This window comes from Pleurodeles waltl, chromosome 9, assembly GCF_031143425.1.
Source record: "Pleurodeles waltl isolate 20211129_DDA chromosome 9, aPleWal1.hap1.20221129, whole genome shotgun sequence".
NCBI classification, from domain to species: Eukaryota; Metazoa; Chordata; class Amphibia; order Caudata; family Salamandridae; genus Pleurodeles; species Pleurodeles waltl.
The window spans coordinates 1175025635-1175484257 of NC_090448.1; the positions used below are offsets into that span (position 1 = coordinate 1175025635).

At 47.5% G+C, this 458623-nt stretch overlaps 1 protein-coding gene and 1 pseudogene across 4 annotated transcripts; one reads left to right on the forward strand and one right to left on the reverse strand.

The window, feature by feature from the left end:
- Positions 1-18966: 18966 nt before the first annotated feature.
- On the reverse strand, positions 18967-381184 carry HEATR5A (HEAT repeat containing 5A). Of its 4 annotated transcripts, none has more exons than XM_069209087.1 (36): positions 381050-381184; positions 350936-351141; positions 348417-348628; positions 347353-347461; positions 340945-341094; positions 339891-340065; positions 335196-335365; positions 334461-334710; positions 324030-324185; positions 323144-323394; positions 309109-309220; positions 306096-306248; positions 301830-301929; positions 271454-271563; positions 270218-270381; positions 210943-211118; positions 209435-209540; positions 208867-209057; positions 199436-199595; positions 187957-188146; positions 183347-183516; positions 180212-180350; positions 178968-179147; positions 166586-166825; positions 165437-165618; positions 164879-164947; positions 134445-134624; positions 118331-118550; positions 99639-99887; positions 86725-86852; positions 82209-82356; positions 78284-78556; positions 51683-51907; positions 50443-50594; positions 49184-49397; positions 18967-22985 (listed from the first exon to the last, which is right to left on the reverse strand). In XM_069209087.1, the coding sequence occupies exons 2-36, from the start codon at positions 351059-351061 to the stop codon at positions 22678-22680; spliced, it is 6138 nt and encodes a 2045-aa protein (XP_069065188.1). In that variant the 5' UTR covers positions 351062-351141; positions 381050-381184; the 3' UTR covers positions 18967-22677. The 4 variants fall into 4 exon arrangements, with proteins under 4 accessions (XP_069065188.1, XP_069065191.1, XP_069065190.1 ...); XM_069209090.1 differs by having other exon boundaries at positions 335196-335362; positions 381050-381181; XM_069209089.1 differs by having other exon boundaries at positions 381037-381131.
- Positions 200405-203577, forward strand: LOC138258668 (U2 small nuclear ribonucleoprotein A' pseudogene; annotated as a pseudogene).
- Positions 381185-458623: the final 77439 nt, after the last annotated feature.

Consider the following 458623-nt stretch of genomic DNA (forward strand, 5'->3'; position numbering starts at 1 on the left):
GTAACATTTAATTTACAGGCCCTGGGGACATGTAGTGCACTTTACTAGGGACTACTAAGTAAATCATATATGCCAATTGGGGATGAACCGATGTTACCATGTTTAGGGGAGAGAGCATATGCACTTTAGCACTGGTTAGCAGCAGTAAAGTGCGCAGTCCTAAAACCAGCAAAAACAGTGTCAAAAAAGTGGAGGGAGACAGACAAAAAGTTGAGGGATGACCACCCTAATGCTGTCCGGTCTAACCCGTGTCCCCCAGCTGACAGTGGGGAGAGCTACCCAACCACTTGGGAGCTCTCATCAGTAAGGCGGAAGAATCTGGAGAGACCATCAGCATTGGCGTGGTCAGTCCCTGGGTGATCTCCACTGTAAAGTCCATTCTCTGTAGGGAGATGGACCACCTCAAGAATTTAGGATTTTCACCCCTCATCTGTATGAGCCTTCTGAGGGGCCTGTGGTCTTTCTGAAGCCGGAAGTGAGTCCCAAACAGGTATGGTCTCAGCTTCTTCAGTGCCCAGACCACAGCAAATGCTTCTCTTTCAATGGCACTCCACCTCTGTTACTGTGGTAATAGGCCTCTGCTAATAAAGGCTACTGGTTGGTGTAAGTCCTCCTCATTCAGCTGTACTAGAACCGTCCCCATGCCATGCTGTGAAGCATCTGTCTGCACGATGAACTCTTTGGAGTAGTCGGGGGCCCTGAGCATGGGTGCCATGCACATGGATTCCTTTAGGGATTCAAAGGCTTTCAGACAAGCATCAGTCCAAATCCCCAACCTCACTTGCTTTTTTAAAGTTAGTTCTGTTAAGGGGGCCACCATGGTGCCATAACCCTTAACAAACCTCCGGTAGTACCCAGGGAGGCCTAGGAAGGCTCTCACCTCTGTTTGGGTTCTTGGTGGTTGCCAGGCCATGATTGTCTCAATCTTGGCCTACAGGGGCTGCACTTTGCCACCACCCACTAGGCGCCTTAAGTACACCACAGAACCCTACCCAATCTGCCACTTACTGGCCTTGATTGTCAGGCCTGCCTGTTGCAGGGCCTGGAACACCTCTTGGAGGTGGAATAGGTGTTCCACCCAGCTGGAACTGTAGTCAGCAATGTTGTCTAGATAGGCGGCACAGAATGCATTCTTTCCAGCCAGGACCCCGTTAACTAACCGCTGGAGGGTAGCAGGGGCATTTTTCAAACCAAAGGGCATCACTCTGAACTGGTAATGTCCCTCAGGAGTGGAAAAAGCAGATCTCTCTTTGGCCCCCTCAGTCAAGGCGATCTGCCAGTACCCTGAAGTGAGATCAAAAGTACTGAGGAATTTGGCAGCACTTAGCCTGTCTATGAGCTCATCAGCTCGAGGGATGGGGTGAGCGTCAGTTTTAGTGACTGAATTGAGACCCCAGTAATCCACTCAGAACCTAAGTTCTGGCTTGGGACAGGGTGAGGCATCCTTTGGTACCAGTGCCAGAGGGCCGGACCAGGGACTGCTGGATTTCTCAATTAACCCTTGAGCCAGCATCTTAGCAACTTCATCCTTGATACTGGCCTTCACCTTGTCTGACAACTTGTACATTTTATTCCTTAAAGGGGGGGACTGTCTTCCGTGTCAATATCATAGACACAGAAGTGTGTGAGTCCAGGGGTGAGGGAAAACAGGGAGGAGTACTGCTCTAGTAGCTGGTAGCAGTCCCCTCGCTGGTCCAGGGTCAGGGAGTCAGAGAGATTGACACCCTCCACTGATTCATTATCTTCTTGGGCAGACAGGAGGTTGGGGATAGGTTCACTCCCCTCCTCCACACCCTCACCTGTCACCTGAAGCATGTTGATTTCAGTCCTCTCAAAATGAGGCTTCAATCTATTCACATGGAGCACCCTTAGGGAGTTCCTTGGGGACTGGAGATCCACTGAGTAAGTAACCTCCCCTTTCCACTCCTTTATCTCACATGGGCCAGTCCAGCAGTCCTGGAGAGCTCTAGGCTTCACTGGTCCATCACCCATACTTTGTCTCCAGGCTGAAATTCTACCAGGATGGTTTCATAATCTCTTAACTGGCTTTGAGGTTGCTCTTGGCCTTCTTCCAGAAGCGCTGCATATGGTTGTGGAGGGCCAATGACATCCTTGGGGGGGGGGGGGGGGGGGGGGGGGGTTCTTGGGAGCTTTCTCCCACCCCTCTTTGACAATGCTTAGGGGTCCCCTGACAGGGTACCCATAGAGAACCTCAAAGGGACCGAACTCTACCCCTTTCTGGGGTACCTCTCTATACACAAAGAGAAGGTATGGCAAGAGGATGTCCCACTTACGCCTCATGGCCTCAGGGAGGCCTTTGATCTTGCCTTTCAAGGTCTTGTTGAATCTCTCCAGTGGATTGAAGATGATAGGGTGGTGATGAACTTTTAGGTCTCCCCCACACGCTTCCCACATGAACTTCATGTATACAGACATGAAGTTTGTGCCTCTGTCAGACACAATCTACTTTGGGAATCCCACACAGGTAAAGATCTCCATCAGAGTTCTGGTTACCACCAATGCAGTCACCATCCTCAGAGGGATTGCCTTCTGGGTAGGGGGTGGCATGGTCCACCAAAACTAGGATAAACTTGTTGTTAGGGCAGTTTAGGGGTCCAATGGACCAATTACATCAATGCCCACCCTTTCAAAGGGGGTGTCAATGACGGGGAGTGGGATCGGGGGGCCTTGAGTCTTTTCCCTGTCTTCCCACTGGCCTGGCAGGTAGGATAAGACCTACAGAATGCATCTGAGGCTATCCGCATTCGTGGCCAATAGAAGTGGGTGACAAGCCTGGCAAAGGTCTTGTCTTGCCCTAAATGTCCTGCGAGGGGAATGTCATGAGCCAGGCCAAGAAGGAAGGCCCGGTAACACTGGGGGACCACCAGTACACGTGCTGCCTCCGGTACCTTAGGGTCACTGTAAAGATCATTCTCCCAATAGATAAGGTGATCCTCAGAGGCTTCACCTACTGCTTGGGCAGAGACCTGTTGCCTCAAGCCCACAAGAGTGGGACAGTCTTTCTGCACCTTGAAGAATTCTTTCCTGGTTGGTCCACCCTCAACTTGCCAGCCAGCAAGCTCCCGTAGGTCACTAATAGCAGCAATGTCCTCCCCTGTTGGCTTAGGGGCCTCCTCCTCAGGGACGCAGTCAACCACCGTGGGAACTTCTGGGACCGGTTTCCTGTGCCCCTTGCCCCTCTCCTTGGCAGCTGTCTAAGCCATTCTTCCAGGTTCTAGACGCCCTTGACTCCCCTCCCAGGCAGCCATGGACCTTGTGGTCATGCAGACCCACTACGGAAATCCCCACATCTCCAAGTGAGACCATAGCTCTACCTCCCTCCAGGTAGTGTGTCAAGGTCATTGCCTAACAGCCAATCTACAGGCATGGCAGGACTCACAGCTACTTTCAGAGTACCAGAGACCCCCACCCCCACTCAGAGGGAACCAGAGCTACCAGTAGGTGGCTCTCACGATTTTTGGCGACTGTGACTTTGTGGAATGTGTTTGGTAGGACCTGCTCTGCTGACACCAGCTGACCCCTGACAGTAGTCATGCTGGCTCCTGTGTCATTCAGAGCCTTCACCCATTTCCCATTAATGGTGACCCACTGCCTATATATGGAAGTATGAGCAGGCATGTAGGCTTTTGGCACCATTTCTGCATCCCCCAGGGACACTAGGTTTACCTCTGTCTGTTCGCCAAAACTAACTGGGACTACCTCCATCCTGAGCGCTCCACTAGCCAACACAGGTTTCTGGCCTCCAGTGGGGAGCTGTGCCCTATTTGGACATCTAGAATCGCCCTTTGATTGACCATACGTAGTGCACTCTGTGCACTGGGGCACAAACCTCTCTGTCTTACTGTCAAAGAACCCTTTCTTTTTAGGCTCAGACTGGGACTGGTTACCACTATTCCCTTGAGAATTATTTTGGGGGCCTTTTGAGAACTCCTTATTTTTAAGTTTTTCTCCCCCCTCTATCTTCTGTTGAGTACTCTGACCACCTTGGTGGGTGTCCCCCTAGACACCTTTTTGGATATTCTGGTGCTAGCCCAGAGATCTGCCTCCTTAGCAAGCTTCCTGGGATCAGTCAGCTTACTGTCAACTAGGTGCTGGCACAACTCTGTAAAGCAAATAATGAGTATATGCTCCCTCAGGATCAAATTGTACAACCCCATGTAATCATTTACTTTACTGCCCGCACCCAGCCATTCAGTGCCTTACTAGAGAAATCAATAAAGTCTACCCGGGTTTGGTAGGGGAGCTTGCTACTGTCCCTGAATCTTCGGCAGTACTTTTGAGGGGTCAGTCCAATTTTGGAAAATTAAAATGGCTTTCATAGGGGTATACTTGTTCTGGTCACCAGCCTCTAACGTGAGAAGTGTGTCCCCTCCCAAGTACTGGCAGGTGTTTCCACAAGCCCGCTACCCATCGCTCTTCTGGAATCTTATGAGCACTTAGTGCAACTTCATATGCAGAAAACCACTTATCAATGTCATCTTCCACCACGTAACTTGGCACCACATCCTCGGGTATACAAACCGCTTTGTCTCCAGCAGGTCCTGTATGTATGCTGCCACCATCACTGCTGGACTCAGACTGCCTAGACTTGAGCTCCAGCTCTTTCAGACTCAGTTCACGAGCCAAGATGAGTTTCCTTTCAGCCTCAGCTTGTTTGGCTTCTCTCTCAGCCTCGGTCTGCTCTCCTCTCATCTGCCTCTATTTTTAATCTTGTCAACTGCAGCTGGAATTCTCTCTCCTCCCTCCTTTCCTCTGCGGTCAGGCCGTGACTGGAGACACTGCTCCCTGGTTTAGCAGGGTGCACACATCCAGGGGTGTCATCCCCTACTGCTGTTGGCAAATCCTTGGGAAAGCCATCCACTTGCTCTCCCAACTCAACATACTCTTGTGAACGGGCTTCTACCCAGGTCCTCAGCACCTTTTGGTACTCCTGCTTTCAGGAGGTACACCAATCCCCTTGCAGAACCATTTCAGCTGGCTGACAGTGTATGCCTTCAGCTTGGCTAGGTCAAACTCTCCAGCTCCTTGGGACCCAGCCAGAGACATGTTGTATAGTATTAGATTAAGAACTGTCCAGTAGACAAATTAGCAGAAAAAAATCAATGAAGAAAAGTATCTTTGACTGTGGGTGGGTGGTGTTTATGTAGCTATTGTATGGCACTGCACAAACAAAAGTCCTATTCTCACCGCTGATCACCAATGTTAGAAATGGGGTCTCCAGTTGGCAGAGGTATACACCCTTGTCCAATTAGGGACCACAATCCTAGTCAGGGAAGTCGCACACAATCCAAATTATCCTGTGCCCACCCTCTGGTAGCTTGGCACAGTCAGGCTTAACTTAGAAGTCAATGTGTAAAGTATTCGTGATATAAATCATACAGTAACACAGTGAAAACACTACAAAAATACACCACACAAGGTTAGACAAATAGATAATATTTATTTCAATGAAATAAGGTCAAAATGACAAAGATTCAATAAGCACACGCTAAAAAAATATCACTTTTAAAAGGTTTAAGAGTCTCAATCCTTAGAAATAAGCAGTTGTCTCTGTTACACACAGTACCTGGTATGCGTCAAAAATAAAGACGCACATAGACCACAGAGGAGGAGATGCGTGGAAAAATAGGGTGTTTTGTCGAATTTTCTGATGCCGCACAGACAATGTGTTGTTTATTTCCACACTGCAAAGGATTTGCGTCATTTTTCAGCACAAAGTCTTGGTTCCTCACTGTGGTGCAGGGATATTTTGACACCCAGGGACGATGTGGGGGAAATCCTTGATGCCCTGGAAGAAGGCATGGGTGCTGCATCGATCCGGTAGGCAATGCGCCAAATTTTCAATCGCAAGTCAGGAAGTTGGGCTGCATCGTTCTTTTCAGCTGTGCGGCGATTTCTCAGTCAGAATGCAGATTTTGTGTCAATTTCGGCAGGAAGTGCGTCAATTATCGACACACAAGGAATTTCCTAAAGAGATTACGTCGTTTTTGCCCTGACACCTCAGAAAACAGGAGGCAAGCTCAATCCAAGCCCTTGGAGAGCACCTTTGGAGAAAGCAGAGTCCTTCTCAGCCAAGTCAGAGGCCAACAGGGCAGCTGTCCTTCTCAGCAAAGCAGTCCAGATGAGAGCTTTGGGCAACCAAGCAGCTCCTCTGACAGGGTTCAGGTGTAGATTCAGAAGTGTCTGGTTTGGTGGGGTCAGAGACCCAGTTTATATACCCCAAAATGCCTTTGAAGGTGGGGGGGGGGGGGGGGGAGACTCCAGAGAGTGGTTTTTGAAGTGCACAATTTCCCCTTTCAGTTCAGGCCTGTCTGGCAGGGTCCCAGTAAGGGGTTTAGCAGTGCACTGTGTGAGGGCAGGCCACTGGCGTTTGAAATGTAAGTGTCAGGCCCTCCACCCTTCCAGCCCAGGAAGACCCATTCAATATGCAGATGAATGCAGGTGTGAGTGAGTGTCCTGTGTTTGTGGTTGTCTGGGTGAAATGCACAAGGGAGCTGTCAACTAGCACAGACCAGACATTGATTGGAGACAGGCTGTAAGGCACAGATGGTTTTAAGTGCAAAGAAATGCTCACTTTGTAAATAAAGTGGCATTTCCAAAATAGTACATAAAATCCAACCTCACCAATAAGCAGGATTTTCCATTACCATTCTGGCCATACTAAATATTACCTCGTTACCCCTTTCAGAACAGAATCTACTACTCAAAAAGTACATAAGGGCAGTCCTAAGGCTAGTCTATGAAAGGAGCAGGCCTCACCGTTTTGGAGAACAAATTTAGGATTTTTGTTTACTACCAGGACATATAAAACACATATGTTCATGTCCTGCCTTTTACCTACATAGCACCCTGCCTTATGGGTTACCTAGGGCCTACCTTAGGGGTGACATATGTAGAAAAAGGGGAGTTTAAGGCTTGGAAAGTACTTTTAAATGCCAAGTCGTACTGGCAGTGAAACTGCACACATAGGCCTTGCAATTGCAGGCCTGAGAGATGGTTAAGGGGCTACTTATGTGGGTGGCACAATCAGTGCTGCATGTTCACTAGAAGCATTTAATTTACAGGCCCTGGGCACACGTAGTGCACTTTACTAGGGATTTATAAGTAAATCAAATATGCCAATTGGGGATGAACCAATGTTACCATGTTTAAGGGAGAGAGCATATGCACTTTAGCACCGGTTAGCAGTGGTAAAGTGTGCAGTCCTAAAACCAGCAAAAACTGTGTCAGAAAAGTGGAGGGAGGCAGGCAAAAAGTTTGGGGGAATGACCACATCTAACAAAGATCCCGTTAGGTGATCAGGGAGATGCCTTGACCATTCAGCTACTTCCATAGGTGTAGGGTCTCACGGCAAAGAGCTCATAATCCCATGCTGTCCCGCTTGTTGCAATACCACATGGCAGTTCTGTTGTTCAGGCACCTGTTCCCATTTGATGGTTGGGAGGAAGGCTTTTAAGTGCCAAGAGAATCACTCATAACTCCAGCAAACCTATGTGGAAGTGAGTCTCCACCAGTGACCAAAGACCTCTGACCCCTACCTCTCCCACGTGACCTCGCCAACCCAGAAACAATGCATCCGTCGTGACCGTTAGCTCCGGGTGGAGTCGGGAGAGGGGTCTACCACTGGTCCAATTCTGGTTGAGCGGTCACAAATACAGATCTTTCACAGTCTCAACACCTGGATGGAGTCCAAGATGTTGCCTTAGAATTGAGCACACAGATTTTAGATCCCACTGCAGAGCTCTCATGTGCCATCTAGTATGGTCCACAATCAGAAAGCAGGAGCCCAAGAGGGGCAGACGCCTCAGAACAACTCTTACTGAGACTCAGGTAAAGGTTGAAACATCAGGATCATAGCCAAAATGACCTGGAGCTGTTAAGGCAGCTGGATGGATCAGAAAAACACGGTCTCCAGGATGGCTCTGATGAATTGTAGCTTATGTGAAGGAGTCAGGTGTGACTTTGGTACGGTGATAGAAAAACTGTAGGAGGCTGGCTCACTGTACAAAAGTAATGTGCACTGTGCAACGAGTCCAAGCAACCCCACCTTGGTATTCAGAGGTAATAAATATACCACCTAACGCTCTATTTTTAGTGGTAGATTGGTCAAGCAGTTAGGCTAATCTTAGAGTTGTGCTCAGCGTTTGTTGAAACCTTTGTATCAATAAATGTGGACACTCAAAAGAATAACTCAAGACCAATTTACAAAAATACTTCAGAGTTTTATATAATTTGTAAGACCAAGATCAGGAAAATCGGGTATCTTAAGTTATGATTTTTCAAAGTTTGGCAAAAATAGTCTTTTTGTGCATAATTACGCACCTTAGGAATCAATAGGAAAAACTTTAAAAATGCATATAAAAATCAGGCAATGCTCTCACAAGTGTCACCTTCTGTTTTTTAGGTCAAGGTCATTGAGATGTCCTGTGGGCCAGCCAGATAAGTTTGGGTGGTTTCCGGTTCAAGCGGGAGCAGCGGCTGAAGGTCCTGGAGCTGGAGCAGCATGGAGAAAACACTGCACATGTAGACTTAAAGGTAAGTTTGATGAGTCCCCTTGGAGTGTAGAGGTCCCAAGGGCTTAGGGACCCCTAGAACACAGCTGGTTTTCAGGTGCAGTGCAGATAAGTCAGCCAAGGTTCATGCGTCCTGGGGTAGTTGGAGCCAGGTGCAGGTGACTTTGAAGGTTGACTGCAAGTCAGCAGGGCCACTCTCGGGGGTGGCTCTTGGGTGTCCTGAAGTCCCTTGACTGGTGCTTGCTTGAGAGTCCGCAGTGGACTTTTCTTCTGGGTGTCCGACATTGGGGATACAGTACCCTGGGCTATGGCACGGTTCAGCCAGTGGAGGTCACAGTGCCACAAAATGTGGCACACTGGCAGGGTTTGTCCTCTGGGTCAGTCGGGTGGAATTTGGTGATGATGCTGTGTCCAGTTCTTTGGTCAGCGACCGGTCTGTGAACTCGACTTCACTGGTTTCTTGCCTGCAGGGAGTGATGCCTTCACTCGGAGTGAGGTTATTGGCCATTTTCAGAAGGTTGGAGGTTCTCTGGCGTCCGTCCAATGTCCAGTCGACGCCTCAGCAGCGATTGTTGAGTCCTGGGTGCAACAGGCAGGGTTTGCCGCCTTTTGGTTCTTGCAGCAGGGCTTCTATTCTCTTGCTTGGGGCCTTTTTGTCACTAACCTTATTGTGCCCGTCGAATCTGATCTGCAGGTCTAGGGTTGTCCACTAAATACTGCATGTAGTGGGTGTTAAGGGGAGTACTTGGTAGTGGCCAATGGTCCACTTACCTTAGGGTGGGGCTACACCCACTATGTGACCACTTCCAGTGGGAAGAGGTTGCAGGAGGCTGGCTCAGTTTGTAGTGTACACCTATGGTGTGGCACCCCATACTAAGTCCAGGCAACCCTTAGCGATAGTGAATAGGTGTCCAGAAAGCAAAAGCTCTCTGTGGATAGCTGAGGCTTATCAAGGAGAATGTAAAGCATTTGCAATACCACAGTAGTCCGACAGTAACTCACTCACAAAAAAGAACCACACAAGTGTTGCAAAATAAAGGATTCTTTATTACAGCACTGCTACTAGACTAGCATTGGTATATCTCCCTTTGAAGATATCTACACACAATAGGTACACAAAATAGCCAGCAAAAATAGCATAAAATATACAGCACCCTATTTAGGGTGGCAGGGGAATTTGGGAGGGGGGGGGGGGAAGAGGGGTCGTAAACCATATACTGAGAAAGTGGAATTTGCAAGAGTGAACCCAACCAAGGTAAGTGTGGTAGTTAGCTAGTGGCTGGGGGTAGATGAAAGCACCAGAGTTAAGTACAGGAAGTGTCCCCATCGACCAGGTGCAAGGTAGTTACCCACCCAGTCGTCCCATAGGCAAACACAGAGAGTAGTGGTTGGAGTTCTTGGGATTCAGGACCCTTCCCAGTGGACCCAGAGGACACCAACAGACGAGGAAGATTGGAGAATGCCCCCACCCAAGGATACCCAGAAGACAGGAGTACCTACAGCAGGGGACCTGGATGCCGAGGGGAGAAAGGACTCTCTGAAGTCAGTGGAAGCCTGATTCTCCGGCTGCTGCCGCGACCTGTGGACCAGTCAGGTGGAACATAAGGACAGATCCCAGACATGGAGGACCTGAAAAGGAAGGGGGCAGAGTCCAGAACCCTCTGAGGTGCCCGGTGGTGCAAGTGGCAATGCCCACCCTCCTAGAGGTGAAGTTCCAGCAAATCAGTGGAGGAAGAATTCCAGCTGCGGGATCCAGGAGCTGCAGAAGATCGCAGGAGTCGTCTATGGGCTGTCCTGCGCCGGTCCCCAAAATGAAGGAGGGTCAGTGACCCAGCCAGGTCACCAAGCACTGACAAATGCAAACAGGAGCTGAAGATGTATTTGCAGAGTTTTGGGGCCCAGCAAGGTCCAGGACACACTACCCTTGAGGGAAAGTCAGGGCTGTCCCTCAGCATGCAGGAAGGCTATCAGAAGTTATTGAAACCCTGACGAGTGACCCACAGGCAACAGACGCAAGGAGCCCTCACCAACACAACAAAACAGGCGTCCAACATCGCAGGACAGGGGCTGATCTTCAAGTTGCAGAGTGCTAGAGGCCAGGGCCTCTTGGCACCTGAAGGTCTCCTGGAGGAAGATTCAACAAGCCTTGGTAAGTGCAACAGTCAGGGTGTACATGGGTTCCAGTCCAGTGGCAGGAGCAGGGAGCCACAGTCTCCCAAGTTGTTCAGAAGACAAGCAGGACCCAGTGGAAGCCACAGACTCACCACCTGTGAAACAGAGCCTTTCAATGTCCGTGGAACAGCAGACCCCACCAGCCAGTCGACGCTGTCTTGAGGTGTCTCTGGATGCAGGGGAGTGACTCCTCTTCAAGGGAGATTCCTTCGTGCTTCCCGGTGCAAGCAGAGTCCTGGTGACCCTGGAGGACGCACAGCCTTGGATGTTGCAGGACTCTTTCAGGATCCAGAAAAACAATGTTGCTATGGGAGCCTTCCCACCAGAAGCAGCATGTTTCGGTTCCAAGCAGACCAGCAGTGGCTCCAGAGGCAAGGAGCAGAAGATGCCTTGCAGAGAGTCCCTTGGAGAGTCTTGCTCGACGAATCCATGGACCCACCCTTGGGAGAGCCCTTCAGTAACCCTAAAAGGGGGTTGGCCACTTTCTGAGGTGACCCACATATCAGAGGGGATCAGGGATGTCATCTACCAGGCCTAACCAGTCAGATGCTCCCAGGAGCCTCTGAACATCATATTTTCAAGATGGCAGAATCAAGTGGCAACCTGGCAGAGCTCTGTGCACCTCCTTTGGGGAGGAGCTGGAAAGGGGGTTGGTTACTTCCCTGTCCTTTGTGCAGTTTTGCACCAGGGTGGGAACCAGGGGTATCTGAACTGGTGTAAACCAGATTATGCAAGGAGGGCACCAAATATGACCTTCAAAGCAGTCTGTTGGTGCTCAAAGGCCACCTCACCCCTCTCCGTAGACATCTGATACACAGGGGGAGGTGGTCACACCTCTCCCTTGCAGGAAATCCTTTGTTCTGCCTCCGGCATGAGCCAGGCTCGTCAGCAGGAAGGCAGAACAGTGGCTGGAGTCAGCAGTAGCATGGGCTGGCAGCTAGACCTCGTAAGGCTGCACAGGCAGAACCCCCAGAGTACATGGTATCATACAACTAGCACTGGAATTGGTGTATTTGCATGATTCCAATATGTTTGATACCAAACATACCTAGGTTTGGAGAAGCTATTATGTCATTGGACCACTTGTGTTGACCAGTGCCCACTACATACCTTAAGATGGCTTTCCTGCACTTGCAGAGTCCAGGAGATGGGTCTGGGGTCTGTAGGGGCACCGTGCTCATGCAGGGGTACCCTCACACTTACAAACATGCACCCTGCCCTTGTGCTGAAGGACCTACCAGAGGGGTGACTTACAGCTTCTAAATGCATAGACCAGGATATAAATAAAGCCTTATTTCTGTGGTAAAAGGGAACATGCACCATTTCACGCAGGCTGCAATGGCAGATCTGCAGACAGTTTGTATGGGCCCCCAATGGGGGCCACAATACATGCTGCAGTCCCTGGGGGACCCCTGGTGTGCCAATGCCCTGGGTACCCAAGTACCATATACTAGGGACTTACATGGGTGCACCAATATGCCAAGTTCTGGGTGTAAAATGTTTACCAGCAACCATATTTAGAGGAGAGAGCACAGGCACTGGGGTTCTGATTAGCAGGATTCCGGTGAACTATAGTCTAAACACATTGACATCAGGCAAAAAGTAGGGGTAACTATGCTACAGAGGTCACATCCCTAACCCTAATAGGCTATTTTCCTGCCATCCAAGATGGAGGAAAATAAAATGGAGTGGTCACCTTGCCTGCCATACGCTGGGGATGGTGCAGGCTGAGGGGGGCCACTCCTCTTACTCTAAGTTTTCCCGCTTAAAGTGTGTATGTGTGTGTGTGTGTGTGTGGGGGGGGGACTGTTGGGCAGCCATCTGCTGGTAGCAGGAGGGTCAGAGGTCAGATTTCAAGGAAAGGCTTTGAAACTGATCGCTTGGGCCTGGGTGCCTGCCTGTGGAAAGGCTTTGTGTTCTAGCTCCTGCGAGCAGAGGCTTTCACCCCAGGAATCCAGATTTGTGTCTGCTGGTGGCAGGCTGGTAAAAACAGTAATCAACCATGCCAGGGATGTTAGTTTTTTGCAGGGGGCGCCTCTAAGGCGCCCTCTGGGAACATGTTATAATAAATCCAACACTGGCATCAGTGTGGGTTTATTATTATGAGTTGTTTGATACCAAACAACTCAGTATTCAGAGGCCATCATGTAGCTGGGGAACTCGTAATGACCAGTGTCCAGCAGATGTATTTGTTACAGCTTCCCTGAACACTTACTGCTTTAAGGTTTTGAACGACACAGTAGGGGCATAACTGTTCATGCTAACATATGCCATCACATGCTTTATAGTGCACCCTGACTTAGGGCCTTAAGGCCTAACAGAGGGGTGACTTACCCATAATGCATGAGTTGGCGGACAGGGCACTCTTGGTGACTGCCATGTTGAGTTTGCAACTTTTAAATACACTTGGTCATGCCCCTTGCAATGGCAGTCTGCATGAGCCTGGTGTGGGCCCTCTCACAGTTGCACAAGTAGTGCTGCAGCTAGGAGGGGCCCTCTTCAGTACCCATACCCATACCAGGGGTACCATTTACTAGGGACTTACAAGGGGGTTTAAGCGCTAATACATCGTACAGTTTTGGGGGAAAGAGATCTGGCCCTGAGAACTGGTTTAGCAGGGGCCGAGGGCACTTACAGTTTGAAACCACATCATTTTCCAGGCACAAAGTGGGGGGGGGGCTAACCATGCAAAAAGAGGCCCTTCCTCCCAGAAACTCAATGATCCGAAGAGGTTGACATCGTCTGGAGGTGACATACACACGTTTGGGACGAGCCTGCCTTCAGCAGCCAGTCATTAGGGTATGGGAAGACTGGCATTCCCAACCTCCACAGATGTGCTATGAACACCATCATCACCTTTGTGAACACCTGTGGTGTACTGGTAAGGCCAAAGGGAAACACTGAGAACTGAAAATTCTCATGGCCTACCTGAAAATGCATGTAAGCCCTGTGGGGCTGCAGGATGAGAATGTGAAAGTATGTGCCCTGCAAGTCGAGGATTACCATCCAACCATCCTTGGTCTAGGGCAGACAGGATTTGGGCCATGGTGAGCAGTCTGAACTTGTCCTTCTGGAGGAAGAAGTTCAGAGGGTGAAGATCTATAAAAGGACAAAGGTCTCCATCCTTCTTCAGCCCAAGAAAATAATAGGAGTAACAACCAGTCCTGATCTCTGATGCAGGCACCTTGTCTATTGCTTTGTTCACCAAGAGAGCTTGAACTTCTCTGTCGAGTATGGGTAAGTGGTCCTCTGGGAGGTGTTGCAGCACAGCTGGTTTGTCCAGGGGATAAAAGAGGAAAGGCAGAAAGTATCCATGTTCTACAATCTTAAGCACTCATTGGTCTGATGTGATGCTCTGCCATCCTGGGAGGTGTAAAGTGACCCGACCTCCTACCAGGTCATTGTGTGCTGCCAAGGACAATTTAATGCAGTTTTGTGGAGACCATAGTTGAGGGGTTGGGGTGGTTCATTGCAATTGGGGCCTGAATGCTATTGCCAGTCCTCACCCTGGAAAGGGCTGTGGGGCTTGGTGCTGCTGAGGCCCATATTGGTGCTGCCTGCGCAGGTTCTTTATTGATGCCTTGAAAGAGCCATTGCTGTTGGGGGAACTACCAAACATGGTGAGCTAGGCCCAGAGAGAGAGCAGTGGCTTTGCTCTCTAAATTTCTCAAGGGCGGAGTCAACCTTCTCTTCAAAATGTTTTGAGCCATCAAAGGGGATGTCCATGTGCAGTGAATCCAAGCTTGGAACCTAATCACCACACTGGCCCTGGTGCCATACCCAGGCAGTCTGTTGTGTCCAGCCTGGAACAGATGGTGTATTTTGCAGATTCTTGAGGATTTGTCCGACTTCCTCCAGAACAGCAGTTGGCAAAATGTCCTCCACTCTGTCCCACAAGGTGTACAAATAGCACCCTAGAAGGCATGAGGTGTTGACAGATCGCAAGGTATGACTGGCACTGGAATATATGTGTTTCTCAAAAATGTCAATCCTTTTAGATTGTCAGGAGGAGTGGTAGGGAATGAATTGGGGTTCAGGTGGCTGGACGATGCCTGGACCACCAAGCTCTCTAAGGTGTGGTGCTGAAGCAGAAAGACATGATCTCTGGGAGCAGGTCTGTGCTGTTTTGCCACCTGTCTATTCTCTGGCGGGCAAGGTCCTGGCTTTTCCAAGGTCCCCACAAGTATATCAATAAGAGCCTCATTAAAACACAGTAAAGGTTCTTAAGTAGTGGCTGAGGGGTTAAGGACCTGGGTAAGGACATTGGTTTTCACTTCCTGTGTAGGTAATGTAAAGTTGAGAACTTCCGCTACTCTCCTGAAGATAGTGGCTTGGGAGGCGGACACTTCAGTAGCCATAGGGTTTTGGAGAATTTAGGCCAATATCAGGGTAGCTGTCCAAACTACTGGCATCTCGTAGCTTCTAAAAAATACTGCCTTCATCAAACATCCGTACCCTCAATCAATCACAAATTGATATTCTAGATCAGAAAAAGTAGAATGGCGCGATCTAAATGTTGAGCTTCTGAATCCGATAAAACTATTGTTAGAATCGAGGTTTATGGTTGCCAAGGGTATGCACCTCAGCCAGTCAGAACCCACCAGTCTTGTCAGGGCAAGTCAATTACACACCAAAGATAACCTGCACTCATCCCTGGCAGCTTGACACAGAGCAGTGAGGTTCATCCCCAGTCGTCATGTGTAAAGTGTTTGTGCAACACACTCACACCAGTAACACAATACGTACACCACAAGGGACTCCACATGTGGCTATATGAAAATATGTTTCAGTATTGAATATAGACATAGATCAACACGACATGAACCAATAATTACTTTGCCAACTAGGCAATTGTCAAACAACCCAAAGAGTACAATAAGAGAGAGACTTATATGATGTAAACATCATGAAACGACATTACTGTGCATACTATGCAGTCACAATATATAGTACTTATCTTGTCAGCACAAGCGTCAAAACAACATATGTTAAAATGCAAGGGTATGTGATGCCAGTTAGTTTAGAGAGAGGGGAACAACATAAATCACCCAACATTACCCTAAAAATACATAGAGCACAACACGCCTGTGCTTCTACTAAACTTTAGATGGTAAGTAGGCACCAAGTGTAGGGCACATAGGCACCTGCTGCCTATTTCCAGTAAAGTGTTTCCCAATGTGCCATCGCATGTGTGTTGTATAAAGAACCCAGCCAGAGACTTGGGTAGCTGGGTTCTGGGATGACGAAGCAGCGCTTACCACATGCTGATGGGACAATATGCAGAGACCAGTCCCCGCGACTCCAGGACATCCCACCCTGGCAGTCTGGACAAGATTGAGAGCGCTCAACAAGCACCATGCTCTCTGGAGAACACTCGGGTGGCACAAAGTAGGGCAGCAGTTGACAACCTGGTAAATCAGGTGAGTGGCTATGTAGCAGTTCCTTCTGCAAATCAGCAGGCCACTGATCAGCACAGAAGAGCAGTTAGCCTAGATAGCGGTTCCTCTTGGTAGCACCACAGTCCTCCTGACTATGTGCAATCTGTAAAACCCTGGTTAACCCAGAGTTAGGGAGCAGGCTGGCAGCATGGAAACAATCACAAAAGCCATTCAGTAAGTTCTTTATGTCACCCAGCTGCAGAAGAGCAGTCCAGATGAATCCTTCTGCCGCTCAGCAGTCCTTCTGGCAAAGGTTAATTCCCAGTTCCCAAAAGTGCTCTACAATTTCCCTTCTCCCCTACCCTGGCTCCAGACATAAACAGGGAGTAAACAAGCTCTTTATATAAGGGAAGGACACAGCCTATTCAAGTCCAAAGTGTGAACTACCCTGCCTCTCTCCCATTCCAGGAAGACCATCAGTGTGTAGATGAATGCAGATGTAACCCTGTCACACCTAACCCTAGACATGAATTGCAGTCAGGCTGCACAGCACTAGAGTCATAAGCACAGAGAAACGCCTACTTTCTAAAAGTGGAATTTCTAAAATAGTAATGTAAAAATCAACTACACCAGTAAGCAGGATTTCCCACTACCATTCCAAACATACCAAACATGCCCACGCTACTCCACACAGATCAGAAATTACCACTTAGACATATATAAAGGAATTCCCAATGCAAACCTATGAGAGGAGCAGCACTCACAGCAGTGAAAAACAAAATAGGGTGTTAGTCACTACTAGGACATGTAACAAATAAAAACCTATGTCCCACTTTTTACATACACAGCACCCTGCCCACAGGGTTATCTAGAGCCTACCTTTGGGGTGACCTAGGTGTAGCAGAAAGGGAGTTTAGGCCTTGGTAAATAGTTTGTCTTTCGAAGTCAGTGTGGCAGTAAGATGTGCACACAGGCCCTGCAGTGGCAGGCCTGAGACTGTCTCGAAGGGGTACTTCTGTGGGTGGTGCAATCTGCTTTGCAGGCCCACTTGTAGCATTTAATTTACAGGCTCTGGGTATATGGTATACCACTTTACAAGGGACTTACAGGCAAATTAAATAAGCCAAACAGGTGTAAGCCAATTATAACAAGTTTTAGGGAACAGAGCACATGACCTTTAGTGCTGTATAGCAGTGGTACAGCGGCCAGAGTCCTACTGTCAAAAAATAAAGAGGGTCTGAAGAATATGAAGAGAAAGGCAAAAAGTTTGAAGATAACCCTGCAGAAAGGCCCATTTCCAAGAACTATCATATCAGGGTATGGTGTCTGTGATGCTGGTGCCAAGCTTAGTGGCCATCAGCGCCATGCTCAAGGGAGTGGTCAATCCTGGGTGGTGGTCGAGAGGTGCAGTTGGCATTGAGGAGTGATCCGCCGAAGGGCTTTCAACTAGCAACTACCTAAATATCTTTAGGCCTGAGGAAGCTACAGTGGGATTCATTGAGCTACCAAAAAGTTTGTCCGCAGCCCCTTGCAGTTAATATAATTTGTCAACTGTGGCTATCCACTGAGGTAGGTGGTCGAACAGAAGCCCAGCAGGAGTTTACTCGTGGAGCAGCTCAGTGGCCTGGGAGTACCAGGGGACGACATGCACCTCTGACAGTGTGAGTGACAGTACATCGGGAGATGTGTGTGGATTGTTTGTGTGTGATGTTTTTTGTGACTTATCAGAAATCCACGACCTTGATGTGGGTGTCCGTAACTGACATCTAGCTGGTATAGTCCTGACATGGTTTGAAACCTGCACACAGAGTTTTTGAGAGGAAAATATTTTCCGAATGCAACAAGTATGTCAGAAGACTGCACTGACTGCTCCGGAGCCACGCTAGAAGGCACAGAAAGAAACTGACGTCCACAAGTGGGGTAGCCCATATATATGGTCATCGATGCCACAGCTTAGGTGGGACGGAGTAGACAGAGCTGCACAATTCCACTGGCGTAACAAAGGCCCCGGCAGACCCTGCGGTGGGGGGCGGTGCCCGAGTTCCAGAGAGAACCCCCCTCAACGCACATAAATCCAGAGGCAGCCCCCTCCATGTACTTTGCACAGGGGCCCCCCTCAAGTTTCGTGTCATTGCTTCACAATGCCACCGGCCGACAAGCAAGGCAACTGCTGTAAAGTTTCCGGATTCAGTCTGGCGCATGGGGAACACAAGGTGACAAATCTGCGGTTAGAAGTCTTTATCAGAAATAATTGTATTTATATCACTACATTTGTGATTTGTACAGAGACCTACATTAACCCTTAACCTAACCCACTAGTACTCACTTCTTCAACCCTGATTCTAAACTGCCCATTTACACTACGTTATCCTACCATTTGTTGTGGGCTACCCCCAAACCATCTGCTGTACCCTTTTCCCCCACACCTCCTCCTTACATCATCACCGTTTATTACTCGTACAAAATCCATTAACCCTATTTCTTATTCCAATCCTAACCATATCCTCCCTTACATCATTTTTTAATCTAACCCTTACTCAATTCCTAAAGTTGACATAAACCTAACCCAGTATATCACCCCAATCCCAACTCTTATCCAATTCCAGTCTAACCAGTGCAGTTTACCATGTATTATACCTTAAACAATCTTTCTTGAACCCTAAATCTAATCCCTGAATGTAAACTAAATGCAGCCCCACACTCTTCCCCATCCCTCACCCCAACTCTAACGCATGTGTTTTTCATTCAGTTTTGTCAATGGGTTTTTAAGACATTTTCTTTCTTTACTATTTTGTTATTTCTCTATCTTTTTAGTTTTTGTTTTCCTAGAATAAGAGGCAGATGAAGCACCATCTATCACAAAAAGAATAACCAGCTGGATGTCCAGAAATAAGCTTTTAATTTCTTAGGCAAATTAGAAAAAACATACTTTTGTTAGAATTTTGGTCAAATTGTTATTTTACAGTTTTATGTATATATAGTACATTTGTTAAGACACAATATGGACTAAGACTTGATACCTTCTTCCTTTCCCTCCTTCTAGATGCGTCTCTAGAGGGCAGGGCCATGACCGACTCCTCCTCCCCCCTCAGTGTGCGGCTTTTGCAGAATTAACACTAGTGTAACCCAACTAAAAAGAAAGCTTTTTTGGGCACAAACTACACAAATGCACAGCTTGAATACATAGAAGAGCTTTTGTGACGCATAAGAGGTATTCCTGGCAGCACAGTAATCTTGTTAACAATACTATATTGTTTTGCATTATCAGTGCAGTTAACAGTGTCACAATTGTTAGTTCATGCAAAAGGAGGGCCTACACACATGATATTGCAGTACTGAAATTGATTAACTTCATACTCTTGCAAATCAGTTACTGTTAACCCCATCCTAACACAACCCCACTCAAGTATGCCTTACCTCTTACACTCAGTCACTCCCCTCCACCATTCCCATCCCCATAGATGGGGTTTAAGGATACTCTGTACTTCCAGGAGATGAGAAAACAGAGTGGGTGTGGCTGTAACTTTTCCAAGGTTCATCTAAAGGGTGACTAAAGCCACAAAGTTGTTGCCACATCCCAAACTGGAGTTATTCTGATAAAGAGTGTGGTTCAATTCAAGATGGTTACAGGACTAGGGGTGGGGACAAGGGTTGCAGCCAGGACTGGTTTGTGAAATAGCAACGTGGGAGTTGCAGGGTTTCAAGTTTGGAAAAAAGACAACTCCATGGGCCTTAGAAAGATGAAGGAGTGATGTTTGTCCAATGTGTTTCGTTATTCACTTGCTATTCCAGCTGCCATGAGTGCTGCTGTTAGTGCCTCTGATCATCAAATGGATGAGGGTGCAGTGTGGGGTCCTGGACCTCATTTCAGTCTCAGGAGATCATATCCCTATTAACGGAGTGATTAATTTAATGGCAACATGTTGTCAGAGCAGCCTTATACATGCTAGGGTTTTTATTTAATGCTGAATTAAATGTTTGAGCCTATAAAAAAATTAAATTAAGATTGGTTGGTAATTCCAAATGTTTAAAACGTTAAAAACTGTGAATGGCTGACCTTCCCTATCACTTCCACGCAACTTCTACTGACCGTCATCACCTCCAGCGGCGCTTGAGGCATCCTTATACATATTTATGCTATCCTACTGGTGTAACACTGAAGAGAATAGGACACCACCCCCATAAAAGAACAGAAGCTTCACAAGGGTACCTGGGCAAAAACACAAAGGACCAATGGCAAAGTCATCCAGAACAAAGGGGCAGCTTTGAACTTAGAGCAAACAAAAGACCAGGGTGACCTCTGCAGCATGTTGGTTGAATACCGTAGAGGGAGTTTCCCTTCTTCAGAACAGATGAAGAGTCCAAGGGTTTGTCAGTATCGCGTTTGTGCAAGCGTGTCAATAAAAGGCAAGCAGAAAATGGAGCTAACATGATCCCCCATAGCTGTCCTTTTGTGATAAGGCAAGAGCAGGACATCCGAGCCTGTGAGAGTGATATGGAGGGAGGCGTGGAGAGTTGGGGAAGAAATGGGCAAGCCCTTTCAAAGACAAAGCGGTGAAGGCCTTTTAGCCCCAAACTAAGATAGTGCTCTGAGTGATGTACAGTCTTCCCTTCATATCATCATCTGTTGCCTTGTAGGCTAAAGAGAGAGTTCATCTAAGACAGTGATGTCTCAATTGTGCAAATACATTCAACAAAGAGAAATACTTTCTTTTTCTGACAAACAGATTTTCCCAGAAATTCTCATCACCGGAACAAGTTTGACAAAAGGCAGATACTTCTGTTATCACCGAACAATCTCAGTTTATGCTTCTTGTGCTTCACAGTTTAGGTTCCTCCATGATCAAGAATTTTAAAAAGCCCTTTCTGCGTGCAGCCTGGTGAAGGCAATACAGTTTGGGTATCTAGTTTGTGCTCTTGGCAGACACTTTATGGTTTATTTTCCTTGTGCTTGGATCAGCACAGGGAATCTTTAGAAGTATGGGTTGGATATGGTCCAGGGCCATCTCTAGTGCTGCTCACTGTACTCAGATTCATCCTGGAACAGAGGGAACACCAGTTATTGCAGTTCATACAGTTATGTTCTTGGCTACAAAGTTACAGTCCATCAGAAGTGTTGCAGACCCTGGTTGTAAGCTACCTAACCAAATGGATGTTTATCTCTTGAAATCAGCCAATGGAATCAACCAATTGAGGTTGAAATGATTCTTACTTATACATGAAAATGTTTCTGTCATTGGCTTAATTCTTCACAATAAGAACATTTAGCTATCTGGTGTTTCTCATGTGCAGAAGTTGGTAGATTGTTTGAACTGAAACACCAAATATCCCAGAATTGATAGTTGCTAAATCTGTGAATTATTCGCAAAGCAGTCCTCAAGTATTTATAACAGACAGGGTGCAATATTTCTTGAATCTGCAAAAGCAAAGTGTTGTCTGTAGATTGGTCCCCCCTGTAAGACTGAGCATATACCCCGTCCAAGAAATGGTCTGTAGAATGGTCTTCCCGCTAATTCTTTGAACATGTACTCCCATCCAAGATGTGGTCTGTAGAATGGTTTCTCTTCTTATGGGGCGAGGATGTACCCATCTATGTTGTGATCTGTGACACTATTGCATGGTCTGCAGAATGATGTCCCTTCTTGTGGGGTAAGGATGACCCAACACAGACTACTTGGTGAGTGGTGTTCAACAGTGAAGAGCAGTCTACAGACTGTTTGTTCAGTCTTCTGACGGACTGAGGGTGATCCCACCCAGACCAACCTCAGCATTCTGTACCCTGACCAAAGCTGCTTCAGTACAACATACAAACACAATCTAGCTAAAGAGCTAAGGCCTCACACAAACTGAACTTCAAATAGCACCACAGCAGGGTGTATGATATGCAGTATACTGTGTGTAAACAAAACTCATGATTTGACTTTTTCTGGAGGAAGAAAAAAAAAAAAGAATAAAAATAATTCTTTGTTCATTTCCGGATGATGTTTGACAGCTTGTCCAAGGACCCTAAATCACAGTGACTCCTCCACCTTTATGAGACAATAGTCTGATCAGTCAAGGCTGCATCTACTCTTGACAGTGACCACTCCAATCACAGTGCCAGCGTAATATCAGGACGAGAGCCCAGCCACAGTGCTATCTTAAGAAAGCAATGGTTGTCACAGTAAGATTTCAATGAGACAATCACTACCTCAGTCACAGTGACATCATCATCAGGAGACAATGGTCACAACAGCCCCAGTGAGATCAACAAAGCGTGACAATGACTTCCCCTGATGACTAAACATTAGGTAACAATAACAACCCAACTGGATAGCAATGGTACGCACACAACTTCATCAGGCAGTGAACGTGGTGCTGCCCAAGAACAGAGGATTACAAGAACAATCACAAGTTTACGTGTACCGTGAGGGAGGAGCCTCAGAGGCAGATTGTATACATTATTGTCACATAAAATATTCCCTTTTAAGACCTCCTCTGCCCTCTATATTCACATAAAAAGGCATGTCTTGGTATCTCTGGCTGTTGACTGCACAAGACAGTGCAACAATTGTTTGCACAATCACGGACTCTCTCCGATGTCTCGTGACCTCTCACAGGAAGTTGGTCTTGAGTTGTATGCTGGGGGAACTCTTCCCAGGAGCTTGAGGCTGTCTTGGAGCTGCTTTGGAACGCAAGCTTTCCTGGTTTCCTTTCACTGCTGCCTCTAGTCGAGCTTTCATGGTTGGGGAAGAGGCCATCAAGCTCTTGAAGACTGAGGAATATTGAGGTCCAATTTGCATCAGGTTATGGAGAGCAAACTCGTGCAGGCTCCGGGCTGGGTGTAAAGCAGATCCTAGTGTGTTCTCATCCAGGAGGAAGGAGATGAGGACTGGAAGCAGCAAGGTCACTAACTGAGAACCTGTGAAAATATAAAAGCAGGAAAACTTAGATTTTACAGTGACCTCCTGCATAGAGAAAGAACAACTGAGCAATGGCAGGTAAGACAATAACAGAGCTGAAACAAGGAAAACAAATAATGAAAATCAAAGATTTACACCGAAAAAAAAAAAAAATGTGCTCCTACGAGGAAATAAGAACAGTTGAGTGAATACAGAACAGTTAGCCATGGATCTTCTCCATCAACTGCCTGGACAGGCTCATAAGTGTGGGTCTTGTGTTTCAAACTCAATATCCTGATCTGACTCACTGTGTGGCAAGTGCTGCCATATAGGTGAAAGCTGTGCTGCTTATGTTGGTGGAGGAATGGGTTTTGTTGGTGGCTGAGAAAAAAGGCGGTTGTCGTTCTCCCTACATTTTTTTGGTATAGGCAACTGTAATGCTATCTATATTCAACCATCGGCTCCATCTTGAACACTGACTCCATTTTGTGCTTAGCTTAGCTTCAAATACAGTCACATTAGTAGTGCAGGTATTTTTCTGCGCACAGCTTGTTAACGTGTTTTCGCTCTTTCTCACCAAGGACGGGAACATAACATGGATAAGTAGAGGTAAGGACGTACCAGGCTGAGAATGTTAATGGTAGAGCAGGGTATGGCTCAGTCTTGGAAGTACACCTTGGGATCTGGCCAGTCTCTAGCGTATTCTTTCAACAGTGACCTGGTAGGGCCAGCATTTGAACAACTTACTCAACGGGAGGGGGGTTTCTAGAACCTTCCTTTTATGTTTGTTTAAAGTATATAAGGTGGGGAAGCCTGACAAACTGGGAGAGGAAGGAACTCTTCTGGGAAGGGACACCTTGCCCTGAAAATAAATCACGTTGAGGTCGGTCACCCTCTTGTTTCGGTTGTCCAGGGTTCCACAACCTGAAGCTGGCAGACAAAGGGATGAAGTAGGTGTCAAGCCCCATGGTGCTGCATTTTTATTTCTTATTTTTAGCTTTGCGGTGTGTATGCATAAATATGTAGTCACATTCATTGTTGAAGTATTACATTTTCTTGGTTTCTGTGATCATCATTATTCTACTGCTGAGATTATTTTCAGAATTGCACATGTGTTGCTGCATTTGGAATAAAAGCTCACGCTATTTTTTTTCATTTACGAAATCTGGGAAGTGCCTTAATAAATTCAATACTCAGACAAAGAGTGCTGCATTCTTTGCAGTCCTTCCATTTCGTGTCCTCTCAGTCTGAAGCAGAGCAGAACAGGAACATGTGCAGCTTCCCAGAACTACTTAGTTCAAATGATCATTTCCTCTTTTTCAGAGGGGTTGGCTCTGCCTCTCATTACAGATGGCAATCCAAAATCTTCCCAGATTGAGGATGAATGTAGATCTTCCTCCAAATTACATCAGGCTCTTCTGGCAGCTCGATTATCAGGCTGTATTGGAAGGCCTCAAAATTAGGGCCTGATTCAGAACTTGGCAGATGGGTCACTCCGCCACAACAGTGCCATAATGGGATTTTGATGGATGGGATATCTGCACCGTTGCGTTGTGACAGAGTAACCCATCTGCCGATTTCTAAATCAGGCCCTAGTCTCAGAGCATACTTCGGCGTTAACTTCGGTGCTGAAGTCAGTGATGGTGTAGAGTGTAAGGGTTAAAAAGGCTTGGTCTGGCTTTGAGGCTGGCACCATTAGGTGTACGTAGCAGAGACTGGCTGTTGCTGCCAAGTAGGCTTGGTTACAGGGGTGCAAGACATTTGCGAGGCCTCTTTTAAACAGTCTTAGGACACAAAGGAAGTCCTGCTCTCTACCTCGTGAGACCAGTGCTTGCCCTGGCTTTGAGACTCTTGCCAAGGTCAAACCCCAGAAGTTGATCCTTGAATAGGGTCTTAGGTATTTGGTGTCTTTAGAGCAGTCTGTGTCCGGAGTGCAGGTTTCACTGGGGCCCTTGAATACTGTTTCTCTACATCATCAGAGCGCTCTGAGAAGGGGATTTCTGCACTCTGATCTGGTTAACCTCCTGAGATACCAAATAGACCTTTCCCTTCCGAGTAGTTTTGCTGGATGTCTTTGGGTTGGAAGACCACCAATGGCCCTATAGAATCCTGGTGAACAAGCTACAGAGATTCATTAACATTATTTCTGGTAGAAACTAACTAGACACAAATTATTGACCTTCTGAATATTCCCCAGGCCTCAATTAGATTGGGAAACTTTTCAGCAGTGCCTCTGAATGCCGGCAATTAACCATGAGCAGTTCTGCACTGATGCTGTTCCACTCCAGAAACAATGTGTGGAGCCTATATAGGCACCACTTCCGTGCTCTGACATCAACTGCTTTCTAAGGGACTGTGCTCCAGACACAGAGGCCCAAAAGCAAAATGGTGAAACCTGTGTGCAGATTTTTAGGCTTGGTGTCTTACTGATGGACTGAGTTCCACCTCAATGTGGAGGATGGGAAGGTCGGTGAGGAATCTGCATCTAGAAAGAATGTTTACCAGAAAGAGTTACGGAAGGTAGTAACTTGTTATTCTGATAGAGGCTTCTAGCACTATATTCCTTCCCTTTTGAACAGATACCTTGCAGTACCCTTTCCAAAGTGGTGCATTGATGGACTCAAACCAGAAAGTCCTCCAGGGCAGAGCAGGCAAAACGCCCCTCAGCAAAACTGACTGCTCTGACAGTGTTTTGTGAACATATTGAGGGACTCTCGCATAGCCACCTGGCAAATGCCAGAGACAAGGATTCCATGTGCCAACACAGTGGTAGCAGCATTGCCCTGGTAGAATGAGCATGCAGTCCTTCTGGAGGCTGCTTTTTAGTCAATGCGTAGTAGATCTTAATGCACATCCTTGCCTTTTTCGTTCCAGAAAACCCCACAAAGAGCTGATCGTCCACCCAGTGTTCTTTGGTATGAGCTATGTAAAAGCTCAGCACTCTCTTGGGGTTCAAGAGATGGAGTCTTTCCTTCTCCTTTGAAGGGGGAGGTGCTGCACAAAACACAGCAAAGTGTTGTTCTGACCGACATTGGATGCCGTCTCAACTAAGTAACAAAGACACCTGAATCAGCAAAACCAGGTTGATGGTGGTGTACGTCTGGTTGACACAGAGATCCTGAAGTTAACACACATGCCTCACCTAGGTTATGGCGATGAGGAACACTGTCTCGGGGTTGAAAAGGCACAAGGAGGAGCGCTGAAGCGGCTCGAAGAGGGTGCACATTAGAAACGTAAGGGCCAAGAAAAGGTGCCACTTTGGTATGACAAAGGGAGAAGGAGAAAACAAATGTTTCATCATCACAAAAAAGCTGAAAGGTTCCCTTTTGACTAAGCCCATAGCAACCACAATCAATCAATCAATCATTTGTATAGTGCGCTACTCTCCCGCTAGGGCTCAAGGCGCTGAAAGAAAGGAGGAGGAGGGGGGGGGGGGGGGGAGTGCTACTGCTCGAACAGCCAGGTCTTGAGGTGTTTCCTGAAGGTCAGCAGGTCCTGGGTCTGTTGTAGGTAGATGGGGAGGGAGTTCCAGGTCTTGGCGGCGAGGTAGGAGAAGGATCTGCTGCCGGCTGTAGTTCGGTGGATGCGAAGGACAGTGGCGAGATCGAGGTTGGCAGCGCGGAGTTGACTGTTGGGAGTGTGGAAGGTGAGTCGCTCGTTGAGGTAGGCAGGGCCTGCGTTGTGGAGTGCTTTGTGAGCGTGGATGAGGAGTTTAAAGGTGATCCTCTTGTTGGCGGGGAGCCAGTATAGGTCTCTTAGGTGGGCTGAGATGTGGTTGCGGCATGGGATGTCAAGGATGAGGCGTGCAGAGGCGTTCTGTATACGTTGTAGTCTTTTCTGGAGCTTGGCCGTGGTTCCTGCGTAGAGAGCGTTGCCGTAGTCCAGTCTGCTGCTGACGAGGGCATGGGTGACCGTCCTTGTTTCGGTGGGGATCCATCTGAAGATCTTGTGGAGCATGCGGAGGGTGTTTAAGCAGGAAGATGAGACAGGGTTGACTTGCTGGGTCATGGTGAGCGCCCAATCTAGGTTGAAACCTAAGTTGCGTGCATGGTTGGTGGGCATTGGTGTGGTTCCTAGGGTTGCTGGCCACCAGGAGTCGTCCCATGCAGAGCGGTTGGAGCAGAGGATGAGGATCTCCGTCTTGGCTGAGTTCAGTTTTAGGCGGCTCCTCTCCATCCAGTTGGCGATGGCCTTTATTACGTCGTGGAGGTTGGTTTTGGCAGTGGTGGGGTCCTTGGGGAGTGAGAGGATCAGCTGGGTGTCGTCAGCGTAGGAGACGGTGTTGAGGTTGTGCGATCGAATGACGTTGGCGAGTGGTGCCATGTAGATAGTAACAAGGGTTGTGCTGAGAGAGGATCCTTGGGGAATGCCGCAGATGGTCTTGGTGGCTTCAGAAAGGAAGGGAGGGAGGCGGACTCTCTGGGTTCTGGCGGAGAGGAAGGATGTGATCCAGTCCAGGGCTTTGTGGTGGATCCCTGCGTCGTGGAGGCGTGTGCTGAGGGTGTGGTGACAGACAGTGTGGAAGGCAGCCGAGAGAGGATGAGGGCAGCAGTCTCGCCTTTGTCGTGCATGGTCCCTATGTCATCGGTTGCAGCAATGAGGGCGGTCTTGGTGCTGTGGTTCCTACGGAAACCAAATTGAGAGGTGTCCAGTGTGTTGTCTTCCAGGAAGCGGATCAGTTGCCCGTTGACGATCTTCTCAATGACCTTCGCCAGGAAGGGGAGGAGGGAGATGGGTCGGTAGTTCTTGAGATCTCTGGGGCCCGCTTTAGGTTTCTTTAGCACAGATAAAACAAGTAACAAAACATCTGCTTACTTTGCCTATAGAGGGTCTATCTGTCAAATTCTGCACCAGGCCACAAATCTGTCCTAACAACAGGTAACCACAGTTTTTGTGGATGGTTGCCTGGCTGCCAAGATGACATCAACCACCTCTGGAGGAAGGGCGAAGATGTTCAGCTGTCTCTGTTTAATCTTCAAGCATAAAGGTGGAGATTGCAAAGGCCTGGGTGCATAACCCTGCCCTGCTGCTGTCACATCAGATCCACCTGGAGGGGGCAGCCTTATCGGAAGACAGATGCTAAAGCCCAGGAATTCTGGATACCATACTCTGCGTGCCCAATATAGGGCCACTATGATGACATGGCCAGTCCAGATTGGTGGAAAGGCATGCAGGAGTCCAGAGCTCCACTCAAGGAAAAACACCTCTCCAAGAGAAAGATGCTATAGAAACTCCAGCGTGCATTAGACCTGACATTGTGCATTAGCAGCAGTGGTGAACATATATACAGCCAAAGTTCTCCCTATTCACAGAGAAGACTTTGCACCACCTGAAGAGGCTGGCCCTCTAGGTAGTGTGCAAAGCTAGGCACACTGTGCAGGGGGTCCAGGCAACCATACATTGGTTTACAGAAATGAAAACTAGACCACTTCATAACCTAATCTTTATGGTAGCTTGGACGAGCAGTTAGGCTAATTTTGGAGAGGTGCAAAGCATTTGTTGTACTTACAGTATCAATAAATGTGACCACACACAAAAGAATACCTCGAGACCAATTTAGACATCTTTCAGCTTTCTATAAAAAGTTAAGACCAAGATCATCAAAATTGGACAAATACTTTTGAAGTTATTACATTTTGAATTTTTGGGTGTAATTATGCACCATAGGAATCAATGGAGAAAATATTAGAAAATGCTTATCAAATCAGGCAGTGCGTTTACCAAGGTCTCCTTTTGCTGGTATGGGGCCATAAGTGGGCACTATGGACCAGCTGGAGAAGTTGTTGGAGCTGGTGCCAGGCCACTGAAGTGGTGGGGGGGGGGGGGGGGGGGGGGGGGGGGGGGGGGGAGGGAGACGGTGTTGAGAAGGAATGCACAAGTAGACGTAAAAGTAAGTCTGTTGAGGCCGCAAAGGGTGGGAGACCCTTAGGGCACAGCTGGGTCTTCAGTGCGGGGCACAGGGCGGCTGTGCACAAAGGTGACCAGAGGCACTATGGTGGGAGGCGCCAGTGGCTTCTGAAGTCCCTTGACTGGGGCTTGCTCCTGGTCCGTTTATACTCCGGAATGGACTGTCCTTCTTGGGGTCTGACGTGAGGTGACCAGTATTTAGGGCTAATGCACAGTTTGGCCACTAGAGGGTGCAGTGCCAGCAAACTTGGCAAACTTGCAGGGTTTGTCCTCTAGGTCCTTTGGAGTTTGGTCTGGCAGCGGAGTCCGGTTCCTTGGTCAGCAGCTGGTCAGTGAAGTGGCCTTCACTGGGTCTTTGGTTCCTTGTTGCAGTAAAGTGATGCCTTCATTCTGGAGGGAGATCTTTGGAGATTTTTGAAGTGTGGTGTTCCTCTAGGGGTTAGTAGAGTCTGTCCAATGTCTAAGCAACTGCAGAGCGTCGACTGTCGAGTCCTGGGTGCAGCAGGCAGGGTTTGGCACCATTTCTTGATATAGCATGACTTCAGTTCTCGAGCCTTGGGTCTTCTTTGCTGCTGCTCTTCTTTTGTCTATGGAATCTGATTTCTTGGTCTAAGGATGCCCACTAAACACTGTATTTAGTGTGCGTTTAGGAGAGTATCTAGTAGTGACCAAAGGGTCATCTACCTTAGGATGGCTACATTCACTAAGTGACCACTTCCTGTGGGCAGAGGTCACTTCCCTACACCCGATTGGCTATTTTCCTTCCATGTAAGATGGAGGAAAATGAAATGGAGGTCACCTCACACGCAGCAACTTAGGGGTGGTGCAAGCTGGGGATGACCACTCCTCCTATACGGTGTGTGGTTCCCCCCCCGTTGCTCCTGCCAGAAGCAGGGGTTTGCAATGGGGGCGGCCAGCAGCAGGCTTGGGGGTTGAGTTTGAAGGGCAGTAAGCCTCCACTCAGGGAGGACTTTGGGCCAGATGTATTGATTTCCAATAGCGATTACCAAATTGCGATTTTTTGGAATGTATGAAACTCCAGGAGTTTCATATAGCGATTCACAAGGGCTCGCAAATGGACCTACTTCATTAATATTTATGAGGTAGGTCGCAATTTGCGACCCATTGCGAATGACTACAATCACAGGGATGGTGGCCTGCTGGGCTCCACAGACCACCATGTCTGTGATTGCTTTTAAATATATATATATATATATATTTTTTTTTTTTTAATGCAGCCCGTTTTCCTTAAAGGAAAACGGGATGCATTTAAAAAAGAAAAATGAAAACTTCTCTTTTCATTTTTTAAGAGTAGGCAGTGGTCCGTGGGACCAATGCCTGCTCTTAAAAATGTTTTTGCATGAATTCGCAAAGGGAAAGAGGTCCCTTGGGGACCCATTTCCCTTTGGGAATCGGTTAGCACCAATTTAAAATTGGTGCTATCTGCGATTGTTTTGCAACCGCATTCAGGGTCACAAAACAATCATACATATCTCTGCGATTCCGTATTAGGAAGGGATGCCCTTGACACGCCCCTTCCTAATACCGAATCGGTATGTAGTCGCAAATTGGACTTGATACATACCAAAATGCATTTATGCAATCGCAAACGGCCCAAATGTTTGATACATCTGGTCCTTTGTTCTGGGACACAGAGAGCAGGGTCTCTCACCGAGGGTTCCAGAATCTTGGCTGGTGGTGGAAGGCTGGTTGCAACTGGTCAGCAACCATGCCAGGGTAGTTAGCTTTCGCAGGGGGCACCTCTAAGGTGACACCTGGGTACATTTTGTAATAAATCCAATACTGGCACCAGTTTGGATTTACCATTCTGAGTTGTTTGATAACAAACAACCCAGGGTTCAGATCAGCCATCATGTAGCTGTTAAACTCGTACTGATCACTGTCCAGCACATGTATTAAAATGGCTGCCCTGTTCACTTACTATGTGCCAGGATTGGCCATGACACAGTAGGGGCGTATTGTTCATGCATCTATGCCCACACATACAATACAGTGCACCCTGCCTTAGGGCTGGAGGGCCTGCCAGAGGGGTGACTTACCCATAGTGCATGCAGTGTGTAGGGGACAGGGCACACAGGCTGTGTGCCACACTGAGTATGTTTTTTTAGGATAGCATCAGAACACTCGGCCTGCAATGGCAGTGCTCAGTGGTTCTGGATGCATGACCCTAGAGGGTGGCACAATCTGTGCTGCTGCCCTCAGGGGCCTACCCTCAGTAACCCAAGACCTGGGAACCTAAGTACTATTTGCTAGGGACTTACAGTGGCAGCTAAAGGTGTTGCCAATTGTATCAATACCTTTACAATTTTTAGGGAAAGAACACTGGCACTGGTGACCTGGTTAGCAGGATCCCAGTGCACTCCAGTCCAAGTTGCATTCAGAAACCAGGCAAAAAGTGGGAGGGGGTACTGCAAAAGGGTGATATTTTCCCACACCATCTCTGACTGAAATTGTCACTTGTGATCCTCTAGGTGCTGACAGCTGAGCTTGTCAACCCTGGCATTCAATAATCCTGTCAAGTAGTTCACCACTGTGGAAATTATTTGGTGGTCCAGTTATTTTCAGAGCTGTAAGGCCTCCAGTTACAGGGTATGTGACCCCAGCCTGTTTCTTACAGTACCATATGGAGGTGGTGTTCTCCTTGAGCACCTGCGCCAGTCTCCCCATGATGAAAGGAAAGAATGCTTTCAACACCAGGTGGATGTCCCTCATCTGCAGAAAGTGGAGCTGAGATGTTGTCGGAGTCTAGAGCCCTCTGCCCACCTCTCCCAGATGGCCACCCCTACTGTAAGAGGCTGGCCTGGCTTGTAGAGGGTACCAAGGGGTACTTACACTCTGTACCAGGTCCAGTTATCCCTTATTAGTGTAGAAGAGGTGTTTCTAGCAGCTTAGGCTGATAGAAGGTAGCTATAGCAGAGCAGCTTAGGCTGAAGTAGGAGACATGCAAAGCTCCTACTATACCACTGGTGTCATATGCACAATATCATAAGAAAACACAATACACAGATGTACTAAAATGAAAATGTCACTTACCCAGTGTACATCTGTTCGTGGCATCAGTCGCTGGAGATTCACATGTTCTGCATAGCTCGCCATCTGGTGTTGGGTCGGAGTGTTACAAGTTGTTTTTCTTCGAAGAAGTCTTTCGACTCACGGGGCCGAGTGACTCCTCCTTCTGTCTCCATTGCGCATGGGCGTCGACTCCATCTTCGATTGTTTTCCCCGCAGAGGGTGAGGTAGGAGTTGTGTTGTAGTAATAGTGCCCATGCAATGGAGTGACTAAGTATGTACCTATTTAAGGTTAAAATAATATATATACAAATGTACAAAGTTGAAGCTAACTTCCGAACTGCTACAGGCTCCCGGGGAGGCGGGTGGGCACATGTGAATCTCCAGCGACTGATGCCACGAACAGATGTACACTGGGTAAGTGACATTTTTAGTTCGATGGCATCTGTCGCTGTAGATACACATGTTCTGCATAGACTAGTAAGCAGTTATCTCCCCAAAAGCGGTGGCTCAGCCTGTAGGAGTGGAAGTGGTTTGAAATAATGTTCTTAACACGGCTTGACCTACTGTGGCTTGCTGTGCGGATAGCACGTCTACACAGTAGTGCTTGGTGAACGTGTGTGGCTTAGACCATGTGGCTGCCTTACATATTTCTTGCATTGGGATGTTTCCTAGAAAGGCCATGGTAGCACCTTTTTTTCTGGTTGAGTGTGCCCTTGGCGTAATGGGCAGTTGTCGTTTTGCTTTAAGGTAGCAGATTTGGATGCATTTAACTATCCATCTGGCTATACCTTGTTTTGATATTGGGTTTCCTGCATGGGGTTTTTGGAATGCAATAAATAGTTGTTTAGTCTTTCTGATGTCTTTTGTCCTGTCAATGTAGTACATTAATGCTCTTTTGACATCTAATGTATGTAGTGCCCTCTCAGCTACGGAATCTGGCTGTGGGAAGAACACTGGTAGTTCCACTGTTTGATTTAGGTGGAACGGTGAAATAACCTTTGGTAAAAATTTAGGATTAGTCCTTAGGACGACTATTTTTGTGTAGTTGTATAAAAGGTTCTTGTATTGTAAACGCCTGAATTTCGCTTACTCTTCTTAGAGATGTAATGGCGACGAGAAATGCAACCTTCCAGGTTAGGAACTGTATTTCGCAAGAGTGCATGGGTTCAAAAGGTGGACCCATGAGTCTTGTTAAGACAACATTTAAGTTCCATGAAGGAACAGATGGTGTTCTTGGTGGTATAATTCTTTTAAGGCCTTCCATGAATGCTTTAATGACTGGTATCCTATATAGGGAAGTTGAATAGGTAGTCTGCAGGTATGCAGATATTGCTGCAAGGTGTATTTTAATGGAAGAGAAGGCTAGGTGAGATTTTTGTAAGTGAAGCAAGTAACCCACTACATCCTTTGGAGTAGCGTGTAAAGGTTGGATCTGATTATGATGGCAGTAGCAAACAAACCTCTTCCATTTACTTGCATAGCAGTGCCTAGTGGACGGCCTTCTGGCTTGCTTTATGACTTCCATACATTCTTGGGTAAGTTGTAAGTGTCCGAATTCTAGGATTTCAGGAGCCAGATTGCTAGATTCAGCAATGCTGGATCTGGATGTCTGATCTGTTGGTTGTGTTGTGTTAACAGATCCGGCCTGTTGGGCAATTTGATGTGGGGTACTACTGATAGGTCTAGCAGTGTTGTGTACCAGGGTTGCCTTGCCCAAGTTGGTGCTATTAAAATGAGTTTGAGTTTGTTTTGACTCAATTTGTTTACCAGATAAGGAAGGAGAGGGAGAGGAGGAAAAGCGTAGGCAAATATCCCTGACCAGTTCATCCATAGGGCATTGCCTTGGGACTGCTTGTGTGGGTATCTGGATGCGAAGTTTTGGCATTTTGCGTTCTCTTTTGTTGCAAACAAATCTATTTGAGGTGTTCCCCAGAGTCTGAAGTAAGTGTTTAGAATTTGGGGGTGAATTTCCCATTCGTGGACCTGTTGGTGATCTCGAGAGAGATTGTCTGCAAGTTGATTCTGGATCCCTGGAATAAACTGTGCTATTAGGCGAATGTGGTTGTGAATTGCCCATCGCCATATCTTTTGTGCCAGCAGGCTCAACTGCGTTGAGTGTGTCCCCCCTTGTTTGTTTAGATAATACATTGTTATGTTGTCTGTCTTGACAAGAATGTATTTGTGAGTTATAATTGGTTGGAAAGCCCTTAATGCTTGAAAAACTGCTAGCATTTCTAGGTGATTTATATGCAGTTTTGTTTGATGTACGTTCCATTGTCCTTGTATGCTGTGTTGATCGAGGTGTGCTCCCCACCCTGTCATGGAAGCATCTGTTATTACGTATTGTGGCACTGGGTCTTGGAAAGGCCGCCCTTTGTTTAAATTTATACTGTTCCACCATAGAAGCGAGAGGTAAGTTTGGCGGTCTATCAACACCAGATCTAGAAGATGACCCTGTGCTTGTGACCATTGTGATGCTAGGCACTGTTGCAAGGGCCTCATGTGCAGTCTTGCGTTTGGGACAATGGCTATGCATGAGGACATCATGCCTAGGAGTTGTAATATCATCTTTGCTTGTATTGTTTGTGTTGGATACATGCGTTGTATGATCTTGTTGAAATTCTGTATTCTTTGTGGGCTTGGAGTGGCTACTCCTTTTGTTGTGTCTATTATGGCTCCCAGGTATTGTTGTACTTTGCACGGCAAAATGTTGGATTTTGCAAAGTTGACGGTGAAGCCTAGCTTGTAGAGGGTTTGTATGATTTGAGGTGTGTGATGTAAGCACTTTGTTAGTGAATTGGTTTTGATTAGCCAGTCGTCTAGATACGGGAATACATGTATTTGCTGCCTTCTGATGTGTGCAGCCACTACTGCTAGACATTTTGTAAAGACTCTTGGTGCGGTTGTTAAACCAAAAGGCAATACTTTGAATTGGTAATGTATTCCTTTGAATACGAACCGTAGGTACTTTCTGTGCGATGGATGTATTGGTATATGGAAATACGCGTCTTTGAGGTCTAAGGTTGTCATGTAGTCCTGTCGTTTTAGCAATGGTAACACTTCTTGTAGCGTGACCATGTGAAAGTGGTCTGATTTGATGTAGGTGTTTAGTATTCTGAGGTCTAGGATTGGTCTCAGTGTTTTGTCCTTTTTTGGTATTAAGAAGTACAGGGAATAGACTCCTGTGTTTGTTTGTGCGTTTGGTACTAATTCGATTGCATTCTTTTGCAATAGTGCTTGAACTTCTATTTCCAGAAGTTCTAAATGTTGTTTTGATAATTTCTGTGCTTTTGGTGGTATGTTTGGAGGGAATTTTAGGAATTCTATGCAATAACCATGTTGGATAATTGCTAAGACCCAAGTGTCTGTAGTTATTTCCTCCCATGCTTTGTAATAATGACCTATTCTTCCCCCCACTGGTGTTGTGTGGAGGGGGTGAGTGACATCTGAGTCACTGCTTGGTTGTAGGGGTTTTGGGGCTTTGAAATTTTCCTCTATTCCTAGGGAATTGCCCTCCTCTGTATTGGCCCCGAAAACCTCCCCTGTACTGTCCCTGGTAGCTGGACGGTGTTGCTTGCGAGGTGCTGGCTTGTGTGGCCTGACCCCGAAACCCCCCTCTAAAGGGTGTCTTGCGGAAGGTGCTATAGGTTCCTCTGCTCTGCGGGGAGTAGAGTGCGCCCATGGCTTTAGCAGTGTCAGTGTCTTTTTTAAGTATTTCGATTGCCGTGTCCACTTCTGGTCCGAACAGTTGTTTTTCGTTGAATGGCATATTGAGCACTGCCTGCTGTATCTCTGGTTTGAACCCAGACGTTCTCAGCCATGCGTGCCTTCTAATGGTCACAGATGTATTAATTGTTCTTGCAGCTGTGTCTGCTGCGTCCATTGAGGAACGTATCTGGTTATTTGATATGTTCTGTCCTTCCTCAACCACCTGCTTTGCCCTCTTTTGTAGGTCTTTGGGTAGATGCTCGATGAGGTGTTGCATCTCATCCCAATGGGCTCTGTCAAAGCGCGCAAGTAGTGCTTGAGAGTTAGCGATGCGCCACTGGTTTGCAGCTTGTACTGCGACTCTTTTCCCAGCTGCATCGAACTTGCGGCTCTCTTTATCTGGGGGTGGTGCATCCCCAGATGTGTGGGAGTTGGCTCTTTTCTGAGCTGCTCCTACTACGACGGAATCTGGTGGCAGCTGTGTGGTGATGAAAACAGGGTCTGTAGGAGGTGCCTTATATTTCTTGTCCACCCTTGGCGTTATTGCCCTACTTTTGATCGGCTCCTTGAAGATTTCCTTTGCGTGCCGAAGCATACCAGGCAGCATAGGCAGGCTTTGGTAGGAGCTGTGGGTGGAGGAGAGGGTGTTGAATAAAAAGTCATCCTCGACTTGTTCTGAGTGGAGGTTTACGTTGTGGAATTGTGCTGCTCTAGCCACCACTTGAGAGTATGCTGTGCTGTCTTCTGGTGGTGAGGGCTTTGATGGATATGCCTCCGGACTGTTGTCCGACACTGGGGCGTCATATAAGTCCCAAGCGTCTTGATCCTGGTCACCTTGGCTCATGGTGGTGTGAGCCGGGGAATGTGACTGAGTTTGTGCTGGTGAGACGTTAATTACAGGTGGAGGAGAGGGTGGCGGAGTCACCTTTTTCACCATTTTTGTTTGTGGCGCCTGGTCTGTTTGAAACTCCAGTCTCCTCTTTCTCCTAATAGGGGGAAGGGTGCTTATTTTTCCTGTTCCCTGCTGTATGAAAATACGTTTTTGCGTGTGGTCCACTTCAGTGGATTGCAGCTCTTCCTCAAACCTATGCTTTCGCATCTGAGAGGACAGTGATTGCTCCTCTGTATAAGAGCCTGGACCTGGGTCGGTTACGGGTTGTTTTGGCACCGAAACCCTGTTTGTATCTTTTTTCGACTCCGAGGTGGCTTTTTTCTTTTTTGGAGTCGAAACCTCTCGGCGTCGATCCTCGTCGGTGCCGCTGTCTCGGCGTCGAGCCGTTTCCACACCGCTATGTCGGTGTCGTTGCTTGTCTCCAGCACTTTCTCGATCCCGAGAAGGCTGTGTGCCAGTGTCTCGACCGGAGTCGGACGATCTCGGCACTGTTTGGGACTTTTTCGGTGCCGATGGTCGGTCACCGAATTTATGGGTGGAGCCATGGCCTGGTGGCAGTGGCGTCCCCTGGGCCTTGTCACTTTTCTGATGTGTTGTTTTCGACGTCTTACTCACGGTTCTTTGATCGTCGAATTCTTCGGAGTCCGATTCGTGGATCGAAAAGGTTTCTTCTTCCTCGAACTCTCGGTGCGCTGTCGGCGTGGACGCCATCTGAAGTCTCCTGGCTCGACGGTCACGGAGAGTCTTTCGGGACCGGAACGCGCGACAGGCCTCGCAAGTCTCCTCACTGTGCTCAGGTGACAGGCACAGGTTACAGACCAAATGTTGGTCTGTATACGGGTATTTGTTGTGGCATTTGGGACAAAAACGGAACGGGGTCCGTTCCATCGGCGTTGTTCTACACGCGGTCGGGCCGACCAGGCCCCGACGGGGGATCGAAACTACCCCGAAGGGCACCGGAGCGCGTCTATCTTCGATGCGGTGTTGAATCTAACTACGCCGATCCCGAACGCAACAATACCGACGAAAATATCTTCCGATATTTACTAACTTTCCGTTCCGAAACTCGGAGCGACAGGAACACGTCCGAACCCGATGGCGGAAAGAAAACAATCGAAGATGGAGTCGACGCCCATGCGCAATGGAGACAGAAGGAGGAGTCACTCGGCCCCGTGACTCGAAAGACTTCTTCGAAGAAAAACAACTTGTAACACTCCGACCCAACACCAGATGGCGAGCTATGCAGAACATGTGTATCTACAGCGACAGATGCCATCGAACATAAAGGTACTTTATTTGTATGACAATATGCCAAAAGTATCTCAGTGAGTACCCTCAATATGAGGATGCCAAATATACACAAGATATATGTACACAATACCAAAAATATGCAGTAATAGCAAAAGGAAGTAATGCAAGCAATGTAAAATTACAGTAGATTGCAATAGGAGCACATAGGTATAGGGGCAACACAAACCATATACTCCAAAAGTGGAATGCGAACCACGAATGGACCCCAAACCTATGTGAGCTTGTAGAGGGTCGCTGGGACTGTAAGAAAACAGTGAGGGTTAGGAAAATAGCCCACCCAAAGACCCTGAAAAGTAGGTGTAAAGTGCACCTATATTCCCCAGAGAGCACAGAAGTCGTGATAGGGGAATTCTGCAAGGAAGACCAACACCAGCAATGCAACCAAAGTGGATTTCCGGACGAGAGTACCTGTTGAACAAGGGGACCAAGCTGAAGATTCGCAACAAAGTCGAGATTGGGCAGATGCCCAGGAAATGCCAGCTGAGGGTGCAAAGAAGCTGCCACCGGATGGTAGAAGCTGTGGATTCTGCAAGAACGAAGAGGACTAGGAACTTCCCCTTTGGAGGATGGATGTCCCACTTCGTGAAGAAGCTTGCAGAGGTGTTCCCACGCAGAAAGACCGCAAACAAGCCTTGCTAGCTGCAAGGGTTGCGGTTAGGATTTTTTTTTGGATGCTGCTGTGGCCCAGGAGGGAGCAGGATGTCGCCACATGGATGAGGAGACAGAGGGGGCGCCCAGCAAGTCAGGGAGCCCTCACAGAAGCAGGCAGCACCCGCAGAAGTACCGGAACAGGCATTTGGAAGAGGAGTGAACCGGAGCTCACCCGAAGACACAAAAGGAAGTCCCACGACGCCGGAGGACAACTCAGGAGGTTGTGCACTGCAGGTTAGAGTGTAGGGGACCCAGGCTTGGCTGTGCACGAAGGAAATCCTAGAAGAGTGCACAGGAGCCGGAGCAGCTGCAAATCACGCGGTACCCAGCAATGCAGTCTAGCGTGGGGAGGCAAGGACTTACCTCCACCAAACTTGGACTGAAGAGTCACTGGACTGTGGGAGTCACTTGGACAGAGTTGCTGAGTATCAGGGACCACGCTCGTCGTGCTGAGAGGGGACCCAGAGGACCGGTGATGCAGTCTTTTGTTGCCTGCGGTTGCAGGGGGAAGATTCCGTCGACCCACGGGAGATTTCTTCAGAGCTCCTAGTGCAGAGAGGAGGCAGGCTACCCCCAGAGCATGCACCATCAGGAAAACAGTAGAGAAGGCGGCAGGATCAGCGATACAAGGTTGCAGTAGTCGTCTTTGCTACTTTGTAGCGGTTTTGCAGGCGTCCTGAGCAGTCAGCGGTCGATCCTTTGGCAGAAGGTGAAGAGAGAGATGCAAAGGAACTCTGATGAGCACTTGCATTCGTTATCTAAAGAATTCCCCAAAGCAGAGACCCTAAATAACCAGAAAAGGAGGTTTGGCTACCTAGGAAGGAGGATTGGCTACCAAGAGAGGTAAGAGCCTATCAGAAGGAGCCTCTGACGTCACCTTCTGGCACTGGCCACTCAGAGTAGTCCAGTGTGTCACAAACACCTCTGTTTCCAAGATGGCAGAGGTCTGGGACACACTGGAGGAGCACTGGGCACCTCCCCTGGGAGGTGCAGGTCAGGGGAGTGGTCACTCCCCTTTCCGTTGTCCAGTTTCGCGCCAGAGCAGGGCTGGGGGAACACTGAACCGGTGTAGACTGGCTTATGCAGAGATGGGCACCATCTGTGCCCATCAAAGCATTTCCAGAGGCTGGGGGAGGCTACTCCTCCCCAGCCTTCACACCTATTTCCAAAGGGAGAGGGTGTTACACCCTCTCTCAGAGGAAGTCCTTTGTTCTGCCTTCCTGGGCCAGGGCTGCCTGGACCCCAGGAGGGCAGAAACCTGTCTGAGGGGTTGGCAGCAGCTGCAGTGAAAACCCCGGAAAGGCAGTTTGGCAGTACCCGGGTTCTGTGCTACAGACCCGGGGGATCATGGAATTGTCTCCCCAACAATGCCAGAATGGCATTGGGGTGACAATTCCATGATCTTAGACATGTTACATGGCCATGTTTGGAGTTACCATTGTGACGCTGTACATAGATAGTGACATATGTACAGTGCACGCGTGTAATGGTGTCCCCGCACTCACAAAGTCCGGGGAATTTGCCCTGAACAATGTGGGGGCACCTTGGCTAGTGCCAGGATGCCCACACACTAAGTAACTTTGCACCCAACCTTCACCAGGTGAAGGTTAGACATATAGGTGACTTATAAGTTACTTAAGTGCAGTGGTAATTGGCTGTGAAATGACGTGAACGTTATTTCACTCAGGCTGCACTGGCAGGCCTGTGTAAGAATTGTCAGATCTCCCTATGGGTGGCAAAAGAAATGCTGCAGCCCATAGGGATCTCCTGGAACCCCAATACCCTGGGTACCTCAGTACCATATACTAGGGAATTATAAGGGTGTTCCAGTATGCCAATGTGAATTGGTGAAATTGGTCACTAGCCTGTTAGTGACAATTTGGAAAGCAGAGAGAGCATAACCACTGAGGTTCTGGTTAGCAGAGCCTCAGTGAGACAGTTAGTCATCAACAGGGAACCCATACAGGGCACACTTATGAGCACTGGGGCCCTGGCTGGCAGGGTCCCAGTGACACATACACTAAAACAACATATATACAGTGAAATATGGGGGTAACATGCCAGGCAGGATGGTACTTTCCTACACCTACACAGAAGCCTGGGTTCGTCACCACTGTCTGCTCCCGGAGAGGAAAGGAGAAGGGTCTACAACTGACCCACTTGCGTTCCAGTTAACATCACTGCAGATCTTATGCAGTCTCCCCTTACAAATGACTGTGGTCGGAGAGGTAACTTTGATGTTGGACCCACTGAGATTTAAGATCCCGCTTCAGAGGCTGCACATGCCACCTGGAGTGCTTGACAAGCAGGAGGCCATCAATCCCACCATTCTCAGATTCAATCTAAATGAAATCCAGAACCATGGCTAAAAGATCAGGATTATAGCCTGAACGTCTTGGAAGCTTTTATCCCGGGGGAAAGGCACAAAACCAAACTGTGTTCAGAATGGCTCCAATGGATGGTAGTGACTGAGAAGGGAGTCAGGAGTGAGTCTGGCATGTTGATAGGGAGCACTCTAAGATGATATGAGATGCACTGTAGTCTGGTTGATGACTGCTAGGGGCAAGCCCGCCTACAACAGCCAGTCGTTGAGTTGGGGGAAGACTAGCGTCCCTGACCTCTTAAGAATGCTGTCACAACACCATCATTTTTGTGAGGGGGGGCACTGGTGATACCACAGGGCAGCACGGCAAAATTAAATACGCTCCTGTCCCTCCATTAACTGCAGGTAGCGCCAGCTGGCCTGCAGGACAGGGTCATGGAAAGAGGCATCTTGCACATCCAATGCTACCATCCATTCTCCAGGTTCGGGGGCAGACGAGACCTGAGCCAGTGTGAGCATTCTGAATTTATCCTTCTGGAAGGAGGCATTAAGAGGGTGTAGGTCTAAAATAGAGCAAAGGTCTCTGTCCTTATTTGGCATCAGACAGTAGTGGGACTAACACCCAAGTCCTACTTCTCTATAGCCCCTTTGGCCAAAAAGGCTTACACATCCTGCCACAAGACAGAGCAATGGTGGGGGGGAGCAGCCAAAGCAGCAAGGATGGCCAGATATTGCCACCCACTGGGTGACGTAAGGGCATGCTAGATTGGGCAGGTGGAGCTACAGGGAGGTAGTGAACAGGGGAGGCAGTTGGGCCTTGACCACAGCAATAGCTGGCACCTTTTTGAGGTTGAATTGGGTGGCAATATGGGGCATATCTGCCCACGACACAAAAGTAGTAATAGGGCCGATGCAGTTGGCAAAGAGGGGCTGCTAATGTAGCAAAGTAGCATCTTTCTGACATAGCTACTCCCAAGTGTAGCCTGGTGTCAGAGTGTTTAGACTGTAGTACACTGGGATCCTGCTAATCAGGACCCCAGTGGCTGTGCTCTCTCTAAATTTGGTTGCTGGTAAATTTTGCATCCCACAATTGGCACACTGGTGCACCCATGTAAGTCCCTAGTATATGGTACTTAGGTACCCAGGGCATTGGTACACCAGGGGTCTCCCATGGGTTGCGGCATGCATTATGCCACCCATGCAAACTGTGCCTGAGGGCCTGCCATTGCTGCCTGTGTGAAATGATGCATGCACCTTGATATAAGGCTCGCCTTATATCGCAGTTACTGCACTTGGACACTGTAGGTCACCCCTCTGGCAGACCCTACAGCCCAAGGGCAGGGTGCATGTGCCTACATGTGAGGATACCCCTGCATGAGCAGAGGCACCCATATAAACCCCAGACTCCAATTCCTGAGCTTTTTAAGGGCAGGGAAGCCATCTTAAGGTATGTAGTGGACAGTGGTCAACACAAGGTGTCCAACTACATAATGGATCTCCGAACCTAGGCATGTTTGACATCAAACATATTGGAATCGTGCAACTATGCCTATTCCAGTGCTAATTTTTTACAGAAAGAAAGTTCTGAGTTCTTTAAGTGGACTTCCAATGGGAGTGAATTCCATAGATGGGCTGCTTTGAGGATCCCCCAGCCCTGCCTGTACAGCCTTACAGGGTCTGCCTGCCAACCCACGCTGCTGCAGACCTCCGATACGGTTCTGCCCTCCTGTTGCTGAGCTTAACTCGAACAGGGGAAGGCAGAACAAAGAGTTTCCTGTGAGAGGGAGGTGTGACATTCTCCCCTTTAGAACTAGGTGTCTTTGGGCGAGGGTGGAGTGGCCTCCCAGCACCACCAGACTGCTTTGAAGGGCAAATTTGGTGCCTCCCATACATAACCTGTTATGAACCAGTCGAGGAACACCCGGTTCCCGCTCTGGCGCAAAACCACACAAACGACAGGGGGAGTGACCATACCCTGGTCCAGCTCCGCCCCTATTGAGGTACACAGAACTCTGCCAGGTGGCCGGTTGATTCTGTCAGCTTGAAAACATGGTAGGCAGAGGCCCCTGTGAGCATCTGACTGATCAAGCCAGATAGATGACGCCCCGGTCCAGCTGAGATAGGTGGGTCACTACAGAGAGTGACCATCCCCCTTTTAGGGTTACTTAAGGACTCGGCCGAGGGTGGGTGCTCAGATTCGTCGACCAGGACTCTACAAGGAACTCTCTGCAAGACATCTTCTGCTCCTGGCCTCTGACACCACTGCTGGTTTGCTTTGGAACCACAACACGTCCGCTTCTGGTGGGAAAGCTCCCAATGCAATATTTCTCCAGATCATGCAAGAATTCTGCAACATTGTATTATTGTATTAGAACTTGTAGAGCGCATGGCTACCCGGAGGCTTCCCAGCACTAATGCAGGACCATTAAACAGGCAGGGAAAAAGCTGAAAAACTAAAGAGGAAAAAGAAAGGTCTTCAATTTTTTACAGAAAGAAAGTTCTGAGTTCTTTAAGTGGACTTCCAATGGGAGTGAATTCCATAGATGGGCTGCTTTGAAAGCAAATGAACTGCCTCCCCATCATGCTTTCTTGACACAACAGATATTAATAAGAGAGGCAGAAGAAGATATAATTTATCTTAGAGGAATGTAGGGAGTTACGATCTGCCTAAGAAAACCCGGACCCTTTTTATGAAGTGCCCAGTGAACTAAACAGATGGCTTTGAAATTGACACGCTGTTCAATGGGAAGCCAATGGAGAGAGGCCAGAGCTGCTTTGGCAGAGTGATGTCTGGGAATGTCCATCAGTAGGCAGGCAGCAGCATTTTGTACCACCTGCAATCTCTTTAAGACATAGGATGGAGAGCTCATAAATAGAACATTCCCATAATCCAGGCGTGACAATATGAGGGCCTGAACGATAAGTCTTTTAGCCAGAAAGGGAAGGAATGTAATGATTTTCCTGAAAGACCTTAACAGATTGAAACAGGTGGCTCCAAGTTTTTTCAAGTGATATTCCATCGTAAGACGGGAATCCAGCCAAAAGCCTAAACTTTTTATATTGTCTTTAGGCGGGGGGAGATCTTTTAATTCTACTGGGACTGGAACAGGGGACCTGAGGGGATAAGTTTCCTACCAACATAACCTCTGTTTTCTCGTCATTAAGCTCAAGCTTGCTGCCTGCCATCCATCTGGCAACATCTGACAGACAAGATGATAAGGTGGCCTGTTCCGAGTTGGTGGAAAAAGAAAAGTCCAATTGGTTATCATCGGCATAGGACCCAGGGGACATACCGTGGGGTTCCACAATCTTTGCCAAAGGGGCCAGATAGATATTAAAAAGCGTAGGGCTTAAGGACGAGCCCTGTGGAACCCCACAAGTGAGAGGAAAAATGTTCGAAAAGTGTGTCTGATCAAGGACTTGAAAAGTCCTCTGACTCAAGTAAGATGAAAACCATTTAAGGCTGGTACCCTCAATACCCACCTGAGGAATTCTGTGAAGTAGGATCTTATGATCCACAGTGTCAAAGGCGGCACTCAAGTCAAGTCAAGTAAAATGATTACTGCATATTCACCCGCGTCTAGGTGTTGTTGAGGATCTTCACTAACAGCCATCAGGGAAGTATCCGTGCTGTGTTGTGCTCTGAATCTTATTTGGGTATTATGATGAAGATTATACACTTCAAAAAAGCCTGACGCTTGAACGTTAATGTGTTTCTCGATTATTTTTGATGCTATAGGGAGAAGAGCAACTGGTCTGTAGTTACAGAGTAGTGTTGTATCAAGACCGTTTTTATTTTTTATTTTTTTTTAGTCGGGGCTTAACGACTGCATGTTTCCAGTGTTGCGGTAGATGCCCCAGAGTCAGAGTCGTTGAGCACTTTGGTTAGCACAGGCGTTATAACAGCCGATCCTAAGGCTAAGATGGACGGAAGGGACGGATCCAAAGGAGATCAAGATTTTAAAGAGCAATGGTAATTATCTACCAAGTCTTCCCTCAAGGGCTGAAAACCAGAAAAAAGGGGCTCTGCATGACAGAGTCGACATGAGGGGCTGACTTATCCTTATACAAGGAGTTGCTGGGGAAAATTGCCTGAATGTCAGAGAGTTTCTTTTAGAACAAACAGGCTAGCTCATTTCTGTGTTGTTTGGAGCCTTCTGTTACATTACTGGCAGCGGGAAGCTGAGTCATTTCCTTGAAAATTATAAAGATCAAGGCTGTGCATTCTCCAGGGTCACAAGGACTCTGTTTCCATCCAAGAAACAAGAAGGAATCTCCCTTGGAGTGAAGGAGTAACTCTCCTGCATCCACACGCACCTCAAGACAACAACAACTGGCTGGTGGATTCTGCTGTCCCACGGACAACTAATTGGCTCTGCTTATAAGTGGTGGTTCCGTGGTCCTCTGGGACCATCTCATCTTTTGACCAACTTGGGAAACAGAAGGCCCTTGCTGTAGCCACTGGAACGGAACCCCTGTGCACCACGACTGTTGCTCTTGCCGAGGCTTGTTGACTCTTCCTCCAGGAGATCCTCAGTCTCCAAAAGCCCAAGCACTCTGCAACTCCAAGATCAGATTTCACTCTGCAGCTCCTGCAACGTGGGACTCCAGTTCTGTTGTGCTGTTGAGGCCTCCTTGCAACTCCCTGTGCCTGCTTCCAGTGGGTCACTCGTGGGGTCTTCTCCGAATCCGGCTTGCTTTCCTCTATGCTGAGGGCTGCCCTGACTCTCTTCCAAGGGTCGAGTTACTAGGACCTTGCTCATCCTCAAAAACCTACAATCTTCCTTGCAACAACTATTTGCATTTACCAAGGCTAGTGTTGGTGGCCCTGCTGGCCACTGACCCTCCTGCGATCCAGCAACCAACACGGGAGAGCTTGTGGGCGACTCCAAGGATCTCCTGCATCCCCTGGTCTCTGCAGGTGGACTTCTTCCTTCACCGTCCTGCAGGAACTTCTCCTCCATGACGGTTGTCATTGCCGATCTGCACTGCATTGACATCCCGATTGGTCTGGACACTGACCCCTTCTTTTGCAGGTTCTTCACATCACCCCCTTGGGTTCCATCGACCTGGTCCCTGGGTCGTGACAGCAGCTGGACAATCGAGGCTTCCACTGACTTCAACAAGGGTTTCCGACGCCACTTCACCCCTATGTACCTGGGCTCCCCTGGTGTAGGTACTCCGGTCTTCTGGGTATCCACGAGTGGAGGCACTCGCCAACCTTCTTTGCGCCAACTGGTTTCCTCTGGGTCCACTGGGAAGGGTCCTGGTTCCCTAAAAATCCAATCGCAACAGTCCTGAGTAAGCCTATGGGACACCCGGCTCTATAACAACTGCACCCGGGCGCCTGTGGGATTTCTGGTACTTACCTTGGGTAATTTCTTGCACCGCCAGCCCCTGGGATTCTAACACACTTACCTTGGTTGGGCACCTCCATTCTTATACCACTTTCTTAGTATATGGTTCACCCTCCCTCCCCCCATACAGTCCCATGTATTTGTATGCTTTTCCTGCTAAGTGTTTATTTTGTGTGTTGATAGCTCCAAATGGAGCTATACCAATGTTAGTATATCCCTAGTGTTGTAATAAAGAATATTTAAATTTTGCAACACTTGGTGTGGTTCTTTCTTGTGTGATAGTTACTGACTAACTATTGTGCTATTACAAGTGCTTTACATTTCTCCTGGATAAACATTAGGTACTCACCACAGCTACCCCTAGAGAGCGTCTGCTATCTAGCCACCTAAACACTATCACTAAGGGTTGCCTTGACTCAGTATAGGGTGACACACCAGAGGTGTGCACCATAAAATGAGCCAGCCTCTTACAGATCAGTTGTGCAATGGCCCTGCTCTCCTTAAACTGCTTCGGAGCAGAATTTTACTTGTTCCCCAAACAGCTGAGTCCCATCATCTGCATGTTCATGAGGAACGACTGGACATCTCTTGAAAAATCAGTGGATCACAACACAAAGTGGCATCAAGTGGTGCCACTGGCCTTCCCAATCAAAGCGGTGGTGTCCAAGCTACAACAAATTGTGAACTTGTCCGCGTCACAACCATCCTGTATAACCTGGGCGAGGACAGGTTGGAGATTTTCAGGAACACCTGAACACTTGAGAGGACTTGTCGCCGAATCTCAAAGGGTGTGGGAAAGGTGCCCCAGCAGGCAGCTGGCATTTACAGATCAAACCGCCAATCTGGTGGATGGGGAAACCTTCTTTTCTGACTGTCTCCACCTGTTAGACTCCCAATTAGGGGAATAGTTTGGAATGTGTCCCACTTAGGGCAACACACCATAGTATACAAAAAAAAGTGATGGATGGAATGCTTGAATTAGCCACCAATAATTACTTGGGGCCGCATCCCAGTCCATTGTAATTTTGCACATCACCTTCGTTTGGACTCAGCCATATGCAAATCAGTCTGGACTCTGTTCCAATGAGAACAGTGCAGCCCGAACTTCCAGGCCCTCCTTGAACTGAAACACAAGCAACCTAGGACTGGTTTTGGTTAATTCAAGCATTCCACCCATCACTTTTTTGTACACTTTATCATGGTGCATGAAGGAACAGGGGCTGAGAGGAGCCCCTTCTCAGGGGAGGGGTCAAGGCCTTCAGCTTCTTGTAAATCATTGTACCAATTCTCTTCGTGGTATAGCTAGCCAATCTCATCATCCATGTCCAAATCGTTGTCCGAATCCGTGCCATCCAGGGAAGGCAGGGAATGTGCTCTTCCATGTGAAAGCTCGGGTGAAGGATCTGGTGCCTCAACAGCGGCCAGACATTACCTCAGTAGAGGTCGAATAGGCGTTGAACGCGGAGTCAGTGTACAATAGATACTTTGTCGTCAAGTGTCAGTGAAGTCTGCATTGGCATCAAAGTTCAGGGAACCAATGTGGACCTTGGCGCTGGAGGTGAAGTCCCAATTAAAGCCAGAGGTGGCTTCATGGTGGGCTTGGAGGGTCCAACTGGTGCAGAGGGTGAGCCCACTGGAAGTACTTTGGATGCAGGACCTCTTGGCTCCATGGGGCCGAAGGCGAGCTAGAGGGAGTCGACAAGAATCTGAAGAGATGGAGCATGGCCTCATTGAACTCTTTGATCTATGTAGGAGTGGTGATGGCCTAGGAAACTTGGGTTGTGGCGGAACAAGTTGAAGGATAGGCTCTGACGTCACTCTACTTCGGGAGTGAGATTCAGAAGAACTGTGCCGCACCCATGCCATCTCAGGAGATTAGAGTAGTGGGAAAGGGCAGAGTCTTGCTTAGATTTCTTATGCTTTTTCTTCAACTTACCCAACTGCTTGATCGAGACAGACTGATGCCTGGAATGGCTCCTGCGCCATCTGTAACAGGATTAAACCTTCGGCTGCAGCAATTCTATTGCAGAGTCTTCTGGAACTTGGCAGTGTAGAACTTTGCCCCACAGTCTTGTGTGGTCTTCTGGTCCATCGACGCACAATCGGTGCAGGTGTTAGAGGCGTAACTTGACCCCAGGCACCGCAGGCAAACCTGATGAGGGTCCGTCACAGACATTTGCTTCCGACAGTCCTTACAAGGTTTAAAACCTTTTCAGGGAGGTGACATTTCTCTTCCACAGTATTTTACAATTTTTTCAAGGTAAAAAGTGGTCTCAAAGAGATGAGGTAGCGCCGGAGCTGCATCTGGTGTTGTGGAAAGATAAGAACTGGGGTCAACACGTGGCTTAGCGCCTATATAGTTACATCAAGGTACTGCTGAAAAGTTCCAGTCTGATGCCTAGGGAATATTCAAAAGGTAAGGAATCTGCAGCAGTTTCAACGTAGTTTGAACCCTGAGACCGTAAGAGGTAACATTTGACCTAGTCTGCTAGGAACGCAATACAATAGTTGAGAAAACTGCTGAAAAAAATGATGCACTCCGGACCCATGCTAGTAAGGTCCAAAGAAACAGGAATGGATGCCACCATGCTAAACAGTGCTAAAACTAGGCCGGTATTGTCACTTCCTGGGCAAGCAGAGTTGCAAATCGAGTTGTGCGGTACCCCATGATGGTGCCAGAGAGCCACTGCCAGGGGAAAAAAGTTTCTGGAGCCAGTCTGGAACCAGGGGGGGAAGTTCAGGGTAATTTAGGAGGAACACAGCTTACTACCCTCACTGCAAAGGGCACCAAGCTTGTGTAAGATGCAAGTTGACTGTCTTACACAACCTTACCTCTAGCTTTTGTATTTTGCTTCCCCACCTTTACGTCCTAGATAATGCCACTCAAAGCTATTACATCTTGTGTTTGCCGCGGCTCATGAGTGTATTTTACCAGCAGAGTTCCACCCTTAATTGAACTATCAGTATTCCTCTTTGTTGAACTCTGAAGTCGACTTGATGCCAGTGGCCACAGACGTTCTGTGCTACATAACTTACGATGGTTCTCCTCTGCTACGGTCACCAGCGCTCTGAGGACTCGAACTCCTTCCTGTATGACCTGCAACTCAGCAATGCTCGCCGGCCTACTCCTCCCTGCTTCCACCAGTTGGCTCATGATTGTGGGGGCCAAGGAGTGGATGTACGGGGATGAAACAGCAGAGGCTGGGTGCTGGAAGAGTGAGAGCACAAGCTGGTAGCACTTCACCTGCACCTGAGAAGAGAAATAATCATAACATTAACCAAATACATACAGATCAGGCAAAGTTCAACCCTGGTAAGGCGATCTTTTCATAGACCTGTCAAAGTGCTAAAATCCGGCTTCATAAGAAAAGCATAGTTTCAACAGTTTTTCCACATCAGGGACTTGCACCAGAGGAAGTCTCTAAATAAGTGTCTGAGTTGCCAGAGCCCTGTGAGCAGAACAGCCTGACTCGTCCTTATAGTGAGTGACTGGATTTCAAGTCGTGATCGTCAGTTTTACTGTATTTGGACAAAAGGTATTTTAACATACAAAACTGTGATGCATCATACCACATATAGTGTAACCATATAGTGTAACCAGTAACCAAGTCTGCTCAAAGCCATGGGGGCTCTGACCAGACTCCTTGCCAAAGAGAGATGCACAGACACAACTAGACTTCTAGATTCCCTAAACGTATACACAAGTCAATACACTCTTCTTGTCCATTATGTTTCTTAAATCCCCTTTCTTCTTTCTGCACTCAAAAAGCTGGCTATGTTCTTCTCATCTCTTATGTCCCCTTAGGGGTAGGTACAGGAACTGGAGCCTCTGATTTATCAGGACTGAAATTACATCAAACATAAACCATAGCTGTGATTTCACGTGACGGGGCTTGTAAAGTGGACTCTGAAAACTAATAGCCAACACAGGACAAACTAACTCAGTCAGACAGACAGGACATGCCTTGCAAACTGGAGAAATATTCTAAGAGACGGTTTCCAATAACTGGAATTACATCCACAAGTAATAAGTTGAGAGGCAGAGGATATTCTAATCAAGAGGACCTTCGGTTGTGGCTCTACAGAGATCTTCCCAACAGGAGAAAGCTCTCCGGCTGAGTACTAAATTATTTGAGGGCTAGGCAAGGGTTGTGGAGCAGTGTACTATTCAGGTCAAAGCTTATCTTAGAAATTAATTGAACAGAAAGGGCCATGCAGGCGGTGGGTGGCCGTGCGCATGTTTCCTAAATGTTACGGTATACCGCTGATACTCTACTTTGAGGTAGTACACTTACTTCAGGATCCTTGGTATTGAGTCCTGTCTGGAGCTTCTCGATGCACTGTTGTTGAAGGCACTGAACGGCGGACACCTCTGGATCCACTGATAAAATAAAGACAACTATGGCAGTGAGCAGGCCGAGTTGTGCTGCTTCTTGTTGTGGTTCGCCTGCAAAACAGAGAAAAAGCATGTTATCAGCAACCTTTCTAGCAGAAAAAGGTGCCTTCGTCTAAAAGGTCTACATAGTAGGGTACACAGCTCACCCCAAAAGAGGTCCATCCCTCTTACTACGCACCGCACCCTACACCGCTTTAACAGATAGCAGGGGACCCTCTCCAACCACGGCCCAATGTCCATGCTATGTCATTACTGCAAAATGAGTAACCAAGAGTAACCTCCTGCAGTATTAAGTGTTAGTGTTACTGAAGCTGTGCAGAAAAAACATGCTCTGAACAGCAAGCAGTGACTCAATTGAAGTGTGTGGCCAACACTCTTGGGGATAAAGTTTATGGGATACATAGAACATATTGAATAGACTCACATACGATGCAGAACACCACGATCATCAGCCACGCACAGAAAATGCAGAACAATACTACTGAGCAGAAGCTGTACATACAAGACCTCCTCTGAAGAAAATTATAAGCAAATAATGCTGTACAACACGTATTCAAGGCAATGATAACCATAACACAAGGTGAATACCCCCTTACTCTGAACAACAGCCATATACACAAGGTGAAGTATCTAAACAGAAATCTTTCATATTATGTACAGACCACTTTTCAAAGAGCAGACATACATGCAATGAACAGAATGCAAATTCACAAACAGCAGCCATACACAGCAGGCTTCAGACAAAACTATGTAGAAAGCAGAACACTGGCTGGCATTTTATCATCATCATCTAAAGAGTAAATGGCAAAGAATTGTTCTTCATTCTATCATCATGCAGAAGGTGGACAAACTGTCCTAATGTATTCATGTTGGAAATAACACATGCTGAGAACTAGGCATCATTTGTTTTTTTGTCAAAGAGGATGAAAGGCTGGGCCACACCGGTACGGATTTAATCAAGTGGCCTTCAGGTTACCCACGCTCAATCAACACTGTGCAGGTAATTCCCTAAGGACTGGTGCATTGGTGCGCGAACTCTCCACCACTCAGCCATCTCTCCCCGCTCCTGAGCTTCTATTTGAAGGTAATCCCAACAAGAGTAGGCAGCAGCTTTTGTACAGGCCTATCACCCAGATTACCTGGATTCCAGGCATTCAGAAGTGTGGCTAAGGCACTACGAAGCATACTAGTCCATGCAGAGCGGCTCTTCTCAACACGGGCCATTGGAGAGGAGACAACTCCTCGGAGCGCCTGCAGGGCAGCAGACACAGTCCCAGAGAGCTGGCCTGCAGGTGGGCGCACGCAGGTTTCACGCAAGATCCCAATAATTAGGTACAGTATTGTGGGAAGGACTGATACGCTTCCTAGAAGACAAAGCACACGCACAAAGTTAAGGTGTACATAAAGAGACGTAAATCACTTCAGACAACATATGAAGCTGTGTACTCAGGAAAATACTCAGGAAAATACTCAAAATGTTCCAATGCTACCTCCTGGTTGGCGTGCTACAATAGGAGTGTGTGCTCCTATTCTTCTGAATTTACCCACAATGCAAGAGTTGTCTTCTATTTAGCACAACATGAACTCTGAGAAAGTTCTCCCAACTCGCGTCATCTGTGTGTGATCACAAATAGTGTTTTCTGCTTTACAGGATATGTAGTCTTTGTCAGTGCACTCCTACCACAATGTGCCAATCCTTTGCTCCTACAGTAAGTGGAAGCTTTCAGCATTTACCATCTTGTGATCATTGCTGAGAGGCCTTCGCTGCGGAGTCTGAGGAAGTCAGTGGGTATTGTGGAGTATCCTATCTGCGGATTGTCGTTTACTTTGGACTCTCAGGGCTTACACCAGGAGGTTAGAAACTGAGTTACAATGGAACAGCGTCACAATAAATAAACACTCGAGTCAAGTAAGGAAAATGTTACTTACCCTGTAAGCATATGTTTGTGGCATGCAGTTGGGAGGAAACGGAGTGCATTATATGGTGTCGTGAGACCTCACAGTGTAATACACTTCAACCCTCCCGGCCCCCTCACCGGGACCAGTCAGACATGGTCTGTCAAACCTTAGCTCAACTCTGGGTAGCCGCAGCATCGAGCAGCCAGGCTTCAACAAAGGAACAAGTGTAAAGCATTTAAACAGCACCAGACCAAGTGAAGAAACACTCGACCGCAAACAAGCACTGACAAATTCAATCAATTTGACACTTAGAAAAGTTTTCAACAAAACGTTACTTCAAGGGTGAATACACTTATTTAGAAGTACTTTGGGCAACCAACTCAGTGGGAGGCCAGTCTAGGGGACCAACAAGGTCTAAAGGAACAGCTTCCTTTGCAAGAACAACAGTCCTCAGTCCAAGTCCAGCATTAGTGGCCAGTTGCCATTAAACTCTGGGGAGTGGTCCTGATGGAAGAGATGCAAGGATGCTCAAGATGCTCACAGATGCTCACGGATGCTCACGGATGCTCACGGATGCTCACGGATGCACAAGGAAGCTTAAGATGCACAAGGAAGCTTAAGATGCTCAAGGATGCTCAAGATACTGTGCAGTCAATGGAACTCTTCCTGGGGCTACTTCTCAGTCCACAGTCTCCTTGGCCAGAGGGGTTGATGTCCCTTAAAGTGCTCTTGGGTTCAGCAAATGCCCAGTCACCAATGGACTACTGGTCACCCAACACAGTCAGTGGTTTCCCTCTTTACGCGGTAACTCTTTTTCTGGGGAACAAACTGCACTTCGATAACTCTCCTGAGTCCCACAGACTCTGGTGCAACCATGAGCGGTCAGTCTCGGTCTTCACAACCGCACACGGACGAGAAGCGATTATCCGGTGTGTTCGGCTTCCAACTCGCCAGGCAGGCTTCTCCAGCTTTTGTAGGCCTGTGCTGCGAATGGGAAGTCAGCTAACTGACTCTTGAAGTCTCTGCTTCTGGCTGGGACCGGGGACGTCTTCTCCTCTTGCAGGACACAGCAGGCACAGTCCTTTCCTTCGCTAGCCCAAGGAGTAGCAGGTGCAGGTCAACTTCGGTGAAAGTTTTCTTTGCCAGGTCCAAGGTCAGCAGGGCAGTCTTTCAGTCCTCTTCTCCAGTCCAATTGAGGTTGGAGTACTGGATACCAGGAGTGCCCATTTATGCCCAGAAGGGGCCCTTAGAGGAGGTGGTTGTCACTAGCCAATGGGCTATTTGGTTTCCTCCCGACTGATGACAACTGCCTGTGAAGTGTAGCACCTAGCTACCCTAGAGTGCTGTGCTCTATTCTTGCCACCTCCCAATATGGCTGAACCTCTCTCCTGGTGTGTGTGGAGTTTGGTAGTCTGCCCTAGATGGGTGGCTACATGTCCAGTGTTTCCCCCTCTCTGCCCAGATGCCAACCTGTTTACCCAGACAAAAGACCATCCTGCCTCATGGATGTTCACCATTTGCCTTTCAAAGGCGACTTCCCGTTTGAAGTTTGCATTTTGGGCTAACACCCCATGTGGCTTTCTGCCAAGAGAAGGTAACACCTCCTTCCGCGCAGGCCACTATTGTTACCTGTCCAGGGAGTCATTTATACATCTACCTAGGTGGGAAGAAGGCTGTCTTGTGGAGAGCATCTGCAAAGGACAACTGAGAGACTGGGGCGACAGACTTCTACAAGTTACATGAAGAAACAAGTTACATGAATTTCGACTTCGTAATCAAGTATGGCTTAATGTAATGAGTTGAAAATGTCACTTACCCAGTGTACATCTGTTCGTGGCATCAGTCGCAGTAGATTCGCATGTTCTGCAATAGCTCGCCATCTGGTGTTGGGCCGGAGTGTTACAAGTTGTTTTTCTTCGAAGAAGTCTTTCGAGTCACGGGACCGAGTGACTCCTCCTTTTGTCTCCATTGCGCATGGGCGTCGACTCTATCCTCGATTTTTTTTCCCCGCAGAGGGTGAGGTAGGAGTTGAATTGTAGTAATAGTGCCCATGCAATGGAGTGACTAAGTATGCACCTATTTAAGGTTGAGATGATACATATATAAATAATTGAAGGTAACTTCCAAACTGCTACAGGCTCCCGGGGAGGCGGGTGGGCACATGCGAATCTACTGCGACTGATGCCACGAACAGATGTACACTGGGTAAGTGACATTTTCAGTTCGATGGCATCTGTCGCTGTAGATACGCATGTTCTGCATAGACTAGTAAGCAGTTATTTCCCCAAAAGCGGTGGATCAGCCTGTAGGAGTGGAAGTAGTCTGAAATAATGTCCTTAATACGGCTTGACCTACTGTGGCTTGTTGTGCGGATAACACGTCTACACAGTAGTGCTTGGTGAATGTGTGAGGCGTAGACCATGTGGCTGCCTTACATATTTCTTGCATTGGGATGTTTCCTAGAAAGGCCATGGTAGCACCTTTCTTTCTGGTTGAGTGTGCCCTTGGTGTAATGGGCAGCTGTCGTTTAGCTTTAAGGTAGCAGATTTGGATGCATTTAACTATCCATCTGGCTATACCTTGTTTTGAAATTGGGTTTCCTGCGTGAGGTTTTTGAAATGCAATAAAGAGTTGTTTAGTCTTTCTGATGTTTTTTGTTCTGTCAATGTAATACATTAATGCTCTTTTGACATCTAATGTATGTAGTGCCCTTTCAGCTACGGTATCTGGCTGTGGAAAGAACACTGGAAGTTCCACTGTTTGATTTAGATGGAACGGTGAAATAACCTTTGGCAAAAATTTAGGATTGGTTCTTAGGACGACTTTATTTTTGTGTAGTTGTATAAAAGGTTCCTGTATAGTAAACGCCTGAATCTCGCTTACTCTTCTTAGGGAAGTAATGGCGATGAGAAATGCCACCTTCCAGGTTAGGAACTGTATGTCGCAGGAGTGCATGGGTTCAAAAGGTGGACCCATAAGTCTAGTTAGGACAACATTTAGGTTCCATGAAGGAACAGGTGGTGTTCTTGGTGGTATAATTCTCCTAAGGCCCTCCATGAATGCTTTAATGACTGGTATCCTATATAGGGAAGTTGAATAGGTAGTTTGCAGGTATGCAGATATTGCTGCAAGGTGAATCTTAATGGAAGAGAAAGCTAGGTTAGATTTTTGTAAGTGAAGCAAGTAACCCACTACCTGTTCTGGAGTTGTGTGTAATGGTTGTATTTGATTAATATGGCAGTAGCAAACAAACCTCTTCCATTTACTTGCATAGCAGTGCCTGGTGGATGGCCTTCTGGCTTGTTTTATGACTTCCATACATTCTTGGGTAAGTTGTAAGTGCCCGAATTCTAGGATTTCAGGAGCCAGATTGCTAGATTCAGCGATGCTGGATCTGGGTGTCTGATCTTTTGGTTGTGCTGTGTCAACAGATCTGGCCTGTTGGGCAATTTGATGCAGGGTACCACTGATAGGTCTAGCAGCGTTGTGTACCAGGGTTGCCTTGCCCAAGTTGGTGCTATCAATATGAGTTTGAGTTTGCTTTGACTGAGTTTGTTTACCAGGTAAGGAAGGAGAGGGAGAGGAGGAAAAGCGTAAGCAAATATCCCTGACCAGTTCATCCATAGGGCATTGCCTTGGGATTGTTTGTGTGGGTATCTGGATGCGAAGTTTTGGCATTTTGCGTTCTCCCTTGTCGCAAACAAGTCTATCTGAGGTGTTCCCCAGAGTTTGAAATAAGTGTTCAGAATTTGGGGGTGAATTTCCCATTCGTGGACCTGTTGGTGATCTCGAGAGAGATTGTCTGCGAGTTGATTTTGTATCCCTGGTATAAACTGTGCAATTAGGCGAATTTGGTTGTGAATTGCCCAATGCCAAATTTTTTGTGCTAGCAGGCTTAACTGCGTGGAGTGCGTCCCCCCTGCTTGTTTAGATAATACATTGTTGTCATGTTGTCTGTTTTGACGAGAATGTATTTGTGAACTATTATTGGTTGGAAAGCTTTTAGTGCTTGAAAAACTGCTAGAAGTTCTAGGTGATTGATATGCAGTTTTGTTTGATGTACGTTCCATTGTCCTTGTATGCTGTGTTGATCGAGGTGTGCTCCCCACCCTGTCATGGAAGCATCTGTTGTTATTACGTATTGTGGCACTGGGTCTTGGAAAGGCCGCCCCTTGTTTAAATTTATGTTGTTCCACCACAGAAGCGAGAGGTAAGTTTGGCGGTCTATTAACACCAGATCTAGAAGGTGACCCTGTGCTTGAGACCACTGTGATGCTAGGCATTGTTGTAAGGGCCTCATGTGCAGTCTTGCGTTTGGGACAATGGCTATGCATGATGACATCATGCCTAGGAGTTGTAATACCATCTTTGCTTGTATCTTTTGTGTTGGATACATGCGTTGTATGATGGTGTTGAAATTTTGAATTCTTTGTGGACTTGGAGTGGCTACTCCTTTTGATGTGTCTATTATGGCTCCCAGGTATTGTTGTACCTTGCGTGGCAGAATTTTGGATTTTGTGAAATTGACGGTGAACCCTAGTTTGAAGAGGGTTTGTATGATATGATTTGTGTGATTTGAGCACTCTATTAACGAATGGGCCTTGATTAGCCAGTCGTCTAGATATGGGAACACATGTATCTGCTGCCTTCTTATGTGTGCTGCGACTACCGCTAGACATTTGGTAAAGACTCTTGGTGCGGTTGTTAATCCGAAAGGCAGTACCTTGAATTGGTAATGTATTCCTTTGAATACAAACCTTAGGTATTTCCTGTGCGATGGGTGTATTGGTATATGGAAATAAGCATCCTTGAGGTCTAAAGTTGCCATGTAGTCGTGCAGCTTTAGCAATGGCAATACTTCTTGTAGTGTGACCATGTGGAAGTGGTCTGATTTGATGAAAGTGTTCACTACTCTGAGGTCTAGGATTGGTCTCAGTGTTTTGTCCTTCTTTGGTATCAGAAAGTACAGTGAGTAAACTCCTGTGTTTATTTGTGTGTTTGGCACTAATTCGATTGCATTCTTTTGCAATAGTGCCTGCACTTCTATCTCCAGGAGATTGGAATGGTGTGTTGTTAAATTTTGTGCTTTTGGTGGTATGTTTGGAGGGAATTGTAGAAATTCTATGCAATAACCATGTTGGATAATTGCTAGAACCCAAGTGTCTGTAGTGATTTTCTCCCATGCTCTGTAATAATGACCTATTCGTCCCCCCACTGGTGTTGTGTGGAGGGGGTGAGTGACATGTGAGTCACTGTTTAGTAGTAGGGGTTTTGGGGCTTTGGAATCTTCCTCTATTTCTAGGGAATTGCCCTCCTCTATATTGTCCCCGAAAACCTCCTCTATACTGTCCCTGGTAACTGGACGGTGTGGCTTGTGAGGTGCTGGCTTGTGTGCTTTGACCCCGAAACCCCCCTCGAAAGGGCGTTTTACGGAATGAGCTGTAATTCCCTCTGCTCTGCGGGGAGTAGAGTGCGCCCATGGCTTTAGCAGTGTCCGTGTCTTTTTTGAGTTTCTCAATCGCTGTGTCCACTTCTGGACCGAACAGTTCTTTTTCATTAAAAGGCATATTGAGAACTGCTTGTTGAATCTCTGGTTTAAATCCAGACGTTCGGAGCCATGCATGCCTTCTGATAGTTACAGATGTATTAATTGTCCGTGCAGCTGTATCTGCAGCGTCCATGGAGGAGCGGATCTGGTTGTTGGAGATGGCCTGTCCCTCCTCAACCACTTGTTTTGCCCTATTTTGTAAGTCCTTGGGCAGATGTTCAATGAGATGTTGCATCTCGTCCCAGTGGGCTCTGTCATAGCGCGCAAGTAGTGCCTGGGAGTTCGCGATGCGCCACTGGTTTGCAGCTTGTGCTGCGACTCTTTTACCAGCTGCATCAAACTTGCGGCTTTCTTTATCTGGGGGTGGTGCATCTCCAGATGTGTGAGAGTTGGCCCTTTTCCTAGCTGCTCCTACAACGACAGAGTCTGGTGGCAGCTGTGTAGTGATGAAAACCGGGTCCGTAGGAGGCGGCTTATACTTTTTTTCTACCCTTGGTGTGATTGCCCTACTTTTAACCGGCTCCTTAAAGATGTCTTTTGCGTGGCGGAGCATACCAGGGAGCATAGGCAGGCTTTGGTATGAGCTGTGGGTGGAGGAGAGTGTGTTGAATAAGAAATCATCCTCGACCTGTTCTGAGTGGAGGCTTACGTGGTGAAATTGTGCTGCTCTAGCCACCACTTGAGAGTACGCGGTGCTGTCTTCTGGTGGAGATGGCTTCGCAGGGTATGCCTCCGGACTGTTATCTGACACTGGGGCGTCGTATAGGTCCCATGCGTCCTGATCTTGGTCACCCTGGCTCATGGTGGTGTGAGCTGGGGAGTGTGATGGAGTTTGTGCTGGTGAAACGTCAATCACGGGCGGAGGTGAGGGTGGTGGTGTAACTCTTTTCACCACTTTTGGTTGTGGTGTTTGTTCCGTCTGGAACTCCAACCTCCTCTTTCTCCTAATGGGGGGAAGGGTGCTTATTTTTCCTGTCCCCTGCTGAATGAAGATACGCTTTTGCGTATGGTCCACATCAGTTGCTTGTAGCTCTTCCTCAAACCTATGCTTCTGCATTTGGGAGGTTAGCGAGTGCTCTTCTGTATAAGAGCCTGAAGCTGGGTCGCTTGCAGTTTGTTTCGGCATCGAAACTTTGTCTGCGTGTTTTTTTTGGCTCCGAGGTGACTTTTTTTCCTTTTCGGGGCCGAAACCTCTCGGCGTCGATCTGTTTCTGTGCCGCTGTCTCGGCGTCGAGCCGTGTCCACACCGGCATCACGGTGTCGAGGCTTGTCTCCAGCACTTTCTCGGTCCCGAGAAGGCTGCGTGCCGGTGTCTCGACCGGAGTCGGACGATCTCGGCACTGTTTGGGCCTTTTTCGGTGCCGATGGTCGGTCACCGAATTTATGGGTCGAGCCATGGCCTGGTGGCAGTGGCGTCCCCTGGGCCTTGTAAATGTTTCTCTGTGTGGTTTTCGACGTCTTACTCACGGTTTGTGTATCGTCGAATCCTTCGGAGTCGGAGTCTTGGATCGAGAAGGTACCTTCCTCTTCCTGTTCCTCGAACTCCCGTTGGGCTGTCGGTGCGGACGCCATCTGAAGTCTTCTGGCTCGACGGTCTCGGAGTGTTTTTCGGGACCGGAACGCACGACAGGCCTCGCAGGTGTCTTCGCTGTGCTCAGGTGACAGGCACAGGTTGCAGACCAAGTGTTGGTCTGTGTAGGGGTATTTATTGTGGCATTTGGGGCAGAAACGAAACGGGGTCCGTTCCATCGGCGTTCTTCAGCACGCGGTCGGGCCGACCAGGCCCCGACGGAGGATCGAAAAAACTACCCCGAAGGGCACCGGAGCTCTTCGATGCGGTGTTGAATGTAAGTACGCCGATCCCGAACGCAACAATACCGACGAAAATCTTCCGAAATTAGCTAATTTTCCGTTCCGAAACTCGGAGCGACAGGAACACGTCCGAACCCGATGGCGGAAAAAAAACAATCGAGGATAGAGTCGACGCCCATGCGCAATGGAGACAAAAGGAGGAGTCACTCGGTCCCGTGACTCGAAAGACTTCTTCGAAGAAAAACAACTTGTAACACTCCGGCCCAACACCAGATGGCGAGCTATTGCAGAACATGCGTATCTACAGCGACAGATGCCATCGAACTGTTTGATACCTTGAGGTACCAACTTTTGTAGTCCTATTCAGAAGTTAAGGCAGCTGAGATGTCAGCATGTAATCCTGTACTCGCAAATGGGGCTACTAGCCTCTCTCACAGTAAAGACAACATGTGAGTTTTTACTGGTCTAACATGTAAAACAAATGTTCTGCTTTCCAATGTGCTGCATCCTGTCTTAGGACTCAATAGGTCTGGAGCACTCCATCCTACTCCCCATCATCAGTATCCCTGGGTGTATCCTGCTGTGGCAGAATAAGAGCCCAGAATAGAGCCTCTGCTGATAGCTGGGATGTGCAGAGTCAAAGGGTAAACATCATGGTGCATGACAACAGGTTACAGTTTTATAATCCCATAGCACGACAGTGGTCACGCTTGAGCGGACATGTTTTCAGGATCTGACATGGTATCAGTGGAAGCAATACTGGCATTAGGGTGAAGAAAACAGCATGGACACAGGGGCCGGAGTGGAAGTCTGTACAGGCTTGGTTATGGGTCCAGAGGGGCAGACTGTATTGAGGAATGACAAAATAGCAGAAAACCAGACTTGTGGTCTCTGTGGGTCCCTTGAGCCGGAAGCACGCGGAATATTTCCAGCATGGCCTCACTAAAGGGCTTGATCTGCTGTGGGTTTGACAACAGCCTGGAAAGATCAATGTGCCTCAGAATCAACCGTGGGATCGGCTCTGTGGCTGGCGACGTCGACGGAAAGAAACTGACATATTAACAACATTTTAACGTCTCTTTGGAAATAGATTGGCAGGATGGGGTTGAGTACCACTTTTCTATAGGACTCCAAGCGAGACACTTGAGCAGTCACAGGAGCAGCATAGTTATCAGAACCGAGACAGGCCTGCGACTTGAAAACGTACAGGACAGCATAAAGAGAACAACATAAAACTTCACCTCACAGTCTTGAAACACACCTTTGGGTGCATGAGAATGCACTTATCACAGAGTCGCATCCTGAGCTAGGGCACCAAAACACACCTTGTACGGTCTGTGACCGATATGTGCTTCCTGCAATCACAGCATGGCTTGAATCCAATTGTATTCAGTGGGACATCATTCCCTAGCGCAGTCAAAAATGCTTGCAGTCATCAGGAAATTGACAGATTTGAGAACCTACTCTGATTTGCGTCACATGGCGTAGAAAGAAAAGAACCAATATCTGTCACTTCTGGGGCAGTGTTAGACTTGACGCACGTAAGTAAGTTCACATGCTTGAATCATTCCCCGTCGTCGAGATGGGAGTTCCGGTACAATTTTCACAAGTAATGTTAGAACATATTGAAGAGAAAAAAGGCCCTAGGCCTCTTCAATTTCATAGTCTATCAGAGTCATTTTGTGAAAAGGACCAAACCTGATCCTCCACCAATCAGGCGACAGCACCCTTCAGAACCTCCTGAGAGAAGCTCTAGCACCTCAGATTTTCCAAGCACATGTGCGTATATTATGTTGACTATATATATATAAATAGAAAGAAAGAGGTGAAGTGAGCTTCTCCGGGGAGGCGGGTGGGTCGCATGTGAATCTATGAAAGATTCCAATACTGGAGAACTACAGTTACAGGTAAGTAACTTATTTTCTTACTCCAGTATTGGAACTTTCATAGATTCACATGCTTGAATCAAAGTAGAAAGCAATAACTATGCACATTGTAAAATTACAACACTTAATAAACAAAATATCTTGAACCACAAAACCTTATTATCATCATGCCTAAAATGATGAAGTATATAATAATACCGACATATGTCTAAATATATATATCTATATCTATCTATCTATCTATCTATATATGGAAAATGTCACTTACCCAGTGTATATCTGTTCATGGCATTAGTCGCTGCAGATTCACATGCTGTGCACATCCCGCCATCTGGTGTTGGGCTCGGAGTGTTACAAGTTGTTTTTCTTCGAAGAAGTCTTTTCAAGTCACGAGACCGAGGGACTCCTCCCATTTCGACTCCATTGCGCATGGGCGTCGACTCCATCTTAGATTGTTTTCCCCGCAGAGGGTGAGGTAGGAGTTGTGTATGCTAGTAATAGTGCCCATGCAATGGAGTGAATGCGTATGTACATAATGAAGTTTAAAGTAATATATTTACAAATGTACAAATGTTTAAGATCTACTTCTAAACGGCTACAGGCTCCCGGGGAGGCGGGTGGGCGCATGTGAAGCTGCAGCGACTAATGCCACGAACAGATGTACACTGGGTAAGTGACATTTTCCGTTCGATGGCATGTGTAGCTGCAGATACACATGCTGTGCATAGACTAGTAAGCAGTTATCTCCCCAAAAGCGGTGGTTCAGCCTGTAGGAGTTGAAGTAGTTTGAAATAATGTTCTTAGTACAGCTTGACCTATTGTTGCCTGTTGTGCTGTTAACACATCTACACAGTAGTGCTTGGTAAATGTATGAGGCGTAGACCATGTTGCTGCCTTACATATTTCGTTCATTGGAATATTTCCTAGAAAGGCCATGGTAGCACCCTTCTTTCTGGTTGAGTGTGCCTTTGGTGTAATAGGCAGTTCTCTTTTAGCTTTAAGATAGCAGGTTTGAATACACTTAACTATCCATCTAGCAATGCCTTGTTTTGAAATTGGATTTCCTGTATGAGGTTTTTTAAAGGCAATAAATAGTTGTTTTGTCTTTCGAATTAGTTTTGTTCGGTCAATGTAGTACATTAGTGCTCTTTTGATGTCTAATGTATGTAGTGCTCTTTCAGCTACAGAATCTGGCTGTGGGAAGAACACTGGTAATTCTACCGTTTGATTCAAGTGGAACGGTGAGATTACTTTTGGTAAAAATTTAGGATTTGTCCGTAGAACAACTTTATTTTTGTGTATTTGAATAAATGGTTCTTGAATGGTAAATGCTTGAATTTCACTCACTCTTCTTAGAGATGTGATGGCAATTAAGAATGCAACTTTCCACGTTAAGTATTGCATTTCACAAGAGTGCATGGGCTCAAAAGGTGGACCCATGAGTCGTGTTAAGACAATGTTGAGGTTCCATGAAGGAACTGGTGGTGTTCTTGGTGGTATAATTCTCTTTAGGCCTTCCATAAACGCTTTTATGACTGGTATCCTAAATAATGAAGTTGAGTGCGTAATTTGCAGGTAAGCTGAAATTGCCGTAAGATGTATTTTAATGGAAGAGAAAGCTAGTTTTGATTTTTGCAAATGTAGTAAGTATCCTACTATGTCTTTTGCAGATGCGTGTAAAGGTTGAATTTGATTATTATGGCAGTAATAAACAAATCTTTTCCACTTATTTGCATAGCAGTGTCTAGTGGTAGGTTTTCTAGCTTGTTTTATGACCTTCATACATTCCTGTGTGAGGTCTAAGTGCCCGAATTCTAGGATTTCAGGAGCCAAATTGCTAGATTCAGCGATGCTGGATTTGGATGTCTGATCTGTTGTTTGTGTTTCGTTAACAGATCTGGTCTGTTTGGTAGTTTGACATGAGGTACTACTGAAAGGTCTAGTAGTGTTGTGTACCAAGGTTGCCTTGCCCATGTTGGTGCTTTTAGTATGAGTTTGAGTTTGTTTTGACTCAACTTGTTTACTAGATATGGAAGAAGTGGGAGAGGGGGAAAAGCGTACGCAAATATCCCTGACCAGTTCATCCATAGTGCATTGCCCCGAGACTGATGTTGTGGGTACCTGGATGCGAAGTTTTGGCATTTTGAGTTTTCTTTTGTTGCAAATAGATCTATTTGTGGCGTTCCCCACATTCTGAAGTAAGTGTTCAGTATTTGGGGGTGAATTTCCCATTTGTGGATCTGTTGGTGATCCCGAGAGAGATTGTCTGCTAACTTATTCTGAATCACTGGAATAAATTGTGCTATTAGGCGAATGTGGTTGTGAATCGCCCAATGCCATATTTTTTGTGTCAGGAGACACAACTGTGTCGAGTGTGTTCCTCCCTGTTTGTTTAGGTAATACATTGTTGTCATGTTGTCTGTTTTGACAAGAGTGTATTTGTGGGTTATTATGGGTTGAAATGCTTTCAGCGCTAGAAACACCGCTAACAGTTCTAAGTGATTTATATGAAACTGTCTTTGCTGAATGTCCCATTGTCCTTGGATGCTGTGCTGATTGAGGTGTGCTCCCCACCCTGTCATGAATGCATCTGTCGTTATTACGTATTGTGGCACTGGGTCTTGAAAAGGCCGCCCTTGGTTTAAATTTATACTGTTCCACCATTGAAGCGAGATGTATGTTTGGCGGTCTATCAACACCAGATCTAGAAGTTGACCCTGTGCCTGTGACCACTGTGATGCTAGGCACAGTTGTAAGGGCCGCATGTGCAACCTTGCGTTTGGGACAATGGCTATGCATGAGGACATCATGCCTAGGAGTTTCATTACTAATTTGACCTGTATCTTTTGGTTTGGATACATGGCTTGTATTACATTGTGAAATGTTTGGACTCTTTGTGGACTTGGAGTGGCAATTCCTTTTACTGTGTTGATTGTTGCTCCTAGGTATTGCTGTGTTTGACACAGCAGAAGGTGTGACTTTGAGTAATTGATTGAGAAACCTAGTTTGTGTAGGGTTTCTATGACATAATTTGTGTGTTGTGAACACTGTATTTGCGTGTTGGTTTTGATTAACCAATCGTCTAGGTACGGGAACACATGTATTTGCTGCCTTCTGATATGTGCAGCTACTACAGCTAGACATTTTGTAAAAACTCTTGGCGCAGTTGTTATTCCGAATGGCAACACTTTGAATTGGTAATGTATCCCTTGGAATAGAAACCTTAGGTACTTTCTGTGTGAAGGATGTATTGGTATATGGAAATATGCATCCTTTAGATCCAGTGTTGTCATGTAGTCTTGTTGTTTGAGCAGTGGGATTACCTCTTGTAATGTAACCATGTGAAAGTGGTCTGATTTGATGTATGTATTTATTTAATATTCTGAGATCTAGTATAGGTCTTAGACTTTTGTCTTTTTTGGGAATCAGAAAGTACAGTGAGTAAACTCCTGTGTTTAGTTCTTGTTTTGGTACTAATTCTATTGCCTCTTTTTGGAGCAATGCTTGAACTTCTAATCCTAGAAGATTTATATGTTGTTTTGACATACTGTGTGTTTTCGGTGGGACTGTTGGAGGGAATTCGAGAAATTCTATGCAATAACCATGCTGGATAATTGCTAGTACCCAAGTATCTGTTGTTATCTCCTCCCAATGTTTGTAAAATTGGCTTAGTCTTCCCCCCACAGGTGTTATGTGATGGGGATGTGTGACTTGTAAGTCACTGCTTATTTTGAGGACTTTTGGGGCTTTGGAATTTTCCTCTATTTTTTTGGAATTGTCCCCCTCTGTATTGCCCCCGAAAACTTCCCCGCTGATATTGGCTTTGGTAAGTGGGCCTTGTTTGTGATGTTGTGGTTTCTGTAGGTTGTCCTCAAAACCCTCCCCTAAAAGGTGTTTTGCAAAATGTGCCTCTGCTCTGCGGGGAGTAGAGTGCGCCCATGGCTTTTGCTGTATCAGTGTCTTTCTTGAGTTTATCAATAGCAGTGTCGACTTCCGGCCCAAACAACTGCTGTTCATTAAATGGCATATGTAGGAAGTTGGCTCTGTATGTGCTATTTCAAAGTAAGGAATAGCATGCACAGAGTCCAAGGGTTCCCCTTAGAGGTAAAATAGTGGTAAAAAGAGATAATACTAATGCTCTATTTTGTGGTAGTGTGGTCGAGCAGTAGGCTTATCCAAGGAGTAGTGTTAAGCATTTGTTGTACATACACAGACAATAAATGAGGTACACACACTCAGAGACAAATCCAGCCAATAGGTTTTGTTATAGAAAAATATATTTTCTTAGTTTATTTTAAGAACCACAGGTTCAAATTTAACATGTAATATCTTGTTTGAAAGGTATTGCAGGTAAGTACATTAGGAGCTTTGAATCATTTCAATTGCATGTATACTTTTCAAGTTATTCACAAATAGCTATTTCAAAAGTGGACACAGTGCAATTTTCACAGTTCCTGGGGGAGGTAAGTTTTTGTTAGTTTTACCAGGTAAGTAAGACACTTACAGGGTTCAGTTCTTGGTCCAAGGTAGCCCACCGTTGGGGGTTCAGAGCAACCCCAAAGTCACCACACCAGCAGCTCAGGGCCGGTCAGGTGCAGAGTTCAAAGTGGTGCCCAAAACGCATAGGCTAGAATGGAGAGAAGGGGGTGCCCCGGTTCCGGTCTGCTTGCAGGTAAGTACCCGCGTCTTTGGAGGGCAGACCAGGGGGGTTTTGTAGGGCACCGGGGGGGACACAAGCCCACACAGAAATTTCACCCTCAGCAGCGCGGGGGCGGCCGGGTGCAGTGTAGAAACAAGCGTCGGGTTTGCAATGTTAGTCAATGAGAGATCAAGGGATCTCTTCAGCGCTGCAGGCAGGCAAGGGGGGGCTTCCTCGGGGAAACCTCCACTTGGGCAAGGGAGAGGGACTCCTGGGGGTCACTTCTCCAGTGAAAGTCCGGTCCTTCAGGTCCTGGGGGCTGCGGGTGCAGGGTCTTTTCCAGGCGTCGGGACTTAGGTTTCAGAGAGTCGCGGTCAGGGGAAGCCTCGGGATTCCCTCTGCAGGCGGCGCTGTGGGGGCTCAGGGGGGACAGGTTTTGGTACTCACAGTCGTAGAGTAGTCCGGGGGTCCTCCCTGAGGTGTTGGTTCTCCACCAGCCGAGTCGGGGTCGCCTGGTGCAGTGTTGCAAGTCTCACGCTTCTTGCGGGGAGTTGCAGGGTTCTTTAAAGCTGCTTCTTGAAACAAAGTTGCAGTCTTTTTGGAGCAGGTCCGCTGTCCTCAGGAGTTTCTTGTCGTCGTCGAAGCAGGGCAGTCCTCAGAGGATTCAGAGGTCGCTGGTCCCTTTGGAAGGTGTCGCTGGAGCAGAGTTCTTTGGAAGGCAGGAGACAGGCCGGTGAGTTTCTGGAGCCAAGGCAGTTGTTGTCTTCTGGTCTTCCTCTGCAGGGGTTTTCAGCTGGGCAGTCCTTCTTCTTGTTGTTGCAGGAATCTAATTTTCTAGGGTTCAGGGTAGCCCTTAAATACTAATTTTAAGGGCGTGTTTAGGTCTGGGGGGTTAGTAGCCAATGGCTACTAGCCCTGAGGGTGGGTACACCCTCTTTGTGTCTCCTCCCAAGGGGAGGGGGTCACAATCCTAACCCTATTGGGGGAATCCTCCTTCTTCAAGATGGAGGATTTCTAAAAGTCAGAGACACCTCAGCTCAGGACACCTTAGGGGCTGTCCTGACTGGCCAGTGACTCCTCCTTGTTTTTCTCATTATCTCTCCTGGACTTGCCGCCAAAAGTGGGGGCTGGGTCCAGGAGGCGGGCATCTCCACTAGCTGGAGTGCCCTGGGGCATTGTAACACGAAGCTTGAGCCTTTGAAGCTCACTGCTAGGTGTTACAGTTCCTGCAGGGGGGAGGTGTGAAGCACCTCCACTCAGAGCAGGCTTTGTTTCTGTCCTCAGAGAGCACAAAGGCTCTCACCGCATGAGGTCAGACACTCGTCTCTCAGCAGCAGGCTGGCACAGACCAGTCAGTCCTGCACTGAACAATTGGGTAAAATACAGGGGGTATCTCTAAGATGCCCTCTGTGTGCATTTTTTAATAAATCCAACACTGGCATCAGTGTGGGTTTATTATTCTGAGAAGTTTGATACTAAACTTCCCAGTATTCAGTGTAGCCATTATGGAGCTGTGGAGTTCGTTTTTGACAGACTCCCAGCCCATATACTCTTATGGCTACCCTGCACTTACAATGTCTAAGGTTTTGCTTAGACACTGTAGGGGCATAGTGCTCATGCACATATGCCCTCACCTGTGGTATAGTGCACCCTGCCTTAGGGCTGTAAGGCCTACTAGAGGGGTGACTTACCTATGCCACAGGCAGTGGGAGGTTGGCATGGCACCCTGAGGGGAGTGCCATGTCGACTTAGTCATTTTCTCCCCATCAGCACACCCAAGCTGGCAAGCAGTGTGTCTGTGCTGAGTGAGGGGTCCCTAGGGTGGCATAAGACATGCTGCAGCCCTTAGAGACCTTCCCTGGCATCAGGGCCCTTGGTACCAGGGGTACCAGTTACAAGGGACTTACCTAGGTGCCAGGGTTGTGCCAATTGTGGAAACAATGGTACATTTTAGGTGAAAGAACACTGGTGCTGGGGCCTGGTTAGCAGGGTCCCAGCACACTTCTCAGTCAAGTCAGCATCAGTATCAGGCAAAAAGTGGGGGGTAACTGCAACAGGGAGCCATTTCTTTACAGCATATTTAGCACGGCTTGTTGAATTTCCGGCTTGAACCCTGACGTGCGCAGCCATGCGTGCCTTCTTATTGTTATTGCAGTATTTACTGTCCTTGCAGCCGTATCTGCTGCATCCATTGAAGACCATATCTGATTATTAGAGATACTTTGTCCTTCTTCCACCACTTGTTGTGCTCTTTTTTGGAACTCCTTGGGTAAGTGTTCTATCAAATGTTGCATATCATCCCAGTGAGCTCTATCATATCTTGCCAAAAGTGCTTGTGAATTGGCAATGCGCCATTGGTTTGCTGCTTGTGCTGCAACCCTTTTGCCCGCAGCATCAAATTTGCGACTCTCTTTGTCTGGAGGTGGTGCGTCCCCCGAGGTATGAGAGTTTGCTCTCTTACGAGCTGCCCCGACAACTACTGAGTCTGGTGTTAACTGCGTTGTAATATAAACTGGATCTGTTGGCGGTGGCCTGTACTTTTTCTTCACCCTTGGAGTTATGGCTCGGCCTTTAACAGGATCCTGAAAGATTTGTTTTGAATGTTTTAGCATTCCTGGGAGCATAGGTAGTCTTTGGTATTGGCTATGAGTGGAGGATAGCGTGTTAAACAAAAAGTCATCCTCAATTGGTTCGGAATGCAAGGTGACGTTATGGAAAGCAGCTGCCCTTGCGATCACCTGTGTGTAAGATGTACTGTCCTCAGGTGGGGACGGCCTGGCAGGGTACGAGTCTGGGCCGTTGTCCGATACTGGAGCATCGTAAAGGTCCCATGCATCGGGATCATCTTGACTCATGGTAGTATGAGTCGGGGAGTGCATCAGTGGAGGAGTTGCTACTGGTGATGTGTGCACTGATGGTGGTGGAGAAGGTGGTGTTGTTTTCCTTGCCACCTTTGCCTGTGGCTCCTTGTCCTTTTCTTGAAAAGCAAGTTTTCTTTTTATTTTAATTGGGGGATGAGTGGTTATCTTCCCTGTGTCTTGTTGAATGTGGAGCCTCCTTTGAGTATAGTCTGGCTCTACTGCTTGAAGTTCCTCTCTGAATCTATGTTTTTGCATTTGGGAGGACAATCCTTGTTCCTCTGTATAGGAACCTGTTTTCGGCTCCGAGGCTGGATGTTTCGGAACCAAAACTTTTTCGGACGTCTTTTTAGGCTCCGAAGAAACCTTTGTAATTTTCGGCGTGGTGGTGTTTCGGTGTCGAATTTGTTCGGTGCCACTGTCACGGTGCTGAAATTTCTCTGAGCCGATGTCTCGGGTCCGAGATTGCTGTGTGGCGGTATCTCGACCGGAGTCGGATGACTTCGACACCAGCGTGCCCTTTTTCGGTGCCTTGGATCGGTCACCTATTTTTTTGGGTTAAGCCATGGCCTGTTGGCGGTGGTGTCCCCTGGGCTTCTGTTGACTTCTCGTGAGTCTTATGTTTCGACGTCTTACTCACGGTTTTCGGCATTTCTTCGTTCTCGAGCTCTTCCGAGTCCGACTCTTGGATAGAGAAAGCTTCCTCTTCCTCCTCGAAACGCTCTTGTCCTGTCGGCGTCGACGCCATCTGCAGTCTTCTGGCTCTTCGGTCTCTTAACGTCTTTCTGGACCGAAACGCTCGACAGGCCTCACAAGTATCTTCCTTGTGCTCTGGGGACAAGCACAAGTTACAGACCAGATGCTGATCCGTATACGGATACTTATTATGGCATTTTGGACAGAAGCAGAATGGGGTCCGTTCCATCAGCCTTGAAGTCACACGTGGCCGGGCCGACCAGGCCCCGACGGGGGATCGAAAAAACCCCGAAGGGCCACCGGAGCTCTTCAAAATTCGGTGTTGATCTGTTGTAACTAACCCGATACCGAACGCAAACAATACTGACGTTTTTTCCGAGATTCTAACTAACTTTCCGAACCAAAACACAGAGCGAAAAGGAACACGTCCGAACCCGATGGCGGAAAAAAAACAATCTAAGATGGAGTCGACGCCCATGCGCAATGGAGTCGAAATGGGAGGAGTCCCTCGGTCTCGTGACTCGAAAAGACTTCTTCGAAGAAAAACAACTTGTAACACTCCGAGCCCAACACCAGATGGCGGGATGTGCACAGCATGTGTATCTGCAGCTACACATGCCATCGAACATATATATATATATATATATATATATATAAAAAGATATCTATCTACTTATCTCTAATATATATATATACAGATATAGCTGTGAAGATACATGATGAAATTCAAAGAAGAAAACAGTAATTGAAATTATCATAAGACACTACTGTAACATGATCAATGTCTGTAAACCCGCTTACTTATGTGATTATGATAGCGTTCTCTTATCCTTGTATACATTTCTGTGTTTTTTGTTTTTTTTTAGTAAACAATGTGCATACCTGTTCTAGGATAGAGGGATGTAGGAGAAATCGCTCACCTTCACCTGAAGCGATTCCTGATAACCGCCTGGCCCACTGCTACCTCTCCGTGAGAGAGGGACTCCAAGCAGTAGTGCTTAGTGAAGGTATGACAGCTCTTCCATGTTGCTGCCCTACATATGTCTTGTAGTGGCACTCCGGCAAACAGTGCCGCTGACGACGATACTTTTCTCGTCGAGTGAGCATGGACAGATGACTGCAAAGGTTTGCCCGCTGCCTGATGGCATAATCGAATGGCAGAGGCGATCCATCTAGAAATACTCTGCTTGGATAGTGGGCACCCCTTTTTGGGGCACTGTACGCCACAAATAATTGATTAGAGCGCCGAAAAGATTTAGTCCTGTCCAAATAAAATTGAACGCATCTTTTCACGTCTAAAGAGTGTAATGCCCTCTCTGCCGGAGAAGATGGATGAGGGAAAAAAGACTTGAAGACTAAAGGTTCGTTCATGTGAAAGTCTGACGGAACCGTTGGAATAAAATGCGGGTTAGTGCGCATTAATAGTCTATCATGTTTAAGCTGCAGGAATGGCTCTTGGATGGACAGCGCTTGCACCTCACTGACCCGCCTAGCTGATGTAAGAGCTATCAATAAGGCAACCTTCCACGACAAGTGTTTGAGGGAAGCACGGTGGATCGGTTCAAATGGATGCTTCATCAGTTGTGCCAAAACAATATTTAGATTCCACGAAGGAGGTGGTGGTCTGAAAGGAGGGTAAACCCTGAAAAGCCCCTTTAGAAATCTCTTAATCAGCCAAGAAGAGAAGAGCGAGGGTGTGTCATCTGAACGTCTGTATGCAGCTATAGCTGCTACATGAACTTTAATGGACGAGTGTGCTAGGCCAGATTGAGCTAACTGTAAGAGATACGGCAATATTTCTTCTGGTGGTGAGAGTAGAGGGTCGATCTGTCGTTGATGACACCAGGCACAGAATCTTTTCCATTTACACTGATATGTCTTGTTAGTGCTATCCGCTCTGGCCTTTGACAAAATATCCCTGCAGTCCTGAGGGATGTTCAAATGCGCAAACTCTCTGTGGTGAGGAGCCATGCTGATAACCGCATTGACTGCGGATCGGGGTGCCGAACCTGGCCGTTGTTCATTGTTAGTAAATGAGGTAACGGCTCCAGTGGAATATGAGGTTTGACTGACAGAATGAGGAGCTCCGTGAACCAATGTTGGCGCGGCCAGCACGGGGCTATCAGTATGAGAGTGCACGGTTCTGTTTTCATCTTCGTGAGGACCCTTAGGATCAACGGAATAGGAGGAAAGGTGTAAGCAAAGATGTCTGACGAGACTATCGAAAACGCATTCCCCCAAGATCCCTTTTGGTGATGCCAACTTGCGAAGAACTGGCATTTGGCGTTGTCCTTCTTCACAAACAGATCCACTGTTGGTGTTCCCCACTGGGAAAAAATATGGTTCAGTACTGTCTGGTCTAGCTCCCACTTGTGGCAGTCCGATTTCTGCCTGCTGAATGCATCTGCTGTCTTGTTGCTTATTCCCGGCAAGTGTACCACTGAGTGTGTGATGGCTTGCTGCGAGGCCCAGTTCCAGATCGCTTGGACTTCCCTGGAGAGGGTGAGAGATCTTGTGCCTCCTTGTTTGTTGAGATAGTGCATTGTAGTGGTGTTGTCCGTTCTTATCACCACTTGCGATCCTGAGATTCTTGGGAGAAACGCTTGTAAGGCCAGGTGCACTGCCCTGAGTTCTAACCAATTGATATGCATTGATGCCAGATGGATTGGCCATTTGCCACTTATTTTCAGGTCCTGTAACACTGCGCCCCAGCCTTCCGGTGAGGCATCCGTTGTTATAGGCCACGGGCTGGCTGTTGAATAAACGAGAGGCCGATTGACAGATGATGCTTTTGAGACCACCATTTGAGAGTTTTGATCATTATCGGAGTTATTTGTACCTGGTCTTTGAAAGTGCCTGATATTTGGAGCCATTGACGATTTAGCTGCTCCTGCAAGGGGCGCATCTTTAGCCGACACAGATGGATAAGAGGTATGTATGATGACATCATGCCCAACAGTGATTTGAAAAGACGGACGGTAACCTTTTGTTTTCTCCGTATGGAACTCACTAGGGTCAGTAATCTTTGTTGTCTCTCTAACGTGGGACATGCCATGCCGGATTCTGTGTTCAGTTTTGCTCCCAGAAAAGTAATATTGCGTACTGGTAGAGGGTTGGACTTCTCCCAGTTGATTGTGAATCCGAGATTGGTCAGTAAGGAAACGCACTTTCTTGTTGACTTGTGTGCTCCTCTGTACGTCTTTGCCTTTATTAACCAGTCGCCTAAGTATGGAAAAACCTGGTGCTTTCTTCTCCTGAGAAAGGCTGTGACTGGTGCTAGGCATTTGGTAAATATTCTTGGGGCTGATTTGAGTCCGAAGGGAAGGACGCGGTATTGATAGTGGCTCCTGGCTACGGTGAATCTCAAATACTTTCTGTGGGCAGGGTGGATGGGTATGTGGAAGTATGCGTCTTTGAGGTCTAGTGATGACATAAAATCTCTTTGATTGAGACGCAGAAGGACGTCTCGCAGGTTGATCATTCGAAACAATTGCTTTTTTAGGTATACATTTAGTTCCCTTAAATCGAGGATCGGCCTCCAATCCTTCCACTTTTTTCGAATGATGAAGAACCTGGAATAAAATCCTGTTCCTCGTTGAGCCCGCGGCACCTTCTTTATAGCTCCCTTGAGAAGCAGCTTGTCGACCTCTTCTTTGAGTTGCTGAGGATATCTTGAAGGAGTCCTGCGGGGAGGGTTGGAAGGAGGTATCTGGATAAATTCTAAAGTATGGCCCCGTTCCACTAATTGTAGGACCCACTTGTCTGACGTAATGGTTTGCCATTGACTGAGGAATAAGGAAATTCTCCCGCCCAGGGTGACAGGAGGAGGACTGAGCGTAGCCGGCGCCTCGAAAACATCAGGTTCTACGAGCTGACTCTTTGGCCGGGCTGAACGAACGTCCACGGCCTGCCGGTCTACTATAGGCTGGTTGAGTCTGTTGCCTTTGGGAGTAGTATGGACGATACTGTTGTGAGGATGATGGATAGGAAGAATATCTCTGTTGTTGATATCCCCCTCTGTAAGAGGGTAGGCCACGCCCCCTAGGACGAAAGGACGATCTTCAATATTGCAGGGTCCCCAATGACCTTGCCGTGTCCGTCTTGATTGACTGTAGGGCTTCATCCACATGTTTCCCAAATAGCGCTTGGCCATCAAAGGGTAAGTCTAGGATTTTATTCTGGACTTCTGGCCGAAATGAGGTGGCTTTAAGCCAGCCCTGTCTTCTTAATACGGCTGCACCTGCAAGCTGTCTAAAAGCAGTGGTCGCTATATCCATTGTGCGTCTATAAGCTCTGCAGACGTGCGTTGACCTTCTTGTACAGTTTTATTTGCCTCCGATTTTGCGTCTTCTGGCAGCTGGTTAATAAAAGGTGCAATATCCGCCCAAAGCTGTCTGTCGTATCGAGACAAAATAGCCAAGGAGTTGGCAGCTCTAAGCACTAGGCTGGCCATAGACGAAAATCTTTTCCCTATGTTGTCTAGCCGCCTACCCTCCTTGTCTGGGGGTGCGGAAATCGGGGCAGAAGGATTTTTTGATCTTCTCTGAGCTGCCTGAGCTACTACTGAATCCAGAGGAGGATGTCCTGTTAAGCATGTTGGTGTATCATCAGGAGCTCTGTATTTTTTATCCAGACGTGGCAAAACTGCCGTGACTGTTGCCGGATTATTCATGACTTTAAGGCCCTCTTCCCACAGGTAGTTCACCATCGGGCTAGAGCGCATAGACTTTTGAAAGGGCTCTTTAAAATCATATAGGAAACAGTCTGTTTGCTTCGTAGGTAGCGGTAAAGCAAAACGCTTGGCTGCCCTCTCTAGGAGATTGTGAAAACCTCCAATGTCTTCAGGTGGGGATTCCACCTTCGAATGAGAAGGAGAAGATGGAGCAGGGATAATGTACTCGTCCCACTCTGAGTGAGTGTCTACGAGCTCTCCTTCTTCCTGATCCCCTTCTGAGATGTCAGTGTCTTGGGGAATTGTCATGTCCGGAGTGGCCACATCTGTGAGATGCAAAGACGTTGGTCTTTGATGTGGAGTAGAAACACCAGAAATAGGCGATGGAGGAGGCTGTTCTCCTTGAGGAGGAAACCTTCTGTTGTAATCAACTAACATCACTCTAAGGCCAGTAAGCAGGTCGGAAGGAATATACGCTCCCTGTTGATATTGGTGATGCTCAGAGTAAGCCTGGGGATCATAAGCTTCCTCATATGCCTCCTCTTTCTGGTATTTTACATTCAATTCAGAAGGACTGTGGGCTGTTCCAAAAGGCCCGTCTTCATCTGAATCTTCATCTCCCTCCAAAAGATGTACTGGCACCAGGGAGGATACCTTACTAGGTGATGTATGGGTTGGAGTTAACTTTTCCCCTCTTTTTTGATGTTTTTCCCTCGTCGATGGTGTCGTCGACGACGTGTAAATCTACTTTGTCATGGACGGTGCCGTCGACGCACAGTTATTTTTATAGCAGAAAGCTTCGCCGACGAGTCTACCGTCGATGACGGTAGGGCTGACACTGACATCAGCGCCGTCGACGATGACATGGTATATACGGTCGTCGATGCTGATGTCGTCGTTGCTGCTCTCGTCGACGGTGGTGTACTTGTTCTCGTCGACGATGTCGCCGGCGGAGCTGTTGACGATGGAAATACCGAAGTAGCTGTTGTCGTCGGCAATGCAGTCACCAACGGTGCCGTCGACGGGGAATCCGTAGACGAGGCCTTTTTTCCAGTCACAGAGGATGGCTTTTTGAAAGGCACAGATGGTGGAACAGATGAAGATTTCCTGTGCCTCTCAGAACTGGAAGAATGTCTTTTCCCCTCTTTACTTGAGAGTTTAGTTGGGGAAGAAGATGGGCTGCGACCCTTATAAGACCCTGAAGCAGTCTTTTTGAGGGCTTTCCTTGAGATTTGTGAGGGAGATCTAGAGCGTGATCTTGCCCTTTTAGCTGATCTCTTAGATGTTGAGGACTCCTCACTCTCAGAACCAGAAACTGGATCCTTCCTATGTTTGTTTCTGCAGCCATATTAATAATCTGCCTTCTCTATCTTTTAAGGTCTTAGAAGAAAAAGTACGGCAAATCTTACAGTCTTTGGCTGAATGATCTGGGTACAGGCAGTAAATGCAGTCTTGATGGGGGTCTTCAGAATGAAGTCTTTTCTTCCCACAAGTCTTGCAGTCTCTGAAGAGACTCTTCTTTTCCTTGTCAGACATAGTTGAAAAATAGCTGACAAATCCAAATGAGTTTCTCTGAGAGAAAATAGCTGAATAGAGGTGTGAAGACAGAGCAGAGCTCTGAGGAGACTCCCTAGCACGACGTGCGGTAGAAACTCTGAGGTGCTAGAGCTTCTCTCAGGAGGTTCTAAAGGGTGACGTCACCTGATTGGTGGAGGATCAGGTTTGGTCCTTTTCACAAAATGACTCTGATAGACTATGAAATTGAAGAGGCCTAGGGCCTTTTTCTCTTCAATATGTTTTAACATTACTTGTGAAAATTGTACCGGGACTCCCATCTCGGCGACAGGGAATGATACAAGCATGTGAATCTATGAAAGTTCCAATACTGGAGTAAACAAAGTTCCTTGTGTGACCAGAGGATCTAGACCAACTCAAGTCATTGAGCACTAGACGTTGTGCCTCATTCCAGAAAGCTGCAGGATTTACATTCTTCGTGTGAGCGTCGGGAAGCGTCTGATGCAGTTCAAGTCATCACGCACCAGACTAGTGCCTCCTCCTGAGGAGGCACCACATTAGGAATTGTATTTGGCGTGATCCTATGGTCAGGGGCAATTCAGGTAATTGGGCCCCTGACATTGAGCCTCTTTTGTGGAGGTACAGCACGAAGCACTTTGCACATGGGAGTGTAACAGTCTGGTGCCATTCAAGTCTTCGTGCACCAGATGTGGCGCCTCCGTGTAAAGGAGGTGCGGACCTTTTAACTCGTCATGTGCAACCAGAATTGATGAGGGCGATTCAAGTCAAGGCATCCTGATGGTGCACCTCCGCTTTGGAGGTGCAGAAATTGGTAACTATTTTGTAACACTGACGGTCTGGTGGGACTGGGCACGGCAGCGGCTAACAGGAGGCCCCAGGACATTCCCCCTGTGTGTTGCAGACCTGAGTAAACCTCCTACTCGGAGCTCAATCGCCTTCTTGTTGATGGTTACCTGATCGGCTGCTCCCTTTCCTTTCCCCCTTCCATCTTGTCCCCTGGATCCTGCGTAGTGTGACTAGGGCTGCAAGAGGCCTAGTATCCAGGGGGAAGGTTTACTCAATCTATGGTTTGTGCTGGGGGCAGGATAGCTGAAGCTAGTTGTTGGGTGGAGGGCGGTTTGTGACCCAGGGTGCCTGCCATCACTGGTATCTAGTAGCCAGATATTAGGGCACCGCATTAGGGTGCCGGGAGTGCGTGTGTACAAGTGTGTGTGTGTGTGCGAGTGTGTGTGTGTCTGTGTGCGTGCATGAGCCGACTGATATCTGTGGCAACAATCAGCGGTGTCGAGTGGATGTGAGAGAGCACGGGTTAAAGTGAAGTCAGCACTGTGGTGTTGCTGGTCACGTTCTTCTGCCAGGGAATACCTGAGGTTGTCATTCCGTTTTATTAGTGTGGCCTAGGCCACAGTGCTACGTGGAAGTGTTACAGCCGTTGTATGTACTTATTGCTGTTCGTGTTAGAAACCGAGGTGCACCCTGAATTTAAGTGTTACATCAAATTTGGTAAACTCTACACTGGGTGTTGTGTTGACAAAGTTTGGAACCGCATGAGGGTACAAGGAGGGAACGTATTGTTTTCTCACTTGTGCATACTGTTGCAGGTGTTACACACAGTTGGGCCAAATTTTGTGAACTATATTGCTAAACGTGATTTATGTCCAGATTTCCATGATACTCATACTGTGTTGACAATGTGTGTGTTGAATACAAGTTTTACATACCTACACAGTGTGAAGTCTAATTTATGCCGCTCAGCAAGGTTGTGGTGGGGAAGTGCTGTGCCCTTGCTTTACACATTGCCTCTGTGATAAGCCTGACTGCTCTGTGCCAAGCTACCAAAGGGTGAGCGTAGGTTATACAGCATGTGTAATCACCCAACCCTGACGGGAGCGGGGAGATTCTGTCTGGCTGGGGCCTTGCCACAGCCAACCAGAATGTGCCGCCTCAAACAGGCAGTCTGGATTCAGCATGGACCTGCATGACACCACCTATCTGCTCCGGGGCACTTCTACGTAAAAACTCTGGATTCAGTATGCCACCTGGGGCATAAACTAAGATGATGAAACTGTGATTAGAAGTATCCAAAGGAAACATAAGCTTTGCAGGATATCTGGCCCTGAAATCACAAGGACTGTAGATCAGTATGGACACAGAATGTTTTATAGTGTACAAGGCACAGATGAAGAGACCTTACCTTCAGGAGAACAGATGGATGGCAGATCGGCGAGGATGGCCAGTGCTGCCTCAACCAACCTGCTGCCATCCTCCAAGAGAGCCTGCGGGCTTGTTGCTTTCCCCCTAGGGCCACCAGCCAGCTTAGGATTCAGCTGTGGTAGCTGTCGGATAAGAATGCAGAGGCACAGCTCCAAGGCAGCAAAGACGAGTGAATGACCTGGCACGAGCCCACCAGTATCTCGCCCCTCACCAAACTCTGGCAAAATCTCCTTCTCCTCAGCACCATCATCCACTGTAAGAGGGAGAGAGGGAAAGTTTCAGGAGTGTGCAAGTGCAAGTACCAGTGCAGGAGAGAAAGGGTTACCTGAAGAGGAGTGAGCGGTTGAGTAAGAGGTGTTGAAGAGGAAGTATGTGAGAGACAAGGGGAACAGAAAGGGGGTTTGAGTGAAGAACATAAGAGGGAGAAGCTTAAGAGAAGGAAGAAGAATGAGAAAGCTAAATTTGAGCTGAAAAGCATGAAGACGGGCAGATGTGTGGGGATGTTTTGTCCATCATTCAGCGATGCAGGCGTTGTAACCTGCTGTTGCCACTAGCAAGATCTCTAGGACACACAGCTCTTATGACCGGTAGAATGTATGTAATATAAGTAGATCAGCTGCCTAAGGGAGGACCACGTCAAAGATGGGCAACCGCTTCCTGTCATTGATGTGAGACTGGCCAGCTTCCCCTCCCAAGAGGCAGCCTTTGTTCCACACTACCGACCAGGCAACCCCTCCTCCTCCACTGGTCGGAATTTACGCATGGAGCTTAGCCCAATCTCTCTATGTGCATAACCCAGCATCCCCTCTGCCACTGCACAAACACTGTGCCCAAGATGAGCCTTTCTCCTTCACTGGGCAGTCCCTATGACATCCAATGTGCAACCTCTATGTCGTCAGAACACCACTTTCCCCTCCAGTGGCAACCCCTACTGCCATAGAACAGCCTGGTCGTGGCAAGTCTCGCACTGGACAATGGGGGTGTTTCATAATGCGATTTAGGAACGGTATGTGTCATCCAATCCACTCCAGTGTTCATCTCAGTGCTGTGTTGTTTATGAGTGACTGAACGTAGGCCAGATGTCCTTCCTGGGAAACTCTTCTCTTGCAAAACAGTCAGTGGGCTTGGACTGCAGTTCACTGGAATCCTGTTAACCAGGTCCCCAGTGACAGTGCTCTCTCCCCTAAATTTAGTTGTTTGTTACTTTTCACACCCACAATTGGCATACTGTTGTACCCATGTAAGACCCTAGTATATGGTTCCTAGGTACCCATAGGAGCCCATGAAAACTCTTGACTGCAGGCCTGCAATTGCAGCCTGTGTGGAAGGGTGCATGCACCCTTATACTGCCCAACCTAACCACTGCACTTACACATTATAAGTCACCGCTCTGGTAGGCCAATCAGCCCAAAGGCGGAATGCATAACTTTAAGTGTGAGGGTACCCCTGCAAGAGCAGAATACCCCCACAGATTCCAGGCCAATTCCTGGACTTTAAGTGCAGATAACCCATCTCAAGGTGTAACTACATAATGGCTACTCCAAACCTAGGCATGTTTGGAATCAAACATGTTGAAATAATGCAACTACAACTATTCCATGTACTCTGGGGGGTTGTCCAGGGGTCCCCAGTTCTGCCTATGCAGCCTTACGAGTCCAGCTGTCAGCCTGGGCTGCTGCTGACCCCAGACACTGTTCAGCCCTCCTGCTGGAGAGCCAGGCTCAGGCCAGAGGAGCAGAACAAAGAATTTCCTCTCCCTGTGTATAAGGTGTCTAAGGTATGGGATGGGGTGGCCTCTGAAGGAACATTTGGAGCCCTTCTTGCATAATCTGGTTTTCACTAGTTCAGGAACCCCAGGTTCCCGCTTGGGTGCAAAACTATAAAAAGGACAGGGAGTGGCCACCCCTCTGTCCAGCTGCTCCCCTAGGGAGGTGCCGCAAGCTCTGCCAGGTGGCCACTTGATTCTACTATCTTGACAATAAGATGTGCAGAGGCCCCTGGGAGCATCTGGTTGGTTAAGCCAGGTACGAAATGTCTGTGACCCCCTCTAAGTGGGTCACTGCAGGCAGACCAACCCCTTTTTAGAGTTATTTAAGGGGTCCTCAGATTCGTAAAGCAAGACTCTACAAGGGACTCTCTGCAAGACATCCTCTGCCTCTGGAACCACTGCTGCTCTGCTTTGGAACCAAAACATGTCTGCTTCTGGTGGGAAAGCTCCCAATGCAACATTGTTTCTCCGGATCCTGACAGAATTCTACAACATCCAAGTCTGTGCATCCCTCAGGGTCACAAGGACCACTGTTTGCACCAGGAAGCACGAAGGAATCTCCCTTGGAGTCACTCCTGCATCTGCAAGCACCTCAAGGCATTGTTGACTGGTTGGTGGGGGTCTGCTGCCTCAGCACTTGCGAAGAGCCTGCTTCACAGGTGGCGAGTCTGGGGCCTCCTCTGCATCCTGCCTGTCTTCTATCCAAGTTGGGAGTCTGTAGGCCCTTGCTCGGCCACTGGACTGACACCCAAATGCACTGCCACTGTTGCACTTGCCAAGGTTTGTTGGCTCCTCCTCTGGGATATCTTCAGGATCCAAGAAGCTCTGGCCCCCAGCACTCTGCAAACCAAAGATCATCTCCTGCCCTGCAATTCCAGCGACCTCGGACAGTAAGGCGTCCTTGTGACTCCCTGTGTCTGGCACCTGTGGGTCACTCATGGGGGCTCCATCGACTTCTGTTGGCCTTCCTGTGTGCTGAGGGCCAGCTCTGACTACCCCTCCTGGGCAGAGTTGCCTGTACCTTGCTGGTCCCCCATATCTCTGCAAACTCCTCCTCTGCTCCTGTTTGCATTTGCCAATGCTTGATGGTGACCTGGCAAGTCACTGACCCTCCTGCAATCCGGAGACCGACGAGGTACAGCTCGGAGCCGCCTCCTGGGATCTCCAACAGCTCCTGGATCCCGCAGCTGGATTACTTCTTCCACCGTCTTGCAGGAACTTCATCTTCAGGAGGGTGGGCATTGCCACCTGCACCACCTGGGTACCTCCATGGGTGTTGGACTCTGTACCCTTCCTTTGCAGGTCCTCCACGTCCAAAATCCATCCCTGGGTTCCACCGGCCTGGTCCACAGGTCGTGACAGAAGCTGGACAATCTGAGGCAACCACAGTCTTCAGAGAGAGTCCCTTCTCCCATCTGCATCTCGGTCCCTGGGGTAGGTAGTCCTGACTTCTGGTTGTTCTGGGGTAGGAGCACTCTCAATCCATACTTTTGCATGCTGGTTTCCTCTGGATCCACTGGGGGGGGTCCTGAATTCCACAAACTCAAACCACTGCTTTCTGTGTTAGCCTGTACTTACCTCTGGTGTTTCTAACTAGCCACCACACATTCACATTCCTTTTTTTTATTATATGGTTTGGCCCTCCCCTAAGGCCCCGTATAGTTCTATGTTATTCTTGCTGGTTATTTTCCGTGTGTAATTCTATGTAATATCTCTAAAGGGAGATATACCAATGCCAGTTTAGTACTAGTGCTGTAATAAAGTATCCATTATTTTTGCAACACTTGTGTGGTTCTTTCTTGTAAGTGAGTTACAGTCTGACTACCGTGGTATTGCAAGTGCTTTACATTTCACCTGGATAAGCTTTAGCTGCTCATCTCAGCTACCCCTAGAGAGCTTCAGCTACCTGGACACCTATTCACTATCACTAAGGGTTGCCTGGACTCAGTATAGGGTGCCACACCATAGGTGTACACCATAAACTGAGCCAGCCTCCTACATACTTAAACTGTTTCTATCCCCCACTTGTGTTATCGATTCATCTCCTTACTTATAAGAGCCCACTTTTTCACAGGGAAGTGTTTCCTCACACAGTAGATAGCACCCCTTCCCTCAAAGAGGTTCTCAAACTCCCAACCTTCGGCACTCCTGCGTCGCTCCTTCACATGCTCCTGAGTGGCTCCCAGCACCTGCTGAGCTACTTCCAGGGCAGCGAGCTGGATATCTGGGTATTCGCGGGTCAGGAGAAGTCTGTGCAGCACATTCAGTAGTTCAATGGCCAGGTTCTGGAAAGGGAAGACATGTAACTCAGACAAATCTAGGGACATGCAAATCACAGACCAGACACCAACCTTACAGCTCCACTTATCAGCAAAACACACACATATGAAAACATTAAATGAAAATCAAAACCTCAGAACAAACCATGACGCAGTGCTCTACTGTCCTGCTAGGTGCGGTGTCATCATGCTGTTCCACACTAGCTCCATTCCGCCCAGAGGTGATGGAGGGCAGCTGTATATAAGCACCACACCAGGGTGCTGACTTCAGTTCCTGTCGTGCCATTCCTTCCAAATGTGGATTAGGAGCTCTGCTGCCGAACTGATTGGTTTTCGGACTACTTCCAAAGCTTTTCTCAGTGTGCAGGGAAGAATATCGCCACTGAAGCTGACTGAAGTTGTGCTATACTGTAGAAAGCAGATGTCAGTCAAGGACCTGCATGAGGTGTGGCTTTGGCACCTGGCCCTGGGACATTACTCCAAGTTGTGTGAAAAGTGCCACCCTATGCACCCGAAGGCAATTTGAAACTGGGAGCTTAAGTAGTATGTAGCCAAACACAAGAAGTTTCAGCCTTAACGTAGAATCTACTCCAAATCACTGGCCAGTACTCAGTCTCAGTCACTGAGCCGTTTCCGCAAATGTCCCATTTCCACTTTAAGTCCTCCAGTAAGTTGATGTCCAAGTCCAGATGCAAGAATAAAAAAAAGTGAAGCAGGAATCGTCTCCATCCTGCCACTTTGACTGCAAAGGGAAGGTGCAAGGGCGTCAAGATATAAGTCGCACTCCATCAAGGTCACCGGTCTCTGATTTGTTTCTTCGGCTGGGCAAGATGGGCTCCCAGTTCCCTGGACCATCATCGAACTTGCAGTTGAACAAGGACTTCAAAGAAGCCATGATGAAAATTCTTAGTGCGCTTCATCCTCCCTCTGGCACACCTTCGGTCCCACGGAACTGCAGGAGCCTCTCGAAGGGTTGCTGCCAGCGGGTCCCTCCCCATCTCAGTCTGTCCCCTGAAGACCTATTGTCAGGCCAATACCAATCCAGGTACAAACTTCCACTCTGGCTCAGGGATCCAAACCAGTTTCCGAGGTCCTGATGCCAGTACGGACATCACCGGTGCCAGTAAATGATCCGGTGCCAACGTTCACGTTAGATCCCCAATCTATGTCAATCAGAAGAAGATCACGAACAACCGCATCCAAATTATCCTGGTGGCCGTGAACTGGGGTCAGAAGAACATGGTACTTGAGCATGAGCATCTGTCCTCCGATCAGGCTTTCACCATGGAAGGACCATGTCTTTCAGTAACAAGACAGGGTCCTCCACCAGTCTATGTAGTTTACTCCTCCATGCATTAAGACTGAGCGGTTGCACTAGATTGCGTTCAATTTTCCTGCCTGAAGTAGTAGAGGTCATCCATGCCACTAGGCGCCTCTACACGTAACCATTTATGCTGCGAGAGATTTGTAAACTGATGAGATCCCAAGACATCGAACCTTAACTTGCAAAGCAGTCAGACATCTTTTTGTTTGCTTGGTCTTTAGCCCAGCAAGGCCTTGCAGTGGGCATTGTGAAAGGCTCTTTGCCAGCCCTTTCACTTTTCTACATTTACAGGACTAACCGTCCTTTTTGTTTTTTAAAAGATTTTGGTTTTCAGAATACAACAAACCAAGGTACATTCATTGAGCAAAGGAGAGAGGCACAATGCTATTATACATAGGAAGATAGTTTACAACTCTGGTAAATATTGTAGTTGACGGCATAAATGTGTTACTTTACCCCAGTTCGTCATGTGCACTAATCGTGGTCTCCCTTGTAGTATGTGGGGGGTACATATCACTGTCCGTGGTATGTGTTCTAGCTATCCCACACCGTTTCCCATTTCTGTGGGCAACCCCTGCTTTGGTATATCACTTTCCCTGCCTGTTGGCACCAATCCATGCCGTTCTCCAAATCGTGAACCCCAGGGGCTTTAGGGGCACCCTACAACTGTACTACATTTTATTTTGCAATTCCAGCATTCACTCTCAGGACTAACCGTCCTTGTTCACATGACCTGCGATGTATTCACGTTTTGACATACATGTTCCCTTCCAAGCTGTTCTTGACATTCCTCATGTGTACACCGTTCGAGCCTATGGAAAGGTGCTCTCTCTGTGTCTCCTGATCTTGAAGCCTGTCTTCCTCATTGCAATCACACCAGCTTGTCGCACAACTGAACTGCATGCACTATCCGGTGAATTGCCGCCCTACACATTTGTTTCTGTACATATCGGTGCTGAACAATGGGGTGGTCTTTCTACCACAAGTCATGACTCCCTTGCACATTGATCAATCTATCACACTGAGTGTTCTTTGATACCCTTCGAAAGAGAAGGAAAGGCTTCATTTTTCAGACCTCAAAATGACTAAGCTTTTACACAGATCGCATCAAGTGACATCAAGCAGACAATCAACTTTTTGTGGGGTTATCAGGAGTCAATAAAAGTGTAGAAGAGGTCCGTAGTGAGGAGGATAGAGCTCTGCATTAAGATGAGCCATGCACCAGTCAAAAAGGTAAGCTAAGTTCTGAGAGCCCATTCAACCGGGGCCAAGGCGGATCCAACAGCAACAGTGTGAGTGGTGCCTGCCTCAACATCTGCCAGGCTACAGCCTAGGCACTCGAACATAGGTTCCCGAAGCACTACTGCGCTGACATCTAGGTCCGGCAGGAAGGATGCTTGGCTCTGCCAGACATTTTGTATGAGTTCACTGCACAGACCCTTGTGGAGGTATGGCTTTGTTACCTATTCTAAGGCGAAGAATCTGCTGTCAGAAGTATCTTTCCAAAGAAGAATGTATTTACCTTTGGTAATGCTCTTTCTGGTGGATACCCCAACAGTAGATTTCTCACTTCCCTCCCACTTCCTGCTGTGGAGTGGCATCTTTTTACCATCTAAAATGGTCCCAAACTAATATTCAGCACAACTATTCCAGCAATTGTTCCCGTTCCACATTTGAGGACAAGTAAAGGGAAAGATACAAAGCTGCCAGTGCACAGGGGTGGAGCTTATATGTGGCTCTGTTCCATCACTTCTGAGGCAATATGGAGCCAGGGCATGGGAGCACTGGAACAAAAATCTCCAGATCCTCTCTGGCAACTGCAGAATATTCTAAGGTAAGGGACTGCAGGTAAAGTATCCACTAACAGAAGTGTTACTAAAGATGAGTAAGTTGTTTATCTATGCTATATTTTGTTGCCGTCTACAAATGCACTGCACATTTTGGCTTTTGCCTTTGCTCAAGGCCCAGTTTCAGTCCACTTCAGACTGGTATGCACATTGCTTCCATGTATACAAAGCAGCTTCTTACAGATCATCACGTGACTTAGAATGCCTTCAGCCACGCTGGGCAATAAAACCTTTCATGCTCAAACTACCACATTACGGTATGCTCTCTGGACTTTCAAGATGCTGTTTCATCAGAGTTTATAGGGGAGTCCTGATCTGTCCAGTTACACCTCATTTCAACTAGATCTGGACAAGGCAAAACACACTCTGAAGCTCTCTCACACTCTGCCTTTGAGCAGATGGAGCAAGTGCTAGGCACTTTATTAGAAACAGAGGCCTCCGCACTCACTGCCAACATTCTGGAAATAATTGTAGTTGGGTATCCAATGGCTCCATAGATGACAGGCTCTCCATTTTGGGATGTTTCAGGTCAAGCAATTCTAGTAAACCCAGAGGAAATCAGCAAGCATGTGAAATAATTCTGTGACCGTAAAAAGGATTGCTGCCTAGAGGCTTAAAACGACAAGAAATGCCCTGACTATCAGTAGCTATTTAAAAGATATCTGCTTGATCACCCGTGAAGATAAAGGTAGTGTAGAGATGGATGTCTAGTCTTAAATCGGGGGTCAATCACATACCCCCATCACGTGCCGTTAGTTCTAACTCGTCTGAATTGAGACCACGTGCATTGCTAGGAGGCAACATTAATGATAAGCCTACCAAAGACAACCTGGAAATGCAAAGTTTAGGCTCCACGTCAAGACCAGAAGTGCTCCAAGAAACCCCAGGTCCATACAACAACCCCCAATAGAAGCAATATTTTATGTGATGTTTACTTGCTTATCACACTGACCTAGGCTTGTAGTTGGACCATTCTAGCAGTGTGGTAAGTACAAAACTGAAAAGTACAAGCCTGTCTACATCACCTAAATGTCTTATTTACTGTACAAATGTAAAAATAATTCTCATTTCACTCATCTGGGAAACAGGTGTATTAGGCGGGCAACACCTAGCATTGGAGCATATGGTTATTGTTAAAGAAAAGGTATCCAAATACCTCAGGATCTTCAACATCCTTGCCTGCACAGTCACTATGCCTCTTACCTGGTCACTGCCAACCCTTGACCTGGGCCAGGGGATATCCAATAGGACTTGCAGGGCATGCAGGCAGGCGGTGACATCCTCCCGGGGGGCATCTGAACGGGGGGAGCAGAGGAACTCCACACTGATGCCTGCACACAGCAACGAACAATGTGAATTCATGGAAATGCACGAAACACTTCCAGACACCAACATAATACAAAGCACAGTCAGATGGCATTTCTGCAGCTGGGACCAATACTATACAAAAGAAGGACAAATGACATGCTTGCTGGAAGTATCATCATACAGGGTATGGGGGATAGCAGGTTTGTTCTGAGCAAACATCCGGCAGAGCACAGACAGCAGGCTCTAAAAAAATAAAGATCACAACAGCACGCCTGCGCCAACCACCGATGTCCAACACACCGGACTGGTGTTATGCCTACTCCAGGCACCTAGCATACAAAGCAATGCTCTAAGTGCACCTGGGATGCATCTTGATCACAGACATTTCTCGTCAAGCTCTATGTTTTTAAGATTTTACCAACTTCTACAGAGACATAGCACTGAGAGTACACAGAGTTATTTACTGTGTCATATTTTATCTGAGTTTCTAACTTCTACCATCTGCTAGAGTTAGCCTTAACTGCTGGGATTTGGCACTCCGGAGAGTCAGATACCCATAAAGAGTAACCTGGATGTTCGATTGGAGTAAAGAATGATTGCCCAGGGCACAAGAGTTAAACACCACAGACACTGTCTAAGACCCAAGTAAAAGGATTCACATTGATGGGCCTCAGAAGATCTGAAATACCACAGATTCTAAACTTCGAATATCGTCAAGATGGTGAATATCAGTGAGCGGGAGGGGGTCTGCAGCGCAGGGCCTCCTATATTAACTGAAGTGAAGAAAGAAATGTTAATTCTGAAGGGCTCATCTCTGCAGTCACTACAAAGATTCTGCTCGCAGCTAATATTCCCAATGTAGTGGCTGAGGGTCACGTAGACTGAGAACTAGTGGTAGTTAAATTATGTGAGGTGATAGGTTTAGCAATGGTCTGGATCCCTAAGTTTTGCCCCCTAAACGTGCTTTACCCCATATGTGGGGTCTCATCTCCCGTGAGCAGTTACCCCAACTAGTTCCCACTGTGATGAGTTTCTCCTGGTTGAAAGGAAAACAACTACTGAGGAAGCAACCGCAAGTCACCAACAGAAGGTAAGCGCTGAATTGCAGCAAATGACAGTCCAATGACAGATTAAGAGTAGGAACACCTGGGAAAGGAGGAAGAGTGATTAAAAAAAGGAGAAGCTTGTGAATGCTCCTACAATTAAAACATTACAATTGGAGGAAGTTTGAATCACACCCTGCATGTATCTCTCACTTGCCATCCTTAGAAGTTAATGTTCGCAAAATGATTTTGCCAGAGTACAGCATCACTGCACACGTGTCCGCCTTCCCACAGATCTACTTGTACATTCGGTCAGGCCCACACGTGGGGATGTTGGGCTTTCCACATACTGAATACGCCACTGTAGGATCTTTGAAAAATCTCCCCTTTAATAAGCTCAGTAACAAAATTTCATTATTTCATTAAAATTGTCAATCTTGTAAGGTTTTCACTGGGGACTGCCAACAAAAACAATAGATCTAAATTTAAATTATGGTTAAAAAAAAAAAAGTTATACAGATGAAAAGCGCTGAATAACATCTCAAAACCGTCTAACAACATAAAAAGGCGAATTACTGTTTGTCAATTGGTATGTAATAGGTGTAATGCAATCTTTACTTATGGACAATACTCCCAGTGTCTACGGTCTGTGTTCAGTAGAGAACAAGGTTCATGTTGTATTCAGCTGTCGAGGGTTGCTTATACAGAAGACTTTCAAAACCAATGTCTACTACCTAGGAAATTGTTACAATTTCTGATCCCATTAAACCGCTAAAGGGTCTAGTCACGTCTCAGTCTTTTTATTTTGTTGTTTTCATCCTTAGGCACTGCTGGCAATCGTGAAATCGGATGTCGTCTTCAGAGGGACCGTACAATTAAATAATAAATCAATAAATCTAAAAAGGCAATGAGAAGACTCCACAGGGAGAGCATCTGGACCTTGATCCACTAACAGCCAAAGCCCAGCTGATTAAAGGGACCAGAGTCAAGGAGATCTCCATGTAATGAGACTGCCCAGGAGCAACCCAGCCGACCCACCTACAAGTCGTAAAGACAATCTGGGTTAAGAGCAGCTCCACTGGTTAAAGCATCGAGAAGCCTGGGCCTACTGTGTTCTCGACCCTTCTATACTGCTTTAACGCTGCAGCCGCAAGTAGCACTCCAGCCATCCACTCCTGGAGACCCTGAGAAATCTGGACATCGCATTCGACTGAGTAACTGATAAAACCATTTATTAAGCTACCATGAACATGTCCTGGTGCTCAGGGAAGAACTGTTAAGTAATTCTGTTTAGAAGGTGTGATTTTAACGAATAGCCGAGGGAAACCAATCCAGTCGGATTAGTTACTTACCTGTAAATCCTAGTTCTCTTCCAGGGGTATCCTCATCAAAGTCATAAACATTGAATATTCCCGCCCTTGTGCGGGGACCCTGGAGCATATATATATAAAATACATACATATTATCATGTGTAAAACAGCAATGCAGGCTATAATCATAAATAGGCTAAAATGCTATTATAAAATCACAATAGATCATAAATATCTACCTAAGCCCCAAAAACTGGACTTAGGGAAGTAAACAGCAGTAAATATCAGAGAAAAATAGAAAAAACCACATTGAAAAACAATGAAGCATTCTTAGCCAATAGGCTGCATGCAGGTTAACACAGGAGAACCATAAAAACTTTGGCACCGTGCCTTTAAGACCCTGAGCACCTCCAGTATCCCACCATGCCTCAGGGGTGAAGGGAAGGTGACAGTTGGTTCACAGTTAGGTCAGTACTTTTTTACGGTGACAATCTGTGTAACTGATCAGAAAGATAATCTGTCCTGCACTTCTAGGAGACTTAAGTCCGGGGAGGAGGGTGGGTTGTTTATGACTTTGATGAGGATACCCCTGGAAGAGAACTAGGATTTACAGGTAAGTAACTAATCCTTCTCTTCCAGGGGATCCTCATCAATAGTCATAAACATTGAATAGATTAGCAAGCCCATCCCTAAACTCTGCGGACTGTCCGAAAGAAGTGCAGGAAAGAATACATATTCATGCAAATAGATTTCTAAGAGAGGCCTGCCCCACCTGGGCATCCGCTCTTGCATCCGAGTCTAAACAGTAATGCTTAGTAAAGGTATGCACAGACTTCCATGTAGCAGCCTTACAAATCTCGGAAATTGGTACACTGTTAAGGAGGGCAGCAGTAGCCGCTTTTCCCCTTGTGGAATGCGCTTTTGGCCTAGCCAGTAATTGCTTATTAGCCAGTTGGTAAGTGTTAACAATACAAGACACAATCCATCTTGATATCGTTCGTTTAGACGCTGCCTCTCCTGTTCTTAAATGACCATAATTCAGAAACAAATGGTTAGAATGTCTAATCGGTTTTGTTTTGTCCAAATAGAATTTCAGCACTCTTTTTAAGTCTAAAGAATGCAATGCTTTCTCAGCCGGAGTCTCCGGATTGGGAAAGAAAGTCGGTAAAGATATAGTCTGATTGATATGGAATTCTGACACCACCTTCGGAAGGAAAGATGGGTGAGTTCGCAGAACCACTCTATTATCGTGAAAAACCGTGTACGGTTCTCTGCAAGACAGAGCCTGAATTTCGCTGACCCTCCTCGCTGAAGTAATGGCCACCAAAAAAGCCGTCTTCCACGTAAGGTGCTGTAAAGAGGCCTTGTGGATAGGTTCAAAGGGAGGGCCCATAAGTTTTGACAGGACTACATTCAGTTCCCATGGAGGAGAAGGTCTCCGAATGGGAGGAAAAACCTTTTTCAAGCCTTCTAAAAAATCCTTGACTACAGGTATCGTAAAGAAGGATTCCTGAGAAGGCGACTTACGATACGCTGTAATTGCAGACAAATGAACCTTAATAGAAGATACCTGCAGACCAGACTTCGCCAGATGAAGCAAATAGGACAGTATGACATCCTCCTGAGCTCGTATGGGATTTATACCTTGTTGAGAGCACCAGATGTAAAATCTCTTCCACTTAAAAGCGTAAGAACGCCTCGTGGAAGGTCGTTTTGACTCTTTCAAGATGTTCATGCACTCCTGTGACAGCCCTAGGTGCCCATACTGTAGGAATTCAGGAGCCATGCTGTCAAGCTCAGAGAGGGAAGGTTGGGATGTAGGATTCTGCCTTCCATTCTGCTCAGGAGATCCGGTCTGCACGGCAACCTCCTGTGAGGTTTTTCCGATAAGTTGAGTAGATCCGTGTACCAGAATTGGCGGGGCCATTGTGGTGCTATCAGAATCATTCTGGTTCTGGAGTTGTAAAGTTTGTTGATTACTGCCGGTATGAGGGGAATCGGTGGAAAGGCGTAGAGAAATATCCCTGACCAGTTGATCAACAGGGCATTCCCTTGAGATCCCGGACGGCAGAACCTGGATGCGAAGTCTGGGCATTTCTTGTTTGCTTCGTCTGCAAAGAGATCCAACTGGGGTCGACCCCATTGACCAAAGATGTCCTCGACGACTTCGTCGTGTAGGACCCAGTCGTGCGCGTCTTCTAGATGTCTGCTCAGGAAATCTGCCTCTACGTTTTGCTGACCTGGCAGGTGTACCGCTGTGATAGACATTCCCCTGGCCAGGAGCCAATGCCATATCGTTTGGGACTCTCGAGACAGAGGTAGTGATCTTGTTCCCCCCTGTTTGTTCAGGTAATACATTGTGGTTGTATTGTCTGTCTGAATTAGGAGAGATTTCCCCTGAACCAATGGAGAGAAAGATTTGAGAGCCAGATGGACCGCTCTGAGCTCCAGTAGATTTATGTGATAGTTCTTTTCCTTGTCGGACCACAGACCCTGAGCTTGGAAGGAACCCAGATGAGCACCCCAACCCTGAAGAGATGCATCTGTTACCAGAGTGTCAGCTGGAATTGTCTGGTGAAACGGAGAACCTATCGACAGGTGAGGTCTGTGCATCCACCATTGTAGTGATTGAAAAGCTGCTGTTGGTAGTCGTACTCTGTCCTCCCAGCGACCAGACTTTTGGCTCCAGCTGTTCTCTAATGCCTCCTGAAGGGGCCTCATGTGTAGCCTGGCATTCGGGACTATGAAGATGCATGAAGCCATGGAGCCCAGAAGCGATGTCACCTGACGAGCAGTAGGTGCATCGGCTGTTAATAGTTGTTGACACTTCCTGTGGATTGATAAAAGTCGTTCCTCCGAAGGATACACTCTTTGGAGCTCTGTGTTTAGTATAGCTCCCAGGTAGTGGAGGTTTTGTGTTGGAATCAAGGTTGACTTGTTGTGGTTGATTTGAAGACCTAGAGACTCGAAAGTTCTTAGTACAATGTCTCGATGTTTTCTCGCCTGATCCGGAGAGGAAGACTTCAATAGCCAGTCGTCCAGGTAGGGGTAGACGAATATTTTTTGCCTTCGAAGATGTGCCGCTACCACTGCTACACATTTTGAAAAGACTCGGGTGCAGACTTCAGGCCGAATGGTAGGACTCTGAATTGGTAGTGCTGTGACGCTATCTGGAAACGTAAGAATTTCCGATGTTTGGATGCTATTGGGATGTGAAAATATGCATCCTGTAGGTCGATGGAGCACATCCAGTCTCCCTGATGCAGTTGCGGAACAATCTGGTGAAGGGCTAGCATCCTGAACTTCTGTTTTCTTATGTATTTGTTCAGGAGCCGTAGGTCCAGAATTGGCCTGAAGATGCCCTGTTGACCTTTTTTCGCCACCAGAAAGTAACGGGAGTACACCCCTTTTCCTTTTTGTGCCGGAGGAACCTTTTCTACCGCTTTCTTTTGTAGGAGTGCAAGAACTTCCTTGCGTAGCAGGCTGAGATGAGAAGGAAAACATCTTGCTGGCGGCAAGTGTGGCGGAGGTTTTTTGAAAAGGAGAGAATAGCCATGTTCGACAATATTGAGCACTCATTTGTCTCTTGTGATGGAGTGCCACTCGTGAAGATGATGCGTAATACTTCCCCCCCACCGGAGTGGTGCACAGTGTTGAGGGAAGCAATGCTTCATTGCTTTGTTGGTGTCTTTGCTGTAGACTGTTGAGGCCTACTTGCCCCTCGGTCTCTTGTGGGTCTACGTGCCTGAAACAGGGGACGTCCCTGTCGTTGTTATGGCCTCTGAGACCAGTGAGGGGTTTGAACCCTCTGCTGGAATGGTCGTCTGTCGTACGGCCTGTACCTCCGCCTGAAGTCTTTCTTACGTTCCAGACCCACTGCCCTCATAGTGTCCACCTCAGTTTTCATTCGGGCCATCTCTTCATCCGCGTGGGTACCGAACAACGAATTCCCGCTGAATGGAAGGTTTAAAATGCGTTGCTGTGCTTCCTGTTTCAGACCCGTGAGCCGTAGCCAGGAAGACCTCCTAGCGCAGATTCCGTGCGCATACCCATGCGCAGCCAAATCCGCCCCGTCCGCCGCCGCGCTGATGACCTGGTTAGATACTAGGCCCCCTTCCTGCAAGATTTCTTGGAAGTCCTGTCTATCTTCCCTGGGCAACTTTTCTGTAAATCTGTGGAGTGAGTCCCACAGAGAGCGGTCATATCTGCCCAGAAGTGCTGAGGCGCTGGAGACCTTCATAGCAGATGCCGCCGTACCGCACATCTTTCTCCCCAAGGAGTCTAGGTGTCTGCTCTCCTTATCCGGGGGGACTGTGGAAGATGATGCCACAGAGTGTGTTTTTCTGGCTGCGGCTAAGATAACAGAGTCCGGTGGCGGATCCTTCCGCAGGAATAAAGGATCTTGCTCCGGAGCTTTGTACTTCTTTTGAATCCTAGCCGGGGCAGACTTGAGAGTGGCTGGAGTCAGAAAGGTGTCCATAGTAGGTTGCAGCAAACCCGGTACTAGTGGCAGCAGTTTTCTCGAGACTGATCTGTGTTGTAGGGTCTCAAAGATAACTGAGGATGAGGTGGCCGGCTCCGGTACCTCAATATTTAGTTTCTGCGCTCCCCTTAAAAGAACCTCATTAAAAGTGGTGATATCATCCACCGGTGAGATCCTAGCAGGTGGAGAATCTGTCAGTGTGGGGGAGTAGCGCCCAACAGACGATCCTGAAGAAGACCAAGAAGGTGATCTTCTGTGTGGTGTTCGCGACCTGGTTCTCCTTCGGGAACGAGACCTGCTACGAGAAGCTGTAGCAGAGTGTGCAGGTCTTGTGGTCGGCTGACGAGAAGCAGAACGAGCCCGTCCTGCTCTAGCTGTAGGCGATGGCGTTCTAGGCAATGAGGCAGTAGGAGAATACATCCTAGAGTATTGGGAATCCGGGGATGCTGCCGGTCTATTGAGGCTCTCTAACCATCTAGGTGATAGAGTGATGGGAGAAACATGCCCCGATGAGCCCGCTCTAGAATGGGATAATGCACTCCGTATAGAGACCACCGGTGAGGGAGCTTTTTCCGCTGGCTCTACTGCCTGTGACACAGCTGAAGGTTGTGTCGACGTCGATTGCATCCTCGACGTCGAAAGTTGCAATGGCTGGTCTGTTCTCGACGTCGAAGGTCTTGACGTCGAAGGCCTCGACGTTGAATGTCTTGACGCCGATCGCGGGACCTGGACCTACTCGCCGTCGTGTGTCTCGACGTTGAGTGGCGAGTGGTCGACGGCGGATGTTCATGCCGTCGTGGTGTTTTTGGCGTCGTGTCCTTCGACGCCAAGGGGCGAGATGTTCGACGGCGAACGGGAGCGCCGGAGATGGCTCGACGCCGAACGGCGGCCTGCCGTCGACGGAGATGTACCCCTGTGCTGTCCATGCTTCGACGCTTTGTCCCTCGACGTCGGTCTGGTCACCGTCGACGGCGATCTATGCCGGTGAGACGGTGGCGCCGATGACGTCGATGGAGAACAAACAGGCACAATCCTACCTGTCGACGTCGATCTGGCCATTCCTTCTGTTGTAGGTCTGGGAAGTGCAGAGGATGTTGACTTTTTCCTCTCCTGAAGCCCATGTAGCCTGATTTTCTCTCTGTCTTTGAGAGTCCTCCTCGACATCTTCTTACAATATTTGCAGGTGTCAGGACAGTGACTCTGTGGCAGGCAGACAATACACAGAGAGTGTGGGTCTGACTGGGCTTTCTTCTTCCCACAAGAAGGACATTTTACAAAAAGAGATGGCATTTTCTGTCAGAAAAGACTGCCAAACTCAGACAAAAGATGTTATTTGTCGAGTAAACAGGAAAAACACTATTTTTAGGAATTTTTCTGAAGAAAAAACTCAGAAAAACTGAGAGCTCAATGCTCCAGGATCCTCTCAGAAGAAGCCGGAAAAAAGAACTGGCCTAACTGTGAACCAACTGTCACCTTCCCTTCACCCCTGAGGCATGGTGGGATACTGGAGGTGCTCAGGGTCTTAAAGGCACGGTGCCAAAGTTTTTATGGTTCTCCTGTGTTAACCTGCATGCAGCCTATTGGCTAAGAATGCTTCATTGTTTTTCAATGTGTTTTTTTCTATTTTTCTCTGATATTTACAGCTGTTTACTTTCCTAAGTCCAGTTTTTGGGGCTTAGGTAGATATTTATGATCTATTGTGATTTTATAATATAAAAAAAAAAAAAAAAAAACTTGCATAGAAATAAAGCATTTTAGCCTATTTATGATTATAGCCTGCATTGCTGTTTTACACATGATGATATGTATGTATTTTATATATATATGCTCCGGGGTCCCCGCACAAGGGGCGGGAATATTCAATGTTTATGACTATTGATGAGGATCCCCTGGAAGAGAATCTTCCAAAGAAGGACGTTGCGCCGACCCCTGACCCACTGGAACCATTCACTGAGGTATAGTGTTGCCAGAAATATCATCAGTGAAAGCCACGGTCAAGATTCCACTGCCCAGCCCGGCTTTAAGCTGGCCTCTAGATTCTCTGGTGTGCACCAACAGAAAATATTGTATTTGACCCGGCTGTTACCATTATACAAGTTTCTTACTCGTTAACCATCTGTGTCAAGGGACATCTATGGTAAACTGACATCCTAGCCAGCTACTGTCCCCAGCCGAGAGCCTGGCGAGCTCCAGCGACTAGACTGTAGCCTGGCTGGGCACTAGTGACCAGACACTGAGTAACCACCTAAAAATACACAAAAACACGCACACCCCTTCAAACAATACCATGCAGGATCGACACTTAGGTGGACCGCCAGGGCTAATAGGACGGAAGCACCGCCAACAGGCTAGCGGTGCTTCCAGCCCTATTACGACCACGTCGCACCGCTGGGGCCGGCGGTTTCCCGCCGTTTTAGCCCCGGCGGTGATAATCCGCCAGGCAGCGCTGCAAGCAGCGCTGCCCTGGGGATTATGACACCCCTACCGCCAGCCTGTTTCTGGCGGTTGCTGGCCGCCGGGAAGAGGCTGGCGGGTAAGGGGTGTCCTGGGGCACCTGGCATGGGCAGTGCAGGGACCCCCTAACAGGACCCCGGCCAGCTTTTCACTGCCTGCATAGCAGACAGTGAAAAGCGCGACGGGTGCAACTGCACCCGTCGCACGGCCGCAACACCGCCGGCTCCTATGTTGCGGCCTCATCCTCGCCGGCCCAGCAGGAATGTCATTATGGGGGCTGCATTGTCGGCCGTACGGCGGTTACCGCCAAGGTCGTAATGACCCCCTTAATTCTTGTGTTTTTCCATTTCAGATTTTGAGAGGACTGTAGCAGATGCACTCTAGACATTCTTCCTGCAACCGATATTCGCCAATTGTGGTCTCGGACTCAAAAGTCCCAGACAGATCAGTTAATAAAATGTAAAGGCTGTAGCTTTCCCTCGGGCGCCTCTTCTTCATTTACTAAATAAAGAACCACAAAATGTCTGATTTTTGTTAGTTTTTTCTTGTGCTGGAAATCTCACACTAACTATGGTGCACTGCTCTAATTAATCTGTCTTGCCTAACCCTCCATGTCATGTCTAAAACCTCTGATGCACGCTACCACCAGACTCTGCATCAATGATGAAAACATTCAATCACATCGTGTGAGGAAAGCATGACCGGCCACCTCTCAAAGTAAGAATCAAATCAAGTCAGCCAGCACCATGTTCCAAACTCATCATCTTCAACAACCTGCTGACGACTTCTCTTTTATTAACATTCTAAGGGGGATGGTGGGGGCAGGGGGTTGGCAAAAGTCAGACATAAAGACACAAGACTTGAACCAAAGAAGTTTCCATCACATACAGCTGCACACCATTTTCCAGGTATGGCTCCTTCCGTACAGAACGAATTATCGGAAGGCCTCATATGAGAAAAATACATTCTCCAGTTCAGGAAAACCTAAAAAGTCACTATAGCTTTATTCACTTATCTCAGTCCATTGTCTGTTTTCCTTGTCTGCACCTTTTTCTCTTGCCTTCAATCTTTGAGCCTGATTTACCTGAGGTTTTCTCTGATCTTTCTATGTTCTCATGTTTCTCATATATTGTGGGAAACCAACTTGGGATCTTGAGATCTTCTGTTCTCCGTGAGGTGCACTAACCTCTGATACTTGGAAAGTGGAATTACATAAACATGTAAAATAGATAAATTGTAACTCATCATCAATGCAATGGTGTTAACCTGCCTCCTAGAGGCTGTGACCTTGCTTCAATCCTTCTGTAACGGGGACTTTTTGCCATTATTTTCCACTTGGGTGGATACAGATTTCCCTAGAAGACAACCATCCCCAAAACTGAGCTGGAGGCCGTACTCCAGTCCAGATACTACGGGGCGCGGAGACATCCTGTACCAGCCTGAGAACATAGGACTTTAGGTGAAACAAAGACTTCAGTGGAAGTGCTGAGGAGGCCGCCAGGGACTAAATGCCTGGATTCTGGGAACGTGAGGCCTGTTTTCAGACAAGGACTTCCAGATGGCTCTGAGCAGCAGCGGCATCAAATCCTCTGCCAGGATCTGTGCCAAGTAGGATGATTTGGAGAGAGGTTGCGATCCAGCCCCACAGTGTTGAGGGAATTGAGCCAGTCCTCCAGGCTTACAGTTGGAGGTCAAGGCATCCAAGCGGATATCTCTGTGTTTTATACACAGGTCATTATCCAAGACCTCTGAATAATACGAGAGGGGCTCCATGAACCTGCTTTGGAACAAAGGCAAATCCAACACAGTCATAGTAGGATCTGGAAAATATTGACTTGAGAGGACAGACGAAAACTAAAGGTGAGTGTAAGACAAGAGGTAAGTGGAGGCAAGAAGGGTAACAACACTCTCCAGAAAGCAATGGGGGAAGTTTCAGCATGGTGTTGGGAGGCTGCTTCCTGGGGAACAGAAGAACATGTTTTCTTCCCTTAGCTTTGCTTACCAATTTGGGGGCCTCCTCTTCTCTTCAACGTCTTCCTGGGCGAGTAGGAACCGTACTCAACTGCAGAGGAGAAAAAGGAGGCTGGAGGTGCACATGCCTCCTCGGGTGAGAACTGCCTTGAAGGGCACTAGCTCTATTCTTCTATTCCACTCTATTCAACTTCTGAGCTGTTGGACCAGGATAAGACTTGGCGCCTTAATTTGTGTCCAAGTGAAGAAGGAGTTGGACGACTGGTTACAACTTATCAGCAGAAAAGAAAGTACAAGTTTGATCGCATTTATAGTGGAAGACCGGAACCATTGTGCCTAGATGGGGTGACATTTGACCCACCAGGGTTTAAGAAGCAACAGTGAAATGGCCTGTAAATCCACATCAGTGCATTCTCCTTCCACGATCCTTAATGGCTGGATAAATCATCGACAACGTGGTGAAAGTTGAATGTGCAAGGACTGCACTTGGGATGTGAAGGTGACAATTTACAAAGAAGGGAAAGGGATCATAGATGCGTTCTCCTACACCCACCAAAACATACATTCAACCTTACTCAGTTTATGAGATACTTCTTGATTCAAAGTCTAATGTCTCCTTGGAAATGGTCATTACCCTACAAAGAAGACAGGCACTTTGTGCAGTGGTCGCATGCATACAGGCATGCATCAGATGGCCGACGTCCAGCTAGGATACAACAGATTCCACTGCTGCATCCTAGAGGCATTCAGAGCAATAAAAGAGTGGAAAAGAGAACTGGTGAAGTTGCACACAGAACTCCTGAAGGGAACTGGGCATAATCATGCATGATGCACACATGCATTGGTGGGACCAATCATGGATGGGTTTGCAGATGCAGTTTCTGGGCCTGCTTGTGGGTGGCAGGAAACTTATAGGATAGGAATAAGAGAAAACTAGGACGTAGTAGTTAGAATTGTACATTCTGGTCCTGCGAGTGCTTCTTATACTAGCAGCCGCCTTTATCAATTCACTGACCCATTTAAATTTAATAACGAAAAGGCTATATTTTGGTTACTTAAATTTAACTGGAACAGTGCACTTGGTCAACTTCTGTACCTCAGTGATCTGGGACTTTACATATAAGGCCCAGTACACAAAATGAAAGGACTAGTTCATGACTGAACACTTGTAGGAGACTGTCCCAGGACATGCATGCAGGTAGTCTGATCCTCCTCTGCTGCAATGGATAAAAGACTCCCTGTGTGCTTCTGGGCCTTGGGACCACTGAGTTGGCCAAAAAGCCCTGCATCTCACTCAGCACCAGATGAGCAGTGCCAGCAGATAACACATTTCAACACCATGTTTCTTGCTCTTTAGACCTGCACTTCAGCCGCTGATGTTCATAATGCAATTACTTTACTTTACACTTTCCTTCTTTTATATTGAGATGTTTCCTTCTCTTCTCCTGAAGAAAACTCTACAGCCCCCTTCAGTTCGAATGAGTGGTCTGAATATCAAAGAAAAGATTCAGAAGCATGTTCCCAATGGGCAGCCCTCCCCACACTAACCGAGGATCAGGTGGAAGCGGTCAGCATTAACATCTTCTGGAGCCTTCGCCCCTCCGCGGGAGGTCAACTCTTGTCCCATGGATGTGGGCGTGACGGGGCGGGAGAGGTTGGAGCTGCCTTCATCCTGGTCCACTGTCAGGAAGCCAGTGTTGTGCAGCCAGAGGGATGTAGCATACAGCAGAGGGGCCCATGCGCTGCAGTAGTGTGGTCTGGCACCGTCCCCTGTGTCAGCTGTGTAGAAGGCGCCGCCTGCAGGGCAAAGAAGAATAAGTGTGAACTCATGAACTGTACACGCAGGGGCCAAGTCGTTTGCGAAGAACTGCTCCACCATAATATGCTCTGCGCAATATGCAATACATTTCATGTGAGAACAAGTGAGGGAAAGATCTGCCTTCTCTGGCAGGGAAGGCTGCTTACCTGTTACTTTATATATAGATCCTGGAGTTACCTGCGCATAAATCTGACATACAGTTGTTGTATTCAGAATAGTTTAAAGAGCTATGGAAAAGAAGTCAACTGGAGGTCAAGTACATGATGACACCATTTGCAAAGCTGGCCACAACTCCATAATGGCTGTTCATTCGGCATCAATGTGTGATTAACTTGTTGCACCATTGTGCGAGATCAGTTTAACGTTTGCACCCTCTTTCAGGTCATGTGGAAGATGAGCGCTGTTGTATGTGTACTTGAGTTACCTTTGATAGCGCTCTTTCTGGTGGTCACTAACTGCGGATTCCTCACCCCCTTCTTCACTCTCAGCTCTGCGGAGTGGACTTCTGATAGATCATACGATCTCAGTTTAGATACCATCACACTACCAATTTGTCAGTCGCTCTGCGTGGTGGTTATCCACGCATCCATCCAGTGCTCATGGATGCCATTTAGAGGTTCCATGGCACGCTTCTTGCAACCGTTGGCAGTGCACATGGGGTCCACTGGCTTTAGCTCAGCAGCCAGAAAGAGCTTGCCAAGTAACATTTATTTTCTGAAAAGAAAAAGTGCAAGACAACTGGTCATTAAATTACTCAATAAGGACTTAGGATTTTCGTCACTACCTCTCTGTTGTCCAAGGGGATATGTTTATGTTTTTCCCTAGGCCAGGCCTTGCTTTCAGTTTTGTTTTATACGATACTGCAAAAGCAGAGAAATGGCAAAGGAGACAAGTTTAGGTAGGAAGCCATATTAGATGGTTCTCTGATGTAATGGAAGAGACTGCCTCTCCTTTCTACTTTGCACCCATGGGATCCTGCTGCCCATGATTCAGAATGTACTACATGGATTCACTGGGATGATGGAGGAGTGTACTATGAGAGGAACTGAATGAAGTTCAGCTGGCAGCAATGACATGGTCTGTAGATGTTTCAATGTGCCAATGTCAGCGGCTGCAGTGCCACGAGCTTGTCTGTGCCAATGCCAGCAGAACTCAGCTGCCAGCCAGAGCCAGGGACTGCAACATACAAACCATTGGCTCTCAAGCAGCTCAGCTGCGCCCTCCTCCCTCCTGTTATGGAGTATTAAAATACTGATGGTTTCCTTCAATTTACACACATTTTATAGCAGTTAATGTCCCATAGTTGGCAAGGTTTGAAAGCATTCTCTCTAATGCACATGGTGTTTGTAAAACATATTCAGTGTTGAAACAAAGAGCACTAACAGAGATATGAAAATGAAGTTGTTATACACAAAATGTACATAATAGGTGAAAGTATGAAAACATTTTCTGAAAGTCAGAGTCATGGTGGAAATTCCACTTGGCCAGTGCTAAATGTTTCTTTTCATCAACTTCAGCATATGTTTTTTTTTTTTAAATACATGCAGCAGCACATTTGTATATTTTTGTTTCTGTGTACAGACTGGCTTCTCATTTTTGCCCATTTCCTTGTACACATTTTGAATTCTCTATTCAGAAGTTTAGAAAACATTAAAGAACCACTTCATGTGATGTTTTAACCAAACCCTTTTTGCAAGACGGCGCTCCATTCTGCACTATCTGTAGCACATACTAAACAAGCTCAACCACCACCACTATTACGGCAGGCTCACAAGTCTTGGATGCTTCACTTGTTAGTGCAGAATGAGCCGCCATTAGTTCATCTAAATCTGTTCTTTGGGCAGTGCTGGGGACTGCAGCTACATTCTGCCCTGTGCTTCACTGCTCTGAATGGGCCAGGGAGGCACAGTTATGCAGCCATTCAGAGACCTACTGTGACTTCTCTAGTTTAAGTCTAACTTGTTTCAACAGAGTTATTCCTGTTCCCACCCAAAAAAATCATTTTTCAACTTACTAATGCTGTCCACTATTGTTTGACTATGACACTAGTTTGCAGGGGAGGATATTTAAAAGTAAATGGCTAAAGGCATTCAGTGCAGTAGTCACTTTTATAGTGCAGATCGTTCAGTGGTGAATATGTTTAGTTGAGCAACCAAAGTGCTGATGGCAGGCCTCTTCGGTCTGCGTATTTAACTGCTAAATGTTGTCAACTTGACAACAACACTGCAGCTTCTCAATTCCCAGACACCTGCACCCACTGTGATACCAAGCATTCTCGGTAAAGGACACATCTACAGACATGCACTGGGAACCAAAGTAATGCACAAAGGAAGAAAGGTCCATCAGCATCATTCTCACTGTCAGATTAGAAAGTCAGTTTCTGACATGCCTGGTCAATCTCTACTGCTGGAAATGCCTTTACCAACTGGGTATTCAGATGTGCGCTCATATAATTCAGAGTGTAAGAAAGTGGATCCACTCTCCCCAGCCGGCTCCCATAAAAGCGCCCCATCTTCACTCCAGATCCCACCCAGAGGAGAAACTTTGTCCCATAATTCTAGCTAACTTCAGACTTCCTCAGGATGTTCAGAAAAGTCTGTCTTGCCATTGGCTACGACATACACCAGTGGGGTACAGCAGAATGTACCCGATATCCATGACTCGAGTTTTTGCTTTGTCTTCCTCTGGATTTGCACTTGTTGGATATAGTCGGGGTAGACAGCAATTTAATGATTCTTGTAGTCAAAGGCCCTCGCCTTTCTAGCTGCCCTAAACATACAGTCTGTGTACTTGAAAATTTGAACAGTCATGGCTCTAGGAGGTGTTCTCAGTGTAGGCCTGGCAATCAGTGCCCCTTGTGCTTCGCCCTACGGCCTGAGAACCTGCAGCATCCACTCTTTCAGAAAGCTTTGGGCGCAATTCCCTCCCGCCAGCTGAAGGAATACCAAGAGCCGTATATTATTGCAGAGAGCGCCCTTCAGGGTCCTCCCTCTGGCTCTCCAGGATCCTGGTCGTTGCTGTCAATTTTGCCCATTGGTTCTCTCATAATAGTGACCTCAGCACAGAGACCTTCAATTGATTACTGTTGCATGTACCTTGTTAGTCAGCTCCCTCAAGTCTGCCCGCTGAAGACTGAAATTGTTTCTATTTTTGCCTCCAGCCCAGTTTTAGAGCTACGGATTGCTGCCAGCAGGTACGCCTGTGAAGGCTCCCCCACCAGTGGAGGCCGCTCCTCGGGCAGGCAGAACGCATCCCGCTCCGAGGTTTTTTCTGTTGATGTCTTTGGTGTGGTTTACTTCATGTCTACATTTCCCGGATGAGTCTTCAAGGTGGCCCTGTTCTTCCCATACTGTCTGCGCAGTGGAGGTTCGTGTTTACTCCTGTGTGACCAATGCCCGGGAGGAGGAAGACCCACACATCGCAGAGTGCCACAAGCACCACAGCCACCACGCTCCTCCAGAGTCAGACAATCCGGACCATGCAGAAGAGAGCACCCTCAGCTGAACCACTAGTTTAGAGGAACCATGGGCCTCAATATGCAATGTCCCCCACCAGTATCACAGATTAGAGGCAGTGAGAAAGCTCCCCCCAAGGCTAACACAAATTAGGGAACCCATCCAGCAAATGCAGTCGTCAAGCCCAGCGGGCCCTCCAGAGTGAGATCCAGCAGCCAATCCTCATGCAGGGGAACTCACCCTACTCTGCTTTATACACTGAGTGCAGTCTATGAGCAGTGACCACAATGAGAAGGTGAGTATGTAAGCAGGATGATGAAGAATAAAGACAGTGGGAATTAGGAGTGGTCTAGAAATGTGTCTTGTCGGCCATCTTGCTAGGCCCTCCCCCTCCCAATCTGACCATGTTTTAAGAGTGAGCAAGGGTATTTTACCACTGGTTAGCAGGGTTTTAGTGCACAGAGTTATAAAGTGAACAACAAAATAGGGTCCAGCAAAGAGTGAGAAATTTGGGATGACCACGCAGAAATGGTCGATTTCCTACGCAGAGTCTACAGGAGGTGCAAATTGGATTCTTCGGCACAGACAGCGAAGCCTAACTGGTAAGGCAAGGTTATGGTTACCTGTATGCGGGACAGGCGTTGCTGGAGCTGCTTTCAGCTGTTAACAGCCAACTGTAAGTATCAGTGAACCACACACTCTATGGTGAAGATGAGCCTGTGTCACACCAAGAAATTTTGTAAATACTCTTGGAGAAATTTTATATAAGAAAGGGGAAACTGAATTAATAAGACTTTGCACCTACTGTAAAACATGCGTACTTGTGAGGACTAGTAAGCATCTGGATACGAAAATGTATTGTCTAATACCGCTGGAAAGTAGCCTTCTTGTAGAAACTGGATCACTTCCTAAAATGTTATTATCTTTAAATGAATGGTTTGCTCGTACGTATTCAAGTCCCACAGATCTGTTGAGGGTGTAGCGGTATTACCAAGTACGTGGAGTACGCTCCTTGCCTCTCTGGTTCATTTAATCTCCGCTTGACAATGTGGGAACGTCTTCTAGTAGAAGCGGTACGCATTTTTTTGTTCACCTTGACCTTCCAGGCAGATATATCTGGCGGTAGGTGATTGACTTTGATGTTAGTCTTGTTGGACTGTCACTCATTACTGCTGCTGACCTTGTTCAAAGGGAAGTAACTCGATAAAGCTGCCCACTGTGACCAGTGCTCTGCAGTATTTGTTGGCAACAATGGAATTAACGTGGATCAACTTCTTCACTGTTGGGGGCCTCATCAACATGTGGCCCAGAGAAATACGTTGCATCGAATGCCAGGTTCGACAGGCATTGAATCTCAGGGCGGAACCTGGAAATACTTAACTGGGATTAGTGAGGTTTGACTAAACTAGTACTACATCTAGAGAGCAGCATATGCTGCTCTGGGACACTGTCTCCTCCTTTACGTTTTCCTCTCTGTTTGTTTTGATGCTTTTCAGGAAGGTGTCAGAGAAGTCTCATTTTTTCCCAGTGGAAACAGTCACACTGGTTGACGAGTGCTCGTGAGCCTGCAATACGCCACAAGGTCGCCACGCCCGGAACCTCTTGCTTCAATGTTTCTCTTCTATGACAAGAAGGTTACTATATCACTGGGTGGCTCTTCCATGACCCCTTGTTAGTGAATCTTTGATCTTTTCCAAGCAGTATGCAAAACCACAGAATCAGAGGGACCATGGCTTCGGACCAAGCACAATCCAGGGGGCAGCCTTGCATTTATGGTCTATGTGTTCTCGCTCCATTGTCATGTTGGAATGCTCCTCACTGGATTACAGCAAAGTACTCTGACGTTTTATCTGGAGGCGGTGCTCTAACAGGGTATTGCTCTAGAAAGTCTTAATTGATTCAGTCTGTTAATTATTCCTTCAATGCACCCTAAGAGGGACGAGGGGCAAGGTTCAGATGGCTGTATGAATATTCTTCTTCACCTGTGTCTGTCAGACATGATGGAATTGGGCCCTGTAGCATTTGCTTAACATAAGAATGTATGTCTGGTTTAGAGGGTTTTAAAGATGAGTTAATGTCATAAATTTAGTGAAATGTCCCCCTTGAAGGTAATGTTCAATTTAATACCAGCCTTGATTGAAGGTAGCAGTCTCTATTAGAGGGCTGGCTGGACTGGCCACGTTTGGAGGCCTAAACAATTCATTCTGAGATTTGTCACAATATGGCCTGAGTGGAGTCAATATAAATTAGTTTTTGTCTTGAGTCCTGACGAATAACTATGTTCATATGTTAGTGTGGAGATATCCTTATTTCTATTCTCAAATTTTGGTTCCGAGACTATCAGTTCCAATGTGCATCTTCAGTTACAACCAATCTAAGTAGATCTTTCTCTAGTATTAAAGTATTTTTCAGTACTTAACGTCCAGCGTTTCGAAGCAGGCTTTTAAATATCCACAGGCGGCCTGCTTCAAGGCTTGGGGTAAGGGGCTTGGAGTATGCTTGGCCGCTTTTGCTTCTGGCTTGTGTTTCGATAGCCCCTTTTTTGATAGTGCAGGTTTTTTTTTTATATTTTATTTATTTATTTTTAACCTAAGGCACAGTAAACGTCCTGCAATAAGTTACTGGTCAGATCCATAACATCTTAAAATTATGTTCTTTCTCCAGGTTCATTAACCTTGAAAGACTGGCCGTGTCTTTGTCAACATCAGTGTTTGTTTTCAAAGCAGAGATGTATGGCTCTTAACTTGACAGCAGTGGTATATACTCATCTATTAATCACAAATGTTATCGACAGACCATGAACACTTTAAATGCTTACATACTTAGGAGCTTTTCTTGTCATGATCTTGAAGAGAGCTTGTAATGATTACAATAGAGTATAAACCCGCTGACAAAGCACAGAATCATGATAGCTTATCGGCTTGAAGTCATTCTTATATGAAGGGGAGCATGCAGGATTCTAAGATTGTCACGTCAATCTGGATTTCTTTTTTGTGTCTGATAGGCTGTGGAAGTCATCAATATTGTTCAGTACAGCCCATTCTTGTTGCAGCGCACAAAATCCAAGTTTGGAAGATCAGCTTTACTCCAAACCCATTGGCGGGAAAATAATCATCTATGTGGAGTCTTAATGCTAATGTATTATAGAGTTTGGATATGTGATCTTGAGTCTTTCATGAAAAACTAAAATCTAGAAGTAAACTGCTTGTAATATTCTTAATCCAACACCAGATTGTAGGCTAAAGCACAGCAAGTTATCTACAACAATACACTCTGCAAACACATCTTTCTCTCTAACAGCATTGAAAGCATTAAAATAAAACACTAGCCGAGTGTTTGTGATCTCCAGTCGTCCTAACAAGGTTTTTCAACAACGTTCTTAGAAGCACTGTGTGAGGAAACTTTCTTGCAAATCAAGTATGTGGTCTACAGAAGAACAATGGAAGGTTAACTGTTTAACGTAAAAGTTGTAAATGATTTACACAGAAAAGATGTAACACCTCCTTTTCCACAGCCACCGTCCCCGGCGCCTGGAAGCATGCAGAAGTCAAGCTTCTACCGAGGAAAACCTCAGGCGATCCCCACAAGCTCAAAAACTACCACCCCATTCGCTTCTCCCATTCCCCGCCAAAGTCTTGGAAAAGGCCATAAGCCGCCAGCTAACAGACTACCTCGAAGACAACAACATGCTCGACCAATCCCAATCCAGCTTCCAGTCCTATCACAGCACCAAGACCGCCTTTATCGCAGTAACCAAGGACATCAGATGCCTCCTTGACCTGGGGAGAAACAGCAACCCTCATCCTCCTCGACTTATCGGCAGCCTTTGACATGGTCTCCCACCACACTCAACACCAGACTCCACAGCATTGGTATCCAAGACAACACACTCAACTGGATCTCCTCCTTCCTCTCTGGCTGAACACAGAGGATCCTCCTCCTTCCCTTTGTCTCTGCACCCAAAGACATGATCTTTGGCGTCCCCCAGGGCTCCTCCCTCAGCCCCACCCTCTTCAACACCTACATGACTCCACTGACAAATATCACACGCACCCACAGACCCAACATCGTCTCCTATGCCAACGACACCCAGCTCGTCCTATCCCTCACAGACGACACCTCCACCACATGAACCAACTTCCAAAACACAATGACCGACATCGCCACCTAGATGAGGACCAACTACCTCAAGCTAAACTCAGACAAGACGGAGATCCTCTTCTCCGGGAACAAGCCCTCCTCCTGGGAAAACATTTGGTGGCCTGCTGCCCTCTGTTCCCCACCCACACCCACCGACCACGCATGCAACCTTGGGATTATTCTGAATAACCAACTGACCACGAAACAAACAGACCAATGCTGTCTCATCTTCCTGCTTCGACATCCTCTGCATGCTCTGCAAGATCTTCCAATGGATCCCCATCTCTACCAGGAAAACAGTCACCCAAGCCCTCATCTCCAGCCGACTCGACTATAGCAACGTCCTCTACACCAGAACCACAAAACAGCTCAATAACTGCCTCCAGACCATCCAGCGGCAGCAAGACTCATCCTTGATCTCCCCAGAAGAACCCGCATCACTCCCCACCTCAGGGCCCTCAACTGCCTCCCTGTCCATCAAAGCAGCCTCTTCAAGCTCCTCATGCATGCATACAAGGCCCTCCACAACGCCGACCTGCCTACATCAACAACTGCATCACTTTCCACTGACAGACCAGAGAACTCCGCTAAGCCTCCCTCGCCCAGGCCCACTTCCCCCACATGAGCTGTGAACACTTTGGAGGCTGTTCCTTCTCCCACCTCACCGCCAGGTCCTGTAAGGACCTCCCCCTCCACCTGCGCACCTCCCCTTCTCTGAAGGACTTCAGAAGGCAGCTCAAGACTTGGCTCTTCGACCACCATCACCAGCTGGACAAGGCCAGATGCATCCCTCCAGCACCCGGAGGACCCCCACACCTTCCACAAGACCCTTGATTGATTGGGTCTCAATGCACAGCCTTGTATTTTTTTTCCCTACGGATATTGGTCCATGCTTCTGGGGCATTCTGGGTAGATACAGTTTTAGGAAGCTGGCTATCAATGCAGCACATCAGTGTAGGGGTATGTGATAGGCCGAACAGTATAAACACAATGGAGAGTTGGTGATAGTGCTTATTTAAGTGGTTTATTAAAAGGAAATGGTGAAGTACACAAAATGTCTATACTAAGGTACAGTTGATTTTCTCTCTCTCAAACTATGTCCTTGGTCGGTTAGTCCAGGTTTGTTAATGTCCTCTGTTTCTTTGTTTCTCTTTCAGATGGAATCCTGGTTGTTCGCTCAGGGGGGATCCAGAACAGTACTGGCAACAGAAGGATAGAAAACACTGGGGTAAGTATGGATTTTTATAACCGGTTTCCACTCTCTCTCTCTCGCTCTCTCTCTCTCTGACTGGGGAAAAGGGAAAAAACAAAAGGATGGGGTGGGTGTCGGTGAGAGGTTGAGGAACGACTTGACCAGAGTCCACAATTAGTGAGGGGAAAAAGTGTCTCACATGCAGTGATCACCGTGACCTCTTTCCTATCCCTCCTTTTTCCCCTCCTTTATATCCCCTTCCCAGTCCCCTTTTAGCTTAGTGCCCCTTTCTAGAGTCCAAAAGGACCGTACCTTGCTTAGCCACGACCCTCCAGGGCCGTGGCTGGCGTTATGGCGTTCCTCCGGTCGATCACCTCTTCCCGGGGTGTCCAGTATGGATTCCTCTTTATCTCCTGGATCTCCTCGTCCTGTCGTCCTCGGTGGTCCTTCCTTGAGGTATTCCTCCTCCTGGCGTCTCTCCTCTCTCTCCACGGGTCTGTTCTCTTCGTCCTTGGGCCTCTCCGTCTCCTCCTCCGATCTCGCTCTCCCCCTCCGTTGCAGCGCGTCCTCCTTTTCAACCTCCCTGTGCCGGGAAACCACACTGGTTTCCCTGGCAACGGCTGCGCGGCGGCCTCGTTCGTGTTGCGTTTCCCCGACAACGGGGAAACGCGGAAATGACGTATCGGAGCCCTCCGATACGTCATTAGAAGCACTCGGTGCCGGGAACACCCGGTCACACACCTCTCCCCATGAACGGTCCTGTTCGAGGACCGTAGTAGAGTCTGGGAACCGTGACAAATAATCAGCTGGGGCCTGTTGGGGTCCTGGTATGTGACGGACCTGAAAGGAAAACTGTTGGAGTTCAAGGAACCACCTCAAAATCCGGGAATTTGTATCTTTATGAGCGGACAACCATGTGAGGGGAGCATGATCCGTAAAAAGAATAAAAGGTCGACCTAACAGGTAATATTGTAAAGTGTCCACGGCCCATTTAATAGCCAAACATTCTCTTTCAATGGTAGGATAGTGACGTTCCCGGGGAAATAGCTTCCTACTGATATATACTATCGGATGATCCCTGCCTTCCCCGTCGGGTTGTGCCAGTACTCCCCCCAACCCTACATCAGAGGCATCGGTGTATAGATGGAAGGGTTTAGAGAAATCTGGGCATTTTAGAATGGGATCTCGAGTCAGATAGGACTTCAATTGCTCAAAGCTAGCCGTCTGGTGATCCGAAAATGGAGCTAATCGAGTAGGATGGGATTTAGAAAAAAGATCAGTGAGAGGGGCTGCAAGTGTGGAATAGTCGGGAATGAATCTACGATAGTAGCCTACTAATCCTAGGAACGAGCGTAAATCTTTTTTTGTTTTAGGGTTAGGTGCATTTAGAATGGCGACTACTTTCTTATTTTGTGTTTGCAGAGTCCCTTGACCGATTTCGTATCCTAAGTAGGATATATTGGGTTTTCCTAGAACGCACTTTTTAGGGTTGGCAGTTAAACCAGCGTTTGAGAGTATGGCATATCTGTTGTAGATGGAGGAGATGATCATCCCAGGTTTCACTAAAGATAACTACGTCATCTAGGTAAGCTGCTGCGAAAGATTGAAATGGTTTTAAAAGTCTATCCATTAACCGTTGGAACGTAGCGGGTGCTCCATGCAGTCCGAATGGTAGCACGGTGAAATGATAAAGCCCGGACTGAGTAGCAAAAGCTGTTTTCTCTTTATCCTCTGGTGCTAAGGGAATCTGCCAATACCCTTTAGTCAAATCTAAGGTGGACATATATTTTGCTTTTCCCAGTTTCTCCAAGACGTCATCCACTCTAGGAATGGGATAGGTGTCAAACATTGAATGTTCATTAAGCTTCCGGAAATCAATACAAAATCTGATCGTACCGTCAGGTTTCGGCACCAGAACGACTGGGGAGCACCAGGGACTAGTCGAAGGCTCTACCACTCCTAGTTCTAACATCTTTTGTACTTCATTCTCCATAATCTGTTTTCTTGCCTCGGGAATCCGATACGGCCGTAACCTAACAATTTTACCCGGTGTAGTCCTTATTTTATGGGTTATTAAGGGGGTTTTACCTGGCACTACTGAAAAAAAACTTTCGGAAGTGTTCTAGTAGGCTATACACCTGTTCCTTCTCTGGTATTGTTAATGATGCATTTACTTCGGGTAGCCCTTCCCCAAAATTGTTTTCGGTTGGACAAAACTCAATATGCAAGTTTTTGCTAGGACAGAGGAATCGGACCATTTCTCCGGAAGTATCGGGATGGTCCGGTTCTTCCCATTTTTTAAAGAGATTTATATGATAAATCTGGGTTTTCTGAGGATTGTTTGTGATTTCAATCAGATAGGTAACAGGAGAAACGGCTCGTATAACCCTATATGGACCCTGCCATTTTGCAATCAGTTTGTGTTCAGATGTGGGACGCATTATTAGAACCTGATCTCCTGGTTGTAGAACCCTTAACTTACTTCCTCGGTCATAATACTGTTTTGGGGTTTATTGAGCTTGTTCCATATTTACTCTAACTGTTTCCCATAAACTTTGTAGTTGGGATCGTAAGTTGTGAGCATATTCTAATAAAGGTCTTCCACCCTCTTCTGCCTCTTCTTCCCATGTCTCAATGGCCATATCTAAAAGAGACTGAGGTTGTCTTCCAAACACGAGCTCAAACGGGCTATGGCCTGTTGAGGCCTGTTCATGGGTTCGTATGGCGTATAGTACTAAGGGTAATTTCTGATCCCAGTCTCTTCCTGAGTCCTGTACCACTTTCCTCAAAAGGGTTTTTATTGTTCGGTTGTACCGTTCCACCAATCCATCTGTCTGTGGATGGTACACCGAAGTTCGAATTTGGGAAATACCCAATGTCTTACACACCTGCTTCATAAGAGTAGACATAAAGGGGGTTCCCTGGTCTGTGAGTATTTCATGCGGAAACCCCACTCGAGAGAAAACGTTTACCATTGCTTGGGCAACGGTTTTGGTTGTCATGCTTTTGAGAGGAACGGCCTCGGGGTATCGGGTGGCATAATCAACCATAACCAAGATATACATGTGACCTTTCGTTGAGGGCACTAGGGGTCCAATCAGATCCATCCCCATCCTACTAAAAGGGATGTCTATGATGGGTAAGGGCATTAGAGGGGCTTTCTTAGGTCTACCCGGTTCAGTAAGTTGACACCTGGGACACTGGGCACAATATTTGCGTATGTGGGCGAAAACCCCTGGCCAATAAAACCGCCTAAGGAGATACTCTTCGGTTTTTTCTCTCCCATAATGACCCCCACCTGGTTGACTATGAGCCAAAGTCAGGACGTGATCTCTATAATGTTCGGGTACCAATAGTTGTTGTTTATGTTCCCCTGTACGAGTGGTAGTTATTCTGTATAAGAGATTTTTCTTAATTAGGAAGTAGGGACCCACCTCCTCGGTCTCTTCCGATTTTGCAGACTTCCAAGCTTGTGTGAGAGAAGGATCTTCTCTCTGTTGCTGAGGGAAACTGACAGGCGCCTCATGGGTTTCGGCTATAAGGCCAGGCTTTTGTCCTTGTATCTCTTCTCCCCGGTGATTCGCTTTTGCTGCCCGTTTTTCTCTACGTGATAATGTTCGACGGGTTACAGGGCATTCAATAACACTGTTAGAAAAGGGAGCTTCTCTCCACCAGTCCTGTGTCCCCTTGGGGGTTCTAACATGATCTAAGATCTCTTGAAAATGTTCATAATCAGTCCCGATAATACATTCCTCAATCAGCTCGGTCATTACTCCCATAGGTAGGACATCTCGGTAATTTCCCCACTCTACTGTTAGCTTATATAAGGGGTATTGCTCTTTGTCCCCATGAATACAACAAATATTTACCCATCGGTCTACTTCCTCGTCTGACAGGTTTACTATCTCTTTCCTCACTACGGACTGGCTACACCCTGAATCAATAAGAGCCCATACTGACTGTCCATTGATGTTTAGGATCTGTTTAAACTTCAGGTTACCTCGTCCTGTACACAGTACCCTTCTCCGAGTTACTCCTATCTCCATTGGCTCACCAGGATCTTGTTTTCTGGGACACATGCGGGCAATGTGTCCCCATTCCCCACAGTTGTAACATTGGGGCCCTGATACCGGAGGATGGCTGATTAGTCTGCGTGAAATAGGCTCGTCAGGAGGGGCTCTGGGAGTACTTCTAGGGTTAGATAGCCCCGGTTTTATGCTGGGTCGGGATGGCACACTCCTTATATCCACTGAGCGATGATAGGCACATGCTAAGTCGATCGCCATGTCAGTATCTACTTTGGGATGTTGGCGAATCCAGTGTTTTGTAGCCGTGGGCAAGGCATCTAAATATTGCTCAAGAACGATCGTCTGGATCACTTCCTCTCTGCTATTCCCGGAAGGACCCAACCATTTCAAAGCTAAATCTTTTACACGATAATAAAAGGTTCGGGGGTCCTCATTTGGTCCCCATTTGATTTTCCGGAATTTGACCCTATAATATTCGGTGTCATGTCCTACACGTTCTAATATACTAGTCTTTATCTCTTGGTATGGGGTGGTTCCTCCCGGGTTTGCTGCTTGATATGCTGCTTGTAATATCCCTGTAAGAAGTGGTGCGACATACTGACCCCATCTATCCTCAGGCCATTGAGCTGACGAAGCCACTCTCTCAAAGTTAGTAAAAAAGGATTCGGGGTCTTCACCTTCTTGATATTTCTGTAACACAGAACTGGGTACATTGGGGTGAACTTTACTGACAGCAATAGTTTTGGTTAGTTTCTTCATGGCCGTCTCGTGTACCAGTTGATTATTGGCGAGGATTGTTGCCTGACTTTTCAAAGCCGACTGTAATGCTTCCCTGTCCTCCTTTGCTTCTCTTTGGTGTGCCTCCCATACCAACTGCAGATGTCGCTGGCCCTCGGCCAGTTGTTTTATCATATCTTCCAACGAGGGAGTATCACTCATTATGTATACTGTTCGGGTGTCTGGGAGGGGTCAAAACCAATAGATCCCACTTCTGGCACCACTGTGACAGGCCGAACAGTATAAACACAATGGAGAGGTGGTGATAGTGCTTATTTAAGTGGTTTATTAAAAGGAAATGGTGAAGTACACAAAATGTCTATACTAAGGTACAGTTGATTTTCTCTCTCTCAAACTATGTCCTTGGTCGGTTAGTCCAGGTTTGTTAATGTCCTCTGTTTCTTTGTTTCTCTTTCAGATGGAATCCTGGTTGTTCGCTCAGGGGGGATCCAGAACAGTACCGGCAACAGAAGGATAGAAAACACTGGGGTAAGTATGGATTTTTATAACCGGTTTCCACTCTCTCTCTCTCGCTCTCTCTCTCTCTCTGACTGGGGAAAAGGGAAAAACCAAAAGGATGGGGTGGGTGTCGGTGAGAGGTTGAGGAACGACTTGACCAGAGTCCACAATTAGTGAGGGGAAAAAGTGTCTCACATGCAGTGATCACCGTGACCTCTTTCCTATCCCTCCTTTTTCCCCTCCTTTATATCCCCTTCCCAGTCCCCTTTTAGCTTAGTGCCCCTTTCTAGAGTCCAAAAGGACCGTACCTTGCTTAGCCACGACCCTCCAGGGCCGTGGCTGGCGTTATGGCGTTCCTCCGGTCGATCACCTCTTCCCGGGGTGTCCAGTATGGATTCCTCTTTATCTCCTGGATCTCCTCGTCCTGTCGTCCTCGGTGGTCCTTCCTTGAGGTATTCCTCCTCCTGGCGTCTCTCCTCTCTCTCCACGGGTCTGTTCTCTTCGTCCTTGGGCCTCTCCGTCTCCTCCTCCGATCTCGCTCTCCCCCTCCGTTGCAGCGCGTCCTCCTTTTCAACCTCCCTGTGCCGGGAAACCACACTGGTTTCCCTGGCAACGGCTGCGCGGCGGCCTCGTTCGTGTTGCGTTTCCCCGACAACGGGGAAACGCGGAAATGACGTATCGGAGCCCTCCGATACGTCATTAGAACCACTCAGTGCCGGGAACACCCGGTCACAGGGTACACTATGCAGATAGTAGAGGCGACCCTTATTGGCAGACAAAGGTTAAAGGTAATAAACCTAAATGTTCTCTTTAGTGGTAACATGGGTGAGCAGTTTAGGCTTATCACAGGGTAGTGCTAAGCATTTATTGTACTCACAGAGTCCATAAATGAGCCACACACACAAGAAGAAACTCAAGACCAATTTTAGAAAAACACTTTTCATGTTATTTTAGACACCAAAAATCTTCATAATTAGGTAAATACTGCATGAAATGTTACTTTGCACATTGAGTTAAGTAAATCACACAAATACGCTTTTACGCGATAATCCTTCTCAATGAAAAAAAGAACATGTACTGCATACAGGTTCTTGCAATAGTATCTATCCCCTTTAGGTGTTAGGGTGTCACAGTCACAACACCAGAAGTTCGGTTTTACCTGCCCTGTGATGTCGGGGTGCAAATGGGTCCGATGCCTTGCACACAGCACAGTTGTCAAAGAGGGGAGGGGGGGGGCACCTACAAAAAGGCTTCGGGAGGGACTTGGCGACAGGTCCAGGAGCTCCCAACAGGGGGCTCAGTTTGGGAGGGTCCGGGGAGCAAGAGGGCACAGTTGATGGTCGTGGGCCGGGGCGATCGGGTGCAAAGGGTTTTGGTCCGCTGTGCGTCAAAGGTGCTCAAGGTGTTTGGTGAGACCTGCAAGGGGGAAGAAAAATAGACAGTAGGGCCACTCTCATGGGCAGCTTCATAGATTCCGTCGTTCCTCAGGTGCAGGTTGTCTTTCTGCAGCGGCAGAGTCTAGTCCAGATACAAACAAGCCTTGGTCCTTGCAACTGCTCCTGTACCCCGGCTATTGGTATAGAGCAACTCCCGGTGGGCTTGGAGTCTCCAAACTTTGTGGGGAGACAGGTCTGTCCTCCTGGAGAACAGTGACCTCCTCCTGGGTGACTTCTGTGTCGGTGGACCCAGGCGTCAGCAGATTGATGGACCGGACGCCACGGTTGGTGCCTGCAGGTTGCAGGGAAGTGGCTCCTCCACTCCAAGGGAGATGCTGGCTGGTTTGCGAAGTGCTGGCAGCCCTCTGAAGCTTTTGGGACATGAACAGCTGCAGGACAAGTCAGGTCTGGGTGATTGTCAGGGCGGCAGCAGGTAGGCAGGGTTTGGCACCAAAAGTCCAGGCTGGTCCACAGTTTTTGCGTTGGTCGGCTCTTCTTTGTCATCCTCCTTCTTCAGTCTGATGTATCTGTAGTCCTGGTGTCAGGGGCCACATCAATACTCAATTTATGGGAGTGTAAGGTAGTAGCCAATGGGCTACTTAACTCTGGGGTGACCACACACCCTATGTGACCATCTACTATACAGAGTGGGTATAACCCTTCCCAAAAATAAGATGGTGGAACCCTTTCCTTCATGCAGCACGTCAGGCAGCACACCTTAGGGGTATGACTAGCCTGGTAGTGCAACACGCCTACTTGCATAGCTAATTTCCTGCCTGTCCTGGTGCCAAATGGGCCTCAGGGCCATCTCCTGGGTCTAAAGTGGAAGCTGTGGTCGCATTTTAAGGGTGGCTGGTACTTAAGACCCTGTCCTTGGTATGCAGATTCACTAACCACCCGGCTGAAAGGAGGCGATAACACCGTCCTCTGGAACAGGCATGGTTTTTGACCTCAGACCATGAGCTCTCATCTCCAGGGGGTCAGAAACATGTGTGGGGGCAAGCTGTTCGATACCAGTCAGTTAGCACACTAGCCTAGTAGGTTTTCAGGGGGCACGTCTAAGGTGCCCTTAGGGTGCATGTCATAATAAAGCCAATACTGGCATCAGTATGGATTTATTAAGACGGGGTGGTTGATACCAAACACTTTAGGTTTCAGTGAAGCCATTATGTAGCTGAGTAACTCGTAGTGCCCAGTACATACCTTAATATAGCTTCCCTCTTCACTTGTAATATCCAATACTAGAACTAGACATCACAGGGGCCTATCTGCTCATGCACATGTGTCCTCGCGTGCTATAATGCACCCTGCCTTGCGGCTTCAAGGCTTGCTGTAGGCCTGACTTGCATATATTATATGCAGTGACTTGGCATGGCACACAGTGAGTGTGCATTGTCGCATTTTTATTCATGGTTTGCACCATGTCACGCAGCCTACAATGATAGTATGCATGTCATTTGTGTGGGGTCCCCTTAGGGCGGCATAATACATGGTGTGGCCTTTAGGGAGGCTCTTCAGTACCCAGGCCAGAGGTAGCTGTGGTACGATTTACTAGGGACTTACATGAGTGCTAAAGTGCTTGCCAATTGGGTTACAATTGGGTATTTCGTTTTTAGGGGAAATAATATTGGCACTGGACCCTGGTTGGCGGGCTTCAGTGCACCATCAGTTAAAAAAACAAAAAAAAAACCAGCATGCAGTAGTTCAAATGGGGGCATAAAGTGGGAGGGGACTACCTGCAAAAAGCCTGGCTTCCTACACCAGTATTTAACACCTTTTCTGATCTGGAGCCTTCACCTGGCAAAGTGTTATGAGCCGTTGTAGTTCTTCGGTTCCTACTAGTCCACACAAGTTATCCATCCCTCCAGTTTTGTTTCTTCCTTACCACATCAGATCGTGTCTGGTATATCAGTCTATTCAAAGGCTCAACACAACAGTATCAGCTGTCAAAATCAGTAAGCCTGATATCACTTCCATATCATGGGAGTTCACTCTGGATAGTATTGTTATGCTTACCTGTGGTCCTCTGTCTTCCCTGCTGCTGGTTCAATGACCACCCATTTCTCAAGCACCAAGGTAGTTTTTGTGCCATCCCTTGATTGTGACAATTACATTTAAAAGACTGGTATTATGTCTAGTGTTTCACTCTCACGCACCCATTTCTTGTTTTTCATGGATTCTAACAGCAGGTATGCAAACCATCTTTCATACCTGCATAGGTTGAAAGGAATGATAGTGGCTTTTAGTGTGTCTGCTCATCGTGAACCCTAACTGATTGCCAAGCCTACTTTGCGAGCATGACAGTATAGTCGGAGATGCATGAATACAGTTCTCTGACCAATGAGGCAGGAAGATCTTGCACGGCTCGGAATCTGTCACAACTACCCTTTGTGAAAGAACTAGAAGGGGAACGCCTCAAGGGAAGGAACCAATTGTATGTGACATTCATCATGATGTTCCCTGAATGAGTGTTTAGACTACTCAACCATTATGTTTCATCCAGGTTAAGCTCATTTGGAAAGGTTAAGATGAAATAATCTCCCTGTCACTTGCCTGTATCCTCCTCTGCTTACACAGAAGATTTCATAAAGTTCTGTGTACTGAACATTCAGCATTGCGTCTAGGAAAAGATCAGTAGGTCATGCTAAAACTTATTTGTGTCCGATGTTTTTGCATTCTTTCAATGTTGGGAAAGGTTTAGCAATTAAAATCAAATGAGTGTTATGGAACATAAAAGGCCATAAAGCTCAAGTGTCCTTACAAGTTGATGGTTTCTCAGGTAAACCCTTTCTCAACTCACTACATCAGACCTGAGGTTATGTAAACTCAAAGTCTTAACCAATTACAAAAAATAAATGGATGCTAATTGGGTTCAACAGAGTTGGTGAGTTTACTATGGCAGCAAATAATGGTAGAGTGCGGGTTGCCGATTACCTTCCGTGGGTAGCTGATGGGCGTACTCCAGCGGCAGCGTGAGGTGTGCGTAATCCTGCAGCGCGGCCAGCCAGAGACCGCTGAGAACGGGAAGCTCGGCTTGCACTAGACTCAGAAGCCCCTCTGTAACGGAACTGACTTGCTCTTGGCCCCCGGAGCTCTCACAAGACTTGAGTTTGCAGCTCTGCTTCTTCTGTCTTTCTACCGTAATTATGTAAACCTGAAGGGACAAGAAAAGTAACAGGTCAAGTGCCATCTTGCTCCCATCCCGTGATTCTATATATAAACACACACCACATTTACTGGAATAAATGTGCGAATTAGTTTGCACAACACTTCAGCAAACGTACTCCTGAGGCACAGAGAAATCTACTCGCCCACTTGCAATGAAGGCAGATTTTATCGGGGTGAGCGGTTTATCTTTAGGGCCTACCGGCCCATTCTGGAGAGCTAATAAAGAATAGGTGTTCTGTTGTCGAAGACACTGAATGAGCTGCACAGATGCCTTTAAATCTTGTTTTTCTCTTGTCATATTCCCTCTGCGTCGAAAGACAGAGGTCAAATCCCAGCTGATGTCTGACAGTTTGCAGTCAGAGAAAGAAAAGTAAACACTACCTCACTGATAAAATGAGTCGCAACGTTGGAGGATTTTGTAATGTGAACTGTCTGAGAATTGTGCTGTACAGAGTGTGGCATGTAAGGGTGCAGGATGTCAGGGCTGTTCTAAATAGCTTGTAAGTTAACTATACAAACACTTCAAACTATATTTTAGTAGTTACGAAAGCACCTTTGTTTGTAATTCTGGGTGGAGAAAATAAGTTTTTAATAGGATGCAAACTAATCAGAACACTTCACTTAGTGTTGTGGAAAAGATAAATACTTTTACTGAAACCCAATTTCCACAGATGGTTTATACGTTATATAGTTCTATCAGTAAGACCGCATGTTAGTCAGAAAGTTTGTGGCCATTTCAATTGAAAATATGGTGTTTGTAAATTCCAGTGTGCTACCCAATCATACTAAGGAATTTAAAGCTTTTAAACATCAGCTGAGAAACATTCCTACCCCGCCCTCATGACAATGCTTTAGTGAACTAAGAGGCAAGTCAGGGGTCGTGTAACCTATATGTGGACTACATTCTTATTATACATGGAAAAAAAAAAACATTAATCTATTAGTTCAAATAAAATATTTTTTTTGTCCACATAAATACAGAAATACGTTACTTGAAGGTGCTCTCACATGGGATAATGAAGAAAAAGGTGGCTCTGTAAAGTAACATTTTTGCCCAGGATCACACAATTTGCGACAAGATTAAGGGTCTCCACCTGCAATACAGTTAGGTCGAGTAGATTACTCAAGTCACTTGACCTGCAGATCTAGTAAACTTTTTATGATTTTGAACCATCACTATTCAGCAGAAACCCAAACCGACTGCACCAGATCCTTCACCCTAAGTGTGTTTAAGATGCCGCAAAGCCTTTGGCATAGGAAGCCAAGAGCTGCAAACTACCCTTCATCCCAGAAGTGTGTGAGCATTCCAAAACGCTTTGGCACAATGGCTTGAAAGTGCTTCACGCCAAAACAAATACGTTAATTACTCCCCATAACATTCTTTCTGGGGGATAATCTAACTGCAGATTCCTCACCTTTGGAACAGTCCAAGGTCCCAGACTGGTTCTATACTTTCAAGAGCATGGCGGCAGGTGGCGCGGGCAAACTACCACAGCCTCACACCACCCAAAAGAGGGCAAAGCAGCCTTTAGGTGGCACCCTGCGCTGATGTTGGTTTTGTCTTGTACTTTTCTTCAGCTTGAGATGCAGATCAATCAAGGCAGACTGGAGGCGACAGCAGTCCAGAACATGGGACCTTTTTACAGACACAGAAGCCCAATGCACAGAATGTGGAGCAGAGGGCAGTGAGGAATCTGCTATCAGAGTATACAGCAGATGGGAAATGTACTTGCACAGTAATCATCTGTTTGTAGCATGCATTGCTGTAGATTAACATGCTCTGCATGCTCCTGCCATCTAGTGTTGGGCTTGGATGTTTGCGTGTTGCTTTTCTTCACAGAAAGGCTTTCATGTCATGCGATGCACTGTAACTATTCATTTAGAGGACAACGCACATTGGCACAGACTTCATTTTGGAGTATTTTTCACACCACGGGTGGATTAGCAAGTGAATGCAGTATGGTGCACCACGTGTGTAGTGAAAGTAATGTATTAAATAAAAGAAGAGATTTACAAGTGGAGTCCCATACCTCTGGGTTGGTGGGTGGGCTCAAGAGCTTATATAGCAAATATATATTTTCTTAATTTATTTCTAGAACCACAAGATTCAAGTTGCAGGTAAGCACATTAATAAATACCCATTTCACTTATGAATCAATAATACTTTGTTTGAAATCGCTAAGTTATACATTTTAGGAATAAATGGCAATAATCTATTTTAAAAGTTGACAGTGCAATTTTCTGAAACTGTTTCTGGGGGGGAAAGAAAAGTTAGTACAATTTACAGGTAAGAAAAGACTTACAGTTCCAGTCTCCAGGGGTTAGGTAGTCCACAGGTTGGGGTTCAAGGTAAGCCCAAACACCCACCACCAGCAACACGGGCCGGCCGGGAACAGAGGTCAAAGTTTTGTGTTTTTTTTGTTTTTTTTAAACTGTTTTTATTGGTTTTGTTATATAAACCTTATATCTACATACAATGCACATCAGTAACTTCACTTACAATATTTTGACATCGGCATGGATTGTACTGAGGTCAAGCCATAAAAAGATAGCATCAATTACCAGCATTTTGTACCTTAATATTTCTGAGCGTACAGCTTGAAACATTTTCTACTCATGAGTTCCGCCCAACTGGTCACCCTGCGCAATCGTGTGGGCACTCCCGGAGTGTGCAAGTCCCAACCAATTGATTCCGTATCTGGCGTTGGTGAGCATCTCACCCCTCCATTATGCCTCCCCTTCAGAATCCTCCCTTGCTGTAGTGTCGTCCTCAGGGAACCTTTTCAGTAAATGAGCCCAGAGGTGAACGGCTGCAGCTGCTCCCCTGTCTGCATATGAAATTTTCATTTGGATCTCCTCGGCTACCCTCCATTCCAGTATGTCCCTGAGCCAGTCTGTGAACATTGGTTGCCGTGCGCTCATCCAGCCGATGGCTACTCTCCTTTTGGCCAGCAACAGAGCGAGTTGGATGATTCTACAGTGAACCTTGCGTCCCCTGGGACATTCCATAACCCCCAAGAGGCAAACAAGTGGCGACTGCAGGACTCACATTTCTGTGGCCAGTTCTATACGCTCCACAACCTGTCCCCAAATAAGTGCGCACCGTGGCACAGATCCATGCCATATGCGTGAAGTCAGCGTCAGCCACACCGCATCGTGAGCAGGAGGCACTTTTGGTGGGATCTATTTTCTTAAGATGTTGTGGTGTGACATATGTGCGATGCAAGTAGTGTAAATGCAGAAGCCTGAACCTATTATTACAGGATACTTTGCGAACCAACCCCACTTTGCATCCAAACTAGCTAGACCCAGATCCCGCTCCCACATGCCTCATGCAGGGTATCGACATGGCATCCCATCAGTTCCAATGGCTTTGTAAGAGTGAGTTATTAGGTGTCTCTCCTCTCCCCATTCAATGAGCCCCTCCAATACTGGGGAGGTTTTAGGAGCAGCTGGAAATCCCATCCAGATGTCCCTTGCGAAACTCTCCAATTTAGCGTGGTGCAAAAAGTGATGTGGACCTAACCCAAAGGTATCCCGTGCCTCTTGGAGGGTAATAAATGTGTCCCCTGGTTATAGGAAACTGACCTCCATACATCCACCCTCTCGCCACTGTGTCATGGACATGATAGAGCCTATGTTTCAAAAAGATTTCAAATCCCATATATTCAGCTTTCTGCTAAAGGGAGCTGCCTGTATGACCCTCTGCACCACTTTCCTCCATATACTAGCCATGTGTATAACCAAGTATGGTACTGGGGTGTCCTCCCTGCAACAGTAGCTGTGATAGTGTGTTAGCACCCAACCCGCCCATCAATAAGCGCTTCTCCCAGTTATCTGCTGGGGCCAGCCATCTAGCAGCATGCTGCAGATGCGCCGCGTAGTAATAGAAGTGTATATCCGGGACTGCCAGTCCCCCCTCCTCCATGTCCCTCTGCAAGATTGCCAGTGATACTCGGCTACGTTTGCCCGCCCAAATCAATGTAATTAATATACTGTTCAATTTGCGAAAGAACCAGTCTTCCAGAGGAAATAAAACGTTGTGGACTAAACCGAGGCAACGGGGAAGGAAGCGCATCTTAGCTAGCGCCACTCTTCCCATCACCGAAAGCGGGACACTATTCCAGAATTTAACAGAGTTTTCTAGTCCCTGCACCACCCTGTCCACATTTTGTAGCTTATGCTGGTCTACACTGTGCGTTACTCTGATCCCCAAATATCGAAAGCTGTCCAGCTCCCATCGAAGCCCCACATTCCGCAGTTGCAATCTTGGTCTCCCCACCAGGTCTCCTAAAGGAAAGAACATTGACTTAGGTTTGTTAATTCGGAGACCAGCAACCTCGCCAAAGTCTTCCAATAACTGCGCCAGGATAGGCATGGATACCTCAGGTGCCCGTATGTAGACCAGGGTGCCATTGGTGTAGAGCAAGACTCTATGGGTTGTACCTGTTATTTCAATATCCCACGGCACCAATTCCGCCCTCAGCAACATGCAAGTGGCTCTATTGCCATGGCAAACAACAGGGGCAATAGGGGGCACCCCTGTCTATTGCCTCTCCCCACCCGCCAGGCATCCAAGATCTCCCACCCCCTCTCCCCAACCTCAATGCATACCGACGGGTCCGTGTATAAGAGGCTTATCCAGGAGCAGAAAACGGGACCAAATCCCCATACCTCGCAGCACCACCTTTGAGAAGGCCCACAACGCATCAAATGCCTTTTCAAGGTCCAGGGAGACCAACGCCTACACTCCACCCGCCTCTATCGTCTCATGGAGTATATGCGTCAGCCTGCGAAGATTGCGCGTGGTGCTGCGTGCCGCCATGAAACCACACTGGTCCTCATGCACTAAGCCCTGGATCACCCCGGTCAATCATGTTCCTAGTATTTTGCAGAGTATTTTAAGATCTATGTTTGACATGGTGAGAGGCCTATATGCAGTAGGATCCAGTAAACACCCCCCTGGTTTCGGTATCAGGCATACCACCCCTTCCCTCATGGTCTGTGGGAGGACCCCGATCCGGCGTGCCTCACAGAAGACCTCCAGCAGTATGTCTCCCAATGTGGTTGCGAAGGCTTTGTAGAGCTCCACCGGGAAGCCATCGCTGCACGGCGCTTTGGAAGCTGTGAACGCTTTACAGACGTCGGTCACCTCTTCCAGAGATATGTCCTCCTCAAAGCCCTGAGCCCCATCCCCATTCAGACAAGGCAGTTTCACCCGTGCCAGAAACCCCTCTAACCGAGCCTCATCAGCCTGTGGTCCTGCCTAGTACATTGTCTTAACATATTCCTACAGCGCCAGTAAAATGTTGCACCGCCAGGACAGGAGCTGTCCCTGCCCACTACAGATAGCTAAAATGGGGTCACCTCCTTCTCCCTACGAAGCAACCATGCCAAAGGCCTGCCTGGTTCATTTCATTTTCTATGGAGCTTCTGACGATATGCCTCAAGTCCAGTTTTTTCCAGTGTGTCCCAGTGCAAGTGGATTGCCCTGTGGGTGGCAAGTATCTCCTTATGCATTTCTGCTGTGTGTGGTACCTTCCCCTGTAGCTCTGCTAATCGATCCCCTTGTTTTGTCAGGTCTGCCAGGAGTATTCAGCGTACACCACTAATTTGTGCAGAGGTCAAAGTTGAGGACATTTAACGTGGGCTCCTGTGGAGACGGGGGCTCTCGGAATCAGGCCTGCCTGCAGGTAAGTACCCAGGGCTTTGTAGGGCAGACCTGGGTTGTTTAGATGAGCACTGAGGTCTGGGAGGGGGGCACAAGCAGGCACCAAACACACACCCTCAGTTGCACAGGGGCGGCCGGGTGCAGGGTGCAAACAAGACGTCTGCTCCCAATGCTGGTCTATAAGGGGACCCCAGGACTCAATCAGATGCTGCATGCGAGGTCCAGGGGTTCGGTTCAGACAAACCACAGGCTGGACAGTGAGGAGGGCCGTCTGAGGGCTCAGGGTGCAGTGGTCTTTTAGGCATCGGATATCTTCGTCTGGAGCATTCGCAGTCATGGGGGTCCTCGGGATTCACACTGTAGGTGTAGTCGTGGAGGGGTGGAGAGGTCAACCCAGGGTGAGCACTTGCTCGCAATCGCCTGGGGACTCTCTCTAGCTGGTTGGGCCACCTGGACATGGGCTGAAGGTGTCGGGTGCAGAGTGGGCAGGACTCACAGATCCGGGGAGGCTCAAGAGTCCCTTTGCTGTTGGTTCTTATTGGACAGGGCCGCTTGTCCACAGGAGTTCTTGGTCCTTTGTGATGAAGGGCAGTCCTCTGGAACGTGGCAGAGGTCGCTGGTCCTGCAGGATGCATCGCTTTCTTGTTGCAGGTTCTCTGAAGCAGGAGACAGGCTGGTAGGGCAGGGGCCATGTCAGCTTGCGTCTTCCTTCTTCTCTGATGGGGGTTCAGCTCAGCAGTCCTTCTCCTTTCTTGTGAGGTCGCCAGGAATCTAGGGGTGTTACAGGGGTCAGAGGGTAGTAGCCAATGGCTACTGTCCCCGAGGGTGGCTACACCCTTCTTGTGCCCACTCCCTTTGGGGAGGGGGACACAAACCTAGCCATACTGGTCCCTGTCCTCCAAACTAAGATGGAGGATTCTGCAGGGAGGGGGTCACCTTAGCTCTGGACACCTTAGGGGTGGTCCCAGCTGGGGTAGTCACTCCTTCCTGCTTCCCTAATTTTCCAGCCAGACTTGCCGACAAAAGTGAGGCTTTGTCTGGGGGCAGGCAACTTCACTAGCTGGGGCGCCCTGGGGAACTGCAACAAGAGGCTTGAGCCTTTGAGTCTCACCGCCAGGTGTTACAGTTCCTGCAGGGGGGAGGTGTGATGCACCTCTACCCAGGACAGGCTTTGTTTCTGGCCACAGAGAGCTAAAAGGCCCTCCCGCATGGGGTCAGAAAGTTGCCTGAAAGTGGCAGGCTGGAACAGACCAGTCAGTCCTACACTGAGGATTGGGTCAGATATAGGGGGCATCTCTAAGATGCCCTCTGTGTGCTTTTTAGACTAAATTCAACACTGGCTTCAACGTTGGCTTATTGTGCTGAGAAGCTTGATACCAAACTTCACAGTATTCAGTGTAGCCATTATGGAGCTGTGGAGTTCGTTTTGACAAACTCCCAGACCATATACTTAATATGGCCACACTGTACTTACAATGTCTAAGAATAGACAGACACTGTAGGGGCATAGTGCCCATGCAGCTATGCCCTCACCTGTGGTATAGTGCACGCTGCCTTAGGCTGTAAGGCCTGCTAGAGGGGTGACTTACCTATGCCACAGGCAGTGTTTTGTGGGCATGGCATCCTGAGGGGGATGCCATGTCGACTTTGCCTTTTTCTCCCCACCAACACACACAATCTGCAATGGCAGTGTGTATGTGTTAGGTGAGGGGTCCCTTAGGGTGGCACAACACATGCTGCAGCCCTTAGGGACCCTCCCTGGCCACAGGGCCCTTGGTAGCACTGGTACTTTTGTTTTTTACAAGGGACTTATCTGTGTGCCAGGGGTGTGCCAATTGTGGAGACAATGGTACAGTTTTAGGAAAAGAACACTAATGCTGGGGTCTGGTTATCAAGCACACTCTCAGTGAAGTCAGCATCAATATCATTCAAAAAGTGTGTGTGTTGGAGGGGGGGGGGGGGGGGGGTGACACACGTAGGCGTAGATGTCTGAGCACTTCATTCATATTAAATTGCCAGTGGGCTGTAGGTATGAGTGGTGAGCAGGGTTATCTGTGCAGCGCCCCGACACTGGAAGTACAAAAGTAGGATTTGCACGTGGAGTTACCACTTGTGGACCTGTTTATGCCAGGTCACTGCCCACTCCTGGACGTTACTCCACCAGAAGGTGTAGGCGGTGGCAGAGATAGCATGGCCAGATATCCTGCGCTAGTGTGGAGAGTGGGGGAGAGGGTGTACCCCGCCTTGCTTCTGTAGGTTATCCATGATGGTCATATTGTCTGGATAAGGACTATTGTGCCCCAAATGACTTGAAGGAAGGCCTTGAATGGAGAAGGATGCGTGTGGTTAGTAGCTGGAGATAGCTGATGTGCCGCCTCTGGTAGTGCAGGGGGTCGGGTACCCCACACTCTGTTTCCATATGCACGGAGTGTGTGCTCAGCCAGCGAGAGGCAGCTGTGGTAATGGTTACTTGTGGAATGTTGTGAGAGAAAGGCCCACTATGCAAGAGGCTGCTACTGTTCCACCACTGCAAACAGCTATCGGGGCTAGCCTTTACCCACAGCAGATCTTCGTAGTGACCATCCACTTCTGACCATGGAGACTAATGGGCCGAAAGCATTCCTGCAGCAGGTGCACGTGGAACAAAGTATAGGATACTGTTTACGATGCAGGAGCCCATCATCCCTTGAAGGCACATAAACGTTTTCACTGACTTGAAGGGGCTGAAAAAGAGGTTGAGAGCTGCTGGAATGCCAACAACCTTTGCAGAGTAGTGTAGCTTTGCCAATGTCTGCAGGGCCATGAAGCAGGGAGATCATAGAATGTGTGTGAACCAGGCACTGTTGCTTACCTGCCCACTTGAACAGCCAATCGCCGAGGTAGGGGAAAACATTCACCCCCCCCAAACCCCCTCTTAGATGAGCGGCTACCACTTTATAAAGGTCCTTGGAGTGGTGGCAACTCAAAAGCAAAGCACCTTGATTTGGTAATGACAACTTCTTAGCACAAAGTGGAGGAAGCCCCAGTCAGCAGGAGGATGGGGATCTGAAAGTAAGCCTCCTTCAGGTTTAGCGACGTTATGTAGTCGTCTTGTTGGAGCAGAGGAATACCATCCTGCAGGGCTGACATGTGAAAATCCAGACAGGATGTATTAAATGAGGTGCCTGAAATATAAGATGGCCTGAGGGAGCTGTTCTTGGGTGTGAGGAAGTAAAGAGCAGATACCCTTGCCCCAGCTTTGGGGAGCAGCCCCTGAACTTCATCTTCTGGAAGGCTGAGATGTGTATGGAATGGGAAGCTGGGCAGGGTTGTGAGCTCTAGACAGTAGCCATGGTGAACCACCACCAGTACCCACTGATCTGATGTGATTCCCTTACAGCAAGAGAGGAAATATTACAATCTTCCCCTTACAGGTGATGTGGGGAGCCACCCCTTCCCTCATCTTACAGGCACACCTGCTGTACCCCTAGTCTACCCGTTAGTGGAAAGGCTGCTGTTGTCTCTGGTAGGAATGGTGGGGTCAGAAGAGATGTCCTTTGCTGTGTCCATGGCATCGACAGTGCAAAGGGTGGTAGTGTAGAAGATGGTCTTGTCCTCAGACACTAGCTCCTCCCCCTTTTCCTAAACTCCTCAGGGAGATGCTTCACTAGCTCCTGCATTTCTTCTCACTGGACTCTACTGTAGTGGAAAAGGAACCCCATAAAGTTAGCTATGCACCAGTGGGTAACCAGCCCTATGGCTACACACTTGCTGGCTGCCTCCAGCTCCTTTCTCTCCTTGTCAGGCACCACCTGCAGCTTGAGCAGGGTCCCACTTGCATGCCAGGAAGTTGGGTAGGAAATAGTCCCTCATGTAGACAGTCACTCGGAAGGGCTTGTTCTTCTCCACCCTCGGTGTTACTATCCTGGCCTTCAAGGGTTCTCTGAATGTCTCTGGGGTGGACTTGAGCATGCCTTCCAGCATGGGCAGAAACTCTGTCTGCTTCGGCTTGGACAACGTCTTTACAAGGAAATGCTCTTCTTCGTGGAGGACATGTTCATCATGTAAAAGGTGCATGCCCCCCGGATGTCCTTGTGATAGGCCGTTGTATAGTCAGGGGCAGATATTCTCTTCTGAGGCAGAGTCTGTGGGTTTTGGAGGGGGTGGCTGTGCTGAAACCTTACTTGCAAGGGGATGGTTAAAGAGGTGCTTCTGCCTTGCATCAGACTCCTTTGGAGAATCGGCTGCTCGGAGGCTTCGGAGCCAGTCGTCAAGGGTGTTCCAGATTCAACAATGGCTTTGAAGTCTATGAGGGCTTCAGCATCAAAGCCATCGTTGAGGTCTTTTGGTGGCCTTGGTGCTCAATACTCTTGACCGGATCCTTTTACGGATCTGGAGCCTTCACTTATTGCTGACTGGAGCAGGAAGGCAGCAGAGGGCCTGGCAGTTGCCATATTTTGTGCACTGGCCTCGATGCCAGACTCCCTCGGGAGCGGAGCTCCACCTCAGCTCAAGTTCTCTTAGGAGTGGGCATGGGAACCAATGGTACTTGTGACCATGGTGGAGGTCTCCATCCAAAGGTCGCTGTCTTGGCAGTCAGTGGAGCCTCTTCCGAGTTGGATCTGCTTGTAGAGATGGCTTCTGGGCTGGGGGTCAGGTAATGCGGCAGGGTGCCTGAAAGGTCAGAACCATCTCCTTCCTGGGCACTGAAGATGTCGGGCGTGGTGGCAGCAGACAGGTGGTCCATTTGTTTGTGTGCCCAATGCCTCGCCTTCGGTACTTCAAAAGGCACTGGCTTTCCTGGCACAAAATTTAAGGCCCCAGGCTGCCCTGCTTGGTGCAGAACCACATGGCATTTGTGCTGTCTGTCAAGACTTGCACTGGCCTTCCACCGATGGATGACTGAAAAGCTTTCAGAGCCAACTGGATGGCATGATGCTCCAAGACACTGATGTAGTGCTTTCATTCTACTAGGGACGATAGACCCCAGATCTTCACCTCCCCCAGGTTTATTGCCCCAACCCAGTGACAGTGCTTTCAGGTGGAGTAGGGAGAATGGCCTGCCGTATGACCACCTCCCACTACTGAAGATGGTGAGCTATCCCCTTCAAGATGAAGATGCTGCCGAGAGGCAGCACAGTGAGGTGGCCTCTGGAAATGACTGGAGGATGTTCCTTCAGCAGTGTAAGAAGAATTGAGGCCCTTACTGACTGCATGCGGTTCTGAAGTTGCTTACCTTCAGTAATGCTAGTTTTGGTACAGACTAACCGCAGATTACTCACCTTCTGAATATTCCTCAGGTGTCAGGTTGAATCCGGGAACTTTTGAGTAGTACCTCTGTATGCAGGTTGGTGGCACCTTGTTGCTCCACAATGATGCAGTCAACTCCAGAAATGACGCTTGAAACCTCTATAGGCACCACTCCCACGTGTGGACGTCAGCTGGTTTTGAGAGGATTCGCACCCCAAGACCGAGAGCCCCAAAAGAAATGTATTGACCTGTGTGCAGATTCCTAGACTTGGAACCTTAGTAAAGGAGAAAGTCCAATGCACAGAACGGGGAGGATGGGAGAGTGGGTGAGAAACCTGCGGTTAGATAGAAACTCCACCATTAAAATCATTACCGCTTATACAGAGACTTCTAACTGCAGGTTCTTCACTTTTTGAATAGAAGCCAAAGTACCACCTACTTGGAAATAAGTCTGTGAATGGACTTAAACCAAAACGTCCTAAAGGACTGATGAACAGGCGAAATGCCTCTCTGTGAACTTGGCTGTTCAGACTGCTTTCTGAATGTATAAAGAGACGCCCACATAACTGCCTGGCAGATGTCAAGGGGGAAAGGTTGTGTATCTTGACAGGTGGAGGCCAAGTTCAACCCCTCCAGTCAATGATCTAGACAATTTTGGCTTGAGAGGCTCCAACTACCCAGACCGAAGTCAGGGCATTCCTTGGTTGAACTGGATACTATAGGAGGTTTGTGAAAGATTATGGCACCATAGTGGTCCCCTCACAGAACGTACCTCCAAGAAAATGCCCAAAAAGATCAACTGGACGGTGAGTTGTCAAAAGGCTTTTGACCCTCTTAAGGATGCAGTGTGCTCTGCCCCAGTTCTGAAAGCTCCAGATTACTCCAGGCAGTTTATCGTCTGCAAACAGTTGCTTCAGAACTTGGGATAGGAGCAGTCCTAACCCAGACATATGATGAGGAACATGACCAGCCTGTTGCTTTTGTAAGCAGATGACTACTCCCTAGGGAACAAAAATGGAGTGACAGTGGGGAAAGCCTTTGCTGCTGTCTGGGCCTTGAAGAAGCTGAGGTCATACTTGTTTGCCTCTCACTTCATAGTTCAGACAGACTACAGGTCTCTCAAGTGGCTCCAACAGATAAAAGGTGAAGACCTCAAACTAATTAGGTGGTCCATATCTCTACAGGGAATGGACTTTCAAGTGGAACACAGACCTAGGACTGCCCATGCCAATGCAGATGGCCTTTCTAGGTTCTGCCACTTAGATGATGAAGAACTCCCCAGGGAAGGGTAGGTTCATCACCTTTGGTGGGGCGTTTGGCAGCGGGCATGGGTACTGAAGAGGACCCCCCCAGAGCTGCAGCACCAGTTGTGCCACTGGGAGAGGCCCCAAACCAGCCTCATGCAGATTGCCATTGCAAGTGCATGACCAGGTATGTTTAAAAGTTGCAAACTCGACATGGCACTAACCAAAAGCACCCTGTCCACTAACACTGCATGCACTATAGGTAAGTCACCCATCTGGCAGGCCTTACAGCCCTAGGGCAGGGTGCCCTATAATGCATGTGAGGGCATATGTTTGCATGAAAAAATATGCCTCGACTGTGTCTTTACAAAATCCTAAGAAATAGTAAGTGTACAAGGAAGCCGTAGTTAATACATGTGCAGGACACTGTTCGTTACGAGTTAGAGCTACATGATGGCCACTCTGAATACTCGGTTGTTTGGTATCAAACAGGTCAGAATAATAAACCCACACTGATGCCAGTGTTGGATTTATAATAACATGTACCCAAAAGGGCACCTTAGAGGTGCCCCTTTGCAAAACCTACCAGCCCTAGCATGGTTGCGGACTGGTTTTTACCAGCCACACACCACCAGACACAAATTAGGATTACTGGGGTGAGAGCCTCTGCTCTCAGGAACCCGAACACGTAGCCTCCCTGGGTGGAGGGGTTACACCTCCTCCCCGAGACAGGCACCCAGGCTCAGTGGCCAGTTTCAAAGGCTTTACCGCCTTTGAAATCTGACCTCTGACTCTGCTGCTACCAGCAGACTGCCGCCAAACGGTTTCCATCCCCACTTTTAGGGGGAAATCCAGCAGAAAAACGTAGGCAGAGTAGAAGTGGCTACCCTCAGCCCTCCCCCAGGTGTGGCAGGCGAGGTGACCACTCCATTTAATTTTCCTCCATCTTGGATGGCTGGAACATATCCTTTCAGGGTTAAGAATGTGACCTCTTCCCACAGGAAGTGGTACCACATAGTGGTGTAGCCACCCTAAGCTAAGTGGCCTATTGGCCACTACCAGGTGCTCTCCTTAACGCCCACTAAATGTATTATTTAGTGGGCATCCCTAGACCTGCAGATCAGATTTGACGGATACAAGAAGGCCAGCCACAAAGAAGACCCAAGGCTCGAGAACAGAAGTCCTGCTGCCAAAAGAAAAAGGCACCAAACCCTGCCTGCTGTACTAAGGATTCAACAATCGCTGCTGAGGGGTCAAGTGGACATCAGACAGACTCAAAGAAACACCAGAGGACCTCCAAAGTCCTAAAAAATTGCCAAGAACCTCCCTCCAGAGTGACATCACTTCCTCCACCCAGCAGGCAAGAACCTGTGAAGTCCAATTCACTGACCGGCCGCTGACCAACGAGACGGACACAGCAACCAGACCCAATTTTACCCGGAAGTGCCATAGCCCGGGGAACTGGACCCCAATGTCAGACACCCAGAAGAAAAGTCCACTCTGGACTTGCCAAGGACCAGAAGCAAGCTCCATTCGAGGGGCTTCACGATACCCAAGAACCACCCCCCCTCCCCCCCCCCCAGAGTGGCCCTGCAGACCTGCAATCCACCCTCAAAGTGACCTGCACCTGGCTCAAAGACCCTAGGACACACTACCCTTGGCTGACCTTTCTGCAATGCATCCAGCCTCCCTGGCCCCTGAATCGAAAACCAGCTGTGCTCTAAGGTCCCTAACCCCTTGCAAACTCTACACTCCAAGTGGACCCACCAGACTTACATTTGAGTCTTCCTGTGCAGTGTGGGTCTAAGTGGTCCCCTTCTCCGTTCTGCACCAGCGCCAAGACTTTCAGCCGCTGCTCCCACTTGAAACAGGAACCACCCAAACTTCTCCAGCTGGCCCACAGGACATCTCAACGGCGTCGATCTAAAAAGAGAATGTGAGACTTGTGAGAACTGCCCGATTTGAAATGCATTTTTAATGTTTTTTCGATTGATTCCAATGGTGCGTAATTACGCACAAAAAGACTATTTTTGCTAGACTTTGAAAAATCATAACTCTTGGTCTTCATTTTTTTAAATAAAAAAGTATTTTTGCAAATTGGTCTTGAGTTACTCTTTTGAGTGTGTCCACATTTATTAATACAAGGGGTTTAAGATCAGCCTAACTGCTTGACCAGGATACCTCTAAAAATAGAGCATTAGGTGGTCTACAAATCAGTGGTCCCCAACCTTTTGACTTCTGTCAAGCCCCACGTTTTTAATACTGGAACCCGGGGACCCCCACTGAATCAATATTGGAATCCGGGAACCTCCCCACAGAGCCAATACTAAAAGCCGTGGGCCTAAATCTGTTAATATTTTTTCATTTTCTAAGCACTCGGCCCCTCTGAGGGCGCTTTGCGAAACCCCGGGGTTCCCAGGACCACAGGTTGGTAACCACTGGTCTACATAATATATATGGATACCAATGTAGGGTTGCTTGGACGCTCTGCACAGTGGACATCATTTTTGTACACTATCTAGAGGGCCAGATTCAGTCTGACGCCTGGAGAATATTCAAAAGTTGAGGAATCTGTGGTTAGAAGTCTGTCAAAAAGGGTAAAATAACGCCGCTTGCAAGACAACGCAGCAGTTGAGGATGCTTGAGCACTGCAGTCCCATGAGGTGTTGGCGACTTTGGTCACTGCTACATACTCTGGAGCGGAGAAGTCTGGGTCTAGTGCAGATTTGGCTGCGAGATCTGCTGCTGGCGACAGGCTAGACCCCACACGTAGCCTCTGAATTTTCTGTAATGTTGAAACTGAGAAAACAGTAAAGGAACCAAGCCTTGGAGCAGGCTGTAACACTGCTGTCTTGTGACAGCTCCAGCCCGAGTCAGCCTTTTCTCCAAAGAGTCTGGATCCATAAAAAGGCATGTACATTTCCAGAGTGTCAAAAGATAATCCTGTAGCTCACATCCAAGCAGGACATCGGATCACAATACCGGTGCCCATGCAACGCCCCCCAGTCGGTTGTGTCAAGGTCTACCATCAAAATATATTTTGTAGCGTCTTGTCCACCATGAACTGCTGGGGCAAGAAGCTTCTGAACTCGGTAGGGACTGGTGGAAAGATTTTGCTGGACATATGTATAACTTCCCAAAACACAGGCAGCACATAGGGACAGACAAGACAAGATGGTGTTCAAAAATACTCTTTTGCCGAATGTGTCAATGTGTTAAAACTTCCTATCTGGTGGTATAGAAGGAAGTCTGTTTAGGTTAACCTTGCCTGTGGACAAACTTTCAAGAATGTCCACTGGGAGATAAAGGCCAGCTCTCCAAGGACATCCCTGCCATACGTTGAAGACAAATTATCTGCCTCAACCTGATTATACCACACATGCAAAGCACTTTACAAGTAGTGCTTTACGTTTACTCGCTTGACCATCCTGCTATGCTTTGCCTTACCAGACATACTCTGGCAACCCGACCCAAGTATTGCCATGACTCGTACGAATGACAACGATTGTGAATGCCCGGCATGATTAAGTGAGTAGCCTTTCGTGAGTAGCCCCCCACCCCCCTCCAGATTTCATACCTCTTGGGTTTTAGACACAACAAAGTGTACTGCACAATTGTGATACCTCTGATGCACTACTGTTGTGTTTTACATCATGTTTAAAACTCAATAAAAAAAAAAATATTGCCATGGCTCACCAACAGGTCTCCACTTATAAATGCACTGGCTCACACATACCTCGGCCCATGCTTTCAATACTGCTAGAGTCTCCATGGTGGACGTGCTCTCATTGTACAGCTGGTTCTGACCTTCCTTGCCAGCCTGCACTTTGATCAGGGAGGATACCAGGAGTTGATGCACCCTGCGAAGGTCATTGAGGTCGCTCACCACTCCGCTGGTGATCCAGGCACTACAAACCTAACATCAAACAGAGAGACGTTACTTTCATTTATTTTTTTCACAATATCAACATGTTGATATAAAAACCTTCCATGTACTCCCAACTATTCACTGTACAAGATTTCAAACCATATTTCTCTTTCAGTTGCAAACATGTATTACATTAAGAGAACAACAAGGTGTATCCAGCAATACAATCTCACTACATTTGACACAGACATGTACAGATTCCTCATTTGTCTGAAACCCCCTTATGCAGGAAGGTAAGAAAATAAGTTACTTACCTGTAACGGTCGTTCTACAGTATTGGTGTCTTTCATAGATTCACATTCTTGAATCATTCCCCGTCGACGAGATGGGAGTCCCCGGTGCATTATAATAGCAATGTAATGATAAGTAAAGTGTATACAGGCCTAAGGCCTGCCACATTAGTAGTCTATCCGGGAAAAAAGACCCAAAGCAGATTTCAGCCAGTCAGGCTGCCCCTCCCTCTAGAACACGCCTGTGAGAAGCTCCAGTGCCTCAGAGTTTCCCCCAGCACGAGTGCGGAAGTAGGTGAGGTATATAACCCTTAACGGTGAGATTCTCAGGGGAGGCGGGCGGGTCGCATGTGAATCTATGAAAGATTCCAATACTGGAGTACTATTTTACTCAAGTACTGGACGTTTCATAGATTCACATGCTTGAATCAGAGCAGCAAGCAGTAGTGAAGCACACTGTATGATGAACACATTATTATCCCTTGATTGATGCAACTCTATGAACTGAAAAGAAAGCTTTAAATGATTAATTGCTATGGAAACAAAAGGATTATTACACAGTAGAAAACAACAACACCCAGTGTATTGTGAAGGAAAGAAACCTTATTATCAAACAATGTGATGAGAATTATACTGGATAGGAGGGGAAAAAGGAGACTAACACATCTCACCGTTACTGGAACAATGCCGCAGCACCGCGCGCCCCGCTGCCACATCTCATTGGGACGATTCTTCCTGGCAATAACGTTTCGTGAAAGTGTGCGTGCACTTCCAGGTGCCGCCCTGCAATTGTCCGGTATGGGCGCACCAGCGAAGTGCGCCGTGGTTGCTGCCTCAGCGCTAGTGGAATGTGCATGCGATATTCTGCGCAGGGGCTTGCCTGCATCTTTGTGACAATAGTCAATAGCACTAGATATCCATCTAGCAATTCCTTGTTTAGAAATCGGTTGCCCTTTCCTATGGGCACTAAATGACGCAAATAATTGATTTGTTTTCCTAAAACTTCTTGTCCTGTCCAGATAAAATTTAAGATATCTCTTGATATCCAGGGAATGAAGGGACTTTTCCGCTCACGTTAACAGGTATTTGAGAAAATACGACTTTAGTACAACAGGCTGATTAATGTGAAAGTCTGAAGGAACCATGGGTATACATTTTGGATTGGTTTGAAGAATTACTACATTGTCCTTAAACTGCAAAAAAAACGGGCGTTGGTTCAAGAAGGCTTGTATCCGCTAACTCTTCTAGCCGAGGTCAGGGCAAGAATAGGTGCAACTATACATGACAAGAATTAAGTCCGCCCTGTGAACGGACTCAAATGGATGTTTCATTAATTGGGACAAAACTATGTGAAGCTGCCAGGATGGCAGTGGTGGTCTGACTGGTGGGAAAGAACGAAAAAGTCCTTTAAGAAACTGTTTGATAATTCTGGTCGGCCACAAAGATGGTGAGTTTCCTGATCGCCTATAATGCGAAATTGCACCTAAATGGACCCTAACTGAAGCGTTTGCCAAACCTTGCCTGGCTAAATGAAGGCAGTAAGGAAGCACCTGCTCTGGCGATGACGAGAAAGGGTGAACCTGAGCTTGTTTGCACCATATGCAGAATCTTTTTCATTTAAGGAGGTAAGATCTTATGGTACAATCAGCCGCCGCTCTGGCAAGAATGACTATACAATTGGAAGGAACGTTCAAATGTTTGAATTCATGGTGTTCAGCAGCCAGGCAGTCAAATGAAGGGCCGCTGGGTCCGGGTGGAGAACTTGACAGTCGCTCATTGTTAGCAGGCGGGGTATTACTAGCAGAGGGAAGCTGTGGGTCTCTGACAGGATTAGTAGCTGTGTATACCAATGCTGTCGAGGCTACTAGAAGAATTTTGCAGTGCTCGTTCTTGATCTTTGCTAGGACTCTCGGAATGAGGGGAATGGGAGGGAAAGCATAAGCATAAATTTCTGACCATGCCATTGAAAACGCATTACCCCAAGAGCCCGGATGGTGATCCAGACTTGCATAAAATAGGCATTTTGCATTCCAGGGAGTGGCAAAAAGAACAACGTTTGGTTTGCCCCACTGAGAGACAACGTGATCTAGTACACTTTGATTTAACTCCTATTCGTGGTTGGATGCTGTCTGCCTGCTGAGAGTCCGCAATGCCGTTCAGAGTGCCCGGTACATACTCTGCTCGAAGATGCACCCACTATAGGATGGAGCTGTTCCAGATACGTTGAGATAAAAGCAGAGATCTGGTTCCCCCCTGCTTGTCGAGACAGTGCATCATTGTGGTGCTGTCTGTATGTATGAGTACCGATAAATTTCTTATCCTTGGTAGAAAAGCTCAAAGCCCTAAGCGAACTGCTTTTAGTTCCAGATAATTGATATAGTAAACTTTCTGATGTGAATCCCATTTGCCTCCGACTCTTAAATCCTGAAGGAAGGCCCCCCCAACCTTCTAGGGAAGCATCTGTTGTGACCACCCACAGGGCTGGCTGAGGAAGGAAAGAGACCTACTGACAGGTGAGATCCCTGGGTCCACCAAGATAGGTGTGATGTCATGGGTTTTGTAACTTTGATTATGTCATCAAAAGACCCCTTGGATTGCGTCCACTGACCGTCCAGCTGTTCTTGAAGTGGACGCATTCTGAGACAACAGAATGGCACAAGTGGGATGCAGGAAGACATCATTCCTAGCAGGGCCTTGAGGAGGCGAACTGAAACAGACTTTCTTTTTTTAACAAGACTGGCTAAGCCAATTCCTTTTTTCTGTCTCTCTTTTGTAGGACCCGCCTTGTTGTTGGAAGTGTCTAGAACTGCACCTAGAAAGGGTTCTTATTTTCAGGGGTTGAAAAACTGATTTGCTGTGATTGATAGTTTGGCCTAGTTTTCCAAACAAGTCTATGCAGGCCTTTGTCGTTCTCCGAGCCTGCAACCTGGACTTGGCCCTGATGAGCCAGTCGTCCAATTATGGAAAGACTTGATGTTTGTATCTCTGAGGAAAGCCGCTACTGGGGCTAGTGATTTGGTGAAAATTCTGGGGGCCGATTTCAGGCCAAAGGGAAGGACTTTGAACTGTAAATGTTCTCTGGCTACTACGAATCTGAGGAATCTTCTGTGGGACTGATGTATAGGAACATGGAACTATGGGTCCTGAAGATCGAGGATGGACATATAATCCCCTAGATTGAGAAGAGTAAGGATATCTTTTAAAGTAATCATATGGAATGACTGCCTTTTGAGTAAGTATTCAGGTCCCTGAGATCCAAGATTGGACGCCAATCTCCATTTCTTCTGGACAAGAAAGAAACACAAATAAAACACCTTGTTTCTGTCCTGAATAGGAACCCTTTCTATAGCTCCTTTTTTGTGCATTGTTCAGACCTCCTTTCAGAGAAGATTAAGGTGTTTCAGGGAACGCAGAGGAGGAGGTCTTACTGGCGGAATTTGCATGAACTCCATGAATGGCCAAATTGAATTTGGTTTAATACCCAGCGGTCGAGCTGATTATTTGCCAATTGTGTAACTATTGGGAGATCCTCCCTCATTATTGGGCTTGAAGAAGGATGAGTAACCGGAGTAAAAGAGAAGCCATTGCCTGCATCCTGCTTCTCTTGTTTGTCACCTCATTCTTGCTCTCTTTGTGGTTCTAACATATGCTGCCTGTGGAGGCCGCCTCTGCTGATATTGGGGTCAAAAGGATTGGTAACTGGAGAATGAAGAGGGATTTTTAGATTGCTGATAACCCCCTATGTAGGATCGATATCCCCTTCCTCTGGCACCCCGAAAGGCTGTCTTTTGAATTGCAGGGTTCCAAGGGACTTTGCTGTGTCTGTATCGGTTTTGATAGCCTGCAGGGCATAATCAATATGTTTGCCAAATAGGGCTTCTCTATCGAAAGGTAAATCGAGAATTTTGTTCAGGACTTCTGGTCTAAAATAAGTTGCACAAAGCCAGCCCTGTAGCCCGGTCTTCTTAAAACAGCTGCACCTGCTAGCTGACAAAAGGCTGTGGTAGCAATATCCACTGCACAGTCGATTTCTGCAGAAGCCCTTCCCTTCCTGTAATGTCTTGGCTGCTTCTGAATCCTCTGGAAGTTGGTCAATATAAGGAGCAGTGTCTGCCCATAGCTGCCCGTCGTATCTGCCCATTACAGCTAATGAGTGTGACATCCTTACTGAAAGCGAGGACATAGAGGAGAAACGATTCCCTATATTTAGGCCTTCTCCCTTCTGTATCAGGTGGAGCAGAGAGTGGAGCTGAAGGGTTTCTCATACTGCACTGTGCTGCCTGAGTGATAACAGAGTCTGGCTTAGGATGTCCAGTCAGGCACGCTGGGGCATCGTCTGGCGCTTTATATTTCTTTTCCAAGCGGGGTAATACCGTGGTAACAATAGTGGCATTTCTCATTACCGTCAGACCCTCGTTCCATATGTAGTCCACCATGGGCATCGATTTTACACTTTTTTTTAAAAGGCTCCTAAAGTCATAGAGAAAGCAGTACATCTGCTTTGTAGGCACAGGTAGCGCAAATCTCTTTGCTGCCTCCTCCAACAAACAGTGGAATCCACCAATGTCACCCGGTAGAGAGTCGACTGGGACTAGGGAAGGGGAAGACGGTGAAAGTATTGGACAGTCATCCCAATCCGCAATGGGATCTAGTAACTCCCCCTCTTCCCCCGTCATCGTTGGATGTTAAAGGGTCTTGTGGTGGAACAGAAAGAGGTGTATGTAGGGGCACATCCAACGGCAATACCTGCGGTCTAACAGGTGTGGAAGGAGGTGGCGCCGGAGAAGGTATAGATGCCTGCTGGTCTTCAGATTCGACTGGTGGAAATCTTTTCCTATAGTCTGCCAGCACTGATTGGAGGTTTGAAATAAGGGAACTTGGCATAAGGAATATCTGTTCCTGGTACGAAGAGTGATCTTCAGGAGTATAAAAGGATTGAGGGTCATATTGGTTGTCTTCATCCAAATTCTGACACTTCACATGCAGCTCAGAAGGACTATGGGCAGCTCCAAATGGCCCTTACCCATCCAAGTCATCGTCCTCCAAAAGATGAGCAGGAATTAAAGGTGACACCTTACTAGGAGAAGTGTGCGACAGTGTCAGGGGTTTAAATTTTTGAGGTTTCTGTACAATTTCCACCGATGTCGTCGTCGATGGGCCATCGATGCTGTTGTCGTTGACGGTGCTGGCAGTAACGACTGTGTTAGTCTCGTTGATGGAGCAGTCATCTGCAGTAAGGATGTCATAGTCGACGATGGTCTCTTCGTCAGCTTTTCGATGGAGATGACGAGACGGTTATGTTTAGCGTTGACAACTTGACAGAGGGGGCCGTCGTCAATGGTATCGTCGTTGTGTGCACATTGGACGTACTGCATGCTGTATAGACGGTCGTCGTTGTAGAGGTGGTCCGCGATACCCTGCACGCGCTTTAATCGTCAGCAATTTCATCGATGGTTTGACAGATGGCTTCTTGAAAGAACGTTTAGTCTTTGGAGATGGTGCAGGAGGCTCAGATGAGGCAGAATGTTCTCTTCTTTCTCTGTGGGAGGATGCAGACCTCGTGTGAGGAGAACGTGAAGGGCTGTGAGCTTTGTAAGACCCATGTTGGGTCTTTTTGAACGAGTTACTTACCTTCGTTAACGACTTTTCTGGTGGATACATTAGCTACCTGTGGATTCCTCACCTAATGAATACTCCCATGGCGCCAGCATTCGACGGAAATCTTCTTCCTAGTCTCTGCACGTCGACGAGGCCGTCACTCTAGCCCACGCGACGCCGTCTGACGTCATACAGGCAATAAGAGGTCCTCGACGACGTGCAGACGTCAGTACCAACATTTTTTACGTGCATGAGAACAACAACCCAATGCAATGAAAGAGCAAGGCAACATCCCATAACATTGTAAAATACACAACATTGCAATAAAATGGCTGTAAATTTAATATAACTCTTTTTTTTTTTTTAAACAAATATATGCAAATCATGTATATACACAAGATATATACATATATATATATACATATAAATATACACAAGTATCCATATATACAACATCTATTGCAACCTTGAATACCAAGAGGAGCGCACTCAAGGATTACTTGGTAAGACCAGAAAGGCAACGGGGAGGCGGGTGGGACCGTGAGGAATCCACAGGTAGCTAATGTATCCACCAGAAAAGTCGTTACCGAAGGTAAGTAACTCGTTCTTCTGATGGATACAACTACCTGTGGATTCCTCACCTAATGAATAGAGCCCCAAAGCAGTACCACTCCCGGTGGAGGGTGCCTGTATGGTCAAACCAAGAAATCCTGCAGCACTGACCGTGCAAAATGGCCGTCCCTTCTGACCTCAGAGTCCAAACAGTAATGTTTCGCAAAAGTGTGAAGGGACGACCAAGTTGCGGCCTTGCAGATGTCGACCACAGGAACACCTCTGGCCAAGGCCGTAGTGGCCGACTTAGCTCTGGTGGAATGAGCCCTAATGCCATCAGGAGGATCCTTCTTTGCCAAAGAGTAACAGATTTTAATGCAAAGAACAACCCACCTGGAGAGTGTTCTCTTGTGGACTGCCTTTCCTCTACTCTTGCCCACGTATCCGATGAACAGCTGATCCTCCAGCCTGAAATCCTTCGTTCTATCAATGAAGAAGCTCAACGTTCTCTTTGGGTCCAATCAATGTAGTCTCTCTTCCTCCTTTGAAGGATGAGGCGGAGGATAGAACGTGGACAAAATAATTGTCTGGGCCAAATGGAAGGGTGAAACAACCTTCGGGAGGAAAGCAGCCTTGGTCCTCAACACCACCTTATCCCCATAAAAAGTTGTATAAGGGGGTTTTACCGATAAGGCCTGCAACTCACTCACTCTCCTTGCAGATGTTATAGCCACCAGGAAGACTGTTTTAATAACCAAATACCTTAATGGGCAAGAATGCATAGGCTCAAAAGGGGACCCCATAAGGAAAGTGAGGACCAAGGACAAATCCCATTGAGGCATCACAAATGGTTTTGGAGGATATTTATTTAGAAGACCTTTCAAGAATCTGAGAACAATAGGGGATTTAAATAACGATGGTTGATCTGAAAGACAAATGAAGGCTGACAGGGCAGACAAATAACCTTTAATGGTAGCCAATGCACAACCTTTCTGCGCTAGAGACAGAGCAAAAGACAAAACATCTGACAGATGAGCATGTAAGGGATCAATCTGTCTCTCTCCACACCAGATAACAAATTTAGACCACCTATTAGCGTAGATAGATTTAGTGGAGTGTCGCCTGGCCGCTAAGATAACATCCACTACATCAGGCGGGAGAGAGAAGGAACTCAGGTTGCCCCGTTCAATCTCCAGGCATGTAGGTGTAGACTCTGGAGGTTGGGGTGTAAAACCTGCCCCTGCGACTGCGAGAGGTCTGCCCTGAGAGGGAGACAGAGCGGAGGGCACAGCGAGAGTTGAAGAAGGTCGGAGTACCACACCCTCCTTGGCCAATCCGGAGCTATTAAGATGACTTGAGCCCGGTCTTGGCGAATCTTCCTCAACACTCGAGGAATCAAGGGTATGGGGGGGAAACGCGTAAAGCAACTGGTCGCACCAGGTTATCAGAAACGCGTCCCCCAATGCTCCCTGCACCGGATACTGGAGGCTGCAGAATAACAGACAATGCGCGTTCTCCCGAGTGGCAAACAGATCTATCCGAGGAAACCCCCACATCTGGAAGATTAAACGGACTTGATCTGGATGGAGACGCCACTCGTGGTCGGCCGAGAATTGGCGACTGAGACTGTCCGCACGTACATTCAAGACCCCGGCCAGATGATTTGCTACCATGCAAATCTGATGGTCCTTTGCCCAGGACCATAGTCGAAGAGCTTCTCTGCAGAGAAGGTACGACCCTACTCCTCCCTGTTTGTTTATGTACCACATCGTGGTAGTATTGTCCGTCAGGACCTGTACCGACTGACCACGAAGGGAAGGGAGGAAGGCCTTGAGAGCCAGACGTACAGCCCGTAACTCTAACAGATTGATATGAAACCTCTGTTCCTCTGGAGACCAAAGTCCTTTGATCTCCAGATCCCCCAGATGAGCTCCCCAACCTAGAGTGGAAGCATCCGTTATGACCGTGGCCACTGGTGGCGACTGCGCGAACGGCTTTCCTTGTGAAAGATTGTTGCTCGCAATCCACCACTTCAAGTCCACAGCAGCATCTCTGGAGATCTTGACCACACCTTCTAGATCTCCCTTGTGTTGAGACCACTGCCTTCGGAGGCACCACTGAAGAGCCCTCATGTGCCAGCGAGCATGCGTGACCAACTGTATGCAGGAGGCAAACAGACCAAGCAGACGAAGGACCTTGAGGACTGGAACTACCGCTCCATTTCGAAACATTGGAACCAATTCCTGAATATCTTGAACCCGCTGAGGCGGAGGAAAGGCTCGATTCAATGTTGTATCCAGTACTGCCCCTATGAACAGGAGGCGCTGAGAGGGCTCCAGGTGAGATTTGGGCACGTTCACCGAAAAGCCCAGGTCGAACAACAACTGGGTTGTTGACTGCAGATGATACGACACAAGCTCCGGGGACTTGGCTTTTATCAACCAGTCGTCCAAGTAAGGGAATACTGCTATCCCCTTCCTTCTGAGCTCTGCCGCAACCACTGACATCACCTTCATGAAGACTCGAGGTGCTGAAGTAAGACCAAACGGGAGGACCGCAAACTGATAGTGCTGCGACCCTACCACAAACCGGAGATACTTCCTGTGCGACTTGAGTATCGGGATATGAAAATAAGCATCCTGCAAGTCGACAGACACCATCCAATCTTCTTTGTTCAACGCCAAAAGCACCTGTGCTAGGGTCAGCATCTTGAACTTTTCCTGATTGAGGAACCAATTCAAGATCCTCAGATCCAGGATCGGTCTCAACCGACCATCTTTCTTGGGAATCAGGAAGTACCTTGAGTAACAACCTTGACCCCTTTCTTGCTCTGGAACCAACTCCACTGCGCCCTTTGAAAGGAGGACTTGAACCTCCTGTTCTAGCAACAGGAGGTGTTCTTCTGAACAATAAGATGGGCGGGGCGGGAGGGGGGGCGGAAACTCCCGAAAGGGAAGGGTGTAGCCTTTCTCCACAATACTGATAACCCAAGTGTCCGTTGTAATAGTCTCCCACTTGTGGAGAAAATGCCGTAATCTTCCCCCACAGGAGAGGAATGAGTGGGAAATGGTGGAAGCCTAAGGCTGCTTTCCCTGCTGCACCCCTCCAGAGGACGAGGAAGAGGCAGAGTGCTGTTGAGAGGCTCCTCTGGTGCGGGCCCTACCTCTCCCTCTAAATGATCTATAGGGGTGGGAAGAGGCGGGTTGCTGGAATATCCCCCGAAAGGAAGAGGAGGAAGAGCCACGCCCAAATCCACGAAACCTCCTGAAAAATCTGGAAGAGGCAGAGGAAGAAGGAGCCCTAACGATTTGGCTGTGGCCCTGCTCTCCTTAAATCGCTCCAAGGCCGAATCTGCCTTTGCTCCAAACAGTTTGTCCCCATCAAACGGTAGGTCTAATAGGGTCGACTGTACATCCGCAGAAAACCCTGAATTACGGAGCCAGGCCTGTCTCCTTGCCACCACAGCCATGCCCATCGCCCTAGCCACCGAGTCGGTCGTGTCCAGTCCAGACTGGATAATCTGGGTTGCAGCAGCCTGGGCGTCTGAGACAAAATCCAAGAGTCCCTGGGGAAGCTCTGTAAAAGAAGATAAAATATCATCCATAAGAGCATGGACATATCTCCCCAGAATGCAAGTTGCGTTGGTGGCCTTCAACGCCAAACTGCAAGAAGAAAATATCTTCTTGGATTGCGCATCCAGTTTTTTGGAGTCCCTGTCTCCTGGCACCGTCGGGAAGGATCCAGGCGGTGATTTTGAAGAACAGGAGGCTTGTACCACCAAGCTCTCCGGCGTAGGGTGTCTTGAAAGAAAGCCAGGGTCAGATGGTGCAGTCCGATATCTCCTGGCCACAGCCCTATGAACTGCCGAGGAAGATACAGGCTTCTTCCAAACCTCCAACACCGGATCAAGCAAAGCCTCATTAAACGGCAAGAGAGGCTCCGCTGCAGCAGAGGCCGGATGCAGCACCTCCGTCAATAAATTTTGCTTCGCCTCTGCCACCGGCAAAGGCAGGCCCAGAAAATTAGCCGCCTTCCTCACCATCGCGTGAAAGGAAGCAGCCTCCTCCGTATACTCCCCTGGAGATGAAAGGTCCCACTCAGGGGAAGTATCCAGCCCACTGGCCGTATCCAGACCATGCAGTCCATCACTCGAGTCCTCAACCTCTCCTTCCTCCAGGACTCGCTGGTACTCCTGCTCTTCCAACAGACGGAGAGCACGCCTCCTTGAATGGAATGTAGTCTCTGCTCAATGCGCGGAGTCGACATGGCCTCTGCCGAAGATCGGCGCCGATCTCCAGAAGCATCCGACGCCACATACGGCGCCGCAGACCGCTTCGGCGCCGATGAAGGAGCAGGACAAAGGGATCTTGGAGCCGATGGACTCACCGGAGTCACAGGACCAAATCCCGACGTCGACGGGATGGAAACATCCGGAGCCAATCCCTCTGAAGCCACCGGAGCGGCCACCGGCGCCGACATCGGCGCCGAGCCCACATTCCCAAAAGGGAGAAAGGGCATAAAGGGTGCCGGCCGAAGAGGCGCAGGATCACCCAATGAAAAGGCCAAAGGCCCCGAAGGACCAGCCGGAGCACCTCCTGGAGCCATCTGCTGAAAGATGGTATACATCGCATTCAGAAATGCGGTACTATCGGCTCCAGGGGCTGGAAAAGCCGGATACTGGGGTGCCTGGATCGAAGGTGACCCCGACGCCAGCCTCGATGTCCGCGACGCCGGAGACATCCCAAGAGGCTGCATCACCTCAACCACAGACACTTGTCCAGGCGAAGTCGGTGACGCCAGAGAGGGCAACGGCGTCTATGGATGCAGCGTGACCGTGGGACTGACCTCCCAAGTCCTCCGACTTCGAGCCGAAGGCGACCTCGAACGAGTCTCCTTGCTTGAATGACGCCGTGAATCTCTACGGCGCCGGGAGTCTCGATGACGCCGATGAGACCTTGGCGAGGAAGACTTCTTGTGATGTTTTTCCTTTCTCTTCGACTTCGCCAGGAATAATTTAGCCTCACGTTCCTTGAGGGCCTTCGGATTCATGTGCTGACATGAATCGCAAGTCACAACGTCGTGATCGGAGCTCAAGCACCAGAGACAGTCGGAGTGAGGATCCGTAACGGACATCTTGCCCCCACACTCTCGACAGGGCTTGAAACCCGACTTTCTCTGAGACATTGTTACCGCAGAGAAGAACTACGCAGCAGAAAACACACTGTAACCACTAAAGTAACAGTAGCTCCCTCGAAGATAACCGTTTCGAATGCACGGAAAAAAGGGAACTGACGTCTGCACGTCATCGAGGACCTCTTATTGCCTGTATGACGTCAGACGGTGTCGCGTGGGCTAGAGTGACGTCCTCGTCGACGTGCAGAGACTAGGAAGAAGATTTCCGTCGAATGCTGGCGCCATGGGAGTATTCCTTAGGTGAGGAATCCACAGGTAGTTGTATCCATCAGAAAAAAGCTTTTTTAGGGTGGTATTCCTTTTGACAAGTGTGAGGTGATCTGTCCCTATTTTAAGTTTTCCTGGAGGATATAGAGGAGTCCTCACTGTCAGAATCAGAAACAGGTTTTTTCCTAGTTTATAATTTCTGGAGCCAAATAAGCAGCCTACCGTCCTTAAGAGTCTTGTTAGAAAATGTCCTGCATACCTTGCATCCTTAAGAGTCTTGTTAGAAAATGTCCTGCATACCTTACAATCCTTAGGAGAATGTTGTGGATAAAGGCAATACATGCAGTCTTTGTGAGGGTCCTCAAAGTGAAGCCTTTTCTTTCTACAGGTCTTGCAGGCCCTGAAGAGACTCTGCCTCTCCTTGTCAGACATGTCGAAAAAAAGTAGAAATTGGGTGTAGAGCAGACTAGAGAAGAAACCTGAAAGTCTTTGAGGAGACAAATACCAGAATTAGTTTCAGAAAGGTGCGATTGAACAGAGATCAGTGGAGACTCCCTAGCACGACGTGCGGTGCAACATCTGAGGCACTGGAGCTTCTCACAGGAGTGTTCTAGAGGGAGGGGCAGCCTGATAGACAAGGATAGACTACTAATGTGGCCGGCCTTAGGCCTGTATACACTTTACTTATCATTACATTGCTATTATAAAACCCAGGGGACTCCCATCTAGACGACGGGGAATGATTCAAGAGTGTGAATCTATGAAACTCTAATACTGGAGTAAATTAAGATCCTAGTGTTACGGCTTTTGACTTTGAACTTCATAACAAATATATAACATCATGAAAAGAGTCAGAACACCTCTAATGTAATTTTCAGGGAATCAGATCTAAAGATACAGCAACAGTATTATGCTCTTGTTTTCTGAAATGCAATTTCAATAACTTTAATTCAGTGTTTTTAAAATAGTGTTGAAATACAACATATAAAATAGCAGGAACATTTCAAAGGGGGGGGGGGGCTGTCCCAGGTGTGCCCGCGCACACAGCCCCCCACCGGTGGGCAGTCACTAGGTGTGGCCAGTATAGCGCTTGGGGAGGAGCTGACCCCAGTTAGTGGTAGGGAGCAAGGTGAGTTGATCCTAGCCTCCTTGGATAAGGGTGAGGTGGCCCAGAGAACCCTCATGTCTGACAACCCTAAGAAGTACAGGCAGCGGGTGACCATCAGTGGAGGCGGGTGGCGGCTTTGAGAAAAACAGGAGCCAGTATGACAACTGTCCACTGTCATCTGGTGTCTGAGGAGCAGGTAATCCCTAATGTGTTTCACCAGGTTGCAGCAGTAGACAACAGTGAGTGCCAATGTTTGGTAGCTAGGTTCCCTTTGAATGGGGGTACGGGTGTGTCTCAGGTTCCTTGAGGGTAGCTGGGAGTCCATCTATGCCTGTTGACTGTCTGCTAGGAAACAACCTGGAGCATACTGCCTGGAAGGAGGCTGAACTTAGGTCTCACTTGGAGATGTTAAGATTGCCAGAATGGACATGCATGACCACAGGGTCCATGACAGCCAGAGATAGTGACCTGAAGCCTGAAACAGTGGCCCAAGTGCCTGCCAGAAGACGGAGAGGCAAGTGGCATGGGTAACCCGCTCTTCAGATTCACACGGTCGGGGAGGAAGCTGAACCGGAGGGTGACACCCTTGAACCTACAGGGGAAGAAGTGGCCGAACTGGGGGACCTACCGGAGCTGACCCATTGGCAGCAGGAAGGAGGCCCCACCAGGGAGGAGTTTTGCACAGGCAGCCGGTGACACCTCTGGATCTGACCTCATCTATTGGGAGAATGCCCTCCTGTAGAGCAAGTCTAAGGTTACTAGGGCAGCCAGTGTGCTGGTGGTACCCCAGTGTTTCAGAGCCTTCCTACTGGGTCTGGCTCATGATGTGCCTGGGTCTGGCTCATGATGTGCCACTGGCAGGTCATTTGGGGCAGGACATAAACTTTGACAGGCTTGTCACCCACTTCTTTTTGGTCACAAATGAGGAAGTCCTTAGGTGAGTTCTGCAGGACCTGTGAAACCTGCCAGGTGAGTGGCAAATCTGGGAAGAGGTGCAAGGCTCCTCTTCAACAGTTTCCTGTCGTGAGCACCCCTTTTGAGCAGCTGGGCATTGGCACTGTGGGGCCTCTGGATCCCAAGACAGCCATGGGCATGAAAATGTCACTTACCCAGTGTACATCTGTTCGTGGCATCAGTCGCTGAAGATTCACATGTTGTGCATAGCCCGCCATCTGGTGTTGGGTCGGAGTGTTACAAGTTGTTTTTCTTCGAAGAAGTCTTTCGAGTCACAGGACCGAGTGACTCCTCCTTTTGTCTCCATTGCGCATGGGCGTCGACTCCATCTTCGATTGTTTTCCCCGCAGAGGGTGAGGTAGGAGTTGTGTTGTAGTAATAGTGCCCATGCAATGGAGTGACTAAGTATGTACCTATTTAAGGTTTAAATAATATATTTACAAATGTACAAAGCTTAAGCTAACTTCTGAACTGCTACAGGCTCCCGGGGAGGCGGGTGGGCACATGTGAATCTTCAGCGACTGATGCCACGAACAGATGTACACTGGGTAAGTGACATTTTCAGTTCGATGGCATCTGTCGCTGTAGATACACATGTTGTGCATAGACTAGTAAGCAGTTATCTCCCCAAAAGCGGTGGCTCAGCCTGTAGGAGTGGAAGTAGTTTGAAATAAGGTTCTTAACACGGCTTGACCTACTGTGGCTTGTTGTGCGGATAGCACGTCTACACAGTAGTGCTTGGTGAACGTGTGAGGCGTAGACCATGTGGCTGCCTTACATATTTCGTGCATTGGAATATTTCCTAGAAAGGCCATGGTGGCACCTTTCTTTCTGGTTGAGTGTGCCTTTGGTGTAATGGGCAGCTGTCGTTTTGCTTTAAGGTAGCAGATTTGGATGCATTTAACTATCCATCTGGCTATACCTTGTTTTGATATTGGGTTTCCTGCATGAGGTTTTTGGAATGCAATAAATAGCTGTTTAGTTTTTCTGATGTTCTTTGTTCTGTCAATGTAGTACATTAATGCTCTTTTGACATCTAATGTATGTAGTGCCCTCTCAGCTACGGAATCTGGCTGTGGGAAGAATACTGGTAGTTCTACCGTTTGATTTAGGTGGAATGGTGAAATAACCTTCGGTAAAAATTTAGGATTAGTCCTTAGGACTACCTTATTTTTGTGTAGTTGGATAAAAGGTTCTTGTATTGTAAACGCCTGAATTTCACTTACTCTTCTTAGAGATGTGATGGCGATGAGAAATGCAACTTTCCAGGTTAGGAATTGTATTTCGCAAGAATGCATAGGTTCAAAGGGTGGACCCATGAGTCTTGTTAAGACGATGTTGAGGTTCCATGAAGGAACGGGTGGTGTCCTTGGTGGTATAATTCTTTTGAGGCCTTCCATAAACGCTTTAATGACAGGTATCCTAAATAGTGAAGTTGAATGGGTAATCTGCAGGTATGCAGATATTGCTGCGAGGTGTATTTTAATGGAAGAGAAGGCCAGGTTCGATTTTTGTAAGTGTAGTAAGTAGCCCACTACATCCTTTGGAGATGCGTGTAATGGTTGAATTTGATTCTGATGGCAGTAGCAAACAAACCTTTTCCATTTGCTTGCATAGCAGTGTCTAGTGGATGGTCTTCTAGCTTGCTTTATGACTTCCATACATTCTTGTGTGAGGTTTAAGTGTCCGAATTCTAGGATTTCAGGAGCCAGATTGCTAGATTCAGCGATGCTGGGTTTGGATGCCTGATCTGTTGTTTGTGTTGTGTTAACAGATCTGGCCTGTTGGGCAACTTGACGTGGGGTACTACTGATAGGTCTAGCATTGTTGTGTACCAAGGTTGCCTTGCCCATGTTGGTGCTATCAGTATGAGTTTGAGTTTGTTTTGACTCAATTTGTTTACTAGATATGGAAGGAGAGGGAGAGGGGGAAAAGCGTACGCAAATATCCCTGACCAGTTCATCCATAGGGCATTGCCTTGAGACTGCCTGTGTGGGTATCTGGATGCGAAGTTTTGGCATTTTGCGTTCTCCTTTGTTGCAAATAAGTCTATTTGAGGTGTTCCCCAAAGTTTGAAGTAAGTGTTTAGAATTTGGGGGTGAATTTCCCATTCGTGGACCTGTTGGTGATCTCGAGAGAGATTGTCTGCAAGTTGATTCTGGATCCCTGGAATAAACTGCTATTAGGCGAACGTGGTTGTGAATTGCCCAGCGCCATATCTTTTGTGCTAGAAGGCTCAGCTGCGGTGAGTGTGTCCCCCCCTGTTTGTTTAGATAATACATTGTTGTCATGTTGTCTGTTTTGACAAGAATGTACTTGTGAGTTATGATTGGTTGGAATACTTTTAGTGCTTGAAAAACTGCTAGCAGTTCCCGGTGATTTATGTGCAGTTTTGTTTGATGTACGTCCCATTGTCCTTGTATGCTGTGTTGATCGAGGTGTGCTCCCCACCCCGTCATGGAAGCATCTGTCGTTATTACGTATTGTGGCACTGGGTGTTGGAAAGGCCGCCCTTTGTTTAAATTTATACTGTTCCACCATAGAAGCGAGAGGTATGTTTGGCGGTCTATCAACACCAGATCTAGAAGGTGACCCTGTGCTTGTGACCATTGCGATGCTAGGCACTGTTGTAAGGGCCTCATGTGCAGTCTTGTGTTCGGGACAATGGCTATGCATGAGGACATCATGCCTAGGAGTTGTAATATCATTTTTGCTTGTATTCTCTGTGTTGGGTACATGCGTTGTATGATCTTGTTGAAATTTTGAATTCTCTGTGGACTTGGAGTGGCTAATCCTTTTGTTGTGTCTATTATGGCTCCTAGGTATTGTTGTACTTTGCACGGCAGAATGTGTGATTTTGCATAGTTGATGGTGAAACCGAGTTTGTAGAGGTTTTGTATGACCTGATTTGTGTGGTGTGAGCACCTTGTCAGTGAGTTGGTCTTGATTAGCCAGTCGTCTAGATACGGGAATACGTGCATTTGCTGCCTTCTGATGTGTGCAGCCACTACTGCTAGACATTTTGTAAAGACTCTTGGCGCGGTTGTTAAACCAAACGGCAATACTTTGAATACAAACCTGAGGTATTTCCTGTGCGACTGATGTATTGGTATGTGGAAATACGCGTCTTTGAGATCTAAGGTTGTCATGTAGTCCTGTTGCTTTAGCAATGGTAACACCTCTTGTAGCGTGACCATGTGAAAGTGTTCTGATTTGATGTAGGTGTTTAGTGTTCTGAGGTCTAGGATTGGTCTCAGTGTTTTGTCCTTTTTTGGTATTAGGAAGTACAGTGAATAAACTCCCGTGTTTATTTGTGTTTCTGGTACTAGTTCTATTGCGTTCTTTTGCAATAATGCTTGAACTTCTGTTTCCAGAAGGTCTGAATGTTGTTTTGATAAATTCTGTGCTTTTGGTGGTATGTTTGGAGGGATTTGTAGAAATTCTATGCAATAACCATGTTGGATAATTGCTAAGACCCAAGTGTCTGTAGTTATTTCCTCCCATGCTTGGTAATACTGACCTATTCTTCCCCCCACTGGTGTTGTGTGGAGGGGATGAGTGACATGTGAGTCACTGCTTGGTTGTAGGGGTTTTGGGGCTTTGAAATTTTCCCCTATTCCTAGGGAATTGTCCTCTGTATTGGCCCCGAAAGCCTCCCCTCTGGTACTGTCCCTGGTAGCTGGACGGTGTTGTCTGTGAGGTGCTGGCTTGTGTGGCCTGACCCCGAAACCCCCCTCTAAAGGTTGTCTTGCGGAAGGTGCTGTAAGTGCCTCTGCTCTGCGGGGAGTAGAGTGCGCCCATGGCTTTAGCAGTGTCAGTATCCTTTTTCAGTTTCTCAATTGCCGTGTCCACCTCTGGTCCGAACAGTTGTTTTTCATTGAATGGCATATTGAGCACTGCCTGCTGTATCTCTGGTTTAAAACCAGACATTCATAGCCATGCGTGCCATCTTATAGTCACAGATGTGTTAATTGTTCTCGCAGCTGTGTCCGCTGCGTCCATAGAGGAGCGTATCTGATTATTAGATATGTTCTGTCCTTCCTCAACCACCTGCTTCGCCCTCTTTTGCAGTTCCTTGGGTAGATGCTCAATGAGGTGTTGCATCTCGTCCCAATGGGCTCGCTCATAGCGCGCAAGTAGTGCTTGGGAGTTAGCGATGCGCCACTGGTTTGCAGCCTGTACTGCGACTCTCTTTCCGGCTGCATCGAACTTGCGGCTCTCTTTATCTGGGGGTGGTGCATCCCCAGATGTGTGGGAGTTGGCTCTCTTGCGAGCTGCTCCTACTACGACGGAATCTGGTGGCAGCTGTGTGGTGATGAAAACAGGGTCTGTGGGAGGCGCTTTATATTTCTTTTCCACCCTTGGTGTTATTGCCCTACTCTTGACCGGCTCCTTGAAGATTTCCTTTGTGTGCCGCAGCATTCCTGGGAGCATAGGCAAGCTTTGGTAGGAGCTGTGGGTGGAGGAGAGGGTGTTGAATAAGAAGTCATCCTCGACTGGTTCTGAGTGGAGGTTTACGTTGTGGAACTCTGCCGCTTTAGCCACCACTTGTGAATAAGCCGTGCTGTCTTCTGGTGGTGAGGGCTTTGTGGGATACGCCTCTGGACTGTTGTCCGACACTGGGGCGTCGTATAAGTCCCAAGAGTCTTGGTCCTGGTCACCTTGGCTCGCGGTGGTGTGAGCCGGGGAATGTGATGGAGTTTGTGCTGGTGAAACATTAGTTACAGGTGGAGGAGAGGGTGGCGGAGTTACCTTTTTCACCATTTTTGTTTGTGGTGCTTGGTCTGTTTGAAACTCCAGTCTCCTTTTTCTCCTAATTGGGGGAAGGGTGCTTATTTTCCCCGTTCCTTCCTGTATGAAAATACGTTTCTGCGTATGGTCCACTTCGGTGGATTGCAACTCTTCCTCAAATCTATGCTTTCGCATCTGAGAGGACAGTGATTGCTCCTCTGAATAGGAACCGGTAACTGGGTCGGTTGCGGCTCGTTTTGGCACCGAAACCCTGTCTGTACTCTTTTTCGGCTCTGAGGTGACTTTTTTCTTTTTTGGAGTCAAAACCTCTCGGCGTCGATCTTCCACGGTGCCACTGTCTCGGCGTCGAGCCGTTTCGGCACCGCTATCTCGGCGTCGATCCTTTTCAGCAGCACTGTCTCGGTCCCGAGCAGGCTGCGTGCCGGTGTCTCGACCGGAGTCGGACGATATCGGCACTGTTTCGGCCTTTTTCGGTGCCGACGGTCGGTCACGGAATTTATGGGTCGAGCCATGGCCTGGTGGCAGTGGCGTCCCCTGGGCCTTGTCACTTTTCTTGTGTGTTGTCTTCGACGTCTTACTCACAGTTCTTTGATCGTCGAATTCCTCGGAGTCCGATTCGTGGATCGAGAAGGCTTCTTCTTCCTCTTATTCCTCGAACTCTCGGTGTGCTGTCGGCGTGGATGCCATCTGAAGTCTTCTGGCTCGACGGTCACGGAGTGTCTTTCGGGACCGGAACGCACGACAGGCCTCGCAAGTCTCTTCACTGTGCTCAGGCGACAGGCACAGGTTACAGACCAAATGTTGGTCTGAATTTGTTGTGGCATTTGGGACAGAAACGAAACGGGGTCCGTTCCATCTGCGTTGTCTGACACGCGGTCGGTCCGACCAGGCCCCGACGGGGGATCGAAAGCTACCCCGAAGGGCACCGGAGCTCTTCAAACTTCGATGCGGTGTCGATTCTATCTAAGCCGATCCCGAACGCAACATTACCGACGTAATCTTCCGATAGTTAGCTAACTTTCCGTTCCGAAACTCGGAGCGACAGGAACACGTCCGAACCCGATGGCGGAAAGAAAACAATCGAAGATGGAGTCGACCCCCCAGCGCAATGGAGACAAAAGGAGGAGTCACTCGGTCCCGTGACTCGAAAGACTTCTTCGAAGAAAAACAACTTGTAACACTCCGACCCAACACCAGATGGCGGGCTATGCACAACATGTGTATCTACAGCGACAGATGCCATCGAACACATGTTTATCCTGGTCTTGGTGTACCGTGCCACCCAGTATCCAGAAGCTATTCCTCCGGGGACAGTGACTGCACCCGCCATGGCACTTATGAGGATCATTACCCATGTGGGTTCCCCCACATTTGACCGCGGTACCAATTTCATGTTGTTGTACATGCAAAGCCATGTGGAAGGCATGTGGTGTTACCTACAAGTTCACCACACCTTAGCACCCCCAAAGCAATGGGTTGGTTGAAAGGTTCAACTGTACTCTAAAGGGCATGATTATGGGTCATTCAGAACCTATGAGGCGTAAGTGGGACATCCTGTTACAATGTCTGTTATTTGTCTAAAGGGAGGTACCAAAGAAGGGGGTTGACTTCAGCCCTTTTGAGCTTCTGTATGGGCCCCCTGTGAGAGGGCCTCTCAGTTTGGTGAGCTCCAAGGAAGCCGCCCCAGGATGTAATCAATTACATGTTGGCCTTCAGGAACCAGACAGTCTACGTCTGGAAACTCGCCCAGGAGATTCTTTGAAGCTACCCAGGAGGATATGAAACACTGGTATGACCAGAATACCACTCTGGATGAGTTTCAGCCTGGCCAGAAAGTGTGGGTGATGGCCCCAGTAGATCCTCGTGCTCTCTTCAATGACCGTTGGTCTGGGCCATCTGAGGTAAAGAAGCGCAAGACCTAGTGGAGGACATGCAGACTCCTAGAAACCCTTTGAGGGTCCTGCAAGTGAACCGCCTCAAACCACTTTGTCACAGATGATGGGGTGGAAGAGGAGACTGAACCTCTCCCATACCTCCTGTCTTCCAAAGACCAGGATGGTTCATTGGACTGTGTTGTCGCGTAGGCTCTCATTATCCTAATGAGACTACTGGATTTTGAGCGGCAAGATCGTTCACAGTGTGGGGGGACTAAGTCTGACCCACGGCAAAGGACCAGAGTCACCCCAAATCCGGGTTATGCTCCGGCTAACTAGCGGTGCCTCATCTCTCCCAAAGGGCAGAGACAATTGGGCAGCCGAGCGCATGACATCTTAGTGCTTCCCAGGGAAGTCGTGGTTACTCAGGTCACAACCAGTTCTCTCGTACAAAGTGCGGTCTCATATATAAATGACAAAAGCAGTTTGAGTTTTAAAGATTGGTTTAATAAAACAACTGCATTTTAGATAACAAGGCGTGAGCCGCAATAAACAGAACCATACAACACAATAGGATTGAAATAGTAATGAGGAGAGTGAAACATAAGTATAATGCTATCGTAGTGCAACTAGATTACGTTCTCTCTCTAAGTTATATTTTGACCACAGCATGTGAAGCTGTAAGCCTGCCTTTCAGGTTCCCCCGGGAGGGCATCAACCCTCATACCTGAGCAAAAGCCTGTGATCTGGATCAGCATCTGCAACAGGGCAGTCAGTATCTAGTTGTGGGTTCCTGGTCGGAATCTCCCTCTTACGTGTACTGGGACTAGAAAGTGTTTTTATACTACTGATGTGAACTAACACCCCATTGTTCCTGCGTAAGAATGTGTATTGTCTACGAACCATAAAGACTAAACTTCTACCACGTCTATCGGCAATGTACCAGACTGTATCCTTGACTGAAGCACAGAGTGAGCAAGAATGTATTGTTTGCGAACACAGTGCTGAAGTAAGCTAAACAGTGTGATAGAAGGAAATAAAACAAGACTGTGAAACTGGTTATTGTAAAATAACAGTGCAAGGCTAAATAAAATGCATCTAGGGCAAAGTGCACAGAGGCCTAATAAGTTAAGCAAACATGCAGAAGACTACATTAAAAATGGCTACACTACAGTCCTGAGCTAGAGTGGTGGGAGGAGCTGGCTCTTGCACCTGAATAGGGCTGCGTCTGTCCTCACACAAAGCAGTCTCCAACCCCCTGGAGAGTGTCTGGGGCCAGGGTGGGGAAAGGCAGGGTCTTGTACACTTTAAAGACTTCTCTTTGGAGTTTGCCTACTTCAAAGACAGAAATTAGTATAAGTACTGGACCTCTGACAGCTCAAAATTAGAACACTTCTGGACTGAGGACATCCTGCCAGGAAGAAGAGCTGGATGCTGCATGAGGGGCTGCCACTCCGCATGTTGCATTGTTGTGCTGGCCTGCTACTTGCTGCTTCTGTCCTGCTTTCCAAGGTTCCCCAAGGGCTTGAAAGGAACTTGCCTCCTGTTAAGAAGTCTCAGGGACATCAAAGACTTCATCTGCCAGTGCCTGGGCTCTTCTGCTGAGAGACCCGACTTGCCAAGTGGTGCCAAATCCAGTCCCTGGGCCGTTGGAAGTGTAAGCTGGTGACCTGAAGGAGAAAATCCACAAATCTGTGTGCTGCAGCTGGAAAATTGATGCAACGCCTGCAGAATCGAATCAGCGCCAGATAAGTCCCTTGTAAATGGTACCCCTGGCACCAAGGGCCCTGACGCCAGGGAAGTTCTCTAAGGGCGGCAGCATGTATGATGTCACCATGGGGACCCCTCACTCAGCACATGCACACTGCCTCAAGGCTTGTGTGTGCTAGTGGGGTGAAAAAGACCAAGTCAACATGGCACTCCCCTCAGAGTGCCATGCCCACAACCCACTGCCCGTGGCATAGGTAAGTCACCCCTCTAGCAGGCCTTACAGCCCTAAAGCAGGGTATACCACAGGTGACCACTATGCCCCTACAGGGTCTAAGCCAATTCTTAGACATTGTAAGTGCAGGGTAGCCATAAGAGTATATGGTCTGGGAGTTTGTCAAACACGAACTCCACAGTTCCATAAGGACTACCATGAATACTGGGAAGTTTGGTATCAAACCTCTCAGCACAATAAATGCACACTGATGCCAGTGTGGAATTTATTGTAACATGCACCCAGAGGGCATCTTAGAGATGCCCCCTGAATACCAATCCGACTTCTAGTGTTGGGCTGACCAGTTTCTGTCAGCCTGCCACAACCAGACAAGTTGCTGGCCACATGGGGTGAGTGCCTTTGTCACTCTGGGGCCAGGAACAAAGCCTGTACTGGGTGGAGGTGCTTCTCACCTCCAACTGCACGAACTGTAACATCTGGCGGTGAGCCTCAAAGGCTCATGCCTTCTGTTTCAGCACCCCAGGGCATCCCACTTTACTAAAGGTAACTATAACTTGTGTCGACATGCACTGCTAATTCCCCCTGAAATTACAGCACTCATGACATCTTTCAGAGCTCCATTGAGCAACATTTGGAGTAAAATTATTGACGAGAGAACTATGCAAGGTGGGAGCGCCAGTTATAGGTTTCAATGGTATGCGTGGCTGTAGATACATATGCTGTGCATTATTCTCCCATCTAGTGTTCAGCTCGGAGTGTTGCAACTCGTTTTCTTCAAGAAGTGTTTGAGTCACGAGATCAAGTGTCTCCTCTTTCTCTGTGATACTGCGCATGGGCATCGGGTTCTTTGTTAAATAGCTTTTTCTCTGCCATCGGCTTCATATGTGTTTCTGCTCTCACCGTATTCAAAGCGGTTTGAGACTCTTTTTCCGTCTTTACTATTCATCAGCGGTATTGTAAGTTGATCGCATTTTCTTAATCATGATATCGATTGAGATGGGTTGAATCTCCACCGCGTACTCTTCAGGACGGGCCTCGCCCGGCCCTAGTCCTATATCCACAGGCACGGAACAAATGTGGGACCCTGATGGAACGGATGCTGTTTAGATTCTGTCCTTGGTGCCACGCCAAATTTCCACACATGGATCACAATCAAGTGGGTAACCTCTGCCTTTCCCCAGACCACAGTGAGGTCACCTGCGATGTGTGTTGATCGTTTCGGTCCAAGAAAACACATTGGGACCGAAGAGCTCACAGGCTGGAAATGTCAGACTTGAGGGAAGACAATACCTCGGATATTTTTGGGGTTGAACACGCACAGGAGAAGCTGGAGCAAAAAGGGGCATTCTCTGTCGAAGACTTGGACTCAGACCTACAATCCGACATCCAGAGCCAAGACATCACTTTGTCACAAGTCGTGAGTAAAACATCTGCTCCTTCGCCTCCCTTAAATACTGTAAAGAAGCTCCGAAAAGAGGTCACTGAACCACCACTGCCCTTGGGCCAGGGTCAGTCACGGAAGCTTGATTTGGCTGCCTAGCCCTCAGGCTCTGTTCCAAAATCCGGAAAGACTGTCGCTGGGTCTTCATAATCAACCTTTATTCCTTTGGTCTGACCGAAAACATCCAAGGCTTCGGAACTGAAAACTTTGGGCCTGACTACTTTGTTGCCTAAGTCGTGGACACAAAAACTTCAGCACCGAGCAGGAGTACAACATCTGTCCCTTTGGAATTGAAAAGTTTACAGAGACACAAAATTTCAGTGCTGAAAGCAGCTTACTCTGACCATTCGTCGGCTTCACTGTTTACAGTTGAACTGATTTTAGAAACTATGGATGCGAAGCAGCGTAAAAAATTGAAAAAGACACAGGCAGACTTGTGGCTTCTTCTACCATTCCTGTAAAGAAGAAGCTTTCATTTCAAGAGGATCTCAACACCTCATCTCCTTCTGAAAAGCCACATAAGGGAAAATGTTCTACTTCTGCAGCAGCAGCTCCTCTACCAGCTCTGCTGCCTCCTCCCTCATCTCCACCTCCTCTTTCTCCTCCACCTCACTCACTAACTCAGCTTGGTGGAGATTACACACTTCAGGGTTCACCTGTATATGGTAGGGAAGATCTAGGGGATGTTCCACAAGACCCTAACTCCGGGGATACTTATGATACGGATCCTTTGATAGATACAGACCCAGATCTTCATCCTGTCCGCCCCTTCCCTCCAGAGGACACCACTTGGTATCAGCAAGTAATAGCTAGCCCTGATGCCTATCACAATGTGCAATTACACAAGGATCCAATGGAAGACTTTCTATTTTATACCCTCACTACAACACACAGGGACATACAATTCCTACCTATGTGCCAGGGATGCGTCGACATGTCCAAGACATTTTCAAATAGCCTGTGCGCTCCCTTATAATTACACCAAGAGTAGATAAAAAATATAAGGCAGCTCCATCTGACCCAATATACATCCGGTCACAAGTCTCTCCAGATTCCATTGTCACTACTACAGCCAGGAAAAGAGTAAATAGCCGGGCTACTGGAGATTCTCCTCCTCCAGAGAAAGAAAGAAAAAAAAAAAATGATGCAGTTGGAGGGGGGGGGGGGGGGGGCGCTAGGGTTGCTGGACAAGCGGCCATTCATTGGTGTATTGCTAATTCCCAGGAACTGCTTGCCAGATATGATAGGGCACACTGGGACGAAATGGAAGACCTTCTTCAACACCTCCCAGAAGAACACTGTAAACGTGCACAGCAAATTGTCTCTGAAGGTCAGACAGTTGCGAATAATTCAATTAGATGTGCACTAGATGAAGCAGACACAGCCGTACAAGGAGTCAATACAAGTATCCTCCTTAGGAAACATGCCTGGTTAAGGTGTTCAGGTATCAAAACAGGAGTCCAACAAGCTGTCCTCAGTATGCCTTTTGATGGGGAGCACCTATTTGGGTCCCAGGTTGACTCCACTAAAAAAAAAAGACAGCCACGTCTATACCCATATGTGCTTTACAAAATCAACCAAACAGGGTTTTTGTTTGCCGCTCAGTGTATAGGGGTGGCTACAGAGGGGCCACATCCTCTGATCATTCCAACTCACAACAGCATCAGGCCTCTTCCACCTACTCTGGAGGGGTTTTCAGAGGAGCAGATAGAGGAAATAGCTCTAAGGTCAGAGGAAAAACCACCAACACTCGTGGTTCACCCTCGGCAGCCAAATATTGACTACCTCCACATTGCCCCCTTCCCCACCCCCCAATTCCACTCCAGTAAGGGGGCGTCCATAATTTTACCACCAGCAGTGGTCAGAGATAACATCAGACCTGTAGTTATTGTCTAGAACGTAGATCAACACCCCCCAAACATTCCACCTCACAGACACACAATGTCAACAGAACATCTCACTCTTTTAAAAGAAGAGGTACTGTAGGAAAATGGCTCCCTGTTGCAGTTACCCCCCCCCATTTTTTGCCTGATATTGATGCTGACTTGACTGAGAAGTGTGCTGGGACCCTGCTAACCAGGCCACAGCACCCGTGTTCTTTTATTAAAAATGTACCATTGTTTCCACAATTGGCACACCCCTGGCACACAGATAAGTCCCTTTTAAAAGGTACCAGTGGTACCAAGGTCCCTGTGGCCAGGGAAGGTCCCTAAGGGCTGCAGCAGGTGTTGTACCACCCTAAGGGACCCCTCACCTAACACATGCACACTGCCATTGCAGATTGTGTGCGTTGGTGGGAAGAAAAAGGCAAAGTCAACATGGCATCCCCCTCAGGATGCCATGCCCACAAAATACTGCAGTGGCATAGGTAAGTCACCCCCCTAGCAGGCCCGACAGCCGTAAGGCAGGGTGCACTATACCACAGGTGAAGGCATTGTTGCATTAGCACTATGCCCCTACAGTGTCTGAGCCAATTCTTAGACATTGTAAGTGCAGGGTAGCCATAAAGAGTATATGGTCTGGGAGTTTGTCATACACGAACTCCACAGTTCCATAATGGCTACACTGAATACTGGGAAGTTTGTGGATTTACTGTGCTGTGAAGTTTGATACCACTGATACCCGTGTGGGATTTATTGAGCAATGCACACAGAGGTTATCTTAGAGATGCCCCCTGTATACCAGTACAACTACTAGTGCTAGTGCTAGGCTGACCAGTTTCTGCCAGCCTGCCACATCCAGACAGGTTTCTGGCCACATGGGGTGAGTGCCTTTGTCATTCTGGGGCCAGGAACAAAGCCTGTACTGGGCGGAGGTGCTTCACACCTCCCCCTGCAGAAACTGTAACACCTGGCAGTGAGCCTCAAAGGCTCAAGCCTGGTGTTACAGCGCCCCAGGGCACTCCAGCTAGCGGAGATGCCCGCCCCTCCGGACACAGCCCCCACTTTTGGCGGCACGTCTGGAGGAAATAATGAGAAAAACAAGGAGGAGTCACCCAGCAGTCAGGATAGCCCCTTAGGTGCCCTGAGCTGAGATGACCCCTGCCTTAAGAAATCCTCCATCTTGTTTTGGAGGATTCCCCCAATAGGATTAGGGATGTGCCCCCCCCTCCCCACAGGGAGGAGGCACAAAGAGGGTGTAGCCAGCCTCCAGGACAGTAGCCATTGGCTACTGCCCCCCCCAGACCTAAACACATCCCTAAATTGTATATTTAGGGGTGACCCTGAACCCGGGAACTCCGATTCCTGCAACCTGAAACAAGGACTGCTGACCTGAAAGCCCTGCAGAGACGATGGAGATGACAACTGACTTGGCTCCAGCACTACCGGCCTGTCTCCAGACTCAGAGAACCTGCACAGTGACGCATCCAGCAGGACCAGCGACCTCTGAGGACTGACTTGCACTGACCTCACCTCCCCTGCAGCCTGTATTATCAGGGTTTTTGACACATCACAGGTACTTAGTGCTAAAAAGATACAACCATTGATTCCTATGGACTAGGACTCATTTAATCCTTTAAAAAGTGATATCTTTACTTGTGCATGTTGATTTTTTGTGGTATTGGTCTCTTTTTACTCAGATAAATATTTGCTATTTTTCCAAACTGATGTGGAGAGGGTGTGTGTGTTTGTTTGTTTTACACATTACCTCCGAGATAAGCCTGACTGCTCATGCCAAGCTACCAAGGTGGTGATCTTAGCTGTGTGACTCCCTCACCCTGACTAGAGTGAGGGTCCCTTCTTGGACACTGCCACCTAGAGACCCTATTTCTAACCACATCACAAAATACAAAATAAGGAAAGCACCATCCTAATGGTTTTGAATGGGGATGATCACAGAAGGGGTAAGAACTGTTATCTAATTAAACATTCTTGTTTGTCAACGACAGCTTTCGCCTCAAAAACAATTACAACGCCAATAAGTAATAGGGATGATTCTTGCAACATAGGCTTTCTCAATAGGGGCAAGGAGTAACCTCTACAGTGCACACTGAAGAAGGTCAGAGATCATATAGCATGTTTGAGAAGTTTTGTGCCATTCCTACATAGAAGATCTAATGGCCCATGTGCGAGACCTCTTTGTGGGGTCCTGGTGCAGTCGAGGTTTACTGGATAGTAACAGGGTAATAACCTGTCTGCGTATGATCCAAGCTTTGTGAACAAAGCTTTGAAATTATTAGACCTGTCACAAACAAACCATTTAGCCAGCTGCCCTGGTTTTAATACTGTATTAAGTTTAACATCTGCTCTGAGTGTGTGCAGTGACCTCAACTGAGAATAACCTTTTACCTAGTGAGATTAGCCATTTAATACTACCATTACTATTCACTGAGTACTGTGAATGGTACTGAAAGTACCAGACAGCTCACAGGAAACTATACTTATGATTAAGTTTAAATAGTGAATAAAACTGGTCTTATATTTAAAAAAATGTTATTTTTTTTTTAAACCGCCATGGCAAGTGACATGCTAACAAAATTGTGTACAGTCACACAATATTGTACATCCGCAGAAAGAAAAATCTATTCCGAGGAACACCTACTATGAGTATAGGAACAAAGCCAAAACACATTGTTGTGCCATTCTTTAACTTGCAGTTTCTGTGATATTTAGCCACTAAACAGTCTAGATCAGAAACCTAAAATGTTGGATGTGCCCAGATCTTACAATAACGTTCTCTAGGAATAGCATTTCATAAATAGACACAAGTATGTGTCAACATGAATGCTCTACGAAATGCCATGTAGCATCCCAAGGAACATTGTTTTAACACTTACTGGACCTGCAGGAGATCAGAAGAGGACTTGAACTGCTGTTGGTCTCCTAAACGGAGCCCTGAAGGAGTGGACATGCGCGCTTTTGTACCCAGGACAAAGAAGTGTACTCAAAGGTCAGATGGTTGACCTCCCTTGTGGCTACAGAGACACAATAAGCTGCAAGAGGCCTTTTGACAGAAATGCCCAGCGGATCAGTGGCAATTGGACATGGATGGGAATTGTCTGTTGGCCTCTGCCTAACACCCTGAGAGTACCTAAGCATCCCCCCCCCCAAAAATCCCAACATCCTGTGGGCCCTATTATTGTGATCATTAGACACCAGAAGAAAGCTTTTCAAAGTGTCCAAACGTTTCCTAAAGAGCGTCAGGGGGACCTCTGGGGAAAAAAGTGTCCATCATCATTCCACAGCATCTGACCGAATTTCAGCTTTGTCCTAGACAACGCTCCCAGCACTTCGGAGTAGTGCCTTGGGAAACATGTTCAGCGGTAAATGTCCAATGCTCCAGTGGGACCAACCTGTTTCAAATATTCGGCCTTCTGTTCCACTGTCTACAGTTTCAGTAATGGCACGCTCAGGAAGGTTTTCAGTCCTCAAAAAGTGACAATGTTCCGTTCTGTGTTGGGACTTAGAAACCTGGTGGAATATTTTGACTTACAGACTTTCACCGAGACCAATCCACCTGGTGTACCCTGACCAGGCATCTATCGCAGCTGTCCTCAAATTGCGCCTACATCTTGGTCTCCTGGTTCCACTGAATATTTGAAATTTGCAGCAACATTTTCACTTATATCTTTAAAAATCCTATCTCAGGTTACCCTATTTTGATTTTTTTTGTTTTTGTTATATTTCTCTTTAATTTCAAAAGCAAATGTGGAATTTTATTACCCACGGTGTGCCTCTTCCTACCGTGCATGTGCTGCTTAAATACTTGACACACTGCCAGGGATTGAGCACAGGTTTATTTTATTTACTTTGTGTGATATCTAACAGGTGGTAGCCTTATCTTTTTAGGCGGACACTTCTACTACAAAACATAATACACTTTCCCACACACACCCATATTCCAGACAAACCAAGGTTTAGAGATTTTGTGGAAGTATATCATTTGAATAGCAGATGGCTGAGGAGCATGCATGCATGATGATTACCTACTTCGAACCAGCACACAGCTGCGTGACGGCTCAGAGTGGCGCTATCCAGTATCTCTGTTGTCTCCCTCGTCCCATCACGGTTTCCCCAGATCTACAGCTAACCATCATATTCCTATTGTGACTGGCTGTCTGTGGATGCGATGACGAGTGAAACAATGCACTGTCTGTTAATGCATTCTAACAGTACATCTCGAACTGGAAGGCTGGCTGAGTGCACTTTGTTAACACAGAGCATTATGGCAAACTTTCTGCCTTGCCTATTTTTTAAAAACATTTAATTCTCCCAATTAATCAAAATGAGCATTTTTGGTTTTCCATTTTTGATGGACCCTAGCAGAGAAGAGCTCCTCAGAACACCAACTCACGCCTCTAAAAAGAACAATTACTCTCCACTATGTCCTATAGCATGCAGCGATTCATGGCATCTACAGAAGTCTGTCTGGAAAGAGAAGACGCCCTCACCTGACAGGCCTTCGCAGTGACATCAGGGGGGGTCTCTGGGGTGAATGCAGGGCGTAGAGCAGCTCCCACCTGAAACAACAAGACGCAGCGTTACACAGAGTGCCAGAACAGCCAAACCGAGCCATCCTTACCCAGAGAGTTGTGAGGCAAGCAAGAAGGACTGCTTCTATGGAATAAAAAGAGTTCCCTAGACCTGAATAATGAGCACAAGGACAACTTCAATGACTTTCACCCATAGCATTTGTAGGAGGCGCTGCTCCAGCACACAGTGTAAACCATCCTATGGTCGGTGCGAGGCCCCTCTCTTCTTGCCAGCATCTCTCGTATCAGCGAGAGGACTTTAAGGCCAGTGCTTCTGTTTCTATGTCAGCACATAATGGTCAATAAGACAACACTTAGATATTTTTTTTCTTATTTGCGACTGTGTAGGTCACGTTGTAAGTCAGTAGTGTTGTAATTTTAGTGTGAGAGGAGTGGAGTACCAGTTCTTTTGCCGCCATTCCCACCTCTACCTGGCAGCACCTTAGAAGACACCCTTTGACATAAGAGGATGCTCACATTGGCTTGATACTGCTCCAGGATGACGTGCCCTGGAAACTCTGGCTCAGGTACACCTGCAAACCTTCGTATGACCACAAGGAGAGTCTGCAGGCCCGAAAGGCGTAACTGGTCACTATGGTCTGTGGCAGCCATGAACGCCATGCGTATCAGATCCAGGAGGTGCAGGACCAGGAAGTCATCTAAGAAAGACAGAAACATCATGACACAGGAAAGGAAGCAGAACAGGGACAACATCATGCACAAGGGCAGGAGTGTCATGACAGAGCTAACAGGCAGCATTGCCAACAGAGGCACCATCATGCACAATCAAGAGATGATATGAGAAAATACAGACAGTACTGAGAAAAGGCATCATGAACAGAAAGAAACACTCTTCACAGACTTTTTAAATAGATCAACAGAGTAAGGAAGTGGTACCTACATTTATGGCTAAAACGGAGACTATAATTATGTATTAATCACCTCAATGCTACCCCTTGTGAGGTTAAGTAAGCATTTCTGCCATAATTGTAGGGGTAAACACACCATTTTGTGTCCCCGTAGTGGGCACAAAAAATAGTAATTTGTACTAACTGCAGTAAGAATCACTATACAACCAATTATTAAAAGTTCAAACAAGATACATTTAAGTTTGAAAGTAGCAGTGGGTGTTGCAGCTCAGATCAAAGTGTGCTGACCAAGTAGTACAGGTTGAGTTTCGGAATAAAAGGCAGCTGCAGATGTGACTGAGGCTGTGGTCCATGTAATGGAGCATCATTCTGTGCTGCAAGTCAGCTTTACTAATAAAACTGTGAAAGTTGTTGAAGGTCAGGAAGGAGGTGCAGAGAGAAGGGTACTGGAAGACCCCAGTGATGCAGGAGGTTAGGCATCGTGTGCATTGTCTGATGTGAATGGGTTCCACTACTTGAAAGGCAGAGTGCTGCCGTTGGTGCTTGCATTACCATAAAAAGGAACAGAAGGTGCTGGTGGTCAGTGGTCAGGTGAACTGCCCACTGTTCATGAGATGAGAAAACATTTGGAGTAATGAGTACTTTGAGAAGGGTATCAAGTATCAGCTGTCTGCCAAGAAGTTTCATCTCACCACTCCCTCTTCTCTGCATCTCACCATTACCCTTAGGGATGATTTTTTTTTCTGTGGTCACCTACTCAATGGCTCCTTTTGCTTCATTGCCAGAGCTTTAGTAATGTCGAAGTGTGAGTGATCGGCGCTCTCGCACAGTGCCACGATGCGGCAGACACACTCGGCAGCAAAGACTCTGGTACGCCAACGAGGGTTCAAGAAGGGCTGCGACTTCTCATCCTTCCTTGAGGTCAGCACAGAGGCATCATCCCCCCGGTCGCCCTCCTCCTCCTGCGTGGTGTCTACTGAGGCGGCAGTAGTGAAATCTGCAGTTGGAAAGCGTCAACAAAAAAAGTGCATCAGAAATGCCATAAAATGGAATGAGGGCCTTAATTGGCATCGACAAATACTGCTGTATAGACGAGACACACACTCACACCCAACTTTAAAGACATCCACACACCCTAACTTAAAATTGAAAACAACAATATCCTTCCAAAGTACGCCATCTGCATGCCTCACCCTGAAACTAGATTCATCAAACAAGTAGGAGACACCAATAGACACCACCATCAATAACAGACACTGGGCACGCTGACCCGGCAGGGAGTCACCAGCACACACTACCTGCGAGGAGCGAATAGCAATTCATCCAGTCTGTATGGAAGAAACAGCCACATGCACTGACAGAAAGGGGGCACACAGATTGCTGGGTTGCCGGGTGTGAGCGAAACTCTGACTTAAAGATGTACATCTGCCAACATCATTACAAAATACATGTAAATAAGCATCTCTGGCTTCCCCGCATCGAATGCACTGCTACATTCCACCCAAATGGGCTTCCGCCCTCTCCACAGCACAGAAACTGCCTTATTGGCGGTGGTTGAGAAGTTTAGAATCTTTCTTGATCGAGAGGATTCAATAGCCATTATTTTGTTGGACCTCAGTGCTGCCTTCAACACTGTAGACCACCCGACTCTCTTGCGGAAGATCGGTGTCACTGGCAGAGATTTTGATTAGCCTCATCCTTTCTACAGAACTGCTCCTTCAGGTCCACGATCACTCTTTTCTTTCGACCAGCCTCTCGTTAGGTTGTGGGGTGCCTCAGAACTCCTAAAGCCCCACATTATTCAATATCTATCTAGGCCCTCTGGCTGAGATGGGCTATCACTGGTTTCTTACGCCGATGACACTCAGCTGGTTATGTCAATCGCTCCTCACATAACCTCCTGCCGTCCATCCCTGACTTCTTGTTTTTAGGATGTTGCTAAGTGGATGTCAGACTGTAAGGTGAAACTAAACCAGAACAAAACAGGCGTTATGCTGCTGGGTAACAATCTTAGCCATCTGATCTCGAGCCCCTCCTTGGATTATCTTAGTAAACTGCCCAGTCCTAAAGATTCCATAAAAAGTCTCAGGTTCTGGCTGGATAAGGGCCGCACTGTGGATCATCATGCCAAAACGCTCGCTGCCAGCTGCTACCGTACTTTGAAATGACTGTGGAAGGTTCTTCACCTTCTTCCTGTTACCGCCAGATGAATTGTCGTCCAGGTTCATGTGCTATCTCGTCTTGATTACAGAAATGCCTTGTTCTTGGGTTCGCCACGCTATGTCACTAGGAACCTACAGACTGTACAAAATGCCGCAGCTCGCCTGTTGACAAGCATCCCTAAACATGACTCAGCCTCCAAGGCTTTGAGAGATTTGAAATGGCTCCTGGTGGAACGTCAAGTTCAGTTCATAGTCCTCTGCATTCTGCACAGGGCTGTCAATACTAAAGGTCTGTTCCTGTTAAGATCCGTAGCCTGCCTGTATCTACAATTCGCTCCTCTTCTGCCCACTTATTGAAGGCTCCTAGGTTCCTTGGATCCCGTTGGGGTGGCCGCTCTTTTTCTCATTTGGTCCCCAGACTCTGGGACATGTTGCCTCTGGAACTTCACCTTTTGGAGCATGAGTTAGCTTTCAGTAAAGCCTTGAAGACCTGGCTTTTAAAATGCATATTTGCCATATCCACTACTGACCACCTCAGTGTCTTGGGCAGTGCCAGGAGGACTTTGGGTAGCCATGCTCTATAGAAGATTCCAAGAACCGAGTAGAATAAATAGTGCTCACATATTAATATGTTGGAATTCCTTCTAATGTAAGGCCAGAAAATGGTGTACACTGCATCAGGAAACAACATATTTAATACAAAAACATTGACAGTCCATCCTACTTGTACAGTCTGTACTACTGCATACGAGGTAGGTGGCCTATTACTTCATTTCAAAACCCCTTTTGGTTAATGCCCTCCTTCATGCTCCGGCCGGTCCTGGATACCCACTGCCTTTGCTGCCAACACCAGCCTGCAAGATGGTGAGCTGGACCACGACACATCCAAGTCGCTTTTATCCTTAGGAAAATAAACCCATTCAAGGCTCAACAAGCAACCTTGTGGTGCCTTTTTCTGGCCCTGTTCTGGACACACAGGTCTTTACATTAGACCCCTGACCCTGGGATTTCAAACCCCTTCCAGGTCCCTAGGGTGCTACAAGTCATACAGTTTAATGACACAGCTGGACCTTAAACCCTGAAGTCCAGAATGGGTGAAGACATGGGCGACTCAGACAGGATAAAACCTTAACCATTTTAGATATACCGGTCCCTAAACGTTAGAATCCCCCAGGGTACTTCACAGTGAATGATGACCAACTGCCATTTATGTCCCAAATCCACAAACTGGGAGACAGACAGTCCCTGTAGGAAACCCGCTTTGAAATGAGCTGCATCAGAAAATAGTTAAAAATGAAGTGTTTTGTCACTTGTAAACAAGCAATGCTTTCCACTGAATGACTTTTTAAACAGAGGAGGTTTTAAGAAAATGCATTCCTTCCAAACACAGTAAAAAACAACACAGGCAGAGGTACATTTCCAACATTAAATAAACTGACACTGAAGTCAGTGGGCCCTTTATAGCACAGAAAATTATTTGTAAATGTCCTTGTTTTAAAGCAGCTTATGAATAAAACTATTTAATCAGGCCTGCAAAAGTGACAACTATTAAAAATACTCCTGACTGAAAATGAGATTGTACCGGGAGTACAGAGACGCGTCAACCAACTCAATTACAAACCATACAGGTGATGGTTGCAGTTGTGCCATACAATTACGGTTGCAATGGTTTCTCTAGAGGTCAGAATTAAGTTACTTATTTGGAACTGCAGTTCACCAGCACTGGCGTCTTTCATGGATTCACAGACTTGTGGCGTTCCCTTTCGTCCGGGTAAGAGCCTCCTGTTATGTGTAGCAGCAGTAGAAGACATCAACAAGCCACAGAAACAAGATAAAAACTATTACCTTTGTGATCTCTCCATCCCATGGATAAGACCGAGATCCAGAAAGCAAGGCAAAGGCGCTTCTTACTCCATCCGCCACAAAGGCCACCATGATTCAGGTTTCAAAGACAAGCGCTTCACAGACATGGGGAGGACATTATGGGAATCCATGAACGATACCAATATAGGAGAACTGCGTAAGGAACTTATTTATTTTCCAACACTGGATTCACAAGGCTCAATCAGAATAGTGAGCCGTTTAAACAAAAAAGTAACAGATAGAGGGACAAGTAGTTTCACCCCAGTGGAAAAGGCTGTGCGGAACTGCTCGTCCCACTGCGGACTTCATCGCCTACGTCTCCCGGCACCCAGGGTCACTGTCACTGACCCCGCTTATGAAATGCACTCTGACCCCTGTGGACTATAAAATTATTTTCTTTGGTAAACTTCAAATATCAGTTGTTTATAGTGAGTGCCTGAAGTTTGCTAATCCATCTAACGTTAAACCAAACGGAACAGTCAATTTACTTTCAATCAAATCTGCTACACATATCAGTTTAACAGGACTCTTCATAAACTGCAACAAAACTGTGTTTAGCTCTGATTGAACAGAAGATTTTCTCACTGGTGGGACTGTCCCGAAAAGGCTCTTCAAATATTCCTTAATTAGCCTACTAGACAAAAGTAATGCTGTAGAAATGAAACAGCTGTATTTGGAAACAGCCGCAAGCTATCCTTTAACTTGGTACATTTGAGTCCCGGGTGTGCTAAGCTGTAAAAGTAATGGAAGCAATCATTGAGGTTGGGCGTGAAGCAGATGTCAGCCTTTTGACTCACACCACAAATAAAAAGGCTTGCATTCAGCCTTATAATGAAAATGTCACTTACCCAGTGTACATCTGTTCGTGGCATCAGTCGCTGGAGATTCACATGTTCTGCATAGCTCGCCATCTGGTGTTGGGTCGGAGTGTTACAAGTTGTTTTTCTTCGAAGAAGTCTTTCGAGTCACGGGACCGAGTGACTCCTCCTTCTGTCTCCATTGCGCATGGGCGTCGACTCCATCTTCGATTGTTTTCCCCGCAGAGGGTGAGGTAGGAGTTGTGTTGTAGTAATAGTGCCCATGCAATGGAGTGACTAAGTATGTACCTATTTAAGGCTAAAATAATATATATACAAATATACAAAGTTGAAGCTAACTTCCGAATTGCTACAGGCTCCCGGGGAGGTGGGTGGGCACATGTGAATCTCCAGCGACTGATGACACGAACAGATGTACACTGGGTAAGTGACATTTTCAGTTCGATGGCATCTGTCGCTGTAGATACACATGCTGTGCATAGACTAGTAAGCCGTTATCTCCACAAAAGCGGTGGCTCAGCCTGTAGGAATGGAAGTGGTTTGAAATAACTTTCTTAACACGGCTTGACCTACTGTGGCTTGCTGTGCGGATAGCACGTCTACACAGTAGTGCTTGGTGAACGTGTGTGGCGTAGACCATGTGGCTGCCTTACATATTTCTTGCATTGGGATGTTTCCTAGAAAGGCCATGGTAGCACCTTTTTTTCTGGTTGAGTGTGCCCTTGGTGTAATGGGCAGCTGTCGTTTTGCTTTAAGGTAGCAGATTTGGATGCATTTAACTATCCATCTGGCTATACCTTGTTTTGATATTGGGTTTCCTGCATGAGGTTTTTGGAATGCAATAAATAGTTGTTTAGTCTTTCTGATGTTTTTCGTTCTGTCAATGTAGTACATTAATGCTCTTTTGACATCTAATGTATGTAGTGCCCTCTCAGCTACGGAATCTGGCTGTGGGAAGAACACTGGTAGTTCCACTGTTTGATTTAGGTGGAACGGTGAAATAACCTTTGGTAAAAATTTAGGATTAGTCCTTAGGACGACTATTTTTGTGTAGTTGTATAAAAGGTTCTTGTATTGTAAACGCCTGAATTTCGCTTACTCTTCTTAGAGATGTAATGGCGATGAGAAATGCAACCTTCCAGGTGAGGAACTGTATTTCGCAAGAGTGCATGGGTTCAAAAGGTGGACCCATGAGTCTTGTTAAGACAACATTTAAGTTCCATGAAGGAACAGGTGGTGTTCTTGGTGGTATAATTCTTTTAAGCCCTTCCATGAATGCTTTAATGACTGGTATCCTATATAGGGAAGTTGAATAGGTAGTCTGCAGGTATGCAGATATTGCCGCAAGGTGTATTTTAATGGAAGAGAAGGCTAGGCTAGATTTCTGTAAGTGAAGCAAGTAACCCACTACATCCTTTGGAGTTGCGTGTATAGGTTGGATCTGATTATGATGGCAGTAGCAGACAAACCTCTTCCATTTACTTGCATAGCAGTGCCTAGTGGACGGCCTTCTGGCTTGCTTTATGACTTCCATACATTCTTGGGTAAGTTGTAAGTGTCAAATTCTAGGATTTCAGGAGCCAGATTGCTAGATTCAGCGATGCTGGATCTGGATGTCTGATCTGTTGGTTGTGTTGTGTTAACAGATCCGGCCTGTTGGGCAATTTGATGTGGGGTACTACTGATAGGTCTAGCAGTGTTGTGTACCAGGGTTGCATTGCCCAAGTTGGTGCTATTAAAATGAGTTTGAGTTTGTTTTGACTCAATTTGTTTACCAGATAAGGAAGGAGAGGGAGAGGAGGAAAAGCGTAGGCAAATATCCCTGACCAGTTCATCCATAGGGCATTGCCTTGGGACTGCCTGTGTGGGTATCTGGATGCGAAGTTTTGGCATTTTGCGTTCTCTCTTGTTGCAAACAAGTCTATTTGAGGTGTTCCCCAGAGTCTGAAGTAAGTGTTTAGAACTTGGGGGTGAATTTCCCATTCGTGGACTTGTTGGTGATCTCGAGAGAGATTGTCTGCAAGTTGATTCTGGATCCCTGGAATAAACTGCGCTATTAGGCGAATGTGGTTGTGAATTGCCCATCGCCATATTTTCTGTGCTAGAAGACTCAACTGCGTTGAGTGTGTCCCCCCCTGTTTGTTTAGATAATACATAGTTGTCATGTTGTCTGTTTTGACAAGAATGTATTTGTGAGTTATAATTGGTTGGAAAGCCCGCAATGCGTGAAAAACTGCTAGCATTTCTAGGTGATTTACATGCAGTTTTGTTTGTTGTACGTTCCATTGTCCTTGTATGCTGTGTTGATCGAGGTGTGCTCCCCACCCTGTCATGGAAGCATCTGTTGTTATTACGTATTGTGGCACTGGGTCTTGGAATGGCCGCCCTTTGTTTAAATTTATGTTGTTCCACCATAGAAGCGAGAGGTAAGTTTGGCGGTCTATCAACACCAGATCTAGAAGGTGACCCTGTGCTTGTGACCATTGTGATGCTAGGCACTGTTGTAAGGGCCTCATGTGTAGTCTTGCGTTCGGGACAATGGCTATGCATGAAGACATCATGCCTAGGAGTTGTAATATCATCTTTGCTTGTATTGTTTGTGTTGGATACATGCGTTGTATGATCTTGTTGAAATTTTGAATTCTTTGTGGACTTGGAGTGGCTACTCCTTTTGTTGTGTCTATTATGGCTCCCAGGTATTGTTGTATTTTGCACGGCAAAATGTTGGATTTTGCAAAGTTGACGGTGAAACCTAGTTTGTAGAGGGTTTGTATGATTTGATTTGTGTGTTGTAAGCACTTTGTTAGTGAATTGGTTTTGATTAGCCAATCGTCTAGATACGGGAATACATGTATTTGCTGCCTTCTGATGTGTGCAGCCACTACTGCTAGACATTTTGTAAAGACTCTTGGTGCGGTTGTTAAACCAAAAGGCAATACTGTGAATTGGTAATGTATTCCTTTGAATACGAACCGTAGGTATTTTCTGTGAGATGGATGTATTGGTATATGGAAATACGCGTCTTTGAGGTCTAAGGTTGTCATGTAGTCCTGTAGTTTTAGCAATGGTAACACCTCTTGTAGCGTGACCATGTGAAAGTGGTCTGATTTGATGTAGGTGTTTAGTATTCTGAGGTCTAGGATTGGTCTCAGTGTTTTGTCCTTTTTTGGTATTAAGAAGTACAGTGAATAGACTCCTGTGTTTGTTTGTGTGTTTGGTACTAATTCGATTGCATTCTTTTGCAATAGTGCTTGAACTTCTATTTCCAGAAGGTCGGAATGTTGTTTTGACAATTTCTGTGCTTTTGGTGGTATGTTTGGAGGGAATTGTAGGAATTCTATGCAATAACCATGTTGGATAATTGCTAAGACCCAAGTGTCTGTAGTTATTTCCTCCCATGCTTTGTAATAATGACCTATTCTTCCCCCCACTGGTGTTGTGTGGAGGGGGTGAGTGACATCTGAGTCACTGCTTGGTTGTAGGGGTTTTGGGGCTTTGAAATTTTCCTCTATTCCTAGGGAATTGCCCTCCTCTGTATTGGCCCCGAAAGCCTCCCCTGTACTGTCCCTGGTAGCTGGACGGTGTTGCCTGCGAGGTGCTGGCTTGTGTGGCCTGACCCCGAAACCCCCCTCTAAAGGGTGTCTTGCGGAAGGTGCTGTAGGTTCCTCTGCTCTGCGGGGAGTAGAGTGCGCCCATGGCTTTAGCAGTGTCGGAGTCTTTTTTAAGTTTTTCGATTGCCGTGTCCACTTCTGGTCCGAACAGTTGTTTTTCGTAGAATGGCATATTGAGCACTGCCTGCTGTATCTCTGGTTTGAACGTTCTTAGCCATGCGTGCCTTCTAATGGTCACAGATGTATTAATTGTTCTTGCAGCTGTGTCTGCTGCGTCCGTAGAAGATCGTATCTGGTTATTTGATATGTTCTGTCCTTCCTCAACCACCTGCTTTGCCCTTTTTTGAAGTTCCTTGGGTAGATGCTCGATGAGGTGTTGCATCTCATCCCAATGGGCTCTGTCATAGCGCGCAAGTAGTGCTTGAGAGTTAGCGATGCGCCACTGGTTTGCAGCTTGTACTGCGTCCCTTTTCCCAGCTGCATCGAACTTGCGGCTCTCTTTATCTGGGGGTGGTGCGTCCCCAGATGTGTGGGAGTTGGCTCTTTTCCGAGCTGCTCCCACTACGACGGAATCTGGTGGCAGCTGTGTGGTGATGAAAACAGGGTCTGTAGGAGGTGCTTTATATTTCTTTTCCACCCTTGGCGTTATTGCCCTACTTTTGACCGGCTCCTTGAAGATTTCCTTTGCGTGCCGAAGCATACCTGGCAGCATAGGCAGGCTTTGGTAGGAGTTGTGGTGGAGGAGAGGGTGTTGAATAAAAAGTCATCCTCGACTTGTTCTGAGTAGAGGTTTACGTTGTGGAATTGTGCTGCTCTAGCCACCACTTGAGAATATGCTGTGCTGTCTTCAGGTGGTGAGGGCTTTGTTGGATATGCCTCCGGACTGTTGTCCGACACTGGGGCGTCATATAAGTCCCAAGCGTCTTGATCTTGGTCACCTTGGCTCATGGTGGTGTGAGCCGGGGAATGTGACGGAGTTTGCGTCGGTGAGACGTTAATTACAGGTGGAGGAGAGGGTGGCGGAGTCACCTTTTTCACCATCTTTGTTTGTGGCGCCTGGTCTGTTTGAAACTCCAGTCTCCTTTTTCTCCTAATAGGGGGAAGGGTACTTATTTTTCCTGTTCCCTGCTGTATGAAAATACGTTTTTGCGTATGGTCCACTTCGGTGGATTGCAGCTCTTCCTCAAACCTATGCTTTCGCATCTGAGAGGACAGTGATTGCTCCTCTGTATAAGAGCCTGGACCTGGGTCGGTTACGGGTTGTTTCGGCACCGAAACCCTGCCTGTATCTTTTTTCGGCTCCGAGGTGGCTTTTTTCTTTTTTAGAGTCGAAACCTCTCGGCGTCGATCTTCGTCTGTGCCGATGTCTCGACGTCGAGCCGTTTCTACACCGCTATCTCGGTGTCGTTGCTTCTCTCAAGCACTTTCTCGATCCCGAGAAGGCTGCGTGCCGGTGTCTCGACCGGAGTCGGACGATCTCGGCACTGTTTGGGCCTTTTTCGGTGCCGATGGTCGGTCACCGAACTTATGGGTGGAGCCATGGCCTGGTGGCAGTGTCGTCCCCTGGGCCTTGTCACTTTTCTTATGTGTTGTTTTCGACGTCTTACTCACGGTTCTTTGATCGTCGAATTCCTCTGAGTCCGATTCGTGGATCGAAAAGGTTTCTTCTTCCTCTTGTTCCTCGAACTCTCGGTGCGCTGTCGGCGTGGACGCCATCTGAAGTCTCCTGGCTCGACGGTCACGGAGTGTCTTTCGGGACCAGAACGCGCGACAGGCTTCGCAAGTCTCCTCACTGTTCTCAGGTGACAGGCACAGGTTACAGACCAAATGTTGGTCTGTATACGGGTATTTGTTGTGGCATTTGGGACAAAAACGGAACAGGGTCCGTTCCATCGGCGGTGTTGGACATGCGGTCGGGCCGACCAGGCCCCGACGGGGGATCGAAAAGTACCCCGAAGGGCACCGGAGCGCGTCGATCTTCGATGCGGTGTTGAATCTAACTATGCCGATCCCGAACGCAACAATACCGACGAAAATCTTCCGAAATCTACTAACTTTCCGTTCCGAAACTCGGAGCGACAGGAACACGTCCGAACCCGATGGCGGAAAGAAAACAATCAAAGATGGAGTCGACGCCCATGCGCAATGGAGACAGAAGGAGGAGTCACTCGGTCCCGTGACTCGAAAGACTTCTTCGAAGAAAAACAACTTGTAACACTCCGACCCAACACCAGATGGCGAGCTATGCAGAACATGTGTATCTACAGCGACAGATGCCATCGAACATTCTGTTTTTCAAATCCGCCCTCGCCTGACCAAGTATTTTTCTGCAGTTATCCAGGATGTCTAGGCTGACATGCTCAGGAGACAAGCTGTGAAGTTTCGGATGTAGAATGTGGCTGCTGTGGTGGAACAGCAGATGCGTATTTCTGCCCAGAGGAATGGCAGTGGTGATAGACAGTGCAAAAAGGCCCGTGCCTTAACACTGTCTCGGCCACAATGGGGCTAACAGGATTATACGAAAGGTCTCCCTCTTGATACTGGATATTGTCCTCGGAACGCGGGAAGAGGCAGAAAGGCAAATGTTCCACTGTAAGTCATTTGAAATGTATCTCCATTTGTTCTGGTTGCCTGAGTCTGCTGGCAAAGGACCAGAGTTTTTTTGTTACTCCCTGTTGCAGTATCAATCGACTTCGGGTTTACCCCACAGAAGAAATATTTTCTGCATCATGTGTTAACTTAGCTACCACTCATGACATCTCCCCGTCACTGCTGGTCTGTTCCTATGAACACCAATGACTGGTGTATTCTGGGGACAAAGGAAGCCCGGCCCCTGCAGATGGCCTTAGGTTCCAATACCATGATATGAGATTCTACCTGTTTACGTCAGTTATTCCCTTGTTCAAAGTTCCCCAAGATGTGCACCCCAGTTTTCTTGAAGAGACATCTGTAGTTATTATGTAAGTGAACGCCTGGGGCACGAAGGATAAAGCTGCAATGGTATGGTTGCTGTTTGTCCACCATACCAGTGATGCCTTGACCTGATCTGTTCTGAGTACCTGAACCTTGAGACTGCACGCACCGATATTAAATTCTTCTTTCAGAGGTTTCATATGGAGACAGCAGTTGGATGCGAATGGTAGGCATGAGGACAGCATCCATAAAAGATGCTTTCGATTGCTTCCCTGTGTAATGGAAACAAGTGGAAATGCTTAGTATGTGGTCTTCGGATTGAAATGCCTTTCCTTCTCTGGTATCTAGTATGAAGCAGAGAAAATGAATCCTGGTACTGCGAGTCATTGCAAATATTGTGGGATTCCAAGTCAGGCTGAGCTGTGAATCTGGTACAGACAAGTAGTAGAGGAAGAAGCTGTCTCTGGAACATGATTCCCCCTTTATGAGCCAGTTATCCACACAAGGGAAGACTCGATGACTTTGGCTTCAAAGGACCGCAGCAAGTGCCGGCTTACATTTTTCAAAGATGTGAAGCAGGCATGAGGCCAAATGGAAAATTACAATGGAAGGACGAATCTCTTGGAAGCTCCTGCAACCAGACTGTGGAATTTCATAATCTCGTCAGGCACGTATTCCACTAGTGGTGGTTCACGGTGTTCCAGGAGATCCGCTATAAATTAATCTCATTCTTGATGGTCTGGAAGTGGAGTTGTGTCAAACACCTGCTCTTCACCTTCTGCATCACAATATCCTGCTAACTTGACTTTCCCTGAGGAGGTGGAGGCAGCAGCTGTGGTGCTGATCCCCCATCAGCAGGTTTTCCGTCCCCTCCTTTGAGATCACAGATCCATGCAGGTAGTCTTGGAGCCACGGCGCTTGGGGACATGCAAGAAAGCTCTAAAGAAGACGGTACGTCCGGAGTAAACCTGGGCACCGCTGGTGCCAGCACAGTTTTCGGCGATAATGAACTGCCTCGACAACAGGGCTGCTAGTGTCACAGTAGCTGATGACAATGTGGTGGCTTTTGTGGATGGTGGTGCCATCGACAGGTACTTTTTGAACAGGGAGGCCAGTATACTGCACACTGTATGCCCTGCTCAGTGTTGGGTTATGGGACCTACTGGTCACAGATGGATGTAATCTCGTCAATCTGTCTGCCAGTTTATGGCTTTAGAAAAAAATACAGTAACAGTGAACACTAGAATCTCAAAAATGCAGCCACTCCCATCAAAAGGATTCAAAATACAGTTTTTGAACTCAAACTCTTCTCTAGAAGACCTGATTGACACTGCGGACTCATTTATATTTAATTTGATGGAGGAAAAGGAGAAGCAATAAAAACCTAAACCTCAATTTCACATTCACACTTGCCTGTCCACACATCAACCAGGTGAATCATCTGACCCAAAGCAGCCCTGTGTAAATACACCGCACATCTGTATGCGGCACCAACAGCCAGTGACAGAACTGATGCGGCCCTCTAAAACTGATGTACCTCCATCACACATTAACACACCAACCACAGCATGCACCACCAAAACCAACATGCACTGTAAGCTCGCCGCCAAGACCAATAAAAGAACCATGCCGAGGTGCACCAACCACACCAATAAACATTACCACGCCTACACGTTACTGGTGCCCATTCCCAGATTCCACACTCAGTCACACCGACATTGCTGTCTGAAGCCCATGCAAAACTTTTTCCCACACATACCTGCCACACTCACCCGCGGAGGCAGAAAGCACATCTTTGCAAAGCTTGAGCCAGAAAGGGAGTTTCTGCAAGCCCATTGAAGTCAGCATGTGGCACAATGTCTCCTGGATGTCCTGCCGAAGTCTATGATCAGACTCTCGGTCCAGCAGGATTAGCAAGGCACCTTCCAGGCCAATTTCTCGGAGGTTCACCTCTGAGGCAAGGGAGAGACAAAACATTCACTTGGGCCTAGAGTGAAACTGACATTTTCAGTGCATCTAAGAGTTAAGCTGATATACAAAATGTTACAATACAGAAAGTCAATCAGTTATAAATGTAGACATGCTGCAAAGTAATACTAAACAGTAAGCGATCCCAGACGTTCCAGATGGGCAAGTGTAAGAAAGTAATAAGAGATGTATAACACATTGCAAACACAGATATACCCTCAGTGTCGTAGTAAAGCATTCCCAATACAATAGTCTGAATAATCTGGATTTGTCATGGCACCAAGAGGACGTAAAAGGGCAGAATCAGAAAACAAGTTTAATGGTGCAATAAAACACTGGGAAAGGGGAAGGTGCAACAATCCTAGAAGGCTACACAATGCATCCCTAACTTAAATGTACAGCTGCAGAAACAGAAAATGAAAGACTCACACCATCAAAGGCCTGAAAATAAAAGATCACTTACTTAGACACAAGTTCACCATAAACTCTGAATTACATGCTGTAGCTGAAACTGCTGAGAACAAACCTGTGCACTGAACTAGAGAACAACAAACATGAGCAAGCAAAAGTGAGTTCCACAAAGTGAAGCAGTTTAAGAGGGGGTCAAGGGGGAAGTAATAAAGTCTGATAAAACACCCAGACACTCATTAAACAAGCCCAGGAAATGGTCTGAAATGTGCCCACTCCTGGTATTACCACTACCAAGGGTTCCATTAGCTGCAGAAGCTGTAAAAATCAACCTCATTACGAGATGGGCCCTGAGGGGCCACAGGAAATGAGGACTTAGTGGAGAATCGAGAATTCAAAGTCCACTTTCCTCGGAGCTTTACTTTGCCGCAGTCTTTACACTGGAACTTTCAGCAGAGTTTGTTAGTGAAAATCTTACAAGGTCACATTTGGTCTCCCAGGAAAGAAAGTGGGGTGCCCAGATCAGGTCCCTCATCTAGTGCAACAGCCTCCTTCACCTCTCCAGACTCAACCTCGAGGAAAATGTCTGGGAGTAAGAAGAAACAGCCACAGCAGTTCACAAAAGAGACACCCGTCTTACCTAAGGTAATATCGTCTTCACCCTCCTTGGCCAGGGCAATCGCATGGTCCGAAACCTCTGCTGCTTCCCGCTGCACCAGCTGGCACAGACAAGCTAGCACTGCTCGCCTTAGCAGCAGGTAGGAACTGCAGAGATTCACCTGCAGGTACAAGGAGAACATGTGAGGGCACTGGACTGCCAAAGGGACCACTGAAGGCAAGTTCACCATCAACCACAAGAGTCGCAGGGAAAACAGGACTGGCTAACAGAATATAAACCCAACCGGAGGTGAAAGTCGAACAGGTACTTTTCATCCAGTCGCAGAGTCAACTCAGAGAAGGCTGTGTGAGTGACCCCTTAATGCACAAACACGCTCAGGGCAGCCAAGACCACCTTTCACCCCAGGAAATATGTTATTTGCAAACAATCTGGAAAGCTGAGGGATGGTGACCCACTGGGAGAATTCAACAGAGGAAAGCATTTGACATGATGTGGGATGTCAGTGAAGAAAGGAGGACATGAAATGGCCAAGCTTCAAGCGCCTGGAGCTATAGCTAAAGTCGAGTAACTTGGGCTCTGAAAAACAAAAAAAGAGATGGGTGGAATGCTTAATTAATCTCGGTCACTGGTCATTACTCGGGTCTGCATTCCAGATGAGAGAAACCCCAGACTAGTATTGACTTTTTAGGCCTTCTCAGCGAGAACCAGTTTGAGTCCAATGTCGAGACCCAAGCCTGAGATTTATGACATCTTACCTAGAAAAACAAGAAAGTGATCGGTGGAGCACTTGAATTAATGTGGTCACATTCTAGTTTCTCGTTTATTTCTTCACAATGCTATGCTAGATGGAGACCAGTCATATGTAAATCAGTCTTGAACATGCTAAAATAGAAGAGTCCACCCTAAACAGTCACATACTGCCTGGTAAGTGGACTCACCATGTACACTCAGGGGTGAGCATCTATCAAAGCCTGCAATGGGATGTGCAACCTTAACATCTGTGGCCTTCACTAACCTGAGAGTGCGCTTATCTGCAGTCATGCACCCACTGTCATGGAAATATTACCAGAATTACCTGCAGAGGGATGGACAAGTTGTGGGGGGACATTCCTGTTGGGGAGATTGCAAAGAATTGGAGAGATGATCACCCTCTAGTCGAGGCACAGTATTTCTGCAACTGGTATTGACTGTCCCAAAATAATATGTGCGGAGGAAGGGTAAGGGGGGGTTCACACAGTCCACATACACAAGCAGGAACCTTCTTAGGTGCTGGACACCCAGTGCTGAGCCTCCTAAACTAAAGAAGGGAAAACTGGTGCTCCAGCCTGCACTGATGGGTGGGAAACTGAATGTACAGCTTGGCTAGGTTACGAGTTACTCCGAAAATGAGGTGCAAGGGACCCTTTAGGGGCAGCAAGTTGCAGGAATTTAGAAGTTGCCAGAAAACTGCACAGCCAGCCGCAGTGAGCCAGTGAAGAAGCAGAATGCATCCCTCCCTCTGCGGTTACATTATTGCATTTAAATGCGGGGGAAGTGGGCAACAGAAAGCTCATCTCATGCTACTGTGGCAAAGCAAAGCACAACAACACCCTTGCTCCATGCAGCCCTCGACTGGAAGAAAACAGGATGTACTGTAAGCCAGAAGTGCACAACTCACGTCCAAATCCTGTGCTGGGTAGAATTATAAGCAGCAAAGCCCCAGCGCTTGACTGTGGTGTATTCACCGCTTGGCATTACAGCAGCCAGCCAGGTCGTGGTGGATGTTGAAGGAATAGTCAACACAGAGTACCTAGTCAGCAAGTGTTAAAGACTCAATGTTGCCAAGAGGCCCCAAGCAGGATTTCTGAGACAAATATGCAGCATGTCTTCAATAAACAGCATGCTAGCGTTGCACGCCACGTGCGTCCTGCGGGAAGCCATCAGCGCAGACATGTCAACATCAGGCACTGCAGGCATAGGAAGTGCCAGTCGTGTCACCACAGAACCGTGCATGCCGCTGCACGCAGGATATGGCAATGAGATTACAATGTCAATGTAACAGCGGGATGGAAGAGGCACTAGGGAGGAAACAGTTCCAAAGACCTACCAATACTGAATTATCCAACAAGATTTCCTGCATAGAGAAGATGAAAACAGTAGAGCAATGAGCTAAAGGCTGAAGGCGAGCACGCGTAACAGGAAGTCAAACACTGGCACTTAACCCCAAGGTGGTAGGTGAGCGGGAAGGGTTGGTCTTCATGAACCAAGCGTTGCTGGATGAGTAAATGCAGCTCTGCCAATATCACCAGCGGTTAATTATTGGAGGACAACAGTCTATGTCTAATAGTGATAGATATGCATGGCTACACTGCAGTGAAAAATGTACCTGTGCGCCTTGGCCTTTCTGACACTGAGCCGAGGACCGGTCTGCTCCAACGCTGATCACCCGGGCTCGGTAGCGGTGAGGCTCACTGCAACTAGGTCTACAGTCCGTGATCTGGGACTATGTAGAAGCTGCGGGAACTTTAGACACTCCGAACCACTTCACATTTTAAAAGTCAATGTTTGGATAGAACAAGCATCTATGATGCGAATAGGAAAAGAGACTTCTCCGTAATAACCGACCTCGTGTGCTTCTAGGACCCTGCAGTCACTATCCCTTCTTCCGGGGCCAGGAGCAGCCACATTTTAGTGCTGAAAAGGCCAAGGTACAACGCACAATTAAGTGTTAAGAATCTTTGGTTTACACTGCTCCTTTCCCTGGACTCTTCTGATCTGGATTCTGAACGCTCTGCAGGTCTTCAGTGCTAGCGGAGTTGTACATGACTGAAGCCAGGGCGCCGGCAGGCATCACTGAACGGTGCAGCGCATTCATCCACTCCAAACTATTCTGACTGTCCCACCCACCCGCATGTGTTAGAGCATGGGGTGCCCCAACCTGAAGACTCCTGGCCACTTCTGGCCTGCACACCCTCCCGCTTTAGGCCCTTGGCAAAGCAGAGCGCTAGCCAGGGATGACCAACCAGCCCCAAATACTGTCTTTAACATACAGGAACTACATGCAGACTAGGGGAAGATTGATAAGGGTGAAATGGGGCAGAGTATTGGAAACAGAGATCAGATGTATAACAAGCCTGAATCATTAACACACGTGATGTCCACAGCAAGGTTACTTACACACAGGCTTGGCACCAGGCTGGAGAGGTTGACATGACGCGGGGCGAACATGTGAAGCTGCTGAAGGCACGAGATTGCTTGGGCCTGCACCAGGCCATCTGGATTTTCCTGCATGATTGAGCAGCCCAGCAGACAGGAGGCTCGCAGGGAAGACATGGATGTGCCACTGCCTGCAGAAGAAAGAACGGTAACAGGCGGGGCTGAGGCATGTGTATAGGTCAATGCAAAGGTTCGAGGCACAGACACTGAATACAAGGCACTGAATACACGCACTGAGCCAAACTGCATCCAACTTTGAGTTAGTCACTGAAAGCCACGTGTATCATTGCTCCATTTAGTTTTCTCTAAATAGCGATTTTAAGAAATCACTACTTAGGGAATGAAAAACGTTATGCAACGAAACACTGATTCTCTAACAGAGACTCCCTCAGTCGCAATTAGAGAATCACCATTAGGAAATATGACTCCTTTCATTCGGCCCATAGGTGCAAATGATTTTGCATTTCCTAATTTGCAATTTCCTATTAGAAAATTGCAAATTAGGAAATATGAAACTAAGGGTGCCAAAGGCCAAAGCCCCCCCCCCCCCCCCCCTTTGATGCAACTTTAAAATAAATGGTGCTCATGTAAAGCGTACACATGCCCTCCTGGCATGTGTGCGGTACATGGCACTTTAAAAATACATTTTTAATGCATTGTTTAAAAATGCACATGGTTACCATCGACTTGGAGTCAATGGTAATAGCATTTCCTAAATGCCCATTTCGCATTTAGGAAATTATTGGTACATGTGCTTAGAGAATCGTAAACAGGAAATCCCTATTTACGATTTCCTATTTAGGGAATCGCAAATTGTGATTCCCTATTTGGAGTCACAATTTTAGGAAATTCCCAAAAATTGGGATTCCTTAAAATTGGACTGCCAATACCTTTCATACATTAGGAAATTCGAATTTACCAATTCGCACCATTTGTAAATGCAAAATCTGATGAAACATATGGCCCTAAATGTGTTAGGAATATACTACACAGAACCTACAGTTAAGGAATGAGTATTGTTGAGGAGATGAAAGTCCTTTACTTTGGTGGAGAAAGCTGCAACAATGTCCTGTTCATTTTTTAGACCAATGGTAGCCTTCTACTGATCTCAGAGTGCAATAAACATTCAGTTCAAACTGGCCTAATTATCTGCTCTGGAAAAATGTGACTCTGTTAAACTTGGCAACATTGGCATGGATTCCCCAAACTTTTTGCCTCTACTTCCCAGGTTATTTCTGTGTGCTGGACTCGGTTTCTGCAGTTTCGTTTGCTCTGGACACTTTGCCACTGCTGACCAGTGCTAAAGTGCAAGTGTTCCCTGTATAAATTGTATGTGTACATTGGCTTATCGATGATTGGCAAATTTGATTTACCCGTAAGTCCCTAGTAAAGTGCACTAGAGGTGCAAGGGGGCCTGTAAATCAAATGCTACTGGTGGGCCTGCAGCAATGGTTGTGCCACCCACATTAGTAGCCCTGTAAACATGGCTCAGACCTGCTACTGCAGTGTCTGTGAGTGCAGTTTTAAACCGCCAATTCGACTTGGCAAGTGTACCTACTTGACAGTAAAATACTGCCAAATTCGGTTTTCACTGTTGCAAGGCTCTCTCTCTCATAGGTCAACATGGAGGCTGCCTTTAAATATTATTAAAGTGCAGATTCCCTTTGGAAGCAGATAGACATGTGGAGTTAGGGGTCGCTGAACTCACAATTTAAAAATACATCTTTTAGTGAAGTTGGTTTTTAGATTGTGTGTTTGAAAATGCCACTTTTAGAGAGTAGGCATTTACTTGCTTAAACCATTCTGTGACTTTGTGGGTTCAGGGACAACAAAGACTTCTCTCCGCAAGCAATTGGGCTTTCTGCTGAGAGTCCTGCCTGACAAGTGGTGCCCTAACCGGTCTCTGGGCCCTTGAAAGGTGCAGCTGGTGGAAAAGGACAGAAATCCACGCAAAGACCGCCGTGCGGGGATACTTTCAACGCACCACCCGCCTCGCAGCTGATAAAAGACATGCCGCCGGCCTCGCGGCTAGAATCGGTGCTCTACCTGCATCGCGCCTGGGACATCGACACAACGCGGCTGGAGAAACGATGCGCAACACCCGCAGTGGCTGCTCTTAACGACAAGCCACCAGGCAACGCAGTTTATTGACACCGTGCGACCGGATTTCGACACATAGCTGGGCGCGGAAAATCAACGCAAAGTCTGCCCAGACCTGAGGTGCTCATCCGGATCGACGCATTGCTCTCTTGCGGGAGAGAAGAAACGACACACGTCAACCCGACCGGAGGAGGAATGACGCACAGTCTCGCTTGCGAGTGAGAAATCGACGAATCGCTGGCCTTTGACACACTCGCCCGTGCGGCTTTATTTTGATGCTACCCAGGTACTTCTGTGCGCTAACAGCGTTCTCACTGTTTTCTAAGGATTTAAGATTCTTATTCTTTTTAAAATTCATATCTTGACTTGTGTATGTTGGATTTTTGTCACTTTGGTCTTGTTTTGTTTTGATACATTTCTAAACCTGTGTTTTGTTGTTTTGTTTTCACTGAGTTACTGTGTGTGTTGGTACAAATATTTTACACATTGCTTCTGAAGTTAAGCCTGCCTGCTCGTGCCAAGCTACCAAGGGGGTACGTGGGGGTTAACTGAGGGTGATTCTCCTTTACCTTGACTAAAGTGAGGGTCCTTGCTTGGACAGGGGGTAACCTGACTGCCAACCAAAGACCCCATTTCTAACAGACTCCAATGACAAGACCTATGGCCAGAGCTTAACCGCAATCGATCCCCATGACTGGCTGAAGTGCTGGGATTTTAAAAAGGCTGCACTGTCTGCTGGCTCAGGCTTCCTGATGCTACCACAAAACTGGCAGAAATTCGCAACACTGGGTTACAGTTGTATATGGTTTTTGGGCCAACCTAGAGCCAACTCATCACAAGGAACTGATCTGCTACAGAGAAGTCAGCTCCTGGGTGACCATCTCACCACCTCTACCAACCACAATCCCCCCCAACACCACACTTCTCACTCTAGCCAGCAGAGGTGGAAAAATCATTCAGTACCTCAAGCATACAGACAGATGCTGGAGCTCACTGAACGAGAAACAAAACAGAACGAGAAACACACACGCAGGGTGGCACAGCTCTTCCAAGAAATGAACAAAACGTATCTTTTGATAACATCCTGAAATGTGTCATATTGTCTGCTGACTCAGAGCTACATTGCCTGACTGGAAAAACCCAGACCCATCAGAACTATGACTTCTCCCTTAAAACCTGGACTGTGTCTTTCCAAGAATATGCTAGCCACTGAACTGGAAAGGTCTTGCCTTTTGTACCCAAAGAACTTAGGGCCAGATGTAGCAAAGGGTTTTTCCCATTCTGTCTCAATGGGAAAATGTGTTCGTACATATGGCCCTTAGAGTATCCATAGTTACTGCGCTGATTACATCAAGATTGGACTTCTGCAATGCACTGTATTTGAATATTAATCAATCATCTCTGAATGAGCTTCGGCTTATTCAGAATGTAGCAGCCTGTCTAAAACTAGGACTACCAAAGCTTTCTTCAGCCTGGGTGGGTCTAAGACAGCTTCACTGGCTTCCCATAAGGAAATATATCACTTTTAAAGCTCTCTGCTTGACACATAAGGCTTTCCACTCTCAGGGATCAGGTTATCTGTGATCCGCCTTAAAGTGGTATATTTCTAGTTGCCCTTCAAGATCTGCAGGCCTCCGGGTAGCGCCGCTGTAAGGAAGTTAGATAGGGGGACCAGGCCTTTTTGGTGACTGCGGCAAAACTTTGGAATTCTCTCCCAGTACAGATTAGAGGCTTGAACTCTTGGGTACCTTTTCACAAGCAACCTAAAACTTGCCTTTTCTCACAGTAGCTCGCTGCAGGGTCCCTACCGCTCTGCTTACGTAGTCAATCGCTTCGATGCCTTTGGTATGAGTGGGCTCCTGAAGTACCCCACATTCAATTCAATTCTATCTCCATCTAAAATCCCACAGTTTATTCCATAGGGCAGTAGCTCTAAGAATAAAACTCTTACACTGTCTTAATCACTAGCAAAATAACCCAAAGTCAACCTAAAGCAAGGATTTTGGTTGCACCCAGGTGGCAAAAGGCACTATAGCCAAAGTATACTATAGTGGTTTTTAATTCTTAGATCCAACAAAAACATCATTCCTATCAGGTTTCAAATGTGGTGTAGATGTTTAGACAAATATAAACCTAAGAAACACCAAATATCAAGTCGGTGGTCTGGACATTCCATTACATATTCTCAAAACTGTACTCTTGATAATGTTGCACCCTGGGTGACCCTAAAACATTACCCAAGATTAAACCTTAATCCTCAACCAACATTAACGAAAGAGGAAATACTTTACCTAAATCTTCACCTCCCGTCCATGATGTCTCATTTACCAGGGTGTAGTGGTATTTTGGCCTTGGCTAGGAAGCCCCTGATCTTTTCCACAGCCCCCTTAACCAGCTAGGTACATTTCTAACTGTTTTAAAATTCATATGTGGTTTAACTGTCCCGTCATCGACAGGAAGCGCTATGATACCTTGCAGTTCTGGCCCCAATGTGGTAATGAGGGCATTGAGGCAGCGGCCCAGGCTTTGGTGAACCTCAGCGTAAGCCGGCGGCACAGACAACAGTAACCGGAGGAGGAGGGACATGGATGGTTCCACATGCACGAGGTAGAGAGCACTGGCAGAGTCGATGACCAATGACAGGGCATGCACCGACCAGGCCTGGAAGACAAAATGGGAAGAAAATCAGTACACTACAAGCTGGAGGAGAACGATTAAGGTGCAATACAAAGCAGCAGCCCTTCCACGGACACAATATGGCTACACATAGGTTATGGTGTGTCTACCTGTATACAGCAGCACTTCCAGAGACACGAGATGGATACAACAGGACACAGTGTGAGTACCAGTACACAGCAGCAGCATTTCACAGACACAAGAGTACAATATTTTACGGTGCGTCTACCCTTGCTAGCCATCCTTCCACAGACATGATATGGCTACAAATAGGTTATGGTGTACCTACCTGTATACAGCAGCACTTCCAGAGACACGAGATGGGTACGATAGGTTACAGTGCATCTACTTGCACACGGCATACACAGTAGCATCCCTTCAACGGACACAAGATGGGCACCATATGTTACAGTCTACTTTTACACGGCAGCAGCCCATCCACAGACAGGAGATGGGCAGAGTATGTTATGGTGTCTCTCGCTGTATACTACAGCGCTTCCCCAGACACGAGATGGAAAAACAAGATTATGGTGCATCCACCTATGCACACATACAGCAGCAGCAGCCCTTCCATAGACCAAAGATGGGTTTAACAGATTATGATGTGTTTACCTGTATCCTCAGTAGCCTTTCCACAAGAATGAGATGGGTACAATACGTTATGCAGCAGCCCTTCCACAGACACGAGAGGCGTACAATAGTTTATAGTCTGTCTACCCTTAACTAGCAGCCCTTCCACGGACACGAGAGGGGTACAATAGGTTATGGTGTATCTACCCTTAAGTAGCAGCCCTTCCACAGACAAGAAAGCGGTACCATAGGTTATGGTGTGTCTACCTTAAATAGCAGCCCTGCCACAGACACGAGAGGGGTACAACAGGTTATGGTGTGTCTACCTTTAAATGGCGGCCCTTCCACGGACACGAGAGCTTAGTGTGTCTACCCTTAACTAGCAGCCCTTCCACAGACCCGAGAAGCATACAATAGGTTATGGTGTGTCTACCCTTAACTAGCAGCCCTTCTCTTCCACGGACACGAGAGGGGTACAATAGTTTATGTTATGTGTACCCTTAAGTAGCAGCCCTTCCATGGACCAGGGAGGCGTACAATACCTTATGTTATGTCCATCTGTACGAACACAGCAGCAGGTGCCCTTCCACAAACATGAGGTGGATACTATAAGTTAAGGTGTAACGACCTGTATACAACAGGAGCTCTTCCACGGACATGAGGGGTACACTAGGTTATAGTTCATCTAACCTTAGCTAGCAAGCAGCCCTTCCTCAGACACAAGAGAGGTACACTAGGTTATAGTGCATCTAGCCTTAGCTAGCAGCCCATTCACGGACACAAGAGGGGTACACCAGGTTATAGTGTATCTAATAACACAATTGATGTGTACACTGTTCCAGAAAGGGATGTATCTAGGGGAACTTTAATGTTCAGGAGCAAGAGCCCTCACACATCCGATAGGATGTCATGCTTCATCATCGGGTTGCTCCTCGTCAGACCGGCGCTGAAATGTCTGACGGGCTCCCCGTTAGGGGGCTCTTTGCCGGATATCTTTTTATAAGTGGCTGCCGTAGTGATAAACACTCACTAGAAATTGTAAAGGTCAGGCACTTTTTCTGGCAGGAGAGTGATAGTTTAAAATTAGTTCTCAGCCCCACTAAAATCAGTATTGTTTAATATATCAGAATGGCAGGGTATCTAACCTTAGCTAGCAGCCCTTCCACAGGCACAAGAGAGGTACACTAGGTTATAGTGCATCTAACCTTAGCTAGCAGCCCTTCCACGGACACAAGAGGTACACTAGGTTATAGTGCTTCTAACCTTAGCTAGCAGCCCTTCTACGGGCACAAGAGAGGTACACTAGGTTATAGTGCTTCTAACCTTAGCTAGCAGCCCTTCCACGGACACAAGAAGGGTACACTAGGTTATAGTGCATCTAACCTTAGCTAGCAGCCCTTCTACGGACACAAGAGGGGTACACTAGGTTATAGTGTATCTAACCTTAGCTAGCAGCCCTTCTACGGGCACAAGAGGGGTACACTAGGTTATAGTGTATCTAACCTTAGCTAGCAGCCCTTCCACAGGCACAAGACGTGGTCAATAGGTTATGGACTGGTAGGCAGCAGAAGACCTGCACCAACATGAGATGGGTGCAATATGTTATGGCACCTTCGGCAAAGGCCTGGGGCTGGCTATGCTATGGTGTATCCGAAAGTACAAAGTACTATCCAGTGTTGTTTAATTTTGGGAACTGCTCTCTCTAGGGAATAATTAAAGGGGTGAGAAATAAATGTAACTACATGCATGTGTGGGAACGGTAGCAAAGGGGCATTGGAGGAAGCAGGGGTCATATACTGACATCTACCTACAGAGGTAAAAAATGTCAGAATGCAAAAAAACAACAACATTTTATTACACGGTCACTTACTCGTTGAGGTAATGAATGTCCAAAGCCTGTTTCACTTTTCTCATGGATGAAGTGAAGGGCTGGGGTGGGGCTATTGCAACATACATAGCGCCTTGAAAATCAAGCACTTAATAATAGATTTGTATTTCAATAATTGCCAGAAAGAAAACACAACCAGCTGAAATAGGATTCATGGAAAGAGTCAGAAATACTTCCCTGCCCACCAGGTTTAATGCCTCCCCAAACATGTTCTGAGCCTTTCAAGTAGACGTTTAGTCAGTATCACAAAAGGGGTATTCTAGGATATTAATTCACTCTCCCCAAATCTAATGCTATGATGCGAATGAGCCAAATCCCCATTTGCTTCTAACACAGCTATTTTACAATAAGCAATTTTGCAATAAAAGTGCCGAATTATTCATTGTACAAACACAGCTAAACATGCTCCCTTTGAATGGGTGGAGCGCAAATACAAAAGTTAAAGGCTGGTAAATGTGTTTGCGTCTTTAACCTCACTGAATAAAGAAGACCGTTCCGAAATACTGGCCCCTCGTATCTTGGGCCAGGTGTGCAGTGGTTAGTACTTCCGTTCAGAAGGTTGGTACCAATGGCATAAAAGCTGCGCCACATGAGAAGATCTGTCACAGTGCTGCATGCTGGATCACATTTTGCAGGCGGGACTACTGTCAGATGTCAGTCTGTAGCAAACAGAGGTGACAGTGATGGGGTAAAAAGGGTGTCTTGTCTCGCTCTTTAATTAGCTCTGCCAGTTCAATGAAACTAGGTGCTTTGCTGAATCCAGCTGCGTGGGAATGGAAAATGTCACTTACCCAGTGTACATCTGTTCGTGGCATGAGACGATGCATACATTAGACATAAAAAGAGCACTAATGTATTACATTGACAGGCCGAAACTATTTCGGAAAACAAAACAATTGTTCGTAGCTTTCCAGAAACCTCACGCAGGTAACCCTATATCCAAACAAGGCATTGCCAGATGGATAGTTAAATGTATTCAAACCTGTTACCTGAAAGCAAAAAGAGAATTACCCACTACACCAAGGGCACATTCCACTAGAAAGAAAGGCGCCACAATGGCATTTCTTGGAAATATACCAATGACAGAAATTTGTAAGGCAGCCATCTGGTCTACGCCTCATACATTTACTAAGCATTACTGTGTAGACGTGTTAGCAACACAACAAGCCACAGTAGGACAGGCTGTATTAAGAACATTATTTCAGACAACTTCAACTCCTACAGGCTAAACACTGCTTTTGGGGAGATTACTGCTTTGTAGTCTATGCACAGCATGTGTATCTGCAGCTACACATGCCATCGAACGGAAAATGTCACTTAGCCAGTGTACATCTGTTCGTGGCAAGAGATGCTGCAGATTCACATGCACCCTCCAGCCTCCCCGGGAGCCTGTAGCCATTTTTTGTTGCATGAAAATTGTAAATATGTAAATAAGGAAAATGTCACTTATCCAGTGTACATCTGTTCGTGGCATTAGTCGCTGCAGATTCACATGCTGTGCACATCCAGCCATCTGGTGTTGGGCTCGGAGTGTTACAAGTTGTTTTTCTTCGAAGAAGTCTTTTCGAGTCACGAGACCGAGGGACTCCTCCCATTTCGACTCCATTGCGCATGGGCGTCGACTCCATCTTAGATTGTTTTCCCCGCAGAGGGTGAGGTAGGAGTTGTGTATGCTAGTAATAGTGCCCATGCAATGGAGTGAATGTGTATGTACATAATAAAGTTTCAAGTAATCTATTTACAAATGTTTAAGATCTACTTCTAAACGGCTACAGGCTCCCGGGGAGGCGGGTGGGCGCATGTGAATCTGCAGCGTCTCATGCCACGAACAGATGTACACTGGGTAAGTGACATTTTCAGTTCGATGGCATCTGTAGCTGCAGATACACATGCTGTGCATAGACTAGTAAGCAGTTATCTCCCCAAAAGCGGTGGTTCAGCCTGTAGGAGTGGAAGTAGTTTGAAATAAAGTTCTTAGTACGGCTTGACCTACTGTGGCCTGTTGTGCAGATAACACATCTACACAGTAGTGTTTAGTAAATGTATGAGGCGTAGACCATGTTGCTGCCTTACATATTTCTTGCATTGGGATGTTTCCTAGAAAGGCCATAGTAGCACCTTTCTTTCTGGTTGAGTGTGCCTTTGGTGTAATAGGCAGTTCTCTCTTTGCTTTAAGATAGCAGGTTTGGATGCATCTTACTATCCATCTGGCAATACCTTGTTTTGAAATTGGATTTCCTGTATGAGGTTTTTGGAAGGCAATAAATAGTTGTTTTGTCTTCCTAATTTCTTTTGTCCTGTCAATGTAGTACATTAGCGCTCTCTTGATGTCTAATGTATGTAGTGCTCTTTCAGCTACATAATCTGGCTGTGGGAAGAACACTGGTAATTCTACCGTTTGATTCAAGTGGAACGGTGAGATTACTTTTGGTAAAAATTTGGGATTTGTTCGTAGAACAACTTCATTTTTGTGTATTTGAATAAATGGTTCTTGAATGGTAAACGCTTGAATTTCACTCACTCTTCTTAGAGATGTGATGGCAATTAAAAATGCAACTTTCCACGTTAAGTATTGCATTTCACAAGAGTGCATGGGCTCAAAAGGTGGGCCCATGAGTCGTGTTAAGACAATGTTGAGGTTCCATGAAGGAACTGGTGGCGTTCTTGGTGGTATAATTCTCTTTAGGCCTTCCATAAACGCTTTTATGACTGGTATCCTAAATAATGAAGTTGAGTGCGTAATTTGCAGGTAAGCTGAAATTGCAGCGAGATGTATTTTTATGGAAGAGAAAGCTAGTTTTGCTTTTTGCAGATGTAGTAAGTATCCTACTATATCTTTTGTAGATGCGTGTAAGGGTTGAATTTGATTATTATGGCAGTAATAGACAAATCTTTTCCATTTATTTGCATAGCAGTGTCTAGTGGTAGGCTTTCTAGCCTGTTTTAGGACCTCCATACATTCTTGTGTGAGGTCTAAGTGTCCGAATTCTAGGATTTCAGGAGCCAAATTGCTAGATTCAGCGATGCTGGATTTGGATGCCTGATCTGTTGTTTGTGTTGTGTTAACAGGTCTGGTCTGTTTGATAGTTTGACATGAGGTACTACTGACAGGTCTAGTAGTGTGGTGTACCAAGGTTGCCTTGCCCATGTTGGTGCTATTAGTATGAGTTTGAGTTTGTTTTGACTCAACTTGTTTACTAGATATGGAAGGAGAGGGAGAGGGGGAAAAGCGTAAGCAAATATCCCTGACCAGTTCATCCATAGCGCATTGCCCTGAGACGGATGTTGTGGGTACCTGGATGCGAAGTTTTGGCATTTCGAGTTTTCCTTCGTTGCAAATAGATCTATTTGTGGTGTTCCCCAAATTTGGAAGTAAGTGTTCAGTATTTGGGGGTGAATCTCCCATTCGTGGATCTGTTGGTGATCCCGTGAGAGATTGTCTGCTAACTGATTCTGAATTCCTGGAATAAATTGTGCTATTAGGCGAATGTGGTTGTGAATCGCCCAATGCCATATTTTCTGTTAGGAGACACAACTGTGTTGAGTGTGTCCCTCCTTGTTTGTTTAGGTAGTACATTGTTGTCATGTTGTCTTTTTTGACAAGAATGTATTTGTGGGTTATCATGGGTTGAAATGCTTTCAGCGCTAGAAATACTGCTAACAGTTCTAGGTGATTTATGTGTAACTGTTTTTGCTGCATGTTCCATTGTCCTTGGATGCTGTGTTGATTGAGGTGTGCTCCCCACCCTGTCATGGAAGCATCTGTTATTTATCACGTATTGTGGCACTGGGTCTTGGAAAGGTCGCCCTTGGTTTAAATTTATACTGTTCCACCATTGAAGCGAGAGGTAAGTTTGGCGGTCTATCAACACCAGATCTAGAAGCTGACCCTGTGCTTGTGACCATTGTGATGCTAGGCACTGTTGTAAGGGCCTCATGTGTAGTCTTGGATTTGGGACAATGGCTATGCATGAGGACATCATGCCTAGTAGTTTTAGTATTATTTTGACTTGTACTTTTTGTTTTGGATACAAGGTTTGTATTACATTGTGAAATGTTTGTACTCTTTGTGGACTTGGAGTAGCAATCCCTTTTGCTGTGTTGATTGTTGCTCCCAAGTATTGCTGTGTTTGGCACGGCTGCAGGTGTGACTTTGCGTAGTTGATTGAGAAACCTAGTTTGTGTAGGGTTTCTATGACATATTTTGTGTGTTGTGAACACCGTTTTAGCGTATTGGTTTTGATTAACCAATCATCTAGGTATGGGAACACATGTATTTGCTGCCTTCTGATATGTGCAGCTACTACTGCCAGGCATTTTGTAAAAACCCTTGGCGCAGTTGTTATTCCGAATGGCAACACTTTGAATTGGTAATGTCTCCCTTGGAATACAAACCTTAGGTACTTTCTGTGTGAAGGATGTATTGGTATATGGAAATATGCATCCTTTAGGTCTAGTGTTGTCATGTAGTCTTGTTGTTTGAGCAGTGGGATTACGTCTTGTAGAGTAACCATGTGAAAATGGTCTGATTTGATGTAGGTATTTAATGTTCTGAGATCTAGTATCGGTCTCAGGCGCTTGTCCTTTTTGGGTATCAGGAAGTACAGTGAGTAAACTCCTGTGTTTAATTGATCTTTTGGTACTAATTCTATTGCTTCTTTCTGTAGCAATGCCTGAACTTCTAGTCCTAGAAGATCTATATGTTGTTTTGACATATTGTGTGTTTTCGGTGGGACGTTTGGAGGGAATTTGAGAAATTCTATGCAATAACCATGCTGGATAATTGCTAAGACCCAAGTGTCTGTTGTTATTTCCTCCCAATGTGTGTAAAACTTGTTTAGTCTCCCCCCACAGGTGTTATGTGTTGGGGATTTGTGACCTTGAAGTCCCTGTTTGTTTTGAGGAGTTTTGGGACTTTGGAACTTTCCTCTGTTTCTTTGAAACTGTCCTCCTCTATATTGTCCCCGAAAAACTCCCCGCTGATACTGGCTTTGGTAAGTGGGCTTTGTTTCTGAGGTTGTGGCTTCTGTGGTTTGCCCTCGAAACCCCCCTCGAAATTGTGTTTTCCGAAATGTGCCTCTGCTCTGCGGGGAGTAGAGGGCGCCCATGGCTTTGGCCGTGTCAGTGTCTTTTTTAAGTTTTTCAATTGCAGTGTCCACTTCCGGCCCAAACAACTGCTGTCCGTTGAATGCTGTTCTCTGCTGCTGTATCTCTGGTTTAAATCCTGATGTACGCAGCCATGCATGTCTCCTTATTGTTACTGCTGTGTTGACAGTTCTAGCAGCTGTGTCTGCAGCATCCATTGCTGATCGAATTTGATTATTGGAGATATTTTGTCCCTCTTCGACCACTTGCTGCGCTCTTTTTTGAAACTCCTTTGGCAAGTGTTCAATAAGGTGTTGCATCTCGTCCCAATGGGCCCTATCATATCTGGCTAGCAAAGCTTGCGAATTTGCAATACGCCACTGGTTTGCTGCCTGTGCCGCCACACTTTTGCCTGCCGCGTCGAATTTTCTACTCTCTTTATCTGGAGGTGGCGCGTCTCCTGAAGTATGAGAGTTGGCTCTTTTGTGCGCTGCTCCAACTACAACAGAGTCTGGTGATAGCTGTTGTGTGATGTACACTGGGTCTGTTGGTGGCGGTTTATATTTCTTATCTACTCTTGGAGTAATGGCTCTCCCTTTGACAGGCTCTTCAAACACCTGTTTGGAGTGTTTTAGCATTCCGGGCAACATTGGCAGACTTTGATATTGACTGTGCGTAGACGACAGTGTATTAAAAAGGAAGTCATCTTCAATGGGTTCTGAGTGAAGGCTGACATTGTGAAATGCTGCTGCCCTTGATACCACTTGAATGTAGCCTGTACTATCCTCAGGTGGCGAGGGTCTTGCTGGATAGCACTATTGTCTGACACTGGTGCGTCATAAAGGTCCCATGCGTCAGGGTCATCTTGACTCATCCCCGTATGTGTTGGGGATTGCATCATTGGTGGAGTGGCTACCGGTGATAGTTGTGGAGAGTGATGTGGGGATGGTGGTGGTGTTATTTGTTTAGCCACTTTTGCTTGTGGCTGTTTGTCCTTGTCCTTGTTTTGGAAGGCAAGTTTTCGTTTCATTCTGATTGGGGGAAGAGTGCTGATCTTCCCTGTATCTTTTTGAATAAAGAGCCGCCTTTGCGTGTGATCTGGCTCTATTGTTTGTAATTCCTCTTCAAATCTGTGTGTCTTCATTTGAGAGGACAATCCTTGTTCCTCTGAATAGGAACTAATTTTCGGTTCGGATGCCGGATGTTTCGGCACCGAAACCTTTTCTGCTGCTTTTTTCGGCTCCGACAAAATCTTTTTTCTTTTCGGCGTCGTGCCCTCTCGGTGCCGACCAACTTCGGTGCCGCTGTCTCGGTGCCGAATCTTTTCGGAGCCACTCTCTCGGGCCCGAGATTGCTGCGTGCCTGTATCTCGACCGGAGTCGGATGACTTCGACACCAGCTCGCCCTTTTTCGGTGCCGATGGACGGTCACCTACTTTTCGGGTTAAGCCATGGCCTGTTGGCGGTGGCGTCCCCTGGGCTTTGGCAGTCTTTTCGTGAGTTTTTTGTTTCGACGTCTTACTCACGGTTTTCGGCGTTTCTTCGGGATCGACGTCCTCCGAGTCCGAATCCTGGATGGAGAATGTTTCTTCCTCCTCCTCGAAACACCCTTGTCCTGTCGGCGCCGACACCATTTGCAGTCTTCTTGCTCTTCGGTCCCTGAGTGTCTTCCTCGACCGAAAAGCTCGACAGGCCTCAAGTATCCTCCCTGTGTTCCGGTGACAAACACAAGTTACAGACCAGGTGTTGATCTGTATATGGATACTTGCTATGGCCTTTTGGACAGAAGCGGAATGGGGTCCGTTCCATCAGCCTTGAAGAGACACGTGGCCGGGCCGACCAGGCCCCGACGGGAATCGAAAAAACCCCGAAGGGCCACCGGAGCTCTTCTCAATTCGGTGTCGATCTGTTGTAACTAACCAGATACCGAACGCAAACAATACCGACGATTTTTCCGAGATTCTAACTAACTTTCCGACCCGAAACACAGAGCGAAAAGGAACTCGTCCGAACCCGATGGCGGAAAAAAAACAATCTAAGATGGAGTCGACGCCCATGCACAATGGAGTCGAAATGGGAGGAGTCCCTCGGTCTCGTGACTCGAAAAGACTTCTTCGAAGAAAAACAACTTGTAACACTCCGAGCCCAACACCAGCTGGCGGGATGTGCACAGCATGTGTATCTGCAGCTACACATGCCATCAAACATATTATTTTAATACATACTATGTACATACATTACTACTCCATTGCATGGGCACCTCTAGTATACTCACAACTCCTACCTCACCCTTTGCGGGGAAAACAATCTAAGATGGAGTCGACGCCCATGCGCAATGGAGCCGAAAGGGAGGAGTCACTCGTAAAGACTTCTTCGAAGAAAAACAAGTTGTATCACTCAGAGCGCATGTGTATCTGCAGCTACACATGGCATCGAACATATATATATATATATCACTTAAAAAACAAACTGTTTCAGTGATGTTATGGTTGGGTTCTGAATTTACTCGCGCAAAACCAGAGAAATTCAGTAGTTAGAGTTATCTCATGTACACTATAATCGAGTATTATATACTATAACTCGTGGCACATGGTAACTAGAACTTGCCCCCCCCCCCATGCACAGCTAATTACTCCACATATTATATCATTGATGACATCTTCTATGGCACCTGATATTATCACCGCAACACTTTCAATAAAAATATTGATAAGAAAACAGTGCATGGAAAGGGCGCGAGTTACAGTGTCTTTGGGACGCGAGTTATAGTCCTGCCCTATTGTTCCCTCAGGTGTTACCCCTGTCATGATGACAGGTATAGAACGAGTGGCTTTTCTCTTTCATGCCAATTCTGGCCCTTCTCTGAGCCAGAAACTTCAGCCCCATGACTCCTTCCTTCTGACACTCGAGGATCAAGACTAGGGCGGGCCTGTCTGGAATGAATAAACAAAGGATACAAATAATATGGAACCACACACTAGTGGTTGTAGAAGCCACAAACTGTGTGGAAACAACATAAAAATAAGGCTGACCCCCCCCCCCCCCCCCCCCCCCACCCAAGTCAAGGTTTGAGGACTTCCCAATGTCCAGTGAAATACTCCTCCAAATGTTGGAGAAACTGTGTGATCCGGGACTGGTGCCTCTGGCAGTCATCTTTGCTGCTAGGTGGGGTCCAAGCATTACAGCGTGAAGCACAGAGGTTCTGCCCTGAGAAGACGAGCCTGCCCCTGCTGCTGAGAGAGAAACAATAGAGGTCTTTCCGCAGAAGGGGCAGCCTTAGAGGGAGCCTATCACAACTGCCTGAAAGAAGAGACGCTGATTAGAGGAAGGGTGACCAAGCTCAACAAGTGATACCTGCACTGCTAAGCCCAGTAGGAAACTGGAGCCGCAAAGTCCTGTGGTGGGAATTGTTCAGTTAATGGGTGCCTCCAGCTATGCCCAACTGGGCCCCGAGGTCATCTCCCCTCTCCTCTATAGCCTGGGAGAATCCAAAGTGATCAATACACAAGGATTCTGGAGCAGATAATGCTGCTTTGTTCTTCCATATGCTGAAGTGGTTTGTTAAACAACTCCTGTTGCGTTTTCTGTGAGTGATTATGAGAATCTTAGTATTTGTCCAATCTGAACCTCCCTCCTACGTTTGTGAGACTTCAAAGCAGGTACATTCCAACGTGTACTTTCACTGCACATCGAACTCTGAAGCTTTGCTTTCGGCAGGTACGAGCAGCCCACCTGTACTTCAGGCGACGTTCTGTCCTGGGCGAGAGTGTACAGGATTCCCACGCAGGCGCTTAGGTGCTGAGTGGAACCAATGCCACCAAGGTATCGATACAGGGAGCCAAGGGCCAGTGCGTGGCCGGTCCGGGATACCACATCCCTTGCAGACTTCAACCTAGAATCAGAGAGAAACGGGCGTCATGAAAGTGCTAATGTACAGTTTGCGCACATGAGAAAAGGCAAATACACACAGACAGGTGAGACTGTAGAGTTCACACACAAGAGATGCCAAACACTCACAAAAAACGACCAACATTGCAACAGAAGACACTGTGCTGTGCACACCATGTTAGACATGATTATCAATGGCAAACATACTTTTGTCTTACTGCAAAATATGCTGACATTGACTTAGGTGATCATGCGTGGTTTGTACACAGCAAGAGACCACACTTAATAAAGACTTCACACACATACAACAGGCTGCCGTGGTGACCTGTACACACAGGTGAGAGGCCACGTTACACTCCATTTGTTAAGATCCCACCCGATATTTCCCCCACAGGTAAACGCAACCTTTCCTGTGAAACTGAGAACTGGCAGGGTCTCTTACCCTGTCACTTAAGCTTGAACGGAAGGGGTGTTAGGAGTCGGACAGCCCTGTCGGAGATTCTCTCGTTCACAGGCGGTATGGAAAACATTACCCACCTGTAACACTAGTTCAATGCCTGCACTGCTCTAGATTCACTTGCTGCACACACGCCTGCTTCCTAGTGATGGGCGTGGACGTTGCAAGTTAGTCGTTCAAGAATAGGTTCTGATTATGATTACCTCCATCCCCCTCTCCACTAGGAGCACGAATGCACCAGGAGGTAGATTCCACTTTTAACTGTGCTCTTCTCGTGGGTAGGTGTAATTAGGTGTACAGAAGCGGAGCATTGAAGTCCATGTGTACTAGTAGATGAGTAAGCATTTAGTAAGACCATGACTGCCAAACGTTACACCATGAGCTCACAACCAGGGAGGTTGGAGGGGCCTTGCAAATTTAAAACAGAACACGCTGCTGATTGTTAGTGTTAAGCTACAATTTCCATGTGCGGTGTTGCTGCAGATCACATGCTGTGCATGGACTGCAGCCAAGGAAGACGCTTGGAACAACGTTTTAAGAACAGCAGGAACGGTTTGAGTGACTTGTACTATCCGCACCCTCACTAAGCATTACTTTGTAAACATTCATGCCGGCCAAGTAGTACAACATGGGTAGCTTACAGATGCTGCAAGAGGAAAGTTGTCTCAGAAATCCACACCGGCCCCTTTTTGTTAGCTAAATGTGCTCCTGGCACACACAGCTCAGCTAAACAACCTGAACGCGTTAGGCAAGACCTGTTCTGGAAAGTGGTCATCTTTGTGAAGCTGCCCAAAATCTACAAAGAGACAATTAGGTTTTTTTCTGAATTATTTTGTGTGATCAATGTAGTACATAAGACCCGTTTACTGTTGATGTAAGGTCCATTCTGTAACAGGCAGCGGTTGCAGGAAAAAAGGATTTTGACTTACATGAAAAGGTAAGCTGACCTTCGGCAAGAAACAATGATGTGTTCTCAGAAAATCCTAATCATTTTACACTTGGTTAAAAGAACGCCAACAGCTCCGCAGCAAAAAAAAGGTAATCACAATGAGGAAGGCTTCTTTCTAAGACAGGAATAGAGGCTCATATGACTTTTTTTTTTTTTTAAGACTGCCATAACATCTTTAACAGGGATTATGAAGCTGGACTGGAGTTCCCTCTTTCATAGGCAAGAGGCCATATGAGCTTCAGGAGAGGCTACTCCTGTCTTTAACAAATGCCTTGCACTGTGCCTTCAAGGGGTTATGCCTAGCAATCGTGCCAAGAGTCACTGCAGTCAACTGTAGGCATAGTGTTCATATGGGTCTGCTTGAGCTACAGTGTGCGGCCTGGTCTGGATCTGTATGAATAGACTGAGCTGGGGCTGGTGAAGGTGCGGTTGATGGTGTCAGTGGTGGTTGAGCTTTCTCTTTAGAATGGAGAAAGCCCAGAGTTCCTCAGAAATTGCCTCTTCTACGGTGAGACACCATTTTTGGCATGTGGCTTATCTGCTGCTGCGGCCATGCAAAGATGTGACTGAAAACGGGATCAGTATAACTCCTTGTTTACCTTGCGTTCGTCTGATCCCTTTGGTCTCTTCCAGAACGGGGGGGGGGGGGTCACCTGAAGTTGAGTCTGATAACAGCTTCAGAAGGTATCTTCAGAGCCGATCTTTGCAGCTGTGAGGCATCCAGAGTGGACTCCAAGTGACACGACCATGTAAGGACTATTCAGCACAGAAAGTGATTTTCAGGACAGACATGCCGCAGGAGGAGCAGTCGTCAACTGACTGTTGAGGCATTTTTAGAGGTGGTTCAAGCCATGGCTTTCATGGAGCCATGAAACACACACAAGGTGATGGAAGGAGTGCTTGCAATTTCTCTAATCATTGACAATCTTTCGGGCAGCATTCCAACCCATTGCTCTTTTGCTCACCATGCCACCTCAGTTTGGACCCAGATATATGCAAATCAGACTTGACCCTGCTCCTCATAAGAACAATCCAGCCTGAACTGGCAGGCCAGGTCCTCCCTGAACCCAAACACAAGCAACCGAGGACCAGTTTTGCCCTCTCTGTGGGCTCATCAACCTGGTACAGCTTGGTTCCAGTGACAGTGAGCATGGGACCCACGTCTGAACTGCTTGTGTTCCGGTTATATTATACACGATAAGCGAACAATGCTTCTTGTTCGAGTTTACAGAGAAAGTTGATAATCTTTCTTCCTACAGAACGAAGCACACAAGGTCATCTACATTATAGCTATCTTTTGGCTGGCAGGTTTGCAGACACTGCGTGCACCCCAGAACTGAAACTCTCTTGTCCTGTTAGCATGAGCTAAGATTAAATAAATGGCAATACAAGCATACTAACTGCACCACAAAACAACAAGCTGGCCTGCTTTTCTAGGTCTTTCACTTGCATCAAGCATGCACTGCATCTAAATGCAAAAGCAAACATATGCTATTCACACAACCAGGTCTGTTCTGCATATGGCAAGAAAAAAATAACACAGAAGCCTTGTAAAAGAAGTCTGAGATATGACCAACACTAGTAAACGTGATGTGGTACCCACCCCCACACACAGGCGCGCACACACACACGTGGATATGATTCAACAGACACGGATAAAGAGATGTGGTACAGTTCACAGAGCAACGCGTGGCTTCACTATACTCCTGAAACACTGGCAGAGTACTACATTGGGGATATCTGATTCTGGTGAAAGTGGTGCATCCTGTGATCACACCCTGCTGCAAGGGGACCCAGGGAGGAGTGAGAAATATGGTCTTATACTCCCCATCTGATGTGAGCCTGTGTTTTCAAAGACAGCAGTGGCAAAGACGTGAACCCAATGTCTGAACTCATGGAGGGCAGTGCAGTACACCAGAGCTGTGAGTAATTGCAACCTGCACCTCCAAAGATACAACACTCCAATTATTAGAAACACTGGTGCAACTTTAGATGAATTTGATACAGCTGATTTCTCAGATAATGGAATTTGGAAGGTTATAGCATTTCCTTCATTGAAGAGTACTGAAAAGTTGCTTAAATGTTGCATCAGTGAAAGGACAGACCAGGTTTTCCCCCACCCTTCCGTAACAACTCTGGTGACTTGAATCCTTCTGCATCAATTAACTCTTTGGCATTTATGAGTGTTTTGAGGAATTAAATCAAAATAAAAAGCATTGTAAATTTTACCTCCTGCATAAAAATCCACAATTCCAGGTGACTTGGAAACAGTGAAACAGAAGGAGCTTGTGGAGGCAGCAAAAATGTTCAAGGGGCAAACTTGCTATTCAGTTTGCAATAGATATTGCCTGCAGTATCAAGACGTTTAACACAGTTGCTGGCTCACCAAAGAAAAGCAGCCCATCCCCAGGTGTAGAAGCTATAAAACATGCTACTACTAGTCCAAGCACACCAGCTGAAGTCAGTCCCCTAGAGGGCTTACTGTGGACTGGTCAGATTCCTGGCAATGAGAAGAAGCCAGGTCCTACAAGAGGCTCCGTGGAAGCCGATGTGGATGCAACAGTAACCAATGGACCATGAGCTGTTTATTCACCCCTGTATACCGTACAGTGCTGCAGTCTGAAACTTGACTTCAAATGGGCTTCTTACTATCATGTCCCAGAGATGGTTTTGTTAACAGTGAGTATCCTTTTTATTTTAAGTCTGAAATTGGGACTGAAATTTCACTTTAAGTGTTAAAGTTTATAAAGACACTTTTTGTAATGCAGATGAGATCCTTGGGTGTACAGAGAGCCATGGAGCTCTGATGTCCCAGAGCCAGTAGGGTTTTCCCACAGTTGCAAGGGTGGCAACAGGCAGCAGGGGGTGAGATCTGCTGTAGAGAAGTGGTGCCAGGTGGTAATGGCAACCTCACCTCCCAGGACTTATGGAGCAGGTAGTAGTGCACAAGAGAAGCAGCTTGGGAACCGTTTGTTTGGCCTCGTCAGGTGACTTCACACTAATTTGGCTCAATGGAAGATCCTTGTTGGAAAGCAACATGCCACGAAAAGAAAATAAACCAAAGTCTGGAAAACAGAAATAAAACATTTTACATCAAGACTTGTGCTCCCTAAAGATCCACCAGCTGGACAGCAGGGAGGGGATGGTCCCGGAATCCATGGATGAGTTCCCGAGAACGCAGCCATGAGCACCTCCCTATGAACACAAGGTATACATCTTCCTGTCCAAACAGAGCTGGTGAGACACTATGTTGAATTTGTTTACAAAATGAAGGGCTGGGTAATGTAGCACTTGTCAAGTGGAGGTGGTGTAGGAAGTTGGCTCTGTATGTACTATTTCAAAGTAAGAAATAGTGTGCACAGAGTCCAAGGGTTCCCCTTAGAGGTAAGATAGTGGCAAAATTAGATTATTCTAATGCTCTATTTTGTGGTAGTGTGGTCGAGCAGTAGACTTATCAGAGGGTAGTGTTAAGCATTTGTTGTACATACACCGGCAATAAATGAGGAACACACTCAAAGACTTACTTGAGGCCAACAGGTTTTTATATAGAAAAATATATTTTCTTCGTTTATTTTAAGAACCACAGGTTCAAGATTTGAAGTAAACACATAAAATGCAAGGTGCTTCACACAGGTAAGTTAGGAACTTTGAATAAAAGCAATATCATATACAGTCTTTGTTAAAATGGCAATAAGCTATTTTAAAAGTGGACAGTGCAAAAATCAACAGTTCCTAGGGGAGGTAAGTAAAGGTTAGATTGTGTGGTAAGTAAGACACTTACAAGTCTCAGTTCCTGGGCATAGGCAGCCCACCATTGGGGGTTCAAGGCAACCCTAAAGTTACCACACTAGCAGCTCAAGGCCGGTCAGGTGCAGAGGTCAAAGAGGTGCCCAAAACACATAGGCGCCTATGGAGAAAAGGGGCGCTCTGGTTCTAGTCTGCCAGCAGGTAAGTACCCACGTCTTCGGGGGGCAGACCAGGGGGATTTTGTAGAGCAGTTAGGAGGAGGGGTGGGGGAGATCAAGTAGGCACACAAAACACACCCTCAGCGGCACAGGGGCGGCCGGGTGCAGTGTGCAAAGCAGGCGTCGGGTTTTAGATAGGAAACAATGGAGGGACCGGGGGTCACTCTAGCGGTGCAGGTAGGGCATATGGGGGCTTCTCGGGCCAACCACCAACTGGGCTAGGCAGAGGGTTGCTTGGGGGTCTCTCCTGCACTTAAGTTTGGTTCCTTCTGGTCCTGGGGGCTGCGGGTGCAGTGCTTGGTCCAGGCGTGGGGTCCCTTGTTACAGGCAGTCGCGGTCCGGGGGGCCTCTGGATTCTCTCTGCAGGCGTCACTGTGGGGGCCAAGGGGGGTCATCTCGGGCTACTCACTGGGTCGCAGTCGCCTCCCTGTGGATTTCGTTCTCTGGATCTCGAGCCGGGGGCGTTGGGTGCAGAGTGGGAAGTCTCACGCTTCCGGCCGGAAGAGTGAATTCTTTGAAAGTTGCTTCTTTGTTGCAGATTGTTGAGCAGAGCCGCTGCTCACGGGAGTTTCTTGGTCCTGGGGGTCAGGACAGTCCTCTGAGGCTTCAGAGGTCGCTGGTCCCTGTTGGATGTGTCGCAGGTTTCTGACTCTGGAGACAGGCCGGCAGGGCTGGGGCCAAAGCAGTTGTCGTCGTCCGTCGTCTCTGCAGGCTGGTAGGTCAGCAATCCTTCTTTGTAGTTCAGGTTGCAGGAATCTGATTTCCTGAGTTCTTGGGTGCCCCTAAATGCAAAATTTAGGGGTGTGTTTAGGTCTGGGGGGTTAGTAGCCAATGGCTACTGTCCTGGAGGGTGGCTACACCCTCTTTGTGCCTCCTCCCTGTGGGGAGGGGGGCACATCCCTAATCCTATTGGGGGAATCCTCCAAAACTAAGATGGAGGATTTCTAAAGGCAAGGGTCACCTCAGCTTAGGACACCTTAGGGACTGTCCTGACTGGTGGGTGACCCCTCCTTGTTTTCCTAATTATCTCCGCCAGCCTTGCTGGAGGGGTGGGCATCTCCACTAGCTGGGAGGCCCTGGGGCGCTGTAACAAAGGGGGTGAGCCTTTGAGGCTCACCGCCAGGTGTTACAGTTCCTGCAGGGGGAGGTGTGAAGCACCTCCACCCAGTACAGGCTTTGTTCCTGGCCACAGAGTGACAAAGGCACTCTCCCTATGTGGCCAGCAACTCGTCTGGTTTGTGGCGGGCTGCTAAAACTAGTCAAGATGCCCTCTGGGTGCATGTTACAATAAATTGCAATCTGGCATCAGTGTGCATTTACTGTGCTGAGAAGTTTGACACAAAACTTCCCAGTATTCAGTGTAGCCATTATGGAACTGTGGAGTTTGTGTTTGACAGACTCCCAGACCATATACTCTTATGGCTACCCTGCACTTACAATGTCTAAGGTTTTGCTTAGACACTGTAGGGGCATAGTGCACATGCACATATGCCCTCACCTGCGGTATAGTGCACCCTGCCTTAGGACTGTAAGGCCTGCTAGAGGGGTGACTTATCTATGCCACAGGCAGTGTGAGGTTGGCATGGCACTCTGAGGGGAGTGCCATGTCGACTTAGTCTTTTTCTCCCCACAAGCACACACAAGCTGTGAGGCAGTGCTGAGTGAGGGGTCCCCAGACCTTACCTGGCATCAGGACCCTGGGTACCAGGGGTACCAGTTACAAGGGACTTATCGGAGTGCCAGGGCTGTGCCAATTGTGGAAGCAAAGGTACAGGTTAAGGAAAGAACACTGGTGCTGGGGCCTGGTTACCAGAATCAAATCTTAGCATCAGCAAAGGCAAAAGGTTAGGGGGTAACCATGCCAAGGAGGCATTTCCTTATAGGTGGTCACTTTGGTCAGGCTCCCCACAAATAACCTGAAAGGTGGGACTTCAAAGGCTGGGAGACTGCTGGTTTACATGGCTAATACACGCAAAGTGAAACGATGGCCAAAGCGATAGCTAAACAATCCGATCTCGGAGTAACTAAACCAAGAGTGCATATTTTCTCAGACATAAGCCGAGAGATGGCAGGCAAGAGACGTGAAACACAAATGTCTAAGAAGAACTGCAAAGCGAGGGTTCTTTAAGTCTCCTGTGGTTCCTGCAAGACTAGGCATTAAGTATGAGGGGTAGAACTACAGTTTCATTCACTGCGATGCTGCTGGAAAGTCACAAAGCACCGATGGGCCCTAAAGCGCACTGGGTTGAGTCCCTTTCCTTCGTGATGGCTCAGAATGCTTCCAGTTATACTAGGATCCTCTGATGTTCATCATTCCTTACTTACTGGAGGAGTGTTGAAACCTGCTGAACACCATGTCTTTGTGAACTGCGTTACCAGAAGCCTTAGTACTACACCTGCGTGTCCCCCTTCAGGGCCTGCAATGCTAGACTACTATTAAGAAAACAATGTTCTCAGCAGAAAAAAATATTTTTACCCATGCTAATGTGATTTAGCACTTTTACTGAAACACAGCTGAGAGCTGTTCCTTTTTCCGGGTAACGCTGCATTGTGCAGTCTGTTCTAAAGCAAACAGCTAAACCTACAATCAAGGAGCTCTCCAAGGGACAGCTAAGGTCTGGATGTCGACTGCGCCCACTCACACCAAGAACTGTTCATGGACCGTCTATATGAAAAAGGTTCTATGCATGATGAGTAAAGTGGGTCTCTTGGAATCAAAAGTTATCCTTCTCTGTTTTCAAAAGTCAACTTATCTTGTTTGAAACTGGAGGAGTTTTAAGAAGATCAGCTGGAGTTTTCCAGTAGGATACATGCTTGGCCGATGTTCGAGGCAAAAATATAAACACGTGCTGTCCCATGCAACTTTCCAGCTCTGGAGAAATATAAATGAATAAGGATGAGATTTGGGATACTCTTGATTTGCAGGTTCAGCATGAGCTGGAAAAAGATGTTCTGGGTGTGACCTAGGCAACTCAACTAGAAGTTTGAATCCTTGGCACATACATACTTTGGTTTCACAATTGTTTTGAAGGCAAACAACTCTTGTACTTAATAAATAGACAAGCTGCTTAAAGTTTGTGAACTATTGTACACCTCTAAATTTATAAGCTTCCCCTATGTTTTTTGGCCAAGGTAGCGTTGATTAACATGTTTCAATGGCTTGAAACACGGTCATAGTTTTAATTATTTTAGCAGATAAATATAATCTGAAAGGATACTTGAAATTCAAGTACAAAAAGGGAGGGTTATCAAGGGTCTGTCAAAAATAAATGCAGGAGTAATGAGGAAGATGTTATTTGAGCTACTAGCCAATTCCAACAGCTGGAAGCACATTTATGGCTTGCAAGACACCCAGACAACGCACGGCCGTCTCATTTGTTGACACAATCAGTAAATGTTTTATTCGACTCTCCTTAGCCATAAAGGGTCATAAACCAGTTACGATAAGCATAAACACATTTCATCAGTACCAAAAATACAGGACATCTTCAGGTAAAGGCATCTTATAGTTTACAAAAAGCTAAAATGACACCTCCTCTAAAAATGAACTATTCACTACAATGAGAGACAACTGATCAATATAAGGTTTTCCTGGTTTTAAGTGGACTCTGTCGAAGGTTTACGAGAGCCATGCATAAGATACCAGAGGCGAGGTTTTGTATGAAGAGAGCTGGGTCTACACCGTCTCAGATCCAGGGCATGCAATATTGGTAGCATATTGCAGTTCCTAGGTGTCGCATAAAATTTGTGAAACAGCTTAAAGTGCAGCACAAGTTTAATTTGACCGATTATCACAAGGGCGACAAAACAACAAACTCTGAGGGCAAAAATAATGACGAGGAAAAGTGCACCATATTTAGTCTAAATCTGGTCAAATGAAACTTATTGATCCAATACTACTTACTTTTCAAAGCTGGCTTGCGCTATACCAGTGGTGAAGGTGGTGTCCGCTACCACCTGTGCCAGTCTGGCCAGGCCCTCGGCTGCTGCACACCTCAAGAGGGGGCTTGTGCTTTCCAAGGCCCCCAGTATCAAGTTAAATGCTGGCTTCCTAAGCTCCTCTGGGCCAAAGCTTCCCTTACTGCTTGCCAGGTGCTGAAATTAACAGAAGATCATGTTACTAGAGAAGCTGAACAAGAACAAATTAAAACTTTTTCTTTTAACAAATCCAGATACAGTCTAAAAAGTGCCCGACCCTTGAGCGGCTTCCACAAACATGCTTCTTGGTAGAACTGCTGCTTTTAGGAGATCATATTTGCAAGAGAAATGCAGCACAGTGATCGGTACGTTCTGTAGTAAATGGGGTTAGTATGTTTTGTTAGTGTGAGTGGGTGTGTGGACTGCATCCTAGTCAGTGGCCTACGACACAAGGGCGCTAGGATCAGTGCACAGGCTCAGGACCGCACGTATTCAGCAGGCAGGGTGTGCAACTGATCTCTGGAGCCTCATCAGCCCCAGACCTGGAATCTTACCTTCAAGAAGCAGAAGAAAGCGGATGCCACATTCATCTGCACCACCTGCTGCCGTGACCCCTTCATCTGTTTCATTGCCTCCAACTGCTGCGCCAGGAACTGCGGCCTAAACAGAAGGGAGAGAAAAAACATAATCACCCATCTATCAGCAGAGATGCCTTGTGGTCTGCGCCCTAAACCGACCCCAAAGTGGGGAAAGACCAAAATAACTCTCAGGTTTGAATCTTAAACTTCCCAAAGTCAACTTAACAATGCCCTAATCCCAGGCCTCCTGCTCTGCCTCATCTGAACCACCAGAAAGCCACACAGACCAGTGCTACCCTTAGGTGCACGCCTTGTATTCTGCCTCCTACAACTCACCAAACACGACTATAGGCCTCGGGTACTGCCAGGCAAATGCAGATATACCAAGTGTAGTTTAACACTCAAGACAACCCATCTTCTAATGCTGTGGAAAAGCCCACATTTACTTGTCACGTGGGCTGTAGGGAATCAGGAGATAGCTGTGGTCCCAGGTCACTTTATGTACATCACTGAACATTCAGGGAGGCGCTCTTACAACTGGTAATGCCTGAATAGTCCTAGACAGATTAGCCCCCTTAACTCCTCAAATAATCCAGTGAGGTCCCTTCCCTGATGTTCTTCAACTGGGACATCAGTTTCTTTGCCACAGCACACTGTGAACCTCAGTAGATCCTACAGAAGTATTATCTAAATTTCTAGTGCAAAAGTTGGTGTGCAAGATACAAGGTTTAGTGTCAACAGTTCAGATTCAGAGCTGTGCCCAGCAGTGTCCAAACACCCAGCTAATAACTCCGGGACCATGAGTCCAGAGAGTAAGCCTGGCCTTGGCATTTGAAAGGATGCCTACTCCAATCCACTCCCTGTGCCACGCTTTGTAGTTTCTGGTCCACCAAGTGTCCCTGAAAACAAACTGTTGTACATCTGCCACTATGGCAATATGCCAGGACTTTTCAATCTCCATCCAGAGCGTGGCATCACCTAATGGAGAAACAACAATAATCATGCTTATATGCCGGCATCTCTGGCTCGAGGGCTGACCGGGCAGGGCACTCTTGGGGACAGCCACCATGGTAGACACAGCTTCCCGCTGGAGGGCCCGAGCCACCAACATTGCATCAGTGGCATTATGGACTGAACTGGAGGGCCCATCAGGAGCAACTGGTCTATCAGGCCAGGGGATGCCCCACCAAACACACCCGGACCTGGGATGAATGGTGGAAGCACTTTGGGCTGGGTCTGCCACTGTGATTGTATGATGAACGTTCACCTTTTCTGCTGGTTCCATTCTGCATTTGTTGCATTACCTACACTCCAAATGTCATGTACTGCAGTTGCTACTACTGGAAATGATGTGACTATGTGCCAAAACCAATAAAATTGGTTATTACCCCCCCTCATAACTGCCCCCCTGCCCCCCAAAAAAATGCATATGCTTTGGATTACATACAACATATCATATGTCCATGGGCGTGCTTAAAGCATACCTCTGGGATTCAGGCATGTGAGAGAACATCACCCCAAAGAGGCTGGCAGCAGCACGAATGACTGCCAGCGATGGAGGCAGGGGTTTGGGCACTGAGTCTCCTTCCGCCAAACGGTCATAAATGGAGTAAGGGTCGTACTCCAGGGACCCTGCAGGCATTCCACTCCCAAGGCGGAGCTGAAAGAGTAGAACATGAGGCAGAACATGAGCAATATGTTGGCTCAAGGCCACAATCTGACTCGCAAGAACAAACATGATGTAAGAGGCCCAGAGAGCATCACAAACACCAACCTCTGGGTCATGGAGAAGAACAGCCGCTCAGATTGTCAGCACTTAACATATGTTTTTTTTTTCTTTTAAACATCTTTTTATTAATCATGGCTCAGTACAGTATTGACGAATATGGTCAACAAATACACCTTGGTCAAAGGTATCATTTTCCATTAGAACAATCATTTCTATATAGTATACTGCAGTTGGCACTTAACATATGTACAACACCGTGGGGGGCTTCAAGAGTTCTGTAATCCTTTCGCTTGGAGTTACTCAGTGGCTTATGGTAAATTTCCTGTCTGACTGTGGGTGTCGCCATGTGATACTCTAGTCTGACTTTCTCCATGATGAGATCAAGAACATATATTGGAGTGCAATTAGAATTCAGGAACCGGTATTGGAGTTCATACTCATGAACAAAGCACAGAGTCATTATCAGAATGAAAAGAGAGCAAAGGAGAGTTCCATGAGAATTAAATTACACTGCAACACAAACAACTATGAAGGTGGCAGAGAAACACAAACACTGAAAAACGCAACTCTTTTTCTTAGTCTTGTTGTAGTTCTAGTGCAATGCCATCCTGCCTGGTGAAGGACTCGTGTTTTGGGGTATGTGGTAATAAACTGCAAGGCACGGCCGGTCCATGGGGTAGTGTTCGAAAGGGTGGAGTTGGTTGTTGAAACCATCTGAAGGATCTTCCTACCACTATTCATATTAGAAGTACACACATTTAAAGGCAAGGTTTGCCAGACTCACGTGAGCTTGGCTGATGTGGTGGCCCCAGTGGGTAGCAAAGACATACATTTGTTCCTGTGGTTCATCCCATCAAAACCTCTAACTACTACAGCTAAAACTGCCCCATTAATTTGGTTATTAGGATCTCTTATGGGTCAGCCACTGGAACCCTGCACTATTTTCAGTACCTGACCTGGTCCAGTTGCAATTGTGAGTTACTGGGTTTACTAGGTTTTTTTTTTTTTTCACTCAACTCAGATGCTCAAACTCCTTGTGTTGTTCCATTAAGCAAGTATCCTAAAAGACAGGGGCAGATAGATAATTTATCTCTATATGGAAAATTATACCCTGCAAGGATGTGCTTGTGGCATGTAGTGCTGTAGATTCACATGCTGTGCATACTCCTGCCATCTAGTTCTAGGCCGTGATGTGTGCAAGTTGTTTTTCTTCAAAGTCGTCTTTTGAGTCACAATGTACTGCGATTCCTTGTCTTGGTGAAAATGCACATGGTCATCCACTCCACTTTTCCCACACAGCGTATGAGAACAGAATGTGAAGCTAAGCGATATGTAGCGAGATGTCCATGCATAAGAGGAAAAAGCGATAGTAAGAGACGCTGCAATGGCGATCGGCAACCAAGAAGGAGGATGGCACATGTGAATCCACAGCACTACATGCCACTGACAGATGCTTACTGGGTAATGAAAATGTCACTTACCCCGTGTACATCTGTTCGTGGCATCAGTCGCTGGAGATTCACATGTTCTGCATAGCTCGCCATCTGGTGTTGGGTCGGAGTGTTACAAGTTGTTTTTCTTCGAAGAAGTCTTTCGAGTCACGGGACCGAGGGACTCCTCCTCTTTGTCTCCATTGCGCATGGGCGTCGACTCCATCTTCGATTGTTTTCCCCGCAGAGGGTGAGGTAGGAGTTGTTTGTTAGTAATAGTGCCCATGCAATGGAGTGAATAAGTATGTACCTATTTAAGATTTAATATATTTACAAATGTACAAAGTTGAAGCTAACTTCCAAACGGCTACAGGCTCCCGGGGAGGTGGGTGGGCACATGTGAATCTTCAGCGACTGATGCCACGAACAGATGTACACTGGGTAAGTGACATTTTCAGTTTGATGGCATCTGTCGCTGTAGATACACATGTTGTGCATAGACTAGTAAGCAGTTATCTCCCCAAAAGCGGTGGCTCAGCCTGTAGGAGTGGAAGTAGTTTGAAATAAGGTTCTTAACACGGCTTGACCTACTGTGGCTTGTTGTGCGGATAGCACGTCTACACAGTAGTGCTTGGTGAACGTGTGTGGCGTAGACCATGTGGCTGCCTTACATATTTCTTGTATTGGGATGTTTCCGAGAAAGGCCATGGTAGCACCTTTTTTTCTGGTTGAGTGTGCCCTTGGTGTAATGGGCAGTTGTCGTTTTGCTTTAAGGTAGCAGATTTGGATGCATTTAACTATCCATCTGGCTATACCTTGTTTTGATATTGGGTTTCCTGCATGAGGTTTTTGGAATGCAATAAATAGTTGTTTAGTCTTTCTGATGTTTTTCGTTCTGTCAATGTAGTACATTAATGCTCTTTTGACATCTAATGTATGTAGTGCCCTCTCAGCTACGGAATCTGGCTGTGGAAAGAACACTGGTAGTTCCACTGTTTGATTTAGGTGGAACGGTGAAATAACCTTTGGTAAAAATGTAGGATTAGTCCTTAGGACGACTTTATTTTTGTGTAGTTGTATAAAAGGTTCTTGTATTGTAAACGCCTGAATTTCGCTTACTCTTCTTAGAGATGTAATGGCGATGAGAAATGCAACCTTCCAGGTGAGGAACTATTTCGCAAGAGTGCATGGGTTCAAAAGGTGGACCCATGAGTCTTGTTAAGACAACATTTAAGTTCCATGAAGGAACAGGTGGTGTTCTTGGTGGTATAATTCTTTTAAGCCCTTCCATGAATGCTTTAATGACTGGTATCCTATATAGGGAAGTTGAATAGGTAGTCTGCAGGTATGCAGATATTGCCGCAAGGTGTATTTTAATGGAAGAGAAGGCTAGGCTAGATTTCTGTAAGTGAAGCAAGTAACCCACTACATCCTTTGGAGTTGCGTGTATAGGTTGGATCTGATTATGATGGCAGTAGCAGACAAACCTCTTCCATTTACTTGCATAGCAGTGCCTAGTGGACGGCCTTCTGGCTTGCTTTATGACTTTCATACATTCTTGGGTAAGTTGTAAGTGTCCGAATTCTAGGATTTCAGGAGCCAGATTGCTAGATTCAGCGATGCTGGATCTGGATGTCTGATCTGTTGGTTGTGTTGTGTTAACAGATCCGGCCTGTTGGGCAATTTGATGTGGGGTACTACTGATAGGTCTAGCAGTGTTGTGTACCAGGGTTGCCTTGCCCAAGTTGGTGCTATTAAAATGAGTTTGAGTTTGTTTTGACTCAATTTGTTTACCAGATAAGGAAGGAGAGGGAGAGGAGGAAAAGCGTAGGCAAATATCCCTGACCAGTTCATCCATAGGGCATTGCCTTGGGACTGCCTGTAGGGGTATCTGGATGCGAAGTTTTGGCATTTTGCGTTCTCTCTTGTTGCAAACAAGTCTATTTGAGGTGTTCCCCAAAGTCTGAAGTAAGTGTTTAGAACTTGGGGGTGAATTTCCCATTCGTGGACTTGTTGGTGATCTCGAGAGAGAGATTGTCTGCAAGTTGATTCTGGATCCCTGGAACAAACTGCGCTATTAGGCGAATGTGGTTGTGAATTGCCCATCGCCATATTTTCTGTGCTAGAAGACTCAACTGCGTTGAGTGTCCCCCCCTGTTTGTTTAGATAATACATAGTTGTCATGTTGTCTGTTTTGACAAGAATGTATTTGTGAGTTCTAATTGGTTGGAAAGCCCGCAATGCGTGAAAAACTGCTAGCATTTCTAGGTGATTTATATGCAGTTTTGTTTGATGTACGTTCCATTGTCCTTGTATGCTGTGTTGATCGAGGTGTGCTCCCCACCCTGTCATGGAAGCATCTGTTGTTATTACGTATTGTGGCACTGGGTCTTGGAATGGCCGCCCTTTGTTTAAATTTATACTGTTCCACCATAGAAGCGAGAGGTAAGTTTGGCGGTCTATCAACACCAGATCTAGAAGGTGACCCTGTGCTTGTGACCATTGTGATGCTAGGCACTGTTGTAAGGGCCTCATGTGTAGTCTTGCGTTCGGGACAATGGCTATGCATGAAGACATCATGCCTAGGAGTTGTAATATCTTTGCTTGTATTGTTTGTGTTGGATACATGCGTTGTATGATCTTGTTGAAATTTTGAATTCTTTGTGGACTTGGAGTGGCTACTCCTTTTGTTGTGTCTATTATGGCTCCCAGGTATTGTTGTATTTTGCACAGCAAAATGTTGGATTTTGCAAAGTTGACGGTGAAACCTAGTTTGTAGAGGGTTTGTAGGATTTGATTTGTGTGTTGTAAGCACTTTGTTAGTGAATTGGTTTTGATTAGCCAATCGTCTAGATACGGGAATACATGTATTTGCTGCCTTCTGATGTGTGCAGCCACTACTGCTAGACATTTTGTAAAGACTCTTGGTGCGGTTGTTAAACCAAAAGGCAATACTTTGAATTGGTAATGTATTCCTTTGAATACGAACCGTAGGTATTTTCTGTGAGATGGATGTATTGGTATATGGAAATACGCGTCTTTGAGGTCTAAGGTTGTCATGTAGTCCTGTAGTTTTAGCAATGGTAACACCTCTTGTAGCGTGACCATGTGAAAGTGGTCTGATTTGATGTAGGTGTTTAGTATTCTGAGGTCTAGGATTGGTCTCAGTGTTTTGTCCTTTTTTGGTATTAAGAAGTACAGTGAATAGACTCCTGTGTTTGTTTGTGTGTTTGGTACTAATTCGATTGCATTCTTTTGCAATAGTGCTTGAACTTCTATTTCCAGAAGGTCGGAATGTTGTTTTGACAATTTTTGTGCTTTTGGTGGTATGTTTGGAGGGAATTGTAGGAATTCTATGCAATAACCATGTTGGATAATTGCTAAGACCCAAGTGTCTGTAGTTATTTCCTCCCATGCTTTGTAATAATGACTTATTCTTCCCCCCCACTGGTGTTGTGTGGAGGGGGTGAGTGACATCTGAGTCACTGCTTGGTTGTAGGGGTTTTGGGGCTTTGAAATTTTCCTCTATTCCTAGGGAATTGCCCTCCTCTGTATTGGCCCCGAAAGCCTCCCCTGTACTGTCCCTGGTAGCTGGACGGTGTTGCCTGCGAGGTGCTGGCTTGTGTGGCCTGACCCCGAAACCCCCCTCTAAAGGGTGTCTTGCGGAAGGTGCTGTAGGTTCCTCTGCTCTGCGGGGAGTAGAGTGCGCCCATGGCTTTAGCAGTGTCAGTGTCTTTCTTTAGTTTTTCGATTGCCGTGTCCACTTCTGGTCCGAACAGTTGTTTTTCGTTGAATGGCATATTGAGCACTGCCTGCTGTATCTCTGGTTTGAACCCAGACGTTCTTAGCCATGCGTGCCTTCTAATGGTCAGAGATGTATTAATTGTTCTTGCAGCTGTGTCTGCTGCGTCCATAGAAGATCGTATCTGGTTATTTGATATGTTCTGTCCTTCCTCAACCACCTGCTTTGCCCTTTTTTGAAGTTCCTTGGGTAGATGCTCGATAAGGTGTTGCATCTCATTCCAATGGGCTCTGTCATAGCGCGCAAGTAGTGCTTGAGAGTTAGCGATGCGCCACTGGTTTGCAGCTTGTACTGCGACCCTTTTCCCAGCTGCATCAAACTTGCGGCTCTCTTTATCTGGGGGTGGTGCGTCCCCAGATGTGTGGGAGTTGGCTCTTTTCCGAGCTGCTCCCACTACGACGGAATCTGGTGGCAGCTGTGTGGTGATGAAAACAGGGTCTGTAGGAGGTGCTTTATATTTATTTTCCACCCTTGGCGTTATTGCCCTACTTTTGACCGGCTCCTTGAAGATTTCCTTTGCGTGCCGAAGCATACCTGGCAGCATAGGCAGGCTTTGGTAGGAGCTGTGGGTGGAGGAGAGGGTGTTGAATAAAAAGTCATCCTCGACTTGTTCTGAGTGGAGGTTTACGTTGTGGAATTGTGCTGCTCTAGCCACCACTTGAGAATATGCTGTGCTGTCTTCAGGTGGTGAGGGCTTTGTTGGATATGCCTCCGGACTGTTGTCCGACACTGGGGCGTCATAAGTCCCAAGCGTCTTGATCTTGGTCACCTTGGCTCATGGTGGTGTGAGCCGGGGAATGCGACGGAGTTTGTGTTGGTGAGACGTTAATTACAGGTGGAGGAGAGGGTGGCGGAGTCACCTTTTTCACCATCTTTGTTTGTGGCGCCTGGTCTGTTTGAAACTCCAGTCTCCTTTTTCTCCTAATAGGGGGAAGGGTACTTATTTTTCCTGTTCCCTGCTGTATGAAAATACGTTTTTGCGTATGGTCCACTTCGGTGGATTGCAGCTCTTCCTCAAACCTATGCTTTCGCATCTGAGAGGACAGTGATTGCTCCTATGTATAAGAGCCTGGACCTGGGTCGGTTACGGGTTGTTTCGGCACCGAAACCCTGCCTGTATCTTTTTTCGGCTCCGAGGTGGCTTTTTTCTTTTTTAGAGTCAAAACCTCTCGGCGTCGATCTTCGTCTGTGGCGCTGTCTCGGCGTCGAGCCGTTTCTACACCGCTATCTCGCTGTCGTTGCTTCTCTCCAGCACTTTCTCGATCCCGAGAAGGCTGCGTGCCGGTGTCTCGACCGGAGTCGGACGATCTCGGCACTGTTTGGGCCTTTTTCGGTGCCGATGGTCGGTCACCGAACTTATGGGTGGAGCCATGGCCTTTTGGCAGTGGCGTCCCCTGGGCCTTGTCACTTTTCTTCTGTGTTGTTTTCGACGTCTTACTCACGGTTCTTTGATCGTCGAATTCCTCGGAGTCCGATTCGTGGATCGAAAAGGTTTCTTCTTCCTCTTGTTCCTCGAACTCTCGGTGCGCTGTCGGCGTGGACGCCATCTGAAGTCTCCTGGCTCGACGGTCACGGAGTGTCTTTCGGGACCGGAACGCGCGACAGGCTTCGCAAGTCTCCTCACTGTGCTCAGGTGACAGGCACAGGTTACAGACCAAATGTTGGTCTGTATACGGGTATTTGTTGTGGCATTTGGGACAAAAACGGAACGGGGTCCATTCCATCGGCGGTGTTGGACACGCGGTCGGGCCGACCAGGCCCCGACAGGGGATCGAAAAGTACCCCGGAGCGCGTCGATGTTCGATGCAGTGTTGAATCTAACTACGCCGATCCCGAACGCAACAATACCGACGAAAATCTTCCGAAATCTACTAACTTTCCGTTCCGAAACTCGGAGCGACAGGAACACGTCCGAACCCGATGGAGGAAAGAAAACAATCGAAGATGGAGTCGACGCCCATGCGCAATGGAGACAGAAGGAGGAGTCACTCGGTCCCGTGACTCGAAAGACTTCCTCGAAGAAAAACAACTTGTAACACTCCGACCCAACACCAGATGGCGAGCTATGCAGAACATGTGTATCTACAGCGACAGATGCCATCGAACGTAACATTTTCTGTTCAAGGAATGTGTAGCTGTAGATACACATGCTCTGCATGGATTGTAAATTAGTTCTCCCAACAGCAGTGGTTAGCCTGTGCAGAAGATTGAAAGAGTGTACATGAGCTTGTTGGCGGGCTATGACATCCACACAGTAATGTTTTGTGAAAGTGTGTAGTGTGGACAAAGTAGCTGCTTCGCAAATATCAGCTACTTGGATGTTCCCCAGAAAGGCCATTGAGGCTCCTTTCTTCAGAGTAGGGTGCAGTCTAGGAGGACTGGGCAGAGTTCTCTTAGCTTTAGCATAGCATGTCTGGATGCATTTAACTATCCATCTGGCAATGCCTCATTTGAATAGATTCTTCCCTTTGTGGGGTTTGGCGAAAGCAAAAAAAAAAGCTGCTGTCTCTTTATAAATGGTTTGGTTCTGTCTAAGTAGTACGGTTCTGTCAACGTAGTACAAGAGGGCTTGTTTTACATCCAAAGTATGGAGAGTCCATTCCACAATTGAATCAGGTTGTGGGAAAAAGAGAGGAAAGTCAATGGACTGATTAAAGTGGAAGTGAGAGACTACCCTAGTAGGAGGATTTTGATGTTAGTGTGGAGCATCCTAGCTCTGTTTATTTGGAAGAAAGTTTCTTACAGGGTTAGGCCCTGAAGCTCAATGACACGCCTGAGCGAGGTGACAGCAACCAGAAATGGCGCCTTCCAAGAGCGGAACTTAAGTGGCCAAGAGAAGAGGGGCTCAAATGGCGGGCCGTGAGTCGAATGAGTACAATTTGGAGATTCCAGGAGGGTGTTGGTGGGACATGGGAAGGATGACCCTCTTGAGACCCTCCATTAAAACACAAATGGCCGGTATTCTGAAGAGAGAAATGTGTGGTCCATTCTGAAGGTAGCCAGCTAGAAGTGGTCAGGTGTAGTCGTATGGAGGTAGTGGCTAGACAAACCTGTAAGTGGAGTAAGTAGCAGACAATGTCCTGCACTGTGGCTTTTAAAGGATCACTATGTTTTGAGTGACAGTAGTACACAAATCTTTTCCACTTGGCCGCATACAAGGTCCGGATGGTAGGTCTGCAAGCTTCCTTGAGAATGCTCATGCATTCAGGTGGAAAAGTTACTCAAATTCTATGACCTAAGGAGCCAGATTGTAAGGTTGAGGGACCAGGGATCTGGGTGCCAGAATAATCCATGGTTCTGCGTAAGAAGGTCCAGCTTGTTGTGGAGAGCCTCTTGTGAGGACCAGAGATTTCTAGCAGAATCGTGAACCAGGGCTGATGGGACCATGTGGGTGCCACCAGGATGAGACTAAGGGACATCTGCAGAAGCCTCCTAACTACAAACGGAAGGAGGGGAAAGGGGGAAAAGCACAGGCAAATATCCCTGACCAGTTCATCTATAGTGCATTGTTGCTGGACTGTGGGTGTGAGAACCTGGAGGCAATGTTTAGGCATTTGGTGTTTCTTGCTGTTGCGAACAGGTCTATTTGTGCGAAACCCCACCTGTGAAAGCAGCAGAGGAGGAGTTCGTACTTCTAGACTTGCTGTTGCATCATGCTGAGGAGGTCAGCCAAACTGTTGTCCATTCCTGGGTAGGTACTCAGCTAAAAACTAAATTTTGTGGCGGACAGCCCACCGCTAAATCCTGTGGGATAGCTGAGAGAGTTATGGAGAGCATGTGACGACCCCCCCCTCCCCCGGGGTTGCTGATTTGGTTGGAAAAGAGGGAGAAGTCCCTGAAAGGATTGGATCCTGTCAAGGTTCGGTAAGGCTATGCCTACCTCAGAGTTGAGAATAGCCCCTAGGAATGGCTGGATGTGGAGGAGCTGGAGGTGGGAATTCGTTACCTTGATGGTAAATCCTAACTGACGAAGGTCTATTGTGAGCTGTGTGTGTTTGTGGCATTGCTGGTGAATGGCACTCTTGATCAGCCAGTCGCCCAGATAAGGAAAACGTGGACGCTCTGTCTGCGCAGGTGTGCAGCCACTGCCTTGAGGCACTTGGTGAGCACCTGAGGTGAAGTAATAACTCCTAAGGGGCGCACCTTGAATTGGTAATGTTTTCCACTGACCACAAATCTGAGATATCTGCGATGGGACAGATGTATTGGTAAATGGAAATATGCATCCTTCAGGTCGACCGCGGTCATGAAGTCACCTTTGCTGGAGAAGCGGAATGACATTCTGGAGTGTTACCAAATGGAAGTGCTCTGAAGGGATGTATTCGTTCACGGTCCTGAGGTCCAGAATGGGTCGGAGGGGCCTGTCCTTTCTGGGTATCTAGAAGTACAGTGAGTACAGTCCGTGCCTTGCTGATGGCGAGGGACAGGTGAGACAAATTGCCTCTTTTTGACATGGTTAGCCCTCACTTTTTGTATGGTGTAGCCTAGAAATTGATAGTGCCCATGGCCCCAGCTAACCATGTTCCCTGGGCCAGAACTCTTTCCCTAAAACTGTTGTGATGCATTGGCTCAATTGGATACACCTTTAGCTGCAACTTTAAGTCCCTAGTAAAAGGTACTTAGGCACCAGGGCATGGGGTACAAAGGGTAGGCTCCAGAGGGCAGCAGCACTGATTGTGCCACTCTCTGGAGCCATGCATTCAGATGCACCCAGCACTGCCACTGCAGACGGAGTGTCCTGGTGCAAACCAAAAACACCAACTCGACATGACACACTGCCTTTGTGCCCTGTCCACCATACACTGCATACACAGTGGGTAAGACCCCCGTCTGACAGGTCTTGTAGCCCTAAGGCAGGGTACACCATATTACATGTGAGGGCACAGCTGCATAAGCAATATCCCCACCCCGCCACTGTGCCCTTGCCAAACCTGGGAATTAGTGAGTGAACAGGGCAGCAATTTTTAATACATGTGCTGGACACTGGTCAATACGAGCTTCCCAGCTATATGATGGGCACTCTGAACCCTCGGATGTTTGGTATAAAACAACACAGAATAATAAATCCAACCTGGTACCAATATTTGATCCCTAAAAGTACAGAGGGGTCACCTTAGAGGTGCCTTCTGCAAAAGCTAACTACCCTGGCATGGGTGCTGACTGGTCCTATCTAGCCTACCACCTCCAGACACCCTATCTACAAACCTTGGGGGAGAGACCGGACTCCATGGTTTGTAGAACAATGCCCTTCCTGGGTGGAGCAGCTAACACCAACTCCCTCAAGAATATCCACGAGCTTCAAAGGGCCTGCCACCTTTGAAACTCAACCCCAAGGCCTGCTGCTAGCAGCAGATCTTCAACCCCTTTGTAAACCCCCACTTTTGGCGGGAGCAAAGTAGGGAAACTACACAAAAGGCAGGAGGAATGACCCACCTGGCATGCACCAACCCCAAGGTGTTGCCAGCGAGGTGGACCCTACATTTCATTTTCTTCCATCTTGGATGGAAGGAAAATAGCCAATCAGGTATAGGGAAGTGACCCTTTCCACAAAGGTAGGCGTCCCATTGGTCACTACCAGGCTCCCCCTAAAAAGCCCACTAAATCCAGTACTTAGTGGGCATCCCTAGACCAGGTAATCAGATCTGACGGACAAAAAGAAGACCAGCACGGAGAAGATCCAAGGCACGAGAACTGTGGACCTGCTGCACAAAGAAAAGGCGCCAAACCCTGCCTGCTGCACCTATGTCCCGAGAATCGCCACTGAGGAGATGCTGGACAACTGGAAAATCTCTAAAGAATCCCAAAGGACCGCCAGGCTTCAAAAATCACCCAAGAACTCCCTCCAGATTGGAGGTACCACTCTGACCAGCTGCTAACTCCCAAACCGGAAGTCTCAGCTGGACCCGACGACACACCAACGACCACAAGGACAAAACCTGCAAGTGTGCCAAGTTTGGTGACTCTGCACCCTCCAGTGGCCGAACCGTACCAATACCCTTGGTATTGGTCAGCTGACGTCTGACATCAGGAAAACTAGCCTGCCCAGGGCTGAAAGAGGACCAGGATTGAGCCCCAGTAGAGGGACTTCAGCAAACCCTGGACCTCCCGCCAGAGCGCCCCTATTGCCCTGCAAACGACCCTTAAACCAACTTACCTTCTACTCCAGAGGGCATAGCTCCAGGCTCACTAATTCACTCTGCACCCGGCCACCCTCTGCCCTGCAACGAAGAACCTGCTGTACCCTAAGGGTCCCTCACCCCTTGCAAACTGGACACTCCCAGGGGGACCCCAAAACACCACCTCTAAACTCATCTGCACGGACCTTTTCCAAGTGGTCCATCGCAGTGGCCCTGCACCAGCTCCAGAGTCCTTTCACCGCAGCTTCCACCAGAACTGGGAGCCACTCGAACCTCTCCAACTGGCACAGTGTGCCGACCGACGACCTCGACCAACCTGCAAAAGAAGAACTTGGTAAACCAACTGTGTGATTTTATGAGTTTTTGAAGGTGACTTTCCATTGATTCCTATGGTGCATAATTACGCACAAAATACTACTTTTATTAAACTTCAAAAGTCCATATCTCAAAAAAGTACTTAACCAATTTTGATCATCTTGGTATTCCAAATCACAAAAAAGTCTGAAGTATCTTTATAAATTGGTCTTGAGTTACTCCTTTGAGTGTGTGAGTTGCAAGATTGATTCTGCGAGTACAATAAATGCTTTGCACTTTTCCAAGATTGTCCTAACTGCTCGACACAAGCTACCTTAAAAGTTAGAGCATTAGGTGATCTAGTTTTTACCCCTGCAAACCAACCTGTGGCTGCCTGGACACCCTGCACAGTGAGTGTGCCTAGCTTTGCACACTACACAGAGTGCCAGCATCCTACAACAGGCTCCATAGTCCCTTTGTGGAGGAGCTCTTTGGCCTCCTCTCGGAGCAGCCTTTGGTGCACTGGTAGGAGTCGGTCTTTGCCAGATGGAGTGGCGGGAGGCGTAGAGGTGAGCTCCAGGGTGTTCCCCTTCCCCCCAATTACCTAGTCCCCACCCCTACTGCTGTTGTGTAGTCAGGGAGAAGAAGAGCCAAGTCAGGGTTTGGTGGTCCTGGCAGCTCCTTTCGGGGATCCATCTTTACCCCGCCTCTAGAGCTGTTGCATCTCTAGGACCTTCTAAAATAACTCTTGGGAGAGGATTGCTGGCCCTAGGAGGACGTGGAGTCTTCAAGGGAGGTGGGTTTTGAGCCTCCGTGTTAAGGAGTGCCGCGAAAGGAGTCACAGGGAGCAGGTGTCGAACGTGAACCCATCGCTTTAACTGTCGCCTTATCTTTTTTGAGCTTTTCCAACACTTAATCCACTTGTAGACCAAAGTGATGCTGGCCATCAAAAGGCATGTTCAAGAGGTTCTGCGAAACCTCCGGCTTAAAGCCAGAGATACGGAGCTAGGTGTGTCTGCGTAGAAGGATGCTGGAATTTATACCCTTGCAGCGGTGTCTGCTGTATGTAGGGCAGAGAGAATAGCGGTGTTCGATATCTGCTTGACTCAGACACTATGTCCTGTGTTCCTCTTGGAGGAGCTACTTCATCTTGTCCCAGTGGGCACGATCATATCTTGCAATAAGGGCGATAGCATTAGCTGTACGCCATTGGTTGGCTGATTGCGCAGCCACTTTGTCCCCCACCGTATCTATGCATTTACTTTCGTTCTCTGGTGGCTGCGCATCCCCAGTGGCCTGTGAGATGGCTCGCTTACGAGCAGTAGTGACCACCAGAGAGTCCGGCAGGAGCTGACCATGAAAGTAAACTGGGTCAGTAGGGGAGGCTTTATATATATATATATATTTTTTAATCACCCTAGGTGTTATGACTCTGGCTCAAATGGGTCTTTGAAGATGTCAAGAGGATGGCATACCCTCGAGCACGGGAGGTACTGACTGGAGCAGTCAGTGGATGAGGTGGTTTCAAAATGGACGTCCTTCTCCATGGGCTCAGTATGAAGATCCACCTTATCCAATGAGGTCCAGATAGGACGTGCAATCGTCCCGAGGGGACAGACAGGCAGGGTAACGGTCACGGTTTCTGCCCCAGGGGTGTGTGGAGGGGGGGGGGGGGGGGGTTTGTGTCTGCTTCATAGGAGTCCCATTGGTCACCCTGCAGAGGTGTGTTGTAGGACACGTTCTTTTTGTTGCAGTCGTCCCCTCACTTTTTGCCTGGTGTTTGATGCAACTTTAACTGAAATGCACAGGGTGCCAGCTAACCAGGTCCCCAGTGCCAGTGTTCCTTACCCAAAACTGCACAATTGGTTCCCCTATTTGGCAACACCTTTGACACCTCCATAAGTCCCTATTAAATGGTACCCCAGGTACCTAGGGCATGGGTAGCAGAGGGTCCCCAAAGGTTACAGCATGCATTGTGCCACCACCAGGGACCCACCCTCTTAACTAACTCATGCAGACTGCCATTGCAGGCTGCGTGTCTTGGTGCAGCTAAAAGTGAAAACATGGAATAGTAAGCATGGCACACAGGCTGTGTGCTAACGCTCCATGCACTATATGTAAGTCACCCTTACAGCAGGCCTTCCAGCCCTAAGGCAGGGTGCATTATAGTACGTGTGTGTCTTTTAACGTCTGTTATGTCTGTCAATTCTCAGACATGGTAAGTGATCATGGAAGCCATTATAAGAACATGTACTGGACACTGCTCAATACGAGTTTCACAGCTACATGATGGCACTGGGATGTTTGGTATCAAACATCTCATATTAATAAACCCTCACTGATTCTATTGATGGATTTATTAATACATGCGCCCAGAAGGCACCTTAGAGGTGCCCCAAGAAAAACCTACCATCTGCCCGAGTGCTGGCTGACTAGTTTTAACTAGTCTGCCACCAACAGACAGGTTTGTGACCTCAAAGACCTCAAAGGCCTCTGCTTTTGGGCAGACAAGAACAAAGCCTGCTCTGGCAGGGATGTTAGCACACCCCTCCCAACAGGATGACCTGCAGATCTACATTCCAAGGCAGGGGGCTTTAAAGAGGCCCACTGCCCTTGGTATACAGATCGGGCTTCCCTCAGAAGGGAGATGCCGACTCCACTGCCCCAGGGCCTATTTGGCACCTGGACAGGTGGGAAAATTAATAGACTGGAAGGAGTGTCCACTCTAAGGTCAGTTCCATCCCTAAGGTGAGCTGTTTGATATGGACACAAAATTTTTAATTTCTGCCATCTTGGTAACGGCAGAACGGAACTCTGTGACAGGGCTATGCCCACTTCCCAAAGCAAGAGGTCATATAGGGAGCGTAGTGACCTACTGGCTATTACCCTACACTCCTCTAAAGCCCCTAAATTCAGTATTTAGCAGAGCCCCTGGCACCAGGAAATCAGATTTCTGCTGACTTACAAAGAAGGAGGACACTCAAGAGACGTGAAAGCAAAGACTGAGGATGAAGCAACGGACTTGTCATCAGCCCTACCGGCCTGTCTGCTGTCCCTACCGAACTGCACCACGGTTGTCTCATCCTGCAAGCTGTTGTGCCTCCAAAAGCCTGTGAGGACTGCCTGCCTTCAACAAAGACCCAGGATCTTCTGTGGCGCAGCGGAGTCGCTTTCCTGCATCCTGCTGGCAACCCAAGAGACCTGAGAGCACTCTGGACCGCCAAATCCAGACACCGGAAAGCACCACTGCACCCCTGCCGCCTAGCCCCAGCTAAAGTAGTACAGTGCCAGCGTGGTCCCCCTCAGCCCTCCAGGGACAAAGCCAACCTTGGACTTGCCCACTGTGGACTCACCAACGCTGCGTGCAGCCTCTGTTTGCAGGCCCCCTCGACCGCGAGCGCTCCTGGTGACGAACATTTGACGCCTCTGCACCCGTCGCTCCTGGCCCTTGGAGAAGAGGATCTAAGGTATTCACACCTCCTGAGCCTCATGAGAGCTGAGCAAACTTGCTGGTTCAGCTTGAATGGCCTCCCAGTCCAAACCCGCAGCCTCTTTTTAACCAGACCAATCCCCATTGACTAACATTGGACACCCGACACTGTATTGCACCTCTGCACCCGGCCGCTACAATGCTGCACGGTGAGACCTGTTGGTGTGGCCTTGGACCTTGTCCCATACTTACCTTAAGTCCAGGAGATTGGTCCCGTAAGTCGCTGTGAAGTGCAGGAATGCAGTACAGGTTACCCCCCATAGGATAACACTGGGCACCAAACGCTGAAAAGCACCTCCGCATCCAGCTGTACCAGTGCCTGACGAAGTGAATTGTTGGTGCTTCCTTAGATCTGGCGCCACTCTTACCTTAAGTCCAGGAGATTGGGCCCATAAGTCGCTGTACTATACCTGTATGCGGTATTTGTTTTTCCTTCATAAGTTAATGTAAGGAAATGCCTCCTTGGCATGGTTGCCCCCTGACTTTTTGCCTTTGCTGATGCTATGTTTACAATTGAAATTGTGCTGAGGCCTGCTAACCAGGCCCCAGCACCAGTGTTCTTTCCCTAACCTGTACTTTTGTATCCACAATTGGCAGACCCTGGCATCCAGATAAGTCCCTTGTAACTGGTACTTCTAGTACCAAGGGCCCTGATGCCAAGGAAGGTCTCTAAGGGCTGCAGCATGTCTTATGCCACCCTGGAGACCTCTCACTCAGCACAGACACACTGCTTGCCAGCTTGTGTGTGCTAGTGAGGACAAAACGAGTAAGTCGACATGGCACTCCCCTCAGGGTGCCATGCCAGCCTCTCACTGCCTATGCAGTGTAGGTAAGACACCCCTCTAGCAGGCCTTACAGCCCTAAGGCAGGGTGCACTATACCATAGGTGAGGGTACCAGTGCATGAGCATGGTACCCCTACAGTGTCTAAACAAAACCTTAGACATTGTAAGTGCAGGGTAGCCATAAGAGTATATGGTCTGGGAGTCTGTCAAACACGAACTCCACAGCACCATAATGGCTACACTGAAAACTGGGAAGTTTGGTATCAAACTTCTCAGCACAATAAATGCACACTGATGCCAGTGTACATTTTATTGTAAAATACACCACAGAGGGCACCTTAGAGGTGCCCCCTGAAACTTAACCGACTGTCTGTGTAGGCTGACTAGTTCCAGCAGCCTGCCACACTAGAGACATGTTGCTGGCCCCATGGGGAGAGTGCCTTTGTCACTCTGAGGCCAGTAACAAAGCCTGCACTGGGTGGAGATGCTAACACCTCCCCCAGGCAGGAGCTGTGACACCTGGCGGTGAGCCTCAAAGGCTCACCCCTTTGTCACAGCCCAGCAGGGCACTCCAGCTTAGTGGAGTTGCCCGCCCCCTCCGGCCACGGCCCCCACTTTTGGCGGCAAGGCTGGAGGGAACAAAGAAAGCAACAAGGAGGAGTCACTGGCCAGTCAGGACAGCCCCTAAGGTGTCCTGAGCTGAAGTGACTAACTTTTAGAAATCCTCCATCTTGCAGATGGAGGATTCCCCCAATAGGGTTAGGATTGTGACCCCCTCCCCTTGGGAGGAGGCACAAAGAGGGTGTACCCACCCTCAGGGCTAGTAGCCATTGGCTACTAACCCCCCAGACCTAAACACGCCCTTAAATTTAGTATTTAAGGGCTACCCTGAACCCTAGAACATTAGATTCCTGCAACTACAAGAAGAAGGACTGCCTAGCTGAAAACCCCTGCAGAGGAAGACCAGAAGACGACAACTGCCTTGGCTCCAGAAACTCACCGGCCTGTCTCCTGCCTTCCAAAGATCCTGCTCCAGCGACGCCTTCCAAAGGGACCAGCAACCTCGACATCCTCTGAGGACTGCCCGTGCTTCGAAAAGACAAGAAACTCCCGAGGACAGCGGACCTGCTCCAAGAAAGGCTGCAACTTTGTTTCCAGCAGCCTTAAAAGAACCCTGCAAGCTCCCCGCAAGAAGCGTGAGACTTGCAACACTGCACCCGGCGACCCCGACTCGGCTGGTGGAGATCCAACACCTCAGGAGGGACCCCAGGACTACTCTGATACTGTGAGTACCAAAACCTGTCCCCCCTGAGCCCCCACAGCGCCGCCTGCAGAGGGAATCCCGAGGCTTCCCCCTGACCGCGACTCCTTGAATCCAAAACCCGACGCCTGGGAGAGACCCTGCACCCGCAGCCCCCAGGACCTGAAGGACCGGACTTTCACTGGAGAAGTGACCCCCAGGAGTCCCTCTCCCTTGCCCAAGTGGAGGTTTCCCCGAGGAACCCCCCCCTTGCCTGCCTGCAGCGCTGAAGAGATCCCTAGATCTCCCATAGACTAACACTACAAACCCGACGCTTGTTCTAACACTGCACCCGGCTGCCCCCGCGCCGCTGAGGGTGAAATTCCTGTGTGGGCTTGTGTCCCCCCCCCGGTGCCCTACAAAACCCCCCTGGTCTGCCCTCCGAAGACGCGGGTACTTACCTGCTGGCAGACTGGAACCGGGGCACCCCCTCCTCCATTGAAGCCTATGTGTTTTGGGCACCACTTTGAACTCTGCACCTGACCGGCCCTGAGCTGCTGGTGTGGTAACTTTGGGGTTGCTCTGAACCCCCAACGGTGGGCTACTTTGGACCAAGAACTAAGCCCTGTAAGTGTCCTACTTACCTGGTTAACCTAACAAATACTTACCTCCCCTAGGAACTGTGAAAATTGCACTAAGTGTCCACTTTTAAAACAGCTATTTGTCAATAACTTGAAAAGTATACATGCAATTTTTATGATTTAAAGTTCCTAATGTACTTACCTGCAATACCTTTCAAACAAGATATTACATGTTAAATTTGAACCTGTGGTTCTTAAAATAAACTAAGAAAATATATTTTTCTATACAAAAACCTATTGGCTGGATTTGTCTCGGAGTGTGTGTACCTCATTTATTGTCTATGTGTATGTACAACAAATGCTTACACTACTCCTTGGATAAGCCTACTGCTCGACCACACTACCACAAAATAGAGCATTAGTATTATCTATTTTTACCACTATTTTACCTCTAAGGGGAACCCTTGGACTCTGTGCATGCTATTCCTTACTTTGAAATAGCACATACAGAGCCAACTTCCTACAGTTAACATTTCCGCCTCTGAAAAATGCACTGTAGACTTTTAAAACATGAAAGTACTTCTCTTGCAAATCTACTTACCTGATCGTACGGATTCTGGTGCGTATGGAAAATGTCACTTACCCAGTGTACATCTGTTCGTGGCATTAGTCGCTGCAGATTCACATGCTGTGCATAGTCCACCGTCTGGTGTTGGGCTCGGAGTGTTACAAGTTGTTTTTCTTCGAAGAAGTCTTTTCGAGTCACGAGACCGAGGGACTCCTCCCACTTCGGTTCCATTGCGCATGGGCGTCGACTCCATCTTAGATTGTTTTCCCCGCAGAGGGTGAGGTAGGAGTTGTGTATGCTAATAATAGTGCCCATGCAATGGAATAAATACGTATGTACAAAATGAAGGTTTAATGTAATATATTTACAAATGTACAAATGTTCAAGATCTACTTCCAAACGGCTACAGGCTCCCGGGGAGGAGGGTGGGCGCATGTGAATCTGCAGCGACTAATGCCACGAACAGATGTACACTGGGTAAGTGACATTTTCCGTTCGGTGGCATGTGTAGCTGCAGATACACATGCTGTGCATAGACTAGTAAGCAGTTATCTCCCCAAAAGCGGTGGTTCAGCCTGTAGGAGTGGAAGTAGTTTGAAATAAAGTTCTTAGTACGGCTTGACCTACTGTGGCCTGTTGTGCAGATAACACATCTACACAGTAATGTTTGGTAAATGTATGAGGCGTAGACCATGTTGCTGCCTTACATATTTCGTTCATTGGAATATTTCCTAGAAAGGCCATAGTAGCGCCTTTCTTTCTGGTTGAGTGCGCCTTTGGTGTAATAGGCAGTTCTCTCTTTGCTTTAAGATAGCAGGTTTGGATGCATCTTACTATCCATCTGGCAATACCTTGTTTTGAAATTGGATTTCCTGTATGAGGTTTTTGGAAGGCAATAAATAGTTGTTTTGTCTTCCTAATTTCTTTTGTCCTGTCAATGTAGTACATTAGCGCTCTCTTGATGTCTAATGTATGTAGTGCTCTTTCAGCTATTGAATCTGGCTGTGGGAAGAACACTGGTAATTCCACTGTTTGGTTTAAGTGGAAGGGTGAGATAACCTTTGGTAAGAATTTTGGATTTGTTCTTAGAACGACCTTATTTTTGTGTATTTGAATAAATGGTTCTTGTATGGTAAACGCCTATATTTCACTTACTCTTCTTAGAGATGTAATGGCAATGAGAAATGCAACTTTCCACGTTAAGTATTGCATTTCACAAGAATGCATGGGTTCGAAAGGTGGACCCATGAGCCTTGTTAAGACAATGTTGAGGTTCCATGAAGGAACAGGTGGTGTCCTTGGTGGTATAATTCTCTTTAGGCCCTCCATAAACGCTTTAATGACAGGTATTCTAAATAGGGAAGTTGAATGAGTAATCTGCAGGTAAGCAGATATTGCTGCGAGATGTATTTTTATGGAAGAGAAAGCTAGATTTGATTTTTGTAAATGTAGTAAATATCCTACTACATCTTTCGGAGATGCATACAATGGTTGAATTTGATTATTATGACAGTAACAAACAAATCTTTTCCATTTACTTGCATAGCAGTGTCTAGTGGAAGGTTTTCTAGCTTGTTTTATGACCTCCATACACTCTTGAGTGAGGCCTAAGTGTCCAAATTCTAGGATTTCAGGAGCCAAATTGCTAGATTCAGCGATGCAGGGTTTGGATGCCTGATCTGTTGTTTGTGTTGTGTTAACAGATCTGGCCTGTTGGGTAGTTTGACATGAGGTACTACTGACAGGTCTAGTAGTGTTGTATACCAAGGTTGTCTTGCCCATGTTGGTGCTATTAGTATGAGTTTGAGTTTGTTTTGACTCAATCTGTTTACTAGATATGGAAGGAGAGGGAGAGGGGGAAAAGCGTACACAAATATCCCTGACCAATTCATCCATAGAGCATTGCCTTGGGATTGCCGGTGTGGGTACCTGGATGCGAAGTTTTGGCATTTTGAGTTTTCTTTTGTTGCAAATAGATCTATTTGAGGTGTTCCCCAAATTTGGAAGTAAGTGTTTAGGATTTGGGGGTGAATTTCCCATTCGTGGACCTGTTGGTGATCCCGAGATAGATTGTCTGCTAGCTGGTTCTGGATCCCTGGAATAAACTGTGCTATTAGGCGAATGTGGTTGTGAATTGCCCAATGCCATATTTTTTGTGTTAGGAGACACAACTGTGTTGAATGTGTCCCCCCCTGTTTGTTTAAATAATACATTGTCGTCATGTTGTCTGTCTTGACAAGAATGTATTTGTGGGTTATCATGGGTTGGAATGCTTTTAACGCTAGAAATACTGCTAACAGTTCTAGGTGATTTATATGAAACTTTCTTTGATGTACGTCCCATTGTCCTTGGATGCTGTGTTGATTGAGGTGTGCTCCCCAGCCTGTCATGGAAGCATCTGTTGTTATCACGTATTGTGGCACTGGGTCTTGGAAAGGCCGCCCTTTGTTTAAATTTGTACTGTTCCACCATAGAAGCTAGATGTATGTTTGGCGGTCTATCAACACCAGATCTAGAAGGTGACCCTGTGCTTGTGACCATTGCGATGCTAGGCACTGTTGTAAGGGCCGCATGTGCAATCTTACGTTTGGGACAATGGCTATGCATGAGGACATGATGCCTAGGAGTTTTAATACCATTTTTGCATGTATCTTTTGTGTTGGATACATGGCTTGTATCACCTTGTGAAAATTTTGAACCCTTTGTGGACTTGGAGTGGCTATCCCTTCTGTTGTGTTGATTGTCGCTCCTAAGTATTGCTGTGTTTGACACGGCAAAAGGTGTGACTTTGCATAGTTGATGGAGAAACCCAGCTTGTAAAGGGTTTGTATAACATAATCTGTGTGGTGTGAACACTTTGTTAGCGAGTTGGTCTTGATTAACCAATCGTCTAGGTACGGGAACACGTGTATTTGCTGCCTCCTGATATGTGCAGCTACTACTGCTAGACATTTTGTAAAGACTCTTGGCGCTGTTGTTATTCCGAATGGCAACACTTTGAATTGTTAATGTATTCCTTTGAATACGAACCTTAGGTATTTCCTGTGCGAGGGATGTATCGGTATATGGAAATACGCGTCTTTTAGATCTAACGCTGTCATGTAGTCTTGCTGTTTCAGCAGTGGTATTACGTCTTGTAACGTGACCATGTGAAAGTGGTCTGATTTGATGTAGGTGTTTAGTGTTCTGAGATCTAATATTGGTCTCAGACTTTTGTCCTTTTTTGGTATTAGAAAGTACAGTGAGTAAACTCCTGTGTTCTTTTGTGGACTTGGTACTAATTCTATTGCGTCTTTTTGCAGTAATGCTTGAACTTCTAGTCCTAGAAGGTCTATATGCTGTTTTGACATATTGTGTGTTTTCGGTGGGACGTTTGGAGGGAGTTGGAGAAATTCTATGCAATAACCATGTTGGATAATTGCTAAGACCCAAGTGTCTGTTGTTATTTCCTCCCAAGATTTGTAGAACTGGCTTAGTCTTCCCCCCACTGGTGTTGTGTGAAGGGGTTGTGTGACTTGAGTCACTGTTTATTTTGAGGGGTTTTGGGACCCTGAAATTTTCCCCTGTTTCTTGGGAATTGGCCCACTCTGTATTGGCCCCGAAAGCCTCCCCTTTGATATTGTCCCTGGTAGGTAGGTGGTTTGGTTTGTGAGGTGCTGGTTTCTGTGGCTTGACCTCGAAACCCTCCTCTGAAAGTTGTTTTGCGAAATGTGCCAAATGTGCCTCTGCCCTGCGGGGAATAGAGTGCGCCCATGGCTTTGGCTGTGTCAGTGTCCTTCTTAAATTTTTCAATTGCAGTGTCCACTTCCGGCCCAAACAATTGCTGTTCATTGAACGGCATATTGAGCACTGCCTGTTGTATCTCAGGTTTGAAGCCAGATGTGCGCAGCCATGCGTGCCTCCTTATTGTGTCAGCAGTATTTATTGTTCTTGCAGCTGTATCTGCTGCATCCACAGAAGAAAGTATCTGGTTGTTGGAGATATTTTGTCCCTCTTCAACCACTTGTTGTGCTCGTTTCTGGAATTCTTTGGGGAGGTGCTCGATGAGATGCTGCATCTCATCCCAATGGGCCCTGTCGTATCGCGCTAGGAGTGCTTGCGAGTTGGCGATGCGCCACTGATTTGCAGCTTGTGCTGCAACCCTTTTCCCAGCTGCATCAAACTTGCGGCTCTCCTTGTCCGGAGGTGGTGCGTCGCCTGATGTATGAGAGTTGGCTCTTTTACGAGCTGCTCCTACGACTACTGAATCTGGTGTCAGTTGTGATGTAATAAAAGCAGGGTCCGTGGGCGGTGCCTTGTATTTTTTCTCCACCCTTGGAGTTATTGCTCTGCTTTTAACTGGCTCCTTAAAAATCTGTTTAGCGTGCCTTAGCATTCCCGGGAGCATAGGAAGGCTTTGATAATGGCTATGGGTGGAGGACAGGGTGTTAAAGAGGAAGTCATCCTCAATAGGCTCCGAATGTAGCGATACATTATGAAATTGGGCTGCCCTAGCTACCACCTGTGCATATGCTGTACTGTCCTCAGGTGGTGAGGGTTTAGTTGGGTACGCCTCTGGGCTATTGTCCGATACCGGAGCGTCATAGAGTTCCCATGCATCCTGATCATCTTGGCTCATGGTGGTATGAGCTGGTGATTGTGGTGGAGTCTGTGCCGGTGATACATGAGTTGACGGTGGTGGAGAGGGTGGTGGAGTTACCTTCTTTACCACCTTTGCTTGTGGTGGCTTGTCTTGTTGCTGGAAGTCAAGTTTCCTTTTCCTTCTGATTGGGGGAAGAGTGCTGATCTTCCCTGTACCACTTTGGATAAAGATCCGCTTTTGCGTGTAATCTACTTCTGTTGTTTGTAATTCCTCCTCAAATCTGTGTCTTTTTAGTTGGGAGGACAGTGATTGTTCCTCTGAGTAGGAACTGGTTTTTGGTTCGGTGGCCGGGTGTTTTGGCACCGAAACCGTGTCTTTAGTTTTTTTCGGCTCCGACGAGATCTTTCTTTTTTTTCAGTGTCGTGCCCTCTCGGTGCCGACCATCTTCGGTGCCGCTGTCTCTGTGCCGAGCAGTTTCGGTGCCGCTGTCTCTGTGCCGAGCAGCTTCGGTGTCGCTATCTCGGTGTCGACCCTTTTCTGCACCACGCTCTCGGTCCCGAGATTGCTGCGTGCCTGTGTCTCGACCTGAGTCGGACGACTTCGGCACCAGCTCGCCCTTTTTCGGTGCCGATGGACGGTCACCAACTTTATGGGTTAAGCCATGGCCTGTTGGCAGTGGCGTCCCCTGGGCTTTCTCTGTTTTTTCGTGTGATCTTTGTTTCGACGTCTTACTCACGGTTGGTTGCTCTTCGACGTCGAACTCTTCGGAGTCTGAATCGGGGATGGAGAATGTTTCTTCTTCTTCCTCCTCGAACCTTTGTTGTCCTGTCGGCGTGGACGCCATCTGCAACCTCCTGGCTCTTCGGTCTCTGAGCGTTTTTCTCGACCGAAACGCGTGACAGGCCTCACACGTCTCCTCCTTGTGCTCGGGGGACAGGCACAAGTTACAGACCAAATGTTGGTCTGTATAAGGATATTTACTGTGGCATTTAGGACAGAATCGGAACGGGGTCCGTTCCATCAGTCTCGATGTTGCACGCGCTCGGGCTGACCAGGCCCCGACGGGGGATCGAAAATACCCCGAAGGGCTACCGGAGCTCTTTAAGTTTCGGTGTCGATTTGCCCTAACTATCCCGATACCGAACGAAACAATACCGACAAATTTTCCCGAGATTCTGACTAACTTTCTGACCCGAAACACGGAGCGAAAAGGAACACGTCCGAACCCGATGGCGGAAAAAAACCAATCTAAGATGGAGTCGACGCCCATGCGCAATGGAACCGAAGTGGGAGGAGTCCCTCGGTCTCGTGACTCGAAAAGACTTCTTCGAAGAAAAACAACTTGTAACACTCCGAGCCCAACACCAGACGGCGGACTATGCACAGCATGTGTATCTGCAGCTACACATGCCACCGAATATATATATGGAAAGTGTCACTTACCCAGTGTACATCTGTTCGTGGCATGAGACGCTGCAGATTCACATGCTGTGCATATCCCGCCATCTAGTGTTGGGCTCGGAGTGTTACAAGTTGTTTTTCTTCGAAGAAGTCTTTCGAGTCACGAGACCGAGGGACTCCTCCCATTTCGGCTCCATTGCGCATGGGCGTCGACTCCATCTTAGATTGTTTTCCCCACAGAGGGTGAGGTAGGAGTTGTGTATATAGTAATAGTGCCCATGCAATGGAGTAAGTATTTATGTACATAATGTGATTAAAAGTGTTATATTTACAAATTTACAAATGTACAAGTTTAATTTTAATCAACTTATAATGGCTACAGGCTCCCGGGGAGGTGGGAGGGCGCATGTGAATCTGCAGCGTCTCATGCCACGAACAGATGTACACTGGGTAAGTGACATTTTCCGTTCGATGGCATGTGTAGCTGCAGATACACATGCTGTGCATAGACTAGTAAGCAGTTATCTCCCCAAAAGCGGTGGTTCAGCCTGTAGGAGTTGAAGTTGTTTGAAATTATGTTCGTAATACTGCCTGTCCTACTGTGCCTTGTTGTGTTGTTAACACATCCACACAGTAATGTTTAGTGAATGTATGAGGCGTAGACCATGTGGCTCCCTTACAGATTTCTGTCATTGGTATATTTCCTAGAAAGGCCATGGTAGCACCTTTCTTTCTAGTTGAGTGCGCCTTTGGTGTAATAGGCAGTTGTCTCTTTGCTTTAACATAACAGGTTTGAATACATTTAACTATCCATCTGGCAATGCCTTGTTTGGATACTGGATTCCCTGCATGAGGTTTTTGGAAAGCTACAAACAATTGTTTTGTTTTGCGAATTTGTTTGGTTCTATCAATGTAATACATTAGTGCTCTTTTTATGTCTAATGTATGTAATGCTCTTTCAGCTACAGAGTCTGGTTCTGGAAAGAACACTGGGAGTTCCACCGTTTGATTTAAGTGGAACGGTGATATAACTTTTGGCAAAAATTTGGGATTTGTGCGTAGAACCACTTTATGTTTGTGTATTTGTATAAAGGGTTCTTGTATGGTAAAGGCTTGTATTTCACTTACTCTTCTAAGAGATGTGATAGCTATTAGGAAGGCTACTTTCCAGGTTAAGTATTGAATCTCACAGGAGTGCATGGGTTCAAATGGTGGACCCATGAGTCGTGTTAATACAATATTGAGGTTCCACGAAGGAACTGGTGGTGTTCTTGGTGAAATGATCCTTTTTAGACCCTCCATAAATGCTTTTATGACTGGGATTTTAAATAGTGAATTTGAATGTGTAATTTGCAGATAGGGAGAAATTGCTGTGAGATGTATTTTAATGGATGAAAAAGCTAACTTAGACTTCTGTAAGTGTAGTAAGTAGCTTACAATGTTTTTTGCGGACGCGTGTAATGGTTGAATTTGATTATTATGACAGTAATAAACAAATCGTTTCCATTTATTTGCGTAGCAATGTCTTGTAGTAGGTTTTCTAGCCTGTTTGATGACCTCCATACATTCTTGTGTAAGGTCTAGATGTCGGAATTCTAAGACTTTAGGAGCCAGATTGCTAGATTGAGCGATGCTGGATTCGGATGTCTGATCTGCTGTTTGTGTTGAGTTAACAGATCTGGTCTGTTTGGTAGTTTGATATGAGGCACTACTGGCAGGTCTAGTAGTGTTGTGTACCAAGGTTGTCGTGCCCAAGTTGGTGCTATTAGTATTAGTTTGAGTTTGTTTTGACTCAATTTGTTTACTAGATACGGAAGGAGTGGGAGAGGGGGAAAAGCGTAAGCAAATATCCCTGACCAACTCATCCATAACGCATTGCCCTTGGAATGAGGCTGTGGGTACCTGGATGCGAAGTTTTGGCATTTTGCGTTTTCTTTTGTTGCGAATATGTCTATTTGCGGTGTTCCCCAGTTTTGGAAGTAGGTTTGTAGTATCTGGGGATGAATTTCCCATTCGTCGATCTGTTGGTGATCTCGACAGATTGTCGGCTAACTGGTTCTGAATTCCTGGTATGTATTGCGCTATTAGGCGAATGTGATTGTGAATCGCCCAATGCCAAATCTTTTGTGCTAAGAGACACAACTGTGATGAGTGTGTCCCTCCCTGTTTGTTTAGGTAATACATTGTTGTCATGTTGTCTGTTTTGACAAGAATGTGTTTGTGGGCTATTAGTGGTTGAAATGCTTTTAATGCTAGAAACACTGCTAGTAGTTCTAGTTGATTTATATGAAGTTGTTTTTTCTGAGTGTCCTATTGTCCCTGGATGCTGTGTTGGTTGAGGTGTGCTCCCCACCCTATCATGGAAGCATCTGTTGTGATCACATATTGAGGCACTGGGTCTTGGAAGGGCCGCCCTTGATTTAAATTTATAGGATTCCACCATTGAAGCGAGGTGTGTGTTTGGCGGTCTATCAACACTAGATCCTGAAGTTGACCCTGTGCTTGTGTCTATTGTGTCGCTAGGCACTGTTGTAAGGGCCGCATGTGCAATCTTGCGTTTGGGACAATGGCTATGCATGAAGACATCATGCCTAGAAGTTTCATCACTAATTTTACTTGATATTGTTGGTTTGGGTGCATGCTTTGTATTACATTTTGGAATGCTTGTACCCTTTGTGGACTTGGAGTGGCAATCCCTTTTTTTGTGTTGATTGTTGCTCCTAAGTACTGTTGTATTCGACACGGCTGTAAGTGTGATTTTTGGTAGTTTAGTGAGAACCCTAGTTTGTGAAGGGTGTCTATGACGTATTTTGTGTGTTGAAGACACTGTTTCTGGGTGTTGGTTTTGATTAACCAATCGTCTAGATACGGGAATACGTGTATGTGCTGTCTTCTGATATGTGCAGCTACTACTGCAAAGCATTTTGTACCCTTGGTGCTGTTGTTATCCCGAATGGTAACACTTTGAATTGGTAATGTACTCCTTGGATTACAAACCTTAAGTATTTCCTGTGTGAAGGATGTATGGGTATATGGAAGTACGCATCCTTTAGATCTAATGTTGACATGTAGTTTTGTTGTTTGAGCAAGGGGATCACGTCTTCAAGTGTTACCATGTGAAAGTGATCTGATTTGATGTAAAGATTTAGTGTTCTGAGATCTAAGATGGGTCTCAGAGTTTTGTCCTTTTTGGGTATTAGAAAATACAGGGAATAAACACCTGTTCCTTTCTGATGGTTGGGTACGAGTTCTATTGCCTCTTTTTGTAACAACGCTTGAACTTCTAGTTGCAATAGATCTAAGTGCTGTTTGGACATGTTGTGTGTTCTTGGAGTCACATTTGGTGGTAATTGTAGGAATTCTATGCAATAACCATTTTGGACAATGGCTAGGACCCACGAGTCTGGAGTTATTTCTTCCCAATTGTTTTAAATAATCTGTGAGTCTCCCCCCCACTGGTGTTATGTGTTGGGGATTTGTGACACTGAAGTCACTGTTTAGTTTGTGGGGCCTTTGGAATTTCCCTCTGGTTTTAGGGAACTGTCCACCTCTATATTGTCCCCGAAAGCCTCCTCTTTGATACTGGCCCTGGTATGTGGGTCTGGCTTGTGAGGTTGAGGGTTCTGTGCTTTGGGCTCGAAACCCCCCTCTAAAGTGTGGCTTTCTAAAGGTGCCTCTGCTTTGTGGGGAGTAGAGCGCACCAATGGCTTTGGCTGTGTCAGTGTCCTTCTTTAGCTTCTCTATGGGCCGGAGGTGGATACAGCTAAACAACTGTTGTCCATTAAAAGGCATATTAAGCACAGCCTGTTGGATTTCTGGCTTAAATCCGGAGGTGCGTAGCCATGCGTGTCTCCGAATAGTGACTGCTGTATTCACAGTTCTTGCAGCTGTGTCCGCTGCGTCCATTGCCGATCGTATCTGGTTGTTGGAGATACTTTGGCCCTCCTCCACCACTTGCTGTGCACGCTTTTGTAACTCCTTGGGAAGATGTTCAATAAAATGCTGCATTTCATCCCAATGAGCCCTGTCATATCTTGCCAATAAAGCCTGTGAATTGGCAATGCGCCATTGATTGGCTGCCTGTGCTGCAACTCTTTTCCCCGCTGCATCAAACTTTAGACTTTTTGTCGGGTGGTGGTGCATCCCCAGAAGTCCGTGAGTTTGCCCTTTTGCGTGCTGCGCCTACTACCACTGAGTGAGGTGTTAGTTGTTGCGTGATGTACAGAGGGTCTGTAGGGGGAGGCTTGTACTTTTTTTTGACCCTAGGTGTAATGGCTTTGCATTTGACAGGGTCTTGAAACACTTGTTTTGTGTGTTTTAACATCCCTGGTAACATCGGCAGACTCTGGTACTGGCTGTGTGTTGACGACAAAGTATTAAATAGAAAGTCATCCTCAATAGGTTCAGCATGCAGTGCTACATTATGAAAAGTAGCTGCTCTGGACACCACTTGCATGTAAGCAGTACTGTCTTCAGGTGGTGACGGTCTTGCCGGGTAGCAGTCTGGGCTATTGTCAGATACTGGTGCATCATATAGATCCCATGCATCTGGGTCATCCTTGTGTGCGTTGGAGATTGCATCATAGGGGGTGTTGTAATTGGTGATAGTTGCGGTGAGTGCTGTGGCGATGGTTGTGGTGAAAAACGTGGTGGAGTTTTTTCTTTCGCCACCTTTGCTTTCGGCTGTTTCTCTGTCTTGGAAAGCAAGTTTCCTTTTCATTTTAATAGGGGGAAGAGTTCTTATTTTCCCTGTTTCTTTTTGAATATGGAGCCTTCTTTGTGTATAGTCTGGCTCCCCCATCTCTAATTCTTGTCCAAATTGATGGCCTTGTAGTTGTGCTGAAAGGCCTTGTTCTTCTGAATAATAACTTTGTTTCGGCTCCGATGCTGGGTGTTTCGGCACCAAAACTTTTTCCACAGTCTTTTTCAGCTCCAAAGCCACCTTTTTCGGTTTCGGGGTGCCGATCTCTCGGTGCAGACTTTGCTCAGAGCCCGTATCTCGGTGCCGAGTATACTCTGTGCCGGTATCTCGACCGGAGTCGGATGTCTTCGACACATGTGTGCCCTTTTTCGGTGCCGATGGTTGGTCACCGAGTTTACGGGTTAAGCCATGGCCTGCCGGCGGTGGCGTCCCCTGGGCCTTCATGATTTTGACGTGAGTTTTGGCTGGGGCAGGTTTACTCACGGTTTTCGCCGGCTGCTCACTTTCGGCCTCGTCCGAGTCAGAATCGGCGATGGAGAAAGTCTCCTATTCTTCGACGTCGCAGTGTGCTGACGGCGTCAATGCCATTTGAAGCCTTCGAGCTCTCCGGTCCCTTAACGTCTTCTTCTAACAAAATGCCCGACAGGCTTCACAAGTATCCTCTTTGAGTTCGGGGGACAAACACAAATTACAGACCAAATGCTGATCTGTGTAAGGATACTTATTGTGGCATTCGGGGCAGAAGCGGAATGGGGTCCGTTCCATGAGCCTTGAAGACGCATGCGGTCGGGCCAACCAGGCCCCGCCGGGGGATAGAAGCCCCGAAGGGCTACCGGAGCTCTTCTTTTATTCGGTGCCGATCTGCTATAACTAACCCGATACCGAACGCAAACAATACCGTCAAATTTTCCGAGATTTAACTAACTTTCCTAACCGAAACACGGAGCGAAGAGGAACACGTCCGAACCCGATGGCGGAAAGAAAACAATCTAAGATGGAGTCGACGCCCATGCGCAATGGAGCCGAAAGGGGAGGAGTCCCTCGATCATGACTCGAAAAGACTTCTTCGAAGAAAAACAACTTGTAACACTCCGAGCCCAACACTAGATGGCGGGATATGCACAGCATGTGTATCTGCAGCTACACATGCCATCGAACACATATATATATATATATATATACACATATATATATATATACATATACATATATATATATATATATATATATATATATATATATATATATATATATATATACATATATACATATACATATATATATGGAAAATGTCACTTACTCAGTGTACATCTGTTCGTGGCATTAGTCGCTGCAGATTCACATGCTGTGCACATCCCGCCATCTGGTGTTGGGCTCGGAGTGTTACAAGTTGTTTTTCTTCGAAGAAGTCTTTCGAGTCACGATCGAGGGACTCCTCCCATTTCGGCTCCATTGCGCATGGGCGTCGACTCCATCTTAGATTGTTTTCCCCACAGAGGGTGAGGTAGGAGTTGTATATGCTAGTAATAGTGCCCATGCAATGGAGTGAATACATATGTACATAATGTAGTTTAAAGTGATATATTTACAAATATACAGATGTTCAAGATCAACTTCTAAACAGCTACAGGCTCCCGGGGAGGCGGGTGGGCGCATGTGAATCTGCAGCGACTAATGCCACGAACAGATGTACACTGGGTAAGTGACATTTTCAGTTCGATGGCATCTGTCGCTGTAGATACACATGTTGTGCATAGACTAGTAAGCAGTTATCTCCCCAAAAGCGGTGGTTCAGCCTGTAGGAGTTGAAGTTGTTTGAAACAATGTTCGTAGTACTGCTTGTCCTACTGTGGCTTGTTGTGCCGTTAGCACATCTACACAGTAGTGTTTGGTGAATGTATGAGGCGTAGACCATGTAGCTGCCTTACATATTTCAGTCATTGGAATATTTCCTAGAAAGGCCATGGTAGCACCTTTCTTTCTAGTTGAGTGTGCCTTTGGTGTAATAGGCAGTTCTCTGTTTGCTTTAAGATAACAGGTTTGAATGCACTTAACTATCCATCTAGCAATGCCTTGTTTAGAAAATGGATTTCCTGTATGAGGTTTTTGGAAAGCAATAAATTATAATTGTTTTGTTTTTCGAATTAGTTTTGTTCTGTCAATGTAGTACATTAACGCTCTTTTGATATCTAATGTATGTAGTGCTCTTTCAGCTACAGAGTCTGGCTGTGGGAAGAACACTGGTAATTCTACTGTTTGATTTAAGTGGAACGGTGATATGACTTTTGGTAGAAATTTAGGATTTGTCAGTAGAACTACTTTATGCTTGTGTATTTGAATAAATGGTCCTTGTATGGTAAATGCTTGAATCTCACTTACTCTTCTTAAAGATGTAATGGCAATTAAAAATGCAACTTTCCATGTTAAGTATTGCATTTCACAAGAGTGCATGGGCTCAAAAGGTGGACCCATGAGTCATGTTAAGACAATGTTGAGGTTCCATGAAGGAACTGGTGGTGTTCTTGGTGGTATAATTCTCTTTAGACCTTCCATAAATGCTTTTATGACTGGTATTCTAAATAGAGAAGTTGAGTGCGTAATTTGCAGGTAAGCTGAAATTGCTGTAAGATGTATCTTAATGGAAGAAAAAGTTAGCTTTGGCTTTTGCAGATGTAGTAAGTATCCTACGATGTCTTTGGCAGATGCGTGTAAGGGTTGAATTTGATTATTATGGCAGTAATAAACAAATCATTTCCACTTATTTGCATAGCAATGTCTAGTGGTAGGTTTCCTAGCTTGTTTTATGACCTCCATACATTCATGTGTAAGGTCTAAGTGTCCGAACTCTAGGACTTCAGGAGCTAGATTGCTAGATTCAGCGATGCTGGATTTGGGTGTCTGATCTGTTGTTTGAGTTGCGTTAACAGATCTGGTATGTTTGGTAGTTTGACATGAGGCACTACTGAGAGGTCTAGTAGTGTTGTGTACCAAGGTTGTCTTGCCCATGTTGGTGCTATTAGTATGAGTTTGAGTTTGTTTTGACTCAATTTGTTTACTAGATATGGAAGGAGTGGGAGAGGGGGAAAAGCGTAAGCAAATATCCCTGACCAACTCATCCATAACGCATTGCCCTGAGACTGATCTTGTGGGTACCTGGATGCAAAGTTTTGACATTTTGCGTTTTCCTTTGTTGCAAATAGATCTATTTGTGGTGTTCCCCAACTCTGAAAGTAAGTATTTAGTATTTGGGGGTGAATCTCCCATTCGTGGATCTGTTGGTGATCCCGAGAGAGACTGTCTGCTAACTGATTCTGAATTCCTGGAATAAATTGTGCTATTAGGTGAATGTGGTTGTGAATCACCCAATGCCATATTTTCTGTGCCAGGAGACACAACTGTGTTGAGTGTGTCCCTCCCGGTTTGTTTAGGTAATACATCGTTGTCATGTTGTCTGTTTTGACAAGAATGTGTTTGTGGCTTATTATGGGTTGAAATGCTTTTAGCGCTAGAAATACTGGCAATAGTTCTAAGTGATTTATGTGAAACTGTTTTTGGTGAGTGTCCCATTGTCCTTGGATGCTGTATTGATTGAGGTGTGCTCCCCACCCTATCATGGAGGCATCTGTCGTTATTACATATTGTGGCACTGGGTCTTGGAAAGGCCGCCCTTGGTTTAAATTTATACTGTTCCACCATTGAAGCGAGGTGTATGTTTGGCGGTCTACCAACACCAGATCTAGAAGTTGACCCTCTGCCTGTGACCACTGTGATGCTATGCACTGTTGTAAGGGCCGCATGTGCAACCTTGCGTTTGGGACAATGGCTATGCATGAGGACATCATGTCTAGGAGTTTCATCACCATTTTGACTTGTATTTTTTGTTTTGGATACATGGCCTGTATTACATTGTGAAATGCCTGAACCCTTTGTGGACTTGGAGTGGCAATCCCTTTTGCTGTGTTGATTGTCGCCCCTAAGTATTGCTGTGTTTGACACGGCAGAAGGTGTGACTTTGTGTAGTCGATTGAGAAACCTAGTTTGTGGAGGGTTTCTATGACATACTTTGTGTGTTGTGAACATCTTTCTAGCATGTTGGTTTTGATTAACCAATCGTCTAGGTACGGGAACACATGTATTTGCTGCCTTCTGATATGTGCAGCTACGACTGCACTTTGTAAAAACTCTTGGCGCAGTTGTTATTCCGAATGACAACACCTTGAATTGGTAATGTATCCCTTGGAATACAAACCTTAAGTACTTTCTGTGTGAAGGATGTATCGGTATATGGAAATATGCATCCTTTAGGTCTAGTGTTGTCATGTAGTCTTGTTGTTTGAGTAGTGGGATTACGTCTTGTAATGTCACCATGTGAAAGTGATCTGATTTGATGTAGGTATTTAATGTTCGGAGATCTAATATAGGTCTCAGACTTGTCTTTTTTGGGTATGAGAAAGTACAGAGAGTAAACTCCTGTTCCTTTCTGGTGTTTTGGCACTAATTCTATTGCTTCTTTTAATAGCAATGCCTGAACTTCTAGTCCTAGAAGATCTATATGTTGTTTTGACATATTGTGTGTTTTCGGTGGGACGTTTGGAGGGAATTTGAGAAATTCTATGCAATAACCATTCTGGATAATTGCCAGTACCCAAGTGTCTGTTGTTATTTCCTCCCAATGTTTGTAAAATTGGCTTAGTCTCCCCCCCACAGGTGTTGTGTTGGGGATGTGTGACTTGGAAGACACTGCTTGTTTTGAGGGGTTTTGGGGCTTTGGAACTTCCCTCTATTTTTTGGGAATTGTGCCCCTCTATATTGCCCCCGAAAACTTCCCCGCTGATATTGGCTTTGATAAGTGGGCCTTGCTTGTGAGGTTGTGGCCTCTGTAGGTTGACCTCGAAACCCTCCCCTAAATGGTGTTTTGCGAAATGTGCCTCTGCCTTGTGGGGAGTAGAGTGCGCCCATGGCTTTTGCGGTATCAGTATCCTTTTTGAGTTTTTCAATAGCAGTGTCGACTTCCGTGCCAAACAACTGCTGTTCATTAAAGGGCATATTCAGCACGGCTTGTTGTATTTCCGGCTTGAATCCTGACGTACGCAACCATGCGTGTCGCCTTATCGTTATTGCAGTATTTACTGTCCTTGAAGCTGTATCTGTACCGTCCATTGATGACCGTATCTGATTATTGGAGATACTTTGTCCTTCTTCTACCACTTGTTGTGCCCTTTTCTGGAACTCTTTGGGTAAGTGTTCTATGAAATGCTGCATTTCGTCCCAATGAGCTGTATCGTATCTTGCCAAAAGTGCTTGTGAATTGGCAATACGCCATTGGTTTGCTGCTTGTGCTGCAACTCTTTTACCCGCAGCATCGAATTTGCGACTCTCCTTGTCTGGAGGTGGTGCATCTCCCGAGGTATGAGAGTTTGCTCTCTTGCGAGCTGCCCCAACAACCACAGAATCTGGTGTTAATTGCTGCGTAATATAAACAGGGTCTGTTGGTGGTGGCTTGTACTTCTTCTCCACCCTTGGAGTTATGGCTCTGCCTTTTACAGGATCCTGAAATATTTGTTTGGAATGTTTTAGCATTCCCGGGAGCATAGGTAAGCTTTGGTATTGGCTAAGAGTGGAAGAGAGTGTATTAAACAAAAAGTCATCCTCAATTGGTTCTGAATGCAAGGTTACGTTATGAAAAGCAGCTGCCCTTGAGACCACCTGCGTGTAGGATGTACTGTCTTCAGGTGGCGACGGCCTCGCAGGGTAACAGTCTGGGCTGTTATCTGATACAGGAGCATCATAAAGGTCCCATGCATTAGGATCATCTTGACTCATTGCAGTATGAGTCGGGGATTGCATCAGTGGTGGAGTGGCCACCGGTGATGTGTGCATTGATGGTGGTGGAGTTGTTTGTCTTGCCACCTTTGCCTGTGGCTGCTTGTCCTTTTCTTGAAAGGCAAGTCTTCTTTTCATTTTAATTGGGGGAAGAGTGCTTATCTTCCCTGTGTCTTTTTGTATGTGGAGCCTTCTTTGAGTGTAGTCTGGCTCAACAGATTGAAGTTCCTCTCCGAACTTATGTCTTTGCATCTGGGAGGACAATCCCTGTTCCTCTGTGTAGGAACCGGTTTTCGGTTCCGAGGCTGGATGTTTCGGAATCGAAATCTTTTCGGTCGCCTTTTTTGGCTCCGAGGAAACCTTTTTTATTTTCGGCGTCGTGGTGTCTCGGTGCCGAACCGTTTCGGTGCCACTGTCTCGGTGCCGAGTCTGCTCGGAGCCGCTGTCTCGGGCCAGAGATTATTGTGTGGCGGTATCTCGACCGGAGTCGGATGACTTCGCCACATGCATGCCCTTTTTCGGTGCCGATGATCAGTCACCTATTTTTCGGGTTGAGCCATGGCCTGTTGGCGGTGGCATCCCCTGGGCTTTTGTTGTCTTCTCGTGAGTTTTATGTTTCGACGTCTTACTCACGGTTTTCAGCGTTTCTTCGGGATCGACCTCGTCCGAGTCCGATTCGTGGGTGGAGAAGGTTTCTTCTTCCTCCTCGAAACGCCCTTGTCCTGTCGGCGCCGACGCCATCTGCAGTCTTCTCGCTCTTCGGTCTCTTAATGTCTTCCTCGACCGAAACGCTCGACAGGCTTCACAGGTATCCTCCTTGTGCTCTGGAGACAGAAACAAGTTACAGACCAGATGCTGATCTGTATATGGATACTTGTTATGTCATTTTGGGCAGAAGCGGAATGGGGTCCGTTCCATCAGCCTTGAAGAGACACGTGGCCGGGCCGACCAGGCCCCGACGGGGGGATCGAAAAAAAACCCAAAGGGCCACCGGAGCTCTTCAAAAGTCGGTGTCGATCTGTTGTAACTAACCAGATACCGAACACAAACAATACCGACGATTTTTCCGAGATTCTAACTAACTTTCCGACCCGAAACACGGAGCAAAAAGGAACACGTCCGAACCCGATGGTGGAAAAAAAAACAATCTAAGATGGAGTCGACGCCCATGCGCAATGGAGCCGAAATGGGAGGAGTCCCTCGATCGTGACTCGAAAGACTTCTTAGAAGAAAAACAACTTGTAACACTCCGAGCCCAACACCAGATGGCGGGATGTGCACAGCATGTGTATCTGCAGCTGCACATGCCATCGAACATATATATGGAAAATGTCACTTACCCAGTGTACATCTGTTCGTGGCATTAGTCGCTGCAGATTCACATGCTGTGCACATCCCGCCATCTGGTGTTGGGCTCGGAGTGTTACAAGTTGTTTTTCTTCGAAGAAGTCTTTTCGAGTCACGAGATCGAGGGACTCCTCCCATTTCGGCTCCATTGCGTATGGGCGTCGACTCCATCTTAGATTGTTTTCCCCCGCAGAGGGTGAGGTAGAAGTTGTATATGCTAGTAATAGTGCCCATGCAATGGAGTGAATACGTATGTACATAATGTAGTTTAAAGTAATATATATATTTACAAATATACAGATGTTCAAGATCAACTTCTAAATGGCTACAGGCTCCCGGGGAGGCGGGTGGGCGCATGTGAATCTGCAGCGACTAATGCCACGAACAGATGTACACTGGGTAAGTGACATTTTCCGTTCTGTGGCATGTGTAGCTGCAGATACACATGCTGTGCATAGACTAGTAAGCAGTTATCTCCCCAAAAGCGGTGGTTCAGCCTGTAGGAGTTGAAGTTGTCTGAAACAATGTTCGTAGTACTGCTTGGCCTACTGTGGCTTGCTGTGTTGTTAGCACGTCTACACAGTAGTGTTTGGTAAATGTATGAGGCGTAGACCATGTAGCTGCCTTACATATTTCTGTCATTGGAATATTTCCTAGAAAGGCCATGGTAGCACCTTTCTTTCTGGTTGAGTGTGCCTTTGGTGTAATAGGCAGTTCTCTTTTAGCTTTAAGATAACCGGTTTGAATGCACCTAACTATCCATCTAGCAATGCCATGCTTAGAAATTGGATTTCCTGTATGAGGTTTTTGGAAAGCAATAAATAATTGTTTTGTGAATTAGTTTTGTTCTGTCAATGTAGTACATTAACGCTCTTTTGATGTCCAATGTATGTAGTGCTCTTTCAGCTACAGAGTCTGGCTGTGGGAAGAACACTGGTAATTCTACTGTTTGATTTAAGTGGAACGGTGATATGACTTTTGGTAAAAATTTAGGATTTGTTCGTAGAACCACTTTATGCTTGTGTATCTGAATAAATGGTCCTTGTATGGTAAATGCTTGAATCTCACCTACTCTTCTTAAAGATGTGATGGCAATTAAAAATGCAACTTTCCATGTTAAGTATTGCATTTCACAAGAGTGCATGGGCTCAAAAGGTGGACCCATGAGTCGTGTTAAGACAATGTTGAGGTTCCATGAAGGAACTGGTGGTGTTCTTGGTGGTATAATTCTCTTTAGACCTTCCATAAATGCTTTTATGACTGGTATTCTAAATAGAGAAGTTGAGTGCGTAATTTGCAGGTAAGCTGAAATTGCTGTAAGATGTATTTTAATGGAAGAAAAAGCTAGCTTTGATTTTTGCAAATGTAGTAAGTATCCTACGATGTCTTTGGCAGATGCGTGTAAGGGTTGAATTTGATTATTGTGGCAGTAATAGACAAATCTTTTCCACTTATTTGCATAGCAATGTCTAGTGGTAGGTTTCCTAGCTTGTTTTATGACCTCCATACATTCCTGTGTAAGGTCTAAATGTCCGAACTCTAGGACTTCAGGAGCCAGATTGCTAGATTCAGCGATGCTGGATTTGGGTGTCGATCTGTTGTTTGAGTTGCGTTAACAGATCTGGTATGTTTGGTAGTTTGACATGAGGCACTACTGAGAGGTCTAGTAGTGTTGTGTACCAAAGTTGCCTTGCCCATGTCGGTGCTATTAGTATGAGTTTGAGTTTGTTTTGACTCAGCTTGTTTACTAGATATGGAAGGAGTGGGAGAGGGGGAAAAGCGTAAGCAAATATCCCTGACCAACTCATCCATAACGCATTGCCCTGAGACTGATCTTGTGGGTACCTGGATGCGAAGTTTTGGCATTTTGCATTTTCCTTTGTTGCAAATAGATCTATTTGTGGCGTTCCCCAACTCTGGAAGTAAGTATACAGTATTTGGGGGTGAATCTCCCATTTGTGGATCTGTTGGTGATCCCGAGAAAGATTGTCCGCTAGCTGGTTCTGAATTCCTGGAATAAATTGTGCTATTAGGCGAATGTGGTTGTGAATCGCCCAATGCCATATTTTCTGTGCCAGGAGACACAACTGTGTTGAGTGTGTGCCTCCCTGTTTGTTTAGGTAATACATCGTTGTCATGTTGTCTGTTTTGACAAGAATGTGTTTGTAGCTTATTATGGGTTGAAATGCTTTCAGCGCTAGAAATACTGCCAATAGTTCTAAGTGATTTATGTGAAACTGTTTTTGGTGAGTGTCCCATTGTCCTTGGATGCTGTACTGATTGAGGTGTGCTCCCCACCCTATCATGGAGGCATCTGTTGTTATTACGTATTGTGGCACTGGGTCGTGGAAAGGCCGCCCTTGGTTTAAATTTATACTGTTCCACCATTGCAGCGAGGTGTATGTTTGGCGGTCTACCAACACCAGATCTAGAATTTGACCCTGTGCCTGTGACCACTGTGATGCTAGGCACTGTTGTAAGGGCCGCATGTGCAACCTTGAGTTTGGGACAATGGCTATGCATGAGGACATCATGCCTAGGAGTTTCATCACCTTTTTGACTTGTATTTTTTGATTTGGATACATGGCCTGTATTACATTGTGAAATGCCTGAACCCTTTGTGGACTTGGAGTGGCAATCCCTTTTGCTGTGTTGATTGTCGCCCCTAAGTATTGCTGTGTTTGACACGGCAGAAGGTGTGACTTTGTGTAGTTGATTGAGAAACCTAGTTTGTGGAGGGTTTCTATGACATACTTTGTGTGTTGTGAACACCTTTCTAGCGTGTTGGTTTTGATTAACCAATCGTCTAGGTACGGGAACACATGTATTTGCTGCCTTCTGATATGTGCAGCTACGACTGCTAGGCACTTTGTAAAAACTCTTGGCGCAGTTGTTATTCCGAATGGCAACACCTTGAATTGGTAATGTGTTCCTTGGAATACAAACCTTAAGTACTTTCTGTGTGAAGAATGTATCGGTATATGGAAATATGCATCCTTTAGGTCTAGTGTTGTCATGTAGTCTTGTTGTTTGAGTAGTGGGATTACGTCTTGTAATGTCACCATGTGAAAGTGATCTGATTTGATGTAGGTATTTAATGTTCGGAGATCTAATATAGGTCTCAGAGTCTTGTCTTTTTTGGGTATGAGAAAGTACAGAGAGTAAACTCCTGTTCCTTTCTGGTATTCTGGTACTAATTCTATTGCTTCTTTTAGTAGTAATGCCTGAACTTCTAGTCCTAGAAGATCTATATGTTCTTTTGACATATTGTGTGTTTTCGGTGGCACGTTTGGTGGGAATTTGAGAAATTCTATACAATAACCATGCTGGATAATTGCCAGTACCCAAGTGTCTGTTGTTATCTCCTCCCAATGTTTGTAAAATTGTCTTAGTCTCCCCCCCACAGGTGTTATGTGTTGGGGATGTGTGACTTGGAAGTCACTGTTTGTTTTGAGGGGTTTTGGGGCTTTGGAACTTCCCTCTATTTTTTGGGAATTGTGCCCCTCTATATTGCCCCCGAAAACTTCCCCTCTGGTATTGGCTTTGATAAGTGGGCTTTGCTTGTGAGGTTGTGTCCTCTGTAGGTTGACCTCGAAACCCTCCCCTAAATGGTGTTTTGTGAAATGTGCCTCTGCTTTGTGGGGAGTAGAGTGCGCCCATGGCTTTTGCGGTATCAGTATCTTTTTTGAGTTTTTCAATAGCAGTGTCTACTTCCGGCCCAAACAACTGCTGTTCATTAAAGGGCATATTCAGCACGGCTTGTTGTATTTCCGGCTTGAATCCTGACGTACGCAACCATGCGTGTCTCCTTATTGTTATTGCAGTATTTACTGTCCTTGCAGCTGTATCTGCTGCGTCCATTGATGACCGTATCGGATTATTGGAGATACTTTGTCCTTCTTCTACCACTTGTTGTGCCCTTTTCTGGAACTCTTTGGGTAAGTGTTCTATGAAATGCTGCATTTCGTCCCAATGAGCTGTATCGTATCTTGCCAAAAGTGCTTGTGAATTGGCAATACGCCATTGGTTTGCTGCTTGTGCTGCAACTCTTTTACCCGCAGCATCGAATTTGCGACTCTCCTTGTCTGGAGGTGGTGCATCCCCCGAGGTATGAGAGTTTGCTCTCTTGCGAGCTGCCCCAACAACCACAGAATCTGGTGTTAATTGCTGCGTAATATAAACAGGGTCTGTTGGTGGTGGCTTATACTTTTTTTCCACCCTTGGAGTTATGGCTCTGCCTTTAACAGGCTCCTGAAATATTTGTTTTGAATGTTTTAGCATTCCTGGGAGCATAGGTAAGCTTTGGTATTGGCTATGAGTGAAGGGGAGTGTATTAAATAAAAAGTCATCCTCAATTGGTTCTGAATGCAAGGTGACGTTATGAAACGCAGCTGCCCTTGAGACCACCTGCGTGTAGGATGTACTCTCTTCAGGTGGCGACGGCCTTGTAGGGTAACAGTCTGGGCTGTTATCTGATACAGGAGCATCATAAAGGTCCCATGCATCAGGATCATCTTGACTCATTGCAGTATGAGTCGGAGATTGCATCAGTGGTGGAGTGGCTACCGGTGATGTGTGCATTGATGGTGGTGGAGATGGTGGTGGAGTTGTTTGTCTTGCCACCTTTGCCTGTGGCTGCTTGTCCTTTTCTTGAAAGGCAAGTCTTCTTTTCATCTTAATTGGGGGAAGAGTGCTTATCTTCCCTGTGTCTTTTTGAATGTGGAGCCTTCTTTGAGTGTAGTCTGGCTCAACAGATTGAAGTTCCTCTCCAAACTTATGTCCTTGCATCTGGGAGGACAATCCCTGTTCCTCTGTGTAGGAACCCGTTTTCGGTTCCGATGCTGGATGTTTCGGAATCGAAATCGTTTCGGTCGCCTTTTTGGGCTCCGAGGCAACCTTCTTTATTTTCGGCGTCGTGGTTTCTCGGTGCCGAACCATTTCGGTGCCACTGTCTCGGTACCGAATCTGTTCGGGGCCGGTGTCTTGGGCCCGAGATTGCTGTGTGGCGGTATCTCGACCGAGTCGGATGACATCGCCACATGTATGTCCTTTTTCGGTGCCGATGATCGGTCACCTATCTTTCGGGTTAAGCCATGGCCTGTTGGCGGTGGCGTCCCCTGGGCTTTTGTTGTCTTCTCGTGAGTTTTATGTTTCGATGTCTTACTCACGGTTTTCGGCGTTTCTTCGGGATCGAGCTCGTCCGAGTCCGATTCATGGATGGAGAAGCTTTCTTCTTCCTCCTCGAAACGCCCTTGTCCTGTCGGCGCCGACGCCATTTACAGTCTTCTCGCTCTTCGGTCTCTTAATGTCTTCCTCGACCGAAACGCTCGACAGGCTTCACAGGTATCCTCCTTGTGCTCTGGAGACAGACACAAGTTACAGACCAGATGCTGATCTGTATATGGATACTTGTTATGGCATTTTGGGCAGAAGCGGAATGGGGTCAGTTCAATCAGCCTTGAAGAGACACGTGGCCGGACTGACCAGGCCCGGACGGGGGGGAATCGAAAAAACCCCACAGGGCCACCGGAGCTCTTCAAAAGTCAGTGTCGATCTGTTATAACTAACCCGATACCGAACGCAAACAATACCGACGATTTTTCCGAGATTCTAATTAACTTTCCGACCCGAAACACGGAGCGAAAAGGAACACGTCCGAACCCGATGGCGGAAAAAAAACAATCTAAGATGGAGTCGACGCCCATGCGCAATGGAGCCGAAATGGGAGGAGTCCCTCGATCTCGTGACTCGAAAAGACTTCTTCCAAGAAAAACAACTTGTAACACTCCGAGCCCAACACCAGATGGCGGGATGTGCACAGCATGTGTATCTGCAGCTACACATGCCACCGAACATATTGAAAATGTCACTTACCCAGTGTACATCTGTTCGTGGCATTAGTCGCTGCAGATTCACATGTTGTGCATAGCCCGCCATCTGGTGTTGGGTCGGAGTGTTACAAGTTGTTTTTCTTCGAAGAAGTCTTTCGAGTCACGAGACCGAGGGACTCCTCCTCTTTTGCTTCCATTGCGCATGGGCGTCGACTCCATCTTCGATTGTTTTCCCCGCAGAGGGTGAGGTAGGAGTTGTGTGTGTTAGTAATAGTGCCCATGCAATGGAGTGAATAAGTATGTACCAATTAAGGTTTAAGTAATATATTTACAAATGTACAAAGTTGAAGATAACTTCCAAACGGCTACAGGCTCCCGGGGAGGCGGGTGGGCACATGTGAATCTGCAGCGACTAATGCCACGAACAGATGTACACTGGGTAAGTGAAATTTTCAGTTCGATGGCATGTGTAGCTGCAGATACACATGTTGTGCATAGACTAGTAAGCAGTTATCTCCCCAAAAGCGGTGGCTCAGCCTGTAGGAGTGGAAGTAGTCTGAAATAAAGTTCTTAGTACGGCTTGACCTACTGTGGCTTGTTGTGCGGATAGCACGTCTACACAGTAGTGCTTAGTAAATGTGTGAGGCGTAGACCATGTGGCTGCCTTACATATCTCGTGCATTGGAATAATTCCTACGAAGGCCATGCTAGCGCCTTTCTTTCGGGTTGAGTGTGCCCTTGGTGTAATGGGCAGCTCCCTTTTTGCTTTAAGGTAGCAGATTTGGATGCACTTAACTATCCATCTGGCTATACCCTGTTTTGATATTGGGTTTCCTGTATGAGGTTTTTGGAATGCAATAAACAGTTGTTTTGTTTTTCTGATTTCTTTTGTTCTGTCAATGTAGTACATTAGTGCTCTTCTGATGTCTAATGTATGTAGTGCCCTTTCAGCTACCGAGTCTGGCTGTGGGAAGAACACTGGTAGTTCTACCGTTTGATTTAAGTGGAACGGTGAAATAACCTTTGGTAGAAATTTAGGATTGGTTCTTAGGACTACCTTATTTTTGTGTATTTGGATAAAAGGTTCTTGTATTGTAAACGCCTGAATTTCACTTACTCTTCTTAGAGATGTGATGGCGATGAGAAATGCAACTTTCCAGGTTAGGAATTGTATTTCGCAAGAATGCATGGGTTCAAAAGGTGGACCCATGAGTCTTGTTAAGACGATGTTGAGGTTCCATGAAGGAACGGGTGGTGTCCTTGGTGGTATAATTCTTTTGAGGCCTTCCATAAACGCTTTAATGACAGGTATCCTAAATAGTGAAGTTGAATGGGTAATCTGCAGGTATGCAGATATTGCTGCGAGGTGTATTTTAATGGAAGAGAAGGCCAGGTTCGATTTTTGTAAGTGTAGTAAGTAACCCACTACATCCTTTGGAGATGCGTGTAATGGTTGAATTTGATTATTATGGCAGTAGCAAACAAACCTTTTCCATTTGCTTGCATAGCAGTGTCTAGTGGATGGTCTTCTAGCTTGCTTTATGACTTCCATACATTCTTGGGTGAGGTTTAAGTGTCCGAATTCTAGGATTTCAGGAGCCAGATTGCTAGATTCAGCGATGCTGGGTTTGGATGCCTGATCTGTTGTTTGTGTTGTGTTAACAGATCTGGCCTGTTGGGTAACTTGACGTGGGGTACTACTGATAGGTCTAGCAGTGTTGTGTACCAAGGTTGCCTTGCCCATGTTGGTGCTATCAGTACGAGTTTGAGTTTGTTTTGACTCAATTTGTTTACTAGATATGGAAGGAGAGGGCGAGGGGGAAAAGCGTACGCAAATATCCCTGACCAGTTCATCCATAGGGCATTGCCTTGAGACTGCCTGTGTGGGTATCTGGATGCGAAGTTTTGGCATTTTGCGTTCTCCTTTGTTGCAAATAAGTCTATTTGAGGTCTTCCCCAGAGTTTGAAGTAAGTGTTTAGAATTTGGGGGTGAATTTCCCATTCGTGGACCTGTTGGTGATCTCGAGAGAGATTGTCTGCAAGTTGATTCTGGATCCCTGGAATAAACTGTGCTATTAGGCGAATGTGGTTGTGAATTGCCCATTGCCATATTTTTTGTGCCAGGAGGCACAGCTGTGTCGAGTGAGTCCCCCCCTGTTTGTTTAGATAATACATTGTTGTCATGTTGTCTGTTTTGACAAGAATGTACTTGTGGGTTACGATGGGTTGGAATGCTTTTAACGCTAGGAAAACTGCTAGCAGTTCGAGGTGATTTATATGCAGCTTTGTTTGATGTACGTCCCATTGTCCTTGGATGCTGTGTTGATTGAGGTGTGCTCCCCACCCTGTCATGGAAGCATCTGTTATTACGTATTGTGGCACTGGGTCTTGGAAAGGCCGCCCCTTGTTTAAATTTATACTGTTCCATCATAGAAGCGAGATGTATGTTTGGCGGTCTATCAACACCAGATCTAGAAGGTGACCCTGTGCTTGTGACCATTGTGATGCTAGGCACTGTTGTAAGGGCCTCATGTGCAGTCTTGCGTTCGGGACAATGGCTATGCATGAGGACATCATGCCTAGGAGTTGTAATACCATCTTTGCCTGTATTTTTTGTGTTGGATACATGGTTTGTATAACTTTTAGGAAATTTTGAACCCTTTGTGGACTTGGAGTGGCTATTCCCCTTGTTGTGTCTATTGTTGCTCCTAGGTATTGCTGTACTTTGCACGGCAGAATGTGTGATTTTGCATAGTTGACGGAGAAACCGAGTTTGTAGAGGGTTTGTATGACCTGATCTGTGTGGTGTGAACACTTTATCAGTGAGTTGGTCTTGATTGGCCAATCGTCTAGATACGGGAATACGTGTATTTGCTGCCTTCTGATGTGTGCAGCTACTACTGCTAGGCATTTTGTAAAGACTCTTGGTGCGGTTGTTATACCGAACGGCAATACTTTGAATTGGTAATGTATTCCTTTGAATACGAACCTTAGGTATTTCCTGTGCGAGGGATGTACCGGTATTTGGAAATACGCGTCTTTGAGATCTAAGGTTGTCATGTAGTCTTGTTGCTTTAGCAATGGTAACACTTCTTGTAGCGTGACCATGTGAAAGTGGTCTGATTTAATGTAGGTGTTTAGTGTTCTGAGATCTAGGATTGGTCTCAGTGTTTTGTCCTTTTTTGGTATTAGAAAGTACAGTGAGTAAACTCCTGTGTTTATTTGTGTACCTGGTACCAGTTCTATTGCGTTCTTTTGCAGTAATGCTTGAACTTCTATTTCCAGAAGGTCTGAATGCTGTTTTGATATATTCTGTGTTTTTGGTGGTATATTTGGAGGGATTTGGAGAAATTCTATGCAATAACCATGTTGGATAATTGCTAAGACCCAAGTGTCTGTTGTTATTTCCTCCCAAGATTGGTAATACTGACTTATTCTTCCCCCCACTGGTGTTGTGTGGGGGGGATGAGTGACCTGTGAGTCACTGTTTGGTTGCAGGTGTTTTTGGGCTTTGAAATTTTCCCCTGTTTCTAGGGAATTGTCCTCCTCTGTACTGGCCCCGAAAGCCTCCCCTTTGGTACTGTCCCTGGTAGGTAGACGGTGTTGAATGTGAGGTACTGGCTTGTGTGGCCTGACCCCGAAACCCCCCTCTGAAGGTTGTTTTGCGGAAGGTGCCGAAAGTGCCTCTGCCCTGCGGGGAATAGAGTGCGCCCATGGCCTTGGCAGTGTCAGTGTCCTTTTTCAGCTTCTCAATTGCCGTGTCCACTTCAGGTCCGAACAATTGTTGCTCATTGAATGGCATATTGAGCACCGCTTGCTGTATCTCCGGTTTAAAGCCAGATGTTCGTAACCACGCGTGCCTTCTTATGGTTACTGCTGTGTTAATTGTTCTTGCAGCTGTGTCCGCTGCATCCAAAGAGGAGCGTATTTGGTTATTGGAGATGTTTTGTCCCTCCTCAACCACCTGTTTCGCCCTTTTTTGTAAATCTTTGGGTAGATGCTCGATGAGGTGCTGCATCTCGTCCCAATGGGCTCTGTCATATCGCGCTAGGAGCGCTTGAGAGTTAGCGATGCGCCACTGGTTTGCAGCTTGTACTGCGACCCTTTTTCCGGCTGCATCGAACTTGCGGCTTTCTTTATCCGGAGGTGGTGCATCGCCTGATGTGTGAGAGTTGGCTCTCTTGCGAGCTGCCCCTACTACAACTGAATCTGGTGGCAGTTGTGAGGTGATGAAAGCAGGGTCTGTGGGCGGTGCTTTATATTTTTTTTCCACCCTTGGTGTTATTGCTCTACTCTTGACAGGCTCTTTGAAGATTTGCTTTGCGTGCCTTAGCATTCCTGGGAGCATAGGCAGGCTCTGGTAGGTGCTATGGGTGGAGGAGAGGGTGTTGAAAAGGAAGTCATCCTCTACAGGTTCCGAGTATAGCGACACGTTATGGAACTCTGCTGCCCTAGCTACCACCTGTGAATACGCTGTGCTGTCCTCTGGTGGTGAGGGCTTGGTAGGATACGCCTCCGGACTGTTGTCTGACACTGGGGCGTCGTATAGGTCCCAAGCGTCCTGGTCATCTTGGCTCATGGTGGTGTGAGCCAGTGAGTGTGACGGAGTCTGTGCCGGTGATATGTGAGTTACAGGTGGAGGGGAGGGTGGCGGAGTTACCTTCTTCACCACTTTTGTTTGTGGTGCTTGTTCCTGTGTTTGGAACTCAAGTCTCCTTTTTCTCCTAATAGGGGGAAGGGTGCTGATCTTCCCTGTTCCACTGTGTATGAAGATCCGCTTTTGAGTGTGGTCTACTTCAGTGGTCTGTAACTCTTCCTCGAATCTATGTTTGCGCATTTGAGAGGACAGTGAGTGCTCCTCTGAATATGAGCTGGTAGTTGGCTCGGTTGCCGGTCGTTTCGTCATCGAAACTATGTCCTTACTCGTTTTCGGCTCCGAGGCGACTTTCCTCTTTTTTGGAGTCGAAATTTCTCGGCGTCGATCCTACTCGGTGCCGCTGTCTCTGCGTCGAGCAGCTTCGGCTCCGCTGTCTCGGCGTCGATCTTTTTCGGCAGCACTTTCTTGGTCCCGAGATTGCTGCGTGCCTGTGTCTCGACCCGAGTCGGACGATCTCGGCACTAGTTCGGCCTTTTTCGGTGCCGATGGGCGGTCACCGACTTTATGGGTTGAGCCATGGCCTGTTGGCAGTGGCGTCCCCTGGGCCTTGTCTGTTTTCTTGTGTGCTGGCTTCGACGTCTTACTCACTGTTTCTTGGACGTCGAATTCCTCCGAGTCCGATTCATGGATAGAGAAGGCTTCCTCTTCTTCTCCTTGTTCCTCGAACTCTCGGTGTCCTGTCGGCGTGGACGCCATCTGTAATCTTCTGGCTCGCCGGTCACGGAGCGTTTTTCGGGATCGAAACGCACTACAGGCCTCACAAGTTTCTTCCTGGTGCTCGGGCGACAGGCACAGGTTACAGACCAAATGTTGGTCTGTATATGGGTATTTGTTGTGGCATTTAGGACAGAATCGGAACGGGGTCCGTTCCATCAGCCTCGATGTTGCACGCGGTCGGGCCGACCAGGCCCCGACGGGGGATCGAAATTACCCCGAAGGGCTACCGGAGCTCTTCACGATTCGATGTCGATTCTATCTAACCCGATCCCGAACGCAACAATACCGACGTAATTTTCCGAATTTTTAACTATCTTTCCGTTCCGAAACCCGGAGCGAAAAGGAACACGTCCGAACCCGATGGCGGAAAGAAAACAATTGAAGATGGAGTCGACGCCCATGCGCAATGGAAGCAAAAGAGGAGGAGTCCCTCGGTCTCGTGACTCGAAAGACTTCTTCGAAGAAAAACAACTTGTAACACTCCGACCCAACACCAGATGGCGGGCTATGCACAACGTGTGAATCTCCAGCGACTGATGCCACGAACAGATGTACACTGGGTATGTGTATCTGCAGCTACACATGCCATCGAACATATATATATATATATATATATATATATATATATATATATATATATATATATATATATATATTGAAAATGTCACTTACCCAGTGTACATCTGTTCGTGGCATCAGTCGCAGTAGATTCGCATGTTCTGCAATAGCTCGCCATCTTGTGTTGGGCCGGAGTGTTACAAGTTGTTTTTCTTCGAAGAAGTCTTTCGAGTCACGGGACCGAGTGACTCCTCCTTTTGTCTCCATTGCGCATGGGCGTCGACTCCATCTTCGATTGTTTTTCCCCCGCAGAGGGTGAGGTAGGAGTTGAATTGTAGTAATAGTGCCCATGCAATGGAGTGACTAAGTATGCACCTATTTAAGGTTGAGATGATACATATATAAATAATTGAAGGTAACTTCCAAACTGCTACAGGCTCCCGGGGAGGCGGGTGGGCACATGCGAATCTACTGCGACTGATGCCACGAACAGATGTACACTGGGTAAGTGACATTTTCAGTTCGATGGCATCTGTCGCTGTAGATACGCATGTTCTGCATAGACTAGTAAGCAGTTATTTCCCCAAAAGCGGTGGATCAGCCTGTAGGAGTGGAAGTAGTGTGAAATAATGTTCTTAATACGGCTTGACCTACTGTGGCTTGTTGTGCGGATAACACGTCTACACAGTAGTGCTTGGTGAATGTGTGAGGCGTAGACCATGTGGCTGCCTTACATATTTCTTGCATTGGGATGTTTCCTAGAAAGGCCATGGTAGCACCTTTCTTTCTGGTTGAGTGTGCCTTTGGTGTAATGGGCAGCTGTCGTTTAGCTTTAAGGTAGCAGATTTGGATGCATTTAACTATCCATCTGGCTATACCTTGTTTTGATATTGGGTTTCCTGCATGAGGTTTTTGAAATGCAATAAATAGTTGTTTAGTCTTTCTGATGTTTTTTGTTCTGTCAATGTAATACATCAATGCTCTTTTGACATCTAATGTATGTAGTGCCCTTTCAGCTACGGTATCTGGCTGTGGAAAAAACACTGGAAGTTCCACTGTTTGATTTAGATGGAACGGTGAAATAACCTTTGGCAAAGATTTAGGATTGGTCCTTAGGACGACTTTATTTTTGTGTAGTTGTATAAAAGGTTCCTGTATTGTAAACGCCTGAATCTCGCTTACTCTTCTTAGGGAAGTAATGGCGATGAGAAATGCCACCTTCCAGGTTAGGAACTGAATGTCGCAGGAGTGCATGGGTTCAAAAGGTGGACCCATAAGTCTAGTTAGGACAACATTTAGGTTCCATGAAGGAACAGGTGGTGTTCTTGGTGGTATAATTCTCCTAAGGCCCTCCATGAATGCTTTAATGACTGGTATCTTATATAGTGAAGTTGAATAGGTAGTCTGCAGGTATGCAGATATTGCTGCAAGGTGTATTTTAATGGAAGAGAAAGCCAGGTTAGATTTTTGTAAGTGAAGCAAGTAACCCACTACATGTTCTGGAGTTGTGTGTAATGGTTGTATTTGATTAATATGGCAGTAGCAAACAAACCTCTTCCATTTACTTGCATAGCAGTGCCTGGTGGATGGCCTTCTAGCTTGTTTTATGACTTCCATACATTCTTGGGTAAGTTGTAAGTGCCCGAATTCTAGGATTTCAGGAGCCAGATTGCTAGATTCAGCGATGCTGGATCTGGGTGTCTGATCTTTTGGTTGTGCTGTGTCAACAGATCTGGCCTGTTGGGCAATTTGATGCAGGGTACTACTGATAGGTCTAGCAGCGTTGTGTACCAGGGTTGCCTTGCCCAAGTTGGTGCTATCAATATGAGTTTGAGTTTGCTTTGACTGAGTTTGTTTACTAGGTAAGGAAGGAGAGGGAGAGGAGGAAAAGCGTAAGCAAATATCCCTGACCAGTTCATCCATAGGGCATTGCCTTGGGATTGTTCGTGTGGGTATCTGGATGCGAAGTTTTGGCATTTTGCGTTCTCCCTTGTCGCAAACAAGTCTATCTGAGGTGTTCCCCAGAGTTTGAAATAAGTCTTCAGAATTTGGGGGTGAATCTCCCATTCGTGGACCTGTTGGTGATCTCGAGAGAGATTGTCTGCGAGTTGATTTTGGATCCCTGGTATAAATTGTGCTATTAGGCGAATTTGGTTGTGAATTGCCCAACGCCAAATCTTTTGTGCTAGCAGGCTTAACTGCGTGGAGTGCGTCCCCCCCTGCTTGTTTAGATAATACATTGTTGTCATGTTGTCTGTTTTGACGAGAATGTATTTGTGAACTATTATTGGTTGGAAAGCTTTTAGTGCTTGAAAAACTGCTAGAAGTTCTAGGTGATTGATATGCAGTTTTGATTGATGTACGTTCCATTGTCCTTGTATGCTGTGTTGATCGAGGTGTGCTCCCCACCCTGTCATGGAAGCATCTGTTGTTATTACGTATTGTGGCACTGGGTCTTGGAAAGGCCGCCCCTTGTTTAAATTTATGTTGTTCCACCACAGAAGCGAGAGGTAAGTTTGGCGGTCTATTAACACCAGATCTAGAAGGTGACCCTGTGCTTGAGACCACTGTGATGCTAGGCATTGTTGTAAGGGCCTCATGTGCAGTCTTGCGTTTGGGACAATGGCTATGCATGAAGACATCATGCCTAGGAGTTGTAATACCATCTTTGCTTGTATCTTTTGTGTTGGATACATGCGTTGTATGATGGTGTTGAAATTTAGAATTCTTTGTGGACTTGGAGTGGCTACTCCCTTTGATGTGTCTATTATGGCTCCTAGGTATTGTTGTACCTTGCGCGGCAGAATGTTGGATTTTGTAAAGTTGACGGTGAACCCGAGTTTGAAGAGGGTTTGTATGATCTGATTTGTGTGATTTGAGCACTCTATGAACGAATGGGCCTTGATTAGCCAGTCGTCCAAATATGGGAACACATGTATTTGCTGCCTTCTTATGTGTGCAGCGACTACCGCTAGGCATTTGGTAAAGACTCTTGGTGCGGTTGTTAATCCGAAAGGCAGTACCTTGAATTGGTAATGTATTCCTTTGAATACAAACCTTAGGTATTTCCTGTGCAATGGGTGTATTGGTATATGGAAATAAGCGTCCTTGAGGTCTAAAGTTGCCATGTAGTCGTGTAGTTTTAGTAATGGCAATACTTCTTGTAGTGTGACCATGTGGAAGTGGTCCGATTTGATGAAAGTGTTCACTACTCTGAGGTCTAGGATTGGTCTCAGCGTTTTGTCCTTCTTTGGTATCAGAAAGTACAGTGAGTAAACTCCTGTTTAGTTGTGTGTTTGGCACTAATTCGATTGCATTCTTTTGCAATAGTGCCTGCACTTCTATCTCCAGGAGATTGGAATGGTGTGTTGTTAAATTTTGTGCTTTTGGTGGTATGTTTGGAGGGAATTGTAGAAATTCTATGCAATAACCATGCTGGATAATTGCTAGAACCCAAGTGTCTGTAGTGATTTCCTCCCATGCTTTGTAATAATGACCTATTCTTCCCCCCACTGGTGTTGTGTGGAGGGGGTGAGTGACATGTGAGTCACTGTTTAGTAGTAGGGGTTTTGGGGCTTTGAAATCTTCCTCTATTTCTAGGGAATTGCCCTCCTCTATATTGTCCCCGAAAACCTCCTCTATACTGTCCCTGGTAACTGGACGGTGGTGCTTGTGAGGTACTGGCTTGTGTGCTCTGACCCCGAAACCCCCCTCGAAAGGGCGTTTTACGGAATGTGCTGTAATTTCCTCTGCGGGGAGTAGAGTGCGCCCATGGCTTTGGCAGTGTCCGTATCTTTTTTGAGTTTCTCAATCGCTGTGTCCACTTCTGGACCGAACAGTTCTTTTTCATTAAAAGGCATATTGAGAACTGCTTGTTGAATCTCTGGTTTAAATCCAGACGTTCGGAGCCATGCATGCCTTCTGATAGTTACAGATGTATTAATTGTCCGTGCAGCTGTATCTGCAGCGTCCATGGAGGAGCGGATCTGGTTGTTGGAAATGGCCTGTCCCTCCTCAACCACTTGTTTTGCCCTATTTTGTAAGTCCTTGGGCAGATGTTCAATGAGATGTTGCATCTCGTCCCAGTGGGCTCTGTCATAGCGCGCAAGTAGTGCCTGGGAGTTCGCGATGCGCCACTGGTTTGCAGCTTGTGCTGCGTCTCTTTTACCAGCTGCATCGAACTTGCGGCTTTCTTTATCTGGGGGTGGTGCATCTCCAGATGTGTGAGAGTTGGCCCTCTTCCTAGCTGCTCCTACAACGACAGAGTCTGGTGGCAGCTGTGTAGTGATGAAAGCCGGGTCTGTGGGAGGCGCCTTATACTTTTTTTCCACCCTTGGTGTGATTGCCCTACTTTTGACCGGCTCCTTAAAGATGTCTTTTGCGTGCCAGAGCATACCAGGGAGCATAGGCAGGCTTTGGTACGAGCTGTGGGTGGAGGAGAGTGTGTTGAATAAAAAATCATCCTCGACCTGTTCTGAGTGGAGGCTTACGTTGTGAAATTGTGCTGCTCTAGCCACCACTTGAGAATACGCGGTGCTGTCCTCTGGTGGAGATGGCTTCGTAGGGTATGCCTCCGGACTATTATCTGACACTGGGGCGTCGTATAGGTCCCATGCGTCCTGATCTTGGTCACCCTGGCTCATGGTGGTGTGAGCTGGGGAGAGTGATGGAGTTTGTGCTGGTGAGACGTTAATCACGGGCTGAGGAGAGGGTGGTGGGGTAACTCTTTTCACCACTTTTGGTTGTGGTGTCTGTTCAGTCTGGAACTCCAACCTTCTCTTTCTCCTAATAGGGGGAAGGGTGCTTATTTTTCCTGTCCCCTGCTGTATGAAGATACGCTTTTGCGTATGGTCCACATCAGTTGCTTGTAGCTCTTCCTCAAACCTATGCTTTTGCATTTGGGAGGTTAGCGAGTGCTCTTCTGTATAAGAGCCTGGAGCTGGGTCGCTTGCAGTTTGTTTCGGCATCGAAACCTTGTCTGCGTGTTTTTTCGGCTCCGAGGTGACTTTTTTCTTTTTCGGGGCCGAAACCTCTCGGCGTCGATCTGCTTCGGTGCCGCTGTCTCGGCGTCGAGCCGTGTCCACACCGGCATCTCGGTGTCGAGGCTTGTCTCCAGCACTTTCTCGGTCCCGAGAAGGCTGCGTGCCGGTGTCTCGACCGGAGTCGGACGACCTCGGCACTGTTTGGGCCTTTTTCGGTGCCGACGGTCGGTCACCGAATTTATGGGTGGAGCCATGGCCGGATGGCAGTGGCGTCCCCTGGGCCTTGTAAATGTGTCTCTGTGTGGTTTTCGACGTCTTACTCACGGTTTGTGTATCGTCGAATCCTTCGGAGTCTGAGTCTTGGATCGAGAAGGTACCTTCCTCTTCCTGTTCCTCGAACTCCTGTTGGGCTGTCGGTGCGGACGCCATCTGAAGTCTTCTGGCTCGACGGTCTCGGAGTGTTTTTCGGGACCGGAACGCACGACAGGCCTCGCAGGTGTCTTCGCTGTGCTCAGGTGACAGGCACAGGTTGCAGACCAAGTGTTGGTCTGTGTAGGGGTATTTATTGTGGCATTTGGGGCAGAAACGGAACGGGGTCCGTTCCATCGGCGTTCTTCAGCACGCGGTCGGGCCGACCAGGCCCCGACGGGGGATCGAAAAACTACCCCGAAGGGCACCGGAGCTCTTCGATCTTCGATGCGGTGTGGAATCTAAGAATTAGCTAATTTTCCGTTCCGAAACTCGGAGCGACAGGAACACGTCCGAACCCGATGGCGGAAAAAAAACAATCGAAGATGGAGTCGACGCCCATGCGCAATGGAGACAAAAGGAGGAGTCACTCGGTCCCGTGACTCGAAAGACTTCTTCGAAGAAAAACAACTTGTAACACTCCGGCCCAACACCAGATGGCGAGCTATTGCAGAACATGCGTATCTACAGCGACAGATGCCATCGAACATATATATATATATATATAAAGATACTTGTTATTTTTCCAAATTGGTGTGGATCTCCTTATTGAGTTGTGTGTCTCATTTATTGACTGTGTGCTAATGGCAAATGTCTAATACTCCTCTGTGATAAACTTGAGGTTGTTTGACCACACTACCTCCGAACCGAGGACCTTGGAATGGCTACAGCAAGAATCCTGGACTCTTTACACAGTAGATCTGATTTTGATGTACTATATAAAGAGCCAGCTTCGTACAGGTATCAAATGTGTTGCTCCCCTTTCCCACACCCACCCACATCAGAGTGTGGAGACCCCTGAGGTGTGATATCAAGGGGGTCTTCAGGAGAAGCAGGTGGGGAGGGCATAGTCTGAGGAATAGCATGACAGGATGGTTGTGCAAGGGGTAGGGGCTGGTAGCCTTATCCCCTTTCTTCTGTTGCTTTGGTGGAATGTCCAAGGCTTCCTAGAAGGATAGCTGACGTTCTGAGGGTAGAAAGCAGGGGCCGAAGGACCAGTTTCTCCCCCTCCCCCCAACATGTAAATGAGATTCTATTACTGCCAGGCACTCCATGAACACCCTTGGAACAGTGGTAACACAGAGGGAAGTACCTTCAATCAGTAGTATTCTCTATTTCCCTCAAAGCGAAGGTCCAGTTGATGGACTGGGTGAATGGGTATATTCAAGTAGCCATCCTGGAGATCTAATGCAGTCATATAGTCGCCGTGTTGGAGCTGAGAGATGATATCCTGCATGCATGCAAACATGTTCCAACAGGATGTATTTGTTGAGGGAGCGGAGCTCCAGGGTTGGTGCGAGGGAGCTGTTCTTTTGGAATAATGAAGTAAAGAGTCCCCGCCATTGCCCTAGTGCTGAGGAGTCACTTTATTGCTCTTTTCTGACGGAGCGCTTGCACCTTTCGCTACAGGAGGCAAAGATGTTGAGGACGTGTGAGGGATCAGATGTTGGGAGGGGTTGTGAGAAGTTCTATGCCACACTTTTCCAACGAGTACCTCGTGAGCTACAGGTAGCTTTCCTGTGGGCAGCCCAGTCTGCTAAATTAGCAGGCTGACGTGATATATGCATGCCACAATTGAAATGCATGTATTTGAGACGAAAGTGTGTGTAATTTTATAACTCATAAGCTAATGACTGGATACTTTCCAAAATTATTATATTAGAGTGCTAATTCATGTGGCTTTGGGGAGACCTGTTAATATTGTTACAATCATGGTGCCAGGGGAATTGTTCTTCCGACTGTTCAGTATTACCCAAGCAGAGATATTGCCAATTGATAAAGCCTTTGTTGCATTACTCATGGCAGCCCTACATGATGTACTGAGGTGTCAAGGACTGTAATCCTGCAGACTGTGGACAATAATGTAACACTGTCTGATGTGGTCACTATTATAACACCAATAATAGTAGTAGCTGACTGATTCTCAGTGAGCATAAGTAGCTCTTAGTACAAAAAATGAAAAAAGGTTGCAAACCCCTGTTATAGGCAGTACCTGTGGTGAACCACCACTAAAATCCACTGATCTGATGAGATTTTCTCCCAGTTGGAGAGGAAATATTGTATTTTCCCCCCTGACAGGTGACGGCAGTGGAGGTCAGGACCCAGTGGTTAGGGGCATTGGAGGGGGTCGTCAATGTTTGGAGGCAGAGGTTCCTTTACAGGAATCCGCTCTACCCCTACCCTTGTTGTTGTTGCCTCTGTAAGCAGCTCTGGTGTAACCTCTTTCTGCCTGCTGGTGAAAGGACTGCTGATGTCTCCAATAATAGTGTGGATGATTGGGGGAAGTGGCTTTGGCTCCTCCCTAGGCCGTTTCCAAAAAACTGCCCCTAGCAGTTGGAGTGCGCCATCGAATGGGAGGCTGCAGAGATGTTGCTGAGCTTCCAGTTTGAACCCAAACATGCAAAGCCAGGCATGACGTCTGATGAGGATGCTTTAAGCTGCGTCTGCGGCATCAGGAGCGCAATGAACGTTGGCATTGGAGTTGGTCTTGCCTTCGGACACAAATTCTCCCCCCTTTTCCTGAACTCCTCTGGAAAGTGTTTTACAAACTCCTTCATCTCCTCCCACTGGAACAGTTGTGGCAGGAGCGAAGCCTGACAGTTGGCGACACATCACTGGGTAATTGTCCGTACGGCCCTTGCCTGCCACATTTATCTTCTTCATCTCCTTGTCGGGTGGCACAGCATCACCTGAGCGGAGGCTTCTTTGCGAACTGTGCGCACCACCAGGGAATTTAAGGGAACAGGCCCCTTAATGTAGACAGGGTTGAGGGGTGAGCATTTGTGTTTTTTATCCATTCTAGATGTTACTACCCTCGTCTTTAGGGGCTCTTTAAAAGGTCTGGGTAATAACTGCACTGTCTGCTACGATTTCCAGAGAGTGTCCACACGAAAGCCCTCTTATTCGTGCAGGAAGTGCTTGTCCACCATATGAAAGGCAGTGCCTGTTGGATGACTTCATGGTAGAACATAGTATCGTCAGGCAGAGATGCCCAGATGGGGTAATGTTCTGGATCAGAAGGATCAAAGGGAATGCCTGGCTCCGAGAAGGTGCATAGGGACCTCTCTGGTGACTCCAGTGGATGCAGGCGGGGTGGTGTGCGTGAGTGTGGTGGTGGTGGGGCTGGTAGAGCTGAAGGATGTGGTGATGAAGGCGTAGGTAGAACACAGGGGGAGGTTAGGTGTCCCAGTCTCTATGCCCCTTGGGTACAGGCTCTAGAGGGGCTTTTTAAGCAGTTCCCTCCTCTAAGGGAGGCTTCATCTTGCAAAGCAAAGTCTCTATTGGCTTCAGAAGAAGTGTTTTTGTGGTGCTTTTCCCAGTCACAGGATGAACGAAGAAGTGCATCTGTCTAGTGACAGGCACTTCTTGGAGTCTCTGCAGGATGGGCTGCTCAAATTCCTCAGATTCAATTGCTGTACAATCACCATTAACAGGATCTTCAATGTGAATGGCATTTTGGGCATGGATGCAGACTTCGATGGTGCCTTTGGCGCTACCTTTGAGTGTGGACAAGACTGTCTCATGCCTTAGAGCCATGTAGGACTCGAAGGCTGAGAAAGGTCAACTCCGTTGGGTGAGCCTTTTTCTGGAGCAGAGCCTGAAATAAGTTAAGGGCCGGGGGCGGCACGGGGCTTGATGCCAGACTGTTGAGCAAGCTGTGCTCTATTTCTGCATGAAGACTCTTGTGAGGCTTTGAATGACAGTTGGAGCAGAGTGTGCTGACAACTCTGTGTGGTCTTGGAATGACGGCTGCTGGTCTCGGGCGTCTGCACAACATCCTCCTCGTGTCCGGAGGCTCTGAAGGACTGGGCATTGCTCGACCTGGAGGGGCCAGCATCATCTCCACTGGCACTGAAGAGATCTTGCTCGGCAAGAACATCACAGGTCTCGGCAGACAGGGGTTGGTGCATTTGGAGATGCACCCAATGCCTCTCATTTTGGCACCTTAAGGTCTTCTTGAAGCTACAGGTGAGGAAGGATTCCTATGGGCGCACCTTTGTGGTCTGGAAAAAGGCACAAGTTGTATGGGTTGTGTTGGTCCACCCACGTATACTTGGGGAGTTTTTGGAAGGGCGTCAGTACCATCACCCTTTCACACCCCACATTCTACAGCCATGGCGCACAACTGGGTGGTTGGAAGAGAAGTGCACCCCTCAAAGGGCACAGGGCCCTGGTGTGCAGGGAATGGATCACTGAAGGTTGGTCTTCGAAGGGCATCCAACAAAGAACACGAAGGGAGTTGTCTATTGCGAATGGCTACTGCTGGATATTCAGTGTTGAATTCTAAACGCATGCACCTAACAAACGAGTAATGAGACGAATCTCTGAGCCCTGTGGGTATGCACCCAAACCCGATGGCAGGAAAACACACAAATAACTTGTAGTCAATGCCGAGGCCCATGGTCCGTTAAGGGAGGAGTAACAGAATATGTCACCCGAATGTCTTCAAGATTTATTTAAAATTAAAATCCTACCCTAGTGCATAGTGTATAAAAAGTAACTATTATAAAAATAAGCAAAATAGTAGCAAAAATACTTATCAGGGGAGTGAGTACAAAAGATTGTAACATCATGATGCTATCATAAAGCTTTTGTACATTAGTATCTTCAATCCCACCCATCCTCTCAGCTAACTAAGCTAAAGTTGGGACCACACGAGGCCTACATCCAGTTGCAGAAATGGTTTACACCTGCTTACCACTCAACATACAAACTAATGTTCAGCAAAGGAACAGCATCTGCTATTCTCGTCTACATGGCCACGCAGATAAGGTCGAGAGCGCAGGCTGGACATACTCCCCCGTAGCCTTCAGCACAGGAAGGTGATTACAGCTCTGTATGACCCTCGAGCTCCTGTTGAGAAGTTCCTCCCTCCCATATCACACTCTTCCTTATGTATTGTATACGAGCACTGCTGAGCATTTTCAGAATAAATAACAGTAAAGCACTTTCACTTATATTCTGTAAAACCTTGCCTACTGTTTAAAACCAATACGTGAAAACTGAAGCTATCAATTTCTAAGAAACCTTGTTCATTATGTGAATACAATCACTGGAAAAGCAAATTCAATCCGTACTTTTTTTTTTTAAATGACTATATTCAAGCAGACTTGATTATTACGCTACAATTAATAACAAAGGGAATACACTTACATTTATATTTGAAAAATAAACTTTATGTATAATTCAAGAAAGGGGACACAAAGAAAAGAAAACATACGATTAGAACACACAGTGTGTTGATTGTTAAAATGGAGTAATGTGGCAATTCAACTGGAGAGCTTAATATTTGTGGCCCATGGGCACCAGCAGTAAGCAACATCACCTACTATATATACTGTTCAGAAACACCTACTTAACTGAGACCCAAAGTTAAGGACCCAAAGTTCAGGCCCCACAGCTGACTATGCCAAGGTCTGAAATCAATCTATCTTTATCCTCCTGGAGATGTGGCTCCCAGAAGTAGACAACACTCCAAATATGGCTTCACCAGCTGGAGTATACTCGAGCATCCCGCCAATATGCTTCTACTTCCAGTACACTTATCAATGGATCAGCAGCCGGTGACAGACAGGAAATGGAGACAGAGGGCAGCTCGTGAACACAGTGAAGAAGCATGACATGCCAGACAATACCTGCTCCTCTATGAAGCCATGATCAGTCTCCTGCAGCAGAGAACCCATCAGCAGCAGGTCGTCCTGGTGGCAGAGTGATGGCAGGAGAGAGGTCGAGGCTGCCAACTGATTATCTGGAGCAGTCAGGTCAGCAAACAGCTCTTTCATGACAGCACAGACGTTCCCTGTTGTTGAAAGGGAAGAGGTCATTAGATATATGATAGGGTGAATACTTCTTATGTCAGTCAATCTTCCCATCCCCTGCCCTGGTTCAGTGTATCACCAGCTAAGGCAAAACCTGTTCTTCCCCTTCATCACGTGATGACGGCAGTGGCGCATTGCCTTCTGGTAGGGATCTCAGTGCCTCTAGTCAACAAAACACAGTGCCCATCACTGAGCCAGGAAGGTCACAAGTTCATTTCCTCTGTCAGAATAGATGTACCCTGCTTGAGTAAAACTCAACTATCCCGTCTTCTGCACTGCGGCCATCTCTTTAGGAAATGGGAGGAGATGGCAGCTTGAGTCTAAGCTCAACGGGTTTCAGAACTAGGACCAGTCACTACATGGCTGATTGAGGGCTTAAGACTCACTTTTCCTCCGCGATTGGTTTTACTGTTTTATGACACAGAAAAGCTGTGGTGTCTTGTGCCTTCATCTGTGTTTTTACCTGCCCTTTAACTTATGATAATAAGATGAGGCTGGGTGAAAGTAAAGGGTAAAACAGGTCACCTTAAGCATTCTATGACTAGGTCAGTAAAGCTTAGGTTGACCGGTCCTGCGCCTCACTGAAAAGGAGCCCAAGAGGGCTTTGGGGCATTTCACTCGCTAACATGAAACTGTTCTGCTAGCTATAAATTAAAGGCGAGGATCAAATTGCATTTAGTGTTACTTTCCAACAATGTTTATGGCAAGGCCCAAATCATCACCCAACGACAGATACAAGCGTGCCAATGCAGAGGCTAGACCGGGCGGGAGGTATCTGTGAAACATCAAAGGTAGCCACAGACTGCTTGCAGAAGTATGAGCCACAATTCATCTGGGTTGCATAATTCCTGTTCAGAAGAGATGCAGACTTCTGGAGGGAGTAAAAACATAAATACATAAATAATGGACTGGAATGCGGCCTGAGTGATTGCCAGACGTTTGTGCGCGTGCCATCCATCATCAAGAGATGTTATAGAATGGATTTGTGTCAGTACAGCCTGTGTGAGCTTGCATGCTTGGGGTCAGCACTAATGGTCTTACTCAGCACCGCACCTTCATAGGTCTGTGGGGGCAGCAGGGCCAGCAGCTCGTACAACCTCTGGCGGTACATCACCGATACCATCTTCAGGGGGTTTCCATATGTCTTCTGTAGCAATGGGAGCCTAGAATGGAAAACAAAAAGAAATAATGTTGCGTCACAACCATGCACCCCAAGAATTTATTGCGACAGGACTACAGGCAACTCACAAGACTGACAACAGCAAGAGCAAGCGTGTACCCCATTCGGACAGTTCAGTCAGCATCTTATCTTACCGACCACGAGTGGCGTCGTCACCCGGCAGCAGTACAGACTATCTTGGCCCTGTGGGGCAAAGCTCACTGTGCGCTCATTGCTTAAAGTTTTGTGCCTTGGTGGATGCATTGCAGTTGAGATTATTACACATGTACCCTCCTTTCAAGGGCATCTATGCAAACACGTTGGTCCTAAGATTTAAAGATGCTTTCCTTCCCAAGGCAGGGAAGCCTGTTCATCTACCTTTTATTCTCCGACACCTGCCAGTAAGGAGAAGGAAACGGTGCACCAACTGGAAACCGGGAGGGCGGTCACTTGCTATACAAACTGCATGAAGATGATCAGGTCTGATGTCTAGGACCAGCTCTCTAGGAGCTATGTAGGCAACAAAAAGGGCAAAGTAGACCAGATGAGGACTTTTACTTGTGCACTGTATGCATAAAAGCATGCTCTGCCCTTGCCAGGAAGGCCTGAGGGAATCTCGCTCACTCCATCAGCGTAGAGTCTTGCAAACCAGCGCTGCCCACAGAGGTCCCAGCGGTTGAGATTTGTTGTTTGGTGACTTGGCCACCTCTTGACATTTTCACTAAATATTATGACTGATTCAGAAGTGGGACGGACATTTTGCACGTTCTGTTCTTCAGGGTTTCACTTGTTATGTTTCCTTGAGACCCCCACCTGGATTTGGTATTGCTTTGAAATCAATTCAAAGGGTGAGTGTTGGACTTGGCCCTTTCTGCACGTTCATCCCCAAACTTTTTGTCCTTCTCCTATTTCTCTGACCCTCTTTTTGTTGGTTTTAGGACTCTGTGCACTTTACCACTGCTAATCAGTGCTGAAGTGCATGTGCTCTCTTCCCTAAAACTTGGTATAGTTGACTTACACCTGTTTGGCTTATTTAATTTACTTGTAATCCCTTGTAAAGTTGAATACCATATACCCAGGGCCTGTAAATTAAATGCTACTAGTGGGCCTACAGCACTGATTGAGCCACCCACAGAGTAACCTTTCAAACCTGTCTTAGGCCTGCCACTGCAGGGCCTGCATGCATAGTTTACCGCCACACTGACTTGGCAAGTGACTTGCCAAGGCCTAAACTCCCTTTTTACTATAACTTAGTCACCCCTAAGGTAGGTCCTACATAGCCATATGGGAAGGGCACTGTGTATGTAAAAGGTAGAACATTTAGTTTTATGTGTTACATGTCCTAGCAGTCCCCAACAGCCTATTTCGTTTTTCACTGCTGTGAGTTTTGCTCCTTTCATAGGTTTGCATTGGGAATTCCCTTATATATGCCTAAGTGGTCATTTCTGATCCATGAAGAGTAGCGTGGGCATGTTTAGTATATTTTGAATGGTAGTGAGAAATCCTGGTTAGTGGTAGGTGAATTTTACATTACTAATTTAGAAATTGCATTTTTAGAAAGTGGGCATTCCTCTGTGCTTATAACTCTGGTGCTTTGCAGCCCAACTCCAATCCACGTTTACGGCAGGGTGAAAGCTCCACTTTGTGCACACCTCTCAGGCAGCCATCCATCAGGGAAGGGGTGTGACAGGGTTACATCTGCATACTGATAGTCTTCCTGGGCTGGGAGAGAGGGAGGGTTGTCCACACTTTACATTTGAAAAGGCTGTGTCCTGCACTCGCACAAAGGGCTTGTTTACCTACCTACTGATGTCTGGGGCCAGAGCAGGGAAGAAGGAAAATTCTTGGCACTCGTCAGATCTGACTGGAACCTTCTCCCAACTTCTAGAAGATGGGCTTTTGGAGTATAAGTAGAGGGGCTGTAGCCCCTCTGATTTTAAGAGCACGTTTGGAACTGGGACCAAACCTATGCTAAAGGGACTGCTTGACTGCAAAAGGACACATCTTGATAGCTCTTCTTTTGTTCCCCTGCTGCTTTGTGTCTGCTGGGCAGCCCAAAGGATTCAGCTAGGTTGTGTTCATCATGTTGACCTGCTGCCTGACTCTGTGGGTCCCCAGATCCTGTGGGGCTGCTTGGAGAAACTGCCATTTTTAGCCTCTTCTGGGAGAACTGCTCAAATGTGCTGGTCTGCCTGCTCTGTCCCCAGCCGCCCAAGTTCTCCAGGAGCTTGTTGTCTGACCCCTGCTCTCTCAGAGTCCCTACTGAACTGTTGCTACTCTCTGTGAGAGACCTCAGTATCTTTCCTCCTGCACATGGTTAGTGTGTTTGCCTCAAGAGAAAGTGTGTGGGGTCCTCTCTAAGGACAGCAGAGGGAGTGCTGCCCCCTTGGTCTCCACGTGCTATGGAACCTTTTCAGCTAGTAGTGTTCCCCCAGATGCACCATAGTGAGCTCCATTGGCTACTGCTGCTGAATTTGATACGGATGAGGCACACAGTCTTTGGTGCCCCTGGGACTCAAGCAGGCAGTCATTTCTGAGGCTGTAATTCTCCACCGCAGCCCGGGCCGTGGCGTCAGAACGAAAGTGCTTCTTCACCAAGGAGGGCTCGAGGAAGGCTGAAGGAGGGCTCGAGGAAGGCCGACCGATGTGCCTGGGATAACTTCCCCTCCTGGCCCCAAGATGAGAGCATGTGAGAGGAACAGCAGAGGAGTAAGCAGGCGCGCTACCTCGAGGACGCATGCACCAACCCTGTTGCTATTATTTGTGCTGAGGAGCCAGTGCGGTCTCTCCATTACTCCCCTTTGTCAGTGTGTGTGCCCCACTTCCAGCATGGAGACCTACTAATGGTGAGGTGTTTGATCAAAAGAGGGCCCCCAAGGGAAAATTGTCCAGCCGGATCATGAGTACAGCAAGGGCTTGAGAGGAACCCTTGGAGGAACAGTCATATTGTTTTGGGACGTGTTGCACCCTGCCTCCTCTCATGAAAGGGCAACACCACGCTCTGACTCCCCCACGCTGGGGCAGGTTAATCCTGGGGGCATTTCCTGGCAGCCCTGAACATGCAGGCAGCTGCCTGGTGATTTGCTCCACGCAGGGAACCCAGAGAGGTTTCCCTGCTGTTGTGGGAGCCACATGTGCACCCCCCTCTTTTCCCTTAGGAACACACCAATTGTGAGGGGCATTGTTTCTTGAAACTAGTCGATGGGAGGGAATCCTCATCAGAGGCCCGACAGAGGTGTAAACAAACCAAGCTGATGTGTCTAAGAAGAACTGGGAATCCTGATATTGCTGATTATGCAAATGACCAAAGTAGGGAGTTGTGTTCTCCAAGGATGATGGGTAATCGAAGTGTGTTCTAGCCCTCTAGGTTTGTCACTACCACTCATGACCCGATATTACATTTTATGTCATACTTGCCCTGCTGGAATAACAAGCATACCGCTTAGGTTTCTTGATAGTCCATGTCTGGTGGGGACTTTGGCTATGGTATGTGTGATCGTGTTATCCTAATGCCCTGATGTTATAATGTATGTCCACATTATTCGTGCATAAGTGAACACAGTATGGAGGAACAATGTCATGTTGCCCTGTAATTTATGCACAAGATACAACAAATGAATACATTTTTCGTTCAAACATAATTCTGTGCAGTCTCTCCTTTGTGGTCTATTTACTATGTTGCTGGTGTGAGTGTGCTGCACATGACCTCTGAGGATAAGTCTGACTGCTCTGTGCCAAGCTTTGAGTAACTTGCTCTCCCTGGCTAGAGTGGTGGTTTCTGTCTGGCTGAGGTGCTTACCCTAGCCAACCAGAAACCCCATTTCTAACACTGGTGATCAGCGGTGAGGATAGGACTTGCATTTGCACAATACCACAGTGACTCATCTTGAGTCTACAAGCCTCGGGACTTAGACCATTAAGTGGTGTTGATTTCCTCCTGTCCTCTCATATTGGTCATTTTATTGTTTAGTCCTACCTTATTTATTTCCTCCAGCTTAGGTCTCTTGATTGCTTACACCTGTGTTTTTGACTGACCAAAATGGAATCTACCTTTGACCTAGAAAATTTATTGATGTACAACATAGAAGAGTTACAGGTTTTCTGCAAGGAGAGGGGCCTAACTGTGGGTGAGGACTCTCACAAGTGGGCCCTTCGGAGAGCCGTGGTTGCTTCTGAAGAGGCACTCTGGGAACCAGAGAAGAGTATCGGAAAGGGGGTGGCTTTAAGGGAGACCCTGAGGAGGACCCCAAGAAGAGTGGAGACACTGGGTTGGAGGGTTCCCAATCCACAACTCCAGAGGGCAGTGACCCGGAGGAAGGAAACAATGACCAGGCAGGGGCACCTGTAGAGTGAGGACCCTATAGATAGGGAGTCCCTTGCTGGGAGCAGTGTTGCCTCCCATTCCCTGTCCCCTGAGGAGCTCAGAGATGGACAGGCAGAGCGGGACCTGAGGCTGCAGCTGGCTACAGAGGAGAAGAGGCTAGAGACTTAAAAGTCCTAGGTCAGGAGAGGATTCCGAGGCTGAAAGGGTCTTCACCAGGGAGAAGCATGCCTTTGAGGAAAGGAAGCTAGCTCTTAAGTATTTCTAACAGTGAGGAATATACAGGTAGTAATATCAATCAGAAGAAAAAGTTACTTCCCTTAGGTAACTAACTTTCTGGTGGATACACTGTCTACTTAATATTTTTAACCAAACCTGTCAAGCTCCAAATTCTGAAGGTGTGTTCTGGTACCTAGGGGTATTCCGGAATCTAAAGGTACAAATATCTACTGGAATTAAAGAGTCTACCTTCATAACATCCTAAAGAAGACTGTTCGATTAAGTAAATAGATATCACACAACGAACATCACACAGTGCAAGTTTTAACTCTTCTGATCAAAATGTACATCAGATATAACTCTGAAGAAATGATCAAGTCTAAAAAACACTTTCGTGATAAAAAAAAAAGGAAAAATGCTAAAGTCTTGTAGTTATTATAGATTTCAAAGTTACCGTCTTAAATGTCTGGTAGAGAAAAATAACCCTCTCAAGATTAAGGACTTGTCAAAAGTTTCTGGGCAATTTCTGTGCTAAGAATATGATAGGAAGATCCTTGACAGCTCTGGCCTTCTGGCAATAGAGTTATTAATTTTTTTTCCAAAATATCTTGAATACCCTGAAAGAGGAGCTGTAGGTGCAAAGTGGCATGTAAAACTTGAGTGGGGATGCACATGCTGTGTGTATTTCCCTTAGACTTTAGCTGATATCTTGCTTATACTATTTCAAGCACACACTTGCCCGAGACAGCCGATCTTCAGTCGTCAAACAATGTTATAACCGATCCTGACTTTCGGAGTAAGTAAAGTCTGTAGGAATGCAGGACGAGCACAAGATGGTATGTATCCTGCAGGTCCAAGGCAACCATTCAGTCACCTAGATCCAGGGTGGACAAAACTTTGGCCAGTGTGAGAATCTGTAGTAAAGCATTGAGAGGATTAGGATTCAAAACAGGACGAAGGCCTGGAATGAGGAAATGGCAAACCTACTTCCAAGGCCAGTACCCTCTCAATGCCCCTCCAGCCAGCAGAACCCGCACCTCTTGCAACAGGAAGGATAGGTCGTCCTCTGAAAGCGGAGTTGATGTGGGAGGTAGTTAAGGTGGGTCAGAAAGGAATGGACGAGCATAGCCTCCCAGACAATCTGAAGAACACATCTGTCGAATGTAGAGACCTGCCACTCAGGAAGAAAAGGTCTGATCCTGAGATGCTGATGCCACAGGACTGGGTGGAACATTGTCCTTGGTGACCTGCACCGGCCATGAAAGGTCTACAGTGACTGCTGTTGTGGGTGCGTGGCCTGGTGGTGTCTGTACACCAGCCCTCTCGAGTGTCCTGGAAGAGTTGGTCTGCTGAGGAAACGGTGAAGCAGGGGTTGAAAGGCCCACAGAACTACCCCTGCCTCTGTTTTCCTTAATGTGTTTTGAGGTTTGAATCAGCCTTTTCAAGAGGTGGGAACAGCAAAATGAATATCCATTAAAATCACCTGGATGCCTCCAGAAAAGCCACCGGATCAGCAGACAACCACACTAGTGCCCACCAGACGACCCAAGCAGTCAGTAGTATCCAGGCCAGCCCTAATGACATTTTGCCGTACCCTGGCCATCTTGAATAGTTTGAGCCAAAGAGGCCCAAACCTCCTCCAAGACTACCGGCAAGCTCATGCTAGCCATCGCCCAAAGGGTTTGCGTATAGCACCCTAATAGGCAGACCTCACTGACTAACCTCAAGTCGAGCTGGTGTAAAAGAGCATCCACTTCCCAAACGTCTAAATCCTTTACATTTTCCTGTCTGGGGGGAGGTGGTGAATGCATTAGGGCCGACTTTGCTGGTGGGAGCTTGGACCACCAAACTCAGGAGTTGAGTGCTGTGCAAGACTGTCAACAGCAAGGTTTTACCCCAGTATCCAACAGGATATCAGTCAGGGATTCATTAAACGGACATAAGTGCTTAGATGAGGCTCGCCTGGAGTGCAAAACCTCAGCAAAGACATTTGTCTTGATTTCTACTGAAGACATCTATAGGTCCAGGATCTCAGTCACATGTCTAATCGCTATGGCAAATGATGTATTGGGGTGAACCAACACTGTTTTAGGGGAGTTATCCAAGCCCACTGGCCTCCTGCAAGTCCATATACATAGCCTTGTCATGGTGATGAGGGGGATGATTTATCCACACACTACTTATCAGGTTGCACAGAATCTGCGTCAAAAAGGTGAAGGATCCTTTGAGGAATGCTTTATGGAAAATGAAGCTTTTAATCTTTATATAGGGTACAGGTGTGCTGGTGTGGAGTCTAGGCATGTCCTCGGTCAGGACCAAAGTGGATTTGGCTTAAGGGTAGACACCGCAATCGGCAGAGGCCTGAACTCTAGCCAGTGACATCATGATTGGGTACGTGGAGAAGGCACGCACGCAGATAATGGTGCTGGAATGGAGGTCAACGTGGAATCCCAGGCAGGTTCAAGGGGCATAGATGGCACAGCGGGTAACCTGACTGTAGGCCCCTGTGAATTCTAAGGGCCTGAAGGCAAAACAAAGGAAGCCGGAAGAGTGCCGGAACATTCAGTATGGCCTCCTTAAAGGCCTCAACCTACTGAGGCGGTGCCGATAGCCCAGGAAATTAATAGCACAAGAGGACCAGTTGAGGAACTGGCTCAGGGATCAGAGATTGGGAACAAGATAGACTGCCATCTCAACACCCTCTTGACTTTTCTTTGGACAGAGAGAGGCGGGATGGGTTCGAGTCTTGCTTTCACTTTTTATGCTCCTTCTTAGAAGTACAGCTGGACTTACTGGATGACCTTGACCACAAAGAGGGAAAACGTGGCAGTGGTCTCGATAGTGGGAATGAGTCTGATCCGTATACTTGGAGCAGGACTTATGAGAGGTCTGACTTCTTTGGATGGTCGGTGGCCTACAGCTTAGTCTCATGACCCCCGGTCGCCTTTAGTTGCATGGGGGGACATTCTTTACACAACCTGGAGTCATGCCCTGAGCCTAACCACCAGGGGCGTACCTTGTGTGGGTCTGACACTGACATCTGTTTCCTGCAATCATACCATGGTTTGAACCCTGTAGTCTTCTGTGTGGACATTGTTCCCTTGCACACTGGAAAAGATTTTAGAAGGAATTTGTCAGCTGACAAAAAGAGAGCAGAGCTATGGAACTGCTTTCAAAGGTGCAGAAGGAAATGAACTTATGTCGAAGCACTAACTTGGTGTCTTGATGCGACTCTGCTCAGACACTTCGGAGGCAGAACAGGGTTATCACAGAGCTACACGACGCCACCTAGTAGGAGAACTGCTGTAAAAAACTTTCAGATTCAGTCTGGCAGTGGGGGAAAATTCTAAAGGTCAAGAATTTTCAATCAGATGTACGAATCAGAAAAACTGTGGAGTGATTCATTATACAGTGTGCCATACTGTGTGAGAAACATCCCAAAAAAAGCACCATGCGAAGGATCCATCGCAAGCATTAAACTTTGAAGAAAAAAAGGTTTCAAAACATTCTGTCCGAAAAGAATCATCTCTCCAAGTTGAGCCCCGGACGTAGCTGACCAAGAGTGTGTGGAATGACCCATGTGGATGCCATGGGTATGTAACTTGCAAGGACACAGATGGTGGCACAGCTTTGCTTGGAACAAGTCAGATATCAACATTCCACAAGTTTTTCAACAGCAAAATATATATGAAACGGTAAACATGGCTGACACTGCTTTAGATGTATTTTCTTACCAAGAGCAAACCATACATAAAAGAATAAAGGTATTCTGAAACATTTAAAGATCTAATTCGCTCTGAGCGAAAGTCAACCACGAGAGAAATACCCATAAAAGTCAAGGCATTTCTAAATCAATATGCAGGAAACATTGCCAGTAACTCAGAAAAGATGTCCCAGTTAAAATGGAAATTTGACAATTATATGTGAAGACGGATGCATGAATGTGCAGCAATGCCTTATTCATGTAGAACGTACTACCTTATTCAAACCTTGTGTGTACCTTAGGCCTTTTACATCTGTACCCGCTGGCCCGACTGGCTAGCGGGTCTCACCAGTTAAATATCTATTAAGCTCTGATAACTGAGACAGTCTGCTTTCATGCTGAGGCTTGTAAGAAGGATGTGTAAGGTGTGTCATGTTGGTCTTGGTGTCTTGTGAGACTGTGCCGGAATTCCCTCTTGTGGTATGTGGTCAAAGCCCGAACACAGTCCTCATTGACCTACTGGATTCAGGGTTTGAGCACAGTCAACACAACAAATCCAGATGAAGACTCACAAGAGACCAGATCAGGATTGATAGTATGCCACTGCTAGAGCTAGAAACCCTGAGGCAACAGCTGTTGCCTATTTTTGGTTAAAGGCAGGAGAAGGAAACACACACCTCCCCAAAGAAAGAAGCAAATTTAGCACTTGAGGAATTGTGGGAATGTGTTCTGGTTTACAAATGTAGTTTTGTCTTAAGGCATACAACAAAACCTTAGTAATACAACCCAATATGGACACCATCAAAGGAAGAAATGATTATGAAATGCTCTCAAAAAGCCAAATAAATGATTAAACGTTGGGGTTCTTGGTAATGCATGTATGCAGACAGACAACAGAGGCCACAGCAAGGAAGGTGCGATCCAGTCAATCCTTGGTGAGTTGTAGTTGCATGACACTGTCTCCTTTACTGATACACAAGTGGGGTGCCCTGCAGTCTTGAGGAGCTGAGAAAAGGTGGGAGACTGCCCTGTAATTTGCCAACAGGCAGCTGACTTTCAAAATTGTAGCAAGCAATATCAGATGCTAAATTTATATGGCAAAGTGACAACCTTGCATTCTTCAAAGAATCCTTCTCTTGGGTCTCACGAGCTTTTCATTTGCTGGTAATAAATAAATAAAGCTTGAGGGGCAACCCCTTTTCACATTTACAACGCTGAAATAACGACTGCTGACTGAGAAGAACAGTCCTTCATAAACCTCACATAACTGCTGGTCATAACTCGCAATTTAGTTTTTAACCATGCAGCAGTCTGTACTACTAAATGTATTCTCGGCACCGTTCCCTATGGAAAATGTCACTTACCCAGTGTACATCTGTTCGTGGCATTAGTCGCTGCAGATTCACATGCTGTGCATAGTCCGCCGTCTGGTGTTGGGTCGGAGTGTTACAAGTTGTTTTTCTTCGAAGAAGTCTTTTCGAGTCACGAGACCGAGGGACTCCTCCTACTTTGGTTCCAATGCGCATGGGCGTCGACTCCATGTTAGATTGTTTTTTTTCCGCCATTGGGTTCGGACGTGTTCCTTTTCGCTCCGTGTTTCGGGTCGGAAAGTTAGTCAGAATCAACGGAAAATTTGTCGGTATTGTTTCGTTCAGTATCGGGTTAGATTAGAGTCGACACCGAATCCAGAAGAGCTCCGGTAGCCCTTCGGGGTAATTTCGATCCCCCGTCGGGGCCTGGTCGGCCCGACCGCGTGCAACATTAAGACTGATGGAACGGACCCCGTTCCGATTCTGTCCTAAATGCCACAGTAAATATCCCTATACAGACCAACATTTGGTCTGTAACTTGTGCCTGTCACCCGAGCACAAAGAAGAGACGTGTGAAGCCTGTCGAGCGTTTCGGTCGAGAAAAGCGCTCCGAGACCGAAGAGCCAGAAGGTTACAGATGGCGTCCACGCCGACAGGACAACAAAGGTTCGAGGAAGAGGGAGAAGAAGTAGCATTCTCTATCCACGAATCAGATTCGGAAGAATTAGACGTCGAAGAAACCGTGAGTAAGACGTCGAAACAAACATCACAGGGGAAAACAGACAAAGCCCAGGGGACGCCACTGCCGACAGGCCATGGCTCAACCCATAAAGTAGGTGACCGTCCATCGGCACCGAAGAAGGGCGAGACGGTGCCGAGATCGTCCGACTCAGGTCGAGACACAGGCACGCAGCAATCTCGGGACCGAGAAGGTGCCGCGGAAAAGGGTCGACACCGAGATAGCGGCACCGAAGCTGCTCGGCACAGAGATAGCGGCACCGAAGCTGCTCGGCACAGAGATAGCGGCACCGAAGCTGCTCGGCACCGAGAGGGTGCGACGCCAAAAAAGAGGAAAATCTCGTCAGAGCCGAAAATAACAAAAGGCACGGTTTCGGTGCCTAAACGCCCAGCAACCGAACCGAAAGCCAAAACACAGGTTTGAGGAGGAATTACAAACGACTGTAGATCACACGCAAAAGCGGATCTTTATACAAAGTGGTACAGGGAAGATCAGCACCCTTCCCCCAATCAGAAGAAAAAGGAAAATAGATTTCCAACAACAAGAAACAACACCACAAGCAAAATTGGTGAAGAAGGTAACTCCACCACCCTCTCCACCACCGGCACCTCCTATATCACCGGCACAGACTCCGTCACAATCACCAGCGCATACCACCATGAGCCAAGATGACCAGGATGCATGGGATCTCTATGACGCCCCAGTATCGGACAATAGCCCTGAGTCGTACCCCACTAAGCCCTCACCACCTGAGGACAGTACAGCGTATGCTCAGGTAGTGGCTAGGGCAGCAGAGTTTCATAACGTATCACTACATTCAGAGCCTATCGAGGATGACTTCCTTTTTAACACCCTGTCCTCCACCCATAGCAATTATCAAAGCCTTCCTATGCTCCCTGGAATGCTAAGGCACGCTTAACAAATCTTTAAGGAGCCAGTTAAAAGCAGAGCAATAACCCCAAGGGTGGAGAAGAAATACAAGGCACCACCCACAGACCCTGCTTTTATTACATCACAACTGACACCAGATTCAGTTGTCGTAGGAGTAGCTCGTAAAAGAGCCAACTCTCACACATCAGGCGACGCACCACCTCCAGACAAGGAGAGCCGAAAGTTTGATGCAGCCGGGAAAAGGGTTGCAGTACAAGCTGCAAATCAGTGGCGCATCGCCAACTCGCAGGCACTCCTAGCGCGATATGACAGAGCCCATTGGGACGAGATGCAGCATCTCATCGAACACCTCCCAAAAGAATTCCAAAAACGGGCAAAACAAGTGGTTGAAGAGGGACAGAACATTTCCAACAACCAAATCCGTTCTTCTATGGATGCAGCAGATACAGCTGCAAGAACAATAAATACTGCTGTAACAATAAGGAGGCACGCATGGCTGCGCACATCCGGCTTCAAACCCGAGATACAGCAGGCAGTGCTTAATATGCCGTTCAATGAACAACAATTGTTTGGCCCAGCGGTGGACACTGCAATTGAAAAATTAAAGAAAGACACTGATACAGCTAAAGCCATGGGCGCACTCTATTCCCCGCAGGGCAGAGGCACATTTGGCACATTTCGTAAAACCACTTTCAGAGGAGGGTTTCGAGGTCAAGCCACACAAGCCAGCACCTCACAAACAACACCGCCTACCTACCAGGGACAATACCAAAGGAGAGGCTTTCGAGGCCAATACAGAGGGGGCCAATTCCCAAGAAACCGGGGAAAATTTCAAGGTCCGAAAACCCCTCAAAACAAGCAGTGACTCACAGGTCACTAAACCCCTTCACACAACACCAGTGGGGGGAAGACTAAGCCAGTTCTACAAATCTTGGGAGGAAATAACAACAGACACTTGGGTCTTAGCAATTATCCAACATGGTTATTGCATAGAATTTCTCCAACTCCCTCCAAACGTCCCACCGAAAACACACAATATGTCAAAACAGCATTTAGACCTTCTAGGACTAGAAGTTCAGGCATTACTGCAAAAAGACGCAATAGAATTAGTACCAGGTCCACAAAAGAACACAGGAGTTTACTCACTGTACTTTCTAATACCCAAAAAAGACAAAACTCTAAGACCAATATTAGATCTCAGAATACTAAACACCTACATCAAATCAGACCACTTTCACATGGTGACATTACAAGACGTAATCCCACTGCTGAAACAGCAAGACTACATGACAACATTAGATCTAAAGGATGCGTATTTCCATATACCGATACATCCCTCGCACAGGAAATACCTAAGGTTCGTATTCAAAGGAATACACTACCAATTCAAAGTGTTGCCATTCGGAATAACAACAGCACCAAGAGTCTTTACAAAGTGTCTAGCAGTAGTAGCTGCACACATCAGAAGGCAGCAAATACACGTGTTCCTGTACCTAGACGATTGGCTAATCAAGACCAACTCGCTAACAAAGTGTTCACACCACACAGATTATGTTATACAAACCCTTTACAAGCTGGGTTTCTCCAACAACTATGCAAAGTCACACCTTGTGCCGTGTCAAACACAGCAATACTTAGGAGCGACAATCAACACAACAAAAGGGATAGCCACTCCAAGTCCACAAAGGGTTCAAAATTTTCACTAGGTGATACAAGCCATGTATCCAAATCAAAAGATACATGCAAAAATGGTATTAAAACTCCTAGGCATGATGTCCTCATGGATAGCCATTGTCCCAAACGCAAGATTGCACATGCGGCCCTTACAACAGTGCCTAGCATCACAATGGTCACATGCACAGGGTCAACTTCTAGATCTGGTGTTGATAGACCGCCAAACATACATCTCGCTTCTATGGTGGAACAGTACAAATTTAAACAAAGGGCGGCCTTTCCAAGACCCAGTGCCACAATACGTGATAACAACAGATGCTTCAATGACAGGGTGGGGAGCACACCTCAATCAACACAGCATCCAAGGACAATGGGACGTACATCAAAGAAAGTTACATATAAATCACCTAGAACTGTTAGTAGTATTTCTAGCATTGAAAGCATTCCAACCCATGATATCCCACAAATACATTCTTGTCAAAACAGACAACATGACGACAATGTATTATTTAAACAAACAGGGGGGGACACACTCGACACAGTTGTGTCTCCTAACACAAAAAATATGGCATTGGGCAATTCACAACCACATTCGACTAGTAGCACAATTTATTCCAGGGATCCAGAACCAGCTAGCAGACAATCTCTCTCGGGATCACCAACAGGTCCACGAATGGGAAATTCACCCCCAAATCCTGAACAATTACATCCAAATTTGGGGAACACCTCAAATAGATCCATTTGCAACAAAAGAAAACGCAAAATGCCAAAACTTCGCATCCAGGTACGCACACCGGCTATCCCAAGGCAATGCTCTATGGATGAATTGGTCAGGGATATTTGCGTACACTTTTCCCCCTCTCCCTCTCCTTCCATATCTGGTAAACAGATTGAGTCAAAACAAACTCAAACTCATACTGATAGCACCAACATGGGCAAGACAACCTTGGTATACCACACTACTAGAACTGTCAGTAGTACCTCATGTCAAACTACCCAACAGGCCAGATCTGTTAACACAACACAAACAACAGATCAGGCATCCAAACCCTGCATCGCTGAATCTAGCAATTTGGCTCCTGAAATCCTAGAATTTGGACACTTGAACCTCACACAAGAATGTACGGAGGTCATATAACAAGCTAGAAGGCCATCCACTAGACACTGCTATGCAAGTAAATGGAAAAGATTTGTTTGTTACTGCCATAATAATCAAGTCCAACCATTGCATGCATCTCCAAAAGATGTAGTAGCATATTTACTACATCTACAAAAAGCAAATCTAGCTTTTAATTCCATAAAAATACATCTCGCAGCAATATCTGCTTACCTGCAGATGACTCATTCAACTTCCCTATTTAGAATACCGGTCATTAAAGCGTTTATGGAGGGCCTAAAGAGAATAATACCACCAAGGACACCACCTGTTCCTTCCTGTCAGACACTTACTGCAGGGTGTTGCTGCAGGGGCATGTATGTGTTGCACTCCTTCCTCTGGTATTGATGGAATACTGACTGAGGGTTGATTCGGTGGCAACTACCAGGGTGTTACCTCTACACTAGGGAGCTCTGCCAACTATGAGCAGCGGGAGGTAGCAGCACTGTCACCCAATGGGTCGTGGTGGTAGCTTACGCAAGATGACTCAATCGGTCTAGCAGAAAGAACTAAGCACCTAGTACAACATCGCTTTTGAGTTGTACTGTAAACATCCCTGTTGTTTTGGACAAGATGATTATACTGGATTCCTTGAAGTTTTGTGAAAGGCGCCTTAATTCTTTGGCGAAGAGCTTTTCTTAGGGGGTGTAGTGTAGGAAGCTGGCTATATATGTAGTGTTAATTGTAGGGGGACACTGCAGATAGTACAGACAACCCTTACTGGTTGATAGAGGTTGGTTAAAGTACTAATCCTAAATGCACTATTTTGTGGTAATTTGGGCTTATCAGAGGGTAGTGCTAAGCATCTGTTGTACTCACAGAGTCCATAAATGAGATAGGACACTCAAGAAGAGGCTTGAGACCAATTAAAAAAAATATTAGATTTTTATCTTAATTTTGACACCAAGATATTCAAGATCAGGTAAGTACTTTTAAAGTTAGCGATATTTCAGCTGTCAGATTTGAGGCAGGAGCCTCGAATGCTGTAATGTTATCCTATGGGGAGAACATACACTGCACAGGATCACTTGTCAACGACTTACAGGACTGTTCTTCTAAACTTACGTTAAGGAGGGGCCCAGAACCACTAGCAGTTTCGGGTTACTGCCCTGGTGTGTCCGGGTGCAGAGGTGCTCCTAGCAGTAGTAGCCTCAGACGCTATGAGTTGCAGTCAATGGCAGCAGTACCAGTAAAAAAAGGGTCGCAAGTGGGGACTGGGGGCCTAGTCCGGGTGAACCCAAAGGAGGGCTCATTTCTTAAGTGTCTCTGGGGCTAGGGCACGATCGGATGGCTTGGACTCAGGCTGGGGGGCTAGGGTGCAGTAGTGTCTTGCCATGCAGGTCACTGGCATTAGAGGCTTTCATTTTTTGGCATCAACATGGTGATTGGGGGAAAACAGGACAGCAGAGCCACTCTTGGTAGTGGCCTGGATGATGCTGATGTCCCTAGTCAGTAGATTGGTCTTGGTGGAATTCTTGTCCAGCCCGGCCACTAAACAAGCCATGAGGCTTGCAAATGGGTTTGGTACTCGGGGTAATGTAGCAGGGTGGCTATGGGCAGGCTCAGCTTCTCGAAGACAGGCTAGGTCGATGGGGCTGCATTCCGGGAGACTCTGTATCCTCTTCCTGGAGAGATGCTCCCTCAGTGGACCAGATGGTCTGCAAAATGGAGAACCGGCCAATCACTGTTGGTGTCTGCAGGTGCAGCAAGTGGCTCCTCCACTCCAAGGGAGATGCTGACTGGGGAGAAGTCCTGGCAGTCCTCCAAGGCTCTGGGCGGATGCACTGCTGGAGGGTGAGCTGGGTCTTGGCAACTGTCGGGACAGGAGAGGCAGGCAGGGATTTGCAATTAGTCCTCAGCTAGTCCACAGTTCTTGCATCTTCGGCTCTTCTTTGTCCTTCTTCTCTTTGTACTCAAGCGAATCTGAAGTCCTGGTGTCAGGGAGCCACCTAAATACTCAATTTCAGGGGACACCCCTAAGGTATCCTCTGGGTGCATATCAGAATAAATCCAATACTGGCATCAGCATGGATTTATAAAGATTAGTTGTTTGATACCAAACACCATTGGTTTCAGTGAAGCCATTATGTAGCTATACTGTATATCTCGTAATGACCAATGCATACCCAACAATGGCTTCTCTATTCCCATGCAATATCTGGTAATTGAACTGGACATCACGGGGCAATGTCTCATCATGTAAATATGTCCTCACATGATATATAAAGCACCCTGCCTTGGGGCTTCAAGGCCACCTGTAAGGGTGACTTACATACATTTTATGTAGTGGCTTTGACACAGCACAGAACGTGAGCTGTGAACTGTGAGCAGAACGGTAACCAAACAAGATAAAGGATTCATCTTCAACTCTTTCAAAGTTGGCACCCAAGGAATTGGATACAATGCTTTGAGAGTTTAGTTTTCTTTGCACCAAACTACTAAAGGAAGTTCTATGATCAAACAATGAGCTAAAGAGAAGCTGGTCTCTAAATATTGGCAGAGGGAGTTTGACAGAGGCATCCAGTTTCAAAACTACAGAGCTTTCATCCAGATACCACTGCATTGTTTTTGGAGTAGAAAGGGTTACCTTTCTCGTCTTCAATCCTTGTAGGGTCATTGCGAACTATCTGCTGGACACCACTGGAGAGCGTCAGGACCTTGGTGAGCCGCAGAAGACGACTCAACCCAGAAGCATCCAGAAAGGAGGCAAACAAATAACAGAATACATTCTTGAGGATCCCTCAAAAAGGAGCCAGTATAAGAAGCAAATGAAGCAGCAGGTAAAGATTCTTCATTCTTAGGAGGAAATGTTATGGGAACGGGAGAAAACCTATTCACCTTGGTATGTACTGGGCAGGTACGCATTGATTGCAAATTGATATCCTCTCAGGACCAACAGGGCTGAACCAGACAGCCAGGAGGTCGAAAAAAATATCAAACACTACTGATACTGGTACCTGAATGGTAGGGAGGTAATGTTGTCCAGGAGAGACACCTGCAATGGCAGGGCCGGGAATTAGAGGGGAATCCAGTTCAGGTCAGAGGGAGAAAACAAAGAAGGATTCTCTCTCACGCATACAAAGGAGATCCACCAGGAGACTCCTGAAAAGGGCTAAGGGTTAAAGTCCACTATAGAATTAGGAGCCTTACTGAATTATTTATTAGTTTATAAATATGGATAAGGAGTTGCCTTAATAATCCACAATGAAAATGTCACTTACCCAGTGTACATCTGTTCGTGGCATCAGTCGCTGAAGATTCACATGTTGTGCATAGCCCGCCATCTGGTGTTGGGTCGGAGTGTTACAAGTTGTTTTTCTTCGAAGAAGTCTTTCGAGTCACGGGACCGAGGGACTCCTCCTTGTCTCCATTGCGCATGGGCGTCGACTCCATCTTCGATTGTTTTCCCCGCAGAGGGTGAGGTAGGAGTTGTGTTGTAGTAATAGTGCCCATGCAATGGAGTCACGGGTGTGGAATTTATTAAAATATCCACTTGTCCAGGGGACAGGTTGCTTCTCAAATCTACTTGTCCTGTAAAAAGATCTACTTGTCCCTTTGGTGCCATGTAGTGTGGCGACAAATTATGGCAGCAATCTCATTATGTAAGAGCTCTGATAATAGCGTCTCTGATTATGCCAGGGCTACTACCTTAGTAGGGCTTGAATACTTGCAGTTTCAATCCCTACTGTAGCAATTTCCTTATATTTCCACCTTTCTGCAGATCTGCATACTGGGGCTGGAGGAAGCAGTAAGCAATAGTTCCAGGGCTGGAATGCCTTCGAGTCTGCAAACCTACTAACCTGCATGTTTTAAAGATTTTCACCAGCTTCTCTCTAATATTTTCCCATAATAAGAAAGGTTGGACATTTAATCCTGCCAATGGCAGAATTAGAACTTCTTCCAGGGTTGGGAAGAAAGTGGCTGGAGGGAAAATGAACTTGCAAATGCTCAATAGATTTTCACATGAGCAAATCTACACATCGTATTTACCCATGCTAAAATACAGTTCACAAATATTTTATAGGGGTACGACATATACTATGGGTGCACTTTTGTGACTTTCTTTAAGAATTTGGGGCCACATGTCAGTAGGTTCAGATTTGCGACCCGCAAATTGCGAGTCTGAGAGACTCGCAATTTGCGAGTCGCAAATCCGAATGTAGGATGGTGTCCCTGACACCATCTGTGATTCGCAAGGGCTTCGCAAATGCCCACCTCATGACTAATCATGAGGTGGGTCGCAATTTGCGGCCCTCACAGGGATGGTGGCCTGCTGGAGACAGCAGACCACCATGTCTGTGACTGCTTTTTAATAAAGCAGTTTTTTAGTTTTTTTTGTAATGCAGTCAGTTTTCCTTAAAGGAAAACAAGATGCATTACAAAAACGAAAAATGAAACGTTTCCGTTTCATTTTTTCAGAGCAGGCAGTGTTCCGCAGGACCACTGCCTGCTCTGAAAAAATGTTTACAGTGACATTCACAATGGGGAAGGGGTCCTATGGGGACCCCTTCCCTTTAGCGAAAGTGTTAGCACCCATTTGAAATGGGTGCAAACTGCGATTGGTTTGCGCCCGCGGTCACAAAACAATCCTACATTGCACTGCGAGTCGTAATTAGGAAGGGAACACCCCTTCCTAATTGCGAGTCGCAAACCTGTTTTGCGATTTGGTAACCAGGTTACCGAATCGCAAAACTGGGTTTGTGCATCGCAATGTGCTTTTTGCACGCCACAAACAGCGAAAGTCGCTGTTTGCCACATGCAAAAAGCTACCTACATGTGGGTCTTGGTCCCTAATTAGGTCTGGTGTTAACAAAACATTTTGTTTATTAAACTTCTATTTCTCTCTCTTTCGGCTGGCTTTACTGTGAGCGATCACATTCTGCTCTTCCACAAGGAGCATATTGGCACACAAAGTAGTTTTGTTCAGTGTCAGAACTACAGTGGCAATCAGTGACGTAACTAAACTGGAGGGTGCCCCTTTGAAAAGAACATGGAAGAGACCCCTCTCCAGACTCACTCAGGCCAGGTGCTGTGCTGAAGGGGCCCCCAGGAGGGCGGCTGCAGGGCCTTTGTTATGCCACTGGTGGCAACGTGTGCTTTTAGAGTTCAAAAATGTTTTGGTTTGTTTTTTTTGCCAGTGTTTGTTGCAGTGTTGAGGGCCTGATAGCTCCCACAACAATAAAGTGTTACAAAAGCCATGTCAAAACAAGACACGCATTGATGAAACTAAAAGACTTATAAAAATATGTCAGATCAGTTGGCTTTGTCAGTGTTTGTTTATTTTCATGCTTCCCATAATCGTGTTGAAAATGATTACACTGATTTTCCATTAGAAATATTTTTGGGAAATACTAGCATGCACCAACACATTTTACTAAATGACACTTCATTTGCATCTAATCAGAGAGCATTCTGGGAGCATTATACTTAGCCTCATAGCCTAAACTTTTCAAACCTGTGTATACACGTTTTTTTTTTTGTACTGGAACCAACGTCAGTAGTGAAGTGTGACCTTAAAACATTTATTTACAGCACTCACCCTAATAATGAAGGATTTCAAATAATGAACCATAAATACAAGTTCGAACAGCATTATCTTTTGGAAACACATTACCTCAACTGCAGAGAGTTCCACTCTCTGTAAACAGCCAGCCAAAGGGTTTGTGCTGCAGAGGGTTGGGCCTACTTGTCCCAAGGACAAAGTAAACATAAAAACTTGTTGCCCTTGACCCCAAACAAGATGTCCCGGGCGTCTGGCCGAACGGCTACAGGCTCCCGGGGAGGCGGGTGGGCACATGTGAATCTTCAGCGACTGATGCCACGAACAGATGTACACTGGGTAAGTGACATTTTCAGTTCGATGGCATCTGTCGCTGTAGATACACATGCTGTGCATAGACTAGTAAGCAGTTATCTCCCCAAAAGCGGTGGCTCAGCCTGTAGGAATGGAAGTGGTTTGAAATAACGTTCTTAACACGGCTTGACCTACTGTGGCTTGCTGTGCGGATAGCACGTCTACACAGTAGTGCTTGGTGAACGTGTGTGGCGTAGACCATGTGGCTGCCTTACATATTTCTTGCATTGGGATGTTTCCTAGAAAGGCCATGGTAGCGCCTTTCTTTCTGGTTGAGTGTGCCCTTGGTGTAATGGGCAGCTGTCTTTTTGCTTTAAGGTAGCAGATTTGGATGCATTTAACTATCCATCTGGCTATACCTTGTTTTGATATTGGGTTTCCTGCATGAGGTTTTTGGAATGCAATAAATAGTTGTTTAGTTTTTCTGATGTTTTTTGTTCTGTCAATGTAGTACATTAGTGCTCTTTTGACATCTAATGTATGTAGTGCCCTCTCAGCTACGGAATCTGGCTGTGGGAAGAACACTGGTAGTTCTACAGTTTGATTTAGGTGGAACGGTGAAATAACCTTGGGTAAAAATTTAGGATTGGTCCTTAGGACTACCTTATTTTTGTGTATTTGGATAAAAGGTTCTTGTATTGTAAACACTTGAATTTCGCTTACTCTCCGTAGAGATGTGATGGCGATGAGAAATGCAACTTTCCAGGTTAGGAACTGTATTGCGCAAGAGTGCATGGGTTCAAAAGGTGGACCCATGAGTCTTGTTAAGACAACATTGAGGTTCCACAAAGGAACGGGTGGTGTCCTTGGTGGTATAATTCTTTTAAGGCCTTCCATAAATGCTTTAATGACCGGTATCCTAAATAGTGAAGTTGAATAGGTAATCTGCAGGTATGCAGATATTGCCGCAAGGTGTGTTTTAATGGAAGAGAAAGCTAGGTTTGATTTTTGTAAGCGTAGCAAGTAACCCACTACATCCTTTGGAGATGCGTGTAATGGTTGGATTTGATTATGATGGCAGTAGCAAACAAACCTTTTCCATTTGCTTGCATAGCAGTGCCTAGTGGATGGTCTTCTAGCTTGCTTTATGACTTCCATACATTCTTGTGTAAGGTCTAAGTGTCCGAATTCTAGGATTTCAGGAGCCAGATTGCTAGATTCAGCGATGCTGGATCGGGATGCCTGATCTGTTGTTTGTGTTGTGTTAACAGATCTGGCCAGTTGGACAATTTGATGTGGGGTACTACTTGTAAGGAAATGCCTCCTTGGCATGGTTGCCCCCTGACTTTTTGCCTTTGCTGATGCTATGTTTACAATTGAAAGTGTGCTGAGGCCTGCTAACCAGGCCCCAGCACCAGTGTTCTTTCCCTAACCTGTACTTTTGTATCCACAATTGGCAGACCCTGGCATCCAGATAAGTCCCTTGTAACTGGTACTTCTAGTACCAAGGGCCCTGATGCCAAGGAAGGTCTCTAAGGGCTGCAGCATGTCTTATGCCACCCTGGAGACCTCTCACTCAGCACAGACACACTGCTTGCCAGCTTGTGTGTGCTAGTGAGGACAAAACGAGTAAGTCGACATGGCACTCCCCTCAGGGTGCCATGCCAGCCTCTCACTGCCTATGCAGTATAGGTAAGACACCCCTCTAGCAGGCCTTACAGCCCTAAGGCAGGGTGCACTATACCATAGGTGAGGGTACCAGTGCATGAGCATGGTACCCCTACAGTGTCTAAACAAAACCTTAGACATTGTAAGTGCAGGGTAGCCATAAGAGTATATGGTCTGGGAGTCTGTCAAACACGAACTCCACAGCACCATAATGGCTACACTGAAAACTGGGAAGTTTGGTATCAAACTTCTCAGCACAATAAATGCACACTGATGCCAGTGTACATTTTATTGCAAAATACACCCCAGAGGGCACCTTAGAGGTGCCCCCTGAAACTTAACCGACTGTCTGTGTAGGCTGACTAGTTCCAGCAGCCTGCCACACTAGAGACATGTTGCTGGCCCCATGGGGAGAGTGCCTTTGTCACTCTGAGGCCAGTAACAAAGCCTGCACTGGGTGGAGATGCTAACACCTCCCCCAGGCAGGAGCTGTGACACCTGGCGGTGAGCCTCAAAGGCTCACCCCTTTGTCACAGCCCAGCAGGGCACTCCAGCTTAGTGGAGTTGCCCGCCCCCTCCGGCCACGGCCCCCACTTTTGGCGGCAAGGCTGGAGGGAACAAAGAAAGCAACAAGGAGGAGTCACTGGCCAGTCAGGACAGCCCCTAAGGTGTCCTGAGCTGAGGTGACTCTGACTTTTAGAAATCCTCCATCTTGCAGATGGAGGATTCCCCCAATAGGGTTAGGATTGTGACCCCCTCCCCTTGGGAGGAGGCACAAAGAGGGTGTACCCACCCTCAGGGCTAGTAGCCATTGGCTACTAGCCCCCCAGACCTAAACACGCCCTTAAATTTAGTATTTAAGGGCTACCCTGAACCCTAGAAAATTAGATTCCTGCAACTACAAGAAGAAGGACTGCCTAGCTGAAAACCCCTGCAGAGGAAGACCAGAAGACGACAACTGCCTTGGCTCCAGAAACTCACCGGCCTGTCTCCTGCCTTCCAAAGATCCTGCTCCAGCGACGCCTTCCAAAGGGACCAGCGACCTCGACATCCTCTGAGGACTGCCCCGGCTTCGAAAAGACAAGAAACTCCCGAGGACAGCGGACCTGCTCCAAGAAAAGCTGCAACTTTGTTTCCAGCAGCTTTAAAGAACCCTGCAAGCTCCCCGCAAGAAGCGTGAGACTTGCAACACTGCACCCGGCGACCCCGACTCGGCTGGTGGCGATCCAACACCTCAGGAGGGACCCCAGGACTACTCTAAGACTGTGAGTACAAAAACCTGTCCCCCCTGAGCCCCCACAGCGCCGCCTGCAGAGGGAATCCCGAGGCTTCCCCTGACCGCGACTCTTTGAATCCTAAGTCCCGACACCTGGGAGAGACCCTGCACCCGCAGCCCCCAGGACCTGAAGGACCGGACTTTCACTGGAGGAGTGACCCCCAGGAGTCCCTCTCCCTTGCCCAAGTGGAGGTTTCCCCGAGGAACCCCCCCCTTGCCTGCCTGCAGCGCTGAAGAGATCCCTAGATCTCCCATTGACTTCCATTACAAACCCGACGCTTGTTTCTACACTGCACCCGGCCGCCCCCGCGCTGCTGAGGGTGAAATTTCTGTGTGGGCTTGTGTCCCCCCCGGTGCCCTACAAAACCCCCCTGGTCTGCCCTCCGAAGACGCGGGTACTTACCTGCAAGCAGACCGGAACCGGGGCACCCCCTTCTCTCCATTCTAGCCTAGGTGTTTTTGGGCACCACTTTGAACTCTGCACCTGACCGGCCCTGAGCTGCTGGTGTGGTGACTTTGGGGTTGCTCTGAACCCCCAACGGTGGGCTACCTTGGACCAAGAACTGAACCCTGTAAGTGTCTTACTTACCTGGTAAAACTAACAAAAACTTACCTCCCCTAGGAACTGTGAAAATTGCACTAAGTGTCCACTTTTAAAACAGCTATTTGTCAAGAACTTGAAAAGTATACATGCAATTGAAATGATTCAAAGTTCCTAATGTACTTACCTGCAATACCTTTCAAACAAGATATTACATGTTAAATTTGAACCTGTGGTTCTTAAAATAAACTAAGAAAATATATTTTTCTATAACAAAACCTATTGGCTGGATTTGTCTCTGAATGTGTGTACCTCATTTATTGTCTATGTGTATGTACAACAAATGCTTAACACTACTCCTTGGATAAGCCTATTGCTCGACCACACTACCACAAAATAGAGCATTAGTATTATCTCTTTTTGCCACTATCTTACCTCTAAGGGGAACCCTTGGACTCTGTGCATACTATTCCTTACTTTGAAATAGTGCATACAGAGCCAACTTCCTACACTACTGATAGGTCTAGCAGTGTTGTGTACCAGGGTTGCCTTGCCCATGTTGGTGCTATCAGTATGAGTTTGAGTTTGTTTTGACTCAATTTGTTTACTAGATATGGAAGGAGAGGGAGAGGGGGAAAAGCGTATGCAAATATCCCTGACCAGTTTATCCATAGGGCATTGCCTTGGGACTGTGTGTGGGTATCTGGATGCGAAGTTTTGGCATTTTGCGTTCTCTTTTGTTGCAAATAAGTCTATTTGAGGTGTTCCCCAGAGTTTGAAGTAAGTGTTTAGAATTTGGGGGTGAATTTCCCATTCGTGGACTTGTTGGTGATCTCGAGAGAGATTGTCTGCAAGTTGATTCTGGATCCCTGGAATAAACTGTGCCATTAGGCGAATGTGGTTGTGAATTGCCCATCGCCATATCTTTTGTGCTAGAAGGCTCAGCTGCGTTGAGTGTGTTCCCCCCTTTTTGTTTAGATAATACATTGTTGTCATGTTGTCTGTTTTGACAAGAATGTATTTGTGAGTTATGATTGGTTGGAATACTTTTAGTGCTTGAAAAACTGCTAGCAATTCTAGGTGATTTATGTGCAGTTTTGCTTGATGTACGTCCCATTGTCCTTGTATGCTGTGTTGATCGAGGTGTGCTCCCCACCCAGTCATGGAAGCCTCTGTTGTTATTACGTATTGTGGCACTGGGTCTTGGAAAGGCCGCCCTTTGTTTAAATTTATACTGTTCCACCATAGAAGCGAGAGGTATGTTTGGCGGTCTATCAACACCAGATCTAGAAGTTGACCCTGTACTTGTGACCATTGTGATGCTAGGCACTGTTGTAAGGGCCTCATGTGCAGTCTTGCGTTCAGGACAATGGCTATGCATGAGGACATCATGCCTAGGAGTTGTAATATCATTTTTGCCTGTATTCTTTGTGTTGGATACATGCGTTGTATGATTTTGTTGAAATTTTGAATTCTTTGTGGACTTGGAGTGGCTAACCCTTTTGTTGTGTCTATTATGGCTCCTAGGTATTGTTGTACTTTGCACGGCAGAATGTGTGATTTTGCATAGTTGATGGTGAAACCGAGTTTGTAGAGGTTTTGTATGACCTGATTTGTGTGGTGTGAGCACCTTGTCAGTGAGTTGGTCTTGATTAGCCAGTCGTCTAGATACGGGAATACGTGTATTTGCTGCCTTCTGATGTGTGCAGCCACTACTGCTAGACATTTTGTAAAGACTCTTGGTGCGGTTGTTAAACCAAACAGCAATACTTTGAATTGGTAATGTATTCCTTTGAATACAAACCTGAGGTATTTCCTGTGCGAGGGATGTATCGGTATGTGGAAATACGCGTCCTTTAGATCTAAGGTTGTCATGTAGTCTTGTTGCTTTAGCAGTGGTAACACGTCTTGTAGCGTGACCATGTGAAAGTGGTCTGATTTGATGTAGGTGTTTAGTGTTCTGAGATCTAGGATTGGTCTCAGTGTTTTGTCCTTTTTTGGTATTAGAAAGTACAGTGAGTAAACTCCTGTGTTTATTCGTGTACATGGTACCAATTCTATTGCGTCCTTTTGAAGTAATGCTTGAACTTCTAGTTCTTGAAGGTCTAAATGCTGTTTTGACATATTCTGTGTTTTTGGTGGGACATTTGGAGGGAGTTGGAGAAATTCTATGCAATAACCATGTCGGATAATTGCTAAGACCCAAGTGTCTGTTGTTATCTCCTCCCAAGATTTGTAAAACTGACTTAGTCTTCCCCCCACTGATGTTGTGTGAAGGGGTTGAGTGACTTGTGAGTCACTGTTTGGTTGCAGGGGTCTTTGTACTTTGAAATTTTCCCCGGTTTCTAGGGAATTGTCCTCCTCTATACTGGCCCCGAAAGCCTCCCCTTTGGTACTGTCCCTGGTACGTAGACGGTGTAGATTGTGAGGTGCTGGCTTGTGTGGCTTGACCCCGAAACCCCCCCTCTGAAGGTTGTTTTGCGGAAGGTGCCGAAAGTGCCTCTGCCCTGCGGGGAATAGAGTGCGCCCATGGCCTTGGCTGTGTCCGTGTCCTTTTTCAATTTCTCAATTGCTGTGTCCACTTCGGGTCCAAACAATTGTTGTTCATTGAACGGCATATTGAGCACCGCTTGCAGTATTTCCGGTTTAAAGCCAGATGTGCGCAACCATGCGTGCCTTCTTATGGTTACTGCAGTATTTATTGTTCTTGCCGCTGTGTCCGCTGCGTCCATAGAGGAGCGTATTTGGTTATTGGAGATGTTTTGTCCCTCCTCAACCACTTGTTTTGCCCGTTTTTGAAATTCTTTGGGTAGATGCTCGATGAGATGCTGCATCTCGTCCCAATGGGCTCTATCATATCGCGCTAGGAGCGCCGGAGAATTCGCGATGCGCCACTGGTTTGCAGCTTGTACTGCGACCCTTTTATCAGCTGCGTCGAACTTGCGGCTCTCTTTATCTGGAGGTGGTGCATCGCCTGATGTGTGCGAGTTGGCTCTCTTGCAAGCTGCCCCTACCACGACTGAATCTGGTGGCAGTTGTGAGGTGATAAAAGCAGGATCCGTGGGCGGTGCTTTATATTTTTTCTCCACCCTTGGAGTAATCGCTCTACTTTTGACAGGTTCTTTGAAGATCTGCTTTGCGTGCCTTAGCATTCCTGGAAGCATAGGTAGGCTTTGGTAGGAGCTATGGGTGGAGGAGAGGGTGTTGAAAAGGAAGTCATCCTCAACAGGTTCTGCGTGTAACGACACGTTATGGAATTCTGCTGCCCTAGCTACCACCTGTGCATACACTGTGCTGTCCTCAGGTGGTGAGGGCTTGGTAGGGTACGACTCAGGACTATTGTCTGATACTGGGGCGTCGTATAGGTCCCAAGCGTCCTGGTCGTCTTGGCTCATGGTGGTATGAGCCGGTGAATGTGACGGAGTCTGTGCCGGTGATGTGTGAGTTACAGGTGGAGGAGAGGGTGGCGGAGTTACCTTCTTCACCATTTTTTGTGGTGTTTGTTCTTGTGTTTGGAACTCGAGTCTCCTTTTTCTCCTGATTGGGGGAAGAGTGCTGATCTTCCCTGTCCCACTTTGTATGAAGATCCGCTTTTGTGTGTGGTCTACATCAGTGGTCTGTAACTCTTCTTCAAATCTGTGTTTGCGCATTTGAGAGGACAGTGATTGTTCCTCTGTATAGGAGCTGGCAGTTGGTTCGGTTGCTGGTCGTTTTGGCACCAAAACTGTGTCTCTGCTTTTTTTCGGCTCAGAGGAGAATTTTTTCTTTTTCGGCGTCGAGCTTTCTCGGCGTCGATCTTCCTCGGTTCCGCTGTCTCGGCGTCGATCTTTTTCGGCAGCACTTTCTCGGTCCCGAGATTGCTGCGTGCCTGTGTCTCGACCCGAGTCGGACGATCTCGGCACCAGTTCGGCCTTTTTCGGTGCCGATGGACGGTCACTTACTTTATGGGTTGAGCCATGGCCTGTTGGCAGTGGCGTCCCCTGGGACTTGTCTGTTTTCTTGTGTGGTGCTTGCTTAGACGTCTTACTCACGGTTTCTTCGACGTCGAATTCCTCCGAGTCCGATTCATGGATGGAGAAGGCTTCCTCTTCTTCTCCTTGTCCCTCGAACTCTCGGTGTCCTGTCGGCGTGGACGCCATCTGCAATCTTCTGGCTCGCCGGTCACGGAGCGTTTTTCGGGACCGAAACGCACGACAGGCCTCACACTTTTCTTCCTTGTGCTCGGGCGACAGGCACAAGTTACAGACCAAATGTTGGTCTGTATATGGATATTTATTGTGGCATTTAGGACAGAATCGGAACGGGGTCCGTTCCATCAGTGTCGATGTTACACGCGGTCGGGCCGACCAGGCCCCGACGGGGGATCGAAATTACCCCGAAGGGCTACCGGAGCTCTTCACAATTCGGTGTCGATTCTATTCTTACCCGATACCGAGCGAAACAATACCGACGTAGTTTTCCGAAGTTAAGACTATCTTTCCGTCCCGAAACCCGGAGCGAAAAGGAACACGTCCGAACCCGATGGCGGAAAAAAAACAATCTAACATGGAGTCGACGCCCATGCGCAATGGAACAAAGGAGGAGGAGTCCCTCTGTCTCGGGACTCGAAAAGACTTCTTCGAAGAAAAACAACTTGTAACACTCCGACCCAACACCAGACGGCGGACTATGCACAACATGTGTATCTGCAGCTACACATGCCACCGAACGGCAATGTTTCCCACGGCTTCCTGAGGGTAGATGGGTACAATTACTTACTGGAAGATAAACTGCTTTGATGATCAAATCCTTCCATCTCGGCAGAAGAACAACCAGCTTACAATTCTTCACCAACTGACAAAAGCTGGGAACCTCTGTAGTCCTCTACTAGCAACTGAAATGTAGGTCAACCATCCTGCATTTCTTCTGGGATGACATTTCATCTGCATGGTCTCCCTCCATTCTCCTTGGTGGATGTCAAGTCTACCTCCTTGGGCCGTTTGCCTGAGGCACAAAATGCCTTAGAAGACCTGCTTCTTTTCCATACAAACGTTGCGGCTAACAGCCCACTGTTCTTTTTCTTCACACTCCATGAACATCTATCCTGTGCTGCACCCCATCTTCCCACTTTTGTTCAATGTGCACACTTTTACCTTCTCCTCTGAGCAAGTCTGCTTTTTCTGTCAGGTGTTGGTCTACAAAGGTCTGATCTGCTTACATTCTGCACAGAGAACAGAGAACAATCAAGGTTTATTTTGGGGGAAAAGGCTCATTTTATTTCAACCCTGGGTTTCTGTTCTCAAAGCATCCTACATTCAGTTTCCAAGAGAGATTGCATTTCTTCCTTTCTACTTCTCAGGAAGAAATGCCTGTCATTCTGTCTGGTGTTACATTTGTGCAGAATCAGTGGAAATAAATGTTTTGCTTGGATTGACAGATCTACATTTGGAATAAGGTTCAAAGCCACTCTGGATCTGAGCAAGGTATGAGCAGAGCCTTAGGAGACCACATAGGGCAACCAGCATTCAAGGGAGGCCAGGATGTCTTGGCACCGTACCACTGGCAACCAGCAATTGATTCATGTACAGAAATAATGCCTCCATCACATTAGCCCTAAACTTAAAACTGTGTTTTTATACAAATGAATATGATATGCCTAATTAAGTGTTCTCCTAAAATGGATGAGGATGGCCCATAAGATGGTCTTAACCCCAATGCGAATTGCACATTACAAGTCGTACCATACCACAGTTGATGTCGGACAACTATTATCAAATCAATAGCAGTTTCCTATCTCAGTCACCAGTGTACGGACAGGGGCAGTTCTTTAAGTGAACTCAATGCAATGAGAATACAAAAAGGGATGGAATCTTGTGCAGTGGAGTTTTACTCCAGTCTATGAGAGCCGAGGTCATAAAAGACATGAGAGGGAGGGAAAGCAAAACACCAAAGTAAGTTAAACTCCTCGAGCTACTAACACTAAACACAAGAACTTCCCCCTCAAGTTAAAAAGACCTGCACCTTCTCCAACCAAGAGCTCCTGCGCCAGGATGAAGACTTAGAACTCAAAGGAGCAAGTCAGACATTTTAATGGTAAGCGAAAATAACACGAACTCTTGATAAAACTACTGACCGATTGTGAAAAGCTACCCATGAGGTTTCACAGTTTATTAAATCAGATTGGGATGCACAGCTATAAATAGGTGTCTGTTCCGTGCTTCTTCTGCATTGTCCAAATGCTGACAAGTTTGTCAAGTATCATTCCTGTCTGGACTGCAAAGCACCGGGATTAAATAACTTACACCCAGACACAGCACTGGGGTCGGTGGGAGGTAAAAAAGTAAATAAATAAATAAGAATAGTTCCTTTCACAAATTCTACCACTTAAAGGAAGTGTCAATATCCTACAATGTTACCAGGAGCCACCTTTAACCAGGCAGCCCATTTCACAATCACCAAGACTATCCCCTGACATGCGCCCCTGCTGAGGAGGGATCACATCCATAATCATGAGCAGCCCTTCCTCACCATCCTATTGTGCTCAGCGTCACTGCAGGCCTGCGCAGTCTGCTTACTGTCACCGGGGCTTTAAAAACGCACTTGAGGCGCGAGTCTCAACCAAGGGATCAAGGGGGGGATTGTGAAACCTGTACCAACTCCGTAGATAAGCTGAGTAAAGAGAATGTTTAACTCTCAAGATCCAAGGAGAAAAAGCAAACTGGTACCCAACAGCTGTTTATTTTTGTGAAGCCCTATGTCTTCCCATTTCCCCGATGGTCAGTATACAGAATGAGTTAAAGTTAACAACTATTTTTACTCCTGCCACCCTACTGATATATTACCTCGTGCAAAGAAAGCAGAATTGGTTCAGATTTTCCCTTTTAAAAGACATTTAATGCCTCATTTGCATCTCTTCAAGCAGGGACAAAAGAGGCCAACACTCTGCATCCACAAGTGAACAGGTAGGCGGGTCGTACAACCCCATGAACCAGAACTTACTGTGTTAGTATGGCGATGGCAGAGGGCAGGGGAGGCAACAGTTTCTGGAGCACATTGTCATTAAGAAGATCTCCACAGCAGAGCAGGAAGCTTCCGATTGCTGAAAACAAATGGAAAGAGTTTAGAGTTGCAGCAAGGGAGAAGAACGGTTTAACTTTGGGACAGGATTTCAAGAGAAGAGAACAGAGACTGATGCATGCAAAACACAAGTCAATACCAAGAAAAACCTCACACACTGCCAGTAAATTACACCGATGATATTTCTGATCTGTAACGCCCGATTTTAACCCAGAGATCATTTACAGATCTGCATACTTTGAGAACTCCTGTGAAATTTCAGGTCTTTAATTGTTACCTATGCTAACTCATTCTATTGATGGCCGCCCTCGTCTTTGCCCATTCTGATCACTCTACTTCCTTCAAAAAACAGAGGCCTTACTGATTAATGTTCACATCCAGCCAAGGAGGTACTCTAACCGCTCAATTAAGATCTCCCTAAAGTGGAAGGACCCGTCACTTCCTGATTCAAAAACTACCGGAGAAGGGATATCATGCTACTTTCTCTAGACACCATGAAAAGTTCGTTTTCATTTTACTATATCATGATGTACGTGCTCCGGAGATGGGGCCTGTAGGAAGCTGGCCTGGTGTGTGGTGGGTACCACAGGTACTTACACCTTATACCAGGTCCAGGTATCCCCTAATATTGTAGAGTTGGCAGTGCCTAGAAGCCAGGCTCTCTACGGGGAGCTGTGGATGAGCAGCCAAGGCTTATCTAGGAGACATGCAAAACCACTGTAGTCACACAGTACTCACACACATTAAAGAAAATACTCAGTGTTACCAAAAATAAAGGTACTTTATTTTTTTAGCACAAATCACCACAAAATACTAGACAGGTGACCCACCCTTAGGAGGTAAGTAATACACTAAATTTACACACTAGTAAACCGAAACAGGCATAGAAAAGGTTAGAAAACAGTGCAAAAAGCAATAACTAATAGTGACCCTAGAGGGAGCATAAGCCATCTACTAAAAAAAATGGAATGCGAACAAGGTACCCCACCTAGGTAAGTGGAGTGTATAGAGGGGAGCTGAGGGTATTAGAAAACCACAGAGGTAAGTACCACAGTGCCCCCCAGCGACCAGGAATGCAGGAGTAAAACACTGGATTTTCCCCAAACCACCGAAAAGGAGGAAAAGAGAAAGAAGACACCCAGAGGAGATTGCAATAAACCAGCGGTGGATTCCTGAAGACAGAAGACCTGAGGAGTGAGGGGACCAAGTCCAAGAGTCACAGTGGAGTCCAGGAGAAGTAGGAGCTGCTACCCACCCAGCTGTGGATGCAGGAGTTGGTCGACGATGATGAACAGGTCAGCACTGCAGCCCTGGAGCTAGTGAAGAGTTCCAGATGGATGCATATGAAGCCCCATGATGGAAAGAAGATTGCAGACGGGTGTCGGTGCAGGAATTCCACCAACACGCCTTGGCAAAGGCAAACTCGCAGTTAGTGGAAAAGAGGTGCTGCTGGTGACCAACACGGCCCAGGAGGACTCAAACCAGGAGGGGGGAGTCACAGGGGACCCTCAGCATCACAGAGTCCACAGGAGTAGAGACAGCACCCTCAGGAGTCCCACAGGACGGGGACACAGGAGTCGCAGAAGGAGCCCACGCAACACTACAAAAGACAATTCCACACTGCAGGAGATCCACGCAGGAGGCTGCGCTTCTGGAGATCCCTTGGAGGAGACGCAAACAAGCCTTGGCAGCTGCAAGAGACGCAGTGCACATGGGTACTGTCCTGCGTGGGAAGGCAAAGGCTTACCTCCACCAAAGTTGGCCAGCTGGCAGCGAGGACCAAGAGGACTACTCCAGACCACCGCCCGTGATGCAGGATCCACACAGCTCAGTCGGAGAGGGGATCCACGCAGCCGGTCATCGCTTGTTGTAGATGCCTGCGGTTGCAGGGAAGTGACTCCTTCACTCCAAGGGAGATTCCTCCTTCTTGTGCAGGCTGAAGAGTTGCAAAGCTGGCAAGAGCCCTGGAACAATGTTGCTGAAGATTCCTTTCTTCTTGGAAGTAGCTAGTCGGGTCCTGGAGGTTACAGTCCCAGTTTCAGAGGCCAGAAGGCGAAGCAGAGGTTGCAGAGGAGTTCTGCTGGAATCTTGCAAGCTGAATCTGAGGACCCACCCAAGCAAGAGACCCTAAACAGTCCTGAAAGGTTGATTGGTCATCTAACCAGGTAAGCACCTATCAGGAGGGGGGCTCTGATGTCACCTGCCTGGCCACTCGGATGCTGCCAGAGTTCCCTGCCAACCTTGGAAACAAGATGGCAGAGCCCAGGGACTCTCAGGAGGACGAGCCAGTCACACCCATTTCCAAAGGGAGAGGGTGCTACCTCCCTTTCCCAAAGGAAATCCTTTGTTCTGCCTTCCTGGGCTTGATCAGATCAAGCAGCAGGAAGGCAGAAACCTGTCTGCGGGATGGCAGCAGCTGGGCTGCCTGGAAAAACCTGTAAGACTGGAGGTAGCAATGCTGGTGGTCCTCTAAGGAGCCCCCAGAGTGCATGGAATCACACTTTCAATACTTGCAACAGCATTGGGGTATGATTCAGACATGTTTGATACCAAACATGCCCAGGTTCGGAGTTACCATTATGTCGCTGAACATAGGTAGTGACCTATGTCAGTACACATGTAAAATGGTGTCCCTGCACTCACAAAGTCCAGAAAAATGGATATGGCGTTTGTGGGGGTACCTCTGCTATTGCAGGGGTGCCCTCACACACAGGTACCTGCACACTGCCCTCTGGGATGAGAGGGCCTACCATAGGGGTGACTTATAGTGACCTGGTGTAGTGACCTGTAGTGAAACCGAGTGCACGCACCTGTTTAACGCAGACTGCAATGGCAGGCCTGCTGCAGCCCATAGGGATCCCCTGGAGCCCCAAAGCCCTGGATACTTGGGTAGCATATACTAGGGACTTACATGGGGGACCAGTATGCTAACTGTGGGAAGAAAAGGTACAATTTATAGGAGAGAGCAAAACTACTGGGGTCCAGGTTATCAGGAACCCAGTGGACACAGTCAAACACACTGACAACAGGCAGAAACTGGGGATACCCATGCCAAGAAAGAGGGTGCTTTCCTACAGGACCACTTCACTCCCTCTGCCGATTCATAGGACGAAATCTTTCACCAATCCTTCATCTCTTTCTTGAGAAAACAAGAGGTATTTTAACTTCTCCCTCAGCCTATCAGGAAAAAAATATCCACTCACTCACTCTGCACTGTCCGGCGTAGGGAGGTCTTGGTCTACGCGCTGGTTTCTCACATAAGTGGAAATTGAAGATAGGAAATCCCTCTGCATTCAAACGAGGGTCTTTACAGTGGGTCAGCAAAACCAAAACGCAGACCCATTCCCTATCTTTAATGTCCACGTATGTGAGTAACGCATTAAAGATAAGGGCAGTTCGCGGTCCTGTGGTGTATTTGTTTTAATAACAAGACTGCAAGCACATGTAAAAGTGAGCATGATTGCGGGAACACACTGTACTTGTTGACATAAGACCCACACTCGATTGCAGAGGGGATCTTTCCCTACATTTATACTAACAGTGCAATTAAGATTATGAGCCCTGAAGAAGACGCAGAGTTTACCGCAAAACATGTGTTGGCTGAAAGTGGTCAAGCTGGTGGAAAGGCTTAGAAACTGAAAACAATTTTAGAAATATTCTTATTCAATGCAATAATTTGTTGTAAAATATGATGCCTACGTTTCTTTTTTAATGATGCTTCAGATATACAGAGAGAACAATATTCTGAATATATATTTTTTTTAAAGAACTATATAGTTGAATTTTGAATTACTTCAGTGCCCAACAAAAATTGTTATCAGTTTAAATGTATAGGCCAGATTTGGGCAACTGGCTTTTGTTGTGGCAGCTTGCACAGAGCCATCTCATCTTATTGCTTAAAAAAAGCCATCTTTCACTAATGGTCGATCTCCTACCTAACCCAGAAAAGGGTTGCCTCTTATCCCAGGTTCATCTCCCTCCCTCCCATAACAAAGATTGGCTGTCACTCCCCCCTCGTCTACCTAACCCAGGAAAAGGAGATCCCTTAGTAGTAACTGAGCCTCATCTGTTTAGGAGTGGTTTTCCATATCCTCATTCCAGTCATCAGTCAGACGCAAGGGGTCAAATTACAACTGACACACCAATAAAGAATGAATATCACCAAGGAGAGTCATCCCTCACACTCACCACAGAGCGCTCCAGCACGCCCTTCCAGCGTCACCTGCCAGGTAAAGGAGTCTCCACGGCTTCTCTCAGTCTCCAGGTCCTTGAACGACTGTGGGAAGACACTCCTCCAAAGAAGCAGCACCCTCCCAAGATGGTGCTGAACCACAGCAGAGCCTGGAACATTGCACGGAAAGGGAGGCTCTGTCAGACAGACTCAGTCATCAAGTGGACAATCAAAGAGCAGGGAGCAGTCACAAGCTTCATAGTATTCAACAAACAAGAGTCTTCAACAATAAAGGGAACTTCAGCAACCACTGCTAGCATGGGGCACAAGCACTGATCACTGGCTACTCCTCACAGTCAAAAGTCTAAGGACTGAAGAGCCAGTGAGCTTTCCACTAGCACCTTGCGCTAACTACCAAACGGTACAGGGTTAGTCCATGTGCTGCACAGTGAACAAATGCGTTTGAATAGATGCCACATAGACCAACTGCAGCAGCTAAGAGTAACTCAAGCATTTCGAGCTATCACATTTTGTCTTTCCCAAGCACCAGCAGACCAGGTTGAAAGTGGATCAATTTCTCAATGACAAGATAATCATACCACCAACAGATGCAATTAACTACTAGAGCAATGCTCAGGTAGATGCCCAAAGGCAGCAATTAGATCTGCGGGTGGCAACGTGGAAGACACGTCTGTGGAACCTTCTAGGTCCCTCACATGTGGGCTCTAAACCCTCAAAACTACATTCCACACCTCCAAATCACACCTGCGTGCCCAAGAGCATCAATCGGCAAGGCTCAAGGGTTTCAACCGGCCACATCTCCATTTCAAAAGGAAACAGCAACCTTCAGGCTTCTGTGTTCAAACTAACTACTGCCTGAGCGTTCCAAAGGAGCGCGCACCACATCATCCACGGGGTGGATCCACAGCTTCAATTGTCTATGGTTCAAGAGTGCAAGATGGCTGGTAACCAAAGTGCCATCCAAACGGGCCCCAGCTCGTCTATTGGGTGGGCACAACAGCTTCATACCAGCGTCCGCTGCTGTGGCAGAGTGTCACCAGATGGGGCCACAAGGATTTAACTGGCCAACCCCAGATCATCAGCCATTCAGATGTCAACCACCAATAGCCATGTTAATTAGTCAGAATCCTACAGTTTCAGTCACCCAGCGAAGGACCTTAAGCGTCAAGAGAATATGGACCCTGAAGTACCAAGAGGTCAGGGACCCCAGAGTGCCAGGGGCCCCCCCAGAGCGCCACAGAGCCAGGGGCCCCCCCAGAGCGCCACAGAGCCAGGGGGCCCCCCCAGAGCCAGGGGGCCCCCCCCAGAGCGCCACAGAGCCAGGGGCCCCCCCCAGAGCGCCACAGAGCCAGGGGCCCCCCCCAGAGCACCACAGAGCCAGGGGCCCCCCCCAGAGCCAGGGGCCCCCCCCCAGAGCGCCACAGAGCCAGGGGCCCCCCCCAGAGCGCCACAGAGCCAGGGGCCCCCCCCAGAGCACCACAGAGCCAGGGGCCCCCCCCAGAGCACCACAGAGCCAGGGGCCCCCCCCAGAGCACCACAGAGCCAGGGGGCCCCCCCCAGAGCGCCACAGAGCCAGGGGCCCCCCCAGAACACCACAGAGCCAGGCCCCCCCCCCCCCCCCCAGAGCACCACAGAGCCAGGGCCCCCCCCCAGAGCACCACAGAGCCAGGGCCCCCCCCCAGAGCACCACAGAGCCAGGGCCCCCCCCCAGAGCACCACAGAGCCAGGGCCCCCCCCCAGAGCACCACAGAGCCAGGGCCCCCCCCCCCAGAGCACCACAGAGCCAGGGCCCCCCCCCCCAGAGCACCACAGAGCCAGGGCCCCCCCCCCCCCAGAGCACCACAGAGCCAGGGCCCCCCCCCCAGAGCACCACAGAGCCAGGCCCCCCCCCCCCCCCAGAGCACCACAGAGCCAGCCCCCCCCCCCCCCCAGAGCACCACAGAGCCAGGCCGCCCCCCCCCCCAGAGCACCACAGAGCCAGGGCCCCCCCCCCCAGAGCACCACGGAGCCAGGCCCCCCCCCCCCAGAGCACCACGGAGCCAGGGGCCCCCCCAGAGCACCACGGAGCCAGGGGCCCCCCCAGAGCACCACGGAGCCAGGGGCCCCCCCAGAGCACCACGGAGCCAGGGGCCCCCCCAGAGCACCACGGAGCCAGGGGCCCCCCCAGAGCACCACGGAGCCAGGGGCCCCCCCAGAGCGGCAAAATGCTAGGGGCTCTAAAAGTGTTAAAGAACTAGGGACCTTCGACAGCCAAAGAGCTAGGAGCCCTACTGCGCCAAACGGATAGGAGCTCTCTTATGCTAAAAGTCTAGGGGCCCTATGGCATTAAACACCACCTCCCACACATGTTATGAGCCATACTATAGTCTATCCAGAGTCACACAGTACCATCCAGAGCCAAGAGTGTCAACCACCCCGCATGATGGCAGGCAAGGAAGACAGATCCTATAAAACACATCTGCAGTTGGAGCTACAAGCAGGATCTAAGGCCTTTGTTAGGGCTAGAGTATTAATGTAAATTATGAACCGCCAGAGTTAGTTGCTTCTTCCCCTGGCTTGTGCTTTGAAAGCATTGGCATAGCCCTGGCTTTCCCTCATACCAGAGATCATGAAGGCAGTGACAGGAACAGAAAGTAAACAGGGCTGTGGGCGCCCACTTCATTTCCTGTCGTTTTTCCTCGTGCCCTTTGCCCAGCTCCACAGACACAAACAGGAAGAGGCTGATGGGGTGAAGGACACGGCATCAATGCTATGGCACTGTTGGGGTCAAGATGCATAATTTTCCTTTGCTACTGCTGCTATTTTGGGGAGTGAACATCCAAGAGCCAGAAACAGACACATCATTCTCACAGGGTTTTAAAGGCCACTACCAAGCCAGTCCCTTCTGAAGCACGTGTATGAAGTTGTAACCCAGCAAATGCAGGCTTCAATTTATGCACGAAGGCCAAGCCTTCCTAAAGTTTGAAATTCTAGATTTACAGAGCAGATGTTGGCTCGTAAGTCACTTACCTAATGTCATGAGAGCAGATATGAGGAGCCACCCAGCCTGCGTCCGTTGTATGGATATGCGATTATTTTGAGCCGCACTCCGCAACAAATCCTCTGCCAACACCAAGACCTCCTGGTAGAAAACAACAGGACACAGCATAAACAGAGTCAACGAATGCCAGTTTGGGATGTTTCAAGGTACGGGAGGACTAGGTGGTCCAATGATTCTTGTTGTGCCCCATTACTCAAATCCATATTTTACCCTTTTCTCCTACTATGATGTCTTGTGTGGAAGGCAATCTCTTGCTGAGCCCTGTATGTCAGGTAAGCATAAAAGGTAGAGGGAGATGGCACACGCCTCCATATTGCTGTGAGGGTCTTCCAAGCACATGGGCTGCCACCCCTGTTCCTAGTTCTCTTTTTAATGAAGCGGTGTCCCATTCTGGCTGAGCGTCTGCAACTATCTAGCCTGGTAGCTATGGTCAGTGAGTGAGTGAGTGAGAAGGGCCTTAAGCAAATACTGCCATACCTCTGGCTCAAGACCTGGGAGCAAGGAATCTAAACACAAAGCAAAGACTAACAAAGCTCAGTTCACATAGCAGAGAAGGACCAACGTTCACACACTCAGGGATTTCATCAAGATGGTTGCAATTTGTGCCGCAATTGTGTTTACTTGGAATGCTAAGGATAAGTGGATGTTGCTTTAGAAATGAAATCAAGTCAAATGTGACATTTATACTTTTTGGCATGACAAATGAATTTAAGGTGTGTATTAAGACCGAAGAAAATAATTTAAAAATACATCTTGTGAAGAGCGTGGTTTAATGTATGCTGTATCGCAAACCAAAAGCTGGGAAAAGCATATGAAGTACAATTATTAACTTCATTAGATATCAAGTGTTGATTATGATTGCCTGAAAGAAGTTCAAGCTCCTTACCTTCAGTATCTCTCTTACTGGTGGATACTCTATCTCGCCACAGACTAATGACCTCCTAATCCTCCCCAGGTGCCAGGCCGGATCCAGAATCTTTGTTAAAGCCGTGCTCCTGAGCGCCACTAGGTGGCACTATATGGCTTGCACAAACTCCACACCGCCCCAGAAGTGACTGAAGAGACCTGCATTTAAGCACCACCCCTGGATGCTGATGTCACTTTACTCCCTTTAACATTTTCGCACACTCAGACGTAGAACGTGAACATTTGTTTGTGACTGTGCTGAATACTAACTAGGGACCTTTTTAGATGGTGAACAGAGGCCCACCATAAAAAAGTCAGTGGATCAGTGAGGAATCTGGAATTAGTAGTCTCCACCAGAAAGAGTTGTCGAAGGTAATAACTTGTTCTTCTGGTCAATATTTCCCATTGCAGATTTCTTACCTTTTCGATACCAAAGCAGTATCTCCCAAGTGGTGGGTCTGTGAACTGGCTCAAACCTAATGTATCCAGAACAGGCCCGCATGCCAACGCAGTGGTAGCAGCTTGGAAACAAGATCGAACTGGGGTTCTCCCTATGTGCAATTGAGATCTTGTGTAACGGACATTTGTAATCTGCTAGGCGCTGGCAACGGACTGTCCTCCCCGGCTTTTACAGATCCCACCAGGTGGTGTACCACCAGACAAATCCCTTGGTGTTCTAGCCACTTCCAAAAACATAATACCTTCAGGCACAGGGTCCACAACACCATCCCCTCCTGTCCTATCGCAGTACCACATCGCAATGGTTCTGTCCGTGAGCACTTGCACAAGCTTCCTTCTGATGGATGGGTAGGAAGGCTTTCAATGCAAAGCAGATGGCCCCAGCTCCAGAAGATTGATGTGGAACCAGGTCTCTGCAGGAGATCAGAGGCCTCTGATCTCCATTTCACCCAGATGGCTCCCTAACACATAAGCAATGAATCAGTCCCTGTGAGCTCTCGGTGAGGTTGGGGCGAGTGGTTTGCTGATGACCCAATTGTGGTCCAGCAGCCATAGTTGCAGATCATTTGCAGACTCCTCTGAAATACTGATGTAATCAGAGGGGTGCCCCTGATGCTGTGCCCACTGGAACGTCAGATCCCACTGTGCAGCCTGGATACGACAAGTCTGATCCAATGGATGCTGGAGGTCATCAGACACAGCAGCCTCAGAGTAATCCTCTCTCAGATCCACAACAGAGGCTGAAATATCAGAATCATGGCCCAAATGTCCTGGACTCTGTTCGAGGGGAAGGTTGGGGGGTGGGATGGGGTGTTAGGGATTAATCTGCAGTGTTCCGAACGGCTCAGATGACGGGGAACAAACAGTGAAGGAGGTTCTGAGGCTTAGGCAACTGAGGGGTGGGTGGGTTCTGTGGCCAGAAGACTGGGAGCTATACGCTGCCCCACTTGCCATGTGTTCTTTAAGGATTGCGGCCACGAAAGGTCGCAGGAGTTTGCTGGACTGGCTGCACCTGCTGGCAGTATTGAAAGCCCCTAACTTAGCCATGGAGAGGTGAAAATGGTGCTGTAGGCGACGTGGAGGAGCAGCCAGACACGATGACTGGGCTCTAGGTCTACTATCCTTAACGCACTGGCGGGCCAGATCTGCCTTTTCCACAAACAGGTGAGATCCATTGCAGGGCATGTCCATTAAGGTGGAGTGGATATTGCCGTAATAATCCTCAAAATGCATGTAGTATAACAGCAACACAGTGCCAATAGCCCTTCAGAGGCAATCCATTACAATTCACCCACATCGAAAAGTAAATTTAGCTGTATCACGGCCATCCTGAAAGGCTTGTGGGGGAGCCTAAATCCAAACTAGTAACAGAAAACTTTCCAGCTGTTTCCAATTGCTTCCATTCCCAATCTAGGGGAGTAATAGGAAGCACATTTGGTTTGACCTAACTCGCTGAGGCCTGCACGTCAAGTTTCTCTTGTGTAAGGTGGCGAGTCAAAGATAAACAAAATATCAGGATCCCCGGGGCCAGGCAATGGCGTTGTGCAATTTGCCTGTTTCGCTGGAGGTCTGGAATGGAGTCTGTAAGGGCCACATTAAATGTAAGTAGTGGCTCCATATTGATTGACCCTGGCTGGAGCACCTCAGTGAGGATGTTGGTTTTCACTCCAATTGTGGAAAATGTAGGTAAAAGGCCTCGGTCGTCCTCTATATAACCAGTGTGCTCCAAAGGGGAACGGCTTCGGGAGTGAGGCTGGGAACAATGACACCCTCACGCCTTCTCTGGAGATTGAGAGTGGTGGGTAGGGGCCGACCTTTTATGTTTCTTCTTCAACTTACCCAAAGAGTGTGACAAAGACAGGTCCACGGGAACAATTTCAGAGTCAGAACTGGCACCTTCCCTTCGACCGGTCATGGTGTGACATTTGCCTTCATGTTCTCGTATGGCTTAAGAATTCATTAGGGTGCAGTCGCCGCAGGCCTTGGAGTCATGTTCTGAACCCAAGCACAAACCAGATGGGGAATCTGTGACAGACATTTGTGACAGCTTGTGAAAGTCCCTACATGTTTTACACCCTGTAATTTTAGGAGGGATATTTTCCATAGCACACTGTTTTTTCGAAAACAAAAGAGTCTCAAAGAGCCAAGGAGTTGCCCTGGGTCCATAGCCCGAGTCACAGAAAGAAAGTTACTCATGTCATTGAGTATGGGTGCACTTATATAAGAATCTGAACGTCACTTCCAGAGCGGAACACCGCCAGTTTTCAGCTGCAGGATGTCACCGCCGATGAGCAGGGCTACCGTTGATGATTTTCAGGATCCAGTCTGACGCCTGAGGAATGTTCAAAAGGGGAGGAATATGGGTTAGAAGTATCTCTCAGAAACCAAAAACACATTTCGTGCGTGTCCATGACCAGCAGCTGCTTCGTGCAGTTGCAGCATCGCTTGAAGTCTCTCATTTTGGGTGGGGACACAATTCCCAAGCACACTTTGAAATGGTAAAAAGTCATCTGAAAAAACAGCACAAAAGGGAGCCTAGCTCCAGATCTGTGTCAGAAGGCTTTAAGAGAAAGGAACTGAATCAGCACACAGTGGAGGTGCCTATAAGGTAGAACTGTGTGGTTGGAAGTATCCACCACAAAGTGCAACAAAAAGCTCCTGGCAACGAAGAGCTCTTCTCTTGGTGCATTCTCTGTCAAACTCTTACATTCATGGGGACGCATACTTGGCCAGGGTATCAAGAATAGTTAGCAGTAAACTGAAGAAAGCTTAGCTTGATTCTGAGCAAACGTGTGCTTTGTGCAAAAAGAGGGAAACAGAATAATTGTGGAGGGAAACAAAAAGAACTAAGATTAGTCAGCTGTGGAGGACATGAAAATCATTCCTGCAATATGTAGAAGGTAGACAGTTTAACCCACCGAACTAAAAAGTTGTGGATATACAACTGGAACCTAGTAACACGTGTTGAGAGCCCAACATGAAGGTTTGGGAGAGGAAAGAAGCCCTTTCAGATGAATCAAAGTTACACGCGATGACAAAGGACGATGAATCCACGTTCCCAATCTTTGAAATGATGAATGGGGGTGCGGGCGATGGGCGGGCACCAGGGCAATGTAACAAAAAAACAAACAGTAACACTGTATATCAGTGGTTCCCAACCTTTTGACTCCTGAGGACCCCCAATGAATCATTACTGGAAGCCGGGGACCCCCAGCAATTCGTACGATTTAATTTTCAAACATTAAAACAGTAATTCGCAAAAAATATAACAAGTACACTCCAAATACTCAAATTACTAAAGAAAAATTCTTTTATATTGAAAAAATATGCAAAAACCGAAACATTTTATTGGCAAGGTTGGCGGTGCATCTCTGCAACTATCTTTTCAATGTTTGGTTTTATTTAGGAAAGGTGAATCCTCAGGTCGGATTCTACATTTCCGGAGCGATTTCTGTTTTTATTTTTTAGGTATGCAAGATCTGAGAAAGCTTTTTCACATAAATAAGTGAAGGGGAAAGGAAGTAAACCATAAGGGCCTCTCATCTCTCCCTAGCCTCCCTGTCATATGTACTTGATTTGTTTTATAGCACCTCTCATACCACTTTAGGCTGTCAGGGCACTTTACAGTGGACTACAAAGTGTAGGATTCACGTCATCCACACTGTTAGGCATTTTCTAATAGTGCTTGGTCAGGAGAAGCACAAACTTAGGATTCAGAACACAGCACAGTGATTAGCGATGACGTTAGCAATAAGAATGTATTTCTACACTAGCAAACCTTTTTTTTATCAGCATAAGGAAAATGAAAGATTGGGAAACAAAAAAAACTTTCTAATTTGTGCCATGCGGTCTGCATGCAGCTGTTTAATGGAAGTTCGCAGCTCACTGTGTTATATTACGATTATGAACTGAACAGTAACAAAATAATCTCTGTGACAAAAGCAGTAACCCACTGTGCCATGCACATAAAATACTGTTCTTTGCATGTTGATGTTCCTTGCAGCAGGCATATTAACCATCCACGCTACCTTTGAGTCAAAACTGCCACTGCACAAAACTCCCATCTCTCTCCAGCAGATACATCACTTGAGTTAGCTTGACGCTTTTATTTTTGCAGTACAAGGAGCTTTGCAGTATGTTTAAAACTGCTCAACAAAGGAAGTAATAAATATGAAAACACGCATGCACGTGTTTGTCAGAGGCCCCAGCTGGAGAAGTGCCTTCCTCCCAGCCCAGGCCTGCGGACCCCCTGGGAATGTGTCACGAACCCCTGGGGGTCCGCGGACCACAGTTTGGGAACCACTGCTGTATATCACTGGAGATATCCCACTGCCTATCCCATATTGAGGAGGTTGGAAATGTGTGCTCAGGCTAAGGAGATGATAAATACTAGTAGAGAATGCCCAAGAAAGCACACGAAGACCTGGGGGCCATGGCTGAACTTCTCCCTGCGACAATAGCTGAAATCAAGAGCACACGTACCCGAGAGATTCGATCAGGTTAGTGTTTACAAATTGCAGGAGTGGGGGAGTGAGCTATTATGAATACTGTTATTGGGTGGTTTCTTGTTACAGCTCCAACAATAAAACTTTAGATTGGTTTAAAAAAAAAAAAAAAAAAAAAAGAACATGGTTTTCAAAAGATGTGAAGAACGAGTTACTTACCTTCGGTAACGACTTTTCTGGTGGATACATTAGCTACCTGTGGATTCCTCACCTAATGAATACTCCCATGGCGCCAGCATTCGACGGAAATCTTCTTCCTAGCTTCTGCACGTCGACGAGGACGTCACATTTGCCCATGCGACGCCGTCTGACGTCATACAGGCAATAAGGAGGTCCTCGCCGACGTTGGTGAGACCAAAAAGGCAACGGGGAGGCGGGTGGGACCGTGAGGAATCCACAGGTAGCTAATGTATCCACCAGAAAAGTCGTTACCGAAGGTAAGTAACTTGTTCTTCTGATGGATACAACTACCTGTGGATTCCTCACCTAATGAATAGAGTCCCAAAGCAGTACCGCGCCCGGTGGTGGGTGCCTGTATGGTCAAACCAAGAAATCCTGCAGCACTGACCGTGCAAAATGGCCGTCCCTTCTGACCTCAGAGTCCAAGCAGTAATGCTTCGCAAAAGTGTGAAGGGACGACCAAGTTGCGGCCTTGCAGATGTCGACCACAGGAACACCCCTAGCCAAGGCCGAAGTGGCCGACTTAGCCCTGGTGGAATGAGCTCTAATGCCATCAGGAGGATCCTTCTTTGCTAAAGAGTAACAAATTTTAATGCAAAGAACAACCCACCTGGAGAGTGTTCTCTTGTGGACTGCCTTTCCTCTCCTCTTGCCCACGTATCCGATGAAAAGCTGATCCTCCAGCCTGAAATCCTTCGTTCTGTCTATGTAGAAGCTTAACGCCCTCTTTGGGTCCAAGCGATGTAGTCTCTCTTCTTCCTTTGAAGGATGAGGCGGAGGATAGAACGTGGAAAGAGTAATTGTCTGGGCCAAATGAAAGGGTGAAACAACCTTCGGAAGGAAAGCAGCCTTGGTCCTCAACACCACCTTATCCCCATAAAAAGTTGTATAAGGGGGTTTTACTGATAAAGCCTGCAACTCACTCACTCTCCTTGCAGATGTTATAGCCACCAGGAAAACTGTTTTAATAACTAAGAACCTTAAGGGGCAAGAATACATAGGCTCAAAAGGGGACCCCATAAGGAAAGTCAGGACCAAGGACAAATCCCATTGAGGCATAACGAAAGGTTTTGGAGGATATTTATTCATAAGGCCCTTCAAGAATCTAAGTACAATAGGAGATTTAAATAACGAAGGTTGGTCTGGAAGACAAATGAAGGCTGACAAGGCAGACAAGTAACCTCGAATAGTAGCCACTGCACAACCCCTCTGTGCTAAAGACAAAGTAAAAGATAAAACATCTGACAAATGAGCACGTAAGGGGATCAATCTGTCTCTCTCCACACCATACCACAAATTTAGACCACTTATTAGCGTAGATAGATTTAGTGGAGTGTCACCTGGCCGCTAAGATAACATCCACTACATCAGGCGGGAGAGAGAAGGAACTCAGGTTGCCCCGTTCAATCTCCAGGCATGTAGGTGCAGACTCTGGAGGTTGGGGTGTAAAACCTGCCCCTGCGATTGCGAGAGGAGGTCTGCCCTGAGAGGGAGACGGAGCGGAGGGTACAGTGAGAGTTGGAGAAGGTCGGAATACCACACCCTCCTTGGCCAATCCGGAGCTATTAAGATGACTTGAGCCCGGTCTTGGCGAATTTTCCTCAATACTCGAGGAATCAAGGGTATGGGGGGGAAACGCGTAAAGCAACTGGTCGCACCAGGTTCTCTGAAACGCGTCCCCCAAAGCTCCCTGCACCGGATACTGGAGGCTGCAGAATAACGGACAGTGCGAGTTCTCCCGAGTGGCAAACAGATCTATCCGAGGAAACCCCCACAACTGGAAGATTAGACGGACTTGATCTGGATGGAGACGCCACTCGTGGTCGGCCGAGAAATGGTGACTGAGACTGTCCGCACGTACATTCAAGACTCCGGCCAGATGATTTGCTACCAAGCAAATCCGATGGTCCTTCGCCCAGGACCATAGCCGAAGAGCTTCTCTGCAGAGAAGGTACGACCCCACTCCTCCCTGTTTGTTTATATACCACATCGCGGTAGTATTGTCCGTCAGGACCTGAACCGACTGACCGCGAAGGGATGGGAGGAAGGCCTTGAGAGCCAGACGTACAGCCCGTAACTCTAACAGATTGATATGAAAAATCTGTTCCTCTGGAGACCAAAGCCCTTTGATCTCCAGGTCCCCCAGATGAGCTCCCCACCCTACAGTGGAAGCATCCGTTATGACCGTGGTCACTGGTGGAAGGCTGCGTGAACGGCCTTCCTTGGGAAAGATTGTCGCCCGCAATCCACCACTTCAAGTCCGTGGCAGCATCTCTGGAGATCCTGACAGAACCTTCGAGATCTCCTCTGTGCTGAGACCACTGCCTTCGGAGGCACCACTGAAGAGCCCTCATGTGCCAGCGAGCATGCGTGACCAACAGTATGCAGGAGGCAAACAGGCCGAGCAGACGAAGGACCTTGAGGACTGGAACGACCGCTCCACTTCGAAACATTGGAACCAACTCCTGAATATCTTGAATCCGTTGAGGCGGAAAAAAGGCTCGATCCAATGTTGTATCCAGTACTGCCCCTATGAACAGGAGGCGTTGAGAGGGCTCTAGGTGAGATTTGGGCACGTTCACCGAAAAGCCCAGGTCGAACAACAACTGGGTTGTCGACTGTAGATGATGCAACACAAGCTCCGGGGACTTGGCTTTGATCAACCAGTCATCCAGGTAAGGGAATACTGCTATCCCCTTCCTTCTGAGCTCTGCCGCAACCACCGACATCACCTTCGTGAAGAATCGAGGTGCTGAAGTAAGACCAAACGGGAGGACCGCAAACTGATAGTGCTGCGACACCACCACAAACCGGAGATACTTCCTGTGCGACTTGAGTATCGGGATATGAAAGTAAGCATCCTGCAAGTCGACAGACACCATCCAATCTCCCTTGTTCAACGCCAAAAGCACCTGAGCTAGGGTCAGCATCTTGAACTTTTCCTGTTTGAGGAACCAATTTAAAATCCTCAGGTCCAGGATTGGTGTCTACCGACCATCCTTTTTGGGAATCAGGAAGTACCTCGAGTAACAACCTCGACTCCTTTCCTGCTCTGGGACCAACTCCACTGCGCCCTTTAATAGGAGGACTTGAACCTCCTTCCTGTTCTAACAACAGGAGGTGTTCTTCTGAACAATAAGATGGGCGGGGCGGGGCGGGATGGGGGGCGGAAACTCCCGAAAGGGAAGGGTGTAGCCTTTTCCCACAATTCTGGTAACCTCCCACTTGTGAAGACAATGCAGTAACCGTCCCCCTACAGGAGTGGAGTGAGTGGGAATTGGTGGAAGCCTAAGGCTGCTTCCCCTGCTGCACCCCTCCAGAGGAAGAGGAAGAGGCAGAGTGCTGCTGAGAGGCTCCCCTGGTACGGACCCTACCCCTCCCTCTAATTGATCTAAAGGTGAGAGAGGAGGTAGGTTGTTGGAATCTCCCCCGAAAGGAAGAGGAAGAGGAGTCACATCCAAATCCTCGAAACCTCCTAAAAAACCTGGAGGAGGCAGAAGAAGCGGCTTGCAGTCCTAACGACTTGGCCGTGGCCCTACTCTCTTTAAACCTCTCCAAGGCCGAATCTGCTTTGGCACCAAAAAGTTTGTCCCCATCAAACGGGAGGTCCAACAGGGTCGACTGCACATCCGAAGAGAACCCTGAGTTGCGAAGCCAAGCCTGTCTCCTCGCAACCTCCGCCGTGCCCATCGCTCTAGCCACCGAGTCAGTTGTATCCAACCCAGATTGGATAACCTGGGTTGCAGCAGCCTGAGCATCGGACACGAGATTCAAGAGTCCTTGAGGAAGCTCTGTATACGATGATGTTATCTCGTCCATAAGAGCATAGATGTACCGCCCCAAGATACACGTAGCGTTGGTGGACTTTAACGCCATGCTGCAAGACGAAAATACTTTCTTCGACTGAGTCGAACGTTTTGGAGTCTCTGTCCCCTGGCACTGTTGGAAAAGATCCAGGCGCAGATCTAGCAGAACAGGAAGCCTGGACCACCAAGCTCTCCGGCGTAGGGTGTCTGGAAAGAAAGCCAGGGTCAGATGGTGCAGCCCGATACCTCCTGGCCACAGACCTATTAACAGCCGAGGAAGATACCGGCTTCTTCCAGACCTCCAATACCGGTTCAAGCAGAGCCTTGTTAAATGGCAAAAGAGGCTCTGCCGATGTAGAGGCGGGATGTAAGACCTCAGTTAGTAAATTTTGTTTCGCCTCAGCCACCGGCAAAGGCAGTTCGAGGAAGTTAGCCGCCTTCCTTATTACAGCATGAAAAGTGGCTGCCTCCTCAGTATACTCCCCTGGAGATGACAAGTCCCACTCAGGGGAAGTATCAAGGCCACTAGCTGTATCCAGTCCATGAAGACCCTCGCCAGAATCCTCAATTTCCCCTTCCTCCAGGACCCGTTGATATTCCTGTTCCTCCAAGAGACGGAGAGCATGTCTCCTCGAATGTAACCTCTCCTCAATTCGTGGCGTCGACATGGCGTCTGCAGAAGTCGAGGAACGACGCCGACCACCGGATCCGTCCGACGCCATGTCAGGCGCCACAGGAAGCTTCGACGCCGAGCCAGGAGCCGGACGAAGAGAAGTGCGTCTCGGAGTCTCAGATGGTCCTGTCGGGGTCACTGGCCGAAACCCCAAAGCCGATGGAGCCGAAACCTCTGGGGCCGAAACCTCTGGAGCCACCGGAGCCGACACCGGCACCGAGCCCACATTCCCCAAGGGGAGAAAGGGCATGAAGGGTGCTGGCTGTAGCGGCGCCGGAGCACCCAAGCTGAAAGCCAACGGGCCCGAAGAACCAGTCGGAGCACTGCCTGGAGCCATCTGCTGGAAGATGGTGAACATCGCATTTAAAAATGCGGTATTATTGGCTCCAGGAGCCGGGAAAGCCGGATACTGGGGTGCCTGGATCGAAGGCGACCCCGACGCCGGCCTCGACGTCGGAGAGAACACCTGAGGCTGTGGCATCTCAATCACTGAAGACGTCTGCCCAGGCGAAGTCGGCGAAGCCGGAGAAGGCGGAGAAGGCAACGGCGTCGATGGATGAGGAGTGACTGTGGGACTGACCTCCCAAGTCTTCCGACGCCAAGCTGATGGCGACCTCGATAGAGACCGCTCCTTGCTCGAATGGCGCCGGGAGTCTCGATGACGTCGATGAGACTTCGGCGAGGAGGATTTTCTATGATGTCTCTTCTCCTTTCTCTTCGACTTCGCCATAAAGAGTTTGGCTTCTCTCTCCTTCAGGGCTTTCGGATTCATGTGTTGACATGAATCACACGTGGCCACGTCGTGGTCGGAACTTAAGCACCACAAGCAGTCCGAATGTGGGTAAGTAACCGACATCTTGCCCCCACACTCTCGACAGGGCTTGAAACCAGACTTCCTCTGAGACATAGTAACCTCAGAGAAAAAACACGCAGCAGAAAAACACACTGTAACCCGAAAAGCAACAGTAGCTCCCTCGAAGATAACCGTTTCGAATGGCACGGAAAAAAGGGAACTGACGTCGGCGAGGACCTCTTATTGCCTGTATGACGTCAGACGGCGTCGCGTGGGCAAATGTGACGTCCTCGTCGACGTGCAGAAGCTAGGAAGAAGATTACAGTTGAATGCTGGCACCATGGGAGTATTCATTAGGTGAGGAATCCACAGGTAGTTGTATCCATCAGAAGTTATACTTTATATTCAAAGAGGAAAAACTACCATCAGGACCTTCGAAGACTAGTCCAGTAGGCAGTCAAAAGTACAGAAAGAACCATCTTTGGCACTGAGCCATCCTTGGAAAATCTTGTCCTTGTCAAATGGTTTCATAAGTTATATCACAGAAGCAGGGCAGGACATGAGCTGTATGGCAGGATTCCTAGGGCCGTGCATGCGCCTGACATAACATGCATTTGCTGTGTGTAAGCGACATATTGTGCAAACCTATGTATGGCAAAGGCACAAATTGCCTGCTTATGAAGAAACGTGACAGCTCACAAATCCAAAGGCTGCAACCATGCAGACACAGAGTGCTATCACCACACATAGTAAAGATAGCTGATGTAGGCAAAAAGAGAGAGGACATTTGGAAGTTTCCATGAGCCTGGCTAAGCAAAACCCTTGCAATAAAAGTGGTGGTAAGGGAACGAGTTGAACAGTGTGTCTGAGAAGAAATCTCAGGCTATCAAGTCAGGTTTTGGGTGATCGGAACCATCAATAATGATACTACTGGGACATACAGAATGTGAAAGAGCTGGTGCAACAGAGCCATAACAGCTGTGTCCTGCAGATAACCTAAAAGGATAGATTTGGATAATATTGATGAGAGGTCCACATCCCTGCTTACTGTGGCCGGGCCATGGCTGGGGAAGATCAGCGGTGTTCAGTAGAAAGATGCAGGGGGTTGTCAAAGAAATAATATTTGGTGTTATTTTGAACAATAGAAGGTGCATCGATTGCTCCGAAATGATTTCCCTACAAGTGCATGTTGGTCTCGGCCCTACGAGTAAGCACTAGGAGCGGGTGTTTGAGGTTCACATGCACAGTAATGTCTAAAAACTTGCTCACGGTCGACACAGAAAACCCCTGATCATTTAAAGGATCCTGGTCGGCTGGTTACAGACCTCAGAGTCTATGCCATTTTCAAGATGGCTGGTAGCCCGGACCTAGGTTTCCTACCGCAGCGTGGTTAAGTGTGCTCTATTTTATTGATTATCCATCACAATAACATAGAAATAGCCAAACCAGGAACTCATTAAGCCTAACACTGAATTATACCAAAAGCAAATTAAAAGTTCCAAATGTTCCCAATGGGCTTAAGGTTAACAAGGTTATTCCCTAGAAGCCTAACGGGGAGAGAAGCACGACTGTGTCTTCTGCCAAGTATGTCACGAGCAGTTGTCATTGTACAGCCTGACACCCATTCCTTCACTACACGAGAATACGTTGAGTAAATAGGGCGGAATTACTATATTCAACCGTGTTTCCAGATTATAAATGGCGGAATCAAACCGGGACAAGTTTAGGATGATCTAGATTTTGCTCTTGGTATTAAATACCAAGTCAATGGTCTTTGGGAACCTGTTATTGAAGACACACTAACTTTACACAGCTGCAAGTAAAGGATTCATTAACTTCACAGTTCTCAGACAAACTACAAAGCAAAGACGTGCTGCTACAGGATAAACTGAGTGGGTGCAAGTCTTATGAGTTAGGATATATCGGAGAGTGCCAGATGGGGTTAAGGTACTCTACATGGACGGTGGTCACAGGTTTATAAAAGGGTGACATGAAATATTCTTTGTCAAGGAGAAAAGAAAGTGTTTCACATAGTCCACTGACCCAGTCCTCAGGTGCCAAAGGCATTTAAAACTGCTGGAGAGCGGGCAGAAACCAGCAATGGAGGTGAAAAAGCAAGCAAGCTAGGCATGTAGCGTGGTGCCATCCTGAGCTACAAGCTTTTCATGCCAAGGCACATATGTGTCTCAGTAAACTATGCCTAAATATAACAACCATTTGCAATGCAATGGGTCTCGCGTTTGCTGGAGTTAGAGTTATTAGTGTTGTAAATTTCTAACTGGACTTTTCTTGTCACATAAATTGAAAATGAAAAGTAAAACAGAGGACATAAGCGAGATGACTCAAAGCGCCACGGCCGCCATGAGCAGGAGCTCAAAGGAGAGACACAAAAGAAAAAAGAAGTTTGCTCGCAGTCAAACATATCAGCAATCGTGCAATTATCTATGTAACAGGGTCAGTCTGCAAGGAGCTAACAAAACCGCCCGAGGGGGACAAACGTAAAGCATTTACCAATGATAAAGGATTTTTGAAAGGCAAGCCCAGGAATGAGTGATAGTGATGGGTGTGGTTAAGAGCCCACAATTCTTACAAGAGGTCAAGGCATTTGAGCAGTCGACCTAAAAAGAGAGTTATGGAAAAGAAAAGTATCCTTGTTGCAGGTAGGCACACAGTGAGACTTACCTTCCCTTTGCCATGTGGTATCCCCAAAGGACAGTGCCTCACCGCCCCTAGAAGTGCAGCCACTGCACAACTGTAGCCAGCTACAGCCTCAGGCGAAGACTTCAATGCACCCAGGCGCTCGGTACAGCGATCCAGAAGAGGGGATATGTAGGACGGGAGCGCCACCGCGATGCAGCGCAAACACCAGGCTGCAGACAAACGGGCTGAGGCACTGGGGTGCAGGAGGACCGAAGTAATGGTGTCCAAAACTCCTGAAAAGAAGATGGGGACATTGGACGTTCAGAGGGCAGATATCGACATCAACCTCCTGAAAAGATCCCAATAGTACCCATTTTACAGATACGTTGCCATGCTATGAGAGACACAAAATAAATCTCTACTGCAGCCAGAACACCACAAACTCAAGAAGTTGCCAGACTGGAAAGGCAACAGCACAAAATGAAGACAAGTAAACAAGCATTTTCAAGCTGGCACCTAGGCCCCCGAACAACATCCTTTCACAGATACTACTTAACGACTATTCAATTGCAGTAAATAGTTCCAAGCAATTCAGTTGTCAATTTTGTATTTGTTTTGCAATAACATCTGCATCGCTCCATTGCCCTGTAGCTAAATTTGTGCTATACAAGCATTGATACCCAAATACCAGCAAGGGAGTCACCCACTCCAGAGAGTTCTTATTCACCAGACACTCACACTGACACCATCACAAAATCAAGAACATACTTGGCACAAAGAGTAACAAGGCACTTTAAAGAGCAGAGCACTAATGAAACGCAGGCTAGGGGTAAAGTTATAAGCCCCCCCGCCCCACACAGTGAGAAGTATTCTGGCATGGCATAGCATGTCAGCGGGTAAGGAGCAGCTCTCGACTCCCCTTGGTTACCTGCGCTGGAATCCTTCAGCAGCTGTGCAGCCGTGGTACCCAGAGCCTGCACAAGCATCCCCAGCTCGTGAAGAGTGCAGACCAGCACGTGCTGACTGGCAGCCACATCTGTGGTGCCAACATGCGTCTCCACATTACCATCATTCATTTCAGCATCTGGGGACACATCAAAAGTCACTGTTAAAGGTACTATCCCTAAAAGATCACCCTGTTTTACTTGTGCTTACCTCCGAATTAACTAGCATTGCTCTACATCCACTGATCGGACTTCAAGTTCTTTGCACTTCAGATGTAGGAAGCACTTGTCTATGCCAGACCTTGCATCCCCACAGCAGCGGGCAGTAACATCAGGCAGTTTAGCAGTGCCTCTCATGCAGGATGTACACCCGCGACACCAATAAATCAGAGTAACAAGGCATGATGATACTACTGTGTACTAACAAAACAGCACAGCAAGTGCCACACAATCAAGGTATCTCTGAGGAGCACTGCACTTTTTAGACAGAACTTTAGCGGAACTGTACCATAAGGTCTATATGCTCTAAAGCAGTGGAACCTTCAAACACATTAGAGGAGAAGCCGCTTGTATTAGAGTAGTCTTACCCTCTTGTCTCTCAGTTCAAGTCCCACCCTGAGCAAGTCACATGTAGTGGTTTGAAAGTGCATTCCGCTTATATGGTAGAAGTGCAACATTTCTACTGCTTTCCCACTCTACTGCTACCACACGGACAACTAATGGAGACCAGTACCTTAAGGAAAAGTCTTTGTTCCTCCAACTTCGGACCACTGGTCCCACCGAAGGTGTGGTTGAGGAAGGCAACATGTCATTCTCACCTACAAAATTAGTCCTAAGCCAGCAAAGGCATGGACATAGGTTTGGAAGTGGTTTTGGGGTGCATAATGTCAAGAAGGACCAAACCACTGAGGCACCAAGAGGCTACCAGAAAGTAATTGCTGCTGGACTCATTTCTAATGGAGAGAGGTTGAACGCCAGAGGCATCATTTCTGATGTGGCAACTAATTCTTGGCCCAAATTATCAGTGAATGACTGCCACTTCAAAGACATCCTGTAAAGAGCATACCATAAGCAATGCTCTTTCTGGTGAATACTCTATTTACCTGCAGATTACTCACCTTTAGAATATCTCCAAGCGCCACAGATATGTGCCACCCAAGCATACCAACATTTTCGTTTGTTGTCTGGCGGTAGTACATGACCGTTCTATGGACGTCTACATTGTGAAAGGCTCTTTCAGGGTGCGTATTTGGGTATTGGAAGAACATTAATAGCTGTATAGTTAGATTTACATGAAACTGTGACACCTGGCCATCTTTACAAAACATTGTGGGTTTGTTATCATGCCCACCCTGTCATTATGCATCTGTGAGTATAGGTCCAAGTGCCTGTAGCTTGTGGACTCTCTTAAGTGATGGAATGGGACTAGGAAGGTTATCTTGAGAGTTAAAATGTTTAGCTCTGTCTTGCGCATTGGTTCAAATAGGTCTTTCATTGGCTGAGCGAGCACTAGGGGTAAGGTCCCACATGGGTGGGAGTGGCGACGCTTGGGGTGCCACCCTTTTGCCCCTTCTAGGAATCTCTTGACGACTGGTGTTGTAAAGATGCTTTTGCACTAGTCCCCTAGTGTACTCAACAATGGAGGACAGGTGACCCTTGAGTGACGCGCAGGTTGGGTTCTCTTCCAGCAAGTGAGTTAGGCATGTGAGGACTGGGCCGTTCCTCATTCCACAATCAATGACTTCCCACTTTTCACGCCAGTGGCTATACTTCCCTCACTTTGTGGCGTAGCACCTCCACATATTTGATCTCTTGGCTTCCCTGGGAATCAATATAACTCTCTGCGGGAGGTGTAGGTGCCTGGATTCTAGGTACTCAGGAGCCAGGCTACCAGGTTGAGGCTTGTCAGGTCTGGGCGAGACTTGTCCGTCCTGTTCCATGAGTTAGTCCTCAACCACTGGAAGCTTTACTATTGTTCCCCGAGAGATCTCCATTAGCTCTGATAACTATGTCGGTCTCGCCCAATGGGGAGCTATTAGGAGTCGTGGCTGACTGTACTTGTATTTTTAAATCTAGGCCCACTTCACTCTGTGAAAATGACAGACTTGGTGAAGGCACAGTATTGGCAATGCTGTATAGAGAAACTGCATCTTTCATCCAATAGGGACAGAATGACAAAAGGGTATTTAACAGTAAAATGGGATTATATTTATGACGATTTCGTGGATTATAGACACCTACCCTTTACAGCTCTGGTACGGCATCATTTATGAGTTCTTGGGCGTTAGCAAACGAACTAGCAAGCTGTGCCCGGTTTTACAAGCAGGCAGGAGACATTAAGGCCCTTTTTCTCTTTATTTGAAGAGCTTTTAAAAAAAAGATAAGATCAAATGGATGAAACCACTGTGCTTGCTATTGGGCACAGAGCGGTACCAGGATGCTCTAAGAATTAGTAAATGTGACAGTAGTTCTTGCAGGGTGTTTTGCATTCCCAGATACACACATGCTGCGCAGCACTCGAGAATGAGACGGTTAAATAGTTTTTAAAGTTGTACATATTTATTAGCTAAGTATAAACTGATGATGAATTTGTAAGTGTTTTGTCGACTGTGATGCGCAATCAATTCATAATAATTTAATCTCTTAAAATTGTGATTTTATTGTTGGATGATCAATGGATTGTTGTTTATCAGATCTGAAAAAAAAATATGACTATTTGGCTATTACCATGGGAATCAGTGGTACTGGGAGGAAAGAGTACACAAATGTGCCTGACCAGTCTATCAAGACGGCATTCCCCCTGGATCGGTGTTGTGGGTACCTGGACCGAAGCCTGGGCATTTTGCATTTTCTAGAGTTGAGAATAGTTCTAGGTGTGTTGTGCCCCACCTGAGAAAAATTACATTTGGCATTGTCTGCTTCGGCTCCCATTCGTGGGTTGCATCTGCTTGTCGGCTTAGTACATTTTGTTTGCCATACTCGTAACTATTGTGTTTCTTACCTGATCCCTGACGTACTGCATTGTAGTGGAGTGCCTAGAGGACAGGGTTGTGTGGTGCTGTGTTGGAAGCCTCCTATGTGCAGTGGTCTAGTAGTCATTATGAGTCCCCCTTTTGAAAGCTCTTTGAAACTGAAGGGCACCCATTGCCTTTGTAGTTTCATGGTCATTTTTTATTTGCTGCGGGCCTCTTCCACTGTCGGGCCAAAGCGGGTGTTACCTGTGAAAGACATGCTGATGACTTGAGGCTTGTACCGCAGGCTTGAACCGAGAGACTTGCAGCCAGAGATGCCTTCCCAAGGTTGGGGCAGGTGTTGGCAGTAGTTTTTCCTTCCTGCAGGATTGCTTTTGCCCTTTTTCTTGTACTCAAGAAAGGTGCTGTTTGACCTGCTCGGTACCCTCCCACTGCTGGGGACTACAGCGTTTGAGTACACTGCAGTTGGCGATTCTCCATTGGGTGGCCGCTGTTCAATCCAGTTTGCTGCCCGCCATCTCCACCCATTTCCTCTCCATGTATGGGGTGGTTCTGATGATGTGGGAGCATTACCTCTCATTCTGGCTGTATTGAATATAATGGAGACTGCAGCTGCATGCCATCTACTTTGGCAATGATTTTTGGCTGTAGGGGTTATTTTTTCTGGCTCCTCCTCCAAAAAAAAAAGAAAAAACAAAAAAAAAAAACAGCCATCAGACCTTGCCACGCCTACCACAGCTTCGTGGAATATTACAACAGTTTTTACATCGGATGACTTTACGCTTTTGTATAGTGGTGAAAATACAATTAATTTGCTGGTTACTACATTGCTTTGTTTGCACCACATATAACAAAGTATTTTTTTTTTTTAGTTGCAAAGAGATTAGTGATTTTTTTTTTTTACTATAGGAAATGGATGATATATTTTGTCAAAGAGTTTTCGGTGTGCCTTATATCTACTATCCTTCAGTCAAACACTCAGATTAACAGACTTTGGTTTTCGCCAAGAACTTCGATTTAAGTCGTAGTCCCAGAAAAGAGTAAACATAACTGTGAGGGCAGCAGTTTTATACCTATAAACCTGCGACCCCCATACTGCGGTCATCCATGAGGAAATCACCGCCTCGACATGACTTGTCCTACTGGGATGCACCATAATAACCCCAGTGCCCTGCAGGAAGCATCAGAAGTAACCACAACTTTAAAGAGCATGGTTTAATTCAAAGATTTATAATTGATACTTACACACCAATATTAATCAGAATGAAAATGTCACTTACCCAGTGTACATCTGTTCGTGGCATCAGTTGCAGTAGATTCGCATGTTCTGCAATAGCTCGCCATCTGGTGTTGGGCCGGAGTGTTACAAGTTGTTTTTCTTCGAAGAAGTCTTTCGAGTCACGGGACCGAGTGACTCCTCCTTTTGTCTCCATTGCGCATGGGCGTCGACTCCATCTTCGATTGTTTTTCCCCGCAGAGGGTGAGGTAGGAGTTGAATTGTAGTAATAGTGCCCATGCAATGGAGTGACTAAGTATGCACGTATTTAAGTTTGAGATGATACATATATAAATAATTGAAGGTAACTTCCAAACTGCTACAGGCTCCCGGGGAGGCGGGTGGGCACATGCGAATCTACTGCGACTGATGCCACGAACAGATGTACACTGGGTAAGTGACATTTTCAGTTCGATGGCATCTGTCGCTGTAGATACGCATGTTCTGCATAGACTAGTAAGCAGTTATTTCCCCAAAAGCGGTGGATCAGCCTGTAGGAGTGGAAGTAGTTTGAAATAATGTCCTTAATACGGCTTGACCTACTGTGGCTTGTTGTGCGGAAAACACGTCTACACAGTAGTGCTTGGTGAATGTGTGAGGCGTAGACCATGTGGCTGCCTTACATATTTCTTGCATTGGGATGTTTCCTAGAAAGGCCATGGTAGCACCTTTCTTTCTGGTTGAGTGTGCCCTTGGTGTAATGGGCAGCTGTCGTTTAGCTTTAAGGTAGCAAATTTGGATGCATTTAACTATCCATCTGGCTATACCTTGTTTTGAAATTGGGTTTCCTGCATGAGGTTTTTGAAATGCAATAAAGAGTTGTTTAGTCTTTCTGATGTTCTTTGTTCTGTCAATGTAATACATCAATGCTCTTTTGACATCTAATGTATGTGGTGCCCTTTCAGCTACGGTATCTGGCTGTGGAAAGAACACTGGAAGTTCCACTGTTTGATTTAGATGGAACGGTGAAATAACCTTTGGCAAAAATTTAGGATTGGTCCTTAGGACGACCTTATTTTTGTGTAGTTGTATAAAAGGTTCCTGTATAGTAAACGCCTGATTCTCGCTTACTCTTCTTAGGGAAGTAATGGCGATGAGAAATGCCACCTTCCAGGTTAGGAACTGTATGTCGCAGGAGTGCATGGGTTCAAAAGGTGGACCCATAAGTCTAGTTAGGACAACGTTTAGGTTCCATGAAGGAACAGGTAGTGTTCTTGGTGGTATAATTCTCCTAAGGCCCTCCATGAATGCTTTAATGACTGGTATTCTATATAGGGAAGTTGAATAGGTAGTCTGCAGGTATGCAGATATTGCTGCAAGGTGAATCTTAATGGAAGAGAAAGCTAGGTTAGATTTTTGTAAGTGAAGCAAGTAACCCACTACATGTTCTGGAGTTGTGTGTAATGGTTGTATTTGATTAATATGGCAGTAGCAAACAAACCTCTTCCATTTACTTGCATAGCAGTGCCTGGTGGATGGCCTTCTTGCTTGTTTTATGACTTCCATACATTCTTGGGTAAGTTGTAAGTGCCCGAATTCTAGGATTTCAGGAGCCAGATTGCTAGATTCAGTGATGCTGGATCTGGGTGTCTGATCTTTTGGTTGTGCTGTGTCAACAGATCTGGCCTGTTGGGCAATTTGATGCAGGGTACCACTGATAGGTCTAGCAGCGTTGTGTACCAGGGTTGCCTTGCCCAAGTTGGTGCTATCAATATGAGTTTGAGTTTGCTTTGACTGAGTTTGTTTACCAGGTAAGGAAGGAGAGGGAGAGGAGGAAAAGCGTAAGCAAATATCCCTGACCAGTTCATCCATAGGGCATTGCCTTGGGATTGTTTGTGTGGGTACCTGGATGCGAAGTTTTGGCATTTTGCGTTCTCCCTTGTCGCAAACAAGTCTATATGAGGTGTTCCCCAGAGTTTGAAATAAGTGTTCAGAATTTGGGGGTGAATTTCCCATTCGTGGACCTGTTGGTGATCGAGAGAGATTGTCTGCGAGTTGAATTTGTATCCCTGGTATAAACTGTGCAATTAGGCGAATTTGGTTGTGAATTGCCCAATGCCAAATTTTTTGTGCTAGCAGGCTTAACTGCGTGGAGTGCGTCCCTCCCTGCTTGTTTAGATAATACATTGTTGTCATGTTGTCTGTTTTGACGAGAATGTATTTGTGAACTATTATTGGTTGGAAAGCTTTTAGTGCTTGAAAAACTGCTAGAAGTTCTAGGTGATTGATATGCAGTTTTGTTTGATGTACGTTCCATTGTCCTTGTATGCTATGTTGATCGAGGTGTGCTCCCCACCCGGTCATGGAAGCATCTGTTGTTATTACGTATTGTGGCACTGGGTCTTGGAAAGGCCGCCCCTTGTTTAAATTTATGTTGTTCCACCACAGAAGCGAGAGGTAAGTTTGGCGGTCTATTAACACCAGATCTAGAAGGTGACCCTGTGCTTGAGACCACTGTGATGCTAGGCATTGTTGTAAGGGCCTCATGTGCAGTCTTGCGTTTGGGACAATGGCTATGCATGATGACATCATGCCTAGGAGTTGTAATACCATCTTTGCCTGTATCTTTTGTGTTGGATACATGCGTTGTACGATGGTGTTGAAATTTTGAATTCTTTGTGGACTTGGAGTGGCTACTCCCTTTGATGTGTCTATTATGGCTCCTAGGTATTGTTGTACCTTGCGTGGCAGAATTTTGGATTTTGTGAAATTGACGGTGAACCCGAGTTTGAAGAGGGTTTGTATGATTTGATTTGTGTGATTTGAGCACTGTATGAACGAATGGGCCTTGATTAGCCAGTCGTCCAAATATGGGAACACATGTATTTGCTGCCTTCTTATGTGTGCAGCGACTACCGCTAGACATTTGGTAAAGACTCTTGGTGCGGTTGTTAATCCGAAAGGCAGTACCTTGAATTGGTAATGTATTCCTTTGAATACAAACCTTAGGTATTTCCTGTGCGATGGGTGTATTGGTATATGGAAATAAGCATCCTTGAGGTCTAAAGTTGCCATGTAGTCGTGTAGTTTTAGCAATGGCAATACTTCTTGTAGCGTGACCATGTGGAAGTGGTCTGATTTGATGAAAGTGTTCACTACTCTGAGGTCTAGGATTGGTCTCAGCGTTTTGTCCTTCTTTGGTATCAGAAAGTACAGTGAGTAAACTCCTGTGTTTATTTGTGTGTTTGGCACTAATTCGATTGCATTCTTTTGCAATAGTGCCTGCACTTCTATCTCCAGGAGATTGGAATGGTGTGTTGTTAAATTTTGTGCTTTTGGTGGTATGTTTGGAGGGAATTGTAGAAATTCTATGCAATAACCATATCGGAAAATTGCTAGAACCCAAGTGTCTGTAGTGATTTCCTCCCATGCTTTGTAATAATGACCTATTCTTCCCCCCACTGGTGTTGTGTGGAGGGGGTGAGTGACATGTGAGTCATTGTTTAGTAGTAGGGGTTTTGGGGCTTTGAAATCTCCCTCTATTTCTAGGGAATTGCCCTCCTCTATATTGTCCCCGAAAGCCTCCTCTATACTGTCCTTGGTAAGTGGACGGTGTTGCTTGTGAGGTGCTGGCTTGTGTGCTTTGACCCCGAAACCCCCCTCGAAAGGGCGTTTTACGGAATGTGTTGTAATTCCCTCTGCTCTGCGGGGAGTAGAGTGCGCCCATGGCTTTGGCAGTGTCCGTATCTTTTTTGAGCTTCTCAATCGCTGTGTCCACTTCTGGACCGAACAGTTCTTTTTCATTAAAAGGCATATTGAGAACTGCTTGTTGAATCTCTGGTTTAAATCCAGACGTTCGGAGCCATGCATGCCTTCTGATAGTTACAGATGTATTAATTGTCCGTGCAGCTGTATCTGCAGCGTCCATGGAGGAACGTATCTGGTTGTTGGAGATGGTCTGTCCCTCCTCAACCACTTGTTTTGCCCTATTTTGGAAGTCCTTGGGCAGATGTTCAATGAGATGTTGCATCTCGTCCCAGTGGGCTCTGTCATAGCGCGCAAGTAGTGCCTGGGAGTTCGCGATGCGCCACTGGTTTGCAGCTTGTGCTGCGACTCTCTTACCAGCTGCATCGAACTTGCGGCTTTCTTTATCTGGGGGTGGTGCATCTCCAGATGTGTGAGAGTTGGCCCTTTTCCTAGCTGCTCCTACAACAACAGAGTCTGGTGGCAGCTGTGTAGTGATGAAAACCGGGTCCGTAGGAGGCGGCTTATACTTTTTTTCCACCCTTGGTGTGATTGCCCTACTTTTGACCGGCTCTTTAAATATGTCTTTTGCGTGCCGGAGCATACCAGGGAGCATAGGCAGGCTTTGGTAGGAGCTGTGGGTGGAGGAGAGTGTGTTGAACAAGAAATCATCCTCGACCTGTTCTGAGTGGAGGCTTACGTTATGAAATTGTGCTGCTCTAGCCACCACCTGAGAGTACGCGGTGCTGTCTTCTGGTGGAGATGGCTTTGTAGGGTATGCCTCCGGGCTGTTATCTGACACTGGGGCGTCGTATAGGTCCCATGCGTCCTGATCTTGGTCACCCTGGCTCATGGTGGTGTGAGCTGGGGAGTGAGATGGAGTTTGTGCTGGTGAAACGTTAATCACGGGCGGAGGAGAGGGTGGTGGCGTAACTCTTTTCACCACTTTTGGTTGTGGTGCTTGTTCCGTCTGGAACTCCAACCTTCTCTTTCTCCTAATGGGGGGAAGGGTGCTTATTTTTCCTGTCCCCTGCTGAATGAAGATACGCTTTTGCGTATGGTCCACATCAGTTGCTTGCAGCTCTTCCTCAAACCTATGCTTTTGCATTTGGGAGGTTAGCGAGTGCTCTTCTGTATAAGAGCCTGAAGCTGGGTCGCTTGCAGTTTGTTTCGGCGTCGAAACTTTGTCTGCGTGTTTTTTCGGCTCCGAGCTGACTTTTTTCCTTTTCGGGGCCGAAACCTCTCGGCGTCGATCTGTTTCGGTGCCGCTGTCTCGGCGTCGAGCCGTGTCCACACCGGCATCTCGGTGTCGAGGCTTGTCTCCAGCACTTTCTCGGTCCCGAGAAGGCTGCGTGCCGGTGTCTCGACCGGAGTCGGACGATCTCGGCACTGTTTGGGCCTTTTTCGGTGCCGACGGTCGGTCACCGAATTTATGGGTCAAGCCATGGCCTGGTGGCAGTGGCGTCCCCTGAGCCTTGTAAATGTTTCTTTGTGTGGTTTTCGACGTCTTACTCACGGTTTGTGTGTCGTCGAATCCTTCGGAGTCTGAGTCTTGGATCGAGAAGGTACCTTCTTCTTCCTGTTCCTCGAACTCCCGTTGGGCTGTCGGTGCGGACGCCATTTGAAGTCTTCTGGCTCGACGGTCTCGGAGTGTTTTTCGGGACCGGAACGCACGACAGGCCTCGCAGGTGTCTTCGCTGTGCTCAGGTGACAGGCACAGGTTGCAGACCAAGTGTTGGTCTGTGTAAGGGTACTTATTGTGGCATTTGGGGCAGAAACGGAACGGGGTCCGTTCCATCGGCGTTCTTCAGCACGCGGTCGGGCCGACCAGGCCCCGACGGAGGATCGAAAAACTACCCCGAAGGGCACCGGAGCTCTTCGATCTTCGATGCGGTGTGGAATGTAAGTACGCCGATCCCAAACGCAACAATACCGACGAAAATCTTCCGAAATTAGCTAATTTTCCGTTCCGAAACTCGGAGCGACAGGAACACGTCCGAACCCGATGGCGGAAAAAAAACAATCGAAGATGGAGTCGACGCCCATGCGCAATGGAGACAAAAGGAGGAGTCACTCGGTCCCGTGACTCGAAAGACTTCTTCGAAGAAAAACAACTTGTAACACTCCGGCCCAACACCAGATGGCGAGCTATTGCAGAACATGCGTATCTACAGCGACAGATGCCATCGAACACATATTTTTCTGCACATCAGCTAATCTACTGTTGAAAGAATGCCAGCTAGCTACTGCCTCAGCAGCACTGTCCAACCTGCAGCCTTCTGCGACCAGGAAACAAAGGTGTCAACACAAGAAAACATGACAATGTTCTGATTAAACAGGACAGGAGAGAGGAGGAGGCGGGAGGGTACATGAAGGTGGCCGCAAGAGAGACAGAGACAGATGCCTGGTTGTATTATTACCCAGAAGCAGGAGTCAAAACATTTCAAAGAGGCTTTCTCCAGAGCAGTCCAACAATGTCCTACCCACAACTTTCTTCAGCTTCCAAGTGGCCTGGCAGAGGTCCCTGGCGGCGGCGATCTGCGCCCTCTCCCCGAGGAGGCCTCCGACGGTGGCCCGCAGGATGAACGAGACGCAGCGCCGGCAGCAGACGGCGTCCGCCTGGCTCTGGGTGGCTTTGGGATGGGACACCAGATCCAGGATGTGGGAAAGCAAGGTGGGGAAGTTCCTCTCAAGCCACTGTGCTCCCAGTGTGTGCACAAGCACCACATATGCCTACGAGACAAGTGTGAAGGAAATCAGAGACTGAATGAATTTGAACAAACGCATTTACCTGCTTGAAAGGAGGTATAGGTGACCTCTACAATAAACATGCAACATTAGCAAGGCAGCCCAGTGTACCCAGAGCTTCCAATAGACAGTGAACATGTAAACCCCACACTTGCTCTCATTTCAGAGCCTCAGACCACCCAGAAGCAGAGGTACAATGAGATCCTAATGTCCAGAGGACATTGCGTTGACACCTACTCCCAAGCTAGGACTTTTATCCCATTGGGTGGAGCGCTACGTACAGCTTTTACTCACAAAGTGAAAATCCTGGTCTTATACCTCAACGGCGGGGCTACTGATGGAACCCTCCTGTCTGTTCTGCACCTTCCCACCCACATCTTGCAAAAAGAGCCCGCGCCTTCATGGAGGGATATCACCAGTCTTCTGCTGATGGTACTGTCCTCCAAGGCCTCCAGGAAAGGAACACGTACCTGAGTGACCCCCACGCGCACGTGCCGACTGATAGAGCTGCTGCCCGTCAGCATGTCTCCGCTGGAGCGCAGGAAGCCAGGATTCCCACGCAGGAAGCCAGTGGCCAGCAGCTCCAGGGCTTCCTCCAGAGAGGTCTTGCGAAAGCTTTGCCGGGACGAGGCCGCCCCTGCTGGAATAAGTGAAAGGAGGAAGACATAAACTGGAATCCCCTTACCAGGTGCATGCTTCAGACAGGATCACTGCACAGATTAACAGAAGAATTTGAATGCCTCGATCACAACACAGTCTCTATTCTCGTTCAATGTAGGCATTTCGATTTTTCACACTTTGTTCTTGAATTGTGCATTAAACAATTCACTGTTTTGGGCGTTGGTCTCTCAACAAGGCTCGCTGTGCCTTACCAGAGAGCTGTGAATGTGTAACAGCACCTCACCTCTCTGCTTTCATCTCTCCAGAGCTGAGTCACACAGTCTGTCATTGGAGTCAATCACTAAAGCCCCAAGATTCCAACTAATGGACCTTCAAGGCCTCTCCCTCTATCTTGTGCTGATGTTAAGGTTTCCTGCAACCCACACTTGCGATTTCGATTTAGCTACGTGGCCTAGAGGTTTACCTTACCTGCATCGGAGCTCTCCTGTTTTCAGTGTTTATTTTATCTAGATTTTAAGTGACGTTTTCACAGTTTTCCAAACCTTTTGAAATCAGCGGTTATCAGCATTTAGTCAGCTAACATCCAAAATAGACAAAACACTGTTTTCCAGTGTGCACGAAACATGATGTTATAAGGCACATATTTAATTTAAAGATGACGTATTGCAAAGAATGCAGTGTCCTCCCCGTGCAGTGAGTCCAATGGACTTATGTTAGATTGTTTTAAGCATAGAAATTATATGTATTTCACTCTCATTCACATTTCATTACACACTCTCATCTCATTATCTCTCATACTCACTCTGTGGGGACTCTGGTTTATAGGACTGTTAATGGATTAAAAGGGTAACAGTGTTATACTAAAATGTTTTAACAAACAACTTCCTAGACACTGCTGGAGGTCATTCACCTACTCCTAACTGAATATTATGACACTCTAGGGGTGGTTAACCCCGCAAACAACATAGTACCTTCTGAGGTCTTTAAAATGTTGAATTGCACAAGATCTAATTGCAGACCAGCTTTAAAGGGCACCTGAAATGAGGCTTTAAGCATACTTTAAACTGCTTTTTTGCACTCTTAGCCTGTCCAAATTAAGGTGGCATTGCTGCTGTTGTATGGACATTCATAGCTGCTAAGTGTCCTCTTGCCAAAGGTCTCCCTTTAAGTCACTGTTTTATGGAACCTGAGGTTTTGCTGTTAACATTGTGACTATGGGCTCAAAAACCCCAGTAGTTAAGTACAGTGAGGTAATAAGCCAGGATTAGCTGAAAATGTATCACACAACAATGGGGCACGTCGCAGCTATGAATTTTGCATATGGAAAGCTGCGTGTCATGTGTTCATCACTCTACCATGTGCATGGTAACAGCACTCTTTTAACAGGTACCAGTCAATACAGCTTGCATTTAATGTTTAATGCATGGGGTGTTCATCAGTTATCAATACAGACTTGCTAGAATGGGGGTTGACCTATCAAAAGGTTTACAGGTAAATGCACATTGCAATCAGTGAAAGAATTAAACACTGCAAAAAAAAAAAAAAAAAAAACACGTTTATATTTCCAATTCGCTGCGGTGTATAATTAATTAGATCAGAACTAACATGGTACCCAACTCTGCATCTTTAATCCAAGCACACAGAACTGAAAGAACTACAGAGAAGAAAAATATTTTATCGACTCCCCTGAAGATACAAACTCAAGCAGAACACTTTTAGAAGAGTCTTTCTTTCGGCTACCCTCTAAAACAAAGTTGCATCGTGCTGCCCCTTTTAGGAAGAAATAAAAAGAACTCATTCCCTCTCACTTTCCTTTTTTTCCAATGGCATTTTATCCTGTGGTTGTGCAGGTGTTTATCAGTGTGCACATGTTTAGACTGACGAGGGACGTTTCGCTTTCTATGGGATTATTATAGCTTTAAACCTGAAGCAGGACAGCCTCCATCATGCCTCATTTATCAACTCTTTTTATGGGTGAGCACAAATTGCTCCGTCCATTCTGTAATCTCTCTTTTGGCTTTCAACCACACCCAGGCCACGTCAGTCACTTACATTGGTTCGTGGGCTTGCCTTTTTAAATCCACTTGCTTTCATTTGAGAAAGGCATGCATAATTCATGCCTTTTCCGGTGTTTAGCCCACCTACACAGCACCGGTAAAGTACCAAAAACATACGAGGTTCGATATTTTCAGCCTGAAGTCTGGACTACTTTATCTGTTTATTTTACAAGGAGCGCGATCGCGCTGCGTTTTTTTTGCTTTACAACGCTAATAGCTCTAACTCAAACAAATGCAAGACCCGTTGCATTGAAAATGCTTGTTTAAAGTTATCTTTGCAGTACTGAAGAGTACACTGAATTCCTTCCCACTAACGCACTTGTCTGACACTTCCCAAAGGCCTTGTCTTCACTGCAGCGTCTACAAACCGCTTCCTATTAAAGAGCAGATTCTTGTGGTGTTAGCACTGTTTAAAATTTACTTCTGTAAGTAGCTACGTTAGTCAGAAGGTGGTCTTTTGTTCCTCTGCTATTAAGTCTAAGTATCGAAATTAAATGTGTGAAAACAAAGTTTCAAAAATACAAAGAAAAAAAAAAAATTAGAAAAAAGGTCAGCTGAAGGACAGGCCTTCTGACGATCCTCGGACGGATGTGCTCACTTATCTGATTATAATCCCCTCCACGCACACTTTCAAGGGGTCACGTAGATCTCCCTTCGTCCCACCAGTAGCAACCATCTTAGTCTTTGGAGATCGTTAGCAACGCACCCAACACTTGGCTCTCACGACTCATACAGTCACCCGATGAACCAGTGTCATCCATTTTCACTGTTACTCCTTTATTTGTACAGTAATCCTGGCTGGACCAGCCGCCTCAGAGAAACACCCAAGCTCTCACCTTAATTCTCGGACAAAGTGTCACACTTGGTGCAAATATGAAACAGAGCAGAATTCAAGATATTCCTAAAGAAAGGATAGTGGGAGTAGTTGAAACTCAAACAAGTGTTGATTATTTCTAATGTGCCCACAACACAACTCTCTGTTGCCAAATGAAAGCTAAATTAAGCAGTAAATTAGATAAATTGCTGCTGCATAAACAACTCATGAAAGTGAAGTTGTTGTGCATTCCATTTTTAGAGAGGACAATCAATCAATCAATCAGGGAATTTGTGAAGCGCACTACTCGCCCTGTGAGTGTCTCAACGTGCTGGGGGGGGTACGGGGGTGGGGGTATGGGAGGTGGAAGGGGGGGGGGGGGGGGTGGAGGGAGGCTGCTACTGCTCGAACAGCCAAGTCTTGAGAAGTTTCCTGAAGGTAAGGGGGTCCTTGGTCTGACGCAGGTGGGTGGGAAGAGTGTTCCACGTCTTGGCGGAGAGGTGCAAGAATGATCTGCTGCTGGTGGTTGTTCTGCGGATGCGTGTGACGGTGGCGAGGACACAATATAAATGAGATGGTGATACACCGGCCCTCAACAACTTAACTAGGAAACCAACAGGTGCCTGCAACTGGGACCATCTGAGACTTAATCTCGGTTTCCTGTCTCTTCCTTCACCACCGTGTCTGGGAGACCGGTAATTCAGACAATCTGAATAATTATAACCATTTAGTAATGATGTTAATAATTTAAGGAGCTCCCTACTCAAAGTGTCTGAGCAAGATGGAGTAACATGATAGTTTCTTTAAGCTTTCAAAAGGTGATAAGCGAAATGCTTGCAAGAAATCTAAACACTGGCAATCACTTAGCATTCCAATCCATAGTTTTTCACCCACTGTGGCACCCCGGACAGAGGCCCTCCTTTAATCCAATCATTTTTTACCCTGGGGGCCTTTGTCCATGGTGGTACAGTGGGTGAAAAATAATGGGTGGGAATGCTATCAGACTGATAGTGGTTAGACTATCTGGCAGCATTCCTACCAACACCTTCAGTGTGACTGATACATCTATGTGCATCCTTCACCTTTGACCCCCGCCCATCATCAATGCTCTTCCTCCTTCCAAGCACATTAAACAAACACTGAATGTCTTTCAGCAAAGGATTGGGAAATTCTCCCCTTCGCTTGAGTCTTTGTTCCCTAAACGGATTCCTTTGCGTCTTTTTCCGGCTGGATTTCTAAAAGGCTGACTTTGTGGCACTCGCCATTTTGCCAAGTCTCATGGATCATGTTTTAGTCTTTTTTCCACTTGCCTAGCATACATGTTGCTCTCTTTTTCGTTGCTTCTCATGTGTTATCTGCCACACCAAGATTCTCCAGCTAGTTCAAGCTTGGGACTAAGCATTTAGCATAAGGCACCTGGTTACTCAGGAAACTGGCCCTCTGTGTAAAGCTCACATTACATAGCTTGTTCGACTAATGGTAAAGCATTTCCATTTAAAGTGTGAACTGTTAATATGGAGACAGAGATGAACATATCTGGGGTACATAAAATAATAATGTACTGATTAAAATAAACCCATGCCTAGCTCATAGGACTGAAAATCCACCCCTTGCCCAGGCCCATTACAGATGAGACAGGGCGAGGGAACTCTCTAGGCTGTGTAAGTATTTACCTCCCGTCCCCGGCTTCGGTACCACAGCTCTAGCCAGCAAGGACCCCAGGAGCCTGGAAACTGCAATGCGAACGTCATAGTTGGACCCTTCGAAGGCTTTGAAGCACAGCGTGGTCACATTCTCCAGCTCCGATGTCCACATGAACGAGGCCTCAGCCTGAAGCACCATCAGACACTGAGGAAGAAAAGGCAGAGTTTAGTGAGACCTCCAGAGTAAATAAAGCCAGGGGGTGAAATGCGTGGTGTGTTGTAGGGGGTGTATTACAGTCAGACATGCAATGAATTCTCTCTAAAGGGCATTAGCTAGCCCCATACAAAGACTGGACAGGGATAGTTTTTGACTCCAAGACCTCGCCAGTGCCAGACTTTATTCAGCAAGTGTCCCTCTGGTGCGAGCCTCCATTCACTAGGGAGCACACGTTTCACACCATGGGACAGCTTAGAACAGGCTGAAGTGCACCGGCACATGGGGCTACAAGGGTAACAGGCATTTTCCAAAATCCCCAGACGAGGTACAACTGTCTACATTTTCTGCCAGGCCAGGTACCTTCTCCTGAAATCTCCCTCAACCCACTCCTGTGATCCCTACAGATCAATCATTGCTGGATATTATTGCGGCGGGTTAGCGAGGAACATTGCAGACATGGAGCTGGTTACTGGCAGAAAGCCAAGACAGCAGCAAGGAAGAATTTTTGTTATTTAGAACTCAAGGAGTCAGCATGGACCAACCCCAAACAACCGGGGATCCGTTTTGTGGACGGCATTTTGCATTTAGCGCCCATGAGGGCTACAGATTCATAAATCCAGTTAAGATTAAACCTGTGAACTGTTTAGTGTTGGAAAACAAAGTAATACAACTTTCCCATATTATCATTCAGACTAGAAAAGAAGAGTAAAAGAAATACAAACAAGGGATGTGAAGAAAGACTGAGATAGACTGAGTCAGAGGGGAAGGAGTAAAAAAGATGGACATGACAATTCCTTCTAAAACCGTTGTGTGCAAAGGAAGCAAGCGACGTCAGAGAGGAGACCAGTCCCTTCCGAGGTCTCATACCTTAGCTGCAGCACATCGCACTATCATGGAGCGGTCTGTCAGGCATGAGCGGGCAGCTTTGTAGACATCTCGGTGGCAAGGCCCAGCCGAAGCCCCCAGCCCACTCAAGATCCTTTCCAGGCTCAGCATGATCTCATATCGGCCCTGGGACTAGAGGAAAGAAAATATAAAACAAACGTCAAGGGATGCCATGAAAAGAAACAAAGGAAAAGCAACAGAAGTTCCAGAAGTCTGGTAGAGCAGTCGAGCATTTTTTACAAAGCTGCAGATAACAGCGCTGGGATATGGGACATGGTTTACAGTGTGGGTGACTGAGTCAGCCAATGCCTCAGGCAGCCTTGAGATCTTGCATAGAGCCCAGAGTGCACCAGATACTCAGAGGGCACACTCTTCTGAAGGCTGGCCCTGCAAGAGAGCAGCCATCAATTCAAATACAAACATTAGGTATTTATATTACCACAGCGATTCTATTGTGCTTGCTCAAATTCACAGCTGGCTGAAGAGCTTCCAGGCAGTGGAAGGGGGCCAAAGCACTAATAAGATGTTTTAGATCACCCAAATAGCACTTAATAAGATAATGTCTGAGGAAACCAAGTTTAACTCTAGTTGGGAGGGGAGACATCAATACAGCAGAGGTTTAGGCTCTGGCAAACCATTGGCTCTTGGATGAGGCACAGTGTCTGCTCAAAAACAGAGGGTTGGAGTCCAGACAGGTATTTACGGGTGTGACTGCAGGATTAGAATGTGAAAGTATGCATCAGGCAAGCGGAGTCTCCCAGTTCCAATAACAGGACGTGAGATATGGTCAGCAACTTGACCTGGAGTAACAAAGCATAGAGAATAGCATCATTGCCCAATTTCCTGCTATGATGCCAAATTCACTGCTACTTTCAGAAGCAACACTGCCACCTGCTGCTGTAAGATGGAGAGATGATCTTCGAACAGGAGAGTTGGCGGGGGAGGGGGTGAGGCGCCTGTAGAAAGGGTAGGGCACATCCCATTTCTATTAACTGCAGGACCCAATGATTTGAAGTACTTCCAGGCTGGTAGGAAGAAGGACGCCCTGTATCCTACAGGCTCCAGGTGTGAAGGCAAGAGCAAACTAGGCCTGTGGTGCAGAGAAGGAGGATGGGTGCTGGGATCTTCAACCATTGCCTGGGCTCGGCACTGTTGCATAAAATAAGTCTCTGGCTCAGCTCTACAGACTTTGCTTTCCCACTCACAGGTGATCTTAGTTCAATGCATCAACGCTTCAAAGTGAAAGAGGTTTTGTTGGCCCCGCAGAACCCCACCCAATACACAGCTGAAGTGGTGTCAATGCTTTCAGGTTACCAACACTCCCAAAAGGGGATCCAGGGACACGGTGGTGATTAGAAACTAACCTTTTTCTTCTTCTTCAATAACACACACACACACACACACACACACACACACACACACACACACTGCACTAAGCACACACAAAAAAAAAAACACTAAAAACGTGTTTAGTTCAAAAGGTGGACCCTCATGCGCAGCACATCTAAAATAACCACACAGAATATGACTAAAACAGCACATAGCCAGTGTTGCGAGCAATGAGAACAGAATGAACAATTCTAACATCCAGAGCGAAGGACCTCTCCTGACAACTGGGCATGAGTGTATATAACGTATCTAAGATGGAATTTCCAACATCACCTTAGGAATATTGAGGAGCTCTGAAAGCAGAAAAATTGCCTGTAATCCCATTTGGGCTGTTGGCGATGAAGGTTTGGGACCTAGCCATAGCATTACTAGCCTTAATCCTCACAGATGAGGAGCCCAGATCCCCAAAATAAATTCAAATGCAAATTAAGCCATTTGATCTGAAGGGCACTAGCAAGTCCCTCCCCTGTCTTAAAATGACAGAGGCGGTTCGAATCGGAGCCGAAGTGCATGTGGGCTGTTTGGCTGTACAATAGGGCTATTTGGTGTTCGTACGCCTCTTCTTCCAAGAGTTTTTGGGCCTCTCTCCTCGGCACTGGGTGGACACAATGGGGCTCTAAATCAGAGCCAGAGGAGCAGAGGATGGTTGGGGAGGTGGCACTGGTGGCCGAGGGGTGCAGCCACAGTGCAGAGGTAGTGCGGTGTATCACTGAAGAGGCATAAGGAGAGGGGCCTGAAAGGCAGCGGCAGAAAGACAGACTCCAAACGGTGCCAGAGCCAGTGCCGAGGCATGAGCACAGCCATTCCACACAGGGTCCAAAGGTGGCCAGATGCGGCCACCACCCTAGCAAATAAGCTGAACACAGCATTGAGTAATGCCTCTGGAACGGACCCTGGAGTTGAAGTCAGGGCATGGCGGTAAAGGTGCAGAGGGTTGCACAGACAACATGGCTTTGTGTGCCGGCTCTGAGGGGGTGGGGATGGCAGTTTGATGTCAGTGCCTGATCGGATGGTACCACAATGACAAACTCCAGCTCTGAGAATGAAGATTTGGTGGGAGTCAAAGGGTGCCTAGGTGACTTACCATTTGAAGAGTGCTTCTACTATTTCACTTTTTTCTTTTGGGAGTGGGAGGAAGGTGAAGTCGAATGGGCCCCATGAGTGACTTCTACCTTTTTTTCCAATTGCAGGCCCATTCAACAAACAGTTTTGCCTCCATTCATTCATTGTCTTGGGGTTCATGCTGAGGCACAGCTCACAGGATATGGAGTCATGGTGCAACCGCCAAGCACCAGGGGAAAACTGAGTGCAGGTCGGTAATGGCAGTCCCGGCAAGGCTTGAGGTGTGAACGCATCGGGAAGTCATCCCTAGCACTGCACTGGTTTTAGTTTTCTTTGAGGAAATTAGTGAAAACTCTCTGCGAGGGAGTGTGGAGGAAAAGGGCAATGACTTCATTGCACCAGCTTCAGAGAAATATGGCTTCAGGGACATCAGACGCAACTGGAAACCAGCACACCCTACACACCCTAGAGCTTTGAAGTTTCTGGATCCCCTCGGACGCCCAAGATTATTCAAGAATCTGCAGGTAGAAGTATCCATGGAAAAACAAACTTATTAAGTGCCCCAGCGACCACAAATTGGTAGAACTTTGTGAACCAATGAGTAAACTCTTGACTCATCAGAAGGTATTTATTCATATTTTGCATATTTCTGATGATTGAAATATATTGCCAATGACAGCACATAACATCAGCAAATAGTACAAGAAAAATCAATACTTCATTGTCTGTTAAATAGCATACAACATGCCAGGGGCCTTTATTAACTTTCCTTTTTCAGTAGTGAAGAAGGGCATCTTGCTCCTTTGTTTCTCGATACTGCGAGCTACAGGAACCAGGAGTCCGAGGACAGACCAGCTTGAACTGGTGAAGGGAATAGATATACAGTCACTATAGACTGAGGTCAAAGGAAGGCCATTGCTGCTCGGCCACAGTCAGCAAGACAGGTGACTTTATTTTAATTGTCACACCACACTTACGAAACGAAGAAGGCAACCTACCCGTACACAACCTGTCTTACGCTCATAGAGCTGAGCACAGGGGGCTCGCAGGACGTGATTTCAACCACGAACAAAGACCAGTTTACATGGTCTTACGCCATCTTGTACACCCTGGAAGACTGTCTCTGCAATGGACATCCACTTATTCTACAATCAGGATGATGGCACAGGGATAAGGCGCTCACACAACTTACCGGAAGCCCCTTAAACCTGCCCACAAATCACTCAAGCACATACCATTCCTGTAATCCCCAGGCTGGCCTAATTGCTGCAGTCTCAATTTCAACTTCTCTAAAAAATTATAAGACTGGCTATTGTGAGGAAAGTCCTTCCTTTGCCCTGTAAAGCTATTCTACATTGTTCTTCAATATTTCTGGACATTCCTCTGGTTGGTTCCTACAGTGAGCTTGCCAACAATGCGAGCCCACTGTTATTTGTTGAAATATAAGGAGGTTGGGTGGGTATTATTAATTGTGTGCCTGGAAGGGTGAGTGGTGAAGTTCACTGGACTCCACGTGTGCCACATGTGCATGCTGCACAAGATGGTGGTCACTTGGTGTTAGGCTGCCAATGACCATCTTGGACATTGGAATCTGACTGCATGTCAACTCACCATGCCAGCTATCTATGCTGGATAAGGGTAGGGAGGCAGACAGATGGCTTTGAAGTAGCTAAAGACCCCCTGCCAGAAAGAAACCTCCCCCCTCCCCCAATAGTCTGCAAAGATCTCCTTGTTAGAAAGTCCTCCATGGATGTCGCCACTCCACATCGGCATAGACCAACCTAAACGGAAGGGACAGCCTGGGCTGCATACCTGCCCCATGAGCAAATCACACCAGAAAAACTTACCACCAGTAACAGAGGAGCACCATAAAACACAAAGGGCGTTAACCTAAACGACTGGCAACCGGAAGAAGATAAGCTTTATCAATCAGTACTTTGTCCAAAGTTTAATCTCACCACCAAAAAAGTCCTGTGCACCAGCATCAGGAAAGAGCATGAAAAAGCCAGGCCTGGGACTGCTGCTGGGTCCTACTCTCTTTGTCGACTAAGCTGAAGTTTGGGAAGCCTGCATTAACCTTTCTGCTGAACATGTGGTCAGAGGCAAAGCCATTCCTACCTCCAAGAAGAAAGAACACTGCAGAAGGAAGCGGACTGATCCACTAATAACAGCTGAATGGGAGGACCTGTCTGGAAGACAACATGACAGATACAGACTGCCAAGGTGCTACAAGGTCACCCAAAGCATTAGCCAGCAAAGCCATCCAAGTCAAGGAGCTTCTTGATCATCCTCACAATAGAAATGGGTGAGCCTGCACTGCCCAACCCTCCATACATATAGGAGCCGTGCCTACCACTGCCACCATCCCATAGATCACTGGCATGAGGTCCCATGACAGAACCAGAGGTGGTCGAGCCGGTACCAGAACTGTTAAGAGTCATCTTTCTATCACAAGTGGTTCTCTAAATAATGAGCTTTTTACTCCAGGTTAAAATCACTTTGAATTAGGTCCGCAGCTAACTAGCAACTACACTTTCCAAAACACCTACAGTGGGTCCTGGGTCACTAGTGGCCTTATTACTAGAAAATGCCAACCACAATCAATGAGTTTTAAGACATAGGTACCTCCCTACCTACAGAACAACTAGTATGCTCGGCCACCCTAGTCCACCTCTGTCTGGACACCAGTGAATGAATGACTTGTGTCCTCAAGCCGGCACTGGTGACCAAACACCAAGTCAGTGTTGGGCACCAAGGAGAATGCGCTTGGAAGCACCTACAAACACTGTTTTAGTAGGTAAGCACTTGATTCTGTAAGTGGTTGGCTTTTTGGATATCTTTTAAAATTATAGCAGATTGAAAGATTGCATTTCTGAGCACAGTCCATTAGATGCAGTGATTCACACTTACTGCATAGCGAAATTCCAAGAACTCTAAGCTTAAGACTTTAATCAGTCTTCTAAAAATACTCTAAAGAAAATTAACCTTGAATGCTTCTGAAAAAGACTAGATTAGACAAACACTTCTTCATATGAGAACACTGGCCATAGGACTTAATTGCTCACTGGGCCACTGGATTTAAGCTAGCCTGGCTGATGAAGGGTGATACCCTGAAACCGGTCCCAGGATGCTTGCTTCCGATCCAGAGAGGACCTGGCCTTGGAGTTCGGACTTGACTGTTCCAATGGGGAACAGGGTCGACTGATTTACATACGGCTGGGTCCAAACTGGGGTGACGTGGTGAGCAAAAGAATGATGGATTAAACCCAGATCTGTGACTGGGGGCGAGTGTGTGAAAAGTTTCAGCACTCCGTCCATCATCTTGTTGTGTTCTTATTTTAAGTGCCACATTGTTGCTGACTTTTTAACCCCATACCACCTTGTAGAGCAAGCATTAGCTGCTCGACCTCACTACCCTGAAAATGTAGAGTACTAAAAAGGAGTACACGGTGACGTGCACAAGTAATGTGGCTCCACAACACCAGTGATAAAGGTCAATAAAATTACCAGTTATTACCTAGTACTCTTCGACTGCCCTGCAGACCCAAGAAACGGCCACTTGGGCAGCTCATCAAAAAATTCTCTTTGCACTTCTCATCGTGAGGCACAGAAGGCCTGAAAGGAGCATGGGGTTGGTTCTTTTCCTAAAGAAAAACTGTAGCCTGAAAAAACAGCCTGTGCTCCTCCTCGGAACCAGGACTAAGGCAGTGAATTGCACGTTTGTCTTCTGCTCTAACGGCAATGAGAAGCTAGAAAAAAACTGAATGGAATGTTATACAAAGAATTCCCAATGATTAAGAAGCTTATACTTGGGCAATGCCACCGTTCACTGTGTCAGGGGTCTCAGACCACACCAATGCATTTAAAACTGGAGCCCTGAGAATGAAAACCTGTGTGGCTAATCATGCATCTGGCACGGCACTAGCAGCTAGTTCTCACCTCTGCACTTTTCATGGCCTTCAGCAGGTTCCCCACAGTGTCCATGAAGGAGCTCCCCAGTAACCTGCCCAACTTCTTGTACAGGACTCCCAGGCAGGTCACAGCCGCACTGCAAATAGGACAACAAAGCACAGAGTATGGTTGAATGACATCTTTGCAAAAAAAAGTGGTGTACAAAAAACGATGATGATTTGGGCTCTGGAAAAGTTTTCCCTGGCGGGCTAGAGCATCTGAAAGGCCACTAAAGCTGGAGGCAGAATTAGTCATGTCAGTCAAACTCCGAGAAACGGGCTCCCTATACTACATAGTCTTATGAAGAGAAGAGAACTATCTGACTGTGCTGGAAATGGCTCTTTCCGCAGGGATATCTCCAAACCTTTTTGGCCTTTCTCCTCCTATTTTTCTGACCCTCTTTTTGTTGGCTTTAGGTCTCTGGGCACTTTACCACTGCTAATCACTGCTAAAGTGCATGTGCTCCCTCCCCTACAACTTGGTATGGTCCCATGCCCTTATGTCGTGATATATGACAAGCTTATTTCTGCTGTGCTCTGGCATAGATAGCGATTACAGCCTCTGCAGTTTTGTACTCCACACAGCTTCTATGATTTGACAATGACGTGTGGCGATCCACAGGCTTCTGCGTAACCAGAATGGCATTTGAGGCAAAGTGTTTTATAATTCAAGTATTTATGATTTATGTCAGTCTGACCTAAGGAAATGTTTACGATATAAGATCTATATTTTTATACACAAAATTGTGTGTGGTCCCTTTTGTGGTGGATTAATTGTGTCACTGGTGAGTGTGTTGCGCAAATGCTTCACACATGACCTCTGGGGTAAGCCCGACTGCTCTATGCCAAGCTTTCGGGGGGGTTACAGGTTTTCTTTGGTGTGTAACTTACTTGCCCTGACTAGAGGTATGGTTTCTGCCTGGCCTAGGTGCATTCCGTAGTCAACCAAAAACCCCATTCAAAACATACAGTAAATTAATTATTAAGGCAACTGTTTCAAACTTGCCTAAACCACTTGCCTGAATGAAGAAACACTACAGAGGACAAACTCACAGCTTTGTTGGCAGGTAGCTCGGGGAGTCGTCTTTACTTCGGATGAGGTCATTGCACTTGTCGATGGTCTGGAAAGCTGAGAAAGTGTCACCAACGCTGTACACAAGGCCTAGATTCTTGGCGATCAGTCTTCGGGTGGGGGGACCGGGGGAGTCACCCAGCAAAGTGGTCAGCTGCTCCACTAGCCTTTTCTGGTTCTGTTTCACATCCACCTGAAAACAGATACACAGATATCCAGTTAGCCACTGCAAACAAAATCAAAAGCACAGAAAAGACCGAAACAACAGACACCTTTAACTAGCAGAGAGAAGACGTGAAACCACAAACACAAAAAAAGCTATCACAGAAGGCACTGAACCAGACGCCTAGTTCGCCACTGAGAGCAGAGTGAACGGGTCACTGCCTGGGACGTGAGTACTGGAAGCAAGATAAATACGGGGGCGACCCATGCGCAGAATATTGTGACTCACCTGGGGTAAAAGATGCGGTAAGACCTGCAGAGACGAGCCTTGTCCCACTCCTTCTCCGCCACAGTACAGCTTTTTGACAACATTACAGAGTGGGTGATTCTATTTTAAACCCCCAACACTCACCCCTACAAACAAGTGGCCACACTGGCACTGCCTCAGTACACAATGAGAACAACAGTCGGTGTTCAACACCTACTACGCCCTCCGGTGGCTGCCACCTCACAGGGCAGATGCAGGACCACAAAGGGGTCCTGTCCTTCAGCAAAGGGACACCTCTTGCTAATGCTCTTTAAATTCCTTCAACTCCAGCCCCTCTGGTATGCACACGATCACACAGCTAAGAGGAGAAAGCAAGACTTTTTTGGGGTTTTGGGACAGTCAATTGTTACCGGGCAATATCCTGTAGTCATCAATACTAAAAACACACTAAATAAATACCTTGTTCGCTCCCTGTAGGAACTGGACTGCCTGCAGCCAAGGATTACTGTAGTAGGTGGTGAGGGTAGAAAGCAAGGGGGAAAAGGGCAGTTATCAAAAGGATACACAAAGAAAACCAGGGGGGTGAGGCATCTTTTGGAGCCAAGATACAACCCCCGTCCAGAGGACACAGTTCACAGGAAGCCCCGATCAGCACAGGAAGAATGGACCGAGAAATCAGAAAACCCATTCACCCTCTTCGACCATCTCTCAAATTATCGATGCCAGGGGAATCATCTGTATTTAAAGTCCACAGCACTTCCAACAGCCTTAAGAAATATCAGTTGCCACAGTCGTGCTAGAAATTGCCTAGAAAGCTGGGTTGCATCCAGATTATTGTAAAAGCAGAGACGGAAATTAAATTGTCACACTTCCTTTACCTGGGAGGAGAACATCTACCCAAACTAGAAACAAAGCTGAAAGAATGACCCCTGGGAGATTGTGATTGCGTATTCTGGAAGTCAAAGAGAGCTTTGCTGAGCAGTGAACAATCTACACTGTTTTTAATATAAATTATTTGGCCAAGGCTTTATCTCGGGCCATTTTAACATAATCCCAGAATCTTTTATTCATAGCAGTAGATGTGTTCTTCCTTTGCTGTTTTTTTTAACTGAAATGAAAGGATACATCACTCAACCCCACAAAAAAAACCTGAAAACTATAAAATTAACTTTTACTCCAATGAGAAACTGAGTGGCTAGAATGGTGAACATTGAGGTTACTGCCCTGAAAAACTAGTGGACCTCAGTGCACCAGCACATGGGATGCAGGATGTAAACATTGTATGACAGCATATACAACAGGGGCAAGCTAAGGCAGGGCACTTACCACCAGAAGCAGACGGGAATCCCTTGCACCAGAGATACTTTTCTTCGAACGGTCATGCACACTCACCTGTGTTAGGATATCATTCGTGGTATCCTGCTCCTGATGGATTTCATTCTAATTTGCAGAGCTGCTATTTCTGTCCTGGGAGTAGTTCATCCTACCAAAGAGCCACAATTCACACATACAAGGAGGCCTCCCCTCAGCAATCAATCATGTTTTCTATTACCTAAACCAAATTTACCTGAAGCAAAACACCCTCCAAACCAACGAAAAAAGTCGGAGAAAATGAGAAAATAAAAAATAAATCAGAAATTGGGAATAAAAGGCTTGAAGCCGATCATGGTTGAAAGGATGTTCATGCCACAGGATATCATGAACCTTCCTGTACTTCATTTCACTAACATAGGTCTGACACAATCAAGAGTATTTACTTTGGATGTTGTTAGGTTACTCCTAAGGTCCGTGGCCATCTTTAAATTCAATATACCAGCTTCCCCCTTGGCTCAGCTCACTTTTAGATTATTATTTTTTTGCAAAAGATCAATTGTTTCTAGTTCCTCGCTTCTCTTCCCCTCCCCACCCCCAACACCCAAATGTTTTTCCCAAGGGTGGATCACACACATTCACAAACCCTTGGGAGGATGCTTCCATTTCTGTGACGGGGAAAGCACATGCTGTAGACACAATCACCACATCAGACAGCAAGAGAGCAGACTAATGACAGCTTCTAAGGAAGACACTTGCCCGGTTGGTCGCAGTGAGAACTTTCTCCAGAAACCTCAGCCATTCCAGCAGGAACTCTGCTTTCTGAAGTTCTCCAAGCTGATTATACGCCTCCTCGTTCAGCACCAAACTGTGAGCCAACTCCATGTTGTGGCTGAGGCCCCTTTACTGCCTCCTTAACCAGTCTGAGCTCTCTGCTTCAGAAGCAGCATGGGGAGGGATGTCGCCTGAAAACAAAAGATAAAATATGCTGAATACCTAATATAATGCTAGATGAGATCAAGAAGAAGTGAAAGAAACATGAATAGGCCATGCAGAATGTTCTCAAAATGTTTCACTACATACATTTAAAAAAAAATAAAAAATACAAACCGAGAAGGAATAGCCACATTACATCAACAATTATGGAGGAATTTCAAGTGTGAACCTCAAGAAAGGCACAGTTTAGTAGTGCTTTCTTCATTTCTGTACCCGACTGCTTTGTTGCAATGATCTATACCCGTTATCTAATGCAGGCGTAAGTGTTTTGTTATAGGGTTACATTGGAAGTCACTTACGCAGGCTCCAGATGTTTGACCATCAAAGAACGTGAACAATCTGAACCCCCTCTGCTGTTAGTACTGATTGACTGATGCGATTACGAGGCTACGTTTTCTACGGTGGCCCAATTTTGCAATTCTAGATCATTATTATTTTTCTAAAATTGCGCTTGATAAAGAATGAACGCTTTGTGATAAATGTTTACGGGTGGAAATCCAAACTCATCTTTCATGGTTGGGATTTTAAGATTTCTGATGGAAAAAGTTGTGTGCAGTTAGTATTCAAAAACAAATCTAGGAAGATTTCGTCCCATGATTTGTAAATTAAGTTGCAAGGTACATACTGGTTATGTAACACGTACAACTTCTTGGTAAAAGCCTTATTTTCACTGCCTTAGGTTGTCCAACTGGGCTCAGGCCCAGTTTTGTTACATCTTTCAATGGCAACGTCCATTTGGATTTTAAGCCCCTAGGGTGCCTATGGACATGTTCACACATCCTCAACACTGCCTCCAGTGTTCAAAGGACTGTGCAGTAGATGCTAGGCGCAGGGCTGGGCACCTCCACGTGCCACACCCTGGGGCATCAGAGGTAAACTTCCCCTCGCTTTCTTAGGTCTGCAGATAAATTATTGTTAATAAACTACCAAGATTAAATATAAAACTTTCAGTGGAAAAATATTTTTGGACACCAGAGCCTCAAAATGAAACTCTACTCCTACCAAACATTAGCTGAAAACGGATCTGCTAATATTCAGAAAAGCTTTAATAATCTGTTCCCTCAAATTTGATTTTCGTTTTGGAATATTTGACCTTATTAAGTTTCCAGTATCTTTTGTCGGGATCACATGTGTTGTCGTGGATCTGGCTTTACCTCCACTTATAGTAAGGTTCATATAGTGCCAAGCTTCCCTCTGGGGGAATGCTGCACTTAATAAAACACAAAACAAATACACAGATTGAGTCATGGTAAATTCTAAATCAGAGTAAGCTATAATTAATCTCCATTAGTGCAACGTAAGCTGGTATTCTTAACATTGCTCTATTTCGCATAAATGGAAATGAGAATTCCACTGGAAAGCAGTACTCTGTCAGTCAGACTGTAAATTATGCTTGCCGGAGAGGCCGGATTATGGGACGGATTATAAGGCTGACGGTCTTGAGACCACCGCTGCTGTGGCTGTCTGACTGCCATTTTACAGTCTAACCACCAGGGTACCTCCATCTCTGCTAGGATCGGTGATCCCGACGGGCTGACGGTGGCGAGGTCAGAATCCGCCAGGGCGGTACTGCATGCAGCGATGCCCTGCTGATTACGACCTGGTTTCCAGCCAGCCTTTTCACGGTGGTATCACCGCCATGGAAAGGCGGGTGGAGAACAGGTGCATAGGCAGTGCAGGGGTCCCCCTGCCCAGCACCCTCGCCATGCTCTTGGGTGCTGTGGCAGGACTGCCGCCAGCTCAATTACATGCCGGCAACAATGCTGCAGCGACTTTCCTGCGGGGCTGACGGGCGGAAACCCTGGTTTCCACCCGTCAGCCTAGCGGGAAAGTCGCAATGGCTCAGCCGGGAGGTAGCCTGCATGGCGGCAACCTCCCCGTCGGAAGTTCAGTTAATAAGGCCTTATGTGTCCTCCTACATTAAAAGCTGCCAAATGGCAGTTTATCTGGACTGGACAATGTGGAGCTTTGTATGCATAGTGAATGACAGATACAAACAGAAAAGACGAAAGAGCCTGGAACCCCAGCAGCACATCACACTGTTATACTACAAGCATACATGCTCAGAAGAAAAATAATGAAATGCACCAAGATCCACAATCCACCAAGATCCACAAGGGCAATATAACAACTGCCCTCATACTTATGTCAAGAGAATGTGGGCATGCATCTACAATGAAAAAAGAAAAAGAAAACAACACCTTAATTTAAGCATAAAGAAGAAGGCACTAATTTTCTTCTTCTCAGTCCAAGGCACTTACACTACTGCAAGCCAATATGTTAGAAAAAAAAAAAACCTTTTACAACAAGAATGAGAAAAAGAAACAAAAAAAAACAACAAAATGGGAGTCTTTAGGCCTCCCACATTGTTAACATTAACTTCTTAAATGCATTGGTATTAAGTGCGCCTATCATTAGGGCCAGTTCCATTCTACAGTATCAATAACAAACCACTAGAGGTTTCTAGTATATAAATTTGAGCTTCTGCTGGGAAGATAACGCAAACATAGTTTAGGTGGACACAAAGGGGGCCATTAAGAATTTGGTGGGCGAAAAAGGCCGCTCACCAAACTTCTCCAGTCAGGTTGCCGCCATTGCAGCTGCCTTCCCGTGGGCCCCATTAGGAGTTACCTGCTGGATCAGTGGGCGGAGCCCAGCGGGGAACAGCCCACAACTTTAACGCCAGCTCATAATTGAGGTGGTGGAAATGGTGCAGTGCGTAGGGTGCAATAGCACCCGTCGCACTTTTCACTGTCTGGAATGCAGACACTGAAAAGTGCGACGGGCTGTCGATGGGGGTTCCTACACTGTCCATGCCAAGTGCATGGACAGTGCAGGGGCCCCCTGCACCCAGTCTCCGCCAGCTTTTACATGGCGGTGAAACGACCATGTAAAAGCTGGCTGAGGGAGGGGGGGGGCCTAATCCTGTGGCAGCGCTGCATGCATTGCTTCCCTGGTGGATTAGGACCACCAGCACCCCTTGTGGAGGAAAACTGGCGGTCAGACCGTGGCGCAACTGCCACTCTGGCGGCGGTCAGACAGCCACCATGACCCTCGTCGTAATGACTACCAAACTGTGGTTTAGCAGTTGTTTGAGAGCCACATTGGTGGGCCAAAATCTCAATATGAATACAGGCAGATAACACACCATTGTAAAGTTCAACTATTTTATTGCGTTTTGGTATAAATACAAAGCAACACTCTTAACCCACAGGGCGAATCCTTCCAACGCCCCCTCACACAACACCACCCTAAATCCTAAGGTGGCTCTCAAATTCCTTGCACTGGACGCTATGGTGATAAATGAAAAACGTACAGTACATTTCATTTAGCGAAATCTTCTTAGTTCTCATCTGAGACAGCGCATGAGCTGTCGCATACAAGACATTTTGTTTACATACAAGGGGCTTAGGGCCCGCCCGCTACTTACCACTGGTTGGCTTAATTGTCAGTCTTATTTGCTGGCTCCTGATTTGCTCAGCACGTGCAGGTTTCACTTTCTCTTTGCTTGCTTCTCCACTCCATGAAGCATGGACCAAGTACTGTTTGTTTTAGTTATTAGTATCCTTCCGCTGCTTGAGCTTTCATTAAGGTACTTTTTTGTTGATAGTGACATGTTTCTCTGTATGTTTACTGTGCTCGAGTGGACAGTGGCTCGTTTCTTTTGAATTGCTCTGATGTGATTTCTCAGCGAGAAGCTTCTCCACACGTTTACCTTGATAGAACTGGACCATAATTTGTTTCCTGGTTATGATGTGCAGCTTGGTTCTCATTACCCATTACTTCTCCTTGTCATTTTATCACACCACTGTCAGAATGGGCTGTTTTATGTGAATTTCTTTGTTCGGAAGCCACATTCCAATGCTTTCCACTATACGTTTGCTTTAATCCACAAACCAATGTCCAATAGAACTGTGCTCTCTTCCGTTGGCGGACACCAGAGCTACAACTATTTTTCTGCCAATATAATCTTTGCCTTCACATCACATTAGTTTTTTTTTTTTTTTTTTTTAACTATAGTTTCTCAACTAAGGAATACCGGTTTTCCTCAGTTATAAATGTATGTGTTAGTGTAGTGAAATGTGTGTTTTGACCACTGACTTTGTGTTGCACCACTCTGCACCTGGCTTAGCTGTCCAGAGTTCACCAGTTACAGATTCCCTTTTGTATTCAGCTTAGCCTTAGCTTCATTCTGCCTATTGACTATCTTAGCATTAGACACTGCCACGTTAAAAGCTGCCAGTGATTTTCCACGTTGTACACTGTGCATTGTCTTGTTTTTGTACTTTTTCCCCACCAAGGGCTTTGGTTGATAAGAATGTACTCAGACAGCAGGGAACGGCCTTGTTTGACTTGACGTTTTGGGATTGTGGCCAAATTCCAACGTGTTATTTACAAAGCTCACCTAAACTAGCCAGCATTTTTTAATACTTCTTGCACAAGCAGGAGGGGGTTTTCCAGAAAGCTCCTTCTTCGTTTTTTTAAGATATAAAAGAGACCCAGATCGACAGTGGGAGATTCAGAGACCTCAATCAGGATTCTAGACATCGAATGCCTGATATATTTCCCGGGAGGGTAGAGATCTCTCTTTTTCACAGTCGAACAGGGTCATCGGCTTGCTCGCAGGAGAAAGATGAAGCAACTGACAGGCCCTACGGTGATGCAATTTTACTATTTATTTGCTTTGGATTATTATAATATAGATACATATATTTGCTGTGTATATTGCAGTGGAGAATCATTTTTGTATGTTTTCATTTGATTGCTGTGACCATTTTTAAACGTGTGCTTTCAACATGCTAATCTCCTTTTAGGAACCTTGCGTAGTGAAATAATAAATGTCTCCTTTGGACTAAGAAGCTCATTCCAGAGACTTTTGTCAGTGCATGAGTGTTTCAGCTTGGTCATTAGTGAAAAGCAAAACAGTTAGCTAAAACTACACAAATCTGATAAATACATACTTTCAACATGAGATTACAATGAACTGTGGAATCACTCAAGATTGCCAAATTGTAATATGTGGCTGCACGTCCCATCAGCTGGTGCATCATCCCAGATAAGTTATAGTGTTCACTCTATCCTTGTTGTGCAGGTTTGCACTGATCACTTTTTCATCAGCAGCACTTATGCATCCATCTGTTCATCTGTGAACTTCTAAACTCAAGCTGGGGTCTGCACCGGAGCGTGAGACTGAGTGCAGCCTCTAGGAGTCTGCTGCTAGAGCAAGAGGGCCATGCATTTCGGTATATGAAGTGATCACTTCCCCATGGCCTTTATCTTACTTAACTTGCCTTCTCTCTCCCTTTTGTTTTCCATCTCTCTCTCACACACATGCATTTTCCCTCTCCTTCTCTGTACCTAACTTCCTGTTAATCTCACCACTAGTGGTTTTCTCTCTCCCTTTCCATTCTCATTCCCCGTCTTACTTCTCCTCGCCCAGTTTCTTGTTCTCTCCCTGCCCCCTCACCCAATTTCTTGTTCTCTCTCTGCCTCCTCAGCCTCGCTCCCTCCAGCTTTTCAATTTTCTCTCTCCCTTCCCTCTCCAGTGCTGGCCGCATCATAGCGCTCTTTTTCCCCCCCAAACCTTTCAGCCATGCTGCTGTACAACATGGCTGAAATATTTTAAGGGCAGCCATTGGCATTGTTAAGGTATTTTTTAAGCAATGTTATGCAGCAGTGTGGCTGCTGTGCAACATGGCCAAGAGTTAACAAAAAAACAACAAAAAACTATGATGCGTTCTACTGCTGTGTCCTAATACTTTTTTTTGTTGTACAACGTGACTAAAAAATATTGACAAAGCCAATAGCTCTCACAGGCAAGGCATTTGTTTCTTATGGTCATAAAACAGACCCAATAGTATTAACAGCCCCTCCATGGTCACAGAAAGTACTACTACTAAACTCCAAATATTCAGAAAAAACACCACCAGTCTGCTGACAGCCTTTCAGTAATAATGTTGGTCTACACACAACCAATCAGTAAAGGTCTTTCTCAGTTCATAGTATTTTCAGTGAGAACGATACCAATCTCCATATACATGGAAAAATGACCGCTAGTCTCCACATATCCATTTAGATAGACTACTGATGCTGGTACCCTGAGAAAACTATTCTCAGGCTCCACATGCAAGCAGATGTAACTAATCAACAAAAGTCAAAAAAGGAAATATTGCCACCATCCCAATAACCAAAAGTTGATGCCACTAAAGATCTGCAGGCAGCAGCCTTAGTCAGATGAGAGCATGGGTTCCATACACAGATGGCTGGCGGTTCAGTTGCTGGGTTCAGTGTGGACACATGACAACAGAACCACATACAAGCACAGGACCCCAACTGCTCCTCAAATGCACAATGCCACCGCCGTCAGACTACACACCTGCAAAAGCTCCCAACCATGACCTCTTCAAACAGACACTAAAAGAGGCACAGTGTCAATCAAAACCAGATCCCACAAAAAACAACTCCAAAGTACCACAGATGGTCTGAAGCATCCATGCCAAGAAAGTCTCCACAACTGCATAAGCTTGGGGACATTTCTGAGCAAGAGTGCAAATAACATGGTCTCAAGAATAGCTGTGGTCTGAGATTATACAAAGCCAGGCCTTTATTATAATAAAACTGAAAAAAGTGCAGATAGGGTTTGACTTTGGCCATACTAAACAAAAATGTGCAAAATGAATTATTGTCAGACTCAATTTTGGCGCGGGGTGTAGACACTGCACAGCCAGGGGTAACTGGGCCCCAAGCGTGGTAGTGGAGATACGACACCAGTGGCAAACTAGGAAGTGGATCTTAACCTTTTGTCTTCTGTGGACCACCAACGAATCATTACAGAAATCTGGGAATTTTCCTCCACACCACCCACCCAACTGTGTCATGAATGGAAGCCACAGACTGTGGCTTAAGCAATTTCATTGATTTCAACTTCAAAACAATACCCAAAACTACAGGAACAATCATTCAAACAAAATGTACAAATAATTAACTATTTCATTTACAAATTAAAAAAACTAAATTCTATTTTTAATGGGAAGGATGGGGCTTTTCTAAATTAAAATGAGGCAATCCACCATCCACGCTATATTGTGCTTCAAGCATTTGCACCGTTCCCACAAATCAATCTGAGGACACCAACTTAATTTTTTGCCTCCAATTAATTACAAATGGTGAAACATTTATGGGCCGTTTAAAAAAAAATTAAATTTTACATTTTGTTTATTTATATGCACTTTTTAATATGTTACTATTATTTAATTTTCTAAGCAGTCACGGACTCAGAGTACATGTCGTGAAACCTGGACTACCCCCAGATCCCAGACTAAGGACTAAGATCTTCTGTCCTAGGATATATCCTAACAGGACTCTGCAAACTGGTACACCCTTTCCAGACTGGACTCCAAGAGTACCATAGATGAGGATTCGAAGGCTTCTCAGCGAGGTAGTGCTGGGGGACGAGAGCTCAGGACAGTCCAGCAACACATGCAATAACAATTGCCCAGTGATTATCTTTTTGGAGTTAATACAAAGCACCTTAATCATACAGCATAAAGTAAACATACAGCGTGCAATCAGGGGATTTAAACACAGGTTTCTAATCTAGTTTGCAATCTTCTGTCAGGTGCCAAAACCCCTTCAGTACTCTCCCTCCTCTCCCACTAATAGAGTATCCAAGCATCTATAATCCGTAGTGGGCAACACAGGACAAGGTACTGATTAAGCACTGATGCAGCTCCCTCGGAACATCCCCAGGGAGTAGGTGCACACACCAGTTCCATTCGCTTTTACCTCATTAAGAGTATCTGGTAAAAATCCGAAGTTCATATTGCAGACCTTGTTCTGTTCCTCACCTTTTTTCAATCAAAGTTTTAGGACCCGCAGTTGATTACCTTTGTTTTTGTCACTGCAGTGAAGGTCAGATGCAAGCAGTGGTCCTACTGCAGTGGCAGCGGCTCGCGAACTGTAGGGGTACGGCTGCACTCTGGACTTGACAGCTGGGAGATGTCAGCACAGCAGCTCACTCAGCAGCACTTGTCTTTGCTATAGCAGTCTCCGTAGGCCAGGCGCAGGTGGGGCTCGGTTAAAGCTGCAGCCTCCAGGCCGATGGTCTTCAGCAGTTGCAGCCTCTGGGCTGACGAGAGCTTCCACCTCAGCAGTGACCAAGAATCCTGTCTCAGATGCACTCAGTCCCACTGCAGGCTACTAGCCACACACAACGCTTGCACTTTTAAGAGCCTTGGTGCAGTTCTCAACACAGAAGGGGAGCAGGTGGACCCCTCCGGACACAAGTCGCCCCTGGCGTTGCTCCCTCACAGTCATTTGCATTCCCTGAGTTTTCCCCAGGCAAGAAAAGTGCTGGACAGTATCTGTTCCTGCAAGGACAGGCAGAGTTCTTGCCTCTCAGCACAAAGGCAGCCTTCTTTGCTCTAGAAAAACCCTGAACTCTTCCAGCAGAAAGTGCAGACTTCAGGAGATGTTCTGTCCTGGTCAAACAACCATTGTTCAAATACTCTGCGAAGCACTTTCTCCATCACGAAGATTTCGGAACTCAGGCAAAACAGGGTTGATGGGATCCTACTTTAATACACATTTTCAAGACCAGGACGTGGAGCCACAGAGAAGGATTCAGAACTTGCTTGGATTGGTTCTCCTTCAAATTATATTTTCTGGCTGCTCCTCAGAGACAGCCTTTGTGAAAGGTGTGAGGTGCCCAAAACTATAAAGCATGACATCTCTGAATCTGGCTGTCATCACCTTCCCTGAAGCAAGTATCAGGAACTCTGCCGAGAAACTTCCTCACTTTGAAACACAGAAACTGCTGTTCCTCCGCTCACCTATACCATCTGCCAAGTGGCAGTTCCCCGGAGGAACTAACCAGCAGCCATTAGCTATCAAGGCACTCACTGATATTCTAAAGAGGGCCCTGTCTCCATCCGCCCTCACTTCATTGTCTGGGTCTCAACCCTTCAGCCACAGGAGTGCAGTCAATAGACTTCCACTGTCTAGAGAATCTGTATCCACGTCCATCACGTGCCATGCAAAACCAGCAGCCATCACAAATGGGTCCCACTGGACCCAGTACTCAGACGCGTTTCACACACAGAGTCCTACTACCATACATGTGCCAGGCACTCGCTCCACTTACAGGAACTCAAAATGCACATACTTTTATTATTTATGACATTTATAAAGAGCAACTGTCACCAAGGCCCTGAGGACTAGAAACGGATGCTGATCCTGCATACATGCAATTAAGATAAAGCAGAAGTGTGTTTATAGGGAAAAGCCGGTCAGATGACCTTCTGAGGATCAGAGGCAGTTTATTCCATAATTGACCCGCCTTGATTGTCAAAGGTCGGCCACACGGACATTTTTTCTGGAACCTATTAATGCAGACCAGGTTTCCAAAGCTTGAGCGAAGAGTTCTTCCTGGGGTGTAACTTCTCAGTCTATCTCGTAGCTGAGTCAGACTCCCGCCTTTTAGAGCCTTAAAGACAATACCCATTGCCTTAAAAAGAATCCTCTGCTTCACTGCAAGTCAGTGCAAGTCCTTCAAGGCCGCGGTCGCAGAGGATCTACAGGGTCTATTTAGTGCAAATTTGGCTGCTGCTACCTGGACTTTAAGTAACCTATTAACTAAATAATCAGGGGTCCAAGCAAAATAGCATTCCAGTAGTCCAATCTACTTAACATCACACATCTCACCGCAAGACTTAGCTTGGGTGGGTAGTAGAGGTAGCAGCTTGCTAAGGCCGCGTAGCAACGCAAAGCAGATGCCAACAACTTTTGTACATGCTCTTCCAGGGGTAATTTGTCATCAAATAATACCTCAAGATTCCGAACAGTGTCAGACGGCTGAATTTCTTCACCAGCGGAGACGGGGCAAAAACTGGGAGGGAGTGTCATGAAGATCCTGCTTGCTGAGCACCATAAAAATTCAGTTTTGTTGCCATTGAGCTTCATGGAGTTCAGGCTCATCCATTTAGCAATATCTGATACTTAGTTCTGAAAGTCTGCCACTACATCCTGCTGACTTATTAAAAGACAAAATCAGCTGTATGTCATCTGCATAATTGACCACCCTGACATTGTGTGCATTTATAAGGGAAATAGGAGGCCTTCTGTAGATATTGAACAAGACTGGGGTGATTGCCCAGACCTGAGGTACTACCTGTTGCAAATATTTAAATCCAGATCGATAAGGGGGAAAGTTACCACCTGACAACGATCAGAGATATAAGATTCTGTGTCAGGACTAAAAGCAAGGATTATGCATTTCTTTCTTCATTTTCTATTAGAGCAGTTTCAAAGAATAAAAGAGAAAAACAAACTACATAATCCATAAATCAAAGGGAATAAGTGTTCATGACAACCATTAACCAATCCCAACACAGTCCATATGTCTACACATATGGACATCTGTTGTCCTTCCTCTTTCTCCACTGCTGCCAGTTAGGTCCCTAATTTTTTTTTTAACCACTTGTGAGTTGCTGGATGTTAGCGTATTTAATTTGTTAGCGGAGATGACACTGATGATATATTTTATTGTTGGCACAATGTTGTGAAATAATCTCGCAGGCAGTAGGCTTCTGCCCGAGCGCATTATTTTTTATTATGAGCATGTCCGCTCTTTGGCGCTGTTTCGCACCACTAGAGGATTCCTAGTGTGTTGAGACCTGACAGGGCAGGGCGCTACACTCTTGAGGCTCGTGAAACGCGCATTAGAGAATTTAGCCACAGGTAATCCCTTTAGGCTTTCCTGACTGCTCCTTTCCCTCCAACCCTTGCTGACACTGCTGCAGTAGTCAGTTTCTGATTTTCTCTGCCTCCTGGCCACATTGTCAAAAGCCACCTAGTGGCATTAAGGTACAGCACCACTGCTGGAGCACCTGTGAGGGTTTTATTGTACGTTTGCTGTTCACACCCTCCCTGACGTGGCCTCCTAGAGAGACCATGAATGTACCCCGAATCTTGCATCAGAGAAAGGAATAGCCTCCTCAACGTCGCTTTCCTGCAGAGGTGGACAAGTTGCTCTTGCAAGCCATTTCTAGGGCGCTTGCACCCTTGTCCACTTTTAAAAGGTTTTATTTTAATCCTATTTATAATGTTGCATGACTGGCGGCAAGTAAGCTTTGAACATGCATAATCCTCGCCTCCGGTCCTGGCATAGAATGAAAAATTTCCTAGCTAATGTAAAGGAAAGTTTCTATTGTATTAAGGACACGGAGGTGAGGATTATACCACTCAGTGCATTTTTACATTATGACTAGTCCAACCCGCTAAAGGCGGTTAAAGAATGTTGGGTTGGTCAACTGCACAAGCTCAAAAGAACAGATGTAAATAGGGAAGGACCACAACTACCCTTTAAACAAAGAGTGTCTGGCTAGGATGCCTTTGTGGTTCGATCCTTAGCTTAGAAGCAATAGAGCACTCGGTTATAAATGAGGTACCATGTAAATTTATGCCCAATGTTTCCAGGAATCTTCACAGTTAGATTTCCAGCCAGTTGAACCAGCAGAATTAGGTGTTTGTAATGAAAATGCAACCACTAAGAAATGCCTGTAACCAGGCACTTGATATGGCACCAAGAAACACTCAAGATTGCAAACAAAATGGTTCCTAAAGCACCTGGCTGCACTGTTCAGGCATCCCCATATATGGCTGCAAGGGGAAAGAAACCAGCCGGCGCAACTTGCAGATACAAGTGATCTGAGCACTGTACAGAACTGCTTCAGTAGTTCCAAACTCCTACACACTCTGGAAGCCCACATTGCTGATACGGGGTAGGTAACAGGTTCTACTATTGAGGGATTTTGCAGCACTGGATGTACATTATAAACTCAACTGAACCCAGACTAAGGATAGCTGGTCTCTAGGCTTTGGATGCAGCTAGTCTGGAGGGGCCAGTGCTGAGGGTGTGGTTTCTTCCTAACAGAGGCTCACTGGGTGAGCTCTGAATATCTTCTTGGAGCCCCTTATCCTTTGCCCACACATCACCTCCTGAGAATCTGCCCTTTTTTAAGGGTCACGATCTAGTCATCTGGAAAGACGCACAAACCCACCAGGCGGAGTCTTCCGAGGTGGAAAGTGATTTTTGGAGAGGATGAGGGAAAAAGAAGCCACCCTGCCATTTACCCACCTGCCCTTGGCGTTCCACAGTCCCTGACTGCTAAGTGTGCAGCGCTTCCTTGGCAAACCCCCTTCCACAGAAGTAAAAGAAGTATGCAGTCTGCATGAGCAAATTTGACAGTGGAACGAGAATCCTTGATGGAAGCTGCTACCGCAAAGGCCAGCTATCGCGCCTTTTAAACACCAAACATAGGGTAATAAAATAACTAAGGGATTTCAGACACTCAGGGCCACACAATGAACCTGACACCCCCGGACTCTGGGTCCAGATTGCTGTGCACTAAGAAAGCCAGGGTGCACACTGTCACCCTAAAGATTCAGTAGCCGCACAAGTCCAAGAACAAGGCCCAGAGTAGGACAACAGGAGAAATCATGGACACCAGTGTAAAATGACCCTTACGTCTCTCACACACAAAACACCGCACCACTAAATAATTCAGAGAGCTCGGCATCAGTGTAAACTGCAGGCGCTGCGGCAGGTGATCTAAACCAAGTGAAGAGGTCGGATATGTGTTTTCAAGTTTGTGTCAGGGGGAAAAAAGTCAACTAACCGATTCCACCGAGCTCCAGCACGAGTTGTGTTGAGCAGAAGTGAACGATAACAGTCTACGAAGACTCACAACACAGCCAACACGTTCACACGACTGCTCTGCTGCGAGGAGACTGGAAGGGGGTATTAGCGGGAAATGGGACTGAAATAAAGTGAGATGAAGCCTAAAGACAAAGCATGCACGTGACCACGTCCAGTGTCTGCAGCTGTGGAAAGGGGACACTAGCAAAGACCAGAGAATGCATAGACCCTTGCAGTGAGATGCACGCCTGTGAACTAGAAGAGGCAAAATAGACATCGGAGGATACCCGCTCAAGCAAATGATTCCTCAAGTGAATCATCAAGGGTCTACGTCAACACATCCACAAGCACTGGGAAAGCCAACATGTCTGAGCTTAATGTGTGAACACGTGCAATTTTAGCATGTTAGAGTGTGGCAGAAGGCAGGGAGCCAGCAGGAGTGGACAGAAAGGGCTACTGTTGTTGAGTAATCCCTCGTGCACCTCAATGTAAACACACGAGCTTAGGTGGAAGGGTGCGATCTAACGCCCAATAATATTAGGTGAGAGATGCATACTCCCCCGGTTTAAGCCAAAACATAAATGACAAACTCTCAAGCCAATGGTTGAAAGGGGCTAGTTAAAAAAAAAAAAAAAAAAAAAAAAAAAAAAGCCAGCGGTTGAAGAGTAGGGCTCAAAGCCCAATTCATGAGCATTGTGAGCAATAGGGGAGGTTGACAGCTCTACAGGACTGCAGAGAACCACAGCTCCAGCAAACCATCTCTCTGCAACATCGATGCGACTGCAGGGCACAAGCAAGGGAATCTACACAGAGGGCACCGCTGCCAACAGAAAACAGTTACACTGTGTTTATTAACAACTTTAACCAGTCGACCCACAGAGTTATAAAAGTTTGATTAACTCGTATTACTCCAGAGCTTGTAGCATGATGGGAAAATCAATGCTGGCAGCACAACGCTGTCTGAACAAGATGCATTGAGCAAGGCAGTGCGGAGAGATCAATGGAGCCTCCCAAAGGATGGCGCGGCTGCCTTAAGAAAAGAGAATTACTGAAACATACTGGAAATGTTTAAGAGCAATTATTCACAAGGACTCTAACCACTCACACCGCAAACATGCTGAAGCAGGGGAAGATAAGGACCACGGATGGAGAGTCTGCCCAAGGGCGTGTTCCTACTTATAACAAAGGTGCCGCAGGGTTTAAGAATTCCATATGCATACTGCAGAGACATACTGCATGAGCGCGCTACTGCAAATATTCATTAGAATGCTGCATGATCAGTCCAGTTTTCACTTACTCATCTTTTTTTTGGTAAAATCCATCCCCAGAAGGAGTTTCTTTCTGCCCAGGAGTCTGTGCAAGGGGAAGCACTGAACTTGAACTCAGAGGGCTGAAGCATCCCAAAAGCAGGATGAAAAGCCCAAAGACTAGCTGGCATTGGGCTTTACATCATCCCTGTCTGTTACAAAGTGCTTATTAGGGACTGTCCAAGAATTCAGACCATCCCAAGCGTTGGTCCCTGGTCCCACTCCTCACTTAGATAGGTGGTTCATTGGATCCAGGATTCACATCTCAACAAGCACCTCATAACATCTGAGGGTCCTTCAGCTAGCCCTGCTGCTGCATCAAAACATGTAAAATGGTACAGATACCCAGGAAGGACAGGGTTTTTCTTATAGCTCCTCGCCTAATGGGCGACCCACATGCATGTGGTCCTGCAGATGATGCAAGGCAGTTCGCGAAGAAATGCTCTGGACACTTACCATTCATGTGAATAAATAAATAAAAAAAATCCATGCCAGGTGTAGCCTCACCAATAAAGTGATTACTGCAATCCATCCTCCTTTGTGCGTCTTAGGCCTCTTCAGGTCTATGCTGCAACCTCAGCCGGCCCACCATCTGGTTAGCAGCACGAACCTGTCTAGATCACTTGTCTGCTCATGAGCAGTCCTCTATGGTCCTAATGTCCTCAAGAGTTCAAAGTAGTCTGAACGGCAACATCCTACCTCAAGGCGGTCTCAAGCTGAGCTGTAGTAGTGACAGAGCACTATGGTAGCCTACGCAGGACATGGATAATTTCGACTGCCCTCGAGATCACTTTCTGCAAATGCTGGAGACAACTGCATTAGTTAAAAAGGGCTTCTTACACCATGTTGGCATGACTGAGTGAAGTGATCACTGAGTGGCAGTGGGCGCCTTGAGTCAGCTTAAAAGTACAACCAAACTGCCTACACTCATGAATTCAATGGTTAATTGGTTTTCTACATTGTAATGAGCATCATTCTCTCCACACAAAGAAAGCAGTGCACTCTTTCTTTCCCTGCCTCCTGGAACCATCTGCCAGTTCAAGGTTCTATCCACAGATGGCTACCCAAGGGCTTGCGGAAAAGACATTCTAGTATTCTATGGAGTACGAGTGATGGCGCGTGCATCTATGCCGGAGTACGAGTGATGGTGCGTGCATCTATGCCTTTCGAACTACTGCAGGACTGTGTATGGGTTGTCACACTTGTTTGCTTCATATATCATATGCCAAGGATCGGCTGTTTGTTTCCATCGCCTAAATCAGCCATAAGTCCTTATCTGCATCTCTAATACAGGCTTGTGGTGCACTGACTGACTATGCCACACCAGGGGGTTTCTACAATACTGCTCCAACCACGGTAGCATCATGTGCCCTTCAGTGAACAAGTCACCGTTCCTATGCCAGATTAGCTCTTCCCGGCATGTGTATTCCAAAGCCAAGGGAAGAGTTTTTCCCAGCATGGGTGGGTTACCAGAACTCTGAAACTGGTCGCTCTTGGTATTAGATGAGCTTTTGAAATGATCAGCTACTGAAGATGGAAGGGCTCTGCTGTCCTGTGGGTAAGCACTGATTCTCAAGCGGCAGAGAGGTGACTGCTGGAGGCGCCACATAGCCATCTGCCCTTCATTGCTTCACTCAGTGGTAGTAAAACTGTGGATCACTCCATCATTCCACTGGCTCAATGGGCCTGTGGAGACCTGGTGAGGCGGCAGCAGGAAGGCGGCTGTCTTTAAACCCCTTCACGTGGGTCTCTGGAGACCCATCTGAGGCAGTTGAAGAGCAGGGATGAGGTCGCTTTTGTCCACTGACATCATTTACTGCTGGGGCATCAGAAAATAAGTGACAGCCATTAGAATGCCATAATCATGCAGACTGCTTAGCAATGCCAAACGCATTAGTACTATTGTTAGCATTTCTTAAGGGATGAGATAAATGTCAGAATAGAAAGCTTGTGCGAGTGACAAACATTACTTTTGAGGTGGGCGAGTCAGTCATATAATAAAATTCCCAAGAATAAGAAATTGGTCAGCTGAGGTGATCCAGAAGTCGCAAGAGTTGGAGAACTTTAGAAAGATGGGAGCTTTGTAAGGTTGACGATTATAGGGAACTCTGTTGAGGCACAGTTACAGGTAAAAGCTGCAGTTTAGGGAGAGTCTGAGACTGAGGTGTAGAAGGGGCTGTGTAGAATAAGGCCATTTTGAATTTACGACAATGACCCCACCTCAAGATCAGTCCAACTATTTTATAGACTAGTGGACAGTGAGGTATTCCAAGCAGCCTTTTAAATGCAATTGCTGTTTTGTATTCCAATAAATGGGTGCAAATTAAATTAGCCCAGAATACATACATTTGTGACAATATCGGAAGTAAGAGGGGGCTGAAGCAGTGGTGGGTGTTGGCACCCCTGCTATTCAGTTTATGTATATCGGACATGGGGTGAGCTATTGAAGGGCCATTCCTTCCCACAGGAACTTGGCAGTGGTCTTTGTAATATTCCACAGCATGTGGAACACCAACATTTTAGCAGAATGCAAACAGATAGGAATGCATGAAACACTCAGTGGTGCAAACTACTACAAAGTGAAAAACATTCTCCAAGTTAATCAGTCCAAGGCAGCAGTGACTGATTTTTGTCACGGGATCAGATGTAAGGGTAACGGGATGATAGGCGAGCAGATAATTGATTATCGATCCACCTATAATCACCTAAGCATCTAACAACTGCTGGATGTTCCAAATGCTTTAAATTTGGACTATGACGGCTTTAACTATGTTTTTTTTGGCTTCTGAGATTCTCAGGTGGCTGCCGTTCCTTGAATTAATAATTATTATTCCTATCAGCGTATTTTTAGTTATACTACTTTTAAGTGACCTACAGTAATATTTTTGATCGACTATCATTCTGGCAGTGAGGAGTGATCAGTGGGGAAAACAGGTTGAACAAGCTGGGGCAACAACCAGTTCTGCAAAGGCGACTATGGCATTTCATGACCAATATTACGTCTCGAGTAAGATCCGTACAGGATTGAAGAGTAGACCCTTAGAAGCACATCTTCTGAGGAGGAAGAGGGGAGGTTCTGATCATCTGGACACAGTACTAACTGAGAAAGGATGTGGAGCTGGTACTGCTGGAAGACTGGGATGAGGTGTGGTCATGGAGGAGTATTCTTCTGCCTTGCGGCTAGAATACGAGTTTTGTAGTTTTTGGTGATGTGCTCCTGTCCATCATCCCTGTCTCTGCAGCAGCTTCACTAACTGCATATATGCACCTGCTGAAGCTGGGCTCAGAGTCTCCAGGCCTGCGACTATCAGAGAGAGAGGACAATTCATAATGGCAAGCGGCAGAATTCCAGGACGAGATACTGGTCTTGATGAAATACCATCACTCGTAACCAGGGCCTTAGCAGATGATTTCTAACAAACAGCTGTCACAGTATGGCAGATTAAATTAAAGACCACTGGTGGAGAAAAATGTAAGTGTTTAGCCTAACAGATATTACCACTAAGTATTGTTAAAGGAATGTGAATGCACAAGAGGGGAACGCAAGCTTTGAAAGTACTCAAAGTGAAACAAACTGAAATCAAAAGAATTTATGAGCATAGTTAACCAATTCAAAGACTCAAATAAATGAGCAACCAATAAAAAAGGGGAAGATCCACAAAATTAGTGCAATCAAGCAATAACGCATTTCCAATTTGAAGGGATCTCAAAAAATTGATTAACTAAAAAGCAGCTGAGTGTCTCCCACACAAGAAGGATCGCTTGAGAGACAAGCCAGCTTGAACAGTCAAGGGTCCCTCCAAGGAAGAATTGAAATATTATAGGAAACAACAAAAAACTAATCAAACTGTATCTAAGTTTGATGTGCGCAGTCCACAAGGCATCACTGTGTAGAATCTCCCCAAAATGTCAGTGTACAGCGTCTTGGGGTAAATGTTTGACAGACCTCAAACATATGCATGAATACCTATACATCCCCAACACACATTGTCTGGGCGTGGAGGTGCCCGGAGCCACAAGCTCCCCATGACCCCAACACGTTGCACTGCAACACTGAAATAACCCAAGACAGGAGTTCCCCAAGGATCCAACATGGTTCTATGGACCTCCAACCATCACACCTGCTGCCTATGGAACCGTGTTCACAAGCACAACATCCCTAACAAACCACCATGCAAATGTCAGGGGGCTTTTCGGTACTGTAGATCAGACAGGAGCTGTTAGTCATTTTAGTTCCTAGTTTTGTACACCACCTAAAGTACTTCATGAGAACTACACTCCCAATTCCAAGTTCAGGAAGTGCAATTTGATTACTTTTTCACATTGCACCACTCGTGAAAGTTGTAAGAGGATTCTTGTGGCAGTGAATCAATAGCCAACTTCAGGTTTGCATTTAAAATAAGCAGATGGAGTAAAAATCCAGGTGAGAGATGGTCAGATATTTCAAACAAAATTATGAGTTTATTTATTGAGGGTTTTTGTATAGCACGTACTCGCCCTCCTAAAGGGTGCCAGAGAACGTTACAAAGTATAGAGTTTTACACAACGGAATAAAGACTGCTCATGTTTTCTACCCTTCGTGAGGAGGGGCTGGTAGGCACGGATGTGGTTACGTGGTGTGTGTAGGTCTAGTGAGTTGGTATTTGAGAAATCTCTGGCCTATTCTTTGGAGTGTTGAGATCGCGAATTAGAGATCATTTTGGAGGAAGAAAAAGAGAGAAAGTTGAATTAGGTAGTGGTAGAAGCGGTCTACTAAAATTGGTGGTTTAATTTTGGCCCTTGTAATCACAAGGTCTACTTCTGCGTCTTTCACATGAGTAAGTGATGGAGATTTGGGAGTGGTTGTTAATGCTTAGGAAGGTGTTCAGCTGAGAGTCAGTCTCAGACGGAGATGTCTTTTGAGGCTGTTTCTCAAGGATGAGTTTGATTATCTTTTCTATGAAAGAGACTGTCTGTGGGAGGGTGGTTGATTAGATGAAATTTTGATCGGTATGTCGATTAAATGTCCATTGAGAAACGTGGAAATTGATACTTTTAGTTGGTATGCATTCGATGCAAGGTGTGTGAAAGATTGACACATCATTTCCAATTTTCTCGATCCTGCCCAGGTGAATGATGGAGAAGCTAGGCAGAACTTGGAGAGCTGGTACCGGTTGAAACCTTCGGGGAGCCATGTTTCGGTGAGTAATAAGAAGTCATGGTTCCTTGCCGTAATAAGGTCTGATATTTCAAATCTATGTGTTGCTGCTGATCTACACTTGTGGAGAAGGCAGCTGAGTGAGGGCTGTGCACAGAAAATGGAGGCTTGGCTGTCGATTACTCCTCTGACTAGATACGTTAAGGGTTCTTTGGCTGCAGCCCTGTACACGGTTGGTTTTGTATCCTCTTATGAGAGCTCCTATGTCCTCTTACCAGATGTCTTGTGTTGGGTCTCGGTTCCTTGTTCCTGGGAAAGGTGCTGCGTGGAAGGGCAGAGTTAGAAAGGTATTGAGACACGACTAGATGAGAGAGCTGAGCGGATCCGTTTCCCTTCTGAGGAAAGATGGCGGAAATCCCAAAGAATGGTGTTCATCTTGGAGTTGCTGGAATGGGGGAGAATGTCTCTGGCGCGGTCTGGTAATTACGTGTTAAAAAGCATAAGGAAGGTATTAGTGAGAGTAAATAAGGTTGCTTGCCAGCATGGTTTGCATGTGAGTGAGACTGTAAAGTTTAGAAGTGTGTTAAAGGGTGCTGGGAAAGTGAGGGATGGCGGGGGAGGGAGACAGAGGTGAAGTGAACTGTAGGCTAGCCTAGTTATGGGGTCCCTGAAGGATGTGGGATGGAATCATAAGAGGCTGGGAGGTTGTGGAGAATGACAATCAGTGTAGTAGCCAGTTTGTGGTGATGAGGTTATATGACAGTGCAGAATCTAGTGTAGAACCCCTAGGTAGATGGAATTCTTATGAAGGGGGTCGATATACATTTGCTGTCGTTGCGAGGCCCAATGGGGAGATTTTCGAATCAGATGAAAAAGTTATTTGAGAATGTGGGATTTGAGAATCTGGGTGTAGATTGCACATGCGTACTGAGAACTAGCTTGTCGGTAAGAGACATGATTGTGTTTGAAGATACAGGGGATATGTGGCTGGTTCTTGCTGCGAAGGACTTTGATGTGCAGGAGCCTGAAAAGGAGGAAGTGATCGTGTTAAACCAGAACAGAGTGTCAGAGGAGAAAAGGATGTTAGTTTTAAGTGTATTTGTCAGTGATAAAAGGTGTTAGGGGATGTTTCTGGGAGTTTGTGTTTGAAGGTCTTCATTGCAGTCTTGGAAAGTTCAGGAAGGTATGAGAATTTATGCGATTGGTGATCTGTTTGGATCAGGACGGAGAGGGAAAAGGTGTGTTTTAGATTAGGCACGTCACTTGCAAGGGGTGAGAATTAGCAGGAGAAAATCGAAAGGTGCAAGGAGAGACAGAAGAGATCAAGGAGACTATTGTCTGTTTTGCTAGGTCGTGGAGTTATGTATGACGGGTGAAATTACTTGTTCACTTTGTTCAGGAATCGGTTGATGCACAATCTCCCTTTTGCAGCCGGCTGGGTATTTAAACCCCACATGCAAATTGTTCATCTCGGGCATGCATCCAACAGTCAATTTTTGTGGGCAAGTAGCGTATATACACTGTTTGTACAACTCAGAATACATACTACCACTCGACATTAACACATAAATCCCGATTCTTTTTGCAACCAACAAAGTGATACCATTTGACACCCAACAATGTCTTACATGTAACACTTCCAACACCTTTAGAAATTAGAATTAGAATTTCTGCAAGAAAACACACATGCTAGACAGACTCTGGCACCATCATGTGCACAAGGCACCAGTGGTATATTATTTTATTGGCAAAACAAAATGGAAACTCAGCAGCACTCTCCGTGCACCCCACCACATGCTGCTAAGAACTAGGTCTGCGCAAAATTAATTGTGCATGAGAAGTTTGCAATTTTCCAAATTTCGTATCATACGAAACTTCTCATTACACATTTCCACGTAGTTTTTTTCCACACAGAAGACCCATTCCCACAGCAAATGAGCTGCCAAAGGGGCTTTACTCTTCAAAACAGCCTACTGGTATTTTTCACAATGTGCGTGCGCTTTATAAAATGATCACTTATTTCAACACGGGGATGAATTGAGATAGAGCACTGCACAGAGATATATCTGCAGGGATCATACTTCATTCTCAGAAAAACCAACACAAACCACCAGTAAACCAGAGACAGTAGATCTGCACCAACCACACACACCACGGATGGAGACCCTAAAACTGCATGAAAGGGGGAGCTGTTAAGGAAATGTGAACAAAGGAGCTAAACACAAGGTGAGAACTTCACATAACTGTCTCCTCTGGTCAGTGCCAAGAGCCTCACGTGTCCCTCAGAGGGAGCAGGACACTGAGTGGCCGTGCAGGGCCATGCTGCCCTTCATCAAACAGTGTCGGACCAGGGGTGCAGCCTTCACAAACACAGCCCCTGGAAGGGGGGGCTCGGTGCATGCGCACGTTACATGTGTGACCCTGGGCCTCTGAGTTCCAGACATGCAGATGGGGCCACAGGATGGCTCAGTGAGGTGAGCCCCGTCACTGGGCCCACTGCGAGGGGCCCCAGCAAGGCCTGCGCGCCCCGGGGGCGGAGGGTGGGCCTGAGAGCCAAGGCACTGCTGAAAGCGGGGGGGATTACAATCAGTGGCGAGCAGCACAAATGCAATGCAGTCACCCACAAGGCCCCACAGCTGGGGGGGTAGCAGTCACCCACAGGGCCCCACAGCTGGGGGGGTAGCAGTCACCCACAGGGCCCCACAGCTGGGGGGGTAGCAGTCACCCACAGGGCCCCACAGCTGGGGGGGTAGCAGTCACCCACAGGGCCCCACAGCTGGGGGGGCCCACAGCTGGCGGGGAAGCAGTCACCCACAGGGCCCCACAGCTGGGGGGGCCCACAGCTGGCGGGGAAGCAGTCACCCACAGGGCCCCACAGCTGGGGGGGTATGGGTAGCAGTCACCCACAGGGCCCCACAGCTGGGGGGCACCACAGCTGGCGGGGTAGCAGTCACCCACAGGGCCCCACAGCTGGGGGGGGTAGTAGTCACCCACAGGGCCCCACAGCTGGGGGGCATCACAGCTGGGGGGGGTAGCAGTCACCCACAGGGCCCCACAGCTGGGGGGGGGGTAGCAGTCACCCACAGGGCCCCACAGCTGGGGGGGGGGGGGGGGTAGCAGTCACCCACAGGGCCCCACAGCTGGGGGGGGGGGGTAGCAGTCACCCACAGGGCCCCACAGCTGGGGGGGGGGGGGTAGCAGTCACCCACAGGGCCCCACAGCTGGGGGGGGGGGGGTAGCAGTCACCCACAGGGCCCCACAGCTGGGGGGGGGGGGGGGTAGCAGTCACCCACAGGGCCCCACAGCTGGGGGGGGGGGGGGGTAGCAGTCACCCACAGGGCCCCACAGCTGGGGGGGGGTAGCAGTCACCCACAGGGCCCCACAGCTGGGGGGGTAGCAGTCACCCACAGGGCCCCACAGCTGGGGGGGTAGCAGTCACCCACAGGGCCCCACAGCTGGGGGGGTAGCAGTCACCCACAGGGCCCCACAGCTGGGGGGGGTATGGGTAGCAGTCACCCACAGGGCCCCACAGCTGGGGGGGGTATGGGTAGCAGTCACCCACAGGGCCCCACAGCTGGGGGGGGGGTAGCAGTCACCCACAGGGCCCCCAGCTGGGGGGGGGTAGCAGTCACCCACAGGGCCCCCAGCTGGGGGGGGTTATGGGTAGCAGTCACCCACAGGGCCCCACAGCTGGGGGAGGTAGCAGTCACCCACAGGGCCCCACAGCTGGGGGGGGTAGCAGTCACCCACAGGGCCCCACAGCTGGGGGGGGTAGCAGTCACCCACAGGGCCCCACAGCTGGGGGGTATGGGTAGCAGTCACCCACAGGGCCCCCCAGCTGGGGGGGTATGGGTAGCAGTCACCCACAGGGCACCACAGCTGGGGGGGGTATGGGTAGCAGTCACCCACAGGGCACCACAGCTGGGGGGGGTATGGGTAGCAGTCACCCACAGGGCCCCCCAGCTGGGGGGGCAGCAGTCACCCACAGGGCCCCACAGCTGGGGGGGGGGTAGCAGTCACCCACAGGGCCCCACAGCTGGGGGGGGTAGCAGTCACCCACAAGGCCCCCACAGCTGAGGGGGGTAGCAGTCACCCACAAGGCCCCCACAGCTGGGGGGGGGGTAGCAGTCACCCACAGGGCCCCACAGCTGGGGGGGGGGTAGCAGTCACCCACAGGGCCCCACAGCTGGGGGGGGGGTAGCAGTCACCCACAGGGCCCCACAGCTGGGGGGGGTAGCAGTCACCCACAGGGCCCCACAGCTGGGGGGGGTAGCAGTCACCCACAGGGCCCCCAGCTGGGGGGGGTAGCAGTCACCCACAGGGCCCCCAGCTGGGGGGGGTAGCAGTCACCCACAGGGCCCCCAGCTGGGGGGGTAGCAGTCACCCACAGGGCCCCCAGCTGGGGGGGTAGCAGTCACCCACAGGGCCCCACAGCTGGGGGGGTAGCAGTCACCCACAGGGCCCCACAGCTGGGGGGGGGGGGGGTATGGGTAGCAGTCACCCACAGGGCCCACAGCTGGGGGGGGGTAGCAGTCACCCACAGGGCCCCACAGCTGGGGGGGGTAGCAGTCACCCACAGGGCCCCACAGCTGGGGGGGTATGGGTAACAGTCACCCACAGGGCCCAACAGCTGGGGGGGTATGGGTAACAGTCACCCACAGGGCCCCACAGCTGGCGGGGTAGCAGTCACCCACAGGGCCCCACAGCTGGCGGGGTAGCAGTCACCCACAGGGCCCCACAGCTGGGGGGGTATGGGTAGCAGTCACCCACAGGGCCCCACAGCTGGGGGGGTAGCAGTCACCCACAGGGTCCCACAGCTGGGGGGGTAGCAGTCACCCACAGGGTCCCACAGCTGGGGGGGTAGCAGTCACCCACAGGGTCCCACAGCTGGGGGGGGAAGCAGTCACCCACAGGGCCCCACAGCTAGGGGGGGAAGCAGTCACCCACAGGGCCCCACAGCTAGGGGGGGGGGTAGCAGTCACCCACAGGGCCCCACAGCTGGGGGGGGGGGTAGCAGTCACCCACAGGGCCCCACAGCTGGGGGGGGTAGCAGTCACCCACAGGGCCCCCAGCTGGGGGGGTATGGGTAGCAGTCACCCACAGGGCCCCCAGCTGGGGGGGGTAGCAGTCACCCACAGGGCCCCACAGCTGGGGGGGGTATGGGTAGCAGTCACCCACAGGGCCCACAGCTGGGGGGGGTAGCAGTCACCCACAGGGCCCACAGCTGGGGGGGTATGGGTAGCAGTCACCCACAGGGCCCCACAGCTGGGGGGGTATGGGTAGCAGTCACCCACAGGGCCCCACAGCTGGGGGGGTATGGGTAGCAGTCACCCACAGGGCCCCACAGCTGGGGGGGTAGCAGTCACCCACAGGGTCCCACAGCTGGGGGGGTAGCAGTCACCCACAGGGTCCCACAGCTGGGGGGGTAGCAGTCACCCACAGGGTCCCACAGCTGGGGGGGGAAGCAGTCACCCACAGGGCCCCACAGCTGGGGGGGTATGGGTAGCAGTCACCCACAGGGCCCCACAGCTGGGGGGGTAGCAGTCACCCACAGGGTCCCACAGCTGGGGGGGTAGCAGTCACCCACAGGGTCCCACAGCTGGGGGGGGAAGCAGTCACCCACAGGGCCCCACAGCTAGGGGGGGGGGGTAGCAGTCACCCACAGGGCCCCACAGCTGGGGGGGGGGGTAGCAGTCACCCACAGGGCCCCACAGCTGGGGGGGGGGGGGGGTATGGGTAGCAGTCACCCACAGGGCCCACAGCTGGGGGGGGTAGCAGTCACCCACAGGGCCCCACAGCTGGGGGGGGGTAGCAGTCACCCACAGGGCCCCACAGCTGGGGGGGTATGGGTAACAGTCACCCACAGGGCCCAACAGCTGGGGGGGTATGGGTAACAGTCACCCACAGGGCCCCACAGCTGGCGGGGTAGCAGTCACCCACAGGGCCCCACAGCTGGCGGGGTAGCAGTCACCCACAGGGCCCCACAGCTGGGGGGGTATGGGTAGCAGTCACCCACAGGGCCCCACAGCTGGGGGGGTAGCAGTCACCCACAGGGTCCCACAGCTGGGGGGGTAGCAGTCACCCACAGGGTCCCACAGCTGGGGGGGGAAGCAGTCACCCACAGGGCCCCACAGCTAGGGGGGGGTAGCAGTCACCCACAGGGCCCCACAGCTGGGGGGGGGGTAGCAGTCACCCACAGGGCCCCACAGCTGGGGGGGTATGGGTAGCAGTCACCCACAGGGCCCCCAGCTGGGGGGGTATGGGTAGCAGTCACCCACAGGGCCCCCAGCTGGGGGGGTAGCAGTCACCCACAGGGCCCCACAGCTGGGGGGGGTATGGGTAGCAGTCACCCACAGGGCCCACAGCTGGGGGGGGTAGCAGTCACCCACAGGGCCCACAGCTGGGGGGGGTAGCAGTCACCCACAGGGCCCCACAGCTGGGGGGGTATGGGTAGCAGTCACCCACAGGGCCCCACAGCTGGGGGGGTATGGGTAGCAGTCACCCACAGGGCCCCACAGCTGGGGGGGTAGCAGTCACCCACAGGGTCCCACAGCTGGGGGGGTAGCAGTCACCCACAGGGTCCCACAGCTGGGGGGGTAGCAGTCACCCACAGGGTCCCACAGCTGGGGGGGTAGCAGTCACCCACAGGGTCCCACAGCTGGGGGGGGAAGCAGTCACCCACAGGGCCCCACAGCTGGGGGGGTATGGGTAGCAGTCACCCACAGGGCCCCACAGCTGGGGGGGTAGCAGTCACCCACAGGGTCCCACAGCTGGGGGGGGAAGCAGTCACCCACAGGGCCCCACAGCTGGGGGGGGAAGCAGTCACCCACAGGGCCCCACAGCTAGGGGGGGGGGGTAGCAGTCACCCACAGGGCCCCACAGCTGGGGGGGGGGGTAGCAGTCACCCACAGGGCCCCACAGCTGGGGGGGGTAGCAGTCACCCACAGGGCCCCCAGCTGGGGGGGTATGGGTAGCAGTCACCCACAGGGCCCCCAGCTGGGGGGGTAGCAGTCACCCACAGGGCCCCACAGCTGGGGGGGGTATGGGTAGCAGTCACCCACAGGGCCCACAGCTGGGGGGGGTAGCAGTCACCCACAGGGCCCACAGCTGGGGGGGGTAGCAGTCACCCACAGGGCCCCACAGCTGGGGGGGTATGGGTAGCAGTCACCCACAGGGCCCCACAGCTGGGGGGGTATGGGTAGCAGTCACCCACAGGGCCCCACAGCTGGGGGGGTAGCAGTCACCCACAGGGTCCCACAGCTGGGGGGGTAGCAGTCACCCACAGGGTCCCACAGCTGGGGGGGTAGCAGTCACCCACAGGGTCCCACAGCTGGGGGGGTAGCAGTCACCCACAGGGTCCCACAGCTGGGGGGGGAAGCAGTCACCCACAGGGCCCCACAGCTGGGGGGGTATGGGTAGCAGTCACCCACAGGGCCCCACAGCTGGGGGGGTAGCAGTCACCCACAGGGTCCCACAGCTGGGGGGGGAAGCAGTCACCCACAGGGCCCCACAGCTGGGGGGGGAAGCAGTCACCCACAGGGCCCCACAGCTAGGGGGGGGGGGTAGCAGTCACCCACAGGGCCCCACAGCTGGGGGGGGGGGTAGCAGTCACCCACAGGGCCCCACAGCTGGGGGGGGTAGCAGTCACCCACAGGGCCCCCAGCTGGGGGGGTATGGGTAGCAGTCACCCACAGGGCCCCCGCTTGGGGGGGGTAGCAGTCACCCACAGGGCCCCACAGCTGGGGGGGGTATGGGTAGCAGTCACCCACAGGGCCCACAGCTGGGGGGGGTAGCAGTCACCCACAGGGCCCACAGCTGGGGGGGGTAGCAGTCACCCACAGGGCCCACAGCTGGGGGGGGTAGCAGTCACCCACAGGGCCCCACAGCTGGGGGGGGTAGCAGTCACCCACAGGGCCCCACAGCTGGGGGGGTATGGGTAGCAGTCACCCACAGGGCCCCACAGCTGGGGGGGTATGGGTAGCAGTCACCCACAGGGCCCCACAGCTGGGGGGGTATGGGTAGCAGTCACCCACAGGGCCCCACAGCTGGGGGGGTATGGGTAGCAGTCACCCACAGGGCCCCACAGCTGGGGGGGTAGCAGTCACCCACAGGGTCCCACAGCTGGGGGGGTAGCAGTCACCCACAGGGTCCCACAGCTGGGGGGGGAAGCAGTCACCCACAGGGCCCCACAGCTAGGGGGGGGGGGTAGCAGTCACCCACAGGGCCCCACAGCTGGGGGGGGGGGGTAGCAGTCACCCACAGGGCCCCACAGCTGGGGGGGGGGGGGAAGCAGTCACCCACAGGGCCCCACAGCTGGGGGGGTAGCGGTCACCCACAGGGCCCCACAGCTGGGGGGGTAGCGGTCACCCACAGGGCCCCACAGCTGGGGGGGGGTAGCAGTCACCCACAGGGCCCCCCAGCTGGGGGGGTAGCAGTCACCCACAGGGCCCCCCAGCTGGGGGGGTAGCAGTCACCCACAGGGCCCCCCAGCTGGGGGGGTAGCAGTCACCCACAGGGCCCCACAGCTAGGGGGGGGTAGCAGTCACCCACAGGGCCCCACAGCTAGGGGGGGGGTAGCAGTCACCCACAGGGCCCCACAGCTAGGGGGGGGGTAGCAGTCACCCACAGGGTCCCACAGCTAGGGGGGGTAGCAGTCACCCACAGGGCCCCACAGCTGGGGGGGGTAGCAGTCACCCACAGGGCCCCACAGCTGGGGGGGGGTAGCAGTCACCCACAGGGCCCCACAGCTGGGGGGGGGGTAGCAGTCACCCACAGGGCCCCACAGCTGGGGGGGGGGTAGCAGTCACCCACAGGGCCCCACAGCTGGGGGGGGGGGGTAGCAGTCACCCACAGGGCCCCACAGCTGGGGGGGGGGTAGCAGTCACCCACAGGGCCCCACAGCTGGGGGGGGGGGTAGCAGTCACCCACAGGGCCCCACAGCTGGGGGGGGGGGTAGCAGTCACCCACAGGGCCCCACAGCTGGGGGGGGGGTAGCAGTCACCCACAGGGCCCCACAGCTGGGGGGGGGGGTAGCAGTCACCCACAGGGCCCACAGCTGGGGGGGGGAAGCAGTCACCCACAGGGCCCCACAGCTGGGGAGGGGGGTAGCAGTCACCCACAGGGCCCCACAGCTGGGGGGGGGTAGCAGTCACCCACAGGGCCCCACAGCTGGGGGGGGGGGTAGCAGTCACCCACAGGGCCCCACAGCTGGGGGGGGGGGGTAGCAGTCACCCACAGGGCCCCACAGCTGGGGGGGGGGTAGCAGTCACCCACAGGGCCCACAGCTGGGGGGGGGAAGCAGTCACCCACAGGGCCCCACAGCTGGGGAGGGGGGTAGCAGTCACCCACAGGGTCCCACAGCTAGGGGGGGTAGCAGTCACCCACAGGGCCCCACAGCTGGGGGGGGGAAGCAGTCACCCACAGGGCCCCACAGCTGGGGGGGGAAGCAGTCACCCACAGGGCCCCACAGCTAGGGGGGGTAGCAGTCACCCACAGGGCCCACAGCTGGGGGGGGAAGCAGTCACCCACAGGGCCCCACAGCTGGGGGGGGGTAGCAGTCACCCACAGGGCCCCACAGCTGGGGGGGGGAAGCAGTCACCCACAGGGCCCCACAGCTGGGGGGGGGAAGCAGTCACCCACAGGGCCCCACAGCTGGGGGGGGGTAGCAGTCACCCACAGGGCCCCACAGCTGGGGGGGGGAAGCAGTCACCCACAGGGCCCCACAGCTGGGGGGGGGAAGCAGTCACCCACAGGGCCCCACAGCTGGGGGGGGAAGCAGTCACCCACAGGGCCCCACAGCTGGGGGGGGGTAGCAGTCACCCACAGGGCCCCACAGCTGGGGGGGGGAAGCAGTCACCCACAGGGCCCCACAGCTGGGGGGGGGAAGCAGTCACCCACAGGGCCCCACAGCTGGGGGGGGGGTAGCAGTCACCCACAGGGCCCCACAGCTGGGGGGGGGGTAGCAGTCACCCACAGGGCCCCACAGCTGGGGGGGGGGGGGGGTAGCAGTCACCCACAGGGCCCCACAGCTGGGGGGGGGGGGGGTAGCAGTCACCCACAGGGCCCCACAGCTGGGGGGGGGGGGGTAGCAGTCACCCACAGGGCCCCACAGCTGGGGGGGGGGAAGCAGTCACCCACAGGGCCCCACAGCTGGGGGGGGGAAGCAGTCACCCACAGGGGGAAGCAGTCACCCACAGGGCCCCACAGCTGGGGGGGGGGGAAGCAGTCACCCACAGGGCCCCACAGCTGGGGGGGGGGTAGCAGTCACCCACAGGGCCCCACAGCTGGGGGGGGGTAGCAGTCACCCACAGGGCCCCACAGCTGGGGGGGGGGTAGCAGTCACCCACAGGGCCCCACAGCTAGGGGGGGGTAGCAGTCACCCACAGGGCCCCACAGCTGGGGGGGGGGGGGTAGCAGTCACCCACAGGGCCCCACAGCTAGGGGGGGGTAGCAGTCACCCACAGGGCCCCACAGCTGGGGGGGGGGGGGGTAGCAGTCACCCACAGGGCCCCACAGCCCGGGGAAGGGGGCGGAGACCAGAGCGTACCCATGGCAGTGTGACAGTTACAGAGCAGACAGCCCCGGCCCCGCGGAGGGACCCCAGCGCTAAGTGCACCCCGTGTTTGGGGCCGGGGCCGGGTCCGCCTGTCACTCGCCGCCCCCGGGTGGCTCCCGGCAGCGGGAAGTACCGCCAAAGCTGCGGTATCGGAGTCCATCTACTCACTCGCACTGCTCACCTTCCAGCGGGTTCCTGGGCTCCTCCGGAGGCCTCGGGCCGGACGTCCGCACGCTGACAGGGGCGGACACCCAGGCCAGAGTCCGGGGACAGCCCTCCCAAGCAGGCGGACTCTTGTAACGGGCAAATTCTGTGCCAGGGGCACGGGGACGCCCACTGACCCCGCAGCCAATTACAAGCCACCGTGCAGTCGCCGAACCACGGCAGCCAATGAGCAACTTGAGAGAAACTCTGGCAGCCAATCCAGTCACTCAAGGTCTTTCATTCAGTCCACGCCCTCCCTCCACCAATGGGGTGCGCGTTCCCCTGCTCCTCCGCCCTGATTGGTGGTGACGTGCCCGGAGGAAGCCGCTCGGTGTCATGAGCTAGTCTCAGCCCGAGGGCCGCGGTGGAAGGTGGCGGCCCCAGCCCGCCTGGCGTGGGAGGGAGGGGACTGTGGCCTCTGGAGTGCGCTTGTGTTTCTTAGTCATTATTTAGAACTTCACAGCTGCCACCTTCCTGTATTTGTATCGAGCTAATGCGCTTTAGTGCCTCGTAAAGGGTTCGAAGCGCTATAATGCCCAAGAGTTTGCAGTATTTTTTTTAATAGCGGGAACTGGACCTGAAGGTATTGGAGCGCTTTACACGAGCACCAGTTACATTACACACGACCATTCATTTTTGGTAGGTACCGGGAGATTAAGAGATTTGCACAGAATCACACGTCGTTGAGCCAGCGCCCAGACTCGAACCTGGTTTCACAGCTCCAAGTGCTGCAGCTCTGGCCATTGCACTGCATCCTCTCCCTTTAAATATAGCCATCTGCAGTGGTTCAGTGTAGTAGCAGAAAATGTTCTAGTAATTGCAACAATAATTCAAGATTCTTTTAAGGACAGGAGAGGATTATGCTCTCTTTCTTTACTACTCAAATAATAGCAGCCAGTCAAAAAACAATAAAATACACGACCAACCACATTTCCTACAAGGCTTTGAACCACACCTCCCTTAACCAGGAAGCAGCATCTTGACTGCCTCTTTCTTTGCGTTAAAAGCAGTTCAACTACTAAACAGAATCAAACTCAATAACAGGAACGAAGAACTGGACCAGGAATCCATTCAACATACAGTCACTGAAGTCCAAAAGAAACCTGGCATCAAAAGAGAACTGGAACTCCAAGGCGTTTCAGCCTTGCTTCTGATCAGAGCCTGAAAACAGAGATGGGACATATGAACTCAGAACCACAACCCTGAAAGGATCCCAAGGGTGGGCAAAAGAGAAAATTCAGAATCATGATATACATTATCAGATAGTAAACACATTATCATAACATCTTACCTGTCCCAAAGGGTGGGATAATCCCCGCCTTCATGTCCTTAATAGCATCTAAAATTCTTCTTGCAATTGCTAAAAAAAAGTCTATTCTGTGGCAGGACCGGAAGCTCCAAATATGCTGATTCAATGCTGACAAATCACAACAGAAGAAGCATGCACAATAGGTTTGTAATAAAAAGTTTTAAATACAGAATCAGAAGATTAATCAGCGATACATGGAATATCCTCCAATTTAGAGCCAAGCACAAACACCTTGAAGGCAATAGCCTCCCAAGCAGAATGAGCCCCATAAACAGACACATCAATGGCGGCATCTGCCATGACCCAACGGACAAAGGTTGCGGCAGATACTGGTCTGAAATGCTACTGAAGCGCTAACACAAGTATTTGCAACGCAATCGGTCTCACATTTGCGCCTTTTAGAGATATTGGTGTTCTAAATTCCTAACTGAACTTTCTTGCCACATAAATTGAAAATGAAAAGTAAAACAGTTCACATAAGCGAGCCAATTCAAAGCGCCATGGCCGCTATGAGCATGAGCGCGAAAGACAGACACAAAAGGAAAAAGAAGTTTGCTCACAGTCAAACATATTGGCAATCATGCAAGTATCCATGTAACAGGGTCAGTCTGCAAGGCGGTAACAAAACCTCCCCAAGAAAAACAAACGGAAAGCATTTACCAATGATAACAAAGGATTTTTGAAAGGCAAGCCCACAGATAAGTGAACGGTGATGGGTGTGAGGCAAATGAGTGAACGTGATGGGTGTGAGGTGGGTGTGGTTAAAAGCTCACAATACTAACAACAGGTCAAAGCGCTTGCGCGCTCAGCCTAAAAAGAGGCCCTAAAGGATCAGCTCTACAATTCACCGTGCATTCCTCATAAACCTTCAAACATTTCACTACGCATAGTTTTGCATTTTGAGGAAAAGCCAGTTAATCATAGTCTCAGTCCTTTTTTAAATAATGAACAAGACACCATGAGGTGAAAACAACCTACCTGCTAAGTCAAAGGCTCAGACATCCGACACCCTTAGACACGAAACTAAACAAAGAAGCATGGCCTATTTAGCAGAAATCTGTTTTATGGACGCATCTGAATTATCTGGCCAACAATCAAACATGGAGGGAACACTATTATCAACCCACAATTGGGATTACCTAAGCTTCAGAGGTTTTGCCGCTTGGATATATTTAATCAATTTACACACCAAAGGGTGCATACCCACCTGTGTGCCATCAATGAGATTGTGTCCAGCCGATAAAGCTGACCTGAAATTATTTACTGACCACTAACATAACCCAGATTCAACACACTGAAAGAAAATTGAAAACATCTTTCAAGTCGGATCCCGCGGGATCCACATCCTGTTGAAGGCACCAACCCACCCATCTCTTCCATGCAGAAGAATATCGTTTGTGGGTAGAGGGAGCCCAAGCTTGTTCTATAAAAGCAGCAGCTGCTGTTGAAATGCTCTTGACCTGACCATGTCTCCAGACTTTTTCCAAGCCATGAGAAGTAACTAGCCCTAGAGGAGAGGAGGATGAGGAGAGCCCACCGGGTCTAAGAGAAGATGTGTGAATACAGGAAGAAGCAAGACAAGAGACACAGATATTTCCGGGAGAGCCGGAAACCAAGGTTGTGTATTCCAGACCTGGCTTATCAGAACTAACAAAGCCGACACCCACCAGGCCAGAGCTGTGACCCTCGGAATCATGGCAAACGGTGGGAACGCATAGTTCACCTCACCAATTCTGCAGAAAAGCACGCGTGGCCAGAACCATTGAGTCTGGTCTCCAACTGTAAAAGTCTTTCAGTTGAGCATTCAGACAAGATGCGAATAGATCTACTTGGCACGGACCCAGGGACAATGCAACCTTCTGAGAAATTCGCAGATGGAGCTTCCAGTCGCTGTAATCCACCAGAAAACTGGAGTTCCAATCTGCAACCATGTTGTCCTTGCCAAGAAGGTATTTGTTAGACCTGACAGCCTTAGGGTAGTCACCCCTAACTTTTTGCCTGCCTCCCTCCACTTTTTGGACACTGTTTTTGCTGGCTTTTAGACTCTGCGCACCTTACCACTGCTAACCAGTGCTAAAGTGCATATGCTCTCTCCCTTAAAACATGGTAACCTTGAATCATACCTGATTGGACTATTAATTTACGTATAAGTCCCTAGTAATGTGCACTCTATGTGCATAGGGCCGGTAGATTAAATGCTACTAGTGGGCCTGCAGCACTAGTTGTGCCACCCACTTAAGTAGCCCCTTTTTCCTTGTCTCAGGCCTGCCATTGCAAGGCCTGTGTGTGCAGTTTCACTGTCACCTCGACTTGGCATTTAAAAGTACTTGCCAAGCCTAAAACTCCCCTTTCTCCACATATAAGTCACCTCTAATTTGTGCCCTAGGTCACCCCTAGAGCAGGGTGCTGTGTGGGTGAAAGGCAGAGCATGTACCTGTGTAGTTTACATGTCCTGGTAGTGTAAAACTCCTAAATTCGTTTTTGCACTACTGTGAGGCCTGCTCCCTTCATAGGTTAACATTGGGGCTGCCCTCATACAGTATTGAAGTGGTAGCTGCTGATCTGAAAGGAGTAGGAAGGTCATATTTAGTATGGCCGGAATGGTAATATAAAATCCTGCTGACTGGTGAAGTTGGATTTAATATTGCTATTCTGAGCATTTCTTTGCACTTAAATCTTTCTGTGCCTTACAATCCACGTCTGGCTGGGCTTGGTTGACAGCTCCTGGTGCATTCACTCAGACACACCCCAAACACAGGGTACTCAGCCTCACTTGCATACATCTGCATTTTGAATGGGTCTTCCTGGGCTGGGAGGGTGGAGGGCCTGCTCTCACACAAAGGACTGCCACACCCCCTACTGGGACCCTGGCAGACAGGATTGAACTGAAAGGGGACCTGGTGCACTTCTTAGCCACTCTTTGAAGTCTCCCCCACTTCAAAGGCACATTTGGGTATAAAACAGGGTCTCTGCCCTACCTAATCAGACACTTGCTGGAGAAGAAACCTGAACCAGAAACTACATCCTGCCAAGAAGAACTGCCTGGCTGCTCAAAGGACTCACCTGTCTGCTTTCTACAAAGGACTGCTGCCTTGCTGAACTCTTGTCTGGCTGTGAAAGTGCTCTCCAAGGGCTTGGCTAGAGCTTGCCTCCTGTTCCCTGAAGTCTCAGGACCAAAAAGACTTCTCTTTTTCACTTGGGAGCTCCGTGCACCGAAAATTTCGACGTACAGCTTGTTCCGTGGCGAGAAAAACGCCGCACACCGACGCTGATCGACGCGACGCCTTCGGGATGACCGGAAATCCAACGCACGGCTTCACAAGGACAACGCCGCCCGACCTCTAGAGGAGAAATCGACGCGACGCCTGCCGTGAGATCGTAATTTCGACACGCAGCCCCGCAGAACGACGCGCAGCCGGAAAACAAGCAGAAAAATCCACGCACAGACCCGGGACATCTGGTAATCCCCGCGATCCACAGAAAGAGACTGTCCGCGCGCCGGAAAACGACGCACGACTCCCCCGCGTGGAAAATAACGACGCAAGTCTGTGTGTGCTGGGGAGAAATCGACGCACGCACCCTTTTTCCACGCACCTCTTCTTTTGTGGCCCTCTGAGCAGATTTTTCCACTCCAAACCAGGTACTTGTGCTTGAAAGAGACTTTGTTTATATTCTAAAGACTTAAGACACTTTATATCACTTTTCAGTGATATCTCTACAATTTCAGATTGCAACTTTATTCTTTTTGACCTACAATTATCCTGATAAATATTATATATTTTTCTAAACACTGTGTGGTGTATTTTTATGGTGTTATATGGTGGTATTGTATGATTTATTGCACAAATACTTTACACATTGCCTTCTAAGTTAAGCCTGACTGCTCGTGCCAAGCTACCAGAGGGTGGGCACAGGATAATCTTGGATTGTGTGTGACTTACCCTGACTAGAGTGAGGGCTTTCGCTTGGACAGGGGGTAACCTGACTGCCAACAAAAAACGCCATTTCTAACATTGGTGATCAGCGGTGAGGATAGGACTTGTATTTGTGCAGTGACATACAGTAGCTAAGTATTTCACTACCTACCCACAGTTGAAGGTCAACTTGATTTTTATCTCTTTTTGCAAATTAATTTTTCCTGACAATTTTCAAAAACTAAATCCTCACTCAACGTGTCTCCGACTGGGTCTCAGACAGGAGACATTGACCTAGTCCGGTTGGATACATATACGGTCAAACAACTAAGAGGATTCTGCAGGGCAATGAGGGTACCCACCCAAGGGGCCTCCAAAAAGGAGGACTTTCAAGTGGCACTGAGAGCCTGGGCAGAAGCCCATTTAGAAGAGGATGATGAGGAAGAGGAGCCAGAAAATGGCCCCTCAGAGGAGTTTTCACTATCTGTGGATGGTGTTACCACTGCAATTGTGCCCCCTTCCAGACCAGGGAGCAGTGTCTCTGTGTAAAGCCTGACCGCAGAGGAAAGGAGAGAGGAAAGGGAGTTCCAATTGCAAATGGCAAAACTGAAAATTGAGGCTCAACAGGAGGAAAGAAGGGCAGAAAGAGAAGCCAAACAGGTTGAAGCTGAAAGAGCTGAAGCTGCAGCTGAGAGAGCCTTGGCTGAAAAGAAACTGTTATTGGCTCATGAACTGAGTCTCAAGGAGCTGGATCTCAAGGCAAAGCAGTCTGAATCCAGCAATAATGGTGGCAGCATACTGACAGGACCTGCTGGAAAAAAGAAGGTTCGTATACCCAAAAATGTGGTGCCCAGTTTTGTGGTGGGAGATGACATAGATAAATGGTTAGCTGCTTATGAAGTTGCACTAAGGGCTCATGAGGTTCCTGAAGGGCAATGGGGGGTAGCTATGTGGGGTTATGTACCGCCATTGGGGAGGGACACACTCCTCACATTGGATCAACCTGATCAAAACACATACCCACTTCAGAAAGCCACTTTACTTGCCAAGTTCGGGCTGACCCCTGAGGGATACCGTCAGAGGTTCAGGGACAGCACCAAACAAACCACACAAACATGGGTAGATTTCTTTGACTTCTCCAGTAAGGCACTGAATGGATGGGTGCGGGGCAGCAAAGTAGATGATTATAAAGGTTTATATGACTTGATTCTGAGAGAGCATATGCTTAATACTACTTATACAGAGTTGCGCCAGCACTTAGTGGATAGCAAGCTGACTGATCCCAGGAAGCTTGCTGAGGAGGCGGACCTCTGGGTTAGCACCAGAGTGTCCAAGAAGGTACCTGGGGGGGACTCCCACAAAGGTAGTCAGGGTTCCCAACAGAAGAAAGAGGGGGGAGATAAACTTACAGATAAGGAACTCTCCAAAGGCCCCCAAAAGAATTCCCAGGGAGGGGGTGGCAACCCTTCCTTTTCCAGATTTGGGAAGAAGCCAGGGACATATGACAGGTCAGGAAAATCCAACCCCAAATGCATGGAGTGTTACCAGTATGGTCACTATAAAGGCGACCCCCAGTGCTCCAAGAGAGCACCATCCACTACCGGACAGACACCTGGGTTGACTAGTGTAGCGCTCGGGGGGGAGATGGACCCAGATAGCTTTGGGGAACAGGTAGAGATTTCCCTAGTGTCCCTGGGAGAAGGAGAAATTGTCATGCCGCGGCGCTCGCCGCGGCCGCGGGCTCAGGTTGCCGCGGCACGGCACGTTAATTCTGCCGCGGCCGGCGCCCGGGTCGCGGTAGACGCCGCGGCGGACGCCCAGGTCGCGGGGGTTGCCGCGGCTCCGGCGAGAGCCATGGAGGCTCCAGGGAGCCGGTCTGGGGGCCGCGGCGCTCGCCGCTTCCCTTCTTTCAAATTCTGCCATAAAGGCAGACGCGGCAGACCCCGAGGGGGTTTCAGGCATGGCCGCACACAGCGCATCATGCGCTTAACATGCATGTCATTCCTGCCCACCACTTACCGATGTTCCTAGGACAAACCGAACCCTTACACTTGGGGTTCTTTATACTCGCCTTTTTCTCTTCCCAGCATGCTTACCACTTCCTCTCTGCCCAGCATGCATTGTTAAACACACATACCTAATTCTTTATTGTTTTCTTTTTCCCAATCCAAGATGGTGGTGTTCTACTTCCTGTTTTCTATTTCCTGTCCAGGGGTATATAAGGGGATTCCAACTGCTTGTCCATTGCGTTGCAACACTTCTTGGTGGTAGTCACGCTCCTATTTGATTTCCTTCTGCGAATCTTGTCTGTTCCTGATCTGCTTTGTTTTCCTGCCTTCCTGATCTACGGTCCTAATACCCTGGTGTCCTCCTTTTCGTTTCAGGGAGTTCCTGTGGAGGTTTTTTACCCTACTGGGGTTTTTCCTCTGGGACTCCTTCTGGAGGGCACGGACTGTAGTGGTTCGCTCATACCAAACAGCACCGTGGCTACCGGAAGGGGTCGCCCCTACCTCGGCCAGAGCAGAACCCGTCGGAACAAGGACCGTTCCCCTACACCTCTCAGCTGCGACGGTAAGACCATTGAAAACCGCGACAGATTGCAACGCCAAAAATTCCAGTTGCAGTCCGGAACTATGGATAACCCAGTGGCAAACACGGAACCTACTAACCAGGACCTACTGGCGACGATACAACAACAGGCTCAAGAACTCCAGCAATTACGTACTGAGAATACTGTTTATCGACAAGCCTTTGCCTCCAGGACCACAGATGTCCCTGCAGTAGCCGCCTCTACACCTCGATTTTCCGGGGATCCCACCACATTAAAAGAATTCCTGGATGCCTTGACGGTGTACTTTGCCTTTCGCCCCTCGCAATTTGTACAAGATAAGACCAAGGTGGGGTATTTGATTAGTGCCTTATCAGGACCAGCCTTGGCCTGGGCCACACCTCTAGTAACCAGAAACGATCCCTGTCTATCTAATTATTCCACCTTTATCACTACTTTTAAACAGATGTTTGAACGCCCTGGACTCGAGGCGTCTGCAGAAGAGGCTCTTTGTGAAGTCCAACAAGGGAGTCAAGATGTATTACAATACATCACCCGTTTCAGACAATTAGCTGCAGAAACAACCTGGGTGGAACGTACCTTAGTGACACTCTTCCGTAGAGGTCTCAGAGAGGACATCAAAGATGAACTAGTACATTCTGCCAGGATAGAAAACCTCAAAGGATTGATGGACCAGGCACTAACGATAGAATATCGGTTGAATGAACGAAGAATGGAGAAAAAGAAGAGTCGTTTGCCTTCTCACTCAGTACCATCTCGTCCCTTCGCCCATCGTACCGAGGAAGTCCGTCCTGAATCCAAAGGGAATACCGAGGAAGAGCCCATGCAGATTGACACAGCTCGCGGGCCTCTATCCGCCAGTGAAAGGGAACATAGACGAAGGAAGGGGCTTTGCCTATATTGTGGTGCAGCTGGTCACCTAATTCGTGCCTGCCCCATTCGTCCAACCAAGCCCTTGGGAAACGCCAACTCCCGTCCCCAGTAAGAAGGGTGAGGACGGGATATCGTGAAATACCTTCTATTTGCTCTTCCAGGGAGGAAGGAACTGCTCTTTTTCTCTTACCAGTTACCCTCCATTTAACTGATGGCCGCGAAGCAAGAACTTTGGCCTTATTGGACTGCGGAGCCAGTGGCCTCTATTTAGATGAAACCTGGGCCAAAGAACGACAGATAACACAAATACCCAAAGAAGTACCAGAACAGGTACATACCGTTGATGGGTCACTCTTGGCCTCTGGACCTGTACAATACACCACCCCTACCTTCTGTTTACAGTTTGGTAAACATCAGGAAATTCTCTCGTTTGACTTAATCTCATCACCACACCATGTCATGATCCTGGGAATTCCATGGCTTACACGGCACAATCCTTACATCAACTGGGAAACAAAAACCATTTCGTTATCCTCCCATTTTTGTCAACACCACTGCTATCCGGCCGGGGATTACTGGTCCCCAAAAAGTCTCTCAACAGCACCTTCTCAGGTGGGAGGATCCATTAATGTCCTACAGGGGGTTCCCAGACATTATCAGGACTATATCGATGTATTCCAGAAGCCAGAAAGACCTGAACTGCCACCCCACAGAGAATACGACTGTGCCATTCCTTTAGAACCAGACACCGTAGTTCCTTTTGGGCGGATGTACTCCCTCACAGAACCAGAGAAACAAGTTTTAAAGGAGTACCTAGATGAGAATCTACAAAGTGGGTTGATAACTCCCTCCTCTTCACCCGCCGGGGCTCCTCTTTTCTTTGTACCAAAGAAAACCAAAGATCTGCGTCCCTGTATCGATTTCAGAGGGTTAAACAGGATCACTATCAAAGACCGGTATCCGTTACCCCTCATCAAGGACATCTTAGAAGCAGTCAGAGGAGCCAAGAGATTCACCAAACTGGATCTCCGAGGAGCCTATCATCTACTAAGAATCAGAGAAGGTGATGAGTGGAAGACCGCCTTTAGAACACCTTTTGGTCACTACGAATATAGAGTAATGCCCTTCGGACTCACTAATGCCCCGTCCATCTTTCAAAGATTCATGGATTCTATCTTTTCTGATCTTTTGCAACAAACAGTGGTAGTGTATCTTGACGATATCCTAATTTATTCGGTTCATCCAGAGGAACATTCCAAGCACGTTCGCCAAGTCTTAGAGAGACTCCGACAACATCATTTGTTCTGTAAGCCTGAAAAATGCGAGTTTGATCAGATAGAAGTAAAATACTTGGGATACTGTATAGACCAAACCGGAGTTGCCATGGACTCAGACAAAGTACAGGCTATATTGAATTGGCCATCTCCTTCTTCCATCAAGGAGACTCAATGTTTTCTGGGACTAGCCAACTTCTACCGACAGTTCATAGCAGACTTTGCCCAGAGAACCAGCTTCATTACTCAAACCCTCAAAAAGGAACATCTAAAGAAAGGTTTTTGTTGGACACCAGGCTCTGAGTCAGCTTTTCAGGACTTAAAGAAAGCCTTTATTCAAGCCCCTATTCTTCGACACCCAGACACCAGCAAACAATTCATTGTTGTCACAGACGCCTCAGAAAGAGCCATTGGGGCTGCCTTGTTACAAAAACAAGACGATGATGACCTAGAACACCCTGTATTTTATCTATCACACATTCTATCTGATTCTGAGCGAAACTATTCCGTGCTAGAACGCGAATTACTCGCCTTAAAAGTCGCGTGCACCGAATGGAGACACTTTTTGATGGGATCAAAGGAGCCCTTTGAAGCCCGGACCGATCACAGAAATCTACAGTGCTTAAGAAATTTCCAGTGCCAAAATAGCCGGCAGGCTCGATGGGCCTTCTTCTTCAGCCAATATGATTTCTATATCACCTACATCCCTGGTTCTCAGAACATCCTGGCGGATGCCCTGTCCCAGCGTTATCCTGGGTGCGGTGATTCCGCGGTTCAAAATTTATTTGACAACAATAAAATCATAGGGGTAGCACAGACTTTTTTAGATCAAGTCAAGTCCGAATATGCCCGTCTACACGAAACAGAACTAAAAAAGTTACGTCCACAGCTGCACTTAGATCATGACTACTATTATCATGATAAGGCCCTGTTTTTACCCACTAAAACAGTGCAAATCGAAGTTTTACGCATGTGCCATGATTCCCCTATTGCTGGTCATCGAGGAATGAAAGCGACTCAAGATCTTTTGCTTCGCTCTTTCTGGTGGCCAACTCTCAAAGCTGACACTGAGGCATATGTGTTATCCTGTCCTACATGTGCTCAAGCCAAGACACCCCGAACCAGACCTGTGGGGTTACTCCGCCCATTACCTGTTCCCCCAGACCCATGGCATACCATATCCACCGATTTTATGTGCGCATTACCTTCCTCAATGGGAAACCACGTCATAATGGTAACTGTGGACTCCTTCACCAAGATGGCCCACTTCACGGCCTTGAGAAAGTTACCTACGGCAAAGGAGTTAAGTCAGATCTTTACTCAAGAAATCTTCAGGCTACATGGGTTACCCCAAGTTATTATATCGGACATGGGTCCTCAATATATCTCCCGTTTCTGGAATCAATTCTGCAAGACCTTGGGGATCCAGGTGGCCTTATCATCCGGGTTCCACCCTCAAACCAATGGACAAACGGAACGACTCAATCAGGGTCTCGAACAGTACTTACGTAGCTTCTGTAACGCTACACAAAGTAATTGGGCTTCCTACTTACCGCTTGCAGAATTTTCCTATAATAACTCTCTACACAGTGCCTCTAAAGTCTCTCCTTTCTATGGCTCTTATGGTTTCCATCCCAGGGCCTTCCCAACTCCCCTGAGAGACAACTCCAATCTTCCCGCCATCTCCTCCATCGTTCGACAGCTACGGGGTATACAACGAATTATCCATTCCAACCTTGTGTCCACCAAGTCCCGCATGAAGAAGATAGCAGATAGGAGACGCTGTGCGGCTCCTCTATATCAGGTCCATGATAAGGTCTGGCTCTCCTCTAGATTCCTACCTCTCCGACTCACCCAAAACAAATTCAAACCCCGCTTTTATGGTCCCTTTCTCATTCTCAAGAAAATCAACCCAGTGTCTATGCGTCTTCGCCTACCCCAGACATGGAAGATCCACCCAGGATTCCATGTCTCACAACTGAAACCTTACCGTCCTGATCTTTTTCATAGGCAGTTGCCCGGTCCCCCTCCTCTGTTGGTTGACAATGTGCCTGAGTACCAAGTGCAGGAAGTCTGTGACTCTCGGTTTTTCCATGGTCACCTCCAATACCTTATTCATTGGAAGGGATACCCTTTGAGTGAGTGTTCCTGGGAGGATGCCTCTTCAGTCCATGCTCCTCTTTTGATCCGCCGCTTTTTTCGGCTCTTCCATCACAAACCCGGGGCCTCGGGGGGGCATACTGTCATGCCGCGGCGCTCGCCGCGGCCGCGGGCTCAGGTTGCCGCGGCACGGCACGTTAATTCTGCCGCGGCCGGCGCCCGGGTCGCGGTAGACGCCCAGGTCGCGGGGGTTGCCGCGGCTCCGGCGAGAGCCATGGAGGCTCCAGGGAGCCGGTCTGGGGGCCGCGGCGCTCGCCGCTTCCCTTCTTTCAAATTCTGCCATAAAGGCAGACGCGGCAGAGCCTGAAACCCCGAGGGGGTTTCAGGCATGGCCGCACACAGCGCATCATGCGCTTAACATTTATTTTTCCTGCATGTCATTCCTGCCCACCACTTACCGATGTTCCTAGGACAAACCGAACCCTTACACTTGGGGTTCTTTATACTCGCCTTTTTCTCTTCCCAGCATGCTTACCACTTCCTCTCTGCCCAGCATGCATTGTTAAACACACATACCTAATTCTTTATTGTTTTCTTTTCCCCAATCCAAGATGGTGGTGTTCTACTTCCTGTTTTCTATTTCCTGTCCAGGGGTATATAAGGGGATTCCAACTGCTTGTCCATTGCGTTGCAACACTTCTTGGTGGTAGTCACGCTCCTATTTGATTTCCTTCTGCAAATCTTGTCTGTTCCTGATCTGCCTTGTTTTCCTGCCTTCCTGATCTACGGTCCTAATACCCTGGTGTCCTCCTTTTCGTTTCAGGGAGTTCCTGTGGAGGTTTTTTACCCTACTGGGGTTTTTCCTCTGGGACTCCTTCTGGAGGGCACGGACTGTAGTGGTTCGCTCATACCAAACAGCACCGTGGCTACCGGAAGGGGTCGCCCCTACCTCGGCCAGAGCAGAACCCGTCGGAACAAGGACCGTTCCCCTACACCTCTCAGCTGCGACGGTAAGACCATTGAAAACCGCGACAGAAATGGTGCCCAAATCCCACATGCCCCAAAATACTTCCAAGTACAGGCAGTGGGTCACCATTGATGGGCAGAAGGTGGAGGCTCAGCGTGACACAGGAGCCAGTATGACTACTATCAAGAGTCAGCTGGTGTCAACAGAGCAGATAGTCCCTAATACATTCCACCAGGTCATAGTCGCTGACAATCGTGAGAGTCACCTACCGGTGGCTCTGGTTCCCTTTGAGTGGGGGGGGGTCTCTGGTACTCTGAAAGTAGCTGTGAGTCCTGCCATGCCTGTAGATTGTTAGGCAATGATCTTGAGCATACTGCCTGGAAAGAGGTGGAGCTCAGGTCTCACCTGGAGATGTTAGGGTTACCTGAGTGGGTCTGCATGACCACACGGTCCATGGCTGACCGAGAGGGAAGTCAAGGGCGTCTGGAGCCTGGAACGATGGCCCAGAGAGCTGCCAAGCGGAGGGACAAGGGGCGCGGGAAACCGGCCCCAGAAGTTCCCGCAGTGGCTGACGGGGCTCCTGAGGAGGAGGCTCCCGAGCCAACTGGGGAAGACATTGCCACCCTAGGTGACTTAACTGAGCTTGCTGGCTGGCAAGTTGAGGGTGGACCCACCATAGAGGAATTCTGCAAGGCGCAGAAAGAATGTCCCACTCTAGAAGGTCTGAGGAAACAAGCCTCAAACCAGGCGGCATGTGAAGCCTTTGGCGATCACCACCTATATTGGGAGAATGATCTCCTCTACAGTGAGCCTAAGGTTCCGGCCTTTGGGGCAGCACGTACGCTGGTGGTCCCCCAGTGTTACCGAACCTTCCTACTGGGTCTGGCTCACGACATTCCCCTGGCAGGACATTTGGGGCAAGGCAAGACCTTTAACAGGCTTGTCACCCACTTTTATTGGCCCAGAATGAGGACAAACTCAGATAAGTTCTGCAGATCTTGTCCTACCTGCCAGGCCAGTGGTAAAGCAGGAAAAAGGGTTAAAACCCCCCCCTGATTCCACTTCCTGTCGTTGGCACCCCCTTTGAAAGGGTGGGCATCGACATTGTTGGTCCATTGGACCCCAAAACTGCCTTAGGCAACAGGTTCATCCTGGTTTTGGTGGACCATGCCACCCGTTACCCAGAGGCAATCCCTCTGAGGACCGTAACTGCACCGGTGGTGACCAGAACTCTGATGGGGATATTTACTCGTGTGGGATTCCCCAAGGAGATAGTGTCTGACAGAGGCACTAACTTCATGTCTGCATACATGAAGTCTCTGTGGGATGCGTGTGGTGTAACCTACAAGTTCACCACACCCTATCACCCCCAGTCTAATGGTCTTGTGGAGAGATTCAACAAGACCTTGAAAGGCATGATTGGTGGACTCCCTGAGGCCATGAGGCGTAAGTGGGACGTCCTCTTACCATGCCTTCTCTTTGCTTACAGAGAGGTCCCCCAGAGAGGGGTAGGGTTCAGTCCCTTTGAGCTTCTCTATGGGTACCCTGTCAGGGGACCCGTAAGCATTGTCAAGGAGGGATTGGAGAAAGCTCCAAAGGCACCCCCTCAGGATGTGGTCAGCTACATGTTGGCCCTCCGCAACCAGATGACCCGCTTCTGGAAAGAGGCCCAAAGTAACCCTGAGGCCAGTCAAGAGGTAATGAAACGCTGGTATGACCAGAAGGCCACCCTGGTAGAGTTTCAACCTGGAGACAAAGTGTGGGTAATGGAGCCAGTAGAGCCCAGTGCTCTCCAGGACCGCTGGTCTGGCCCATTTGAAGTAAAGGAGCGGAAAGGGGAGGCCACTTACCTAGTGAACCGCCAGACCCCTAGGAACCCCCTAAGGGTGCTCCATGTTAACCGACTAAAGGCTCATTTTGAGAGGTCGGAGATCAACATGCTTCTGGTCACAGATGAAGGAATGGAAGAGGAGAGTGAACCTCTCCCCGACCTTCTCTCTGCCCAAGAAGGTGATGGGTCAGTGAACGGGGTCATTCTTTCTGACTCCCTGACTCTAAACCAGAAAGGAGACTGCTATGAGCTGTTGGAGCAGTTCTCCCCCCTGTTCTCCCTTATTCCTGGACTGACCCACCTCTGTGTTCATGACATTGACACCGGTGGCAGTCTCCCTGTGAAGAACAAAATTTACAGGTTATCGGATAAGGTGAAGGCCAGCATCAAGGAGGAGGTCTCCAAGATGTTAGCTCTAGGGGTTATTGAGAAATCCAGTAGTCCCTGGGCCAGCCCAGTGGTGTTGGTCCCTAAGGCTACTGCCCCAGGTGCGAAGCCAGAACTCCGGTTCTGTGTGGACTACCGGGGTCTCAACTCAGTCACACGGACTGATGCTCACCCCATCCCCCGAACTGATGAGCTCGTTGACAGGCTAGGCGCTGCCAAGTTCCTGAGTACGTTTGATCTTACTTCAGGGTATTGGCAGATCGCCCTGACTGAGGGGGCTAAAGAAAGATCCGCATTTTCAACCCCTGATGGCCATTACCAGTTCCGGGTGATGCCGTTTGGATTGAAAAATGCCCCTGCTACCTTCCAACGGTTGGTTAACGGGGTCCTAGCTGGCAAGGATGCCTTCTGTGCAGCCTACCTGGATGACATAGCTGTCTACAGTTCCAGCTGGGAGGAACACCTGCTTCACCTCAAGGAGGTGCTTCAGGCCCTGTAACAGGCAGGCCTGACCATCAAGGCTAGTAAGTGCCAGATTGGGCAGGGTTCCGTGGTGTACTTGGGACACCTAGTGGGTGGTGGCAAGGTGCAGCCACTCCAGGCCAAGATTGAAACTATCAAGGCATGGCAACCACCTAGAACGCAGACTGAGGTGAGAGCCTTTTTAGGCCTCACAGGATACTACTGCAGATTTGTCAAGGGCTATGGTACCATTGTGTCACCCTTGACAGAACTCACTTCCAAGAAACAACCTAGGTTGGTGAATTGGACAGAGGCTTGTCAGAAAGCCTTTGACGCCTTGAAGGAAGCCATGTGCACGGCACCCGTGCTCAAGGCCCCTGACTACTCCCAGGAATTTATCGTGCAGACAGACACTTCAGAGCATGGCATAGGGGCAGTTCTAGACAGCTAAATGAGGAGGGCCTAGACCAACCGGTAGTCTTTATTAGCAGAAGGCTATTACCACGGGAACAGAGGTGGAGTGCTATTGAGAGAGAAGCTTTTGCTGTGGTCTGGGCACTGAAGAAGCTAAGACCCTACCTGTTTGGGACTCACTTCCGGGTTCAGACAGACCACAGGCCCCTCAGATGGCTCATGCAGATGAGGGGTGAGAATCCAAAACTCTTGAGGTGGTCCATTTCCCTACAGGGGATGGACTTTACGGTGGAACATCGCCCAGGGGTTGACCACGCCAATGCTGATGGTCTCTCCAGATACTTCCACCTTAGCGATGAGAGCTCCCAGGAGGTCGGGTAGCTCTCCCCACTTTCAGCTGGGGGGGGGACATGTTAGACCTGGCAGCCTTAGGGTGATCACCCCTAACTTTTTGCCTGCCTCCCTCCACTTTTTGGACACTGTTTTTGCTGGCTTTTAGACTCTGCGCACCTTACCACTGCTAACCAGTGCTAAAGTGCATATGCTCTCTTCCTTAAAACATGGTAACCTTGAATCATACCTGATTGGACTATTAATTTACTTATAAGTCCCTAGTAATGTGCACTCTATGTGCATAGGGCCGGTAGATTAAATGCTACTAGTGGGCCTGCAGCACTAGTTGTGCCACCCAATTAAGTAGCCCCTTTTTCCTTGTCTCAGGGCTGCCATTGCAAGGCCTGTGTGTGCAGTTTCACTGTCACCTCGACTTGGCATTTAAAAGTACTTGCCAAGCCTAAAACTCCCCTTTCTCCACATATAAGTCACCTCTAATGTGTGCCCTAGGTCACCCCTAGAGCAGGGTGCTGTGTGGGTGAAAGGCAGAACATGTACCTGTGTAGTTTACATGTCCTGGTAGTGTAAAACTCCTAAATTCGTTTTTGCACTACTGTGAGGCCTGCTCCCTTCATAGGTTAACATTGGGGCTGCCCTCATACAGTATTGAAGTGGTAGCTGCTGATCTGAAAGGAGTAGGAAGGTCATATTTAGTATGGCCGGAATGGTAATATAAAATCCTGCTGACTGGTGAAGTTGGATTTAATATTGCTATTCTGAGCATTTCTTTGCACTTAAATCTTTCTGTGCCTTACAATCCACGTCTGGCTGGGCTTGGTTGACAGCTCCTGGTGCATTCACTCAGACACACCCCAAACACAGGGTACTCAGCCTCACTTGCATACATCTGCATTTTGAATGGGTCTTCCTGGGCTGGGAGGGTGGAGGGCCTGCTCTCACACAAAGGACTGCCACACCCCCTACTGGGACCCTGGAAGACAGGATTGAACTGAAAGGGGACCTGGTGCACTTCTTAGCCACTCTTTGAAGTCTCCCCCACTTCAAAGACACATTTGGGTATAAAACAGGGCCTCTGCCCTATCTCATCAGACACTTGCTGGAGAAGAAACCTGAACCAGAAACTACATCCTGCCAAGAAGAACTGCCTGGCTGCTCAAAGGACTCACCTGTCTGCTTTCTACAAAGGACTGCTGCCTTGCTGAACTCTTGTCTGGCTGTGAAAGTGCTCTCCAAGGGCTTGGCTAGAGCTTGCCTCCTGTTCCCTGAAGTCTCAGGACCAAAAAGACTTCTCTTTTTCACTTGGGAGCTCCGTGCACCGAAAATTTCGACGTACAGCTTGTTCCGTGGCGAGAAAAACGCCGCACACCGACGCTGATCGACGCGACGCCTTCGGGATGACCGGAAATCCGACGCACGGCTTCACAAGGACAACGCCGCCCGACCTCTAGAGGAGAAATCGACGCGACGCCTGCCGTGAGATCGTAATTTCGACACGCAGCCCCGCAGAACGACGCGCAGCCGGAAAACAAGCAGAAAAATCCACGCACAGACCCGGGACATCTGGTAATCCCCGCGATCCACAGAAAGAGACTGTCCGCGCGCCGGAAAACGACGCACGACTCCCCCGCGTGGAAAATAACGACGCAAGTCTGTGTGTGCTGGGGAGAAATCGACGCACGCACCCTTTTTCCACGCACCTCTTCTTTTGTGGCCCTCTGAGCAGATTTTTCCACTCCAAACCAGGTACTTGTGCTTGAAAGAGACTTTGTTTATATTCTAAAGACTTAAGACACTTTATATCACTTTTCAGTGATATCTCTACAATTTCACATTGCAACTTTATTCTTTTTGACCTACAATTATCCTGATAAATATTATATATTTTTCTAAACACTGTGTGGTGTATTTTTATGGTGTTATATGGTGGTATTGTATGATTTATTGCACAAATACTTTACACATTGCCTTCTAAGTTAAGCCTGACTGCTCGTGCCAAGCTACCAGAGGGTGGGCACAGGATAATCTTGGATTGTGTGTGACTTACCCTGACTAGAGTGAGGGCTTTTGCTTGGACAGGGGGTAACCTGACTGCCAACAAAAAACGCCATTTCTAACATTGGTGATCAGCGGTGAGGATAGGACTTGTATTTGTGCAGTGACATACAGTAGCTAAGTATTTCACTACCTACCCACAGTTGAAGGTCAACTTGATTTTTATCTCTTTTTGCAAATTCATTTTTCCTGACAATTTTCAAAAACTAAATCCTCACTCAACGTGTCTCCGACTGGGTCTCAGACAGGAGACATTGACCTAGTCCGGTTGGATACATATACGGTCAAACAACTAAGAGGATTCTGCAGGGCAATGAGGGTACCCACCCAAGGGGCCTCCAAAAAGGAGGACTTTCAAGTGGCACTGAGAGCCTGGGCAGAAGCCCATTTAGAAGAGGATGATGAGGAAGAGGAGCCAGAAAATGGCCCCTCAGAGGAGTTTTCACTATCTGTGGATGGTGTTACCACTGCAATTGTGCCCCCTTCCAGACCAGGGAGCAGTGTCTCTGTGTAAAGCCTGACCGCAGAGGAAAGGAGAGAGGAAAGGGAGTTCCAATTGCAAATGGCAAAACTGAAAATTGAGGCTCAACAGGAGGAAAGAAGGGCAGAAAGAGAAGCCAAACAGGTTGAAGCTGAAAGAGCTGAAGCTGCAGCTGAGAGAGCCTTGGCTGAAAAGAAACTGTTATTGGCTCATGAACTGAGTCTCAAGGAGCTGGATCTCAAGGCAAAGCAGTCTGAATCCAGCAATAATGGTGGCAGCATACTGACAGGACCTGCTGGAAAAAAGAAGGTTCGTATACCCAAAAATGTGGTGCCCAGTTTTGTGGTGGGAGATGACATAGATAAATGGTTAGCTGCTTATGAAGTTGCACTAAGGGCTCATGAGGTTCCTGAAGGGCAATGGGGGGTAGCTATGTGGGGTTATGTACCGCCATTGGGGAGGGACACACTCCTCACATTGGATCAACCTGATCAAAACACATACCCACTTCAGAAAGCCACTTTACTTGCCAAGTTCGGGCTGACCCCTGAGGGATACCGTCAGAGGTTCAGGGACAGCACCAAACAAACCACACAAACATGGGTAGATTTCTTTGACTTCTCCAGTAAGGCACTGAATGGATGGGTGCGGGGCAGCAAAGTAGATGATTATAAAGGTTTATATGACTTGATTCTGAGAGAGCATATGCTTAATACTACTTATACAGAGTTGCGCCAGCACTTAGTGGATAGCAAGCTGACTGATCCCAGGAAGCTTGCTGAGGAGGCGGACCTCTGGGTTAGCACCAGAGTGTCCAAGAAGGTACCTGGGGGGGACTCCCACAAAGGTAGTCAGGGTTCCCAACAGAAGAAAGAGGGGGGAGATAAACTTACAGATAAGGAACTCTCCAAAGGCCCCCAAAAGAATTCCCAGGGAGGGGGTGGCAACCCTTCCTTTTCCAGATTTGGGAAGAAGCCAGGGACATATGACAGGTCAGGAAAATCCAACCCCAAATGCATGGAGTGTTACCAGTATGGTCACTCTAAAGGCGACCCCCAGTGCTCCAAGAGAGCACCATCCACTACCGGACAGACACCTAGGTTGACTAGTGTAGCGCTCGGGGGGAGATGGACCCAGATAGCTTTGGGGAACAGGTAGAGATTTCCCTAGTGTCCCTGGGAGAAGGAGAAATTGTCATGCCGCGGCGCTCGCCGCGGCCGCGGGCTCAGGTTGCCGCGGCACGGCACGTTAATTCTGCCGCGGCCGGCGCCCGGGTCGCGGTAGACGCCGTGGCGGACGCCCAGGTCGCGGGGGTTGCCGCGGCTCCGGCGAGAGCCATGGAGGCTCCAGGGAGCCGGTCTGGGGGCCGCGGCGCTCGCCGCTTCCCTTGTTTCAAATTCTGCCATAAAGGCAGACGCGGCAGACCCCGAGGGGGTTTCAGGCATGGCCGCACACAGCGCATCATGCGCTTAACATGCATGTCATTCCTGCCCACCACTTACCGATGTTCCTAGGACAAACCGAACCCTTACACTTGGGGTTCTTTATACTCGCCTTTTTCTCTTCCCAGCATGCTTACCACTTCCTCTCTGCCCAGCATGCATTGTTAAACACACATACCTAATTCTTTATTGTTTTCTTTTTCCCAATCCAAGATGGTGGTGTTCTACTTCCTGTTTTCTATTTCCTGTCCAGGGGTATATAAGGGGATTCCAACTGCTTGTCCATTGCGTTGCAACACTTCTTGGTGGTAGTCACGCTCCTATTTGATTTCCTTCTGCGAATCTTGTCTGTTCCTGATCTGCTTTGTTTTCCTGCCTTCCTGATCTACGGTCCTAATACCCTGGTGTCCTCCTTTTCGTTTCAGGGAGTTCCTGTGGAGGTTTTTTACCCTACTGGGGTTTTTCCTCTGGGACTCCTTCTGGAGGGCACGGACTGTAGTGGTTCGCTCATACCAAACAGCACCGTGGCTACCGGAAGGGGTCGCCCCTACCTCGGCCAGAGCAGAACCCGTCGGAACAAGGACCGTTCCCCTACACCTCTCAGCTGCGACGGTAAGACCATTGAAAACCGCGACAGATTGCAACGCCAAAAATTCCAGTTGCAGTCCGGAACTATGGATAACCCAGTGGCAAACACGGAACCTACTAACCAGGACCTACTGGCGACGATACAACAACAGGCTCAAGAACTCCAGCAATTACGTACTGAGAATACTGTTTATCGACAAGCCTTTGCCTCCAGGACCACAGATGTCCCTGCAGTAGCCGCCTCTACACCTCGATTTTCTGGGGATCCCACCACATTAAAAGAATTCCTGGATGCCTTGACGGTGTACTTTGCCTTTCGCCCCTCGCAATTTGTACAAGATAAGACCAAGGTGGGGTATTTGATTAGTGCCTTATCAGGACCAGCCTTGGCCTGGGCCACACCTCTAGTAACCAGAAACGATCCCTGTCTATCTAATTATTCCACCTTTATCACTACTTTTAAACAGATGTTTGAACGCCCTGGACTCGAGGCGTCTGCAGAAGAGGCTCTTTGTGAAGTCCAACAAGGGAGTCAAGATGTATTACAATACATCACCCGTTTCAGACAATTAGCTGCAGAAACAACCTGGGTGGAACGTACCTTAGTGACACTCTTCCGTAGAGGTCTCAGAGAGGACATCAAAGATGAACTAGTACATTCTGCCAGGATAGAAAACCTCAAAGGATTGATGGACCAGGCACTAACGATAGAATATCGGTTGAATGAACGAAGAATGGAGAAAAAGAAGAGTCGTTTGCCTTCTCACTCAGTACCATCTCGTCCCTTCGCCCATCGTACCGAGGAAGTCCGTCCTGAATCCAAAGGGAATACCGAGGAAGAGCCCATGCAGATTGACACAGCTCGCGGGCCTCTATCCGCCAGTGAAAGGGAACATAGACGAAGGAAGGGGCTTTGCCTATGTTGTGGTGCAGCTGGTCACCTAATTCGTGCCTGCCCCATTCGTCCAACCAAGCCCTTGGGAAACGCCAACTCCCGTCCCCAGTAAGAAGGGTGAGGACGGGATATCGTGAAATACCTTCTATTTGCTCTTCCAGGGAGGAAGGAACTGCTCTTTTTCTCTTACCAGTTACCCTCCATTTAACTGATGGCCGCGAAGCAAGAACTTTGGCCTTATTGGACTGCGGAGCCAGTGGCCTCTATTTAGATGAAACCTGGGCCAAAGAACGACAGATAACACAAATACCCAAAGAAGTACCAGAACAGGTACATACCGTTGATGGGTCACTCTTGGCCTCTGGACCTGTACAATACACCACCCCTACCTTCTGTTTACAGTTTGGTAAACATCAGGAAATTCTCTCGTTTGACTTAATCTCATCACCACACCATGTCATGATCCTGGGAATTCCATGACTTACACGGCACAATCCTTACATCAACTGGGAAACAAAAACCATTTCGTTATCCTCCCATTTTTGTCAACACCACTGCTATCCGGCCGGGGATTACTGGTCCCCAAAAAGTCTCTCAACAGCACCTTCTCAGGTGGGAGGATCCATTAATGTCCTACAGGGGGTTCCCAGACATTATCAGGACTATATCGATGTATTCCAGAAGCCAGAAAGACCTGAACTGCCACCCCACAGAGAATACGACTGTGCCATTCCTTTAGAACCAGACACCGTAGTTCCTTTTGGGCGGATGTACTCCCTCACAGAACCAGAGAAACAAGTTTTAAAGGAGTACCTAGATGAGAATCTACAAAGTGGGTTGATAACTCCCTCCTCTTCACCCGCCGGGGCTCCTCTTTTCTTTGTACCAAAGAAAACCAAAGATCTGCGTCCCTGTATCGATTTCAGAGGGTTAAACAGGATCACTATCAAAGACCGGTATCCGTTACCCCTCATCAAGGACAACTTAGAAGCAGTCAGAGGAGCCAAGAGATTCACCAAACTGGATCTCCGAGGAGCCTATCATCTACTAAGAATCAGAGAAGGTGATGAGTGGAAGACCGCCTTTAGAACACCTTTTGGTCACTACGAATATAGAGTAATGCCCTTCGGACTCACTAATGCCCCGTCCATCTTTCAAAGATTCATGGATTCTATCTTTTCTGATCTTTTGCAACAAACAGTGGTAGTGTATCTTGACGATATCCTAATTTATTCGGTTCATCCAGAGGAACATTCCAAGCACGTTCGCCAAGTCTTAGAGAGACTCCGACAACATCATTTGTTCTGTAAGCCTGAAAAATGCGAGTTTGATCAGATAGAAGTAAAATACTTGGGATACTGTATAGACCAAACCGGAGTTGCCATGGACTCAGACAAAGTACAGGCTATATTGAATTGGCCATCTCCTTCTTCCATCAAGGAGACTCAATGTTTTCTGGGACTAGCCAACTTCTACCGACAGTTCATAGCAGACTTTGCCGAGAGAACCAGCTTCATTACTCAAACCCTCAAAAAGGAACATCTAAAGAAAGGTTTTTGTTGGACACCAGGCGCTGAGTCAGCTTTTCAGGACTTAAAGAAAGCCTTTATTCAAGCCCCTATTCTTCGACACCCAGACACCAGCAAACAATTCATTGTTGTCACAGACGCCTCAGAAAGAGCCATTGGGGCTGCCTTGTTACAAAAACAAGACGATGATGACCTAGAACACCCTGTATTTTATCTATCACACATTCTATCTGATTCTGAGCGAAACTATTCCGTGCTAGAACGCGAATTACTCGCCTTAAAAGTCGCGTGCACCGAATGGAGACACTTTTTGATGGGATCAAAGGAGCCCTTTGAAGCCCGGACCGATCACAGAAATCTACAGTGCTTAAGAAATTTCCAGTGCCAAAATAGCCGGCAGGCTCGATGGGCCTTCTTCTTCAGCCAATATGATTTCTATATCACCTACATCCCTGGTTCTCAGAACATCCTGGCGGATGCCCTGTCCCAGCGTTATCCTGGGTGCGGTGATTCCGCGGTTCAAAATTTATTTGACAACAATAAAATCATAGGGGTAGCACAGACTTTTTTAGATCAAGTCAAGTCCGAATATGCCCGTCTACACGAAACAGAACTAAAAAAGTTACGTCCACAGCTGCACTTAGATCATGACTACTATTATCATGATAAGGCCCTGTTTTTACCCACTAAAACAGTGCAAATCGAAGTTTTACGCATGTGCCATGATTCCCCTATTGCTGGTCATCGAGGAATGAAAGCGACTCAAGATCTTTTGCTTCGCTCTTTCTGGTGGCCAACTCTCAAAGCTGACACTGAGGCATATGTGTTATCCTGTCCTACATGTGCTCAAGCCAAGACACCCCGAACCAGACCTGTGGGGTTACTCCGCCCATTACCTGTTCCCCCAGACCCATGGCATACCATATCCACCGATTTTATGTGCGCATTACCTTCCTCAATGGGAAACCACGTCATAATGGTAACTGTGGACTCCTTCACCAAGATGGCCCACTTCACGGCCTTGAGAAAGTTACCTACGGCAAAGGAGTTAAGTCAGATCTTTACTCAAGAAATCTTCAGGCTACATGGGTTACCCCAAGTTATTATATCGGACATGGGTCCTCAATATATCTCCCGTTTCTGGAATCAATTCTGCAAGACCTTGGGGATCCAGGTGGCCTTATCATCCGGGTTCCACCCTCAAACCAATGGACAAACGGAACGACTCAATCAGGGTCTCGAACAGTACTTACGTAGCTTCTGTAATGCTACACAAAGTAATTGGGCTTCCTACTTACCGCTTGCAGAATTTTCCTATAATAACTCTCTACACAGTGCCTCTAAAGTCTCTCCTTTCTATGGCTCTTATGGTTTCCATCCCAGGGCCTTCCCAACTCCCCTGAGAGACAACTCCAATCTTCCCGCCATCTCCTCCATCGTTCGACAGCTACGGGGTATACAACGAATTATCCATTCCAACCTTGTGTCCACCAAGTCCCGCATGAAGAAGATAGCAGATAGGAGACGCTGTGCGGCTCCTCTATCTCAGGTCCATGATAAGGTCTGGCTCTCCTCTAGATTCCTACCTCTCCGACTCACCCAAAACAAATTCAAACCCCGCTTTTATGGTCCCTTTCTCATTCTCAAGAAAATCAACCCAGTGTCTATGCGTCTTCGCCTACCCCAGACATGGAAGATCCACCCAGTATTCCATGTCTCACAACTGAAACCTTACCGTCCTGATCTTTTTCATAGGCAGTTGCCCGGTCCCCCTCCTCTGTTGGTTGACAATGTGCCTGAGTACCAAGTGCAGGAAGTCTGTGACTCTTGGTTTTTCCATGGTCACCTCCAATACCTTATTCATTGGAAGGGATACCCTTTGAGTGAGTGTTCCTGGGAGGATGCCTCTTCAGTCCATGCTCCTCTTTTGATCCGCCGCTTTTTTCGGCTCTTCCATCACAAACCCGGGGCCTCGGGGGGGCATACTGTCATGCCGCGGCGCTCGCCGCGGCCGCGGGCTCAGGTTGCCGCGGCACGGCACGTTAATTCTGCCGCGGCCGGCGCCCGGGTCGCGGTAGACGCCCAGGTCGCGGGGGTTGCCGCGGCTCCGGCGAGAGCCATGGAGGCTCCAGGGAGCCGGTCTGGGGGCCGCGGCGCTCGGCGCTTCCCTTCTTTCAAATTCTGCCATAAAGGCAGACGCGGCAGAGCCTGAAACCCCGAGGGGGTTTCAGGCATGGCCGCACACAGCGCATCATGCGCTTAACATTTATTTTTCCTGCATGTCATTCCTGCCCACCACTTACCGATGTTCCTAGGACAAACCGAACCCTTACACTTGGGGTTCTTTATACTCGCCTTTTTCTCTTCCCAGCATGCTTACCACTTCCTCTCTGCCCAGCATGCATTGTTAAACACACATACCTAATTCTTTATTGTTTTCTTTTCCCCAATCCAAGATGGTGGTGTTCTACTTCCTGTTTTCTATTTCCTGTCCAGGGGTATATAAGGGGATTCCAACTGCTTGTCCATTGCGTTGCAACACTTCTTGGTGGTAGTCACGCTCCTATTTGATTTCCTTCTGCGAATCTTGTCTGTTCCTGATCTGCCTTGTTTTCCTGCCTTCCTGATCTACGGTCCTAATACCCTGGTGTCCTCCTTTTCGTTTCAGGGAGTTCCTGTGGAGGTTTTTTACCCTACTGGGGTTTTTCCTCTGGGACTCCTTCTGGAGGGCACGGACTGTAGTGGTTCGCTCATACCAAACAGCACCGTGGCTACCGGAAGGGGTCGCCCCTACCTCGGCCAGAGCAGAACCCGTCGGAACAAGGACCGTTCCCCTACACCTCTCAGCTGCGACGGTAAGACCATTGAAAACCGCGACAGAAATGGTGCCCAAATCCCACATGCCCCAAAATACTTCAAGTACAGGCAGTGGGTCACCATTGATGGGCAGAAGGTGGAGGCTCAGCGTGACACAGGAGCCAGTATGACTACTATCAAGAGTCAGCTGGTGTCAACAGAGCAGATAGTCCCTAATACATTCCACCAGGTCATAGTCGCTGACAATCGTGAGAGTCACCTACCGGTGGCTCTGGTTCCCTTTGAGTGGGGGGGGGTCTCTGGTACTCTGAAAGTAGCTGTGAGTCCTGCCATGCCTGTAGATTGTTAGGCAATGATCTTGAGCATACTGCCTGGAAAGAGGTGGAGCTCAGGTCTCACCTGGAGATGTTAGGGTTACCTGAGTGGGTCTGCATGACCACACGGTCCATGGCTGACCAAGAGGGAAGTCAAGGGCGTCTGGAGCCTGGAACGATGGCCCAGAGAGCTGCCAAGCGGAGGGACAAGGGGCGCGGGAAACCGGCCCCAGAAGTTCCCGCAGTGGCTGACGGGGCTCCTGAGGAGGAGGCTCCCGAGCCAACTGGGGAAGACATTGCCACCCTAGGTGACTTAACTGAGCTTGCTGGCTGGCAAGTTGAGGGTGGACCCACCAGGGAGGAATTCTGCAAGGCGCAGAAAGAATGTCCCACTCTAGAAGGTCTGAGGAAACAAGCCTCAAACCAGGCGGCAGGTGAAGCCTTTGGCGATCACCACCTATATTGGGAGAATGATCTCCTCTACAGTGAGCCTAAGGTTCCGGCCTTTGGGGCAGCACGTACGCTGGTGGTCCCCCAGTGTTACCGAACCTTCCTACTGGGTCTGGCTCACGACATTCCCCTGGCAGGACATTTGGGGCAAGGCAAGACCTTTAACAGGCTTGTCACCCACTTTTATTGGCCCAGAATGAGGACAAACTCAGATAAGTTCTGCAGATCTTGTCCTACCTGCCAGGCCAGTGGTAAAGCAGGAAAAAGGGTTAAAACCCCCCCCTGATTCCACTTCCTGTCATTGGCACCCCCTTTGAAAGGGTGGGCATCGACATTGTTGGTCCATTGGACCCCAAAACTGCCTTAGGCAACAGGTTCATCCTGGTTTTGGTGGACCATGCCACCCGTTACCCAGAGGCAATCCCTCTGAGGACCGTAACTGCACCGGTGGTGACCAGAACTCTGATGGGGATATTTACTCGTGTGGGATTCCCCAAGGAGATAGTGTCTGACAGAGGCACTAACTTCATGTCTGCATACATGAAGTCTCTGTGGGATGCGTGTGGTGTAACCTACAAGTTCACCACACCCTATCACCCCCAGTCTAATGGTCTTGTGGAGAGATTCAACAAGACCTTGAAAGGCATGATTGGTGGACTCCCTGAGGCCATGAGGCGTAAGTGGGACGTCCTCTTACCATGCCTTCTCTTTGCTTACAGAGAGGTCCCCCAGAGAGGGGTAGGTTTCAGTCCCTTTGAGCTTCTCTATGGGTACCCTGTCAGGGGACCCGTAAGCATTGTCAAGGAGGGATTGGAGAAAGCTCCAAAGGCACCCCCTCAGGATGTGGTCAGCTACATGTTGGCCCTCCGCAACCAGATGACCCGCTTCTGGAAAGAGGCCCAAAGTAACCCTGAGGCCAGTCAAGAGGTAATGAAACGCTGGTATGACCAGAAGGCCACCCTGGTAGAGTTTCAACCTGGAGACAAAGTGTGGGTAATGGAGCCAGTAGAGCCCAGTGATCTCCAGGACCGCTGGTCTGGCCCATTTGAAGTAAAGGAGCGGAAAGGGGAGGCCACTTACCTAGTGAACCGCCAGACCCCTAGGAACCCCCTAAGGGTGCTCCATGTTAACCGACTAAAGGCTCATTTTGAGAGGTCGGAGATCAACATGATTCTGGTCACAGATGAAGGAATGGAAGAGGAGAGTGAACCTCTCCCCGACCTTCTCTCTGCCCAAGAAGGTGATGGGTCAGTGAACGGGGTCATTCTTTCTGACTCCCTGACTCTAAACCAGAAAGGAGACTGCTATGAGCTGTTGGAGCAGTTCTCCCCCCTGTTCTCCCTTATTCCTGGACTGACCCACCTCTGTGTTCATGACATTGACACCGGTGGCAGTCTCCCTGTGAAGAACAAAATTTACAGGTTATCGGATAAGGTGAAGGCCAGCATCAAGGAGGAGGTCTCCAAGATGTTAGCTCTAGGGGTTATTGAGAAATCCAGTAGTCCCTGGGCCAGCCCAGTGGTGTTGGTCCCTAAGGCTACTGCCCCAGGTGCGAAGCCAGAACTCCGGTTCTGTGTGGACTACCGGGGTCTCAACTCAGTCACACGGACTGATGCTCACCCCATCCCCCGAACTGATGAGCTCGTTGACAGGCTAGGCGCTGCCAAGTTCCTGAGTACGTTTGATCTTACTTCAGGGTATTGGCAGATCGCCCTGACTGAGGGGGCTAAAGAAAGATCCGCATTTTCAACCCCTGATGGCCATTACCAGTTCCGGGTGATGCCGTTTGGATTGAAAAATGCCCCTGCTACCTTCCAACGGTTGGTTAACGGGGTCCTAGCTGGCAAGGATGCCTTCTGTGCAGCCTACCTGGATGACATAGCTGTCTACAGTTCCAGCTGGGAGGAACACCTGCTTCACCTCAAGGAGGTGCTTCAGGCCCTGTAACAGGCAGGCCTGACCATCAAGGCTAGTAAGTGCCAGATTGGGCAGGGTTCCGTGGTGTACTTGGGACACCTAGTGGGTGGTGGCAAGGTGCAGCCACTCCAGGCCAAGATTGAAACTATCAAGGCATGGCAACCACCTAGAACGCAGACTGAGGTGAGAGCCTTTTTAGGCCTCACAGGATACTACTGCAGATTTGTCAAGGGCTATGGTACCATTGTGTCACCCTTGACAGAACTCACTTCCAAGAAACAACCTAGGTTGGTGAATTGGACAGAGGCTTGTCAGAAAGCCTTTGACGCCTTGAAGGAAGCCATGTGCACGGCACCCGTGCTCAAGGCCCCTGACTACTCCCAGGAATTTATCGTGCAGACAGACACTTCAGAGCATGGCATAGGGGCAGTTCTAGCACAGCTAAATGAGGAGGGCCTAGACCAACCGGTAGTCTTTATTAGCAGAAGGCTATTACCACGGGAACAGAGGTGGAGTGCTATTGAGAGAGAAGCTTTTGCTGTGGTCTGGGCACTGAAGAAGCTAAGACCCTACCTGTTTGGGACTCACTTCCGGGTTCAGACAGACCACAGGCCCCTCAGATGGCTCATGCAGATGAGGGGTGAGAATCCAAAACTCTTGAGGTGGTCCATTTCCCTACAGGGGATGGACTTTACGGTGGAACATCGCCCAGGGGTTGACCACGCCAATGCTGATGGTCTCTCCAGATACTTCCACCTTAGCGATGAGAGCTCCCAGGAGGTCGGGTAGCTCTCCCCACTTTCAGCTGGGGGGGGGACATGTTAGACCTGGCAGCCTTAGGGTGGTCACCCCTAACTTTTTGCCTGCCTCCCTCCACTTTTTGGACACTGTTTTTGCTGGCTTTTAGACTCTGCGCACCTTACCACTGCTAACCAGTGCTAAAGTGCATATGCTCTCTTCCTTAAAACATGGTAACCTTGAATCATACCTGATTGGACTATTAATTTACTTATAAGTCCCTAGTAATGTGCACTCTATGTGCATAGGGCCGGTAGATTAAATGCTACTAGTGGGCCTGCAGCACTAGTTGTGCCACCCAATTAAGTAGCCCCTTTTTCCTTGTCTCAGGGCTGCCATTGCAAGGCCTGTGTGTGCAGTTTCACTGTCACCTCGACTTGGCATTTAAAAGTACTTGCCAAGCCTAAAACTCCCCTTTCTCCACATATAAGTCACCTCTAATGTGTGCCCTAGGTCACCCCTAGAGCAGGGTGCTGTGTGGGTGAAAGGCAGAACATGTACCTGTGTAGTTTACATGTCCTGGTAGTGTAAAACTCCTAAATTCGTTTTTGCACTACTGTGAGGCCTGCTCCCTTCATAGGTTAACATTGGGGCTGCCCTCATACAGTATTGAAGTGGTAGCTGCTGATCTGAAAGGAGTAGGAAGGTCATATTTAGTATGGCCGGAATGGTAATATAAAATCCTGCTGACTGGTGAAGTTGGATTTAATATTGCTATTCTGAGCATTTCTTTGCACTTAAATCTTTCTGTGCCTTACAATCCACGTCTGGCTGGGCTTGGTTGACAGCTCCTGGTGCATTCACTCAGACACACCCCAAACACAGGGTACTCAGCCTCACTTGCATACATCTGCATTTTGAATGGGTCATCCTGGGCTGGGAGGGTGAAGGGCCTGCTCTCACACAAAGGACTGCCACACCCCCTACTGGGACCCTGGAAGACAGGATTGAACTGAAAGGGGACCTGGTGCACTTCTTAGCCACTCTTTGAAGTCTCCCCCACTTCAAAGACACATTTGGGTATAAAACAGGGCCTCTGCCCTATCTCATCAGACACTTGCTGGAGAAGAAACCTGAATCAGAAACTACATCCTGCCAAGAAGAACTGCCTGGCTGCTCAAAGGACTCACCTGTCTGCTTTCTACAAAGGACTGCTGCCTTGCTGTTGGCCTGCTGCCTTGCTGAACTCTTGTCTGGCTGTGAAAGTGCTCTCCAAGGGCTTGGATAGAGCTTGCCTCCTGTTCCCTGAAGTCTCAGGACCCAAAATACTTCTCTTTTTCACTTGGACGCTCCGTGCGCGAACATTTTGACGCACAGCTTGTTCCGCGGCGAGAAAAACACTGCACACCGACGCTGATCGACGCGACGCCTTCGGGACGACCGGAAATCCGACGCACGGCTCCACAAGGACAACGCCGCTCGACCTCTAGAGGAGAAATCGACGCGACGCCTGCCGTGAGATCGTAATTTCGACGCGCAGCCCCGCAGAACGACGCGCAGCCGGAAAACAAGCAGGAAAATCCATGCACAGACCCGGGACATCTGGTAATCCCCGCGATCCACAGAAAGAGACTGTCCGCGCGCCGGAAAACGACACACGACTCCCCGCGTGGAAAATAACGACGCAAGTCCGTGTGTGCTGGGGAGAAATCGACGCACGCACCCTTTTTCCACGCACCTCTTCTTTTGTGGCCCTCTGAGCAGATTTTTCCACTCCAAACCCTACTTGTGCTCGAAAGAGACTTTGTTTATATTCTAATGACTTAAGACACTTTGGCGGTCATTCTGACCTTGGCGGATGGCGGAGGCCGTCCGCCAAGGTCCCGCCGTCAGAACACCGCACCGCGGTCAAAAGACCGCGGCGGTGATTCTGAGATTTGCCCTGGCTGGCGGGCGGCCGCCAAAAGACCGCCCGCCAGCCCAGGGCAAATCAACCTTCCCACTAGGATGCCGGCTCAGAATTGAGCCGGCGGAGTGGGAAGGTGCGACGGGTGCAGTTGCACCCGTCGCGTATTTCAGTGTCTGCTAGACAGACACTGAAATACTTTGTGGGGCCCCCAGGGGCCCCGCGGCACCCCCTACCGCCATCCTGTTACAGGATGGCGGTAGGGGGTGTCAGAATCCCCATGGCGGCGGAGCGCGCTCCGCCGCCATGGAGGATTCTGACGGGCAGCGGAAAGTCGGCGGTACACCGCCGGCTTTCCGCTTCTGGCCGCGGCTGTACCGCCGCGGTCAGAATGCCCGGCGGAGCACCGCCGGCCTGTTGGCGGTGCTACCGCCAACCTCCGCCATGGCGGTAATTAACGCCGGGGTCAGAATGACCCCCTTTATATCACTTTTCAGTGATATCTCTACAATTTCACATTGCAACTTTATTCTTTTTGACCTACAATTATCCTGATAAATATTATATATTTTTCTAAACACTGTGTGGTGTATTTTTGTGGTGTTATATGGTGGTATTGCATGATTTATTGCACAAATACTTTACACATTGCCTTCTAAGTTAAGCCTGACTGCTCGTGCCAAGCTACCAGAGGGTAGGCACAGGATAATCTTGGATTGTGTGTGACTTACCCAGACTAGAGTGAGATCTTTTGCTTGGACAGGGGGTAACCTGACTGCCAACCAAAAACCCAATTTCTAACAGTATTCCATTAACGCTGTAATCTTCTGATTGAGACAGCTATGTTTGCTAGACAGTGAGACCTGGTGCCTCCCAATCGATTGACGTATCGAACTGCGGACACATTGTCCATCCACAGAAGGGTGCAATAATTGCTGTTCTTGGGAGAGAGAAACTTTATGGCGAAGGTCCCGGGGAACAGTTCTATGAAGCCCTATCTCTTCTGTTGACCAGCACCCGCCGATGGAAGGGTCCCCGTACCTTGCTCCGCAGCCCTAGCAACTGGCGTTGGATTCAGTGAGAACATCGGGAATTGCCCCGAAAATGGCTCTGTCATTCCAAGCTTCCATCTGAAGAAGCCATCACTTGAGTTCTTCCTGAACGTCTGGAGACAAGGAAATCCGAGTACTGTAGGTCAGACCTTTCTGAAGGTAATGGATTTTCAAGTGTTGAAGGGCTCTATAGTGTAACAAACCGAGAAAGATCACTTGTATAGAAGAAGCAAACAGACCCACAATCCATGCTAAGGATCTCAAAGATACCATCTGATTGGACAGTGTCATCTTTCGCTCACTTTTAATAGATTTCACTTTTGGAGGGCGAAGAAGAAGTTGAGATTTGACCAAAGGCATTGGAAACCCCAAGAAGTCTATCTGTTGCGAAGGTATCATCCTGGAGTTTTAAGAATTGGTTATGAACCTCACCTCCTGCAACAGGAACACTACCCAAGACAAATGCATCAGGAGTTGAGCCTTGTCTTGTGCCATAAGAATCATGTTGTTTACCTAGACTATCATACAAACTCCCATCTCTCATGCTACCAGTGGTTTCATGAGTTTGGTGAAAGTCCAAGGGGCTGAGGAGAGCCCAAAAGGAAGGGAGAGATACTCGTACCACTGATTCCGCCATTGGAATTGCAGATATTGCCTGTGTGGGGGAAAGAAGAACAGATAGGTATGCGTCTTTGAGATCTAGATGCACTGTCCTGTCTCTGTCCTGAAGCAGGTCTTGTAGAAGGTGAATACCCTCCATCTTGAAATGGTGGTAAACATCACAGGAGTTGAACTCTCTGAGGTTGAAAACCAGCCTCTGACCTCCATCTTTTTTCTGAACCAGAAACACATTACTGCAAAAACCTTTTGGGTGAAGAAAAGTCAGTGCAATAGCCCGTTTCGTCAAAAGTTCCTGAATTTCAGGGTCTATAAAAGTCATGTCTAGTTGGGAAAAAAAGGAGAGGAGGGGGAGGGGAGATCTGAACAGGCACTTAAGAAAGTTCTATGCTGCAACCTTGATCCATGCCAAACACTCAACCATCTGTCAAGATCTTGGCCCAGTTGTGTGCAAAATGACAATCTACACCCAAGGGAAGATTCAAAAGAAGAGGAGGAATCATTACCTGCGGATTGGTTGATAGAGGCTTGGTTACCCCTGTAGATGCCTCTATTGTAACACCCTTGGAGGCCCCGGACCTGGGGGGGAAGAAGCCTCCTTGCGCGGGATCTTGCAAGTAGCCTCTGCATCGGTAACCAAAACCTCATTGAGGACGCTGCTGGTTGAAGGGGCCGGTCAGTTGTCCTCTGCCACGACCGGGCTGGCCAAAAAGTGGATTGAATACCTTTTTTAGAGAAGAAAACCAGAAAGGGAGCACCTGCCTCACACTCCAGCATGCAGTCAGCCCCAATGCATCATGGTAAATGCAGTCAAAGTTCGTTTTTTATCCATAAAGCCATGAAGTAAACTGTAGTTTTTCACCTTAGTAGGTGGAGCAAGTGCTGTAAATCTCTGGACACGTGTTTCTGGGTTCAGCCCTTCATCAGCAGAGAGCAGCTTTGTCTGTGGGGTTGCTGGAAATGCTGCCAAAAGTCCTCTCAGGTTTATGTACCACTCACTGGCGCACTGGTACTCAACCAGAGCTCGTTGGCTCAAGGGAGTCTTCTTAAACGGGAAAACCAGAATGGGAGCACCCTCCTCACACTCCAGCATGCAGTCAGCCCCAATGCATCACTTTGATCCATAAAGTAAACTGTAGTTTTTCACCTTAGTAGGTGGAGCAAGTGCGGTAAATCTCTGGACACGTGTTTCTGGGTTCAGCCCTTCATTAGCAGAGAGCAGCTTTGTCTGTAACAATCAGACGATAATACACAGGAACAGCGAAAGTAAAGAATCAATCCCATCATTTTTTTTTAATCCATAGGTATGTACCTTTCTTACAAAAAAACTCGATATGAGCAATGTACATGCCACAATTACAACCGTCCAAACACATCAAAACACACCAACCACAATCTGAAACCTCCACCATGTAAAGTATTGGATCTTGCAATAAATATTATCTAGATGTAATATAAGAAGTGTATTAGAGTAAAGTAGACAAGAAAATATCCAAAGGGGAGCTATTGTCAAATAAGCAGAAATCTAGTCCAAAAAATACCAGTCAATACATACAGATAACATTAGACTCAAGCCACTACTGTGGTCAGTGACCCGCATAATATTTAGAGGTATTTATTAAAGTACCTGTTTTATAATGTGTGTAGACCCCAAAGTACAAACATAATACAACATTTAAGTACAGTTAGAACGCTGGATGCTGGGAGCTCTACTGACAAGAGCGAAGCTGTTTGGGCCAATAACGGTGGGTACAGATCATTTGTCCAACATTCCAACATTTGTCTTTCTGTTTCTCCCTTTTTAATGTTGGACTTCCTACCCTCATTGGGTGGAAAATTCTAATAATTATGTTCTAATAACATTATAGCCCTTCTGCCTCAGACTGTCAGTTGTGAAAGGCCCTCCCCATCATTGTAGGCCCTCATCTGAAGCTCGGCTCAATAACTCAGGCTCAGGGCCTTTAATAACCGAACAAGTGAGGTCCTCGGCAACAGACAAGAAAGATATCCTAGACTTTGGAGACCGTGGTAAATATTATGAAAATATTCATAGTCAGATTTGTCATTGCATTCATTCAAAATAATTATTAATCCAAGACAATGTTCTATAAGAAAGATAAAGTGACCATTGAACCCAAATTGTCACATAAGATACCAAAACCTATCTTACCTTTGTGGAGTACATGGATAAGTGCACGGTACTAGCGTTTATAGCTTGTGTCATATTGGAAAGGTTAATACAAAACAAAGGGCTGGCCCACAACATAACAAAAACATGTCATCACATGTACCCTGTACTTAATTTTAGAATATACTCAACAAAGTATACACACAGTTCCAAAATCAGAAAGGAAGATCGAGGGTTATACTGTAGTTGTAAGGACAGGTTTCCAGAAACAAGAGGGTGGAAAAAAAGGGGGAGCAATGTGCTCGAAGCAAGAGCCCTCACTCACCATCCGGTGACATGCTTCATCATAGGGCTATGCTCCTCGTCAGGCCGGCACTGCAATGCCTGACGGGCCCCACAGAGGGGCTCTTTGCCGGAGATCTTTAGGCAGTTGGTGTAAAGCCGGTCAAATGATGAACAAAGAGGATTGGTATGAAAAAGATTAAAAATGACTAGGGGTAAAAAAACTATTTATTCAGATATTTAAACCCCTGGCATGGTTAAAAACATCGTTTAGGGATATGGTGAAATAATGTCTACAATCCCTAGACACAAAATCTAAACAATTTTTACTAGAATTCAAAGTAAAAAAGGTACAAAAAATCAGAGTACACAGAATCACCGTGATACTCAATTAAGGGGTCAACATGTTTCTCGCTATATTGAGTTGAAATTGATCTCATGCGATTCTTCAGGACCTACTTACGTACCTAATCCTTTATGAAAACAGCTTTGTGAACTAATTAATTCAAAACCTGAAATGTAAAACAAAGGAAACCAAAGTCAAAGGATAACCTATTCAGCAACAGTTATATTAATTACTGTACCTGATTGGTTACTATATAACCTCGTGAGAACGCCATACAAGAACAATTGTGACCTGTGCCCAAAGGTGCCTAAGTGAATGAACACAGAAACATCTGAAGTGCAGGTAAAAAAAATTTTTTGCTCACCCTCCAAGTATTACTGGTGGGCCCCATCGGGGAGGTAGCAGGCTCAAAAATCCATTATGAACTAGACATATGTATACACAAAGAGAGAAAGAGCAGTTTAAAACAATATGATAATTGGTAGGATTATCATATCATAACGATCACCGGTATCTATGATAAACACGCCACTTTTTGCCTCTCACACAGAATATAGCAGGTGAATTGTTATCAAACCGCTGGAAAAAACGCGAGAGTAGCTACAAATAATTTTAAGTGAAAAGAAGTTCTTAGGTTACAGGGTACCTTCTAGTCGAAAAAACAAAAAACAACAACAGCAGTATCGGCCGGACGCCAGACCATTCATAGACGATATCCGTCATGTAACTTAATTTGCAAAAACATAACATGAACCAAGGGGTTCAGAGTCAAGGAGAATTGGTGAGACGCAGACACCCTTGTCCCCATTGCGTGCACGCTTCAACAAAAATAGTCGGCAGGTAGCCACACTAAGAGGAATAGCACATAGGGATCATGGTGGGCGGGGCGCATGGAATCAGAAACGCGTCCCGCCCGTGTCTGTAGAAGCGCGGAGCAGCCACACGGGGACTCGCGTATTCTGGCTGGCGCTAGAAACAAAATAATAAAGCTTCATAAACAAATATGAATATGAAGCTCAAGACAGTGGCGGGAAGGCGTGCGTAAATCACGGCGATCGCAAACCGCCGAAAGGGCACTTACTTGATATAGAACCACAAGCGTTGGTTCACCTGTGAGCCGTCTCGGTCCCCGGAATGCAAGGTTGTGTTCCAATGGGATTCCTTTAAAATACCAGGAGATAGTGAAAAGTGAAAGGGGACTACAGGCTAAAACAGGTACAAAAACAAAGAAAGGACTCAAAGCTATGTCGGCCATTTATAAGAGGGAATTGTCATCAGACCAAGACAAAGAGGAAAATTGGAGATATCTCGGTATCACAGTTGATGCAAAAAATGCCAACTATAAAAGATAATGTACGCTCACTGTGCGCACAACATGAATTTTGATCACTTGTCCATGTGACTTGAGGTATATAGGAATGACAACGAGAATGGTGAAGACACGCATCAATGAGCACCGGAGCACCATCAGGTGTAAGAGGTCTGCAACAAAATTAACAAATCACTATCTGGAAAAACAACATACCCCAGATAACATCAGATGGTTAATATTGGAGACTATAAAATACAATGAGTGTACAAGAAGACTCTTTGAAAAAGAACAACGATGGGTCTTTAGGCTGAGGACCCATGAGATTGGGCTCAACGACGAGATCCCTTGGACCTGCCTTACCCGCTGAACGTCGGGTCCCTTTAGACCACTTGTAACCTTTTTTATTATGTGTGTTACATAACAACTTTTCATACGATTTTTCTAAACAACAATTTTTACATTCTAAATTTTTGCAAAATTCATGTTGTGCGCACAGTGAGCGTACATTATCTTTTATAGTTGGCATTTTTTGCATCAACTGCGATACCGAGATATCTCCAATTTTCCTCTTTGTCTTGGTCTGATGACAATTCCCTCTTATAAATGGCCGACATAGCTTTGAGTCCTTTCTTTGTTTTTGTACCTGTTTTAGCCTGTAGTCCCCTTTCACTTTTCACTATCTCCTGGTATTTTAAAGGAATCCCATTGGAACACAACCTTGCATTCTGGGGACTGAGACGGCTCACAGGTGAACCAACGCTTGTGGTTCTATATCAAGTAAGTGCCCTTTCGGCGGTTTGCGATCGCCGTGATTTACGCACGCCTTCCCGCCACTGTCTTGAGCTTCATATTCATATTTGTTTATGAAGCTTTATTATTTTGTTTCTAGCGCCAGCCAGAATACGCGAGTCCGCGTGTGGCTGCTCAGCGCTTCTACAGACACGGGCGGGACGCGTTTCTGATTCCATGCGCCCCGCCCACCATGATCCCTATGTGCTATTCCTCTTAGTGTGGCTACCTGCCGACTATTTTTGTTGAAGCGTGCACGTAATGGGGACAAGGGTGTCCGCGTCTCACCAATTCTCCTTGACTCTGAACCCCTTGGTTCATGTTATGTTTTTGCAAATTAAGTTACATGACGGATATCGTCTATGAATGGTCTGGCGTCCGGCCGATACTGCTGTTGTTGTTTTTTGTTTTTTCGACTAGAAGGTACCCTGTAACCTAAGAACTTCTTTTCACTTAAAATTATTTGTAGCTACTCTCGCGTTTTTTCCAGCGGTTTGATAACAATTCACCTGCTATATTCTGTGTGAGAGGCAAAAAGTAGCGTGTTTATCATAGATACCGGTGATCGTTATGATATGATAATCCTACCAATTATCATATTGTTTTAAACTGCTCTTTCTCTCTTTGTGTATACATATGTCTAGTTCATAATGGATTTTTGAGCCTGCTACCTCCCCGATGGGGCCCACCAGTAATACTTGGAGGGTGAGCAAAAAAAAATTTTTACCTGCACTTCAGATGTTTCTGTGTTCATTCACTTAGGCACCTTTGGGCACAGGTCACAATTGTTCTTGTATGGCGTTCTCACGAGGTTATATAGTAACCAATCAGGTACACTGATTAATATAACTGTTGCTGAATAGGTTATCCTTTGACTTTGGTTTCCTTTGTTTTACCTTTTAGGTTTTGAATTAATTAGTTCACAAAGCTGTTTTCATAAAGGATTAGGTACGTAAGTAGGTCCTGAAGAATCGCATGAGATCAATTTCAACTCAATATAGCGAGAAAAATGTTGACCCCTTAATTGAGTATCACGGTGATTCTGTGTACTCTGATTTTTTGTACCTTTTTTACTTTGAATTCTAGTAAAAATTGTTTAGATTTTGTGTCTAGGGATTGTAGACATTATTTCACCATATCCCTAAACAATGTTTTTAACCATGCCAGGGGTTTAAATATCTGAATAAATAGTTTTTTTACCCCTAGTCATTTTTTATCTTTTTCATACCAATCCTCTTTGTTCATCATTTGACCGGCTTTACACCAACTGCCTAAAGATCTCCGGCAAAGAGCCCCTCTGTGGGGCCCTTCAGGCATTGCAGTGCCGGCCTGACGAGGAGCATAGCCCTATGATGAAGCATGTCACCGGATGGTGAGTGAGGGCTCTTGCTTCGAGCACATTGCTCCCCCTTTTTTTCCACCCTCTTGTTTCTGGAAACCTGTCCTTACAACTGTAACCCTCGATCTTCCTTTCTGATTTTGGAACTGTGTGTATACTTTGTTGAGTATATTATTGGGAGACATACACACTGGACCAGGAGTTACTCGTTTTTCTCCAAATCTCCCGTTCTGCCCCTCCTTTTTGAAATTCTTAATTTTAGAATACCAGGGGTGCCATGTTGGAGGTAATGATGTCATAGTTGGACTCTTGCTCTGGGCTAGACTGATGGTTTAGGGATGACAGTATTTATGTTTGTAGGTGTCTATGCCTATCCTACAACAAGTCGCAATTGTAGTCTCAACCCTTCCGGCTCACTAGCAGCACCTCACCAAAAGCCCAAAACAGTTAAAAGTGATTTGTGGCAGCCTTTAAGCATGGACTCAAGAGCATGACATCTCAGGGAGTGTTGTGGTTAAATGGAGATTACCCATTTCTCACAGATACATCATGTCTCAACCAAACACAGGCAATAACGAAGATGCAGTAAGGTTTCAATAGTTTTTATTCAACACAATCTGCAATCTGCGATAAATTACATGGGCTGCAATGATTATGATAATGAACAGTGCAAGAGACAGAATCGTAAAGACAAGAGTCATGATTATAAAAAAACCCACCATCTTGCAGTAATATAGAAAGACATAGAATGTATAATATGTCCTAATACCCTATCATAATAGGCCCAACCTTCTACCTAGAGGAGAGCTGGTTATGTTAAACCTAATCTGCCAAAGCCATGTCCCTGGAAGGAGCCCCCAGCCCTTGCTACCTTGGTATGAGGTATCAAGCTCAGAGTCCGAAGGAACACGAAGTCCGGGTCAGCGTCAAGGTGACGTGCAGCATCGATAGCAGCGATGGCATCTGGTCCGAATCCCTCTGATTATCTGTCTAAAGTGAGGTGTATTTATACAGATCTACCTGGACCCCTGACGTAGGTTGTTCCCAAACAACAGATAACACAGCATGCCTGGGACGGTAATTAATATAAACAATTCCCTCAAAAGCGTGAAGAGGGAAAGTACCTAATGTGAACACCTACAGTTTGTTTGTCTTTGTCTCTTGATTTGACACCTTAGCGCGGTGGCACTAATAACATAAAGCTAAACAAATGGTCTAACTATAAACAAGGCAGCCATCTTAGAAGAATTAATTAAATAAATGGGCTAAGACAGAGCAAGTTAAGTAGGTTAAAAGTCACTTCGTGACGGGGGCACGAGTCTACCAGCCAAAGGCTAAGCTAACTCCTGTTTCCCATTAAAACAAACTAGGATTCACTAAAATGACAGCCTATAATAAATGAAGACAAGTGTCTGAGGTATTTGGAGTGGGTGAGGAAGTAATGAAATGAAGTAACTATGTAGATTTACTAGAATAAGTATGTAGAGAACAAAGGCACGGACTGAGTTGTACCACCAGCTTTAGAAGTCAAGCTCTCCAAGCTGCAGTAAGGAGTACTGGAGGTAACATATAGAGTGTGGTGATAAGACAGGGGCCCCATTAGCTGTGGATTGAAAAATCCTAGGTGGCTGTAAGTGAAGAGGGATCATCCAAGGAGGATCCATGTGTGTTCACTCCCTGCATCCGACATAGCAGATGCGAAAGTCGCTCCTTCTACCTAGCAGTGAAGAGCAGTAAAGACATGGAACGAGCTACCCTTTCATCTCTGGACCTCCCATCTCTTCCAGAGTTCAGAAAGTCCCTGAAGACCTGGCTATTCAGCTAATAAACTGGACCCTGCCAGCGCCTGGATACCCTCATGGGTGTCAAGAAGCGCTCCACAAATCTACTGATTCATTTGTTTTTATGCTCCATCTGCCCTGTTTGTGATGAGGTATTGTCCAGCAATAGATCCAGGGTACTGGAGATGTTTATGCATGTACCTTCAGTTCAGAGTGATAAACTCTAACGATATTGAATTGATTTGTTTTGTGTCATGTCCTGCTGCTCTTATCTAAAAACTGACAAATTTATTGGCGTCATCGCCAGCAACCCCAAAGCTGATTGGTGAATGAATCGAAACACTTTACACATTGGGCTTTAATATATTCCCTGGAGAGATGATTATTAGTTTGTGTGTGGGTAAAGGCAAGAAGGACAACATCCATTCAAACAGGATCCTTAATAGTTTATCTAAACAGTTAAGTGTAAATTGTTTAGGAGTGATAGTGTTGACATTTTTACATAGCTGCCTGCTTCTCTCCTTTAAGATCCAATTCAATTGCTTGCCCTTCTTGGGTGAAGACTGGGGGGGTCAAGGGGTTTGCATATTCAGAATATTATGGGGAGCCCTTCAGAATGACACCTATGAAAATAGGTGTGTGAAACAATAGAGACCTGATTGACTGTGTGGTCATCTGGTGCTACAAGTGGGAAGAGAGAGAGTTAGTCATCCAGGCATTCCTTTGAAATCTCTTCTGTATCTATGGTGTCACAGAGCTCAGCATGTTCTGCAAGACATGTTATTATCTTAGACATTTGTAAGAGGGATGGCTGGGCTGAAATATGGCTTCGGAGGCTTGGTTGATTTCTGAATCTTGGCCTTTATTTAGCTACAAAAACAAACATTTTGGCAAGGTTTACTGGTAGGGCTAGTCTGTAATGGTTTAATTCTAATGTCTCTGTTCTCCTTTCAAAACTGACCTGGCGTGAGAATTTCACCTCCCTTCTCTCACTTTTCAGGATTGTCCCTGGTTTAGTGCCACCGCCAGTCCCACCCGAAAAAGGAGCACTTACAATGCAGTAAGTATATTGTGTTTTATGTAGGTGGTGTCACCGTCACCATAACACCAGTGGTTTCCTGTGAGGGCTGGTTCCTACTTCTGTGGGTGGCGGGAAAGAGCCGAAACATGGTGTTCGGGGTCAGGGATAGGAGGATAGCATTAAGAAGAAGGGGTGTTCCATGCACACAATGCTGTGGAGAAAGAAAATAATAATAAACATAGGGGTACTACAGGTCTGCCACTGCCCTATACATCATCCTTGTATTGCAAAACCCTTATTTCCCTGCTCTTCCCCCATCACCACTCCCCAGAGTTGTGGCGGGCTCTGGGGCTTCAAGTGGCGGCGGCCACCAAACCTCACATCATGTTCCGTCACCTCCTCGGCCCCGGTCTTGCCTTTCTCTGCCTGGGGGTAGTGCGGGTTGCTTGCCTTTTTTCCCTTCGTGTCGTTGTCTTCCACTCATCACTCCCCTCAAGGCTTCTCCGTCTTTCCCTGACGTCTTCTCTTCGCCTCTTCCACCACACATGGCTTCTCTTGCAGCGTTCCAGGGGCGGATTCTTCTTGTTTGGCTGACCTGTTCTTCCTTTTAAGAGCTCGACTCTGAAGGTCAAATCCTTCATTAGTGTTGGTGACCTGACACAGGTTTGCTTCCTGCTCTCAAATATTTTGTCCTTCTTGCCTTTCAGATGTTCCTGACCATGGGCCGTGGAGAAGAGGAGACGGGAGATTTTGGCTAGAGTACCAGGTGAGGAAGGGATGTCGGAGGGTTTCTTTTCACATACCTCCACCCCTACATTCTTCCTTGGAAGAAACGGATCTAGTGGATATCTGAACAAAATGTCCGCATTACCTTCTTCTTTCAGTTTTTGGTGGCGAATGTTGAAACGGAAGGGTTGCAATGCTACAAATCATTTAGTATGTGGGGGTTATTGCTTTTATTGCGAGACATCCAAGCCAAAGGAGCGTGATCGGTATATAGGGTGAATTCCCATCCTTTCAGTTAATATCTAAGGGCCTCTATAGCCTATTTAATGGCTAAGGCCTCTTTTTCCACTATCGCATAATTCTCCTCCTTGGAAAATAACTTTCTGCCCAGGTATAAATAGGTCTCTCATTACCGTTCTCATCTTCCTGGGACAGGACCGCCCCTAGACCTGCTGCAGAGGCATCTGTTTGTAATATAAAGGGTTCTGAAAAGTCTGGGCTATGAAGGATAGGATCAGCAGTGAGAGCATCCTTCAACACTTGGAATGCATCTAAAGTAACTTGGGAGGGAAGTTGTAATTCTGTTTCGGTTTCTTTACCCTTCCTTAGGAGATCCATTAAGGGGGCCGCAGTTTGTGAAAAATGAGGGATAAACTGCCTGTAATACCCTAATAATTCTAGGAAGACTCTGAGAACCCTTTTTGCTCTAGGAAAAGGGCGTTGCTGAAAAGCGGACACCTTTTCCGCCTGTGGTTGTATCATCCCTTTTCCTAGAAAATATCCCAGGTATGTAACTCGCGTAGCTGCTAGATGGCTCTTTTTGGGATTTACTTTAAGGTCTACTGAATCCAATGTATGGAGGACATTTCGTAGCTATTGCAAATGGTATTCCCAAGTAGGGCTAAAGATAATGATGTCGTTGATATAGGCTGCAGCATACGCTTGGTGCAGTGATAATAGGGTGGTCACCATTCTCTGAAAGGTGGCCGGGGCCCCATGCAACCCAAAAGGGACAACAGTGAACTGATATAAACCTCCCAGATGGAAAAGGCAGATTTTCCTTCTCAGCTGGATTAGGAGGGACCTGCCAATATCCCTTAGATAGATCTCAAGAACTGATATATTGGGGGTTTCCTAGTTTTTCAATCATTTCGTCTACTCAGGTAAGAGGAGAAGAGTCAAACTTAGAGATCTTGTTCACCTCCTTAAAGTCAATAAAAAAGGGCATGGCTCTGTCAGGCTTTGGAACCAATACAGTGGGAGAGTTCCCTTCCCCCGCTGGCAGCTCAACAAGCCCTAGTTTCAGCATGGACTGCACTTCCTCCTCAACAGCATGACTTCGGGCTTCAGGTATCCTTTAAGGCTTCAGTCTAACCTTTCCCCTGGTTGGGTGTTGAGTGGGATATAATATGGGTCCTTCCTGGAGTGGTAGAAAAATCTTTTTGAAAAGGACCTAATTGGTTAAATAATTCTCCTTTAAGGTTTTCATCTAGAATAGGATCAACACACGTTCTGAGTAGGTCAGATTCTACGGAGAGAGGATTACAAAGGACTGGGTATGATCCTTACCATTATTTTAGTAGGTTCACATGATAGATATGAGTCTCTTTTTTCTCTTTGTTGATCTCTAATTTGTAAGTAACAGGAGTCATTCGCTCTTGGACCCTAAAAGGTCCCTGCCATTGGCACAGCATTTTGTTGCTGGAATAAGGCAGCATCAGTAACATCAAGTCTCCTGTCTTAAATTCTATTGCTGCAGCTCGTTTATTGTACTGGCCTTTTTGAGTTTGCTGTGCATTCTCTAGATTCTGCCTGGTTATCTCCCTAATGTGGTTCAAATGTGTTTTTAGTCCCGTCACATATTTTAATAGGGGTTTTGAATCATCCTTTTCCAGCTCCCAGGATTCTCTGGCCATGTCTAATAGTGTATTTGGTTTACGTCCAAATACTAACTCGAAAGGGGAGAATCTTGTGCTGCTTTTTTCTTTACATCTAATAGCAAACAGAGCCAAAGGCAGCAGTTGTTCCTACTTTCTTGCCTCCAAGTCCAATAACTTCTTCAATGTGTTTTTTATCATAGCATTGAACCGCTCTACTAAACCACCTGTCGGGGTATGATAGGCGGCAGTACAAATTTGTTTAATTCCTAGATGTCCACAGATCCAGTTCATTAGTTTGGCTGTAAAAGCAGTTCCCTAGTCTGTTATTATCTCTCTGGGAAACCCAACCCTAGAAAAAATTTCAATCATTGCTTTTGCGATGAGGGTAGTGATAGTGTGGCACAGGGGTATGGCTTCCGGATATCAGGTGGCATAGTCTACAACCACCAGTATGTAACAATACTGGTGGACCTTTACTAGGGGTTTTCTGGCTGTTCCTTTGGCATATATGACACTCTCTGCAGTACTTCGTAATATGACTAAATATGAGGCTAATTGAAGTGGTCTAGAATGGCTTTTTCATTTTTTTCTGAACCAAAATGACCACCCACGAGGTGACTATGGGCTAAAAACAAGACTTTACCCCTAAAGGGAGTAGGGTCTAGCAACTGTTTAGGCTGGCTACCCCCTCTTTCTTAAACAGCAGCCCTTGTTGTTGAACAAAGTGGGGACCTACCGCATGAGGGTCCTCTTCATCTTTAGCCGTTCTCCATGCTTCTTAGAACTGGGGGTCTTGCCTTGGGGCTGTCTGGAAGCTCCTATCTGAATTCCAGATGTATTCTTCCCAATATGTCGGCAGTGTGCTAGGTATGTTATGCTTGGAGGCTACTTATACAAACAGGGCTGTCTCCATCCAACAGTCCCAAACCAACTCCTCCAGATTAGGTTAATCAGTTCCTACTATGAGCAGTTAAGGGAGTCGAGGTATCATCCGTACTTGGTGGGGAACGATTGGGTCATACTTATGTTGTAAGATGATCTCAGGGACGGGATACTTCTTTTTGTCCCTATGGATGCACTGTATGTTTACTTCCCCAAGAGGTTTCAGAGGACCTCCTGGGATACTTTGTGGCCTTATCAAACTCAGGTGACACCCTGTGTCCAAAAGTGTGGAGACTGGATCTCCACTGACCTTCTTAAGGCAGTGGTAAGTGGGCCTAGCCTCAGTACAGTATAATAGGAAGATTTGACTACTCCAACCTCCATTGGTTCTCCTTTATGTGGACAAAGCCTAGCAATATGTCCTAGTTCTCCACAGTTAAAACATTGGGGTGCTGTTTGTGGGGGTTTGGGATGAGGCTCTGGTATTATAGGGACTGGTTTCGCTTTCCTCAATACATTATGTTTGGCTGGGTGTGCATTACTGATACTCTTGCCCTTCCACCCACTACCCTCTCGTCCTTTGCAGGATTCCTGTGCGTGGCTACAGGCCTTGGCAATCTCCACGGCTGTTTCCAGTGTGAGATTACTATGCTGTTTTATCCATTTTTGGATGGAGGGGTGTAAGGAGGTGAGTAATTGTTCTAAATATATCTTCTCCATTATCTCATCCTTGGTAGCAGTTTGTGGTCTAAGCCACCTAGCTGTCATGTCTTTTACCCTACGATATAAAGCTCTGGGGGTTTCCTGGGGCCTTCCTTGATCTGTTGAAGCCTAATCCAATATGTTTCACTATCCACTCCTAACCTCACCAAAATGACCTTCTTAATGTCCTTATAAGGGTAGTTACCAAAGAACTGGCAGCCTGATATGCCATCTGTAGCTCCTCTGTAAGTAAGGGCCCTAAATACTGTCCCCAGCTGTCCACAGGCCATGCAGCGGCCTGGGTTAAATGTTCAAAGTTGTTTTAAAAAATCCAGATTGTCTCCTTCTACATATTTCTGAACTACTACAGAAGGGAGAGCTGTGTGTCCTCACTGTTGTCCCAGTACATCAGCTAACTTCCCAATGGTTTTGTCCTGGGATTGGGCTACCCTATCTAGTTTCTCAACCTGACTTGTGATGGCCTTGTGGACATTCTCCCTATCTTCAGTGGCTGCCGTAAGAAAGTGTTCCTTGATCTTTTTCGGTCTTTGGTGGCCTTCTGCCAACTTGGTTACCATAGCCTCCATTTCCTCCGATCACATTTCTGACACCGCCTTTAAGAGGGGTGGGCTGAAGTATGGCTTCGGAGGCTTGGTTGATTTCTGAATCTTGGCCTTTATTTAGCTACAACGACAAATATGTTGACAAGGTTTCACTGGTAGGGCTGGCCTCTACTGGTATAAGCCTAATGTCTCTGCTCTACTCCTAGGATTTTCCACAGTTTGGTGCCACTGCCGTCCCCTCAGAAAAAGGAGCACATACAATGTGGTAAGTATATATTTTTTTTATGAAGGTGGTGTCACCATCACCATAACACCAGTTACCCATGAGGGCTGGTTTCCCACTTCTGTGGATGGTGGTAAAGAGCTCAAAAATGGTGTTTGGGGTCAGGGATAGGAGTATAGCATTACGAAGAAGGAGTGTTCCATGCACACAGTGTTGTGGACAAAGAAAATAAAAATAAACATAGGGGTACTACCTTACCTTTTGACTACCTTGGATGTAGAATCCCCGTACACTAATATCCCTCAGAGGTAATTAGTGAACTGCTTGACAGCACCACATGGGAATCAATAACGTCTCCAGAGTTCGTACTAGACCTAGTCCATCTAGCACTGACTAGGAATTACTTTGAATTTGACAACACTTATTACTTGCAAGTGCACGGGACATCAATGGGCAGCACTTTTGCCCCGAGCCTAGCCTGTCTATATGTTGACTTGTTTGAAAGACAATGGCCCTCATAATGAACACGGCGGTCAAAACTGGCGTGTTCATGCTGGCGGTCTTACAAGTGACCGCCAGCCCCCCCGGAACACCGCCGGCCGTATTAAGAACATTCCTCTGGGCCGGCGGGCGGAAACATTGTTTCCGCCCCCCGGCCCAGAGGAATGCCTGGCCAGGACATTGACGGCGGCTCCACATGGAGCCGCCGCCAATGCCTCTGTGCGGCGGGTGCAGCTGCACCCTTCGCACAGATCACTGCCCGTAAATCGGGCAGTGACCTGCGCGATGGGACACTGCACAGGGGCCCCTGCACTGCCCATGCCAAGTGCATGGGCAGTGCAGGGGCCCCCAGGGGTGCCCCGGTGCACCCCTTCCGCCAGCCTTTCCGTGGCAGGAAAACCCACTAGGGAAAGGCTGAGGACTGCGGGGATCATTATCCAAGGGGCAGCAGCGATGCCCTGTCGGATGATGATGCCGTCCATCGCCAGGCTGCCTGTCGAAGGCAGCCTGGCGGTGAGTGAAGGCCGCCTATGGCGGCCCTCCAAGGGTTCATTATGTGGCGGTGTGGGCCGCCATGATCATAATGACCACCAATACGTCTTTCATGAAGACAACCCATTCCAAGAACATATTAGATTACGGAAGCGCTATACTGATGATGTCCTTCTGATCAAAAGAAGCCTTATCTTTTGCTGAATAGATAAATGCCCTGGGATTTACCATAACGATAGGAGGCACAGAGCTACCCAACTAGACCTTCTTATTTATGAGAAAAATGGTTTCCTGTCGACTGAAGTATATTATAAACCCACAGATCGGAACAATCTCCTCCAGTTCCAGAGCTTTCACCCACGTTCTCTGAGAAAGATCTACCAGTAGGCCCACTCCTTCGACTGAGACAGAATTGTTCCGATATTACAGATTATACGAAACATGCCAAGAGACTTACCAAAAAACTTGTTACAAAAGATTACCCTGCCCGTCTCATCAGAAGAGCTGATAAAAGGGCACTCCACAACCACAGGGCCCAGTTGTAAGAACCCTCCCGACGTATCAACAACGAAGATAAATTAATCTGCCTGACCACTTTTAACCCGCTATCTAGTGTAAAGTTACAGTAGAATGCAATAGGAGCACATAGGTATAGGGGCAACACAAACCACATACTCCAAAAGTGGAATGCGAACCACAAATGGACCCCCAACCTATGTGAGCTTCTAGAGTGTCGCTGGGACTGTAAGGAAACAGTGAGGGTTAGAAAAATAGCCCACCCCAAGACCCTGAAAGGTAGGTGTAAAGTGCACCTACTACCCCCAGAGAGCACAGAAGTCGTGATAGGGGGATGCTGCAGGAAGAACAAACACCAGCAATGCAACAACAGTGGATTTCCGGACCTGAGAACCTGTAAGACAAGGGGACCAAGTCCAATAGTTACGACAGTGTCAAGAGTGGGCAGAAGCCCAGGAAATGCCAGCTGAGGGTGCAAGGAAGCTGCCACCGGATGGAAGAAGCTTGGAGTTCTGCAAGAAAGAAGAGAGCTAGGGACTTCTCCTTTGGAAGACGGATGACCCACATCGAGATGAAGCTTGCAGAGGTGTTCCCACGCAGAAAGACCGCAAACAAGCCTTGCTAGCTGCAAGGGTCGCGGTAGAGGTTTTTGGGTGCTGCTGTGGCCCAGGAGGGACCAGGGTGTCGCCACTTGGAGGAGGAGACAGAGGGGGCGCCCAGCAAGTCAGGGAGCCCTCACAGAAGCAGGCAGCACCCGCAGAAGTACCTGAACAGGTACTTGGAAGAAAAGTGAACCGGAGTCCTCCCGAAGTCACAAAAGGGAGTCCCACGACGCCGGAGGACAACTCAGAAGGTTGTGCACTGCAGGAAGGAGTGTCGGGGACCCAGGCTTGGCTGTGCACGAAGGAAATCCTGGAAGAGTGCACAGGAGCCGGAGCAGCTGCAAATCAAGCGGTATCCAGCAAAGCAGTCTAGCGTGGGGAGGCAAGGACTTACCTCCACCAAACTTGGACTGAAGAGTCACTGGACTGTGGGAGTCACTTGGACAGAGTTGCTGAGTTCCAGGGACCACGCTCATCGTGCTGAGAGGGGACCCAGAGGACCAGTGATGCAGTCTTTTGTTGCCTGCGGTTGCAGGGGGAAGATTCCGTCGACCCGCGGGAGATTTCTTCAGAGCTCCTGGTGCAAGGAGGAGACAGGCTACCCCCAGAATATGCACCACCTGGAAACAGTTGAGAAAGCCGGCAGGATGAAGCGATACAAGGTTGCTAGTAGTCGTCTTGCTACTATGTTGCGGTTTGCAGGCGTCCTGAGCAGTCAGCGGTCGATCCTTTGGCAGAAGGTGAAGAGGGAGATGCAGAGGAACTCTGGTGAGCTCTTGCATTTGTTATCTAAAGAATTCCCCAAAGCAGAGACCCTAAATAGCCAGAAAAGGAGGTTTGGCTACCAAGGAAGGAGGATTGGCTACCAAGAGAGGTAAGAGCCCATCAGAAGGAGCCTCTGACGTCACCTGCTGGCACTGGCCACTCAGAGCAGTCCAGTGTGCCACTAACACCTCTGTTTCCAAGATGGCAGAGGTCTGGGACACACCGGAGGAGCTCTGGGCACCTCCCCTGGGAGGTGTAGGTCAGGGGAGTGGTCACTCCCCTTTCCTTTGTCCAGTTTTGTGCCAGAGCAGGGCTGGGGGATCCCTAAACCGGTGTAGACTGGCTTATGCAGAGATGGGCACCATCTGTGCCCATCATAGCATTTCCAGAGGCTGGGGGAGGCTACTCCTCCCCAGCCCTGACACCTATTTCCAAAGGGAGAGGGTGTTACACCCTCTCTCAGAGGAAATCCTTAGTTCTGCCTTCCTGGGCCAGGGCTGCCTGGACCCCAGGAGGGTACAAACCTGTCTGAGGGGTTGGCAGCAGCTGCAGTGGAGACCCCGGAACGGCAGTTTGGCAGTACCCGGGTTCTGTGCTAGAGACCCGGGGGATCATGGAATTGCCCCCCCCCCAATGCCAGAATGGCACTGGGGTGACAACTCCATGATCTTAGACATGTTACATGGCCATGTTCAGAGTTACCATTGTGACGCTGTACATAGGTAGTGACCTATGTACAGTGCACGCGTGTAATGGTGTCCCCACACTCACAAAGTCCAGGGAATTTGCCCTGAACGATGTGGGGGTACCTTGGCTAGTGCCAGGGTGCCCACACACTAAGTAAAGGTGAAGGTTAGACATATAGGTGACTTATAAGTTACTTAAGTGCAGTAGTAAATGGCTGTGAAATAACGTGGACGTTATTTCACACAGGCTGCAGTGGCAGGCCTGTGTAAGAATTGTCAGAGCTCCCTATGGGTGGCAAAAGAAATGCTGCAGCCCATAGGGATCTCCTGGAACCCCAATACCCTGGGTACCTCAGTACCATATACTAGGGAATTATATTGGTGTACCATTATGCCAATGTGAATTGGTAAATTTAGTCACTAGCCTGTTAGTGACAAATTTGGAAAGCAAAGAGAGCATAACCACTGAGGTTCTGGTTAGCAGAGCCTCAGTGAGACAGTTAGTCATCACACAGGGAACACATACAGGGCACATACTTATGAGCACTGGGGCCCTGCCTTGCAGGGTCCCAGTGACACATAGACTAAAACAACATATATACAGTGAAATATGGGGGTAACATGCCAGGCAAGATGGTACTTTCCTACAGCAGGGTACAAAAAATAATAAGGGAAGACTGGAGAATTTTGACTGCAGGAGGACTGCCTTTCAACCAACCACTACATGCCTTCAAAAGAGCCAGGAGCATACGTGATATGATTGTTCACACACGCCCCGGGCCAGGACACCAATGAACAAACAAATGACTCTGTGGCATGTGCAACCACCATCAGGGCATCACCCCTGTGGTGATTGCAGTGTGTGTCAGTTCACAAAAAAAAACGACTAAATTGGATCGAGGTTTACAAAACCCTTGGGAACTAAGAACACTTTCGAACTGCAACAGTAAGAACGTTATCTACATGATCATATGCCCGTGCCAACTGAAGTACATTGGAATGACAACAAGAAGAGTTGGTACGCGCATCTGTGAGCACAGAAGTACCATCTATTGTAGGCATGATGCAACCAAACTCACAGACCATTATATCAGGAACAACCATTCCCCTGATGAGATGGGATGGGTCGTCATAGACAAACTGGACCAAACCACGGCTAACATGGAACAAAAACTCCTAGAATACGAAGAAAGATGGGTCTGGAGATGACGAACGGACACAACAGGATTCAACGATGAAATACAATGGTTAATGCTTTACAGCTAAAGAGGTCAGAACAGAGGACTATGCCATGAGATATACCATGACCATTACCACTTTCACTATTAATCCCTTCAGAGCGGAGTCCTTAACCCACGCCTTCCCCCTCTTCTTTCTCTTCCGGGGACCACCTCCCCCCCAATCCTTCTTTTTTCCTCTTTTCTTCCTATCCTTTCTTTGTTTCTGCCCCCCCAGTTTACCCCCTTTTTTCATTTTCCTTCTACCCATCACATTTTACCCTTTCCCCCTTTATGTCCCCTTTCCCCTTTTTCCTGTTTCTCTTCCCCCTTTCCCTCAGTCACCGTCCTTTCCCTCTCTGCTATTCCCTTCTTCTTTCCCCTCTCGTCGTTCCTTTCTATTTCTCCCTTCCATCCCTTCCCCTCCCTCGCTTTCTTTCCTCTCTCCCCCCCCCCCCCCCCCTTTTCCTATGAGCCCGGGCTTTTGTAAATAGGCAATCAGGACGCGTCCGGCGAGTGCATGAGACGTGCTGCTGGCAGGACGCACCCCTACGTTTACCCATCGTTGTATTCGACCGGCAGTATTTAGATCCTCCTTGTCCCGGACCACTGGTGCAAGCGGCTGGGACAGGAACCCGTTTAGGTTGCAAAACGGATTGCCACCTTTGGAGTAGTAAGTCCACTGACCTCATCTTGGGGGGGCCACGTCAAGCAGACGTTCTGGGACCTCTTCCCACCACAACATAAGATTTATGTGGTTTATTATGTTTTCTATTTATTCTGGTACTCGTCTCGGTCGTCTTTTGGTTTCTACTTTTGTGTTTTGAGTTCTGGGCAATTCCCTACGTTTTCTTACTCATGCCTATATCATATTGGCAATAACTAGTCGTCTGTGACATTTGTGTGCTGGACAGATATTCCTTTGGTTATTGTGCCTCATTTAGAGTACTCAACTCACGCATTTCTGACCTAAGGTTATGAGACCCTACTAGCTTTCCTTTCTGATTCGGACCTTCATTCCTTCACAGAGTGTGACTACAAGGGGCAACCCCCCCTTCCTTTCCCAGACGGGAGCTAATTGCCCTTCCCTTATTGGCTAAGAGATCTAGTCCCTATGTGTATTATTTAGGTCCCTAACATGAGCCTTATACTGGTGCTCTGAAAGAGCCCTAATCGACAAAGAGGCGGTCTTAAAAACATTAGACCACGTACCAAGATATACTTCGGCTTAAGCGCATACTTGCCAATAGGCCCGATTCAGGCGGGAGACTTCCGATTTTTGAAGCCAAAAAATGGCTTTATTTTGCCTGTTTCCTGCTTGAAATTGCCTCTGGTTCAATAGTAGTCAGTAAGAGAAATACATGCTACCTATTTCTTTTTTTTTAATCTCCCACTTTCCTCTATTAAAATGCTGGCATGTATGTAAGCGTGTACCTTAAAGTGGGGAATCACGAGGAGTAGCAAACCGGTGATTATGGACATTATAAGTCCTGAATATACAGAGGCAATACAGCACAAAACGAGAGCATGCCGGTATTTGGATCCATGGCATAGGAACATAAATCCGATGGAGTTCCCATGAAGTTATACTCCCTTCCACAATGAAAAGCCTGGGAACCAGACAAACAGAGAATGGTATTGGAGGGATAATTGGGTATTTAAAAAAGGAATACTGCTGTCTCACTGGAGGAGGGCGTACAATCTAAAATAAGGAGTCAGACAGAAAATTTTACATGAATGTTTCGGAACAGTAGACGTTTAGCATAAATTAATGCTTAGCCATAAATTCCAGAGACCATTCAAGAGCGAGTATAAATTCCTCAATACAATAGTCAGAGAATACTTCCTCAACAACAATGTAGAGTATGAATTTTGTAAGAGAAGGCACAACCCACAAAAAATGGGGTTACAATCTAAAAAGATGAATTACACAATTACAAATTAAAGTATAGTCGAGTGATCTCTGGAATTTGTGGCTAAGCATTCATTTATGCCAAACTTCTACTGTTCCGAAACATTCATGTCAAATTCGTCCATATAGTTGTCTGGCTCCTTATTTTAGATTGCACCCCAACATTCAGTGGGATAGCAGTCTTCATCAGAAATTCCTTTTTTGTACACCCAGTTATAGCTTGATTACCACTCTCCATTCACCTGGTGCCCAGGCTTTGCATTGTGGAACCCAACATAACTTCATGGGAGTTCCATCTAATTTATTTCACATACCACAGATCCAAATACTGGCACGCCCTCTTTCTGTGCAGTATTTGTTGGGAATAAATGGAGAAATGAGAAACTAGTGTCTACAGCAAGATGCCAGATAATGGAAAAGAAAGGGCCAATGTAGGAAAAACCTTGAAGAGTGCAAGCGTTGACCCGCCAATATCTAAATTCTATTATTTCCTATGGGATTTATATTTCAGTGGACTGGATATCTGTCACTATTGTGACAGAGCAACTCATCCACCACCATCTAAATCAGGCCCCAAATTGGTTAATTGAGAGTGTGGCACCTTGCTAGGGCTTCAATGTTGCTTTATCCAGACCTCCTGCTGGGTGTTGTCCTATCTGATGCTGTGGTATGGTATATCGCTGGTGACGAGCAGGTGCTTTAGTCGACGTCCTTATCTATGGTGTGTGCATTGTTTTTGCTAAATTGTGTTCTGTTGTAGCAGATTTCCCCACTCCTCTAAAGCGAAAAGAGACCAAATTCTCAGCAGCTAACCAGGGCAAACTGTAGGTAGTGACTAACCCGTCGTTAAAAAAGGCAAGCAAACCTTTGTGACGTCCATAGCCCGTGTCATTGTGTCCTAACTCACATCTAAAATGGCACCTAGCTAGGAAGAGGAGGGCTCACAAACCCGCCATCATAGGACGGGAAAAAACGTTCATCTTGGAACGGGATACAAGCAGGATGTGTCTGCGTCCATCTTGGCAGAAATCACACGACAAAGCCTCTTGTATCAGCCATACTTTTGCTGTGGGTGGGAATCACGGGTCACTTTTGGCAGCTGAATGTTAGATGTTTATGATGTTTTTGTGCTTTCTGACTTTTCTGGCAGATTCACACACTCAATCCTCCCTTGCAAACAGCCACTGGGAAACTGAGAGAAAGTGTAGGTGAACGCTACTATCCTTGGCATATTGTAGCATTCCTGCTGCATCCTTGTGCCAGTGACTGGGGACTGTAAACAAACCCAGGCTAAAGGCAGGAAAACCTAAAGGATTCTTAAGAAAGCAGAGAACTCACAACACCTCCCCATAGGCTAGCATGATTCATAGACACCCCAGAACTGTAGTGCCTAACCGTCTAAGCGCTACAAAACTGTTTAGGCTAGAGTCTCAGGCCCAGAAGATGTTAACATTTTTGATTGTTTATTAGTGTAATCACCTAACATTTCTGTTATGTAAAACAAATCCATATTTTTTACTGAATATAAATATGACTAGTCATTGAATTTACTGTTTGTGATAATTGCATTAACTTATGACTGCACCCCACTGGTACATATTTGAGGTTTGCTTGCTCCACCTCCCTTTAATATTTTTCTAGTTGAATCTTTACCCATTGTAGGCTTGGACACATCATTTCTTGTTTGGTGGAGAGGGAGAGTGCCTGCCTGAGCAAGCATCTCCTAGGATCTGAGAATATACTGCTTGTGCAAACAGAACTAAATTTAATAAATCAATAACCCTGCAGCATCCAGTCTGTTCCAGTTCCATATCAACTTTCTTTTTTTTTCCGACATCAACTTTCATCTAGGTTTTATACACCAGAGTTTGAATCTCTATTATTCTTCTGTGTTTGTGTAAAATACTCGGGAAAATAAATTAAAAAACTATAGACTGTATGGAACATATACAATAAAAATGTGCAACATTTGCTTCTCCTGAATTATGAGTAAGCTATTTTAGGAAATCAGAAGCACTTGCACATTATAAGACACAGTTGTGAAATCACAACTATGTTCATTTTATACAGTTGGTTAGGTCTGGCAAGAGACATGCAAGAGCATGTAATCTCCATAAAAGAGCTTTAAAAGCCCTGGTACACGATAAGTGTTAGAAATGGGGTCCCCAGTTGGCAGTCGGTTTGCACCCTGTCCAAGTAGGGACCCTCACTCTAGTCAGGATAAGGGAGATACCCGCTCGGATAACCCCTGCTCACCTCTTGGTAGCTTGGCACGAGCAGTCAGGCTTATCTCAGAAGCAATGTGTAAAGCATTTGCACATAACACACAGTAATAAGGGAAAACACTACAAAAGGACACCACACAAGTTTTAGAAAAATAGCCAATATTTATCTATTTAAAACAAGACCAAATATGATAAAAATCCAACATAAAGTAATAAAAATATGAATGCTGCAAGATGTACTTAACAATACAGTTCCATGAAGTCGATAACTCCACCTGGGGCTATCACGGCGTCGTGAACAACAAAACCAAAAGTTCGGGCTGGCCTCGGCGTCGCGGGCCAGCTGCGTGTCAGGAAGACCCACAAACAGTACCTTGGATTTGCAGGGCGTTGTGATCCTCGCGGTGAGCTCAGGAGAGCGGCGTCGCTGGCGTCGGTTCTGGAGTCGGTGCAGGAGTCGTCGGGCCCTTGAAGTCACGCACCTTGGGAATCAAACTTTGGGCTGATGAAATCAGGTGCGCTCGCGTGGATGGCGTCGGGGCAGCGTTGTGAAGCGGGACGACGCGACGTGCGGTGCCCACAGGTCACGGTGCAGGCAGCAGCTCGGTGACGGCGTCCAGCGGCGTAGGTGAGACCAGGGCTGCGGTGTGAAGCGGTGCGGTGCAATGTGCGGTGTCCACAGGTCACGCGCAGGTGGTGGCGTCGTCGTTGCGGAAGCGCTGTCGTCGGTAGGCCCAAGCCAGCAGTGCGGGACGCGACGGTGCTTCGTGACCCTCACGAGCGGTGTCCACGGGCCACGGTGCAGGCAAGGATGCCTGGAGCCGATGGTGCTGGCGTCGGTGGACCGGGGCTGCGGGACGGGACGGTGCTTCGTGCTCCTCACGAGCGGTGTCCATAGGCCACGGCTCAGGCATCGGCACCGGTGTCAGCAGGAGCGATGTCGACGGGGAGGCCCAGGCTGCGGTGTGAGCAGGTGACGCCGGAGTGCGGGGCCCTCAGGTCGCGGTGCAAGCAGCGGCTTGGTGAAGTCGTCTGATGACGGCATCAGTGAGACCAGGGTCGCGGTGCGAAGTGGGGCAATGCGACTCCGTGCGGCGTCAGCAGGTCACGGTGCAGGCCAGTGGCGTCGTTGTCGGCGTCGCAGTGGTTTCTACTCTTGAACAGCACAAAACACACAGTTCCCAGTGCTGCAGGTCGAGGAAACTGAAGTCTTTTGTGTCCCTGAGACTTCCAACAGGAGGCAAGCTCTACTCCAAGCCCTTGGAGAATTTTCTCAAGCAGGACACACAGCAAAGTTCACCCTTTGCACTCTTTTCAGGCAGAAGCAGCAACTGCAGGCCAGTCCAGCAAAGCAACACAGCTATGGGACAGTACTCCTCCTTCAGCTCTTCTCCTGGGCAGAGGTTCCTCTTGATTCCAGAAAGATTCTAAAAGTCTAGGATTTTGGGTCTGTTTCTTATACCCAGTTCTGCCTTTGAAGTTTCCAAACTTCAAAGCAAAGTCTCAAGTGTTTGCAAGATCCTTCCTTGTCCAGGCCAGGCCCCAGACACTCACCAGGGGGTCGGAGACAGCATTGTGAGAGGGCAGGCACAGTCCTTTCAGGTGTCAATGACCACACCTCCCCTCCCCTCCGGCACAGATGGCTAATCAAGATATGCAGGCTACACCCATTTGTGTCACTGTCTAGAGGAGAGGTGTGAACAGCCCAACTGTCAAACTGACCCAGACGGGGAATCCACAAACAGGCAGAGTCACAGAATGGATTAAGCAAGAAAATGCCTACCTTCTAAAAGTGGCATGTTCAAACGCACAAACTTAAAATCAACTTTATTAAAAGATGTATTTATAAATTGTGAGCTCAGAGACCCAAAACTCCGCATGTCCATCCGCTCCCAAAGGGAATCTACACTTTAATCAAATTTAAAGGTAGCCCCCATGTTAACCTATGAGAGGGACAGGCCTTGCAACAGTGAAAAACGAATTAAGCAATATTTTACTGTCAGGACATATAAAACACATTACTATATGTCCTACCTTAACCATACACTACACCCTGCCCTGGGGGCTACCTAGGGCCTACCTCAGGGGTGTCTTACATGTAAGAAAAGGGAAGGTTTAGGCCTGGCAAGTGGGTACACTTGCCAAGTCGAATTTACAGGTAAAACTGCACACACATACACTGCAATGGCAGGTCTGAGACATGATTACAGAGCTACTTATGTAGGTGGCACAAACAGTGCTGCAGGCCCACTAGTAGCATTTGATTTATAGGCCCTGGTCACCTCTAGTGCACTTTACTAGGGACTTACTAGTAAATCAAATATGCCAATTATGGTTAAACCAGTCCACAGTACAATTTATATGGGGTGCACTTGCACTTTAGCACTGATTAGAAGTGGTAAAGTGCGCAGAGACAATAAACCAGCAGAAACAGAGTCTAAAACCAGGAGGTCAGAAGGCAAAAAGACAGGGGAGACACGCCAAAAAGCTGCCAGGTCTAACAATAAGAAAGAGAGAGACTTTGGCTCCTCCCCTTTGTTGACCTGTACATGCACTTCATTGGTCAGCTGTTTTGTTATTCCACCTATGAAGTAGTTCCATTGCTGTTAACTGACAGAGACAATTTTAGTGCAGACCTCATGTCAAATGCAGCAGCGAGGGGCTTTGAATAGTTTAACCCCATGAGAAATATAGCAGCAGTGGGTCTTGAGTGGGTCCTCACTAGCGAATTTACAGGAAAGGGTTTTCCATTGTGAACTCTTTGGCAAATCATGTAGGAAGGGAATTGACAAGGCCTCTTTTTACAGCATGTTTTACAAATGCAATCAGAATGCTAGCTGTATCTGCGCCCTGCCTTGCTATGTGCGCAGCAATGGATCCGTTTGTGTCGGTACTATTGACTGTCAGTGCCCTTGCTGTGGCTTGTGCTTTGCAGTCTCTGAATCCTACCTTGTATGATTTTTTGTTTTTGGGGTGCGCAGCTATATCTTGAGTGCTGGGCTCTGAAGAATGTACTGTGGCATTACGCTGAAATCATGTGAAGTCAGATACATGACCCCAAGCGGAGCGGTGCTTTACATAGACCTTCTGAAACTAAGGGGTAGGTCCCAGGCCCAGCTCTCCCCGGGCTGCTGCACCGCTCTCGCTCCTGTCTTCTCCTTGCTTTTTTCTTGTTTTTTTCTTGTTTTCTGAGTGCATTCTCTTTGCTTTCCCTCGTTCTCACTGCTTTTTCCCTGCTATTTTCTATGGTTTGTTGTGTGCCTTCTCCCTGCTTTTCCCTCGTTCTTGCTACTTTCTCCTTGCTTTTTGCCGTATTTTGTGTGTCATCTCCTGGCTTTTCTCTCATTTTCACTCCATTCTCCTTGCTTTCTCCCCTGTTTTTTGTGTGCAAGCACCTTGAGACCCTCACAGGTGAATTGCTGTGCTTTATAAATCCTTGATTGTTTGAAATATGAAGCTGCACCCCACCATGGATAAACAAAAGCAGCCGGCCAGGCTCAACTCTGCTCCACCCTTAAGCTGGAGCTCAAAGCGATCCAGGGGGCCAGGGGGCACACGGATCCTGAGGGAAGCCCCACCTCAGCAGCCCTCTGGCTAGCACCTACCTCAAAAACGCTGACATGGTAATGAGCTTTGTCAACCTTGTGAGTGGCTCTAACTTTATTGTTTTTTTACATCCGAATTACTGAACGTGCTCATATATGTGAATCATGTCTTCTGCATACTCATATTATCAACTTCTGAAGGATGTGGGACTGAATGTCCTTACCAATTTCAAGCTCTGCACAGATCTGAAGCCTTTTTAGTTGCCTCAACTGCTATACGGGAGCTGTGTGGCTAGGGGCCAGATATACAAAGCATTTTAGCGGTCGCAAATGGTCCGATAGGGTTTGCAATTCGGTACTAGGAAGGGGCGTGTTTAGGACATCCCTTCCTAATACCAAATCGTGCTGGTATGTAACCGAAATGCGGTCGCAAAACATTCACATTTTTCCACAAACTCCGAGTTGGTGGTAACCCATTTGTAAATGGGATGGGGTCCCCAAGGGACCTCTTCGAAAATGGTAGTGAAAACATTTTAAGAGCAGGCAGTGGCCCCAGGGACCACTGTTAAAAATTAAAAGAAAATTTTTCATTGTAGAATCACACCCGCCCTTTGTATTGGCTATTCAAGAAGACCAATTATTTGAAACGCTTTATGGGAGGAAAGCATTTCAAAATAGATGATGGAGGTTTAACAACAGCAGTTTTGAGAAGGAATTGGTTTGAGAGGAGGGAGTCTTTTAGGATTAATTTCTGGGCCAGTGGACACCTGTAGCATTGGCAGGAACCTCCGTCAAAGTGGTTCCTGTCAATGCATTGTAAGTTTGACGGACAGCTCTGTCAAGATGACAGAGACGCACACCAAACTTATAATTCTTTTTCCAAAACCAAAACACTTGTTTTGGAAAATAAAAAAAGCACTACCTGTCTCGCCATAGGAACCTTCTCCCATGGCAAGAGGTTAGTTAGTTAATATAATTGCATAGTTATTTAAAACCTTTGCAATAATATACATCAAGAAAAACAGATCATTTAAAAGCTGTGACACATCATAGCGATATTTGTGGCAGCTATCGACAGTTATGCTTAAAAAAATGCCTTTGCAGTAGAATACGGAAGACAATAAAACAAAAACAAATTCCCATGGATTTAAAAATATAAGATCTTACATTAATCCTTAAACTTTGTGGTGGCGTAAAAAAAATCCAAGTGTGGCGGGTTAATGGTCCCTACCACCCCAAAGTGCAGACTGCAGATTGGATGGGTCTGGAGGAGAGCACAACCCAGGCTTAAATACAAGCAAACTGGACAAGCTCAGCCTGTTCTAAGTGGAAGCTTAAGAAGCGGGGTATCTGGACGAGGTGCTTCCACTCAATAAAGTGCAGGACAGGATTGGTTCAAAGGTACCAGTGAAAATGCAAGAGGGGCATTTTTCCGTTTTCACTGCCCCTTATTGCCAGGTATATCCTGGCGGTGACGGACAGTGAGACCTGGCCATGTGTTCGCCCCTCTAAATTGTGTGGTGGACACATGGCCAAGCCTCTGATGGCCCTTACTCGTCGGGCCACCGAAGGTTTATGTCGATGGCAGAGACAGAGCAGTCTCTAAATGAGGCGGGTGGATCTTGAGTTTGGCCGAGAGGTTACTCCGTCAATGTTGTTAAACTCTAAATCAAACCCTTACCCAGAAGCAGCTTTAGAGAGCGGAAGAAGTGTTTAGTTAATGGAACAAGAAGACTGATGAAAAATACAGCAGCCGCGAGGATACCACCATCTTCATAAGTGCTATGCGACCCGCCATAGACAAGGGGAGCGTTATCCACCTATTGACATGCATGGAAAGTGCAGTTTCATACTTTTCTGTTATTATTGTGTTTTTATCCCAATGAACCCACACTCCTAAGTACTTCAGCGAGTTCTAGCTCCATGCTAGGGCTAGTCTGGTGCACATCTAGTACCTTCGGCCAGGGGTAAGAATTGATTTGCTTCAAATTATTGTGAGGCCGGAAAGTCCACCAAAGGTTATAAATTCACAGAGGATGGGGTATACGCTGGTATGTGGGTCCCTGACAGCACTGTCACTCCATTCACCCCTCCTGTCTCCACCTCTGATGCCTTCACCCTCCTGTCTGTGGCCTCTCGGTGTCTGCTGTGTTGGGCTTTCTGTAGAAGGCTCTGTCAAAGATGGAGTGAATGAAGCGGGCGAAGTTGTACAACTTGCAGTTGAGCAGCAACACTCTTATTGTGACTCATCACATGCAGGGTTTTAATCTGAGCTCAAACACACATCTCCCAGGCCTCCTAGCTGATGACTCCTATGCACTTCTAAATATGTTAGTTATGTCTTGCTTATGGCAGGGTGGCAGGAGCGGCGTATGCAGCATTGTAATAAACAGCAGGATATGTTACTTCAACTGTCCTTCGGTGTGTTTAAGTGAGATACATGGCTTGGTGTGTTAACTGCTTGCTTTTGAGAAATGCAATTATCTGCAGGTCATGAGTTTAAATCTTAGTAAAGGAGTCTCAGCCTTTCATCCTTCTGAGGTTGATAAAGTTGGTACCATTAAATTGTTTAATAATAACACTGCTTACTTACAGTGCTTAGAAACTGCAGACGTGTGGTATGAAGTATGTTGCTGTGGAGCTGTAAACATTTTTAGATAGGGCACTTGCAGTAAAGCAAGGGCTGATTGGCCATTATCTGTCCCATGCAGGCGCCTTGCCCTGCAGACTGCATCGAAGGCGTTCTGTCACTCCCCTTCTGGTTTACTACCTCTTCTCTTTGTGTCACATTTCTTCGTAGCAGCAGCAGAGGAGATTAAACTACAGCACGGTTTTCCAACCTTACATATTCCTGCACCAAGTAAACCGACGTTACCCCTCACAGGCACTTATCACCACTCGTTTCTGCAGTATGGGGGAGCTTGAGGCATTGCAGTGCACCCCGAAGTCATAAAAACCGGCTTTGATTTCCATACGGTGTAGTGTCCTTGATATTATGCACGCTGGGACCCTCGTGGTCCTGGGTAGACTCTAGACAGGAATGACGTAATCTGATGGGAGTCGTGATGGTGTGGTTCCGAAAGTTATGATGCAATGCGTGCTGAGCGCAGTAGTATGTTTCGGAATAAAGACTTTTGTTACAGAGCTCCATGTGTGGCATATTCATTTGCATGTTCCCTGGCTGGAGGGGACGCTACATACACTTTTCAGATGCATGCGGCTCGATCCCCGGCTTGTGCCTGTGCACTTGCACGCCAATCTTCTGCGTGTGCGATGGTAGGAAAGAGGCCGGGGCCACATGAGCGTGAATTTGTGGAAACATAGATCATGATACTGACTGTATAATGTTACATCAGTGGTCGAAGTGCGTAAAAAAACTTATGGGAACTGCGATCCTGGAAACAGTGGGGGCACGGTCAGCGAGTGGAGGGCAAAGCCAGGGACACAGCTAAAAAGACCAAATATTCTGTAACTTTTTTTGTTGCCTTTCACCTACAGCTAACTGCATATAAGACATAACCTGCACACCTTAAATGTAAAATAAATGCAACTGAAGTTTATTTTTCAGATAGGACAGCTCGGTCGGTCAATGCAATCACTCCAGATGTCTCTGGGTGTAACCAAATGGCCACTAATTTGAATACTGGTCAGTGCACTGGGGAAATAGTGACGTCTACTTATAGAGCTAAGAAGTCCAAGCCTGTCACTGAAAGCTCTGTCAATAAGTAACTCATAAGTTTAAAAAATGTATTACACCCAGTACAAGGTAGGTTGCACAAAGTGTAATTAGGATATGAAAGATTTATTTTAAATGTTTAGAATGCTTTTAAAAGTTATGTTTTCAGTAATAAGCTAATTCTACCAGGTGTAAACCTTTTAGGTGTTGCCTGAACAGCGTGCATGCACCATTGGCAAATTCTATTGTTAAAAACCCTAAAATGTGCCTAGACCACACCTATTACTTACCTTTAATAACTATTGGTTGGCTTCAACATCACTCTTGTTTCCTTGCTTCTTATTGGTCAGTGCCTCCTCCTTACCTTCGGCTTCCAACTGGGGCTTCAATGTTCGTCTCTACAGTGTAGCATGGACCAAGTACAACTTCCTGTCTGCGGCTAGTGCCCTTCAATTGGCTGCGCGCACCTTAAGGTACTTTTATTTTTTTAACTTTTTCACATGTGCTCTTATGAGTCTGCAGACCCCTTCCATCCCCTGCATCTCTCTTGTGCTGCTTGTCATCCCCACTCTCCTCCCACTGTTGCTACTCCCCTTCCCGCACCTCCCTTGTGTTGTTTCCCTCCCGCTGTCCATTGCTGCTTTGTCCCCTGCTATCCGTTGTTGCATCACCTCCATTGTCTGTTTCTTTCCCCCTGCCCTCCTCCCACTGTCTGATGTTTCTTCCCACACCCTCTTCCAACTGGCCGCTGTTTCTTCCCCCTGTCATCCTCCAACTGTCCGATGTTTCTTTTCCCTGCCCTCCTCCTGCTGTCTTTTGTTTCTTTCCCCCGGCCTTTCCCCACTGTCCATTGTTTCTTTCCCCCACACTCCTCCCACTGTGCGTTGTTTCTTTCCTCTGTCATCCTCACGCTGTTCGATGTTTTTTCCCTGCCCTCCTCCTCCCCCTGGCCATTATTTCTTCCCGTCATCCTCCCACCAGTCCGATGTTTCTTTTCCCTGCCCTGCTCCTGCTTTCCATTGTTTCTTCCCCCCTCCCTGCTCCTGCTGTCCCTTGCTGCTGCTCACTCCATTCTGTCCCGCACCTCCCTTGTGGTGCAGCTTGCGCTGCTGTGCAACATATCTTAACATTTTAAAAAGCCAATACATCTTGCATCGGTGAAACCGATTGGAATTGCCAATGCTTGTTTTATTGGTTTTCATTACAGGGACAAATGCCAAATTCTATCACTTTCAAGGCCTATACTGGCTTTCAAGCAGCCTTTAGATTTTCAGAATACCTAATGTACACATTTACGTTTCTTTCAGGTAGCAGGCATCCTGGAGAAGGTGGTTTGTTTCTTTAGCTGCCTCTCCCTTCTCCCAGATGACAGTAGAGGAGCCCCTTTCAACTTGGGCAACTCACCAGTTCCGGAGCGGTTGGTTTTTTTTAAAATAAAAAGTGTAGGGAGCTGGTCTTGTGTGTGGTCACCTTATACCAGGCCCAGGTATCCCCTATTAGTGAGGTGTAGGCAATGTCAAGAAGCAAGGCTCTCTAAGGGTAGCTGTGGATGAGCAGCCAAGGCTTATCTAGGAGACATGCAAAGCTCATGCAATATCACTGTAGTCACACAACACTTATACACATGAAAGAAAACACTCAGTATTACAAAAATAAAAACAATTTATTATAGTAACACAAATACTAAAATACTGTATAGGAAATACCCCAACTAGAGGCAAGAAAATATACTATTATATACACAATAGCAATCAGAAAAGAGCATAGAAAGCAATAGGCATTGGTAAAAGCAATAGCAAATAGTGAGAGCCCAAGGAGAGGGACAAACCATGCACTTAGAAAGTGGAATGTGAATGGCAGTCCCCCACCCAAGGAAGTGGAATCAGAAGAGGGGAGCTGGAGCAACTAGGAACCCCGAGAGGTGAGTACCAGAGTGACCCCCAGTGACCAGAGGTAAGTAACTGGTTTTCCCCAAAGCCAACAGGAGGACTTTGGCAAGGTTTGTGCAAAACCCAAACAAGACTGGAAGGACCCAAAGGTGGATTCTGACAGAGGACGACCTGCAAAGGAAGGGGTCGTAGCCCAGCTCGTGATGGGGTGTCTGGTTGTGGCAGGAGCCAGGTTGATGGTGGGCGAAGAAAGTCAGCAGTACAGCACAGGAGCAGAAGAGGAGTTTCAGAAGTAATGTAAGTGATGTCCCACGGCGGAGGTTGTGATGCAGTTGGTTAGTGGTGCCGGAAAACCACCACCAGGCCTTGGCAAATGCAAGAGTCAGAGAAGAAGGTTTGCAAGCCTGAGGAGTACGCAGCAAGGTCCAGGGGGCTCGACTCAAGGAAAGGAGTCCGGGGTGACCCTCAGCAGCTTGGAGAGTCACAAGAAGAGAAGGCAGCCACCATAGTCAACCCACTGGCACCGGGCACAGTGACGCCCACTCAGCACCCTTGAAAACGAGTCCCATGTTGCTGGAGCAGCAGGCAGGAGACTGTGCTTTGCAGGAAGGAGTGCTGGGGACCAGGGCTACACGGAACCTGAAGATCCCTTGGAGGAGGAACAAAAAAATCTTGACAGCTGCAAGAGTCGCAGTGCACAGGGGTACTGTCTTGCAAGGATAGGCGAGGGCTTACCGTCTCCCAAGTTGGACAGCTGGTAGAGAGGATCAAGGAGACCACTTCAGACCACCACCTGTGATGCAGGATCCATGCAGCTGCGGAGGAGAGAAGATCCAGGCAGCCGGATGTCATTGCAGTTGGCACCTGTGGATGCAGGGAGTGACTCCTTCACTCCAAGGGAGATTCCTTCTTGCTTCTTGTGCAGGCTGAAGACTCCCACCTACAGAGGATGCACAGCTGTGGAGATGTTGCAGTTGCTGGAAGGAGTCTGAGAAACAATGTTGCAGAGCAGAGTCATCGCTATAGTTGCAGACTGTCAGTTTCTGGAGGGTCCAGTTGCAGTCCCAGTGGTCAGAAGATGAAGTAAACGATGCAGAGGAGTCCTGCTGGAATCTTGCATGTCAAATCTGAGGACCCACCCAAGAGGGAGACCCTAAATAGCCCAGAAAGGGGATTGGTCACCTAGCAGGGGACCACTTATCAGGAGGAGGCTGTGACATCACCTGCCTGACCTGGCCACTCAGATGCCGCAAGGGGCCTCTGCCCACCTTGGATTCAAGATGGCAAAATCAAGTTGCCACCTGGAGGAGCTCTGGGCACCCCCCTGGGGTGGTGATGGACAGGGGAGTGGTCACTTCCCTTTCCATTGTCCAGTTTTGCACCAGAGCAGGGGCCGAGGGTCCCTAAACTGGTGCAAACCGGTTTATGCAATGTGTCCTTCAAAGCATACCGTGGCTTGGGGAGGCTACTCTTTCGCAAGCCATGTAACACCTATTTCTAAGGGAGAGAGAGTTACCTCCCTCTGCCACAGGAAATCCTTTATTCTGCCTTCCTCTGCCTGAGCTGGTCAAGCAGCAGGAGGGCAGAAAGTTGTCTGAGGGGTGGCAGCAGCAGAGGCTGCCCAGAGAACCCCAGAAGACTAGTAGGAGCATTTCTGGGGGACCTGTCGGGAGCCCCCAGAGTGCATAGAATCATACAACCAATACTGGCAACAATATTGGGGTATGATTCCGACTTGTTTGATACCAAACATGCCCAGGTTAGGAGATGCCATTATGTAGCTGGAAGAAGGTAGTGACCGGTGTAAAATGGCTTCCCTGCACTTACGAAGTCCAGTGAAATGGAGCTGGAGTTTGTAGGGGCACCTCTGCTTATGAACGGGTGCCCTTACACACACGTACCTGCACCCTGTCCTCCAGGCTAGGAGGGCCTACCATAGGGGTGACTTACAGTGACTTGGTGCAGTGACCTGTAGTGAAAGATTGCATGCACCTTTTCACGCAGGCTCCAATGGCAGGCCTGCAGACACATTTTGCATCGGCTCCCATGGGTGGCACAATACATCCCATGGGGAACCCCTGGTGCCTCAATGTCCAGGGTACCTAAGTACCATATACTAGGGACTTATATGGGGGCACCAGTATGCCAATCGTGGGGTGTGCAAAGTCCTAATCAACCACATTTAGAGGGAGAGAGCACAATAATGGGGGACCTGGTTAGCAAGATCCCAGTGAAAACAGTCAAAACACCCTGACTGCAGGCAAAAAGTGGGGGTAACTATGCCAAAAAGAGGGTACTTTTCTACAAAAAGTATGGGAACTCTTTGGATCAAATGAATAAAGCTTAGGAATATCGTTCCCCTACCCACTCGCCATTACATCGCCATACAAAACCCCTTTAAAGCCAGACTACTTGGCATTGCCAATGATTATTGAAAGCATGACCAACATTAGGAAAATTGAAGATTTGTAGAATAATTGGATGTTATCTTTTTATTATGACTTCTTACTTGTTTTCGATATTAGACATTTATGGGCTGTTCATGAGAATGTGCTCAAAAGAAATGGTAGAAACTGTGAAGTGGCCTTGAACTAACGGTGATGGGATGGAACAGAGAAGAGTAAACGTTTTATGAAATGAATCAACATAAATAGCAAATAATGTTCAGAGATTGAGTGTATTATATGAAAAAAAAGGGATTTAAAAAAGAGCACAAGTGTTCATCACCCAAGTAAGCGCCACCACAGTGTGCACTAAAACTTTATTTAAGGATGGAAACATTCGGGTTGCATACCACAGCCATATAAAACAAGCATTTACAATGCAACGGGTCTCACGTTTGCTCATGTTAGAGCTGATCGCGTTGTAAACTCCTAACCCGACTTTTCACCTATCGGGCAAAAGTGCATTTATGTACATAACCCGAAAAAGTGAAATTAACTATGTAAATCACTCAACTTCTGCCAAGCAAGATCGCACTTCTTAAATTAGAGAAAAAGAAGTCCACGAGCCCGATGGAAAACAGCGAGCCTCGCATTGTCGCGTGGGCTCTCATTATCCTAAATGAGACTACTGGATTTCTAGGCAGCAGGATCGAGAACGGTGGGGGGAACTGAGTCTGACCCACTTGTAAAGAACTCTGTCACCCTAAATCCGTTTTTTGCTCCGGCTAACTAGCAGTGCCTCATTTCTCCCACGGGGAAGAAATGATTAGGCAGCCGAGCGCATGACATCTTTAGAACTTCTCAGGGAAGTCGTGGTCACTCAGATCCAAACCAACTCTCTCATTTACAATATGGTCTCATATACAAATGACAAAGACAGTATAAGTTTTATATAATGTTTTAATAAAACAACTGTATTTTAGATAATAAGGCGTGAGCCGCAATAACCAGAACAATACAACATAGTAGGATTGAAATAGTCACCAGGAGAGTAAAACATAAGAACAAAGCTATCCTATTGCCTAACAGTTTCTACTCTCCCTCTGCTTGTTCTATTTAGAGCACAGCATGTTAAGCTTCTAGCTTGCCTTTCTGAATCACTGGGGAGACATAAGCCCTCATACCTGAGCAAAGGCCTGTGATCTGGTTCAGCATCTGCAACGAGGCAGTCAGCGTCTAGTTGTGGGTCTCTGGTCGGAATCTCCCTCTTGCATGTATTGGGACAAGGAAGTGATTTTATAACTAACATGTCATCGTGATCACAAAATGTCCCTACGCAGGAATGCCAAATCTAAACTCCTACCACGTCTATCGGCAATGTACCAGACTGTATCCTTGACTGAAGCACAGAGTGAATATGTTATGAAGAACTCCAGTGCTGAAGTAGGCAAAACAGTGTGATATGAATAAAAAACAACACCGTAGAACTGGCTATTTGAAAAATAACAGTACGAAGCCTAATAAAAAGCATTTAGAGCAAAGTGCACAGAGGCTCTAAGCTATCAGCAAATGAATAAAATACATTCAGGGCAAAGTGCACAAAGGCCCAAAGCCCGAAGCTAATGCGCAAAGTATATGTAAAACTAACCACACTACACCCTCCCCTTGTCGGTAGCAAGTGGTTCCAAAAATATAAAAGCATGCCCCAAATATAAAAAATATATATTTCGACAAGGTAAGAAGACAGCAAAGTCATAAATTTAGGAAACATGTGACGATAAAGCCAAATTCAATATAGTGTCAATTTTGCCGAATAAAAAAATCCAATTGTCAGACAGAAGCAATAGAACGTAGGAGCTCCTCCACTTCGATATATGTCAATATCGGAAGATCCACGCCACAAAGTACCATGGAGCAGGTGTGTTCCAAAGCCCCAAAACCATTCAGGGCGGCACCCCGTGCAGGGCCTATGAAAGAGACAATACCATCTTCCTCCAGGAAGGGAATCTCATAAACCGCCTCACGAAGCAAACGCAACCGTAGTGCACAAGTCTGGGAATGAGCCCTAATCGGGAACATCAACAGATCAGGATCGACCACCGGAGGGCGCTGCAGTGAGAGACAGAAAGCCAGTGCATGTTCAAACGAGCACCAAAGGCACCGAAACACGGGTTGCACACAATCCAAAACCGGTCTGAATGACAGAGACCAGTCACACTCCAAATGGCCCAGGAGTGTAGCTCCAAAATGCTGCATCATGCGTTCACGACACAGCTGCGCTGACGGGAGCAGCAATATAGGATCTCGTCGTGGCGGGACAGCCATTGCGAAAAAATAGCAACAATAGCAAGACTCCAGCCAACAAAGCCAAAGTAATCGGGAAACCCACAAAAATGCTTCCGAAAATAGAGTGTATAGCCGAAGGTATCAAACCGAATATGGAAGAGAAGGTGTGAGCGAAACCAACACCAACGGCTTTGAAAAAATGAGCAATACTAGCAGTGCTGGATGCATTAAATATACGTCCCACAAGTTCACCGAAGTGACTTGGAAAGTTAGTATTCAAAAGGGACTGTATCTCCGCAGATGACCTTGCCACCTGAAGTGATTAGGTCTCGCTAGCAGATGTAAGGGCCACATGCTTTTGAAACAATAAAGCTTTCAGCCGACTCAACTTGTCGAAATCAACCTTGGAAGTAGCAATATGAGGCCAGATGTCCGCTACCTCCCTAATTTGAGTGGGGGGAAACAACACATTCCCACAGCACGTAACGGCCTTGTTGACAACGACAACGTAAACTATTCCGGCACGCATGCCACAGCAGCGTTCGCTGTTAAGAACAATGTAACTGCCGGTAGAAAGCACCTGGAAAGTATTTTTAATAACCGGGACTGGAACACCCTTCAAATAACAAGCTAAGTTAGCAATCGAAGCGTTACACGCTCCGTGCAAGGACAGCTGTTTACAAACCATGGAATGGCTGACAGAAGCTTCGCATTCGCTACCGCTAAGAAAAACCTCCCTCAAACCATTAACACATCTGTATTGAAAGGGAAGCTCCCACACCTTGTGTATGTAACTGTCTCCCAATAGTTCATATCTACCCACCGGAATGTGCTTCAAACAAGAAGTAAATTGCAGAGTGGAGATAGGCAAATTAATAACCCCATGAATCAACCACTCAGCTGACGGAATCTCAGCCACCGTGAAAGGCAGTTTCTCCAATTTCTCAATATTCAACATAACATATGTCGCTTCCTTTTTAGCCATCAACTGTTGTTGACGAGTCAAATTGAAGGAGATAAAGATCTCTCTGGCACGAATGTGCTGCCATGGAACGGGACACGCCTTCAAGGTTTGAAGAGTCCGAACCAGCTGCATGATGGACCGCGTCTGACTCTGCCCATGATATAAAGAAGACATGTCCGATTTAATAATGTCAATAGCAGAGGAAACAATGCTGTCAATCATATAAACACGGTCAGAAAGGGTATGTATGGCATTATCAACAACAGACAAAGTCTGCAGCAGATTTTCCTGATCAATCTGCCTCAACCGGGCTGCAGCCTCCTGTTGTGAAAGTTTCCAAATCTCATTATAAACTTCGTATAAAAACCTTTTCTTTCGTGGTACCTTGGGACTGACAAAAAATCTTGTAAATCAGTACCATTAGACAGTAACTTGGGATGTGACTTAACTGCATCCAGCGTGGATGACTTCAACCATTGTTGACAAAGCTTCCCCACGCTGTACGTAGTTATAATATTAGCATGTTCTGGTGAAATGTAACGAGGGTCTGCCCTACTAGTCCTGAACCCCCCTGAAGAGGTGACAAAACGTTGATGACACTTATTAGCGTCTACAGGCCATAATAACCACCCGCCCGGATGTAACGATGAAGTGTTAAGCGTACCATTCTGGACCCAATGTGTAAATTCACTAAAAGTAGCATTCACATAGTGCTGCCAGTTGTTTAATTTGGAAGGGACAGGTATACTAGGCAAATTCAACTCTCTAATTGTCGCCAAGCCCAAACAGCTAGTCTGTTGTACTGTGTCATTGAGGAAAATCATCTGCACAGGGATAATACATGCTCTAAATAATGTATCCCTGCTTTGCATCTGCCAATTTTTCATACCCCAAACACTTTTCAAGTCAACAGTCTTTAACCAGTATTCATATCCCTCGACCGAAAGTTTAGATACAAACAAATTTGAATACAGTAATTTAGTATCGGTCAATAAAATTTGCTTATTAGAATACGGTGCAACTTTAAAATAGTAAGACTTAGCATTCCGCTGATCATGCCCAGAAAAATATGCAAATTTATCATAATACGTTTTCGAACTCCCTTGTGGAGGAGTCGAGCATTGTTTCCATTGCACATAATTAAAAATGGACTTAGGGCTACTAGCTTTATGAATAAAGTGGTGTCCATAATAGTTGTAGCAAAACATGTCACCATGATTATCTCTAAATTGGTAAGCATCTTCATCGTCATAGACAGTATAATATTGCAAATCTGTTAGCATAGAATCTACTGTCTTCACATCCCAATCATCAGAAACAATGCCTGGTATAACAATATCATTCATTGATAACTTGAGGACATACGCTATTTGAATCAATTCAGTGGGACCATATATATATCAAACATTACTTTATCCCACACAATCCCATCCGGAATCGGTATTGCAGAAATGTTCACATTGGACAAGTCTCTTCGAACCATATGAGACGAAAAATGTGGTCTCAACACAGTCTCCACGTGCTCAATGTCAGATCGATCAGGAAGAAAATGACCATGTATTACTAGAAAAAAAGTAACTACAAATCCCAACCATAAAAAAAAGAGTCATTACAGCCAAAAAAAGCCACAAATAGTTCCAAGGAAAAACAAAATATGTGCGTTTAAGCCAACTCAGCAGCTTACGTGGACCCTGAACAGAAGACATCGAGGACGAAGAGCTGGACACTGCTACATCAGCATCGTTGAAGCAGCCAGAGGCAGTTCTTGCAAAAGGTGCAATTGTGAACAAAGAAGCAGATGGAGGCTCTCTCCTAGGCACGCTATAAACCACATGTTCAGAAACATCAGTAGAACGTACAGCAACTTGATCAAAAGATTCCATATTAATTGTTGTCTGTGGAACAATCGCAAAATCATCTTCCACCCTCCCCAAGCTCGGAGAGGAAACAGCGTCGGTGTAAATCACCTGCAGCGGGACTTCTTCCCCAGTAGTGAGAGGGATGCCGGAACTACTGGGTGTCCCTCTTGGTCTGCTGTGCAGAATCGGCCACATGTCACTTGACATTATCAATGGAAACAAAGCGATTTCCTTTGGCCCCTTGCAGCGGCAGTAAAATCACAGTTCTCGTGCCGCTCACCCCTAACACAGGGACAGGTGCTCAATAAGAAGGACCAAATTCTTTCTTTACTGCAACCTTTTCACGCACTAGATCCCCAATCCTGGGTATCCAACCAGTAGGTGTTACTGGCTCATCCTTAATTCCTGAGGAGGCAGCACTTGCAGAAGAGTTATCTTCACGGAATTGTTGTAAATCCTGCAAAACAGTGACACGATCATTTATGTCAAAGGGCGTAACTGCCGCCTCCACACCAGGACCATCTAGATCAGGAACATACATTCATGTTCCAAACAGGCACTCATATGAAGTACGACCCCCCAGTGACCGTCTAGGCAAGTTATTAAGTGCTCTCTGTACTCCATATAGGTGGGCTAGCCAACTACGACCCGTACCTATAACCCTGGCCGTTAAGGATTGCTTTAAATCACGATTTAAACGCTCCACTACAGAATTTCCCTCGGGATGAAATGGAGACGAGAATTGGAGTTGGACCCCCAACGAAGCCATGGTGTCCCTGAATGCCTTAGAGGCGAAAGCAGGGCCCTGGTCCGAATGAAAAGCCGCAACTGCAAATGTATCGACAAAGATGCACAAATCTTTAATAACAGTCCGAGCGTCAGCCGAGCGTTGTGGCCATACCCACACAAATCTGGAGCACGAATCTACAGCAACCAATATATATTTGTATGCACTATCTGGTGTCAGCGGACCACAATGATCCAAGTACACACACTGTAACGGTTTGTTTGAAATCAGAAGGGGCGTCTGCTGCGGGCGTCTAGCCGACGAAGCTTTAATTTGTTGACAGACGTCACAACAAAGGACATACTGCTTTGTCTCTTTATAAAGACCAGGCCACCAGTAATGAGCTTGTAAAAGTGAAATCGTGGCAGCCACACCAGCATGTGCAGATGCCACCCCCTCATGTGCTGCAGAAATTAATCGAGGTCTCTCAATTCTATTGGGTAGTTCACGTACACCAATGCCTGTAATATTAACAACAGCATTTAGCGCACTACTCAAGCAGTAATCATATTTAGAAGGAAATCCTTTAGGAAACGGCGTGCCATCAGCCGTAGCTTTTATGGCAGCCGAAATCTCTGTGTCTGGTTTGGAACTCGAACGAGTGACTGCGGCCACAGTGGCGATAGCCACTGCCGACTTTGCGGCTTCATCAGCCAAAGTATTCCCAGCAACATGTATTCCAACGCGCTGGTGTCCAAGTGTATGCACAACATGGACCTTAGGAAGCGTTTCTTTCAGATCCGCAACCTTACCCCACAACAATTTATGTTTAATTGTGTTGCCTTTAGAATCTCTGAACCCATTCAACTTCCAATAGTGCAGATATTTGTTGAAAGACTGAACACAGTAGTAGGAGTCACAGACCAGCAAGGTCAAAATCGCCGGATCCGCGTGCTCCAACGCTAACAATAGAGCTTTGAGCTCAGCCAGCTGCGCCGTGCAATCTCCCAAGGTTTTAGTATAAGTATGTCGGGGGCAGAACACTTCCCCCTCCATATTGCCGCTCACCACCGCACATGCAGCAGAATACTGTTGTTTAGTCCCAACCGCTGGTTGCGCAGAGCCATCGGTATACATGACCACTTGATATTGGTCAATAGGCAATGTGCCAGCAGGAACTGGGTACTCTATTTCATACTGAAGAAATTCTTGAGTCTGCAGTTTAGGGTCAAATATGTAATCTACATCCGTGGCTGTCAAAGACATAGCCCATTGTATCCATCTCGGGTGTAAAGCTTTCGAATTAGGAACACTCGCTTTTGTAACAGCCTCTAAGGCCGGAATCGGGGAAACAACAATGATGCGTTGGCCCTGTGCAAGCGGTCTTTCTTTAATCACAGCCATCTGTACTGCAGTGAGTATTTTCTCAGTCTGTGCAAATCTTTGTTCTGCAGCAGAATACAAGTGGGACTTGTATGCTATCGGGACTGTCTCCCCTTCATTAAAGGTGACATACGTAAATCCAACAGCCCCAGGAATCACCCTGATGACCAAATGAGTTTTATTGTCCCGTGTGTGTAAATGTTTAACCGCTAAGAGATCATTCTGCAACTCTCGCAGTATGTGTGTATGCTCAATCGTCCAAAATCTACTCGAAAAATTCGGGCGAATCAGTTCGTATAAGGGTTTTATACGCGTAGCATAATCAGGAATGTAAGTTCTGCCAAAATTCAGAAACCCCAACAATGACTGGAGCTTCGAACCGTATTAGGAGGCTGCAATAAAGCACATTTCTCCAAAAAATGTGGCGCTAGGCTCTTGCCCTCACTCGATAACTCATATCCCAGGAAAATGACGCTGAGGAAGGCAATCTTTGATTTCTTAAAATTAAACTTATAGCCAATATCAGCAAACCCCACAACAATGCGCGATACGCGCCTTAGATGCTGCAGAATCTCAACGTATGTCAAATATATGTCATCAACATATGATAACGCTTCAGGGTCCAACTCGTGCAGCATTTCAGTAACACAAGCCGAAAACAGTCCTGGGCTATTCTTATACCCCTGAGGCAAACGACAAAAAAAATTCTGAGAGCCAAACGCACTGAAACTGGGATAGTCCCGACTTTCGGGCGCTATATTTTGGCAGAAAAATCCATTTGAGATATCCAACGTTGTTTTGTATTTCTTACGCACTATATTGTTCATAAGCGCTGCGCTATGTGAATTCTGTATTGCATATGTGCGTGTGTGACTATTCAAATGTCTGTAATCCACCACTATCCTATATGAATGGTCCGGTTTAGCAACCGGAAATAAGGGATTATTCATCGGCGAGACACAGGGCTCAATTACACCCTGGTACTCCAATTGTGTAAGAATTTTTCTAACCGATGCCCTTGCCTCAAATTTAATAGGATACTGCGGCTGTGGCTGAGGTGTGCCCTTTATTGGAATTACATGATAAGGTGATTGTCTATCCCACCCCACGTTATTTCTATATAGGGCGGGAGCCTGTGCTAGAGCCCATGTTTTACCATAGGACTCCGCTAGCTCTCTCGGAACAAGTGGGGAGAAGGAAGGTACTATAACATCCTCCCCAACCGGACAGTTGCGAACAAAGTCAGGTGGCCAATCCTGTTCGGCCAACAGAACATCATATGATTTTACCGCATGGTCCCAAAAGATGGCGTGTACAATGCGGTCATTGTCCCCTTCTAATCGTAGAGTCACTTGATATACTCTATCAGGATCAGAGACTCGCATGTCCGCCGTTTCGACTTGTATGAAGTCATCAGTTGCTTTCACCTCCAGATGCTCTAGAAGACTCCGGCGAACTACTGTGACCTCTGCCGCGCTGTCTAACAGTGCTAACGCCCATGTCTTGTTCGTCAAGAGAACTCTCTTCTTGAGCGGCATGTCTAACTGAGACCGCTGCCACTTTCTTCTTTTTAAATTGCTGTTTTTGTTGCAGCGGTTTCTCTTCTTGTTTAACAGAAACCTCCGCTGAGCGTTGTGAATCCTGTCTCGGTTTCACGTACTCCGTCCTCCGCTCTGACCGCCCACCTCTCTCACTTCTCTTCTCTGAGGAGTCCTGAAAGGAACGAGATTAGCGTGTATCAGTATATTGATATCTATCAGGCGTCTTCAAATTATCCTTATTCCTGAGATTATACCTATTCTGCGGGGTCTCCGGTTGCGGAGACTGTCCCCAATATTTTTTAGGTGTTTGCTGTTTCTTTTCCCAGCGCTTTTTTGTACCCTCAGGTTGCTGTTGCTTAGCATTATCTTTATTATTTTTACCCTGCAATTGGGGTTTCTGCGGTCTAGCCCCTAGGCTATCGCGACCAATACTTGAATATGTCTCAGCTATTATTCTCGGAAGTTCCCGCTCTTGATCAATCTGCGGAACATCCCGAAGACGCATTCGCACTGCTAGTGCTACTGCCTCTCCCTTGAGATTACTCAAAATAATAGAAGAAACCGTGGCAAAATTGCCCATTAACTGCATGCCCAAATCTAAGGCAGGGGCAGCCCCATATTCATCTTGAATTTGTTTAAGCACCTCCGGTAAATTAGCTAAAGTCGGCGTACCGTGTGCTGTAGTGTAGAGCGCGGCAAACACCGTGCCCCAGCTATTACAAAGGTCCACCGGAGGAACCATCCCATACGGCAAACACATCGTCAAAATTCTATGTTTATCCTGAGGTCCCGTATGGGGAAATACTGCTTCCAGCGTATTAATTTTTTGCGCCAGCCAAAATGGAGTTTCCTCACGTTTAGCCGGCACCTTACCCATAACTGAGTGTACAGTGGCCAGATTGATTCCCGGAACCACTGCTTGTGGGTGCGCTGGAGCAGCACGCGCTGCATTAGTATTTAATGTCTGCATTACAAACTGAACCAGTCTTCTGTATGTTGTTGCTAAGTCTATATATAAACGATGCACATCAGCCACTGCCAAATTTGCAACCGCAGGATATGGTGTGTAAGTAGCCAATAAAGGCCAGGTCGGACCATCATTACTCAACGGACCTAACCTCACTTGTGCTACTGTATTTGGGAGGGCGCCATCA

Coding starts and splice junctions, on each gene's coding strand:
- HEATR5A (XM_069209087.1), bottom strand. CDS start 351,061: ATGGAGTTGGCTCACAGTTTGGTGCTGAACGAGGAGGCGTATAATCAG. Junction 99,888..118,330: donor CCATCAGCTACCCACGGAAG/GTAATCGGCAAC, acceptor TTTGCCCTGCAG/GCGGCGCCTTCTACACAGCT. Junction 49,398..50,442: donor TCAATACCAAGGATCCTGAA/GTAAGTGTACTA, acceptor TTCTCTTCTCAG/GTGCAGGTGAAGTGCTACCA.